General features: G+C 45.7%; 2 protein-coding genes and 1 pseudogene across 8 annotated transcripts; all 3 read left to right on the forward strand.

Annotated features, from left to right (window-relative positions):
- Positions 1-32,366: 32,366 nt before the first annotated feature.
- On the forward strand, positions 32,367-484,871 carry RPS6KA2 (ribosomal protein S6 kinase A2). Of its 6 annotated transcripts, XM_008007794.3 has the most exons (24): positions 32,367-32,383; positions 32,816-32,895; positions 36,615-36,674; positions 124,331-124,381; positions 359,941-360,057; positions 367,062-367,143; positions 388,751-388,831; positions 390,771-390,850; positions 396,630-396,736; positions 400,341-400,378; positions 401,167-401,309; positions 409,246-409,316; positions 411,078-411,166; positions 427,092-427,156; positions 438,066-438,168; positions 446,372-446,502; positions 448,222-448,347; positions 465,452-465,541; positions 467,331-467,489; positions 470,313-470,474; positions 473,753-473,829; positions 475,353-475,470; positions 480,475-480,612; positions 481,524-484,871. In XM_008007794.3, exons 2-24 carry the CDS (start codon positions 32,833-32,835, stop codon positions 481,647-481,649), a joined length of 2,277 nt encoding a protein of 758 aa, XP_008005985.2. In that variant the 5' UTR covers positions 32,367-32,383; positions 32,816-32,832; the 3' UTR covers positions 481,650-484,871. The 6 variants fall into 6 exon arrangements, with proteins under 6 accessions (XP_008005985.2, XP_008005984.2, XP_072878383.1 ...); XM_008007793.3 differs by lacking the exon at positions 32,367-32,383 and having other exon boundaries at positions 32,452-32,895; XM_073022282.1 differs by lacking the exons at positions 32,367-32,383; positions 124,331-124,381 and having other exon boundaries at positions 32,452-32,895.
- Positions 484,872-521,974: 37,103 nt separating this feature from the next.
- On the forward strand, positions 521,975-541,694 carry MPC1 (mitochondrial pyruvate carrier 1). Of its 2 annotated transcripts, XM_073022285.1 has the most exons (5): positions 521,975-522,174; positions 525,950-525,953; positions 539,723-539,819; positions 540,508-540,640; positions 541,160-541,694. In XM_073022285.1, exons 1-5 carry the CDS (start codon positions 522,104-522,106, stop codon positions 541,182-541,184), a joined length of 330 nt encoding a protein of 109 aa, XP_072878386.1. In that variant the 5' UTR covers positions 521,975-522,103; the 3' UTR covers positions 541,185-541,694. The 2 variants fall into 2 exon arrangements, with proteins under 2 accessions (XP_072878386.1, XP_008005983.2); XM_008007792.2 differs by lacking the exons at positions 521,975-522,174; positions 525,950-525,953 and adding an exon at positions 536,300-536,418.
- On the forward strand, positions 522,176-532,668 carry LOC103240903 (keratin, type II cytoskeletal 8 pseudogene; annotated as a pseudogene).
- Positions 541,695-562,628: the final 20,934 nt, after the last annotated feature.

Raw genomic sequence — 562,628 nt, forward strand, 5'->3', positions numbered from 1 at the left:
GCCTTTGGATAATTTTAGCTCTAAGTATTTAAACTGCTGTGAGCAGAGCTGAGCCGTTGGTTTGGAAACCTTGTAGCCACAGGTAGGGAGGAAATGTAAGAGTGCTTGGGTAACTTGATGACACAAGGTTTCTGAATAGGCGGCTAAAAGTAAATCATCCAGGTACCGAAGGACAAGAGTGTCCAGGTATGAGAATTGGCTCAAGTCTTGGGCTAATGCCTGGCCAAATAGATGGGAGCTATCCCCGAACCCTTAGGATAAAACAGTCCAGGTGAGTTGAGAGGTTGGATTAGAAGGATCTTCACAGACAAGAATTGAGAGTCAGGATGTACAGGGATGCAGAAAAAAAGCATCCTTAAGGTCCAGGACTGGAAACCACTCTGCTTCCTCTGGTATTTGGGAAAGCAGAGTATAAGGGTTGGGTGCAGCTGGGTATAGGGGGACAGTGGCCTCATTGATAATCCTGAGATCTTGCACTAACCTCCACTGTCCGCTGGGTTTCTGTACTCCTAAAATTGGAGTATTGCAGGGGTTATTGCATGGTGTTACTAGGCCTTGGGCTTTTAGGTCCTTAACTATCTTTAGGAGTCATTGTTCGGCCTCAGGTCTAAGGGGGTACTGCCTTTGGTAGGGAAAGGAGGCAGAATCCTTTAGTTTAACTTGAACAGGACAGGCATTTTTTGCTCGTCCATATTGTCCTTCTGTTGCCCAGACTTCAGGATTAATTCCTTCAAGCAGGGGACAACAAACGGGTGTTCCTTCTCCTATGTTCAGGTGTATAATGGCCCCTGCTTTTGCTAGAGTGTCTTTCCCTAACAAGGCATAATCAGAAAAGCATGTGAAAAGAGTAAAGTTCCCCAGCCACAACTCAGTGGCTGGGAGAAGTAGCTACTGACTGGCTGTCCTTGGACCCCTCGGAGAGCGACAGATCTGGAGGACAGTTGTCCAGGATGGGAGAGTAAGACTGAGAAGGCTGCGCCAGTGTCCAGGAGACAGTTAACCTCCTGGCCCTCAATGGTCAAGCATACCCGGGGCTCTGTGAGGGTGATGGCATGGGCTGGCGCTTGCCCCGGGCACCCTCAGTCCTGCTGCTGGATCATCTGGTTAGTGACTTCTGACTCAGAGGACCTTTGTCCTCCAGGGCAGTGGGCCTTCCAGTGATTCCCTTGACATAGGGGCATGGACAAGGGGGTGACTTATTTCTACTTGGACAATCTTTTTTAATGTGTCATTGTAGACAACACTGGAAGCAAGCCCTATTAGGGATTCGATTTGCCCAGCTTTTCCTTTTCCAGAGCCTCCAAAGTCCACTTGCCTGAGGGCCATGACTAAAGCAGTGGCCTTTTAAAATCCCATTTGTCCTGTTCCGACTCCTTCTCCTGATCTCTATTATAAAAAAGCGAGGTTGCCAAGTTCAATAGGGTTTCTAAGTTTTGCTCTGGGCCTAAGGAGGACTTTTGAAGTTTTATTTCTGTCTGCAGCTGACTGAGTGATAAACCTATCCTTTAGGATTAGTTGGCCTTCGGTAGAGTCAGGTGACAGAGAGGTATGCTTCCTCAATGCCTCCCTTTGTCTCTCCGGAAAGGCAGTAGGATTTTCTTCCTTTCCCTGTGTTATAGTGGACATCACTGAATAATTCATAGGATTCTTCCCTAGTTTTCCTTAGTTCTTCTAGCACGCAAGTTAGCAAACGTCTGCACCACCAATCTCTGTGTTTTGATTCTGTGTCCCAGTGAGGGTCTACACTGGGAACTCCCTGCTGGCCTGTGGGGAATCGTTCTCTTTCCTCTGTTGTCATCCTGTCATTGACCTGACTGAGACACCAGAGATCGCCAAACTCTCGGGCTGCAGTTACAGCGGCACTTCTCTCATTTGGGCTTAGTGTCTGATCTAGCAGTAACGTTATATCTCTCCATGTCAGATCAAAGGATTGTCCTAACCTTCGTAAAACATCAATATAGCCGTCAGGGTTATCTGAGAGTTTACCTAGGTCTATTTTAATTTGCTTTAAGTCTTGGGGAGAAAAAGGTACATGCACTCTGGGCTGAATTCTACTCCCACTGCTTGGAGGGGGCATAATTGGGGAATATTGACGCTTTGGTTCATTGTTTACCCATTTGTCTATCTCCTTTTGGACCATTTGGGTTGAAGGGGGGTTCTTATTAGTTGGGGGGATGGTGGGGTTGGGAGGTAGACTCTGAGGGCTTCCTGTAGGGCATAAATCACACTTTTTACATAATTGCGAGTTGTCTCTTAATGAAAGTTTGTACATATGGGTCTTCACTCCATTTGCCCTCTGTTTTACAAAAGAGGTCTAGCTGTAAGTTGGTGTTTTAATTTATACTTCCCTCCGGAGGCCAGGTTTCTCCCCCTTGAAGAGGATATCGTGGCCAGATGGTACTGCAGAAGAATATAAGTCATTTCTTAGTGTCTGAGGGGCAAATTGGTCGCAGTTCTCCAGAATACATCTTAGGGGCATTTTTGTATTGGGGGGAACGTTTCCCATCTGAAAAAAGAACTTAGGGATGCCAGCACCCCTAGTCATTTTCCAATGAGCATTAGTCCTAGAGCGTCCTCTATGCTTATTCCTTTCCAGGGTGGGTAACCACCCATGGACCCCTGCTTATTGGATTAGTTATGCTCACCGATGTAGCAGTTCTGCACCCCTTTTCCCGCCTTGACCACAAAGAAAAGGGGTCCGGGCTGCTGGATTCTAGTGGTCCTTTACCTTTATCGGCGTGCCCAACAATTGTCTTTGTGCTCAGGGGTGCGTTCTAGAGCTGGACTGGGTTCCTGAGTATTTCATAACAACCCCGCCACCCCATCAAGAGGCACTCCCCAAAACAACAGTTCTTATGTAAATTTGTTTTAGAGAGGGTGTAGGTAAACTTTTGAATCAGGATTGAGATAGTCTTTTTTGATTCTGTAACTACTTTATGGCTTGGCTGAGTGCAAACAGCTCACATGTTTGAGGAGACCAATTAGGCAATTTTTCTAACTCTGCTTCCTCAAGAGTCTCCCTATCAATTACTGAATACTCATTGTGGTTTTTTCCTCAATCACCTGGGAGGGCAACCATCTATCCTCCTGTCCAGAAGGGAGTTCCTCCTAGGTCTGGTCGGACCTTTGTATGGTAATTAAGATTTAAATTCCCTGTTAGGAAATCTCAGTCAAGGGAATTATCAGTGGTTGGTGTTAAATTACCTTTTTCTAACACAATAGCCCCATACTTTAAGATTTTTGAATTAGTAAGATACCTTTTTGCTTTTTTAGAATAATTCTGAAATGACTAGGTGTGCTCACAATGAGGTTTCCTCTAAAAGTTACTTTTCTACTTTCTTCTGTTAGCAAAGCAGTCGATGCTACAGATTGAATGCATTTGGGCCATCCACGGATCACTGGGTTAAGGATTTTTGATGGGAAGGCTATGGGTTGTCAGTGGTCTCAGTGTTTTTAGGCTACACCCTTGTTTACACTGACAACAAGGTAGTACCGGAGTGTTATAGGGTCACAGAAAAGACCTTCAATTATCGATTATAGATTTTAAATTTACACTGGCTTTTGAAGGAATAGGGCACACTGTCTTTTATTATTTCTATCTTTCTCTTTTTTTTCCTCTTTGACTCCCTCTTTCTCTTTCTCTCTCTCCCTCCTCTTAGCCACTACAAACTTGGGGCCCTGGCAAGAGTGGTAGGGAACGGGTCCCACGTAACTGCCCATGTCAAGAGCTGTACACCTAAAATGGTAGGGACACCAGCGATAAGACTCCCTGGGTTTATAGCCTAGATACCTAAGAACACAATGTAGAGCTTCCTCAGATCGCTTTGGAGTTACAACTTGCTAGAGGAAATGAAAGTCTGAACCATTAGTACCTAGGAGGCAGGAATCTGAAATTTTTCAGAATCTCAGAGGAAGTAGATTCAGGGGTGAGAATTTCAGGGCTACACTTTCAAGAAAGTCGTGGTTGGGACCCAGGAGGTATGGGTCAGAAGGAAAGGTGGGGCACATGCATGGGTGACCATTGAGAGACTTCTGGCTGCACCATGATCTCAACCAGCTAATGCCGGGAGTTTGGGACGACAGCTTTCTGTTTCTAGTCAGCCCTTGGCTTCAAGAAAATTGAATGCAGAAGCTGATTCCAGGCAGACCAACATCCCCAACTCAGAAGGGTTGGGGTTGCTAGAAAGCCCTTCCCCAGATAGCCTTACACCTGACTCTTAAGTCTGGTGGCCACGCTAATAGCTTTTAACTGGCCGACAGGTGCCCGATATTTTCCTCCAATTCCTAAGGAAGGGCAGGACAGAATAGCAAGCGAAAGTCGTCCAATATTACTCATCACTTTGGAGGTCTCTTCATGGTCGCCAAAATGTTACCAGGGGGTCCTTGCTCACAGAGCTCCCAAGATGGTGGTGGGCTACTTCCAAGATGGTGCCAAGCTACATGTTCTCTGACCTGGGGTTCTTGGTCTCATGGATTCCAAGGAATGGAATCTTGGGCCATGAGATGAGTGTTACAGCTCTATTAGAAGCCGTAAGTCACAGAAGAGAACCATGGAACTCAGTGATTAGTGTTCAGGTCGATTAGGACGAACCTGGGCACTTAGCCGTGCAGGAACAATGGCAAGCCTTTAGCCTTATTGGGAGAGGCAATGAGTGCCTCGCTGGATCAGCAGCACAGCAGACACCCGGCCGGATCCGGCGGGATAGAAGTCGGCAGCAGGTCTGTGACAGCAGCAAACAGCAGTGGTGGACAGCGAGCGAAAACTCAGCTTGAGCCGACGCAAACATGGACCGAAAGAGTGCAGTTGCAAGATTTAATAGAGTGAAAACAGAGCTCCCATACAAAGGAGGGGGACCCAAAGAGGGTAGCCCTTTTTTTAATTTTTAATTTTAGGACTAATTCTTTTTCTCGAGGGTGTTCGTTGGCAAGTAGAACATAGGGATCTTAGTTAAATTTATTTTTAAGTTCTAGGGGTACGTGTGCACAATGTGCAGGTTTGTTACATAGGTACACATGTGCCATGTTGGTGTGCTGCACCCATTAACTCATCATTTACATTAGGTATATCTCCTAATGCTATTCCTCCTCCCTGCTCCCACCCCACGACAGGCTGTGGTGTGTGATGTTCCCCACCCTGTGTCCAAGTGTTCTGATTGTTCAGTGCCCACCTATGAGTGAGAACATGCGGTGTTTGGTTTTCTGTCCTTGTCATAGTTTGTTAAGAATGATGGTTTCCAGCTTCACCTATGTCCCTACAAAGGACATGAACTCATCCTTTTTCATGGCTGCATAGTATTCCATGGTATATATGTGCCACATTTTCTTAATCCGGTCTGTTACTGATGGACATTTGGGTTGATTCCAAGTCTTTGCTATTGTGAATAGTGCTGCAATAAACATACATGTGCATGTGTCTTTATAGCAGCATGATTTATAATCCTTCAGGTATATACCTAGTAATGGGATGGCTGGGTCAAATGGTATTTCTAGTTCTAGATCCTTGAGTGAGTCTCCACACTGTCTTCCACAATGGATGAACTGGTTCACAGTCCCACCAACAGTGTAAAAGTGTTCCTATTTCTCCACATTGTCTCCAGCATCTGTTTCCTGAATTTTTAGTGATTGCCATTCTAACTGGTGTGAGATGGTATCTCACTGTGGTTTTGATTTGCATTTCTCTGGCCAGTGATGAGCATTTTTTCATGTGTATGTTGGCTGCATAACTGTCGTCTTTTGAGAGGTGTCTGTTCATATCCTTTGCCCACTTTTTGATGGGGTTGTTTGATTTTTTTTTCTTGTAAATTTGTTTATGTTCTCTGTAGATTCTGGATATTAGCCCTTTGTCAGATGGGTAGATTGTAAACATTTTCTCCCATTCCGTAGGTTGCCTGTTCACCCTGATGGTAGTTTCTTTTGCTGTGCAGAAGCTCTTTAGCTTAGTTGCATCCCATTTGTCAATTTTTCAATTTTGGCTTTTGTTGCCATTGCTTTTGGTGTTTTAGTCAGGAAGTCCTTGCCCATACCTATGTCCTGAATGGTATTGCCTAGGTTTTCATGGTTTTTATATCTAACATTTAAGTCTTTAATCCATCTTGAATTAATTTTTGTATATAAGGTGTAAGGAAGGGATCCAGTTTCAGCTTTCTACATATGGCTAGCCAGTTTTCCCAGCACGATTTATTAAATAGGGAATCCTTTCCCGATTTCTTGTTTTTGTCGGGTTTGTCAAAGATCAGATGGCTGTAGATGTATGGTATTAATTCTGAGGGATCTGTTCTGTTCCATTGGTCTATATCTCTGTTTTGGTACCAGTACCATGCTGTTTTGGTTACTGTAGCCTTATAGTATAGTTTGAAGTCAGGTAGCATGATGCCTCCAGTTTTGTTCTTTTTGCTTAGAATTGTCTTGGCAATGCAGGCTCTTTTTTGGTTCCATATGAACTTTAAGGTAGTTTTTTCCAATTCTGTGAAGAAAGTCATTAGTAGCTTGATGGGGATGGTATTGAATCTATAAATTACCTTGGACAGTGTGGTCATTTTCACGATGCTGATTCTTCCTATGCATGAGTATGGAATGTTCTTCCATTTGTTTGTGTTCTCTTTTATTTCACTGAGCAGTGTTTTGTAGTTCTCCTTGAAGTGGTCATTCACATCCCTTGTAAGTTGGGTTCCTAGGTATTTTATTCTCTTTGAAGCAATTGTGAATGGGAGTTCACTCATGGTTTGGCTGTTTATCTGTTATTGGTGTATAGGAATGCTTGTGATTTTTGCACATTGATTTCATATCCTGAGACTTTGCTGAAGTTGCTTATCAGCTTAAGGAGATTTTGGGCTGAGATGATGGAGTTTTCTAAATATACAATCATGTCATCTGCAAACAGGGACAATTTGACTTCCTCTTTTCCTAATTGAATACCCTTTATTTCTCCTGCCTGATTGCCCTGGCCAGAACTTCCAACACTATATTGAATAGGAGTAGTGAGAGAGGGCATCCCTGTCTTGTGCCAGTTTTCAAAGGGAATGCTTCCAGTTTTTGCCCATTCAGTATGATATTGGCTATGGGTTTGTCATGAATAGCTCTTATTATTTTGAGATATGTCCCATCAATACCTAGTTTATTGAGAGTTTTTAGCATGAAGGACTGTTGAATTTTGTCAAAGGCCTTTTCAGCATCTATTGAGATAACCAAGTGGTTTTTGTCTTTGGTTCTGTTTATATGCTGGATTACATTTATCGATTTGTGTATGTTGCACCAGCCGTGCATCCCAGGGATGAAGCCAATTTGGTCGTGGTAGATAAGTTTTGACGTGCTGCTGGATTTGGTTAGCCAGTATTTTATTGAGGATTTTTGCATTGATGTTCATCAGGGATATTGGTCTAAAATTCTCTTTTGTTGTGTCTCTGCCAGGCTTTGGTATCAGGATCATGCTGGCCTCATAAAATAGGGAGGATTCCCTTTTCTTCTATTGATTGGAATAGTTTCAGAAGGAATTATAGCAGCTCCTCTTTGTACCTCTGGTAGAATTCAGCTGTAAATCCGTCTGGTCCTGGACTTTTTTTGTTTGGTAGGCTATTAATTATTGCCTCAATGTCAGAGCCTGTTATTCATCTATTCAAGGATTCAAATTCTTCCTGGTTTAGTCTTGGGAGGGTGTATATATCCAGGAATTTATACACTTCTTCTAGATTTTTCTCGTTTATTTGCATAGAGGTGTTTATAGTATTCTCTGGTAGTTTGTATTTCTGTGGGATTGGTGGTGATATCCCCTTTATCATTTTTTTATTGCATCTGTTTGGTTCTTTATTTCTCGTGGACTATCAATTTTGTTGATCTTTTCAAAAAACCAGTTCATGGATTCATTTTTTTTTTTTTTTTGAAGAGTTTTTTGTGTCTCTATTCCCTTCAGTTCTGCTCTGATCTTAGTTATTTCTTGCCTTCTGCTAGCTTTTGAATGTATTTGCTCTTAATTCTCTAGTTCTTTTAATTGTGATGTTAAGGTATCAACTTTAGCTCTTTCCTGCTTTCTCTTGTGGGCATTTAGTGCTATAAATTTCCCTCTACACACTGCTTTAAATGTGTCCCAGAGATTCTGGTATGTTGTATCTTCGTTCTCGTTGGTTTCAAATAATGTCTTTATTTCTGCCTTCATTTCGTTATATACCCAGTAGTCATTCAGGAACAGGTTGTTCAGTTTCCATGTAGTTGAGTGGTTTTGAGTGAGTTTCTTAATCCTGAGTTCTAGTTTGATTGCACTGTGATCTGAGAAACAGTTTGTTATAATTTGTTCTTATACATTTGCCAAGGAGTGCTTTACTTCCAACTGTGTGGTCGATTTTGGAATAAGTGCAATGTGGTGCTGAGAAGAATGTATATTCTGTTGATTTGGGGTGGAGAGTTCTGTAGATGTCTAGGTCTGCTTGGTGCAGAGCTGAGTTCAATTCCTGGATATCCTTGTTAACTTTCTGTCTCGTTGACCTGTCTAATGTTGACAGTGGGGCATTAAAGTCTCCATTATTGTGTGGCAGTTTAAGTCTCTTTGTAGATCTCTAAGGACTTGCTTTATGAATCTGCGTGCTCCTGTATTGGGTGCATATATGTTTAGGATAGTTAGCTCTTCCTGTTGAATTGATCCCTTTACCATTATGTAATGGCCTTCTTTGTCTCTCTTGATCTTTGCTGGTGTAAAGTCTGTTTTATCAGAGTCTAAGATTGCAACCACTACTTATTTTTGTTTTCCATTTGCTTGGTAGATCTTCCTCCATCCCTTTATTTTGAGCCTATATGTGTCTCTGCACATGAGATGGGTCTCCTGAATACAGCACACTGATGGGTCTTCACTTTATCCAATTTGCCAGTCTGTGTCTTTTAATTGGAGCATTTAGCCCATTTACATTTAAGGTTAATATTATGAGTGAATTTGATACTGTGATTATGATGTCAGCTGGTTATTTTGCTCATTAGTTGATGCAGTTTCTTCCTAGTATTGGTGGTCTTTACAATTTGTCATGTTTTTGCAATGACTGGTACCTGTTCTCCTTTCCATGTTTAGTGCTTCCTTCAGGAGCTCTTGTAAGGCAGGCCTGGTGGTGACATCTCTCAGCATTTGTTTGTCTGTAAAGGATTTTATTACTCCTTCACTTATGAAGCATAGTTTGGCTAGATATGAAATTCTGGGTTGAAAATTCTTTTCTTTCAGAATGTTGAATATTGACCCCCACTGTCTTCTGGCTTGTAGAGTTTCTGCCGAGAGATCTGCTGTTGGTCTGATGGGCTTCCCTTTGTGGGTAACCTGACCTTTCTCTCTTGCTGCCCTTAACATTTTTTCCTTCATTTCAACTTCGGTGAATCTGACAATTATGTGTCTTGGAGTTGCTCCTCTCAAGGAGTATCTTTGTGGCATTCTCTGTATTTCCTGAATTTGAATGTTGGCCTGCCTTGCTAAGTTGGGGAAATTCTTCTGGATAATATCCAGGCTTCCCTTTGCTAGGAAAGGGAATTCCCCGACTCCTTGCACTTCCCGGGTGGGGCGATGCCCCACTCTGCTCGGTGGGCTGCACCCACTGTCTGACAAGCCCCAGTGAGATGAACCCAGTACCTCAGTTGGAAATGTAGAACTCGCCTGTCTTCTGTGTTGCTCATGCTGGGAACTGCAGGCTGGCCATCTTGGAACCTCTCTATGCTTATATTTCCTTACCTTGCCCTATTGCACTGTCTAGAATCACTAGGAGAATGTTGGTTAGACATGGTAAGAAGCAGCATTCTTGCCTTTTCCTTGACTTAAGGGGAAGCATATAATTACCTTTGAGCTGTTCTTACTTATAACAGTTCTGACAGCAAGGTATGGGGTTTTTATTTCACACCAATTCTCTGATTCTCTGGACACCGTGTGTTCAACAATTCAATTCTGACATTAATCCCAGCTCAAAGGCTTGATCCCCTTCCCCCCACTTCAGATGCCAGTCACAGGTTGAGGGCTTCCTGAACTTCTGACTGACCAGGTAGAAATTGAAGATTCCCATGACGACTCCTGCAGGTTTGATAATTTGGTGGAAATTACCAGTTATTATAAAGAATACACCTCAGGAACTGCCAAAAGAAAGAGCTGCACAGGGCAGGATATGGAGGAAGGGGCAGGAGCTTCCGTGTTCCCTCTGGGTGCACCACCCTCCCAGCACCTTGATATATTCACCAACCTGGAATCCCTCCCAACTGTCACTTAGGGTTTTAACAGAGGCTTCATTATGTAGATATGATTGATTAAATCATCAGCCAGTGGTGATTAGCACAGTCTCCAACCCTTTTTCCCTCTCTTATAGGTTGAGAGAAAGGCCTTGAAAGTTCTAAGCTTCTAATCAAGGCTTGGTCTTCACAGCAACCAGTCCCCATTCTGAAGCTACCTGGGGACCCCAGCTACCAGGCGTCTTATACCAAAGACAATGATTCTTTTAGAAATCCCAAAGGTTTCAGAAATGTAGGCATTGGTGGTATAGTGGTAAGCATAGATGCCTTCCAAAGGTTTCAGAAGTTTTCTTTTGAGGAACCTTAGGGCATTTTATTTATTCATTTACTTATTTTTAAATTAAACCATAACCATTAAGGATGTTATTAGCTGTAGATATTTTCCAGATATTTTTTAGTACGTTGAGGAAGTTCAGATCCATTTTAGGATTTTTGAGAGTTTGTTTTTTAAATCATGAATGGGTATTGAATTTTGTCAAATGCTTTTTTGGCACCTATTAAAACAGTTGTATTGCTTATTTTTTTCTAGTAATATTAGAAATGACTTTTTAAAGATGTTTGCTAATGTGGTAAATGATTATAAAATGTTAAACCAACTTTGCATTCTTCACATAAAACTTACTTGATAAAACCTACTACTTTTGATACGTTCAATTTACACTTGCGACTGTTTTCTTAAGAAAATTGGTGTCTGTTTATCTGTTACTGGCCTGTAATTTTTGTAATGTCTTTGTCAGGTTTTGATATTAATATTAGACTGGACCCATGAAGTAAACTGGACATGTTTTCTCCTCCATTTTCTGAATTTGACATGTTTACATGAAATTTGTATACTTTTTCCCTAGAATGTTTGACAGAATTCTAGCCAATTGTATTAATGTTGGGTATTAATTCAATTAGTTTAGTAGATACAGATCTATGTAGATTTTCTGTTCATCTGTGTCAATTTTAAAAGTTATATTTTAAAGGAATTTATCTGTGTCATCTAATTTACAGAAATTATTGGCATAAGGTGGCTAACACTACTCACTATCCTTTTAGCGTCTGTAGGATCTGTAGTGATAACCCTTCTTCATTCTTGATTTTCACAATGTGTTATCACTCTTAAAAATCAGTCTAACTATGGACTTAATCAATTTGCTTAATTATTTCAAAGAACCAGCTTTTGACTTTGTTAGCTCTATTGTCTATTTTCTATTTTACTTTTGCTCTTAGCTTTATAATTTTCTTTAATCTACTTTGGGTTTTCTTTGTTCTTCTTTTTCTAACTTTCTAAGGTAAGACCTCAGATCATTGATCTTATATCTTCTTTCTTAACACAAGTGTTTAAAGGTATAAATTTTTTTCTGAAAATTGTTTTGTAATTTCCCACAGATTTTGATGTTTGTTTATATTTTTATTAGATTGAGAATATTTTCTAATGTCTACTTTTTTAAATGTGATCCATGGACTATTTAATTTTAAATTTCTACATATTGGGTTTTCCTAGATATCTTTCTGTTTAATTCACCTGTGCTTAGAAAACATACTTTGCATAATTTCAATCCTTTTAAATGTAATATTTATTGCCCAGTATAAGACTGTGTCTTTGATATTTGATTGATATTTGTTTGATTGATATTTGATCAAATTGATATATAGATTTTAAATTTGTTGATAGTATTGTGTTCTATATCATTACCAATTTTCTGTCCACTAGTGCTATCAATTAATACAGTAAGACTTTTGAAAGTTCCAACTCTCTTGGTTTATTTTTTCTTTCAATTCTGTTTTTACTTTATTTTTTGAAGCTTGTTATTTGGAACATAAATATTTAGGATTTTTATATATTCTTGATTTTGCTTCTCATGGGTCTATTTATCATTATGTAATATCCAGTTTTATACCTGGTTAAATTCTCTGTACTGAAACCCATTTTATCTAATTATAAATACAGTCACTCCAGTTTCCTTTGATTAGAAACTTGACATATCTTTTTCTGTCCTTTTACTTTTAACCTCTTACCTACCTTTATATTGGCTTTGTATATAAAGGAGGTGTTTTGTAGACAGCATTTACTTGAGTCTAGCTGTTTAATACAATTTGACTGCCTCTGCTTTTTAATTGGAGTGATTAGACCATTGCTATTATCTGAATGTTTTTTTCCACCACCAAATTCACAGGTTGAAACCTAAACCTCAATGTAGTGGTATTAAGAGCTGGGGCCTTTGAGAGGTGATTAGGTTATAAGAGAGTCACTCTAATGAATGGGATTAGTGCCCTTATAAAAGAGGCATGAGAGAGCTTCTGCCATGTAAAGACACAGCAAGAAGGTGCCATATTTGAAGCAGAGAGTGAGACCTCCCCAGACACCACATTTCCTGGCACCTTGATCTTAGACTTCTTAGCTTCCAGAACTGCAAGCAATATGTTTAAGTTACCCTGTCTTTGAATAAACTAAAGGATACTTATCCATTGACATTTAATGTGATCATTGACAGCGTTGGGTTTAAATCTAGTATTTTCTGTTTTTCTTATTTGTTACTTGTTCCTTTCACTCTTTTCCTTCCTTATTTTTTCAGAATAATTGAGTATTTAATGACTCAGTTTTAACTCTACAATTGGCTTAGTTAGTTGTACAACCTATTTTTATAATAATTGCTCTAGGAATATTGCATGATACCTTCAAAGATTATTGTAACATTTCATACTTATTGAAATGTTTGGTCCTTTCATATTTCTTGAAATGTAAGATTCTTACAAGAAATACATCCCTTTCTTGCTTCCTATCCTGTTTGCTATTTTTGTCTACATTGGCTTCTGTATGTTACAGATGACACCATGTTATTTTTCCTTTAATTAGCGTTTATGTAAGATTGTTTAATTTTTGAAATATCTCTTCTATTGATTTACATGTTTATTTTAAATTACTTTCTTTGTTCAAATTACTATCTGATATCTTTACTCTTTCTGAAGAACTTTCTTTAGATTCCTTCTTTGGAGGAGGTATTCAGTTATATTTTAGGATCAGGGTACATGTGCCAGGTTTCTTGTATAGGTAAATTGCATATCATGGGGGTTTGGTGTACAGATTATTTAGTCATCCAGGTAATAAGCATAGTACCCAGTAAGTAGTGTTTTGACTCTCTCACTCCTCCCAACCCCCACCCTTCAGTAGGGCCCAGTATCTGTTTTTCCCTTCTTTGTGTCCATATGTACTCAATGTTTAGCTCCCACTTACAAGTGAGAACATGCAGTATTTGGTTTTCTATTCCTGCTTTACTTCACTTAGGATGATGGCCTCCAGCTCCATCCTTGTTGCTGCAAAGAACATGATCTCATTTTGTTTATGGCTATGTAGTAGTCCATGGTGTTTGTGTGCCACATTTCTTTTTTTTTTCCATTCTACTATTGATGAGCATTAGGTTGATTGTATGTGTTTGCTATTGTAAATAGTGCTGAAAGAACATATGCATGCATGTGTCTTTATAGTAGAATGTGTATTTCTTTGGGTATATACCCAGTAATGGGACTGCTGGGTCGAATGGTACTTCTGTTTTAAGTTCTTTGAGAAGTTGCCACACTGCTTTCTACAATGGCTGAACTAATTTACATACCTATCAGCAATGTATATGTTCCGTTTTTCTGTGCAGCTTTGCCATTTATAATACATGTGCTATATACTATAAATGCATTCTTTTTTTTTTTTTTTTTTTGAGATGGAGTCTCGCTCTGTCACCCAGGCTGGAGTGCAGTGGCCCAATCTCGGCTCACTGCAAGCTCCGCCTCCCAGGTTCATGCCATTCTCCTGCCTCAGCCTCCCGTGTAGCTGGGACTACAGGCGCCCGCCCCCGCCCCCGGCTAATTTTTTGTATTTTTTAGTAGAGACGGGGTTTCACCGTGTGTTAGCCAGGATGGTCTTGATCTCCTGACCTCGTGATCTGCCCGTCTCGGCCTCCCAAAGTGCTGGGATTACAAGCGTGAGCCACCGCGCCTGGCCTGGATTCCTTATAGTATATATGCTTTGGCAAGTTTTGTCTGAAAAAAGTTATTTTACCTTCATTTTAGAAAGCTATTTTTCTGCATATAGAATTCTAGGTTGACCTTTTACCGGTACTTTACTAATGCTATACCACTGTTTTTTTGGCTTACATAATTTCAGACAAGAAGTTTGCTGTAATTATCTTTGCTTCTGTATATACTTTTTTCCTCTGGTTGTTTTTAAGGTTTTTCTTTTCATGATGGTTTATGGAGATTTGACTGTGAGGTGCTAGTTTTTTTAAATGTGTAGTAGTTTGTACTTCTTAGATCTGTGAATTTACAGCTTTTTATCAAACTTGAAAACATTTTAGCCATATTTTATTAAATATTTTCTTGTACCTCCCCTTTTCCTCCTTCTGGGTCTCCAGTTATTCCTGCCTCATACCACTTGATATCGTCCCAGAGATCATTGTTGTTCCGTTCATATTTTTTCAGTCTTTTCCCCTCCTTCTTTTATTTTGAATAGTTTCTATCATTATGTCTTCAAAATATATAGATGTTTTCCTCTTCATTGTCTAATCAGCACTTAGTTTCATTCAGTGTGTTTTTCATTTCAAATAGTTTATTTTCATATATAGAAATTTCTTATAGTTTTGTTTTTTCTGCTCATGTTTAAGCTTTTTAAACATATATATATATTTATATTTTCTATTCTGTCATCTCTCATTTCTGAGTGTTTCTTTGAGTGATTTTTTTCTCCTGGTTATGGATCATATCCATAACAATGAGAAGTTGTTTCTTTGGATGCCTAATACTTTTTGATTGGGTGCTGAACATTTTATTTTATTTATTTTTTTTGAAACGGAGTCTCGCTGTGTCCCCCAGGCTAGAGTGCAGTGGCGCGATCTCAGCTCACTGCAAGCTACGCCTCCGGGGTTCACGGCTTTCTCCTGCCTCAGCCTCCCAAGCAGCTGGGACTACAGGCACCCGCCACCATGCCCGGCTAATTTTTTGTATTTTTAGTAGAGACGGGGTTTCACCATGGTCTCGATCTCCTGACCCTTGTGATCCGCCTGCCTCGGCCTCCCAAAGTGCTGGGATTACAGGCGTGATGAACATTTTAAATATTACATTTTTGTGTGCTCAGTTTTGTTTTAAATATTGCAGAACTTTTGGATGCAGTTTAGTTACTTGCAATTTTAATCTCTTCAAAGCTTGCCGTAAGGCTCTGTAGTATGGGCCCCATGGCAGCCTTAGTCTAGGGCTAATTTATTTATATTACTAAGGCAATGTTCTTTTGAAGATTCTACTGATGCCTTTATGTATTGGGTAGCTTTTAACTCTGGCTGGTGAGAACAGAAACTATTCTCATCCCTGTGTAAGCTCCAGGGATTGTACCACCTACTCCTTTACAATGATTCTTTCACTTGCCTTTGTATTTTCTTCATATACATGCTCAGATCATTATCAGTCACATTTTCAAGGGCACCTCTCTTCCTGTTTCTGGAACTCCATCCTCCTTGGTTTTTATCCCACAGATTCTAGCTGCTTTGGACTCCCTGAACCCCAAACTCTGTTACCTCAATTCAGGGGGACCACCAGGCTCTGTGTGGGCTCTACTTCTTGCCCTGTCACCTAGAAACGCTATGCAGACATTGATATAGAACAATATTAGGGCTTACATTATCCGTTCCCTTTTTCTCAGATAAGATTTTTGTCCTGTGTTGAAATTTTAAATGTCTAGCATCCAGTAAAAAATATGCAAAAAAACAGAAAAATATGACTCATATCCATTGTCTTATATATTTTGGAAAATGTATTTGTTTTATATATCTTTTTGTTTCAGGCAGGAGGATGAATCTAGCAGGCTTCCTTCATCACAGCCAGAAATAGAAGTCTCTGAGTATGGGTTTTCAACTTGTGTTTTAGTTGTGCCATACTGTGACTATGACTAAAAATTATATAATGAAAAACTCACATTGTGATATTCCTTTCTTTTAAATTTTGTCTCCCTTACAGATCTGCCTGCCTTAGTATACTCACAGCTTTCAGGTAGTTGTTTTGTATTTTGTACTTAATGATTGTTATTTTCAGGAGTTTTGGTCTATTAGAGATGAAACCGAACTGTATTATTTTTGTAGGTAATTTAATCCTTAACAGGATCTCTACTGGTATTTTCAACCAATGTAAAACTGTCTTCTCATTTTTCTTGTTAATGCTCTGATTCTTTCTAGGCTGTCCCCAGGCTGGGTCAATCCTGAAATCTTTCCTAGTTAACCCATCTTACCATCTTCCACACCATTTGGTCCAGTTACGTATCTCTTGCCTGACCTACTCTATCTAGCCCTGTTGTCAAAGGTATTTGAATCAGGAAAACTCCATCTTGAAGAGGGGCTGGGAAAAATGAGGCTGAGACTTGGGCTGCATTCCTAGGAGGTTAGGCGTTCTTACTTACAAGCTGTTTGTGGTTAAAGGAACAGACATTGTGACCACTTGGCATACAGTCCTACCTTAAAGGGCATTTGATCTGTAAACCAAAAGTAAAATTCTAAGCACCTGAACCATCTGATGGACCCTCCCCTCAGCAAAGGGCATTCCAAAGTTAACCTGAAAAATGGTTCAGGCCATGAGGGAAAGTGAAGGTTAGACATGCCTCATTATGTATGCCTCACATTGGAATTGAGGCACAGATGACCAGCATGAATATTAAAACCAGAGACCTGAAGACTGATAGAACAGACTTTCTGAATCTAATAAGAAACATTATCTTCTATTCTGTTTGCATAGTGGGGATCTTGGTCTCTACAACCACTTATCTTAACCCAGACATTCCCTTCTATTGATTCTAGGTCTTTAGACAATGACTTAACTCTTTCAGTCAATTGCCAATTAGAAAATTCTTGAATCCACCTATGACCTGGAGGCCCCTGCTTCAAGTTGTCCCATGTTTCTGGACCAAACCAATGTACATGTATCCGATTGATGCCTATGTCTCCGTAAAATGTATACAACCAAGCTGTATCCTGACCACCTTGTGCACATGTTCTCAGCATCTCCTGAGGCTGTGTCACAGAACATTGATGAGTCATATTTGGCTCACAATAAATCTCTTCAACTGTTGTACAGAGTTTGACCCTTTGTTGACAGATCATTCTGTAATAAAAGCAGCTCTGAATTATAATGTAATAATTCATATTAAGCCAATTTCCAGGTACTCTGCAAGTGTTAGAGGTAAAAATTTTAAAAAGTCTCTGTTCTCAAATCCTGTATTCTAGGCCAGAAGAGTGAACAGGTGGGAGTAAAGCATCAGAGAACAAATGTTGCATTAAGTATAATATATGTAGGCAATTGTGCTAGAGGCCCTCATAAAGTGCAGTGTGGATTTCAGAGAAATGTCACATAAATCTCTGCATGGGGGTCAGGGCTCTGCATACAAGTGTGTAGGCTGTGCACAGGGCAGTGCTGAGCACTACTGACATTGTAGCCCTCTAGAGTTGTGCAACATAATACCTGCACAGCCGTACATGATGGCTTTGGAAAAACACCGGAAAGCCTCCAGAAGAAGCAAATGCTGAGGTAAGAGTTGCTGGATGAGTAATCATTTGCCAACAATGATAGAACAAATTAATATTTGTATAGTTAATTGTGGTATTCAAACACCCCACACCCTCACAAGCATATTTGATCCCTGCACCAACTTGTTGAGATTGATAGAGGTGAAGGATCTCCATCACTCCATACCCAGTTGATGTTCCCATTCACGAGGTGGCAGCAAGCCATGAAGACCAGCAACTGGGAAAAATGCTCTTTCGACCCAATAGAGCCCACTCTTCCCTACTCATGCCAGGTGTTCATGCACTTAGCTCCCTGTGCTTCGGAGACACAGAGCGGCTTTCAGGAGGTGTTTGGCATGCCCTTCCTTTCTGGGCTCTGGGTTTATTATGTCATTCCTTGGTTTCTGTGCTGCTTGTAGCTTAGGAGGGAAACATTCCTTCTGCCAGCTCAGCCCTGGCAGTAGGGAAGTTCATTGATCACCCTGGGGCTGTGGTATTAGATGTGGTTGATGCTGTGGTTGATTATAATGCTAATATTCTTATTTCTGTGAAGGAAAGGGAAGGTCAGAGAAAGGAAGCCACCCACCCAGATCACATGCTAATGAAATCGCCGAGCTAGGGTGTGGAGTTTTTAGTCATTTTACTCCAAGCCCTGTGCTCTTCCCCATACCTGGACTTAACACCTTCCCCTTATTCACATGGTTACATTTGCATTCCAAGTCATCTGCTCACATGCTGGTTGCTGGCTTCCCTATCCTTTTGGCTCTTTATTTTGTGAGTGTCTTGTTGTAGTCTGCCCTTGTTCTGATCTAACTCAATTGAATCTAGTTGTGTGTGAGTGTTCTCTATACTCCTGAAAATTTTCTCCAAGGCTACAAAGTAATGCACATTTCTGGCTTCTCAAAGACTGCTCTTACCTTTCACCTGATTGTTTTGAGCTGTTTGTTGGAGACATGATTTTCTAGCCTGCAATTGCCTCCTCATTTCTCACAGCACTTAGTTCAGATGGCAACAGTTAAATCACAACCAATAATGCAATAAAAAAGTCTATTATTTACCCAATTACTGATTTCTCAATTTTGAAAATAAATTTTGGACAGATGGTTCATTAAAAGTAGTAGAAAACATCAAAATACACAGACACATAGTACAATATATGGATAATGCTTAGATTTCATGTTTTTAAAAAAGACTGCATCCTCCCAAATGGGTAGAAAGGTAGGTTTTTTTTGTTTGTTTTTGTTTGTTTGTTTTTTTTGAGATGGAGTCTCGCTCTGTCGCCCAGGCTGGAGTGCAGTGGCCGGATCTCAGCTCACTGCAAGCTCCGCCTCCCGGGTTTACGCCATTCTCCTGCCTCAGCCTCCAGAGTAGCTGGGACTACAGGCGCCCGCCACCTTGCCCGGCTAGTTTTTTGTGTTTTTTAGTAGAGATGGAGTTTCACCGTGTTAGCCAGGATGGTCTGGATCTCCTGACCTCGTGATCCGCCCGTCTCGGCCTCCCAAAGTGCTGGGATTACAGGCTTGATCTCCTGCGCCCGGCTGGTAGGTTTTTGTTTCTAAGCAAAAAGGAAACCGATGATTTTATAAATATGTTCACATTGATGAAGATGTATATTTGTCTACTTATTTGAAATCTTATATTACATAAGTTATCAAAAAGTGATTGTTGCAAACCTCTACCTTACTTTGGAATATCAATTACACTCTTTACATTTTATGTAGACATATCGGTCAATTTTTTGAAATTTATTCCACTTTTTATGCTTAACATGTTTTCCAACCAAGTCAGATAAATATTCACCTTTTTTCTTGTTGCTATGATTTCACATTTTTTACAATAGTTTATCCCTAACTTTATGTATTTGGGAAGTAAGATTTTAAACTACTTTTTTTCCAAATGGCCAATGTCCCCCACCACAATCATAGAACTCTATCATATTTTAAGTCCGTATATATTTACCCTAGTTACGAGTTGAACTGTGCTTTCCCGTTGATTTATGTGTATTTGTTCTGATCCCACTCCACTTTCATCTGTGTGCCTTGAAAATTTCTATAAATATTACACCTGGCAGTGCAGGTGTTGTTCCTGTTCTTTACGTTCTTGTTTTAAACTTTTGCTTATTTTCTTCAGTCATAAATCAGTTTGATTTGATGATAGCCACAATTAAATTCAGATTAATTTTAGTGGAATGTACATGTTTAAACTTTTCAGCTTTCCTAGCCAGAAACGTGGCATATCTTTATTTAGGTCAGTAAGTCGATCCTTTAATACTCCCAAATATGCTTGCATAATAAAAGATCAAAATGGAAGATATGTTTGAGTTGGGAAGATCTTTCAGGTCACTTTTAAAAAATCACCCACAGAAGCAAAGCTCGTTTTTCCTGTTTGTAAGAGGACCCTACACTAAAGCATACTTTACAGTATTTTAGGGTGTTTTTTATTTTATGAGGTATAAAAATGCTCATAATCATTTACCAAGGAAGGTCGCATTTTGGGGGCTTGTCCTAAGCATAGGGCAAAAGCCTCATGCACAGATGTTAACTGAAACAAAAATATTCCCCTATGAGGAATGATTCCATGCATTAAGATAGGTCAATACAATGGAATCTTACACAGAAATGTAATTTTGAGGACTATTATAACATTGGAAAACATTTTTACTATGCTGTATTTTAAAAGATAAACATTTTTAAGATGCTATGTTACAAGATGGTATGTTCCCTGCAGGCATTTCTTCCCTATGGTTACTGCTCCTTTGGCTTTTGCTTACTGTTTGCCAGCCGCGTTCACACCCTGCTGTTCCTTGTACCTGCCAGGTGTCCCCTTCCCATGCCTCGGACACTTGTGCTTGCAGCCAGGACTGCTCTTCTCCCTATCACCACGACCAAGTCCCCTGCCCGACCTGGAGTCCTTGCTGGCATCATCTCAGCTTCCCTGGCCCCTCCAGCTAAGGTCCCACCCCTGCCCGACATGCTCCATCCACCTTCTCTGCCTGCCTCAGGACACACTGTCCAGTACTTTTTTCTTTTCCCTCCCCTTCCCTTCTCTCCCCTTCCATTCCCTCCCCTTCCCTTCCCTCCCTTCCCTGGAACCCAGGCAAAGATTTTTGTCTGTTTTGTCCAGACCAGGTGTAAGGGAGCCTGGGCATATGAACAGTCTGTTAGATGAAAATGTACAAAAGTTATAAATACTAGGGAACCATGGACATTATTAATTTTAGCTAGATTAACTTGTTCAATCATCATGAAAAAGAGCTATCTTGCTAGAAGCAGCCCTGCCCACCTATTTCCTTTACCTATAGGGTTATCTACAGATACAAACCTGGCTGGCGTGAATTAGGGGTTTCCTGAAAGAGGCTGCAGTTCTGACCATTTTTTGGGCAGTCTCAGGAGCATCAGGGATGGACCTACTTCCCTTGGCTGAAATTTAGGAGGTGGAGGAGTTGCCGTTTGGGCAGTGGGGAGAGCCCTCCATAGCCACGTCTCTTGGCCCTCACTCAGCTTGTGCTGGAGGAATCTGGTTTCAGGTGAGTGGTCTTTCTCTCTGGCATGATGCTGGTCTAGTGCACGTTTGTATTCATGCCTCCCAAGGTCTGGGGGCTTTGTGCTCATGAGGGGAGGGGGAAAGGCTGACACAGAAGACGGGATGTCAGAATTCCCCCAAGTCCTGGGGCTCACGTGTGTCACGTGGGCCTCCATGGAAATGGTCCTGGCCAGACTCAGCTGACCACCCACCACCGCACTGTGTCCCACTCCTAAGAGGAGAGGAGTGACCAGCTGAGCATCCCATCTCACTCCAGCCATGTCCCCACATCTCTATCCGATACGCAATGCACACGATCCAGAGATCCAAAACATTACATATATTCATGGATATTTATAGCACTTCCTTTTCCTCTAGCTTTTCAAAAATTCATTAGAAAATATTTCTTAAGAAGGGCAAAGATTTATATTGATGGGGGATCAGCATCTGACAGTGCAGAGAAACTTCCACAAGCTCCAATCAGAATTCATCTATTTTTACTGAAGCAGAAGGAGAAAGTATCTCAGCTGACAGCAGTGCCATCTAAAAGGCTGCGGTAATCAGCTGTGGGGCAGAAAAACATCCACATCACGAGACAAGACTGTTTTTAAAGAAAATCAAGCCAGATTTTAAAAAAACGCTGGATGAAATAAACAAATCAGAAGGCTATTTAGCTTGTTTTAAATAGCCAAGACTTCAGTATTTTTCTAGGAAAGGAATCCAGGTTTCTCAGAACACGTGATGCAATGAAGTGCTGCAGAAAGCGTGACTGCTGCTGCTCCTGCATGGGGCTCCAGGTGGGCCCTGCTTACAGGAGCAGGTCCAGGGAGGAGGGTGAGAGGCTGGCCTGAAGAACTACACCCATTTTAGTTCCACTGTGGATACTGTGTGCTGAGAATCAGATACAAGAGCTGAAAAGAACTGCAAAAAGGAACTTTCCCTCATTATCAAGGGTGTTCAGACTTGCCCAGTTCACATGTATTTTTATTACCCAGGAAACTCATGAGGCTTCACTACCGCATCCTCATGTTCAAGGCAAGGCCAACCCCCCAGCCATTATCCATTGTGTCTCCTTTTGCTTCCTTGTAGGTAGGACACTCGGCCCATAAATGAAGGTATACAGGAACTGTTCATTTCTTTAAATCAAGTTCAGCCTGAGAGGAATCTTGATCATCTTAGCCTCCTGGAGCGCCTTAGGAGGTTTCCCACCCAAAACTGTGCAATGCCCGCAGAGCACGGGGCCCACACTGGTCACTCACTGCTCCTGCTCACCTGCTCCCTCCAGCCCAGCTGCTGCTTGGTGCATGCCCTGCTCCCGGGCTGGGGAGTCTCACCTGGAAGCTTGGAGTGGGTTAGGAGTGAATGGGACGTGTGGAAGGCAACGGAGGCTTCTGCTGAGGTGTGAGCATCTGCTGCAGAACTGTCGCCCACTCCACGCTGTTCCAGGAGCTTGTACAGGGGCCACTCTGCTGCAGGCTGCGTGCCTCCCACCAAGGTGTGGAGAGGGGTCCCCTGGGGACTTGGTAGGGAACCAGGAAGGGCTTTTCCCAAGACTTCCTCAGCAAGAGAAGTGCAATCCACTTAACTAAATTCTGTGGAGTGTGAGGGGGTGGGTGGGGGAAGTATTAGAAAAAAAAAAAAAAGGGTTCCTTTTTAACAAGGAAGATATTCTTACAAGAAATACTTCTTGATTCCCTAAATTAGTATGAGAATTCAAGGTTAGGCTGAACTATTGTCAAGAAATAACATACTAATGTTAGAGACATTTGAAAAAACGTCCTGCCGTGCGCAGTGGCTCACACCTGTAATCCCAGCACTTGGGGAGGCCGAGGCGGGCGGATCATAAGGTCAGGAGTTCAAGACCAGCCTGACCAATACAGTGAAACCCCATCTCTACTAAAAATACAAAAGTTAGCCAGGTGTGGTGGCATGCACCTCCCAGCTACTTGGGAGGCTGAGGCAGGAGAATTGCTTGAACCCGGGAGGCAGAGGTTGCAGTGAGCCAAGATCTTGCCACTGTATTCTAGCCTGGGAGACAGAGCCAGACTCTGTCTCAAAAAAAAAAAAAAAAAAGGTCCTATGAAATTTCTTTACCAGTGTTCTTGTTAATATAATCCGTGTCCATCTTGTAGAATTTTCATTTAAAACTAGAAAAAGTCATTCTTCTGCCCCATTGCCCCATAACAGTTTGACAAAACGAATTATCACTGCATTGGTACTGGGAAGACAGTTCCACTGGGTCTTACCCACTGTGTTTATGGCCTACCTCTACCCAGGGTGTGGAGGGCTTCCAACCCTTCAAAGCCTCCAACATTCCTTTGTTTGGCAGAGACTTGTCCAAAGACTGAATGTGGAGCAAGCCCTCTGGCCCTGTTGAGACATCAGGAACGCACAGGAGCCCTCCCCATCTCGAGATGCACCTATAGCAGTTTTTTTCGCTTAGATGATTGAAGAACTCAGTCAAAAGGGGCTAGTGAGGACTGGAAAATTCTGTAATTTAATTTTTTTTTCAGGAAATTAATGGGTTAACCTTACACAGATGTACAAACACACACAGATATCCACATCATTTTGCTGATTCTTTAAAAAATTCCCTCAGCAACTAATCAGTTGTCATTTATCAAGCACCTAATGTGCGTTCAGCCCTGCACAGCCTGGTTAGCACAGCAGTTTGTTCTCTTGGGGTTTATCAATGCTCCGCTTTATGTGGAGAGACATTAGCACACCACAGGGCACCCTCCGCCCTCTAACCGGGCGCGGCCTGTTGTTTGGCTCACAGCTAGTGCGATTCTGGCCAGGCTGGTCTTTCAGACGGCCCTTCCTCATTGCCGTACCAACGCCTGGCGTCCAGCCCCCAGAGGACCTCTCTGGCGCTGTCTGCTTCTGTGGTGACCTGATCTTCCACACCTGAGCTTTCTGACTCACCTCTTCCTAGAAGGAATTTTAATGCCCTCTTTGAGATCAAACAGGACAGGTGAAGATAAAATACTGGGTTTGTTGTTAGTGGCAGTCTTAGTTTTGCTGGTTTATTATCCTAAGCATTTCCTTCCATGACTTTGCTTTTATAATTCTTTCCACATCTCAGAAACGGAGGCAGAAACAGTTAGGTAATTTTTACTGCTCTAGTCATTCCTTAAGCTAAATACTTACGGAAAAAAACGAGTTCTCGTGCACAGCTGTGTGCCAATGTTGGCTAGTCCATTTTATTCTTACATTTTCCTGACAAGGTAAGCAAGCATGAATTTTTAAAACAATGTAGAAATTGAAGTCAAGAGCATGAAAAAAGCCAGCGTGTGCCAGCAGAAGGACCAACGCAGGGCTTTCAGGGCCTGTAGTTTGGACATATTCTTGCAATTGGAAACAACATTTCACATTGGAAGCTCTCCTGTCTTCCATTCTTCTCCTCAGAAGCCTAGTTCAGTGGTGGTATCAGGTGGCACACCATATCTCAAACTTTGCCTTTTATTAAAGAGAATTTTATGCCACTATAGCTATTCCTTTTTTTTTTTGTTCTTTGAGCCGGAGTTTCGCTCTTGTTGCCTCAGCTCACAGCAACGTCTGCCTCCCAGGTTCAAGCAATTCTCCTGCCTAAGCTTCCCAAGTAGCTGGGATTACAGGCGCCCGCCACCATGCCTGGCTGATTTTTGTATTTTACTGGAGACTGGGTTTCACCATGTTGCCCAGGTTGGTCTCAAACTCCTGACCTCAGGTGATTCACTTGCCTCAGCCTCCCAAAGTGTTGAGATTACAGGTATGAGCCACTGCCTCCAGCCTAGTTTTCATTCTTAACTGTAACCTTCAACTACCTGAAGTAGTTGACTATACTTCAACTGCTTCCACCGGGAGTGGATAATTGGTTCCACAGATTAATCAGAAGATTCCTATACATACTGTTTTTACTGATAATTTATATTTTACGACAGCAGCTACTGTAGTTTTGAGAATTTGTCAAGTCCCATTCGTGCCTATGTTTGCTTTTCAACTCCTAATACCAACCTTCAAGAGGAGTTGTTCCAGTTCCCTCCCCAAGTCCGGTAAAACACAGAGCCATCCTCTTACAGTCATTGTTTCCACTCTTTGGTCATTTGTATGTACTTGTTTCTTGCTGTTGTCCATTCTTAACCAGGTAACTGATGTTGTGCATTATTATAATGCAACAGGCACATCAGTCAAACCTGCATGCCACTGCTGCGGGCTGCTTCACCCCACCCTTCACTTCTTGAAGCCAGTTGTTCTGTCTCTACAGCTTCCAAAGACTTCACACTGGTTTTTATAAAGGCATTTTCCATATTCAGATCACAGATGCTAATAGTATACATATTTTTGTTTTCAAAAGTACTTGAGTTGGTTCAATACAAAATTTTTAAGTCTTGAAATATATTTGTTTTGCTTTAAAAATCTTCCTTGAAGTCAGGATTCTCTAGAGGGACAGAACTAATGGAGTAGACATATATTTGGGACACCCCCAAGACTCCCTGTATATTGTGAAGGCTTCTCACCTCTGGAGTATAAACACAACACGAGGCAAATGCTTATCAGTTTTAGTTGCATGAATCTCATACTTAAGGACATGCAGGCTTGGGCATGGTGGCTCACGCCTGTAATCCCAGCCTGTAAAAAAAAAAAAAAATACATACATATATATATATGTATGTATGTATATGGGTTTATTAGGTATTAACTCACCCAATCACAAAGTCCCACCATCTGCAGGCTGAGGAGCAAGGAGAGCCAGTCCGAGTTCCAAAATGGAAGAACTTGAAATCCAGTGTTCCAGGGCAGGAAGTATCCAGCACATGAGAAAGATGGAGACTGGGAGGCTAGGCCAGTCTAGCCTTTTCATGTTTTTCTGCCTGCTTTATATTCTAGCCATGCTGGCAGCTGATTAGATGGTGCCCACCCAGATCACAGGTGGGTCTGCCTTTCCCAGCCCACTGACTCTAATGTTCATCTCCTTTGGCAACATCCTCACACACACCCCTAGGATCAATATTTTACATCCTTCAAGTTGACAATATCGACCATTACAAAGGCCATCTTTGCTCACGTGAATTCCGGTGGTATATATGATACCAAGATCTTTCAGGTGACGTATGGCATGGGGGAAATGGCATGTGCCCGATCTTCCAGATGCTGGCTGCTCTTAGTGTATTCCTTGACTTTTTTAATATGATTAGGCTTAGAAAACTGAAATAAATTTTAGAACCAATATGTCTGACTTGAGGCTAAATTAAATAAATCCCTAAGAATTGCTTATTGACAATTACTGCATAGTATGGCAAGTCGGTGAAGAGTGCAACTTTGGTCTTACCATTTCTGCAGGACCAGCAAGCCAGAGGGACTCCCAACCAGGAGGGCTGGTTAGTACTAGGTTGCTTTTTAAATATGATTGTGCCAACTCCTGGGTAATGTTATGTGTGGACAAATAAGATGGGTGACTTGAGAAGGAAATGCAGCTGTTTCAGCATTTTCACATCTCTCTGAATTTTGTGTGTGCTTGTATGTATGTGTATGCATTTTCTTTTTTTCTTTATTTTTGAGACGGAGTCTCACTCTGTTGCCAGGCCGGAGTGCAGTGGCGCTATCTTGGTTCACTTCAATCTCTGGCTCCCGGGTTCGAGCGATTCTCCTGCCTCTGCCTCCCTGGGATTACAGGCGCCCACCACCATGCCCAACTAATTATTGTATTTTCAGTAGAGATGGGGTTTTGCCAGGTTGGCCAGGATGCTCTCGATCTCTTCACCTCGTGATCTGCCCACCTTGGCCTCCCAAAGTGCTGGGATTACAGGTGTGAGCCACCACACCCGGCCTGCACTTTCTTAAGTATGAAATTCATGCAACTGAAACCAGTGAGCATTTGCCTGGTGTTGCGTTTATACTCTAAAGGTGGGAAGCCTTCACAACATATAGGAAGACTTGGGCGTCCCGAGAATCTGGGGAGTCCAGGTCACAATGACTTTTCCTACCAGTGAGATGAAAAGCTTAGTTGGGAAGACTGCAAAGCAATAGCTCCTGTTTTAAAATGTTCTCCCAGCTTATAATTTATTTTTCATAATAGAGCTGTTTACTCTGTACTCAGCCTTTTTTTCTTCCTTGTGAATAATTTCTTTTGAAAACAAGCTGCTGTTACGGTTCTGAGTGTCATGACGCTGCTGTGCTGGAAATGAGGCTTTGAGGGCGTCCTGCCAAGGGGGCTGGCCTGGGCCCCAGGCACCTTAATGCCTTTCGGGACCAAGCTGCTGGCTGCCAGTGTATAAAGTGGCTTCTGTGAGCCTCTGTACACCTTGGAAGCTAAGCCATTTGTAGCTGAAATGATGTCCCTCTTGCCCTGGCTGGCCCCTGTGGAGAAAAGGTGTCAATGAAGATCTCTGTGCACCGGGTTTCTCCTGGAGTTCAGGAGCTGTGGCCTTAGGGTGCTATTGGATTTGCTGTTGTGTGCTCGCCTCATCCCCAGCTGGTATGTTAGTTGGCTTCTGTGCTGCCATTACAAAGTGTCACCAGCTGAGTGGCCGAAACAACGGAAAATGATTCCTTCCAGTTCTGATAGGGTCAAGGTGTCAGCAGGGTCAGGAACCCTCTGAAGGTGTCGGGAAGGGGTCTGTGCAGGCTCTTTCTCAGCTTCTGGGAGAGCTCCCAGTTCCTCAGCTCATGGCAGCAGAGCTCCACCTTCCCAGTGCTGTTCTCCTGGGTGCGTGTCTGTGTCCAAGTCTGCCCATTTTATGAGATCACATAAAGCCCACTCCACTCCAGCGTGACCTCACCTTAACCAGTTACATCTACAGGGACCCTGCTTTCATGCAAGGTCACATTTGGAGATACTTGGAGTTAGGGCCTCAACATAGGAATTTGGGAGGTGGAGGGACACGGCCCAGCCCATGACAATGGGTAACACGCATTTTTGTTGAAATTTAAATAAATTTGGTTTTCAGTTTTTTGGAGAATTTTGTGAAACTCTGGAGAGTGAAAATACCAAAGCTGGTGACCATGTCACTGGAAATTAGTAACTCTTGTTTTTTTTTTTGAGACAGAGTCTTGCTCCGTCACCCAGGCTGGATAGCAGTGGCACAATGGCACAGTCGTGGCTCACTGCAGCCTCAAACCATCCTCTCATCTCAGCCTCCCGAGTAGTCAGGACTACAGGCACGTGCCACCATGACTGGCTATTTTTTAAAAAATGTATTCTTAGTAGAGACAAGGTCTCACTGTGTTGCCGAGGCTGGTTTCAAACTCCTGGGCTTAAGTGATCCTCCTGCCTCAGCCTCACAAAGTGCTGAGATTACAGGTGTGAGCCACTGCATCTGGATACTATTTTCATTTTTACTAAATCTTTGATACATTTCAAAATGTACAACATTGCAAAATGGAACAGCCCAGAATAAAACATTTGAGTCTTTAAAAAATGTCTGTTGGATTCGGTGTGGAGGTCAAGCATGTCTGTCCATCAGAAAACTTGGATTTCTTTGGGCCTTTTCTCTCAGATCACGAAACACAATTTGTTGCTGTGTATTCTGTGAGTCAGGTTGTGGCAGCCCTCTCTGTGGGAAACTGAGCTACAGGAGATGGCTATTAGTAGCAGAAGCGGGACAAAGACCAGATTCCTGATTCAGCTTTTCTCTGGTTGTCAGAAATCTGTGGAATGAATAAGCTCTCTCCATCCCTCCTTCCCTCCCCTTCTCCCTCCATCTTTCCTTTCTAAGAGAAAAGAGACACTTTAGGATTGAAGAGGCAATGAACACAGAGGAATGCTCTTCCTTCTTTGGAGCAAGAGAGTAATTTTCACTTGGGACTGGGTTTCAGTGAGTTTCATGCCAGCCCATCCATCTCATTTCACAATGACTGTGACTTGGGACTCTTAAAATACTTCCCATTGCTTTTATTTTGCAGAGTTTGATTCATTAACGACCCATTTTCATCAACGCTGCTTCAACGTTCTTCTTGGAAATTGGTGCTTTGGAGGTGAATTTCTCAGAAATAGTTTTTTTCAGGTGGTGTTCTGTTGAATATGTTGTTCAGGCCGGGCAGAATGACTCAAGCCTGTAATCCCAGCACTTTGGGAAGCCGAAGCAGGCAGATTGCCTGAGTTCAAGAGTTCCAGACCAGCCTGGGCAACATGGCAAAACCCTGTCTCTACAGAAAAAAAAAAAAAAAAAGAGTGGTGTGGTGGTATGTGCCTGTAGTCCCCCAGCTACTTGGGAGACTGGGTGGATCTCTTGAGACCAGGAAGTCGAGAATGCAGTGAGCTGAGATCGTGACACTACACTACAGTCTGAGTGACAAAGTGATACCTTGTCTCAAAAAAAAAAAAAGTTCAAGTTTTCTTGGGATTTAGTTGAACATTTTAATTCCAACACATCTAATTTCCTTGTTTTTTTTTTTTAATCTTCTTCGGTATTTAAATGTAATTATTATTTCTTTTCAGAAAAATTATTCTTATCTCTAATTGTTTACCTTTCCCAACACAAACTTTATAAGTGGGGCTGTTGTCCCAGACCAGTATCATCTTTTGAAGATTTTAGTTTGTTGCATTTTATTTTGTTTTATTTTCTGGCTGTTTCCAGGTCCCTTTCCCTAATGTCCGGCACACCTGGTACTGCATCTTGGTGGGCAGCAGCCCCGGGGGTACCTTGCACGTAAAAAGTTGATGGAAAGGAACCCATCCGGGAGGTTTCTGCTTTGGGAGGACCCCAAAGGTGTTTTACAAGGCAGCAGTGCAGGGAGTAAGTGTGGGAATTCTAGCCCAGAGCCCTGAGCCCTGGCCACGTGAACTCTCGTCTCGCTCCCTGGTGATCGCTTCATCTCTCCAGGCTTCTCTGCTTGCCTGTGAGATGCCCAAATAATGTGCAGTCTGTAGATTAGTGTCATATTTGCATAGTTAAAAAAAAACACCATGCTAAATTATAAACCACATTTTCAGCAATTCCTAAGATACCCCTTAAAATGAGCTCTTTTTTGCCAGGGACTCTGGCAGGCTGTTCACCCACGGCCTCCCAAGAGCTGGGCTTCCCTCAGGTTTCCTAGGACATATGGCCAATCACAAGAAAGCCCATCCAAAAGTCTTTGCCTCCTTCAGATAAAGGACCTTTATTTCCTCCTTCCACATCAGAGCACTTGTGTAAACTTCCAGAAGCTGGAGGCTTTGTAAATACACAGTAAAGAATCTGAGTTTCTTTTCCATTGCCTTCAGGAGTCCACATTTTCACTCCATCAGATTAAAAATTCTTGAATTCTCTTCAGCACTTTTATGAGTGATTCTCCTAGCTTTATTACAGAAAAACCAAAAACTCTTTGTTTTCTTTTTTCTTTCTTTTTCTTTTTTTGAGACAGAGTCTCGTGCTGTTGCCCAGGCTGGAGTGCAGTGGCACAATCTCCACTCACTGCAACCTCTGCCCCCTGAGGTGAAGCAATTCCCTTGCCTCAGCCTCCCTAGTAGCTGGGATTACAGGCATGTGATACCACGCCTGGCTAACTTTTATATTTTTAGTAGAGATGGGGTTTCACTGTGTTAGCCAGGCTGGCCTCGAACTCCCACCTCAGGTGATCTGCCCGCCTTGGCCTCCCAAAGTGCTGGGATTACAGGCATGTGATACCACGCTTAGATAAATTTTGTATTTTTAGTAGAGACAGGGTTTCACTGTGTTGGCCAGGCTGGTCTCGAACTCCTGACCTCAGCTGATCCACCCGCCTTGGCCTCCCAAAGTGCTGGGATTACAGGCATGAGCCACCACCCTGGCCTTGTCTGTTTTTAATCTGTGACCTTTTATAGCGTGTAAAAAAATCACTTTATGATTGTTAACACAAGAAAACCTTCACTCTGCTCTGCCAATCACAGAATCTCCAATTTGAAAATGAACAACATTGCTATTTTTAAAACTCGGAATGCAATTGATTTGAAAGGTCCTTCTGGCCTCATTTTGTAGAAAGATAAAGTGATTGTGACTATCATAAATCAACACCAAGTATGGAACCCCTCTGTTAACTTTGGACTCTACTTTGCTATGAGATACAAAGTATCTGGGATTTGGGCTTTTCTTTTTTTCCAGTGATTTCAATTTCTTAGTGATGGTATAAAGATGAAGAAGAAAAAGAGATTGATACTTTTGGAGAACATTAAGCCATTTTAAAAAATATATTTTTCTCAAAGATAAAGGAATTTGCTATAGAAATGAATACTTACTCCCAAAGCAGCATTACATTGTGTTAACTTTAACACCCTTTCCCAAAAGAGGGAACCAAAATGCTTCTGGATTAGCACCTGGACGACTGGAGAAATGAATGTCTTTCACCTGCACGCATCTTTAATTACCCAGGACAGAAGGGAGTAAGGAGGGAGGCAAGAGAGATCCTCCCACTCCATCCCCCAAAAAGAGGGAAACAGGGAGGGTAATTTTCCCCTGGTTCCTCTTCCAAGGAGCCGTGGCTCAGGAGGCCTCGCTCTCCTGCGGGCGCCTAGCTGTGTCTTCCGGGTTCCTTCCCTGAGCCTCAGGACTTTGTCACCTGTGAAATAGGACGAGATGGAGACCTGAAGTTGCTGAGGGGCAGGATACACGTTTGAATTAATGTTTTTGTCCCTCAGGCCCTGCCACTGGGAGCCCTAGCGGCCCACGTGCCTTTCATCCTGGCCGGCAGAGGCCTGAGTGCTGTCTCGGGCAGTTCTGGGCAGGGCTGGGTAGGGCCCAGCGGACCCCATGGGCAGACCCTCGCCTCTTCCCAGCTATCTGTCTGTCGTCCCTCTTCGTCCCTCTTCTCATGAGGTGCTGTCCCAGCCCTTGTGGGAGGCAGTCGCGGGCAGCTCAGTAAGCAGCGCGTCCAGGGGTGCCGGAGTCTCCAGTACGCCCCGCAGGAAGCTGTGCTGCCTGGGGCCCTCCCCTCGTCCCCTCCTCCGTCCCTGTCCCTGTCCCTCCTGTTCTGCCGCGGGAGGTGGCGGTGTGGGTCTCCCGGGAGGTGCGGCAGGCTGGGGAGGTGGGGAGGGGTGTGCGCGCGCTGGGGGTGGGGGGCAGACCTGCGGCACCCGCCCCGCTCCCCGCTTCCCCAGCCCTTGGTTGCTATGCAGTTTCTATGGCAGCAGCATCCTCAGACTCAACTTTCACCCTCATTTAGAGCCAATTAAGGTAAAATAGTGAGGGGAGGAGGGAAGAGCATGGCCAGGGAAGGGAGGGGGGAGAGGCAGGAAATCCAATTCGAAGCTGCAAGTGCAGCGTTTACTCTGCCAAAGTCGCAGTACAGATTCTGAAGCCGCAGCGCCGTCCCCTCCTTTCCTCGCCCCAGCCTGAGCGGGAAGCGGCAGCAGCTCCCCAGAACCCTGGCTTGGCAGGGAGGGGACGGGCACCCGAGCAGCCATATTGCAGCCCCCCGGGTCCCTCCTCCCGGGCAGCCGCGGCCCCGCACTCACGACCTCCTCTGGGAGCCGGATCTGTCCTCTCCATCGCCGCCACCCGCCAGCCTCTGCGTCCCTTGGCTTCTGACATCCTTTCTGGCCGTCCTCCTGTGCCGGTCGGAGCCTCTATTTATTTCCTTTCTTACTATCAATACTTGACCAGCAGAAAAGGAAAGTTTTAAAATGCCGATCGCACAGTTGCTGGAACTATGGAAAAAAATCGAGGTGGAGCCTATGGAAATAGAGGTGAGTGCGGGAAGGAACGCACTTTTCACAGCATTCTCAAGAATCCGATCTCCGCAGCCAATGCATTGCTTATTTACTATAATCAGCTCATGTTTATTAGGTGACTCTGATGGGTAAGAGAGTTGGGTGTCCAGTGTGTGTGGATGTATATGTTGCATTGTGTATGCACATGGATAAACATTGCGAGTGTACACACGCACGGCATTGTGTGTGGTGTAAATATGTAAATGATAATGAGTACAAGAAACAAATTGTTGCCCTTAGGGAAACTTCAGGATGCTTCTTAAAGTCTGTGTAAGTCTTAAGTATTCCTGTTTCCAAACTAATCTGCATCAGTTTGATTTTCCTTCAACAAGTGGCTTTAAATTAGAAGCCTTCCATTTGCTACAGTGAAAGATGAAACCAGAAGGCAAAAATCAATGATGAATCAAGGAACAGAGAGCATAAAGATAATGTGATCTTAAACGAAAAAAGATAATGCAACCTTAAAAGGATGAATGGTCAGATAAAGAGGTGTGATTAAACATAAATAGAAAAGATAATGAAATCTAAGTGTTCCTTGCCCATCCCAGGGCTGGTGGGTGTGCAGGAATCACTGCTGAGAGTTTTTCACTCCATGCTTCCCTGGGGACATGCAAACCTCTGCTCCACGGAATCTGATTTGCTCCATTTGAATTGGAGATGGTCAACATACATTTTCCTAGAAGAGAAAGTTCCCCAAATTTATTAACATCTACTAAATTATTAGATATACCTGCTCTGTGTTTATAGCAACTCAAATGCTATTTAAACATGGCTCACTTTTAATAACTCACCAAACCTCAAAATCCAATTTAATTTTTGCTTATCTCCTACTCCCAGCACTGTATTTATAAATTCAATGCTATTTTAAATTTTGTTTATTTTTATATGTATGTCTTGAGATAGTCACCTAACATAACTTTAAATTGAATGAGAGATTCTGTTTTAGAAGAGAATTTACTTAATGCTTCATATTGAATAGTTTCCTTGGAAAGCCAAACTAAATAATGCTTGACATATGTATTGATGTTTAATAGAGATTGTTGGGCATAGCACAGACATTAAAGTCCATTTGTTTTAGATGGAACAGCCCAGATACTGCTGCTCATGGACAGTACCTGAGGTGGGAGAAGGACGACACCAGGGCTCCTTACTGTTACTGATTCTTCTGTTTGTACGTGGGGTTGTTTTTGGTGTTGAGGACAATGCCTTGGAAAGATCCAGTCCCTTACTGCGGTTGCCATTTCAAGTCTATTTTTTCTGAGAGAGATTCAATTTTTCTAAATATCGAATTAGTGAATGAGCAAGTGATTAGCTAGAAGTTCTTTTCTCATTTTCTAGTGCTTCCTATAGCCCTGCTGGTCATCATCAGCACATTTGCTTGTGCTGAAGCTGGAAGGTGCTCTGCCCTCATGAATGAAGAGTTCATTCAGAGGGAGGATTCCGCCCTGGGCTCAGAAAGGATGGGAGACAGGGGACAGGGGCTTTACAATTCCAGGTGGGACCCTGGTCTTCACATTATTTCCAGTGACCAAAGCCATGAGGAGCAGCTTGTGTTTCACATACTTCTCAAATTGCTCATAAATGAATCGGCAATGAATAGATTCACATGATTTAAAAACTATGCCATGAGCCTAGAATGCACTTGCAAGTGGCAAGAATTTGGAGCTGAGTTGACTGATATCCTGCCCTGCCTTGCCAGCCCCAGGAGAGGGCAGATGGTAATGGTTTTGAGGAAAATTGGATACATTAAATAGCCCCTGAAGCAAAATATACTTTTTTCAGGCTTCTTAGCTAATTTTTTTCAGGAGAGCATAACTGGTGGAGTATGGACAGTGTTAAATTCCTATTTACTTGGAACCCAGAAAACCAGAGTTCTTGCTCTAGAGAAATGAAAGCTTAAATATTAACCCTGAGGTACTTCAAGTTTCTGAGGAAATTTCCAAATCCACAAAATCCTCTGTGTTTTGGGATTCAGAGGCTGATTTTACTCTCTAGTTTTGTCCATGTTTTATGTTGTATGGCATCAAAATAACTCACATATCAGGAAATGTGGCACAGCTATATGGAGCATATCTGGCCTCCGAATTCCAAATTAAATGCCCTAAAACCCTTGCAGGAGGAGTCTGCATGCTTTTCTCATCGGAAAATCTGCTAAGAGATTGTAGTGCTTATTTTTTAGTGATTTAGTTTAGATTTTAGTGCTTTAGTTCCTTGCTGTTATGCAAATGTGGCACGGCTGATGATTGGATTTCCAGGGACAAGAATCAGCATTCCTGGATTCATGTTTTGCTCTAACCACCTTTTCGAGTTGCTATCCTTTCTGGCCTGTTTTCCCAGCTGTAGTCTGAGAGACCTGAACTGAATTGGATCTGAGGTCCATTGTACTACAGAACACTGCATACAGTTTATAAAAATTGTAGACCAGGGGAGATTCATCTGACCATCCAGGGGAAGACTTTGTGGTTCTCTGCGTTGTTCTGAGATATTTCAGATGATATAAGTTACCCATAAATGGGTGTGTTGACAAGGAGACATACTAATTAAGAGTCAGAACCTCCAGAAAACCCCTGCAGAATCTAGCATGAAAAAGAAACACGTAGTATTTCATGAATTATGTTCTGGCAAGTTGAAGGCACGTCTCAAACGCAGGACTTTTCAATCATTGCTTTCAGTGGGATTATAGCAGCCAAGGGCATGCTTTGGGGGAAAGACAAGAAAATGGGAGAAATGATGAGTAAGGCAAGTCCATAAGCCAGTCCACAAGGTATGGCTGACCCATTTTATTTGTGTTCTCTTGGAGGAATAAGCATGATTTTTTCTCTCTGGGATGTCATAATACATTAGATTGAGAAAGAGAAAGCTCCATTTTTAAACAATGCAGATCAAACATGATTCTTGGAAGATTCATAGTCAAGCTTGGATAGAGATGATTATCTCCTGGCTACTTGGTGAGAAGATGAAACTAGAAATAGTAATAATGACAGCAGTTCACTTTGAGTGTCTACTGCATAACAGCCCATGTTGATGGCTGGCTGGTGTTCTTCCATGGAGCTCTCCCCACATTTCTAGGTAGAAGCACTGCTGTGTCTCCGAGGCCCAGGTTAAGCAGTTGTTCCCAAGTTAAGTAGAAACCAAAGACTCAGACCCAGATGAATCTGCTTAAACCACAGAAACACTTGCTTTATGTTTTATGAGCGGGGCCTCATTTCTATGCTGGAATCCATTCTGCCAGCACTCACTCGGAACTGATTTGGTTCCATTCTCATGGGAGTGGTCACACATGCCTTCATTGCTGCTCTGTGCTTCCACATCAGCTCTGTTCATTTTTTAGCTTCATGAAAATCCATGCCTTCTCCACTGGCAAGAATCACCTTGTCCTTTAGATTCACCTTGTCCTCCTTTAGATTGTGCTGTAAGTCACACTCACTTCATTGATTGAGTCGTTTGAGTTAGAGTTTAGTCTGAACACTCCTTGCCTTACTTACCACCTGTTGTAAAAAGGATCCATCTTGGGCATGAAGCATCACACAGTTGCACATAAATTCGGGTGGGAAGGGACGGTGATATAGTTTCCATGTCCTACAGAACTCATGGGGGATATTTAGTTAGTACTTTTTCATACTGGAAACCTGTATGAGGCCATCTACAAACACATGGCAATGCTAACCATCTTTAACATCTATCTTTGTTACCAGACCACAGAGGAGGATCTCAACGTGGATGGTGAACCGGCCACAGAAGACGCTGCAGAAGAAGTAATTATACACGTTTTATTACAGTCTGCTTTGTTTGGGGAGATTGGGCCCAGAAGGTAGTGAAGGGGGAAATGGAAGTTTGAAATTAAATATCTGCGAGCAATTATTTTAGTGACATATGTGTCTCAAGACATATACACGCACAAATATATATACATGCACATGCACATATTATGTGCTTATTATATTCAATAATCTCCCTCAAAAGGAATAGTTGGAGCACAGGAAGGAAGGCTATCAATCGAGGTGAAGTTCGTGGTCTCCTGGCACGGGTGCTTGTGAGGGGCATGGTGCATTAGTACCAGTCAAGGAGGCCTGGGAGTAACCAGCTGGCCTGGAAGGCTGGTGTGGGGCTCCCTGTACTGTGTCATGTGACACAGCTGCTTAAAATGTCTGATGAAGTGCTCAGCAGAGCTGGGGAGAAAAGCGGATTCCATCTGTGGGAGTTGCCTTTCCAGTGGGCGGAGAAGTGTCCCAGGGCCTGTAGGGGTTGACTGGGAAAGAAGGAAAGAGAGACAGAATATCAGCCTGAGGTGGACATCAAATGGAAGAGAAGAAAGAGCTCTTGCTGCAGCAGGCTGTGCATTTCTTCATTTTCATGCCGTGCAGGAGCTTGGGCCTGACCCAGGCAACAGAAAACAGACTTAGACTTTAATAAAGTAAAAGTATCTCAGCAACACTGGTGTTCTCAGGGGAGATTTTGGTAACAATAAGCATCTCTATCAGGGAGACACTGGACACAAAAGAGCTAAATTCGAAAGCCGAGTTGAGGCTGTAGTGAAGGCTTTGTAGTTACACAGCCACACTTCCACCACTGGGAAAGGAAACGCTCTCAGAGGTGGCTGGCGCCACGGGCCATTGACTTGGCCATTAAGAAGACCGAGTCGCTCAGCCACATGCCACCTGCAGCCAGAAAAGTTAGAAAATTTGCAACTCTGTTGACTTTTAAGATAGCTGGCAGATATTGTAGACTGGAAGGGCTGGATCGATGAACATTACTGGTTTTAGAAAATGGTCTGCTCAGATGCTGAACGCTGCATTTCACTACCATCTAAACCTATGCACACCAATGCAACATTTAAGCAAAGTGTCACTGGATCTTAGGATCCGATGACATAGTCCACTGGTTAAATGAAGAAAAATGGCGTTCAGCTGCCTTGCGTTTATCCAGCTGCCTTTCAGTTCTGTGCGTTTTCGCTGATGTGGGAGTCTAGAGTCCGGCTCTCTTCTAGCTGCGCAGCGATCCAGCTGCATTCTTAAAACACTACGCTTGGCCTGGCCTTGTACCTTTGCATCCCCTGGGAGAGTAGACAGCGCCACTTTTGCCAGTTCCATGAAGGTCAAAGGGTAGGCAGACATGAGGCAGTGACTCTCCTGAAAATATGATGCTCAATCTGATACTTGCAAAGTGGTAGGAGCGGGAAAGGAAAGGTGTACCCTCCCTGCGAATTCGTAAGACAGCAAATTCATAAGGCCAAGGGTTTCAGAGAAATAACTGGCTGTCATTTTTCAGAATACTTTTCTAGGCTTTCGTGGGAACTCTGATTTCCAGGGAACTTAGTGCATTTACTGCAGGCAGACTAATGTGATGACTTAGTAGTTGGCTTCAGGAGGCTGTCGACAGGGCCCTGAGCCAGGATGGGTGCAGCAGACTCTTCATTCTGCTAGGTTCAGCCGGAGCAGCAAGATTCCATAACACCATGTCCTGCTGCATTCAGGCTGCCATAGCAGAATGCCACACTGGGAGGCTTCTACACAACAGAAAGGTATTCTCATAGTTCTGGAGGCTGGGAAGTCCACAATTAAGGCATGGCAGGTTTGACAGCTGGTGAAGCACACTTTTCTGGTTCGTGGCCAGCCTTCTTTACCCTGTGTCCTCAAGCGGTGGAAGGGACAAGGGAGCTCTCTGGGGTCTCTTTGATAAGGATACTAATCCCATTCATGAGAACTCCACCCTCAAGACCTAATGACCTCCCAAAGTTCTCACCTAACCTTTATTGCTAGGATTTTAACATGTGAGTTTTGGAGAAATACAAACATTTAGACCATAGCACATTATATGCCCAAAAGTGCTTATACACAACTAACAAAAAATTATTTCATTAACAATATTTATTTTTTAAGAGCTCCTAGTCTCAAGTTGTCTTGTTCTCTACATTTTTGATGGAAATCTAGATGTGAATCTAACATAGAATGTAATGAAAGAAACCAACCTCTTTAAAAGTTTTTTTTGATAATGGAATGTGAGATGGAGGAGATTATTACTGTTTCTGGATGCTTACTGTATCTGAATAATAGAAAACCAGTATATCTTTGCATCTTAATAAATGAAGGAATAGAGTTCCAAACAGATTTTAGGAGTATTTTGCAGAACTATAATATTGATATTTAGATACATTTGCAGTATTTGTGGGAAGAATGAGAAAATACTGGAGAAAATTATTTGTTTACTTGATGTTTCTGATAGATGATGCTGAAAACCCAACATGGAATTTTTTAGTCTAGCTGCAGATGAATGTCATTTGAATACTCTATGATGTTGTTTTAAGTTTTGTTAGAGAGAAGCTTTTGACATCCTCCTTGGCCTCCAGAGTGGTTGTTTGCAAGGTCTTCTCTAGGTGAGGGATTTATGGCTCAAATAAAAGAGCCATATTCTGAACAACAATCACAAAACCCTTTTTCTTCTTTCTTCTTCTTCTTCTTTCTTCTTCTTTCTTCCAAATGCAGTTTTGTTATGTGGATATATTGTGTAGTGGTGAAGTCTGGATTTCTAGCCTAGCCATTACCAGAACAGTGAGCACGGTACCCAACTTAGGATTTTTCACCCTCACCCCCACTCCCACGCTCCCACCTTTTGTAGCCCAGTGTTTACTCTTCCCCCATATATTCATGTGTGCTCATTCTTTAGCTCCCACTTATAGGTGAGAACATGCGGCATTTCTGAGTTATTTCACTTAGGATCATGGCCTCCAGTTCCAACCACGTTACTGCTAAAGGCATGATTTCATGCTTTTTTTGTGGCTGAATAGTATTCCATGGTGTATCTGTACCACATTTTCTTGATCGAACTCTTTGCTATTGGACACTTACGTTGATTCCATGGCTATGCTATTGTGAATTGTGCTGTGATAAACAGATAAGTGCAAGTGTCTTTTTTATGTGATACTTTCTTTTCCTTAGTGTAGATACCCAGTAGTGGGATTATGGATCAAATGGTAGTTCTGTTTTTAGTTTTCTGAAAAATTTTCATATGTCTTTTGTAGAGGTCATGCTGATTTACATTTCCACCAACAGTGTATAAGCGTTCCCTTTCTCTGCATCCTTGCCAACATCTGTTGTGGTTTTTTTGAAAAAGAGAGAAATTTCGTGGCAACTAAACTGATAAACTTTTCATGCCTGTTGCCAGTCTGAACACGTGACAAAAAGTCATCTTATTTAGGAAAATAATCATTCAAGTCCGCGGCAGTTTTCCCATCATTTATTCAGCCAAGAATATTTATTGCTAATCTGTAGGGCAGGCATTATCATTCATGGAAAAGAAGAAAAAGGTGAGTGAGGCTTGCCCTGGAAGAGCGCAGGAGGTGCTGTGATCACTCCAGCTTGTGAGTACTTTCACTGATGTAGTTTCGTGGTGTAGGCTTCTCACATAGTTTTTGAAGTGTGGAAGGCATTTGGGATAGATCATGTATGATATCTAGGCATGTGATTCCTCGCATTACAGTTCTGTGCAGCTTCCAAGAAGGTGAGTTCTGGTGAAGGTCCAGTGTGAAGCTTGGGTGTAAGACAAGATATCTGTTCTCGAGCTTGGGTGTTACTGCAATACACCTTTATTCACCATGGCTGAGGGGGAACGGCCTCCTCCCTCAAGAACGCAGTAGCAATGTGGGGGAGTTTCTGTTAGAAATTCACGGGACGGGTGGATTCTTGGTCTAATTTCATCTGACGCATCAGAGGCCGGCATCCTTCCTATTCTGAACAACCACCACAAAACCCAGCAGATTCTGTCAGGAAATACTTCTTTAAGGGATTACTTGAAGGGCTCTGTATAGTGACATCACAGTCATAGAAGAAAAATCTGGAAGGAAAATTACTCTGTGGGCAGGCGAGGCCCTGGCTCCCCGAGGTTCTGGGCTCTCCCCATCCTCCCTCCCTCCTGCAGGCCGTGTGTACAGAGGCAAAGAAGCACCAGGGATGAGAGTGCATCCATGAGGCGACAGCTCCGTGTGGGAAACAAGCTCATGGCTCGCCTGGGGACTTCCCTGCAGGCCTAACTGGGCGGACTTGTTGAGGGTCTAGAGGCAACTTGCTGTCTTGTTGCCTGGGAACCTGATCTGGACGTTGGGCCAAGTGTACTCAAACGAACCTCACGGCCACACTCGTGAGACTTTGGTGGGCACAATGCCGAGCACTGATCTGTGTGGGATAGGACGTGGTGGCGGCAGCGCTCGGCCAGCCACCTCTGAGCTGCTGTGCTGGCGGCTGGGAGGGCTGATGCTGTCCTGATGGAGGAGGAGAGCCAACTTCAATGGCTTTGGGCCAGGAGAGGCCCCACCTGTCCACTTCCACGGCGCAGAGGTGAAGTCTGTGCAGCGCCAGGCAGCCCCCGCCTCCCAGGTCTCTGTGCTGTTTTGTTGTATTTGTTCCCTATGTGTTCTTAGATTCATAGATGATTTTTAGGTGAGTTTTCATTTCACAGAACAACCTTTGAAAAATATTAGAATTTGTTGCATAAATTTATTTTTTTTTTAATTTTTATTTTTTTTAGACACAGGGTCTCACTATATTGTTGAGGCTGGTCTCGAACCCTTGAGCTCAAACGATCCTCTCGCCTTGGCCTCCCAAAGTGCTGTGACTACAGGCATGAGCCACCACACCTGCCCTGTTGCATGGATTTTTAAAGTGCTTAGATTTCAGGGTTATGTTTATTAATAACAATAGGACTGTTTTCTTGTTAGGTCAACTCTAGAAAACCAGATCTAGGTGCTATTGAAAATGTTAGCATGATTCCACTTGATTTCCTTGTGGCTACTGTAACACTTTCCCTTTCCTCTCAAATTTTATGATTTTTGATAGCAGAATAGAAAGTATCTGGGCCGGGGGGCACGGCAGGTGGTATTTCCTGCTGTCACCATCAGTTGGCAGGACACAGCTACATGGGGATCACAGGGTTTCGGCTGCCAGATGACAGTCGCTTTGAGCCAAGGAGGACACTGAAGACACAGCACCAGCTGAGAGGTCACAGAGGGACCCTCAGGCTTGGGCAGGCAGCCTCCTTACAAGGGCATCCAGGGGCCCATGGGCAGCTCAAGGCTGAGCTCCTGAGCACGTCAGTGTGGCCTCCTGCAATGCCCAGCTCCTGTAGTTGCCGAGTGGTTGCTGCTTGGACCTCTCGACGAGTCCCCTGGTGAGGAGGAAGGCCAGGAAGTGATTCATGGCAACAGACAGAAAGCGTGAAAGAGAGAGCCAGTCAGGGTGTATTCAGGAGCTCTGGGCCAAAGCTCCAGCAGGATATGGCCCGGGACAGGCTGAACTGCCTCTGCGTCCACATCGCCTCTCCTGTCTCTGCAATCCAGACAGAGTTCCATTGTTCCTCATAAAAAACAGAAAGAAAAACAATCTAAACTGGTTTGAATAGAAGTGAGACAAGGTGAATAATGAAGCCCAGGCACTAATGAAGCAATTAAGAGCAATGCAATTACTATTTAAAAGAAATAGCTACTAGATTTGAAAGAAGAGTGATAAAACAGTCTTCCAGTCCTAGCTTATTACCGCCTGTGAATCTGTCTCTGTGGCGACTCTAAAAGCTGGTGTTACATAAGTCACCATGATGGTGTCAGTCTATTTGCATTTGGATTTCTTACTGTTTCTCTGTCCAGCAGACAAGAATCACTTTAGTCCTTGCAGAAATGCTAGAAAAGGGTAGGGTAAGCATCATGCCTTCTGGAAAGAGGGTGATGCGGCTAAGCCGCTGCAGGCCCATCTGTGTTTAGACGCACTGTGGGGTGGGTGAGAATAACATTGGCTTCATGGAACATTAGCATTTATTGAGGCAGAAAAAGAAGAAAAATGTATGATTTTGTAAAGAAGATTGGGACAGCATATCATTTGATGTGTAACTGGTAATTATTTGCAAGAATCCACAAAAGACAAGAAGTCTGGCTCTTGTCATCTGCAGACATCTCTCCTTCTGGTTATTCCTTTCTCACTGAGTGTTTGTCATTTGTCATTCCTGGGCAGATGAAGACAGTTTATAGCTCTTTTCAGTTTCTGGGATCCTCATTTTTCTGCTTCTGTAACAAAGTCAGCCTTTGCACATTTCCCAGAGTGCTTTCTTTCCGAGAAGAAAAGGATTACTCAGTGCGAACGGGAACATTCTCCAAAATCGTGGGCACCGGCTGGAGACCATGTCCCGTGGTGTCAGAGCACCAAATCAGGAGCCTGGAGCGGAGCGTTTGCCGCTGGCTCCTCATACATGGCTCCAGGGAATGGGCACCAGCAAATGGCTTGTGGGGCCCTCCTTGTAGCCCCTGGGGCCAAGCAGTAAGTGTCTCTGCAGCTTGGTGATTTTATTGGGCGGGGGGGCGGGTCTCATAAAACTCCGGTTCTCCAGAAAAAATTGTGCTCATCCCATCACAGCCAAGAATCACCTTCTGCATTGAGGTCGTTGCTAAATCATGAAGCAAAAGACCTAGTGAAAGCTACGCTTTCTCTGTGTCTAGTGTGCAGAGCAGCAGGTTGGAGAAGGCCGTGAGATCCCGTTTGGGTGTCTGGAAGGCCTCCCAGGTTTGAGCCCCTGAGGACTGGTGGCGTGGCTATCCTCCTGCCTGCAGAGGAACAGCTGTGAAATAACAACCCGACTCTTGACGTGCGCCTGTTTTCCACGCCTCGCACCCTCCCTCAGCCCTGGGAAGTGGGCAGGGGATCTGTTACTTTTCCCCCATTTTCAGGTGGTGAAATTGAGGCATCACAGATGATATAATTTGCTAAGTATAGCAGGGAACTAATGAGTGAGAGAATTTACACAAAGGTTTATTTCTACAGACTTATTTTCTCCTCCTAGAATCCTTGACTTCCCCCAGCGTACTCAACACTGGGGGCAGATTTTTTATTTTTGGCTAATGCACTCAGGTCATGGGTCAAACCTGGTGGCTCAGTCCCTTTTGTTCAGGCCTTATCTCAGTGCTACAGGCATCTCTGGTCACAGGGAGGGTGCTGGCCACATCTGTCCCTCCGTGTCCCTGTCATCTCCCTCCTCACCCACATGTGGGGGAGCCCACACCCCAGAGGTGCATCCGCCGTGAGACCTCAGAAGCAGCCGGAGCTTTCATGAGGAGGCCGCAGGGGCTCAGATCCATGCCCCCGGCCGAGGCTGCGTGGAACTCACAGGACCTTCATTGCCACACTGAGACTCTTTCTCCTCTTTTTCCAAAATCTCTCTCCCCTCTCCACACTGGAAAAAGACAAACATTATTTCTTTATGTGTGCATAAAAATCCAGGGGGTTTTAGATGGAGCTGTTTTAAAAAATTTTACCTCCCCGTTCTCTGGCTGCTGTCTCGTCATAGGTGGGATGTATTATTGATTTACAAGAATTACAAAATCTTCTTATAGTGTATTAATCCGAAATGGATAATTTAATTATGGTAAGATTTATATACATATATAGGTTTTTTTTTCTTAATTGAGTGGATTTTCCCCCATAGATAATGCTGTGTGTGTTTGGGTAAGATGCAAAGTGTCAGAAAATTGTATAGCTTGTTATCCTTCAGATATTTTGAAGTAATGGGAAAAGAAATCCTTGTACCCTTGTAACGTACATGCAGCTGAGAGCTGGGTGTGGAGATAGACTTTGCAATTTATGTGAGTCATAAAATTCTCTAGGGAATCATGAAGACATATTTTTCCGGGATGTATAACCCAAACATCCCACTTGCCAAATGCACATTGAGTAGCCACCGTGAAGGAAACGCCTCCGTTCCACTTCTCTGGCGGAGGCCCCGTGGGCACAGCAGAGCCAGGCGTGAGTGCCCCTGGTTCCTGAATCTGGAGTCTCACACTTCTCTGGCGGAGGCCCCGTGGGCACAGTGGAGCCAGGCGTGAGTGCCCCTGGTCCCTGAACCCAGTGTCATGTAGAATAGAGGGAGCAAACCCTATGAAACCATTTCCAAAGAAAGCGAAGGTGAGAATTCAGTGAGCTTGAGGAAATGGCTGTGAACACATGCTGGGTGTCAGTCTCAGGCCACACACTGCGCTAGGCACGTGGGACTGAGTACTCATAGGATGCAGCTCCTGTGTTGGGAAAGCTCATTCTACATGAGGATTTAGCCACATAAATGCATATCTCCGAGTCAATAGGGTAAACATAGCAACATCCTTGAAATGAACGATCTCATGGATATCCACGGGCGGGGGTGGCCTTGGGCTCCTCCACTGCCAGCTACACACTTGGTGGCTCAAGCCGATCCACCCCTGCCTCACCCTCCCTTCTTTCATTCTTCGGGCAAAGTCTGGGGAGTGATAGCTGTGTGTCTGGCCCTGTGCTGGGCACCAGGATTCTATGAAAAAGAAGAGTACGAGTCTTCTATTTTAGCATCCTCGCAAATAAACAACTTAACAAGATGGTTTCACATGGGGGTAAGTACTGTGCAGAAATAGGGTGACAGGGAGTGCTCTGGGTGGGCCATACCAGCAGAGGCATGGGGCATGGTTACCGTAGACTTCTCTACCCATGCCATGTTTAGACTAAGACCTGACTGATGAGAAGAAACCAACCAGCAAGACCCGGGGGTGGATTGTCCCAGACAGACCGACTCTGGCATGGCCGGACCAAGGAAGCCTGAGCTTGCCTTGGCTTCAGGAACCACATGCAGGCCTGGGGCTGCCCAGGCTGGCCTGAGATGCACGTGGAGAGGAGAGTGTGATGTCAGGATTTGAGGTCATGGCAAGGTCTTGGATTGTATTCTTTTTTCCTGGAAGCCGTTTGGGATTTCTAAGCAGGAGAGTGATGTGACTCCATTTTATATATATGTATGTATATGTATATATGTGTGTATATATATGCATATATGTATATGTATATATAACTAATTTAAAATATACAACTAATTTAACTAATTCTTTAAAAATTAATTTTTTGTTTCAATAGGATTTTGGGGAACGGGTGGTATTTGGTTGCATGAATAAGTTCTTCAGTGGTGATTTCTGAGACTTTGGTGCAACTATCACCCAAGCAGTGTACACTGTACCCAGTGTGTAGTCTTTTATCCTTCAACCCCCCCTCCTAGCCCTTCCCATGAGTTCCCAAAGTCCATTGTATCCTTATGCCTTCATGTGTCCTCATAGCTTAGCTCCCAATTATGAGTGAAAACACACAATGTTTGGTTTTTCCATTCCTGAGTTACTTCACTAAGAATGTCTCCAGTTCCATCCAGGTTGCCGTGAATCCCATTATTTCATTCTTTTTTATGCCTGAGTATTATTCCGTGGTATATATACCAGTTTCTTTATCCACTCATTGATTGATGGGCATTTGGGGTGGTTCCATATTTTTGCATTTGCAAATTATGCTGTGTGAGTATTTTTTGGTATAATGACTTTTCCTCTGGGTAGATATCCAGGAGTGGGACTGCTGCATCAAATAGTAATTCTACTTTTAGTTCTTAAAGGAATCTCCACACTGTTTTCCATAGTGGTTGTACTAGTTTACATTTCCACCACTAGTGTAAAAGTGTTCCCTTTTCACTGCATCTATGCTAACATCTATTTATTTTTATTTTTTTTATTATGGGCATTATTGCAGGAGTGAGATGATAACCACCTTGTGGTTTTGATATGCGTTTCCCTGATAATAAGTGATGTTGAGCATTTTTCCATATGCTTGTTGGCAATTTGTATATCTTTTGAGAATTGTCTATCCATGTTCTTAACCCACTTTGATGGATTGTTTATTTATTTATTTATTTTTTGATTTGAGTTCCTTGCAGATCCTGAATATTGTCCTTTGTTGGATGTATAGATTGTGAAGATTTTCTCCCACCCTGTGGGTTGTCTGTTAACTCTGTTGATTATTTCTTTTGCTGTACAGAAGCTTTTTAATTTAATTAAGTCCCATCTATTTATCTTTGTTTTTGTTGTATTTCATTTTAGGTTCTTGGTCATGAACTCTTTGTCTAAGCCAGTGTCTAGAAGGGTTTTTCCAATGTTATCTTCTAGAATTTTTGTTGTTTCAGGTTCTTAGATTTAAGTCTTTGATCCATCTTGAGTAAATTTTTGTATAAGGTGAGAGATGAAGAATGAGTTTCATTCTTCTACATGTGGATACGCAATTATCTTAGCATCATTTGTTGAATAGGGTGTCCTTTCCCTACTTTATGTTTTTGTTTGCTTTGTTGAAGAGCAGTTAGCTGTAAATATTTGGCTTTATTTCTTGGTTCTCTATTCTCTTCCATTTGTCTATGTGCCTATTTTTATTCAAGTACTATGCTGTTTTGGTTACTATGACATTACAGTATAGTTTGAAGTCAGGTAATGCCTCCAGATTTTGTTCTTTTTGCTTAGTCTTGCTTTAGCTATGTGGGCCCTTTTTTCATCCCATATGAATTTTCAAATTGTTTTTTCTAGTTCTGTGAAAAATGATGGTGGTATTTTGATGGGAATTGCATTGAATTTGTAGATTGCTTTTGGCAGTACGGTCATTTTCACAATATTGATTCTACCTATCCGTGAGCATGGAATGTGTTTCCATTTGTTTGTGTCATCTATTATTTCTTTCAGCAGTGTTTTGTAGTTTTCCTTGTAGAGATCTTTCACCTTCTTGGTTAGGTATATTCTTAAGCTTTTTTTTTTTTTTTTTCCCAGCTATTGTAAAAGGGGTTGAGTTCTTGATTTGATTCTCAGCTTGGTCACTGTTGGTGTGTAGCAGAGCTATTGATTTGTGTACATTAACTTTGTATCCGGAAACTTTGCTAACATCAGTTACCAGTTAGAGGAGCTTTTTGGATGAGTCTTTAGGGTTTTTTAGGTATATGATTATATCATCAGCAAACAGTGACAGTTTGACTTCCTCTTTACCAATTTGGATGCCCTTGATTTCTTTCTCTTGTCTGGTTGCTCTGGCTAGGACTTCCAGTACTATGTTGAATAGAGGAGGTGAAAGTGGGCATCCATGTCTTGTTCCAGCTCTCAGGGGAAATGCTTTCAACTTTCCCCCATTCAGTATAATGTTGGCTGTGTATTTGGCAGAAATGGCTTTTATTACCTTCAGGTATGCCCCTTCTGTGCCAATATGGCTGAGGGTTTTAGTAATAAAGCAATGCTGGATTTTGTCAAATGCTTTTTCTGCATCTATTGGGATGATCATGTGATTTTTGTTTTTAATTCTGTTTATGTGATATATCACATTTATTGACTTGTTAAACCATCCCTGCATCCCTGGTATGAAGCCCACTTGATCATGGTGGAGTATCTTCTTGATATGCTGCTGGATTCAGTTAGTTAGTATTTTGCTGAGGATTTTTGCATCTATGTTCATCAGGGATATTGGTCTATAGTTTTCTTTTTCTGTTGTGTCCTTCCCTGATTTTGGTATTGGGGTAATAATGGCTTCATAAATGATTTAAGAAGGATTCCCTCCTTCTCTATCCTGTGGAATAGTGTCAATAGGATTGGTTCCAATTCTTCAAATGTCTGATAGAATTCTGCTGTGAATACATCTGGTTCTGGACTTTTTTGTTGTTGGCAATTTAAAAATTACCATTTCAATCTTGCTGCTTGTTATTCAGAGTTTCTGTTTCTTCCTGGCTTAATCTAAGAGGGTTGTATATTTCTATGAATTGATGCATCTCCTCCAAGTTTTCTAGCTTGTGTACATAAAGGGTGTTCATAGTAGCCTTGAATAATCTTTTGTATTTCTATGGTTATCAGTTGTAATATCTCCCATTTTGTTTCTAATTGAGTTTATTTGGATTTTCTCTCTTCTTTTCTTGGTTAATCTCGCTAATGGTCTATCAATTTTATTTATCTTTTCAAGGAACCAGCTTTTGGTTTCATTTAACTTTTGTGTTTTCTTTTTGTTTCTATTTCATTTAGGTCTGCTCTGATCTTTGTTACTTCTTTTCTTCTGCTGGGTTTGGACTGTTGTTTCTCCAGTTCCTTGAGGTGTGATCTTAGATTGTCTGTGCTCTTTTAGACTTTTTGATGTAGGCATTTAATGCTATGAACTTTCCCCTTAGCACTGCATTTGCTGTATCCCAGAGGTTTTGATAAGCTCTCACTATTACTGTTCAGCTCAAATAATATTTTAATTTCCATCTTGATTTTATTGTTGACCCAACAATCATTCAGGTTATTTGATTTCTATGTATTTGCCTGGTTTTGAGGGTGCCTTTTGGAGTTAATTTCCAATTTTATTCTACTGTGGTCTGAGAGAGTACTTGATATAACGTTGATGTTCTTAAATTTACTGAGCCTTGTTTTGTAGCCTATGATATGGTCTGTCTTGGAGAATGCTCCATGTGCTGATGAGTAGAATGTTTATTTTAACAGTTGTTGGGTGGAATATTCTTTAAATATCTGTCAAGTCCATTTGTTGTAGGGTATAGTTTAAGTCCATTGTTTCTTTGTTGACTTTCCGTTTTGATGACCTGTCTAGTGCTATCAGTGGAGTATTGAAGTCCCCAACTATTATTGTGTGACTGTCTCCCTCATTTCTTAGGTCTAGTAGTAATTGTTTTGTAAACTTGGGAGCTCCAATGTTAGGTGCATATATATTTAGGATTGTGATATTTTCCTGTTGGACTACTTCTTTTATAATTATATAATGTCCTTCTTTGTCTTTTTAACTGCTGTTGCTTTAAAGTCTGTTTTGTTTGATATAAGAATGAATAGTTACTCCTGCTTGCTTTCGTTATCCATTTTCATGGAATATCTTTTCCACCTCTTTATCTTAAGTTTATGCTACTCTGTATCTTTTAAGTGGGGGCATTTAGGCCATTTACATTGAATGTTAGTGTTGAGATGCGGGGTACTAATCTTTTCATTGTGCTATTTGTTGCCTGAATATCTTTTTTTTTTTTTTTTTATTGCGTCATTGTTATGTAGGTTTTGTGAGATTTATGTTTTTTAAGAAGGTTCTATTTTGGTGTATCTAGAGGATTTGTTTCAAGATTTAGAGCTCCTTCTGGCAGTTTTCATAGTGCTGGCTTGGTGGTGGCAAATTATCTTACCATTTGTTTGTCTGGAAAAGATTGTCTCTTTCCTTCATTTATGAAGTTTAGTTTCACCAGATACAAAATTCTTGGCTGATAATTGTTTTGTTTAAGGAGGCTAAACATAGGACCCCAATCCCTTCTAGCTTGTAGGGTTTCTGCTGAGAAATTTGCTGTTAATCTGATAGGTTTTCCTTTATAGTTCACCTGATGCTTTTGCCTCATAGCTCTTAAGCTTCTTTCCTTCATCTCCACTGTAGATAACTTGATGACTATGCGCCTAGGCAATGATCTTTTTGTGATGAACTTCCCAGATGTTCTTCGAGCTTCTTGTATTTTGAATATCTAGATCTCTAGCAAGGCTGGGGAAGCCATCCTTGATTTTTTCCCTCAAATATGTTTTTCAGAATTTTAGATTTTTCTTCTTCCTCGGGAACACCAATTATTCTTAGGTTTGGACGCTTAACACAGTCCCAAGCTTCTTGGATATTTTGTTTACGTTTTAAAATCCTTTTTTATTTGTCTTTGATGGATTGGGCTAATTCAAAAGCCTTGTCTTTGCGCTCTGAAGTTTTTTTTTCTGCTCGTTTGAGTATATTGCTGAGACTTTCCAGTGCATTTTGCATTTCTCTGTGTCCTTGATTTCCAGAAGTTGTGATTGTTTTTTTGTTTATGCTATTTCACTGAAGAATTTTCCTTTCATTTCATATATCATGTTTTGTTCTTTTTTTTTCTTTAAGTTGGAGTTCACCTTTCTCTGGTGCCTCCTTGATTAGCTTAATAATTGACCTTCTGAATTCTTTTTCCAGCAATTCAGATATTTCCTTTTGGTTTGGATCCATTGTTGCTGTGCTGGTGTGATCTTTTGGAGGTGTTAACCTCGTTTTGTCATATTACCAGAATTGTTTTTCTGGTTCCTTCTCATTTGGGTAGACTATGTCAGAGGGAAGATCTGGGACTCAAGACCTGCTTTTCAGATTCTTTTGTTCCATGGGGTGCTCCCTTGAGCACCCCTAGGGATGGGGCTTCCTGAGAGCTGAACTGTAGTGATTGTTTTTGCTCTTCTGGGTCTAGCCACCCGGCAGAGCTACTGGGCTCTGGGCTGGTACTGAGGAGTGTCTGCAAAGAGTCCTGTGATGTGATCCATCTTCAGGTCTTTCAGCCATGGATACCAACACCTGCTCCAGTGGAGGTACAGGGGAGTGAAGTGGACTCTGTCCTTGGTCGTGTTTTTGTTCAGTGCACTGGTTTCATGTTGGTTGTCCTTCAGCCAGGAGGTGGTGCTTTCAGGAGTGCATCAGCTGAGGTTGTATAGGGAGAAGACAAGCTTGCCCTTGGGTCACCTTTGAAGTATTCAGGTTTCTCCAGAGGTGGTCAGGGCTGCAGAACTCCCAAGGGATTATGTCCTTTGTCTTTGGCTACCAAGGTAGGTAGAAAAAGACCCCCAGGTGGGACCGGGTTAGGTGTTTCTGATCTCAGATTCTCCTTGGGCAGGGTTTGGTGTGGCTGCTGTAGGGGATGGGGATGTGAGTCCTAGGTCAATGGAGCTATGTTCGCGGGGGGCCTCTGCTGCATCACACAGATCACCAGGAAAGTGGGGGGAAAGGTGGCAGCCACAGGCCTCACCCTGCTCCCATGCAGCCCACAGTCCTAAAGGCTGGTCTCACTCCCACTGTGCCCCCAATAGCACCGAGTCTATTTCTAGGCAGCCGGTGACCTGGGCTGAGAACTTGCCCCAGACCACCAACCTCCGCACTGAGAAGGCAGGCAGACTCACAGATTTTCAGTGTCTCATGGGGCCTGCAGCCTCCATGAAGTTCCTTCAAAGAGTCTGTGGATTCTCTAGGCTTTCCTGGTATGTTGCTGTGGTAGTTCTTGGAACAGAAGTTCACGATGTGAGTCTGTCCACATGCTGCTCTGTCTGTCTGAGCAGGAGCCGCACGCCAGTCCAGCCTCCTATCAGCCATCTTAAGCCCCATTTTCCGTTTCTATATTTTTAAGAAAAGTAGCTGTGGCTGTTGGGCTAAGAAGCATGGAGCTGGCTGGAGGTGCAGGCGGTGGGGCATGACGCTCATACTAGAGATTTGAAAGGACTTCTGGTCTGTTATGGATACAGCCCCTCTGGCTTCAGGGCCGGATTAGTCTCCTGGAGCCTGGCAACTGCCCAGTTCCATGCACTGGGCAGCTTAAAATAGCAGAAATTCACTCCCTCACCGTTCTGGAGCTGGAAGTCTGAGATCACAGCATCCACAGGGCTGGCTCCTGAATCTGTCCCAGCCTCTCCCTGTCCTCAGTGCTTTGCTGGCGAACTCTGGTGTTCCTTGGCTGGTGGGATTCTCTCTCCAGTCACTGCCTCCATCTCCACATGGCATTCTAAGAACTGCAGTTATATTGGATCAGGGCCACCCTGGCGACTTTCATCTTACTACACCTGCAATGACCCTATTTCCAAACAAGGTCACATTTCGAGTTACGGGGGGGTGCAGACTCACATATCTTTTGGGGAGCGTAATTTGACCTCTAGCAGGTACTGTGCTTGGGAACCCCTGTTTCGTTGGCGTCATGGGTCAGTGTCTCAGAGTCTTTGCGAGAGACCCTGCTTTCTGGGGCATGAGCTAAAATCCATGAGCTGCACGCTGACCTGATTTTTATCATGATTTCTGCTTCTGCTACTGCTGGAGGTGTGCAGAGGCCTCCCTGCTGCCTGGGCACTGGCTTTTGTTCCCTTGAGAGATGCCAGGTCGTACTTGAGGCTTGTCTACGGGCACCAGATGCACGGTGACCCTGAGGGAAGACCTGAGGCCACCACAAACTCCTGATCATAGTGGAGACTAATTGGGGATTAGAGAATACTTTTAGGGTGATTTTGCATCAGACCCTTTGTCCTCTACCTACACAAGCCTCAACCCTGGCCTCTTCCTCATCTCATTTAGAGAATGGTCAAGGGGTGTTACTGTCATACCATGTCAAAAGGAGTGAATGAAACACAGGTCCTATTACTTGCCATCAGGCCCCTCTCACTTTTTGCTTAGCAGTGAAGTGCAATCACTAGGTCCTTTCTGACTCAGCCTCTGCAGGCCCTCGGCTGCGGTCCTCTGGAGGCTGGGTGCAGCACCTGCTGTGTCTAGATAAGAGCCGCCATCTCAGACCTGCTGAGTTTTTCTATTTTTCCTCTGCAATTAAGTTTTAATTCTCGTGTTCTCACCTTACCCTCCTATAACTTTGAGAAAACATACAGTATTCTTCTGACACTTTCATCTTCGGGCTTTGGAAAAAGATCATCAGCTCTGGGACCACTCTCTTTGAAAGAGCAGGTGCAGCGCGCACTTTCCCTGGCTCAGCATGGCAAGAAGCACGTGTCAGCGCTGAGGCTCCAGACATGGCCTTGACTCTTACCAGAATGCAGTGTCTTCCTTGTAACACCCCAGGGATATTCAGGTTTCTTTTTCTTTTTTCTTTTTTTGAGACAGGGTCTCACTCTGTCACTCAGGCTGGAGTGCAGCTGTGTAATCTCACCCTCAATTTCCTGGGCTCCATTGATCCTCCTGCCTCAGCCTCCTGAGTAGCTGCCTGGTTAATTTTTATGTTTTTTTTTTTTTTTTTTTTTTTTTTTTTTTGTAGAGATAGGGTTTGCTTTGTTGCCCAGGCTGGTCTTGAACTCCCAACCTCAAGTGATCCTACCACTTTGGCCTCCCAAAGTGCTGAAATTACAGGTGTGAGCCACCACACCCAGCCTCATTGTTGTTTTTTTTTTCTTCTTTAGACGAAGTTTCACTCTTGTTGCCCAGGCTGGAGTGTAATGGCATGATCTCAGCTCATTGCAACCTCTGCCTTCTGTGTTCAAGTGACTATCCTGCCTCAGCCTCCTGAGTAGCTGGGATTACAGGCATGCATCACCACACCTGGCTAATTTTTTGTATTTTTAGTAGAGACAGGGTTTCTCCATGTTGGTCAGGCTGGTCTCAAACTCCCGACCTCAGATGATCTGCCTGCCTTGGCCTTCCGAAGTGCTGGGATTACAGGTGTGAGGCAGCATGCGCGACCCAGTTTTCTTTTTAAACAACGTGAGATGGTATGTTTCAAGGTTAGTGATTAGTTAAGCCTCCTGGGCTCAGGACGCAACTCACTGGCATTTTGTTATAGTAAGGACATGTTGTCTAGCATTACATACCCTCAGAGTGCTGCTGGAGAAATGGCGAGGAAAGGAAAGTACCACACCTTGTTTTCCTAGAGGGTTGTAAAGGTGCATTTGAAAACCAGCTCCCCAAACCATTTGCCCAGTCCTGGAATGTGTCTGTGCCAGGCAAATTTTCTCTGTTTTTCAGCCACAGAGGATCCCCGGGCGGCTCTGCTTGTGGGGAGGTGGAGAGAGGAAGGCCGTCGCACTCTCACATGGAAGCCTGGAAGTCTGTTTCTTTTTGCTGTGCATGGGAACCACCGAGACTTTTGATAAAACTTCAGGTTCTGGTCCAGTGGGTTTCTCACAGGCTTCACGGGGACATGGTGCCCAGGTGCCAGAGCATGCTTGAGTATGGACGGTGCAGGACACTGCAGATCAAGGAGCAAGGCCACGGGCACAGAGCAGCCCAGAGGTCTGTTCTAGGAGCAAAGGAATCATTTGGGGGCAGCTTTGCAGAACATTTTCCAGCATTCACTTTCAAATTCTTATTTCCTGCAAACAAGTGGCATTATGGCGTCTTTTTTTTATGTTAACACTAAGCTTATTGCTCACATACACACACACACACACACATATATATGGAATAATACTAATTTCATTCAATAGTTGAACTCATTACCTATTGGAGAGGTCAATTTTTGTCTCTTTCTATTTTAGTTAATTTTAAAAGTCCACAAATTTATCATCCTACCACCTTAGAGAGCAGAAGCCCAAAATCAGTCTCACTGGGCTGCAATCCAGGCATCAGCAGAGCGCCTTCCTTGTGGAAGCCTAAGGGAGAACCCATTTCTGGGCCTTAGCCCACATACCCTGGCTGGAGGGCCTGCGCCCCACCTCCAGAGCCTCCAGTGCCACTTCTCTCCGGCCCTGATTTCCTCCTCCTCCTCATAAGTGTCCTTGTGACTGCATTGGGATGACATCTATTTTTACATTGGTGAACCATACTATTCCGAAGCCCCCATTATAAACAAGAACTGAGTCCATTTCATTTTACATTTAGAAAATAATGATAAATATACAGTAACCCCTCAGATATGGTAAGGCTCCATTCTGCCTTATTCTAACATCTTTCCTTAAAAGGTGCTATATCAATAGTACACATTTACTCACTGATTTATCTAACAAACATTTCTTCAGAATGTATCCTGGAAAAGGCCACGTAGACACTGTAGCGATGAATGACAAGTCCTCTGGTTTTTGGGTGTTTGATGTGCGGGAGACGTGATCATCACAGTATAAAATATGTAGTCATGAATTCATGGAACAATGCAGGAAGCTACTTTGAACATAACCACCTAATTACAGGAAAAAAGCAATAAAGACACAAGGGGGAAAACACCGTGACTTACCTGCAGGTCCCCCAGTGGGTGGCTGTGAGTTCCTTCTAGATGCTGGAACTAATTCTCACAAACGTGGTGGCGTGAAACAACACATACTGGTCGTCTTACAGTTCTGGAGGGCATAGGTCCTAAGATCGAGGAATTGGCAGGCTGCATTTCATTTCCAGAACCCGCTTCCTGCCTGTGCCAGCCTCCAGAGGTGCCAGCACTCCTTGGCTCATGGCCCTTTCCCGCAGCAGGCTCGCTCCCATGCTCCCATCCTCCCATCCATCCCGACCTCTGTGGCCACATCTTGTCCTCTGACTCTAACCTGCTGCTTTCCTCTTATGAGGGCCCTGGTGCAATTAAACTTGCATGGAAAATCCAAGATGGTCCTCGATTGTCCAAAGATGCAAAAACCCTTTGCCACATACCATTCTCACAGGTCCTAGGGCTTAGCACACGGACATCTGTCAGTATCTTTGGGGCCAAGATTCCGAGTCCTCCAGTGGTGAGGCCTTGAGGATACCTGGTCTGCCTGTAAGAAAACAAACCTGAAACAAAAGACTGGGAAGGACTGCTGTGTATTAATGAGACATAGGGACATGATAATACAACATAACATTTACTTGTTGGTTCCATTCTGATTTGAAGAAACCAACAGTAAAATGCATTTCTTTGGACAACTGGGGGACTTTGAACATGGATTAGATAACCTTTTTTGATTTTGTTTTATATTTGTATTTTTTTGTTAATATTTTTTGCCTAAGTTTGTTTTTTGGTGATATATATAAACCATAACATTTCATTCCTAAATCAATATGACTCTCTGAAAAATACATTTTCCTCCATAAGCACAATGCTGTTATTGACACGCTGACACTGTCATCCTTGCCTTCCCCAAAACCATTGCGTTAGGAAGGTCAGAAGCACTTCACCTTATAAGTGAATGGCTGACCACCCTTCTCCCGTGTTATTTCACTTCCTTGAAAAAATCAATTATAGCTAAATTGTACCTCTGTTGGACAAGGCATTGATTTCCAACCGTTAATTTTAGCAAATAATGTTAGCTGCTGACTGGCTGGTACAGGGCTTTCAAGCCTGAGGTCCTCAGCCCATGACTCAGGTGCTTCCTGTGAGCCAGTAAGGGCTTTGGCTTTGTGATGTGGGGCTTTTGCCAAGGAGCGTGTGCTCACGCAGAGCCTGTGTTGCGTTTGTGTGTCTCCGACACAGGAGCCAAACCAGCTGTCGAGCTCATTTGGAACCAGAAACACTTCTGCTTAATTTCCATTTCTAATGTGCAAGCTTTATTTTCGTTTCGTAGGAGAAGATATTTGGATAGATTATTGGTGAAAAGCAAACAACTAAGTACAACAAAAACCTTCCAGTTATGCCTAGGACTTAGAAGGCAGTGATAACCTGGTTTGCAATGAAACCCAGCCGGGCCCTCAGGGAACCCCGCCTTCCCTGAACTCATCGGGAGCGGGGCGGCCAGGTGGCTGCAGCCTGAAGCGTGGGGAGCCTGGGAGGGGAGGAGGGTGGGTAGAAGATGCCGCCACCCCCACAGCGGTGATGAGGACACAGCTGGGTGTGGGCCCAGCGCCAGCCTAGGACCCCAGAGCCCCAGATACGGGGCCATCCTCACTCCAGTGTCCTCTGCAGCCTTCTCGCGGTGGGAGAGGACTGGGGAATAGGCAGGAGCGGGGAGCCCTTGGGGTGGTGCAGAGCCCTCATCCAGTGGGAGGAGGAAGGCCCTGCCTGGGAGGAGAGGTGGGAGCTCTCAGAGGGTCAGGAGTGACGCCTGCTCTGCAATGAGTCTGAGCTGAGAGAATTGCAGTGTGGCCTCTGGCCCAGGGAAGGGCTGCTGACTGAGGCTGGGGGGCAGGGAGTGACCGAGCCTGCCACCCTGGGGAAGGGCTGGGAGAGCCTCCAGAGGGCTGTTCTGTAGGATTGGGCAGGGGGCTCTCCCACCCCAGACCCTTGAGGCCCGGGTCCTCGAGCTGCCTCTGAGACAGGCTGGACAGGAGACCTTGGAGCCCCCTGGCCTCACCCCACACCTCCCAGCAAGAATGGACAGCATCGGTCTTCCTCGGGTGGGGCACGCGGTGAAGAGGCAGCTGTGGCCAGGTGAGCAGCACCCGCTCAGTGCTGAGGGTGGAGTGGATACTGGAAATCCCGCTGTGTCGGGCCAGGTCCCAAGTCCCACGGGAAGCTCAGCCACAGGTGCCTGAGCAGGACTGAATTACGCATGTCCCTATGTCTCATTAATACGCACTGAAGGCAAAGACCAAGCAGCGAGGCCTGGTCAGCTCCTGACAAGAGAAATCCCGGCTCAGGGACCGAGGTGAGCCAGCTAGGGTGCAGGTGTCATTTAATGTCATCTTGGCCTTTGCTGTTCTTCCACTCACCGTACCCAGTATGTGATTAACAATTTGAAGACACATACCAAAACAAAAGCCTACCTGTCCTCAAGACTGGCCCAGACACTAGAACCAACAGACGAGACTTGAAAGTCACTATAATAAATGTGATAAAAGATCTAGCAGAACGAGTGGACAGTGTGCCTGAGGAGACAGTTTCAGCACAGAGGGGAAAGCGATGAAGTCACATGCTGTGTTAGAAACCTTCAGAAGTGACACCAGAGGTGAAGTATTCTGTAATGAGTTAATTAATAGATTGGGCGCAGCAGTGGAAAAAATCAGAAAACTCGGAGGTAGAAAAGTAGAAAATATTTAACATGTATATGTACTCACTGTATAGTCTTATATTTATTAAAGATTTTTTAATTTGTTAAAAACCCCCAGAAGGAAGTTGTCAGACTAATTGAATTCACTAGTGAATTCTATCAAACATTTAAGGAGGAAATATTACTAATTCTACACAAATATGTCCGGAAAATAAAATAGGAGGAAGTATTTTATGAAGCCAGAATTACCCTGATACTAAAACCCACACAAAGACAAGGAAAAACAAAAACAAAACGATAGGACAATGTCTCTCCTAAATATACACTTAAAAATAATATACATTTTCCTCAGGAAAATATTAGCAAGTTGAATCCAGCAATATGTAAAAATAATACATCATAAAAAAGTAGAACTTATCCCAGCAATGCAAATTTGGTTTAATGTTTGAAAATAAATGCATGAAATTTACCGTATTAACAGACTAGAAAGAAACACCATATGATCATCTTAATAGATGCATAAAAATCACTTGAGAAAACTCAATCTATTTCTCCTAAAATTCTAAAAATTTTGGATAAAAAAGAAACATCCTCATGATACAGTGCTTCTACAAAAAGCTTACAGCCAGCATCACACTTAATGTGAAAGACTGAAGGCTTTTGCCTCCAGATTAGGACATTGCACCACTCCCATTCAGCATTATACTGAAAATTATTGGTAGTGCAAGAAGGTAAGAAAGAAATGTAACTTACACAAATTGGAAAGGAAGAAAGTAACCTGCATTTATTTTCATACAACATTACTATTTACATAGAAGATTCCAAATGATCTACAAAAGCATCTATTAAGACTAATGTGTTTAGTATGGTTCCAAGATGAAAGATAAATATGCAAAAGTCAATTTTTTGTTTATAAAGGCAACAAAACATGAGAAATTAAAATGACATACAGTGGCATCCCAATATTACAAAATATGTGCAAGATTTGTATACTGAAAACTACAAAACATGGCTGAGAGGTTAGAGAAGTTCTAAATGAATAATGCATGATAAGGTCATGATCAGAAGATTTAGTATTGTTAGGGGTGCTGGTTTTGCAAACTGATTTTGAGAATCCAATGCAACACCAAAATCTCCACAGAATTTGGCAAACAGATTCTTAAACGTAATCAGAAGTTCAGAGGATATAGAATAACCCAAAGAACTTTGCGAAAGAAGAATAAAGTTGGAGAACTCACACTGTGTCTTTTAAAGCTGTACTACAGTGATGCAGTCATCAAGACAGTACAGTATTGGCATAAAAGTAGACATAGTCAACGGAATGAATAAAAACAGACTGTCACACTATGGTCAACTGGTTTTTGACACAGATGCCAGTGTAATTCAATGAGGGGAAAGCTTATCTTTTTAAAAAATGGTGTTTGAACAACTAGATATTTATAAATATAAACCTTGGTGTTTGCATTATTTATAAAAGTAACTAAAAATGGATCATTGACCTAAATTTAAGACCTAAAACAATAACACTGATAGAAGAAAGCATTGCTGGTTTAAGCAAAGGTTTTCTAGGTATGGCACAAAAAGCATGAACTGAAAAATAAATAGGACTCCAGACAAACTAAAGACTCCTGTCCTTGAAAAGACACTGTCAGAAAAATCAAAAGACTGACCACAGTGGGAGAAAATATTTTTAAAACACATACCTCATAAAAGATTTATATCCAGATTACATCCAGAACTCTTACAATTAGAAAATAAGACAATCATCCAATAAAAATGGGCAAAAGATTTGAACAGATATTTTTGTTTTAACTTGAGGTTCAGGGCCAGATGTGCAGGTTTGTTATATAAATAAACTGTCATGGGGGTTTGTGGTACAGATTGTTTCCTCACCCAGGTACTAAACCCAGTACCCAATCATTTTTTTTCTGATTCTCTCCCTCCTCCTGCCTTCCACCCTCTGATATGCCCCATTGTCTGTTGTTCCTTCCTTTGTGTCCATGTCTTCTCGTCATGTAGCTCCCACTTAGAGAATATGTGGTATTCAGTTTTCTGTTCCTGCTGAACAGACATTTTAACAAAGACATGAGAACGGCAGATGAGCCTGTGAAAAGACGCTCAACATCATGAGTCATTTATGATGTGCAGATTAAAACCACAGTGAGATACTGATACAAGTCTACTAGAATAGCTAAAACTGAAAAGTCTGACAGCATCAAGTGCAGACAAAGTGGTGAAGTAACTGGAACTCTTCCATTGTTGGTGGGAGTGCAAAATGATGCAGCTACTTTGGAAAATAGTTGGGCCACATCTTTTATAGGTAAACATACCCTTGCCATATGACCCAATGCTTTCACCCTTAGATATTTATATAAAAGGGGCCAGGCATGGTGGCTCACACCTGTAATCCAAGCACTTTGGGAGGCCAAGATGGGAGGATCACTTGAGGCCAGGAGTTTGAGACCAGCCTGGTTAACATAGTGAAACCCCAACTCTGTTAAAAAAAAAAAAAAAAAAAAAAGAATTTATGCAAAAGGAATAAAAACATACATCCATGAAAATGCCTGAATGTGGTCATTTACAGCAGCTTTACTCGTCACAAAAAGCTGGAACCTGCTCAAATGGCTATCAACTTGTGAACAGATAAATTGTGTTCTGCATCTACACATGGGACAATTCTCTGCAATAAAAGGAACAAACCAGGGTTGACTGCAGCAACACAAGTGCATCTCACAAGAATTAGTCTGAAGGAAGGCAGCCAGGCCCAAATGCTGTGTATTGCATACTCCACTTCTACGTGTAGATCAGTGGTGTCCAAGAAGTGTGGGCTGCAAGAGGAAACTGACAAAGGGACATGAGGGAAGCGTTTAGGGCAAGGAAATGTGCCATGCCTTGGTTGTCATCATGGTTACATGACTACACATTTGTAAAAATTCATTGATCTCTACATTTAAAGGAAGTGACTTCTCCTGTAGGTAAATCAAATGTCAATAAATCTGACTTAGGAAAACATAAACTCTAGGGAGTTACAGTTTCAAATATTACATCATAAAGGAAAAGTCCATATTCAGTCACAGACTGACTTTGGATCCTATTAATGTAGATAGTAGCTAGTTTCATCTTTGTTGTTCCTGATGCCTTTGTTGGCTAAGAATGGTTTCTTCCAACAGATCACCTTGCTGTGAGTCTATTTCACCACTTTGGCCTTTTCTAAGCTTGTTTCATCACGTGTAGGATAATATTTGTATTTTCTTCATGGTTGTGAGGAAGAAAAGTGGTAATACCATGCAAGTGCTTGGCTAACTGTGGGCACATAGTAAGCCCTCAATAAATGTCTGCTATTATGATTATTTGTATTATCATGAAAGAAAACGTTGCTAAAATCTTAATTAAGCAAATTAAACTGCATTTACATAAGACGACAAGCTGCTTTCAAATATATTGGCAAGATCTATTTGCAATGAGACATTTTAATGTGAACATTATAAATACAATTTGCTCTTTAAGGTATTGTGATTAAAGTCTTGGCTCAATTCTTTTCTAACATTTAGTTTCTTTAATTATAAGTGCTTGGAAGTAATAAAATGACATTTAAAATACTTTAATGATTCATGATTTTTGTTAATTCTGACGATTTCCCCAGTTAGATCAAATTAATAACTTTGAACATCAAAAGTAACCATTTAGTAACAAATCTGTCAATTTTCTGGATCTCCTGCATTTCCTAACATTTAAACTGTGGGGCACTGTGACCTCCCAGCATGCTTCTTAAGAGAAGGATTCAGAAAGTTTATTTTCTAGATGGAGTTAGTTTCTCTTGACGAGTGGACTTACCGTAGAGAAAACACCAATAAAAGTTCCATTCGTAGCTATTATATTTAAAAGTTTATTGCATTTTTGTCTCTAGAGTAGTATCATGGTGTGGCCAGGGGCAGTATTGCCTGGGGTTCCAATCCTGGGCTCTGGGGTCTGTCAGAAGTAGATTCAAACTGGATTAAAAATCCAGCTCAGCCTCTGCTGTCTGTGCATCTGTGAGTAAATCCAAGTTATGTGTTGAGAGCCTGGAGCTTCCCTGCAACTTCCTCAGCACAACGAACGTGTCCAAATCCCACTTCCTCCCAGGCCAGGCAAATCCCAACACCATCAGCCATTTTCTTCCTGTTGGCATCATTAAAAATACTCCTAAGTCATTTTCAAGGCCAAATCAGAAATCTGGTATGTGTCTTATGTTCTTCCTCTGTCATACCATGCAACCAACTCACTACTGTAGATTCTCTCTCCCCCCACTTATGTATATATGTATCTATCATCCATGTATCTATGTATCTATTTTCTATGTATCTATGAAGCTATCCATTATCCATAATCTATCATCTATCAACTATGTATATACGTAGTATTTATCACCTATATATCTATTATCTGTCATCTATCATCTATGTATTATCTATCTAGTATGTAATTCTGTTATCGAGTGTATGTATATAGATGTGGTAAAATATAATTTGTTTACGAATATTTCCTGTTACAGTTTTTATTTTCAGTTTTGGAATTTCTCTCTGGTCTTTTGCTACTGAGCCCAGGACCATGGAAGGTGAGGGTGAATGCGGCATGGAAATAGGAACAGCACCCGTTCCCTAAGGGAGCTCCTCTCAGGAGGGGCCAAGCCTTCCTCTGTGGGAAGAAGGAGCTGTGAAGAGGTGCAGACAGGGCACGAGTGTCTTGGTCCTCACTGCCCTTACAGCTGAAGCTTTCTGTCTGGCAGGGGCAGCGGGGAAGGTGTGATGCTGGTGTAGAAATACACAGAGTGGTTGAAGGGCAAATTCGAGTTGAAGTAGAGAAGCTCCATGGTCATCATGGCCGCAGACCCACTGTGGACCTGAGCAGGAGAGAGATGGCAGGGAGGGTAAGGATCAGAGAAGGGATCCCTGGCGAGGTCTCTGGTCCTGGATGCATGCAGCAGCCTCTGAGGAACCTGCTTCTGAGGAAGTTTAGTGAGGTGCACAGGACCAACACCTGCGGAGAGTGGAGGAGGAGGTTGGGGCAGGGAGCAGCTGCATCGTCAGTGTGGATGGCCCAGGAGGGAGGCGCCTCTTCCATCAAGGGTTCTCTCCGTGGACGGACCCAACACCCCCTGCCACTGGAGGGTCTGGGCTCCAGGCCCTCAGAGGTGTGGTCGGCCACGTGCATGGTGAGTCAGGGGTCCAGGGAGGCCTTTGTTGCAGAAGAAACTCCCTAACCACAGTGTGTGGCCCAGCCCAAGGGAGAGCCTGGCTCTGGCCAGAGTGCCCAATGGTCAGGGCTCTAGCTTGATAGGGAGGAGCTGAGAAAGAGGAAACAAGAATGTCCCAAATCTCAAAGAAAAGGCCTTAAAAATCAACACTGTGCCAGGATGGAAGGCTGTGGCTCTAGGATCCCACACAGCCATGGAGATGACAGCTAAGGCAGCAACACAGGTTTCAGCTCCCACTTTCAGATCTGGGCCTGAGAGGACTGATGCTTAGCGTGATGAGAAATGTCAGATCCCATAGCAGAAAGCTGTGGACTTGCATGCTAAGGCGGATTTACTGAACTGTGCCCCGAGAGAGCCGAGTTCTGACTTCCCTTGCCCTGTAGGAAACTGTCTGTGAACTCTGCACGTGTCATTTCTTGTGCGTGCATTGGGAGAGATGTTTTATACTTTGTATCAGTGATGAGTTTTTTTTGTTTTTTAAAGAAATTATAAAAACATAAAATGTAGCATCTTAACGGTTCCTAAGTATGCAGTTCAGAGGTATTCAGGCTTTCACGTCGTCGTACAACCATCACCGTCATCCCCCTCCAGAATACTTCTCATTTTGCACAACTGAAACTGTCTGCCTGTTAAAAACTAACCACCTCTCTCTTCTTCCCTTCCCTCAGCCACTTCCCCATTGAGACAGCAACTGTTCTGCTTTCTGTCTTTATAATTTTGACACTCTAGGCATCTCACGTAAGCAGAATCACACAGCATTTGGCTTTTTGCAACTGGCGTATTCACTTAGCATAATGTCCTCAAGGTTATGGGCTCCATGTTGCAGCATGTGTGAAAATTCCTTTTCTTTTCTTTCTGAAATGGAGTTTTGCTTTTGTTGCTCAGGCTGGAGTTCAATGGTGCGATCGCGGCTCACTGCAATCTCCGCCTCCCGGGTTCAAGCAATTCTCCTCCCCTGGCCTCTGGAGTAGCTGGGATTACAGGTGCCCACCACCACGCCCAGCTAATTTTTGTATTTTTAGTAGAGATGAGGTTTCACCATGTTAGCCAGGCTAGTCTTGAACTCCGGACCTCAGGTGATCCACCTGCCTCGGACTCCCAAAGTGCTGGGATTACAGGCATGAACCACTGCACCTGGCCAAATTCCTTTTCTTCTGAAGGCAGAACGGTGTTCCATTGTAGATACATGCACATCGCGTTTTGTTCCTCCGCTCGTGTGCTGATGGACCGTTGGATTGCTTCCATCTTTAGAACACTGTGAGTCTTTAGAGCACTGTGAGTCATGCTGTTGTGAACATGGGTGGACAAATACCTGTTGGAGTCTCTGCTTTCAGTTCTTTGGGGTACACATCCAGTGGGGGAACTGATGGACCATATGATAATTCTTTTTTTTTTTTTTTGAGACGGAGTCTTGCTCTGTCGCCCAGGCTGGAGTGCAGTGGTGTGATCTCAGCTCACTGCAAGCTCCGCCTCCCGGGTTCAGGCCATTCTCCTGCCTCAGCCTCCCGAGTAGCTGGAACTACAGGTGCCCGTCACCACACCTGGCTAATTTTTTGTATATTTAGTAGAGACGGGGTTTCACTGTGTTAGCCAGACGGTCTCCATCTCCTGACCTCGTGATCCGCCCGCCTCGGCCTCCCAAAGTGCTGGGATTACAGGCGTGAGCCACTGCGCCCGGCCAATAATTCATTTTTAAATGTTTTTGAGGAACCACCATCCAGTTTTCCATAGCAGCTACACAATTTTACATTTCCACCAGTAGTGCCACGAGGGTTTCACTTTCTCCACATCCTTGCCAATTGCTATTTTCTGCTTTGTTGATAGTAGCTATACCAATGGGTGTGAAGCGGTGTCTTACCGTGGCTTTAATTTGCATTTCTCTCATGATTAGTGATGTTGAGCATTTCTCTGTGTGCTTATTGGTCACTTGTAGTCTTCTGTGGAGAAATGTTTGTTCAAGTCATTTGCTATTTGTTAATTGGGTTATTTGGTTTTTTATTGTTATTGAGGTTATTAAGTTGCAGGAGGTTTTTATACATTCCAGATATTAACCCCTTATCTGATACATGATTTGCAAATATTTTCTCCCATTCTGTGGGTTGTCATTTCATCCTGTTGCTTGTATCTTTTGATGTACAAAAGTTTTACATTTTGATAACATCTGATTTATCTATTTTTTTCTTTTGTTGCCTGTGCCTTTGATGTCACATCCAAGAAATCATTACCCAATCCAATGTGATAAAGCTTTTCTCATCTTTTCTTCTAAGAGTTTTATAGTAGTAGGTCTTACATTTACATTTTTCATCTATCTTTAGTCAATTTTTGTATATGATATAGAGTATGTCCAACTATATTATTTTGCATGTTGATACTCAGTTTTCACAAGACCATTTGATGAGTCAATGATTCCACTTTTAAGGCATGTTGAATACATTTATATCTCAAGCTTTGTTAGATTTTTATGTAATAAATGTATTCCCATAAAGTACTTGCTCTACTTCTACCCTAGAAATATTAAGAGCAAAAGAATTCCACAAGGAAGGGTTAAGGAAAGGGCAGATATGGCATGAGCCCAACGTGGTTTGTCATCTAGCACTGGGGACTGTGGCATGGCAGTTTTGCCTGAATTCTGTCCCCACAGGAAGGTGGGGGGTGTGGAGTTGGGGAGGAAGAGGAATAGAGGGCAGGTCTTTCAGAAGAGGCTCTGTAGGTGACAGGTTCACCTTCCAGGCCATTCTGACCACTAGGCTCTGATTCTGTGCCCACTTTGTGGCCATCAGAGGACTCCCTGAGGCCACAGCGCTGGGCTAAAGCTGGGAGGGAACAGGTGCGATGCCCATGCCCCATGCTGACCCCGAGGTGTATTTGTCGCCATCATGAGATCTCATCCATGGGTTTGTACTTACTTTTGCTCCAGCACGTTTCTGTGGTTTGATGTAGCAAGTTCTGTCAGGTGCCTGCAGCTAATTGACATCTCTTCTAACAGAATATATGCATATTTACAGATGTGTGTTTACACCCAATCTGCATTCCAAGAGGAAGTTGAGCCACCTTATTAATTTAAAATGCTTCTCACACAATAGACTGAAACTACAAACCAGATTAAGGGGACAGAACAATGAAGGCAGGGCATAAAACATGAGATCACAGTGCACCAGCCTATCCTTCTAGTTTGCTTTCATATTTTGTGTTCAAATTGTTATATTTAAGCTACACAGCGTGAGATTTTGATGTTCATATACATCGTGATCTGATTACGACAGACAGTCTCATTCACTTACCCATTCTTCACACAGTTACCTTGTTTTTGGTGGTGTGAACACTTGAGATGGACTCTCAGCAAATTTTCAGTATACAATGGAATGTTCATAAGTGGTCCCCATGCTGTGTGTTAGATGTTGCCAACCTTAATAACAGAGAGTGGCTTTCTAAAAGAAAATGTTTGGGAGTAGAGCATTGCAATGGGAATACATGTGCCATAGTAAACTATGTGTATATTCAGGAGATAAAGACAGAGGTTTTTAAAGAAAAAAATGAGGAGGAATACATAATTGTTTTGCCATAATTATTCTTGGCCACAAGATCAATAAGAAGGCTGAACGGTGTTCCATTGTAGATATATACACATCACATTTTGTTCCTACAGTCCGAGGTTGGACAGGCAGTTTTGGGGCAGGTGTCCTTCCAGAAGGATTTTTTTTTGGTATAAGGTTGCAAGGGCCTTTGTGCAAGGTTGTGGTTTTCGTAAAGTCTTTTTCATTGTCAGGTGTACAAGCCTGAGAACCTTTTCTTCCTGGCCTTCCCCAGCTCTCTTTGTCAGGGTTTTCTTAACTTCAGTGACTCCATTTTGATTCTGACAACTTTAACAACCTTTACAACTTATCATCCTACATAACTAACACTTTGTGCTCTTTGACCAAGGTCTCCCCATACCCCCACCTCCCTGCCCTTAGTGACCACCATTCTACTCTCTGCTTCTATGTTAAAAGTAGGTTTGGAATTCAACCCTGAGCTTTCTAGAGGCCTAAGTCAAAGGGGAAATGTGATCAGTTATATAATTCGAGTGTCTGCACATTAAAACACAAGAGTGGCCCAGAAATATAGCCTTTCTGAACACTATGGTCTGAGATTAATTATTCCTGTATCTTCCCATCAAGAGTACCCTCAATAATCCAGTAGACCAAACCCTGCACTAAATCTAGTACTGAATTTCATATATGTCCCTTTTATAGGGTCTATAAATAGAGAGTATAATGGCAAAACTGAGGTCAATGAAGACAGTTTTAGGGGATGTGAGGCAATGTGGTACCCTAGCTGTGGTAAGCCTAGCTTAATTCAGGGGACAATTTTATAATCCATAAAAAAGCACCTCTTTCCGGCCATCTTTTGTAATAGGGATTTACCCAACTAATCTTTTGTGAGAGCCAAATCTCAGAGTTGTCTGCAGGGAGGAGTATGGGAGATTCTGCCTTGAATTGCAGACATACCAAGCAGCGCTGCGGATGACTTGAATCTGATTTAGGACATCCCAGGACATGGCCCAGACTTCTTGAGTCCGACAGTGTGAGCAAAGTGCTCAGGACATCCTAGGAAAAAGAAAAGCGCTCTTTCAATTGACTGTGTGCGAGAGAAGTGAACATTTTAAAAACAGCTAAGGTGTGGAAATGGGAAACGTATCTTTCTACTTTTCCACTTTCTCAGAACACACGAAAAACTTCCTATCCATTTTTATATGTAAAATATAAACTACATAAGAACATGAGCGTTTAATGGGAGGACAAAGAAAAATGTGAAAAGTATCTCATATGCTTTGTTTTTTCCAGCTGTTTAATAACGTTTATGTTTGTTTTTCTTGGTAAAACTTAAAATATCCACCAACCTAGGCAATTTGCCAGAAGAGAACATCTATTTCTGCCCGAAGTGTTTTTTAATGACTCATTGTTGTGCTTGCCTTGGTTCATCCTTTCAGGTTAATTTTATCCAATTTTCTTTACTTTCTACTCACAAATATTGTGAAAGGCAGGAGCTCAGATGACAGCCCAGTGGAGGAATCTGTTCCTTCTTGCTGTGGACATTTCATCCGTGCTGCGGTCTGAATGCTTGTGTCTCTCCCAGAATTCGTGTTGAAATCCTAACCCTCAAGGTGATGGTATTGGGAGGTGGGGCCTTGGGAGATGATGGGATCATGAGGGTGATAATCTCATGCATGGGATTAGTGCCCTTATAAAGGAGACCCCAGAAAGCTCCCTCACCGCTTCCACCACTGGACACACAGGGAGAAGGTGCTGTCTATGTACTAGGAAGCGGGTTCTCACCCAACACTGGATCTGCTGGTGCCTTGACCTTGGACTCCCAGCCTCCAGACCTGGGACCAACACATTACTGTTGTTTACCAGCCACCCAGTCTAGGGTATTGGGGTTATAACGATTTGCCAGGATCTGGGTCGTATCAGGGGAAGCAGGCCTGCCCAGGGGTCCCTCTCTGCCGTATTCCACCTAAACTCCATTTCTTCCCCTAAGCCCACGCTCTTCCCCACGGTGTTACCTGGGAAGGAGAGGTCAAAGTTATTCTCTTCAGAATAGTCGCCTTCCCCTCGCAGCCATGGGCGCTCTGGATTCCCAGTGGTCACGGCACCATCAGCCCTGCTTTTTATTCTCGGGACTCGTGGGGTCCCTCCCCTGTGCCCCCACCCCTCAGCATCCAGCACCCCCTCAACTCAGAGCCCCCATTTGTGGGGAGCCCACTCTGCTCTGGCTTTGAAATGGATTCCTGATCATGAAAGTGACATTTGTAAAAGGGTTTTTAGAGGCCCTGCTATTCACTCATGGAAGAACAGCGCTCTGCAACACTGCCCTGTGGGTGGAGGCAGAAGACGGATGGGAAGGCAGCTCCCAGGGGTGCTCCACTCACGGCTCCAGGTTAGCACCCTGGACAGGGTGAAGCACAGGATGCTGTGGCCTGCAACTGTCCTGATGTGATTGCTTCTTTTCACAAAGTTCAGACACACACACATACATACACAGACACACATAGATACACACAGACATACACACACAGAGGCACACAGACACACACAGAGGCATACACACACAGACACACACACAGACACACAGACATACACACAGACACACACATAGACACAGACACACGCAGACATTCAGACACACATAGACACACAGACACACACACACAGACACACACGCTCACACACACTTGCCCTCATGCTAGCACAGAAGGATTTGACTTAGGGTCAGATTAAATAATCAAGTTTCCTTTTAAGTGAAAACTGCCACAGAGAGGTTGGGAAGTATGTCCCCCAGGCATCTTGCAGAGTGAGAACCCCAACAGGTGCCACCTGCTGAGGCAGCGCCGGATACCAGGGGGACAGGCTGCTGTCTGGAGAGTCATCCCGCACAGTGGCTTCTCTGTACACTCGTGGCCCTGGGGCAGACAATTGCACCAGGTCCGGTGCTTGTTGGTCCATACCACATATCCGTCTCTGCTCCGTGGGAGCCCTGCCTCGCTGTCTCCCTTCATTCATTCATTTGCTATGACGTCCTTATACATGACACCTCGGGTGCATGTGCAGGAGCTTCTCCTGGGTGCAGAGATGTGTGTACACTTATACATATGCATACACACAAGCATGTATATTCACATGTGTATACACATATAAACAAGCACGTACATATCACACACACACATACACAGCCAACCAGAGACAGAATTATAGAATCGTTATGTGGAATTATTGAATGGAATTCACATGGAGAGCATAAACGTTTGAGGAGAGCATGCCCAGCTTTTTTCCAGATTGGTTGTTCCAGTTCATACCCCCAACAGCAGAACGTGAGCATACCATCCCGCGTATCAGAGAAGTGCTACATCTTCCCTAACACGTGGTATCATAAGACTTTTTAACTTTTTGCCAATTGAATGGGGATAAATTGAACTTCCCTGATCAAATAAGGTTCACATCTCTCTACATTTTTGGTGGCCGTATCCGATTCCTCTCCTGTGAAATGCCTGTCCGCGTTCATGGTACTGCATAGTTTCTGCTTTTATTTTGGAAAATTTTGAGCAATTGCAGAAGTTGAGGGAATCGCACTAGGAACTTGCTTGCTCTCATTGTGCAACAAATATCACTTATAGAAAATTTTGTTCCACTTTAAACTCCATCTCTTCCCCTAAGCCCACATCCACCAGATTATTTTTGAACAAGTTTATTATCACATTATTTCAGCTACAACTATTTCAAGAAGTATCTCTAAAGATAAGGTCACCCTTTACACATACACACACACACACACTGCAAAACCAATAAGTGCATAACACTTTAATAATAATTTTTTAATGTCATCAAGTGTCAGGTCTTTGACTTTCTCCAGTTATCTGACCTGTAATAGTTAGTTTGAGTCAGGCTCTAAGTGAGGCTCATATACCGTGGTTGGTTGACGCGCCTCTTAAGTTTCATTTAATATGTGGTCTCCTTCCATATCTTGCATATTTCTTGCCTTGTTAAAGAAACTGGACCACTGTCTTGCAGTGTTTCGGGCATTCTGGATCTTTCTGCCTGCTTCCTCGTTGTGTCCTTGAACATGTCCCCTGTCTCATGTAGCTCCTGTCTTCTGTCAGTTGGGTCTAGAGTCTCACCGATATTCAGGTGGGGTCGTCTGCCCTTTGGATGTCTGGTTGTCTCTTTCTTAGTATTGATGATTGCCTAGATCCAGTAATTCACTAGGAATGATCAAAGAGCAATGCCTTCATTCTAGCACTTCTTCATTGTGAACTAGAGTACTTCCTTAAAAGAATTTTGTCATTCTACCAAGAAAAAGTTATGACTGAGGAACCACAACATTCTGTATAAAAATCCACTTACATGGCTCCTTATAGAAAGTCCTAAGATCTAGCAACATGGGATTGCATTCATTCATTCATTCATTGGAAAACACCTGCTGAGCCCCTATGTGCAAGGCATTGCTTTAGGGGATGGACCTGTGCGTGAACAGGGCAGACAAATCCACGTCTTTGTCCTGATTTTCTGCTGGATGGAGACAGACACATAAATAATCCATGAGCTGGGTGGGGTGGTGGGAGGTGGTGGGGCAGGCAGGGAATGGGATGGACTCTTAGTGCAGCTGGAAGTCGTTTGTGTCTGCGTCTAGGGCTGCCCTAACAGAGACCACAGACTGGGCAGCTTTCACAACAGAAAGTTACTTCCTCGCAGCTCTGGGGGCTGGAAATCCAAGGTCGAGGTGTCTGCAGGGTGGGTTCCCACCCCACCTCTCCTTGGCATGCCAGGGTGCCCTCTTGCTGTGTCCTCACAAGGTTGTCGCTGTGAGCAAGCAAAGCCAGGGTGTCTCCCTGTGTCCTAATCTCTTTTCACAAGGACTCAAGTCAGACTGGCTTAGCGTTCCCCTTGTGGTCTCATCTTAGCTGATTTACCTCTTAGAAGGCCTTACCTTCAGACACAGGCACATTCTGAGGCTCTGTGAGTCAGGACTTCAGCACAGGACTTTGCAGGGACACGTCCAGCCCATAAAACCCTTACCAATGTCAAACATGGAATTGCTAGAGTCAGATTTACTTTAAAATCCACTGCAGCTGTTCTGCAAGGACAAGGCTGACAGGGCAGTGGGGAGGAGCAGGAAGCCAGCTCCAGGAGGGATGGTGGTGGCACGAGCAGGGTCCGTGGTGACAGAGGTGGAGGGCCAGGGTCTGGGTGCGTGTTGGGCTTGGGGCTGTCAGACTTGCCAATGCATTGATGTGAGGCCGAGGGAGAGGGATTCAGGATGGTGCCCAGTGTTGAACCTGAACATCTGGGTATGCCGTTAACTGAGAAGGGGAAGAAGGGGACAAGAGCGTGTCTGAGTGGGGAATCTGACACAACAGCGTTAACTTCAGTATGTCTGTGAATAGACAGGTGGAGAGGGCAGGTAGGTGGCCTTAGGAGGGAGGTCATGGAAGGGTCAGGGCCTTACTACTGCGCATCCTCAGCAAACACGGTTTTTAAAGTGAAGGGAAGTTTGTCTTGGAAGAGGCTACAGATGATGAAGGGATGAGGGCTCCGAGTGGAAATCTGGGGCACAGCAGTACTAAAAAGGGAATGAGTGAGGAAACCCAGGGGAGCGTAGGTGGTTACGGCTGGGAGGAGGGATGGCCCACCGCGTCTGCACGGTGGACGCACATGGACAGGGCAGTCCCATGCCAGGCTAAGGGTGGAGCCTGACTGCAGCGTTTACAAGAGAAGCCGCGATTTCTGGCAGAAGAGATAGTGAGCGCCTCCTGTGTTTCTGCCTGCCTCTCTGCCTCTCCACCCTACAACCCCATGCATGTGAAGCGCACCCACATGGCCTGAGCTGCTAAGCCACCCAAAGAGGACAGCCAGGCCCCTCCCCAGAGGGAATGGAGGGCTGATTCTGACTACACACCCAGCCGCACCTGCACCTCAGTTTGCTCAAATGTCTAAGTCACAGGAAGACACAGCAGGAAAGGTTGAAAAACTAAGTTGAGTCAAGCATGTGCTTGATTTTTCTGCCTAGGCCTGTGTCTCATTTTTCCCGAGGAAACGACAGTTAATTGATTGTCTGAGGTAGTACAGGGATCATGCCCATCAATTCCCTCATCAATACCACGGGGCCCACGCCTGGGCTCCTGCCTGCCATTGCCGCCTGAGAAGGAAACCACGCAGCCCCAGCAAGCGTCTCTGTTCCCGGAGTTGCTATGACAGGCTCTTTCCTGGTTTGCAAGGAGAGAGAGAGAGAGAGGAGAACTGTTGCAAACATTAAATGCACCGAGTCATTGGAAGGATTTATAAAATGTAATGGCAGGTATGTGGTCGCTTCCTATGTGGGGCTCGGCCTGGGTGGCAGCTCCCAGCCAGACACACAGAGCAGTTCATCTCTCCTAACGGAGAGGCAGGTGTTTTGTTATTAATCTAAGATTTGTAAATCAATTCCTTTGTTTTTCGATTCAGGATGGACTCGGTGTCATTTGTATAATAAAAGCCACTCCTGGCTCACTCACATTCCAGTGTTTTATCTGTGGGGTGCTCCAGGGAACCTGGAGTCTACAGATGCGAACTGTTGCTCCTGGGGTGTGTCTGCTGGAAAAAATGAGAAATGCTTGTCTCGGTGTTACCCGATCACCTCTATATTTTAAAAATAAAGCCACTGAGCAATTCTAAATAACACTTCAAATGTGCCAGATTTCTGTTCTATTTATACGATTTTATCCTAATCAATACTTATCATTCCTATGTGCTCACTATGTGCCTAGCATGTGACACAAAATATAGTTACCTAATTCAATATCCAAATCCCTATAGCCCTGGACCCATCATTCAAGACACCTGCTTGTCCCTGCCCTTGGCTCCCTGTGATAAAATGCTATTTTGTGCTATGTTTAAAAATTCATCTGTGAGAGATACTTGTTATTCTTACTCGCAGGGAACTTAGGCAAGGAAGAGTGCTTTTACATAATGTTCCTAAACTAGTAGCAGTGCAGTCTGAACGTAGTAATTGGTTAATTATAATTGAACACAATAATTGAGGCCATTATAAGTGGGTTAGTTACTTTTTGTTAAGGAGGCAATTTACTGTCTTATGACATGCGCAGTTGAAAATGTGATGAGCACAATACTCTACAGCAAGTATGGAGAAATGTGTATGTTATATTCATATATATGTAAATCAAAATTACAAGTCAGCTTTTATTGGAATTATTGGAATAAACCTTTCAAAATTATAAGAAAGCTCTTTGTTCTTTACAGTGGAAAGATCTGCACAGTAACTCAACTTTATGGTAACAGAATAGAGCATTTGCTTTAAATTGCATGGTACCAGGAATGTAAACGTTTTCTAACCTATTCTTCTATTTTTTCCACCCACCAAAGTCTTTATATTCCCAAGACAACGACCTTCACACAAGGCTTCTCATTAAATCCCACTGACACAGCCCACTCATCTAAACAGAATTTTCACCAAGATTGAATCCGATAATTTGAGACCTGGGTGAGAGGCACTTAATCTGAGGTTGAGATAGAGGAAGGAAGTCTGGAAACCTTTAAGGAGAAAAGGGCATTCAAGTGGGGTTCTGTGGATGGTTAGGAGTTGGACAGACATGGGAGGCTGGTGGGAGGGTGGGTGGGGCAGTTTTACCTGCACAGGTGACAGCATATGAAGAGATCTAGCAATAGGCTCAGAGCTTAGGGGGAAAGTGGAAGAGGGGATTTTGTCTAACTATATGTACATGTCCTCTGGATAAAAGGACAAAGATCCATACAGATAGCCCATGGCAAACACCTTAAACATAGTCATGGACAGAAAAATGCACTGAAAAGCGCTCCAGCTACGCGCCTTCACCTCAGATTTGCAGGAGTTCCCAAGCTTGATTCCAGGCTTTGTAGGCAAAACACACACTGTCATATAGTGCCCTTGGTGCAGAAAAGTGGAAAAACTCTTGAGGAGGAAAATCAGCCTTATCGGAAAATTATAGATGCCTTTAGCCTTTAACCCAGAAATCCCATTTCTAGTAATTTACCCTGAAGACCCACCTTCATAAATACAGTAGATACAGATTGTTCCTTGAGCATTATTCGTACAGCCAGTTATTGAAAACAACCTTAGTGCTACCCACAGGAGACTTGTTGAATAAACTACAGGATATCTACGCATGGGGCACTGCACAGCCCTAGAAAGAAGGAGCACAATCTCTGTGAAGTATAAGGTAGTTTCCAGGATTTACTTTTAAGGTTTTTACCAAAAGACTATATATGAAGTACAGTGTACCCATAGCTGTGCCCTATCTACACATAGTTGGCCCTGAAGCAGCATACATTTGAACTGGCGAGTCCACTTACACATGCGGGTGGAAAACACGGTACTTGCGGGATGCACAACCCCCCTATAGGACTGACTTTCTGCATTCGCAGGTCCTACAGGAGTGACTGAGGGACTTAGGACTTGAGTAGTTGCAGATTTGGGTATATGGGGTTGAGGAGGGACACGTCCTGGAAGCAATCCCCAACAAACACTGAGGTACAACTGTATATAGGTGTATATATTTATGTGTAATGCTACCTTTCAAGAAGTGAGGGGAAGTAAAAATAAATATTGATATATTTGCTTACCTTGTAAACACAAAACAAAATAAACAAAAAACCAACACATAGATGGAATTTCTCGGAAGAGAACAGAAACCCTTCATATAGGGAATGAGAATGAGTAGCAGTGGGGTGGGAAGGCTAAGGTTGGCATGAAGACTCCTCAGAAGGCGCCTTCAAATGATGTTGTGGGCTTCTGAGTGGCGTGTTCATGTGCTAAACCCCAGAAATTCCCAGCTCTGTCCACTGAAAGGGTTTCAAAGGCTGACACCCCCATAGTCATAAGAAAACCTGCATCCTGAGCTTGGTGTGTAAGCCACACTCCCGGAGAAGGGGGTGTCCTTGGAGCAGTAGCTGGTTCCAGGTCTGGAGCAGGCAACATACAAGATGAGCCTGGGGTATTTTGTTCGTCCAGGAAATAAGGGCATGCCCAGTTATCAGCGGGAACACGTAGAGAAGACACAGTCGCTGGTTCAAAGAGGCTCCTATGACCAAATTTTTTAAAACTACATACTCAGAAGAATAATGATGGCATTGGATTATAACATCTCGACTAAAAAATAATTGATGGATTTATTGTGACAAAGGCATGAGGGAATTATAAAATCACTGTTTTCAACCTCCACTTTAATAACAAGTACAGGCAAGTGTTTCCAAATGGACGCCAAAACTGGGGAAGGGGGTGACTGTGCAGCCTGAAAGCATCACATCCCAAATCGCTTATTCCTGAGAAATAGAAGGGGCCTTTTCAATGGGAAGGTCTGGCAGATACCACCTTAAGCAGTTGACGAAACACAGCTTTGAGGGACGGACCTGCCAGCTAACGTGCTGCACAGAAGAATGCTTGGCGACACCGGGGCAGCGTTCTTCTCAAAAGGCTTTAATCTGATTCTAACCTGAGGAGACGGAAAAAATTCAGGTTGTGGAAAATTTACAATTCAATTAGCCGGGACTCTTCAGAGATAAAAGGGAGGAAGGAAGTCCTACATCAGGGACTACAGAGACATCACAACGAAATGCAGTGTGATCAATCTATGATTTGATCCTGGATTAAAAAAAAAAACTACAAAGACGTTTTTGGTGATAATTTCAATATAAACTGTACATTTAATAATATTATATTTTAATATTTTTGAACACAAGAATATTATTGTGGTCATGGAGAATATTCTAAAGAGAAACATGCTGAAATATTGATAGATGAAATGTCAAGATATTTGCAAGTTACTTTCAAAAGGTTTGGCCGGGCCGGGCACAGTGGCTCACACCTATAATGTTAGCACTTTGGGAGGATGAGGTGGGCGGATTGCCTGAGCTCAGGAATTTGAGACCAGCTTGGGCAACATGGTGAAAACCCATCTCTACTAAAATACAAAACACTAGCTGGGTGTGGTGGTGCGTGCCTGTAATCCCAGCTACTTGGGAGGCTGAGGCAGAAGAATCGCTTGAACTGGGAGGCAGAGTTTGCAGTGAGCCAAGATCTTGCCACTGCACTCCAGCCTGGGTGACAGAGTGAGACTCCATCTCAAAAAAAAAAAAAAGGAAAAAAAGAAAAAAAATGGTTTGGCCAAAAAAGTGGTATCTAATTGCATACAGAAAGATAAAAAATAATGCACAATTTTAACAACTGGGGAAGCAGAGTGAAGATCATGTGGGTGCTCCTTGTGCGATTCTTTCAACCTTTCTGTAGATTTTTACCTGTTTAAAATAAAATGCTAGAGGAAAAGGTGACTCTCAGAATCTCAGCAGATATTAAAGGAGTCATAGTATCTAGCAGACAGATTTTAAAATTTACATGGAGATATCTCTGTGTGTTTCTGCTCCACTGTTTTATGGTTTAGGGAGTGTGTTTGTGTGTGTGTGTGTGTGTGTGTGTGTGTTTACATGCATGTGTGTGTTTCTTTGTTGAGTTATATGGATCTGTGTTCCCAATCTAACCTTAGAGTGGTGATCTATGCATAATACCCATCATTGCCAAACTAAGCCACCATGATTTGTCTCGAGTTTTGTGGCTGGGGAATATCACCGTCCCCTGGTAATATTTTCAAATTTAGTAATTTAATCATGGTGCTAAGGGGGAGCAGCAAGGGAAGAAATCCTGTCACTTTTTGGCCTTCAGGTCTGATTTCTGACTTGTATTAGAGGACATTACAATGAAATCTGTATTTTCTCTATTCCTTTTCACCCTTTACTCTGAAAGGCACACACGTTTAATCTCATTTATGTAACAAAATCAAAATCTGCCTTCCTTCTCTATTTGAATCATGGTTTCAGGTGACCACAGCATCATCTGAGAAAGCCTCCAGAAATGTGTGTTTGTGTTTTGGGCATGGACTTGGAATGAGAGGCCTTGGTGATTCTTCTCCAGGTTTCAACCCAAGCATTTGGGTTGGTGCTCTGTGGAGCAGTGCCTGTGGTTCTTTTGAACAATTCCCCTGTCTTAGGAGGGAAGCATATGCGCATGTAAGAAATGTAAACATTTGCTTGTTCCCTGTCTGGCCAGTTGACAGCAACCTCCTGAGAGCGAGTTTGACTCTAATTTTTGAATACTTTCTATGGAGTAATACGTATAGGAAGTACTGTTCAAAATGTTCAATAATAACTGAGTCATTCTGTATCTACTTATATGTTTTTTCAAACATCCATTAATTGGGGAAGGCGTTACTAATATCTTCTGATTCAGTTTCACTCAATAATTCTTTTTTTTTTTTTCTTTTTGAGATGGAGTGTTGCTCTGTCACTCAGGCTGGAGTGCAGTGGCGTGATCTCGGCTCACCACAACTTCCACCTCCTGGGTTCCAGCAATTCTTTTGCCTCAGCCTCCCAAGTAGCTGGGATCACAAGTGTGTGCCATCACACCCAGCTATTTTTTTTTTTTTTTTTGTATTTTTAGTAGAGATGGGGTTTGACCACGTTGACCAGGCTAGTCTTGAACTCCTGACATCAGGTGATCCACCTGCCTCAGCCTCGCAAAGTGCTAGGATTACGGTGTAAGCCACCGTGCCTGACCATAGTTCAATAATTCTTTAAGGAAATACGCTGGGCATGCTAAGAAAGCATGGACCCTTTGAAGACCTTGGCATATGATGTACATGGTTAGGAAGGCACTGTTGTGGAGAACAAAGCAGGATTTTGCTTATATAAGACTGTAAAAGCAAAGCCTAATCTTACCTGTGTTTTAGAATTTTAATGAAAGTGTTTTAATCGTCTGTCATCCACATTCATGTTTTAAAAACTAGGGTGTATTTTTTGGACTTACTTATTTTTGTCATCTTCAGAAGAGGTATCAACATTGACAGCATTAGGTTTGATGATCTGTAGAAATAAGTAGCACAGCTACTACTCTTTATGAGCTACACTTTGGTTTCAATTCACTCCTTTAATTTGTGTAGAATGAATTAGTATAGATGAAGGCCTAAGGAAAAGTAGGCAACTGCAAAAACCTCTGTCTGTGGTACTGAAACTCTCCTCTCTAGGCTAAAAACTTCTGTGTTCATTCTGTCCATCTTCAACCAGCAATTCTTTTGAAATTTTTCGTTTTATTGTCTCTTTCTCTTTAATTCCATTGTCACTAACATATATCAGGGCCACATTGTTTCCTGAAATGCTTAACCCATTGGTTGAATGGCCCTGCATACTGAGGAGAAGAGAGGGGGATGTCATCTCTCCATGGAATTTTTCCTTTGCACATCCGATTATTTCCTAAATTATCTGATGTCTGTAGGTCTTAAGTTACAGGCCAGAGGATACGATTTTGGTAGAGTGTATTAGTCTGAATTTAGATGTCAGTAGTATTTGAATTATAAAGGAGTTGTTTTATTTTAGTGACTATAAATCACAGTGGGCTACAAAGCTCAGCAGTTTGATGAAAAAAAAGGTTCATTCTTTCCTCACTTCACATCCAGCGAAGCATGTAGCAGGCAGCCTTCCCATGCAGGGATCGGAGGTCTAGTAGTGCCCCATGCCTCAGTGACCCTCGAAGGCCTTGCTGTTATACAACTTTGTGAAGAATGTGAGAAATGAAAGAGATGAAAAATTTTCTAGACTATGTGGATGCCAAGTTCAGAATAGTTCTTCAATTCATGTTTCATGGCCACAAAAAGTGATTTTTCATCAGTTTCTTTAATTGATCATTCAGAAGACACAGAACTTCCCTTAGAGTATCTCTTGTTTTCTTTGTTGTACCGAAGAATACCATTTTTCAAATGCTAGGGTAAAACTTTGCTACCTTGAAAGCAGTGGTCCCCAAACTTTTTGGTACCGGGGACGCATTTTGTGGATGACAATTTTTCCACGGACCAGGTATGGTAGAAGAGGGGTGGTTTTGGGATGATTCAAATGCGTTACATTTATGTGCACTTTATTTCTATTATGATTACACTGTAAAATGTAATGAAACAATGATACAACTCACCATAATGTAGAATCAGTGTGAGCCCTGAGCTTGTTTCCCTGCAACTAGATGGTCCATCTGGGGGTGATGGGAGACAGTGACAGATCACCAGGCATTTAATTCTCATAAGGAACGGGCAAACTAGATTCCGTCCTCTACACAATTAACAATAGGGCTCATGTTCCTATGAGAATCTAATGCTGCCACTGACCTGACAGGTGGCAGAGCTCAGGTGTTAATGTGAGCGATAGAGGGGGACTGTAAATACAGATGAAGCTTTGCTCGCTGGCTGCTCACCTCCTGCTGTGTGGCCCGGTTCCTAACAGGCCATGGACTGGTACTGGTTTATGGCCCAGGGGTTGGGAACTCTTGCTTTAAAGAATTCATAATAAAGCATTTGCATATATTACCAAGATATTTTCCTTTAACTTCAGTGAATAAGAATGACCAATTTAAAGGAAAGATATGAATCATTGCTCTACTATGCCTTAAAACCAAAGAACTCATATGATTTTTAAATTAGATTTTAAAATATTTTGTCTTTGTTATTTACTGATTAATGTAGCCAACACTTAGAAAATAGTTTTTAATTATAATTTGTTTTAACAGGCAATTTTTTGGAAACATAGTGTCATCCATGTGGTATCCTAATAAGATCATCCTAGTGAAATTTAGGCATAAAACCATACGTATCTTTGAAAAACATTATGTATATTTCGTGTTTGTAATTGCAAAGTGTATCCATACCAATAACATGGGGTTGATCAATAACAATCAACAATTGATAAATATTTATTTAGTGTTTGCCGTGTGCCAGATAGAATACCAGACACTGGCCATCATTAAACATTGAAGTACAAGACAGTTCTACTTAAATATCAAACATAAATGTGCTGAAGAAAGGTAGAGTAAAAATCTAGTCTATCTCCAATATCATCACCCCATTATGTATTTTATATCCAATTACAATTTTGACCTGTTTCCTTTTGAAAAAAAACCAATAATATCCAAAGAGTTTTCTTGACTGAAAACTCTTTGACATGACATGAAACTCAGTGACATGACTGGATCCTTAGAAGAGACACAGATATGGACTCACAGGGAGAAAGCCCCATGACGGTGGAGACTGGAGTGATGCATCTACATACCAAGGGTCACTGGAGATTGCCAGCAACACCAGACGCTGGAAGAGACAAGAAAGGGTTCTCCTGCAGGTTACAGAGAGAGCACGGCCCTACAGACAGGTTGATTTTAGGCTTCTAGGATCCAGAATGCAAGACAATCCACTTTTGTTGTCTTAAGTCACCCAGTTTGTGTACTCGGTTAAGGCAGCCCTTGGAAACGAATGCAATGTATTATCAATGAACTCGGAAAACAAATCATAAAATGTAGAATGAATTCCTTTTAATCTCATTAAAGTTAGACATAATCAAATCTACAGTTGTAACCAATCCCTTATGGGTTTAGCTGCTTCCAGGGAGCTCCACATGGAAGCAACAACGTGAGATTTGGTCAGAAGCAGTTCCAGGCGGCTGTTCCAGGGAATCGGAGCCCTGGCTCCTGCTGTGGGACCTTCCACTCCACACCCGCACGTGTGCTGGCTTCCACTTGTTAAATGCAGGCCTGTGGACCTATCTCCCCCGTGTGTGATATGGAGATGCTATAAAAGATGTGGGGAAAGTCTGGATCGGTTCTCCAGGGAGCGGTGGTCTGGGTCAGAGTGAGAAGCAGTGCCTCTCAACCCCTCAAGCCGCAAACAAAATCAAGAGACAAGGAGGTGAGTGAGTGTCTCAAGATTTGGTTTGCGTTAATTGAGTCATTCGGAGAAAAAAAATCCATGAGGCCTTTTTAACTGTCAATTGTCTTAGCATTATTTTCAGTGAGAGCTGGAGAGTTTCCCGATTTCTATAGAAAACTGTCTTGGTGCTAGTCTTGAGTGGGATTGCTGTGGTTTATAACCTGTGAAATCTTCCTTAACATATTTCTCAGTGATGTGGTTGTGAATCTCAAAGATGAAAAATGTGAGAAGCTGCTAAATTGATCTTCTCATGAGGTCACTAGAAAACATGCAAATAAGTAGGTTCTTTAAAAAATATTTTAAGTTCTCGGCTTAAAATTATTCCTGGAGTGAGGTGTGAAATTGCAGGGAAGAGGGTCAGGTTCTACATGAGAGCGGGAGCTTGAGGCCATGTGGCCCCGGGGATGGGAGGCCACGTGCCCAACACAGACCCCACGTGGAGGATTTCCATTGCATTAAATTTCCATTGCATTAAATGCCACGTGTGAAAAATTTCTCTCAGGGTCCTGCAGGGCTTTGAGAGAAAGCCTAACAGGGACATCTTCCCAGGCCTTCCCCTGGGAAGGCCTCTCTCAGGAAGTGACATTTAAGCTAAGAATTGAGAGGGAGGCAAGGGGCCGTGGGAGGAGGGCAGGGCTGGGAGGGAGCTGCCAACATCTGGGAGCCTGGACGCTTTTTTCCTTTTTTTTTGAGATGGAGTCTCACTCTGTGGCCCAGGCCGGGGTACAGTGGCGTGATCTTGGCTCACTGCAACTTCTGCCTCCCAAGTTCAAGCGATTCTCCTGCCTCAGCCTCCCGAGTAGCTGGGATTACAGGTGCCCAACACCACTCCTGGCTAATTTTTTATTTTTAGTAGAGACAGGATTTCACCATGTTGGCCAGGCTGGTCTCGAACTCCTGACCTCAGGTTGATCCTCCCGTCTTGGCCTCCTAAAGTGCTGGGATTACAAGCTTGAGTCACCGCGCCCGACCCGCTTGCTTTCATCCACTCGTTTTCCAGGATGAAACAATGACAGCCAGGTTTCACAAGAACTCATTTAAAATCTGCAGTACACTTGGCAACTATTGTTCAGCTTCGTAATTAACATCTTGACAAGGCACTGAAGTATCCTCGGATGGCCCTGGAGTCACCGGAGAAAGAATGTATTGTGTTCAATATAATCTTCTTGTTAAGTGAATTTTAATTTTTGAGAGCTGTTATTCCAGTAATTATGTATATAATAACTTGATTAAGAAGAATGGGTGGTTCACCAAGACTTTGGAACTTTAGTAGAAATCAGACTGCACTCAGACTTGCAAAAATACTGTTTTGAACTTATTTTAAAAGGTTAGGGCATGCTTTCCTTGGATCAAAAGATTAAAAAGAATTTTTGTACATAAAAACCACTTTTATTTCTATTTTCTTTTTTTTCTGAGGCTAGGTCTTGCTCTGTGGCCCAGGCTGGAGTGCAGTAGCATGATTATAGTTCACTGTGGCCTTGAACTCCTGGGCTCAAGTGATCCTCCCACCTCAGCCTCTGGAGCAGCTGGGACTACAGGCACACAACTACACCTGGCTAATATTTTTATTTTTTTGTAGAGATGGAATCTTGGCATGTTGCCCAGGCATGTAGTTAGGTTTTGGGCAGCCCCTTCAGGTGGAAAATTATGAGGCAGAATAAAATTATGACCTTAGGATAAACATGACAGCAATTTGAAAGCACAGCCAAGAAAATAACATTCTGGGCAAGCTCTGTCTGAGGCCAACAGGGAACCAGGGCTATTGGCGGTCAGTCCAGTCCTATTTGACTGAGGGCACCTGAGGGGCTCTAGAGCTAGTGGGTGCTGAGACAAGCAAATGTAATTAAAGGTATGAAAATACGATCAATAAGATCAATTTATCCATCTCTCGGAGCACCCGTATGGCATGTGTGTTTGACCTACACGTTGAGTAGTTTTTCAAGATCTTATTTTCTCTTCTTGACTTAGTGTGACATCATTGTACTCTTGGTCCTTAAGAGACCATGCTGTCTGAAAATACATCAACTATTTGCCAGCCGTGTGGGCCTCAGGGTACTTTCTCTGTCCAGTCCTGGCTTCTCGAGGGAAGAGGGACCCTCCTGGAGTTGTGTGAGGTTGTCACTGTCTCATGTGGTTGTGGTCTTGTGTAGAGACACTTGGTGCTCTGTGTTGGTACACTGCGTTTGGTCCTTGTTACGTATTTTGAGGATCAGAAAGAGGCAGCATATTCCCTGAGCATGGGCTTAGGCAGGAAATTGACGTGTGTCCACATTTCTCATCCCTGATACCTTGTGACCTTGTGAGTTGCCAAGAACAGATTCCAAGGAGATCCCATGAAGTTTTCCATATACAGGCTTTTATCTGGACCTAGACTCAGGTTAACCCTGGTAGCAGGCCTAGGTGGGGTGGACTAGAAGACAGCCTCGACCCACGAAGGCAACTTACAAAGCCTGATCATAGCAGGTGATACCATTGATTACTTGTGATTCTCTAGCTATTTAAGGTACTTTTTTTTTTTTTAGCCTTAAGTGCATATGATTGAGTTTGTCACATTCTTGGTTCAAGGCACATCTCATCTTCAATGCATCTCTCTACGTATCTGTTTGCCTCCTTTTTGCCCTCAGTCTCCCTTCACAAAGAGGCAAGCATCCTTGTGGGCTCACATCTTTCCATGTTGGCTTGCACTCCCCAGTCCGTTGCTTACAGCCAAGGGCTGTGACACATTCCAGAGCATTCCACACACCCACACATCATCTGATATGGTCTGGTTGTGTCCCCACTCAAAATCTCATCTTGAATTCTAATCTCCATAATCCCCACGTGTCGAGGGCAGGAGCAGGTGGAGGTGATTGGATCACGGGAGTGGTTTCCCTCGTGCTGTGCTAGTGAGTGAGTTATCATGAGATCTGATGCTTTTCATAAGCATCTGGCATCTCCCCTGCTTGCACTCGCTCCATCCTGCTGCCCTGTCTTTGGGTGCCTGCTTCTCCTTTGTCTTCCACCATGATTGTAAGTTTCCTGAGGACTCTCCAGTTATGTGCAACTGTGAGTCAAACTTCTTTCCTTGATAAATTACCCAGTCTCAGGTATTTCTTCATAGCAGTGTGAGAACAGACTAATACATCATGCCTGTTCATTCCCCCAGCATCACATGGCCTTGAGTAAGGCTACATGAGCGTCCTCACATGCATCCATGGGCCCGCGTTGAACATGTTCTCAGGAATGAAGTTTCTAGGTCATTGGCTGCCTGTTCTTAATCTGAATAAACCTTGCCAGGATGCCTTCTACCATGGCTGTGCCACCTGCACACACCTGCAGCTCATGGAATCCTGTGTTCCTGTGCCTGCCTTAGTCCCCGGCACCACCCAGCACCCTAATTTGTCAGTCTGACACCTGTGTGAAGTGGTATCTCACTGTCGTTCTAATTTGCATTTCTCTAACATGACTTTAACCATTTCTTTATATGTATGTTAGTCATTGGGTTTTCTCTTCTGAGACTCACCTGTCCGCATCCTACGCAACTTTTCTGTTTGATTTCTTTTTGTCTTTTCTTTGGATTCACAGGCTTTCCCTGTTTTTCTTAATGTCAGTCCCTTGATGTTTTTTCAAAATTGTAAATACCACCTTCCCACCTATCTGCCATGTATTTACTTGGTCCGTTTTGTTTTTCAGTGGATAAAACCCCTAGATTTTGATAGTATCAAATCCATATTTTATGGGGAGATTTTTTTGTTTAAACATCTTTCTCTACTCTCAAGTCACAGAAGTATACTCCTCTGTTATCTTCTCTGAGCTTTAGAATTTAAATTTCTACTTACAGGCCTTTAGCCTTCCAGGACTTCCCTGCTACACATAGCTACAAAGAATGCGCCCTCATCTTCTTCACGTAGTAATCCAGTTTTCCTGAAACCACCGATTAAAAATGCATCCTTTCCCCCATTGACTTGTGATGCTGAGATTCTGTGTCTATGTGGTCTGTCTCTGAGCTTTCTACTCTGGCTAATTGATCTATTGTCTGTTTTTGCACCAGCACCATACTTGTAAAAGATTACTATTATCATCACTATTAGTGTCTTGCAGTCTATATTAACTAGGTCAAGTCTCCCTTCTGTACCTTGTTTTTTCACAGTTAGGCTATTTCTGGGCCTTTATTAATCCAAGCAAATTTTAGCATAAATTTATGAATATCTCAACATCCAGCTAGAATTTCAATTGGAATTGCATTTAATTTGTAGACAATTTTAGGATACTGACATTTACATTTTATATGACTATATACTGCTAAAGTATGCTCCTATCCCAAGAACACAGTCTGTATTTTTATTTACTTAAATATTTTAACTTGCTTTAATGGAAACTGACTTTTTTTTAAGTGTAAATATGGCCAATACTGAACACGGGGTTCTTTTGTGCAAGACTAGGTGGCATGCTTTTAACATGCATTATCTGATTCGATATGTAAGACATTTATTCAGCACAGATTTACTGCGTCTCTGCTATGAGCCAGGTCCTGCTCCAGGCACCAGGAAGGCACAGGAAAAAACCAAAGCCTTCTGCCCTGGCGGGTTCATGCTTTAATGGGGTGAGACAGACCATGAACAAAGCAATAACAGTGATGATAATCAATTGTACAGCTCACACTCACTGAGGAGCAGAAACTAGGTAGGGTTGGACATGCAGGAGATTTCTTGGAGAGGGAGTGAAGAGAGATTTCAGACCACACTGTAGGTCCAACATCTGTGAGAGAGAGAAAAGGCAAGAAGAGGTAGGGGTCAGAGAGTCTCAGCTTCAAGAAAGGTCTGTCCAGGCCAGCAGGGCATCCTGGGTGAAAAGTTACTCCCTGGGGAATTGTGTGCATCCCTGTGATGGACCTGGCCCAGTCCGGTGCAGGGAGCACTGTGGGGAGCTCGGCCTTGTTGTGAACACAGGTGGTGCGACCAGAGGTGCCTCAGTGGAGCCATAGGTCCTTCGTGCTCCCCTGCAGGGGTGGGAGCTGTGCACTCCCAGGGCTGCCACATTAATTAAATTGTATGGAACATTAGAAGGAGATGAGTGCCGTGGCAGAAATCAGTGCAGCAGGATAAGGGGAAACTGGGAACCTGGGGGTGGAGCAGCTGTCATTTTAAACAGGTGTTGAGGGAAGGCCTTACGGATGAAGACTGAGGAAGCCCAGGAAGTGAGCCCTGCAGGCACCTGAGCTCAGGATACTCCAGGCAGAGACGGGAGCACGCTGGGTTGTGTGCAGACAATGGGAGACTGTTGGAGGCCAGCGTGACCTGCAGAGTGACTGCGGGGGAGAACAGCAGGGGAGAGGCCGCAGAGGTCACCAGGCCAGGTGGTGTAGTGCCTCCTGGCCTCTGTAGGAACAGGGCTGCTACTCAGATTAAGATGGAGAGTCCCTGGGGTCTGAGTGGGAGCCGCCCTCTGCCCTCACTGGATTGCCCTGGCCGTGTGTTAGGAAGAGAGGGAGCAGGGCAGAAGCAGGGAGACCTGCAACCCTCCACGCCATAGGTGGTGGCTGCTTGGACTAGACGTAGGTCACTAGGGAAGAGGAAAAAAGAGCTCATATGTGGGTATATTTGGAAGGCAGAGTCACCAGGATTTTCTGAGGGATTGATAACAAAAGCTAGGTAAGAAGAGGATTCAAAACGGAGAAAATGATCATGCATGTCAGGAAAGACGGGAACTGAGGATGGATGATTAAATTTAGCCACATGGCGGTCACCAGGGCCTTGACAAGAGCAGCTAGGGTGGAGGGGTAGGGACAGGAGCCTGGGCGATGGTGAGCTCTAGAGAGGTGGGGAGGAGAGGAATTGGAGACGGAGAATCAGCAAATGGGGAAAAGAAGTGGGCACGTTATGCACATGTACCCTAGAACTCAAAGTATAATAATTAAAAAAAAAAAAAAAAAAAAGAAGTGGGACGGCAGGTGGCGGGGAAGTGGGCACCACACGCTGGTCGCGTTTTCTCCTGGGAAGACTGAGGTGTGGGGAATGTGGGAAACTTGCTGAAGAAGCCAAGGTCCTTACTCTTAACCCCTGCCTGACAGTGTCTGGGGTCATGCACTCATGCTGCTAAGTCAGTGTCTAGATATCGCACAATTATGTCATTGTGAAGGATGCATTACTTTTATTGTGTTTTTAGTTGGTTTTTGCTAAGATGGAGATGTGTCATTGATTTTTGTAAAGTGAATTTGCCTCAGGGAACCTTACTTTCCTGTCATTAACCCCCTACCCCATTAGTCTGTGCCTCTTTTAGTGTTTCCATGTGAAAGATGATAACATTATGGTATACAAATGAGAAGAGCTCACGATACTCTTCCTGTTGGGTACATGAGACATCATTAGGTCCAAGCGATGGCTTCACACCCCTTTAAAAATCTGTCACTATGAATTTTAGACAATTTGTGACAGTTTTTACGTCTCCTTTGTGGCTGCTCCTGTGCTCTGAGGGTGCCGAGCAGGAGTTGTGAGCTGAATCACTGCTGGCTGCACATCTGTGAGGTGGCCACTGTCCCCGTGGTGGACACGGTGCTCACGCCAGCAGCACAAGGATGCTCCCAACGCCGGCGGCACTCTCTGAAACTGCCGCTGAATCAGCTCTTCCGGAAGAGCAGCCTTCTGTAGAACCTCGGGGGAAAATGAAAGTACAGGCAATGTTTATGTACATTTACCGTGAGCGACACAGTGAAATCCATTTTTAAATTCAGAAGATGGTCCAAGGTGCTGGTTTCTTGGACATAATTGTCTTAACACATTTTCTCACACTGTAAACTGTGCAGATGTTATACATCAGACAAAAGTCTTGAGAAATGTGGATTAAACTTGAGGCAAACCGATGTTTCTGAGGCTGTCTCTTCCCTCCACTGTGCACATGAGCCGTAGAGCATGGAGCAGGATGGGGGAAGGACCCAGGTGCTTGCCACAGTGATCAGGGACAGCCGTATAGCTTTGCTATCATGGCTGCTTTTCATTTATTTGTTATTTATTTAGCTAATTCTGGGACCTATTCTTGTAAATTGGACATATTGCAAAGAGAAGAGTATTTCCTTTTTTTCTTCATTTTTTTTTTATTGTGGTAAACTACATATAATGTAAGATTTGCTCTTTTAACCATTTTAATGTGTACAGTAGTATTAAGTATATTTATATTATTGTTTAACCATCATCACCATCTCCAGCATAACCCTTTTTATCTTGCAAAACTGAAACTATCCTTATCAAAAAATAACTTCCCATTTCGCCTCCCCCAAGCTCCTGGAAACCACCATTGTACTTCTGTCTCTATGGTTTTGATTAATCTACCTCATATAAGGGAAATCATCATAGTATTTGTATTTTTGTAATTGGCTTATTTCACTTAGCATCATGTCCTCGAGGCTTTTATTTTGTTATTTTATTCTTTTTCAAGGCTGCATCGTATTCCACTGTGTGTATGTGCCACAGTTTGTTTATCTTTCAGTGGACCCTTGGGTTGCTTCCATGTCTTAACTCTTGTGAATAATGCTGCTGTGAATATTGGTGCACAAATATTCCTTTGAGACCCTGCCTTCAATTACTTAGACTATATACCAAGAAGTAGAATTGTGGGATCATATAGTAATACTATTTTTAAATTTTTGAGGGAACATCATACTGTTTTCCAAAACAGCTGCACCATTTTACCTTCTTACCAACCATGCATGAGAGTTCCAATTTCTCCATATCTTTGACAACATTTGTTATCTTCTGGTTTTTTTCTTTTAAATAGTAGCCACCCTAATGTGTATGAAGGGATATCTCATGGTTTTGATTTGCATTTCCCTAATGTTTAGTGATGTTGAGCATCTTTCATGTGCTTGTTGGCCATTTGTATATCTCCTTTAGAAAAATGACTGTTAAAATCCTTTGTCCATCTTGGATGAGATTGTTTGTTTTGCTGTTGAGTTTTAAGAGTTCTCCCTATATTCTGGATATTAATCCTTCACCAGATTTATGGTTTACAAATAGCTTCTCTCATTCTTTTTACTCTGTCGATAGCATCTTTTGTTGCACAATATTTTTTAATTTTTATGAAGTCCAATTTATGTTTTTTGTTGCCTGGGCCTTGGATGTCATATCTAAGAAATTATTGCTGAATCCAGTGTCGTGAAGCTTTTGCCCCATTTTTTTCTTCTAGGAATTTTATAGTTCTAAGGCTTACATTTAAGTCATTCATGGATCCATTTTGAGTTAATTTTTGTGTATGGTATTAGATAAGAGTCCAGCTTCATTCTTTTTCATATGTGTATCTAGTTTACCCAGCAGTGTTTGTTGAAAAAGACTGTGTCTTCTTCACTGAATGGTTTTGACACACTTGTTGAAAGTTATTTGACCGCATATAGGAGAATGTATTTCTGGAATCTATTCTATCCTGTTGGTCTATTTATCTGTCTTTATGCCAGTATCATACTGTTTTGATTACTATAGCTTTGTGGTAAGATTTGAAATCAAGAAATGTGAGTCCTCCAGCTTTGTTCTTTTTCAAGATTTTTTTTTTTTTTTTTTTTTTTTTTGCTATTTGGTGTCCCTTGAGATTTCACATGAGTTTTAGGATGGGTTTTTCTATTTCTGCAAACAAATTGAGATTTTGATAGGAATTGCATTAATTCTGTAGACAGCATTGGATAGTATTGACATCTGAGTGATACTAACTGTTCATGAACATGGGATGTATTTCTAGTTACGTATGTCTCCTTCAACATTTTTCAGAAATGTTTTGTAGTTTTCACTACCTAAGTCTTTCACTTCTTGGTTAAGGTAATTCCTAAGTATTTTACTCTTTCATGCTATGTAAACAAAATTGTTTTTTCAATTTTCTTTTCTGATTGTTTGTTGTTACTATTTAGAAATGTGACTGATTTTTGTGTGCTAACTTGTATCCTGCTGTTTGTTGAATTTGTTTATTAATTCTAATAGAATTTTTGTGAAATATTTAGGGTTTTCTACATATAAGATTATATCATCTGTGAACAGAGATAAATTTGCTTCTTCCTTTCCAGTTGGATACCTTTTAATTTTTCTTGCCTAATTCCTCTGGCTGGAACTTCCAGTACTATGTTGAATAGGAGCAGTAAGGACAAGCATACTTGCCTTGTTCCTGATTTTAGAGAAAAATTTTCAGTCTTTTACCACTGAGTATGATGCTTACTGTGAGTTTTTATGTATATGGTTATTATCTTGATGTAGTTTCTTTTGATTCCCAGTTTGAGTGTTTTTAATCATGAGAGGATGTTACATTTTGTCACATGCTTTTTCTGCATCAAGATAATCCTGAAGATTTCCCCTGTCATTTTGTTAATGACATTGATCAATTTTTGTATGTTGAGTCATTCTTGAATTCCAATAATAAATCTCAGTTGGTCATGGGATATAATTCTTTTAATATGTTGTTGAATTTGGTTTGCTAGTATTTTGTTATGGATTTTGAATCAATTTTATAAAGGATATCAGTCTGTAATTTTATTTTCTTGTAGTGTCTTTATCTGGCTGTGGTATCAGGGTATTAGTGGTCTTATAAAATGATATAAAGGTCTCTCTGCTCCTTTTGGAAAAGTTTGGAAAAGTTTTTTGGAAAAGTTTGATTGGTGTTAGTTCTTCTTCAAATGTTTGATATAATTCACTGGTGAAACCATCAGGTCACAGGCTTTTTTTTTTTTTTTTTTTTTTTTTTTTTTTTTTTTTTTTTTTGCAGGTAGGTAGATTTTTGATTATTGATTCCATCTTCTTACTAGTCATAGATCTATTTAGATTTTCTATTTTTTGTGGTTTAGTCTTGGTAAGATTGTGTTTACAGAAATTTATTGGGTATAGTGCTCTGTGTATGTCTATTGAATCTGGTTGGCTTATTTTCTTGTTTAAGTCTTCATTTCACTATTTATCTTCTGTCTGGTTGTTCTATACAGTACTAAAGTGGAGTATAAAGTATCCAACTATTATTGTAGAACTATCTATTTCTCCTTTCAATTCTGTCATTTTTTGCTTCATATATTTTGATGGTCTATTATTGGATGCATAAATGTTTATATTGTTACATCTTCTTACTGTATTGGGGAGTTCATTAGTATATAATGTCTTTCTTTGCCCCTTGTAACCTTTTTTTATTTAAAGTCTATTTTGTCTGATACTGGTATAGCAATCTCTGCTTTCTTTTGGTTGCAACTTGCATGGAATATCCTTTTCCATCTTTCTACTCTTAAGCTATTTGTGTCTTTGAATCTAAAGTGAATGTTTTGCATACAGCATATAGTTAATGTCTTTTTTATCCATTCTCCATTCTCCCATTGTTTGTCTTTTGATTGGAGAGTTTAATCCATTTACATTTAAAATGATTATTGGTATGGAGGGACTTACTTCTGTCATTTTGCTATTTGTTTTCTATATTATAGTGTTTTGTCTCTCATTTTCTGCATTACTATTTTCTTTTGTGTTTAGTTGATTTTTATAGTAAAACATTTAAATTTATATGTGTATATTCTTTAGCAATTTTCTTTGTGGCTACCATAGAGACTAAATTTAACATTATAAAATCGTAATATTGTGATTTGAATTTGTACCAGCATAATATTAGTAACATACAACAATTTTGCTTCTTCAGCGGCTCCTTTACCACGTTTTTCAGTTGTTGAACTCACAAAATCACATCTTTATGTGTTTTGTGTCCAAAACCATAAATTATTATTTTTAAGCAGTAATCCCTTGTAGAAAACAAACCGTAGAGTTACACATCATTGTTGGAATTATGCTAACTTTTATAATTGTCATATATTTACCTTCACTGAGCTGTTTATTCCTTGATGTTGCTTTTAGTTATTGTCTAGTGTTCTTTCATTTCAATCTTCAGGACTTCCTTTAACATTTCTTGAGGGTCAGGTCTCATGATAACAAACTCCCCCCGCATTTGTCTATCTGGGAATGTCTTAATTTCTTCTTCAGTTTTAAAGTACAGTTTTGCTGAATAATATAATTCTTGGTTGATGGGTTTTTAATTTAATTTTTTTAGCACTTTGAATATATTAACTCACTGCCTTCTGGCCACTAAAGTTTTTGATGAGAAATCTGCTAATATTTTTTGAGGACCCCTCTGTATGTGATGAGTCACTTCTCTCTTGCTGCTTTCAAATTTCTCTTTGCCTTTGTTTTTTGACAGTTTGATTATAATGTGTCTTAGTGTGAGTCTCTGAGTTCATCATTCTTGTAGTTTGTTGAATTTCTTGGATGCTAGTATTCATGTCTTTTTAATCAAATTTGGGAAATTTTCAGCCATTATTTCTTTACATATTCTCTCTCCGTCCCTTTCGCTCTCTCCCCATTCTGTGACTCCTATAATGCATATGCGGATTCACTTAAGGGTGTTCCACAGGTACCTTAGACTCTGCTCAATTTTTCTTCAATCCTTTTTCTTTCTGTTCCTCAGAATGACTAAGTTCCAGTTTTGTATCCTTAAGTTTGTGGATTCTTTTTTTCTACGTGCTTAAATCTGCCTTTGAATCCCTTTAGTGATTTTTAAAATTTAATGTATTGTACTTTTCAGTCCCAGGTTTTATTTTTGGCTTCTTTTAGATTTTCTATCTCTTTATTAGTGTTTTCATTTTGTTCACACATAGGATCTTCCATGTCTTCCTTTGTTTCTTCAAGCAACTTTAAGACAGTTATTTTAAAGTCTGTCTAGTAGATCTACTATCAGGTCTTTTTCAGGGACAGTTTTCAGTTTAACTTTTTCCTTTGAATGAGCCTTACTTTCCTGTTTTTTTGCTATGTCTTATGATTTTCTGTTGAAACTAGACATTGGCATCTAATAATGTGGTAGCTCTGGAAGTCAGATTCTGCTTCTTCAGGATTTGCTAACATTTAAAAAATTGTTGTAGGCTGTCTCTGTGTCAAGGATCAGACTGAGATGTAGACTTAAGGTATTTTCAGGTGTTTTCTCAGTCTGTGCCTTTCCCCGGGCATGTATGGTTGCTTTGTAATTTTCCCTGCACATGCAGTTGCTTTTTAATATGCCGGTCCTCAACATCTGGCCCCCAAGTTGTAGAGGGGCAAGAAAAATAAATTGGAAAAAGTGTGCTGATTGTTTAAATCTCCTGGAAGTCACTTCAGCTGGAAGGAGAGGGCCTTGCAACAATGAGGGGAGGTGCAACAACAATGATAGCAAGCCTCACTGTCTGCAACTCTGTGATCAGAAGCAGCAATCTGTGATCGGAGCACAGATCCCTTGTCATTGGAGGACAGTATTCTCTTTGCCCATTAAGCTGCATGCAGATTGCTACAGGAACACCTGCCCCGCTGCCTGCTACAGGGCTGGGGGTGGAAAGCAGGTAACTGTTACTATGCTAAGAGGTAAAATTGACCAAATTTAACCACAATTTATCATTCAAGACATCCCCTGTGAGATGTAAGCCTTCAATAAACCCCAGAGTTCCAAAATAATTACACTATTGGAATTGTTGTCTAAGTAGAGAGACAGATTCATAGTGCATTTGCTCTTTCATTTCCAGAAACTTTCCTGTATTTCTTTTAAATAATAATGTCTCAAAAGGAAAGAAAGAAGAAGTGTAATCCTGTTGCCTTGACTACTTAATCTATAAGTGTATTTTCTTTTGAGATGCCTCTATTAATTCCTTTTTCTTTAATTCAAATCTAAGTATTTTGGAATGCTTTTTAAAAATTTTGTCAATCCAGATCATATGTCTTATTAGTCTAGTTACACAGATCATTTATGTTCAAAAAGAGAATAAATTTTAATTTCCCCATAGTGAGATACCAGAGAATGTGAATACACTGAGTATTTAATATTTCTGATTGTATTAAAAAATTAATGGACAAAACAATAAGAGATATAGAACACATATATTACACCTAACATATATAGATAAATATATAATATTCTATATAATGCCTAGACCTCTCATTGAACTTTATTTTTATGGGCCTGTGGGCTGTTATTTATCTATAACAGAAAGCTTTAATGTTAACTCTGGCTTTACTAGTTAAGATTTTTTTTTTACTAATTTATATATATTATTCTAGTTATAATTATTTCATACTGTATTGCTTAACTTTTAAAATTATAGAATTATGAATTAAGGAAATTAGCAAATACAATCAAATCAATAACCAGAATCATCAGACTTCAGAAACCTCACAGAAATTTCAAGTGAAGAATGTTTTATAGGCTCATATTTTTACAATATTGTTAGAACAGAATGAACAAGACATTAGCACATTTCCGTTGCAATTTCATAACAACATTACATTTAGCCATTTTCTAACATCTTAAAAGCAATTTTCAGCCAGTTTTGCTTATCCCCAAGGGGATTTCCATTTTAGAATGAAAAAAAGTGGCTTAGAAACATAGCTTTGGAATATCTAAGGGGCAATTTTCTAAATTGTATGTAAATTAAAACATCTCATGCTTCCCACTTTTTCACTCCATGGTGACTGTGTGAATAACACAGGCACAAAATCAGTCTCTGTGGGGTTTCCTGCTTGACAGATCCACTGAGAGTCTCACGTGTGGAATATGGTTTTGCTGAAATCCAAATTAGTCAGCTAAGCATCTGGCATCCTGGCCAGTCCTGGATGTAATTTACCTCTAGCTGCTTAGCTGTCTAGTCCTGCCATGGGATTTCCAGGACTCTAAAGCCTTTAGATTAACTCTTGGTTTGGGCCTCATAACATGTGGGTTGCTGACTTTACCTTGTGAGCTGGGCATGAGGGCTAACAACTGTATTCCAGCCTGGGCTTGGCTTTTGTTTACTAAAACAAAACTACTTCTGAAGTAGTTATTAATCTATCAGCTCAGCATCCTGTTTTGGTGAAAGGTTTAGGAACTATGGGTAACAATGAAACTTACAGTCATCAATTTTTGTGTACATTTGATGCAGTTACAAACCTGTCCAGGTAACAAAGACCAGACTTTTAAAAAGATTGCTTCTTGCACACTTTACCGGTGGAAGCTTTAATTCTCAAATACTTCTTTATTTTCTATTTGAAGGATATTTGGTCGTGCAGAATGATTTATAAGTCTCTGTTTCTGAACGTCCTTGTTTCTTAGATCCCAATTAGTTTGCACAAAGTTTCAGGATGGACTTGCTTCAAAAGAAACAGATTTAGTACCCAACATTTAAGGAGTATTGGTTAAAAGAATACACTGTAGACTTTAAAAATTACTCTAATTGGTCTCATTTAATCATTATATATACACACATATATATAATCTATGGTTTATCACTTGTTCATGAAGATTATCATTTAAAAATAATAACAACAACTTAATAGCAGTTTAACATTATGGTTACATTCTAGTACATTCTTTTGTCTTTATTAGTAAGCTGGCTTGTCTAATTTTCTCCATTTCTTAATGAGTGACAAGCGTTCAACCACTGGCTAAACTTTATTCGATGTAATTTCATCCGAGGAATTGGCTGAGTCATGGTCACCTGAGTGCACCTGGACAGATCAACCAGTTTTCATGTCTGTTTCTCCAGCTGCAAACTGGGGGAGCCCATCACAGTCCTCTCAGAGGGATGCTCTTCCGAGAGTCTTCCCCTCTTAAGACCAAGTGAGTCAGCCCAGAAAACATTCTCGTCAGCGTCTGGCAGACGTCGTGCAGCAGAGGTGGCCTCACTGTTATGTGAGAGCTTCCATCTCCTTTCGTCTGAATTTTAACTCATTCTGAGCACATACGACCTTCCAAAATCCCAAATCTGGTCTTATTTTTAAGTCTTATATTTTATGTAGTCTATTTTTCTAGAGTTTTTTCCCCTTGAATTAATAAGTAAAAATAAAGGGCCACTACAATGAACTAAGAGTAATTTCCTTCTCCTTTACTCTTTCCTGATGTCTAGGGAGGAATTGATTTATTTTATTTTATTTTATTTTTTATTTTTATTTTATTTTTTATTTTTATTTTATTTTATTTTAATTTTATTTATTTTATAGAAGGAGTCTCGCTCTGTTGCCCAGGCTGGAGTGCAGTGGTGTGATCTCGGCTCACTGCAAGCTCCACCTCCTGGGTTCATGCCATTCTCCTGCCTCTGCCTCCTGAGTAGCTGGGACTAGAGGCGCCCGTCACCACGTCTGGCTATTTTTTTTTTTTTTTGTCTTTTTAATAGAGACAGGGTTTCACCGTGTTAGCCAGGATGGTCTCGATCTCCTGACCTCGTGATCTGCCCACCTTGACCTCCCGAAGTGTGAGCCACGGCGCCCAGCCGAGGAAGGGATTGAAAAAAATTTTTTTTTGGCTGGGCACAGTGACTCACGCCTGTGATCCCAGCAGTTTGGGAGTCCAAGGCGGGTAGATCACAAGGTCAGGAGATCGAGACCATCCTGGCTAACATGGTGAAATCCCATCTCTACTGAAAATACAAAAAATTAGCCAGGAGTGGTGGTGGGTGCCTGTAATCCCAGCTACTCGAGAGGCTGAGGCAGGAGAATGGCGTGAACCCAGGAGGCAGAGCTTGCAGTGAGCCGAGATTGTGCCACTGCACTCCAGCCTGGGCCACAGAGCGAGACTCTGTCCCAAAAAACAAAAAAATTTTTTTTGAAATTTTCCTCTCAGGTTTTTGAAATTATATTATCTTAAGCACTGTTAAATAATTTCCTTCTCAATTGTTTTCCTCTAGTCAGTTACAACCATTTATACAACTAAAAAGCAAAGAACTTACAAATTCAACTTATTCTATTTCTCAAAATATGAAGTTTTGCAGTCAAACATATTCATTGTTTGAAAATTATGTGCATGAATATATGTATATAGAACAATTTAAATGTAAAATATTTTTAACTTTTAAAACTTGAATATAGTAAAATGAATAAAATTAGATTATTAAATATCAAACCAGGTGTGGTGGCTCATGGCTGTGATCCCTGTACTTTGGGAGGCTGAGGTAGGAGGAACACATGGGGCCAGGAGTTGGAGACCAGCCTGGGCAACACAGCGAGACCCCATCTCTACAAAACATTATTTTTTTAATTAGCCAGGCATGGTGGCATGCACCTGTAGTCCCAGCTATTTGGGAAGCTGAGGTAGGAGAATCACTTTAGCCTATGAGTTGGGAGGCTGCAGTGAACTATGATTGCACTGCTCCATTCCAGCCTGGGTACCAGAGCGAGACCTCATCTCAAAAAAGTACAAAATAAAATAAAATAAAATGATATAAAATAAACGTCCCTTTCCTTTAGATTCTTTTCCTCTCCCCACCTCCTCTGCTTTTACTTGGCTGTGTTTCTTTTCTCCCTGGATACTCTCTTTATGTTTTATGTTTTGATTGCAGGCTTTATCAATTAAACTTTTCACGAGTTTAGCATATCAGATTCTTTTAAATGCTTTAAATTTCTCTAAAAGTAGACACAATAAAATTGCTACAAAACTCCTCACTGCACTTGCAGCAAAACCATTTACGAAAGTGCGCATACCGTGGTTTCAGTGTTTTTCTTTGTCGTCTTATTTCCATGACCGCCTAGAGAATTCCTCAGTATCACTCTCATCTCTGTAACATCCAAAACTTTGGCATTTATACAAATCTTTTTGCAGAGTAGTTTTATTAACTTTAAAGGTTTTTGCTTCAAATGCTGACATGAGGAGTCCTGTTTCAGTTATTTTCCATATAAATTTTCTTTGCAATTACAGGGAAAACCAAAGGCATATATTTCCAGTGCCTGCCATGAAATCAAATATCTTCCTTAAGGATATGATTGAGTTGAGGATAATGGAGTTTAAAATGATCTCAGGTAAAGGAAGGCCAACTGTCTTTGTTCAGGTTGCTGTAACAAAATACCCTAGACCAGGTGACTTATAAATAACAGAAATCTCTTTCTCACAGTTCTGGAGGCCAGAAGTCCAAGATCGAGGCACTGTAGGTTCGGTGTCTGGTGAGGACCCATTTCTGCTTCCAAGACAGAGCCTTGTTGCTGTGTCCTCCAGAGGGGCTAAGTCCTGTGTCCTCACATGACAGGAGGTGGAAGAGCCTTTTATAAGGTCCGCTGGTCCCATTCATAAGGATGAGGCCCTCATTACTTAGTCACCTCTTAATGCTATCACACTGACGTTTGTGTTCCAGTGTGTGCATTGTGGAAGGACACACGCCATGGCACCCAGCACCCTGGATATGGCAGAAGGCTAGAATGCAGAGCCCTAGACTGTGCTGCAGAACTGTCCGGGAGCTGGGCTGCTCCCCCATGTCCTCCCTGTGCTCTAGGGGCTGAGGGCAGACACAGTGGCAATGTGTCAGAGTCTCTGGAAACCTCTTTGCTGGCCTCCTGGTATGTTGGCCTAATTGCCCCAGAGTGTACTGTCATCTGGGACTTCAATGAGTCACTGGCTTAAAACATTGTTCTAGAATTCCTGAGGAGTTGGCCTAATTGAAACACAGTGATTTATTTTCCAGGATTCAAATGAGTTTATTAGACTGGAGACTGCCGGAAACAAACAAATACCTGGTGTTTAAAAGGAACCCACAGTCTCCACGAAGAGCTTCTGAGCAAATCCCCACCAGGCAGGCCTGGTGCTTAGTGCATCTCCTGAGAGTTCGCAGCCCTCACCTGTTACTGGGGACTCGGCGGAAGGGTGGAAGAGGGTGAGGGATGAAGAACTGCAGTCCACACTGCTCGGGAGACAGGGGCACCAAAATCTCAGAAATCACCACTGAAGAACTTATCCATGTAACCAGATACCGCCTGTTCCCCCAAAACTATTAACATAAAAAAATACTCATCTAAAAGTAGGTTTTATTAGTTGAAAAAGTTCAAAATATTGATATTCCAAAATAAAACTCTCGCACTACTCTTAAGTGTTTCTGCTGGAATCCAATTACCATAATGATTTCACAACCACTCTCATCCTTAAAAAAAAAAAAAAAAAAAAAAAAAAAAGAAAATGCTTTTCTTCTGAGCATGCAAATTTTTCTGTGACTCCTTTTTCTCCATAAGCGCAAATTTCCATTCTAACTACTCCTTTAGGATATTATGCCAGTGTGATAGGCATACTTTTTGGCTTAAAAGTCTTTATTCATCACCTTTATATTCTTACAGTAAAAAATCTGTATATAAATTGAACGTATTTTTTTAAACATAATTCTCTGTAACCACAGATTCTAAATGTTGTTTCTTTGAATTATCCTTATAATTATTAGTAGTATACAATTGATTAAAATTTAAATAGCTTTTTAAAAATTGATTATTATAAAATTAAAATCTTAGAAATTCAGTATCAGTGATGCTAGGGATGGGCTCCTGCCCAGGTTCACAGACCCATGGGGTGCTCCTGAAACAGGCTTCGAGCTGAGATTTTTTCTAGTTTCATTTTTATGAGCTAAAGCAAACTTGTTCACATAAATGGGAATGAAAGATGGAAATGGAAAAAAGATTTGCTATAATAATGTCACTGGTTTTTGAGCTCCTTTCAAGCTGTATGCCAAAAATCACCTTGTGCTTGTTACACAAGATTGTTTTTAAATCTCTCTCAGCTGACAACTTGAATAGGCTCCCTTTCAATTTTATGGAAAGCAAAGAACAGGAAACTGCCGCATTTGCTGAAGGCTGATTTCCTTAGTCACTGCGTACAACTGGCTGCTGATATTCACAGGGGTGCTCTCTTTGGAGCTGTGCTCTGGGGAGGGCGCCACCACCAGGAACACCCTGGAGAGGGGTTTGGGATGGGTGCGAGGTTCAGGTGCACCTGTCTGTGGAGAAGTGGGCAGGAGATTGTAAAGGGGTCTGGGAAAGGGATTGACCAGAGAAATTCCTAGACAAATCACTTTTGGCAAAGAGCTGACGAGCTGGAAATGATAAGTAATTGCTTTAAAAATACTTACGCCACGTGCCCCATAGATGGTCTTTGCATGTACACTGACCCCAGTCTGAAGATGACTGTGGTGGACAAGGTCACTCCCCAGCTGCAGGGCCAGCAGCCAGCAGGCTGAACACAACCTCCTGCAGCCGGGAACAGGGAGCGCTTAGATCTGCAGAGATGCAGTCTGGGGCTCCCTGGGGAAGCTCCCTAATGCCCTCTTTCAGCACCAGGACACCCCTTTTGGGTGCTAAAGATTAATATTAATAGCAGAGTTGTCCACCTTTGGTAGCTAAGGGCTCATCAAGCATTCCTCAGTGTCTGTCCCAGATGCTTAGGCTGTGGCACTGGCACGTTTGAGGCCTGCTGTAACTCATCCCTGAGCTGGGCTGCACCTTATGCATTCAGTGAGAACAGAATGGACACCGCAGGGCCTTGCAGGGGCCACCCCAAGGCTGGTGATATTGGGCTCTGAAGAGCTTGACCAGCAAATTCCATCGTTCAGTAGCTACAGTTGGTTTTAATTACCCAACACTGATGGCAAGTGGTGGAATGGAAATGTACAAATTATCCCATATTCGATTTTGCTGTGTTTGACCTCTGGTTGGCTCTCATGGCTACCTGACCAACCAATGGTGGTGACATCGATGATTCAGGTGCCTTTTTCTTCTGCCGCTTTTCACCATGTAACACATCAAAGCTTTTTCTTTTTCACTCTTGCCTTTTACTCCAGTGTCCTCTGGTCATCGAGGTTTGATTCTTTTACCTCCCTTGACCCATCCCTCCTTCACCAGCACAACCTGAGTTCAAGCTCTGGCTTGTCTGGACCTGGCGGTTACACCTGTCAATCACCTCTGTGCTTAAATTCCTTCAAGGGCTTCTCCACGTTGACACATTTTTTCCTAATAAAAACTAATTGCCATCGACCCTTGAACAACACAGATTTGAACTGCACGTGTCCAATTATATGCAGATTTTCTCCCACCTCTGCCACCCCTGAGACAGCAACACAAAGCCTTCTTCCTCCCTCTCCTCAGTACCCCCTGCCTGAAGACAACAAGGATGAAGACCTACCTGTATGAGGATCTGTTTCCACTTAATGAATGGTGCTTACATCTTCTCTTCCTTATGAGTTTCTCAATAATGTTTTCTTTTCTCTCGTTACCCTATTGTGGGAATACAGTATATGATACATACAACATACAAAATACGTGTGAATCGGCTGTTTATGTTATCAGTAAGGCTTCCAGTCCACAGTAGGCTGTGAGTAGTTAAGCTTTGGGGGTCTAGAGATAGACATGGATTTTTGACTGTGCAGGGAGCTGGGTGTCCCTAACTCTTGCAATGTTCAAGGATCAACGATATGTCATGCCACTGATTCTAAAAAAAACATTTCTGGAAATAATTTTGTCTCCTTCAGTGTCATCCATATCTTTTGTGAGGTGTGTCTTGCCCCTGCCATCCTGCACAATGTCCCCAGCATGGATACGGGGTGCCTGCCTCCCTGGGACGCAGAGTGCTTGACGAAGGAGACACAGATGCGGCAGCAGAGCCTGGGATTGGAGAAATGGACTTTTCCCAGCTCAGGGATTGTCTCCACATCATCCTCAGCTGTGCTCAGATCGACGAGCCAGTGCTGTGACCGCCTTGCTCAGGTGTGAGAGCCCCCCTTCAGGAGCTGCTCTCAGATGCCCTGGAGAATGAAATGCAGTGTAGAGAGGAAAAGCTTTGCCTTCTCAGGTTCAGTACCTGGGAGCCTCCAAGTTACATGGACAAAAGCCAGATTAGCAGGAGAAAAGCGTTGATGTAAGTGTGCCACATGGGTGCATTGAGGACTGTAGTTGTGAGTAACTCATGTAAGTGTGCCACATGCATGCACTCAGGACTGCGCAGTTTTGAGCACCTCAAAGGAGTGGTTTGAATTTGGGTCTGTAGACCCAGCTTAGTAGGGAAAGGGAGAGGAGAGAGGCTCCAATGGGAAGACCAATAGGTTTCTTCAGGAAAGACAAATGAGTTTATTGTTGTTTTCTTTTTAAGACAGAGTCTCTGTTGCCAGACTGGAGTGCAGTGGCACCATTGCTGCTCACTGCAACCTCCACCTCCCAGTTCAAGCCATTCTCCTGCCTCAGCCTCCCGAGTAGCTGGGATTACAGGTGCGTGCCACCACAACCAGCTAATTTTTGTGTTTTTAATAGAGACGGGGTTTTACCATGTTGGCCAGGATGGTCTCAATCTCTTGACCTCGTGATCTGCCTTCCTCGGCCTCCCAAAGTGCTGGGATTATAGGCGTGAGAACACCGTGCCTGGCCGACAAGGCAGATTTTTAGGAGGACATATGGGAGATAAGAAAGTTTGTGATAATGTTTGTCCATACGGACGTGAGTGGTCTTTTTGTCTTTTTCAGGGCCCTGTAACTCCCTCAGAGAGGGGATTTATCGTAGGCTTACTTTTAGTCTCCCCTCTAGGAATAGAAGGCCCCTCAGGAAGGAATTAATGGCAGTCCTCATTTCTTGAAAGTTGCTACTTTCGGTCAGATAAGAAAAGCTCTGAGAAGGCTTCTTTCTGCGTCTGTTGAGTCTCAAATGTCTTCAGATTAAAATAATCTTTATAGTGCCTGGGGTTCCGAGTGGGTCCCCACAGCAGCTAGAAGTCATTCCTGCATCCTCCCTTATCCTTGGCTCCTGGTCCAGAGGACACAACTCAGCCCATGTCTTGGATGCGTCCTGTTCTCCTTTCTCTGCCGGGGACACCTTTCTGCTTCCATCTGCAGTCCAGGCTCAAGCCCCACTTTTTATGGAAAATTCGTCCTGATTCCTGTGGTTCAAGCATCCCACCACGGTGCCCACATACTGCACCTGAGCCTGCCGGGAAAGCAGCCCATAGCCTGGAGCCCAGCTGTGATCACTGGGACCCTTCAGGGAGAGTCCGTCTTTCTCACCCCACAGTCCTCATTACTTAGCTTGGTGCAGGAGACCCCTGACAGCCTCCAAGCACGATGATTACTTGCCCTGTACAAGCAAAGTGAAATCTTGGCAAATTCAGAAGTGCTTAGAAAATGAAGGATCTGGTTTTGTCTGAGGCAGAGCTGCAATCAGCTGTCAGGTTCAAGAAGAAAGTCACTCTTGCTGGGCACTGGCTCTTTAATGCCACATGGTCATGTTCAACTGACCACTGGGACCAGTTTCAGTGTCTTGTTGGATTTTTGGGTGAAAGCAATTGTGTTTGTGTGTGTTCTGTTATTTTAATTTAAAGACTATGTTTTTCTTTTTTCTATTATAATGATAAGATAGCTTTAATAGACAGCAAAATGAAATACAGTTGAGATTTGTACATTCTTTCAACTATCAGCATCCATATTTCACAAATGGGTCTGGCTTTATGATTTTAAGACATTGAAAGACCAAAGAAGATCCAGGTTTTCTTTATAAATACCACATAATGCGTATTTCTTTTTTCCCTGAATTTAAAAGGAGTACAGTATATTATAACATAGAAAATGAGAAAAATATAGAAAAGTATAAACATTTCTTTTTAGAATGGATGAATTTTGACTTTTTACTTATTTTTTAAGTTCCAGGACACATGTGCAGAATGTGCGGGTTTGGTACATTGACATACATGTGCCATGGTGGTTTGCTGCACCTATCAGCCCATCATCTAGGTTTTAAGCCCCACATGCACTAGGTATTTGTCCTGATGCACTCCTTCCCCTTGCCCCCCACCCCCTGACAGGCCCTGGTGTGTGATGTTCCCCTCCCTGTGTCCAAGTGTTCTCATTGTTCAGCTCCCACTTATGAGTGAGAACATGCAGTATTTGGTTTTCTGTTCCTGTGTTAGTTTGCTAAGGATAATGGCTTCCAGCTCCATCCATGTCCCTGCAAAGGACATGATCTCATTCCTTTTTATAGCTGCATAGTATTCCATGGTGTATATGTACCACATTTTCTTTATCCAGTCTATCGTTGATGGGCATTTGGGTTGGTTCCATGTCTTTGCTATTGTAAATAGTGCTGCAGTAAACATAGATATGCATGTGTCTTTATAGTAGAATGACTTATAATCCTTTGGGTATATACCCAGTAAGGGGATTGCTGGGTCAAATGATATTTCTGGTTCTAGATCCTTGAGGAATCGCCACACTGTCTTCCACAATGGTTGAACTGAGTTACATTCCCACCAACAGCATAAAAGCATTCCTATTTCTCCACAGCCTCACCAGCATCTATTGTTTCCTGGCTTTTTAATGATCATCATTCTGACTGGTGTGAGATGGTATCTCATTGTAGTTTTGATTTTCATTTCTCTAATGATGAGTGATGATGAACTTTTTTTCATATGTCTGTTGGCAGCATAAATGTCTTCTTTTGAGAAGTGTCTGTTCATATCCTTTGCCGACCTTTTGATGGGGTTGTTGTTGTGGTTGCTTTGTAAATTTGTTTAACTTCCTTGTAGATTCTGGGTATTAGCCCTTTCTCAGATGAGTAGATTGCAAAAATTTTCTCCCATTCTGTAGGTGGCCTGTTCAGTTCGATGCTACTTTCTTTTGCTGTGTAGAAGCTCTTTAGTTTGATTAGATCCCATTTGTCAATTTTGGCTTTTGTTGCCATTGCTTTTGGTGTTTTAGTCATGAAGTCTTTGCACATGCCTATGTCCTGAATGGTATTGCCTAGGTTTTCTTCTAGGGTTTTTATGGCTTTGGGTTTTACATTTAAGTCTTTAATCCATCTTGAGTTAATTTTCATGTAAGATGTAAGGAAGGGGTCCAGTTTCAGTTTTCTTCTTATGGCTAGCCAGTTTTCCCAGCAAAAGATATAAACAGTTAAAATCAATTTAAATGTAACAAAGAAGAGACAATAATTTTTAACAGGGGTATTTTTTTTTAGCTGTGACTTTTTTTTTGGAACATGTCTACTTCTATATCTGTACTCACACAACCAGACTTATATTTTCATCATCAATATCTACATATGTTTCTATATTTAAATAAACACAAATAATTCATCAATAGCAAATCACACTTTTTATAATATTCTCTTAACATTTTATAACTTTTTCCCAAAACTGTTAAATATTTTTAAAAGCAGCAAAAGGGTTTTCCATCATATAGCTGTACCATAATTAGTACAATCCCCTATTGTTGATTACTTAGGTAAATTTTCAATTATACACCATGATAAAAAAAAAACCATTATGATAAACATCCACATACATCAGTCTTTATCTTTGGATAAACTCCTAGAAGTTATTGGGTCAAATAATTTGGATATTTTTATATAAACATGCTTATTTTACATCTTGTTTTATGCAAATTAATATTTTTAGGCCTAATTCAGGAAAAATATTTTAATTCTGGATTGAGTTTTCTATACAGATGTTGGCACACCGACATAGTTGTGTCTACCACGAATCAGAATTCCTGGTTGGGAAGGCCATTTAAACCCACCTTGCCCAATGGTATCAGGCTCATTTGACCAATCTCAGGCCACTTGTGCTTCTCTCTTCTGCCCTCTAGTGGTTATGAGGATCAAAAATGTGGAACTGGAATTATGCTATTACTAAACTGATGAAAATAACCACAATTAAGCATAAAACACCTGAACTAAACTACTTTTGAGTACTAACTTATACAATTACTAAAAATTTAACATGACATAATTTAATTCAGTTTTTCTCATTTTTGCTATGACGATTTTTTAAAGCATTTTTTTCCTCCTGTGATGTGGAAAGTATGTATCTTTTAAAACTATAATTGTAGCATTTTTATTTATGCTACTATAAAATGGCAATATCTTTTTTTTATTATACTTTAAGTTCTAGGGTACATGTGCACAACGTGCAAGTTTGTTACATACGTATACATGTGAAAATGGCAATATCTATTAACCTAGCAATGTTTGAAGTAAATTAGAAAAAAAAATACTTTTACATTCTTCCTTCCATGCTACTCCCAACCTTCTACAAATCTTTGTTGATGTAATCATGGCTTTTTTTTTTTTTTTTTTTTTTTTGCATCTGTAATATCATTCGTGAATTATTTCGTTACCTTTTCTGCTTTAATAATCAGTTTTGTCACCATTTGCTCCAGTTTTCATGGCCATATTAGCAATCATTATTCTCTATTAACTCCTTTTAACGGGTTTGCTTTTCTTACTGCTAATACCATGATTTGTAAATTCTCCTTCCTTATGTTCTGTATTTGGAATTAGGGTTTATTACACAAGTGCACTTTTAAAGGAATTTTTCTAGGCTGGCTGAGCCAGGCTGCCACTCATGTGTTCATATTTAGTCCTGCTCCATGATGATTAGCAAAAGAAAAGGAGACTGTTTATCACAGAAGGACTTAAAATTTACTGTGATATCAGCTTTCCATACTGTAAATGGATTGGGGGAGTCATGGTTCCTATCTCAATTTTCTCAAATAACAAGAAATGCCCATAAATGATTGTTGAAAAAGGATATCTGAGTTGTATGGTTTTCTGGTCACATTTGTCAAAACCCCTTTGTTCTTACATTTTTAAAAAGAAAATAAAACCAAATGTTATTTACTTGATTGTTGTTATCTGCTATTTTTATTATTATTTTGTTAGATTTAATTATTGACCTTCTAGAACAAAAAGGAAGAAAAGTAAAAAATCTTTTTGGCAATACCTTGTCTCTTTTTTTTTTTTTTGAGATGGAGGCTCGCTCTGTCGCCCAGGCTGGAGTGCAGTAGCCGGATCTCAGTTCACTGCAAGCTCTGCCTCCCGGGTTAAGCCATTCTCCTGCCTCAGCCTCCCGAGTAGCTGGGACTACAGGCGCCCGCCACCTCGCCCGGCTAGTTTTTTGTATTTTTTAGTAGAGACGGGGTTTCACCGTGTTAGCCAGGATGGTCTCGATCTCCTGACCTCGTGATCCGCCCGTCTCGGCCTCCCAAAGTGCTGGGATTACAGGCTTGAGTCACCGCGCCCGGCCAATACCTTGTCTTTATACTAACGTGTCCTAAAAACATTTGAATGACTTAAGTCTCATGTAAATAAGATCGTTGTAGTAAAACCATTGAGTGCTTTTTAAAAACAAGATGCTTGGAAGCAAATTGTGGTGCTTAAGAATATGGGCTTGGACTCAGCTAAGTCTGAGTTCAAATGCTGGCTCTGCAACTACTAGCTTGTAACTTTGGAGAAATTATTTAACCTTGTTCAGTCTTAGTTTCATATCGGGGGAAACCAGCCCCCGATATTCAACGTGGGTCCTTTTCTATTTTCCTTAAGTGTCAGCCGGTCTGAGAAATAAAGGGAGAGAGTACCCCTGGGTGTCTGGGGAAGACATCACATGTCGGCAGGCTCCGTGATGCCCCTCAGGCCGCAAAACCAGCAAGTTTTATTAGTGATTTTCAAAAGGGGAGGGAGTGTACGAATGGGGTGTGGGTCACAGAGATCACATGCTTCACAAGGTAATAAAATATCACAAGACAAATGGAGGCAGGGCAAGATCACAGGACCAGGGTGAAATTAAAATTGCTAATGAAGTTTCGGGCACGCATTGTCATTGATAACATCTTATAAGGAGACAGGGTTTGAGAGCAGACAACCGGTCTGACCAAAATTTATTAGGCAGGAATTTTCTCGTCCTAATAAGCCTGGGAGCGCAACAGGAGACCAGGGCTTATTTCATCCCTTATCTACAACATCTACAACCATAAAAGACAGACGTTCCCAGAGTGGCCATTTTAGAGACCTCCCCTTGGGAATGCATTCTCTTTCTCAGGGCTGTTCCTTGCTGAGAAAAAGAATTCAGTGATATTTCTCTTATTTGCTTTTGAAAGAAGAGAAACATGGCTCTGTTCCACCCAGCTCTTAGGCAGCCAGACCTAATGGTGATCTCCCTTGTTCCCTGAACATCACTGTTACCCTGTTCTTTTTTCAAGGTGCCCAGATTTCATATTGTTTAAACAATTTGTGCAGTTAACGCAATCATCACAGGGTCATGAGGCAACATTCATCCTCAGCTTACGAAGATGACGGGGATTAAGAGATTAAAGTAAAGACAGGCATAGGAAATCACAAGAATATTGGTTGGGGAAGTGATAAGTATCCATGAAATCTTCACAATTTATGTTCAGCGATTGCAGTAAAGACAGGCATAAGAAATTATAAAAGTATTCATTTGAGGAACTAATAAATGTCCATGAAATCTTCACAATTTATGTTCTTCTGCCATGGCTTCCACCGGTCCCTCCGTTCGGGGTCCCTGACTTCCTACAACAGTTTCATCAGCTGAAAAATGGTGTTCGTGTGCTCACATTCTCATAAGGACCACCTGAGTGGAGCTCTCGAAGCAGGAGCACCGTGCCTGGCATGGAGCAAGCCTTGAACTTAGTCGCTATCTTTCAGATGTTTTCTGGTCCCATTGTCTAGGGAAAGTAATTACTTAAAAAATAATAAACCCTCAATTAAGTAGAAGAAAGCAGCAACAGCTCCCATAAACCAAAAGAACCAATAATCCCTGCCCCACACACATCTTTTCAAACTTAGAGCCAGTGACCTGGGGAGAAGACTGAGGCCCGCAGAACTGGGTGGCCTGCCTTGGCACCCTAGTGGGGGGTGACACGTGAGGGGTGAAGAGAAAAAGCACCAAGTCCCTCCCCAGCTTCCTGGGGAATGTCCCAGACAGGCAGAGGCTTACATCAAGAATTCAGAAGGTTGTCTTATTTCGGAATGAGACTGCCTTTACAAGCAAATGGGATTGTACTAGTCAGTGCTCTCCAAAGAAACAGATCCAAAAAGATGCAGACAGGTAGATACAAACACAGAAAAATTTACACATATACAGACACGTGTATACAGAGTGACCACTAGCTACAACCTGCTTTAAGAAGGACCTGACAGCCGGGGTGAGCTGGGGATTTTCCTGACATCAGAACCATCCTCCCAGCCCCAGCTCAGCCCGTGTACAACAGAAGCCAGAAAGCATATGCAAAGTGGAAGCAAACAGGGATTATTCATCACAAATGCACTCATCAAGCCAAACTTATTCATAAATTTATTCAGTAGAATGCTTCCTCTGTCTCGGATGAGACAAGGAGACCACTCCAGGACTTCTCTGGTCTCATGTATAGACATGCACACAGATAGGTGTGCACATGTGTATATGTGGTTATGCACAGGTGTGCACCTGTACATTGTAGCTGACTGCCATGGTTACTACTTGAGACCATCATTACAGTAGTTACTACTGTTACTTCTTGAGACTGTCATTATGATACTGAACAAAGGGACGAACGTAGAAATGAAAACTTAAGACGAAAGAAACTGTTTTAAAGGAAGGGAGCCAGGGAAGAAGAAGAGAGCTCCCTGCTTCTAGTGAGCAAAGGCAGCCCCTGAGCTTCCACAGCCCTTCATATTTATTGGGTAAGGAGCAGGGAGGAGGAGGTAACGATTGGTCAGCTGCTTAACTGATCACAGGTTCATATGATTGCTAACAGGCTTCAGATGCTAATCACAAGAAACACTGCCCTTGGGGCGTGACTGCCCTCAGCATTTCTTCTGGGTGGCAGAGGCAGTTTGTCAATGTGCCAACATTCTGCATTTATGAGAAACAGTTTTGCTGCTTACTCATATAGCTTCTAGTGGTATACTGAGTTGATCATGACCCTCACTCTTTCCAGCCTCCAGCAGTACATATACGGTTATGCATAGGTGTGCACATGTACATATGCATTTACAGATAGGTGTGCACATGTGTATATGTGGTTATGCATAGGTGTGCACATGTGTGGCTATGCATAGGAGTGCACATGTATATATGCACTTACAGATAGGTGTGCACGTGTGTGTATGGGGTTATGTGTAGGTGTGCACATGTACATGTGTGGTTATGCATAGGTATGCATATGTACATATGTAGTTACAGATGGGTGTGCACGTGTGTATATGTGGTTATGCATAGGTGTGCACATGTATATATGTGGTTACAGGTAAGTGTGCATGTGCATATATATAGTTACAGATAGGCATGCACGTGTATATATGTGGTTTTAGATAGGTGTGCACTTGTGTATATGTGGTTACAGATAAGTGTGCAGGTGTATATATATAGTTAAAGATAGATGTGTACATGTATATATGTGGTATAGATAGGTGTGCATGTGTGTATATGTGGTTTGTGCACGTGTATATATGTAGTTATAGATAGATATGCACATGTGTTTGTGTGGTTCTAGATAGGTGTCCACATGTGCGTATGTGATTACAAATAAGTGTTCACATATATATGTAGTTACAGATAGGTGTGCACATGTGTATACCTAGTTATGCATAGGTGTGCACATGTATGTATGCTGTTATAGATATGTGTACATGTATATGTAGTTTTAGATATGTGTGCATGTGTATACATGAAGTTTTATATACATATGTATGCATATATCTATGTCATTTGTATCTATATCTGTCTATCTAGAGAGAGACAGCAATTTACTTTTGTTAAGGAATTGGCTCACACAATTGTGGGACTGGCAGGCAAGTCTCAAGTCCACAGGGCAGACCAGCAGGCTAGGAATTCTACTGGGAGTAGATGTTCTAGTCCCAAGGCCGTCTGAAGACAGAGTTCCTTGCTCTTCAGGGTAGCTCAGACTTTTCCCTTAAGGCGTTCAACTGATTCGATGAGGCCCACTCCCATTATGAAGGTAATCTACTTTACTCAAATCTGCTGATTTCAACGTAATCACGTGGCTCCTGCCTGTAGTTCCAGCTCCTGGGAGGCTGAGGCGGGAGGATTGCTTGATTCTAGGAGGTGGAGGCTGCAGTGAGCTGCGAAGGCTCCACTGCACTGCAGCCTGGGTGACAGAGAGAGGCCTTGTCTCAAATAATAATAATAATAATAACACCTAAAAGATATCTTGCAGCAAATTTAGACTGGCGTTTGACCAAACAACTGGGTTCCACAGCCCAGCCAAGTGGACACAAATTAGCTATCCTGGGGCCAGAGGCCTATGATTGGCTGAGAGAGATCAGACAAGCCCTGGGGTGGCCTCCAGGATCACCCAGAGCAGAGGAAGAAGCACTCTGCTGAGTCAGCTTATGAATAAGTTAGAATTGACGAGTGCATTTGTGCTGAACAATCCCTGCTTGCCTGCACCTTGTGTGCACTTCTGGCTTCTGTTGCACTCGGGCTGAGCTGGGCCTGGGAGGATAGTTCCCATGTCAGGCAGGGCCCAGCTCTCTCCTGGCCATCAGCTCCCTCCCAGAGTAGGCTGTAGCCATCTGCCTCTAAGATGCGACACAGGCTTTTGAGTAATTCTGCTGGTGCCAAAGGAGGACTTGAGGCCCAGCTCAGCAATCGGGGCCTCGGGATCGAGTCATGCTTCCTTCTGGTGGCTCTAACATTGTGCTGCTGCTTTAGTGCTGGTTTCTGATTGGTCCTGAGGGCACAGCTAGGACCTTTTTTAACAGTCTGGTGCATGGGTGTGTCTTCTCCTATACCTGAGTCCTCCATCTTCAAAACCTGCTGGGACCCCCGACAGGCTGGACTTGTGCTTCTAAAGACTCAATTGCTTCTGAACCAGGGGTAATTTTGCATCGCCCAACCCAGGGACATCATTTGGCAATGTCTAGAGACATGTTGTGGTGGTGGTGGTTTTTTGAGACAGAGTCTTGCTCTGTTGCTCAGGCTGGAGTGTAGTGGAGCAATCTCAGCTCACTGCAACCTCCTCCTCCTGGGCTCAAGCAATTCTTGTGCCTCAGTCTCCTGAGTAGCAGGGATTACAGGTGCTTGCCACCACATCTGGCTAATTTTTTGTATTTTTAGTAGAAACAGGGTTTCACCATGTTAACCAAGCTGCTCTCAAACTCCTGACCTCAAGTTGATCCGCCCACCTCGGCCTCCCAAAGTGCTGGGATTACAGGTGTGAGCCACCACACCCGGCCTCTAGAGACATTTTTGGTTGTCATAAGTTGGGCTGTCCAGGGGGACATGCTACTGACCCCTAGTGGGTCAAGGCCAGACATACTGCTGAACATCCCAGCAAACACAGGGCAGGCCCCATGACAGAGTCACCCACTCAGAATGTCGACAGTGCTGGTTGGGACACTCTGCCCATACTCAGCTCTGAGGGAGAGCTTTGCCTTCTGGACTCTAAACCATGCCTGCTTCTCCATCTGCCTCTCTCCTGGCTCCTGCTGGAACTCCCTGCTGCATCTCAGAGATGCTGTCTCCTAGCTCTGTCATCTGTCCTCAGGAAGGTTCCTAGTTTGCTTGACCTCCTCTGTCATTTGCACCTGGGCCTGTTTAGCAAGCACCTGCCTGACCCGAGTAAGTGCATACAGGGCTTGGGCAGCCCCTCCAGGTGCATCTGCCCGACTTAGGTGCGTGCATGTAGCCCTGGACCAGCCCCTCCAGGTGAACCTGCCTGACCTTGGTGGGTGAATGTAGTTCTGTGACAGCCCTTCCAGGTGCCTCTGACCTGACGAGAGCCAAGTCCTGCCTCTGCTGGGAGCTGTGACCCCAAGAGTGTTGCTTCAGCAGGGGGTCAAGTCGGCTAGTCTTCCCTGGGAGGACACCAGGGGGTGTGAGGACAGCATCCAAGTGACAGGGAGAAGCCACTGGCATTAAGAAGCCATCTTGAACAATCCCCCAAATGCACAGCTAACTTATGTACAATTAAGAGTGAAATATGATTTCCAGTTCCTTTGTGAAAATAGTTGATGATGACCTACCTTAGTCTTAAATACACTTAATAAGAACCTGATATGTTGATCTGTCTTTCTAAAGTGATGATCTTCATAAATTTAAGCAGAGAGAAAAGGTCCAACATGTTTTGTATTTCTGTTAGAGGAGTGATGTCTTATTTACAACCCAGCAATACTGTTTCTTTAGATACATTTCTAGTCTTTAAAGGCTGGGAGAGGAACTGGAAGTTCTAATAGGAGTCGGTAAAATGATCTCTTTCTGCTAGTTAAGTGTCCGAATATCGGAGTGGTCATGATTGCAATGAACTTGATTGCAGTGTGACCTTGATTGCAGTGTGACCTTGATTGAGAGTGTGACCTTGATTGCAGTGTGTGTCTCTGCATTAGTCCACTGGGGAGTGTTGGTTGTTCAGCCTGGGATGTTACAAGTAATTTTTAGAAAGTCTTGGCCACATCTATGTAATCCAACCAGGCTGATGTGCAATGTTGCAGATGCACTTTTTTGCCCTGAGTCTCAATTTAAGACAAGTTTGTATTTTCTACAGGTGTAGGTGAAAACTATAAATAGCATATTAAATGCCCATAAAAGACCACCAAGAGACTCTTCGATATCTGTGATTGGCTCATATTTCAAGTCAGACCCCTCCCCTTGGTTAAACACTGAGCGATGCTTTCGCCTGGTTCTCCAGCTCCTCTGGGTGGGCTCATGAAGGGATCCTCTGGCTTCTGTGGTATACGCATTTGCCAGCTGCCGAAGCAAGGCACCGAGACTGGGAGACTTAATAGGGGTGGGTCGTTTCACGGTCCCGAGGCCAGAAGGCCCAGGTCCAGGTGCCGCAGGCCTGGCTCCTTCTGGGGCTGTGAGGTACGCTCTGATCGGGCCTCTCTCTGGCTTCATGGTTGCTGTTGGTTCTTCCCCCATCTCTCTCCCCATGGCCAGGCGGCCATCGTCCCCCATGCACCTGTCTCTGTGCCTCTGAGGACACTGTCGTATTGGACTAGGCCCATATACTCCAGGCTGACCGCCCCTCAGATAAGCCCATTGGCAATGGCCCTTTCCCAAATCAGGACACATTCCCGGGCGCTGGGGGTTGGACTTCAGTGTATGGACTTTGGGGTACGTGACGCAGCCCAGAACTATGCTGATGTTGGTCACAGTGACTCTACTCATTGCTTGCCAAGTAGCACTTCTCCTGCTTTGAGCCATCCCCTTGCGTGAGAAATTAGCAAAGCCCCCCACCATGAAGAAAAGCAGAGGAGGCCTTTCCCTAGCTCCCATGGAAAAGGGGGAGCACTGACATCTTGGCAGTTTTCAAAATATGGTGGTATCCTTGGGATAAGTTCAAAAAACTATCCCCTCCCCAGTCTGCCACCCCACTGTTTGCCACTGAGAGCCTTAGCTGTCTCCAGTGACCTGAGGGACTTGGTGAGTCCTTTTCCAGCAGCCATGAGCAACCCTAGCTCCGGCCTTGCTGTTATTTCTCTTGGCCAACCCCACTTGGTGAGTCCCTTCTGCAGTCGGCCATCCAGTCCTTCTCCTGCCTGGTGAGAGTCTGAGATGAGAGGAGGATGAGTTGAGCCGAATCTGCTCACGGGAAGGAAACACCCTGGACGCTCACCTAAGGATGTAGAGCCCGTGCTCTGTGGACGGGATGTGGATGATCGTGGCTGTGTGATCTGGATCCTGACTAGACGGAGGCCCCAGAGCGGCTCTGGCACATGGGTGACCGGTTCTTTCTGTCCCTTAGCCCCGGGCTCTCCCCTGTTCCACCAGCCAAGGGTGGGGGTCACCAAGCACAGGTCCCCAGGCCCCTCCTCCGACTTCTCAGTCGTCTTGTGAGGCCTGGGGGTCCCTGAGCACTTCCAGACTCACACCCTCCACATGCGGGGGCAGGGCTTCAACACGGGAATGTTGAGGACACAATTCAGTCCTTGAGAGCCAGCGTCTGTGAATTACAGGTGTGCTTTAGATCTTTACTGGGTGGAAGGCGGTCTCTTTGCTTTGGAGGCTTACTTTAAAAACAACCCCTTAGGATATTTTGGGATTGGCCCCTGCTGATCGCAGAGCTCCGTTGCACAATCCTGAGAGCTGCAGAGAATATCATGGTAGGGAAAATGCCGTAGTTCACTTTTCCACACTCCCACCAAGGAGCCATTAGATTACTTTCAATGTTTTGATCTTTGAAGCAGTGCCAGTGAGAAAGGTCGCACCTGTCTCCCCATCAGTGTGTGCCAGAGTTACTTACACTCCCTGTGTAGACGCGTCAACGTGAAATCGATGGGCCACAAGATTTGCACATTTTCAAGTTAATCTGCTGTTGACAAACTGCTCTCCAAAGTGGCTGAATGTTGGGTTTATCAGAGCATCAATGTAGTCAATAGCAGTGGGCTGGAATTTCTGCTTCTCCAGCTCTCGCTAGATGCTGCTTGGCACTTACAGTGCTGTTTGCAGAAGCCAGGAACTCGCTCTCTGACAGGAGTGGATGCATCTCATTAACACATGAGTTAATGGGTTAATTTCGTTGCTGTTTTTTTGATGGAGTTTCACTCTTGTCGCCCAGGCTGCAGTGAAATGGCATGATCTCAGCTCACTGCAACCTCTGTCTCCCGGGTTCAAGAGATTCTCCTGCCTTAGCCTCCCAAGTAGCTGGGACTATAGGCGCGTGCCACCACAATCATCTAATTTTTATATTTTTAGTCGAGACAGGGTTTTGCCATGTTGGCCAGGCTGGTCTCGAACTTCTGACCTCAGGTAATCCACCCGTCTCAGCCTCCCAAAGTGCTAACAGCCGTGAGCCACCATGCCCAGCCTAAAAAACAATTTGTAAAACAATGTATGGCGCTCTGAGTTGTTTAAAGAATCCTTTAGTAGCTCAAGTTAAAACACCCATATCATCTCCTGGATATCCTTTTAAACATTGTGGTTTGGTTTTTTCACATCTGGCCTTTAACGCGCCTTGAATTTATTGATATATACGGTATGAGGTTGATCATTCAGCCGGCGCCAGTCGTTGAAGAGGCCGTCTCACCCTGCTGTTCTCCAACAGCTTTGCCCTTTCGTGAGCCCCACGCGGAGGCAGGCAGGTCTGCAGGCTCTGCTGTGCCCGTGGCACCCACTGAGTTCCTCTAACGCTAGCGTAAGCATCGATATCTCCCTGCCGTGGCTTGTATTTGCTTCCATGTCTTTAAATTGGTGTTGGCTGTCCTTCAGCCTTCAAAATCACTTTGATTTAAATTCAGAAAAATATCATCCTTTTTGGATTATGATTTTATTAAATTTATAGATCGACTTTGGAAAAATTGCCGTATTTACTGTATTAAGATTTACTTTAGTCTTCTTTTATATCTTTCAATACAGTTTATCATCTTTTCTGACCCCTCCCCTTGGTTAAACACTGAATGATGTTTCGTAACACATTTTTGTTAGATGTATCTTTTATAGCTTACAAGGTTTTTTTTCTTTTCTTCTCTTTTCTCTCTCTCTCTTACAATTGCAAATGCTATCATTTAAAATTATTTTCTGCTGGAGAGCAAAAACACTGTTTGCTTTTGAATATTACTTTTGCATCCATAACCTTTCCACACCCTGTTATTCAAATTAATAAATTTTCTGTAGATTCTCTTGGATTCTGTAGAGATTTATATTATCTGTGAACTGTAGCAGTTTTATTCTTTCCAACTTGTTTACGTTTATTTCCTTTACTATGTTCTTTATGATTTTATAACTTTTAACAATACTGCTTTAATACTCCCGAATATTGTTCATCTGTTCTCTGGAATTCTTGGCTCCAATTTTGCCTTTTTGTGTGTCCTCTGCCTGTCATGCAGGGCGCCCTGCTGCCCGGGTTCTGGGGCACCTGGCTGTGCGTGTACTCGGAGGCCGCTTCCTTTCTGTATGCATTCCCCGGGGCTCAGTTTCAGGTGGTACCTTCAGCGGAGTTCTGGGTTTGTTACTTAGGCATGTTCCTGGCACCAGACCAGCAACCTTCACCCTGAGCCACCCTTGTCATTATGAATTCACACCCAGAGTCACGGAAGGCACAGGCCTGGCATTTTCAATTATCAGAGAAGACGTAAAATCCATGTATTTTTAACCTGAGCCCCGGATGAGTTCGACGTCTCCTGTCATCTTCTCAGCTGGTCTGGGCTTTTGTCCAGGCTTTGTGCTCCCTGCTCACGCCTCCCCCAGCAACCTCAGGTCCAGCTCCTCACCTCACAGCCACCCCATCCTCCTTCCCTGTATCTCCAGCATGTTTAAATCAAGCTTGCACAACAAAAAGACCAGCAGCCCAATGAAAAAATGAGCGATGGGCTTGAGTAGATATTTCTCCAAAAGAGAACCACAAATGGCAGAGAAGCACAGGAAAGGCTGCAGTGTGACCCCCTCCAAGGTGTGTATCCAAGACTGTTGAAAACAGGTACTGAAACAAAAACATGCACACACTTGTTTACAGCAGCACAATTCACAGTTGCCAAAAGATGGAGACAGCCCGCATGTCCATCAATGGATAGAGGCACAAACTGTGGTGTAAACAAACAATGGCATGTTATGTAGCCACTAAAGGGAAGGAAGCGTTGACACACACCGCAACATGGATGAACCTCGAGCACATCATGCAGAGCAAAAGAAGCCAGACCAAGAAGACCCCACACTGCGGTTCCGTCTGTGCCAAATGCCCGGAATAGGTGAACCCACGGAGACGGCATAGATTGCTGGTTTCCAGGGGCTGGGAGGGCAGAGTGGGGAGCAACTGCTTCATGGGCCTGGAAGAGACAGATGTTGGGAATTGCCTGGTGACACATCATCGTGAACGCACTAAATGCCACCTAATCGTTCATGTTAAAATGGTTAATTTTGTTATGTGACATTCACCTCAATCTATAAAAAACTAAAACACAAAAACAAGAAACCTAACCTGGAAGATTATAGAAACTGAAAATGCCCCCAGGATGGCCTCAGAGTCAGTGCGGGGACTCAATTCTCTCTCTTCCAGTCCTCCTCATTTCTGAAGCCTATGGGTTAATCCTTCTTTCTTACCACTCAGCTTTTCATTGAACCGCCTTTTTTGTTTTGTTTTATTCACCATTTCTAGTGGGTATAGCGAGATCGTTCTCAGTCATTTCTGCCTGGCGTCTTGCTGGAAGTAGAAGTTCTCTAAGCTGTACTTTCTCCATGTGTTTTTGCATGGACCTGGCCCCCAGAGCCGGATGGTAGAGGAAAGAGTGGTGAGCGCCCCAGCCTTTGTTCCACCACCGCTGTGGCTGGGGAGAGGCACACGCCCTCAGTGGCTTTCACAACCACCCTTCCCAGTGGTCAGATACAGCCAGCAATGCCCACCATCACTTCCAGCTCTGGCCCTCCATGCGTGTCTGTCTTCCTAACTGTCCACAGTGGTTCCTCCATCCCGAGGACATTATCATTTGTGTTCAATAGTCCTCTCTGTGCGCCTTTGCCCGTGCTCCGTCTCTGCCCTGTTGCGGTTCCGAGCGCCTGCCGTGGAATCCCAGAGCTCAGACATGTGGGTGGACAGCATCGTCATGTGTCTGTGTGTGTATCCACTGTGCTTTATCTCGAGAAGATCCCCAGGCTACAGCCCTGAAGCCAGCAAGCGTCTAGGACAGACAGTTTCTTGGCTGATGCTGCAACCTCAGGTAGCTGATACTTCAGAGCGGCCAGAAATCCAAATATAGCTGGCAGGTGCGGGGAGAGCTGAGCACCTGTGGAGGGAGAGTCTGGGGTCATGGAAACCAAATTCAGCCTTCCTACAACGTGGACCCTGTGTAAATTAGCATTTTTATTCTTCCAGGAGCACATCAGTAAGATTTAAGAACACCAAGGCCTATATTTTGTTAAAACAAAATATAACAAGTTTCCAGGATTTCATTGACTGCACAAGCCTAGGCGTGTTCTCACTTGCTGTGTCCTCTGCTGCCATCTAGTGGTAGATGTGCAAATTTGCGAGGGAAACTTTGGGGCACTTAGAGACGCCCCGAAAACCAAAGGTGGAACTCCTGAGGGCTGTGCATGGTGCGAAGGGGTGGGTGTGGGGGGTTCAGTGAGGGTGTATTTTTTGCAGGGAGGGCCCAGGGTGTTTATCAAAGCCATCAAAGACATTTAAGAATCAAGACTGCCCCCCAAAGTCTAGGTAAAACCATTTTAAATTAATCATTTTGGTAACTCCCATGTGATTTCAAAATGGTAAAATCGTAAAATTGGTTGTGTACCATTAATTATGTATAAGAAAAGGAACTCCGATGATGCTGAGTGCAGGTGCAGGCTGGGCAGGTCACATCATCCTGTGTAAAAATATCCCCAGTGCCACCTGCCGTTTCTCCTCTGCCCTCCCAACCCTAAAAGCTGGAAAACGGGGCTCATCCAAAATAAAGGACAGCTCAGAGCTATTCAAGCACCTGGGGATCTGACTCCTCAGAGTTCATAGACAAGAAGCCCGCTTGCCAGCTTTCTCGAAGAAGAGCGAGATGTTTTGGCGTCCTTTATGCTGCTATAATCTGGGAACTCCTTCATTTCCCTCACATCGTCATCATGCTGATGTTCACTGATGGCTACTGTCTGCTGGGAGCAAAATATGGGCCAGTGCATTTCTTTCTCCCACCACCCCTGTGTAAGGGACTGTCTTTCCTCAATTGTACAAACAGGGAAATTAGGGCTGAGGGGTCCAATGGCTTGCCTAAGTTCTAGTGCCAGGAAATAAACCCTGGCTGGCTGCTTGGGAGGCTGAGTTCCCCACCACGGGCCGCAGCATCTTGGGAGAGCTTAGTTGCATGGTGCTGGGATGGGTGCAGCAGGAGCAGTGACAGTCACAGCATTCTCAAAGACCCAGAATAACCAATGCCAGGACGCTTGCTGGGTAAAAACAGCTGCACCACTCCAGCCACATAGCCACTTGAAAGTGTCCAATTTTCTAGAATCCCATGCACTAATTTCACTGTGAAATTGCTAGCGGATATCGATTCTATCAACTGCCTGACCATGACTGTCTAAATGTGTCTTTTGAGGAATGTGCACAATCTTCAAGCTATTCTGTCATCTGGTAAGCAGGGGCACTGTGGGCACGCCGAACACCTTTTGTGTTATCAAATTCGGTTGTCAGCTTTACTTACAGTCCAATCATAAAAGACCCATGAGGATCAAATGAAGCTTGGTCATCCCGACTACGACCCCAAGTGCCATGAAAGCAATGATGCCTGCCTTTCACATTTCTCCCACAACACCGGGTCCCTTTCTAGATTTTAAAAAAAGGTTCAATCCATACTGTTTTCCAAAATGATTGGCGAGCATTTGTTTAGAAATTTCTGATAGTTTACTTCAAATCAACGAAACACACAAAAATATTTGACCATGTCTATTTATTTTCTGCAAGCATGCTTGGCTATTTGACAAACGTCCTCTTTGCAGAATACCCCTGGAGGACAATCATTTGCACGAAACGTTTTATGTCATCTCAAAGGTAGTTTTTTTTTTTTTTTTTCTTCCTGATGGAGCTAGCCATGATGATAATAAAGTCATGCTAAATGTATTTTGACGATAATGTGGTCACAGGTATGTAAACGGATGGACAGACAGGAGGGAGGGGACAAAAGTGGATTGCAGCCAGGTGAGGTGGCTCACGCCTGTAATCCCAGAATTTTGGGAGGCCAAAGCGGGGGGATCACCCAAGGTCAGGAGTTCCAGACCAGCCTGGCCAATGGTGAAACCCTGTCTCCACTAAAAACACAAAAATTAGCTGGGCATGGTGGTGGGCACCTGTAATTCCAGCTACTCGGGAGCTGAGGCAGGAGAATCACTGGAACCAGGGGGGCAGAGGTTGCAGTGAGCCAAGACTGTGCTACTATACGCCACCCTGGGTGACAGAGGGAGACTCCGCCTCAAAAAAGAAAAAGAAAAGTGGATTACTTTAGGAGTCAGGATGTCCTGTGGGTGCTCTGACTCCCCTGTGATGGAAAGCTTTCCTGTGGCCCCTTTTCCCTCTCTCCTCACTCCCTTCCCTGCCTCTTTCTCCACCCCGCACAGTCACAGATGCTCCAAGGGAGGAGATGGGATCTGCAAGGGGAGTCCTCTCCTCTCATGTCCTAGATTGGAAAGGCATAGGAGAGGAGCCGGGATTTCCTTTTGGAGCTGGAAGCTGCCCCTATTCTCTGCCCACCCAGGGTTGGCCCAGGAGTGGAGCCCGCACAGCAGGCTGACCATGGTTTAGAGAGGATAGGTGTGGGGGCCAGTTTGGAGAAATAGAACGGGTGGAGGTGGGAGGGATAACGTGGCTGCAGAGTGGCTGGAGAATCCTCGTTTAATGTCCAAGTCATTCCAGATTCCCCTGTTTAATTCAGGGGAATTAACATTCTTAATGTTGTTTGCAAAGTAGAGAGTCCAAGAAGTGAGAAGGGAAAGACATTGATTCTAAACAAGACAATATGCAACATTTAGTAATGTGTCTTTTTATGGGGGACCCCAAGCACCGCATACCCCAGATGCACAGTCTCAGGGATGTCCCAACGGCCAGGCTTAGTAGCGCCATCTGTGGGGCACTTCCTTTGAAAAGCTGGTCGCCCTGAGGGTTGGTCATGGAGTGGAATGAGGTGATGGGCGAAGGCACAACGTTGTGGCACATTTGGGATTTTCATGCAATAGGTATTTTTCTGTAAAAGCATCATTTATGTTCCATCAGGTCTCACCATCTTTTTCAAGTTATAGAAACAGAATCAAACCTTCTTAAGTAAAAATTGGCAGTTTGTTGGCTCACACCATTGAAAAGAGATGGTTTCTGGTGGGTCTGAATCCCGGGGTCCAAAGCTGTCAGCAGGACACTGAATTTCTCTTCCTCCTTGCTAGACTCCATTCTCAGGCAGGCACATTTCCAAGGCAGAGCAAGCACAAACCCCAGACTTAGGTCATCTGCCAGGCTGGCCATCCCAGGACAAGGGGGCTGTCAGCTCTGCAGGAGCCCTGCTAGGACCTTTCTCCCGGTGGCGGGTGGATGGGGTGGGGCAGGGCCATTCCCACCTGGACTCCACAGAACTAGGGTCCCATAGAAAGAAAGGGAGCGCTCACCTGGAGGGGAGAAGGGCTGCTGGGTAGAAACCCTACATAGGCTCACTGTACACGCCCAGTACGATACACACAGGTACATAAATGGCAAAAACAAGTGGTAAAGTCAGCATTAGAAACTGCATTCCTGCCAGTGATTAACTACCGTCCAGTTAGGGACATAAAACAAGAATAAACACATGGAGCTATGATTCTCAGCTCAATAAACCGGCCGCTCATCAGCTGTGTTGGAGGACAGAGGCAATGTAGGCTCAGCTCAATAAACCAGCCGCTCATCAGCTGTTTTGGAGGACAGACCTAGTGTAGGCTCAGCTCAATAAACCAGCCGCTCATCAGCTGTGTTGGAGGACAGACCTAGTGTAGGCTCAGCTCAATAAACCAGCCGCTCATCAGCTGTGTTGGAGGACAGATGCAGTATAGGCTCAGCTCAATAAACCGGCCGCTCATCAGCTGTGTTGGAGGACAGAGGCGGTGTAGGCTCAGCTCAATAAACCGGCCACTCATCAGCTGTGTTGGAGGACAGACCCAGTGTAGGCTCAGCTCAATAAACCGGCCGCTCATCAGCTGTGTTGGAGGACAGAGGCGGTGTAGGCTCAGCTCAATAAACCGGCCACTCATCAGCTGTGTTGGAGGACAGACCCAGTGTAGGCTCAGCTCAATAAACCGGCCGCTCATCAGCTGTGTTGGAGGACAGAGGCGGTGTAGGCTCAGCTCAATAAACCGGCCACTCATCAGCTGTGTTGGAGGACAGACCCAGTGTAGGCTCAGCTCAATAAACCGGCCGCTCATCAGCTGTGTTGGAGGACAGAGGCGGTGTAGGCTCAGCTCAATAAACCGGCCGCTCATCAGCTGTGTTGGAGGACAGAGGCGGTGTAGGCTCAGCTCAATAAACCGGCCGCTCATCAGCTGTGTTGGAGGACAGAGGCGGTGTAGGCTCAGCTCAATAAACCGGCCACTCATCAGCTGTGTTGGAGGACAGACCCAGTGTAGGCTCAGCTCAATAGACCTGCCGCTCATCAGCTGTGTCGGAGGACAGACCTAGTGTAGGCTCAGCTCAATAAACCGGCCGCTCATCAGCTGTGTTGGAGGACAGACGCAGTATAGGCTCAGCTCAATAAACCTGCCGCTCATCAGCTGTGTTGGAGGACAGACGCGGTGTAGGCTGAGGTGAGAATGGGTACCCGCAGTGCAGGGGTTTCTCTCACAGCGGTCTCGCTGGACCCTTTTCCTCATGGCACGCTCGGGAGGAGCCAAACCCAAAGCTGTGCTGACTCATGACAACCGAGGGCCATGTGAGGCAGCAGAGGCCACTGGCATCTCCTGTTAGCCTTCTCATTTCATTTAGGTGGTGATTCCCACCCTCTGTCTTCTGACACTTGAACGGCAGTCATCAGTGGGGGTAAAGGAGATTTCATTTTAATTCTGGCTTCTTCCTTCATCTCTTATATTTCAGTGGGTATCAGCCAAGGAACAGAGAACAGAAGAGAAATGTGGCAGGAAAAGGCTAAGGGAGAAAGTAGAAAATGGAAGTGTGGCCCCTACAGTATGGAATGGGAAGGAGTAAGGGTAGCCGTTGTCTCTGCTCTCAACGGTCCTAAAACCACGTTGCTGAGTAAAATCTTCAGGTCACCTCCAAACCATGCTGGCCAAAAAGAGGCTTGGGAGGAAGAAAGGCCCCCTAGACACATGCGCTTCCGGGTTTAAGCCCTGGGACCAAGCATGATTGGAATTTTAACTAGTTGTATGCGAGCGTATTTACGGATGAAGATGAAATCTACAGATTAAAATAGCTGGAATAAGCCTCTTCTGTAGACTAGAGTTTAGAGTCACCTGAAAGCATTTGCCTGCTCATCACTGATGAGCAGCTCGGAAGATAAATGCTGTACATTGGGAGCTTGAAAGAGTGACTTTCTTTCCGTTGAGGTTTGAGGTTGGTGATGGGAACACCATCACTTCCTTTGGCTGAATTTTAAAAGTTGTGCAAAAGTCGCAAGTTCCTTTCTTCTGTAGGCTTTCTCAAAAGGGCTTCCTGAACGCGAAAGAAACTCCTCCAATTATTTAAAATGATGTGGAGATTAATGTTTAGAAACAAAAAGCTCACAGGCCTGGTGAGTATGGTAGTAATGCCCTTGCTAATGAAGTTGCTGACTGTAAATATGTCCTGTGCCTTAAAGGAATTATTTCTTCCTTTCCGTTTTCACAGGGCAAAAGTGACTCAGCTGCCTCCAAGACAAAGGTAGCTGCATCCGCAGAGGTAAGAAGCATTCCTGTGGGTTCGTTTTTTTCCATGTTCACGTGAGTTACATTTTTTTTTTAAAGTTAAACATGAAGTCTTGTTCAGTTTATTGAGTTGTTTCATGGTGCCCAGAGTCCAGCAAGGGCAAGCTGTGAAGAGCTTTTAGAAGGCTGGACCACTCCACAGGAAAATGTGAATTTTTTGGCATCCTGTGGGGAATCCGAGTGCTTTGTGCAGTAATGTCCTTGTACAGCAGGAGCTGCCTAGCGTGCTAAACTGGGGATGTCATCTTGCCATGTATTATGATTTGAGTTTGATTCTGAATCTGTGCATCACTTTATGTCCAATATTCCTTTTAAAACTACGATGTGCCTTCAAAATAAGCTGGAATTACCAGAGGCAGAAGCGAGCCATGACAGCGAGGCAAAGGTGGGGTGTTGAAGTCGCCCGGGGCTGTGTCTGCCCTCGGGGTTTGCAGGTTGGTTGCTGACTCGTGTGTGTGGCTCAGCAACAGTTTTTCTAGGAATTAGGACTAAAATAGATAATTTTAGATGGAGGTAGGTTTCTTCTATTTCAGGCATCTATCTGGTTTTAATACCTTTATTAACAAAACATTTTTAAAGATAGTTTAATGGCTGTTTTTGATCCCTTTGGGCTGCATCACGCAGGTGAAATGTAGTAAGTCAGTAATCACGCCACGTGCGGCTGTGATGTCATGGGGTTGGTCATCCTTGGGGCCGCGCCTCTGCAGTGGTCGCCGCAGGCTAAATGGACCTGCTCCCTATAGGTGCCAAACGGGTCATTGGAAGTTGGTTGAGCTTATTCTCATCTACGTTGATGCCTTAAACTGTGCTGTAGTTCATGTGAAACAAAAATACTCCTGATTTTCTGGCAGCTTTCCTGAAGCTAAAAAGCAAAAATATAATAATAATAAGGTTAAAAAGGTCTTCTGAGGACAGCATGAGCTCTGCCATAGGGATCTTGCTGGGCAGCGGGTGGCCCTCGGAGCTGCCCAGGGAGGGCACTGCACAAGGGTGTGGCTGCCTTTTCTCAGCGCTGTCGCTGGGGCCTGCAAGTCCCTGACGGGAGAGGCCGAGTCCCACCTGGTTTTAGGTGGTCCCAAATCCTGGACGAGAGGTCCCTGCTGCATTCCATTGCCAGCAATGCTTGACACTTGAATTCCACTGTTTTACTTTTTCCATACTTGTGGTACTACTATCTGGGTCTGAACGCATTTTGCATAAATTGAGTTTCCTTATTGGATGTGGAACTTGTGTTTTGTATGGTTGATGGTGACTGTGCAAAGGTGATGAGTGGGCACACAGAATCTCAAGCTGGTTCTGACTGTTTCAGCTAAGGGGTTAGGCAAATGGCTGACTCCCCAGTTTGGATTACATCCTAACTTACATCAACTCAGCAAACAAGGCCTGCTGGCGTGGGAGGAATACAGTCTTCTCTTCCTTTCTCATAATCTCTTGTCTGTCTGGTCCATAATCTATTGAAGAAAAAAAGAGTCAAGCTGTAATTGGTGATTCTTAGCAAAACTTGATGTGGCTTTATCCAAATGTGTGACGAACTGTGTTTCTTGGCAAATGAAAACGTTTTATTATTATCTCTATCATCCCAATCCACACCTAGCCTGAGCACTCTACAGAAAGATGGCACATTCCAATACTGGGTGTTTCTCCTCTCTTTGTCACAGCAGTGAACGTTGGGCCAATGGCACAAGCATGGGTCTGGTGGGTGCTGCACACTGAGTTCAGGGCCGGGGTAGGGTGTGGGCGCCCTTGGAGAGCCGTTCCTGCCTAAGTCAACAGCCAGGCCGGCCAGGTGTTAACCATAAGTGCCATAGTTGGAATTGGAAAGTGTTCCCAGGAGAGTGGCTGTTTCTGCCAGGACACTGTGTCTGGTCACATCCTAGGGTCAAAGCATGGGAGAACCCCAGGAGCCATGTGGCCACAGGGTCTCTGTGGGCTGAGGGCCAGCAAAATCCCCTCCACTGCCTTTAGCCCTGGAGCAGGTTAAACTCCTGGCAATGTTCCCAGATTCGCCTTGAATTTGATAGGCAGGAACCCCGTAGGTTTAGGATAAAAAACACAAATTAGATCTCACACAGCATCACCCAGGAGCAGTCCAGAAGTCTGACAAGGTAGGAAGGCAGTAGTGATTGCCAAATGAAGGCTTTAACTCTCCCTCTGCTGATCATTCTGGTTATTATTTTTTTTTCCTCTCTCTCTCCCTCCCTACCCACCCCTCTCTGTACATATTTTTAAAAAGACTCCATGAAAGTTGACGTTCAACAGATTGTTATACCAGGTTAGAGGATTCCAGGGTCTCCTGCTGAAACTCCTAACACAGACTGAGCCTCTGAGGCAGAGGCAGGTGCCCCTGCTGCTTCACTAAGCAACATTCCACCGCTCACCAGGATGGTCCCAGAAGCATGGGTGGCACTAACATAGCAGTCAGCGTCTTTCATGGATTTTGCCTAATAAGTCCTGCAAGGTGCCTCTAGTTCCACAGCTAATTGTATGTCCTCTTTCTCCAGCATGATTTCACTCTTTATGTGTTTGTGTTTATAAAAAATGAAATTTTAGAAGAGACACAAAGGAGGTTCCAGTTCCAAAGGGAGGATGTTTTCTTTTGTCCACACCCAACTTCAACCAGAACAGGGGGAGTTCGTCCCGGGCCACTGCTGCCTGCTGAGGCCCTCTCTGGGTTTCCTCCTCTTTCTTCACTTTTCTTATGACTTCGAAGTGAACACACATGCCCTGTGTTACAGAGCTGCATTGATCCGCCACCTATCAATTGTGTGGGACTTGAATAAAGAAAAAGTAATTGTTCCTCAGATTTCCAGCTATTGGAAGGAGAGAAATGTGAGCACTCTTATTACGGTGCAGCGGTGGCGAAGGTAGCGATTCTACACGTGGGGACACAGAGGCAGACTCCAGTCGTGGAACAATAAAACGCCCAAGGTTTGCACCCAAACAGTGAGAGCAGGCTCTGCCATGGTTAGCAATCCGTGCACACACTCTGTGTCGGCCGGCTGCCTGACACCAGCGTGTGTGTGTATGTGTTTGCGGAGGTATTGTCTTTAGTTCTTAATAATATGGGAAACAATGTGTTCTTTTGTCAGGTAACTTGATATGCAAATAAAATAATGAGGTGACTCAAACTCAGTCCTTTGCAAAGCAATTTAGGGAGCTGCAGTGCGGGGTGAAGCCTGGAACATTGTGGACACTCAACACATTCTGGCCGAATGTTCACCCTTCCTGGGTCCCTTTGAGGCTTGCTGGCAAGTGGAGCCCAGTCTGAAGGGTTCCTGGGTGACAGCAGCATCCCTTAGCTGAGTCACAAAATTAATTTTCCGACTAGGATCCTGAAGGGAGCACGAGCTGGCTCCTCCTTCCATTTTGTCTTCCTCTAACTACGCTTTCACCTCTGGACCACATCGATCCGGGCCACGCTGATCTGCGCGGACTTTGTGGTCTTGGCTAGAGGGGTGATTTTTCTGTTTTCCTCTGTCTTTTTCATCAAATCATTCTGTGCTTCTGCCTTGCAAGCTGAAGTATGTGAGACGGTAGTCGCAGGTGTATTTGGCTTTTTGATGGCGTTGCTCATGGGGAGGTGATAGGCTACACTAAAAACTGAGCAGAATCTCGGTAACAAAATATGAAAGTCTGGTTCTTCAGTCTGTTTCCAGAGACAAAAATTCCAGTGTGGAGCCTTCTCTTCCCACAGATAGCTGAGCCCTTCCTCTTTGCTAGGGCAGCTCCCGGGTAAGGAGGGGACGTTCGTTCACTCTTGTGGCGGTGAGTTGGTGCAGACATCTGGGTGCAGCTGGGTTCGGGAGTTGGGAGGCATGTTCCTTGGACTTGTAAACAAAGGCAAGGGAGGAGAGGCACGTTAGGCCCGCAGGGCCATGCAGCTGGGTGCAGACACTGTGGGGCGAGTGGGGTGCTGAGGGAAGCTTCCGGAACAGGGGTGGCAGCAAAAGGAGATACTTGCAGCTAAAAAGGAGCACCTTGCAACCTCTATGCTGTTGTGCATTCCATCCCCAAACAACCACTGAAGAGACAAATTCCTTTTCCTTCCTGTAGTTACTTGAGTCACTGGGTGGGCTTTCAAAATCTGTGCATTGCACTTCAGCAGAAAATAGTGGTGTGATCAGAGTTAGAATTTGAGCTAGAAAAATCCTTCGATTGAGGTCATACTTATAAATGTCTTTTTGGGATAGCTGGAGAAAAATCAAAAAATAATTTTAGGAAAAAAAAAGTAGATCCAATGTTCTATCATATTCAGCTATAGCCCACCTCCTCACTCCTTATAGAAACAGGTAGGATTTTTAGAAAATGTTTGAAAGGAAAACACACATGCGCACAAATCCAAAAATTACCAAGGCTTTTCATTCAGTTGTAGGATTATATGTAATTTTTATTTTCTTCATATTTTTATAATTTCCAAAGAAATCTATATTGCTAGTATAATAATTATATTTGAAAGTTAAATATAATGTAAGTTATAGGCTTAAAGTTAAGGCTCAACTTATTCTAAAAAATTTTTAAATAGCACTATTATCATTGGGTGATGATGTGGTACAGATTGAAGTTATTCGGTATATCTTGGGTTTAGTGACGTGGATAGGTCTTGTATCTCAGGCAATTTCACCAATTGAAGGTATCCTCTATTCACTGACATGAAAAGAAGTATTGAATCCATTAATCGAACAAGTCACTGCCACTTACCAGTGCAACCCAAAAGACGTCATCATGATAATTATACACCTCAGGCTACCCAGAGGAAATGTTTTGTTTGGAATTTGTAATTCACTCTGGGAATTTCTTACATCATAATCACAGCCATTATGACATTGACCTTCAGTAAACTAGAAAGTAGGAAGTGTTTTGTTTGTAACAGGCTGGAGGACCACGTCACCGTGAAGGGAGCGTACACTCAACCTCCCTTACCCTGTTCAGAAGAGCTGGTAATCACTGAGTGCCTGCTATTGCCCCAGCCAATTTTTTCATAATCACTGTTTCTTTATATGACTTTTAGTATTGCCATTTTACAGATGAGGAGATGAAGCTCAAAACAAATTAAGTAAATCGCTCAGTCACGCATCTAAAATGTGATGCTTAGCCCCATGTCTTTCAAAAAAGTAAGATGCTCTTTGAATTTTCTTACTTAAATGCCAGTTCCACATCTTACACCTTCTATACCACTTTAAGCCAGCACTTTCTAAATCAAGGTCTCAGAAAATAAGAGCTATCGGGAATGGTGGTTATCCTTTATAATCTACTAAAAGTTAAACAAAGTCATTATCTTGTTATTACTGCAGGATTTATGGAGCCTCTATGTGTTGGTGCACACTGAGCCTGTCCCTGGGCTGCGGATGCAATAAGGAACCTATTTCATCCCACACTAAGCGGGCAGCAGGGATCTTGGAGGTGGGAGCAGGTGCAGGGGCCACAGCTAAGGAGGGCTGACTGTGCTCGTGGCCGTGGATTGTCACCATGCTTCCCGGAGCGTCCTCTACTTGAGGGCTGGTGTGCTGGGTGCGCCTGCTGACCTGCAGCCCTGGCAACATCTGGGAGTTTCCTATGGCACTCGGCTTTGTGGAGCCCAGTGTCAGGAGGAGCACTGTTTATGAGTCCAGAGATGCTGCACACACTACCCATGCTGGCCAGTCACGTGGAGGCTCACTCCAGGGCTGTGGTTCTCTTCACGTGGCCTAACTTCTAGGTCCTTTTCTTGTTCAGCGCAGTGGCTGTTCCTCCTGCCACCTGCCCTGGAGCTGGCAGGGAGGAGAAAGCCCCAGGCTGCAGCTGAGAGACCCAGGTGGGGTCGCCCCATTGGCCGTTGGGTCTTGGGAAGGTCATGCCACCTCCATGGGTGTATGTTGAGAGGACAGAACTCAGTAGAGAAAATGTCAAGGCTGCGGAAGTGCTTTGTTGTTCCTGCATATGTGTGTTGATTAACATGTATATGAACACACACGTTATGTAGTGTGTAAATGTGTGAAATATGTAGCATGTGACTGTAGCATGTGTTTACACAGGTGCTTGCATGGATGCAGGCGTCACCGTGGCGGCCGCTGTCCGAGTCCCTGTGCCACATCTTCCTCCCGTTATCAGGAGTTGTGGGCTCATGGCTGCAGGCTCCTTCTGGTTTGTTTTTCACAACGTGAGAGCACCCGGCTGTGCCTGGGGAAGTGCAGCCACACTCAGTGTGGTCAGTGACAGGGACCCTGACCCCTCCCCAACCCCCTGCTCCCTGCCTCACTCTGCTTCCCCACCTAGGCCTGGGGCATGGCCTCCTCCAGCCTTCCTGCAACCACCCTCGCCTGCCTTCTCACTGTGGCCAGATTGCACTCCTTCAGCTTCACTGAGCTGCCTTGTGAGGAGAGAAGCGCGGGTCCCATGCTGTTAGACCTGATCCCCGCATTCCAGCACCTCCTCAGGGCTTGCCGTTCTTGACACCTTCCTTTAGGGAGCACCCAGCTCCTCGGCCACCCTGGGGCAGAACCTCCCACCTCACAGTCTTCCTCTTCAGGCACCTCCTGGTGTCCTTCCCTCTGCCCATCACTAAAATGTCCCTGGCCTTCAATGACCCTGACCACACTGCGGCGTGCAGTGCCAGGGCTCTTCCCAGCTCTGAGCTGGGGCTCAGCCTCATTTCTCTCACCCTCTGACTCATGCCCTCCCCAGTGGGAGTGGAGTCCCAGCACCACATGGTCCTCAGAGCGGGGAGCGATGCTAGGCACAGGGCACTCAGAAGCCCCGCACATGGCAATTCCGCACGCTCACAACTGCCCAAACACTTCACATTCTTTCTAGCTGAACAGCAAGAACCCTAACAGAAGTTGCTTTATAGCAGGTCATGGACAGTGTTGTGTCGGCCACACAATTCAGCATTTGGTGGCGGACATGGACAAGGCTGGTCATGCTGTCATGGATCTGAAAACAATCTTTAAAGGACTGCTGGGTGCGTCTCTTTCTTGAGGTACACGGACGGGCACAGCTCTGGATTTGCTGGGATTGTTTGCACTTGGTTATTATCATGGGACCCTTGGGACTTGATTTGTAACAGCGAACTAACAAGGTCATCGCCGTTCATCTGTGTGGTGCCCCACTGCTTACAAAATGCCTTTTCTCAATGCTCTTATCTGTACAGGGAGGAGGTAAAGAAATTGACAGCTCTTTCTTAATTAACTTCCGGTGTCCAAGGTTGTTCCCCCAAGGAAATCCAGGTTTCCCTTCTTTGCTCCTGTTTTTCCTTTGCTTTTCTTTGGTAAATTCTTATAGAATACTCACTATGTTCTAAGCACCTTACAGTGCGACCTTCTTTGACCCTCACAACCAGAGGAAGTATTCACTCTCATTACTGCTCTCTCCCGTTCTACAGATGAGAGCATGGAGGCAATTAAGTTGTACCAGGTGACACAGCCAAGTGGTAAAGTCATGGATTTGAACCGAGCCATGTGGCTTTAGGGTCTTAACTGTGATTCTATGATGTAGACATTTACTGAAATCAAAGGTAATTTACTCTTGCAATTTATTTTGTGGAAATCACATTTTTCCATTTTCTTAATGTAACCCTTTAATGACTCCAAAAGAATTTAAAAATTATTCTTAGCCTTGCTTTTTCCAAGCTAAGCGAATGCCATGTAACAGGCTTCAGCTGAGCCCGGAAACCAGAACCTGTAAGGCAGGAAATGTGTTTCCTTCCATGATCCTGATACTGCTGCTGGGACTTCTCCATTACTGGGTCCCAAATATTTTTACTTTAAGACTCTCTGTTTGAAATGTAATAACAATAAATCACAGACCTCACCTTACAGTAGCTATGTTTTTGCTATCCATGCATTGAGGAGAGCCGCTGAACCCATCAATGGCTTCCAGAGAAAACTGGACTTTATTCATGCTTGCAGCTGTTATCACAGAAGCATGTGAAACCGTTTCTTTGACCTACGGAAAGTCACCTGTGTACCTGTGTTTCCACCTGCGCTCTGCAAGGCTCAGGGTCATGGGTTGCTCCCCTTTCCATGTTGACTCCTGAAAGTCGGGGCAGGAGTGAAGGTCGTTTGTAGGAAAAAAAAAGAGATCAGCCTCTTACTGTGTCTATATAGAAAGAAGTAGACATAAGAGACTCCATTTTGTTCTGTATTTGAGATGCTGTTAATCTGTGACCCTACCCCCAACCTTGTCCTTGCAAGAGACATGTGCTGTGGTAACTCAAGGTTTAATGGATTTTGGGCTGTGCAGGATGTGTCTTTGTTAAACAAGTGCCTGAAGGCAGCTTGCTGGTTAAAAATCCTACCCATCCCTGGGCAATGGAACATCTCTGTGTGAGATCCGATTGTATGCTCTGTTTACTGAGATAGGAGAAAACCACCTTACAGCCCAAGGTGGGACTTGCTGGCGGGACTTGCTGGCGGAATGCTGCTAAAAGGTTTGTGGAGATGTTTGCATATGCTATCAAGGCACAGCATTTTCTTTTGAACTTATTCATGTCACAGAGGTCTTTATCCATATGTCTTACTACTAATTTTCTTCCTAAAATGATCCTATTGTCCTGCCACTCCCTTATCTTTAAGATGGTAAAGATAATTATCAATAAATACTAAGGGAACTCAGAGACCTGTGCCAGCGTGGGTCCTCTGTAAGCTGAGCTCCGGTCCCCTGGGCCCACTTTTCTTTCTCTATACTTTGTCTCTGTGTCTCATTTCTTTTCTCAAGTCTCTCGTTCCACCTAATGAGAAACGCCCACAGGTGTGGGGGGGCAGGCCACCCCTCAGTCGTTTCCTGGGAGTGGACCAGATGGGAAGGTGCTATTCCTTCTCCATGGAGCTGTTGATTTATTTACCTGTGAACTGGGAGCAAACAGGACTTTCACGTGAGGCTGAGTGAGTCTCTCAGGGACCACGGTGCACAGCAGGGTGTAACCCTGGTGCCGGCTTACAGCTCGGTGCGAGATCCTGAGTGATTCGAGATCAGCTCCATAAGGGAAAATGAGGCCGGTTTCCCAAGATACTTTCACTTAAGAATGTGACTTTACACAGTCCATGTGCTAGGGATCACGCCAGGTGCTGTGGGGGAATTTGAACTTCATGTTCCCTCCTCCCTTTAACATATACACACATACACACATGCGCATAGACATACAAACACACACACACACACTGCATGCACACACACATGCATACCGATTGCCTTAGCCATACAAATACATGCACACTGCATGTACACACATGCATACCGGATTGTCTTAGACATACTAACAGACATGCACACTGCACGCACACACACATGCATACCGATTGCCTTAGACATACAAACACACAGCATGCACACACACATGCATACCTATTACCTTAGACATACAAACATACATGCACACACACATGCATACCGATTGCCTTAGACATACAAATACACGCACACTGCATGTACACATACATGCATACCGATTGTCTTAGACATACACATGCACACTGCACACACACACACACGCATACCGATTGCCTTAGACATACAAACACACACACACACAGCATGTGCTGCACACACATGCATACCGATTGCCTTAGACATACAAACACATACATGCACACTGCATGCACACACATATGCATACCGATTGCCTTAGACTTGCAAACACACACACACAGCATGCGCACACACATGCATGCCGATTACCTTAGACTTACAAACATACACGCACACTGCATGCACACACATGCATGCCGATTGCCTTAGACATACAAACACACACACGCACACTGCATGCACACACACATGCATACCGATTGCCTTAGACTTGCAAACACACACACAGCATGTGCACACACATGCATGCCGATTACCTTAGACATACAAACACATACACGCACACTGCATGCACACACACATGCATGCCGATTGCCTTAGACATACAAACACACACACTGCATGTACACACACATGCATGCCGATTACCTTAGACTTACAAACATACACGCACACTGCATGCACACACACATGCATACCGATTACCTTAGACTTACAAACATACACGCACACTGCATGCACACACACATGCATACCGATTGCCTTGAACAGTGCTAAGGTTGAGCCAACAGGGCTAAGTGGTAAAGAGCAGCCACGATTTGGTTTTGCGTCTGAGGGAGAATGTGGTCAAACATGAGGAGACTGAGGGAGGGGTGGACACGGGGACACCACTGTCCTAGTGCCTGGGCTGTGTGGCCTCTTTGGGCCTCAGTTTCCTTTTGGCAAAACCAGTACCTAAGGTTTCTGTCACTTGTCTTGGTCCAGATGGGACAGACCATGTACCTCTGTGGTGACACCAGGGCCTCCCTGTGACAGGGCCTACTTCTCACTCCTGTCTGCAAAGCTTCTTTCCCATGAGGTCACCGGCAGGGCTATCCTCAGCCACTTTCTCAGAGGTCCAGGGGGCTGGGAGACAAGGTTACCCCATCTGGAGCTCTAGCCTCCTTGGGCTCTTTGTTCTCGCCGTGAGACTGGGGTGCAGGGGATAACTTGCGCCCTCCACAGTGCCTCAAATGCCAGGAGACACTTCCCTTCCACTCCATTCCCAATGGATAGGACACAACCATACAGTCCCACCTTCCTAAATCCCCAGGGCCTAGGAAGGGGAAAGGTACAGCTCACTCCCAGCGGTGTCTTCAACAAAGGCTAAAGTCATCTGTCTGATTCTCTATGGGTCCAAAGATAGGGAAGTGAACTACTAGGTTTTTCAGAGGAAGACACAAAATATTGCTTCCAGGCTGAGCTGCTGATGGTCTAATGGAAACACGAAACAGATGCTTTCTGCTGCATGGTGGTTGTTTATTCTTTGGGCTGAATTGTGTGAGCATTTTGGTTCTGCTGCTGGAAGAGGGATGCTTACATGACAACAATAGCAATGCTTTTAAAGCCATAGCCGATACAGTGATCGCTGCTGTTCACCAATTAGCCAGAGATGTTTTCAAAATAATGTCTTTAAAAATGTATTTGGTAGATGAGTAAGCCAAGATTGTTATAAAGATTTCCCATGGCATAAAATAAAAGGTGGCCAGGTGGGGTGGCTCATGCCTGTAATCCCAGCACTTTAGAAGGCTGAGGCGAGTGGATCACTTGAGGTCAGGGGTTCGAGACCAGCCTGGGCAACATGGTGAAATCCTGTCTCTACTAAAAATAAAAAATGTAGCCAGATGTGGTCGCACGTGCCTATCATCCCAGCTACTTGAGAGGCTAAAATACGAGAATTGCTTAAACCCGGGAGGTGGAGGTTGTAGTGAGCCGAGATCATGCCACTGCACTCCGGCCTGGGCGACAAAGCGAGACTCGGTCTCAAAAATAAATAAAAGGCAATTTCTTGCCATCATCACCATGACAACATTCAGTTTACAAACTCACATCCACCTGTGATTAAATGCCATTAAAAATGAAAGGTTTCCATTGCAAACCCTCTAGCTCTCACACGACCACCATTTAGCCAGAGACCAAAGGCCTGATTGATTTTGCTAATGCACTTTCAAAAGTACCAAGTCCTGGAAAATTTCCTTTTAATTCTTATGGAAGTTTGGATTGAATTGCATTTAGGATAACTGTAAATATAGATACCAAAAACCAAATCACTGTAGTTGAGGATTATTCAGACCCTTTGCGTCTCCATTTCCCCCATCTGATTCTCCTTTCCCCAACTCAGTATCCATGCATGTTGCCATCAGGTTGGAAATGGGAAGAGGGATTGCCAGTGAGCAGGCTATTTTAAGCAATTCCAGCAAAATATGTGGTGCAGGAAAGATGAGCATTTTTGGCCGAGTCATTTTCAAGCTTTCCCGTGGCTTGCACTAATCTAACCTATGCTGGTTTCCTGTTGCCAGGAACGATAGAATTGACCTGGAGTCCTCACAGTCTCAAACCAGAGCGTGATGGGGGCGGGGGTGGTGCTCACGTACTCTGTGCGATGATCTCATCACCCTGACATTTAGTAAATAGCTTTGGTGAGTTCATCTTTGATGTAGTTCAATTGCTTTGCTTGACCCTTGGGTATTTTTTCTTTGGGGATTAGACCAGCTCAATATATCCTTAAAAGAAGATGTTTACACAATTGTTAGCACAATGTTTACAATTTCTTAAGAAGCATTTTAATTTTACTCTGTGTGTAAAATAACCTAAAGAAATATTTGTTCACCAAAATGAGCCCACCTTCCTCTCTCCAAATTGCCATTCCCCAGGGGCCACTGATTTGCCTAAGCTGGGAACATTTCCCTACATGAGCTACGCATCTTTGCCAACCAATTGAAGTAGGTTATAGACAGCGAAGAGAAACCTTCCATTTTTATTCCTGTGTATTTGAAACAATACCGGGGCCCCAATACCACACCTTCAAACAAAAATTTAGTAAAAATTTCTAAATCTCAATCAAACCTGAATACTGTATATTTTTAAATTAAAGTATTTATGAAGGACCACAGAGTTAAGTTTTCAGGAAAATATATTGTCCTTCTTCGACACTTAGAAATCCCATGCAGTAGGGCTTCACAAAGCACAGACCTCTCTGTACGATGGTGGGAACGGCACTGCATTGACCACTGGGCGAGGATACGGACTGGGTTGCAGCTGCGTCTTCCGCAGGCGCTGAGGCTGCAGCTAGTGGTAGACGGTGTGAGAAGACATCACCAGTGTGTTTCCAGGAAGCAGGAGTGCCTATTTCTGTGAAAGGCTGCACATATATTTTAAGATCCAGCATTTTCAAAGAGGTGAAATGTGGATGTGCATTCATTTCAGGGAAAAGAAACAGAACTGGGATTGTTTTAAAGCTCCTGATGATTTGACAGAGAGAAGTCAAGGCTGAAACACTCCAGCAGTGCTGAGACCCAGATAAAATCACGCGTACGAAATTTGGTGAGACTAGAAAGAGCCTTCGTTTCTATTAATCTCCCTGTGTTATTATTTTGTGCCAGCAAAAGTAGCAAAAGGTAATTGAGAAATTTTGGAAGACAGAGGCATTTTCTTCTGTTGCCATAACTTGGCCTGTGAACAAACCGTGCTCTATTCTCAAAGTAACAGCTCAGAAGTGTGACCGTTCTGCTTAGAATGTAATATTTGCCAACGACTCCAGAATAGAAAAAAACGTGTATATAATGGCAGATGTATGGCATATGTTTCTAAAAACATTATATTATAGGTTCTTCATAAAGTTCCTATAGTGGAAAGCAGGGTTAATAAAAATGATACCTTCAAAGTCCCTCTGAAGGACTGACCAAAGCTCCTTTCAGTTGTTATTTACCTCAAGTATGTATGTATCTGTGTAGACCACACACACCTGCACACACACACAGGTGCGCACGCGCACACACACACACGCGCGAATGCAGCATTGACTTGGATAAATGAGTTTTAATCAGCTCTGCATTCAAAGGAAAGAACATAAGCCATGTGTGCTCTGGAAGCCACAAAATGGGTGAAAAGTTGTTTTGGTAGAACCCATTTCCTGAAATAGCAACCACTGGAGAAAGGACAATTGCACTTTGACTATTTCTGTCTGATTGGGAAGGAAATATTGTTTATCTCAATGCCTTGGAATAAGGAAGGTGTGGACAGGACCCCGTCTTTCAGCACCGCACTGCCCTAAATCAAGGTCATTTCTTTCCATTTCAGTCTTAAATTTCCTCTTTGCCTTTGATTCCTTCTTTTCACGTCCTGTGTTTTTATAAAATCTGTTTATTTCCATACCTGCATTCTTAGTTAGCCATGACCTCTATTGTCTGTCATCTCAAAGGCGATTGTCAGTTGGTAGGTCTCTTCTGTTGCATCTGTAGGTTTTCAGAGAAGGTTTTTTATGTATTAACAAGAAGCTATACCAGTAAGCAAGGGAAACTCTGCCAGTGTCCTGGGTCTGACTCTGAACCTCACTCAGCGGCTGCCAATCACGCGGAGCCCTGGACACTTCTGGCGGCGCCAAGGCAGGGCTCCATGGCAAGTGAAAGCAAGAAAGGGGCCGATGTACTGGAAATGTGGGAACTCAGTTTTGATCAGGAAAATGAAGCAAATGTTTATGTTAGCCAGAGAGGACATATCCGAGTTAGCCCAGGAGGAGGTTTTAGAGAGAGCGTGCATGCATGTGCACGTGCCTGTCTCTGGGGCAGAGGCATCATCTGAAGGGGTAATACAGGGTGATGCCATCCTTGCACCCTTGGTGTGCATTCATTGACCCAGCGCCGCCTAAAGAAATAAGCAACCATTTTCATTCACCTTCCTCCTACTACTGGCTCCTCCTTTCTGTTTAAATGACACAGAGAAGGACCGAGGTGTCTTTTTATGTGCTGCTAAGGCACGTTGCCAGCCTGGCGGTGGGCAGGTGTGCATTGAGGAGGACCTCAGGCCTGCCCCTCAGAGTGTCTCTGACGGTTTCTGACATTTGATTGCCTCCAAGTGACGCTTTTGCTTTGCCGGCTTCTGCCAGATGTTGAGTTCCAGCCTGCTGGGATTCGGAGCAGCATGAGTAACTTTGCGTTCGCATCAGAGGAGATGGTCAGCCTCGGGGCTGAGGTTTTTGCAGCTTCTCTCCTTTGCTTCTGAGTTTGCAAAGGGGGCGTTTTGTCTGGAGCCAGAGCATTTTCACCTCACAGCTGGTGCCTATGAGGGGCAGGGCTCCTGGCTTGGGAATCTGTGGCTGCCCGGAGAGGGGTGAGGAGGGGAGGGAAGAGGGGCTGTGCAGTGCAGCTGCCTGGTGAGGGCGGGCGCAGCAGCCCAGGAGGTGATAAAAGGAGTGGCGGCTGCCCTGGCAGAATGGCTGGACGGCGAGGGGAGCCCGGCCCCCAGGCACTGGGGAGTGCATCATGATGATCAGGCTGCCGCACAAGAAGCTGCAGAGACTGTTCCTCAGAAAGGTAAGGGAGGGCACGCGGGAAAGGGGGGTCCCGGGGAGCTTGGCAGCTTTTATTTACTGCTGGGAAATCACAGGTGTGACAGAGCTTGGGCGGCCAGGGGCAAGCTGTTTTCTGGGCAGAGTGGAATCTTACGGCTCATCATGAACACGGGTCTCGGAGGGGTGCCAAGAGCAGGTCCGCATATCTGGCTGGCTGAAGTTTGCCCTGTTTTTAATTTATCTTGTGTTTGAGCCCAAGAAAACTTAATATTTCTGTTCCCAAGTGTATTTTCACAACTGAGGGGAAGGGTATCCGGAATCTTTCTGCAAGTGCAGAAGCAAAGGGGAGAAAACTGACAAAGCTGACGTTTATTTTTACTGTTTCTAAAAGGTAAAGTTTTGGGTGAAGAGAACCAATTCATCAAGAGCTAGCAGTTTGCCCTTTAAAAAATTGTTTCTGCTTTTTTTTTTTAATGTGATGGTGAAATGTCCGTAAGATTTTTCAGTTTTAACGATTTTTAAGTGCACAGTTCGGTGGCATTAAATACATTCACACAGGGCAGCCACCAGCACCGCCATCTCCAGGACGTTTTCATCATCCCAAACTGAAGCTCTATTCCCATTAAACACTCCTCATTCCTCCTACCCTTGAAGTTGCCCATTTTATTTTAGTATTTATTTTTATTTTTTAAAATTTTTTGAGATGGAGTTTCACTCTTGTTGCCCAGGCTGGAGTGCAATGGCGCGATCTCGGCTCACCACAACCTCCGCCTCCCGGGTTCAAGCGATTCTCCTGCCTCAGCCTCCTAAGTAGCTGGGATTACAGGAATGCACCACCACGCCCAGCTAATTTTGTATTTTTATTAGAGATGGGGTTTCTCCATGTTGGTCAGGCTGGTCTTGAACTCCTGACTTCAGGTGATCCACCCACCTTGGCCTCCCAAAGAGGTGGGATTACAGGCGTGAGCCACTGTACCCCGCCAAGGTTGCCCATTTTTAAGTGAGTTAACCCAAACATGTTTATAATTACATGTAATCAGAGTGCATCAGATTAGAATCCAAACCAGGTCGTGCTAATTGCTCCTACAATCTGTTGAGAAACTGCTGTTAAGTGTATCTCACATAATTCTTTTTAAAAAGAAAAAATATGAAATACAGTGTTCTAGAAATCACTGACAGACCCATGGGTATAACATTATTTTGAAAGAAAATCTGTGACTTTCCAACTGTGTGCACATTTTTTTTTTTTTGAAACAGAGTCTCACTCTGTCACCCAGGCTGGAGTGCAGTGTCTTGATCTCGGCTCACTGCAAGCTCCACCTCCTGGGTTCACGCCATTATCCTGCCTCAGCCTCCCGAGTAGCTGGGACTACAGGCGCCCGCCACCACACCCAGCTAATTTTTTGTATTTTTAGTAGAGACGGGGTTTCACTGTGTTAGCCAGGATGGTCTCGATCTCCTGACCTCGTGATCCACCCACCTCGGCCACAAAATATAATTTTAAGGAATATTTACATTTTATTTTGAAATTACTCCTAAAATAATATTATTTTAAATAATTAAGGTGAATGAAAGTTGTTTACTTCAACTTTTGGAGTTAAGAAAACTGAGCGTAAAGAAAACAACTGGCTTATCCGCACGTGACAAGCACAGACAGGTCTGTAAGTGTGAATTCCAGCTTTTTACCCAGCTCAGCCCTGAGTCTGTTACATCTTGTCATCAGCTTCTCATGTAGTTGTTTGCTTTGATTTAAATAAAGTCACATCAATGGGGGTATTTCCTTATTGACACCCCATCTTATGTCCAAAAGATGTCAGTAAACTTACCTATATTTCATACAAGGCTAAGCCGATCAGTGAGTGCATCTGTTCGGGTGAAGGAGAGGAGGAGGAGGAGGAGTGGTAGGAAGCTGGGCCCGAGCGGAGTCGCCACGGTGCATGTCGAAAGGATCCCCAGCCCTGCGGAAGGTGGGCCTGGGTCTGACTCTGAGACTGTTGGATTCTCAAGGAGTGGAGCACAGCAGGGCAGGCTGGAAACACAAAAACAAAACAAGCAAAATAAACAAACAAACCCCAGTTGTGTAGGTAAACACATCTATTTCTGTTCCAAGCCCTGCGAGAAACATCTCCCACTGGTCCTCCTAGAGAGGTCACCATATAAAGGAGTGAGCACCCCAACAGTATCCATCTAGGAGGTGCAATGCATCTCTTAAGGTTTTTGCCATGCCCCAGATTGTAGGCTGGGGCAGTAAGGCTAAAACAGAAAGCAGAGAAAGCACTCCTACGGAGAATCCACACCGCAGAGGCCAGCAAGCTGCCCTTGGAAGATCTGCCTTCACCCTAGGGGCCATCTGAGGCCACCTAGAAATATGCGTGGAAGCACGGCTTTGACTGAGGGAATTATACATTTGTTGGAATTCAGTGGCCCTGGGTCTGGGCTCCTTGACAAGCACAGGATTATAGATTTTCTGTGCTCCAGGTTACAAGGAGGGGCCCATGCAATCTGGAAGCTGGAAGGGTCGTTGAAATCACATAGCCCATCCCTTTCATTTCACATATGAGGAGGCTGAGGCCCTGACAATTGGGATTCCTGACCCAAGTTCACCCGGTGGTGAGTGAGTGACAGGGTGGGGCCTGAGCCCACTGCCCTGGACACCCATTTCAGAGCCCTTCCCTGAGACCACAATGGTCAAACATGGCATTGGGAGGGTACAGCACACCAGCCTGAGGACTGGGAAAGGGACCTCTACCTGCCTACACTAATCGGGCCTTGTCATTTCCTGCATCTGATGCTTTGACATCAGTGGGGAGTAGGAGGAGGCTTGCTAGCCCTGGAGAGGCTGCTTCCCCAGGGTTTCTAAGTCCCAGACACAGCAGGCAACTCACCCAGGAGTGCACTTTTCAAATGCAAACCGACCAATCCAGAGCCCACCCCTACCACCTCCTTTATGGACTCTCACACTCTGGCCCACATCCCCCTGCCCTAATCCTCCCAGGGCCCAGTGCCAGCCAGCCAGGGCAACCCCTTGTCCAGCAGGGCCCACGGGAACTGCCCATACCAGTCAGTCCCACGCAGGCTCAGCCTGGCTCACCTGTTCCTTTCCCAGAAGCCAGGTGAAAGGCCCCTGTCCGTGCATCCCTGCACCCCCTCTCCCTCCAGACAGGCTCAGTGCATCACTGAGTGGTCCCCAGGGCTTGGCCACCTCTCTTGGGGCCTGTGAGTAACAAACTCTCTTTTCAATGACAGTTGTCTCCTGACCTGTTGCCCTGCCATACCTGAATAATAATAAAGCTTAAGTTTTAAAACACTGTCACTTGTTTTTAAAACTGGTACCTTTTGTTTATTCAAGATTCTTCCAACATACATATTGTGGGAAATGCAAAAATAGGTAAGAATTGTGTCTGAGAAACCATTCCAGGCACTAAGGCGGTCCCAGGCATAGTCATCACTGCGTACACCTCGGGCCTCAAGGAGACTGAGGTCTTGTGTGGCTGGGGCTCGGGACTGGGTTCCCACGGGAAGACGGACGGCACAGGAGTGCCGTATTTTTAGTGGAGATCAAGTTCAAGCATGACCAAGGACATTTTCCAGAATTTGGGTTCCTCATCATGCTTGTGTTGGGTTAGTACGTTTCTGACAGTCATGTCTCTTGAAATTTCAGGGAAGCGGGCATCTTCTTGTAGAGGATCCCAGAGCTCTTGATCTGTTATCATTATTAACCGTGATAACTCATGGGCAAGGCAGCTCAGTGTATTTTCCCAGTTTCATCGTTGCTAACGGCTGTTTAACAACCACAACAAGTATAGTAATAAGGGCTTTATTATAATAACATAACACATTAACACAATCTAAATAACAGTCAAGATGTGTTTTTAGGGAGGTGACAAACTTTCACAATAATAGTTAACTCTATGTCCCTGTGGATACATTTTTAAACTGCTGTGTGATTTTATTATCAAACTCATCTGAGTTGTTGTGTGTGTGTGTTTTTACAATATGACATCATAGTATTAATAGGTAGCTGTGGAAGAACATGTAAAAAGGTCAACACAGTGATTTTTATATAAATATAGGACATTTTGTGTTCAATATAAGACAAGAAAAAAATTCCAACAGCATTACACATGTTTTAAAGTATATTATTGATTCTTTACGGAGGTTAATTTTCGGAAGTTATAACTAAGATTTAATTTTTAAGGAGTTCAGTGACGAATGGACAGAGAAAGTCAGTTGAGTGCTGCTGTATAACCAGAGACGGCGTCTCTTTGTTCAGCCTGAGGAAGAGTGTTCTTCCCTTGCGTCGATTCTTCTTTATTGGGTGCTCAGGTTGTACCAGCTGGGGACTGGGGTAAAACCATGAACAAGATAGTTGGAGCCCTATATCTGGCTTAAGTCTGGCAGGACAGCCAGCCCCTTTGCTCTGGGTAAACCACACGCTTCCTACAGAAACAGGGTCACCAGCAAAGAGGAGTTTGTTTTTAATGCCACATAAAGGGAGTGGTATCTTGTTTCTGCCCTCTGCAGTGACTAAACCCACAGAATAAATTGCTTACAGTTGGTAGGAATGGGCCCTGCATTTCACAGCAAATAAATCCAGGTGCAGAGTTAGGGGACAAAAATACCTACCTTCTCAGCCGAGTATACAAGGCTTAACACAGTGGTGAGGGAGTGGGCCACCATTACCCGAAGAGTATCCATCTACTTGACCCATATTTCACCAAGAAACCAGCAAAGACAAGCACAAAACTATGGGGAGAGTCAGGGGGAGAGGCTAATAACCACGCAAAATGGTGTGGGGACAGCAGATGGGAGAACCAGGTCCTGATCCCTGCTTTACCTTTGAGAGAAATGAATGAACTCTGTTAGTCTCAGTCTTTCTTTCTTTTAAAATACAAGGGTTTGAGTAAATGATCTCTAACACCATGAATCATCCTCTTCTATAACCTTAATCATCATTATGGGTCTATCATCTTTGAATTAATTTAAATGTTGAATAACCCATTAATGTTCTTAGCTAATGTCACCTTTTGAAGTGACTATATTCCTATATTTTTAATTATAAAATAAGATTTTAAAAAATCTCTCTCTGCCTTTCTGTCTCTTAAGTTTCTCTTTCCATTTGTTCTAATTGTCCTCTCTAGACTTCAGTATGTCCCCTCACTCCTGAATGCGAAGCTGAGGTTGGTAAAGGATGTGTACTCTGGTCTTGCTCTTCGGTGACTGTGGATATACTTCACAGACTTATGTTTCAGAGGCTGTTTACTCTATGTGATGTCTTCCTCATACTCACAGAGGACCCAGGTTGTGGCTATACTGCCCAAGTTGCTAGGCTGGCCCATCTGGAAGACAACAGGCTACTAATGATTAAAAGAGTTAGAAACAATGTCTTTATTTAAAATAATAAGCATTGTTTTATCTAACTTCTGACAATTGTATGTGAGACATGGATAGAGCCTCTAGAGCAACATATAAAATGCCCAGGTACCAATGGACCTGGTGTCAGCTTTGAGGTCTCAGGTGCTCTTTGGCTGGCCTGTGCTGGCCCCTTTGTCTTCTGGGGCCCCTGTCTTCAAGAAGTCTGGCTTCTGTGCTCCATGCTGTCCTTGCTCCACAGGGCCTGACCTTGAATCGTCATGAAGACATGTTCTGTTCGTTCTGTAGATTTCCTGGAGTCTGTGCCACTGTTTGGCTTTGCACAGAATCCCCAAATCGGCTCAGCGCTGGACTTCACTAGGGTGCGAATGGTGCCAAGTCTAATCCAACTGGCTGTGGTGTAAAATGGAAACTTGTGGGGCCTCGAGCAGAAAATTTGGGAACACCTTGATTCTAAGCTCAGACACTTGGACCCCATTTTCCAAGGCTCCAGTGGCGGCCCAGCCATTCCAGACACCTAGGCCAGCAGACAAGCCAAGCCCCAAGCCCTTGTTGCCTTATCTATCTGGGGTTGGCCGGCCTGCACCTCCTCCACGCCCTGCGGTGTAGCTTTGCCTGCCCTGAGGGGTTACAGGCTCTGCTCAGCTGCCTCCTGCTGCAGAGCAGACCAGAGCCCAGCTGGCCAACTCAGGGGAAGCCCTCCTGTCACTCTGCATTTCACGGGACCCTGGCAGGTGCCTTCCCTGGAACTCATCTGAATTCCTGTATAATCTCCACCCCTTCCTGAACGCACCTGGCCAGAGTGCACTGGTCTTGCCTCCACCTTGGGAAGAACAAGCAGGCGGCTTGGAAGCAGGCCTTTTGAGGTTTCAGGGAGGAGCACGGGGCTGGCAAAACTTCCTGCTGACTTGCGGAAGTCATGCTGTAAGATCTTACTGCTCGGCTATTTCACTGCTGAACCTGGAGGCCGGCCATCACCTGCAGCTTGGGGGCACTGCGTGAGGGTTATAAACTTTGTGAGGTGCTGAGTTAGGGGATGCAGAGGCCAGCTTCAGTCACAAAAGCACATTTCACACTTTCCAGAGTGTCAGCAACCTCGTCTCTGTTTAGGCAAATAGAATTTGTCCCTTCAGACAGTTGTGCTTTTCCTCCTGAATATGATCACAGTCTACCCAGCAAGAGGGATGTCTCAGCCCTTGGCCAGTTTCTAAATGATTCCAAGGAGCAGAGCTTGGATTTACAGAATTTCCCATTTCCATTGCTTTAGACCAATTCTCAGCTAGAGTTCCTGACCTCCTGAGTATGGTCCTTGTCACTCTTCTCTTTTTCGTGCATGAGGGCTGGAGACTTCCGTGGCAATGTCCCAGACCAGTGACACTCATCTGTGCTGCGTGTCTGGCATGTTCTAGGCACAAAGGATGCTCAAGGAGTTCGAACTCGGGTGGCACCTGCCATCGTCAGCCACAGTAGAAGGGGAGACAGCACAGATGCAGAAACCCCCATTGTGACACAGTAAGGAGAGGCATGGAGAACGGTGCCTGGGCCAGCAAGTGCAGAGCCTGGGCATGCAGGAAGCAGTCAGGGATGTCTGGGGATTGACAAGTACAGGCCCCAGGAAGGCGTGTGTCTGAGGAGGAGGAGGGTCAAGAGGGGCTGAGGGAGACTGTGTGGGAGGAGTGTGTCACCGATGTGTGTGCACCAGGGGTGGGGGGTGACTTGGGGCCTCCAAGGCTGGTGAGAACTCGGGGAATCCCAGGGACCTCGAGGGTTGGGGTGGGGCCCTGAGCTGGTGAGCACCCACTCAGGGGAGAAGCTGAGGACACAGGGAGGGAGCACACCTGATGTCTCTGCAGCACTGCAGTGCACGCCAATTCTGTGTGGCTCACAGAACAAACAAAACCTAGGCTGACAGAATCGCCCTTCATGGTAGCATAGAGCGGGGCTCCAGGAAGCCAATTCTCCCTGGCACGGGCACCTCAGAGGCATTTGGTGCGGCCCCCACCTTCTCCCTGGAAGGCCCCCTCCTCCCTGCCCCTCCCCGCTGACTCAGGCTGGGCTGGACTCGGAAGGGACATGCCAGCTCTGCTTCCGATGCTGACTATGTGGCTACCTCCACCGCCCTCTCTGTTTTCCTCACTCAGTATCCCCCTTCCCCCTGCCCAGCCTCCTGCCTTAGTCTACTTGGTGGAACAGGGGGAAGGAAGCTTTGAGAGGAGAAGGAGGAGAGGCCAGGCTCCCGCTGTAGCTCCCAGTCAGGCAGTGTGGACAATAAGGAGGATGGAGATGGGTGCCTGAGGAAATGTGGGCCCAAGGAGATGGGGGCCTGAGGAAGTGGGGCCCAATGGGATGGGAGACCTGAGGAAGTGGAGCCCCCATGGAGGCTGATCTGCCCCCACTGCCCAGCATCCTCCAGCCCCGCACCAGCATCTTTCCTAGCAAGGTTCCCCTTCACTACTCTGTGGCAAGGATCAGATGGAGTCGTTCAGCTGAGGCACTCAGTAGAGTTTCTGCCGGTGGAAGACGCTGCAGAAACACCCATTACTTGTTAGTTTTCAGGATTTAGCCGTTCCTCCTGCCTGGGGAGGTGATGGCACTGGCAGTGGGAGCATGGAGCCCGAAGCCTGGCCTGCACTCCCTCCCGGGCTGCCCTCATCCTGGCCTCCTGAAGACAGCACTTGCCGCGCTCCTCCGACCAGCTTCCTCTACAGTTGCTGCTAATTTCCGTTTTTAAGAGGTAATCTCTTCGCACGGTTCTAAAGTTACAGAGTCTATACAAGTATAAAGTGACAGGACAAGTCTGGTTCACCCTGTCCACCACCCCCGTCCAGCATTTGCCCTCCGTACAAACAAACATTTCCAGGCTCCTGCACATCTACGGGGACCGTTGGCACCTTCACTGGCACAGGCAAATCAGGGCAGAACGTCGAGCACACACCCCTTGCACAGCGCCTGTGTCTGCTCTGTGTCAGTTCACAGCCGCTGCCTTCTTACAGCTGCAGAGGTTAAGAATCTGCTTTAAGAGCTTCAGGAGGAGGCCCGTGTGCCATCCTGTCTCCTGCAGAGGTCGTTTGCATTGTAAATGAAGCACCCCAGCTAGGCGGACGCATGGAAGTACGGTCAGGCAGCGTGGATGTGAGTTCATCCTCAGCATCCACGCACACACCAGCGCTGCTTTGAAGCCTTGCTATAAAGAGCACACCAGCGATGAGGGCTGCACAAAGCTGGAAATCTGTGAGTTGGGCTTACATCACTAAGACACGTGGATGTGCATTTGTGAAGGGTGCTGTGGAACGTTCTCGGTGTGCAAAAGTTTGAAATAGCCTCTAAGGTGTCTTCCAACTGGACTGTTCTTCCATTATGGTTGAGTGCTCCTGACAATCCGTGAGGCAGGCAGTATCCCAGCTTTTGGTATCTGCGATACCAAAATATACATACATGTGCTCTTTCTTCCCATTTCCTGATATACAGCTCCTGAACTCCTTGGAATCAGCGAACTGATGAGTGTCCTTTGTACACTAATGGGATGACTAGTGGCTGGGGGCCCCTAGGTAGCTTCAGGATGGGGGCTGGTCACCCCAGAGACCACAGGCAGGATTAGAGGCTTGAGACTTTCATCCCCACCCCGCAACCCCCAGAAGGAGGAGAGGTGCTGACGGTGGAGCTTATCACCAATGGCCAATGATTTGATCAAGCATGTCTATGTAATGGTGCCTCTGTAAAAATCCAAAAGGACTGGGGCTGGGGAGCTTTGGATTACTGAATACCTGGAGGATCCTGCAGGGTGGTGCTGCCCAGAGGGCGTGGAAGCTCCACACCCTTCTCCATGCCTCACCCCATGTCGGTCTCTCTCCATTTGGCTACCCATCTGTGTCCTGTAATATCCTTTATAGCAAACCAGCAGACCTTAATAATGTGGTTCCCTGGGTCCTGTGAGCTGCTCTAGCAAATTAGTTGAAGACAAGGAGGGGGTTATAGGAACCCCTATTTATAGCCAGTTGGTTAAAAGCACGGGCCACAGCCTGGGGCTTGCAACTGGCATCTGAAGTGAGGAGTAGTCTTCTGGGACTGAGCCCTCAACCTATGGAATCTGAGGCTATCTCCAGGTAGGTAACGTCGGAATTTGAATTGTATTACAGGACATCTTGCTGGTGTCTGCACAGAACTGATTGGTTGCCGCTGGGGAGAAATCCCCAGGCACTGTGGAGACTGCAGGTGAAATGTGGTATTGCCTGAGAGTACAGAGTAGGATAAACACTTGGATAAGTCTCCAACATATGGTGTCAGGAGTGTTGGGATGACTGTGTGAGAACGGGAAAACACACAGACTTTTCCTGTGTCCTTATCCCAGATACTGAAATGGGGAATTAGCCTCAACAGGTGAGTTTGGATCCGGTCACATGACTGGTGGGTGCAGGAGAGGAGAACTCGGTGTTGTTCTTGTCACGTGGCCTTGCCTGCTCTGGGGGAGTCTGCATACTCCAGCTGGCTGTGTGCATCCCAAGGCACTGGCCACCCAGCTGTCCACTGGCTTCTTTGCTGAAAGGACCATCTAAAGAAATTTGTAGAGGTGGAAGGTGACCAGGGCAGGAAAAAATATGTCTCAGTAGCTGCAACACGGATACTTCTTAGAGACTCACAGCAGCGCCGCTGGCTCAGATGTGAGCGCGTGATGTTCTGTGTTTCGTTCCTCGTGTCCTCACTGGGCAACCGCAGCAGCACCATTAATATTCTGTTGGGCCTGACAGCTCTTTTCCAAATTAGTCTCTATTTTCTGAGTCACCGGTTGTAGAGACGATGGATTCTAACCTCCACATTTCGGTAGATCATTTTTAAACCATGACACGCCAGGGAGCTTTGGCAGGCCTGAGAGTCTCCTCGGCCTCACACACCCGAGGTAGATAGAACAGCACTGTACGTGGAGCTGCCAGCTCTCAGCATTCTTGCTGCAGTGCCCAGGCACTGTCGTCACACCCTCGTGTTCTCTGAGCGAATATGGGGTGGAAAGCCAGCCTTTGGGGTTCTGTTGTTATGGGCTGAACTGTGCCCTTGCAAATGTATGTTGGAACTCTGAGCCCAGGATCCCAGAATGGGACTGTGTTGGGAGGGAGGGCCTTAAAGAGGTGGTGAAGGGAAAATGGTCTTGAAGGTGGGCCCTTGTCCGATCTGACAGGTGTTCTTATGATAAGAGAGATTAGGGCCAGGAGCAGTGGCTCACGCCTGTAATCCTAGCACTTTGGGAGGCCATGGCAGGTGGATCACCTGGGGTCAGGAGTTCGAGACCAGCTTGGCCAACATGATATAAACCCATCTCTACTAAAAATACAAAAATTAGGCAGGCATGGTGGCACGCACCTGAAATCCCAGCTACTTAGGAGGCTGAGGCAGGAGAATCACTTGAACCCAAGAGGCAGAGGTTGCAGTGAGCCAAGATGGTGCCACTGCACTCCAGCCTGGGCAACAAGAGCGAAACTCTGTCTCAAAAAAAAAAAAAAAAAAAAAAGAACGATTAGGACACAGATACACACAGAGAAAGAGCCACATGACGATGGGGCAAGGACACTGTCTCCAAAGCCAAGAAGCAAGGTCCCACTAGAAGCCAACTCAGCCAACATCCTCTTCTCTACTTCCAGCCTCCAGAACCGTGGGAAGTGAATGTCTGCTGTTTCAACCACGAGCCTGTGTTTATTTGTTATGCAGCCTGAGCTGACTCGTACAGCCCAGTGCATCCATGAGGAAAGGCAGGCAGAGGCAGATGCCATTCCCAGAGCTGGGGAAGGCCCAGGCCCCATAAGCTTTAGGAAGGGAAGGCCCAGTAGTGAGGGTGCTCCCTCCAGCGTCTTCAACTGAAGTCAGGTGCAGACTCCTGACCCCATCCCAGGCAGGGGCATGGAGTGCCACTTTAAGTCCATAGCCAAGCCAAGCCCTGCACACCCCCAGGTGTCATCTCCCACTCTCCCGGGGCCTGCCCTCAAGCAGATGCCGCAGAGGTCCGAAGGGGCAGCGTGGGAGGACCCGTGGGTGGGTCTGGGCCTGGCCTGCAGGGTGGGCCCTGCTGCATGGGTACGCGGCTCTCCAGCCTGGGCCCTGCTGTAGCACACACTCCTCTGAGGTGGTCCCTGGGGGCTGAGGCCCAGCACTGTTTTTTCTTAAGTCTGTCGCCATAGAGCCTGTGTTTTGAAAGGAGGACAGGCCCCCGGGACCCTGCCTACCCCCAGAGGCCTCAAGCCGGCAGCACCGCTCCCATTCCCCTCCTACTCCCCAGGCCCGGGGCTACGTCTCAGGTCTGCAGCGAGGCCAGCATGGCCCAGAGGTATGGGGGACCCCGGGATGTGCTGGCCGGGGCCGGTGCCTTTGCCTCCCAGTTGGAGAGCCAGGGACCCTGCCACCAGCCCCCCGAGGCCACTGCATCCATAGGGCTGGCTGTCCTCAGAGACTTTTTAAAAAGGAAAATCCAGGTCGGTGGATGGAATTTCCTGACTGCAGAGTGCTGTGTGGAATGGAAGGGAGTGACCACACTAGTGTGGGTGGGTGTTTACGCCTGTCTATGGGAGACAGAACTTCCTAGGGCATACTCAGGTTCTAAGGGTATGAATTTGAGACACGGAGAGCTGTGAGCCCGGGATGGCTCAGGGCCCCAGCCCTGCACTCGGTGGTTGACAGGAAAGACAGATCTTTGGAAAGTATCAGAAGCTGGATTAAAAGGGAAAATATTTAGACCTCCTATTTTCTTGCTCTGTGTTTCTGCTGCTAAGGGAGATGGTGCTGTGCACTGACCACCAGCCAAAGGCATGTCTGCCATGGGCCTGGTTTGTTAAAGTTTTATGGGTGAAAAGTTAGAGGAGAAGGCAGAGAATCCCTCTCGCAGGATGCATGGCACACAGGGGCATAAACACGTCCTAAAATGCCCATGTCAGTATGTGCATGTCTCAATATACCAAAGGGTTACAAGAGATGGCGGTAGCTCCCCGGGGTGTGGAGAGGCCTCCAAGCTCTTTGTAGATTAGGTGGCACTGTTGTTATAGCAACCAAGGACCAGCACCTTCTGCTGATGTGCAAGTGTGTGTGGCCTCAAGCATCTGCCCAACTGTACCTTTCATGTTGCACACTCATTAAAAACTGTGACGTGGCTAAAGTCGCTGAAATTGGAAGTGTGTGCTTGGGTTCGGGATTGTTCTTCAGCCTGGTTGCTGGGTGTTCAGTGGGCATGTTCATGAAGGCAGTGTTCTCCAGCGCTTCCTGGGGGAGTGGCACCGGGGCTGTGGCCTGTGCTGGCCACCATGAGTTTGAAGTCCCGCAATGTGAATTTTCATAGCCCATCCCCAAAAGGAGAGTGAGCTGTGAAGTTTCCTTTGTGAACCACGTTTTGGGTGACAGTTTGCAAGTTTAGTGCTGGCTGGTGGGGGCCAAAGGAGCTGGCCTCGGCTCCAGGGTCTTGGGCCAGTTGCTAGAGAAATATGCAGGAATGAAGTACATAAGTGCTAGTTCGGGTGTGTGTTGCGGCAGGCCGTTCTTTTTCTCTTTTGTTACCAGAGTGTCTTTGGGGAGTGCGCTAGCTGCTTTGATACCAGTGTTCTAGCTCGGTGACAAATGTCTTGGGAAGAATTCTGCTGTCTGGTAGGTGGATGATTTTGCATTATTTCAGCGCCATTAGTCAGAGTGACTTGTGCCTCTGTTATGGGAATGTTTCCGTTCTACAGCCTGTTTTGTGTGTCTGGCTCCTCCGTGTTTTGCAGGCACGGACGGAACACAGAGCACCCCATTCGCCTGTTAACAAAATAATGAAAAATCCCTGCTAACAGGGAACTAAGAGTTAATGAAATGATGCATTGAGTAGACATTATAAGTAATAAAAAGTATGCAGAGGGGCATGTTGGCAGGTGCGGTGGAGAAAAGTACAGAAGAGGAAGGCGTTGCTGGGAAGGATGCTGCAGGAATGAGGGGCGGATGAAGGACCTAGGATGCAGTACAGCTTAGCGCCATCCTCCCCTCTTGTGGCCACCGCAGGGAGAGCTGCTACAGCTCCTCATGTTTGTGTTGGGAGGAGGCAGAAGGGAAATCCTCATGGATTTGGTTGGGGTTTAGCATTACTTTTTGCATTTTGCCATGCAAATGCATTTTCTCCTTTAACTAGAACCTTAGGTCTGTGTCTCTCTTATGACACAACTCTGAGACCCACACCAGAAAGGATACCACACCAAGGGTTCCTTCAGCAATAAATGTTTTTGTGAGAAATCAGAGAATTCAGCATCTCTTCTTGAGATTTCTTCTTGAGCTGCCTTTGTCCAGGCACTCCTGTGCATGGACAGACATTTGAAAAGCCCTGTGCACACAGTCTGTGTAGAGTGTTAGCAATGGGGCTCTATTTATTTCAGTGTTAATGGCACCCAGCCTAGGGCTGTTGGCCTGTTTTTTGTTTTGTTTGTTGTTTTTGAGATGGAGTCTCGCTCTGTTACCCAGGCTGGAGTGCAGTGGTGTGATCTCAGCTCAGCTTGGCTCACTGCAACATCTGCCTCTCACATTCAAGTGATTCTCCTGCCTCAGCAGCCTGAGTAGCTGGGATTACAGGCACCCGCCACCGTGCTGTGCTAATTTTTGTATTTTTAGTAGAGACAGGTGTTTCACCATGTTGGCCAGGGTCGGTCTCGAACTCCTGACCTCAGGCGATCCGCCTGCCTCAGCCTCTCAAAGTGCTGGCATTACAGGCGCGAGCCACTGTGCCTGGCCTGGCCTTTCTTGAGGCAGCTGTCAGGGCTGGTAGGGTAAGGGCAGAATGACTGAAATGGAGCTACCCAGATGGAACTCCCAGGAGAGCGATTTTCTGGGGTTTCTGTCCCTTCTGTTAACCTCACGCTTGGCCCTTAAAGGCGGGGCTCTGGAGGGGTGGTGAAGAGCCACCCTTTGGGTGTGACCGCGCCTGGCTTGCATACTTTGGGTGCACTTAAGCGGTGGATGATCACTCAGCACAGTACTAAAGGACACCAGGGCTCTCATGATCCTAATTCCATCAGCCGGTCTGTAATTAGGGGCTGTTAAATTATCCACTGGAGGGCCAGTTTAATATTTATTTAATTTGTGTGCTTTCCCTTTTTCGATGGGGCAGGAAATTAAATATAGGAAAGTGCAAAGGGTGACTTGACATTCAACACTAAAACCTTAGATATAACATTTGAGTCCCTGCCGAGCCAGAATCACATTTAGTCCCTGTGCCTCAGATCACGTTCCAATAAAGCTGACGTTCCCTTTGTAGAACTCTCAGTGGCACTCACTACCCCTTCCTCGCCCACCAACGCCATCCACTGGCTTGAATTCAGTGTGTAAACCTTCTCATCCACGTCTTTACATATAAGCAATGTATGCGTAAACAATGTGTATAAACGGTGTATAGAATGGCTTTGTGTATTTAAGGCTCATCAATGGAATTATACTGTACATATTTTTCTGCAACCTGCCTTTTCTCCTTCAGGTGTCACTGATTTTGCTTATCTGTACCCCTTTTGATGGGCACTCACATTACCTCCGCATCTGGGCTGTTGAACATTGCTGCATGTGTCTGGCAGTTCTGCATGTAGGCATGGAGTCGTGCCGTGACATACGTGCGTTTCCAGTTGGTACTGCCAATTACCCTCTGTTGAGAGCTCTGTTCACAGAGGGGGGACTCCTTGATGCTTTCAGACATTTCAAACATTTTGCCCATGCAATACGTGGAATATTTCATCTGCATTTTCCTGCCACTGGTGAGGCTGGGTATCTGTTCAAATATTTACTTGGACATTTTGGTTTTCCTGTTTGTGAATTGCCAGTTCATACCCTTTGTTTATATTTCCGTTGGGTTATTGTCTTTTTGCTGATGGTCTTTATAAATTCTGGAAATCAATCCTTTGTCACAAATGCTGCAAACATCTTCAAAGAGTTTGCTGTCTTTAACTTAACTTTGTCTATGTATGAGTTCTTTTGTAGGAAGAAAGCTTTTTTTTTTTTTTTTTGGAGACAGAGTCTCGCTCTGTTGCCCAGGCTGGAGTGCAGTGGCGCGATCTTAGCTCACTGCTACCTCCACCTCCTGGGTTCACGCCATTCTCCTGCCTCAACTTCCCGAGTAGCTGGGACTACAGGCGCCCGCCACCACGCCCGGCTAAGTTTTTTGTATTTTTAGTAGAAACGGGGTTTCACCATGTTAGCAGGATGGTCTCGATCTCCTGATCTCGTGATCCATCCACCTCAGCCTCCCAAAGTGCTGGGATTACAGGCATGAGTCACCGCGCCCAGCCAGGAAGAAAGTTTTTAACTTTCAACATTTTTGTACTTTTATTTTGAAACTTTTAAAGAAGCTATTCCTACTTAAAAACATAAAGACTGGGTTGTTTTTTCCTTAATGTTAAATTCTTATAATCAATTCAATTTTGTATATGGAATAATATAGGTATCTAATTTCATTTTCCTGATAGAAAGGCTCTCCATGGATTAATTGCACGGCCCATCTTTGAGTAGTCTGTTTTCCTCTCTACTACTTTGATAGATTTTTAACTGTTTTTTAGGTACTGAGAGCCCCCCAGTCACCAGTAAACAGATAATAGGCTGAAAATTATTTTCAAAATTAGCAATAGGGCAGCTTGTTCATTTGGAATCATAATTTTTAACAGTGCTGGACTTAATTCAGATGGTTTCTCAGGGTGCAGCAGAATCTACCACAAGGTAGGTCTCTCTGGTGGTCAGACCACACCCCAGTCACTGTGTCCAGGCCACATCCTGTCTTCTAAGGACAAGAAGCCATGAAGGGCATGTTCATAGAGAATGCTCAGGTACCCACTCCTTACCTACTGGGACGTCAGGGCCCTGGGCACTGGTGTGTGTGCATAGCACAGGCCCAGCCCTAGTAGGTGTCCCATAAATATTTAATGAATACTTAAAGCAGGCCCTATAGGAAACAATGAAGGTGCTGGTGTCATCTACAATGGAGGAAGAACACAGTAAGAAGGCAGGCTTTCCAACACTTGGCTGTGTTACAGAAAGGGGTTGGGCTTGTCCCGACTGCCCCCCTGATACCATGGGACCACAAGTGGAAGCTGCACGGAGCCAAGCCCTGTGCACACTTAGCTCTCTTTTCTTTTCTTTTCCTTTCCTTTTCCTTTTCCTTTTTCTTTTTCTTTTCTTTCTTTTCTTTTCTTCTTTGGACAGAGTCTGGCTCTGTCGCCCAGGCTGGAGTGCAGTGGCACCATCTCAGCTCACTGCAAGCTCTGCCTCCCGGATTCACACCATTCTCCTGCCTCAGCCTCCCGAGTAGCTGGGACTACAGGCGCCCGCCACCACCCTGGCTAATTTTTTGTATTTTTAGTAGAGACGGGGTTTCACCGTGTTAGCCAGGATGGTCTCGATCTCCTGACCTCGTGATCCACCCACCTCGGCCTCCCAAAGTGCGGGATTACAGGCGTGAGCCCCTGCCCCCAGCCGGTTACACTTAGCTCTTTCAAATCCAGAACTTTCAAAGATCCAGCGTCTCCTATGCGGAGACACCACTCCCATCACTGGAGACTTTTAGCTGGAGGCTGCATTGGCACAGACGGAGGGATTTGCAGTGCGATTGGTCTCAATGACTGTGGGGTCCCCTTTACTTGATATTCCTATCACACAACACCCTCTTTTCCTGTCTTTTCCATACCTGTTCTACTCGTTTGGTTGCCTGACTTAGACATGGAGCAAAATCTCCAAGTGAAGCCGACAGACTCCCAGCCTGCTCTGTGAGCTCGCAGGGGAAACGCCAGGACCCAGATTTTAGAGAGGCGCTCTAATGGGAATTCCCTTAATGAGAGGGTTAAGGGTTTCCACGATGTCTAGGGTTGTGCTTTCACTTAACAGCTGTGCTCAAGTAATTTAGTTAGGGATCCTTACCTAGTGGGTTTCTTAGAGTTCTTATTTCTAAGTTTATGTGCTTACAGTGCTTTTGCATTTTAGCTTTAAGCGCTGTGCCGATTTAAAACTATTTACATATGGAATAGCACCATGAGAAATATCAAAGAAAAGACGAAATGTTAAAATTGTCAAAGCCATGAGTTTAGACAAGTTAAATCTGAGTGACTCACTGCAGATAACTTAGCTTGTCATGAATTTTATAAATATCTGCTCATTCTTGTAAACTTTATTTCTGATGTTAGGATGTTTTTCTCCACCCTCCTGGTCGCTTTAAAAATTTTTCTTGAGTTTTTCTACAATTTCCAGTAAAGCAATATTGCTAGCATTTGTATTCAGTTGTCCATACTTGGAAACCTATAGGTGTTTTCAGGAGCACTCATCTTGCAGACATGCACACCTGGATCTCTAGCTGTAACTACATACTTGCTGTGTGAAGCCTGGGAATGTTTCCCAAGAGCCATTGGCAGGAAATTGATGGATGGCCTCTAATAGCTCTGGAAATTTTCTTAGTGGCAGATTCCATTGCTGAACCCAAACATTTCTCTACTAATACTTTTCTTTTGAAACTCTGTGGACTGATATCTTTCCAGTTCTGTGTAAAAGTTTGCTGTCTTCCTGGCAGATGTCATGGTATCCAGTGACGTCGTTTTTATTTAAAGCCATATTCTCTTTCTTCCCGTGTGAAATGGGAACAATACTGGTAACATGTCCAGGGCCATGGGGACAGTTAAATGAGTCAACTTAGTAAGACAATTACACACGCTGGGCTTGAAAGGCAGTGCCTGGCTCCAAGGTACGGTGCAATCACCTTGTGAGTGTCAGCTGTGACTGCCCGCATACTTCTCAGTCCTTGTCCTTATGGTGAATTCCTCTGTGTTGAGGGTCCGCCTTGGCCTTCCTGCTGTAGGGTCTCCGCTCTTGGCCTCAGACCCTTTTCTTCTCCCTGGACTGTCCCCCCAAGATCTTCCTTCAAAGCCCCACTTCCCAGCCACCTCCCTGCTGCCTTCCAGATCTCTGGGTGACCAACTGGGGAATTCACTGGTTGGGTTTCCAAATGTTGGGGGACTTCCTCCAAAACAGTGACTTTCAGGACTGTCTGAGTTATAATGACTCTTTCTGTCATTTTATTAAAATAATAATAATGAACCGGAGATAACCTATGTGTACATTCATACAGGATTGGAATATTTAACAATAAGATACTATGGATTCAATACATTCATTGATAGGGAAGAAATATCCACAGGTACTAAATGCAAAACACAGGTCATGAGACAGTAATATAGCAAAAATAGTACTTTAATTTAAAAATGAGTACAATATGGTATGAATGCATGTAAATTCTAGGAGGATGTAAATATCATTAAAAGGATTTTCTCTGAGCGATGGCATGACATTTTTGTTTTACTTTGTATACTTTTCTGTATTTTCTATTTCTTTCACAATGAGAAATTGCTTCCTTTCCTAATCAAAGTTATTTCTCTTTATGAGAAAATAACTACTACAGATTTAAAAATAACCAAAGGGGATTTGAGTTTAATTTAGAGCTCATCTAAACAGGGAACACACTCTTTTGGGTACAGCATTTGTCGAGTTCAGAACCATCACCAGAGTCCTTTAGAGCATCACAGGAGTTAAATTCAGGACCCAGGTACCTGGGGTGATTATCCTGATGTTAGCCTGGAAAGCTGGGAGGGGGCCCCTCAGTGAATGCCTTAGAAGCTTAAAAGGAGGCAGTAGTAGTTTCCTGTGAAAAAGCTCATTTTGTTTTTTATTTAACTATTTGCAGAGAGGAAGTTTAGAATTCTCATTGTACCTCTGGAGTGTGATGCTTATCTCTAATTTATAAATTTTTCACAGTCTGCTTGATATTGATTATAAATGAGTAAGGCGTGAGTCATTTCTCAAGGTGTCTGGCTACGCACGCCTACAAATCTAAGGGAGACAATTAAGCACTTTTTAGAGTAAAAAGCAAACTGATTACCTACTAATTATCACACCAGGCTGCCTCTGGGGTGAAGGGTCATGGCAGCCACACGATATATTATGGAGAGATGCCAATAGTTTTGCTGATTTATTTGCTTCTAAATAGTATTACAAGTGTGATCTGGTTCATTGTAGACTGAACAGAGAATAATCAATATTTGGCAACTGATGAGGAATATCTTAAAAATTGTGTCTCTTAGCCAGGATTGCAGGGAAATTGAAAATCAAGGACCTCCTTTGTGACAGTTGACAACGTGCATCTGTCTTTTCGTGTCTGTAAAAAAGCTTAGGCTCCACATGCTTTGCAGCCCCCTTTCCTTTCCCGCCCCCTTTTCTCCCCTCCCAGCCCCTTCCTCCCCACCCGCTTCATCAGTTATGGTTCTGGGAGTACACGTCTTCAGAGATTTTCCAATTTTGTCAATTCTGCCAGGAGATATTCTATTTTCATTTCCTCTTGCCATCATGACTGGCAGCTGGATGGTGGTTCATGAACTTTACAACTGGAAGAAAAAGGCTTCTCGGGCTCCCTCTGAACTTCCCATCATCAGTCAGCCCCTCTCACCTTCCTGCTTCCAGTTGAGAGGAGAGCTCACTTCCTGATACCCTGACACGGGCCATAGAGCTTTCAGGGTGGGGTGGGTGGCGACCCTGGGCCAGCCTCGTGGATGCAGGCCCGCTGTCTGGACAGGATGAACTGTGCATGATATTTTAGAGTTTTGCACTCTTTGGATTGGATTTTTTGTTGCCAGGAAAAAAAAAATGTAATGATCTTGACTTTCCCCAAGACATGTAATCTTGATATTTCGTGACCTTCCTTTGAGTTTGGATATATTTTATGGGAGAAATCAAAAGGAACAGGAAGAAAAGACAGGGGAAGCATTATGGAATCCAATCTGTTAATGACACTAAGTAGCAAATAGCAAGGTGGCAGAAGTAAAGGGTTAATGTGAAAATCACCTGAGAATAGTCTTCAAGCAACACACAGTTACGACGTGCCCCTGCTATACAGAATGACTTCACAGGACTCTTGAGAAAATCTCAGTGGAGATCACTGCTTTGAAGTAGCATCCAAGAAAGAACAGAACAAAATGACCCAGTGGATTGAATATGCTTTGAGACAAATAACTTCAACTCTGTCACGTAAGACATAAAGTCCAAATGTCCTCAGCTCTATAACCCCCAACAATTTTCTGGTGGTGAAACAGATAATATCATACAAGTAGATTTTATGTCCAACTTACTTGTATATGTTCAGCCTTACTTGGGTGATAAATAACTAGAAAATCAGCTGTTCTGCATTGGTCGAGGGGTCTGACTGTTCCTGAAATTTTACCATGGTCTTTATCATTTGGGAACCTACACCTATTTTTAACAATGAGTACATTATTCAGTGGAATCATATTTGTACGCATAAATCACCCACTGTGCTGCCTCTTATGAAGCTTTTCAGAGCTGTCTGTTGTAGTGTTTTCCTAAATCAGAGGTCCCCAACCCCTCGGCTACAGATCATGTCCTGTTAGGAACTGGGCCACACAGCAGGAGGTGAGGGCTGGGTGAACGAGCGAAGCTTCATCTGTATTGACAGCTCCTCCCTGTCAGTTGCATGATCACCTGAGCTCTGCCTCCTGTCAGGTCAGCAGCGGCATTAGATTCTCATAGGAACTTGAACCCTATTGTGGACTGTGCATGCGAGGGATCTAGGTTGCCCGCTTCTCATGAGAATCTAATGCCTGATGATCTGTCACTGTCTCCCATCACCCCCAGATGAGACGGTCTAGTTGCAGGAAAACAAGTTCAGGACTCCCACTGATTCTACATGATGGTGAGTTCTATAATTATTTCATTATCTATTACAGTGTAATAAGGATAGGAATAAAGTGGCACAATAAATGTCACCTGCTTGAATCATCCTGAAACTGTCCCCCACCCTCATCCATAGAAAAATCATCTGCCACAAAACCGGTCCCTGGTGCCAAAAAGGTTGGGGACTGCTGTCCTAAATGGAGACTAGTCCACCATGAGAGTATTGTCAATTCTTACTATAGATGCTCACATTGCTTCAGGTTTTCGTTTTGTTTTGTGTCACATTGTTTGCTTTTGCGAATAATTGCTGTAAACATATTTCCTTGTTGACGGCTGCGGAAGTTTCTCTGCAGCACAGGCCGAAGTGGAGTGGCCGGGCGGGAGGACGCCCTTCCAGCTCTCCTTATCCTGCCAAAGCTTCTCCAGCATGGACACACTCAGGGCCTTCTCAGAGTTCTCCAAGCTTGATGGCAACTTAATCCAAGATTGTCTTTTTGTGAATGATACAATTCAGAAATTGGATCTAAAGTAAGTGGCAGCGCAAGGCTATAGACATAAAGGTTTACAGTTTCTGAACTGAGACTTCTTTCTGACTGAATAATGTTTCACTGGTTGCCGTAACAAGAGGACAGGAACTTTCAAACTCTGCGACATTTTCTCATTCTGTGTATGAAAACGCTGTCATGGTAAAGGTGAGGTTGTTTAACATTTTATGAGACAAATGTATAAAATATTTAAGTACCCCCAAAGGAGGAAGTGGTTTATAAATAAAGCATGGCACTGCTTAGCACCGGCTCCATGTTGCTGGTTTTCGGCTTGCCAGCCTCAGCCACATACATTCCCTCTTTTGTTGAATAAGGCACATTGTCACATGCCCCCAGTGACTCTTGCAGTGCTTCAGGCCCCACAGACCTGTGCTTAAATTCATTACCTTTCTCAACACCCTTAATGAACAATGGCTGAGTGTCTAAACTGGCACATAAAAGAACTGATTGCCAGAAACCTCCTAATTACTTCACAAATATCAGCCACTACTTGTGAGCACAGAGTAATTATATACCATTGGATGGTAAGATGGTGATGAATTGCTGATAACTTACATTTATTTCCTAGCACCTGAATATGGAAGAGACCCTTTTGCTCTTCCATTTGAGTAGGTGGCCCTTAGGGAGAAAATCTTGAGTTTAGAATTCATTTCAGTTTAAGCCCTTACTCCAAATGGTCGATGTCAAAATCTTAGACCCCTGCTAAGGAGAGAAACAGAGGTATAGAGACAAGAGTGCTTGGGTTCTGCTAATGGGTGTTATAAACTAATAAGAAGAGTGAGAATTGCTGCTAGCCATGATTTCCCAAGCTCCTGCCAGGCGCCATTGGCTCCCTTGTCCCTCAAGGGCCTAACCTAACTTTCCTCTCTCCCCTCAGCACCCTTCCCAATCTCTAAACAGGTGACCTCATATCCTGTTGTTGGGGAAAATTGAAGCAATCTATCAGCTTACTTCAACTTCCTGCCTCCCTCTTACCAATGTCTCTTTGCTTGCATGCACCTTTACTTTTGGAGGTCAATACCCCTTAATCCTCTGCTCCCACACCCTAGCAGTGATCCTACTCCATACCCTACAGTATCCTTAGAAATCTCAGCTTTTCATTTTACCATTTCTCTATTGGTTTACTCTATTCAGCCTGTAAACCTGCTCATATCCGCTTTATAAACAAAGAAACCCAGAAACTTCTCTTTTACTTCTCTCCTCCTCTTCTCTCCCAAACAGTTTAGGGATGGCACCTACCGAGAAATGAAACCGGCTGGGCTTCTGGGTCTGGTGGCGACTTGGAGAACTTTTCTGTGTAGCTAAAGGATTGTAAACACACCAATCAGCACTCTCTCTAGCTAAAGGTTTGTAAACGCACCAATCAGCACTCTAAAAACACACCAATCAGCGTTCCGTGTCTAACTAAAGGTTTGTAACACACCAATCAGCACTCTGTAAAATGGACCAATGAGCACTCTAAAAATGGACCAATCAGCAGGATGTGGGCGGGGCCAAATAAGGGACTAAAAGCTTGTCACCCAAGCTAGCTGCCACAACCCGCTGGGGTAACCTTCCACACTGTGGAAGCCTTGTTCTTTAGCTCTTGGCAGTAAATCTTGCTGCTCCTCACTCTTTGGATCCGCACCACCTTCGTGAACTATAACACTCACTGCAAAGGTCTGCAGCTTCACTCCTGAAGCCTGCGAGACCATGAACCCACCGGGAGGAAGGAACAACTCTGGAAGTGCTGCCTTTAGAAGCTGTAACACTCACCGGGAGGATCTGCAGCTTCACTCCTGAAGCCAGCGAGACCACAAACCCACTGGAAGGAACGAACAACTCCAGACGCGCTGTCCTTAAGAACTGTAACACTCACCGCGAGGGTCCGCGGCTTCATTCTTGAAGTCAGCGAGACCAAGAACCCACCAATTCTGAACACTCTACCAGTGTAGCCTCCGCTTCCCCACTTGGAGTGAGCTCGGGAACCCACTGAAATGTGACCTGTGCCTGGGACATTCCATGGAAACTGTCCACGAGGGTTGCTAGTGACCTCTGTGTTACGAAACCTTTTTCCTGAAGAGACTAGCATTAGCTTCCATAATACATGGTACAAGATAAAATTAAAATTAGATGAAGAAAATGAGATAAGAAGAAGGAATATAAGACCAGAATGAGGAAAGATCAGAAAGGTCAGCCATGGGGTTAGTACCCAAAACTCATACTATAAGGGTCACTATGTCTTTTTGGGAGTAGATTCTGCCCTTGTTGGCTTCTAAATTTCCTGGACGACAATGCAGAAGAACATCCCAATTAATTCAAGGATGAGTTCCAAGACAAACTGATCAAGATGGCCAACGCCACTGCAGTTACTGACAGTGGCGGCATCAGCCTTGCATGTCCATAAAGGGTCTGTGACTTTGGGAATAGCGCCATCCACAGGACTCTTGCAGCTTAAGGCTATTAGGCTTTCAAAAGTACTCCCTTCCATTCTGGCCGATAATGTGACATCCAAGTATAATTTTATATCATGTTCTGAAGGCTCAAAATGATGTGCAATGGTTTGGCATGGTCCTGAGTACAGGGTAGGCTCTATCCACACGGGGCAGAGCATCTCACCCTTAGGCTCGTGAAAGCTTCTGCAAAGAGGGTCCCAAACCTCCCAAAATCAGATGCAAAACTGGGCAAATGCATAAGTATGCACCCCTGCCTCCCACCCCGCACCCCAGCCACTCTAGTTTCTCATTTCTAATAAGCCAAAGGGTTTCACTTGAAGTCTTTTGTTTTAACTTATTTTTGTTTGAACACCAACTTGAACCAGAGCGGCCTTCACTTTGGCTGTTCCCTTCCTCCCTCTGCCAGGTTCAGCCTCCAGTGGCTTTCACACCTCCTCCTATCATCACCTCTGGTAGGAAGAGGTTCTGACCGGGCCCCTGTGCTGTGCCCTGGGTACACCCCCATCTCTGCACCTGACATTGTCTGTGGGAGATCCGTGCTTCTTTGTGCTTCCATCCCCTAGACAGTAATCTCTGCAAAGGCGAGTCTGTTCTTTGATTCTGGTTGAAGATTCAACAGTCTGGAACCTGGTGTGGCAGATGGCTGTTGAATGGACTTGGAGTGGGCATCTGCTTTTCAAATCATGTGAACTCCCATAGCAAGCCCATGTGAATGTGGTTCAGTGATTCCTGGTTCACTGTCCCGGGATGTTTGTAGCCTCATGGAGGTCACAACCCTCCAAGTGCACAGGCAAAGATCAAGGCCTAGGCTGTGAGGCTGGGTGACCCAGCTCTCTCCAACAGCGTCCGATAATCAGACCTCATGTGCTACTGGCTTCATGGTGGACTTCAGATATTTCTGAGAATGCTTCATCCCAATGGAAAGCAATACTTCTAAATTGTATTTTTATCGGTCTATTTTGGGGGATCATGAAGCTACACAGAAGTGCTGGAAGACTTCAACAGATGCCAGGCTCCCAGCATCCAGGTTGATGTTACTATTTTTGGCACATTGTTTTAAAGTATTTTTCTTGTTTCTTTTCTTTTTTCTTTCTTTCTTTCTTTTTTTTTTTCTGGTAAAACGAAAAGGAAAAGAAAAAGGAATTAAGGTCTGGGGAAAAGATATTCCAGTTTTGTTGTTTCTCCCCAATCCACCCCTTCCCCGTCTCCTCAGTAGCCACCACTAATAAGAAATTGCTATGAGGCCTTTCCATCTACTTTTGTACTTTTAAAGAATATTTATTAAATAATGCTGACTAAAGAACAAATCGGGCTTTTAAGTAATGAAAGTTAGTTTTATTCAGGAGTCTTGCTGGGGACTGTTGACTGAGGCAATGGCCCCAGGGAGTCCCTTAGAGAGGTTGCATCGGACCGCCCCACACAGGGTTTCCGCCCACGGCTTCTATCTAGGTGGTGGAGCTTCAGTCCGTACAACATCACATCCAGGTTTGGGCATAAGTGTACATCTGGTCACAGATTACAGGGGCATTGCCACTCACCTCATCAGAGGTTATGTGTGGGAAAAGGCAAGGCCAGGGTCATTTACCTCCTGAGGAATGGAGCGAGTCGAGCAGGAGATGCGGGGGGCTGTGTGCTCTGTCCTGCTTTGTCTTCAAAGCACCTTTCTGGAGAGCTGCAGGTCATTACAGAATCAGGGGTTTTGTGAAATGATGCTGGCAAGCAGAAAGAAACAGACATGGCTTCTGACATTTGTTACTCTGTCTCACAAGTTCCCACCGCCTTCCCGCTTTTAATTATAAATCAATGACTTGGTTGCATTTATAAGACCAATGCTGATTGTCTAATGGCTAGGATGCTCTTTACTAGTGCAGTCAACAGCTTCTAGCTGTAGTTGCAAGGAATAAACCGCAGGGCCCAACGATCACACTTGCCTCTTCATTGGAAAACACACTTTGGATGGCTTTTTCTTTTTCTTTTTTTTTTTTTTTTCTGAGGTGGATTTTCGCTCTTGTTGCCCAGGCTGGAGTGCAATGGCACAATCATGGTTCACCACAACCTCTGTCTCCCGGGTTCAAGCAATTGTCCTGCCTCAGCTTCCCGAGTAGCTGGGATTGCAGGCATGCGCCAGCATGCCCGGCTGATTTTCTGTTTTTAGTAGAGACAGGGTTTCACCATGTTGGTCAGGCTGGTCTTGAACTCCCAACCTCTGGTGATCCGCCTGCCTCGGCCTCCCAAAGTGCTGGGATTACAGGCATGAACCACTGCACCGGCAGGTGTTTTTTTTTAATTATTATGATCTGAGATTTTTTCCTAATGTTGCCTTTCCGGCACCTAACAAAACGCCTCAACCGGATGACTACAGGGATACTACAGATTCTTCATAGCAGCATATACTTAATGGCATCAAAACGAATTTCCCAGATTGGGGGGAAATAAACATGATAACCACTTAACAAAACCAGAACATAAATTTGCATATTCTTTCATTAATTGTACTATTTTTTTCTCTTTTTGTACCTATATTTATTAGAGTCTTTTTCATGAAAAGCAATTTTGGACTAAAGCTGATTTCAAATGTTTGTAGAGAAGAACTTAGAAAAATAGCTGTGAATGACAAAAACTTAGAATAGCCACAGTTAAAATTTGATGCAGATTTTCAACTGACAAGAAAATTTAGCTGTTTCTATGACATGCAGCATTCTACGATAACAACCAGAATCATGACTGATAGTGTCATGTCAGGATCATTAGACTTTTGTAAATTTCATATAATCATCAGAATATTCAGAATAGCATGTCCACATAATAATAATGTATAAAACATTTAATGTAACGTCAAAATTATGACTGATGACATTTTTATGAATTTATGTAACTTTTAGAATATTTGTATCAGTAACATATTCATAAATGTCCATAACTCATAAACCAAACTAACTGAAGGAAGTTCCCATATAATTTATCATTTGACAATGCCTCCCATACAATTTACCAGATAAAAGTTCTGGAGAAATGTGCCAAAGATATCAAAAGATTCAAAACAGTTGATCAAGACAGAATCACAAGTCACTGTAAACTGACAGGTATTCAGTTAACCAGAGTGATGATCAAAGACTTCAAAAGTAATATAGAAACTTACATGAATGTAAGAATCTTAATCCTTCTACAGCTCAATTTTTCCAAGTAATCAGAAAATCTAATGAAGGCAACACAGAAAGTTATCTTGATGAAACATAAAATCTTTGTTTCTTTAGACCGGTTACCAAAAAAGGTGGAGAAAATCCTCCTGCAGTGGGATTGTTTCTCCTCATGGGAAGCCCTTAGACAACCTGGCAGTCAAACTTGATGAGAAGGGCCCTTGAATTTCGTCACACACAGGAATTGTGTGTCCAGGGTTATCACACACTGCGTTATAGAGGAATGTAAATAAGAAAACTAGTACTTTGATCAGGGAAATATGTGGCCCTTACAGCATGGGAAGTTTCTTGGTTGCATCAAACAATCCAGACATATCAAGAAAAGCCAAGAGAAGAGAATCAAAGTTACATTGGAGGAAAACATTGCTTTCTTAGACCTTCAAGATAAATGTTTCAAGGTGAGCATGGTGGCTTGTGTCTGTAATCCCAACACTTTGGGAGGCCAAGGTGGGCAGACTGCTTGAGTCCAGGAATTCAAGACCAGCTTGGGCAACATGGCAAAATTCCGTCTCTATAAAAAATGCAAAAAATTAGCTGGGTATAGTGATGCATACCTGTGGCCTCAGCTACTCAGGAGGCTGAGGTGAGAGGATCATCTGAGCCCCAGGAGGTGGAGGCTGCAGTGAGCCGTGATTGCACCACTGCACTCCAGTCTGGGTGACAGAGTGAGACCCCATCACATACAAAAAGAGAAAGAAATAACATCCTGAGCAATGGCAGGTGACTTTGATGTCCCACTCCCTGCTTGCCTGGGGCAGTGTGAGTTCCCTGCACCAGGGCTTGTAGGCAGCTGTGAAGGGCCCTCAACTGCTTGCTCTGTGAACGGGCAGCAGAGGTGACAGCTGGAAGTGGGTGTCTGGCCAATGGATGTCAATCTTGTTTCTTGCTCTGCCTAGGCTGCTCCCTACTCAGCAGCCCTGGCAGGAGGGCCAGAGGGAGTGATGAGAGGGAAGAGCATGCTGGCGCACCTGCCGTGGGCCCAGCCCTTCCACAGGGGAGCACTTCCACAGGGGAGCAGTTCTGCAGGGGAGCACTCTATGTGTCAGACTGTGGTCACTTTTTGCAGCAGTCAATTCCTCCTTTGGTCTGTCTGGCTAGTGAAGGGCAGCACACCAAGTAAATGCTGAAGTAAACCAAACTAGGGTTGCAGCTACACCTCACGTGTTGAGAAATGCCAGTTTTAGCACACTATAATGATTGTTTCCAAGAATGTCGTGGACATTGCCCCATGCCCAGCTCTCCCCAGCTGTAAAGCAAGAGCTGATCTGTTTGCATCCAGACCATACCGTTTTTTAGAACTGAGAAAGTAAGCACGTGGTATTGATTCTACATTCTACTGATTCTATTGTAAAATCAACACAACACTAGTAATTTCCGGCTTCCTCTGGTCAAGCAATTTGTCTGGATTGTGTGCTGGAGGGTGTGAGTCTGGCCAGCGGGAGGAGGGCTTCTCTGAGTCAGCTGAAGGAAGCTGTCCACCCTTCCCCTGGTCATTGCAGAAACATGGCTCAGAGACCGGAGTAAAGATGCCCAAACTGGAAGAGAGAATATGCTTGTCACGTGCCCATGGGTGACTCTTTTGTAGCCGCTGCAGCGCTCCCTGTGACAGCAGTTTCTCACCCTGGAAGCTCACGAGACCCCGGGGGACCCCTGCTTTCAGGTCCTGGGAATTGCCCACGCCACATGGAACCTGGGTCTCTGCCATGAGGGGCAGGGATCTGATGAGTGACTGGGCCTGGGAACATTGTTCTGAATCACCCCGTTCAGTCCTCCCCATTCGTACAGATGAGCACCCACCCCAATACAGTCATCCCTCCGCATCTGGTTCCAGGACCTCTGCCGATACCAACATTTGCACTGCTCAAGTCCCTCATGTAAAATGGCGCGGTATTTCCGCATGGCCTAAGCACATCTTTCTGTATTCTGTAATCATCTCTAGATTACTTATAATCCCTAATGCAGTGTAAGTGCTATGGAAATAGTTGTTGTACCGTATTGTCTAGGGAATAATGACAAGGAAAAAAGTCTGTTTAATATGGATATGACCATTTGGTTTTATTCTCAAATATTTTTGGCCCTCAGTTGGTTAAATTCATGGGTGGCAAACCCCCTGTCAGAGGGTCACTGGTGCTCAGCTCCTGAAGCTGTAGTCTGGCCTCTGATTTTCAGTTTTGCAAGCTGCTAATTTTTACAAACTATGGCTTTGCCTCCTGACAATCTGACTGTTTTATCTAGCAACACTGCACCAGGCCAGGGAGCCACGTTAGGCTGCTGATGATATTTTAGGGTGCTGATGCCTTAGGGTGCTGGTACGTTAGAGTGTCGGTGCTCAGGGTGTGGTGATTTAGGGGGCTGGTGCTTAGGGTGTGGTGCTTTAGGGCGCTGATACCTGAGGGTGCTAATGTCCGGGATGCTGGTGCCTTTGGGTGCTGGTACATTAGAGTGCCGGTGCTTAGGGTGCTGTACCTTAGGGGGCTGGTGGCTTTGGGTGCCGTACCTGAAGGTTCTGGTACCTTAGGGTGCTGGCACATTACAGTGCTGGTGCTTAGGGCGCTGATACCTGAGGGTGCTAATGTTCCGGGTCCTGGCGCCTTTGGGTGCTGGTGCCCTGGTGTTTTTTTAGGAGCAGCACTGCCCCCGGGCACCACAACCTTCATGATCCATCTTCCAAACCTCAGGAACTGGTAACATGTTACAGCATATATGGCATTACAGGTGTGTGTGTGTGTGTGTGTGTGTGTGTGTGTGTGTGTTTGAAAGTATGATCTATAATTGTAATATGCAATATAATAATATGATGTAAACTGTGTTACTTTCAATTCTTTCACACATTGGCAGAATGATTCTACGGCCTGTTGAAGGACATGTGAGGTGTGTTTTGTTGTTCTCCAGGTCTTTATGGGCTACCTGAAAAAGAGGAGGCTAGCTGCTAATTGTATAAACGCTCTCAGGAGAAACCACCCCCAGGTTACGAGGAACTGTTGGGCTATATGGTCCCGGTGAACGAACACAACAGTGTACATCTCAGAGTGTTTCTGATAAAGTCATGTAAGTTTCTGATCAGCTGAGGAACACTTAGATACCTGGGAATGGCCATGTCTTCATGAGTGCAAGTGGAAAATTCTTCACAGAAATCAGGTTTGGCTTACGTGGTGGAGGAGACAGCGCTAAGGACCGTAGATTCCAAGCCTGGGATTCCTCCCCACCTGCCAGACACACTCCCTGAGACCCGTCACCTCCCGGTTGGAGGGGTTTCATCTGCCAAACACTCCTCACCTAAACTTGTTGCCGCGTTCAGTTTTCAAGCTTTGACAAGAATTCACAGAAGCTTATGGAAACCGATATCACAACTCAAGTCGCAAGAGTCACTTTCCAATGGTGCCAGCAGCATCAGTGCACAAGATCCAGTTCTTTGTTTAAGGTGATCATGGTTATGTGATTTAAGGTGATCATGGTTATATATTTTGGATCAATCAGTGAGTCACTTCAGAAATGTCTAAGTTATTCATGCAAGGGACGTGTGTCTGATGTGGGTGGCAGGACGCATGTCCTTCCTTCATTTCCGTTCTGTGTCTCTGACTTGGGGAACAATCATTGGCAAACAGCAGCCTCTGCTGCAGGGTCTGGGCTCTTGGGAGGTGACTAAGAGTTTGCTAAGTGTTGTGTCAACTTGGTACTTGCAACTCTAAGAATCGGAGGTGGAATGGAACTTTCTCCTATGGAGTTTAGCCCCTTCCCCGGGATTGCTACTTCTTTATCTTCCACAGCTACTTGCAAACCCTCAGCCTCTGGTCTGTCCTTGTCCTAGGTACTGTCTGCTTTTCAGTTTATTCTTGTACCACATCCGATGGCCGTGGCTAGAACTTTGCTTATAAACAGTAGATTTATCAAACTAATTATGTGAAGTAAGATTTTAAACTTAAAAAAAAATCTTCCATGTTGTAGCCTATGGGCATTTCCACAGGACCTAAAAGCCACGTGTTTTCACAGAATCATAAAGGTTCACAGCACGTTCTTACATCTTACTCTTGGGCTGAAAACATTCTTTTCTGATCAGCTTCTGGGGCCAGGCTGTTTGCAATTCAGCATGGTGCTATTTAGTACATCTGTCGGTTCCCCCAAAAGCCGCCTCTGTGAGCTCCCCTCAAAGCTGGGGAATCATAGGTGATGTGCCCTCTGCCTCCTCCCCACCCCTCAGCTAACACTGCTTTCCCTCTGGGCCTGGGCTGCCAGGAGCCTCCCTTCCTGGCATATCTGGAGCCAGTCTCTGTGGTGTGGGGCAGGTCGGGAACCTCCAGGCTGGCCCAAGGAAGCTGTGCCAAGAGAAACTCAGAGTTTCACTCCTGTCTCCAGTGTCTGAAGGGAAAGCAGGTGGAGTGAGGGTCTCCCCGTGGGCCTGCCCCACCCCCCACCGGCTCACCCAGTTCCTTGTCCTTTCACACTCCTTTGGTTCCATGCATGCGCCCCACCTCCTCCGCCTCCCTTCGAGGCTCCCATGGAGGTGGCTTCCAGGGATGCTCCCCGTGACTGCCTGGTGCTGTCCACCTGCTGTGGGCTCTTGGAGGCTGGAGAAGGAGGCTGGGCTGTGCTGGGAGTGTGAAGGACAGGGTGAGGGGTGGCAACTGGGGGTACCTGCTAGACCAGTTTCCTCCTGTCACGTGCCCACCTAGTCTCTGTCGTTATAATACGTACATTTTTTTTTCCAAATGGAATTTTTAAGGAGAAAAACACCGCATGACATAATCCGTGAGGATTTAATACAAAGCCAAGGTTGTTTCCAAGGAGAAAGAAAATTGAGACATTTTTAAATATTAGAAAAATCAGATAATGGAGTGACATAAGAACATAAGCCTTTCTTTAAAAAAGAAAAAAGAAGACTTTTTTTACTCAGTCCAAGAAACCGAGGGATAAATGGAAAAACCAGGAGAAACAGAAGGTTTTGGTTTGATATTCAAATAGAAAAAGTCTATTTGAATATAAAACTAAAGCCAAAGAATGTGGGATTATTCTTTGGCATTTCTGCTCTCAGAAGAGAACATAACAAAAGCTAGAACAGTGGAAGATGAGGTGAGAAGAGTCTGTTTTCATTGCCTCAACTCTCCGAGCAGAGAGTTAGTAGAGAGAATTTCAACTTAAGAAGTCAAATGCAAAGGTATTGAATGGGTAGAAAAATGAAGTATTATAGTCTAATAAACCAAAAATGCAAGTGGAGAGGAAGGGAGGGGGTGAGCTAACTTGTTTTTCTTTCAGACTAGGCTATGACAGGAGTCTGTGTAAAGTTGATGAATCAAGAAATAGATGTTTGTTTTGATCATAAAACTTTTAAATTAAAACCAGTTGCAGATGGTCCACATTAAAAGAATAGGAACCTGCACACTCAGCATAGAACTAGGAAACCAGGCCAAATGGCCACAGACTAGAAACAGGTGGCAGGAAAACCAGGACCTGTGTGGTGACACATGGTGACAAAGCTGAGGCCCAGCATGGTGGCCATGTCACAAAGCATACGTGGAGTGAGCACACCTCACAAAATTCTCAGATGGAGGGAAGAAGCAAAAACAACCCACTTGGATGAAGAAATGCACCTTAAATAATGTGTCTGTGAAAGATTAACTCAAAAAGTCTAGTATAAAAGGATTTTTTTTTTTAAATATCAGTTTTCAATATGAATAACAGACAAGGTTAATAGTTCAACAAAGAAAGGTTAAGGCCCCTTAGTATAATGATAAAGGCGCAGTCTACAACAAAGGGCTAGCTGCTGTGGACCTCCATAAATCAAGTAACAGCATCAAAATTTATGAAGCAAAAACTGCAGAAAATACAGGAAGAAAAAGGATTACAAAGTTAGGAAACTTTAACTCATCGCTGTTAGGATACCACAAATCAGAGGCAAATATATTTATACACACACACACGCACACACTTAATATAGCATATTTGATATACCCATACATACATGCATGTCCATACATGTGCATGTGTATGACATATATGCAGAGAAAGAGAGAAATCCACACCCTCAAAATAGATTATACTTACCTTTCAAGTGTCCATGAAACATATTACAAAAATGTACTTTATGACTCAGGGGCCAGGCACAGTGGCTCGCAACTGTAATCCCAGCACTGTGGGCGGCTGACAAGGATGGATCACCTGAAGTTAGGAGTTCGAGGCCAGCCTGGCCAATATGGAGAAACCTCATCTCTACTAAAAATACAAAAATTAGCCAGGTGTGGTGGTGCGTGCCTGTAATCCCAGCTACTCAGGAGGCTGAGGCAGGAGAATTGCTTGAACCGGGAGGCAGAGGTTGCAGTGAGCCAAGATTGTGCCATTGCACTCCAGCCTGGGCAACAGAATGAGACTACATCTAAAAACAAAAAAAAGAAAAGAAAGAAAAAGAAAATTATGACTCAGGGAAAAATTCAGTCATTTCCTAACTGTAGAGTTAGTTCAGACTATTTTCTAATCATAGTGCACCCAACTGAGAAACAGTACCCTTGCTTCTGTTTGTATGTATGTATTGTTATTGGATCCTGGCTGCCACTTTGATGCACTGGCACGGCCTTCCTGGTACTACTGGGGGTCCCATGGCACCAGCTGAGAGAAGGCAGTGCACACGTGTAGGCCCCCCCCCCCGTCCTGGGGTGAGGAAGGCAGTGCACATTCCTGGGGTGAAGAAGGTAGTACACACATGCGGGACCCCCCTGGGGTGAAGAAGGTAGTACACACGTGCGGGACCCCCCTGGGGTGAAGAAGGTAGTACACACGTGCGGGACCCCCCTGGGGTGAAGAAGGTAGTACACACGTGCGGGACCCCCCTGGGGTGAAGAAGGTGGGGCATTCATATTCTGTCACTCCCGCACCATCTGGGGGGCCTGGGCCACCTTATTCACTGCAACACCTCGGTTGGTCCTGAAAAGTTAATGCTTTACTTTCCAGAAGTGGGGACTTGAGCAAGAGGCTGGGCACTGAGCCAGGATGGCAGGGCTGGGAAATGACAGCCTGGGGCATTTCGAGGCAGGGGCCACCCAAGCCTGCCAGCCTCAGCCCAACCTTCCCACCAGACAGGGGTCCATTTAAGGCACATCTGCCCTGACTTGTTGACAACTTTACTTGGGCCTCACTCCGACAATATTCTGGGTTCTTTTGTTGCAATCTCTACAGAGCTTTTTCTCTAAGTCCTTGCCGGGCCCCAAGCCTTGCATCACTTGATGGTTGTCATAGTCGCCAAGTGTAGGCGCGGACAGACCTTGGAGGCCGTGGTATCTTGCCAGTTGTGATGAGTTCTGTGGACTCGGAGAGGGAGCTGTGCAAAGAGTAACCGAAATTACTCCAGAAGTGCAGAGAGGAACCGGCTGAAAATGCAGCGATTGAAGCTTATGGAAACTGAAGTGTCATCGGAGGTAAAGTCTAAGTAGTAGACTAAAGGGCACATCTCAAAAAGGGAGGCATTTGCTTCACATGGAGAAGCACGCGTATCAAGCATTTCAGAGAATGGGATCGGAGAATTCCGATGGAATGGAGTTCCATTTCAGAGAATGGAATGGAGAATTCAACAGCTCCTCATCCACAACAAGCTCGAGCAGCCCCGTCAGAAAGGTGTCCTGGCTTTTTTTCTTACAGAACTTCAGGGATAGGCTAGTGAGGGTCGCGGATCCGAAGCCGGGTGGCCATTCTGCTCCCATTGCAGCCACCAGGCTTGGAAGTGCCACCCAAGCATCTGTGGCTGTGGGCCCTGTGGGTTCCACGTGGCGTGGGCCACGGTGATTTTAGAACCATGGTGGATTGTCCTCACAACCGAAAGAGGGAAAATACAATAAAATAAAGGGAGCCCTCCGTGCCTGCCACCCCCTGAGGCTCCTCCATTTTTCGTCACTTTCACCCGCTTTGTTGAGTGTCTGCCCAGCCTTAGAGAATGCTGTTCCACTTTAAGTGTCTTCAGCTTCTCCTTCTGTGTGTGGGATCTCCAGTCTCCAAGCTCATGTTCCAGCATGGTTTTGAATTGGGGCAGAATCATGCAGGGGTTGGAACACAGGGCTGGAATTTAGGACGGATGCTTGGACCTTCTGAGTCACACTGCACTTTCTTCACCAATTCCTAACATGCAAATTGCTTTCACCTACTAAGTTATTCTGCCTATGTTTTTAATTTTCTGATTGTATTACATTCTGATTATATTTTGGTTCTGATTTTGTTTTCCTACTGTATTTATATTTACTCCACTATGACATTCCAAATAAAATGGACTATTTTAATGAGCCTGTACGTGTGAAATGTGTACCTAAACATTTTGCACAAATGGTGGTATCCCTGCCGGCGGGGAAGCGTGATAGGAATCAGGCTATTTTTGAGGTAGAGGATCTGGCTCTGCGGCCGAGGCTGGCACTGGCTCCTAATCTGAGCTGGCACCTCCTGGGGGAAGCAGCTGAGCTGATGAGCGAGGTTGCAAGGTGGGGCAGGGGCTTCTGTTAAAGTCCAGCTCTGCTAACTCAGCTGCCCACTCACTGGGTGAAATGCTCCTGAAGCAGCTGTGCATCTTTCCCGTCCCTGAGGCTTGGCCTTAGAAGGAGGGGCCCAGACGCAGACCCGCTGCGATCACCCAGCACTGCCCGGAAAGCTGCCTGGCTTTTTATTGTACTTTCTACGAAACTCTAGCGTGTTTATCTGTGATTTTGTTCATGAAACTAGAAATTTTCTGTTAAGAGAGAGCCATTTGGAAAGCTTGATCTTCTGGAAGTTTTAAAATTCTTTTACTAGGCACCATCTGGTAAAATCTCTGGCAAGGGAGGGATATGGCAATGGAAAGGGTGCAGCTGTGGCTATGGCCACATCAGGACCCAGTGTCTGGGCTAGGCCTGTGCTCCTGGACTCTGTGTTTGTTGGGAGAAGCTGCTCCGGGGGGAACACACTGAGGGAGAGAATGGTGACTGGACACCAGGGCCTGTGGGTCAGCGTGGAGAGGTCGGTACTATAGGACCAAGTTCACTAAATAAATTTGAACAGGTGCAGCCACAGGACCAACACCCAAGATGCTGTTTACTTTTAATGATTATTGGAATATATTGTTCTAGTAAAAAAAAAAAAAAATTCTAAATAATACTAAAGTCTACTGGGAGCATAGAGAATCCTCCCATCCCAAATCTCGTCCCTACCAAAGGTGTCTGTATTAGTCCATTTTCACACTGCTGATAAAGACATAACCGAGACTGGGTAATTTATAAAGAAAAAGAGGTTTAATGGGCTCATAGTTCCACATAGCTGGGGAGGCCTCACAATCATGGTGGAAGGTGAAAGGCACGTCTTACATGGCAGCAGGCAGGAGAATGAGAGCAGGCAAAAGGAGAAACCCCTTATAAAACCATCTCATGAAACTTACTACTACAAGAACAGTATGGGGAAAACTGCCCCTATGATTCAATTATTTCCCACCGGGTCCCTCCCACAACACATGGGAATTATAGGCGTACAATTCAAGATGAGATCTGAGTGGGAACACGGCCAAACCATGGCAGCATCTATCCATAGAGTGATTTTTCTTCTTTACAGACACTTTACATCTGGTTATATAAAATAGTAGCTGCATTTTGAAGGAGGACTCCTGTAGTTATAAGCCACAGCTTGCTTTTTTTCACCAAACAGTATGTCTTGCAGGTGCATCTTCATTATTCTATTAAATAACTGTGGGAAAGTGCCACAGCACATTAAATCATTTCCTTACAGATGAGCATTTAGCATTTTAGAAAGTGTATTTATATTACAAATGACTTTGCCATGAACATCCCAGAACCATTTTTCTGCTCACTGCCATCCTAGTGTCAACCCCAGCTTGCCCCAGCAAGCCTCTTGCCTCACTGAGCTTCAGGGTTTATAGCTCTGGAAGGTCTGAGCTGGGAGGGTCCCTGGCGGTCATCTGCTCTGACTTCCTCATTTTGAGGATGCGGAAACTCAGACCTCGAGAAGTGGCTGTTTAAGTCCACATGGAAGCAGGCTGACTTCTGCCAGCCCCACTGAGCCACCGAAACCTGCAGCACTGGTTCAGCTGCCCTGGCGCACGATCTCATTTCATGCCAACCTGTAGTACAAACTCAACATCTGTCTGTGTGCTGAACAGTGGCCCGGAGGTGGCCTCCCATGCCTGGGTCCTGGCCGTCAGATGGCTTCTTAGTGTTGTCAGATCTAACTTTGCCTCTCTGGTATTTTCACTCTCTTGTTGGAGGCTGCAGTCATTTTAGGAAACCCATCCAAGCAGAGGAGACCCTGAGTGGCACCCTCGATGTCCCCAGCCTTTCCACCTTTCCTGTGTTAATTGTCCTTATCTGTAGATGTTTTGATATTAAACCATTTAATTAGACACACCAATCTGAGTGGCAGACTTTGAGTTGAGATCCTCATGAAATTGTTAAGAAATTAGTCACCTTGTGAGGTAATCATGGAGCATTTGCTTGTGTGAACTCAGGTGTTAAAAGGTACACAGACTAGTGGAGTCATTTCCATTTTCTGTGAAGTGTATGTAAGATGACTTTTAACAGTGAAATCACCCTTTAGTATTAAACCTGCAGCTTCTCAAAGCGTCTTCTCCTCAACTATCTGAGATTAAACATAGGAGCTCATCCCTGCTTTGTGGGAGGTTTTAGGCTCACTGTGATTTAGAGGCGGCAGCAAGGCAGGTGCCGCCTTGCTACTCTGCACAAATTAAACTCGCCGTGCTGGAGTTTCCTTCTAACTAAAATAAGGGTGATTGGAAGGAGCTACTCTGTCTATAATGAGGATTTGATATAAATGTAAAATACCAGACAATAACTAGACATTTAATACACAGAGGTCATTTTTCTTATGACCAAGATTTCCCTTTACTTAGAGTTAGAAATATGCTCAAACTTTCTCAAAAAGTGAATTATTTAGTGCTAGTTTCTCATATAAGGACTTCCTAGATTCTTTGATAATGCCTTTCTTTGTCTTACACTTTTATTTTTGCAGAGAGAGTTCTAGGTGGTGATTGACAGCTCTGTTTCTGCAATTAGACAGCCTTGGGTTTCCATCTGGGTTCCCGGGTTCCTTTAGAGAAAAGAAGTGCATTGCAGATATTCTGTGTTCAATATCACCCATCCATTGTTTTATTTAGGTGACATATTTCTCCATTTATTCTTTGTAGTGAGCTTGGAAGATGAATAATGTAATTAATATGATGTTCCCAACTTATGAGTTTATAAATAGTGCATTCCAAGCACATAAGAGGAGCTCACTGAATGGTAGTTATTGTTGTATAGGGGTTCACCAAAATTTGAATACTTATTACCTAAAATAGGAATAGGAATTTAATACAAAGATGCCCATTTTACAATATTTTGTTGTTTAAAAGTGTGCCTTGAGTTATTTCAATGAGGAATACTTATGTAAGTCAAAGTCTTATTAATAGTAATTATAAGAAATAGCACTCAGGGTATTCTGGGGCTTGAAGATTTCTGAATTGGAATTTAAGTCAGCTAAGTGTTTAGAGTTAACTTCTTTCTCCCACGTATCTCAAAGCTGCCATGCTTTCAGAAATTTCTCATAAAATTCCTTCTGGAGATTGCGGTTGAAAGTTGGCACATAGCATTTGCAAATTATAATATCAACATTCTTGATAAGATCTCCCAGATATGCTTTAATCGGCATAACTAGGATGACGCTTGTCAGGATCAATGCAAGACTGATGATCATGCTCCCTTGCAGTTTCCGAGCCAAAAGTAGTTGGCTTCAATCTGAAACTAGTGAGACTGTCTATCCCTCCATTGATGAACGTTTTAGTGATAAGTGAGTAGAGTTGGAGATGCATTCATTTAATCATTTCTTTGACATTTAATAACACATGATCAAACACTGAGCTCCCTTCAGAGTATTCATTGTGGGGTTTAAGAAAACCATGCAAAATAGACGTGTTTTCATAGATACATTGTCACAGACATGTGTTGTTCAAAGGCAGTTAAAATGGCAAAGAAGAAGGAGAGGTTGCAGGGTACTTCTCCTTTCAGACAAGCGTGAATTCATTTAAAGCTGTCATTGATATCAAACCTTGCGTGCATTCCGGCTATGTGAGCTAGGGATGATTTTTACATATTTTAATAGTTGGAAAAAAGCCAAAAGAAGATTTCATGATGCATAAAAATTGTATGAAATTCAAATCTCAATGTCCATAAAGAAGCATTTATGGAAACCTATTCTTTGTAGTGAGCTTGGAAGATGAATAATGTAAGTAATATGTTCCCAACTTGAGAGTTTCTAAATAGCACATTGCAAGCACATAAGAGGAGCTCACTAAATGGTAGCAATGTCCAGTAAGCATTCTAAGAACCCAGCCATGCACATTCATTTACGTGTTGTCTGTGGCAGTTTCTCCTGTAAAGACAGGGTTGAGTAGGCGTGACAGAGGTTGTGTGGTCCCTAAAATGTTTGCTACCTGTACATGTAGAGAAACAGTTTATCGGCTGGTGCCAAGTATATTGGCCTTGTTGTTGGAGTCAAGTTCTGGTCAAATTATTGAGGATTTCTACCCTGTGGTTAGTAAATAATCCCCAAGGTCTTTGGTTTCTTGAAATTCTTAGTAACTTTTAAATGTTAATTTTTTTTAATCCTTACTCATATATGCCTGTGTACAGGCACACAATTAAGAAAAAATCTAATGATTAGAGTTTTAACCTAATTAGCCTGTTCCACCCCTCTCTAGGTTTACAAACAAGCAAAAGAGCTGTTTGGTGTGTTTAGAAATATTGGGATCTCACTTTTCATTAACTTAAGGTCAGTTATTGAGACATAACCGGTCTGAAAGTCCTGCCGGGTTTACATCACCTCTGTGCACATGTGCGAGGCAGCTATCTTACACCCGCGGGTGAGACTTAGAGATACGTCTGTACTGAAATATGTGCTACTTTCTTGGGTGCACGTCCTCATGAATTCATGTTTTGGGGCCAAGTTATTTTAACCACTTTAAAAAGAATGTGTACAAATGCTCGTGTCTTAGTATTTTCAGATACGGTTGCATTTTATTGTATCATTAAAAAGTCAATATGTATTGGTTTAGATTTTGATATGGCCTTACAACTATTGCTTTTTTTCAAACAAACATGTCTTTTCAAGGGGAAAATGATCTCCAAAGCCTTTTCTTCCTTCCTGATGGATTAGTTTAGGGGTGCCTTGGAAACTCAAACAGCCTGACATATAAGGCTGAGCATTATTTCCTAAATCAGCACCGCGGGGACTAACTTCCCCTCATGCCAGCCTCTGATAACTGCTATCTGCCGGTCTGCATGGTGCTCTGTGCTAGATAAGACCTTCCCTACTTCCCTTTGTGCCTGGAGCTCAGAAAGCTATTTAAGGGGAAGTGAAGGTAAATGTGCACAGTTGCTTTTGTCTTCATAGAAAAATGACAAATAGGGCCGGGTGCAGTGGTTCACACCTGTAATCCCAGCACTTTGGGAGGCGGAGGCGGGTGGGTCACCTGAGGTCAGGAGTTCAAGGCTAGCCGGGCCAACATGGCAAAGCCCTGTCTCTACTAAAAATACAAAAATTAGCTGGGCGTGGTGGTGGGCACCTATAATCCCAGCTACGCGGGAGGCTGACGCAGGAGAATCGCTTGAACTGGGAGGTGGAGGTTGTAGTGAGCTGAGATTCCGCCATTGTACTCTAGCCTGGGCGACAAGAGCAAAAACTCAGTCAAAAAAAAAAAAAAAAAAACAAAACAAAGAAAGAAAGAGAAGAAAAACGACAAATAAATCAATAAAACAATCATTGGTGAAAAATCTGTACCAAATGGGCTTGCCTCAAGTACAGTTAATTGTGAAAGGCACCCCGGTGAAATTTCTGGGTCATTTCAGCATGCTGACCTGTGTTTCTGGTGCACTCTGGATCTTAGAGAGATATGCACTACCATTGGAATCTAAAACCCACCCTGGATGGAGTGTCTGCTGTGCGCCCCACTCCCTCCTCCCTCCCAACCCCACGCTGCTCCAACTTCCGCCTGCGGGATCTGTCATTGCCAGTGGTCTGCTGAGCTCTTCCCGGTTAAAGTCCCAGTTTCCTTTGAACCCCAGCTCTCCTCGCCTGGCTCCCACCTGCAAAATTCCCTGGACTTCTTCCCATACTCAGGGCAGCAGAGCAGAGCTGGGAGAGCCTCCTGGTGCCAGTGTGTGCCCAGCGCCAGCCTCTTTGGCACCCATTCCTCCAGGCTGTGGCTGGTCCTTGGTTCCTGTTCTCTTCCATCTCCTACAGCGCACCTGGGCCATTCTGCAGCTCTCTGTTGAGGGGGATACACAGCAATGATCCCAGATGTTCGATGTTTTTGGAAACCTTTTTGCAAGGCTCTGCTCCTTCTTCCCAGCAATGGCAATGCCTCCACCCCCTTGCAAAACCTGAGCCTCAGATGAACTCAGACTCCTCTTCCTTACCTGCCAGTTACCTACAGACGCACTCTACCTCCTTCCTGCTGTTGCAGGGGTGAGCGCGCGGCCTCTGCTCACAGCCTGTGTCCTGATCTCCCTCCCACATGTGTCCCAGCAGCCCGTTCTCCATCCTCACCCTCGGCTCCCTTTGGCTCCGGGTCCTACTGCACAGCCATGAGCAGGGTCCTTGTTCTGTTACTCATTTGTGTGAGTTCTGTACGTGGAGCACTGATGCTTTGCATGCATGCCGCAAAACCTTTATTTGCAGTTTATTTAAATTTCGGTTACAGTGTTTTGACATCTGAAAGTTTTAAATGTAGTCAGGCTTTACACTTGCAAAAGTTGTATCCATCAAAAGATGGCATAAATGATCACCCTTACTTTATTCTAGTACTTCAGTGTTAAATTTTCACACATTTGCTTTTGTCTTTTCTGACATTTTGGGTTGTGAGGTGTATAATGAGGGATTTAACTATTTTTTCCAAACGAGTAATTTGTTATTATAACTCCTCCTTTTCCATTCTGACTTCACAAATCACGATGTCTTAACCTCTTAGATATGCAGCCGTGCAGCCCAGAAGGACGTTTCGGTCACCAGCAGACCACGCATCTGAAGGTGGTCCCATAAGAGTATAATATGGAATTTTACCTGTGTAGCAGGTCCTCAAATGACGTTGTTTCATTCGATGTCATTTCAATACAGTGTTGATGTGAAAAAGAATTGATGCCCACCGAGATGGTGTCCTGGCCGGGATGCCTCGAAGGACCTAGATGGTGTCCAGCCCTGTGGGCTGCCTCGAAGGACAGGCTGAGCTGCTGAGCTGCCGGGACAGGCTCCAGCGACTCAAGACCCTGGCCTAGAGTCAGTAGGAAATCATTGTTCTATTTGTCTTTCTCTTTTTCTTAAATGTCCACATAGCTTACATTTATTTCCATGTTCAATGTTAGAAGTGGTTTGGTCTTTATTTAGAGGCTTGGTGATGGTTTTGTGACTTGAAATATGCTGCAGGAATTTAACTCTTGTTGACATCAACTAACCTGTGATAAAACTGGTTTAGTTATATGTCGTTTGGCTTCAAGTCTGTTTCCAAAACCTTACAATAACTTGAAGTGAGGACTTACAACTTTTCTTTCTTTTTTGTTTTTGAGATGGAGTCTCACTCTGTCACCCAGGCCTGAGTGCAGTGGTGCAATCTTGGCTCACTGCAACCTCCACCTCCAGGGCTCAAGTGATTCTCTTGCCTCAGCCTCCTGAGTAACTGGGATGACAGGCACGAGTCACTATGCCCAGCTAATTTTTGTATTTTTAGTGGAGACGGGGTTTCACCGTGTTGCCCAACGTGGTCTTGAACTCCTGACCTCAGATAATCCGCCCGCCTCAGCCTCCCAAAGTGCTGGGATTACAGGTGTGAGCCAACACGCTTGGCCCAGCCTTTCTATGTTTGGATACACGACCAGGGTGCTGCAGCTGCCTCCAGTGTTCGGCGCAGCTGTGTGTGTGCAGGGTCCAGCCTAGGAAACATGGGCTACACCAGACAGCCTCGGGGTGTGCCAGGGCACTGTGTAATGTTCTCACAACAGCAGAATCACCGAATGACGTCTTTCTCAGAATGTATCCCTGTGCTTACATCTGTTGTTGGATTTTTGTTCCATTAATTTGCCTTTTTGTGCTATTATTAATATCACATTTTAGTATTCGCTAGGATAAGCTGTCTCTCATTCGTCTTCTCACCCAGCATTTTTCATCTATCCCCACAATTTTGTCTCCTGGATAAGTTTACTCCTTTTTAAGAGGCAGCTGGCAGGAAGCCTGGTCAGACTCATTCAGGTGCCCCATGCAGGGAGAAGGCCCGGGTTCTATGGTGGCAGCTACTGTCCATGCCTCCCATGGGCACTGTAGTTGAAGACGCAGCTGCTTCTGCAGGGGAGTCACTCACTGACCCAGCCAAGTTGGAGGGAAGCCACCAAGAGGGGCTGTGCTGGGCTTGCTTCCCACCTCGGGCTGCCTGGAGGGGTGCTCTGCGATCTCTGGGGCCTCCCAGTGCTCCCTCTGCCTACCCTCCACTGCCCTTTCCTTTCTCACGTCTGCGAGACAGAAGGCTTTGGTGAGGCAGAAGGGTTTGGTCAGGATTGCTCCTCAGCCCCCTGCGTTGGGTGGGTTGGTGTTTGGAGAAGGAGTTTCCTCAGGGCGAACTGAAGAAGGAGCATAGGCCGGACAGGAAGGGAGGGTGCCCAGTGCAGCCTGAGGCCTGACTTGCAGCAGAGAGAATAGACCAGAATACAGGCCCAGCACAGGCTGCCACAGCCAACTCGCATTTTTGACAAAAATTTGCCTGGGACCTGGTGTTAATTTCCTGGGGCTGCGGTAAACAAAGTTCCACAGACTGCGTGGCCAAGCAAGGGACTCTGTTCTCTCCCATCCAGAGGCTGGAAGTCCGAGTTGGAGGTGTGGCCGCTGAGGCGGGGAGGGAGAGCCTGTTCCAGGCCCTTCCCTTCTCAGGTGCTCCTTGGCTTGTGGACTCATTGCCCTGCCTCTGCCTCTGTCTGCAGGTGGCTGTCTTCCCTCTGTGTGTCTCTGTCTCTCCTCCTTTAGGGACACCGGTCGGGCACAGTTAGGGCTCACCCCAGTGACCTTGTGTTAATTTGCTAATATTGGCAAATACCCTATTTCCAAATAAGGTCACATCACATTCACAGTTCCAGAGGTTAGGACATCAACACATCTTTTTGAGGGTACACAATTCAGCCATAAGGAACCAGTAAATAAACCATTTTCTTTCACCTCCTACTGGCTCCATCTCATAGCTGTCTCTTCCCAGGACCCGAAACGAGAGCACCAGGGCTCAGCTCTAAGTCAAATGCCTTTTCTCTGTTTCTCATGAGAACCTAAGCATGATTCAAGCTGCCGTCTCTGTGTGAGAATGTGTTCTGTGTTGTAAACCAGTAGCCCAGGAAGAACACTTGCCTGCACCTCTTCCCATCCCCACAGTGTGCTGGGGGTAACCCTGCCTGATACCCTGTGGGCTGAGATTAGGCTCGAAGTCACAGGAAGGGATAGTTCATCATTGGCGGCTGGCCGGGAGATGGACATGGTTAGAGCAGGGTGTGGGGAAGCCTAACCCGACTGAGCTCTTGGCATAAACCCACCGGGAAAGGTGGGAGCAGGGAGGACATTGTGGAAGCCAAGGTATGAAGCACTGGGACTTGGAACTGGGTGATGGCGGCGGCGATAGGTCAACGGGGGTGATAGGGTGTGGTGACCGCTGGCTGTGAGGGGCCCACTAGCAAGCCTGTCAGCCTCCTCCACCATGACCCCAGGTGCCTCTGCAGATAATGTGGCCAGCGCTGACCCCAGGACATCACAGGCCACACTTTCCTCCTCTGCTTCCCTCCAGATATTTCACAAAGCTCAGTTTTGTGTTTTTTACTGGCTAGAATAATAAAGCTGAATAAATGGCTGCATTGGGCAAGGAATGGTTTTGCTTCCAGGACACATAAATCGTGCATCTGTGTTTGTTCTTCATGTGTTTTCAGCTACTCCTGGATATTTCTATTCTTTATTTTCCTTCCATATCATGCGTGAATGTTTTTGTATTTCTCCCCAGGGCTGTGACCCAGATATCTACGCACTGGTCCTTTAAAAAGAGAACAGAGAAAAAATCAGTAGCTGTGTCCTATAATTTTTTTGCACTGTCTATCTGCACAGATATCCCACCAACTGCTCATAACAATCTGCTCTTTTTTTTCCCTCACAATTCCTTACATTTACTTTTCTCTCATTTTATTTAATCAAGCATGACTTTATTAAAACCCAACCAAACAAAAACCCCTCCCACCTCCTCAGGTGTGAAAACCCGGCTGTGGACCTGGTGTCAGTCTTCTGATACACAGAGATCCAAGTGGCCGTGGGTCCCCTCTGGAGCAGGGTTTCCTCCGCCATGAAAAGAGAGAAAGTGAGCTGTGTTCCAGGGCATGGGGCAGAGCTCTGCCGTGGGAAGGCATAGGTGGCCTGGCAGAGGAGGTGATGGAAGCTCGTCAGAAACTGAACTTGGGAAGCAGCATGGGGAAGGACGCCACTTCTAGGGACGCCACTTCCAGATGTGCCATCTCCAGGGGGTCACATAACCCTGTTCTCCTCATCTGTGCCTGTGCTTTATGGCTTCATTTCTAACGAGGCTGTCAGGAACCCAGAGCTTCACAGAGTTCTCTCCCTGTGCTTCCACCCAGGGGAGAGAGGAATGAGACATGAGACACAGGCAGTGTTGAGAAAGTAGCACTAAGGAAGAGAAAGCTCGGGATAGATGCTGTGTTTCGGCAGCTACTCGGGTGCTGTCTGCTTATTCGTTGACCACATGGCAACATCTAGAAGGGGGTGCCAGGAAGGCAGACCCCTGTGACCTCAGTGTGTGTTCCAGACATCGAGGGACACAACCCACTTGTAGACCTCAGTGGGACATCACACATCAAGAGATAGTGCAGGGGAACTGTGACCTCATCGTGGTGTGAGAGGCTCACAACCGTTCTGCAGGTACATGGCACTCTCCCCAGGCTGCCACAGCCCATCCATGCATGTCTTTCTAACCCCACACTGCATGCTTGGCCCAGCCAGATGCTGAGTTATAGCAAGAACCCTCACAGACACTTGTTAGATAACGAAAGGAATAGCTGCAAAGCCTGCTAAACCTTCCTGAAGGCTGTTAACTCTTGACTCCAGATCCTTAGTCGTCCTCTGTATTGATGAGTGTTACCTCATTGGCAATGGCAAGAAAAAAAACATCTGTACTCAGCACAGTGTTTAGAGCTGGACCAGAGGGGCCCCTGCCCTGACCCTGAGCATTTGAGAGCTCCTTCTGCTTGCTGCTGGCCTTGCCCTCACCACAGGATGAGAGTCTGTGAAAGTCAGGTGATGTGCCTGTCCACAGTTTGCACCCCTCCCTCCAAAAATATTCTCTGGGTAGCTGGGATGCCAGAATTTCCTCCCCCAGTGACCCTGAGCGTCCTTCTGAAACCCGTGTGAACCTCTTACCCAGGTCCAGCCACTCCTGAGCAGGCCACATCAGCAGGGTGGGCATCCCTACATGCATATTCTGTCTAATTTATCAAATCTATGTGTGTAGAGGTGTTCATAGTGTGCCCTTATTATCCTTGCCAAGTCTGCAGGATCTGTAGAGATTCTCTGTTTCATTCCTGATAGTGGTAATTTATGAACTTGTGTCTCTCCTCTCTCTGTCAATCAGTCTTGCAAGAGATTTGTCAATTTTATTAGTCTTTTCTTTTTTTAATCAGCTCATTGTTTCATGATTTTTTTCTGTTGTTTTTGTTTTCAGTTTCATGGATTTCTGCTCTCTCTCTCTCTTTCTCACTTTCTTCAATTTCTTTTATTTATTTATGTTCTTTCTTATGCTTGCTTTGGGTTTATGCTGCTCTTATTGGTCTGGGTTTTGAGGTGAGAACGTCTGTTGTTTCATCCTTCATTTCACTGTTTCTTTCCTGTGTTCCCTTGACTCAGCTATTAAGCCCAGTCTGTGAACTTTTCATTTTTGTTTTGTATTTTTCAAATCTAAAACTTCCATTTGGTTCTTCTTTATATCTCCCAGTCCTTAGCTGAGGCTCTGTTTCTCCATTGAAAGTTTTAGGCTGGTTTGTGATTGCTTGTTGAAGCATTTTTATCATGGCTGCTTTGAAATATTTGTCAGATAAATCTAACATTGTGTCATCTTGGTTTGGCATCTTTTTTTTTTTTTTTTTTTTTTCTGTTTGAGATCTTCCTGGTTCTTTGTGTAATTAGTGATTTTTTTTTTTTTTTTAATTGAACTTAGACTTTTGGGGCACTATGTTATGAGACTCTGGATCTTATATAAGCTTTCTATTTTAACAGAGTGGGTCTCACATGACTCCAACCTAGGAAATGGTAGTGCCACTTCATTACTACAATGAAGGAAGTTGTGGGGCTATTCCTGCTTGCTGGAGGTGGAGGCTCCAGCTCCCTGTGTGGCCTCCACCAATCCCAAGAAGAGTTATGGCCTTGTTACCCTTGGGCAGTGGTCAGAGTCCTCACTGTCCACTTGAGGACACCCCTGGGGGGATGTCAGGGCACCTCCTTAGAGACTAATAAGGGTCGAATTCTAGGCCACCCACACAGCCTTTACTGGCATGGGTGAAGGTGGAGCCAAGGTTTTTCTGTGTTGTTTGACTAAAGTAGAGCAATTATCATCTAAGAGTTTTCTGCCCCTTCCCTGGTCCTGTGGCTAGAGAAAGCAGGCTTTTGTTGGGGTATTATTTTGTCTGTGCCTGCTGGAATTGATGGGTTGCTGATTCATTTGTCTCCAGGTCTAGTACACATGAGGCAAAGGAAAACCCAGGGAACCCTCCACCAAGTCGTTCCTCAAGTCCTGAGGCCCTTAGTCAAACTACCTTCTTTTCTCCACCTGTCAGAGCCATCTTCCATGAAGTGTCCAGGGTTTCCAGTTGTATTTAGTGGGAGAAATAGGGAAATACATGCCTAGTCCATCTTCCTGGAAGAGAACAAGGATGCATAACACATGCACCTCCAGGATGTAATCAAAAGAGATAGTATTTGATGACATAGACACACACACAGACACACGGTACAAACACACATACCACATTCTCACACACTCACACAACGCATACCATACACATATACCCTGCAAACACTATACACATACACACACACACTCATACATGCATATATACATATTATTTTACAAAAAAATAGACTGAAGAGTACAGAACGAAGTACATTGTGCCAGAAGGACATCAGGGTGCTGAGAGCAGTGTTTGAGGATGATCTGTCAGATACGACTGATGAAAGGCTAAAGCATGCTGTAGCGATTATGACTCAAGTGTTACTTTGACTACTGTAGATTTGAAATAAGTTTTAATAAGAACAGCAAAATTGAATGGAATCTTTCAGATGTTCGGGGATTTCATTGTATTTTTTTAAATTGACATACACATATATTTACAATGGTAAACCATGAGACTGGTAAGGATAGGGAAAAAAGACATTGTGTGATAATTTTAAAAGTAAACAGGATTAAACTTAAATTGCATCAATTTGATTATTATTCCATCAGGATTTTGAATAGCACTTTAGAGTGAAGATTCTGTTTTGATAATAGAATACGGCATACATGAAAACTGAATCTCTCTTACAGTTTTTTGTTTTGTTTTGTTTTGTTTTTTTGAGATGGAGTCTCGCTCTGTCGCCCAGGCTGGAGTGCAGTGGTGCGATCTCAGCTCACTGCAAGCTCCGCCTCCCGGGTTCACGCCATTCTCCTGCCTCAGCCTCCTGAGTAGCTGGGACTGCAGGCACCTGCCACTGTGCCCAGCTAATTTTTTGTATTTTCAGTAGAGACGGGGTTTCACCGTGTTAGCCAGGATGGTCTCGATCTCCTGACCTCCTGATTCGCCCGCCTCAGCCTCCCAAAGTGCTGGGATTACAGGCATGAGTCACTGTACCCGGCCAACCCTCTTACAGTTTTAAAGATGTGCTTCCATTTGGAAAATCACGGTTGTTCTGCCCACAATAGGACCTTGTCAACCCGTAATTTGTTCTCAGTTGTGATCAGTCAAATAAACACTTCAGACACAGAGACTGAAGTGTTTATTTGAAAAATACTTCTTGATGGTAGTTAAAGCTGTCCTGGTAATGAGAAGGGACATTTACGCACCTATAAATCCAGGAGATGTCTGGGCCAGAAAGAGGAAATACGACTAACTGAGGAATGTGCCAGGACTTAATTTCATCCCTTTCTTCTTTTTATTTTGTTATTTGACATTTACTAATCCTCTTAACCCACCTGCACATCAGGATCTTGACCAATTTCCTTTGAGATTCTGACTTTTATGAAGAAAAATGATGATGTAAAGAACAACAATGTGATTTGAGATTAGGATAAAGCGAAGCCATCAAATCATGTTTTCTTTTTGGTAATGTGTTTGTTTATTTATATGTTTATTTATTTTGGTACAGATGGAGTCTCACTATGTTGCACAGGCTGGCCTCCAACACCTGGGTTCCAGCAGTCCTCCTGCCTCAGCCACCCAAAGTGCTGGGATGACAGGCATGAGCCACCTCATTCAGCCCATGTGTTTATTTTTAAGGACATTTTAAGGATATGTTGTGTTTTTATTTCTGACTTCTGGGACTATTGTTCTTATTCCTCCATTAATAAAAGTAATGATTTGCTACATGTGTGCCCAGCTTAACGAGCACCCCACATCCATTATCTCATTACATCTTTACAACAACCGGTGAGGGAAGCAGAGGTGAGATGAACTTCAGTGTTGCTTTAAGGAGGAGGAAACTGAGGCACAACCAGGATAAGGGGCGTGCTGAAACAAGCCGATGGTACCTGACTGGGGCAATGTGTATGGAACCCCACTGTAGACTTGCAGCTTGTGGCTCACACCTCTTCCTTGTTTCTCTACTTTGAATATCAACAGCAGTGTGTCACATCTGTTTCATATTTCTCCCAGTTGTCTACGTGACTGGCTGCACTTACTCCACAGAACTTAATACATTGCAATTTGTGGTACAGTGCATTTATTTTATGATGTATTGCCCATGAAAATTAATGGTAGAGACTTCAGTTCAGAAGTATGTATTTCAAAAATATAATTACACTTGGAAGTCAGTAAGTTCAATTGTATGAGAATGAAGTCATTGTGGTAAAACTTTAGAGAAAGTTACTTATTGTACCTGTAAATAGTACTAGTAAAGGCCTAGCGGTAAAGGCCTGTTTAGCAGTATGCACTGTCTGCTGACGAGAACTCTCAGCGGGCATGTAAATACCTTCTCAGGGCCTGAGAAGCATCTTGGAATGTCTTCTAACTTCTTAGCTTTTGCCAGGGTCCCAAGGCAGGAGGAATGGAAGTTGCAAGCAGGAAAGCATTTCTGTTTACACTGAAATTATGTTTAACATCCTAAGTGTTTTCAACATCCTGATAAAGCAGTTTCTTTGGTGTGGCTTAGCTTTTTGAGAATTGGGATTTTTCTGTGTCAAATCCAAGTTAACTGTTCTTAAAAGTGATTTCATTCTGTTATTTGACATCAAGCTCAATCCTACTATGTTTCCAACAGAATTAATATATACTGACAAAAAATATATTGAATTAAATCAGGTTTTTTTCTAGATCCAATAAAAAACACAAATATTTTAATAAATAAATGCAAATTTAAATGTAAGTATATAGATTTAGTTCTACCAGAGACTATTTTCCTTTTTTCTGTGTTTGTATAATATTAGCAAAAATAATAATAATTATTATTATTCTCAGGCCAATTGTGGTGGTTCATGTCTATAATCTCAGCACTTTGGGAGGCTGAGGCAGGTGGAATACCTAAGACCAGCAGTTCAAGACCAGCCTGGGCAACATAGTGAGACCCTGTCCCTATAAAATATACAAAAATTATCTGGGCATGGTAGTGCACACCTGTAGTTCCAGCTACTCTGGAGGCTGAGGTGGGAGGATTGCCTGAGCCTGGGAGGTCAAGGCCACAGTGAACCGAGATTGCACCACTGCACTTCAGCCTGGGCAACAAAGTAAGACCCTGTCAAAAAAAAAAAAAAAAAAAAAAAAAGAAGAAGAAAGCAAAGCAAAGAAAGAAAGATTACTCTAAAGATAAGTAATAATGATGACCATAATTAAGGTAATATATTTATACACTTTAGGTCACCTTTTTAGTCACCTTCCAATCTAATCCAGGTGTACCTGTCTGGACCTCCTGCTTTATAATGACCTTTCACCTTGATTCTGCACTCCTTCCATTTCTTTCCTGCATAACTTTAAACATGCCCACATATTCACTATCCTTAATTTATGAACCATTTTCATGCCTCTGCCACCTGCCCACCACCCAGTCACCCGATTTTGTTCCTCATTGCTCCATTGAAACTGTTTCTATTTACCTTTGCAATGAATCAACAATATTTGCTTACTAAGAATCATGCTGCACTTTGGAAACCAACCTTCACTTATTCCTGAAAGTCTCCCTACCATGCGGTTGGAACTCCCTAACTGTGTGGGTGAGACGGAGCTATGCTCCAACCCGACTTTGCTCTGCGGGCTGCATGGCTGCAGGGCTGCCATCCATCTGCACAGAGAGCGGAGCTGCCCCCTTCCCGGCAACCCCGACATTACACAAAGGGTTATCCGTCCAGTGCTGCCACAAAGGAGGCGTCTAGCAGATGCTGGTTTTCTCTTCCTTTGCCTACTAACTCTCTTCTCTGATCAGCCTTTACTCTCAAGTTTGCTGGGTGCTTTTCTTCTTCCTGCACACTAATTATAGGTATGTCGGACTTTGTTCTATTTTGAGTAATATTCACTCCTAAATTGAACTTACCCATTTGAATGGCTGTTACCCTTCCACCGATAAATCTGAAGACCATTCACTCTTTTAATGTTTTTCAAAAACTTCCTATGCCGAGTTTTGTTACTACTATTCAAGGAACTCTAGCACAATTGTTCAAAATGAGACTCTTCTTGTTTAATATTATTTTACTTTTCCTCCCGATCCCACCCTCTCTATATTCTTAGATATGAATGTATCCTTTAAGATAGATGGTAACAGGGTGTGTGTGTGATATTTCATTTTGCACAGACAGTTGGCATGGGGCTTTACTTCCCCCTGGGTGCTGTGTGTAAAGCCTGCCTAAGTAGCTGTCCCCTTGCCTGGGTACTCATCCGGTCGTGGAGGGCTTGGGGGTCTGGGGTCTCCAGGCTATACAGCATGGGATGGAAAGACCACAGATGATACTCCTTCATTTTCATGACTGCTCGAGTGTTCTCCACGCAGTCATGGCAGGGGACGCTCCCAGAAGAACTGCAGGAGGCCCCATATCTTCCCACACTCACCAACTCTTGGTTCTATAGTGCCTTTACATTTTATAAATATGATGGCTTGAAGTGTCATCTCCTCATTTTATTTCTTCTGGTTACATTTACTGAGTTGAGGAAATCTTCACATACTTGCCACTCATTTAAATTTCTCTTGCTGTGAACTGTTTTCATTCCTTGCTTGTTTTTTGGGTTGGGTTGCCTCTCTTTTCTTGTTGATAACAACATGAACCATGTGGTCCTCTCAATTGGTACAGAGAGGTATTTGATAAAATTTCACCATGTAAGTTTAATAAAATCTGTAATTGGTTATTGTAGGTGTGTTAGTCCATTTGGGATGCTGTATTGAAAAACGATAAGCAGAGCGGCTTATAAACAACAGAAATTCATTTCTCACAGTTCTGGAGGCTGGAAGTCCAAGATCGAGGAACCTGCAGATCCAGTGTCTGATGGACACTTGCTCCCTGGTTCACAGACAGTGCCTTCTTGCCAAGTCCTCACATGGTGGAAGGGGTGAGGGGTCTCCCTAGGGTCTCTTTCTTTTTTTTTTTTTTTTTTTTTTTTGAGGCGGAGTCTCGCTCTGTCGCCCAGGCGGGAGTGCAGTGGCCAGATCTCAGCTCACTGCAAGCTCCACCTCCCGGGTTCACGCCATTCTCCTGCCTCAGCCTCCTGTGCACCTGGGACTACAGGCGCCCGCCACCTCGCCCGGCTAGTTTTTTGTGTTTTTTAGTAGAGACGGGGTTTCACTGTGTTAGCCAGGATGGTCTCGATATCCTGACCTCGTGATCCGCCCGTCTCAGCCTCCCAAAGTGCTGGGATTACAGGCTTGAGCCACCTCGCCCGGCCTAAGGGTCTCTTTCATAAGGTCTCTTTTATAATCCCATTTGTGATGGCTTTGCTCTCATGACCTAATCACCTCCCAGACCCCACCTCCAAATACCATCACACTTCGGATTACATTTCAACATAAGAGTTGAGGCGACACAAACATTTGGTCTGTATCAGTAGATGAAGAGAATTGCTGTTAATTTTTAAGCCCACTTTAAATCCATCAACATTACTGAACTCTCATTAGTTTTAATAGTCTCTATTGTGTTGGAATGTCTATGTCTAGGATTGTGTCATCTGCCAATAAGGATGTTTTTTATCTTCCTTCCAAATCTTATACCACTAACTTCTTTTGTTTTCTGACTCTTTCCTTCTTGCTTCTTTCTTCTTTTTTGTCTGTAAGGACCTTTAGTACCATGCTAAGCAGTTGTGACGTTAATGGGCATCTTTGCTTCTGATTTTAAAGTTTCTCCACTGAGTGTGATGTTTACTGGATGTTTCTGTAATGTAGCCTTTACCAAATCGAGGGAATGTTCTTCTAGTTTCCTAAGGGTTTGTGCAAAGGGTGGTGATCTGCTCAGATTAGTGTTTCATAGACTGCTGTGGCCAGAGAGGAGGCTGCGGCAGTGATCCAGGTGTGAGATGAAGGTGGCAGCAGAGGCAAAGAGAAACGGACACATTAGAGAAACACTACCGGTAAAATTTAATGGGACGTGATGATAGATTGGATATGGGAAACGTCCCAGCTGGCGCCTTGCTCTTGGCTTGCACAATTGGACGGATACCATCTGTGGAGTTAGGAAATCCTGCAGGAGGTATTGACATGTTGACATGTTGATTCTGACATGTTTGAGATGAACATATCAGAATAAGATGTTGAGTAGATGTTGGATAGAAAGTACCTGAGAAGTTTGCATTGTGCAAAATCACCCACTGCAGAGAACAAGGCTTTGAGAAAATATGGTGCTGTGATAGAACACCCAAACCTTAGAAATTCTGTAACCAGACCACAAACCACAATAATAACAATCCTAATTTTAAATCCTGGCATAGAAGAAATATATTCAATTCCCAATAAATGGAATAGGCTGCAGTACAAACAGAACTTTACTGTAATAAGGAAAAAGAGGAAGGCAGCCGAGGGGAAGGACAGGTCAGGAAAGATCAGAGGACTGAGCCTTGGAGCCCAGGGCGGAGACAGGACAGTTACAGGCTTTGCGCAAATGCAGTGATGCCGGCGAGGAGTGTTCCAGGTCACTATCTTGTACTTGTTTCTTTTGCGTGAAGATCCAGGAGAACCAGGCAGTCTGGATACTTGCAAAGCCAACGCATGGCCAGATAGGACCAGCAGAAGAAACATGGGGCCAGCGGGCATCAAAGTGTGTTTTCGGTGTCTTGCTGTGTTCACCTGTGTCACAGTCCTTTGTGTTATAGCTTAGACCTGCTATTACATGGTGACTTAAAACGTTAGTGCATCAGAGAAATTGGGTAATAACTAATGCAACTTTTATATTGTGTTCACACCTAGTCAGTCACTAAGTCTATCAGTTACATATGTGTTTTAGAAAACATGTGCCCTGGAGCATACCAGGCTACATTTCGGCAGCAGCACACGCATGCCTGGTCAGTGTTCTTGTTGGGCCGGGTGTTTGGCAAATGCTAACTACCTGCAGATGCACCTAGAAGGAGACACTGACCTTGGGTCACCTTGGCTATAGACTGTATGTTATGAACACCTCACAGATTGCTGTTTTATTTTAAAATCTCTTACAAGCATGAGGAGTATTTAAAATCACTGTGATTTAGGATATTGTTGAACTTGTCCTAATTTGGGGGGAGAATTGTTCTTTTCCAGCTATAACTCCTGTGTTATACGAAGTCAAGTTCTGGCTCCTCAGCTCTCTGCAAGAAGTGTGAGCCAATATCTTCTTGTAAAATGAAAATAATATCCAGAATTATATTTAAGCTCTTCTGAAGACAGCAACTGGAAGAATTGAAATTGTCTCATAAAATGTTACTTGAGAAAAATATGCAAACTATTCTATTTCATTGTAAGTCCCATTTCACATTTCTATAATTTTTTCCATTCTCCTTTTGTTTTTTTCTTGAGTGGAAAAAATCCCTTAAAGTAGAAAGGTACGTATAAGGTTAATGGATTGCAGAAAGGACATTGGCAGCTGCAGCTCTTCTGAATTGTAATCACAATCAATGCAGCCTTACATTTTTCTAAACAAAATCCTGCTTCTGTGATTCCACCTGCTGTATATCACTTTATTTCCTTCATATTCCTTCTGTGAAGAAATGCTGAGCAACCAAGAGAAAGAATTCAGAAGACAAAAAGATCTTTTTAATGATGCAGACTAAGAAGGAAATGACATCTCTCCTATATGTCAGCCTCTTAGATGTGTAACATGCTGTTGAGCTGCCTTAGCTTTGGTTATAACTACATGGCATCTCTATCTGATTAATGTGGCAACCTGAGAAAATCACATTCTAGGCTTAATAAGGAAGACAATATGCATATTCTTTGAATTAAAAAATAGTCTCAGCTAATGTTAATTGAACCCTGTGTATGAGACAGAATGCCAATCCAAACAAAGCGGGTACCCCTCCCTTGCAGAAAGTTACGGCTAATGTGACCCAGGTGTAACAAAAGGTAATTAACATTTGAAATGTTGCTAGCTGTTCCCATAGTAACATAATTGGGAAGGGAGTTTTAATCAATACATGTAGCCATTTTCATCCATATACGAATAAGCATTCTGCAAGTAATAAAATTATAACATAGGTGATAAACACGACTTCCCCTGTATTGCTTGGTAGATGAGCATTATGGTTAAAAAATGACTGTGAAAAGTTAGCTCAATTCAAAAGGGACAGATATATTGGAGAATTAGACCCAATCATGCTCTGTACACTCACGCCGCCTTCTCCTCCTCTGAAAGAAGGCATACGGTTGCAGGAAAATCCTTGAACCCTGGAGTGGAAGCCTCTAGGAAAGGAAATTGGAGAGGTTTATTGCCGGGAGGAAGGCAGACGAAGAGCTGAAGGAAACAATCGCGTCAAGGAAGAGAGGGAGGCAGAGTTAATCGTATCCCAAGCTTTCAGGGAGATGGTTTTATAAAGCAGGTGTTACCAAGCACGAGGCTCAGAAGGAGAAATATCACACAAGGGTTTACGGACGTTCTTAGCACACACTTAAGATGAATGCGATTTTACGTAGTCCTAATAAAAAGCAAAATGGAGAAATTGCTTTCTAACAAACCCGATGCTAACCCAATATAATCACACCAGCAGCTTCCTAGTTTTGAAAAGGAGATGTGCCAAAAGTGAAAAGCAAACACACCAGGGTGAAAGGGAAGAACATCTAACTACAGCATTAGAAATCATCAGCCCCAGTTTAGGTCAAAGACATTTTTAAATGTTAAGGTTAATATATATGTTGTCTTATGTTACAACTTGAACAATAAAATATCAGTAATGATTTAGTGCCTAGTATAAACATGGAATCATGCTGTATTTCATGTACAACTCATCTCTGAATAGCCATAGCAACCGGTAAGATAAGCAGTGTCGGGGACTTACTTCCACTCATAAGATGAAGAAATTACAGCTCTTGGGGTCCCCATGGGCTTCTCAAGGTCACAGGGCTAGCAAGTGGCAGAGTCAGGACTCAGAAGACCTGTTCCAGGCCTCCCAGCATTCCTGTTTTGGGAACACACAGTGCAACCATCTTAAAGAGAAAGTAGAACCTATAAATGTGAAACATGTCTTCTGCTCTCACTGTGGTTCCAGTCCCCTGGCCTCAGGCAAGTCTCCTTATTGAGTAGTTGCATATTTCAATCTATGACTTGGTGAACTGTAAAAATATCAGAAGACTGTAGACGACTGAATGAGGCCCCAGTTTGAAAAGCCAGAATTGCAATACCTTCTGCATGTCCCAAAGCCGTGGACTTGATGGTCATTCTTGGTAAGAATCCATTCTCAGCAAGAGTTGGTTAAAATGACAGCTGATGTGTGTCTACAAAAGAAACAATGATGGATTGATAAAAATCCAGCTGTATCAGACTGTCCTCATTAACCTCAACAGCCTGTCAGGAAAATACACTAGGGTGTCTTTATCAACTAAATACCCAAGGTTAAAAGATGGAGTCCCAGCCATCTGACTAATTTATCAACCCAAGGGAGGGTGTCCCTGGCCAGGTGCTCTCCTGCAAGATGAGCAAAGTCCACCAAGCTGGCCTCCCCTTTTGTCCTGGTCACCACTCAGGGTGACAACCTCCCTGAGGGAGGTGACAACCTCCTTCCACACATTCAAGGCCTGTCTCTCCAGTTGCCCTCCCAAGCACTAGTCTGCTGGCCATCCGTCTATCTGGTCAGCCTTTACTTTTGACTCTTTTCTCAAGACTCCTCTTGCTTTCCTTAACTAGGATCTGATGGCTCCTGTGAACCCGCTTCCTTTGTGATCCTCTCAAGTGGAAGCAGTTTGCTCTCCTTTGCCCCTGAGATCTGAGTGCCAGGTGCTTGGTCAATGTCATCCTTCCTCTTCAGGTAGCTTTCTGACTGCAGCCTTTCTATTAGCTGGACAAACATTTGCTTCTTTAATCTCAGGCAGTCTGATGATACCACCTCTCCTCTCTTCTCCTCTTAGGAGTCGTCCGCTCCACCTGTGTTAGTTACTAGGGTGCACTCATAGGGGTCGTTGGAATCCATACCAGTCTTCCTCACCACTACCGTGCCTGCTGTCTACTTGGCATCTTCCGCATCCTCCTGAAAAACACATCTGACCACCTGACCTCTTTGTTCCTCTGCGTCCTCATATCCAGTGATGTTTTTCTCTACTCCAAATTAGCCATCTATTCTAAACTTTGTCATCCTGGAAACTTAATCACTTCTAATTGACAAAATCATTGAGCACATTTTCTTGCCTCCATTTCCCATCCTCCCACCAGGCTGGGTAAGAAGCCACAGTGCAGATGCCTGTCCTGTCAGAACTTCCCATCCGCTGACGAGTTCACCACCTCGTCCACCAGCCCTTCCTGCCAGCAGCTTTTTCCCTCTCCAACAGAGAGGCAGTACCTACTCTACTGCAATATTCAATGGAAGTTGCCCTTCAGCCTTTTAATTTTGATCATCAGGGAAAATCACAGCCCCAGAAGAAATCAAATGTTTCCTGTTCTCCATGTCTGTCTAATACCTGACAATTTCTGGGAAAAACACACACTGGGCAGATTGTTACTATAAAAATGCATAGTACCTGACCTCATCAGCCTCTGAGAACTTCCCTTTATTCTGACCATAGCCCTATATTCGCTTTGCTTTCTCTCCACAATGACTATTTTCAACCTTCTCCATTGACCTCAGCCTGACTTCCACTGGCCAGCATCCTCTCCAGAGGTTGACCTTGCTTCCCACCAGACAGAATTTTTTTAAGAGTCATCACTCAGATACATCCTAAAATTCCTGCCTGTGACCCAACAGGTTTTCCTGTATACCCACCCAACCTCTTCTTCTTCCTTTCTAGTGATATGAAGAAAGTACTTTACCTGCTACACATATCAGGAAATTTACGACACTCTATTTTGTGTCACAGTCCTTTCTCTTGTTGGATTCTTTACATTTTTATGGAAATACACCCCAGCATTTCCTATGACACTCACGTACACACATGCCCATGGCATGGCACAGACAGGAATCCCACCCGGACCCCAGATCCTTACAGTCACTCTCTACAAAGCAAATCCTTATAAAGAGATTTAACTATAGACTCTTTCCCCACTTCTTCACCATCCTTCCAGTGCCAGTCTGCGTTTCTTCCACTATCCATTCATTCCACACATAGTCGCTGAGTCCTCCCCATGCCAGATCCTGCCCCGTTCTCTGGGGCTACAGCAGTGAGCAGAGCAGGCAGACGTGCCTTCCGTTCCAGCTGAGGGAACGGCCATCCATCCATGTTGGTTAGCCCAGTGTGTGTGTTCCCATGTCTGTTTCAGTTCGGTACAAGCCAAACACTGTAGCAAAGAGATTTCAGAATGTTGGGACTTAAATAGGAGAGATATTAGCCTCCCTCCCAGGATCCAACCCAGAACTGAGCAGTCCAGGCTGGTGTGGAAGCTCTGCTCCACCAGGTCATCCAGCGACCGGGGTTCCCTCCATCTTCTCACTCCACCATCATTTAGGTTGTGGTTCTTGTTTGCAGAGTGTAAACTGGGTCATTTTCAAATTGGATTTTCAGCCTTCAGAAAATGGAAAAGGAAGAAGTCTAGGACAGTGGCTTCATCTTCATGGAGATTCCTTGGGAGTTCATCAATTCCCTCATATACCATTGATCTGAACCTAGCCTTATAGCTGCACTTGGCAGAATGGAGCTGGGAAATGTAGTCTCCATCTCCAGCCAGGTGACCGCATGCCCAGGGGACATTCTGCCACAGTTCCAGCCTACTTGATTTGTGGTCAACTTCTGCTCTCATTTCTATTTCTTGGGTTGCACTATAGTTTACTTACAATGTGGGGATATCCTATAGCTTATATGAGTCTTTTTCTAACTTTACCTTCTCCCTAGACAATATTATTTCCTCTTTAGCTGGTGTATTAGTCAGGGTTCACCAGAGAAACAAAACCAATAGGATGTGTATCTATATCTATATCTGTATCCATACACACACATATATACACACATACAAATATATACATACACACATACACACACACAAACACACACACACACAGATTTTATTATAAGGAATTGGTTCATACAACTATGGAGGCAGGCAAGTCCAAAGATCTGTGCACTTGGCAGGCTGAAGTCCCAGGAGGGCCCATGGTGTAAGTTCATGGAGTCCAAAAACCTGAAACCCAGGAGAGCCAATGGTATAGTTTGAGACATGGAAAGCTCAAAACCCAGGAAGAGCTGGTGTTTCAGGTTGAATCCACAGGCAGAAAAAGTTTGCTGCCCCAGCTCAAGGTGGCCAGGCAGGAAGGGGTCCCTCTCACTTGTGGGGGAGTTGGCTTTTCTGTTCTGTCCTTTCACCGATTGGGTGAGACCCACCCACATTGAAGAGGGCATCTGCTTGACTCCATTCGCCAACTTAAACATTCATCTCCTCCCAGAACACCCTCATGGACACATTCATAATAACTCTGACCAGTATCTGGGCACCGTGAAGCCCTGTCAAGTTGATGCAGAAAATGGACAGTTTCAGCTGATGACCATTTACTAGGTTAAGGAAGAATGGGTGAGGAACTGTTTGTTCTAATGGATGGTTCAGGGCAATGATTTGAGTTGTGAACATGTTCACTGAGTTCCCTGGGGAATATTAGAATAAAGGTTTCTACCAGCGAGTGGAAATATTAGTCTGAAGCTCGGGAGATAAGTCCGGGATAGAGAGAAACTTGGAGAAATCATCTGAATACAAATGACGCATTTCCATCTACCTATTTGGGTTTCCGATGAGCATCTCCCATCTCTCATGTCTGATCACCCCCGTATTGAGTCAGTCCCCACCCAGCTGAAGGACCACCATCCAGATCTCACGTGGGGCTGCTTCTCCGCACAGCCTAAGTGCAGGCAACATCCTGCTGTTTCCTGGAGAGCTGCTGGAGCCTCTTAGCTGCTAATCCCACCCCGGCTCTTCCCCATATCAGAGTCAGTTGCTGTGCAGTCTAAAACAGCTGTCCCCAATCTTTTTGGAATCAGGGACCAGTTTCGTGGAAGACAACGTTTCCATGGAAGATGGGGGAGTGCAGGGAGGGGAAAAGGTTTGGAGATGAAGCTGTTCCACCTCAGATCACCAGCTATCGGATTCTCATAAGGAGTGTGCAACCTGGATTCCTGCATGCTCAGTTCACAATAGGGTTCCAGCTCCTATGAGAATCTAATGCTCCTATGAGAATTTAGTGCTGCTGCTGATCTGACAGGAGCTGGAGCTCAGGCTGGAGAGGTCACACTCACTTGCTTGCTACTCACCTCCTGCTGTGTGACCTGGTTCCTAACAAGCCATGGACCCGTACCAGTCTGAGGCCTGGGAATTGGGGAACCCAGTCTAAAAGACACAATCAGAAAAATACATTCTTCTAATTAAAACCCTGCAAGACCCCCATTGCACTTAGGATCAAACCCAAAAATTTTAACAAGGGCTTACCCCGTTTTTTGGCCAGTTTTGGCCATGTACATCTTTGTGGGTCTTCTCAATGACACCGCGCTTGTCTCTGGCCCCGGGTTTGCTCCTGGGTGCTGTTCTGTTTGTGGTTTTGCCATTGAGTATTCTTCATGTGGGCTACTCTGCTCCCTTCTCTTTTCCTAGAGGATCCAGACCCGCCTTTTGATTTTCAGCGTTAGTGACCTTTTCTCAGAGAGGATGTTCCTGTCTCTCCAACCTGGGCTCAAGTCTTCCTGCGCCCATTCACATAGCAACTCACTGCACAGCAGCCATATCAACTGTATTCGTAGATTTGTCTATGTCGTTATTTGCTTAGTGACATTTTCTCCCCCAGAATATTAGCTCCTTAGTGGCCAGGATAGCATCTCTCTTCCTCACCACCGTGTTTGCGGAGCTGATCCTACAGCCTAAGTGATTAATATCTATTTATTGAATAAATGGATATTACAAGCAGAATTATGTAAACAAACAGCGTATGGATCACATTGGTATCTAAAACCCAGCTGGGAGGAATGGTAAATACACTAGATGATAAAACAGCAAGCATGCTCAATCAATAGTTCTCAAATGAGTGAATTACTGTCTTTACTCTCAACATAGAAAGATGCAGTAAGTGCTCAGGTCACTCAGATAATTATGCTTTGTGGTATGTTTCCCACCAACAACAATAGATTCAGCTAGAGATGCAGAATTGCTCTAGCAGAATGTGAGTGCTATTTAAAGCTACGGAAAGGTAAAGGGTTCTCACCATGTAGGGAGAGGTTTGCATTAGCTTCCTGGATCCTGCAATTGCAACTCAGACTGCAGTGCCCCTGCCCAGTTACCAGGTGGTCGGAGTCTCAAAAAGTATTAGATGAACTCTTCTGGGGCCAGGCTTTGTTCTTGGCAGTTTCAGATATTTTTTATCCTGGACGTTACTAGAAATCTCTCCACAATTTAGTTAAGGAATCAAGAATCATCGGGGTGGTGACTTCATTGTATTGGAAGACTGTGAATGGAGAGAGGGGTGAACAGAAAGAGACTACAGAGTCTTCCAAACAATATGGGATGTTCCCAGCAAGTTCCCCTAAAGGATGAGCAGTGCCAGCCAGACTGTCTAACTCCCGCTCCTCTGTGGCCCAGGTGAGTGCTTCAACAGGAAATACAGCAGCCGGTTCCTGTGTTGGTCAAATCATCTGCCAAGTGAAATTCCTTCTGGAGTCTCTGGGTATCCACATGGCAAATAACCTCCATGTGTGGGAGGCAGAGAGCCTGTGGACCATCCAACCCTTTGGAGATATATGGACAGTGAGCCCCAGTCATAAAGAGGTTCACTATCCTCTTGTCAAAAATGACTCACAAATTCCTGATGAGCTGCAGTGTCAGACAATGCACAATAGAGACATTTTATCAATTTTGTCATTTAACAGAACGGTGAGAATCATCGTGAAGGGCGAGAGGAATTTCTTTGAGGGAGGGGACAGAGAGATGTCTATGGAAGAGGTGAGGTTCCAGCCTTTACCGGCAAACCACAGGAGTAACCTGTGCCTAAGGGATGTGTCTAAGCTTGGTGAGTGGAACTTGTTTTTTATGAATTGCTTTTGTTTTTGTGGCCTTTCTCCCTGAAATTGCTGACTCCAGTTAAGCTGTTGTTTGGGAAAGCCCAGAACAAAAACCTAGTGGACATGGCTAGAGTTTCAAATTGGTGGGCACACTGTATTCAGAAGGATGCAAGCAACATCATGTTAAATTGTGGGGCTCAGGGGGCAGATATTAATGGTGCAGCCTTTCTAAAAAACTGCTGGAGACATTTTATGAACAATTCGAGTGTACCTTAGATCTCCCTGGCCACAGACCGGGCGAGAGATCCTGACTAAGTGGACTTGGAGCAGTCCACAAATATGGAATAGGGAGTCTTCCTGGGGCTTTGCGATGGAGCTGCAGGACCCTGAGTGCACGGCTCAGATGCTCCTTTTTTTCCGTTTCTTTAGTACAGGCACTACTGATGTGCAAGGAAACCAGAGTTTTAAACTTACGAAAGTAGAATCTCCAGAAAAGACGCGTAACTAAGGATATTAAAGACAACAAGAATCACTTCTGCTTGTTTAGCAGCTTGATCTGCAGCCTTCTCAGGAGTGGTGAAGGTCCCAGAACATCTGGATTTCACAGGCAGTGGTAGGAGGCCAAATCCAATCACCACAGCACCTCCTGCTAGCTGTGTGCCAAGCGCTCCTGATTTAGGCTGGAGACAGGCAGATTTGCAAGGGAACAGGTGGTTAATTTCGCTAAACTTGCCACCCAACGGAAAGAGTAACCCTATATTAAGCACTTGACTCCGAGGTGTTGGACTGAGTCAGTTACTAAAAGTGACATTGTCATATCCTTGCTGCAGTCAACTGCCTCTTGCCCTCTCCTGAGTTGCGGATGATCCCAAGTGACAATTAGCCTGAATGTTTACACACTCCCGTGGAGGTCTGCTCTCCGAAATGTGGAGGAGTGAGATGTACCATGCTTGAAGAGAAAGATGGTGTGGTTCCCCGGCCAAAATCGTCATCATTTCTTACTTAGGCGACATGCTCTCTCTCCTCCGCCAAGCCTTCTCTAAGTTCTATGGGATATTGTTAGTAAGTACCCTTGTTTACCTTGTTAAAAAGCACTTTGGAGCCTGCTGTGTTGTTTGGTTTTGTTTTTAAGATGGTTCCTGATCCTCTCTGGAAGTCAAACAGGCCAGCTAGTTATTTGGCATAATAATGGATGACATTCGTAACTTTTTTTCCTCATTTCTTAATATTTTACTTAATATGCAACTTGCAGTAGGATTTTTTTTAGCATCCAATTTTCTCATTTTTTTTCTGTCTTTGTTTATTCTACTTTGTTCCTGTGTATCTTTAAACTTTGGCTTGCAAAAGTTTCCTGCTCGGCAGAGCATCTGCTCCCTGTCCAGTGTTACTCCGTCTTGTCCTTGAGTTTGCCATGGCTGGGTTTCCGTCGTCCATCGCTGCACACGCTGGTCCCTGGTTTCGACAGAGCACTTTTCCCACAGCCTCTTCTTCTTGGGCACATATTCAGTAGGGGGTGATTTTAGTTTATAGTTTGAGCAGAGGTAGGAGGAGGAGAGCTGTTTGCTTCTTTTATTTTTTTTTCTGACTACTTTACTTACTTTTCTCTCTATCGCCTTACTTTACCCTTTTTACTCTTCTATTTTTCCCTTATTTTATCTTCCCAAGACAGCAAATCTTGACAGGGGACACTTGTAGGAGGTGGGGAGCCCATACGTCCACTTCTCTGCTTCTTCCTCTTCAATGCCATTTAATTTTAATGCATGCTTGTGCATCTGCAGTTCTTTTCCCCCAATACAGGATGCCCCCTCCTGTAACTAACCCCAGATAGAGGGAGGACTTCAGCTGATGGGTGATTGCTCCTGCGACACAGTAAATAGCTGCCCAGGAGCCTGTGGCCTGTGTGGCTTCCTCCCGGCCTCACGTGCTTCTTGATCTCTCATTCTGGTCTTTGTGTTCTTTTGTTGGCATTTCAGTTTCTCATTTCCTGTCCCCTGTGTAAGCGTATAGAAGATGGATAAATAGATAATTACATACATGTCTGCAATCTAGTTAGCACTGTTCTTTTGTAACATGCTTTTGCCTCAAACCAAAGAAGCCTCCACTCCTTTTGAAGATGAAATATTTAGATAGGGGTCTTAGAAAATGTCACGTACGTCATGGCACGCATGGTACTAATGGTGGGGTGCAGATAAATCATGTCAAAATGTGGAGTAAAGTTAAGAACACATCACGGAGAGGGTCAGAGCTCCCTGGGCTCTGAGGGATGAAGGCTTCTAACAGGGCAGCAGGGGAGGCCCCGGCTGGGCACAGCACCCCGAGAACTAGGAGGTGAGACACGCTTGTGTGCAGGAGAGACAGCCAGGAGCAGGGGGGCAGGGAGCTTGGCGGGAAAGGTGCCGGGCGCCTGGGGCAGGGAGTGACACACGAGAAGAGTTATTTTGGGAATAGCCTGGCAGGTCTCAGGCTGGGTTGGAGTGGAGAGAGATTAAGAGCAGGAAATCGTTTTGAAGGTTGTTACAGTGTGAGTGAGTCATAAGATGAGGAGGGCCTAACCTGGCATGGGGGCCGTGAAAACAGAGAAGGAAAGAAACCAAGGAACTCCTGAGGTCAAGTCCTGGCAGCACTTGTAGTGGAGGTTAGAACCTGGGGTCATAATTTTCAGGACAATCAGATGCTGAGTCCGGTGTAAAAGGAGAAACAGCTTTACGACAGAGTGCAGGTCTCCTGGGATGAGTTGGCAACGCCTGAATCTTCCAGAACCTGCCGTGTTTTATTTCCTATTTTCATTATGTTTTAAAACCATCAAGAATATATTATATGGACTGTGTACTGTTGATTATTGTGCTGTTTACTGTTGATCAAATTATTTATTTATTGCTTTCATGTAATTAATGCCCTTTATGAAACATTATAATCAAGATGGCATACCACAGAGTATTTAATGCTTTCATGTAATTAATGTCTTTTATTAAACTTTATACTCAAGATGGCATGCCACAGAATAAGCCCCGTAAACACCTGTCCACAGCTTGCCTGTTTGGGGTCTCTCCATGGTCAGAGATTTCCCCTGAGAAAAAACGAGAACAGATCTGTGTCTTCAACATTGTTCATATTTTTACACATGGCCATTTAAATTTGAAACAAGTTGCTTCTAGGACTTGCCACAGTGCAGGGGCAGTGTTTGCTAAATAGATGGTGTACCTCTGTTTTATAGCTGAGGAAACTGAGGCTTATCTAGAGGAAGGGACTTTTAAGAGTGCAACCCAGGGAGTCTCACTGCAGACCTGCAGAGCTGAGCCACCGTCCCATCCTGCCCCCAGGGAGCGGACGTGCCCTTATCCACAGAGAGGAAAAACCAAGGCTCACGGAGCTCCATCAGAGGATGCCTGGAGTTCCAACGCGTGTCTTTGAGCTCTTAGAGGGAGTTTTTCCCTTTGAAGAATCCTGAGAATTGTAGAAAGCTGTCTGGCACCTTGAGACAATTCTAGCAGTGCAGGTAGCTCAGACTGTCTGATCTTGTGACAGATACTTGATGGGAATCCTGTTGCCTTTCTGTGCTGACATGTCTGTACTTCTGTATTGCCTCTGGGGCTAGGATGCTCTGTCAAGGAATACACCAGTTTAGCCCTGATCATGTGGAATGAACAGGTTTCAGTGGTCACTCTCGAGGACTTACTCTAGATGTAAGGACAGCTTGATACACCTTTCCAGAAGAGTGGATTTATGTGAAAAAGCTGCGGGAGAAAAGATCCCATTACCCCAATGCTGGGTGCTCATGTCAGACTCGCGGGTTGTGATGTGGTCCCAGAGCAGCCTCACATCTTCACTCTCCTGCCTCCACCCCTCAGCTTGGTCCTTCCCCAGACAGGCCATCTCCAGGGTTCCCAGAGCCCCTCACCCAATCCCTAGACCGGAGGCATGTGGCGGGATTGTGGGACCGTGCAGCTCTGCCATCTCCTTGGGGAGGGAAGGCAGTGTGGACTCCTTGGCCACAGCAGTAGGACCAGGGGCCTCCTGGTGAGGCGGGTGGGCCTCAGCTTTGCTTCCTGCCACTTAGCCTGAGGGCCAAATGTTTAAACTTTTGTGTGGCTTTCTCTGGTCCTGGTGTCCTCGGTGTGTGCACAGAGCCTTGCAGAGCAGAACCCTCGTGGGGACAGAGCTGCTTCCACCAGGGCTGTCTTCCCTCAGCTGTAGTTGGATGGTTTTGTTCAGGGGCACCAAACTTTTACCTGTGAAATAGGGGGACATTTATTAAAATGCCCAAGGCTTCAAGCAGCTGTCTGAAATGCCTGCACTCAGTCTCCCACACCTGTCCCGCGAGGTTCCCCCTGGCCTGCCTGGGGTGTATCACCTCTGACCACAGGGCCAGCAGAGCCCAACACCTATGAATCCAGTGGGAAGGAGTGGATTCCAGGATCCCCTGGAGATTCTAAAAATCGGAACTGGCCAAGCCCAGTTTAACCAACACTGTTGTCTCAGGATCGTTACTTATTTTTTCATTCAATTAAATATTTAATGTTTGTTCCACTGTGGGCATATGTTGACTCTTTTTCTTGTGTCACATTGGGAGGCCATGCACACATATCCGTGGCAGGTGCCTGTGTGTAGAGAGCTCCGGAAATGCTGCAGGAATGCCTTGGGATGCTACCTTCATCCCGGGCTCCTGGCCTTGAGTTCATCTTCATGTCAATTCAGACACGAGTTCTGTTTTTGGGACAGGAAATCAGTCTTCTCTGCAGGGGTAAAGAAGTGGTGTAAATCCACATGGAAACATGGTGCAGAGCATGGAGAATGCAAGGGCTTTGGAAGGGGAGCGCTTTTGGCGCAGCCTCCAGGCACAGAGCGGCCAGAGCCCTGCTCACCTGGGCGAGTGAGGAGCCTGCTCAGGGCTGGCCTTCGGCAGGAGGTTGCCTTTGTACTCAGAGCGTTTCATTGGTTTTCGTGCGTGCTATTAAAGTTAGCCCTGAAGCAAGGGTGGACTTATTTCCACTCCGCTGAAATCTCCTGCTCTGCATTCAGGCTGTGCGCGGTGAGGGCATTCTTCTAACTTCGTTACACGTAGTAACTCAGTCCTTGTAATTTTTAGGAGCACAATTACGATCTCATTTTGCAGATAAGGAAACTGAAGCCGGAGACGGCCCTGTGTAGGTCCATGTGAGCGTGAAGGTGTGGAAAGAGGGTTCTCAGGCTCCCCCCATGCAGGGTTCCTATTGTTTGGCTAACGTTGGGCATGTCCTAGCCCCTTAGCACAACTGCAATTTCAGTGCTGTCTGTTGCCAGTCTTATGCTGACGCTGTCGCTCTCACCTTCCCGCCTCCCTGCCTGGGGATCATGTCACCCCCTCACGGCAACACTGTGTGCCCCTCTCCTAGCTGCCTGGTTCTCACCCTTTTTTCCTCCAAACTCAGTGATTTTGTTTTGCCCCACGGTTCTGCTCATTGCTAGGGGGAACACGTGGCCCTGGTTCATCACCTACTCCTGACTTGTGAACCCAGCCACCCGTGGCCAGCTCCCTCTGCAGCCATACTGGAGGTAAAAATGTGGCCCTGGCAAGGCTGGGGCTGGGCAGAGGGGGCCAGGCGGGTGGGACGAGTGGGAACTTGAGGTCAAGGACCCTGGCGGGGACTCAGTGCAATGTCCCAGTGGCAGAGTTTGTATCTTTTTCAAGTCCCCCCTCAAAGATCCACCACACACAAGCTTTAGTGAGCAAGGGAGACACCCAGAGAGCTCGGAGGCAGGCAGAGCAGACGAAAGAGCACCCCAGCTGCTCCACAGCGAACCTGGAAGCCCTGCTAGCTCCTCACCCTCCAGAGACCCATCAGGGCCTCCCCACCCCCCACACAGCCCTCCCACCCTGAGGTCTGCGGCCCTGTCTCCCTCCTCCTGCCTTTTGAATACTCACTCCATCTCCCCCCAGCCAATCCCTGTCCCGCTGTGTCACGCAGAGCGGCCCGGCTCTGCCCCTGCTCCTTCCCAAGCAGGCTCCCCACTCCTGTGAACAGAACCCTCTCCCCAGTGGTGGTCTGGGGACCTTTGTCTCATCGTCAATATCTTCCAGGTCCCACTCCTACTGCAGGGGGCTTAGAAGCATTCTTTGGACCACACGTAACCCAAGATTGATTCTGGTGAAAGGCAATTTTGCATCTCTGTGCACACGCATTGAGCAAATCCTGATAACACTCTACACAGAGCCGCCGATGCAACGCTGCACCTTATTTAAATGTGCCCGACTTAAATTTGTTTGAGCGTTCTCTTTGCTCTTCAGCACAGAAAATCAAAGTTCAACAAGCCACATCTGAGCAAATTAAAATGACTGGATTCCTGCAATTCAAATAATTCAGTAAATCATCTTAATATAAAAATAAATAGAGTGGAGTCAGCTGGCTCCCAATCGTTTTTTGGAATTCTTCAGTCAACAATTTTCCCTCCAAACCACCTCTTCCTTTTCTTTAGCTTCTGGGTAAAAAACCCCGCTGGCCTCTACTGGTCTCCCCCTGCCCTCACGAGAACAGCAACAAGGCCACGCTCACAGACAGGGAGGTGTCGCTCTTCTTTCAATAGTGAATATATACATAGCACCATGGAACTCGGTAATGGTGCCTTGTGCTATCAATTCACCTAGGGGTGTGTGTGTGTCCAGTGCAGACTACAGCTCCGTGTTCCTCATTAGAAATTTGGATCTAATGATCCCCTGCCGTGTGACCTTGTCAGGGTCAACGAGGTGAGGCAGGTATCGCACCTGCCACGGCTCCCGGCACGCAGGAGGCACTCTGCGAGTGGTGGCCACTGTTGCGATGATCACAATGCTGCTACTTCCACAGAGACCATGGAGGCAGGTGCTGGGGCATTGCTGTCTGTGCCTGCCAAGGTCATGGCCAAGGCAGAGTCACAGGTGTCCATGAAGGCAGGGCAGATGCCTGTCTTTGTGTGGTTATCTCAAAAGCATGGAGAATGGGCGCAGACAGAGCTGTCCTCTGCCCCGCACCCAGTCAGTCCCTCGCCACTTGATGCTATTCTTCCCTCTCCCCTGTTCTTTCTCCTTCAAACCTCAGGTGAAGGAAATGGTGTTGTCCTGGATTTGTGGCCCCGCTGTAATTGGCACATGTTAATCCATCAGGTATGCACAGAGCTCCTACCATGGGTGCTGCTGTGAGTGCTCTTAGCTTGGTGGAGGAAACAGCTCCTGAACAGGTCCTCAAAACACAGCACAGTTAAAAGCAGTGACGTAGATACCATGGAGACACAGGCACGGACCCAGCTCAGCCGGGGAGCAAGGCAGCTTCCTAGAGGAAGCGAGGAGGCTGAAGCATGAGCAGAAGTGGGCAAGTGAGGGGTGGGGAATTCTGGGCAGAGGGAGGAGGAAAGCTAAGCCACATGGGCTGCAGGATCAGATGCACCAATGGGCCAGGGTCTGTCAGCAGAAGCCACATGGCCTTGGGCACAGAGCATGTGAGCTGGCTCCAGTGTATCTGGGAGGTGTTGGTTTGGCATCAGAGGTTTCAGAAGGTCACACCAACCTGCTTGGATTTCAGGGTTTGTGCTCGGTCATTTCACCTCCCTGCACACAAAAAAGCACAAAAGGAGCTCAGGAGCCCACCGAGTGACACAGATATAACCCTGGAGAATTCGGATTGCTTTGCACGGTCTCCACACATCCTTGTTCCTAGTGACAGATCCTCATGCCTGGTGCCCAATACGCACCCTGACTCCTGCTCCTGGTGGCATGACTCAGCAGAACCGACCTTACCTAAGCATAGGACAGCCCCTAGGTCAACGCTGTCCTGATCCCTTCCCATCTCTGTGGGGTAGAACTGGTGTCGCTGCCAAATAAGATTCTCACTCCTTCATGTAGGGTCTGGAAAGGCACCTGGGTTATCCCTGTCATTTGTTCTCATTAGTCCTAAGACTTGAGGCTGTTAATGTAAAGACCTCACAGTTCCTTCGTCTCAGCCCCTTCCTTCGCGCTCTGTCCCCCTCCCTCCTGGGGCCATGGGGCCATCATCCATCACCACAGTACATTGTCTGTAGGCTCACTCCATGGTAGTATGTCCAGAATTGGTGGGTTCTTGGTCGCTGACTTCAAGAATGAAGCCGCGGACCCTGGCGGTGAGTGTTACAGCTCTTAAAGGTGGCGCATCTGGAGTTGTTCAGTCCTTCCAGTGGGCTCGCAGTCTGGCTGGCCTCAGGAGTGAAGCTGCAGACCTTCACAGCCAGTGTTACAGCTCATAAAGGCCTCATGGACCAAAAGAGTGAGCAGCAGCAAGATTTATTGCGAAAAGTGAAAGAACACACCTTCCAAGGCATGGAAGGGTATGGAAGGGTACCCAAGCAGCTTAGGGCTACTGGATTAGGTCACCTGCTTTTATTCCCTTATCTGGCCCCACCCACATCCTACTGATTGGTTCATTTTACAGAGAGCTGATTGGTCTGTTTTGACAGAGTGCTGATTGGTGCGTTTACAAACCTTGAGCTAGACACAGAGTGCTGATTGGTGCATTTATAATCCTTTAGCTAGACACAAAAGTTCTCCAAGTCCCAACCAGATTAGCTATACACAGAGGGATGATGGTGCATTTACAAACCTTGAGCTAGACACAGAGTGCTGATTGGTGCCTTTACAATCCTCTAGCTAGACAGAAAAGTTCTCCAAGTCCCCACCCATTCCCAGAAGCCCAGCGGGTTTCACCTCTCACTGGCACCGGCTGAGGGACTCTGTGGCACCCAGCCTGGGCACTCCGGCAGCCCAGAGGGAGCTCATCCCCTAATCAAGCCCAGCAGGCTCCAGCCCGTGGCATTGAGTGCGGGTCCCGCTGAGCCCGCACCCACCCGGAACCCGTGCAGGCCCAGGAGCACCACCCGCAGCCCCTGCTACCGCCCACGCCTCTCACTCCACACCTCCCCGCCAGCAGAGGGAGCCAGATCCGGCCTCTGCCAGCCCTAGAGAGGGGCCCCACAGCTCAGCAGGCTGAAGGTCTCTTGCGCGGCCAGAGCGGACTTGGAGGCGGAGGAAGCCTGGAGAGCGGGGAGAGTTGCTTGCACGTTGTCACCTCTCAGTAGGAGATGGCCCCTGGTGGGAGAAAGGGCACCAGGTACCTGGCCGTGTGAACCCCGCTTGAACCTCAGTCCTACAAGGCTCTTCACCCTAAGAAACGTGATGCCCATAGAATTGTCATGAGGGTCAAGGGTGATGGTGCACGGGGAGGATTTCTTACAAAAGCTGGGATGCAGTGGGAGCTCAGGAAGTATCTATGGATTTGAATCCGAGATCTTCCCTAATCCTAGGGAATGAAACTGTACTCCAACAACTCTCAAAGATGCATGGCCTATGAATCCGTCAGTTCGCCTCCACGAACCTAGGGCAGAAAGAAAGTCAGAGGTCTGGGATCCTTTGACTCTGGTCCCGAGTGTCTGAGGGAGGACAAGTGGGATGGGCAGTGATAGAAATGGCCAACAGATCGTTTTAACCATTGCCCTCCACGGCTTCTGTCCCCGCAGCCAGCACACCCACCCACACTCCATCAGGGTCATGTCTGAGCTTCCTTGCAGTGCTGAGCTCTGCCCACTGTATGGGGACTTGGAGGCTGGGGCGCTTCCATGGAAGCCCGTTGGCCCTTGCAGGGCCCTGGAGCCGCCGCCCCGCAGTGACATCTCCCTTCTCCTGCAAGGGCCTCACCGCAGCCACTTGTGGCCCTCAGTACCGCACTCTCTCAAGTAAGGATAGCCTCTCTTAGCCCCTCCTCTGGCACAGTGTTTCTGGTTGCTTTTCAGATTTGTAAGACATTCTCTTATTATACATTGGAAAGAAGGAAAAAGGGCATTTAATTATTAACAAGTAGGTTCAGAATTCCTCTTAGAAAACAAATCAAGTTGTTCGGGGGAAAGTGTGACAAATGTTCAAGTTGGGAGGTAAACTCGATGTGGGCTGGAAGTGAGGCTTCCGGGGATGGAGCTGCACTGTGGATACATCCAACAGAGTCTGCCTGGATTCCTGGGGCCTCTGGGGCAGAGCAGACGAGGGCGGAGAGCAGGGTGAAGGTTTGAGGATAACTGCACCGGGTGAGACCCCGCCTTTGGTCTCTGGTCTTCCTGGTGATGCAGGACAGGTGAGACTCAAATTGGGGCTTAGCCTTCAAAGGGTCTTGGCTTCACCCAGGAAGTAATTCAAGAGCGAGCAGATGGTAGGGTGGAAGAAAACAGCCGTATTGAAGCAGCAGTGTTACAGGTCTGTGATTGCTCCTGCAGAGCAGGGCCACCCCCTAGGCAGAAAGTAGCAGCTGCAGGCAGGCCTTGCAGTCACATTTATACTCACTTTAAATTAACTGTAGATTATGGGGCAGTTTATGCAGAAATTTCTAGGAAAAGGGCAGTAACTTTTGGGTTATGAGGTAATTGCTATGAAAAGGGCAAGTAATGCTTGGGTGTTGCCATGGCAATAATAAACTGGCATGGCACACTGATGGGCACATCCCCTGACCCCCGTCCCTGTGTTAGCAGGTTCTCAGTTTGGTCCAGTGTCTGAACCCTGCCTCCAGAGTCAAGTCTTGTCTCCTACCTCACTGGGGACGTTGGGCCCTGTTTTCTGATCTCTGTCCCCAGCTACGTTTAGATGACAACACCTTATAGACTCCTCCAGTTCTCTTGGGTTCCTACAGGAGCATGTCTGGGATAGAGTCCAAGATGAACTTCTGCATGGTAGCCCCTTGCTGCTGCCTGGTGAGCTTTGAGCCCTGAGAAGGGAAGGGGAGGTGCCATGGCTGTTGTAGGCCTGTCTGGGGGCTGGGACCTTAGGGACCACAGCTGCTGAACACGCCAAGGACCTCTCGCTAGCTGCTCTCTCCTGTGTCTCCAGGCTGTCCCAGCCTCACCCACCACGTGCCTCTCTGACTCGCATGGTCAGTCGAGAATCAGCTACCAGCATGTCAGTGACAGAGTGAGGCCCTGGATGCAAAAAGCTCCAAATGCGTTTCCCTTCTGTGTTCTCAGTCTGATGTGCTCTGACATATTTGTGCCTATCTAGTTATCCAGAGACATTGATTTCCCTGGCGTGGAAGCACATTGGGAAAAGGAACATTTATTGACTAATGGAGGGAAATATTTGAGTCATAGTTTGTCCTTAGATGAATCGTTGATTTATTCCCAGTAAAATCTGACTTATTTAAATGGCCACGCAAGTAACTAATAAAATAATTTAAAGATCATAATTTAAACTAATGAGATACTTTTAGAACATATTTCCAGGTCTCTAGAGTGGAGGGAATGTGGTCTGTAGATTATAATTGATCATGAGGAGCAAACACTTTGCTTCCTGTTTACTCACTGCTTGCTTGGGAATACGTTGTTACATTTTTGGCTCTTGCAATATTTTCTCCCAGTTAGGAGAACATCACTTCATGTGATTTATAAAATTAAAACTTTGTGCACTTTTGGACTTCTGCAATATGCAATACTCTCCAACACAGAGGCACACGTAGGTATGAGTTGTCGTGGAAATGCATGTGTTTCCATGGTAAGGGTTTGCCCGTACCCCGTGGGAGGAGTCATGTTGCATGTTGTGACCCTTGGGGAGGGCTCAGATCTTCTTCCACAGAAGCACAGCTGCCGGCTGTGGCCTCAGGCTGGGCTTCACCAAGGGCAAGCGGCGAGACCCACCCGAGATGTCCACCAGCTGGTAGACCTTCCCCTAGTTCTCGTTGCATTTCTTCATTCATGCCTTTACTTTTAAAACCTAGCGTGGTGGTTTGGGTCTAAGGAATGTGGTTATAAAAGCTGGAACCCGCATGACCACCTGGCCTTTGAGAAGAAACAGAGAAGGGAAAAAGGGGCTTAGGATGTGGTCAAACGCAAGGGTTGTCTCTTTACTGAGGTAGGTGGTGGTCAAAGGGTACTCTGAGGACAGGCACGAGGGCCGTTATTTTGCTGAGTGTGGGGGAACACGCTCCATTTCATGGTTTCTGATGAATGAGCTTGTCCCGGCTATAATCCTTGCTTTCTTTGTGTCGTTGTTACTAGTATTTATCTCCACACTCCCACCCAGTTTTCTTCTTGGGATTCCACTTATTCCACAGCTAATTATGGAGTCCCTCTTCCCTCTCCTTCTGTTCTAGACCCTGGAGTTCAGCAGTAAACCTGACATGTTGTCCCTGCCCTCGGAGCTTCCTCCCTGCCCCTGCCTTTCCCCAGGGCTGTCTCACCCTCTCTATGCTTCCTTTGTGCTGCCAACACCGGGCCCACCTGTGGGCATTCCAGGCTCTGATGAGGTAGGAAAAAGACACTCCCCACAGCTCTGGACTTATGATGTAAGCTGAACGTGAATACTGAGCCAGAAACAGAGCAATGACTTTCCATTTTCCTGTGTCACCTCAACACCAATGTTTTACTAAATTAAAAGGACTAAAAAGAACTAAGTGACGCATGAGTCTTTGTTTTTAATTGAGCTTTTATGTTCCTCAATTCATTAATGAAGAAGAAGAAGAGAAAGCTGGTACATTTGATTGACTGTAATTTTCAAGCGGAAGTTTATTCTGAAACATATTTCAACATCACATTCCTTGGGTAAATTGCCTGTAGCTTACACATAACAGCAGCATCTGAAAACCCTCAGAACTCTACTTACGCATGAACCAGATTTTACTATTAAACACTATATTGGTTAGGCCGGTTTTCTTTGTATATTCTTGCTGGGCATCAGAAGACTTAAACCTAAGTTGTCCATCATCCCTGGGGGAGAACGGGGTGCTGGTGGGTGGTGTTGAGACTCACAGAAGGAGCTGAGCAAGGGATCCCAGCAGGAGCCGCTGGGGGACAGGGCATTTCTGGCAGGGGATGGGGAAAGTTGGTGGCATTAACATCCTGGGCACCTGCTATGGGTGTCAGGCCCCAGCCCTGGACCACAAAGATCAAGACAGGACTTTGCATCTCCGGGAGAGAGGCCGCCAGAAGCAAGATCTGGGTCGGGGGAGGGATCCAGGGAGAGGCTTGGTCCTGTGAGCTGGAATCACAAGAGGAGGGAGGAACTGGGACATGGGAATCACCAGGAACCGTTTTCCCTTCGGGGCACAGAATCCAGGTGGAACTTGCAGGGAGAGAGCTCAGCCTTCCTGGGGCCACTGCTCAGCACTGGTCACACTGGCCAGCAGTGGCTGCAGGTGTCAGAAAGGAATTAGGAGTAGGAGATGCTGTGTGGAGGGTGCAGATGACATACTTGGACTTTCTGTCAAGACGGAATCTAGAAGCGGGGTATGGTTTCCAGTGGAGCAATGAGTTGGTTTATAATTTTGCATCCCAGGCCATGGATATGACTCATATTTTTCTTGGGAAATGAGCGTCATTTGTGTCAGGAAATGGTACAAGTTCATTGTGCAACCCACTGATTCTTTTTGTCTTGGGGTATGGCATCTATTTCTTAAACTCAGAAGATTTCTGAAATACAGTGTTGTAAAGCTGCAGAGTTTTGGTACATCCTTCCTTGCATTTTCCAAATGCCGATGGGCTGACACATCATGGTAGATCTGTGCTCTGGTGCTGCTTCTCCGCCCTTTCCACCTTCTCCACTTTTCCCTGCTTTCCTGCTTTTTGTGCTTCGCTGGGAAACAAAGCCTGACTCAGAGCCGAAGGGCTGAGAAGATATGGGAGAGACAAGCGGCCGCTGTTAGAGAAGAGCGGTCCTCACTCGATATGCCAAACAGATTCCCTCGCAGGCCTTTCCAGAGTCAAAGATGGGAGGAGAGGGGCCAGCAAGGCTGAGACCTTTCCGATTCTGCATCTGACTGAAGTTTGCACTGTGCCTCTGGCCTCAGCAAGTCTCCTGTCACATTCAAGCTCGTTCTGGCTATGTCCTACACATTATCCCTCATCTCATGTTTTCTAGATTTGCATTGAAAAAATGACAATATTTATTTGTTTTATTATTATTATTATTATTATTGAGATGGAGTCTCACTCTGTCACTCAGGCTGGAGTGCAGTGGTGTGATCATATCTCACTAAAACCTCCACCTACCAGGTTCAAGCGATTCTCCTGCCTCAGCCTCCCGAATAGCTGTGATTACAGGCATCTGCCAACATGCCTGGCTAATTTTTGTACTTTTTTTTTTTTAAATAGAGATGGGTTTTTGCCATGTTGGCCAGGCTGGTCTCAAACTCCTGACCTCAGGTGATCCACCCACCTCAGTCTCCCAAAGTGCTGGGATTACAGGCATAAGCCACCACGCCCGGTGACAGTATTTATTTATTTTTTTGTTGTGATTTAAAAAGCAACATCTCCTACTTAATAGTCTTTCTGTTCACAGTTTCTTTCTCCAAACTTATTATTTAGTTATCTGTTAGTGCTGGTAGTTGGTCAACCGGGTTTTGTAAATCCTATATGAACTAAATCCTATAGAACTAATATTACTTGTAAACAAATACGGTTTTATCTACTAATGACCATGATCAAAAGTCATACTCAAATAAATTTATTTGGGGAACGGATATCTAAACACACACCATTTCTAGAGTTTTTAAATCCTTTTGCCAAATTTTAGAAATTCATGTGTGGTCAAAAAATACCTGCTTTGCACTTGAGAGCCCAGCCCCATGAAGCACAGGGGGCTCAAGGTGCAGCAGAAATGTGGGGGATCGAGACTTCTGAGGCCATGTTTTGAGCCCCCTTTCTTTGTCGCTTGCCAGCCATGGTTGGACAAAGGTCACCTGGCCTTTCTCACCCCACCTTGCTGCTTCTCCAGGCATGAGTCACAGTAATCTGTAACTCTGAGGGTGACGCAGAACCGCAAACATTGAGAACTATAAGTAGACGTAAACAATCTTATCTGTTGGGAAAGACATGCAGAGTGGAAGCCTTATTTAAGAGAACGAAAGTTCCTTCTGTGAAATAAGAGAGAGAAGGATTGAAGGCAGAAAACTGAGTTTTTGTTTATTTTGTGTGGAAGTAAAATACAACTTTATTTAGCGAAGAGAAGATTTGGAGCTAAGCTGTTGTAGAAGGTGACCTTCTGCGATCAGTGGGCTTGCAGGGCGGCTTGTGGAATCCAGCTTTCCCACAGTTTGGTTCCCTGTGGAGGGTGGAGGCCCAGTCAGGGGGATGAGAGATGCTCTGAGCCAGGATAGGCATGGAAAAGCCTTGTGAGGAGCAGAGAGGATTTAGACCCACCCCGAGTAAGAATGGGTGCTGGAAAGTGGCCGGAAATAAGGTGGGAAGGTAAGGAGGCTCTGGCTGGCGGGAGAAATTGGTGCCGGTTGCACAACTTGATGGCTGGCGTGTGTTCCTGAGCCGGGCTGTTGGTATGAACACAGCACAGGTGTGGATCCATACCCGAAACCAGCTTTATATTTTTCCAGGATCACAGCTACATCCTATACTAGCTTTAAAAATGACTTATTTCATGCTGCTCTGGGAGTGATTCTAATATCAGAAGCATTTTAAAAGTGACAATCACACCCATTTGCTTGAGAGGTTAAACCCCTGCTTTAAAAAAGATGACTTTCATCATAAAAAATGCAAGCACATATGGAAGCAAAGAATGTAATAAACCCCCACAGATCTGTCTCAGATAATTTCCAAAATTACCAGACCAGGCCAGTCTTGTTTTATTTATGCGTCCACTCCCTCTCCCCCTCCACCTACCCACACAGCTCCAGATTATTTTGTGGCGAGTCCTAGGCATCATATAATTTAAATTTTAGAGTAATCCAGAAATATCTTCCTCCCTCTTTTCAAGGGTAAAAATGGAATAGCATTAATACCTACTCAGGTTGGTAAATACATTCCTGTAATCCCAGTACTCTGGGAAGCCCAGGCAGGCAGATCACTTGAGGCCAGGAATTCGAAACCAGCCTGGCCAACGTGGTGAAACCCTGTCTCTACTAAAAGTAGAAAAATTAGCTGGGAGTGGTGGTGCACACCTGTAGTCCCAGCTACTTGGGAGGCTGAGGCAAGAGGATTGCTTGAGCCTGGAGGAGGAGGTTGCAGTGAGCCAACATCATACCACTACACTTCAGCATGGGTGACAAAGTGAGACCCTGTCTAAAAAAAAAAAAAATACTGATATGAACATGTTTCTTATTTTTAGCTACATAGAGTAGAAGGTATTTGTATTGTTTAATATATTCTATTTTATATCTACATTTCTCAGAAACAGGCAGTTCTGCCTCTTACGTGTAAAATCTAACCTTGGCTTAACACCCATGTCCTTCCATTCCATCTTTCTGGAAGGCATCAACCTCAGACCTTCCATCCTACCACTACCTCAAGCTTTCTGTTGTGAACCTGGTAGCCCTTGAAGGTTATAAATTTTCAAAATACACAAAACAACTGTATAGAAATTCACCTAAATGTGGTAGAATCGAGCATTCTGGAAACGGAAGATTTCTCCAAGTTAACTAAAACTCCGTTGAAGAGAAGCCCAGGCTTTCTCAAGAGAACATCACAACACACTACTCCTGTGTGCTGGACTTTTAAAGAAATCCTCTGTCAGTTCCAGTTTCTCCAACAGTTAATCAGTCAAAACAAGAAGGACAAGAGAAAAAATTCAGTTCATAATCATGAGCCTCTTTGAAGTGTAGTAAATTGTGTTTGGTATTGTAGAATACATAAAAACGTGTGGATTGAACAATGGAAGTTTAAGTCTGGTTGAGCATGAATATATAGACGTTGGGAGCAGTGTTTGCAGCACACTGTGGTAAGTGCTGTGGAAACATGAAGCAGATGACTGTGGAGTTTCAAGGGGAAGAGTCTTATTATCTGATGCCTGGCTTCACGGGAGGGCTCGGCACAGGGCCACCCCCAGGAGGGGACAGTCTGAAGTGTGTTCCTGGAATGGTCCTGGTTACAAGTTCTACAGGGAGATTAGGTGAGATCTGATCATGGCCAACTTCAAATCAAGAGGAATCTTACCGTGTAATAGGGAGCCGAGCCGCTAGAGAGTGAGACGTGGAATCACAGGGTGGACTTGCGCTTCTGGAGATGAACCGGCCATGCTTTCTAGGGGAGACCAGCCTGGGGCGGGGCCAGCCCTTCAGGAGAAGAGAAGTGGATAAGGCAGTGGCGGAGGCTGTGCCTCCCAGGACATTTTTTTTTTTTTTTTTTCCGAGACAGAGTCTTAGTCTGCTGCACAGGCTGGAGTGCAGTGGCGTGATCTTGGTTCACTGCAACCTCTGCCTCCTGGTTTCAAGTGATTATCCTGCCTCAGCCTCCTGAGTAGCTGGGATTATAGGTGTGTGCCACCACGGCCAGCTAATTTTTGTATTTTTGGTAGAGACAAGGTTTCATCATGTTGGCCAGGCTGGTCTCCAATGCCTGACCTCAAGTGATCCACCCCCCTCAGCCTCCCAGAGTGCTGGGATGACAGGCATGAGCCACCACATGTGGCCGCCCAGGACTTTTCATTGGCGAGCCAGTGAATCCCTTATGGCGAAGCCTGTTTACACTCAACTTTCTCTTACGACAACTGACAGCTTCCTTACCTGCCCAGAGAAAAGCAAACAAATGGTGACCTCAGAAGCAGCGTATAGAACTCAGAGAACAGAGACCTTTAAAAACCTAGAGAGACTGCGAAGAAATGACACAATAGCCACAATAGCCAAAAAACAAACAAGATGAAACAAATAAGGAGTAATTGGGAAAGTGAAAGCATTCCTCCCGATTTAAAACAGGAGTGCTAAAACACAAAAACAAATATTGGGACAGTGTTGAGGAATTCTAGTAAGTGGAACTGGAAACAGGCACGAAATAGGATTGAAATGAGAAGAAACTTTACTAGATCTTCATGTTTCCTATTGGTGAGTTCCTCATGTCTTAACCCTCTAAGAAGGAAGGAACCCGCATGTTGTCCTCAGCTGTGGAGGGGACCGCCCAGCAGGGCTGATCTCAGGAGCATGTCACTGGGGAAGGGATTTTCCAGGGCTTGCCAGGTATCACAGCCTCTCTTCTCTGTGGGATTGGTTACCTTTGCAGGTATGACTGTCCTGCGAACATCTTTAAAGGGAGCTGATTAGCAGACAGCGTGGACATTGGGGCAGGACCAGGGCTGAGAGATGGCAGGCTGGGCTGGGGGAGAGTGGGAGAGAAAGTGGGACTGAAGGAGCAGGGGTAGGTGGTCCGGAACTGCAGGGGCTTCCCCACTGGGAAGGGGAGGCCAGCCTCCTCCCAGGCAGGAGCAAAGGAGACGTGAAGATGATATGTAGGAGAGACCCTCCTCCCTTTGGCTTTTGTCCTGTTTTAAGCAGAAGATTTGGGCCCTGCCCCCAAGTGTGGGTGCCCTCCGCTTGCTGGCAAGCTGGGCAGAGGATCCCTATGCAGAAAGTCCTGGCCATGGCACTGGAACCCAAGGAGAGCAGAAGAACCTGAGAACCGCAGGACCTGATTTGTTTGGTGCACTGCAGCTTGCTCTTTATGAGTCTGTGTTGGTGGCGGAATATTTTGTAGAAATATGAAGTTTAAACATTGTCTTTTGCCAGGCACAGTGGCTCACACGTATAATCCCAGCACTTTGAGAGGCCGAGTTGGGTGGATCACCTGAGGTCAGGAGTTTGACACCAGCCTGGCCAACATGGTGAAACCTTGTCTCTACTAAAAATACAAAAATTAGCTGAGCGTGGTGGCAGGCACCTGTAATCCCTGCTCGAGAGGCTGAGGCAGGAGAATAGCTGGAACCCGGGAGGCGGAGGTTGCAGTGAGTCCAGATTGCACCATTGCACTCCAGCGTGGGCAACAGAGCGAGACTCCATCTCAAAAACAAAAACAAAACACTGTCTTTGTCATCATGATGCTTATTTCTGGTTCACATCCCACATCTTTGAAGTAAGAGTTTTCTTATTTCCATAAATAGCTTCTGAACACATTCCTTGATTTCCTCCTTTGTATTTCCTAATTCCAAAGTCCTTTCCTCACCCGGTCTCCCTCTAAAGATACCGACCTCTTGTCCTTGCTGCCTGCTGGGTTGCGTGTCCTGCTGTCGCTCAGACGGACCACCCCTGAGCTGCCTCTCCCCGCTCCCAGGTCAGCAGTCCCACGGTTTAGCGTGGTCCCCGTCGGAATGGACACCACAGGCCTCTAACATGCCTGTGACCCTCTCAGCCAGGCAGCAGCCTCTGCCCAGCGCCCACCTGCCATGTTCAAAACACTATTGTCCCCAATCAAAGTCAATAACTCTTTCAAATAAGAGGTTTCCTGTTCCTGCAAATAACTTCCTGAATGCATTATGTTGCTTTCTTGTTTAAAAATAATCTATTTATTGACATGGATGGCTATAAAAGGTTGTCTTGATGAGGAACTCAGCATTTCCTGTTTTCAGACTCTCCAGGGCTCTAAGAGTACCAGTACACAATTTTCTTGATCAGTAAAAAGAATCAACAATCCTGCCTAGAACTCTTTCCCCAGCGACGCAGCTCTGTTCGGGGCTGTTGACACACTTTGTGAAGATAGCAACAGCTCCGTAGAACATTTCACTGAGGAGAAAATGTTCATGGCTTTTTATTTCTATTTATTTGATAGTAACTCTTTAGAATGGCACAGTAGGTCTGGATAACAAATCAAAGCTATTTTTAACAGCAAATGGTGAGGAAATTTTGGATGCTTTGGCGTGTCTTATGGCAAGCTTAGTTTAGCAGGGCCGTCCAATCTTTGGGTTCTCTGGGCCACACTGGAAGAAGACGTGTCTTGGGCCACACATAAAATACACTAACAATAGCTGATGAACTTTAAAAAAAAATCGCAAAAATATCTCATAATATTTTTAGAAAGTTTACAAATTTGTGTTGGGCCACATTCAAAGCTGACGTGGGCCGTGTGCTGCCTGCAGGCCGTGCTTTGGACAAGTTTGGATTAGAGTTTGCAAATGTTTGTCCTGTTTTGTGCCTCCTGAGCCATGTAGACCTTCCCTCCATCAGACAGCAGCTGGCCTCATGGGCTCAGGGCCAGGTGCTCTGCAGCTGGGAGTCCATAGGGCTGTGCAGACTTGTCGAGAGGGCACCAGGAGTCCCCCAAGGACAGCAACTCAGTCATTTCTCCTCCAGGGTCCTTGTGGACTGATGGGCAACCAGACTTCAGTGCAGCCTGGTCCTGGGCACCCCCTCATGGTAGCTGCAGTTGGAATGACAACTGTGGGGGGACAGGGCTGCACCCAGGACCAGTGCTTCCCATAACCAGTGCTCTGCACCCAGGACCAGTGCTTCCCATGACCCTCCACAGCACAGAGACCCCTAGTGCCGCAGCCTGCACCCCGGTCCTGAGAGGAGGCCTTCCCGGGTCTGTGTGCATGTGGAGGAGGGTGGCTCAGAGCGCCACAGTGCAGAGAAGGTGCCCTTCATCCACAGGCACACAGGTGACACAGGGTGGAGGGACAGGCAGCAGGGGACTGTGGTTCTGCATCTCCATTTACAGTGAGTATGCACCTGGTATAGCAAATGGGAAGAAGTAGGGAGGGAGGGGCAGCTCTGGGGAGGGCTGGGAGAGGGCTCGGGTGCCCACCCAGGGCCTGCAGGTCAGCCTGCTGCACATCTGCTCACTGCAGCAAGCCCACGCCAACATCAAACCCACGCTCCAGGCCAGGGACGCGGAAGAGTGCGGAGCCTCCTTCTGCTGAGGCTTAAGGCTTACGGCACTGCCTCTCTTTCAGCCAAGGGGAAGGCTTCCTTCCCTTTGGAGAGGCAATATCTGTGAAGGAGGCAAGGATTTCCTGTCCCCACCACACACAGAAGCAAAAGGCTCTCTGGGACAGAGGGGACGGTGGCATCCTCAACTGCTCTCATCCAGTGAGCCGGCCCCACTCTGAGATCAGCCCTCTGTCCAGTACAACGTCAGCCCTTTCTCTCAGAAAATAAACCTCGTAAACACGATCGCAGTAGCACTTGTAGAGGAGTAAGCATTTTTTTTTTTTCCTTACTATTTTGGATGGTAAGACTCAAGTTAGAAATCTAGAAACCAAGAAAAAGAATTGAAGATATCCAATTGGAATTTCTGCCTGCAAATAAAGTGATGGGTACTCTGCCTCCATGGCACCCACAGAACCGAGATGGTGACTGGAAATATTCTGCAGTGCTAGCTGGCGCTCGAGGGGGACATGTCAGGGAATCAGTTAAGTATCTTTTTAATTAGCATCCGTGGGTTGACTAGTTATACTTGTTATCTGCTGTGAATCTAGCAGATGAATAGTATTTGCCGGCTTTCCTTCTCTTCCCTGAATGTTGGCGGCTTCTGGTTGAGTATCACGTGTGGTGCAGGAGGTATGCAGCGGCCAGTGTGTGCATGGCACTTGTTTCCCCCCAGTGTTCTCAGTCCCCACATACCTGGAGCAGTGCCTCCCTCATAACCGCCCTGGGTCTCTTTAACCTCCCGATAACATTTTAACCTGGGGTTTTCCTTTGTGTCTGTACATTTTTTCCAAGTAGACTTTAGAATGTACGCATAAGCTCTAATCCAGCAGCAGCAACTAGCAGGACCCACAGGAAATGCTGAGGCCGTGCACTTGGCTGTAACTCATAAATCACAACTAGGTGGAGACACGCCTGGTTTGGCCACAGGTTTCAGACCCCTGGGCTCCTCCCTCTGAACTGAGAATGGACCTTCCTAATTCCCTGCTGTCCTCCTGCAAATCTGAACCTCAGTGAGCTCTGCCCCACCCAATTTGCATCTCTGAGGCTGCTGACTTACTGGTGTGAGACACTCTGAGATCCCGGCTCTGGCCAGCTCACTGGCCAATGTCCAGCTCCACCCTTCCCTCCCATGTGCTGGGCAGCCTCTGCTGGTCCCTATGATCAGGTTTTCAGACTCAGCCTGATATCTGCACCCTGACTTTGCATTTTTCCCTGCACTATGTAGATTTCAGAGCACAGAGAAGAAAGTGGATGTTGACAAATTACCCGCGGCGACTCGCTGTCAGATTGCTGACCTTGCCATCTGAGGCTGTGTTGAGTCTTTTCTTATTGGAATAACTTAGCTGGGCTGGTGTGGTTGAATTTGAGTGTCTGTGCTTCAATCATGAGAAGAGTCGTGTGGTGGAGCCACTCCACCTCCAATATACAGGTCACCAGTGTCGGTACACCGTAGGGGGCTCCAGGAGTACTGAATATGACTGCCTTGAGATTGTTGCTATTTAGACCCAGCAGTCCCAGATGTTGATAGGAAATGCTTTTGACCCAATGCAGCCACAGGTCAGAGTGTCTTGTTCAATTCTGAATAGAGAGGTTACCAGACACGCCTTCTTTACTGTAATAACAACAGACCAGGACTAGTGACAAAATGAGGTTCTTGTTGCCTCTGCCTGAGTTTTAATGACTGTCTTCAACTTTTCCAGAAATATCATTCTACTTGTCTGAAAAATGACCATTTACTCTGCATGGCTCTGATAAAACAGGCAAAAGGAACATTGCATTTAAATAACATGTTGGGGCCAGGCATGGTGACTCATGCCTAGAATTCTAGCACTTTGGGAGGCGGAGACTGGTAGATCATTTGAGGCCAGAAGTTCAAGACCAACCTGGCCAATGGGCGAAAACCCATCTCTACAAAAAATTAGCAGAGCGTGGTGGCACATGGCTGTAATCCCAGCTACTTGGGAGGCTGAGCCACAAGAATCGCTTGAACCCGGGAGGCGGAGGTTGCAGTGAGCTGAGATCATGCCATTGCATTCCAGCCTAGGCGACACAGTGAGACCCTGTCTAAAAATAAATAAATAAATAACATGTTGGACACTTAGTGGAATTTTAGCTGATGTTTGAGGGTAGCCTTAAGAGTACAGAAGCTCCTGTCATCTGTAGGAACTATCAATTGTCGCATTTCAAATATGAGAATCAAAATTGTGACTACAGAGGCCTTTAGAGGTGAGGGTCATGTTCTTAAATGTTATGCAAAAGCCCACTTTACCTGGATAATCTTGATGTCTGAAATTAAGATCACACTTATGTTTTAAGAGGGATATGCATTGAAGACTAATCACTTCAAAGTGTAGCAGTCATGTTACTCAGAATTAAATAGGACGTTTCAATTTTTTACACCATGTACTAACTACCTTTAGTACATAACAAATTACCCCTAAACTTACTGGCATTAAAAAACAAAAGAGGCATTTACTGTCTCACCATTGCTGTGGGGCAGAAGTGTGGTGGCAGCTCAGCAGTTCTTCATGAGGCAACATCCAGTTGTCAGGCAGGGCTGTGGTCTTATCCAAAGGATGACGGTGGGGAATCACTCCCAAATTCACTCATGCACGTGTTGCAGGCCTTACAGCCTCACCACATGGACCTCTCACCAGGCCTGTATCACAATGGCTGGCTCCCCCAGGGTGAGCAATCCAGGGACAGCAAGAGAGCCCAAAGTGGAGGTCATGCCATTTTATAACCCTGCCTAGAGGTGACTGCCCATCCCTGCTGCCATATTCTGCATGTTAAACACAAATCACTAGGTCCAGTTCACACTCACAGGGTGGAAATTACACACCAAGCCGTGACTACCAGGAGCAGGGGTTGTGGGGACATCTTGGAGGCTGCCTAGCACTCTCCTGTCAAAGGCAGGAATTGCTGATTGAATGGGCTAAGAGGAGAGAAAGAAAAATCACATCTGACGTTTTCTGCAGAAACTGTGTTTCTATTTTGTTTTACTTTTATGCGGAGGGGAGAATTGCTGTTATTATTTTCTCATGTTATGAAACTACTCAGGGGTACAAGGTTAGAACGATCGTTCTTTAGGTCACTCCTAAGGCACACATCCTGTAAGTAAATCTAAAATCCTCTGGAGAGTCAGTGATCACTATTGCCTGGTCCTTCCACGGCATGCATGAATTTTCACAATAGTAGCATGGGATACCTGAGATACTGTTTAAAAACTTCTTCAGAACAGATTTAATTTGCTCTGAGACCTTTTCCCCAAAAACGTGCTGGAGTTGCCTGGAAATTCAGTCTCAGTCATTAATTGGGGTCTTTCCCTCTTGGCCTTTGCACCCCAAACACCCCAGCAGGCAAACGCCCTGGTATCCTTGAGCAAGCCCAGACGTGGGGCACTCTCTTCTTCAGTCTTCGTCATCAGCATTGCAGTGCCTGGCTTTCACACTTCCCAGATAAGACAGGCAGCTTCTTTTCTCCGGGGCTCCGGGGACAAGGGTCTGTGCTGAGGCTGAGTGGTCAGTCCCTGTGTGGCCCAGACACCTGCCTCTTCCTTGAGTTCTGGGTTTGGGAGATGTACGCTGAGGAGGTGTCCTTGCTTAACCCACAGCCTTCCCTACCCTGACCCCCAGAGTGGGCAGCTTCAGACACTTCAGCCTCCCTGGTGTCCCAGGCACAGGCCACCCTAGTCCCAGCCTCGGCTCAGCTCCTGAAGAGAAACCTGAGCCTTGCCCTTGTAGGTAAGGGACGCACAGTCCATGCTCAGGTCACAGCCCTAAGAGCAGGTGATGAGAAGCCAGGGACACTTCTGTCATTCTACCTGCTTTTCAAACAGAAGGAAAAGAAGGATCCCATTTACTTGTGCCATTCTCATTTCCATCTGCTTTATTGATGTGAAAGTGCCTTTCATTTTGTTTTCATTTTTTTCTTGTTGAGACAGAGTCTCGTTCTGTCGCCCAGGCTGGAGTGCAGTGGTGCCATGAGGGTTCACTGCAGCCTCGACCTCCCAAGTTCAAGCCATCCTCCCACCTCTCAAGCAGCTGAGACTACCGGCGTGTGCCACCACACCTGGTTAACTTTTCTTTTCTTTTTTTTTTTTTTTTTTTTGTAGTAGAGACCAGGTCTTGCTATTAGTGCCCAGGCTGGTCTCGAATTCTTCACCTCAAGCAATCCTCTTACCTTGGCCTCCCAAAATGCTGAGATTACTCACATGCCTTTTATTTTAGATTATACATCATATATCAGAGGACATTCCTGTCCCTCTGTTTCTTATTCAGGATCATCTTAGCATCTATAACACATCTGTAGGTCATGGGGGCAGCCTCCTACCTGAGGTCACCAGGGATGACTTTGTCACCCCATGCAGTGGCTTTATACAATCCTCATTTTTTTATTTGACATTACATGTGGCCCGGGGTAGCAGGGTAGACTGGGAGCCCCATCCATGTTCCATGTCTGCTGCCCCATGTGCCCTGTGAATAGAGGGTGCTAGAGAGACAGCCAACCCAGGGGAAGGAGCAGGTGCTGATCCCCCAGCTCTGCCTCCTATTCCTATCACTGTCCCCATTAAGACCTCTTAATGCTGGCCAGGCACGGAGGCTCACACCTGTAATCCCAGCACTTTGGGAGGCTGAAGTGGGCAGATCACTTGAGCCCAGGAGTTCAAGACCAGCCTGGGCAACATGGTGAAACCCCATCTCTACCAAAACATACAAAAATTAGCCAGATGTGGTGAGGCACACACCTGTGGTCCCAGCTCCTCGGGAGGCTGAGGTGGGAGGATCACTTGAGCCTGGGAGGTTGAGGCTATAGGGAGCCGTGGTGGTCACGTCACTAAACTCCTGCCTGGATGACAGAGTGAGGCCCTGAAGAAAGAAAAAAGAAAAGAGAAAAGAAAAGACAAGAAAAGAAAGAAGGAAGGAGAAAAAAAAGAAAAGAAACCTCTTAATTCTGGCAAAAGCTATTGGAACCAGTTTCTGGTTTTTATTTACATATCCACTTACTTTGCCAGCTTCCTAGAACCAGCCTCCCTGTGCCCCTTCAGAGAGGCTCCCAGCAGCTGGGCAGTGCCTCCCTTCTCAGTTTTCCCAGATTGTCACATCACCACCCTTTTCCCTCGGTCTAAAGAGCTGCTTCCCTGCAGTTACTACCTTGGGGTTACTGGGGGTTCGCCTTTGCCTTCCCAGCCTTCCAACCTTACTCAGCCAATTCCTTATATGAAACACTTTCTTGAAAACAACTGCTTTCCTGATTGGTTCCTGCTTTCCTGATTGGCCCCGAGTCATTCAGATGTCATGTCCCTGCCTGGCCATGAAGCACAGCCTCACGTCTGATGCTCTTGTGGCTTGGAATGGAAAAGGCCACAATCCGGCTGAAAGCGACGGACTCTCAACACTGCCCCACCATATGAACTGAGGGGTGAGGTGCCAAGGGCCCCACACTGGGGAAGGAATGAGGGTGGGCTTGGATTTGCTTTGTGTTCAGGAACGCCTCCTGCTTTGTGTTCAGGAACGCTGTCTTCACTCTGCATTTCCTTCAGTTTCTCCAAATGCTCCAAGAAACCAAACCTCACTTGCACTGCTCGGTGGCATTGCGGTCCTGCTCTTACTCATCGGTGTCACTCCAGCTCTCCGGGAACCTGGCATTGTCCTTTCCCTGGCCCTACCCTGCACACTGAATGCTTTAATCGAGGAGACTGTTCTGTAGATGTGCTCGTCAATCCCCAAACATCTCATGAGCTCCTGCTGTGTGTGGGCTGTGCTCTTCCCCTCCGGCATCTGTGTCTTTACTTTCTACCAATGATGCGGACAGGAACTCCCCCCTTTTCTTTGTACACTCAGAGCCCAGGGATTTCAGAGTCTGGCAGGCACTAGCTTGAAAGGTTCCTTACGACACCGAGGGCTGTGGTTCTCATTATTCAGATTGTCTTCAGGTTTTACCTCATTCAAAATGCCTAGCCGTAGTGTTAAAAGTGTGATCCCCTCTCTCCAAAAGTTGCTGTTTCTACCCAGTTTATCCCGGTTACCTTCTTTGGCTGGTGATTCTGAGTTTTCACAATTGTAGGGGGTCAGGGGTGTACAATCACTCTCTTAGACCCACCCAAGTGGTCCTCAGGTGTGGGAAGTTGAAAAGCTGATACCTATGAGAAACTGCTTTCCTGTGACATTCTTGCTGACTAAATGACTTGAAATCTGGCCTGTATATCTTGTCTATGGAGACATCAGAAGGATTTAGGTTTTATTCACGTGCAGGCACCACAAGGTATCAATAGGTGTTTTGAGCTTATGGTTCAAGAACGTTAAAACAAAATAGCAGGAAAATTAGTAATTTTCATTGGGTATATTTTCTGTAGTTTAAAATGATAAATATAGGTTACAGAATAAAAAATTATCAACATAACTATGTGTAACTATGTGCTGTTATATGTCATGCACATATGCTGTGGTTACATTTATCTTTACACTTAAAAATTTTAAATTATGGATAAAACATGTGATATTAAATTTACCATCTTAAGCATATGCTTCAGTGTGCAGTTCAGTGGTATTAGGTACACTCACACTGCTGTGCAAATATTGCCACCACCTATCTCCAGAACTCTGTTCCTCTCTCAGAACTGAAACTCTCCCCTTTAAGCAATAACTCTTTTTTCCCCTAATCCTCATCCTCTGGTGCCACCATTCTACTCTCTGTCTCTGTGATTTGAGTATTCTCAATACCTCACGTAAGCGGAATCATACAGTATTTGTCTTTTTGTGACCGGCTTATTTCACTTCATGTAACGTTCTCCAGGTTCATCCACATTGCAGTGTGTGTCGTCATTTCCTTCCATTGTGTGCCTACACCGCACTCTGCCACCCATCCGTCCACCAATGAACACTGAGGTTACTTCCATCTTTAGGCCACTGTGAATGATGCTGCTATGAATGTGAGTGTACAAATATCTCTTTGAGGCTCTGCTTTCCATTCTTTTTGGGTATGTACTCAGAAGTGAAAGTTGCTAAATGATATGGTTATTCTGTGTGTAACTTTCTGAGGAATGGCCATACTGTTTTCCAGAGCTCCTGCACCATTTTACATTTCCACCAGCAGTGAACAAGAATTCTAATTTTTCTACACCCTCGCCAACACTCATTATGCTCTGGTCTGTTTGTTTTGATAGTAGCTATCCCAAAAGGTGAGAGGGGATATCTTCTCGGGGTGTTGATTTGCTTGTGGTGTTGATTTGCATTTCCCTAAGGATTAGTGACACTGGCATTGAGCATCTTTTCATATGCTTCTTGGTCATTTGTATATCTTCTTTGGTGAAATTATCCTTGTATTTTATAAACAACACATACTAGCATTTGAAATGGTACTTTCTAGCATTTTCACACAACTGACCAATGTCAGGATCTGAGTACCTGACTAGCTGGTGGAACATTATTATTGATGTGCTAGGAAGATGGATGGGTTTAGGCATCATCCACTGCTTTTAAACAGCACTCCCTTGGCCCCTCCTTTGCTGGGAAAATGCCAGTCCCACCCTCTCTCTCTGATGCACAGCAGAGCACTCACTAGATGGGCAGACCCCGTGACCCTGGCAGGCCTTGCTGAGAGAGTCTCCAATTTTAGACACCAACTTCTGAAGTGAGTTCAGCTGTTTCCTACTGTCATTTCTGGATCAATCACTGGGAGAAGATTGGCTTTCAATAACTTTTCTATTTCTAGATCGCTAATCTCTGCTCCTCCAGATCACAGCCTGTGGTGATGTGGGGTTTTCCACTTGATTTCAGCTATAAATACATGATTGGGTTCATCATCATGAGTCAAAGCAGGTTCCTGAGCCTCTCAGAAACTGGATTTCACATCTGAATTTCCTGCCCAGGAAGCAGGCTGGGGGCCATGCTGAGCAGAGCTGCACCTTGTTCTCATCCAGCTCTGCCTCTGTTTTTCTCATCCTCACTCAGCTTCCTTCTCAGTGACGTGAACAACCAAGTTTCTCCCCAAAACGAGGTTCAGAACAAGCTCTGCAAGTCGGGCTCATTTCATGTGACCTAAGTTTGGTTAGGGCCGCCTCCAGGTTGCTGGGAGACCTTCAGTAGCAAACTTCACGTCTCTGATGCTTGTTCTAATGAGGGTTGCACAGGCTCTAGAGTCTTTCGGATGAGAACATGTTTCAGAATGTAGTTTGCGTTTAGTTTGTGCCCTGGCTGCCATCCCTGCATTCTTTCCTGTACTCTTCTTAACCATGCGCCACACAGGTGGGGACGTCACATGCGGGTCTTCTCAGAGGAGAAGGTGGGACTGAGCTCCTGGAGATTTGGCTTTCTCCAGCTGCTGCTGCAAACCCTTCTTTGGGTCTGGGTGACATTGGGCATAGGTACACCAGACAAAGCCCCGAGGCAGCTGCAGAGAGACTCAGTTCATCCTTTATTAGTATTCTTAACATCAATTCAGGGATACTCTTATATAACTCAGGGTGCCCCTGTAAGTCACACCATGGTGTGTGTACCTGAGGGTGAAATCTCACAATTTTTCACCTGAGTTAGTATCTTCGGGGCCATTCCTCTGTCCGTGAGCCCTGGAGATGATGTTCTGTATGGAAGACAGAACCTGAACACCCTGACAGCTATGAGACTGAAAGCTGGTTTAATTGATGCTAGTTCTTCTGTGCAGAATATAAATAGATATGTTTTTAGGTGTGTACTTTTTCATCTTCCTTGACTGTCCCATTAACAAATTACTATTTTCAGCATTCTGGTAACTTGCACACCACCTATGTGAGTGCAAAATCACCAGTAGCTATTTGAAATAAAGCTGGCTATACCAAGTTAGGTAGAAAATTCTATAATTGTCCTTTTATTCATTTATCATGTGTATCAATCAGTGCTGTGAGCCAGGTGGCCAGGTGCTCTGATAGACTTGGAGCTCAGTGGAACAGGACCTGGTGTGCAGGCTGCGGGGGATGACGCACAAATCACCATGGCTTCCTGGTCCATGCCATGACACCGACATAGGAGGCACTTTATGCAAATGGGTTGAGGCTGGGGGTGCACAGGGCTGACCTGTGGCATTGGTGGTATGGGCAGACGTAATTGCATGAGGCACAGAAGATTCTGTTGGGAGAATGGACTTTCCAAGGGAGTGTTGCTGTCTGTCTGTGTCACAGGCAGGAAACAACCTCTAGTACTCCAGCACTGTCCTCAAATGTTTTGTTTTGTTTTGTTTTTGATGGAGTCTTGCTGTGTTGCCCAGGCTGGAGTGCAATAGTGTGATCTCGAATGTTTTTGTTCAATAATATTTTTTTCATAAAGAACTGAGTATTTGACAAAGGACAGCATGTAAGACAAGCCAGGCAGGACATCCCCTGTGGCTGTGACTTAGGGTCTGGGTCCTTGCTTTTGCAGAGATTGAATTTAGCAGAGAGCAGTGGCACGTGAGGGAATGGGTCCCAGCTTGCTGACACTGTGGCTGCTGTTCCCTGCAGGGTGTGTGGATGGCACTGACCACAGGATAGGAGCCTGGACTCCAGCCCCCAATGAGCTCAAATATGCCCGTGCCCCTGAGCCTCAGTTTCTCCATAGTCAAAATAAAGGCATTTGATGAAATCAGTAGATTTCAGCCTTCTAATGATCTCTGTCATTTTTCACCAGCAGCTCCGTGTTTTGAAAAATTTTTATATCAAAACTGACCATTTTAAATGTTTTTAAGGAACTTTTTTCAAATTGTATTATTCAGACATATAACTACCCATGAAATTCTGGTCAAAGTAAGTCAACTAATTGTACAATGTTACGTTGATATAATTCTAGCCCAAAGTAAAGAAAAACTATCTTTTTGATTGTTGTTGTTAGTTTTATCTTGGGAAAGAAATTTAGAAGAGACTTTTTAAAATTTTAAAATATTGTGGGAACCCCTCTGACTGCATGAGAAGAAGAACAGGGATCCCAAGAACAGACTTCTTTGGTAGATTTCTAAAGTGTCTTCTGGCATCAAAATTCCAGAATCCGTGATTAGTAAAATTTTCAGCATGTAAAGATGAAAACTCATGACTGCTGTGTTTTGGGGAATGGATGGAGGAATAACTGAAAAGGAAACTTTTGTGCGGATGTCACTTTCTCAAGCCCACTGTTGTGAAAGTGAGGCATGAAATCCTTGTTCTGGAAAGCGAAGGGGTCTGATGAGGCTGCATTTCATGCCCCAGGCCTCTCTGCCTACCCCCTCCATCCTGGGCTGCTGCCTGAGGGATGCTGACAGAGGAAGCCAGCCGGGCAGCTCATGCTACCCCAGACAAGCGTCTCATCCAGCAGGAAAGACAGGGTGATCGGCAATACCTGAGAACAGAGAAGCACAGTCAGGGAGGGCCCGTGCACACCCTGGCCATGGAGGCCACTGGGCGATAGGGGGATGGTTCCAATGAAAGGAGTGAGGAGGGAGACGGACCCCAGGGCAGAGTGTAGACAGGTCCGTGTGTGTCGGGGAAAATTCAGACTCTCCAAAGCAGAAACTGGGAAGAGGGTGGCACGTTCCTTCTGGAGAGGAAGATGGGGTCCAGGTTTTGAAGGATCTCCTGAATGAAAAGCCAGTAAAGGGTTCTGAGCGCAGGTGGTTCTGATGGGTGTGGGGTGGGGGGTCAGAGGGACAGGGTGGCAATTCTGTGCAGCACTGGGACAGAGCAGGGGCTGCTGGGGAAGGGCTGCGGGAGAAGGAGGAGGGCTGGCTCTGGAGATATTTGTAGGTGGACGTGGTGGTTCACCAGACACAGGGCCACCAGGACTGGGGGAGGTGATGGTGCCCTTGGCCATCCACAGACTCAAATCAGTGAAAGTGCCTGGGCAGCGAACTGTTTAATGAGTAAGATTCGGAAACCTTTCCCCCAGGGTTCTTTTTCCTTAAATACTGAGATAAAATGATGAAGGTTCTGGCCTGCAGCCAGTAGCTCAGACTGGATATTAACAACTGAAGCCATAATGCTCCCCAGAGGCAGGAATGTCCCGAATTAGGCCACATGGAGGCGGGAACAGAGACGCACTGATGACACGTGTGGCACTGTCATTCCAAGAGCCTGAAGGCGCCTCCTTGGTGAGTAGCTTTCCATTGTCCATAATATCCCTGTCAGGTAGGAAGGATGTGCTGTTAAGAAACAACACACAGGCCGGGCGCAGCGGCTCATGCCTGTAATGCCAGCACTTTGGGAGGCCGAGGCAGGCAGATCACTGGAGGTTGGGAGTTCGAGACCAACATGGTGAAACCTCATCTCTACTAAAAATACAAAACATTAGCTGGGAGTGGTGGTGCGCACCTATAATCCCAGTTACTCGGGAGGCTGAGGCAGGAAAATCGCTTGAACCCAGAAGGTGGAGGTTGCAGTGAGCTGAGATCACGCCACTGCACTCCAGCCTGGGCAACAGAGCGAGACGCCATCTCAAAGAAAAAAAATAGAAAAGAAAGGAAAAGAAAAAAGAACGTTTCAGAGGGAGGAAAGAAAAAAGAACACAGCACCCTGAGATCTCATGGAGGGGAAATCGTGGATGGAGCGCAGGGCTGTCTCTGTCCTTTCGTTGTCCACTCCTGTGGGAAGCACTGACTGAGGCCCAGCTATGTGGCAGGTGCTTCCCCGAGGGCTAGAGATGGTGAACACTGGGCACCAAGGTCCCTGACTCAGGAAGCAGAGCAGGCCCATGAGGGACATGCTAAAGTCAGTTTGACACAAGTGGTTTCGTGACCAGAGTCTCCTTTTCCTGACACTCCCCCAACCTCATTAGTTTAAATCTCTTAAATTTTTTACTGAAATTTTGGCTTTAAGATCAGATCAGAATTTGAACTCTGGCTTTGCAGTTACTAACTGTGAAATGAATTGTTTTATTTTTTCTTTCTTTATGAGACAGGATCTCACTCTGTGGCCTCAAACTCCTGGGCTCAAGTGATCCTCCTGACTCAGCCTCCCAAGTAGCTGGGACTACAGGTGCACACCACCATGCCTGGCTAATTTTATTTTTTGTAGAGATAGAGTCTCACTATTTTGCCCAGGCTGGTCTCCAACTTCTGGGCTCAAGCAATCCTCCTGCCTCAGCCTCTCAAAGTACTGGGGTTACAGGTGTGAGTCGCTACACCTGGCCAGACTTGTTTTCTCTTATCCTCAACTTCCAGATGTTTCTGATGGAGCTCACATTCCTAAAGGAGTCATGAGGACTATCTGTGTTCAGGAAGCGAAAGCTGGCTATCTGCACCTCAAATCCAGTAGGGGCCTCATTAGTTGTAACATCTTTCTTTTCTTTTCTAGCACATCTTCTATTAGAATAATCTCTTGCAAATACCACTTAATAGAATATTTTCTTGCTCAGTAGGTTCTTAATATATAATGTATAAAACTGAAATTTTGTAGCTAAAAAATGGTCAGTTTTGCAATTCTCTGTGGTTTGCCTAATAATTTTGTTTATGTTACCATTCAGTGTTTTTTAAGTTTTGCAATCTCTACTCTTACAAGAAACAACATGTAAGCACACAGAAGCAGAATACAAGTGTGATGTGTAGAAATGTTTGTGTGTGTGGATTCTTCCGTGCCCCAAGGGGCAGGCACAGTTTCATCTTCCTGATGCCCTTAAAATATCTTCTGAAGCTCACATTTGGTGTTGAGTGTGTATTTCAGTGATTGGTTCTAAGAAAATGCACCTCTTAAATGAGTGTGCTGACATTGGCCATGACCAACAGTTATCACCAGGAAACTTAAAGTGTTTACTTTCAGTCCCATGGAGCAGCGTTCCGGCTGTGAGCTCATCTGGCTCAGTAGAAGGAGGGATGATGCCCTTTTGGTTGCCAAGGTTTACTTAGAGTGGAACCAATGGAAATGAAAACAGAAACTTCAGGGTAATGTTTATTATGGTCTCAGAAGCTGAACAGAGCATGGGAAATTAAATCAATTGCAAAAGCAATGCTAAAAAGAATGGACTATCCTATGTGCAGTGTGCAGATGGACACATAAGTTATTAACGCTTCTCACAAATTTCCTCTATGACACTTAATGTTTATAAAGCACTTTCAACCATGACTGAACTTTCAGGAAACCTATGAGATGAGTAGAGGTGGCCCTGCTTTACAGATAATAAAACAGAGACATCTCAACTCTAAGTGGTTTGTGGAGAGTCCCACAGCTAATAATCAATTTTGAACTTAAACTCAGGTCTTGACATTGACCCTCATGCTCTTTCTGATACCGTATTTCTTCCCTCGTTAGCATCGAGTGAGGCTTGACTGTCAGCTCCAGGCAGGTGCAGTGCCGAAGCCTGTGTCCCAGCAGTTGCTTTGTTCATCCTCCCGTCCACCCCTGACCCTTCTCCTCCTCCCCGACTTCCTCCCTCCAAGGCCCTTCCGGGAGAGGGTGGGGCCTCTGGAGGCAGCTTACCAGCAGGTGTTTTCCCCTGTTGCATGTTCTTAGAGGGATGGTAGGAATAGTTATTCCACAGGAAGGCACGCTGCTGGGGAAAATAAGGTATTCCTTTCGGAGAAGGGACAAACCAAAGACCCAAAGAGGGAATAACCCTGTTTATATTTTTCCATCCACCCACGCACAAAGCAATGTCTTCCCTGAAGAACTCCTTGACCGTGGTGGAGAACCTGCTCTCAGTAGAGAAGTGGACTGTGCTTTGTGCTTTTTCAGGGTGCAAAGCCTGGGTTCTGGGGGCTGGGGTGGGCTGCAGAGCACTATTAGATTCATGTTCATTGTCACTCTCAGGTTTTTCTGCCCTCCTGGGAGCTCTCTTTTCCAGCTGCATTTAATAGCCCTTGGGAACAGCAAAGCTGCCCTGAGTGAAGATTTTCATCCTTGCCTTCTGGGATGATAGAATAGGAAGATTATCTATTGGTTTTTGTTTCGTGGCCACCTTTCAATTCTGATCTTTGATGAGAGAAACAGTAGAGACAGCTCAGTTTTCTGTTAACATATTAGTCTGCTCAGGCTCCTCTGGTGATGGATTGGTTCATCCTTTCAGAAGTAGACTGGGCAGTTGAAACAGCAGGCCCTTCATGTCTCAGTTCTGGAGGCTTGAAGCCCAGGATCGAGGTTTTGGTGGGGCTGGTGTCTTCCGTTGCTCTCCTCTTGCTTGCAGATGGTGCCTCCTCCCTGTCCTCACGTGGCCGTTCCTACGTGCACACAGGCAGCCCCAGTGCCTCTGTGTATTCAGACTTCCTCTTCTTCTAAGGACAGCAGTCAGTGCCGATAAGCATCCACTCTGAGACCTCATTTAATGGAATCCCCCTTTGAAAGGTCCTGTCTCCAAATACAGCCACAATCGAAGTAACCAGAGGTTAGGACTTCAACATATGATTTTGGAGAGTACACAATTCAGTCCATAATCGTTAATTTGGTTTACTGGGTTATGATGACATATTGGGTTTATAAGCTAAACCAGAGAATTCAGCTAAATGAAACACAAGTCAAATTCAGATACTCCCAACACTATATCTGAATCTGTGTCCGTATTTTCATATTGAATCTCTTTCCTGGAGCTGGTGTAAACTAACTGGTGTTCATAACATAAATAACCCCTCATAATGCTAAGAGACTCTTTCCAAATGTAAAACTGCATTCCTGTAACACAGGCACTGGATTTGCAAGCAGAGCTGTTGTGTCCCCAAAGAAAGCAGATACCTAAAGTGTCTGTAATTTGGAGTGAGTTTTCGTACCTCCTGTGCCAACCCATCTCTTACCACCCCTGCGTCCAATACGTCCTTTGCCTGCCAACTGATACCAAATTACCTTACTGAAAAGACTGTCACCCCACAATAGCAGCCAAATTACAGCATGGCAATATCCCAGAAAAAAGAATACCAGTGAATTAAATGTACATGAGGCAGAGAATTTAACACCTATGATAATCTTCAAAGATTAAAAAGAGTAATTTGATAACATTTTAGACAGTTTCTGATTTTAAAATATTAAGTAGGTAAAAATTAAGAAACATTCATAATATGATAAACAACACCTATCTTTACTCACTTAATGCTGTCCCATTAAATCAGGAACAAAGCAAGGACTCTCACTAGTCCTGTTAAGAATACGTGTTAGGCCGGGCACAGTGGCTCAAGCCTGTAATCCCAGCACTTTGGGAGGCCGGGGCGGGTGGATCACAAGGTCAGGAGATCGAGACCATTCTGGCTAACTCGGTGAAACCCCCTCTCTACTAAAAATACAAAAAATTAGCTGGGCGTGGTGGCAGGCACCTGTAGTCTCAGCTACTTGGGAGGCTGAGGCAGGAGAATGGCGTGAACCCGGGAGGCGGAGCTTGCAGTGAGCCAAGACTGCGCCACTGCACTGCAGCCTGGGCAACAGAGTGAGACTCCGTCTCAAAAAAAAAAAAAAAAAAAAGAATTCGTGTTAATGAGGTATTGAATTGGAGTAAAACGTCCTGAAATAGTTCTTCAGTATTTACTATGTTATAAAGGGAGAGATGTGTACTATTCAACACAACTTGTGGGAAAGTTGGCTATGGGTAAAGAAGATCCTCCCTTCATGTTGTACTCGAAACACTCTTGAATATTTAACTGATTTCAGAAAGAGAAAGGGCTTTCTAAGCATACATGCAAAGGGAAGAAAATTACACCAAAAAAGAAGCTATTTGATTTGACTTACTAAAACATTGAAAACTATTAATATGTCAAAATTTAAAAGTGATAAGGCAAAGAGACTAGAAAATATAAATGTAGATTTTATATTTATTATATAGGGAGACTATGATAAAGAGTTAATTCAGTCAGATACCAAAAACTCTTAGAAAACAATAAGAAAATTGCTGACTCTGCAATAGGAAAAAGGAGGCAAAGGACTTGGACATAATTTACAAATAGAAAAATAATACAAACTGCCACCAAATAGTTTTAAACATGACTACTAATCGAATAATTGCAAATTAAAATAGTAAAAGATTTCGGCCATACAGCGGTGGCTCATGCCTGTAATCTCAGAACTTTGGGAGGCCGAGGCGGGTGGATCTCCTGAGGTCAGGAGTTTGGTGGGTGTTCTGTTACACACTCTCATGTAACCCAAATGATTCATTGAAATACTGATCCTTTTTGTGATTGCACTATTAATTGTGTAGGTAATTATTCACTTTATGTTTCTTCAAATAGAATTTATGCTTATGAGGCAGGAGCTGTGTTTATCGTGGTTGTCACTGTGTCCCTAGGAAGGCTATGCCTGGCATGATGTCTTGTGTGTTAGGCAGACACTCAAATATTTGTTCAGTAATCTCTCTCCTCCTTCCCTTCCTCTCTCTCTCTCTCTCACACACACTCTCTCTCACACACATGCACACACACACAGGCACACACACAATGAGATATAGGAGGCAGACTTACTCACGCATTGGAAGAAAGTATACCAAAACAACAGCACTGATTACTTATGGACGTACAATTATGGATTCTTTAGTTTTAAATAAAAGTGGCATCATGTATTCATCTAATTGATGAAACAATGAGTTATTAAAAGTAGTGGAAAAAAATTAAAACAGAGTTTAAAATTCCTCAGTTTTCATAACAGGAAATGTTTATTTAACACTTTCCAGTTTATAGAATTAATTCTTGGCCAGGTGTGCTGGCTCACGCCTGTGAGCACAACATGCTGGGAGGCTGAGCTGGGAGGATTACTTGAACCCTGGAATTCAAGGCCAACCTGGGCAACATAGAGACCTTGTCCCCCCCAAAAAAAAAAAAAAATACAAAAAATGTATTAGTGCTTAAAGATTCTTAATTTACTTTGATTCTTACAACCAGCCAGTAAGATGAAGCAGCTACCACCATATGCTGTTACTGAGGGAGTGGGCTCCTGGGGTTCGGTGGTCACCCATCCTGCAGTCGGTGCTAGAGCTGTACGGCAGCAGGGCCAGCCTAGGCAAAAGACGTCAAGCCACCATGCCGTCCAGCACTGGCTTCCACCCGTGTCCACTAACCAGTGGCAGCACCAGAAATAACCACAGATTCCCCCAGCTCTGAGCTCTTGGTGCCAGATGACTCCCTTTTTCCTTATGTTCCAATCCCTGGAGTTATTAATAACCTACTATGCCTTGCGCAGAGTAGATGTTCAATAAAATGCATATTTATGGCTACAGCCTCTGTTTAGAAAAGAAGAAAAAAATTGGAAGCAAATACTTTCTTTCCAGGTTAGTGAAGTAAAAGCAACAAAACCTATCCTCCCTGAGTGGCTTTGGCTCTGTCCTGCGACAATCGTCTTCCTGAGGATGGCCCACTCTCCCCTCCCCCGCCACCCTCTCACCCAGAGCCTTCCAGAACCGCGCAGAGGCCAGCCGGGAACAGCTGGGGGAGACTGTTAGTGCAATTAGTTTTGTCAGCCTGTGTTTAATTTAAAAACGTAATGAGCGATTCCACATAGTTTTAATTTTGGTTTTTAATTAATAGGGCTGAAATTGGGAAACGGCACTTTTTGTCTTAAGTTTTTTAGCCTATCTGACTTGCTTTTCTTCATGCTCATTAGTGCTGCATTTTGCACACCTGTCCAATTTGCACAGTCAGTTGATGACTCTATGATCCCCATGTAAGCACCACAAAAGCGGCTCCGGAGGGGGGGTGTCGTGGGGGGCTTTCCACCTCCCAAGGGTCGCTGGGGCCACAGTTTACCAGAGAAGCATGTATGATTCTCGAGGAGCCTATGGATGTCGTTGGTCGGGGTATCTAATTACTCAGTTGCACGTCGGGGCGGGTTCCCAGCATGCTGGCCCTTTGCCCAGAGCTCTCTGCACCCCATGCTGACCCACGTGTTTCGTACAGAGCAGGGGCGAGTTCCAGAGAGAGTCTCTGGAGAGATTCTCTCCAGTGATGCCATTGAGGAGCATGGAGAGTTTAGGGCCTTAAGTTTCTCAGACTTAAATAGTTCAACAAGTTTCCCTTGTACAGATGAAGGTCAGAATTGCCAACTTCGACACCACAAATCACTCTTGAATTGTACAGGTGAAGCCCGACACTCCCATCCCGCAGGATTTTATCATTATCAGCGCCTCCCTCTCCCCGCGCTCTGGGCTGGCTCTGCCAGGGTGTCCCGGGACATCCTGACATGGAAGATGACTTTTACCAAGTAGTCTGGCCTTGTCTGCAAAGTTTTCAGTGCGTGGTTTTGAACTGCTCTCTGATCCCCCGCTGCTGCCCCACCCCTGCCCTGTGTCGTTTGTGGGATTTGCGTAAAGTGATGTGTCCGTAAAACACCAGAGGAGAGAGCAGCAGACAGCTGAGTGACATGGTGACCAGCCCCGCAGCTGCAAGACCCTGAGGGGTTTGGCTCGGGAAGCCTTGCGATCTCTGCGTACAGTGGGCCAAGGCTGTGCACAGGGTTGTCAGGCATCACATGCAGTGTTCAGCATAGTCACGGAGGCACCCTGGGCTCAGCAGGGCTGACCCTGCTTCCTCACTGAGGCCATCAGCTTGGTGCCACCCCCAACACAAATCACGCCCAGGAGTCAAAAATCCTAGGCCAGACACTGTGGCTCATGCCTGTAATCTCAGCACTTTGGGAGGCTGAGATGGGCGAATCACCTAGGTCAGGAGTTCAAGATGAGCCTGATCAACATGGAGAAACCCCATCTCTACTAAAAATGCAAAATTAGCCAGGCGTGGTGGCGCATGCCTGTGATCCCAGCTACTTAGGAGGCTGAGGCAGAAGAATCGCTTGAAGCCGGGAGGCAGAGGTTGCGTTGAGCCAAGATCGTGCCATTGCACTCCAGCCTGGGTGACATGGTGAGACTCTGTCTCAAAAAAAGGAAAAAGAAAAGTGAATTCCTCCCAGCCAGCCTTTCTGCGGAAACACATCTGCAGTTCAGGTTTTCGGTCTTCAGGCCTCTTGTCTGCATTCGTATGACTTCTGGCCTCAAAAGCAGAACTTACCCTGCTCTCAAGTGAGCAAAGTCTGCCTGCACCTCTGAGGCGAATCCGCACCAGGGCTCAGCCTCTTCCCGTTCTTCTCCTTCCGATGCCCAGCACACTCTCCTTAGAAGCCACACAGCCCAGATGTCCGGCTCCTGTCCTTTTAGTCATCTGTCGAATGCTCTGCAGAACCTTCCTACAACTTCCTAAATTAACCATCATAACAACTGCTCACCAACACCTCCCTCCCCTGGTTCCCACAAGAGTTCCATGTTGTTAGTTTCAGGCAATGAGAGCGTATTCCCCTTTTTCTACAACCAAGGAATGTTGTTATCATAAATATTTGAGCTTCAGCTGTACCATCTTTTGGTGAATTTACTTTCATTTTTGTTGTTGAAAAGAAGACACTTTTCTATCCTTGTATCTGTTTAAAGCTTCCCTAAAGTTTTTTTTTTTTTTTTTTTTTAAATAAAATCGTTAATAGCAGGACAATTATCATCTAACACTGATTTACCTGGCACGAGGACACTCATTCCCTTATCTAACTTTGCTTGTTTTTCTGTGTGTTTCCAAACAGAAACCAATGCCCTCAACCACCCGGGCACTGGGTTTCCCAGCCCGCGATGAAGTTCTCCTTTTCCTCGTGTGGCTCCTGGGACCTGGCTCCAGGTGTGACTGGTGCCCCGTAGCTCCAGCCCTGCCCCCCACCGTCTCTGCCTTGAGGGGGCTCTTCCCATCTCCTGGGTGAGGAAGCAGCTAGGAGAGTCCAAGGTCTCGACCAGGGTCTGGCAGGGAGTCAGAGACTCAGATTCTGGGCTTGGGGCCCCAAGGACAGAGCAGCCATCCTACGCCCTTTCTGAGTCAGAGAGAGTCTCACCAAACCCCAGTGCCGCAAGAATAGTTCTGTTAATTGGGCGCCATCTGTTTGCCGGGGCTCACTGTGGTGAATCTGGACAACAGCCCTGGGAGGCGATGGCACCTACCTGAGCCAGGGGCTGGGGATCAGGGCCCTTCCCATCCTCCCTTCCCCACAGGGAATTCTGGCCTGTGGATGGCAGAGAGGCTGTCTCCACAGCAGGTGAACCACGCAGTGCTGCACTTGCTTTGTTGCCTGTATGGGTGAATGCGACCTCAGCTGGGAGCTCTGGGAAATCGGGGGCTGCTTCATATGGTCTTTCTATCCATCTTCACATCCCAGAGATCAGGGTTGGAAGTGGAAGCGGAGTCACAGGAGCACCTGCTGGGCCGCTCCATTCAAATCAGTGCCCACCTGCCCAGGCCCTACTGGAGGGGAATGGCTGTTCCTCATTCAGGAGGCACAGGCCTGTGGGGAGATGCCCCTGTGTCCCAACCACACCACTCCGGCAGGGCAGGGGAGGCCCCTGGGGTGAACTGAGTTCCACCCCCACTCAACCCTTCACAGAGGAAGATGGCTTTGGGTTGGGTGGAAGAGCATTTCCCAGACCATCATCCTGCCCACTCCTTCTCTCATTTCTCTCCTCCCCCTTCTTCTTCTTCCCTGCCTCTCCCCTCCCTCCCTTCCATCTCCTCTCAGAGGCGGCTAACACCAGACCCCTCTGTAAATGATTTCCTTGTGTTCTTTATATCTTTACCCATGTAGCATTTTCTAAGCAATAGCTGTGTTTTGCCTGTTTTTGAGGCTTATGTAAATAAGAAGCTCTCGGTTCTCGTCCACCGTGTCTCTCCCTTTGTTCATGGTTCTAGGTGTGAGCTTCCCCTGTGTTTAGAGGCGTGTGCTGTGCACCCTCAGGCAGCCCGTGCTCACTGTTGTGGAGTGTTCTACCACGTGCGTCTACCGCAGGGCACCTGTTCCACCATTGCTAGAGCTTGTGATTTCTGGCATGTGGCTATCCTGCAAAGGCAGCTACAGGTATTCCTGGGTGTGTCTCCGAGTACCCCTGCTGGGACTCTGCTCCATGTGGCTGAGCCGTGGGCCTGCACATCTTCCACCTGATGAGATTGTTGTTTTCCAAACCGGTGGCGCCCGTTCACACTCTCACCAGCCCAGTGTGGGAGTCCTAGCTGCTTCGTGTGTTTCCAACCTTTTATAGTCAGTAGGATCTTACTAGCTATGAGATATTTTGAATTATAACAAGAAAGACATATGCATCTTGGTTCTGATGGAGAGTTTTAATTTTTTATTTGGTATCTTATGTGAAGCTAGAACCTCTCCAGCCTGCTCTTCAGTTACCTGCCCTGCTCTGTCTCAGATCCACCAGCCAGGCGTGTAACCCCCGGCCTAGGCTGTGGCAGAATCCTCTGCAGGCTGGCTTGAGTTGGCAGCCACTGGGGATACAGGTGGTTCCCAGGAGTCTGCTCTGTTTGTTCTCTGACCTGTTTGTACTACTTTGCACACATGACATCATTCACCACTGACTCTGGGTACAAATATTGTGTCTGCACGTTGTCACCAACATCAGTGTGGGCAGTACAGTGATGCTTGTTATGTGTCCTTGGTGTTCTCTTCCTGTAGGGCGTGTAAACTACTGATGTACCTTGTAGTCAGTCTTACCCTAGATACACTGAAGTATGATCATTAACTACTATAATCTGATGAACTTTGAAATTATTGGTGTCTTATGTGAAGCTAGAACCTCTCCAGCCTGGTCTTCAGTTACCTGCCCTGCTCTGTCTCAGATCCAAAAGCAATTTCTGTGGAAGGTAAATTGAATAGTTTGGAAATATTCAATATATGTGAACAAAAATGAGAACTTCTGTTGAAAAGGGTTGGGTGAAATAGTTGTAAAGGTTGGGTTTGGGGTGGGTTGTCAGTGTTTAGAGGGATTCTGCCATCCAGGTGCGTGCAGTTAATTAGATTCTTCCCCCACCCTCAGCCTTGAAAGTGGACACCTGGTAATTTTCTTTTACATTTTTTATAAGTGCTAAAGCCATGAGAGGAAAGGTTGAGGAGCTATTGCCCCATATCCTACTTATTAATGACGATACGAAAGGTTATCTTCACAAAAGAGACCTGGCAGACAGAAGCGAGCGTCTCCCATAATGGTGCACGTTGACATGACAGGTCTCCTAATGTGATGTACAGCAGCTAAAAATATTTCACCCCAATCTAATTATGAAGAAACCAGGAAATCAGTCCAGACTATGAAACAGTCTACGGAGCAGCTGCCCCGAACTCTTTGTTCACAAATGTAAATGTCTGAACAGCAACAAAAATTGGAGGATATTGCATTCAAGAGTACTGTTGAGATTCGACAAATAAGTGAAAAACTTTATTTGTGATGGAATTGTGCAGAATAAATCATTTTAAGGATATTGGGGGGAAACTGGGGAAACTGTGTGCTGAATCTCAGGTGTGTAAATAATATTGTGGTTTTGTAGGAGCTCATGTCAATTTGATGCACACTGAAGCATTTTGGGTGAAGTGTCTGCTAGAATTAACCCAGCTGGCAGTGGGGCCCGTGCCCTTTCATGCTCGTTGCAGTATTCGAGGGTGCTTGTTTCACGTTCAATACTAGATGTAACGCGTAAATGATAACTTTTATTGTGGCTCTGTGATATTATCTGCAGAAAAATATCTAATTTTCAAAAGAGCAAAATGCAGCCGTGGGTACATTGTTCTCTGTCATTAATTCTAAATCTTTTCTTTCCAATGGTTCTGAGGCAAACATTTGTTAGAGGATGTTGAGAATCTTTCGCCTTGAAGTATAGGTAAGTGTTTTTGAAAACTCGACCAATACGATGGAAGAATAGTTCACTTTCGATCAGAATACAGTGTGCTATCACATCTTGTTAGTCTTCCCTAATTTCACAGTTGAGAAATGATTTTTCTTTGGGGAGTTCTGCTCAGTATCACAGTGAGAGATGGGAATGAAGCCTGTTAAGACAGATTAAAAATATTCATGATTTTTGCACAGCCTTCTACAATCCACAACTGTAAGCATTTGAAAATGTTTAAATAAAACATAAGTATTAATGAACATTTTTTTTTTGCTTTTTGTGCAAGAAATTGTTCCTCTAGAAGTTATTTTCCTTTCTCCGATATTTCTCTTGTGTGTGCTACTTCACTTACTTCGGTTCTGTGACCAGGGAGCCCCTACCTGGAGTTTGTGTGCCACTGAGATGGGATTTCAAGCAGCATTCCTTTCTCTTTTCCATCCATTTAACTTATGAGATAAACCAGGAGTCACAGATAGAATGCTATTAGCTATTTTTATCAAGTGATAACAAAATACGTGCAGGGCCTGGACTGCTGTATTTCTGGTTATTAATAAGAAATCCAGGGAGACAGGCCAGGCGCGGTGGCTCAAGCCTGTAATCCCAGCACTTTGGGAGGCCGAGACGGGCGGATCACGAGGTCAGGAGATCAAGACCATCCTGGCTAACACGGTGAAACCCCGTCTCTACTAAAAAATACCAAAAAAAAAAAAAAAAAAACTAGCTGGGTGAGGTGGCGGGTGCCTGTAGTCCCAGCTACTCGGGAGGCTGAGGCAGGAGAATGGCGTGAACCCGGGAGGCGGAGCTTGCAGTGAGCTGAGATCTGGCCACTGCACTCCAGCCTGGGCGACAGAGCGAGACTCCATCTCAAAAGAAAAGCCAGGGAGACATCTGTACTTTTCTGGGAAGAGAAGGTGATTGATGGCAGCACTTAGCAGCCGCTCTAAATGCTGATTGCGATGTCGATTCCGTCTTCTCATGTCTGATTCAATAACTGTGTTGGCCCGGCTATACTGGACCTAAATTTCAGGGATGAGTTAAGTCAATGGGAATTATTTACCTCCTTAAAAACGTCATTAGGGCCAGGCAGGGCAGCTCACGCCTGTAATCCCAGCACTCTGGGAGGCTGAGGCAGGTGGATTACATGAGGCCAGAAGTTCGAGACCAGCCTGGCCAACATGGTGAAACCCTATCTCTACCAAAAATACAAAAATTAGCCAGGCATGTTGTCATATGCCTGTAATCCCAGCCACTCGGCAGGCTGAGGCACAAGAATTGCTTGAACCCAGGAGATGGAGGTTGCAGTGAGCCAAGATCATGCCACTGCACTCCAGCCTGGGAGACAGAATGAGACTCCATCTGAACAACAACAACAAAAAGTCATTAGGAGAGAAAAGTGGAGTAATGGGCAACGCCTAGTGGCAGGTTCTGCAGCCTGGGGCTACCCTGGGAAGGCAGAGTGTTCCACAGTGGGTGCCCTGGCAAATAGCCTGCTGCTGGGTGAAGACAGCCCAGCCACCCAGAGCACTAGGCAGGGAGACAGGCGGCTGAGTTGCACCCTGATGGAATATTGATGACATGTGAGTTTAATTATAGTGCTTGCCTGCTGAATGTAAAAAAGCTTCCATTATTCTATACTGATTCAGATGGAGCCTGAAAGTCTCAGTACAATTCACCACTACCAGCATCTCTTCCATGACCTCCGGGCCCCGTCTGAAATTACTAAGGACTCAACTGTCGCCCTAGCCGGGGGAACCCCAGCAGGTCACCCGCTAGGATTTTAACAACAAGGGATCAGAGTCGAGTTGGTGAGAGGGTGCTCTGACACTGACAAATGTGCACATTGGTTTTCAGTGACATAAAGATCATTATGGGCAAAAATAGGACATAACTTGATTAAGTCAAGAAATGTGTGCAGTTCATGGTTGCGCCATCGAGAAGACAACCTCCATGTGGTTTTTCCTAAGTTCCCTGAAGAGAATAAGGTGCAAACGATCAAACTACTCATGGGAAACATCAAAAGGAAAACAGGTTAATTTATCTTGTGTTGAAGACTATGCATTTTCAGCCATCCTTTGGGTAAAACTAGTTTTACACTTCCCAAGGACAGTTAATTTAAGATTCTGAATAAAATTGTGAACTGGGAAAGAGAGCTGGAATATAAAACGCACAGAGAAGTGAGTTCGTGGTGAGATGCTTTAAAAGAAAACAATAGCAAATAAAGAAGAGAAGATATAATACTCCCGAATGGCTCGTGCCACATGTAATGTGAAGGTGTTTTTCTTCTATGAGATAATCAGAAGCTCTATCCTCTGACTTTTACTCTTCATATGTGAAGATGTTCAAAAAACAGTATTCTCATCATATCTATTTTAACATTCTTAAATTCTTCTAGCACTCAGTGGTGTTGAAAGTCTAGTAGCAGAAGTAAAGAAAGGGCTAGCGAAAGCATGGCAGTGCCGAGAACTCACTTGGAGAAGGCGGACGCTCCTGCATCCCGACTCCATGTTGTCAGCCGTTGGGAGGCATAGTGCGGCGTGCGTCCACAGTGTGTGCACACCTGAATGCATACAAGAGCAACAACTTACACGTGGCTTCCTCAGGTGTGATATTCTTCTCCAAATGGGATCAGAAGGAAAGCTCTGATGAGGTATGAGATGGAAGAGTTGATGGTATTGTATATGTGCCCGTGAGCCACACATCAGTGCATAAACACCATCGTCATCAGATCGAAGCGTCCTGTGTAAGGGCTGCTGTCATCTTTCCAGATTCTAAATAAGATTAGTGGCATGTGGCACATTTAATCACTGCCAAAGGATGTCACTAACACTTCAAAGTGACAGCTAAAGTGCTTCAAGGAGATTTTTCTCTTTGATAACGGCCTTTGTAGCTTTCCTTGGATTTCCGCTGTCTTCCCGTGAAGAATTGTCTACTTCTGAAAAATGTTAAGCTAAGCAACAAAAGAGCCCAGTGGGTAATACAAACCCATTGCCAAGTTTAGAAATACATAAAACACCAATCAATTGCAAATCTCTGATTTTATTGCTTGTAATAACCTGTTTTTTAGATACTCTTACATAATCCTGTGCATTGAGATAATTGCATAATTTGGTTAAAAAAATCTTTGAATTGCTGCCCACATGATCCAACACTTTTCTGTACTTGCTGAATTGTACAAATGCTTGCAGATGGAGCCTGTAGAAGTAGAGAATATGTTCTGCTTTTCACCAAATTATATATATATGATATAACTATGAGATAAAGTAGAAAATACCAATTTTAAACTGAGAAACCTGGGTTCTTATCTAAATTGTGATCCTCACATACCGGAGTGATCTGAGCAAGGTGCTGACATTTTTGGGTTGACAGCCTGCCTTCCACAGCTGGGCGGGCAGGGCCTGGGTAACATGACCACATGACGGGGCAGGTCCTTGCAGTCAGGGGACCTTTGCATAGAGCTGTCCATGGCCATAATTTTAGGTGCTGAAAACAATTCTAAAAAATTATCTGTTCGTATGTTCAGGTTCAAAGTGTTAAACTGAACCACTTTGAGCCTCATGGGTTCTGTTCAGCCACCTCAAATCCCTCTTACCTGCCCAAATGAGACCTGCAATATTCAGGGTTCCAAGAAGAGCCTTTCTTACAGATGGCTCTGGAAGTAAAAAATCACTTAGAATTTCAGCCAGGACTGGAGACAGAGAGAACCGAGTGAACGTGAAGCCAAAAATTTGAGCTTTCCTGAACCAGTAGAATGCCACCTACTTGGGCAAGCCTGACTCAGTTCACCCTCACACACAACAGTGCAAGAATATGGATGCCACTGGCTGGCCCTAGTGAAGGCAGGACACAGGCCTGAACAGTCATCATAATTTCCTGACCCGGAAGTGATGGCCGTGAAAAGAGGACGATGAACATGGACCTCCCTCCCTCCCACCTCTAGCCTAAAGTGATGGCTGTGAAAAGAGGACGGTGAACATGGACCCCTCCTCCCTCCCACTTCTAGACAGCTGGAGAATGCCCCCTCTTCTTGCTACCCTAGTTCCTGGTGCAAATTAAATGCTTGTATTGTTTCAATGTCTATGAATAAGAATGTGTTGAGGAAAGGCTTCCTGTGGGAGACCCCAAAATAGAAACCCCAGGGAGGCCTTCTCTCATTCCCTCCACAGTAGAAAGGGGCTCTAGCTCCGCATCTTGTGGTGCAAGTTAATTGTGCATTTTTTTTGTAATTCCAAACAAAACAAATGAGCCTGGTGCTGAGGGAAGTTTCCTCATGGTATATAAATTTCCAGGATTTTAAGGAGTGAGAGCCTAATGTCACCCCATCTGACATTTCTGAGGCCAATGTTCTTTTAAGGGTAATAAAGATTTGTTTTAATAAGACTAACTCAGAGACTACTTCTCTCTTCCCTCCACAATGACCCACTACCTATCGCGATCATGTTGGGCATGCAATTCTGAAGTTTGTGTTGACGATCCCTTTACACCTCTGGTAATGAAAGTTAGCAGAAAGACAGCCTTTACTGAGCACTTCCTGCATGCAAGGCATTGCCCTGGGAGTGGAGGTTGCATGAATGAGTAAGGTATATTTCCCAAAGAATTATTATAGTAATAATTCTTCATTACCCTTAAAAGACCACTGGTCTCAGAAATGTCAGATAGGGTGACACTAGGCTCTCATTCCCTAAAAATCTGGAAATTTATATACCGTGAGGAGGATTCCCTCAGCACCATGCTCATTTATTTTGTTGGGAATTAAAATACATAGCATAGGATTCAACAGGGAGGATAACCCGGAAACAGATTGTAGTTAGAACACAAGTTATAATGCAATAGTTATAAAGTGCTCAGGGTTTCACAGGAGAAATAAGTTTTATCCTAGTGGGAAATGAGGAAATGCATGAACAAAGGTCCTATTTGAGTTTGGACTTAAAAGATGGATAGACTGTCTAAGAAGAAGGAAGAGGGGAGGGCAGGGGCAGGAGTGCAGACTGGCGCAGGGGCAGGAACATGAGGGACGGATGTGGAAATAATACCTGGTCCTGCTGGGTGTGGGGTGGAGCCGACTCTGGGTGGTGCAAGATGAGGCTTGAGGCTGGTGTGACAAATGAGGCCACATTTGGAATGGCAGCTTGAATTTATTGAGTGACGTTTTGTGGTACAGATGATAGAAGGGCAGAGCAGTGGAGAGGGATAATGTGTTGGTAATATATTGACCAGACTGGGGAGGGGCAAAGGAAGGAGCCCACTAGTAGGGCTGGCAGGAGGTACCAGTGGCCTTAGAGAGACTGATGAATTGGTGAGACGGTGCGAGGTGGATTCTAAGGGCCTTGGTGATGGGTGAAATGCCTAAGGCGGGTGAGGAGGGACAGAGTGAGATGCTTCCTCTGCCAGGCACCCATGTTTTGAGTCGGATGGGCACAGAAGGTTGATGCCATCCCAAAGTTCAGGACCTCAGGACGAGATGCAGACGCCAGAGTAATTAGTGTAATACAGATCGGAGTGATGCGCAGATGGAGCCAGTTGCAGACAGTTGGAGATGGGATTCCAGCTAGTGAGAGAGGGTAGAGCTGGAAACAGAGTAAGAAGTGAGCTACGTGGCGGCGATGGGTGAAACTACTAAAATGGCGAGTCATTCAGGAATACACGAACTCACTCACGTGTTCAATCCAGAAACATTTATTAAATGCCTGTCCTCTTCCCACACCAGCTGCCTGTTTGACAAATGAGACATGGCTTCTGCTCTCAAGTAATTCTTGCCCAGTCTCAGGTACAAAGGCAAATTGTGCAGCAGTTGTATATAGTAAGATGGGGGCGTGCACAATGTTCTCCAGGTCCTCAGAAAAAGAGCATAAAAATCAGGGAGGAGATGTGTGTGCATGCCATGTGTGTGTGCATATTGTGTGCGTGCGTGTGTATGAACATGCATATGTGTGTGCGTGGGTGTAAGCATGTACATGTGTGTGCGTGTGTACGAGCATGTGCATGTGTGTGCGCATGTGTGCATGAGCATGTGTGTATGTGTGTGACCATGTGGATATGTGTGTGCACGGGTGTGTGTAAGCATGTGCATGTGTGTGCATCTGTGTGCATGTGTTATGAACGTGTGTGTATGCGCATGTGTCTGTGCGTGAGCGTGTGTGTGCATGTGTATGCATGAGCATGTGTCTGTGTGCATGTGTGTGTGAGCGTGTGTGCATATGTATGAGCATGTGAGTGTGCATGAACATGTGTGTATGTATGTGTAAGCATGTGCGTGTATGTGCATGTGTGTATGAGCATGTGAGTGTGCATGAACATGTGTGTATGTGTGTGTAAGCATGTGCGTGTATGTGCATGTGTGTATGAGCATGTGCATGTGTGTGCACGTGTATGTCATGTGTATATAGGAAGCCTCCTGGAGAAACTTAAGCAAAGTTTCAAAGGATGAGAGGAAACTGGCTAAATGGTGGGGCTATTTTTGAAATGTGCTACATTTGGATAATTTAAAATAAGAGCAGTAGTAAAGAGTTGCTGTTAGGGAGCGGTATGGAAAGAGGTGGAACAGGCATGTAAAACCTTGAGTGATCAGCTGAGAGATGTGAACTTTATCCTTAAAAGTACAGGAAATTATTGACGGTGTAGAGTAGGGAAGGGCTTGACCAGACTTGAATTTTCAAAACAGCGATGCCGACAGATTGGGGAGGAATCCTGGAGGCCCACACCCCCACTAGCAGAGAACTGCGCTAACCTGGCAAGAAGAGATGAAGCCACAGCCTCGGGCCATTGCGGCCATGGGGAGGAGGCAAGTGATCCTCCTTGAGTGGTGATTGAGCGATTAAACGCACAGGATGCAAAGTATGGATAAGGGGCTGGGCTTGGGAGGACCGTGAAAGGGGAGAAATCAGGATGATTTGAAGAACTGTGATCATGATGACATCAGTGCCATTTACTGAGAGGTTTAGAGTAAAAAAAAAAAAAATAGAACACTAGGGCAAAAAGATGGTAAACTGGGAGATTGGCATGACTGAGAACGATTTCTGGCACATACTGATACACAGATATTTGTGGAATAATTCTTCCCTGGCAGTGCCTAGAAGACATCCCCAGAGGCTTTGGGACTTATGGCTCTGATCTGGGGTGGGAGGTCTGGAGGGCTGGGCGTCAGCCTGGAGAAAGGACAGAGTGGGAATGTGAGGAGCTGAGGGAGGAGTGGTGGCTGAAGGCACGCAGGGGAGCGGCTCTCACAGAGGCCCACACCCACCATGGCCTGAGAAGCAGGAGAACTTGCTGGAGAGGGGAAAGGGGCCTGAGTTAGAATGGAGCAGGGGATGCCTACCTCTGAGATCTCAAAGGAGATTCAAAAGGGGAGAGGACAAAAGGGTTTGCTTGGTACGAGTCAAGGATCCTAGGAGCTGGAGGGGGCTCAGGAGTTCACTTCTTCGGGGTAAGCTCTGGTGTGAGGAGCCCCCTGGTAAAACGATGGAGGTCCCTGAGAGCTGCACTGTGGCCCAGAATGGCCAGGCTGGGACACGGGTGACCCCAGGGAGGAGCATGTCAGGGGCCCCAGCCAAGGCATGAGGCTGGACCAGGTCTTCCTGGCAGGGCACTCGCTTTGCACAGATGCAATGTCATGAATGAGAGAAGACTCCAGGCTGACCTTGGCTGGCTCCTCCGTGGCCCAGGACTTATCCTGTAAACTTCAGTGTTGCTGACTGGTTTGTCCAGTCCTAGGCTTGGCTGGTTGTGTTCTTTCTCTTTCAGGGCCTCTTGGAAGGTTTGACTCTCAGGGCAAAGGCCATGTGGGTCCAGGGGGACTCCCTGCTACCTGCATCTAGACTTGCCCTCCCAGCCTCCGCTTCTGTTCCGCAGCCAAGGTGTCAGAGGCTGGCCCATGTGGAACTGATCGAGAGATTCCACGTGATCTGAGAGACTGAAATAGATGCCCTTTGATCAACTGAGATGGGCACTAAGGTTAAGGAAACCAAGCCACCCCCGGGTCATGGGTTCAGTGCTCGGGGACCATGGCAAATTTCCCAATTCCTACAGCTACATTCCCTAACAATAGGACCTATCAACTCCGATTTACAACCTGACCACTACAATTCTAATGGCACAGAGGACCTGCCCTAGATGCAAACCTTTTGTTCTAAGGAGCAACTACAGACCCAGGCCCACTTTGGCAGCTTTGAGGGACATGCACAGATTGTCTTTGCATCCTTTAGTTCACCTTCTGACAACCAAGTTTCTCCAGACGCAGCCAAATGTCCATTGGGAGGCAAAAGAATCTGTGGTTAAGTTGAAATGTTGACACATGTAAACGATAATTTGAGTTTGCTAAACTATGGCAAAGTTAATGCTACTGTTTAATTCATACATTTACTTATTTAGAGCTAAAAATGAATTGTTATGTGCCAAGATCTCTGTGTGTACAACACTGACTATGATGGGCTGGGGCCAGGCTTCCTGGAGCGTCCGGGGTCTCCAGGTGGATCCAGAGAAGAAGGGGCACATTCCCATGAGGATGGCAGGGCTGCCTCCAGGAGGTCCTGTAACCCAGTCTAGGAACCAGGACAGACCTCCCAGGAGTGGAGTCTGAGCCAAGGCCTAGGAGAGGGACAGAGGTGAGCAGGTTGAAGGGAGAGGAGGGAAGGTGGAGAGTTTGTGACTGGCAGAAGGAACAGGGTGTACCAGTGCTTAGGGGAAATATATAGAAAGCGACTGAACAGAAACTCCAACCCAAGTGTTCTGACCCCATTCTCAGTGTTCTTTTACTTCAACAGGTTCCCCCACATGGTTAGTAATTCAAAAACTAATGTGGCTCTGATTCCAGCTCCGTAATTTATCTTATTGGCAGCCTGGTCACCCTTTGCCATTCTCCATAATGAAAGGTAAATACTTGCAGATGCTATTATGCATCTTGTTACATTTTCAAGTCTTTATCAAATAGGAAACTTTAATACCTAGCTTTAAAGGATGCGTAAGTAGTTTCGTTCATTTTCTAGGTCTGCCATAAGACAGCAGACAAACTAGACAGCTTAAAATAATAGGAAGTTGTCCTCTCACAGTTTTGGAGACCAGAACTCCAAAATCAGGGGTGGGCAGTGCCTCACTCCCTCTAAAGGCTGTAGGGAAGAATCTGATTCATGCCTCTTTCCAGCTTCTGGTGTTGCCAGCAATCCTTGGCGTTCCCTAGTTTGGAGATGCGTCGCTCCAATCTCTGTTTCCTCCTTCACCAGGCATTCCTCTGTGTGTGTGTGTCTCTCCTTATAAGGACACCAGTCATATTGGGTTTAGAACCACCCTAATCCAATTATGACCTCATCTTCACTTGGTTTCACTTGTAAAGACCCTATTTCCAAATGAGGTCATGTTCACAGGTACTAGGGGTGAGGACTTCAAGGTGTCTTTTTGCCAGATACAATTAAGCCACAGCACTCGTTATGTTAATGCTACATGGATATCACAAGCCCCTAGGCTGTAATTTCTCTTTTTTTAAAAATATGTATGGACCCTTATTTAAAATACGTCTAAGCCAAAACACATTTGCAGTATACCTTCATGTCTGCAACTGAAGTCAGATCCTTCCCTGAGAAGACCTGGAGGTTTAGCTAAAGCAATTCCTCCTGGAAAATGATGATAGGATTGGAGCCTCAAACTTCCTGAAAAGTCACCAGAATCTCCAGCCAGTTGTTCCCAGAAGGACATGTAATCACAAGAATAACTGGAAGAAGTGATGTCATGGACTGGGGGAGGAGGCACAGTAAATGGGACGCACATTGATTTGAAGAAATGTGGGCTTTTCCCTGTGTTGAACTTCAGGATGTACCATTGTGAATATAACATCTGTGCCCTAGTAGATAATTATCTTTCTTTTCGTTTTTGAATAGTACATGTTGTATGCTCTTAGCAAACCTAAAAATAGTATTTAGAGTTCCTGACTTATTGCCTCAGTTGCCCAAGGTTAGTGCTAATTACTGGCTTAAAAAGAGGAAAAGGGAAGGAGAGGAGAAGAGGGAGAGGGAACCAATTGTCACAAGTTAATTCTTATTCTGCACTTTCATCCTGTGGCACAAAGTACATGTCAAAAAAGCAGTAGTGGCCATCTGGCTGCCAGTTCAGTGACTGCTTTCACTCCTCTATCCATTCAGCAAATATTGGTTCTAAGTAGATCAGCCATCAGTAACAGGTACTGTGTATAGTGGTTTGCCAAGGAGACACAATTCCTGCCCTCACAGGGTTTATAGTCTAATAAAAGCATTAATTAAATGCTCACACACATACACCTAAGTAAGTATTCCCATCTAAGAAATTCCTAGTATCTTGAGAGCATCTACCAGGGCACCTGACTAAGTCTGGGGGTCACAGAGAGCATCCTTGAAGGAGTGACATTGGAGGTCAGAACTTTAAGAGGATTCAGTATTAATCTTGGTAAACAAAAGTGAAGGCAGGTACCACATCATCCAGATGACAGTAGCAAGATATACAATGGCCCAAGACATCTATTGAGATGAAAATTTTTCTAAATAATCATGGATTTGTCAATTTCTCCTTTTGGTTTTGTCATTTTTTGATTAATATATTTTGAAGCTATATTATTTGGTACATGTAAGCTTAGAATTATTGTATCCTCCTGGTGAGTTGAAACTTTCATCAATATATAGTGCTTTTCCTATATCTATGCATGCTTTTTGTATCCTATGTATGACATTAATATTACTTCTTTTCATTACTATTTGCATGATGTATCTATTTCCCTTACTTTATTTGAAACTTTTTATGTCTCGTTATATATGTTTTTCTATAACTACATTTATCGTAAACCTATATGGCACTGTCTGTCTTTTAACTAGAGAGTTTAGCTCATTGACATTGACTTTATTTTTTTACATATTTTGATTTATTTCTATTTAGGTCATATATGGTCTGGGATTTTATTTTGCCTCACTTATAAACTACTAATTAGCCTAATACTAGCTACTGGAAGAGTTGGTGGATATTGGAAGATCAGAGATAAAGGACATTTTAATTCAAGGAACAGAAAATGGCTTGAGTATCATATTTGCATAGGATTTCTTTGCCCCCCACATCCTGTGGGGGCCTAGATGGATTCTATGTTTACAGTAAAACTGCATCTCAGTTGAGGAAAGCTGAGCTTGGGGAACCTGGTATTTTGTAACAAGAGGTCAGCAAGCCTGCTTTTGTCTTGGAGGAAAATGTTACCTCATTTCCCGAGGTTGCTCACTGCAAACACAACGCTGAGCAATGACCTGGGTTCACAGTGGTCAGTGCCTGACATTCCTCACATACTCAGCAAGAAGGTGCAGCGACGCTCAGGGCCCATGGTGGTGGCCATTCCCAACACTTGGTATTTTTTTACTTATCCTACTTTTTCCAAGTGTGTTTTTTCCTGCTTTCTTAACATCATTTGAAATTTTTTTCTTGTTATATACTTTGACCTCTATTAGTTTGGTAATTACACATTGGATTTATATTCGTTTAATTGATTGCTTTAGAAACTTTAGCATATATGCTTAACTTTAGCATGTATGTTTAACCAATCTATTGAATTTTTGTCTAAAGGTAATCAAGCCTCTTTATCTGCAGAAAAATATGAAGATAAGAAGGTTTTAACTGATCACTGTCCTGTATATGCTATTTTTAAAATAGCATATTTAAGACTTCAATTCCAACTTAAGTCCACAAATTATGCAATACACAAATGATTTACTTTCATGCAGCCCGTGTGTGTCTAGCTTTACCCACACAATTTCATTGGAAGCAAATTTTCTTTGATTGTTTACTTGGAAATGTCTTTGTTTTGCCCTTGTTTGTGAAATTTTCTTTTTTTTTTTTTTGTAGGACAGAGAATTCAAGGTTAACGTTATTTTCTCTTAGCACATCGCATATATTATTCCACTCTCTCAGCTTTCAATGTTGATGTTGAGATGGTAGCTGACAGTAATTAACATTCATTTGTAGAAAAGTTGTCTTTTCTTCTGGTTGCTCTGGAGAGGTTTTTTTTTTTTTTTTTTTTTTTTTTTTTTTTTTTTTTTGCGGGGGTTTTTGGTATTTCAAAGATTTAGTATGATGTATTTAGATATTGTTTTCTTTTCATTGAATCCTCCTGGGATTTTGGGGGTTTTTATAAATATGAAGATTGGTATATTTTATCTACTCTGAAAAATTCTGTAGTATTGCCTCACCTCTTTGAATAGTGCTTTTCTATTTTTCTTTGTTTCTTCTGTCTCATTCTAATAGTCAGAGGCATGCTGGATTTTTCTCCTTCTATCTTCCATATTTCTTAACCCCCCTTTCATTTTTCCTGTATTTCTATCTTTCTCTCAATTATCATCAGATTCAACCTCTCTTTTACCAACTCTGTCTTGGACTTTTTCCAAACTGCTGTTTAATCGATCTACGGAATTTTTTATTTTTTTTTTTTTGTGACGGAGTGGCTGGAGTGCAGTGGCATGATCTTGGCTCACTGTACCCACCACCTCCCACATTCAAGCAGTTCTCCTGCCTCAGTTCTCCATGTAGCTGAGATTACAGGCGTACACCACTACACTGGCTGATTTTTGTATTTTTAGTAGAGATGGGGTTTTGCCATGTTGGCCAGGCTGGTCTTGAACTCCTGACCTCAAGTGATCTGCCCACCTTGGCCTCCCAAAGTGCTGGGATTATAAGCGTGAGCCACCACACCTGGCCAATCTATTGGATTTTTTATTTAAATTATTATAGTTTCAATTTTAAAGTTTTGCTTATTTTTACAAATCTGCTTGGTCATTTTACAATCTCTTGTTTTCTTGCAATGCTTCAACCTTCCTTGTTGTTTTTCAAATGTATTGAACACACATACTTTATATTATTTATACAAATTCCTAACCTTTGCTATCTGTACAGGTCTGATTTTGGAATTTGTTGTCTCTACTGACTCTTGCCCACAGTTTGTATCTGTGATTATTTAGTGATTTATGTTTGCGAGCTCATGCCCCTTAGAATTTCCCGTTTAAACTGTGAGACATGTTTAAAGCATGTTCTTCCTGATTGTACTTACGTTTGCCTCTGCCTGGTCTTCCGTATGCTACCGATCTGGAATCTCTAAAAACTAAGTTTGGATTGGAGTTTTTCATGTCACACTAGGAGTGAGGATTTTGGCTTCCAACTGGCTGAAGTGTGAACCGCAGAAGTCTGAGAGGGCAGTTTTTACCCCTTGCTCTTTTCCCTACTCCCACCTGAAGAGGCAAGCCTCCTTCTTCACAGTGCGGTTCTTCCAAGGTCACGCCCTCCAGTCTGCTCTACGGCAATGCCCGATCCGACCCCACACCCTGCTTGGCCCCTCGCTGAACCTCTGGTCTAGATGACAGAGACTCACATTAGCCTGCAGGACAAGCACTACTCAGAACAGTGCTCGCCCTCACAATATCTCCTTATCCTCATGTTTTGCCTGCGTTTATTCTTCCCTGCTTACTATCGGACCAGCCACACTTCATTAGAAAAGATTTCCCCCTTGTTTTATCGCGCATTCTCAGGTGTTCTGGGAAGGCTGTCTCTGCATACCTGACCCAGTAGGTTGCCGAGAACAGGGAAGAGCCCAGCGGAGCGGGGAAGGGCGGCGCAGCCTCCCAGCCCCAGCTTCCTCCCGAGCTCCCCTGATGAGGGGAGGGAGAGACGGCACGACAAGGCGCGCCTCTCCCGGGGCTGCCACACCTGCTATTCTCAGCTCCCTGTCTGGCTTTTATGTGTTCATCAAGTTCTCATCTCTAGTAGAGGTATTTAGTGCCTGAAATATTATAGGTGTTTATGAAATATTTTTAAACAATGAAAATTTCTTGCTAAAACAAATCTAGCAAAGATTTTATGTTCTCCTTTGTACCCATGCCAGATCTTGAGAAATTTTTCTATGATGAGGGTTTTTTTTTTCTTTTTTAAGCTACAGAAATCCTTCCTGCTATAGTTGTAACCTGTTTCCTCTTTCCTGCTAACTCCCTTCCTTTTGAATTCCTCTATAATTTACGTATAGGCTTGGAGAAATCCCTTATTTCCGGGTTAACCTCTTAGAGCCTCAGCATCTTCGTTGCATAAGGGGGTTCACTGTGTTTGTTTCTTAGATAAATGTGTCACAGAAATAATAATGTAGACCAAAGCTCTTCCTAATTAGCAACCCACTGAAAATAATCCTAGTAATGTCTGTTTACAAACATGCATGGAACGCTACAGACAGTTGCTTCTCTAAAGTATTTTAACGTTGGTGTGAGAGAAAGGGGAACCCAAAGTTTTAATACAGCACAGTGAGCAAATTAGAGGATCTCAGGAGAGACCCCAACAGGGCCTGAGGGGTAGAGGGATCTCCGTGTGGCTTCCTGAATGCTGGGTCTGGAAAATGCTGGAAGGAGACGTGGCCAGTGGGCAGAGGCAGAGCAGGCAGGAAGGACAGCCGTGGCCACTGTGTGAATGATGCCATGGAGACACCACAGTTCATCTTCTCAGGAGTAAGTCAGCCGGGCAGGAGCAGAGGCTGCTCCCTGGGGGAAGGAGAAGAGGCAAACATGGAAGAAGGCCTGGCCAGGAAGAACAGAGTCTGAGGCTTCCCAGCTCTGGAGCTATGCATGCCCTGGGGTAACTGAACCAGATTCACTTCCTTTAGCCAGTAATTACTACTTTCTGGCAAGAGCTGAGGAGGGCCCACGCTGTGTTATGGAGGGCAGGGTTGGAAAGAAGGCAAGACGGGGAAAACATGTAGAAGGCACAGTTGACAAATCTCAGTAACTAGACACGTAGGGAATAAGGACATGTCAGGAGGTCACAGTAAGTCTTCTGGTTTGGGCAGCGAGGCACATGGTCATGCCTTGCATAAGACAATACAGTTTAATAGGGGAGTTTTCAGATAAAAATTCTCATATTTGGGAGTCAACTCTCTTCCCAGCCATTTCATTAATTTTCTGTGTGAAACGCTAGGATTTCTACGAAGAACTCTGTTGAGCACCTTACAATTTACAAAGCGCTTCCCCATATTGGTTCAACTGCATGAAACTGCTGTTTTCATAGGTGACGACCTAGTGAGAAAAGGGTTGGTTTTTTTTCCTCTTCTTCCTCCCTCTTCATCCTAGAGCGGGCTTTTTCAACCTCACCATCAACATTTTTAAAAACAGACTTTATTTTTTAAGAGCCGTTTTAGGTTCGCAAACAAACTGAGCAGAAGGAACAGAGACTACTGACATTTTCGATGGGCAAATCTTGGTAATGAGCCTGTCCTGTACAATGTAGACTGTTCAGCAGTGCCCGGCCTCAACCCATGAGATGCTGGTAGCCCTGCCCAGCTGTGACAATCAAAAATGTCTCCAACACTGACAGATGTCCCCTGGGACCCGTCCTCCACCATCCCAGGACCACTGTTCTAGAGACTCAGAGAATTTCAGCCAAAGTCAGGTCATAGGATCTGAACAGCAGGTAGAAATTTAATTCAAGATATTTTACTTCCCAGTGTACAGTCCATCACGGGCTCTTGCTTACCACGGTGGTTTTTAGATCCGTCTTTCGCCTGTCTCTAGCTACACCTAATTTGCTCTTTAATAAATGGTACACATGCTCAGCTATATGTCATTCGTGTCAAGTACTCTGTCTTTCCATTTCAAGAACGATGTTGTTCATTTTTTTTATCTACTTGGTCACTTGGAGTCTCTTGTCTTTAATTGCATTTTCATTTCTTGCTTTTATTTCCTTAAGCTTATCAAATTTGACATTCATTGCTCTCCCCTGGATGGTCCAGTGGCTGGAGGCTACTCACAGCCGAGTCTGCGGCTGGCTGTCTTGCGGGCTGTACTCCTGACTTCAGCGTTCTTGTGGATTTTGCACACGGCGATTGTGAGCTTGCGCTCCTTGGAGCTGTGTCTGAGGGAATTCTTTGAAGCCTGGCTTTAGTGCAGATTCCTCTAGAAAGCATTTGTGATTGTTTCTGCTAGGCACCTAGGGCAAAAACAACTCAAGACCACTTTAAATTGTCAGCCAGAGTTGGTGCTGCTGTTTTCACACAGGCAGTGAACTGAGGCCGTGCCCCTGTGCGAAGGCTGGCTATGGCCACAGTCTCCCAGGGGATTTCCCACGCTCCTGGCCCCCTGCTTAGTGCCAGTGTTCAACCACGATTCCTCATCCAGGGGGTTATGGGGTCCACCCTCAGCCCGCCCGCAGGCCAAGTGCAGCGCCCTTGCGGGACTCTCACTTTGGGGGCTGGGCTCTGTCCTCTGCGGCTGCCACGGTGTGACATGAGGTCTTATGCTGCAAACCTGGACCCGCTTTTTGGTTCCTCCCTCTGCTTACTTACCTCATTGACTTGAACAATCCTGGCTTGAGATTGGGTCAAAACACACATTTCAATGTCCACCAGTGGGACAAACGCCCCCTTCTCCAGTGAGGACCCTGTCACTTTCCACAGCTTTTCTTCCCACTCTTGGACAACAGACAGCCCACACTGACTTTAAGTTCTGAGCTCTTGGTTAGTATTTCCGGTCCTCAGGATGGCTCCTTCTCAGACACCTGCGCAGGCAGCCCGTAGTCCGAGCTTGCTGACTCTCCTACTCTCCACCTTGTGTATCCCCTACTACCCTCTCCCCCTACCCCACACCTGCTCATTGTTCCTCTAGGCTCATTGTTCCTCTCAGGGCCAGAGCCAGGAGTGAGGAAGAGGAGGGGAGAGAATGGGCTTCGACTGCTCTCCTCTCTTCCCCAGCCTGACCCTTCTCTCCTGGAGGCCCCTGTTAGCTTCACTCCAGGCAGGGTCCCTGAGGACTTCACATGGCCCCTCCTTGGCCCAGGCCTGGCCTGTAGGAAGCATTCATATGTCCTTGGCCAACAAGCCTTGCATGGACAGGGTTAGCCACCACACAGCCTCTCTGTCCTCCTTGTGTTCCCCTCCAGATGGTCCCAGTGGATGCCAGACCTAAGCCACCTGGTCCTAGCATATCAGCACTCCCCAAGGGGCCCCACAAAGTCATCCTGCCTGGGCTGCAACAATGGAGGCGGCACCTCCCCAGCCCTTTGGGTGGCGGAGAGGAAGGGTGATGGAAATGCTGCCAAATTTCCTCCCTCCATGCTCCCCTCCTTCACTCTCCAGGCCATCCTGTGTTCTCAGACACCTGAGCAGTGTCAGGGTTGTGGAACAGCCTCTCAGCATTTTTTTAAATTGGCCTATAGCTATTTGTCCTTGAAATTTTCAAACTTAGCGTATCTCAGAGAGTTGGTAGAAACTTTCCTTTCAAATGATCAATCCTGAAATCCTGTTTGTTCTAAATTTAACCCTGGAGTTCATCCACTTCCCTTCGGCCACACCCTGCCATTCTCCTGGCCTCATTCTCCAATCTGTTTATTCAACAAGGGCAGCAGATATCCATGGAGTGCCTGCTGTGCGCTGGGCTCTGTGTCACAGAAGCCTCTGGGGATGTTAAAGCTCCTGTCCTTTAGGGCCTTATATTGTGATTACTGGAGAAAAGTATTTAAAAGGTAAAGAAGATGAAGGACAAGGAGGAAGAAGGAGAAGGAGGAGGAGGAAGAAGAGGAGGAAAAGGAGGAGGAGGAGAAAAGGAAGAAGAGTCACATATTATCAGAAGTTTTGTAAAGAAAATGAGCATGAGGTGTTCTAGAGAGTAGTATAGAAAGGCCCTGTCTGAGATAGGCTATCCAGAAAGGCCTCTGCAGAGAGGCGTTAATTCAAGCCTGTCTGAGATAGGCTATCCAGAAAGGCCTCTGCAGGGAGGCGCTGATTCAAGCTGGAAGCCAAAGCTTGAGAGCCAGCCGGAACAGGGGTCCAGGCAGAGGAAGGAGCCAGAACCCAAGGCTGGAGGTGGGATGGCCTTGGCGGTTCCAAGAATGAAGGGAAGGCCAGGCTGGTGGAGCCCAGGAGCAGGGTGGGGCAGAGCGGGATGGAAGGTGGGTGGTGAGACCCAAGGTCTTTGTAGCAGAGTCAGTGTAGGCAGAACGAGGAGTTTGGGTTTTATTATACTTTACTGGCAAGAAAGTAAGAAGCCTGGAAGAGTTATAAGCAGAGAAGTGGAGGATTGGATTTGGATTTGTGTGGAATGGCCATGGGCGGCCAAGCTAGCAGGTGACCACCCTGGTCTAGAGTGGGGATGGTGGCTTGTCCTGGGGTGGACACAGAAGATGAGCAGGGTCAGACTTAAGACACCCTTTACCAGACACACCCAGGTCACCCTCCTGGGGTGGACGCAGCCTTCTCCCCAGCATGGGGATGGTGGCTCGTCCATGAGCGCAGTAGGTGAGCAGGATCAGACTTGAGACATCCTTCGCCAGACACGCCCAGGCGACGCTGATGGTATCCTCCTGCGAAAGCCTCCCAGGCTCTTCCTCCTTTTCAGGGATAAACTCCTTGGGGCTCTCTACCATGTGACCCAGCACCCCTCCTTTGCCCTGTCCCCACTCCAACACACCCTCACACCGCAGCCAAATGGACCTCCTCAGGACCATGCTCTCGCTGGCCTTTAGCCTGAGCTTCCCCGACGGAACACCCTCACCTGTCCCTGTGCACCTGGCTCGTGCTTGCTCATCATCACCTGTGAAGGTAGCAGTCATCTGCAAGACTAAGGGCTCCTGTAAGGCTCTCTCTCCCCCTCTAAAGCCCTTCTCGCCTGGGAGTGAACACACCCTGGCTTGTCTGTGCTACCCCAGAGACCGCCATGCCTGTCAGGACAGGAGTCCCTGCTGCGCCCAGCCGCTCAGGTCTCAGGCTCAGCACAGCCCACAGCGGCAGGCACGGCAGATGTGCAGAGGACCTGAGTTGATGAATGACGCTGGGCTCCTGCCGTGGTTCTTCTCTAACTCATTCATGCCAAGGTGTATGTGGGAGAGAAGTGATTAATATTAGTGAGTCACAAACATGAATACAACCAAGTATGCCCCACACAGTCGCTTTCACATACTACCGTTGGCTCTCCATTATCACAGGTCTTGTTTAAATTTTTATAATTTAAAAATTATGGTCTCATTTTCCTCATATTTTAAAAAATTGTTCTAGTTAGTTCTTGAATATTAGTTTTTTTCTGTGGGTTATTAAGGATGTGAATTATTTGTGGTGTGAAACTATACCAAACAATAAAAAAATTTGCAAATGAACACTGAGTGTAGTGGCTCACACCTGTAACCCCAGCATTTTGGGAGGCTGAGGTGGGCGGATCACTAGAGGTCAGGAATTCGAGACCGGTCGTACATGACAAAACTCCCATCTCTACTAAAAATACAAAAATTAGCTGGGCAAGGTGGCGCACGCCTGTAGTCCCAGCTACTCAAGAATCACAGGAGGAGGAGGTTGCAGTGAGCCGAGATCACACTACTGCACTCCAGCCTGGGGGACAGAGTGAGATTCTGCCTCAAAAAACATTTGCAAATGAAATTCCCTTTTTAGAGTTATGTGTTATTTTCTCATCTCACATAATTTACACGTGTCTTTGTTTTTCCATGTTTGTGGTCATGTTGGAATAAAACCTGACAGTTTTGCAAATCGTGGATTTACAGGGAACCATCTGAGTGAACTGTGTAAAGGCTCAGCGATTGTGATTTCGATTTCGAGGCGGTAAAATGGAGGGGATGAGGAAGGGGGAGGAGTCACTCAGAGGTGGTGCCTGTGGACCCGAGGACTTATCCTGGAAACGTCCAGCCCCACTTCCTTCCCCTCAGCCCATGGGTCTCCAGAAAATTCTGCTCCCAGTGTTACTGCCCACCTCGGCCTCTTGCTCTCCATCACTGTGGCCACTGCGGTTTGCTCTTCATGAGGACACTGTCCTGCCCCACAAGACTGTCACGGGGCACCTCCCTGATCTGCTTCCTCTGCTGTGCACCCTGCTGCCAGAACTTTCTCAAATACAAGTGTGTCCCTGTTATCCTCAGCTTCATGCTTCAGTGGCCCCCTTGTTAAGCTGAGAACAAACGTCATTGCCTCCACCTGACCCCACACCCTGAGCCCATGCTCTGGCCACACAGTGTCACTCACCCCAGGGCCTTTGCACAAAATGATCTTTCTTTCTGCTCTCGTCCCCACTTGACTGGTTTGAAAAACTGTCCCTATGTCCCTCTAGTCCTTCCTCCCTCCGCATGGGCCAGCTGCATGTTTGTCTGCCTTAAAGCGTGGCACGTTCCGCTGACTCACAGTATATTTTTGTATCTGATCATTTGTCACTAGCCTGTGATGATCTTGTGAGAGGGCACAGTGCTGAGTACAGAGGAAGAGACTGGGAAACGCATGATATGCGAATACATTCAAACAAGTAATTCTTCCATCCTAGAATTACAACCGTAATTGTAATTAATCTACAGCACTTTCTACCATAATGTTTTACAAATATTATGACTATTAAATAATCTTTAAGTAACTTTTATAAAAATTTAGATGTAGTAACTAGATGTAAGTCTATGGATTAACCAAGTGAATAATGAGTGCCTTGCTGAGTGTATCAATTAGGATTCCTTTGGCTGCAAATGGTAGAAAACTCAGCTCAATGAAAAGATTTGTTATTTTCCACAGAAATAAGCCTCAAAGAGGTTTGGCTGCAGAATTGGCTAATGCAGTAACTTAACAGTGTTATCAAGGATCCAGAATGTTTCCAGTTTTCTGCCATGCCATGCTTAGCATGACCCCATGGGCCCAAAGTACCCCCAGCTCTGAGCATCCCATCCTTACACACTGACCAGAGGTAGAAGAAGAAACTCACTCCTTTACTTTGCCCCAGTTTCCTTTCTTGCTCTGTGGACTTACGCAATCTGCTCTGAGGTTGTTTTTTTGTTTTTAGTGTTTTTGAGATGGGCTCTCACTCTGTTACCCAGGCTGGAGTGCAGTGGCACGATCTCAGATCACTGCCATCTCCGCTTCCGGGGCTCAAGTGATCCTCCCACTTCAGCCTCCGAAGTAGCCGGGACCACAGGCACGCTGATTTTTGTAGTTTTTAGTAGAGAAAACATGGGTTTCGCCATATTGCCCAGGCTGGCCTTGAACTCCTGGGCTCAAGTGATCTGCCCATCTCAGCCTCCCGAAGTGCTGGGATTGCAGGCATGAGCCCCCACGCCTGGCCCTGAGGTATTTCATACCCGTGTTGGGTACATGTTGTCCTCTGGTCTCCCAACACGGCTCAGTGTGCCTCTGCCTCTACCCAACCCTGTTCCTGAGTTGCGCTGTCCGTCTCTGCTCTCTTCTCCCTCACTAAGCTACGGCTGCCAGTATACTTTTTCTTTGGGTTAAGTTCCTTCTTGGTCTCCTGGTCTCTGTGTCTCTCTTCTGGTCTTCCTCCTCTGTGTTGTTGCTGTTGATTTCTGTATGTCCTTCCTCATTCATTCTTTTTATTTTCTCCAGCTTTGTTGAGGTATAACTGACAAAGAAAAAAAATTTTTTTTTTTGAGATGGAGTTTCGCTCTTGTTGCCCAGGCTGGAGTACAATGGTATGATCGCCACTGACCGCAACTCCGCCTCCCGGGTTCAAGGGATTCTTCTGCCTTAGCCTCCCGAGTAGCTGGGATTACAGGCATGTGCCACCACGCCCAGCTAATTTTGTATTTTTAGTCGAGATGGGGTTTCTCCATGTTAGTCAGGCTGGTCTTGAACTCCTGACCTCAGGTGATCTGCCCGCCTCGGCCTCCCAAAGTGCTGGGATGATAGGCGTGAACTACCCTGTGCAGCCAAAAGTTGCATAATTTAAGGGACACCCCATCATGTTTGCTGTAGGTATACCTTGTGCAAGGATTCCCACAATCAAGCTAATGAACACACCCATCGCCTCACATAGCTACCTGCGGGCAACACAGATGGGCTTGGAGGACATCATACTAAGTGGAATAAGCCAGACAAGGGAAGACAAATGTCCACGATCTCACTTACCTGTGAAGTCTAAAAGCTCCCCACATTGTTTCCATTTATTTTAAAGATATATAAAGTTTCACTTGAAGTGCAATTTAGCATTTTATTGAAAATATGAGAATAAAAGAGAGTTTTAGAAACTTGAAACTTCCAGCAGCCTGTAGGGCTGTTTGGAGATGAACAGACATTTGTGGCACTTGACTAATTAGAGGCTCTTGGATGTCACTCTTAACACACTCCTGTGGGGTGCCCCGAGAATGTGGCATCTTCCCATATGCAGACAGCACAAAGATATCTGTGTAGCCCAGAAGAGATGGTAAATCTTGTCACAGTCCCCAGACTGTGCCCTGTTATTCCTCAGCCTGGGACTCTCGCCGCCTCTTGTCTGTCCAAGAAACTTATTCCCTCATCTTCTTACCCTCAGGCGTTCAGAGCAAAGGCCATCTTCTCCTTGACTTCGCCAATTAGTATTGGCTTCTCATTCATCTCTTACACATTTCTTTCACTTTACATAAAAATGGCATCAGCTTTGCCTGTTCACTCACCTTCTCTTCCATAAGACTGTGAACTTCTTGAGATATTGTAATCACTTTGTGTCACAAATGACCACCACAGTGCCAGATGTTAGTAGATGATCGATAATCACTTGTGGAATTGCACTGACCACGCATCAGCTAATCTGGTATTCATAGAAGTAGCAGTCACCATGGAATTCAGTCTCAAACTTACTGTGCTTGAGTCAGAGAAAATGTGAGATACTCAAAGGTCTACCAAGCTCTTTATCTGCTCTTGAATCCTTTCCCATTCCATCATCTGGGCAAGAGCCTTTATCAAGTTCACTTTCTTTTCTGGTATTTGGTGAGGATAATTTGGATTTAGGTTACAATGCATCTTGATATTATACCTACCCTAGATTTAGTGGTTTTGGAGGATTTCATTACATAGGCACATGAAGTAGTGTTCCGTGATTTTGGTATACCTGTATTTTACCAGGAGAAAAACAAAGGCAAACATATCTATTGTTCTAGCAATGAATTCCGTGGTTGAAATCTGAACGATTTTCCCCCCAAGTTCAACAGAACAATTTTGTTGCCTTCAAATTTGGGGAACTCGTGAATGTCCCATGAAATATTTCCTTTCCAATTTTGTCAGATCACGTCAAAATACTATTGTCGGTACAACACAAGCCTTGACTTAGGCCTGCCTCTGGGCTTTTGTCCTGAACAGGATGCCCACCAGTTGGTATAGTTGGCATTCTGCACCCCTGTCTCCAGCCAGTATTACTGGCTCCCCTTCCGAGGGAAGCATGGTCGGGTTGGCCCTCCCTCATCCCTGGCGTCTGTGTCCAGTTGGAGGTCCACCTACAGCTTCCCGTGCTGGGTACAGTATCTTTGTGTTTGCCTAGAGCCAGGATGCCTAAGGATCCCAGCAGGGATACAGGGCACTCAGAGGCTACCCTCCCAGCAGAACCTTAAAGGAAGCAGGAAAAGCAGTTTTCATGGGCACTTAATTGGCGCATCGTCTTGAAAAGCAGCAAAAAGAGGTGTTTGGTGTCCTTGTGGGGTCCTGCACTTCGGTTCTTAAAGAAAAATAGTTATTATAAATCCTTTAATACATAATATGAAAATCAATTGCACTATTTAAATTCACAAAGCACTCCCATATCCGTGATCTTGCATAAGCCTCTTGCTATCCAGTAAGGGAGATGAGGCAGGTTTCACTCATATTTTCTTCTTAGAGATGAGTCGTGGGAACAACGTGCAACGGCACCCAAGTTCACCAAGCAAGGAAGGTGCAGCGCCAGAGTCCTGGTGCTAAACTCCCGGCTTCCACTCCGGAGTAGCACCGCTCAACGCGGGTCTCCAGGAAACCCAGAGAGCCTATCTGGTCTCACCTCAGCCCGGATGCAGCATGAGCTTAAAGCTCTTATTTAAGGACATTCTGACCTCTACCCACCTTAGCCAAAATAGCCTATCACAAGTATTAACGTAACATCTGAGTAGTCCAAGGAGCAAAACAACGCGAGGATTTTGCAGTTCGCACTGCAAAAGAGCAAGCAAGACTTGTCAACTCACCACCACAGTCGTTTCTGGTCTTTGCAGGTGGTGATGGTGCTATGTCAATGGGCTCGGTTTCTCCCTGTTTTTAAACACAAACTCAACACGTGCACAAGAGGAAAACAGAGCACCCAGGCTGCACCGGGTCGTGAGCCCGCAGATCCCGGCCCTCCTGCAGCCCTTGGTGAGCATTTCTAGGAAGAAAAAAAAAAAAAAAAAAAAAAAAAAGTGTTTCCCTTTAAGGCAGATCCGGGCCTTGCCCTAGACCCAGGTCACCCCGCCCCGGGTATTCCCAGCGCGGGCCCTGATAAGCCATCTGTGTAGACGTTTCCTAGAATGGGGCCGGCTGCGGAGGGCGGATGCGTCTTTGTTCTGCAGCCGCGGGAGGGAGGCGCCCCGCGGGCTGCCTGAGCCCCCGCCCTCGGGCGTCTTTGTCCGCTCCGGCAGAGGGAAGGCGCCGGTCCCGCCGCAGGCGGCTCTGGGCCGGGCTGCAGGATCCGCTGGCAGGCGGGGGTGCCTCGCTCGCTGGCCGCTGCGGTTTTGCTTGGGTTTTCTAGAAGCATTTGCTGATCAACAATTAAAGTTTGGTTCAGCAGAGAAAAACATGATGACAAAGTGTGCATAGGGATGTTTTAAGGAAGGAAAACATAATGACGGCCCCAAGCTGGAAGAAAGAGCAGCCAGGCCGAAGTTGCGTGACAGGAATGCCCGCAACTGCGCGGCTCCTGAGCAGCTACACAGCCTTCCGGAGCCGGGAGCTGTCCCGGGCCGGTGCTCATTAGGCATGCGGCAGTCGCGGGCGCTGATTGGCGGGCAATGGTGTGGGCGGGGCCGTGGGTGGACCCGCGTGGGGGCGGGGCTGCACGGAGCTGGTTCTCGTAGGAAGGAGTAGAAAGAGGAGGAGGGATGAGCACCTGGAGCCGCAGGGCGACGCTGATGATTGGAGGTATCGGCGGAGGCGGGGCTCTCCTGGGCGGGGCTGTAGGCGCTCATTGGCAGTGCTTGGTAGTGGGCGGGAACGGGCGGGGCGGTGAGCGCTGATTGGCGGTAGTGGCGGGGCGGGGCGGAGGAGGAGGAGGTGTGCGTGCCGGGGCGCGAAGCGAAGGGCGCTGATTGGCGGTAGTGGCGGTGGGCGTGGTGTAGGCGTGGCGCGTGGCCGGCGCTGGTACTCGCAGGGGAGGCGAAGAAGGAGGCGGAGGGAGCGCCTGGGGCCCCGGCCGCGGTGGCCGGCGCGGCCTGCCCTTTGTGACCGCAGCCCGCGCCCCACGCCCCACGCCCATGGCCGTCGCGCCGGGCTCCCCAGCCCCGCGCGCCCACCCGCGAACCTGAGCCCGGCGCCTGGGATGCCGGGGATGCGCGTCCCCCGGCCCTGCGGCTGCTCCGGGCTGGGCGCGGGGCGATGGACCTGAGCATGAAGAAGTTCGCCGTGCGCAGGTTCTTCTCCGTGTACCTGCGCAGGAAGTCGCGCTCCAAGAGCTCCAGCCTGAGCCGGCTCGAGGTAATGCGGCCGCCTTCGGGGCGCGCAGGTGCCAGGCGCCAAGCGGGCTGTGGCAGCCCAAGCCCGTCTCGCCACCTCTGGGTGGACCCCGAGACCCGTCAGGGAGTTCAAGTTACTGGAAAGCTGGTCCGGTTCCGAAAATCAACCAAAGGGCTCCCAACGTTATCGCTCGGACTCCGTAGTAATTGGGCGGTCCGTGGGTCCTTGCGGGGGCCAACTCCACCCCCACTGCATTTCCAGCTCGTTTATCCGCCGCTGGCTGCACGGGGTGTGGTGTGGTCCCCTGTGGGCCACGGGTGACCCGGGTGAGGAGGGTCTTTCTCTGCAGCTGGACAGCCGCGTGGCGCGAAGCGCTTCGCAGGGGTCCCTCAGAGTCCCGAGTGGAGAAGCCCCCCAGCTCCGCCCTCTGAGACGCTGATCAGGTGTTGTCAGCCGTGCCCGGCTGGCAGGTTCCACCTTATCTTGTAGCTCATTCGTGCATTTGAAGTCAGTATAGAATTCACAGAACGGGGAAGAACGGGCAGCAGCACGATCTACTTAGGCATCTAAAACGGCGCTCAGGAGTAAAGCGCCTGATGCAATATCCTCACAGCGCCGGGGTTGATACAGATTCGTCCTGAAAACCCAGAGTACTCCCAAAGCCCTGTCCTTTCTACCTGTCCCACATCTTGGCATCTTAGGGTTTCCTTTTGGACGGTTCTCTTGTGGTGTTTTTTATTTCGACCATCAAATCTTATTCTCTGAATCCCAGTGTCCAAATCACATTGTTGAATCTATAGATGACAAAACAGTGAAATGTGTTTAAGTGAAAAAGAGACATGGTGATGGGGAGACTGAGGCTGGGACCCAAAGATTTTGCCTGACACTGTCCCGCCTTTGCCTCAAGGCTGGCACCTATGTGGTTTTGGTTGGTTTGTTTCAACTGGAACAATCTCAGATGTTTCATCTTGGTGTTCTTTGTCCCGGCTGCCGTGATATTAGACACAGGCATGGGTTTTCTCTAACAATTGAGAGACCTCTAAGCAGAGCTCAGGAATAGACATAAAAGTAGAAGAAAATTACTTGTTTAAAAAGTTTCTCTTATGGCATCCCTAAATCAGAATTGAAGTACTAGATAGGATCACTGTGGCCGGTTCCTAAGGGTAAAACATATCTTTCAAACAAAATTGTTAATCCAGTACTGGAGGAGGGCTTGCTTTAAGTCTAAGATTGAGAGAAATTAAGCACACCTTCAGGGAGACAAATCATTTTGCTGGGACACAGGCACTTAAAAAATCTGAAGTTGACAAGATCAGAAACTCAGAATAGTATTTATGTTTATCTGGATACATGTTTTTATTTCCTGTTTCATCACAATGCCAAGTTTATTAGACATCTCCTTGTCTCCTTCCATTTATTGTCTCTGTCAAGAAGAGGCACACGTGTGAGCAAACTCCAGGCATTGTTTATGAAGAGCAGCTAGACGCTGGCTGACCAGTGGGAGTTCAAGAATCTGCCTGATTCTGGATACACACACCTCTGGTATTAGGGTTCTGCAAGGAGGGCCGGGCTGCAGAAGTGCCTCCAAAAAGAATACAGTGGGAAACAAGGTGGGGGTGGGAATAGAAAACGAGGTTTTTTTGATGTACAAATAAAATTTCTAGAAGTCATACATAAACCATCAGCGACGTAGGAGGTCAAATGGGCTGAAAATAAATGTGGTCTAACAGCAAGTAGTCAATTAGTGCTTTCCTATGTGCCAGATCCCATAGTAGGTGCTGGAAGTCTCAAGATAGTCAATAATGTCCAAGTGCAGTGGCTCATGCCTGTAATCCCAGCCTTTTGGGAACCTGAGGCAGGCAGATCACAAGGTCAGGAGATCGAGACTATTCTGGCCAACATGGTGAAACCCCGTCTCTACTAAAAATACAAGAATTAGCTGGGCATGGTGGCATGTGCCTGTAATTCCAGCTCTTCAGGAGGCTGAAGCAGGACAATCATTTGAACCAGGGAGTCAGAGGTTGCAGTGAGCCGAGATCGCGCCACTGCACTCCAGCATGGCGACAGAGCAAGACTCGTCTCAAAAAAAAAAAGATGGTCACTACTAACACAATGCTCTCTTCTTTACAAATGCATTCCCTGGCTTTCTATTATTTGATGCTTGTGAAAATCGGGGTAGCGTATGTTACTATCCTTATTCTATTGCTATGGGAATAAAACCGTGAGAGTTTGAGAGTCTTGTTGAAAGCTTTCCAAGGAAATTCTGCAAGTGTTTATCGAGGACCAGGTCTGGGGCTGGTCTTTTTCTGGGTACTGTGTCCAAAAAGACACAAGACATGGAAGTCCTGGCCTCAGGGCACTTCCGCCCAGTGAGGATTCTCACAAGCAGCTGACTTTGTGTCCCGTCCGGTGAGTTCCTCTTCTGCTCCCTACCCATACTTGAGAAGGCTGCCTGTTGGTTTGTGTGTTCACAGCTGGTTATAGGCCAAGAAGCACTCATCAAAAAATGTAAAACTGAGCAGGGGAGGTCTGTCAATGGATTGAGGTTGAGAAATAGGACACAAAGTACTGAACACAGATGTGTATTTCCTCTGTTTGGATGAATGAAAAAGATAACTCATTTTATAATGGGAAACATTTTAAAATTATTTCTGTGAAATTTATATTTTGAAATATACAGAGACTTTGAAAATTTTTGTTATTTGAAATTCAAAGTCTAGTGACATAAACAGGAAATTAACATAGTTACCTTAAGTTGAAAACAGTATTTTCATTTAAAAGGCTTTCAGGGAGAGACTCCGTCCTAATGTTTTCATTCTCGATTTTATTTATTTTCATTTTTTATTTTTTTAATAATGAGAAATTTCTAAAGTTCCTTCTTTTTTTCCTCTCTTTTACATTTACACTTGGCAAAACTTCTCTGAACATACTTGATTTTAAAATAAATTTTACACCTATAACCCAACATTTGCTAAACCCTAAGTGACAGAGAAGCCAGGTTACTTAATCATATTTGGAAACAGCTTATGTATTACAGATTAAAATGAAATTCAATGAAATATTTTTGTCCTCTGTCATCATAGAACCAAGTGAGATGGCCAAGTTGTTGGCTCTGGCAACTATAACTTTGGGGGTTTGTAGAGGAAGACTGGGTATCTTGCATAGAATTCCATGGAGTGCCCCAGAAAGATGTCAGGTCTCCGTGACTACAAGACCATCACCCCCCCAGAGAGCTCTGCTTTCAGGGCATTGACAGTATTGCCTAAGAACCACAATACATTTCTGGGCAGAGTAACCTGCATCTCATTCAACAGTCCATTTCATAGATGAGGAAAGGAGACACTGGCCCATTTGCTGAGCTGGAGTTACCATCACCCAGCTGGGACAGGATACCCTCTCAGTGTCTGGCCTATGAGTTGTGCACTTATCTACAAAATATGTTACCCGTGCCAGTTGCCTACTGAGCTAAGGTGGCTTTGAGAGCAAGGAAATGCACCGCCCTCACTGTCCTAACTTAGCAGAACCATAGGTCCACGGAGCTGAAAGGAATCTTCCCCCCCACTCAACCTTTCCACATGCCAGTAGAGCCTCAGAAGATGGAATGTGCAACCTCCAAAGCTTAGTTTATATTTCTTCCAAGAGGGAATGTACATTTTAAACTAATGAAAAGTGATATTATTAACCCAAGATAAGACTTCCACCAATTTGCTAAAGGTATCAATATACAAAGTCCTTTCATTTAGGGAGCAGTTATTCATTTGGAGTTACCAAAGCCAGAGGGTTCTCTTTGGTGACCTATTATTTGAGCTATTTCAGCTGTAACTGGCGTTTCTCCTGAAAGACAATGGGAAGTGAATGAGGAAGACAAAATGCGAGGCTTTACCTGGGATATTGCTAGTGATGAACTGCTGAGTGGAAGGAGAATTTTGTTTTATTTATTCATTTGCTCAATTGTTCATACACTCAAAAGATTTAAGCACATACTGTGTGCATTGTGCTAAGCAACTGGGAAATAAAAATAGGATCCCTGCCCTCAGCAAGCTTAATGTCTAGCAATAGAAGCAAACAAGTCAAAAGAAGCTTGCTATTAGGGTGTAAGTGCTGTGAAATTATTGGCAGCTTTGGATTTAAATGGCCTGATTAGATCAATTGTCAACTTATTTCTATTTCTGGTGGTCACAGATCATCAGAATTTATCTATGTGTACATATAAAGACGTTTTAATTGCTTATTCTTTTTAAGGAAAACATGGTATCCTAATAAAGGAAGTGTGAAGGGACTCTTAGCAAGCATAAAGAACAAGATTGACTCCAGTCATGGATAAAAAGAAAGTTTCCTGGAAATTTACCACTAAGGCTTATTCTTGGTGCTTGATAGGTGAGCTCTTCTAGATCTTGGGTGGTTTCCAAGAAAACCATTTCTAATTAAGATAATTTTCAGGTACTCCCAATAAATGCTCCCAAAGAAATTATGTTTATCCTAATTTTATTGGATTTTCTCACAGCCAAAAAAAAAAACAAACCCACAATAAATAGTCCATGTTAGTGAATACTGAATTTGTTCATCTTTTTGCTCATTTATATACTTTATTTTAAAGACATTAAGCTTAATTCCTTATTTGTAGTCACAATTTCTATGATATGCCTTATGCTTGGAATTTCATCACATACTTTATTTCTTTACATTCAAGAAAAATCCCCAAAGTATTGTTGGTTTTTTAAGCTATGTGAAAAGACAACTAAACGTAGTGAGATTTTGCCCCTTTTGCTTTGCCTGTCCTTTTCCGTAAGCCCCTGTGCTGACTGTCTTTGACCACACCCAGCACAGCAAAGACTGTTCAGACTATTTTTCTTGTGTTCAGAAGTAGAAGAATGAAGTGGAAGCACACTAAATAAAAAAGGAACATATGTTCATATCCTCTGACTTACCATTTACCTGGGATTTCGTTCTGTTTCTCACATGTGGGGCGAATAGTTTCTCAGAAGTAGCAATTTAATAGTGGGTGGGAGAAGTATGAACACTCTGAGGCAGCTTCCAGGGCTACTGGCCATGAAGGGAAAGGGGAGGAAAGAGGCTTAGGGGCTGTAGCTTTAGGATGAAGCCAATGTTCAGGTCGACCAGAGATATTTGCAGCCTTGGGGACCTTCAGGAAGCTGCCAAGAGAGTGCTCCTTTGATATGGGGGACCAGGATGAGTTTATTTTGTATGACGTGGAGTTGGTAACCAGTAATTTAGCCAGAAATACTCTACCTTTTTTGCTCCAAAGATCTGTGCTTGTTAAATAAGCAGAGCTGGTCTAAGACTAGCAGCGTTCTCTAGAATGCTCTGCTTTTATTTCTTGATTACACTGAATTACGTTGTGTTGCATTTTCTCAGCATTTTATGTTTGCTGATATATTTTCACTAGTAAGAGCTATTACATTGAATTCAAATAAGTAAAAATTATCAACAAATAGGCTGTTAAGCTACAGTGTGATTTAATCAAGCAAATAGATCAGACACAAATATATTCCATATGAAATACTGTTAATCACATCTGACTTGCAGCTGCGTGAGAAGCCTTGTCTGCTGACTGCTTAGCTAGGGGAAAATAATGGTGCAGCTCTAAGGAAGCCGGAGGCACCTACACATCAGGACGTGGAGGACGAATGTGCTGTAACCACACACCTAGGATTTATTACCAAGCAGGCCAGAAGCAGTATTTCCAACCAGCCAAGATGTGTACCTGTTGTTATTTGCGTATGTTATGCAGTCATTTGCATATGTTATGCAGTCATTTGCATGCATCCCTGGAGATCAGTTAGAGGGTGTTCCCAAGAATGCTACTGATATGAGAGCCCTACCTGATTCCATTCAGCAAATGCTCCCTAGCCAGTCTTCCTCCATGAGGCTTGGTGTGCAAAGCTCCCCAGGCTGCGTGGTTTGCCCTTGCTTTGCCCTGTGGAGGTAGAATTCTGCAGGCATGGAGCAGGTGGTGTCCCTGTTTCCCTCCCACCCCTGCTCAGTGCCAGTCTCCTGCCGTGGGAAGTGCCTGACCTTGCCGGCTGCCCCTTCTCCCAGCCACCTCACGCTGCCCTCGTGTTCTTTGTCTCCCTTGCCAAACCACTGCATCCTTTTGAGCACCCATCTCCCCAGCTACAAAATAGGAGTAACCCTGTAATAAGGGTTATCTTCAAGTTTTTAAATGCTTCAGCAGTGAAATATGCCTTGTCAGGACAGTTTGCACTTGGCAGCTGTGGTGTTGCGCAAAGCTGACTTTGGTTGGACCATATCTGTAAAGGTTCTTGCACTATATTATGGGAGAAAAATGTTTTTTTCTCTCCTGCCAGCCTCCTTCCTCGCCCCGTTGAATACACACCTGTTTCAAATTAGTATTATCACCATGAAACTAGTTTTACCTAGGTTATAGCTATGTTAAGTTTACATACAATGATGGTTTAATCTTCAATGCTGTCATTTTAAACATAATTCGTGGTAATAGCCCCTCTTGGAAAACAGACTTGTGTTAATTCGTGGTAATAGCCCCTCTTGGAAAACAGACTTGTTTTCCACGCTGTTTCTGGTGTCAGCCCACAAGGAGTGACGGAGTGGGGACTGTTGGGAGAAGGGAGAAGGCACTGGTAGAAATTATCTAGCCTTTTAGAGAAAAGAATTGTTTCTTCTTTCAGTTATTCTGTCTTCTATATGAAATTAGCAAGATTGGCCGGGCGCCGTGGCTCATGCCTGTAATCCCAGCACTCTGGGAGGCTGAGGCGGGCAGATCACAAGGTCAGGAGATCAAGACCATCCTGGCTAACACGGTGAAACACCATCTCTACTAAAAATACAAAAAAATTAGTCAGGCGTGGTGGCGGGCGCCTCTAGTCCCAGCTACACGGGAGGCTGAGGCAGGAGAATCACTTGAACCCGGGAAGCGGAGGTTGCAGTGAGCCAAGACAGCGCCACTGCACTCCATCCAGCCTGGGCAACAGAGAGCGAGACTCCGTCTCCAAAAAAAAAAAAAAAAAAAAGAAAAGAAATTAGCAAGATTTTAAAAAAATGAATCAAAGATTAGTACTTAGGTATTGGCCAGTGTATTTCCTCCTGTTGCCAAAGAAAAGAAAGGCTTGAATGACATTGACAAATAAGAAAAACAGGCCTCATACCTGTGGAATGATTCGTATGCTGTAGTTTCACAATCTGAATTTTCAGATGGACATTAGCCAGAGTGCAAGCCTGAGGCCTGCTGTGGAAAGCAGTCTCTGCACTCAAAGTGCACTGTCACATTCTTTGCATCAAGACATCTTGGCCACACATCCTGCCAAGGGCCTGTGGGCTTGCAGCTTTTACTCATTAAACTGTGAGGCCAAATTTATAAGAGGAGGGGTGGGGAGATTTTACTTTGAATGACTTTATTTTGGAATGGTTATGGTAGAAATGCTCTAGCGACTACTTAAGAAGCTCAGACGGGTCCCTATTTTAATGCTCTCAGCCCAGGATAATTGCAACTCGTTCTCTAGAACTAAGGTCAGATATCATATTAGCTTCCAAATAGTTTTACATCCAAAATATCATGTGGACAATCTATCTAAGGGTGAAAAACCGAGGAAGCCTCTTGTTCTGAACTGTGGGTAAAACACAAGAGGAGCAGAGAAGATGGCTTTGAGAGGCCTCTGTGTGAGAAAAGCTGGGAGCTGGGCAAGGCCGGGAGGAGGCAGGAAGCCCAAGGGGCTCTGCAGGCCCTCCATGAGCCCCAAGACTCCCAGGCCACATGACTGTCAGCTCCTGCTGGCACCTGGGGCCCTGGGCTCCCTGTCACAGGGTCAAGCCCCGGAGAGACTGCTGCCTTCTACACTGTGCTTGCAAAGGTGCTACGGGAAACTCTCTTACCTGTAACTTGCTAAAGCAACTCTGTTGATTGGTTGACTTTGAACATAACGAAGGAAAGAAACACAGACAAACAAAACAACTTTTAAAAGAGCATTTATTTTTAGAATGCCTTTGACTTCTTGAATTCTTCTTGGTTTCTCATCACTTCAGGGACTTAACAGACAGACTGCGGGAGTCAGAGGGGTGACTATAGCTGACTGCCTTCATTCCAGAGAACCTGAGACACGGCATGAGGTTGGGTCTGTCTCTTATTTCTAGATCTTAACAAAGAAAACACATGGATTATGATGTGTGTCTCAGTCAAGTCCTTGTAGAGTACAACCCAACAGAGAAGTGAAAAAACTTTCAATCTGATGGCATCGATCGGAGCCCACACGCACAAGGCTGGTGCACGAATCTGATGGCATCGATTGGAGCCTATAGACACCGGGCTCGTGTGCGAATCTGATGGCGTCAATCAGAGCCCATATACATAGGACTGGTACGCAAATCTGATGGCATCGATCGGAGCCCATATGCACAGGACTGGTACGCGAATCTGATGGCATCAATCGGAGCCCATATGCACAGGACTGGTACGCAAATCTGATGGCATCGATTGGAGTCCATATGCGCAGGGCTCGTGTGCACAGCGTCCAGTGTGTCTCTCAGGGTTGTAAGCATCTAGACCTCTGTCCTGATGTCTTCTTGAGCGTGTCACACTGCAGTGTCAAGGCTCATGACAGCAGAACTCCAAAAAATGATATAGGGAAGGGAGCGTGACCTGCTAAAATGAGCTGGCCACAATCACTCTGTGTGCATGAGGGAGAAGAAGAGATGTGTGTCTGAGACACCTGCCCTACCCTCCCAGAGCTTGGATGTAACAGGTGCTGGGCATTTGCCCGAATTGCCATGGGAGTTATAGAGTAGTGCCCGTGTTTTCATTTTACTATCTCCACCTCCCACTCAGCCAGGGTAAGCTAGACACGGAGCCTTTCACCACGTGTGAGCCTGATCTTCTAGTGATGGTCACTCTTTTCCTTGGTCTCACCCCTGCCCATGCTGACCTCCCTCCGGGTCACCTCTCTACCCTAGGGATCTTCCTTTCCCTGAACTGTCTGCCCCTCGGTCCATTCTCAGGTCCCACTCACACCCCTTCCACACCCGGGTTTCCTGCTTTGCATGGCTCTGAGCTTCTCTGGGGCTTGGATTCAGGGCTGTCTCTTTGGGAGACTCTGGCCCAGGGACACTTGGATCCAGACAGGATTCGGGAAGAGAAGTTTCTGTCCATATGTGACTGTGGGTATAGCGGAGCTCACTGCATCTGAGTCTTAGCCTAGAGGCGGTGGTTCGTGTTCAGATCACAGAAGAGAGGAATGTGTTGCACAGGAAGCACATTGAAGATTTCTTCCTCGTGATGTGGCTTGGTCACCCCTGGCGGTAACATTCTGGAGTTTTAAGCTTGGTCACCCATGGTGGTAATGTTCTGGAGTTTTAAGGCTTGGTCACCCCTGGCGGTAACATTCTGGAGTTTTAAGAAGTGTCCTGAATCACACATCCCCATGCATGGCCAGGCTTTGAGTCTGCAGAGGTCCACGTTTTCTCAGCCATCTGGGACAGAGCACACTGGTTCTCCCCAGTGGTGTCATCAGCCTGGACCCCACAATACTTCTTTGCTGTGTGTGAATTTACAGAAAACCTCGGGCTGGTTGGTGGTCTGTGCTGCTACAAATGCTGGCGAAACTTGTGTGGAAGGAAGGTGCCGTGGGCTGTTCTCCACGTTTGCTTGGCAGCCACGGACAGCTGTGGCTGTTGTGGGACTGTTGCCCCTGAGCTATGTGTGGCCATTCTCCGTGTAATGCGCAACTTCTGGGTTAATATGTGCAAAGTCCTTGGAGGTCATTTAGGACATTTTATCTTAGGAATTAGCCGTGGACTGCCTGTTCACTACATGCCTCAAAATTATCAGTAGGACTTGGGTGGGGAGGGTTAAAATGAAGACAAAAAGGGTTGCCTACCTGAAACCAACCCCCGTCATTAAAACCATAGTGTAAGTCGAATTACTCAGAAGCCAAGAGAGAACCACATAGCAACATGAGGGGAGCTGGCATTGGGTATTTTACAGGCTAACTACTGTTTGGCCTTAAAAATTTTTCTATAGAAAAAATGTCTAATCTAGGCTCACGATATTGCTGATATAGTGTTTATCTTATAATAAAATTTTTGGGAAAAAATCCCCGAACCACTTTGATTACTTAAAAAATTTTAAAAGCAACAAAATATCTTAAAAGTTTGAGAAACTATCAACATTTTTAAAAACACACAGGTTTCCACATGTATTAATGCTGGTAATTTTTAAGAAATAGAAAAATAGGAAAAGTCAATAAGGATGTTTGTTTTAAATGCCGTTGCTTCTAGAATAGGTTTTATTCTAGGAAGATGGCCTTCGTGACATTGCTGATAGAGATTTCTAGTGAGATTTAAAGTCTTTGACTCTAGATGCTGACTTTCTGTGATGAATGACTTCCCTCTGCCTGTTCCAGCCTGTGACTGCCTTCGGCCCACGATGGAGTGGGCGCCCAGCACCTTCTCTCAGGCAGAGCTGGACTTCTGTCAAGGGCTGTCCTGTACCCGGATCCATGAACCTTCTGGGCTCAGTTCTTTCTCCCACACGCATTTGTTCCTCTTCCTCTTGGGTGTTAGGGGCCGTGGCGCACCTTAGACTAGGATTGTCAGGCACCTGCTGTCAGGGGTCTCGGTGGCTCTGGGCTAGGTCAGCACTGTGGCTCCTGCCAGGCACCCCCCCCACCCCGCAATGGGTACCACAGTGGGCTCACTGCCCCTGTGTGAGCCCAGGTCTCTAGGGCAGAAATCCTGCTACACCCACATGTGAACATCAGGCCCTTCTCTCCACCTGGCCTGACACCGGCATGCAGCTCGGAGCTGTGGGCCTGGGCTCCGGCCTGGTGGGGGGAGGATGGATGGGAAGGATGGACCTGCAGCTGAGAGCCTTTGGAGCCGTTTTCTGGAATCGGGGCCGGGGGTTCTGCACGTTCACCTTCCTCTCTCGAGCCTGGCCGTCCCTAGGCTGTAGAAGGTGCGCCATACACCTGCTGGAGCTGTCTGCAACTGCACCGTCATGTACGTGAACACGTGTTGCTGGACGGGAGTGACGTGGTTGACATGGCCTCCAGCAGGCATGAGCGCTGGTGCTGGTGAGCAGGGTGGGTCTCGTTAGTGGTGGTGGTGATTTCTCCTGCAGTCGGTGAGGGGAGCAGTTGCCTGTGATCCAAGCGTCAGGGTGGGGGATTTGGAGGTGGCCCCCATGTTGTGAATTCTGGCTGTGCTACGTGGCACTCATATGACTTTGGCAAGGTCACCAATGGGACCTTCTTGAGGCTCAGTTTTCTTCTCTGTAAAATTAGTATAACATCTGCCTTATAGGGTCTGACCTGGAATCAATGAAACTCCAGAGTGCTGGGGGACTCTCAGGCGGCACGGCAGGTCAGCTGGGGTATGGTCCAACTGCCACCTTCTCCCCACTGAGGCTGCATCCCTGTGTGCCACACACAGTGTGTGGCAAGGTACCGCAAGGGACACAATAGAGGCCTAGCGCAGGGACCGCTGTTACAGGGGTTGGGCGTCTAAAAAGCATTGTTGTTTAAGCTGAATTATATTGAATGAGAAGGACTGCATTGAGGCCTGTGTGTGCAGGGAGATGTCTCCCAAATGCAGCAGATCACAAAGGGCAAAGAGCGGGCGGGAGTCCTGCACTGAGTGGGCAAGTCCTCAACGGTGTCTAGACCCCACAGGCAGCACAGGGGACACAGTGCACGTCCGGGGGTGTGTGCTCTCCCTCTCTGATGTTCAAGACTCCCCTTGGGGCACTTTGGTGGGTCTCAGGGATGGTCCAGGACAGGACAGAGCGGGGATAAGGAGAGAGGTCCCGGAGACTGTCGGTATCTAATTCCAGCACTTGCACCCAGCCCTTGCTTTTGCTGTCTCCTGCCTGGTACGAGTGGAGTGAGCACATGGTGTGTGGGTGCCGTCTGCCTGTGCGCCACGGGTTTGTGTTTCAAGTGGGAAAGGCCGAGCATCTCGGGGGCCCCGGTCGGTCAGCAGATCCTTCCAATGTGACTGGGCAGCTCAGCCTGGCCTTTGTCCACTGCGTCCCTTCGTTTAAAAAAAAAAAAAAGACATCCCCTCTGATGTCTTCAATAATCTTCAGAAATGCTTTTCTTACTCCTCCCTTTATTCTACATCTTCTTCCTCCACGTTTCCTTTTTACTTTTGAGACCTATGACCAGAATACTCTGCACAGGGAGTCCACAGTGGCTGGAAGGCTGGCCTGGGAGTGCGAGACACGATGTTCTTTCTGGTGTGTGGTGCGGGAGTCGCATGGCTCAGCCCCCAGTGGAACATCTATGCTTGTTTCCCAGTCAGATGAGTCAGCCGAGAGGGAATGTTAATTATTAGAACTGAACTTCTGAAAAAAGGTGCTAATGAACAATGCGGCCACATCCTGCTGGGATTTCAATGGCAGGAAATAAAGTAGAACTAGTCGGGGCCTGGACCACAGGACTGCATCCGCTGATCCCCACACCCAGCCGCCACGCAGGTGCTCAGGTATGGGCCCATGGTGTCCTTGGTGGGTGTGGAAGGCTGGATAATGGCTCCTCGAGAAAGCCACAGCCTAAGTCTGGAACCTGGAGCTGTTCCCATATGTGGCAAAATGGGCTTTGTGGATGCGATCAAGTTAAGGACCTGGAGGTGGGGCGATGTTCCTGGATAATCTGGGGGGCCCTAAATGTAATCACAAGAGTCCTTGTGAGAGGAGGCAGAGGAGGTCTGATTGCAGAAGCGGGAAGGGATGTGACAAGGGAGGCAGAGGTTGCAGGGGTGGAGGAAGGGATCAGGAGTAAGGAACACAGGCAGCCCCCAGGGCTGGACATGGAGTCACCAGAGGGACTGGCCTTGCCAACAGCAGCAAAATGGATCCCAGACTTCCGACCTCCAGAACTGGGAGGGAAAACCCTGTGTTTCAAACCACTTAATTTGTGGAATTTGTCACAGCAGGAAGACAAAGCGAATATTCTGGTCAGTTCAGCTTTGAGGAAGATAGCACGTTGTGGAAGAGGCAGCAGACATGACGCAGGCAGGGCTGTGGCCTCAGTGTGGGAGGGACACGGGCAGGGGCCAGGGCAGGGCAGGGCCTGGTCACAGAAGGTGAACACCTGCACTTGGGGCCTGGGCAGGAAGCGAGATGAGCAGCACAGCTGTGTCCCAGTGTCTGTCCTTCTGGGAATGGGGGCTCGAGGTGTTACGACAGAGGGCTCGAGGTATTCAGTAGACATCCACTTGGCATTCCAGGGCCTGATGTTCAGCCTCCGACAGGCATAGGAAGCTGGGCTATTTCTATATCTGTCTACAAATCAAGTCTACACAGAAAAATTTACGGATCTAAAACATACACAAATCGTATGGCATGGCAGGAGCCATTAGTGGCAGAGGAGGACAGTGTTTGAGAGGGCAGTCCAGGGAGACATCTCCGCAGGGCTGAATGAAAGAGATGATTGGCCCCTAGGGGGTGTGGGGCAGAGTTTCTGGGAGAGATGTGGCTCAGGCCTGGTTCTGGAGCTGACTGGCCTTTGGCCTCATCAGGCACCTGCCAGAAGTCAGTGTCCCCAGAAAGTGGGGCAGGGTGGGGTGGCTGTGAGGGCCCAAAGCTCTTGGGCCGTTGGGGAGGAATCTATGTCCTAAAGGCCATAGAAAGTCTGGCTGTGTCCTGAAGGCCAGGAAAGCCCTAATGTTTCACACAAGGGAGTGATGGGATCATATCTCGATTTAAAAGGATCCTTTGGGTGATGCATGCAATTAGATTGCAGGGTGGCAGAGAAGAAGCTGAGCTAGCAAGCTCTTGGAGCTGCCATCTGACACCAGGGTGGACAGGACTTGCCGATGGCCTGGACCCAGTATACATGAAAGAAAAATCAAAGATGACTCCTAGATCTTCAGCCTGAGCTGCCTTTTAGAAAGAGGTGTGACCCTGAGGCAGGACGAGTAGCTCAGGGTGTGGGTTAGTGAGGCAGGTCAGAGCTCTCCTCTGTACAGGATCAACCTGAGACTCCTTCAGTGACGTGTGTTGCAAATTTCAGCAGTAGACAGAATGGTTTTGAAAAAGCTCTATGTTTCTTGTTATACTGCAATCTGTTTGCTTCACTGAGGTCTTAATAACTTTCAGCAGCACCGCTCCTAGCTCTTGCACCCCAGCCGCCAGAATGGTGGCGACAGGCTGTGCTTCCTATCAGCCGGTCTATTAAATGCAGTGCCGGAAGCATTCCTGTCAAACTGCAAATGCCACTGAAAGGGAAGGATTCCGGGTAAAAGCAGGCATGTTTCAGGACTGGAATTTTTTCTGATCACTAAATCAAACTTCCCCCGCAACGCAGAAAATTCAGACATGTGCTTTTAACTAAGGACTTCAAATACAGGGAAAGGCCCTGAAAAGTCCATCCAAATGGATAGCACCGTGTCCTCCGGGTCAGCTGTCTCTGGGAGGTCTGGGAAACACTGCTCAAGCATCTGTCTTTTAAACAATAATTAAAGGGCAGGAGGAGAGGGGAGAGAAGAGACAGGAAGAAGAAAGGCAAGAGAAGGGGAAGGGTGGAGAATGAGTCAAGAAACAGGTGGGATGTAGTACGCAGAGCCAGGAGGAGGACAGGTGGTCAAGGGCACGGAGAGAGAGAGGCTGATGTGGAGTGAATTTGCAGTGGCCACTTGGGAAAACATATCCAAATGTAGGAGGAGATGAGCTTCCCAACTGTAAAGTCCTGTTACCTTAACTCAGCATTTTTCTACCTAAGCATGGGTAGCACCAACCACCCGGACAGCCTGATAAATGGAGCACAGCCCATGGACTCTGCAAAGCAGTGTCTGACCTCAGTCAGATGAGCAGGATTAGTGGAGGCAGTCGGGCAGCAAGGCCCCAGCTCAGAGCTCATCATTTCTGCTCTCCTTGCCCTGTGGTCTGTTGTGGAGGGAGAGAGGAAGAGTGCCTGGTTGCAAAAGCCCATGAGGGGAGCCAGGGGTCTGCAGGACCCACCATGTGTTACAGCTTTGCCAGGTGACCCAGGAGTGCACACCATGTTTCTCCTAAGGAAAAGCTACAAATTTAGAGTTTCACTCATGCACCAGCTGCAGGGAGGATACACGTCTCTGAGCAGACCACTGAGACACCAGAAAGGACAAGTCCCATTCTCTTTTCGTCCATCACACCTGCCCACATTACACACCTGGTCAAGGGGAGAATGTGGCGAGACTCCTCTGAGCTTCCCACAAAGAGTCTCTTCCAGGCTCTTCCTAGAACCCCCCTAGAAGGTCAGTGAGTTCCCGGGCCCTCACACTTAGACTGTGGCCCTTGCATCTTGGTGTTGGACAACGGAGGAAAAATAAGAGGAGAAAGAACAAACGGGCATGGGGAAGGGGTGTTGGAGAACGTTTGTATGCCCAGTTCATTCACGGTATTTCTTCTGTGCAATTAGAGGATGAGGCAGTTGGAGAAAGCCAAGCCTACCTTGTTTTTAGAGAATCTTTTTGTCTTTAAGTGTGTTTGTGTGACCCCAGGGAGATCTGCACCCCTGGCACTTTCCTGGTCACAGGGATGAGCTCAGAGTTGAGAATGTGGCCCAAGATGGTCAAATAGGATGTAACTTGAGATCCCTGCCCAGTGGCTGTGGAGAAACGTGGGAACATGGAGTCCTGATTTGCAGTTTTACAGCCATCTGTGACCATAGGTTACCCAGCTTAAGGATGGTGCCAACACACGAGAGGAAAGAGCTGGGAAATCCACAGAGAAATGAGATTGGAGCCCTGATCAGCCTGTGCTTGAAGTCCATATTACCTTGAGATATTTCAGTTATGTGATCCAAGCAATGAATTTTATTGGTTAAGCCAGTTCGATTTGGATTTTCTTTGACACAAATAAAGGTGTTGTGATACACATATTTTATCTCATTCAGTCTGTGCAAGAAGCTTACCTGAGGGTAAGTATATTATACCCTTTGCCTAGACGAGGAAATGGAATCCAGTGTTGAAAAGCTCCTCTGACCAGGAGCAGGATAGGTCATGTTGGATGATGGTGGAGTGTGTGAATGAGACACAACAGCTTCTCAGCAGCTACGGGCTAGTCATACTTTCTGAGCAGAGGGCCTTGAATCTGGTAATGTATTTATGTTACTGTTTCATTAGAATAAATGGACACATCAGTTGTATTTAGCAGCTTTGGACTTGTTGAAATTCTGCTAAATGGCTGTATGTGAAAAATATGGGCATGTCTTAATAGGAGGTATATTTGGAAAATATAATAATACTTTTAAATTTGTTTCAGAACATAGTAGAAATGCTTTTTCAGTTTTACCAGTCTATTTGAGATAGTAAACTGGGATAAGTAGGATTAAATTCATTTCATTCATTGAAAAAAAAAGAAATGTATTATCTGTCTGCAATCATTCCTTTTATTCTTTCAGGGTGTTTAGTAGGTTTAAGGATACTTTTGTTCTTTTTCTTTGTGCTTCGTGTTCTCATAGTACTCTCCCAGGCTAAAATCCAGAATATGCAGATAGTAATTTAAAGAAGTGAGGATTCAAAACAGAAAGACAGAAATAAGTACTGATTTTAGGAAAGGGATATTATTTATTACATGTGGCTTTCCAGTTTTAAAAACTATTCTAACGCTGTATAAGAAAAGTAATAAATATATGCATCTATTCATTGGTAGGATGAATTTTATGAAAACGTAACATTATTTCTTTACTGCTACTTTCCATATGATTTTATGGTCAAATATTTGGCAGCACTGCCTTTTAACTGCAGTGATTACGTTTTGATAAGTTACTAGAAGGAATTTATTATTAATGTAGGAAACAATGGAGAAGATAAAGACTCCTGAGGGGCCCTGTGTGAAAGTAGCATTTTTGGAGGCCTCCATGGTCCTCGGCAGAAACACATTTTATGCTAAATGCATATTTAAGTGTTTGGCCTCATGAAATGTGTAACCCAGTTGCATGGGTTTTATCTGTATTAACCATCCTGAATTCTTTCCTCTGAATTGTGTCCCTGATTTTTCCTACAGCCGATGGGCAGCTCGTTCCCTCAGAATCCAGAAATTCACATTAATTTCCTGCCCCGCTTCCTGCCGCCATGGCTGTGTTGGTGGGATTATCTTCTTACTCACGGGAAAGGAGCGGAAGGCCGTTTGCATTTACTTTCAGTGATATCGCCAGGCTGCTCAGGAGTGAAAAGAAGAATGTACGACTTGCTGTTTATACGTTTATCAAATGATGTACCTCACGTTGTAGTCGATGCCACACGTGCTTATATAACCGCTTCAGAACATCTTTCTCTTAGGCTGTTTACCATGAAGCACTGCTGTTTCTAGCAAGCTATTTGGTCATAAAAGATCTCATGTTGAACTAAATAGCAAGAGATATAATGAGGAGATAGGAGTACAGAAAAAAATCAAGATGAGAAAATGAGTAGGAATGATTAGAAAAATATGTAAAAGAGAACAAGAATAAGTAGTCTGAAGCTAATGCATTTTTAAAATTTTCAAATAAGTGTAGGAAGGTGTTTTCCAATTGCCTGAGTATTCCAGTTTGCAAATTTCCCATTTTCGAGTAAGTACAGATTAATAAAATATACCTGACACTAAAACTTTTCTAAATAAAATTAAACTTTTGAGCCAGGCACGGTGGCTCACGCCTGTAATTTCAGCCCTTTGGGAAGCCGAGGCGGGCAGATCAGCTGAGGTCAGGAGTTTGAGATCAGCCTGACCAATATGATGAAGCCCTGTCTCTACTAAAAATACAAAAATTAGCCGGGCGCGGTGGCGTGCGTTTGTAATCCCAGCTACTCAGGAGGCTTCGAACCTCGGAGGCGGAGGTTGCGGTGAGCCAAGATTGCACTCCAGCCTGGGCAACAAGAGCAAAACTCTGTCTCAAAAAAAAATTAAACTTTTGATAATTCAATATATCAATGTCTCAGTGCTCCCAAGTCATTGATACAAGTACCAAACATTTCCGTACACCATGGTAGCTCTAACAGTATTAACCATAGAAAAATAATGAGAATCATCTAATCTCACCCTAGACAGCCCAACAGAGCTTTCTGTAATCACCCTGAAAGTAGATCTAAATCAAGGTTCTGCCATTTATCTCACACCCAGAACCCAGGTTTTTAAACGTCTTATACAGAAAGAGACGCTCTTTAGGGGCGCCTGCTTCATCTCTGTAGTACCCCACACTCCACCGAACTCAGGGGTCCTCTTGAAAACCAGAAGTCTGAAGTCTGTGCAGACATTTATTCAGCAGGAGGAACTGAGTCACAACCTCCTTATTTGGTTCTCCCTGTATTTCCATCCCTTAATCCTAGAGTGGAGTAAACAGAACCCCTTGCTCTCTCTCAGGCCTGACAGTTTTCCAAACCGCAGTGGAGATGGGGTTGAACTGGGGCCGAGCCGATGACACACTCCGGAAGGTGCCCTTCAGAGTAAATCCCCAGTCTTAAATTGTTTATTCATTGTTTTCTTTCATAAATATTCTACATGAAAAAGATAGCCTTAGCTCGCTGGTTGTTTGGATTTGTGAATAAACATGACTTTGGTACTAAATATATATCAACTTCAGAAAAAACAGAACAAACATCTAAAGAATATCTCACCATCTACGATGGGCCAGTACTGGAGCCCTAAAAGAGTTGAGAAAGTCTTTCTTTGAAGCATAATAGAAATAGAAAACTTGTGAGGGACCATTCTGTAAGTTTCATAGGAAAAAAGCCATGAGGCACTTTAACTAAATGTTGCCTGCATCTGAGTGGTGCCCAGGGACAAATGCTTTAGTATGCCTTTAGGCTTAACCCATAATCAAAGTGTTGTGTTTTCCCTGAGACTCCAAACTTACTCCTGATTTTGTCTCCCTCTCAGAGATAAACAATCCTGAATTCATTAACTAGAAGTTCTTAAATGGAAATTTTTTTTTCATGCGCCGATGGATTGTTGAGTCAGGTTCGATGTAAGAATTTTGAGTCAAGCATTTTTAATTTTTGTAGCACCAAATTGGATTGAATTCACATGGATATAGAGATATTGCTTACCACCATACAAATAAGGTTATCCAACTTCTAGACTGTTTCATACAGTGGCTAAGAGAAGCAGCATTGTCTACCCCCTGGGGAACTCTGTTTCAAAATATGCCATATTGTTTGCATTCTAAATTTTCTTTTGTTGCCAGGAAGCAAATATCCTGAGGAAATTGCTTATCATACACTAAGCCGTTGCCTCCTGGGAGTCTTCTCGAAAAATCCCAAATCTTTCCTGAGTACGGACTCAGAGTGAAAGCTAGATGTGTGGAAGAAGGCATTACCCTCCATTCTTCAAGATGCACTATAATAAAAGGCACCAAGAGTCTCTTTTTTTTCTTTTTCTTTTTCCTAAGACAGGGTTTTGCTTTCTCACTCTGGCTGAAGTGCAGGGGCATGATCATGGCTCACTGCTGCTTCCATCTCCTGGGCTAAAGCGATCCTCCTGCCTCAGCCTCCTGAATAGCTGGGATCGCAGGCATATGCCACCGTGCCTGACTAAAGGAAAGTCCCTTCTTAGGAACCATCTCAGCATTTGTTTTGCTTCAAATTGCCCTGAATGCCGTAACATTTTGTTTTTGTTTTTGTATACAGCTTTGAGATCGAATTCACATACCATACAAATCACCCATTTAAAATGCACAATTACGTGTTTTTAGTATATTCGCAAGATTGTGCAACTGTTGCCACATCTAGAATGTTTTCATCCTTCAGAATAGAACCCTGTCCCTCTTTTCCCCTCCATGACCCCCCACAGCCCTACATCCACTTTCTGTCTCCATAGAGTTGCCTATTCTGAGTATTTCATATAAACGAAATCATACAGTGTGGGGTTTTGTGGCTGACTTCTTTCACTTAGCCTCGTGTATTCAAGGCTCATTCATGTTGCAGCAGTATTTCTCTCTATTGCCAAGTAATATTCCACTGCATGGATATACGATATTGTATTTATCCATTAGTAAGTTGATAGATATTTGGGTTGTTCCCACTTTTTGGCTGTTGTGACTAATGGTGCTATGAACATTTTTGTACAGGCTTTTGTGTGGACATGTTTTTATTTCTCCTGGGTTTATACCTAGGAGTGGAATTGCTGGATCATATGGCAACTCTATGTTTGAGCTTTAGAGGAGCTTCTAGATCATTTTCCAAAGTGATTGCAACATTGTACACTCCCACCCAGCAGTGATAGAGGGACTTTTTTTCTTTTTTGACCGAGTTTTCCTCTTGTTGCCCAGGCTGGAGTGCAAGGGCACAATCTCGGCTCACTACAACCTCTACCTTCCAGGTTCAAGCAATTCTGCCTCAGTCTCCCTAGCAGCTGGGATTACAGGAGCCTGCCAGCACACCCGCCTACTTTTTGTATTTTTAGTAGGGACGAGATTTCACCATGTTGGTCAAGGCTGGTCTCAAACTCCTGACCTCAGGTCATCTGCCCGTCTTGGCCTCCCAAAGTACTGGTATTACAGACGTGAGCCACGGCGCCCGGCCGAGATCCATTTTTTTCCCCACTTGTTATTGTTCACCTTTTGAATACAGCCATCTCAGTGGGTATGAAGTGGTGCCTCCTTACGGTTTTGATTTGCATTTCTCTGATGACAAGTGATGTTGAGCATCTTTTCATGTTTTTATTGGCTGTATGTTTTTGGAGAAATGTCAAATCGGGTCACTGGCCCATTTTTAAAAATTGGGTGATTTATCTTTTTATTGTTGAGTTGTAAGAATTATTTATATATTCTAGATACAAGTGCCTTCTCAGGCATATTATTTGCAAAGACTTTTCCCCTTAGTAGGTTGTCTTTTCATTGTCTTGATGGTATTGCTATAGCAAGAATGCCATAACTTCTGTGTTAACCGTGTCTTTCCACCGTAATTTGCAGTCACTTTGAAGGGCCTGCACCACCCTGCTTAGATATTCAAATTTCTTGTAGGGAGTTGTATTCAGGATATATTTTTGCAGAATTAAATTCACCATGCCAGGTGCTTTTTGCTTTGGCTTTTCTTGTATAATCGAGCAGGGAAAGCAAGGGGGCTCTTCAGCTTTGGGTCTCTCGTGGTGCACAGGTGAGCGTGTTTCCAAGGAAATCATTTTACCTCTCGTGCAAGCACTCCGATCTTGTGGGTCTCAAAAGAAGTGGGGTGCAGATGGCTGAAGTCTGATCTATTTTAAATAGTCTTGTATGGTGTGCCCCATTTTATTTTCATAAGAGCAGGAGTTGGAACTGCCTCCTCAGGCTGTAGCTATAATAAAAGTGTCAAAGAGTCTAATGTGTGCAACTCTGCAGTCCTACCATGGGCAGCATTGCACTTTGCCCCTTGTACACACTCATCAAGGGGCTTTGCTGGCAGTAGGAAATCAGGACTCAAGGATGGTGATCTGATAGCAGGTACTGATTTAGTGCCATAGGCTGAATCACATCAACCTGCAAAGTAAAAACTTTCTATTTTGGTTGCTGCACCTCTGGGCAGCGTAATACCTTTATATCTCAACCATTGGTCATGTGTTTTCATTTCAGGTCTTATCACCGCAGAAAACAATCTTTCGGTTTGCTCTTTTCCATAAAGTTTGTGTGCTATTTTTATTTTGATGTCACCTTTGAAAGATCTCAGTTGAACGCGTGGAGGTGTATGTGTGCTTGTGTGTGTGCGTATGTGTGCATTTCTGTCTAAAATGCCACTTCACGTGGCCCTTTCACATTAAATCATACTCTACACGTTAATTTATTGTTCTAATATCACATTTCACGTGCTGGTCATTCTACATGCTAATTTTTTGTTCTAATGTCACATGGCATTTTACGTGCCTAGCATGATATTTTAAAACTTAAACAAGAATGTCTACTAGAAAGCCTGTAATCCCAGCACTTTGGGAGGCCGAGATGGGCGGATCACGAGGTCAGGAGATCGAGACCATCCTGGCTAACACGATGAAACCCCGTCTCTACTAAAAAAATACACAAAAAACTAGCCGGGCGAGGTGGGGGGCGCCTGTAGTCCCAGCTACTCGGGAGGCTGAGGCAGGAGAATGGCGTAAACCCGGGAGGCGGAGCTTGCAGTGAGCTGAGATCCGGCCACTGCACTCCAGCCTGGGCGAGAGCGCGAGACCCCGTCTCAAAAAAAAAAAAAAAAAAAAAAAAAAGAATGTCTACTAGAGACTTATAGATATCAATCCCAATAATGTAATTGGATTAAGTCTTAATAAACACATTTAAGCATCAAGAAGAACTTTCATGTCCCTATATTTAATCTCATTCGTCTTTTAGGCTATGTGATCACCCCAGGGTTGCCTTTTAAGGAGCTCGTAATCTAATTAAGGAGATAAAAGTCATTGTCTTGAAATGATTGTAAATGCTGTAAGACTGGGTGTCATCTACCTGTTGTAGATTACAAACACAATATGGCTTTAGTGGGGTGGAATGTCATTGATAAAATGAACAGGGATCTACTGGCAACACCGAAGGCCCTTGGGGGCCAGGGCCCCGTGCAGATGACTTGGTTGCAGGCTGCAGTGTCTCCTGCCAGAATCTGGTTGGAGGTGGTTCTGGGAGAGGCAAGAGGGATATTCCCAGTGAAGAGTGCCACGTCGTCGCAGCAAAGCCCTGGAACGGGAGGGCCTGAGGGGCCAGCTGTGGGAGGGCCTGTGGCGCTGACACACAGAACCCTGGTAGGTTCACGCTGGGTGGGGAAGGCTCGTACGGTCGTCTTCTCCTTCTTTGCCTCCATCAGTGTGGATCATTGTTTTGCTATGGAAATACGAGTGTTTGATCACAGTTTGCTGCTCCAGACATCAGGCGCCCCGTGTTCTGAGCACTGTCCATATTTATGTTGAATTCTTACAGCAAGCCCGTGACAGAAGGACTTTTAGAAACTCTGACTCGCAGGTAAGGCCCGAGGCACGGCATATGAGGTGCCTGGACACCGCCTCCCCCAGCTGGGGACTGCCTCGTCCGGGAAGCTCCCTTACGGTCCCCGGTGAACCCAGCTCCGGCAACTTCAGTTACCCTAGCAGGGAAGCACGCACCACTCTGGGCATTATAAAACATGGAGTTTGTGTCTTTATTAATTTCTGAATTTTTCTTTTCTTTTTTTTTTTTTTTTGTTTTCCACATGTTCATTCCAAACCCACAAATAGATCATATAAGCAAACCTATTTGGGGAAATGTTTCTTTAAAAAAGTAAGACATTCCTCATTTTTTATTAGTGAGCTGTTATGTTCCCATTCAAATAAACTCTGAAACTTCCAAACACTGATATGAAAACAATGATTTCCTAGATTGTTTGTCCTCATCACATCTCCATGCAGAGCCGTCCACAGGGGAATGTACTGGTACAGGTGCATTTTATGTAGCGTTGTTCACAGTGAAAACCTTTCAGCTGGCAGAGTCACCTCCTCTGGAGCTTTTCCATGGAGGGTTAATCAGGATGGAGCTCTTCTTCATTTTTTTATTACTTCTTTCCACCTTTACACACTTTGTTTCATAGTCTTGCCCTTTTCTCTTCATGACTTCTAGGAGGGACACATTAGGACGAGTTGGAGAAGTTCTTAGCTCTCATCTCACCCCTTCCAACATGTCAGCTTTGCGGCGATCCCATTTCTGCCTAAAACAATCCTGATTGCCCATTTAGTGGGTGTTTGGCTTTGGCTTCTCCAACACCCCTGACTTGTTATCGCAAACAACAGCATGGGGGCATTTATTTGATACACCTGGGCCACAGCCATTCCTCGGCCTCCCTCCCACAACCTCACAATATTCAGGATCCTTCCTTTGCCTGTGACTGTCTAACTTGAGCCTTAGATCACCCGGAACGTGCCAGCCATGTTCACGGTGCCCTCCCAATGACAGGTGTTGCCCAGATGGAAGCATCTTCTGTCATGTCCCCTCCCATGACTCCCTTGGCAACCCGCACTTCCATGCCAAAGCCCTTTACCTGGCCACCCTTGACTCTAGAAGGTGACCGGTTGGTAGCTGCCCCCATGCTAATCCCATTTATGAGGCCAAATGAAGCCTTCCAGATCCCACGTCCCACACCATCTCCTGTGTGGCTGGTGGATGCTGGACTGAAGGAAGTCACCACTTGGCCTCCCAGAGCCCTGCCCCACCCTACACCCTCTGAGGCTGCACTGAGTTCCTGGTTTAATTATGCTAAGCAGCATGATCTTTTTTGAAAGTGCCATGGCCCACACAAGCTGAGAGCAGATACAGTGATCTCAGCCAAGCTTCCCTGTCCCTTAGAAACCGTAATGTGTATCACGCAGAGACCACAGACAGGGAAGTAGCCGAGGGAAGGCTCTTTCTGTATCTGTGATGTTTGGTTCTTGATATCCCGCCCAGCTCCCTTTTAGACTAAGCTCATGTCAGAACTTAACACTTAACAGATGTAGATTTGAGTGAATGTTTACATTTCCAAATGTCGAGGTCTCTTAGTCTTTGAATGAACTCATCCAAAGGGTGAAAGCAGAATGGGTTCCTAGGTGCCCCTGACCAACACCTCTCTCTCCAGATTTTCACTGTGGATAGAGCATTGGCTTGCAGAAAACTTCCTCAACTCAGTGAACAGAAATATTGACTTGAGCCAATTTTCAGATTTTTCTTAGGAAATTTTCAGATTTTTCTTAGGAAATATTTCAGACATATTTAGGACCAAAAATGCTATAAGAAACACCTTTGCACCCATAAATTCAGCTTAAGAAATAAAGAAGTTATTGATACAGTTAAACACCATTTATGGCCCCCCAGTCTCATCCTTCTCCCTCTGGGTTTGATGTCTACCACTCCTGTTTATTTCTTCCTGTTTTATTGTGTGTATCCTAAACACTGTGTTGTTTTTTGCAGTTTACATGTCATATAAATGGAGTCACCTCGTGTATGCACGAATGCGTCTTGTTCCATACTGCATCCATGAGCTGTACCCATGCTGATGGGTAGCGCTTGGTTCCTATGTTTGCTTCTGTGTGGTATTTCATCTGACTGTGCCATCAGTCCTGTGTCGGTTGCCCTGGGGCTGGATGCCTGTTGTTTCCTTTTGGTGTTGCTGAGAGCGGTGCTGCCATGACGGATCTTGTGCATCCGTCCCATGGGCACAGTAGGGGCAGGTGTTGGGGGAGGTTCTCTCGGGTATGTACCTGGGAGTGACATTGCTGGGTCATGGAGCACACGATCTTCAACTATAGTAAATATTACCAAATTTCCCTCCAAAGTCATCGTATAAGATGCATTGCCACCAGTTACAGTTGCGAGCTCTCATTCTCTCCCTCCTTGCTGTTGGCAGGACGTCAGGCACTGAGTCGCGGCCCATTGGCTGGGTGTGAGATGGTGTCCCACTGTGGCTGGAACGTGCACTGCCCGATGGCCAGTGTGGTCAGACTCCCTTCCCATGCCGGGGCGTTGATATTTCTCTTTGCGTCCCCCATCTATACAGTGTTCCTATTCTCCTTTTCTCTGTCTCTTTTGGTTAATTTATAGGAGTTCTTTACATATTCTGTATAATAACTCTTCATCAGTTACGTGCATTGTAAATGCTATCAAGTTTATGGCCAATCTTTTAAACTTTTTTATATAGAAGTTTAAAATTTTTATGCAGCTGAATTGATTCATCCTTTTCTTTACATTATGTGCTTTCTGTGTCTTAATTAAGAAGCCTATCCTCACTCTGAAGTTGTAAAAGTGATCTGTTATCTAAAATTTTTAAAGTTTTATTTTTAACACTTTGGTCTTTAATGACTTGCATTCTTTGTATAGTCTCAAGAATGGAACTAGTTTTGTTTTCTGCTTTTTAAATAAGATAAGCACTTTTTTAAGTGCCCCTTATTGTATTGTTCATCCTTTCTCCATTTACCTGCAAGGCCACCTCTGAATTCGCACATTTCCCTATAAGGATGGAGTCTATTTCTGGCTCTATTGTATTTCATTTGTCTAACCCGTGTCAAAACCACACTGTCCTATTAACCATCAGTTTAAAAAAAGTCTTGATAGCTAAAACAGCAAGTCTCTCCTACCTTTATCTTATTGTTTTTTTTTTTTTTTTTTTTTCTCAATATTGTCGTAGCTCTTCTTGGTTCTTTATGCTCCCAGTAGCTTTTGGAGACAGCTTGCAATTGACACAACTCTTTAACCTAACTAGATTAACTTACTTGCAAATTAAATAAGATGTTTATTTAATTTGTTGTTTCCTTCTGGTGTTGGTGAGAGCAGTGCTGCCATGAACGATCTTGTGCATCCGTCCTGTGAGGACAGTAGGGGCAGGTGTTGGGGGAGGTTCTCTCGGGTATATACCTGGGACTGACATTGCTGAGTCATGGAGCACACGATCTTCAACTGTAGTAAATATTACCAAATTTCCCTCCAAAGTCGTCGTATAAGATGCATTCATATAAATGGAGTCACCTTGTGTATGCACAAATGCGTCTTGTTCCATTTGTAGAACAAGTGCTGTAAGTGCTTTGTAACCAATGGGGTGCTATATAGATTTAAGCTGTCAGTATTCGCATCATAAAAATGTGATCTATTTGGATTTAAGAGCATTTTGGGTATTGTATGTATCTGCTAATATATAACTGGCTTGCAAGTAGAGAAATATGGCTTGATTTCTATCATTTTCTCTATCTAATGTCATGTGGCCTGTGACCTGTGGGTACCCAAGAAATACTGTCTGAATGGAATCATCAGTCAGGTTCTAAGACAGACCATGTGATTTATTGTTTTTTTCTTTTTCTTCTTTTTTTTCAATACTTCTAATTCTTCCTTCATCTGTCACCATCTTTTTGAGCTGAGTATAAGAGATTTTGTTTGTTTGTTTAAGAAATATTGGATATGCAGAGTATTTTAATAAATTGCTCCCTGCCTACAGGCAAAAGCAAGTTGAATTTCAATAGGGATAATATAATAAGAATGACTTTGAGTTTAAAATTTAATTTCCTACTGATTTTGATAAGACCAATTTCAAAATGCATGCATATTCCATTTTCCATTTCTATTCACTTTGTGCAATGAGCTTCTTTCACTGATTTCTACACATCTGAAATTTCATTTTACTTAAAATATGCTACATGCGACTATATTATCTAGTCCTGAAAATAGGGCAAGTGCAGCAACTTGTATGTTAAAAGAATTATCGTTTTCTTCTCCCATTTGTTTATGCAGCCAGTCTTTAGATATGGTACTCTGGTAGGTTCTTATTCAAAGATTAATCAGGTGGACTTCCTGCACTAAAGGATCTCAGAACCCATCAGGAATAAGGGATATTTCCAAATTCCCAAGACAGTGTGTCCAACAGGAAAACCAGGTGAGTTCAGATAGGAAGAAAATCACATCTGATGGTGGTGACTCGTTCATTTATCTTCGCTGAGCAAGCCTTGATTGAATTTCTACAAAGTGCCAGGCATTGCCTGGCTAAACATCTGAAAATAAGACAGACATTGTCTCTGCCCTTGGAGCCCATGGTCCACTTGGGAAGCCAGATGTTAAACAGTAACCTTGGCCAGGCACAATAGCTCATGCCTGTCATCCCAGCACTTTGGGAGGCTGAGGCCAGAAGATCACGTGAGCTCCAGAGACTGGTTTGGGAAACATAGTGGGACCTTGTCTGTACTAAAAACAAAAATAAATTAGCCAGGTGTGGTGGTGCACCCGTAGTAGGTGCACCTACTCGGGGAGCTGAGGTGGGAGGATTCTTTGGGCCCAAGAGTTCGAGGCTGCAGTGAGCTGTGATGGCGCCACTATACTGTAGCCTCAGCTATGGAGCAAGACTCTGTCTCAAAAACAAAACAAAACAAACAAAAAAAGACCAAACCTCACCATGCTCACCAGTATGCGGAGGAGGGAAGGCTGGGTGTCCAATGCGCCATGACGGAAGGAGCTACTCCAAGGAGGTGACCACGCTCGGTGAGGTGGTAGTTTCTGCTCTCAGCCTTGAGAGGTGACACATGGAGAGTGGAGATGGAGTGGGAAGGAGACCTGCCCTGGGAAGACGCACGCCGAAACCTGCATCGTTTCTCCCAGCACTTACATGATCCTCACATTACTGAGTCCCTGTTGGGCTAACACTCCTTGCTAATCTGGCCCCTCCCCCTGCAGCTTATTTGTTTTTTGTTGAATGAGAGTAAGACGTTGCATTTGTGTCTCTTATTTTGTTCTTAAATTCAGACATCCAGTTGGTTGGTATTTTTAGAGATACACATCCCATCATCCTGCAAGTGACGTGCTGTCTTCCCAGTGTCATGAAGCTTTGTGCTTCCCCTGGTGCTGATGAGAAGGCTGAATGGAGCAAGCCAGGAGGGTGCCCTCAGAACTGCCTTCCTAGTTGATGTGGATTGATTAATTACTTCCCTTTGGTTGAGGCAGCTATTAATCTGCCAGTTGTCATTTCTTCGTTGTATTCGGTGTATATAATGAGAAAACCTTGTTAAATTCTTCCTGAACACCAGAGACACTGTTTACCATTTTCCCCACATCTACCCATCTGGTAGCCTCCTCAGAGGAGAGAAGGGAATCAGCATATATTTCATCTGACTCTCCCGATTATTGTTGATCACCACTTCCTCCCTAAGATGTTGTCAAGCTAATTTCCAGTCTCCCCTTCTGTAGTTTGCAGAATTTACCTTTCTAAAAACCTCTACCTACTTTCAGTCCTTCATACCAATTCAGTGCTTCTTCAAACACCCCCAAGAGTGGGTGTTCACATATGGCATGCACCAGGTGACTCCCGCTCTGGAATCTTTAATTATTTCTTAGGATGAAATTTATCCTGGAGATCTTGATCACTGAACCTGGGACAATAGTTACAGACCTGGACAAGCAGCAGTAACCCCTGAGACATGCTGGGCTGGGCCCTGCCTGGGCATTAGGTACCCCACTGTTTCAGCCCCACCTGGGGGGACCTCTTGAGAATGAGCCATGTCTGATGGGGATGAGCTGAGTCCTGGTCAGCTGTGGAATACAAGGATGGAGGGAAGAAAGAAGGGAGGTAGGAAAGAGAGGTGCTATGTGCTTATACAAAGAAAACCCTTGTTGTTTCCTGGACTGCTACAAAATTTAGCAGAGTTGGGACATGATTTCTCTTCCTGACTCCATTATCTCAGAGAAAACAGGCTTCCTATTCCTGACGTAATGGGAAAGAATGTTGTATAAACAGAGGCGCTCAGAGCCAAAATGTTTAGAGCATCTACCCACACCAGCCACCCGTGACTCAGTGCATGATGGGCAGACTCCAGGCTGTTTCACCAAATGTCTTCAAGTTCAAGGGGTCATCTGATTCCAAATTCTCCATCCAGAATTGGTTTTAAAATGTCATTAGCTCCAAATGTGACTTTTTATTCCTTTATTGTCCCTGCCTATCTACGTGGTAGAGAATCCAGTGTTAATTTTGCAAACCATTTAATTCATCCATAAGCCTCTCTAAACCATTCCTGTAAGAACATAAATGCCTGTAAGAAAATAAAAGCATGGTCTGTCTACCCCCATTGCCTTTTGGAGGGATTCCTTCCACACCAGGTTTGGTAGGAGAACAAGGCATTATCCTGAACAGCAGGGAGGGAAAGCATCAAAGGAAATCAGAACAGTTCAACAAATGCCGTCCAGTGCTCCAATTTGGCCCCACAATGTCTTCTCTCTTCCTTTCTCCCCTCTCTCTCCTGAGAAGTGTTTTGTTTACTTTCTGCCTGAGAGGTGAAATAGTAAGGCAAATAATAGCAACAATTATGGTCATCAGGAGCCATGTGAAATCAAACCATGCTTCCGTGCAATTGGTGTCTCTGGGACTGCTCCTGGACCCATTTAGATGGGAACAGAGCAGAACATTTTAATAGAGAAGAAAATACCATTTGCACAAAAGCTCTGTCTGTGGCATGACTGCAGTGGTTCTGACAGGAACTGGGTGAGGAAAACCAACAATAGCACGGTGCCCGGCTGGGGCTGGCACACCAGAGAGCAGAGTACCATAAACTGGAGCATCTCACCAGCCTGTGGACTCCAGAAATCTGTTTCTGTTCTCTTCTCGATGATGCCATCGCCCATTGGATATTTCTTGTCTCTTGATGTTTAATAATATAAAATGGTCATTTTGAAGCTACTAGTTAAATCCATGAAAAATTCATGAAATTTTTGACTTGCCTACAGTATCTATTAGAGCTGCAATCTTGCGTGTTATCAACTCCACGATCATTGCATTGCAGAACGATCGTTTCCAAAATCACTTAAATTTTCTTTATATGTTAAATGTCTCCTCTATCTTTATGCCAATCTTCCTACCTTTTTTTCCCAGAAGAAGAGATGCTCTTCCTCCTTTTGAAGCCAGTTCCTCCTTCACCCTGCAGCCCAGCATCCCCTCCACCACTATCCTTTTCCCCAGCTCTGTGTCCTACAGAGATGCTCAAGTGGCTCCCGTGGCCTGGTTGCCAGGTGTTGGCTTCACATTTGTCTCTTGTCCTTTTTTTCTCCCTTCAGTGACTGCCACCTCCTCATAGATAAGCTGTCTCCATCTGCTGAGTCCCATTCGTACTCGGGAGCTGTGTCCTCTGGGGCCTCACGGGGTGCCTCGCCACCAGCTCTGCCCTCTAGAGACTCCATTGTTTGACTTACCCTGTAGCCGTGTCCCCAGCCACCTGTGCCCCTCTCTTGCCTCCCATGGCGTACACTGTCTTGTTTCTTTTCCTTTCTCTCCATCTCACTTTGTCTGGTTTTCGTGGGTGAACACCATGGGCCGGTGCTCAGCATCTGTGGTCCCTCCCCTGTGTCCTTTCTCCATCTGCTCCCATGGCTGTGTCTGACATCACATGTGCCCATCACCCAGGCCTCTCTCTGCAGGCCCCAACTGGTGCATCTGTGGTGAACTGCCACAATTCCCTCAAAATTCCCCTCACCTCTACATAACTTGTCCATCCGCGGTGGGACAGCTCTGCTCGTCCCACAGTAAAGAGTTCAGTGGTGGAAACCCCCCATCCTGTTTGTCTCCTATATTCAGGCCCAATGTTCCCTCACAAAGTGTATTGGTCAGAGTTCTCTAGAGGGACAGGACTAATAGGATAGATTATATGTGAAAGGGAGTTTATTAAGGACTGTTGACTCACACCATCACAAGGTAAAGTCCCAGTCTAGGCCATCTGCAAGTTGAAAAGCAAGGAAGCCAGTGGTGGATCAGTCTGAGTCCCAAAACCTCAAAAGCAGGGAAGCCAACAGTGCAGCCTTCAGTCTGTGGCCGAAGGCCCGAGAGCCCCTGGAAAACTACTGGTGTAAGTCTTGGATTCCAAAGGCTGAGGAACTTGGAGTCTGAAGATCCAGGGTAGGAAGCATCCAGCACAGGAGAAAGATGAAGGCCAGAAGACTCAGCAAGTCTGCTTTTCCATCTTCTCCTGCCTGCTTTATTCTAGCCTCACTGGCTGCTGATGAGATGGTGCCCACCCAGATTGAGGGTGGGTCTGCCTCTCCCAGTTCACCGAGTTGAATATTAATCTCCTTTGGCAACACCCTCACAGACATACCCGGGAACAATACTTTGCATCCTTCAATCCAGTCAAGTTGACACTCAGTATTAATCATCACATTATTGACCATAAACTCAAACCTACCTCCTTCCTTGGTCATTGCCTGGACCTTACTGCCTATCTTCCCCATGGCCTGTGACCCCTGTCTGGAGGCCGCCCTGCCTTCCAAACCTCCTGCACGTCAACTCTAGTGAGTGCAATTTCCCTGGCATCACAGTGCAAGTCACATGTTTTAAACTCATTGAAAGCCTTTCCCTTTCTAGGAGATAAGATACCAATGACTCTTCGAAGATTTCCGTATCCAAACCTTGTGTATCTTACTTTAAGCCTTAAAAAACTGGTCGGATACTATTGCAATAAATTCTAAAAGCCATTCTACTTTCAGAGGTCTTGGCCTCTGACTGGGCTTGGATTTGCTTGGCCCAGGATTGACCGACAAGGGAACCCCATTCCTTTATTGGTAATACATCGAAGGGAGTTTTCCTCCAAGTAGTTTTATGTGTACCCATCCTTATTCTTTTGTTCCTTTCTGCCTATCTTCCTTGACTAGTAGATCGTATAAGGACAGAATGACTTCCTTAAGATCATTTTACATTAGACTGGATTCTCTCCTTAGAAACATTAAATGTGTTTGTTTGACTTACATCACTGAGAGGTTGAGATTCCTAAAGGTTACTAATGCATAAAAATATGTGTCTGCCTGTCAGTGGCAAAATAGAACCAGCTGTGACTGCAGCACCTTTCTAAATTTCAGAGAGGAAAAAGGACTTCCAATCACAAGCATATCTGGGGATTGAAGTCCCAGTGGACAGCCACAGTCTGTGCGGGTGGAGGACACAACCACTTCCCTGGGCAGCTTTGCTGTCGTTGAACTTGGCTTTTTTGGGAATTATGAAATAGCATCATAGAACTTTAGGGTACAAAATTGCATTCAAAGTTTATTCATTTTGGTTGGGCACGGTGGCTCACGCCTGTAATCCCTCGGGAGGCCGAGACAGACAGATCACTTGAGGTCAGGAGTTCGAGACCAGCCTGGCCAGCATGGCGAAACCCCATCTCTACTAAAATACAAAAATTAGCCAGGCGTGGTGGTATGTGCCTATAATCCCAGCTACTCAGGAGGCCGAAACATGAAAATCGCTTGAACCTGGGAGGTAGAGGTTGCAGTGAGCTGAGATCCTGCCACCGCACTCCAGCCTGGATGACAGAATGAGACTCTTGTCTCAAAAACAAACAAAAAAAATTATTCATTTCAACGTCTTCGTTTCTTTAGATGAGAAAACCAAGACCAAGAACTTCGGCTTAGGTCACAGAACTAGTTAATTTCAAGACTAATGTTAGAATCCCAGACCCAGTTACCAGATCTCCTTCCATTATGTTATTTTGCCTCTTTTATCTTTTTACTTCTTTTGTTTCTTTGCATCTCAGTAAATACTGGATGGAAAGAACTTTGGGGTTCTGAGAACCTTATAGCAGAAAAGCACTATGAAAGTGATATTTTAGGACAGATCGTTGAAAAATCAGTGTGTTTGGACAGACAAGTTTTTTGTTTGTTTGTTTTTGTTTTTTAACATTTGGCAATTTTTTTGTAAGATATTTGTTCTGATTACTAAAATAATACATTTTATTGTGAAAATTATGAGGGAAATAAATTTTTTAAAACTCAAATTATTTAACATTTTCTACTTTAAAATGACCCTGTTAAATTTTTGATTTCCTCCGATTCTTTCTTCATGTATACATATGTGCAGTTCTTTAAAAATTTGAATCATCTTTTACAAACTGTTTCATATCACTTACCAATACATTTTCAGAATTTTACCTTCACCATTAAATATTCCACACATACAAGTATAATGGTCACACATCAAATAAAGTAAGCTTTATTTAGTTAATCATACATTTTTAATATTAAATTCATTTCGATTTTTATATTACTAAAACCCCTATGATGAATGGTCTTCAACATAGAATCGTCCATGCACTTTTATTCTCTTAGGGTAAATTCTCAGAAATAGAATTCTCAGGTCAATGGCATGAACAGAATAGTTCTGTGCATTTACGTTTGTAATAGTGTTACCTGAATTATCTGAGATTTTTACTCTCCTATATTCTCATAATTTTTAATATCATCATTTTATTATTTATAGAAGTTCGACACATTAAAAATATGTTTTTTAAGTATTAGTGAGTTTGACGTTTGTTCATATGTTTATTGATTGTATTAATCATCTGTTTAGATCTTTTGCCATTTTAATCGAACTATTTGTCTTCCTTACTGATTTGTAAGAGCTCTTTATATATTAAGAGCTCTTTCCTTTTGCAAGTTTTTTTTTCCCCTAAAATCAGTTTGTGTTTACATTTTTTAATGGAATGTTTTGATGCAGGTCAATTTTAATGTAACCAAATCCATAAATTATTTCCTTTATAAAGTATCTCTTTACTCTTGTACCTGCATAAGAAAGATGTATACCATTCTGAGATTTATGGACCTGGTTGCCTGTGCTGTGCTGGTTATATTATAATTTTACTCTGTTAGCACTTTGTCACAATAATTCCAGTTGACTGTAGTGTGAGCCAGCATATTGTTTTAGAACTAGCTATTTACCCACAATCTGAAATACTACTTTTGTCATGTGTTCTGTTTTTATATAGTCTTTTTTTATGTTTTATTCTATTCCATTCCATTCCATTCTCTTCTATTTCATTCTATTCTATTTTGTTCTGTTGTGTTCTGTTCTGTTTCTCTTTCTCTTTTAGCTCTGGTATTATCTATGAAGAATGTTTCTTCCAAATGCTTAGAATCCAAAAGTATATGTTGGGATTTGATTGGGATTTAAGGTCCACTGAATTCTCCTTTGACTTCATGCCACCTTCTTTAGTGCTCACACTGCATCTGAAAGCTTCTTTCTGCTGAGTCCTGCCGCCCTTCTCCTGAACTGCTCTTTTGCTCACTGGTGTCTGTTGAGGTTGCATCAGTGGTGAGCGCTGAGGTCTTGAGTGACTAACATGTCTGTTTGTCCTGTTCCTTTGATAACTGTCTCAGCTCGATGTTGAATTTGAGTTTCAAACGTACTTTCCAAACTCAACCTTTCATGCTGATGTTTTTAATCTCCAATGTCCGATGATCCTTTTGTTATTGATTCATGCTCAGGAATATAATTAGGATAGATCACTGGCACAATCTGTTTCCCAGAAGCCCTATTCTTTGAGTCACAGTAGACATATCCAAGAGCAGTGTCCCTGTAGAATGTAAGGGCAGACCGCAGGTGGGCAGGTAACAGTGCTCTCCTGGAAGGTACAGTTCTCTGGGGTGGCTGCCTGCCTGCTCTCCCCCGTCCCTTTCTGTGCTTCTGTCCCTCTCATCAATTGGGGCCGGATATAAGGACAGGCATTGATTCAGATTCTGATTTCTTCCCCTCGCGTATCAGGCATTACAGCAGAATGGTCAGGAACACTGACTCTGGGCTTCTGGGTTCACATTCCAGCTCCTCACTTATTAGTTATAAGAACAAGTAGTAAGTTCCTCAACTCCTAGTTCGCTTATGTGAAATGAGATTCACTGATTCTGCCTCACCCATACGTTGTGTGAATAAGTAGCCCCTGTAAATCCCTGACGACAGGACAGGCTCGTCAGCCCCTCACAGCACCACACTGGGACCCTCTTCCTGCAGATGAGTTCCCTCGTTTTAATCTGAGGTGCACCCATCAGAAGCTCTCTGCAGGCCAGGACTCCCTGTAGAGCAGAGAATTCATTAGCCTGTTGATTTCCCCATGACCCTCGCTACTATTGATAATATGTGACTCTCCGGTTCCCTGGAGAAGTCTTTCTCTTTCTGCAGATATTTGGTGAAGTCACTTTCTCTACGAGCCAGGCCCATCTCTTGCCCACTTTTCAGGACTTCTGAGAACTTTCTGGTTCACTGCTGCGCCCTGGCTGGTGATTACTTTTTAAACAGATCATCCATCGTTTTCTCGTTGTCTAAGCTCGGAGTGATTTCTGTATCGCAGATGCTTCTGTCTTCTGCGGTACAGCGGATCCAGCCAGTCCTGTCAGTGTGGGCCGGCTTGGGTTTGGGGACTGTTGTCCACAGCCTTCTGTCTTGTGGAACTCAGTGTGTAATATGCACAGGCTCGCAGGTGGCCATGCTGGGTACACTGATGAGATTTTAGCACAAACTGAATGCTGGGTTAGTTTTCTGGGGGTCCTGTAAGAAACTACCTTGAACAGGGGGGTTAGCCAATGGGAGTTTATGCTCTCTTAGTCCTGGAGGGTGGATATCCGAGATGATACTGTGGGCAAAACCAAGCTCTCTCTAGCACCCTGGGAGGATCCTTCCTTGCCCCTTCTGGTTTCTGGTGGCCCCAGGCACTCCTTGGCTGCCTCCGTCATCTCAAGGCCGCCTTCTCGGGGTGTGTCTGCTTTCAAGTGGCCTTTTTAGAAGTCGTCTTGGATTAGATAGTCATCCAGTCATCTTGGATTAGGGCCACTCACCTCCTCTGTGATCTCATTTTAACTAATCACATTTGCAGTGACCCTGTTTCCAAGTCAGGTCACATGCCCGGGTCTGCAACTGCGACATGTCTTTTTTCGGGGCGGGGAGCACATATCAAACCATGCCCCATGCCGAGTGCCATTTGGATGGAAGCAGCCACACTGTGGCTGGTCTAAAGGCATTCTGCCCATCCCAGAAGGAACTCCGGTGTGGCACTGTTGGCCGTGTGGAATGATGGTAACATCTTTGCGAGGTGCCCCCAGGGCCTCCCGTGGAGCATGTATTTGCTGAGTCCTTGCATGCTGGCCTTTTCCATCACCTGCATCTATGAAGGGTGCCTGGGTGACTGTGAAATGCCTGGGCTGCAGACTTTTTGTATCTGATGCTCAGTGAACATGGCTCTCTGGCATCTTCTGGCATTTAATGTGTAGAAGAGAATTCTAAAGTCAGACTGAGACAACCTGTTTTTCTGCTTTTGTGATGCTTGTAATTAAATAATGCTCAGATTTGACTCTTCATTGACTGTGACATGGCAGGCAGATCCATTTTACTTGCAAAGGTTTGTGTGGGTTGGTTTTCATCTGTTTTTAAATCCAGCAAGGCCTTACTCTAAGTTGTGTCTTTGATGATCTCTTCCGTTCCCTTATTTATGCTCTTTGCCCGGGGCCATCACTTATCCATTAGTGTTGATTGTACTCACTGCCCCAATGAAGTTTTTTATTTTTTTTATTTTTTTAAATATAAGTTTTATTGTGTATATTTAAGGTATACCTGATGCGAAGGGAAATGAGTAGAGATAGTAAGAAGGTTACTGTAGGGAAGCACATTAACACAGACGTGCTTTCAGTTACACACATGCATGTGTGTGTTGCGGGGGCAAGAGTAACAGTCATCAACTCACTCCACACGAATCCCCCGTACGGTGCCGTGCAACAACCTCACTCCACACGAATCCCCATACAGTGCAGTGCAACGACCTCGCTCCACACGAATCCCCCGTACAGTGCAGTGCAACGGCCTCGCTCCACACGAATCCCCGTACAGTGCAGTGCAACGATCTCGCTCCACACGAATCCCCCGTACAGTGCTGTGCAACGACATCGCTCCACATGAATCCCCCATACAGTGCAGTGCAACGGCCTCGCTCCACACGAATCCCCCGTACAGTGCCGTGCAAGGACCTCGCTCCACGTGAATCCCCCGTACAGTGCCGTGCAACGACCGAATCCCCCGTACAGTGCCGTGCAACGGCCTCGCTCCACACGAATCCCCCGTACAGTGCAGTGCAACGACCTGAAGTCCTCAATGAGGATTTTAATTGTGCTGCTGCATTTCTGGATTCTTCTGGGGCAGGCTGATGGCATGGTTCTCACCCTAAGTCATGCTCCTTGCCAGGCTCCATCTTTAGGTGTGCCCAGCCCTGAAATAGGATCTGTCTCCTCCTAAAGCGGGGCCTGACGCAGAGCTCACACTGGTAATCGGTGAATTTGATCTTACATGGATGCTGTCTCTTCCAGACCCTAATGACTGATTCTTATCAGCGTTTGGTAGGTTCTTACTCCTCGAAGCCTATTGATGTGGGAACTAGAAATTTACTGTTCTGATTTTATTTCCCACTATGTCCAAGTTTTAAGCAAAAAGTATAAGCAAAACAACAAAAGAAGCGAAACCAGAAGGCTGCTGTAATCAGATAGACTTAGTCTTTATCATCCCGATGATGCTTGCCAATTCCAGCCCCGGTGTCTTTGTGTGAGCTGTTTTATTTCACCTTGAATGCCCTCTCCGCAGCACAGTCTGTATTCCCCCTAGTTCCCTTGCCTCCTCCTCTGAGCACCCCTAATCAAGCCGCCCAGGGGCTCTTCTTCCTCTGGCCTCTCCTGTTCTTGTTTTCTGTGTATCTCACTTGCATGCCTGTGGCCTTGTTTGTCCTTGTGTTGGTGGATATGATCTTGTCTCCCAGTAAGATCCCAAGTCTCTCTCCATTCTATTCATGCCAGAGTTCAGTTTATGTTGTATATCAAATCTGGGAGTTCGAAATTTTGAAAATGTTGCTAACAAATCTGATTTGTATGGGCAAAGCATTGGGTGAGAGACTTCTGTGAGACTGAGAGACCATGCTCTGTGTTTTTCATGCAGAGATGCTGGAGACACAGGTGATGTGCGCCCATTTCTACCAACAGTCTCTATTGGAGCTGATAGTGAAAGCTGAAAGTTCAATTTCCCAGTTTCCCTTTAGGCTCTTATTTTCCGTGACTTAATGAGGATAAAATATCTAAGGGTAGAATGACATTGTTCATGCAGGCTTCCATAAAGCATGACTGATTTCAATTCTAAGGGTACAGTCCCTCCTGTCAGGCAAAGAAGATACTCTGACCGTGGAGGCTGGGTCTCTTTGCCTGGTGAATTGAGCTGGATTATTTTTCAATTCCAGAGTGGATATGTAATGGCAATAATTTAGAACAAGTGTTCACAAAAGTGCATACTTAGTGCTGCAGATTAATACCTCCCCTCCTTTTTCTTCCTTTATGTGAAAATGAGCAAAGGAGCCCCAGGAGGGGCCCTGGAATGCACTGTGGTTTCTCGTTGAACTGTCGAGCAGACGCTTTCTTCACGCTGGCTGTGAAACATGAATTCACTTTTGGCTTTTGCTGGCGGTAGGAGGAGATTGGCCCCATAGCCATCATTTTTATTTCAATCTGACCACCTGTTTCCAGAAAGCCTGGGGCTCTTTTATAAAGGACTTACAGTTTGAAAGAGTAGTGGCAATCCCAACGTTACTAATTTCAGCTCTGACGCATCAAGGGCTTAGAGCTTCTTTCTCCTTTTCCGTGAGGGCACTCCCTTGCCACCCACCTCCTAGATGCCCTTAACCACCCACTCCTCCTCCTCCCAATTTGGAAGTCAGCCCTGAGAAAGCGCAGTGTTCCTTTTCCACCTACTTGCTGGAGCACAGGTACTCGCACCTGGCCACGTGTGCACAGCCTCTGCTGGCTGGGTTGACAGTGAGCACGGAGGGCCGTTGGCTGCCGCACCCTGTCTGTCGTGTGCCACTGCCCAGCTGGACTCTCTTAGGGCCCTGAGCTTCTGGGAACCCTGTGCCCATCACCAGGGCACAGTAGCAGCCCCAGGTTACAGGGCAGCAACAAGGCCCACATTGTGGAGTTGAGATCAGATTATCTAGTTCCACCTTTGATTGTTTTTCTGTACACATAGGAATTATGTACATGCAAGTCTACAAATTAGATGGCAACATCAGCCAGAGCGAGAGGTGGGGGACAGGCAGAACTTCCCCGGATCCTGATGTCTCAGTGGCGTGCTGCAAGTTCCCAGTGCAGGGTCCCTGTGGAAAGGAGGCAGCAAAGGGATGCCGTGTGCCCAAGAGGAGTCCCCTAAGACCCCAGTTCAGCAGCATGATGCTCTGTGTGGCTAGGGCCTGTGGAATCCAGTTCAGCCACCCCTCATTTTTTCTGCAGAAAGCCACACCTGCAGCGACTCACTGGCCCCACCTGGAAATTATAACTTAGGTTCGCGAGCAGCTGCACACGTGCATATGCTGTTTCTTTGTGGAGATTGCATTCTGCTGTCCACCTGCTGAATGTGGAGCTGACTTTGCAGAGGTCCTTGTTCCTCTTCTTAAACTGCACTCAGGGAGCAGCAGAGGGTGAGGTCCCTGGGATGGAGCCGAGCTCCTGCCTTGTTTACTTCAGACCTCATCACTGGGTGTAGACTGGGGAGTGAAACGAAGGTCCCCCATTTCTTGGAAAGAAGTTCACTTTTAGTTTGTGGTACGAAAATTCTCTAACCGTCACTGGGGTCTCAATTTTCATTCATTTTGTGCTGCACATTTTGCATTCAGATGTGATAAAAAGCCAAACAGATAAAAACAAAATAAATTCACTGTTGTGACTGGAACCTGAGTGAGTGAGGAGGGCACAGGGTCTCACTCTCACCGCCTTGGGGTGCTTCGCCACAGGGCAGAGAGCACATGGTCCCGGAAAGTCCTGCCACGAATGACAGCAGCCAGCAGGAAGTCAGACTCTACCCCCCATGCTAGTGAGGACAGACGGTTAGTTTCAGCACCTTCAGCTATGGCTTTTCAGAGACATGGGTCCTTCATCTTCTACTTCTGAATCCACTTATATATTTTACACTTGTGTATATACATAATTTATTTTATGCTGGTTTGCTTTTTTTTCCCCCAATGACAGACTTCAAAAAGGGCAGACTCTTTCAAGAAAGATGTTATATCACTGCATTAGATATTCAGGAAGAATTAAAGTGTTATTTTTGAGACCCCACTCTATGCCGGAACTGTTCTGGGAGTTTTACATGCATGGGTTCATGTATTTCTTTATTTCTCACAACGACCAATCCAGGTAGGACCCCCTCATTCTACATAGGAGGGGACTGAAGCCAAGGACTGGTGAGGAGCTTGTCTGATGCCACAAAATTAGAGTGACGGTGATTAGAACTGATTTTGATGATATATTTCTCTTGTACTTATGAAAAGCGATACAAATCTCTAGTCTGTGCTTATCTCATCTTTCTTGCCTCCCTCTCTCCCATGCCAGTGTCCAACCAAGCGTTTCTTGGGCCTGTAGGGGCTCTGACCCAGGGACTCTGTACTGTGTGCTCTTGTGTATCAGTAAGATATTTCCGTGAGTTCATAAAAGGAAAATTATTTCTTGCTTATGTGTTAGTTTAATGTCAGGGTTCCTAGGAGTGGCCACTTTGCTTCCACATGGGGATTTGGGGGACCCAGCCTTCTTCTTTGTGTAGCTCCACCAGCCTCAAGGGCCTGCAGTCAGCTGGGAGGGAAAGAGACTATGAAAGAAGCACCTGCTTCTTAAAGGTACACCATCCAGACATACTCCATTCGCCAGGGCTAGTCACATGACCACACCTGGCTGCAAGGAGGGCTGGGAAATGTAGTTCCCCCAGGAGGCACCTGGCGGGAGCCCCAGCCTGTGGCAGTAGCAGAGATTTCTGAAGGCTGTTGGCTCTCTCTGCTCTGGAGGTAATACTGAAATTTGACTTTGTGTATAACTGATGTGTGTTACCTTTGTCATGTCTTTGGAATAAACTGTGGTCATTCTTTTTCTTTCCTCCTCTGGTATATATAGACTAGTTCATGGGCCTTATTAGAAGACTTGTTTGATGTCATGTTTGAGATTTTCTCTTTAACCTTAAAAGATCAACCTGGACAATTGCACACAATTATAAGTAAATGTGAAAATTAGGTTCTGTAATTAGGATGGCAGTAAACACAGTGGAGAGCCATAACTAATCAATACCGATATGTCAGCATTCCTCGATTCCTTAATCTTCGAGAGAAAAATATTCATAATTAAGAAGCTAAAGTTGCTGAAGCTGTGAGACTGAAAGGCCATCCCAGCGAGCATGGCTTTGTTTCCCAGCCCCAAGTCACTCACTACCTCTTTTTCATGTAGCCAGAGCTGCATCTTTTTTCGTGTATTTCAGAGCATTCTGGCTGGAAGGAAAAATGTGTTACTTATGATCTTCTTTTGAAACTCGAGCTTCCTGCGCCCCACATCGTTGTAGCAATTTGTCCCCACACGTGTGCTCAGCACTCAGAGGTGCAAAGACGACCAAGAAGCTCTCGGGTTTTCTCACACTAGTTGCTACAGCAGAAATCTGCTGTGTGTTTCGAGACATCTTGGGAATGACACACAAATGTGCCACCCCCTCGGTGATCTTAAAATAGGTCCAGGTTGAATCTTTAGCTAATGTTGTTATTGTAAACCCTTGAGTTCCACCAAATGTTTCTGAGTTTCTGGACCAATATTGCATTTCAAATAGATCAATCATGGTCTCTCCATGAGAAATGAATTCTATTATATAGGAACGCTTTCTGAGCTTACAACTCCTCACCGTATTTACTGAAAACTTGGCCTGACAGCATAGCCCCTTTGTTTCCATTAAAATTTCAGTTATAATTACTGTAAAATGAGGTGCAAAAGACCACAATCACAGATAGAAATGACCAGATTGGGGTATACTGAGTTTCCTTAACTACTGGAGAGCTGCGGAGTATCCCCAGAATGCCCAGGCATTTTTCATTTATTAATGTGATGTCCTGACATAACTGACCTAATAGAGCTGTAAAAAGTGTTTTAAGATGTAAATGTTGACATTTAGAGTGTCCCTGTCATTGCTGAGTAAGGTCACACTGTTAGACAAATGAGGGATGGAATGTTAATGGACTCAGTTGTATCCCTCCAAGTTCACATTGGGAAGCTCCAACCCCCAGTGTGATTCTATGTGGAGAAAGGGCCTGTAAGGAAGTAATGAAGGTGAAGTGACGTCCTAAGCATGGGGCCCTGATTCCATGGGAGTAGTGTCCTCAGAGGAAGAGGAAGAGAGACCAGAGCTCTTGTTCCACCACGAAAGGGCGCTGCGAGAAACAGCTGCCTGTGAGCCAGGAATGGAGCCCTCACCAGGACCAAATGGCCGGCACCTTGATCTTGGACTTCCAGCTTCCAGAACGATGGGAAATAAATGTCTGTTTTGTAAGCCACCGAATCCATAGTACTTTGTCATGGCAGCTCAGGCAGACTAAGACAGGAACAAAACACGCCAAGGCATTTTAAATTTATTAACCTTGTTTCATTGCACACGTGGCCTACCAGAGCTATAAAATACATTTTAAGATGTACATTTTTATTGACTCTTAGAGGGTCACTATCACTGTGGGGTAAGGTGATGAAATTACTTGAGCTAAAACAAATGTATTGACTGTATTTTGCTCTAACCTATGTTACCGTTAGACAGAACCCATGGTGCATATATGGAAGTAAAATGCTGTAGAAAAACATGAGAACCAGCAAGTTTGCACATTTCTTCCTATGGCATAGTACTTCCTATGGTGTGGTGCCTCCTGGACTGAAACAAACCTAGTGAGGTACGTCCTCTGCCATCCAGAGGAGAAGGCCACCCTCTTGTGAGGTTTGTCTCTTTTGGCCATTGGCGCTTTAATAAGCACTCAGGAATTCAGTGGGCTTAGCTTCAGTTTTAATGACAAACTGTCACGTGAAAACATCAGGAGCGTCTCTCCTTTGACACCTCTAGACAGTTGGGGGACCTCGGTTTAGACATGACATCCGCAGTGTTTCAGCACGGCCTGGCCATAGCTCAGAGAAGATGTGCAGGACGCTTAAGCTCTCGACCACCAGCTGCTTCTTCCCATTGGTTTTTGCCTCTGTGCTTTGAAGTTGCTCAGCAGTTTAATCACTAAGACTCACAGGAGGCAAAGTGGAGGGAGCCATTTCCGCAGATCCCAGCCACAGTGCCGTGGTTTGCCCCAAGCAGGCCATGTCCTCCGGTGCAAGTCCTGCAGGGTGCAGAATGCTAGACCCTGGGGTGAGCTGGATATCAGAGCCTTGGATGAGGTGCCGTGCTTTCTAAACAAGCACGAATTCAGCACTTTTAGCTCACACGTAGCAATTTGGTTGTTTCTAGGATCTAATTATGTGTAATATGATACCTTGAGAAGAATGCTAATGCAAGTAAAACTTACCAAACTGCTATGTCTTTATTAGAATTGATATTGAAATAATTATTGTGTATATGCTTTAAATCTGTTTATCCCAAGTGAATTATGAATCAAAGCAGTCAACAACCAATTCAAGACAAAGTGAGTGAATTTTAAAGTAGGAGAAAATGTGGAAGGTAAAAATACAGTGATTTATTTTTCTTAAATCTTCAAATTATTATCCACATCAAATTACCAAAACTATTTAAGTTTTAAAACCAACCTGTTATACTGCTTTATTTTGTAGCTTTTATTATTCAAGAGGTTTTTTGTATTTTGTTTTTTCTTCCTCTGTACATTGGATGCATAATCGCAATTCTTACATAAGAACCCCTAAAAGAAGTTCTTTTAAAGTATTCTGGCTTTTTCAGTCAAGATGGAAATCATATCTAACATCTTGAATAATGGAAATTTTATTACTGCCCCATTTTTTGGCACTTTTTCTGTAGAGAAAATAAATGCCATTTCATGTTCCAAAATAAGATGTATGAATTTATGTTATGAATTTGATAAAAATTCATTGCATACTATAAAACTTGTGATTTATGAAAGATCTCTCAGAGCTCCATGCTACATTTCAGTCGAATGTAATTTGTGCTGGTAAAATGACTGCATATTCATCTACACCCAACTGATGAGGTCATGGTGGTGAGCAGCTGTGAACAGTCAGCAGGATGGGTTATAGTATATGATCATTTAACACATATTCATTCTCCCAAGAAGTTCGATTTTGTTGAACACATTCATGGTCCAATAAAAAAGTTTTATTTCAAAAAGTGCATGCCACCAGAAGCCAGCCCAACATTTCAGATCTCCATGGATGGCTCAGCGACTTTCAGTGGCCAGTGTGTTCACCCTCTCCTGTGCCCTCCTGCTCACCCCACCTGCCCAGCGGCTGTTCCACCCCATCCCGCCCTCTCCCTGTCCCTCCTGCCCAGGGGCTGTTCCACCCCATCCCGCCCTCTCCCGGTCCCTCCTGCCCAGGGGCTGTTCCACTGCATCTCACCCAGTGTGGGTCTTCATTTAAAGTGGTGATTTCCAAGGGTTTTCAAATCTAAACTAGTCTGTCTCTGGGTATAATTCTCTGTAATTCAAATAGAAAGTGAATATAAGGAAAATGGACACAGTGAAATACCCACCCACTGCCCCACACACTAGAAGCCGGCCTCTCTGTGGCCTCAACAGGCTGCTGTTCCTGGTCCTTGGGTTTGTGGAAAATGCTGAACCCACTTGAGCACTTGAGGACATCAAGCCCCTCAGGCCGGTGGAGTGTAGGAGAAGGAAAGGCTGAGGGGGACATCAGTTCCATCCCTGAGAAGCAAAGCACTTGGACCTGCGCATCCAGGTGGATGTGGAGAGACCTAGGCCCCAGAAGGCAGCGGAGCCCAGGTGCTGTCCGTATTCTCCGCACAGACCCTGAGAGGGAGGTTTTGTCATGAGAAAAACTGATGCTATCAAAAGCAGAGTGGATGTTTGAGTGGATTTTCACATAAAGAATCGTAGACAATATGTATGTGCAATGTTAAATTCCTCAGCCCTGGCCGGGCACAGTGGCTCAACCCTGTAATCTCAGCCCTTTGGGAGGCTGAGGCAGGCAGATCATCTGAGGTCAGGAGTTCGAGACCATCCTGGCAAAACCCCGTCTCTACTAAAAATACAAAAATTAGCTGGGAGTGGTGATGCGCCTGTAGTCCCAGCTACTTGGGAAGCTGAGGCAGGAGAATCGCTTGAACCTGCGAGGCAGAGTTTGCAGTGAGCCACGATTGTGCCACTGCATTCTAGCCTGGGCAACAGAGAGAGACTTAGTCTCAAAAAAAAAAAAAAAAAAAAAAAAAAAAGAAAGAAAAGAAAAGAAAAATTCCTCAGCCCTTTTTCTGTTCATTAGAAATCATTGCTATGAGTTTTGTGTCTTTAACCACTTAAAGATTTAATGTCCTCCTTTTCCTCTGCCCTCTACACGTGAAAATCAGTCTGTGTCCAATCAGGTCTGGTTCCCCCAGGGACACAGGGCACACTGGGCTCATTGGGCCTTCTGGTCTCATTTGTCCTCACTGGGGACCCACTGAGGGGGTCAGGGGTGGGGGGCGGGGTAGACTGAAAATCAGGTCTTTTTGCTTAGTTTGATCACATACAATGACACGCACAGACTGGGTGCCATCCAAGCAAGCCTATCCAACCCATGGCCCAGGGGCTTTAAATGCCGCCCAACACAAATTCATAAACTTTCTTAAAACATTATGAAGTTTATGCACTCACCTTTCTTTTCTTGAAGCTCATCAGCTATCATTAGTGTTAGCGGATTTTATGTGTGGCCCAAGACAATGCTGCTTCTTCCAATGTGGCCCAGGAAAGCCAAAAGACTAGACACCCTTGAAGTTTCCTTCAGACCTTTGGATATGCACGGGACTCTGGTTGAAGCCAGGGTGTGCTGGCACAGTGGGTTTGAGGCCACGCTCCAGGGTTAGTGGACACTTGTTCTACCTTTGCTGGCCCTCAGGTCCCTGAGAGTCATCGGGCGACTGAGTCACTTGGGCCCTTTCCTCTCCAGCTTTTCACGGTGTGTCCTGGGTGAGTCAGCCTGAGACTGGGAGCTCGGTGGGCACGTAAGGGAGGGCCTCCCTGATCATCAGAACCAAGGGTCAGACCTGGGGGCCCGAAGCCCACTGTGATGGGGGCAACAACTCCAGAACCTCCGGGCTGTCATAGAAAGACGGCCCTTTAAGTACGTTCGATGCTGGAACTCGATCAAGTGCCGTGATTCTAAAGGCCACAGTTAGGAATGTGTTGTCACTATGCATTCCCTATTCTTTTTGGCTGAGATAACAGAGGAACTATCCTTGGATTATTTAGTTGTCTTTTTTTCCTTCTCAAAACAGTATGTGAGTTATTTGCATCATCATAAAAGAGGATTATTTAAGAGGTCCATTCTTAATCTAGAGATAAAATTTCAATAATGTGATCTTTAGATCTTAGAAAAAGAAAAATGTAGAAAATGTCAAATCATGAAATTTAGCAGCATTAAATACCACAACACTAGTCGTCTTCTGCCAAATGAGTGGTTGTCACTTTTCACAGGCTGCTTCCTTCTTGTAACGTGGCGCATGGTGTTTCCTAATGGCCTGAATCTTGAATACACCAGTTTCATGGTGACACAGGATGTTCACTTTCTCCAAAAACAATTTTATGCTTGGAAACATTTTTTTATTTAACATTTTTCTCCAAATTTTCTTTAAATATAACCCACTTGTAACTAGCCATTACAACAATGGATCTTTAATAATTGCAGTAGAATAGCCACCACTGAAACCTCTGGAAGCATGACATTCTTGCATACATTTCTTCCTCCCCAGATGGCCTGTGGACGACAGGCCAGCACCACTCTGGGAAGGGCCCGAGCAGCCGAGAATTCTGTAGCGTCTTGTACAGAATGCAAGTCGCTCCTGTTGGGCACATCTCAACCTGGATTTTATTATAACTTCAAATTTTATAATAACATTACATTTTATCATAATGGCACTCAAAAAAAGCTGAATGCAGAAAATAGAATACAACTTAGATTGTTTTCTAAACAGCATAAACACGTACTTGTCTAAGATCACAAACGCCTGCGCAGATGCGGCCAGTCGGTGGCTCGGGGCTGGCTTGACTGACACGTCTTCTCGTTCCAGCTTGTTTTTTATGATCCGCTGATCTTCTGTTTTCCATGCTGCTTGACATCAGAATTACTGTTTCCTTCTAACCTGGGCCTTCTCACTAGATGTAAAATATCGAATGCAGAGGCTTTTTGGTCTCTCTGAGTGCGGTTGAGTCAAGGTGGGTTTTAAATGCAGAATCTCATAAACTGTGTTTCTAAACTGTGACACTGTGGTCCCTCACATATCTCTGCACGGATCCCATCAATATCCTGGGCCAATCGACACTCTTCTCTACATCAAAAATGCATGAGGTGCATGGTGGAAGACCTCGGTGCTGAGCCCAGAGGCTCTGATTGAGTAGGCCTGCCCCAGCACAGTGATCCTGGCACAGTGACCCCCGTGAGCAGCCGTGCTGGTCCACATGCTGCCGTCACCTGAGGACCAGGTTTACAAAACCTCGCTCTCTAGATTGGAGCTTGCTGGCCAGAATGAGTTTTTCAACCATCATTTTTTAAAGACAGAACTGTGTTATAGTCATCACTAATATCGGTGGGATGTTTGTTTTCCTCTGCATTATTTAACACTGTTAAACTTCACAGCCCTAAGGCCAAAGCACTTATCTCTGCTTTGCAGAAGTGAACAGCAAAGTGCCGGAGGGCTAAGGTGCTTGCCCCCCCTCACCCAGCTCCTACATACTGGCGCCCGGACCCAAATCCCACCTGTTCACCTCCAGCATCGAGGCCTCTAAACTGATCCTGCTATTCCACGACTTCCTAGGGCTGCGCAATTGTAAGCTCAAGGACAGTACATGTAGGTGTGCAGCAGCAGGACAGCCCCCAATCCAGGGCACAGATGGAGGAGTCCACGGCACGTGGTTTTTGAGGGAAGGAACACGAGGCCCGGCATCTTGGGGGTAAGGAAATCTGAATTCCAATCCTGTTGTATTAGTCCGTTTTCACACTGCTGATAAAGACATCCTGAGACTGGGAAGAAAAAGAGGTTTAATTGGGCTCACAGTTCCACATGGCTGGGGAGGTCTCAGAATCATGGCGGGAGGTAAAAAACACTTCTTACATGGCGGCAGCAAGAGAAAATGAGAAAGAAGCAAAAGTGGAAATCCCTGATAAACCCATCAGATCTCCTGAGACCTATTCACTATCATGAGAACAGTCTGGGGGAACCGCCCCCATGATTCAAATTAATTCCCACCTGTCCCTCCTACAAAACATGGGAATTATGGGAGTACAATTCAAGATGAGATTTGGGTAGGGACACAGAGCCAAACCAAATCATTCCGCCCCTGACCACACTGAATTTCCTGTCCTCACATTTCAAAATCAATCATGCCTTCACAGCAGTCCCCCAAAGTCTTAATTCATTTCAGCATTAACCCCAAAGTCCACAGTCCAAAGTCTGATCCAAGACAAGGCAAGTCCCTTCCATCTGTGAGCCTGAAAAATGAAAAGCAAGCTAGTTACTTCCTAGATACAATGGGGTTACAGTTATTGGGTAAATACAGCCATTCCAAAGGGGAGAAATTGGCCAAAACAAAGGGGTAATAGAGCCCATGCAAGTCCAAAATCCAGCAGGGCAGTCAAATTTTAGAGCTCTGAAATGATGTCCATTGACTCCAGGTCTCACATCCAGGTCACACTGATGCAAGAGGTGAGTTCCCATGGTACTGGGCAGCTCCACCCCTGTGGCTTTGCAGGGTACAGCCTCCTTCTCAGCTGCTTTCACAGGCTGGTGTTGAGTGTCTGAGGCTTTCCCAGGCACACAGTGCAAGCTGTCGGTGGATCTACCATCCTGGGGTCTGGAGGATGGTGGCCCTCCTCTCACAGCTCCACTAGGCAGTGCCCCACTAAGGACTCTGTGTGGGGGCTCCAACCCCACATTTCCCTTCTGCACTGCCCTGGCAGAGGTTCTCCATGAAGACCCCACCCTGACAACAAACTTTTGCCTGGCCATCCAGGCATTTCCATATATCTTCTGCAATCTAGGCAGAGGTTCCCAAACCCCAGTTCTTGACTTCTGTGCTCTCACAGGCTCAACACCACATGGAAGCTGCCAAGGCTTGGGGCTTCCACCCTCTGAAGCAACAGCCTAAGCTGTACCTTGGCCCCTTTTAGTCACAGCTGGAGTGGCTGAGATGCAGGGCACCAAGTCCCTAGGCTCTGGGACCCTGGATCCAGCCCAGGAAACCATCTTCTCCTACACATCCAGGCCTGCAATGGGAGGGGCTGCCATGAAGACCTCTGACATGCCCTGGAGCCGTTTTCCCCATTGTCTTGGGGATTAACTTTCAGCTTCTCATTACTTATGCAAATTTCCTCAACCGGCTTGAATTTCTCCTCAGAAAATGGTTTTTTCTTTCCTATCACATTGTCAGGCTGCAAATTTTCTGAACCTTTATGCTTTGCTTCCCTTACAAAACTGAACGCCTTTGACAGCACCCAAGTCACCTCTTGAATGCTTTGTTGCTTAGAAATTTCTTCTGCTATATACCCAAAATCATCTCTCTCAAGTTCAAAGTTCCACAAGTCTCTAGGGCAGAGACAAAATGCTGCCAGTCTCTTTGCTAAAACATAATAAGAGTCACTTTGCTCCAGTTCCCAACAAGTTCCTCCTCTCCATCTGAGACCACCTCAGTCTGAACTTTATTGTCTGTGTCATTATCAGCATTTTGGTCAAAGTCATTCAACAAGTCTCTAGGAAGTTCCAAACTTTCCCACATTTTCCTGTCTTCTTGTGAGCCTTTCAAACTGTTCCAGCCTCTGCCTGTTACCCAGTTCCAAAGTCACTTCCACATTTTCATGTATCTTTTCAGCAATGCCCCACTCTGCTGGTACCAATTTACTGTATTAGTCCATTTTCATGCTGCTGATAAAGACATATCCAAGACTGGGAAGAAAGGGAGGTTTAATTGGACTTACAGTTCCACATGGCTGAGGAGGCCTCGGAATCATGGCAGGAGGTATAAGGCACTTCTTACATGGTGGTGGCAAGAGATATTGAGAAAGAAGCAAAGGCAGAAACCCCTGATAATCCCATCAGATGTCCTGAGACTTATTCACTATCATGAGAATAGCGTGAGGAAACCACCCCTATTATTCAAATTATCTCCCACCAGGTCCCTCCTACAACATGTGGGAATGATGGGAGTATAACTCAAGATAAGATTTGGGTGGGGACACAGAACCAAACCATATCACCTGTTTTGTTTTATTTGGGACCTCAAGTCGTTCACTCTCATCTTTGGAAATTTTTTTTTTTCCATGTGAAATGAATAGATTGCTATCTTGGTGAGTTCCTTTACACCTGAAAAATTTATTCTTCCAAACCAATCCATGGAGGAAGTTCTATGTTTAGAGACATAGTTCCCATTGATAAAGAGGCAGCAGACTCATTAATGTCCTTCCATTCAGCTCAGTGGGAGGTGATGTTCTGAGGTCTTAACTCTCCTGAGGTAAAAACGTTGAAATGAAAGCATGTAAAAAAGGAAAGAAAAATCATTATACTTCTGTGAAGTTAAAATGTTGAAATATTTTCAGATGTAGAGAGAATAAACAAAAAGCAACACCAAACCCATCTGCTCATCAGTGGATCATCATTTAAAATAGAAGCTGGCTTTTTTCCCTTCTGGAAAGCCTCACACGATAAACACAATGAACAGGAAATGAGCAACCTTGCATTTCATAGTGCTTCCATCTTGGCAAAAGGTACCCTCTCGTGCTCGATTTGGCAGGTCTGGACTCCAGCAAAAGCCAGCGCTGAAAATAGTTCTGCGCACACTTCTGAGTGCTCCCCCGTACTCCCTGAGCGCAGATCACACATAGCCTCGTGTTATGCTTCTGACTTTTGAATGCAAAGACAAAAAAAATCACATGAATCATTGTAGTTATTCAAAGTTTTTATGTGTTGAAAATCTTTCCTCCAATGTGCTCTGAGAAGTCGTGTGGCATTCGTAAACAAAAGCTGTGTTAAAAGAGCCGGGCGTTTTGCATGTCTAGTTTTGTTGGTGGCCGTGCCTATCATGGTTGGGGCAGTCATTTCCCACCCAGCCCAGCCCAGCCATGGTCAGTATAGGAGCAGTGGGGCAGACCAGGGCAATTTTTTAATTATTTGCTACATTTTTCTTGATTTGTTCATTTAAAATCGTCCTTATCTATTGACAAAAGTAGATCCTTGGCAGGTTTTCCTGGTGGTTCTTGGTGTCTTACTAAGTCTACTATGTTTGAAGGTAATACAAGTTTCATTCATATAGAGCCTAGTCAGATATTTTACTACTTCAGAAAGTCCCGCTTTTCAAACTGCCTGATGAATTAACCTGTTTTTTCTGCAGTCATTTATATGTTTCCTGTTTCCATCTTACTCCTATCTTTATATAACTTCTCATTTAACATACTCTTGCAGAACTTAAAATAGAACTACGACAGCAATTCCATTATTGGGCATATATCCAAAGGAAAATAAATTATTCTACCAAAAAGACACACGCACTTGTATTTTCACTGCAACAACATTCACAATAGCACAGATGTGGAATCAACTTAGGTGCTCATTAATGGCGGATTGGATAAAGCAAATGTGGTACATATATATGATGGAATACTGCACAGCCATAAAAAGAATGAAATCATGTCCTTTGCAGCCACATGTATGCAGGTGGAGGTCATTATCCTAAGCAAATTAATTCAGGGACGGAAAACCAAATACCGCATGTTCTCACTTAAAAGTGGAAGCTCAACATTGAGTACACATGGACATAAAGATGGGAACAGCAGACACTGGGGGCTACTGGGGAGGAGGGAAGGAGGGCGATGTGAACTTAAATACGGGGTACTGTACTCAGTACCTGGGTTACGGGGCCACCCATACCCCAGGCCACAGCATCATGCAATACACCCACATAACAAACATGCACATGGACCTCCTGAATCCAGAATTTTTTTTTAAAGAGTTTAAAAAATTAAAAAATCCTCCTCGGTCAGCACACCAGCACTCAGGATAAGAGCAAGGAGTGGTGCCATTGCTGTCTGCGTGCTGTAGAGAGAGAATGACCATGGCAGGGCCTGAGTGTGCCTGGAGTGGACTGCATAGAGATGATTTATTCTGAGCTGGTGGGACTGAGAGCCCTTTTAAAGATCCTGCGTGGCTGCTCTTTGTGGGTTGACGTTCCCTTTGACATGGATTTGCTACGTCTGACACCTCTTCACATGCACGAGGAGCTCGTCTTCCTTCTCTCTGAATGCTCTATTAACTATTTAAAAGGTATCTCTAACTTTTTTCAAACCTGGGAAGTTCCCAGACTGTTTCACCATGCAGCCGATGGACTCAAGGCTGCAATCTCATGCCACCAGGCACTGGAAGAGAACCTCGGTGTTTACGGTCATGACCCTGGCAGTCACTGCAGCAAAGGCCAGTGAAGTCAGAGCCACAGAGTCAATGTGACAAAACCCATGGGGCTTTGCAGTGGCGAGCTCACTTTGTAAAAAGTCAGCTGCAGCCTGACCCAGGGGCACGTTCTGCAGGGAGGCACCTGCATGCCTTCCTCAGCAGGAATTTAATCCTGGGTTTGCTGCTGGTCTGTACTTTACATGGAGAGCAGTGCCTCTTCCAGCATCAGAACACATGTGCTGCGTCCTCTGTCCTTCACGGAGAAAAAGATCAAAATCCCCCTGCAGAGCCTGCCATCGTCTTCAACTTAGGTGCAGCAGCGGACCCTCGGTTTTCCCTGAGTTTGCACAAGGGTACTGCCATCCCTGAATGTGCTACATAAAACGAGGTTCACAAAGCTCTAACCAGAGGTGATGAGTGCCTGCCTTGATGGAGTGCCCTTCTCATGACAGGGCAGAGGAGCTGGATTTGTGCAGGGTCAGTGTTGTCTTTGAAATGGACTTTCTGCATCTGATGTGGCTTCCCACAGACCAAGGATCTCAGCCTCCTGCCCTCCCTGCACCGGGCCATCACCCCCTGTCAGTGAAGGAGAGCTCCTGAGAGCTTCTGGGTACCCCGTGCACCCCAGGCACCCTGTCCTCATGGTGTGGGTGAGGTTGGGCATGCGGAAGAGACTATTCTCTTCCTCTCCTGTGCTCCGCTCCCTCTGACCAGGCAGGGGCTCCCTGGGCCCAACCTCATGAGCTACATTTCAGCATTTCCTGTTTCCTTCTTCAGCAGGCAGGGGTAGACCTGAATGTGCAGATGCAAGGGGAGCAGAGGACATGGAGCTGCTCTGTCTTGCACCCTGCATGAGGGTAGAGACTCGTGTGCTAGTGACGCGAGCTCCGTGTGGGCTGTGTTCCTCTTTGCTTGTGTCCCCCAAGGACCCTCAGTGAGGGGTCACAGGCAGGAGGAAAGAGGGCCTTGCAGGTCCAGGTTCAGCCACCCTGGTCCCCTATCCCCAGGCCGTATGACCAGTGGAGCGTGGAGGAGCTGTAAGCCCATAACCAGGGCTCTGCCAGAGGGCAACAGGCAGGGAAAGCAGCCTGCAATGAGAGCTATGTGAGAACCTCATCCTAGAGTCCTCAGGAGGGTTACTGTGAGGAAAGAGCTAAATACATCACCAGCCACTTGTGTGGTTTCTGCAGAAATTGACAAAAGTAAACATCCCTTGGCTTAGCCAGCCTGAGAGGCCACCAGACACCTTCCTAAACCAATATCTGTTTATTCGTGTTTGTTTTATAACATGCTTTCACTCTTAGAATTAGTAATCATACATGTTTATGTTGGAAGTTTGAAATCGTTTCATTCTTCTTATCATTATTTATTGGGTAGCTAATATTTGGAAGATATTGTATCAGATATTCCAATTAGAGAACTGGAAAGAAAATCAGAATCCCTAATCAATCCTACCACTCAGATACACATATTTAATATCTGGGACATGTTGGGTCTTTCTTAAATTTATATCTATGTAGGAGTTTTGCTATAAAATTAATAAAAATTTGGAACCTAGAATTTTGTGTTTAAAATGAAACTGAATATTATAGTGTATGTTCTTGTGTTATTAAATATTGTGAATGCATTTTATTTTATATATAATATTCTATTTGCCTTTATTAAGATAATATAGAAGATGTAAGGGTTTTATTCCCCCCGCACTGTTCTTCACTATGAATAATGCCAACATGGCACGTTTACACAGAATTATTTGTCCTCGGTTCTGATTTTTTCCAAAAATTCTAAAAAGGAAGTCAGTTGTTTCAAGATTATGATTTTTGATACAAAGGCACCAGATTGCTTTCCAGAGGCCTTTCAAGCTGCGCTCACACTGGCATTTGTCAGCAAGTCATCACCACACTCAACATGGCAAATGTTAGATATTTTTATTCTCAGCATGTTGGTTAACTAGATAGGCAAAAAAAGTCTCTCACTTATCTAATTTTCTTTGTTTGATTACTAATGAGACTACTTTAAAGAATATATTTCTTGGATTTTAAATTTCCCTCCATGTAAACTGTGCATTTCTTCATTCCTTTGACCACTGTTTATTCTGGAGTGCTAGAACGTGCATTCATGCACACACATGCCCGAGCACACATTATTTTGTGGTTCCCAACATTTTCTGTTTGTCATTGGCTTTTTCATTTTGCTTATGAGCTTTTAAATTTTAGACCTTTTTGTGTAGCTAAATAACTGTCTTTCTGCTGTTGCTTTTAGGCTAAGTTCTTTGCTGTTCGGGAAGCAGCGACCTCTTTGCTGGTCTTTCTCCTAGTTCTTCGTGTTGTGTGTGTCAGCATTTGACATTAAACTAATAGAAGATGTTTTGGTATCTGATGGCATTTGGAGATGGACTCAATTTTTCATCTGATGAATTCCATGGCAGTTTCCCCGGTACCCCTTGTGGGTTGGTCCCGCGCTTCTCGTTTCCTATATGGAGCACTTCGGTCTCCCAGGCCTGCTGGGCATGCGGGGTGGCCTCATCGGTCCCGGGGTGCGTCTGCACCACCCTGTTGTCACAGTGCAGATTCATGGCACAGTGTAGCATCTGGGAGGGCAACTTCTCTCTCATGCCTTTATTTTCCCATATTTCGTGTAAAGTTTAGAAAAATTTTGCCATTTTTAAATTCCTAAAAAGTCCCCTTAAATTTGGATTTAAACTGGGTTAAACACTATTACAGTGAAAAGAATTAACATACTCAGCCTTCCCAGCCTACCTGTCTACTTACTCAGATCTGCCTTTGTGTCTCTGTAATGTTTCCCTTTGCTTTTCTATATACCCTTTAGTTGTTATTTTTAATATTTTAATATTCACTATTAAATATTCAGGAGTAAATCTTTGAGTGTTGTCTGGTTTCCCTGTGGCATTCACTGTCTTGCTAATTTTGATTTATAAGCATGGAATTAATGTGTGTATTTCATCTTGTATCTAAACCCTGAATTATTACATCTGCTGTATTTATTTTGGTTTATGCTGAATATACAAGCATACTGCCTTAGAGCTATATTTTATAGTTCTTATTTCTATTTCTGTGCTTACTTCATTTGCTGAAATTTCCAGGAGAGTTTTAAGTCATGGTGGCAATTTCTTACATCCTTAGTTTAAGGGTTTTTTTTTTTGCAGATGAAACATGTGAAACAGAAATCAAAGCGTTGTCACTGGTGACCCTAACATCCAACTGTGAACTGGATGCAGCTGTCAGAAACAGCTTCGGGGCATGCAGGGCAGGGGAAGGGGAGCCAGGGCCCATCACTGACCCGCCTTGTGCCTCTCTTTGACTGCCCATGTTTCTCCATACCCGGGTGCTCCGAATTCTCAGTGCTGCTTCCCAAGGGTCTGGAGGTATGGCAGGAAGCTCCTGGGTCAGAGACCATGTAGTTGCTGTCACACCCTTGGGGTTGGTGCAAGAGGTGACAGGTGCTCAGTAGGCTTCTTTTGTGGGAACATGTCCCCTGGTCACCCTCATACTGGATAGCCTCTCCCTTGGATTTATATGTGTGACTTGCTGAACTTTCTTTCGAGTGATAATTGTCTAGCCAGTACTTTAGTTCGGAGTTTTGAGACCTGCAAACTGAAAATAAGACATCTCTTCTGTGAATCTTGTGATCCTCAGTGCAGTGGCAGAGGTTGAAAGTACAGAACGAGGCATTTCTCCTGGGACTGTGGAATTGGGATGTAAGTTTCAGTGTTGGCCAGTAGCCCTGCAGGATGAGGGGAAGACGCTTTGCAAGGAATCGGCGCCAAGTCAGTACAGGAAGATGCGCTATTCCACAGGGAGATGCACTAATCCGCAGGGAGCGGTCCTTTGAGAAGGTGTTCTGCCATCCTTGCTGTCTCGAATCACCGTGCAGAGTAAGTATAGTTCCCAGAGGGATCACAAGGACGCAGAAGTCCAGAGTTCCCAAGATGACCTCGCCTGTGGTCCACGCAGCTGCCTACCATGTGGCCCCTGCCCATGGAGGAGTCCTGGGAGTGACCAGAAAGACCCGTCATGAGAGCGGGTCCAGGGAGAATGCAAGAGGATGGTGAGAATCCCTGGCTTGGAGATTCCCAGGGCGGCCCCAGCAGGGACCCGGGAGCCACACCCAGGAAGGTCAGCAAGGGCAGAGGCATCCGATGACAGGCCAGGGCTTTTCCCAAACCATCCAGAAGGTTCTTCTACAGGAAGAGACACGTACCATGCAAACATCCAAGATGCAGAATGAGATGAGAGTAAACATCACTTGGAGAGCGGCCAGGGCAGCCCCAGAGCTCACCTCTCTCGTGAAACCCAGTCCTCGGTGCCTTCCTGTGGAGAGGTCGCTCAGAAGAAAACCCGCCGTGGAAGATGGGAGGAGCAGAATGGGCCAAGCCAGGGCCAGCCCCAAGGCATCTGCAGGGTCTCAGCCCCTGCAGGTTGAAGATTCTGCCAGTCCTTGGGGAGGAATCCAATGGATAGAGAATAATTATACGAGACATGCTTATGTTTGCACCCATTAACTTGGAGTAAACTTGCATCTTTTTACTTACAGACTTGTTTTTTTCCTAATACACTTCTTTGTTGTTGAATCCAGAATACAATCTTTTATATACGTTTAGTAATGTAAGCTTAATTTTTAATATACTTTTAACATACAATATTTGGTAAATGAGAAAAAAAAAGTACTTGTTCAAAATCATGAAATCAGGAAGAAGCAGAGGCCAGATTGATACCCAGATTTTTTGATTTAAAATATCACATTATTTGCACAAAACTTGTCATTTGCATGTTTGTTTTCTAGTGTCAGTAATTATGCCACATACATTCAGAGATGGCTTTGAGCCTGTGCTGGTCACTAGCTACACAGGGACTGGTGCCATCACCTCCAGGGCAGGGCTGTGCCTGGTTAGCGGGGTTTCCGAAGTCTTATGGGTCTTTTCAGCCCCAAAACGTGCTAGCCAGTAATACATTTTGCTTTTTGTTTTGTTTTTTTCTGAGATGGAGTTTTGCTCTTGTCGCGTAGGCTGGAGTGCAATGGTGCAATCTCGACTCATCTGCAACCTCCACCTCCCAGATTCAAGCAATTCTCCTGCCTCAGCCTCCTGAGTAGCTGGGACTACAGGTGCCTGTCACCATGACCGGCTAATTTTTTTGTGTTTTTAGTAGAGATGGGTTTTTGCCGTGTTGGCCAGGCTGGTCTCGAACTCCTGACCTCAGGTGATCCACCTGCCTAAGGCTCCCAAAGTGCTGGGATTATAGGTGTGAGTCACCGCACCTGGCCAAGTAATAGATTTTGGATTCAATTTTCTTTTAATGCAGTCCTCTGGGAACAGGCTTTCTTAACATGGCTTTCTATGGATGGGTCTCAGGAATTCCAGACAGTCTGTGACTGATTTTATATGGATGTGCATGTGTGCGTTTTTCCAGGAAGAAAACGCCAAGATTTCATCAAACTCAAAGATTCCTGTCACCCCCGGAAAGCTGAGGTCTGTGGTGGGCATCCAGTGTCCCCTTTCTCTTGGTTGCAGAGAGCAGGGCGTCCAAGGGCCGATTCTGGGGCTGGCTGTGGAGTTCTTTCCTATTCCATCCGAGACCTGAGACAGGATGCTTCCCACGAGGAGGGACTGCCAGGCACAGATGCTGCACTGGGGCGGACTTTGGTGGTGTGCTGTTTCCCCAAGTGAGCTGACTTTTAGATTAAGAGGGCAATAGGTTTCTCTAAGCCTGTTTCTATCAGACCCTTGGGAAATGTAAGCTTATCATGGATTGCTGGGAAGAGATGTAACCTCTTGTCTCCTGCTGGTCTAAGTAATTCAGCATGTTCCGTGGGAAGGCCGTGCGTTTCCTCTGAATAGGCTTTCCAGTCTAGACTGGGGGCCGAGCGTGTGCTGTGATTTGCCTCAGTCCCACCTCTGTTCGCAACCCCAGCTGAGTTCAGTGATACAGTGAATTGCACATTGGACTATAAGCAAACCAGTCTGCGGCCGATTTACTGCTCTCTGTTGTAAGCTAGTTCCCTGGGCAAACATTATCTTTCTTAGAAACCTAGTAGTGTGATGTGTTGTCATTTGCCCATAGTTCATCTGTCCATGTCTACTTCTTAGGCTAAATTAGAGCCCTGGGAAATTAATCAAAATTCATCATCTTTTTCTTATTCTCCCTTTGGGTTTGCTGCTCACTGACGGCCGCTCTCACGTGGCCACTCATTTTTCCTTCTGGCTTTTTAGCGACTCAACGTGAACCTCTGGGCTACTGTCTCCCTGTTAACCGTGGGTGTGTAGGGACATGTGGAAAGTGAATCACAAGGTTGAGTCGAGGTATGTGGTCTGCATGGGGGGACAGGCGGGGCTGCAGGCTCACGGCCAAGCACATGTCAAGGATTTGGACTTCTCAAATCCTGCTTAGGAAAGAACATCCGATTTGCCACAATGGATGTGACTCATGGCTGACTGAAGGGTGCTTTTGTGGATAGCAACAGGGCGTTCTGCGGAAGGGCAGGGAAGGCCTCTGTGTTTGTGATGTCTTCATGGTTTACCTCAGTGGCTCATCATGGATTGTTTTTTAGCCATTAATCCATGTGACCCATTCTGGGAGCTGTTTTCAGTGTATTTGCAACTCTTTGGGCTAAGAAGCTCCTTTAGTTCATGTTTGCACCTGCAACGATGTAATGTAGGGTTTGTGCAAGTCACTGTGTCTGAGGGAAAATCCCTGTTGCCAACTCTGCTTTCTGTGATCCTGCCGCAGGCACAGAACAGCATGGGAGACGAGACCTTTGGCTTTGCATGGGCTGTCTGATCTCCAGCCAATCACCTGGCTTCCCTGGGCCTGTCAGGTGCAGAAGTGGGGCTGTCAGGGACTGGCTCAGAGCTCATCCCTGCACCTCTAGCAAGGGTGGCTCCTGGCTGAGAGGCTTCAGGGCCAGGAGTGGACAGAATTGCTTCCCTTAAGAGGCTTGGGGAGATTCCAGGCAAGGGTGGGGAGGTGTGAGAGATCCCTGGGCCTGTGTAAGACAGACTCCGTTCCCAGTGTGGACTTCCAGGGACCACAGCTTTGCACAGAGCTTGGGAGAGGTCTACCTCCTGCACCTGTGCAGAGCTCTGCTGCCTGGAAGCCTGAGCCTGGCGCTTCAGAATCATCTAGAGACAGAACCTCTGGTGATATGGTGGATGGGTAGACCTGTGGCACCAACAGTGAGGTTATCAAGGTGACCAAGGTGGCAGCCATCTGTCCCTCATTCAGACATGGCTGGCAGGACTCAGGTGTCCCTGCCTGATGCGCTGCCCACACCTGTGAGTGGGTACTTTGGAGATGCCAAGAAACCGCCTGGGATTTCCAGGCATGTTCTGGCAAGGACGCTGATGTAGGCTCTTCCCCACGTGGTACAATCATGAAAAGGAACGTGGCCTCCCGTACAGTAGCAGCCTGCGCCTGACCAAGGCCATCATGTCCCAGGAGGCAAGGAGTCGGTCTATTCCTCTTCTGCACACCTTAGGATGTTCCCTGCTGTCACACACCTCAGACTGAACTTTGAAGATTCATTCCTACATTTTCATCTAGGTTTCTGGGACATTCTTTCCATTCTTTATTTCTATCCCAAGTTCCTTGTGTCTCTTCTCCTGAAAAGTGGTTATCAGAACCACATGACAGTTGTCCACGAGGATAGGAAGATGCTTTTTGTTTTGTTAGAAATGTCCTCCTGTGATGTCGCTGCCTGGCAATGCTGGCTGCAGTAGCTCCCAGGCGTGGTGTCTCCTGAAATGGCCAGCGGTGACCCCTGCATCCATGTGGAATCCCGAGTGCTAGCCGATAACTCGGTCACACTGTCTTCCATGCCATCGGCTGTCCCATTGGCCCACACAGGAGCACCCCTCCCCAGCTGCAGGCCCCAGGTCCAGGCTCTGTCCAGTATCAAGCTGAGCCCCACTGGCCTGACAGCTAGCTCACTGGCCCCAGGTGTCCATGGCCGAGTCAGGTCTACACTGGGACTGGCTGAGTCTGCCACAGGATCTCGGCACCACTGAAGAGTGTGGGGTTGGCTGCGGGTGAGGTGGTCAGTGCTTGGACTGGACCGCAGGAGTGTGGGGTTGGCTGCGGGTGAGGTGGTCAGTGCTCGGACTGGACCGCATGAGTGTGGGGTTGGCTGCGGGTGAGGTGGTCAGTGCTCGGACTGGACCGCATGAGTGTGGGGTTGGCTGCGGGTGAGGTGGTCAGTGCTCGGACTGGACCGCAGGAGTGTGGGGTTGGCTGCGGGTGAGGTGGTCAGTGCTCGGACTGGACGGCAGGAGTGTGGGGTTGGCTGCGGGTGAGGTGGTCAGTGCTCGGACTGGACCGCATGAGTGTGGGGTTGGCTGCGGGTGAGGTGGTCAGTGCGCGGACTGGACCGCATGGTTCTTGTGGGGACAGCTGTTCCCTAGCGTGGACAGCACGGCAGTCAGAGGCAGCAAGGGCCCGAGCCGGCCACACAGGCAAAGCGTGTAGCCAGGTGCCAGGGAGGGCGGACCCCCGCATCCCAGCACAGGCTTTGGATCCCAGGGTCTGATGAGCTCGGTCAGTTCCGAGGGAAGCTGGAGAAATGGCTGAAGCACACCGCGGAAGAGCAAGCTCAGGGCTTTGTTAAAGCCAGGCCCCACCACCCCGCTGTCAGGACCATCTCAGCTTAAACAACAGGACTCTCTCCAGTTTGAGTTTAATGGTTTGGAATTGGTGGTGACTTAAATCACCTGGGATGGGGAAGAGTTGGGGAGCCTCTGGTTGCGTAGCAGGGGCTGAGCACTGGCCCCAGCCTGCTCTTTTCTCCCAGGAATTTCAAGTCAGACTCAACAGGTAGATGCAGGAGTGACTTTCAGCCCGGCCATCTCCACTTTGCCAGGTGGCTCTTGGTGTCTGCCTTATTCCCTCCTGGCTGTAGCCTCTGAATGAGGAACCGTGTGAAAGCCTCATAATGGTAATGAAAATGATGGTTTTAAAACACTTTCATGGCCCACAGAGGACGGCTCAGACATATAAGGGATCGTATGTCCTAAAGCTCCTGCCTGCTCCCTGAAGCACAGGGCACTTGAAATGGGATCTGGCCACTGAGGGTGCTTCCTGACGACTCTCGGAAAGGTGATGCTGCCGCAGGGACATGCTCCAGCCCTCGACCTGGATCCATGGCTCGGGAGGACGCGCAAGGACTTTCCCCCATAGAAAGTTCCCAGGTTTTCTAGACTGCGTCGTTTGTGTATTTGGAAAACGGCCCTTTTTACAGCATCTGAATGAGAGCTCCTACAGCAGAAATACTCAAAAAGCTTCGCATTAAAGAGCAGTTGCAAGATAAATGCCTAGAAGAGGCCCCTAGAAAAGGGAAATTCAGACTGAAATCTGTCAACTCTCATTGTCATTTCCTCCAGAAACTCTTTAACATTGGAGATGAGAAAGAGAAGAAGAAAGGGGAGGCGTGGGGCGGACGGGGAATGTCTTCAGGGTAATTTGGAAGAGTGGAACAGAAGCTGCTTGTGAGTGGCAGGCCCTCTGTGGTGCAGAATGTTTAGGCTGAGGGGGAATCTGCTCCATAGACTAGTGGGGAAACAGAGGTCCCTCCAGTGTCCGACTGAGACCGGGAACCCCGGAAACAGGTGGGCCGAGGCTGTAACTACCAGTTAGGCAGAAATGGTAAGGATTTGACACGTACGACGTTATGGGCACTCTTGATCAAATGATGCGGGTGACAGGCTTGGACGCAGTGAAGACACCTGGAGGAGGAAAGAGCCATGAAAACAGCCTCACTGCTTCACAAAATGGATTTTGCATTTTCCGGGGAAATGTTCATAGGCCGCTTCTCCAAGTAAATGCATTCCTGAGGAAACACAGAGCCTGGGACGCAGTTTGTTATGCACAGTGGGTTGTCCAGCATTTCTGCAAACTGTTCCTACTCAGTGAGCAAGGAACCCCAGTGCTGAAACATTGGCAGCGCTGACATCTGCCATCTGCCATTGCTTCATGCTGAGACACGGAGTAATCGTCTCCTCTTTCCCGCCACGTCCAGCTGCGTGTTGAAAGCCTGTAATTTACAAATAGGTAAAGCTCGTTTGTAAATGGATGGCAAACATGAGAAACATTTTTTTTTTCATGCAAACAATATTATAAGCACTGATACAGATATGAAAATCATATACATCTTACAAACAATACCCTAAAGGTCTAGCCCATAAAAGCTGAACCACTTATCAATTGCTGAAATATTTAAATTGACTTAAATATTTTCTTCATGAAATCCATCAATGTCTTTAACCAGATACCTTGCCCACGAGATCTGCCTGGGGTGGGAGGTCTTGGCCCCCTCTGGCTGGAGTTGGGGGCTCCCCTGTGTGGAGGGGAGAGGGCGGGTGGGGGTGAGTCTGGTGACTGGTCAGCCGCGCAGGTGGAGTGGGGGCAGGCACAGCACTCAGGAGACCAAGGCTGGGCATCTAGGGGAGCCACAGTCCCTGGGGTTTGGGGGGTCGTCTGTCACCAGGAGGAAGGAAGAGGCAGCTCTGTGCAGGAAGAGGGATCCCACCGCTGGCAGCGAGCCCAGGAGACTGGGAGGAAAAGCCGGGAACAGATGAGCTGCGGAAAAGAAGGACAGAGGCTGATTCTGAGTGAGCGCCCCTCTCTTCCAAGCGCTTCCTGTTGGAGCTCTCTCCTAGCTCCACCCCATTCTACCAGAGGATCCCTTCTCCATCTTCCTTCTCCAGAAACACAGATGTGGCGGTGTCTCCACTCCCCCGAAAGAGCCACCAGGACCCCTTGTTGCCTGCAGAATAAACTTCGTCCACCCCCACCCTCCAGTCATTTCAGGCTGGATCTCTTCCACACACTGGGAGGGGCTCCGAGGACTAAAAGTTAGAAGAGCTTGTGTTTCCCGCACTCAAGACCCTCTGGACTCCTGTTGTGACTTGGATGTTACCTTTTGCGCTGTTCCTCGGTCTGGCTTGGCTGCCTTCTCAGTCTGTCCCGCTGGGGCACCTGTCCTGGTACCCCTGCTTCTGCCTCAGTCATCCTGCCCACACATCCCAGGCCCCCTGTACCCCCAACTTCTGGAAGTCCAAGTGGCCTTCAGGGCTCAACTCAGATATCCTGTCTGCAAAGCCTCCAGCCCCCATCGTGGCTACACTGTCCCATCTGTCGCCTCAGCATCTTGGATTAACGTGGTGCGTCCCACCCGGAGACCTCCAGCGCCTGGGATAAACCTCTCCCAAGGCTCTTTCTTGGAATGTTGAAAGGTTATCTGTAACAGGTTTGTCTTTCCCGCCACACTGAGCCTGAGGCAGAGAAAGGGTCATACTTTGACATACCCAAGGCTTAGCAGCAGCTGGGCTCTTAGTAGGTGATTAGGACAAGTTTGGGAATGAATTTTATTGTGCTTGGCCGTCTACCTATTTAGTTTATTCCTTTATCACCAGAGTCTGAACTCCTTGAGGGCAGGGATTGAAAATTTTCATGTTTCTCTCAACAGAGAGGAGCCAGAGATAGTTGTTACATTCATTGATTCTACGTGTGCTATGTATTTATGCACATAGAAATGCATACTTAGAGACTTGTATGTACACATGGGTGATACTAACAATAATATAAATAATAGGTAGTGTCTGATTACCAACACTGGTTAATGCCATCTCTGCATTAATTCCATGAGGTAGGTACTGTGATCACCCCATTTTACAGAGGCTCAGGAGACTAAGCAGCTCTCCCAAAGATGCAACGTGAGTAAGTGGTGCTGCTTGGAGTGTGCCTCTCAGATGCTGGATTTTGCTTTGAAATTTATTGGCCTCAAGCTACCCGTCCTGTATCCTGTAGGAAGTCTAATTCCTTCTCTAAGGACTCTGAAAATATCCAGGGCTTATAGTTTCGGGTGACTGTGTACCTCCCTCCCCAGATCTCTAAACATGAGCCAGTAATCCCTCCCTCTCTGCTTGCTTTGAAGATTGAATGACATAATGTTTGCAAAATGCTCTGCCCAGTGCCTGACATAAGCGTGCTCAGTACGCCCTCACTTTTATGACCTTGGCTCCTGGTGGCCGCTTTCTCCTCCCTCATGCTGTTTGGTATGAAAGCCAGTTGCTTCTCTATGATTGCTCCAGAGCCTCCCTCTCAAAAATCTGTGTGTAAACCAGGCTTGTCCAACCCACAGCCCGTTGTCTTCTTCTTCTTCTTCCAATTATTCTTCTTCCAATGTGGCCCAGGAAAGCCAAAAGATTGGACTCCCCTGGTGTAAATTACTTTTCCAAGGCTTTGGGGCAGGGTACATGTCAACTGTGACTACAACTTGAAAGCAAGAACCAAGCAACCTAGTTGCTAATAGCCCTTCAGCCATCCTGCCTGCTGGAAACTCTCACGGGTCAGCCCTGACCCAGGACTCCCCGCACAGGGTCAAGCAGATGAGAGTCGAGGGTGATTCCCAGAGTGGGCTCGGCAGTGGGCAGGGGGCGGCACTAGGGGCACGGAGCAACAGTCAATGATGAACCAAGCTCAAAAGATTTTCTGCTTTATAGGAGGGAGGGGACCCATTGGCGGGGAATGAGCAGGTCTGGGAATGGGGACAGGCTGAAGACTGGTGCAGGGGAGGAAGGAGCAAGACCAAGTGTTCAGGGTATTGGGGACAAGGTAGGGACCTTGAACTGGGCACAGGGTCTCATCCTCCAAGGATGGAGGGAAGGTCTTGAAATGGGTGGAGATGACAACACATTTGCAGGTCAGGGATATGCCCACTGGCCTTCCAGGGTCACCTGAATGAGGTGTGTAGGGCTCCAGGGGGAGTGTGTGTGCACAAGTGCACCCAGGAAACACACCTCCAGCTTGGAGGAAGGTCGTTTACATGATTGTTCTTGCTACTGGAAACAGGAGCCCTGAATTTTTTGTTTTAATGGTGGATAAGTTGAACTCTTTTTCTCTGATCAATACCTACAAAAGGCTTGCTTTATTTAGTGGGGGTGTGGATTACCAATGCACATATGAGTGAATGGGATTAGTCTCAGGGGAAAAAAAAAGAAAAAAGAAAACACCATGTTGGGCTAAGAAATATGGCCCAAAAGGACCACGGAATGAGCCACTTGCATGAGAATAAGTGACCATTGATAGCATTTCTTTTGGTGTATGCTTGGGGAAGGGTTAGGAAAGAATAAAAAAATAAAGTAAGAGTGTTGTAAGAGTGGTGCAGATTCAGGGGTAGGAAGCCAGTCCTCCTGCTCACTTGGGCACGTTGCGCCTGCATCCTCCCGCTGAGGCCGCCTCCTTCACCTGCCGGCACCTGCCCTCCCTCCACTCTGCCAAGTGGGGCCTTGGAGGTTTGAGACCACCTCATTTCTATTTTTTCTGCTGTGATTTCCCTGTCACAATGGGTGTGTGTTTTGTGATTTTCCTTCCTCAGAAGCCCCCTAAGCATATTAAGATCCTGGTCTCCTCTGAATTCTGATCACGTACGTATCTTAAGCAAAATGTATGGAATGCATCATTGTTCTTTACGCTGCATTCTGGCACAGTGCTTGAGAACATTCACTGTCAGGAAAACAATTGCAAGCCTCTCATTGGAATGATAATTTATCTTCTTGTCTGCCTTCATTGTGTTTGGCTATTATTTATTGTATTTTAAGGTACTTGTTAAGACCTTAAAAGAAATACGAAGACTAGTTGTTCTTTGCAATAAAAATCAGTATTTCATGTAAGCGCGTTGAAGTATGTGCTTGGAATCTCAGGAACTGGGCCCGTTGGTAATAGAACCCTTTCCCCACAGAACACAGAGGGCCAGAAATGCATGCCAAGCTTATTCGTTGGTGACTTCTTTCCATGACCTATGGGCAGTAGGTGTGGTCTGGTGTGTTTGCTGTGTCTGGTACTGTCCTAACAGTGTGTGTTCTAACTGAAATGCCCACTAGACTCACATCTCAGTCTAAATCATGCTGATTTTGATGTCATAGTGCTAGTGTCAGGGAAGGTCATGCTGTTTGCATCATTGTAAGTTCACATGTATATGTTTTCCTGGTTTCTCCTCAAATATCATTAGAGGAAAGTTGCTGAGAGTTCTTGTAAAAATGTGAATCTTTAGTTGTGGCATAGATTTTTCTCTGTTTGGTAGTATTTTACGAGGCCTCTTGATATTTGCCTGGGGATACTTTGACTTTCTTGTAATATATCTCTATTATTTCCTTAAGTTGCCTAGACTTTTCTGTACATCTAATATATGGTATAATATGTTATTAAAACTTTTTTTTTAATAACACAGACACAAAAACACAAAAGCTGATTTTTCTCTCATTCAACAAAATGACAGTGAAGCTTTAAGGCCAGACCATATTACTCAATTCGAATTCTGGATAGGGAAGAGTTTAGGAGGCCATGCTTATCGTTTTTACTCATACAAGTTACTGAAACTTACTCACCAGTCCATTGGGGATGTCTTTGGACATATGACACAGTGATTTACAGCATGGTCATTATTAACTAATCCTTAATAAGAGAAGCATTCATCACTTAGCACAGCGGTTTCCGCCTCATTCAGTTTGGCTCTGATGTGATGATTTTGGCATTCAGGAAGTTTTGGAAGGTTTTCATGTTTGGCTGGTGCACATTTGAAGCATGAGGCAATGCTGACAAAATTCATATGTCATGCGTTCCTACCCATGTATTTTCTCCTGAGTTACATGCTTCTAGCACTGTGCATTAAGAAAGAAGATGCAGAACTCTTTTCCTCTACTGAATCCCTTCCCACACTGTCCACTATAGAATGATACAGTAGTTCTGGTGTGTCATATCTCAGGTCCAAAGCCGCCTTCTTAACCCAGATCTAATCCTCATGAAGAGATAGAGCATAACAAGTTTATGAACATCAGGATCCCACATGCCTTTATCTTAAATGACAAAAAAAATTATATGTTCCTAGCTCAACCAACTCAAAAGCACAACCCTTCTCCCCAAGTACACAAAAACTCTGAAACTCCAATATAATGTATCAAGAATTTCTGCCTCACATAAAGAACTTGAAACACTAAATGTTTCCTCAAGACTGAATTTACCTTCATAGCAAGGATGTCAGAGCTTGTGTGTCATCATGGGGTCATGTGTCAAGCCAGCACTTGTGATGCTCTGTGACTGTAGACTTTCTCCACGGTGTGGGCCTCTCGGATCCCTCACTGCTTCTCAGGGTTTGCCACTTTCCTGGAAACCCTTTTCCGTTAAGAGCATGGGACCACCAACAGTGATGTAGCACCTTTACGGCCCTGCGTATGGTCGCCATTGTGTTGGAGAATGGCTGAGACACTGCTTGCCTCTTACCCTTCCCCTGCCCCAGCCCAGCTTTGAGTGTTGCCCTGGGCACACACTGCTTGGGATGCAGGTTAATGTCATGTGTCAACTTGGCCACGCATGCACAAATACTTAGTTAACCCTTATTCTGGGTATGTCTGTGAGGGTGTTTGTGGATGGGTTTAACATTTGAGTCCCTGGACTGAGTGAGGCAGGTGCCCCCTAGATATGGGTGGGCCTCCTCCACCAGCCAAAGTCTGAACAGAGCAAAGGGGCTGGCCCTGCCCCAAGGAAGAGGGACTCCTCCTGCCTGACGGCTTGAGCTGCGATATTGGTGTTTTCCTGCCTTTGGACTTGAACTAAAACATCAGTTCTTCCTGGGTCTCTAGCTTGCTAACTGCAGATCTTCAGACTCATCAGCTTCTATATATGTGGGGGCTGATTCATTCTCTCTTTCTCCGTCTCTCTGTCTCTCTCTCTCCATATATAGGTATACTACACACATACACATCTTTATATATACCTGCATATATATACATACACCCCTATATACACATACATACATATGCATCTATACACACATACATACACACCTATATATACACATACATATATATACACACACACACACCCCTCTGCATATACATATACACCTCTATACACACACACACACACACACACACCCACACACATGCACACATATCATCTACTGGTTTTGTTTTTCTGAAGAACTCTGACATATACTGGTGTAACAGGCTTTCTATTTGGATGGTGAACTGGGGCTAAAATGTTTTGCAAGTTGTTATGGAAAGTATAAGGACAGTGAGGGGTCACAGAGTGAGGGAAGTCTGTATATAGAGACTAGAAGGATTTCAGGTTTCATTGTGAACTCTGGATATTTGCCTGGGAATAACGACTTTCTTGTCATTTATCTGTATTATTTCCATAAGCTGTCTGGACTTTTCTATATATATCTATTATGTGGTATAATACTTTATTGAAACAATTTTTAATAACAGACACAAAAACACAAAAGCTGATTTTTCTGTCATTTGACAAAGGTGGCAGAGAAACCAAGGCCAGACCATGTCACTTAATTAGGATTATGGGAAGGGAAGATATTAGCATAATTCAATCCATTCATTTCCCTCAATCCCTGTAAACGGAACTTCAAGTTAATTTGGGTTGAGCACAGCTCAGTGGGAGAACAGTTCAGTTTCAGAGTGTCTCCAGCCACCTGACCATTGAGTCTATGGGGGAACGCAGTGGCCAAGACTGTGTTTATGTTGATTTAGGTTTTGGGCATCGTCCCTGCGTGCTGTTCTTGGGAAGCGTGCTCTGTGCCCACACTCCTCACCCCAGTAGGAGCTGCCCTGTGCACGTTCAGGTTGCAGCTGCGTCTGCCTGTGGGCTGGGTGGGAACTGCCTGCCGTAGATCAGGGAGGAACTTAGCAGACAGGGGGAGGGCATGTTCTACTCTTTGCCCTCTTGTTCAGCACAGTCACTTGGCACTGGGTAACAGGAAAAGAAAATGTGTTTGGCGAGGCAGGGTGTGATGAGTCAGCCCTGGCTAATGCCCCGTGGTCTGGGTGCTGGCATGCAGGTTTCTTGGCACTTGCCTGAGAACTCGTGGACATGGCCGGAACACTGGACACCAGCCACCCACTGAGTCCATGCCCAGCATGCCAGCCTCTAGCGGGCTTCTAAATCTAAATCTGCCTGGGTGAAACAATAGAAAATGTTTATTAGGGGATTGTACTTTTACAAAGAGTGCCCTGACAAGTTTTTTTGGTTGTGTTTTGTTTGGGTTTCTGGTGGAGCTTACTGGAAGGCTGTGGGTGGCCTACCTAGAATAATGACGCCCGATTCAGACAGCTGGACTCAGAGGGAGAGTTTCTGTGTTTTTTCCACGCAGAAACAGTAATGTTACGTTCTCTCTGGGGTTTTGTTATTGTGGCGGTGAAGGAAGGTTTGTCTTATGTCCTGTGTTCATTTGGGCGAGCCAGATGCCCACCTCTGTACTCTTGAGTCTGTTCCAGCATGACCTGGTCATCTGCATTCCTGTACGTTAGTGGTGGGTTTCTACTGTCTTCTCAGGACTAAGTGGTTCTCAACCACAACCCACTTACGGAAATTCACTTTCTTCTATGATGAAGGGTTAGTGTGCTAAAAAGGCCAGTTAACTCAAAGGTATAGATTAACATGGGTATTTTTCAATGGCTGTGGGAATGACCATTTCTAACATGTCAGGTAGTAGGGGGAAAAGTCATTAGGGACTCATAAGCCAAGAAAAATGAAAATGCAATAACAGCCACAGTCAGTCGCCTGTGGAGCTGAGGAGTTGGTGTGAGTGAATTTGCACCCAGTGGGTGAGGCTGTGTCTGAACCCGAGCAGAGAACCCCAACAGGTAGGGCCTGGAACAAGGACCCTTGCACAGGAGAGGGCCACCTGATTTCCTGCCGATCCAGGACTTTGCAGAAGAGAGAAAGAGGGTCCAGGAACAAGCTAGTCCCTGCTCCCCAAAGACCAGCTCCAGATAAGTACACATGGATAACCCCTGGATTACAGGGGAGAGAATCAGAAATTGCCTCTTCTTACCCCAAGGCTTCTAGCCATGGCCCTACCACTCCAGCTCAGAGCTCACTGCCCCAGCTGTTTTCCCCCAGATGCCCCTTTAGCAACTGTCACCCTAGGATTCCCCATCACCTCCACCCTGGGCCGTCCTTCCTAGAGCAGCATTCCCTAGTCTTCTTCCTTTTCCCCACAGTCTGCCTAAAGTGTATTTTTACCAACAAGTGAGGTGACGGCAGCCCACCTGTCTGATGACGCCCTGATGAAGGACCTGTCTGGGTGGGGAGAAGGATGCCCCTGTTCCATGATGATTCTGTGTCACCTTTCCGAATGATGAAATCTCAAACATGAATGGTGACTGGGGAAATGTAACCGTAATAGGTTCCTTGCTCGATGCACGCAAGAGTCCGTACACCAAGATACTGGGTTGCAGCAGAGAAAGAGGCTCAATCGTAGGGTCCCTGAATGAGGCAATGGGAGAGAACCCCAAATCCACCTCCCCGAGGAGTTTGGGGTTAGGATTGAGGCTTTTGGAGTGGCTGAAGGGTGGAGATCGTTGATTGGTGGAAGGGTACAGGGTGACTTCGTGGGACAGGGAGAGGAAGAAGCTGTATTCTCCGCCAATCCCATTCCCCTGTGGGGGGTCTTCATACTGGCTGCTGGAATTTGGGGTCTGAAAAACATCTTCAGTGATCCTTAAACAAAAGCTTTATGGCTCCAAGGTCAGAGATCCCGGAACAGTGGGGGTGCAGATGGTCAGTGTCTAGAGCTACGTGACTTTTCGCAACAAGGAAATGGGCCAGAGTGCAGCCTGATGCATGCTGCTTAGAACTGTATTCCTGCCCAGAAGTCGGCATGCAATTCTTCTCACCCCTGTCGCTTAGGAAAAGATAGATGTACAAATAACTGTGACTTAGAGGAGGAGTCCCTTTTCCCATTGTAAAACCTACCACGTACCTGGGAAGAAAACAGACTTACCCGCTTAGGATGTATGTTTCTGGTTCAAGCTATTACAGTGTCTTTGAGCCCAAATTGCTATAGAAATCAATTCCCACCTATGAGGGAGAACATGCGGTGTTTGGTTTTCTGTCCTTGCAAACAATGAGAACACTTGGACACAGAGTGGGGAGCATCACACACCAAGAAGTCACCAATTTTTACATTGGATTTCGGGAACTGACGTTTTCTGCTGTCACTTGAACAGTATTCTAGCTCTGGAGGGAAAAAGTATAGAAGCAAACGTTTCCTAAAGTCATCCCAAAATCAGGTTTTGTAAATTACCAATTGACCTTTGTAAAACTGGAGACATTTTTCACGTGGTGGGCCCTGAGCGCACATGCAATCTTTGTATTTCTGACTTGCTGTGGAGTTGCTGATCTGGGCACTGTCTCCTCGTGTCGAGGTAAGAATTCTCGTCATAAGTAGGCTTTTCCTAGGGATGGAAGGTCAGACTTGTTTGCTTCAAAAAAGACTAAAAAACAAAACCCTTTCAGACAGCAGGTTGGTTTTGCTCCCTGCTTTCAGGCTGCAGTGGAGGAGGATGGAGTCCTGTGCTGGAGTGGGACCCCCCCAATGGCCACCCGCATGCCGCCCGCGAGTTCTCACATCGCATCAGACCTCGTGACTTAGGTTTTGTCCCTGAACGTTTCTCTCTGTCCCCCACACAGGATGCACATCCGGAGCTGGGAAGAGGAATAGAAAGGGAACAGAAATTCCCGTGGGATTTTTATTCAGTTAGCAGCTTCTAGTTCCATGGTTAATTCTTCTTTGCATCCGATGTTTACAACAAAAGGGGGCAGGTTAAGCTTTATATCGCATTCAGCTTCATAAAACTGGCCTGACAGTCTGGGAATATGTTCATCTTAAGACTTGAAACAGAAGCTAAAATGTTCTTGAACAAGCAAAACTTTGCAGATCTTTTACTTCTGGGAAAGGGGTAGCAATCGCTTCTTGGGTCGTCATTATTTGAAAAGCCGTAAGTATAATAAGAAAAATATTTCACTCTGTGGGAAGAAGTAGCAGAAAGCTGAACTTACGAACTGCATCAGTTGCTTGGTGATGGCAGCGCCAAGAACCACACTAGAAAATTCCAAATACTCTTCCACAGACAGACAGACAGACAGATATACACACAGGGCTTGGTACTGTTTCCAGCCACTGCCTTGGGGTAGCCTGTAGGTGAGAGCTCCTTCTGAGATACGCATACTAGTTTCCCACGAACAGGCTTTGACCTAACTGTGTATTTTTCAGCAGGGCTAAGTTCTGAGTAAGATCCAAGAATACGGATGCAAATCTCAGTGGGGATTTGCACTAATGTTCCAAAGCTGTCATTCTGAGAAAGAAGAGCAATTTGGAAACATTTGAAAACAGATGATAGTAGGCTGGCTTTCTTTTTTTAATGTATCAGCTTGTAATGGGTGCAGGAATTAGCCAAGTCTGTTTAAAGCAGTGCCCTGTGTTTGGCTCAGCAATGGCATCATCTAACACTGGGATGAGCTGCACGTGTGATAATATGTGAGCACTGAGTCAGGGCTCACTGGCCCACGTCAGAGCCAGCAGAGAAAGAGGGCTGGGGGCGGGTCAGCGAGTTGTCTCAGAGTCCTTCCCGCTCAGTCCAGGCAGTGTGCTACTCGGGAACACCACGAGTGGGTGCCGTTTTTTTTTTTCTTTAAATGACTCCTGTTTCTTTCCCAAGCATTTTCTTGCATTAAGGAGTTTAAGAAAAAAAAAAAGTGGGACTAAACATGAGTAAGTGGAGGATGGGTGTGGTGGCTCACACCTGTAACCCAGCAATTTGGGCGGCCGAGGTGGGCAGATTGCTTGAGCTCAGGAGTTTGAGACCTGCCTGGGCAACATAGTGAGACCACCATCTCTACACAAAAAATACAAAAAAATTAGCCAGGCATGGTGCCACTTACCTGTAGCCCCAGCTACTTGGGAGGCTGTCGTGGGGGGATCCCTTGAGCCCAGGGAGGTCAAAGATGCAGCAAGCTGTGTTTGCACCGCTGCACTCCAGCCTGGGCAACAGAGTGAGACCCTGTTTCAAAAATAAAAACGAAAACCAAAAATAAGTAAGTGGCTAAGACACATGCTCCCTCCAGGGTTTGAGCTGAGCCTACCTTGAGAATTTTACATTCAGCAATATTATGTAAGTGTGTGTTCATATGCTAATGATAATAAACCATTCACATGTCAAGCTGTCCCTAAAACCTAGTGGATCAATGTCAAAGCTAGACTGCAGAATCCGTAGAGAGCCATTGTGCACCTGTGGCCATTGCCAGGATAGAGCCCACATTAGCCTCCAGGGATCAGCGTGGTTGTCAGCCCATCCCTGCTATGCTACTGAAAAAGAGCTGGTCATCTTTGTGCATAGGAAATGATAAACTTTTTTTTTTTTTTCCACACAATATTCTATCACAATTTATTGAATTTCTTACCATTGGAAATTTTTGTTCGTATTTCTTTTTTTTATTATTATTATACTTTAAGTTCTAGGGTACGTGTGCATAACGTGCAGGTTTGTTACATATGTATACTTGTGCCATGTTGGTGTGCTGCACCCATCAACTCATCAGCACCCATCAACTCGTCATTTACATCAGGTATAACTCCCAATGCAATCCCTCCCCGCTCCCCCCTCCCCATGATAGGCCCCGGTGTGTGATGTTCCCCTTCCCGAGTCCAAGTGATCTCATTGTTCAGTTCCCACCTATGAGTGGGAACATGCGGTGTTTGGTTTTCTGTTCTTGCGATAGTTTGCTCAGAATGATGGTTTTCAGCTGCATCCATGTCCCTACAAAGGACACAAACTCATCCTTTTTGTGGCTGCATAGTATTCCATGGTGTATATGTGCCACATTTTCTTAATCCAGTCTGTCACTGATGGACATTTGGGTTGATTCCAAGTCTTTGCTATTGTGAATAGTGCCGCAGTGAACATACATGTGCATGTGTCTTTATAGCAGCATGATTTATAATCCTTTGAGTATATACCCAGTAATGGGATGGCTGGGTCATATGGTACTTCTAGTTCTAGATCCTTGAGGAATCGCCATACTGTTTTCCATAATGGTTGAACTAGTTTACAATCCCACCAACAGTGTAAAAGTGTTCCTATTTCTGCACATCCTCTCCAGCACCTGTTGTTTCCTGACTTTTTAATGATTGCCATTCTAACTGGTGTGAGATGGTATCTCATTGTGGTTTTGATTCGCATTTCTCTGACAGCCAGTGATGATGAGCATTTTTTCATGTGTCTGTTGTCTGTATGCATGTCTTCTTTTGAGAAATGTCTGTTTATATCCTTTGCCCACTTTTTGATGGGGTTGTTTGTTTTTTTCTTGTAAATTTGTTTGAGTTCTTTGTGGTTCTGGATATTAGCCCTTTGTCAGATGAGTAGATTGCAAAAATTTTCTCCCATTCTGTAGGTTGCCTGTTCACTCTGATGGTAGTTTCTTTTGCTGTGCAGAAGCTCTTTAGTTTAATTAGATCCCATTTGTCAATTTTGGCTTTTGTTGCCGTTGCTTTTGGTGTTTTAGACATGAAGTCTTTGCCCATGCCTATGTCCTGAATAGTATTACCTAGGTTTTCTTCTAGGGTTTTTATGATATTTGGTCTAACATTTAAGTCTCTAGTCCATCTTGAATTAATTTTTGTATAAGGAGTAAGGAAAGGATCCAGTTTCAGCTTTCTACTTATGGCTAGCCAATTTTCCCAGCACCATTTATTAAACAGGGAATCCTTTCCCCAGGAAATGATAAACTTTTTACTTAGCAATTTGGAAATAGCATCCTCAATGCATGGGTTTCCTAACCAAGTTTCCAAATCACTTTTTCTAAAATAAATAGTGGACTTTTTGGTATATGACTGTGAGAGCTTCAGAAACCTTTTGGGATTGTCTCCTCCATCACTGAAGTCTCTCCCAGGCAAGGCGTGCAGTCCAGATGCAGAACAGGACACCTACAACTGGGGGATGTGGCCAAGGCATTTTACCAAACCTCAAGCTAGGGTAGATTAAAAAAAATTTTTATAATACAATTTCTTTTGATCTTGAACATTTATATATTGTGCCAGTAATGGCTTCTGGAGTGTAGAAAGTTCTCAAGCCCACGTCTTTCGCCACACAAAGGGATTGGCTGTCATCGTGTGGGTGAGGCCATGCCACTGGGTGATTCTGCAGCCCAGCATTTGAGCAGGGCCTGCTGGGGACCGCCAAGCACTGCTATAAACCATTTCACAAGTTTTCATTGATTCTTTGAACAAAGACTGAGGAAAGATGGTGACAGACACTTTGCAAGGTAGAAGGGGATAAACAGGCGTTAGTACAAAATGTGGCCTGTCCTGTGAGGGGTCAAGGACCCATGAAATTGAGAACTGAGACTGTATTTAATCCATGCACAGCCCCTGATTTTCCCTGTAAGTGTTTATGGGGTCAGAGACCTGCTTTTGAGCAGCACTGGGTAACAAGGATCTCTAGGTAGATGAAATCCACCAGGTGTGGATCTTCAGCCTCTCAGTCTGTGGTGCTTGCAAATGACAATGGAAAGGCTGATAGAATTAAGTTGTGTCATAAGACAATCTGAAAGGGCGTTGTGCTGTGTAAACTACTTCAGTTGGTCACCTCACTTGAAATACCCTATCTGTGCCCAAGACTGTCTGGAAATCTGTAATTTATAGCTCATATTGGCAAAACCTACTGCATGTGTGCATTTCACCTTAATTCCTTTCGAGTTATTGTATTGTGCCAAGTCCTTCTAGCTCTAACCATTCTGCATGCTCAGGGATGGAGGGCGATCAGATGCCCGGTGGGCTGGTGGGGCCATTTCAAAACTTTGCACCATATCTAATATTTTTTCAACAAAATGCTTCATAATCTTTTAGAACGTAGAATAACTAAGTTAGTTTAAAAAGAAAAGAAAGAAGAACCGTCATTTAGTGAACTCCTTTATATGAGGTTTTTGTCCAAAAGTTTCATCTTTTCAACAGTTTCGGAAACTGCTAAGAGGCGATCTGCACATTACCTCTGAAATCATTTGAACCTAATTGTGAAGTGTTGATTGTTTTTCATATGGCTTCCATTTGTAAGAATCGTCAGGATAGGAAATAGCTCACACAGCAGGGGCTGCCACGTGCCACACATCTTCTGAAAGGCCACTGGCCACATTCGAAAACCTCTCTCAGGAGAACTGGAATGATCTGCTTTTAGCAGGAAACTGAAAAAGTAGTTAGGACCAGGGAGTACTGCAGAAGCAGTTCTCGTCCATCGCCCCAAGTATCTCATTTATGCATTGGAGAATACCGTTCACATTGAACCTTCCTTCAAAGATTAAGGGAGTATCTCTCACACACACACACACACACACACACACACACACACTACAAAAGGGACCGTCGCTGGTTTTGCTTGAGTTAATCCTAATGACTTTGAAAGAAAAAGAAATTGAATGCTTCATATTTATATCTAGAAAACTTAATGTAAAAGAAATAAATATATTACACTTAACTCAGTTGTCTAGTGTTACAGAGAGTAGTATCTAATTTCACTTTCTTTTTTTTTTTTTTTTTTTTCTTTTTTGAGATGGAGTCCGGCTCTGTCACCAGGCTGGAGTGCTGTGGTGCGATCTCGGCTCACTGCAACCTCCGCCTCCCAGGTTCAAGCAATTCCCCTGCCTCAGCCTCCTGAGTAGCTGGGACTACAGGCACCCACCACCACGCCCGGCTAATTTTTTGTATTTTAGTAGAGATGGGGTTTCACCTAGTTGGTCAGGATGGTCTCGATCTCCTGACCTCATATTCCACCCGCCTTGGCCTCCCATAGTGCTGGGATTACAGGCGTGAGCCACCGCGCCTGGCCCTTATTTCACTTTTAAACAAGTTCTTTTGTCAGTTTCCAGTAAATTGTTGCCACCCACCCCTAGATACACCCACGTCCCAAGAAAAAACTCTATTAACTGCCTCCCTGGCTGCCTGTGGTGCTGGGAAGTGCATGTTGCTGTCCATATTGCATGCGTTCATGTTCGCCATCTGCACCCTGATTGGGAATTCCATGTTGATGCACAGGAGGAATCTTGTGTGTTGAGTATACAAAATGTTAATAGCTTCAAAAATATTGAGTCTTTCTTTTTTACCAATTAGTAAGCTTTATTCTTTGATCCAGAAATGATATCCAAATTGTTTTCCTTTTTTTTTTTCCCTTGCAGCAAGTTGTTTGATCTTATTTGCTTCTCAAAACTCACAGTTAATTTTGCCTGAACTTTCCATTATAGTTCGGTGCATCTGGATAGGATAGCAGTGAGTAAACAAAGGGAATGTCACATAGTTTATCATTTTAAACGTCGTTATCCAGAAACTTGGCCAGTTTTCTATTTCTGTATAGGAAATTTAGAAAACAAAGGGGAGAAAATTAATCATTTATATTTTCTAATACTATCACTTCTAATATCTTGATGTATTTTCCATAAATATTTTTCCTACCTTGTAAAAATGTCACAGTAATCATCATATACATGACGTTTATTTTTCTGCTTTCTTTAAATCTTATAACAAAGCTCTTTCAATATTGCCAAATAGACTTAAAAATCACTTTTTACCATTTTTAAAATTTTTAAGTGATTATGGAGTCACAGGAAGCTGCAAAACACGTGGCAGAGGTCCTTTGTCCTTTAGCCAGGCTCCACCTTGTACAACCACAGGGCAGTATGAAAACGAGGAATTTTACATTTGGTACAATCAACAGATCTTATTCATATTTTACCAGTTTTACATATACTCATGTGTGTGTATATGAGTTCTCTGCAAATATATCACGTGTCATTTGTGGCAATACCATCCTGAAGATACAGAACTGTCCCATCGCCACGAAGATCCCTCATGGTACCCTTTTATGGACGTGCACACACACACACCCCGACACCAACCATCCCTCACCTCTTGCAACCACTAAACTGTTCACCTCTATAATTTTGCATTTCAAAAATGTTACGTAAATGGAATCATACATTGTATAATCCTTTGAGATTGGCTTTTTTTTCACTGAGCATAATTTTCTGGAGATTCATAAAACTTGTGACTAACAGTAGTTTATTCCTTTGCGTTGGTGCGTAGTATTCCATGAGGTGATGTACTGCAGCTTGTTGAGCCATTCATTCATTGAAGACCATTTGGGCTGTTCGAGTTTTTGCACCACAAATAAAGCTGCCATGAACATTTGAGTACAGGTTTTTGTGTGAGCATAGTTTTCATTTCTCTGAGATAAATGCCCTGGAATACGTTTGCTGGGATGTTTTGTTTTGTAAGACACTAACCAGACTGTTTTCTACAGCGGCTGGAACATTTTGTATTCACACCAGCAATGTACAAGGTCCAGTTTCTCTGCATCCTCACAGACGTTTGACGTTTATCACCATTTTTTTTTTTATTTTAGCAATTCTGAGGGGGTATGTACTGATACTTTATTGCGGCTCTCCACTTCTCTAATGACTAATGATATTGAGTATATCCTCATGTGCTTATTTGTCATCTGTGTATCTTCAGTGGTGAAATGGATGCTTGTCTCTCTTCCCCACTTTCTAATGGATTGTTTGTTTTGTTCTACTGTTGACTTTGGAGCATTCCTTATATATTATAGATATAGAACCTTTGTTGGATGTGTGGTTTACAAACATTTTCTCCCACTCTATCGCTTGTCTTTTCATCTCCTTCACAGAGTCTTTGCAAAGCAAAAGCTTTAAATTTGATGAAGTTTGATTTATCACTTTTTTCTTTGATGAATCATGGTCTAAGAATTTTTCCCTAGCCCTAAGTTTGGACAATTTTCCCCTATGTTTTCTTCTAAAAGTTCTGTAGTTTTATGTTTTATATTTATGTCTGTGGTTCATTTTTAGTTAATTATTGTATAAGGGATGGAATTTAGGTCATATGTCTTTTTTTTTCTTTGCCTATGAATGTCCAGTGCTCCAGCATCATTTGTGGAAAAGGCTGCCTTTCCTCTATTGAAGTGCTTTTCCAAAAGCAGCTGGGTGTATCTGAATGCATCTATTCCTAGGTCCTCTATTCCATTCCATTGATCTGTGTGTCTACCGCTTCACCAATAGCACACTGTCTTGATTACTGTAACTATGTAGCAAACCTTAGCATCTGTAGAGAGATTCCTCCCACTTTAGTGTTTTTCAAAATTGGCTGTTATAGGTCTTTTGCTTTTCCATGAAATTTTAGAATATACTTATCTATACCTAAAAAAAATCCTTGCTTAGATTTTGATGGGAGTTGTGTTATACCTACAGGTGCATTTGTAAACAATTAACATCTTTACCATGTTGGCTCTTCTGAGCTGTCAACATGGCATGTCTCTCCATTTATTTAGGTGTTTGATTTCTTCCAATAGTGTTCCATCATTTTTGACACACAGATACTATACTTGTTTTGTTACTTTATATGTAAGTATTTCATCTTTTTGGAGTAATGGGAAATAGCATAATCACTCTGAAAGCCTACATAAACTTTCATTTGGTGGATAGATCATCATTTTCCTTATTCTTCTCCGCTTGCTGGATGTTTCCATTGTTTCTTATTTCTTCACTGTTATAAATAATGTTACAGCTTGCTATGTGTAAATGTTTTTGATGAATTCCGAGGAGTGAGATCCCTGTGTCAGAAGGTGTGCACGTTATGCTATTGGTCGACCATGGAATTTGTACAGAATAGAAGCAGGCTTTCTGTTCGGGGCCGCCAGTCTGCCCCATAGGACAGGTGCGTTTCCACTCACAGTGATATTTCTTTTTCTAAAACATGGACTCAGTTACTCTTGTAGTCCTTTCCTGCATTGCAGCTGACTACTCTCTATCACAATTAATATAAAATTCCATATAAGGCACAATTATTGTTTTTCCAAAAACATGACTTTGTGCTGCACACGTGCCATGGGTTAAGCAGCCGCCGCCATCACTGTGCCCGCCAGAATGGTCTCTTCCGGTCCTTTAGCACATCATTTCCATTTGCTAAGATGTTATCAATTTGAATAATTCATCCTGGTTTGCAGTCTAACAATTTTGCTCTGCCGGCTCTCATCCAGATCACAAACACCGTGCATGATGAGTCGGCCGCCGGCACCACTGCCGGGGAGCAGGCACTCAGCCGCCCACCTTTCAGAACCGTTTTGGGGATGAGACTTTCCCCATCACCCCATCAGTTGTGATATCTATTGCCATGGATTTGGTGGACCATTTTTAAAAAATCCATTACTTAAGCAGCTTTTCCTTGCAGAGCCCAAACTGCCTTCCTCTAAGTCGGTGGTGTTGCAGTGCTGTAGAGTAAGTTGGCCCCGTGCACGCTGCTGTTTCAGCTGCTGGAGAGGAGGACGCACGTCACGGGCCTCTCTTTCGCCAGCAAGCATCCCTCTACTGGGTGTCTGAACGGTCTGATCAATACAGCCTTGCGTTTTTTCCTCAGTACACTTGAAAAAGAAACTAATTTTGTCTACTTGCAGGGCTGAGGTGGAAGGATCACTTGAGCCCGGGAGGTCGAGGCTGCAGTCAGCCAAGATCGTGCCACTGCACTACAGTCTGGGCGACAAAGTAAAACTCTGTCTCAAAAAAAAAAAAAAAAAAAAGAAAGAAAAGAAACTAACTTAGTGTGAGAAGAGCTCAGAGTTCCCAACAGCTGGGCACTCTTGGGATGTGCGTTTTCTTTCCATCCCAGTTGACTCAGCATCTTTTATTCTGCCTAATGGAGACATCGCAGCCTTCAGCAACTTATTCTGGTAAAGAACATTCACCAACATGTTGCTTTTGACGAAGAATGAGGAGATCACATTGGAAACATGTAGATAACTGAGTATGGGAGAAGACGATATTTGTAGATTCTATTTTCCCTTTTCTGCTAAAGAAATAGGAAATTTATCCCAATAGGTCTCACTGGGATATGACTGTAGTTTTCTTGGTTATACTGATGATGTAGTTTATTATGATATAGGTTTTTCCACTTGTGATTTTAAATCCTGTGTTATCAGTTTTCTCTCATCTCTTGGTGCAGTTTCATATTATATATCTCAGAGACAAAAAAAAAAAAAAAAAAAAAGTTTTCCAAGTCAGGGTGACACACTAGCATAAATAATGTCCTATTTGGTGCACACCAGGCATGTGTCCTGGTATCACTGTCACCCTCTGTGGGTTTTTTCCTGGCATTATTTTAAAGTCGTGCTAAATAATACAGATGTATTCAGCCCCTTTAGGCACTCATCCCACTGCCCAGACCAGAGATGGTCCCATCTAAAGCTGTTCCATGAGGAAATACTGTGGCTTGACCTAACCTGCATGCGTGTTCCATCTGCCCCGAGTGTGAGGCTTCTTAGAGATCGTTCCCACGCATCTTAGTACACTCATGTCAGTCAGTAGCTACTGTCTCATTCCCCAATGCTAGAAATGAGTCTTTATAAAGCAAATCTTTGAGGATAATTTTCAAGATGAAGTGGAAGGGGTCATGCAGCCATATACCTAAAACAGCGTGTCAGACACCAACACCCCAAGCTTCCGTGACAACTTCACACTGACGTTTCCCAGGGAGGTTAAGGATTGGAGGATTTATTAGAAAGAGCACATCCATAGAATGGCCGGTGTCAGGACTGGGAGCCCATGTGTGTGCAGGAAGCCCTGGCTCTCCACTCTTTGCACGTCTTTTCTGTGGGAAGGAGGCCCCTGCAAAAGTGGCGCTCCATCTGTCAGTCACCGTTTATAAGCACAGCTTTCAGAGTCCAATTTGCATTGACTGTGATTTATAAAAATACCAGCAGAGACTGAGGGCTGAGAAGAAGGGAAGGGAAAATAATCCGCGGGAACAACAGGCAATGAAGGCGAAGGCAGAAACAGTGGCGGGGTGGCAGGGTTTAATTAAAACCAGAGAGGAAGCGTACTGGGGAGGTGCCTCTCTCCTCAGTCACTAAAGCGAACAGGGACAGGGTGGGGAGGCAGAAACGCAAGTTTGAATAGAAGGAGAAAAGAAAGGAGAGAAATGCCAAGGCTGGTTTTGCTGCCTCTCCTCGTTTCTTCCCATAATCTCTGTCCACTCAGTGCTGCTGTGTTCTAGGAACCTTACGTTATTAGCCCAGCCTCAGTTCCAAGGAGCTTCAGTGAGTCGCTTAACGGAGACTTCTCCCCGAAGAGGAAAGGAGTCCCAGCAGCCAGCCCACTCGTGGATTGTCACTGTGCGTGCGGTGACTGCAGTGACTACTCTTGGATGCTAAATCACTTTCTTTGGTCAGAAAAAGCAAAAGCGATATTCTAGGGTGGATGAGAACACAGAGCTCAGCCCTGTTCTTGCCATTGCCTTCCCTCCACGGATTCTGCGGCATCCATTTGAGCATCGCATCGAATAGATGCAGTTCAAACTCTGAAAATGACCAGGGTTGAAATGGACACCTTGTCTCACTGCGTAGGCCTGCCCTCTATCAAATAGAGAGGGCCACACTCCTGAAATTTCAGCACTTCTATCTGCGATCTTGACATGGCATCCGGTATTTTCCTTTCTCTTTCCTTCTCCGGCTTCCCTTCCTCCTATGATTTTGTGGCAGATTTATTCCTCTTAAATTAAGCCATCTTTGTTTCACCTAGATTCCAGCAGGCGCCCATGTCACCAGCCTGATTTCCATTCTTGAGGGTACTGGTTCTGCTGTACTAAATGGCTCACTTATATTTAGCTTTTTAGAAATGGAAGGGAAATGTTTTGTAGAAATGGTTTCCTAAGGAATTGATTGGACAGATGCAGCTGGTCCCATGATTTCATTTCACATTTGCTCACACCAGCAAAAGCGGACACATTTGCGGAGACGCAGAAAGGGCACTTGAAAGAGCAGGGAAGGCCCCAGAATTCGCGAGCTGTTACTGCTCTAAACATCCTAGGCGCTGGTCAGAATGGAAGCAGCATTGCCAGGAGCCTGGGTCCTGGGCCTCAGATGATCTGAATTCTGGTCCCTTGAATAGGAAGATGCCCAGCCTGCTACATGGGAGATTTCTTCTGGTTCTTAGAGTCTGTGGTTCAAGTGTCTAGCTATTTTTATTTCATATTAGCAATCACAAAAACGGCCTACTGGAGGATTTTTGTTATGGGTGACATGTGTTCACTGGTGCAGCCAGCTTTCCTGGTAACCAAAGGCCGAGGACCCCCGAGCTATTGGAAGTCGTGCCGCAGATGGCGCTCACTCTCTGGGGACTGTTCCTGCACAGACTCCCCGCTACTCTTGTCAGCAAGTATGCTGCTGTCTTTCCTTTCCAGAAGAGGCTAAAAAGCCATTTAGTGAATCTTCTCTCCCTTTAAAAGCATTCCTGAACTTCCATTCTAGCGGCATGGTAGACTAGGTGTGGCCAGCCATCATGCGAACCACGACTAAAAGTCCTGGATCAAGCACCCCTTTAAGAATATTTAAAAGTGTGAGTGAGCTGGGAAGGGAGTAAGAAATACACAGAGGCCAAACCCTGTGATAGAGCAGGGAACCCGAGAAGGAGACAGATAAAGCCAACTTTCTCCGGGAGGCCAGGTGACAACCTGGTGAACGGAAGCCTCACAGGGCAGGGGAATTGGTGACAAATCCCAGGGCTGGCCCCAGGCAGACCTCTTGCCCCACTGCCTGCATAAAGCTGGGACTTTAAGGAGCTCCATCCCAACGTAAGAAAAAGCCAGAACAAGACCTGTCTATCTCACATACGCACTCACGTATGTGCATTCCACAGGTACACATGTGTGCACACACACATGCACACACTCAGGACAGTTGCCTGTGATGGGCCTCTAGAACTGGACCTCTGGGAGTAGCCCCTGCTGGAGATTGACATTTGAGAGTTGTCAGTGTTTATTTACATGGTATGTAAAGCCCTGAGACAGGACGAGGTTCTAATAACTACATGGAGACAAAAGGCCAGGGACTGCGCCCAGGGGAAAGGTGACCTTGGCAGACACAGAAAGAGGGGTAGGTGGGAGCGAACCTAGGGGAGAAGGATGTACTGGAATCTAGGTGAAGGGAGTGTTTCAAGCAAGAGGAGGTGAATAGCCATGCCCAGTGGTATGGAGGATGGAAATTTGGTCACTGGATTTAACAACGGGTAAGATTTGGATGACTTGAGAAGGGCGCCTTTGGTGAGATAATGAAAGTCAGATTCTAGGTGAAGCCAAGTTCAGTGATTCCAGACCCAGGAGACCTCGCCCAGGACCTGGAATCTGCATTTTAACAAGTTCCTTGGGGTGATTCTGAAGCAGGTGGGCAACATAGAACATTCATATGTTCAGAACCTCCAGGACACGATACTGTTCTTGGGCAAGTGTGTCTGGCTTTTGTGCCTTGAGAAAATGACTTGCGATGTGGTGCTCTGTCTTTAAGCCTTTATACGATGCCAGCCTCTTTGTCACCTGGGATTCAGGAGGGACTCCACCAATGCTACCCTCAAAGCCAGACTCTTGTCCACGTGCTCATCTGTTCATGCCATCAGCAGTAAAACAGTGCTGGCTTGATGGGACCTGTGAGTTGGAGATAAGGTGCTTTCCTTGTTCTTTTCCACATTTTCATAAAACCACCTGTGTAATAATATTTTCTGTTATTATTCTGGAAATTAATATCCTACATGTGAATCTGTGATTTCTAGAATGACCTCTGTCCTTTTTTGGAAATAACGTGAACCCTTGCCTATTTTGTTTCCTGTGTCCTTATTAATATTCTACAACTTTTAATTTGCACTTTTTATAAATATGATCCCTTTAATGACATGAAGAGCAAATGATTCAGAACAGAGGAAATGAACCAAGAAGGTGACTTTGGCCCAGAGAGAGCCATGCAGGGCCACAGTGACCGACCTCCCTCGTCTTTCTCCCTGTCGCTCCCGCTTCCCAGCCGCTCCCATTAGCTGCTGAAATACCTGCCCGGGACTTCTTGCAGTCATTGGAATTTTGAGTATAGTTCTGCAGGAATTTAAAAAATTCCTTGTCATGATTTATCACATTCAAACATTATTTAAACAGTTTATACCTCTAGTTTTTCTTTCTCACGTTACAAAATGTTTGGAATCATTGCTTATGGAGCTAGCACCTGATCACAGTCCCAGCTCCCCCTCCCAAAGCTCTCAAGTTAGCTTTAAAAATACTGTTTTATAGGAGCTGTGCTGGAAACCACATGCTCCTGCCATGGATGCAGCGGATTCAGGAACAGACTTGATCTTCCTAAGGGATTGCATGCAAATCCTCATCAAGTGCTAGATACAATTACCTGCCTCGTAAAACAGAAAAGACACATATTTCAAAATGAAATGTGAATAACATTTTCATGCCAGTTGCCCCTTAGGGCAGTTGTCACAAAGGGATCCAGAAACCAGAACCGTCCAGAGACGGTCGCCATCAGCAGTGCCCAGGCCTGTGGTGCTGGGGCTTCATCTGGCTGTTTCCTATTCACACAGACCCCTGAGTGTGCGCCGAGTCCGTGGAACACCAGATCTTGTTTTGATTTGTTTTATTTTGGTTTTGGGGAAAGTGAAAAAGAAAGTTAAGCATCCTCAGACAAGTTCAAGCTAAAATGTCACTGCGAAGGCAGAACTCTGAAGTCTAAAAGGTGATACTCTCGGGGATATTTTTCCATTGACACTTCAGATGCTTTGCTGTTAAAAACCTTACTGATTTGAAATGAGAGATTAACTGTATTGCAATATTATCAGGGAAGAAAACTGGAGTTTTTCGTGTCATTTTAGGAGATGAAATTATGTACGTACTTCAGGTACATTTGCTCTAAATACTTTGACAGCAAGCATCTGCACAAAATTTGAAATGTTATGAGATATCTGCGTCGAAGGCTTTGATTTGAGACGTTAAAAAGTGACTCAAGAAGGCGAACTTCTGCAGTGGAGATGGGGGTGTGGTGTGGACTGGGAGGCGGGAGGCAACGGGATGGCAGTTTGGATGTGCTTAGGAAGGCATGAAGCCAGCCTAAAAAGAGGGCTGACTGGGAGCGGGGGGACACCCATGGGAATCCCGAGGTGCCAGTGTCCGTGGTCAGGCGGCATGGTGGCCTGGATGCTGTCACTCTTGCCGCAGAGCCCTGTCCCACAAAGGCGTGTCCCACAAAGGCAGTGAAGGGGGCCAGGACCCCTGGGACTGCATGAGCTCATTCACCACAGCTGTGGGCCTCAGACCCTCCACAAAAAGCTGCTGAAGAAAAAGGAAGGAATGGAAATCTTTAGGAAATATACACAAGGGCTGGGAAACGTGCCCCAGGAAAGGGTGGTGGCTGCAGCACGATGCCTCCCTGGCCAGCTTGTGCCTCCCCTGCCCCACACCTCTGGACAGTGTTGAATTTTACTTTCTGTTCTGCAGTGTCGCCGTTGCCATGCTCACATTACCAACATGAAGTCACAGAAGGATGTGCTTTGGGGGTGATTCCTTTTTTCATAGTGTGGGCGTCGCCCTAACACAGCTGCATGATGGGAGCTATTTTGGGAGGGAGGCTGGGGTTTGGATGACTCAAGCGCATGCTAGTCCTGTAGGTAGAGGATGTTAATGGACACATTGTGAGGAAAGTGTTTTAGTAACAGAAGAGGAGTATTTTGTTGTTCTTTAAATGACAAATCGTCTGCAATTTCTTTCTTCCTTTAGTAGGTCAATGACAGGAAAGATAGCATGTATGTATCTATAGTGAATTTTTTTGAATTTGGTCTCCTGGCTTTGTTTTCTGTGCAGGAAGCCATCTCCAGCAGCCACGTGGAAGGTAGTGGTTCTCACAGGCAGTGACACATGTGGATCCCTGAGGGTCTCGTTTTTCTCTGTCCCTTTCCATAAACCAGGAGATTTCACCACGAAAGCTGGACAGTCTCCAGTGGCTAGCATGGTCCTGCAATTCTAGTAAGCCTGTGCTATGAAGGGAAGAAAGGCTTAAAATGTGATGTTCCCTCACAAATTAGCATCTAAATATAATGCCCATTGGCTGGGCTGTGCCTCTAGCATTTTTACTTACTCATTCAAGAAGTAATTATGAAGCAACAAAATTGTAATTCTGCATCTTCCAAGTGCACTCATATGAACCTCAGGATGGATTAAACAGAGTCAATTCTGGCTCTACTCGTTGTTTTCCCAAACAAAAAAAAACCACTGTTTTTACAAAAATAGCAAATAATCCTTGACGATATGGAGACAGAAGTGTTTCCTTTAACTGTGAGAATGGAAAAGCCATAGATACCTGCGTAGGCCTCTAATCCGCTGTGAGTTTCCATGGCTCAGACACCTCATCTTCTTTTACATGTGCCTCTGTTTGTAACATGGAGGTAAAATGGCAAGATTTATAAGTAACTGTTTTGAGAAACTGAATTTTTCAAACATTGTCATGTAAGTTATTGCTATTGTGATTTCATTTGAAAGTCTTCACTCTTAGACTAGAACAGAGGGTGGAAGCACCTGGCTTCAAGGTCAGTCCTTGATGAGAAACCCACCTCTATCACTTCCAGCTATTAATGTATAATCTGAGTCTCAGGAGAAAATCTCCACTTCACAGTTGCTTAATGAAAAGAAGCAATGATGAATGAGAGGCCCCTGGTCCCCAGAGCACACTATGCATACAATTCCTGGTCGCTGTTTTAGGATGTGCGTTTTAGCCAGCAGTTTCTGAAGTGTTTTAGCCCCTCACCCTGTGGTAAAACTGTAGAAAGGGATACAGATCTGTACAAGTGTACAGATAGTGGAACGGAAATCTCAGAGAAATACGGAGAGAAATTCAAGGAACAGTTGGGCTCGAATGTCTCATGTTGGGAGAAACACCTCCTTTCCAGTGTTCCATTTCCAGGGCCTGGCACTTGGGCAGATGGCCTACCCCTTTACAAGGGAAGTCATGTGACTCTGGGGACAGGAAGCTCTGTGATGAAAATTTGTAGTGTTTTCTGTCAGTGTTTTCACTTACAGACTCTTTCTCCTACAGGGAAATCTTGCTTTCTGGGCTGGTGGAAAATCTTACCTGACTGCTTCTTCTGAAATATAACCTATAGGATGGCAATGACATGTTCTTTGCATTAGCTTTCACAAACATACCAGGGATAGTGTGAATCAGGAGGAGAAGGAAAACAAGCTGTCTGCATTTTCCAGACCACTTCTCCATCTAGGAACCCATCAATGTCCTTGTGGTGTCATTTTGTTCCGTAGTTGCTATATTCATCGTACCAGAACTTCTGCCCAGAAATAGATTTCTCTGAAAGTACCCTTAGATTTTTCTGAGGTCCTGGTAAGACCAAATGACAAAAGTCCATGGAGAAAAGAAACCGTGAAGGCCCACGGGGTGCACACGATAACCGCACATGCCACCAAGGTGATTCCATAAAACTAAACGGGCCGGGTGTGGTGGCTCACACCTGTAACCCCAGCACTTTGGGAGGCCGAGACAGGTGGATCACGAGGTCAGGAGATTGAGACCATCCTGGCCAACATGGTGAAACTTTGTCTCTACTAAAAATACAAAAATTAGCTGGTCGTGGTGGTGGGCGCCTGTAGTCCCAGCTACTCGGGAGGCTGAGGCAAGAGAATCGCTTGAACCTGGGAGGTGGAGGTTGCAGTGAGCCGAGATCAAGCCACTATACTCCAGCCTGAGAGACAGAGAGGAGACTCCATCTTAAAAAAAAAAAACAAAAAAACAAAAAAAAACTAAAGGGCGTCTCCACTTTTAAACACCAGTTCTAAAATCCATAACAGACCCAGCTCATGGTAAAGTCAGGGAAGGAGGGAGCTGTGAGCGACTCAGAGGAACTCCTTGCAGTGTATTTCTCACCCGTGCTGCTCTCTTGCAGGAGGAAGGCATTGTGAAGGAGATTGACATCAGCCATCATGTGAAGGAGGGCTTTGAGAAAGCAGACCCTTCCCAGTTTGAGCTGCTGAAGGTTTTAGGACAAGGATCCTATGGAAAGGTAAGTTCAGCCCTGGCTGGCTCTTGAGTCTCATTCCTGAACACAAAGGACACCTGGACAGAGCCCCTCTGGATGAAAATTGCAGGCAGTCCTCACCTGCAGGGCTGTGATCATGGGAACCTGGACAGTTCAGAACCAGGGCCTCACTTTGCATAGCCAGAATTCCAGTGGCACAGGGCTGGGCCGTGCCAAGTGAGGACATGTGCTGCTGGAGCTGTCACATGCACATTTGCTCCCTCTCTATAGCCTCCCTTGGCTCTTGATAAATCATCACCAAGGTGAGGAGGGTTATTGACCTGAGCCAATGTATCTTTGAAAGTGCATTCTAACAGCTGTTTTCCCCAGAGAAAGAAAAAATAAGAGAAGAAGAAAAAAAAAGAAAAAGAAAAGAATCAATTCCTCTGGATTGGGCACAGGAGCCAGGAAGGCTGGGGTCTGCAGCCTGCTGCCCTCCTCACCCTGCGTGATTGCCTCATGAAGCCTCAGCCTCCCCACCCACTAAATGGAGAGGATAAAACCTACTTTATACAGTGGTTCCATGGAGTAAATAGGGCACGAATCCCACCCAGCCATTGCCTAAGATGTATTTGTGCAGTGGAATTGTTCATTTCCTTTTTTTCCACCTTCAAATTGTAGCAATAAAAGCTAATTTCTTTCAGGAAATGAGAAATAGTTAACTCTTCATTTAATGCCACATCCACATACAGCAATATGTCAATAACACTCTTCAATTACAATGACGTGTGACTTACTCCAGCACAATGCTAATTTCTCTGCCTCCTTGGGTTAGCTGTTAGAAATATATAGGCTCTGACAACTTGATTTCTAGAACATAAGGGCCTGAAATAAACCGTGAAGCCAACCGTTCCTTACATGTAAGCAGAACAGCCCTGGCTCTTTAAAGTAACTATTTTTGTGTAGTATGTAGACATTTACCAAATCTTTGCATTCTTCACATGACTTTGTGCCAAAATGCATGTGGCTCCTGTTAATTTAAGTGTAGAATGAGTAGTATGTTAGTGTTCTGGATAATCCTACAGACCGCATGAACTGGATTGTTTGCAAAATTTATCTTTTGTCATGCTTGTAATGCAGAATATCTTTTTCTTTTCTCTTTCTCTTTTCTACATGGTAATGTGGAAGGAACGTGTGTTTATATGGTATATACACAAAATACGCTCGATTAAACCATAGGAAATCACCAGCAATATTTTGGGCCTAAAAACGTTTCTATTTAATATGGCTAGTTCATATGGCATTTATGAAATAGAGGGATGAAGATTTCAGTTTCTCACAATGTTAAATAGCCATTACCAAAAAGCACAAAATCACAGAAGGCAGAGCCTGTGTAATGTGGTAGTGGAATGCCTCACTATTAATTAGAAATGTGGAGAAAAAAGAGAGAGAAGAGTAATTTTCTCCATGATTTGAAAACAGAGACAAGCAAGCATTCTTTCCTTTTTCCACCTTTCAAGGGTGTTGCCCATGTGTTGTTTCTTGAGAACAGATTCCACCTGTGGAAGCAGAGAATTGGCCGAATCATCTTTATCTGGAGGGAAGGAGTGCTGGAGTACGTCCCACAGGGGAGGCCCAGGAAGTCTCTGGGAGGCTTTGGTTGACTGGCTCTGTTACAGAGTGAATCTTACCAATGTCCTCCTCAGAAAACTGGGGTATCAAAGATGAAAGGAGAAAGGCTTTTCCAGCTCTCTCGTTCGGATTTCAAATTTTGAATTTTAATTTTGCTTTAAAAAAACATGTTTTGGAAAACAAGTGAAATCATGGTGTTTGGCAGAATCCCGTTGGAATGATAATGTTCATAACACTCTGTCCCTTTCTTTTCCAGCCTTTTCACCACTTCTAATTTTATCTTTACTTGTGTCTTTATTATATGAGGAATAAAAAGTAAAGTTTCAAGAACGGTAGTAGGTAGGGGAAAGAGAAGGATGAGATAGTGGCAGCACCCATGGGTGTCTGATGTCCAGGGATTACGGAATGGGCCAACTCCGGTAACGCCTGTTCAGAGCTGGTGTGAGGGGCAGGGCAGCAGGTCCAGGCTGGGGCTGGCGTGGCAAGGGAAGCTTAGGTCTGCTCCATGGATTGATGTGAGCTGGATTCTGGAAAGAAGAGATATTCTCGAAAGCGTTGCTCAGACATTTCCAGGTTGGAGCTAATATCAGTCACTAGAGAGTCACAGATACAAATTGTATTTGTCCACGTCGATTTGTTTGTGGTGAGTTTTTTAAATTTAAGCAGAACTGATGACAAGAGGGGGAGAAGCTGTGTGTTCTAATGCCCCATGTTACTGTATTCCTCCTCTCTACATGCAAATAACACAACCTTATGCAAGAGTCGTCTTCCCTTTTGCACCTACCAGGGACAGAAGGACAACACTAAATTTTCTCATTCTGCAGAAAGCACCTGTTCCTCAGGTGTCCACCTCCCGCCTCCGCTCCAAAGAGCAAAGACCTGGCGTGAATCTGGACGTGACGTCCCAGGGCAGGCCTGGCCTGGGAGCCGAGTCCTTCAACGGGGCTCATAGTCGCCTGTCACTGAGCCACTCCATTCTTTCTCTCTTATTTAATGATGACATTGGAGATGCAGAAATGGATGACAGGCAGTTTCTTCCCTTTAGACTTTTGCACTGGTGCCAGCTCCTGACTTCCAACTGCGCCAGGAGCCATCCGTGTGACTTGTCCCGTTGCCTGCCTCTGTGAGCCGCTTAGGCTCTCCGAAGTCACTGCTCTTTGCCTGGTCAGCTGTAATAAGCTTGTTCCTGTGGCAGAAGCCGCACTCACCACCAGCAGGGAGGCGTCTCTGAGCTCTGAGCTCAGTCCTGCAAGGCGAAGCCATCATGATTTCATTGCTATCTAGAGAGCAGGTCCATGAGTGGTGCTTGGGACCAGAGAAAAGCACAGAAAAGAGCCTTATCCTCAAAATGAAAAGCAATTTAAAGCTTGAATCAGGAAAGCAATGAAAGATGGTGAAGCTTGTTCAGTGTTGAAATGAGGGATGCAGACCCAATGTTCCCTGCGAGCTTAGAGGAGGGAGGTGTGGGAACCACCCCCGGGTTGGGAAAGTGGCTTTGCCCTGGTCCCACCTCCTCACCTGCTCCTTATTTGCATAAATGCCAGGGGTAGGATAGGAAACCTCTTTTCCTTTAAAATATTCTGGAGAATGAACTGTAGATTATGATTCCTGCATTCTAAAAAGGAACCAAACCAAAGTTTAAAAAAAAATCCTTGCTTTCTATGACTTTGCTAGTAGCATGATAAGAACAGGTCTTTAAATGTCTTCCTTTTGGGGGCAGTTGTTACCCAAACCTCCCGGGAAGTGCACGCGGGCATTTGGCTCCTGCTCGAAGGATCTTGCAGCCCAACAGCAACCTTCCAGTTCTGAGAGAGAGCTGAGAATTCTGCTGAGAGAATCAGCAGATCACGGTGATCCATGACATCGTGAGGCAGTTCTGAGTGACATCACACCTATTGCCAGGTGGCGGTTCTCGCAGAGCCTTTGCAATGCAGCACAGCAAGCTGCTGGAGAGGCAGTTCTAAAAATGAAATGAGGGGGCACACACAGCGCCCACTGGGTTAAGTATTAAAGACCCAGTGCCTGCGTTAGCTCAAGGTTACAATGTTGTTTGGGAACTTTTTCCACTACATTAAAATTGATCTTCAGTGACAAGAATGACAGCAGAGAGGGAGAGGGAACTGCACGGCGCCCAAGGGTCAAGATCCCAGTCGCAGACCAGCAAGTTGCCGCACTCATTACCGATATCATTTTTGCATTTTTTGCTGTATTTTGCTGCTCGTTTCAAGGTGCCGTTCCCCTCTGCCGGGTCCTCTGCTTGTGAGCTGGGCAGCACCTGCTGCAGGAATTTGCAGTAGCTGGCGCCACAGAGAAGCTTGGCAGATACTGGTAGGATGGAGTTTTTCCCGTTCTTTTAAAAAACAAAAGTAGAATTCTCTCTTCTACCATCAGTCATCTCGTCTTTAAGGCCTAACATACAAGAGAGAAAGGTTTCATGTGTCAAGACCTATGCAAAATTTGACATCATTTAAACCAAATCTTAACTGGCAGCTGCCCCATGCGGACTTGGTCTTCAGTTCAGACTTGAGTGGAATGGAGCTTCCTTTGCTCTTTGAGTTTCTACAGTCATACTTCTTATGGGTGAGGGGTTGAGTGCAGAGGTATAGAAAGTACAGACCTATTCAGGATATTCCAAAGGCCAGACCATCCAAACACAAATCCTTCATGTACCTTGCTTCCTTTTTCTTCCAAGTTCTCCCTTTTTGAAAGAAGGAGCTTGTTGTTTGCGAACTCTTGGGCTCAAGTGATCCTCCCGCCTCAGCCACCCGAATAGCTGGGCCTACAGGCATGCACCACCACACCCAACTAGTTTTTATTTTTATTTTTACTACACATGGGGTTTTGCTATCCTGCCCAGGGTGGTTGCAAATTCCTGACCTCAAGAGATCCTTCTGCCTCAGCCTCCCAATGTGCTGGGATTACAGATGTGAGCCGCTGAACCTGGCCCTTTGTTTTCTGATTATAAGAATGCCTCATTTTGGGAGCTAACGTGTCAGCTTTGCCGTAATGGAATGGATAGATTTATCTGTCACCCAACCAAAGTCCACCATGGGCTGGAGCAACCGCCCATGGCTTCCATCTTCCACACAGTGACTCAGTGACCAGGTTGCCCAGTTTGTCCCACACTAGGTGTCCACAGTTGCCACGGCAGGGAGTGGCAGCTGCGACGTTTTGCACCTGCTCTTCGTTGCCTAGGCCAGGAAGGTACACTCCTGCCCTCGCTGATGTCACTGCCCGACTTACCTGCAGGATGCCGGAAAAAATGTGGCGTCCCTGCCACAAACACAACTGTCCCTTGTTCCACCTCCCTGCCCCCGGTCTTTTTTGGGACCCAGGTTCCTCTCTGCCAGTGTGGCCTCTCCAGTACCGGGATGCTCACGCAGCCTTGCCCAGCTCCTGGACTCGTGGGCTGCGCCTGCCCCCTCCCTGCACTGTCCTGGCTGGTCCCAATCTCCACAGCACCACTGACCAAGTCAACCTAGGGACATCAGGCACACCGACGGGCTGGAGAAATGAAAGGAGTTGCATCAGATGGAAGCTAAAACTGCATGGCGTGTGACTTTCCCATGATTCAAAACAGAAGATCTCAAGAGTTAAGCAATAATGTTTTCATCTCTGCAAAACTCCTGTCCTCAGACCACTGCCTTCACATCTCTACCTGCCTGTCAGGAAGCTCGCCCACTGCACAGAGGGAGCACCATGAGCAGAGTACTTCCATGTGCAGTAACTTCCAGGGCTACAGCGGGTGTGCCAGCAACAGCCATGGGACTCCAAACCCCGAGAAGGGCTTGTGCCTGTGTCTCCCACCACAGTGCGTGTGAGAGTGTCGCCCCAGCTATCGCCCCAGGTCTGCATCACAAGCTTGTTTATCCAGCTTTGGGGAGACACACACACACACACACACACACACACACACACACACACACACACTACATCTCCCAGAGATGAATATTAACTGTTGACGGTATAGTCCACAACCCGGGAGAAGAGGGTGTGCCTGTGACTTTCTGGGACCTAATTGGGTCTGAGAGGCAACATTTCATCGCACAGGATGATGCTGTACTGTCCTGCACCCTGGGTAGGGGTGCTTTCCCATGGACATTGTCTAGAAGATTCCCTGCCTGGGGAGGGACTGTGATTCAGTAATGATGGTGATCCAGACGGATGGCAGGGCAGCAGTGAGGTCAGGAGTCACTTCAGGGGCACATGGTGAGAACGTGACACTCATACAGCAACTCCGTGAATCCTCGTGCCTGTGCTGGGACCTTGTGTCTTCCCGGTCCCTCTTTATCTGTGCCTGCAGAATTGACGCTGGTTGGTCTCCCTCCAGTTTGGCTGCCCCAGCAGCCTCTGCTCCTACAGCCCCCTGCATTCAGTGTCTAGACATTGCCCCTCCAGTCTGTGGGGGAGCCAAGAGTGCAAAGGTCCTGGGCACATCGCTCTGCCCACGGCAGGTGAGGCTGCTGCTCCACACGGATGCTCACTTGGGCCACCTAGAGTTTCCACGGAACTAGCACATCTCAAAGGCATCTAGAGTGGCCGGTCTTTCTGGCTTTTTGAGGCTTAGTAAAGGAGGTGTTTTGGGAAGGAGCCAGCCCACCTCGGCCCTCCAGCCACACTGCGTGGGCAGCCACACCAGTGCGCCCTGTGCCTGTGTCGTCTCCATCATGCAAGCAGATGTTTGCATCTATTGGAAAACCCTTTTAGGAAAATCAAGTACTATTTTCTTAATTTGCATGCAAGATTTTTTTTTTATACAAAGGAACTCCAGTTTTGTTTACTAAGTTTGTTCAAAAATCACTAATACAAATTTAAACTCAAGCTCTCAATTACCTTTTTTTGTTGTTTTTCTCAGTGATACACGTCAAAATGTATTTCAGAAAGTATTGTCAAATATCCATAAGTATATTTAAGAGCCAGTTAGAAAGGAACTCTTAAGCTACTCACAGCTAAAATTTGGGTGAAGACAGTTCAAGTAAGAGAAAGTAGCTTTTCTTGAAAATCGCATAGAGCCTGTTTTGTGTGATTGGTAATACCTTTCAGCGCCGTGTCTCAGTAGGGATTTACAGAGGGATACTGAAACCAAAGGATCTCCCTTAAAACTCCTGTTTGCTTTTTCAAACAGCTAGTCTTCAAAATAAGGGGTGGTAGTATTTCTGATATAAAATGCAAAGTTACCAATACCGAAAACAAGTGACGCTTCTTCATACAGACACACAGTGATGTTCACTGCAGAGCTATAGGAACTTGAGCGTTTTCCGGCAGCCTCGATGTTGGAGAAAATTTTACATTTTCTACAGTGTACTTGTTTTGTTGAAAATGCTCTAAACTTCCTTGTGTATCCCCTTGTCAAATCCAATAAGGAAAGCAAGTTTGAAGTCTTCCGGGTTTCTGATATTCCGTTTTCTCCTGCTAAGGTGTTCCTGGTGAGGAAGGTGAAGGGGTCCGATGCTGGGCAGCTCTATGCCATGAAGGTCCTTAAGAAAGCCACCCTAAAAGGTAAGGGCTTCAGCAGGGTCAGCTGCTTCTGAGGACAGGTAACTGCAATTTCTACTCCGTTATTTGAGGAAATATTCGTTCCATTTAATGTTCACGATTTCTGAAGATGTCTCTAAAGGAGCACTCTGATTGATGTCTCTGATTGATAATAAACAGTATAAACATTTCCATGAATATTTCAAATATCCTTGCAGAGTTTCCACAATTGTCAGAGAAGAGCCATATTGCATAAATACCATTCTCCCACATATGCTCTGCCGTGGAGCGGCATTTGGAAAGCAGAGCAGCAGGCTGCGAGCAGGCCGTTGGGCTGGATGGGGACTGAAAAACCAGGCTCGATACTGAAAGGCCAACGGCCTCACTTGCTTTTAAATACAACGTGACTCATGGTTGGGTTGGGTTGTTTTCCTTTGTTGACCCAGTGACTGGGCATGAGAAACACCGATGTCTGCCCAGCTCCTCTGCACGCCCATCCTGCAAGTGAGGGATGAGCACCGAGTGCAGCATTAGAGTCAGGATGTGATCCAACATCTCCATTCCAGGCTCACAGTCATTGAGCCCATCACTAGCTGGGCACCTGTCACCTCCTATTCACTCCGTTGGTGAGACAGGGAACTTCCTTCTGCCCTAAACAGCACAAGATGATTGAACACACAACACCGGGCACTGGACAGATGAACTGACAGCAGCTTATTAGTTACATAAACTTGACCCCTGGGGAGGAGGGCACCCCGTGCCACACAGGGCCCCACGGGGGCTGCACTTAGGTGCCAAGACCGTGAGAGACAGCCTTCCTAGGAACAGGACGGTCACCTGGCCCCTGGTTCCTGCAGAAGGTGTGGCTGGCTTATTGGAATGATTCTGTGGGCTGGCAGGGAACTGAAGCCTTTTAGGGTGGGTGCTGGATAGGGGCAGCTGGTTCAGCTAATAGGGAAACCAGCAGGGCAGGGAGCCATTCTCTCTGGGCGGGGGCACACTTGGTAGAGCAGGGAGCTCAGGCAGAGGCCTTGGGGCCCCGTGAGGCTCAGAGATGTCAAGGCAGCACTTGAATTATCAGGTCTTGCAACAGTGCCCGAGCAGTACAAATATGTCATTCTTTGCCTTCAAGTCACTTGCCGTCTAGCTGAGGAAATGAGATATATGTTGGAAAGGACCTGTCACCAACAATAAGGACAAAAAATGCATAGACCACATATGTACAGACTTTAAACCACTTAGGTATACAAAGGAGGAAAAGAACTCTTCCAAGTGAGTTTGAAGGTCCGTGGGACTTAAGGTGAAATTTTCTATGGGGGAGAGAAATCTGGTAGACATTTATCAACACAACCAATGGTAAGAAAATGCAGAAGTTGACCACTTTGGCTAGACCTGATTAGAATTGTCTGTGTGTTTGGGGGTGGGGAGGAGACTGTTATAAATACAGACCCAGATCCAGGCCCCACTCCTGACCTATTGAATCATCATCTCTTAGAAACAAGGCCTAGATATATGACTTGTCAAACAAGATGTCCCAGTAATTCTTATGTACACAAAAGTCTTAGGTGGGACATTCTAGTTTATTAGAGGCACTTGAGTTTTTAGCTCAGTGTTATCAATTGTCACATAATTTAACCCATGCTTTTTAGAGTGAACTTTTTTGTTATATACTTCAAGTTGAAATATACATGTGCACAACCTGCAGGTTCGTTACATATGTATACATGTGCCATGTTGGTGTGCTGCACCCATTAACTCGTCATTTACATTAGGTATATTTCCTAATGCTATCCCTCCCCGCTCCCCCACCCCATGACAGGCCCCAGTGTGTGATGTTCCCCATCCTGTGTCCAAGTATTCTCATTGTTCAATTCCCACCTATAAGTGAGAACATGTGGTGTTTGGTTTTCTGTCCTTGGGATAGTTTGCACAGAATGATGGTTTCCAGCTTCATCCATGTCCGTACAAAGGAGATGAACTCATCCATTTTTATGGCTGCATAGTATTCCATGGTGTGTATGTGCCACATTTTCTTAATCCAGTCTATCATTGATGGACATTTGGATTGGTTCCAAGTCTTTGCTATTGTGAATAGTGCCGCAGTAAACGTATGTGTGCATGTGTCTTTATAGCAGCATGATTTATAATCCTTTGGGTATATACCCAGTAATGGGATGGCTGGGTCAAATGGTATTTCTAGTTCTAGATCCTTGAGAAATCACAACACTGTCTTCCACAATGGTTAAACTAGTTTGCAGTCCCACCAACAGTGTAAAAGTGTTCCTACTTCTGCACATCCTCTCCAGCACCTGTTGTTTCCTGACTTTTTAATGATTGTCATTCTAACTACTGTGGGATGGTATCTCATTGTGGTTTTGATTTGCATTTCTCTGATGGCCAGTGATGATGAGCATTTTTTCATGTGTTGGCTGCATAAATGTCTTCTTTTGAGAAGTGTCTGTTCATATCCTTCGCCCACTTTTTGATGGGGTTGTTTGTTTTTTTCTTGGAAATTTGTTTAAGTTCTTTGTAGATTCTGGACATTAGCCCTTTGTCAGATGGGCAGATTGTAAAAATTTTCTCCCATTCTGTAGGTTGCCTGTCCACCCTGATGGTAGTTTCTTTTTCTGTGCAGAAGCTCATTAGTTTAATTAGATCCCATTTGTCAATTTTGGCTTTTGTTGCTATTGCATTTGGTGTTTTAGTCATGAAGTCCTTGCCCATGCCTTTGTCCTGAATGGTATTGCCTAGGTTTTCTTCTAGGATTTTTATGGTTTTAGGTCTAACATTTAAGTCTCTAATCCATCTTGAATTAATTTTTGTATAAGGTGTAAGGAAGGGATCCAGTTTCAGCTTTCTACATATGGCTAGCCAGTTTTCCCAGCACCATTTATTAAATAGGGACTCCTTTCCCCATTTCTTATTTTTGTTAGGTTTGTCAAAGATCTGATGGTTGTAGATGTGTGGCATTATTTCTGAGGGCTCTGTTCTGTTCCATTGGTCTGTATCTCTGTTTTGGTACCAGTACCATGCTGTTTTGGTTACTGTAGCCTTGTAGTATAGTTTGAAGTCAGGTAGCATGATGCCTCCAGTTTTGTTCTTTTTGCTTAGGATTGTCTTGGCAATGCAGGCTCTTTTTTGGTTCCATATGAACTTTAAAGTAGTTTTTTCCAGTTCTGTGAAGAAAGTCATTGGTAGCTTGATGGGGATGGCATTGAATCTTTAAATTACCTTGGGCAGTATGGCCATTTTCACGATACTGATTCTTCCTATCCATGAGCATGGAATATTCTTCCATTTGTTTCTGTCCTCTTTTATTTCGTTGAGCAGTGGTTTGTAGTTCTCCTGAAAGACGTCCTTCATATCCCTTGTAAGCTGGATTCCTAGGCATTTTATTCTCTTTGAAGCAATTGTGAATGGGAGTTCATAGAGTGAACTTTTTTTTATTTTAGGTATAACAATATTTCTAAAACTGTCATTTGAACATTATCAAATATTTCAAGATTCTCAAAAAATATTCAATAATTGTTCTGTGTTGATGAGAAAATATACAGAAAACAAAGCAGGTTTTGACCTTGTAACTCTAACTTTTAATAAAATAATCTCTTCAGTAACAGTTACCTCTTCAAAATAGGAAGTTAAATTAGACATTTGTTAGTGCAGGATCATCTGAATGCCAACACAGTGAACTGTTCTTGCAGTTTCTCGAAAGGTTGACCAGAGATTACCATGCGACCTCACTGGTCCACTGCTAGGTGGTTCACCAAGAGAAATGAACACAGCTGTCTACACAGAAACTAGCACAGGAATGTTCATGGCAGCACCAGCCAATTCACAGTAGCCAAAAAAGAGAAAGAGCTCAAATGTCCACTATCTGGGAAATGGAAAAATAAAGTGTCTGTCTATTCAACGGAATTATATTGGGCAATAGAAAGAAATAAAGTACTGGTGCACGCGCCAACACGAGTGAAGCCTGGGAAGAGTGCGCTCAGCGAGAACAGCCAGGCACCAAGCTGCACAGGTTAAGATTCCACTCATATGACCGTCCAGAAGAGGCAGACTCTAGAAACAGACAGTAGATGAGTGGCTTCCTAGGCTGGGGGGTGAGAGAGGTGAGAACTGAGTGCAGACAGGTCTGGAGCTGCTTATGGGGTGATTAAAATGCTTTAAAACCCACTGTAGGGATGGTTGCACAACTCTGTGAATATCCTAAAAATCATTGAATTGTACACTTTAAATGGGCAAATCGTATGGAATGTGAATTATATCTCCAAAAAGCTGTTATTCTTAAAATGAACAGCTGCTGGATAATACAGTCCTTTCCTAAAACCCACTCTTTCATCTTCAAGGCATTGAGATTTGCTCTCAAACACAGATGAGGCATCTTTCTGTGGTTTAAGACAAAGACAGGTGGACGCTGGAAGCTCTCCAGCCTGTCCTCGGCCACACACTGTCCTACTGTCCATCAGCCGGTTCCATGTTCACCTCTCCAGGGCACCAGAAGTGACCCAGAAGAGCTTCTTTTCTCCTTCAAGTGTAATGGTTCCTTCTTTCCCTTCAAAGTTGATCTCACCCTCTCCTGCCACCGAAGGAAAGGGAGGCAAAGTGGGAGTGTGGCTGGAATCTGTGCCTGCTCACCCTGCTCTGTAGGAATGCAGTGGAATGGAGGAGTGGGAAGCTGCTCTCTGTTTAAGTCGTCGCCAAACCTGGACTCCATCAGGGCGGACCTTGACCTCTTAGCTCAAGTGCAGAACTCTCCATCTCAACGACTTCACTCTCCTTGATGCAAGTGTTCACGGCTGTCTATAATCCAATTCACGGTGTCCTTGAGAAATGGCTCGTGATCCACAGTTACATGGAATAGACTTGATATAAAACTGTGTGTACAGAATGATCATGGTATTGTTAAATGTAAGAGTGACTTGAGCAGTAGTGAGGTGTGTGCACACACAAGATGGACATTGTGCCACGAGCAAACATGCCAAAGTGAAGGCCTGACTTACAGGATTGGGGCTAGCTGTCATCTTCTTCCCTATACTCTATTACTGCAAGGTTTCAACAGAAATAAAATATATCTAACTTTTTGTGATATAAAGTTATTTTTTAAATATTTTGGAACAATATGCTTGAGTAGCTAAAATTATTTTTGTACTATGAAAATGAGCCATGTGGCTGGGTGTGGTGGTCACACCTGTAATCCCAGCGCTTTAGGGGGCAGAGGTGGGAAAATTGCTTGAGCCCAGGAGTTCAAGACTTAGGCAACATGTTAAGACCCCATCTCTACAAAAAATTTTGAAAGTCAAAAAATTAACTGGATATGGTGGCACACACCTGTAGTCCCAGCTACTTGGGAGGCTGAGGTAGGAGGATTGCTTAAGCCCAAGAGTTCAAGGCTTCAGTGAGCCGTGATTGTGCCACTGCACTCCAGCCTGGGTGACAGAGCAAGACCCTGTCAAAAAAAAAAAAAAAAAAAAAAAAGGCCATATAAACACAGAAGAATAGAAACATTTTTGTTTCCTTGTGCTCCTTAAAAGTCAGCTTTAAAACTAATTGTTTTACGTCTTATACTGTGTCAGCTTTCCATAGTGATCCATCACTAAAAAATAGATTTTTTTCCCAAAAATTTCACTGGAATTTATTTTCTGAAGAGAAAAATAGAAAAGCTTTGCAAATAATACGTTGCATACTTCACAGTAGATTAGGTCCCTGGATCTAACCGTGATGCAGTGGAGTTATGTGGAGAGGAGGCCTGGCACTAACTAGCCTGGGCAAGGACACTTCCTGGCCCAAAACCTTAGTTTCTTGTGTCTTCCTCGTCTGTGAAAGAAGAGAGTTGACACAAAGGGACCTCCAAGTTTGTCTCAGCTCTAACACCTCAGCGTTCCATTAGCTCAAGTTGTTCAACTATCTCCTAACCCGTTCTCCACCCTCATAACATCCCTGGTTTGTGAGATCATTAATCATCCTGAAGAACCTCAAGGAGAGAGAAGGAACGCGTGGTAACAGCTGCAGGGATGCTCTCCACGTGCTGACAGCAAAACAGTGAAAGCCCAGGCAGCCGTCCGGGGAAGATGTCAGGCACGTGAATAGTCAAATGTTTTGAAAAAGAAAAATGAAAGGGGGCGGGAGACCTGCAGAAGTCGTTTTGAAACTCCAGCTCGTTTCTCCAAACCGGGGCGGGTCATCCTGTGCCTGGAAGTGAGGGTTGTCCATGGGATTCCTTTCAGCTCACCTCGGAGGATGATGGCTTCTGACAGCTGCATTTGATCTTCAAACAAGTTTGGAGCGTTGGGCACCCGCCTCCTTCCTTTACAGAGGTGGCGGGTCATTTCTGAGGGAGGTCCTCTGCTCAGCTGCCGAGGGGGCTACGCTGCTGGGGTGCGCTCTCAACCTTGCTCCTCTCCCTCTGACCCAGTGGTGCTGCCTGTCGCCCCAGTACTTAAGGACACCTTCAATGTGCTCGATGCCTTCAATGTGCTCGATACCTTTAGCTTGACAAAGCTTCCACATTCGTGACTCAACATGGGGTTATTACAGGTAACAATGCTATATAATGCTTTCCACATAAAATGAATTCCAAAGGGTGATATCCCCGCTTCGTATTGTAAGGGAACTTGATTTAAAGGAATGTATTGCAAAGAAACGTATTCCCAACCGTGAAACCAAGAATGAACCAAGCCTCCTCTTCATCAAACAGGGCTGGTCACACATCTTAAGAGACGGGCTGTATTGTATGGAGCAGTAGTTCTCATCCTCAGCTGCAAGCTGGAATGGCCTGGGGGACTTTCACAAGATTTATTTTATAAATCTCCCTCTGGGGGACTGTAAGTTGGTTGGTCTGAGCATGAGAATTCTTGAAAGCTGCCTCTGCTGATGTCGCCAGGTGCTGCCAACATGGAGAATCCCTGATACAGGGGCCAGGAGCACCAAGTCCAGATGCTGGAGCCGAGTCCAGCTCTAACCCCGCGAGCTGTGCCATCTCGCGGCGCCTCTCCTGGCCTCAGTGTCCCCCTGCTGAAAGTGGGATAGGATGTATTAATAGATACTACCTGCCCCACATCATTGCCGATGTGAGGCTCCCCCTCGTTAGAGCGTGCGGAGCGCTGCCGGCCTAGGCAAAGTCTCGGGAAGTATAAACTGTGTCCACCTTCGGCCCTTTTCTCCACGAAGACTGCTTGGCTTTGGACCTGTGTTAGGACTTTCCTGGTTGAGGTTTTGTTTAGATCTACTGAGTAGGGATGTGGGGAGGAAGTTCGATGCCACCTGGTTAGAAAGAATGATGTCCTGGTTCAGCTGTAATACCTCCCGTTACAATATGAAAGGCCTGTGATCATGTTCATGACTAAAGGTGGCCGGTGCCTACATGGAGAACACAGATGCGCCCTTCTGCTGGAGGACTCGCTGTGCGGAATTCCCTCGTCCTGGTGGACGCTCTCCGCAACGTGGAATGAGCTGCTTGCGTGAAATATTTCTCGGTAATGATGATTTTTCTGATAGGACTGCACCTGGGTTTTCATGCCTAATGAGTTTTCAAGCATTTTTTCCCTGCAAGTCAACTTTCTCAGCCTAGAGGAGATATGCATTCCCTTCCTGGAAAGAAAGAAGCTGTGTTCAGTTGTTTGTAAAGGAGAAGATGAAATCATTCCAGCAGGATCTCTCTGTTTAAGCAAGTCAAGTCACTGATGGTTATGCTGGTGTTGTGTGTTTTCGGGGACTGTGTGGTGGGTCACTCTTGTGGCACCCGCGGCAGCCAGGAGATGCTGGAATGGGCCCAGGCAGCCCAGTCCGAGCTCGGCGACATGTCAAAGCCCCCTCTGTCCTTCCTGTAAGCAGTGGAGCACGCCCTGTAAGACAGGATCAATGCAGAGGCACTGGGAATGCAGAGCTGTATGTAGTGACCCACATAGACAGATATCAATGACAGCATCTTGAAATAGAACCTCGTTAGAGTTAGCCCGCCTGGCTCCAAACCCCAGAATGTTATTTTCAGCACCTCTTTATTTGTTTTCCTCTCTTATGCCGAGATGCTTCGTTAGAAGGCACTGAGTCACTCAGAAACTCAGCTCCAATCAATCTGGTAGCTTGAACAGATTGTATTTCCATAATATGCTAATTCATTTATGTCATTTGATTTCCATTTGGATGATTTCAGATTCCCAGGGGAGAAAAAAGTAAGGAAAATTCTAAGCACGATTTTGCCGTCTCTCAAGAGGGGAGGACTGGTGTTATTCTATTTTTATAAATCATCATCTTTATTTACGAATGATGAAACTAAGGCACAAAGCGGCAAAGCTACTCAAAAGCATATTGTTTGGAGGTGGTGAAGGTCAGAATTCTGTGCGTGTCCCAAGATAACTCCCTGGGTCCCCAGGCCTCCCTGGGTGAGCTCCATCCTTACCAGATGACAGACTCCCTGTGTTTCTCCAGCAAGAAGTTACATCCCTGCTCATTGTACTTGAGGTGTTTATTCTTCAAGGGATTCATTTCCCATTTAATTGCATAAGATGACAAACAAAATGAAAATGTCTCCTCCTTAAGTCATCTTTGACTTCTGTCTTTCTCAAGCCCTTTGTAAGATATGACCTCACTCTGTCTGTTGCATTTCAGATAAACATCACCCTTACCTAACAGGCATCTGATTTATTACAGATATACCTGCCTCTGTATGGTGGAGTCCTCTATGTGTTTATTACCAGAGTTGCATTTCTTGTATTATAGATATTCAAAAAGGAGGAAATAGATTTTTTTCATGACTTGTCATCTTTAATACCTGTGCAATGTAAGCACTTAAGAGTAATGGGCTTAAGATTTTTCTGCACAAAGATTCTCTATTAAGGAAGTCCGTTAAGTAACCATATCAGTCTTTTTAAAAAGGCTTCAGTATAGAAGAATAAAAAGACACTTCTTGGGGAGTCATGCCCATTCTGGTCATTAGTGTGGTTAACTTTTCTTCTTATTATTTACGGTTTTCTTCTCTTCCTTTATTTGTGGACTAATTAACTATAAAAAGTTTGTCCCCCGAAAGTTGAGCAACACAATGGCTCATGGAAGCCTTTTTTTTTAAACTTTGAATTAAACCTTTGAAAGCTAAAAGATATCGTGGGAAGAAGGACTTTTATTCTGCATCTGGAAGACTGCTCGGGATATAATTTCAGGTTCAATAGCCTTTTTGTGGGTAAAGAAAGGAAGTCTCAGGCAATGGCCACCCAGTGGGGGAGAATGAGCTTAGCACAGCCCACACTCTCTAGTGCTGGTAAGTCTCAGGCTAGAGTGTGTCTGTCAGCTCAGTCTTCAAAATCTCTCCAGTTGTGCTGCATCAAACACAAAGCATCATCGAGCCTCTGACTGCCAGGCCTTCAGATCACCGAGGCCGTCTGCACGTGCTCAGCCCCCCGCGGAGGTGTGCGCAGAAGCCAAGGTCCCGTGGGCGTGTGGCCGCAGAGCTATTGGCACTGCACGGTCAATGCAGCATCCAGTACGTCCCCCTAAGTGGGGGTTTCCTAAGGTGGTGGTTTCCTAAGGTGCATTTACACAGCCATTTCTCATCTTCACAGTGGCTGACAGAATTGCATTTAATTTAATGTTATCTTAACCTTAATTTTCTTTTTTTTTTTTTTTTTTTTTGAGACGGAGTCTCACTCTGTCGCCCAGGCTGGAGTGCAGTGGCTGGATCTCAGCTCACTGCAAGCTCCGCCTCCCGGGTTTACGTCATTCTCCTGCCTCAGCCTCCCGAGCAGCTGGGACTACAGGTGCCCGCCACCTCGCCCGGCTAGTTTTTCGTATTTTTTTAGTAGAGACGGGGTCTCACCATATTAGCCAGGATGGTCTCGATCTCCTGACCTCGTGATCCACCCATCTCAGCCTCCCAAAGTGCTGGGATTAATTTTCTTTTGTAATATCACCTAGATAGAACAGAACAGTATGCTATAATATGATACGATATGTGTCTTAGTTCATTCAGGCTGATACCACAGAACATCATAGATTGGGTGGCTTCTAAACAACAGAAATTTTTTCTCACAGTTCTGTTGCAAGTCCAGGATCCAGGCTATGTCAGATTTTGTGCCTGGTGAGGGCTGCTGCCTGGTTCATAGCCATCTTCTGACTGTGTCCTCCCTTGACGGAAGGCATGAATGAGCTCTCTGGGGTCTCATTTCTAAGGGCACTAATCCCATGCATGAGGGCTCCACCCTTCTGACCTAATCACCTCCCAGAGGCCCCACCTAAAATCATCACACTAGGGGTTAGGTTTCAACATATGAATTTAGTAGGGGGAACATACACAGTCTATAGCATTGCACCCCAATCCCTAAAATTCATGTCTTTCCCACATTCATCCCGTCTCCGTAGCCTCTGCTTCATTCCCACGTCAACTCAAGTCTAAAGCCCAACATCTCATCCAAATCGTATGGTTTGCTCTGACCCCCAATGTCAGTATCTCTACGATCGCTCTGTATTAGTGGGATCCAAGGCACGATTCATCCTGACCGAAATCACCCTCCAGCTGTGAGCCTATGAAACCACACGAGCTCTGTGCATCAAAACTCCAGTGGCGGGACCAGCATAGGACAGACATTTCCTTTCCAAAAGGAGAAATAGGAAAGAAGAAAGGAGTAACAGGTCCCAACTAAGTCTAAAACCCAACAGGGAAAATAACATGGAACCTCAAGCCTCCAGAATAATCCTCTTTGACTAGATACTTTGCTCTCCAGACCCACTGGAGCAGGGGTCCTGCCCCAGAGCTTTGCAGGGCAGGGGTCAGCTCTACAAGTCCCTGGCCCCATGGCTTTGGGTGGCCCCCGCAACAGCTTTGGGTGACCCCATCCAGTATGGCTGGACGGCCCCACAGTGGTTCTGTGCCTGGACCCCAGCCTTTGAAATTTAGGTAGGGACAGCCACACCCCGAAGGCTCCTGCACTCCCCATGGTGGGGAAGAGAGAACCTCACAGTTACTGCTAGCCTTTGCCACCTGCTCCCTGCAGAGGGCAATTGCTGGGGCTCACAGGGCACCAGAGTCTGCCCAAAGCAGAGCTGCACCCGAGGCAGCCAGGGACAGCAGCATTGGAGGGTGGGGAGCCCATGATGTGAGGCAGTGCCCTTGCAGTCCCAGTGGCCCCTATTTTTAAATCATTCTACCCTGGGGCTCTTGTGCCTGGCCTGACACGCATGGGCAGCACTGATGCTCTCTGAGTTGGCTGCAGGGTCATGTTTCTGTTGCCTCGGAGAATTGCTGCCGGCTTCTGTGGAGATGGCTGGTCCATACTGACTTCCTATCAACATTCAGGATTCCTTAGTTATTCCCTAAGAAGATGTAGGCCTTCTCTACAGCTCTCCTTTTCTTTCTGAGTCCTCACCAGAATCGCATTGAAAGGTCTGTTCATGGCAACATAGGCCTTTTCTAGCTGCATCTCAGAACTCTTCCAGCCTCTACCCATTACCAGTTCCAAAGCTGCTTCCACATTCTTAGGTTTTCTTATAGCAGCATCCTACTTCTGGGTACCAAATTCTGTATTATTCAGGATTTTCCAGAGTAACAGAACCAAACAGGATGGATATACATTTCTTAGTGAGAGATTTATTTCAGGAATCAGCTCACATGGGTATGAAGGCCCAGAAGCCCCAGGAGCTTCTGTCTGCAAGCTGGAGAACCAGGAAGCCTGGGGTGTCATTCAGTTCAAATCCAAAGGTCTGAGAACCAGGAGAGCTGGTGGTGTAAGTTCCAGTCTGAATTCGAAGTCCTGAGAACCAGGAGAGCTGGTGGTGTAAGTTCCAGTCTGAATTTGAAGTCCTGAGAACCAGGAGAGCTGGTGGTGTAAGTTCCAGTCTGAATTTGAAGTCCTGAGAACTTGGTGGCGGGAGAGGAGAACAATGGTTTAAGTCTCAGCCCAAGAACCAGGCATTGATGTCCAGGGGCTGGAAAACATGAATGTCCCAGTTCAACAGGGAGCAGATTCCTCTCCCACTGCTTTTTTGTTCTATTCAGGCCCTCAGTAGACTGGATGGTGCCTGCCCATATAGGGGAGGGTGATCTTTACTCAGTCCACAATTCAAATGCTGCTATCTTCCAGAAACGCCCTCACAGACACACCCAGAAATCACGTTTCACCGGGTCTCTGGGCATCTCTTAGCCCAGTCAAGTTGACACTAAAACTAACCACCACGATATGCTATATAATGTGACATACATATAGTGTCTATTGGTGGAGATCATTTAAAAATCAGAAACACAAACGCAGGCATTGCTGCCTGAAAAGAGGCACCTTGAATAGGGGTTCCAGAAAGTAGCTCTAGTTGTGTATCATATATCCTATGCCTGCCAGGATAATCTCACAAAGTGCTTCCTCCCATGTTTTCCTGGGAAGGAAACCATGCCTTTCACAGTGGGGTGAACCTGTTGGTGCCTCCATAACCATCTCAGCCCCAGGGATTGTCTTGGGACCGTGACAGGTGAAGAGCACATGGCAGTTAGAGCTGGTACCAGTAGGCACAGGTTGCTGAACAGAGCAAAGTAAACCACGGAAACCACATCACCCAAACCTGAAATGCGGCAGGTTGACCACACATAGAGGGCTGACTTGAAAGACAATGAAATTTTAACTTATCCCCAGTGCTTACCATTTATTAGTGAATCTCAAGATAGCCTAGAACATTTATTCTTTTCACATCTGTAGTAGCAAGCCCCAGTCAACTTCAGACTAACCTGTTAAGTACCAGAGAATAAACATCACAGAGAGGCTCTGGCCTGGCCCAAATGGCCTGGCTCCAGAGTCTCCACTAGTCTAGAACTACCCAACAGAAAATTGTTGCTGACATGTCCGAAGAAACCTCTTCACTTGGTTTTCTTTTTTATGTGTCTAGATCTTAGAAATGAAAGCTCCTTGGACTCCCTGGCTGTCAAAGAGGCAGCTTGAACGTATTCACCATCAGAAAATGAAACATTTGCTTTCACTGTCTGTTTCTTAGTGGAAGAATCACTCCATGACTGTCAGTTGGCAGATCCATGGTTCCAGCCCTTTCATTCCATCCCTGGATATGGGCCATGAATAACCAATACCTCCTAGGGTGGGCAATGGTGAGGTCAATGGATTGCAGCTCTGCCCAGCAAAGCTAGAATTTACACAGACCTGAGCATCTTCCCCAGTCCCTCTTGAAGAGCCATTTCCAGTCATAGTATTTCATATGCTGAGGGTGCTGCTTGGTGTGATGACTGTCCTTGTCCCTTGACATCTTGTTTAGTTTGTCCTTGCATTCATATATGGAAACTAGGCATTGGTCAGTTACACCGTGTCATCAGCAGTAATACAGCCCTGCCCTAAAGGGAATACCTCCTTTTCCTGTTTTCTGCCACCCTAAAGCCAACATATACTTGTGTTAGGCCACATTGTGCCCAGGGTGTCAACCATACAGAACATTCTTACAAAAACGTCTTCCCTGCACTGATGTGTTTAATCTGGAATATGTTCCGTTTACTGTCAGGGCTGAATTCTCCGTTTCTTTATTATTATAAGCATAATGATAGTATTTGGGTATTGTATTTATTTTGGCTTTTGACCTTTTTTTCTGCTTGTTTAAGATAACCATTTTTTTTGTTTGCCTTTTAATGTTATAATCTTTTTGGATGGCCAATTTGTAAATATTTTGTAACTCAATCTGTCTATATTTCCTGTGTTATTTCTTCCATTGCTTATATTTAAAAAACAAAAAAAGATTCCCCATCCAGATACCAGATAAGTGTTCACCTTTATTGTAGTTTGTTTTTGCTTTTTTTTTTTTTTTTTTGAGGCAATGTTTTACTCCCATCACCCTGCCTCAACTTGCCAGGCTCAAGAGATTCTCCCATCTCAGCTTCCCAAGAGCTAGGGCTGCAGGTGCACGCCACCCCTTCTGGCTAATTTTTTGTATTTTTAGTAGAGACAGCGTTTTACCGTGTTGCTCAGGTGCCGAGACCAGCTCGGTTGTGGAGACCCTAACCCAGTGGCGCTAGAGGAATTAATGACACACACACAGAAATATAGTGTGTGGAGTGGGAAGTCAGGGGTCTCATAGCCTTCAGAGCTGAGAGCCTTGAACAGAGATTTACCCGCATATTTATTGACAGCAAGCCAGTCATAAGATTTACTAAAAGTATTCCTTATGGGAAACAAAGGGATGGGCCAAAATAAAGGGATGGCTCTGGCTAGTTACCGGCAGCACAAACATGTCCTTAAGGCACAGATCGCTCATGCTGTTGTTTGTGGTTTAAGAATGCGTTAAGTGGTTTTCCACCCTGGGTAGGCCATGGTGTCAAGGCAATCTTGAGCATGTCACAGTGCTGCAGATATTTTGTTTATGGCCAGTTTTGGGGCTAGTCTATGGCCAGATTTGGGGGCCTGTTCCCAACACTCAGGCTTGTCTCCAACTCTTGAGCTCAAGCAATCCACCCACCTCGGCCTCCCAAAGTGCTGGGCTTACAGGTGTGAGCCACCATGCCTGGCCAACATTGTTTTTGTTTTGTTTTGTTTTTAAACTAATTCTTTAATAGATCTGGGATTTATTTTAGTGTAAGATACAGGGAGGAGACCTTGTTTTGTTTTTTGTTTTTTGTTTTTTTACTGTAACTAGATAGTCCCTTCCAAATTTGAATATAAGACATCTATCTTTCTCTAATTTTTCACCAGATTTACCAATGCTATAAAGTCAGGTATGTGGCTAAACAATGTGCTTCATTCCAAATGGATGTGAATTCAATAACAGCGGTCCTGTTTAGAGGACTTTTAGATGCTCTTACACAGAGTCAAAGACTAAGCTTTGCAAGGAGATGGCAAGATGGAGTAGGAACTCCCCTTTTCTCTGCCACGCTGCTTCACCAGGTCTCAGCTTCAGAGCATGCAGGGCCTGGCAGGTGGAACAGGGACTTCACCCAGAAGAGGAGGCACGTTGGGGTGACGGATGGCCTGCCCTCCCGTGGGCCCTGCCGAGCCTGGGCCTGCTCTGCTGAGATAAAGGGCACAGCGTAGGAAGCCTGGCCATATGCATCTCATGAGGTTTTCCCTGTGTGGAAGCATTTTGAGTCTAGGGCGTGGCAAAGCCCATGGGTCCTCAATGGCAGCCCCATTGGCTGTGTGATGTGTGACAGAGAAATTTTCCTTATTGAGTTTAACTTTGTTTGATGCCAGCAGGCAGCTCAGAGAGAGAGGCTTGTTGTTTAATCATCCTGGAAGGGGCGGCCTCCCCACCCCTCCCACTGTGTGTGGTCACTCCTGCCCTCCCCACCCCCGGCTTCCTGCAGAGCCCGCCTGTGTTCATGAGCCCTGTGTCTTCTGCCCAGGCCTTTGCTTTTACTTTGAGAGAAATCTTTCTGATTCCACTATGTCCTTTCTTCCTTTGGGGTCTTTGTGTTGAGTGAAGAGATTCCAGGTTTGCTTTCATTAACTCCCTGAAACTCTTTGGTGCTCACACTGGCTATAGCTATTGGAGGCTATAACTGGGGAGAGGTGGGCAATGGAGATGTGAACCCCCAAAATCTCAGACAGGTCTCAGTTAATTTAGAAAGTTTATGCCAAGGTTGAGGACATGCACCTGTGACAGCCTCAGGAGGTCCTGACAACATGTGCCCAAGGTGGTCAGAGGACCATTTGGTTTTGTACATTTTAGGGAGACATAGGACATCAATCAACAAACATATGATGAACGCTGGTTCAGTCTGGAAAGGTTGGACAACTGGAAGCAAAGGTGGGAAGACTCTCCGGTCTTCAGTGGGGAGGGGCTTCCGGGTCATAGGTAGATAAGAGACAAATGGTCTCATTCTTCTGAGTTTCTGATGAGCCTCTCCAAAGGAGACAATCAGATCTGCATTGATCTCAGTGAGCAGAGGGGTGACTGAATAGGATGGGAGGCAGGCTGGCCCCAAGCAGCTCCCCGCTTGACTTTTCCCTTTAGCTTCGTGATGTGGGGGCCCCAGGATTTATTTTCCTTTCACAGAGACGTTCTTTGTAACATCTTCCTTGTGAATCGTTTTGCTTTTCCTCCCTACATTCATTCTCCTCTGCCGCAGAGCCAGGGTAGTAGATACAAGAGCTCCATCCGGCAATCTCCAGAGTCTGTTGGGAGCATCCTAATGACGTCATGCCGATGCTCATGTGAGGTTTTGCCCTTCAGAGTGTCCTCTCCAGTGCATAACTGCAGCCGTGTTTAATAAAACAAGCTCTCTTATTTTTATCTACATCAGGAACTATTTTTTCAAGAATGAATGGATAAAATGTTTTAATAAAAAAGTATATCCAAGCTTCTAAAAGTCACATCAAGGGGTTACACAGACCCAGCTGCCAGCCTCTCCCCTGGGATGAGCAGTGTCCTCATCGCATCGTCTCCAATGAATCGGCTGTGAGTCACACGACTCCACCAGTGGCCTCCTGCAGTCCCCACCTGGTGGACTGTCTTGAGCATCTGCTGCCACCAAACACTTCTTTCACATTTCCTGATTTCTCTCTCTGTCTCCTCTGGGTCTTGCCACTGCGGACCACATCATGGTGCATCCTCTCTCCCTCCTCCTTCAGAACAACAGTACCCTCACCGAGGTCCTCACCATGGTCCTCCTCTCATCCTGCATATCCTCCAGTCGTCCTTGGGCACCCTGGGCTGCTGCCTTGGGGTGGGTGTTTGCATCTGTTATTTCCAGCAAAGCTCCAAACCAAGTCTTTTCCTGAGCCCTGCATGTCCTCAGCACTCCACAGGCCAAGAGTGCAGGTGGCCTGTTCTCTCCCTGCCCACCACCTGACTTCTCTTCTGGCTAATTTCTCCACGAGTCACCCATGCAGAGGGCTAGGATGATGCAGCTCCTTCCCTTTTATTCCCAGTAGCTGAGAGGTCGTGAGGTCTCAGTTCTCCCTCCTCCAGGCCAGATCTGTCCCTCTGCAGGGCTGGATAGCAGGATCCCTTTGCCCCATTCTAGCCACATTGTCCATTCCAGCCATGTTGCTATTGCATCCTCCACAGGACCTCTTAAATTTCGAGGCCCTAAATATATGCTGTGTGAAAATCCTCTCCGTGGTCTCTCGGCTCTGTAGGCTCCCATGTCCCTGCCCGCAGGCCTCATCAGTGTGGCGCTGCAGCTCTGTGCACCAGCCCACCCGCATCCCTGAGGGTACCCCAGCTGCCACCCTTCAGGGCCATCCCTTGGCCTGTATCCTCCTGCCTGAGCACCTGGAGGCTCCCGGGTCCCCTGTAAGGCTTAGGTCCTCCTCTGTGAAAACCTCCCGGGCCCTTTCCAGTTCCCCCAGCATGCACAGCTCCCCCAGCACACAAGGGGTGGGGCTGGTCACCCTCTGGTGGCCCCTTGCTGCCATCGCCACAGGGTGTCTCCCCACTGGGCTTTCACTTCCTGGAGGGCAGAGCCTGCCTCTTCACATTCCAAATGCCCAGCACAAAGGAGACTGAGAAGCAGTGATGGGAAAGGAGTGGGCCCAGGAGAAGAGGTGGGGGAGGAAGGAATTTGAGGCCAAGCGGCAAGAATTGTGACCTCACCATTCAGCTGTCTGATTTGCAAAAGGGCCAGGAAGACTGAGCCTACCTTTGCTCCCACATCTCCCCCACATCTGTGATCCTATGGCCTATTTTCCAGTTCACCTACATAGAGAAGAAAACTACCCTGACCAGCACACAGAATCCAGATCACTAAGACATGAACTCACAAATGATAAACAGGAGCGGGTGCAAGACTAAATTCCGTAGGAGAGCCTTCCAAAAAGGTTTGCACACAATAACTACAATCAGAGAGGAAGAAAAGAATCTCTAAACTCCAGGGTCATTACTCTAGAGAGAAAATCACAGCCAGGGGTACAAAATTGTATTCTGTGAAAGTGTTCTGCACTCTCCTGGCTTCTGAACACAGTCCTCCGCTTTAACAACTGGGGTAGTGGTTTCCATTCATGGCCCCTCTCATTAAATCTCCTTCAGCCCAGGTTGTTTGCCTCCCCCTTTGCCTCCCCAGCAGTTTGTCTTCTGTGCTGCAGTCCATGCTGCCCCTGTGTCCAGGAGGACAGTGCACACACGCTGGCTGGGACCTACACCAGGCCTTCACCCAGTGGAGGGGGGCAGGCAGGGGTCTGCTTCCTCCAGGCCACCAGGAGCTATCTAACTTTGAGCAATGCTTTTTACTGCAGTGAGCCTGTTTCCTCTTCTGTAAGAACATGGGGTTGAACTGCATGCTCCCTAAGGTCTTTTAAGCAATAAAATCCTGATTCCGTTAGTTGAGGTGGAAGGAGGACCTCCTGTGTCCCCTTGGGTGTGAGTGATAAGAAGTCGTTCCTGCACCCTCCACCTTGGTGTTTTGGTCTCAAGGGATTAGGAACTGCAAGGACCACTGGGGAAAGAGGTACTGAGGTTCAGGTGAGACGCTTGTATCCCCCATCTCTGCTCACAGCACCACCTGCTGTGTGCCTACTCGATGCCCGTCTAGACTCTAAGGCAAGCTTGTCCAACCCACACCTTGTGGGCTACGTGGGGCCCAGGATAGCTTTTAATGCAGCCCAACACAAATTTGTAAACTTTCTTAAAAGATGATGAGATTTTTGGTGATGTTTTAAAGCTCATCAGCTATCGCTAGTGTTAGTGTATTTTATGTGTGGCTCAAGACAGTTCTTCTGGTATGGCCCAGGGAAGTCAAAAGATTCGACACTCCTGCTCTAAGGAATGTCACAGGCCCACTGTGATGACAAGGGTCTGGGGTTAGAAGAGGGATGGGCAGAGCAGTGGAACAGCAAGGAGAGATCAGAAAAAAAGAAAAAGGAAACAAACGAGGATCTGAGCATATAATACAGGTGTCACTGCAATGACACCTGAGGCAGCACAGTGTGGGCTGGCCCCGTGTTGTTGTGGCACACACAGCACCTCACAGGAGATGCAGCCCCAGGAGGTGGGAGCTGTCTCATCCTGTTAGCATATGAGGAAACTGAAGCCAAGAATAGGACACAGTGATGCTGACAGTGAGCTGGAGTGCAGGGCCAGACACCATGGTCACCACCCGGGCCCCAGGAGACACTATTACAGACCAAACGGGAAAGCAAAACTGTCCCAACACCAAAGACAAAGGCAGACTTCGTGAGCATTAAAACCAGGAGTTGAGACAGTGATGCTCAGGGACCCAGGAATGAGGAAGGACTTTCTCTTTATAACTGTGGTAAGACCTATATAACATAATATTGATCACTTTAACCACTTGTAAGTGAACAGTTCAGTGACATGAATACATTCACAATGTTGTCCTCACCAATATTACACCCAAAACCTTTTTATCATCCCAAATGGAAACAGTGACTTCCCATTCTCCCTCTTCCAGCTCCTGTTCACCACGATTCTGTTTTCTGTCTCTCTGAATCTGACTATTCTGGGTAGCTCTTCTAGTGGGATCATACAATAGTTGTCCTCTTGTGTCTGGCTTATTTCACTTAGTATAATGTCCTGAAGTTTCATTCATATTGTGTGTTAGAATTTTACCCTTTTTTAGAGCTGAATAATATCCCATTGTGTGTGTGTGTGTGTGTGTGTGTGTGTGTGTGTGTGTTTACTACAGCATCACATTTTGTTCATCTGTGGATGGACACTTGGGTTGCTTCCTCCTTTGTCTGTTGTAAATAATGCTGCCATGAACATGGGTGGATGAACCTGTTCAAATCCATGCTTTCAGTTTTTTTGGATGTGTATCCTCTGAGCAGAATTGCTGGGTCACACGGTAATTCTGCTTCTTTGTGAGGAACTACCACGCTATTTTCCACAGTGACTGCACCATTTTACATTGTCATCAGCAATGCACGATGGTTTCAAGTTCTCCACATTCTCCCAGTTTGTTATTTTCTATTTTCTTCTTATTATTGTAGCATTCTTGGTGAAAAATTTCTTTTTTTTTTTTTTCAGACGGAGTCTTGCTCTGTCCCCTAGGCTGGAGTGTAGTGGCGTGATCTCAGCTCACTGCAAGCTCTGCCTCCTGGGTTCACGTCATTCTCCTGCCTCAGCCTCCCTAGTAGCTGGGACTACAGGCGCCCGCCACTATGCCCAGCTAATTTTTTTGTATTTTTAGTAGAGATGAGGTTTCACCGTGTTAACCAGGATGGTCTCGATCTCCTGACCTGGCGATCTGCCCGTTTCGGCCTCCCAAAGTGCTGGGATTACAGGTGTGAGGCCTGCACCTGGCCAAGAATTTCTTAAATAAAACTTCAGCAGTGTGTGTATCACAAGTCCTAAATATGGATAAATTTAAATACCTGGCCCATGATACAACACTTAATCATATTTGTCCCAAAAGAAATGTTTGAAGAAATTTTCTCCCGTCACTCATGGGGCTGTGTGAGGTCCCGGATACTGCCCTGGGTATAGCAGCTTGCTCAGGGAATACTAAAGCTGTTCTTACTCAAGTGGTGCTCTTTGTTTGTTTGTTCATTTGTTTTTGCATCAAAACTAATTACATCTGTATTCCCAGATGGCCAGACTTGAGATAGTGTGAGCACTAAGAAGAATATGTAACTGTCGTAACACACTAAATTCAACAGAAAGTACGTGGTCCATGGTTATCTTCATGGAGAGGGAGAGAAGGAATCTTCCTCTTGATTTCCAGTTCCATCAGCAATGTGTGAACATGGCTGTTCTGTAGCCCTGAATGATTCAGGCAGGGATCACATATGTATGCTAACACCATTGGATGAAGGATTGCTAGGGAACCCACAGATCCCTCCATGCCAGGTATCAGCCCACAGATGCTTGTTACTTACAAAGGGACATGAAGACCTTTTCCATGGAGAGATGGTGACCTGCCACCTCAACCACCCATCACGTTTAGCATCACACAGAGGGCGAGCCCAGCAGGCACCCCTGATCTGAGGAGGCTAAAGTACAGGCATCACCTGGTGACCAAAAATGTTTATCCCCAATCTTATCACGCCTCCAGTTTACAAGAAATACAAGCGTTGTAGAAAGCAATTGAGCAACGATCAGAGGAACCCAGAATGTGGAACATTGTACAGACAAAAACTGACCTGGACTTCCCAAAAAGTCCATGAAAAAATACAGGGAGAGGTAAATAGGTGTGGGACCATTGTCTTCTAGGAGCATAACAAAGACATTTAACAACCTATATAATTGAATTGGATACCTAGGTCGGGAAACGACATGGAGGGAAGGACTGAATATAGATTGGATGTTAGATGTATCATGGAGTGATTGCTGGTTTTCCTATGTGTGACAGTAGGTGTTAGAGTTATGTTAAGAGACTGTCCCTATTCTTAGGAGACACCTGCACATGCACCTCAGAGTAACATGTCGTGCTGCCTACAGTTTATTTTTAATTTTTTGGAGAGCTAGAGATGCGTTTTATATATATATATGTGTGTGTGTGTGTGTGTGTGTGTGTGTGTGTGTGTGTGTGTGTATATATATGTGTATATATATATAAATAAAATATAGTTTGGGAGAGAGAAAGCAAATATATTAAAATGTAAGCAGTTGTTAAATCTAGGATTCTTGTACAACTTTTTCAAGTTTTGTATATGTTTGAAATGTTTTAATGAAAGTTGGCAGGAATTATATCTAATATTTCATGTTCAGTGTTCCTCAGAACTCTTATTTCCTGCCTCGTGAAAGCCTTTATCTTTCTACTTTGCAGTTCGGGACCGAGTGAGATCGAAGATGGAGAGAGATATCTTGGCAGAAGTGAATCACCCCTTCATTGTGAAGCTTCATTACGGTAAGTAAAGTCAAAATGACACTTTAGAGAGGACCCAGGGCAACCTTCTCCAGATCAAAGAAAATTGAAAAAGAAATAACAGATCAGAAAGAAGACAATCTTTCCCATACCATAGAGTCCTGCCCTGCCTGGGGATGAAGGTGCCTTCTATCCTGATCGCTTAGCCTCTTCTGTATTTATTTTCTTTGAAAGAGCAAGAAGCCCTGTTTTCATCTCAAAGATCTAATTTTCGATGGGGTATCCATTATTACATTGTTACCATACCATCGATAACTTAGAAGATCTCAACCTAGATTGGGGTGAATCTATGACTTATTTTTATGTTGTTTTAGAATAAAATGCTCTATGACCCAATCATTTCTTTAAACCAGAAATGGTAACACCTTCTTCATTTCAAATGAATATCATGTTTAAAGACAGTAGCTCATTGAACCCTCAAAGCTTCCATTCAAGGTAGCTTATTATTTTCATGTTTCAAGGCTCAAATAATTAACCAAAGGCCACACAACTTCTCTTCATTTGCTGTCTGCCTTTTTATCCCAATAGAGAAGCAGTAAGTGAAATCTTCAAATGATAAAAAGATGGGATGAGATGGTGGCTGCAGACTCATGGCTTACTGCATTAAACTTTCCCACCTAATAATCCAGATGAGCTAAGCACAGAAGGGAACAACAATAAAACCAGCAGTTTGTTCTTGGTTGCAGAGGACAAGGTGGTGTGTCGGGGAGGTGTTAAGTGAGATTTGCGTGGATCTGAGGACAGGATGAAGGAGGCCTGCAGAAGCTGGGCATACCCTGCTGTTCCTTCTGGGCCGTGGACAGTGCAGTTGCAAACCTCTGCTTCCTGGCAGAGGAGGCCACAGAGGCTGGCTTTGCAAAACTGCCTTCTCCGCTGCCGCCCAGCGGCAGGTGTCACGTCCCATCCCACATGTCATTTACGTTACTTGCTAGGGTGTTTTCTGAAGAAATTTAAGAACTGGATGTCCTACAAAGAGCTTTAAACAGACCTCCACATCACCTCGGTGGTGACCCAGCGTCTCCACCTGCCTGTCAAGCCCAGGACGAAGCATTTAACGCGCACTCAGTTTACACAGTTCTGGCAGAGGGCTTTCTAGCTAGAGGCTATGTTTCTAAAACCCCCACATTTATGATGTTTCTTGCATTTACTTTTAGAAAATAAAACGTTTTCTAGTATGCAGGGATATTGGGATCCCTTCCAGCCACACCTCCTATGTAGATAAAATAGACACCACGCGGTGCCTCACCAGTGCTGCCGCAGCAGCCATCGTCACAGCAGTGATGGTGACGGGCTTCTCTAGACCCTCCCGTGCTCATGCGCCCTCTCGACAGAGGCAGGTCCTTACTGAGGGTGGGCAGGAGCTGTGTAGCCTGCCTGTGGCCTGAAACAGAAAGTCTGCAGTTGCAGCTCACAGTGACCAGACCTCGGACGTGAGCCCCATTGTCTTGATGTATAAATAACTGGGCCGACCCGTCACCAGAACTGCCGAGAGAGAGGAAGGCAGGGGGTTCCCTGGTACCAGAGTGGAGTTCTGTAGGAAGAAGGCACTTCCATAGGGCAGAAAGGACACGTCCTCCGAACCAGAGCCACCTTCAGGCTGCTCACTGATGCATTACGACGAAAGCCAGCAACGACAACAGCTTGAATATGCACATCTTTCTCCCCGTGTACCTTTCAATTCCTTTGCAACTGAAAAAGGGAAGGAGGGGAGAAAAAAGAAAGATGAAAAAAATCTCAAGACCCCCTAAAACAGTGAGAGAGGGGCAGCCCTCACAGTGTCAGACCCCCTCTGCTGGATGCGGGGTCCTGCCATTTCTCAAGTGACTCAGCCTCCCGGAGTAAGTGGCACCTTGAGCAGGGAGAAGCCAGAGCCACAGGACATTCGACAAGCTGCCAAAATGCGGGTCTCTCTCCCCCACAGCCTTTCAGACAGAAGGAAAGCTCTACCTGATCCTGGACTTCCTGCGGGGAGGGGACCTCTTCACCCGGCTCTCCAAAGAGGTGAGCAGCCGCCACATTACACAGGAGGGCGGGCAGGAGCTTCCGTCTAGGACTAGAGGGAAGGAGGGGTGGAGAGCACTGAGAGGAGATGAGCACGTGCGAGAGTGCGTGTGTGTGTTGGGTGCATGTGTGAGTGTGTACGAGAGTGCGTGTGTGGGGTGCGTGTGTGAGTGTGTATGAGAGCGTGTGTGTGTGGGGTGCGTGTGTGAGTGTGTATGAGAGTGCATGTGTGTGCGTGGTGGTGCATGTGTGAGTGCGTGCAAGAGTGCGTGTGTGGGAGGGATGTACATATGTGTGTGCAAGTGTGCATGTGTGGTGTGGGGGTGTGTGGGTGAGACTGTGCATGTGTGGGGTTTGCATGGGGGGTGTGTGAGCGCATGTGCATGATGTGTGGGGTGTACGTATTTGCATGTGTGTGGTGTGTGGGGGTGTGTGTGCATGGTGTGTGGGAATGTGAGTGTGTGTGCATGTGTGTGGTGTGTGGGGGTGTGTGTGCATGGTGTGTGGGAATGTGAGTGTGTGCATGGTGTGTGGGGTTGTGTGTGCATGGTGTGTGGGGGTGTGTGTGCATGGTGTGTGTGGGTGTGTGTGCATGGTGTGTGGGGGTGTGTGTGCATGGTGTGTGGGGGTGTGTGCATGGTGTGTGGGGGTGTGTGTTCATGGTGTGTGGGAATGTGTGTGTGTGTGCATGTGTGTGGTGTGGGGGTGTGTGTGCATGGTGTGTGGGAATGTGTGTGCATGGTGTGTGGGGTTGTGTGTGCATGGTGTGTGGGGGTGTGTGTGCATGGTGTGTGTGGGTGTGTGTGCATGGTGTGTGGGGGTGTGTGTGCATGGTGTGTGGGGGTGTGTGTTCATGGTGTGTGGGAATGTGTGTGTGCATGTGTGTGGTGTGGGGGTGTGTGTGCATGGTGTGTGGGGGTGTGTGCATGGTGTGTGGGAATGTGTGTGTGTGTGCATGTGTGTGGTGTGTGGGGGTGTGTGTGCATGGTGTGTGGGGGTGTGTGTTCATGGTGTGTGGGAATGTGAGTGTGTGTGCATGTGTGTGGTGTGGGGGTGTGTGTGCATGGTGTGTGGGGGTGTGTGCATGGTGTGTGGGAATGTGTGTGTGTGTGCATGTGTGTGGTGTGTGGGGGTGTGTGTGCATGGTGTGTGGGGGTGTGTGTTCATGGTGTGTGGGAATGTGAGTGTGTGTGCATGTGTGTGGTGTGGGGGTGTGTGTGCATGGTGTGTGGGGGTGTGTGCATGGTGTGTGGGAATGTGTGTGTGTGTGCATGTGTGTGGTGTGTGGGGGTGTGTGTGCATGGTGTGTGGGGGTGTGTGCATGGTGTGTGGGAATGTGAGTGTGTGTGCATGTGTGTGGTGTGGGGGTGTGTGTGCATGGTGTGTGGGGGTGTGTGCATGGTGTGTGGGAATGTGTGTGTGTGTGCATGTGTGTGGTGTGGGGGTGTGTGCATGGTGTGTGGGGGTGTGTGCATGGTGTGTGGGAATGTGAGTGTGTGTGCATGTGTGTGGTGTGGGGGTGTGTGTGCATGGTGTGTGGGGGTGTGTGCATGGTGTGTGGGAATGTGTGTGTGTGTGCATGTGTGTGGTGTGGGGGTGTGTGCATGGTGTGTGGGGGTGTGTGCATGGTGTGTGGGAATGTGAGTGTGTGTGCATGTGTGTGGTGTGGGGGTGTGTGTGCATGGTGTGTGGGGGTGTGTGCATGGTGTGTGGGAATGTGAGTGTGTGTGCATGTGTGTGGTGTGGGGGTGTGTGCATGGTGTGTGGGGGTGTGTGTTCATGGTGTGTGGGAATGTGAGTGTGTGTGCATGTGTGTGGTGTGGGGGTGTGTGTGCATGGTGTGTGGGGGTGTGTGCATGGTGTGTGGGAATGTGAGTGTGTGTGCATGTGTGTGGTGTGGGGGTGTGTGCATGGTGTGTGGGGGTGTGTGTTCATGGTGTGTGGGAATGTGAGTGTGTGTGCATGTGTGTGGTGTGGGGGTGTGTGTGCATGGTGTGTGGGGGTGTGTGCATGGTGTGTGGGAATGTGAGTGTGTGTGCATGTGTGTGGTGTGGGGGTGTGTGCATGGTGTGTGGGGGTGTGTGCATGGTGTGTGGGAATGTGAGTGTGTGTGCATGTGTGTGGTGTGGGGGTGTGTGTGCATGGTGTGTGGGGGTGTGTGCATGGTGTGTGGGAATGTGAGTGTGTGTGCATGTGTGTGGTGTGGGGGTGTGTGCATGGTGTGTGGGGGTGTGTGTTCATGGTGTGTGGGAATGTGAGTGTGTGTGCATGTGTGTGGTGTGGGGGTGTGTGTGCATGGTGTGTGGGGGTGTGTGCATGGTGTGTGGGAATGTGAGTGTGTGTGCATGTGTGTGGTGTGGGGGTGTGTGCATGGTGTGTGGGGGTGTGTGTTCATGGTGTGTGGGAATGTGTGTGTGTGTGCATGTGTGGGGTGTGTGGGGGGGTGTGTGCATGGTGTGTGTGTGTGTGTGTGCATGTGTGGGGTGTGCATGTGTCATGTGGGATAAGTGTGTGGTATGTGTGTGATGTGTGTTGTGTGTATACGTCAGGTGTGTGATTTGTGGTGTATGTGATGTGTGCTGTGTGTGGTGTGTGTACTATGTGTATATGTGGGGGTGTGTTTGGCATGCTGTGTGCATGTGTGGGGTTGGTGTGTGTGGTATGCTGTGTGCACGTGTGCATATGTAGGATGTGTGTATGTGTGGGGTTTGTATGTGTGTGGGTGTGTGTGTGCTATATGTGGTATGTGCTTTGTGTGATGGGGCGTGTGTGTGTGTTTGACATCCTGTGTGCCTGTGTAGGGTGTGTGTGTATGAGCTGTGTATGTGAGCTGTATGTGGTGTGTGTGGTGTGTGCTATGTGTGATGTGGGGGGTGTGTGTGTGTGTTGGGCATGCTGTGTGCATGTGTAGGGTTGTGTGTATGTGTGTTGGTGTGTGTGTATGCTGTATGTGGTATGTATGGTGTGTGCTATGTGTGATGTGGGGTGTGTGTGTTTAGTGGTGCTGTGTGCATTGCTGGCTGGTTCTAAGGAAGCTGCACAAGTGGCCGTAGCAATCGTCTCAGGTGACCCCAGCAGTGCTCCTGCAGCTCCAGTACCATAAGTCACGCTGTTGACCTCTCGGCTAGAGCAGATGGAAGGCGCAGGTCAGTGGATAGGAGCGGCTGGGGAAGACTCACAGGGTCTGACTTTCCGTCCTGGGAAGAGGGAGGTATTGCTAAGCTGCCGCACATTGGCGCTGTTTACTGCACGCCCCAGGGCTTCTCCTTGACCTCCAGTGCCTTAGGTAGGAACTCTCCAGGATGCAACTTCACCGCATCCTGAGAGCCCCGTGGCCCTGATTGACATGAAAAGCACCCCACTTCGTGGTATGGCAAAAGGCATATTCTGCCCATGGCAGTGCCAGTGCCAGGCTTTCCATTCTGACGATCCTGCTTGTTCGTCTCTTATACAAAGGAGGAGTGGCCGAGGTGCTTTCACAGCAACGGTGGCCTTCACGTCCCCCACTCCCTTTTCCCTACCTTCCCCTTTTCAGCAGGAGACCCCTCTGTCTTGCACAAAGCCCCAAAAGAACAGTAAACCAAGGCAGAGCTGCTCATGAGGCAGGCCCAGAGGGTCCCAGAGACCATGACTGCCCTGTCCCTCTGCGTCTATCAGTCCCTCGGGCAGTGGTGCACGTATCTGTGGGACTCTGTGCACGGAGGAAAAACACTGGGCCGGGAGAACCTGATCCAAGCTCTACACGAAGCCCTTTGGCCCCTTCCTGTGCTCTGTGCCCATTTCCAAAGATGCTGGAGCCTGGCATCTGCCCATTCCTCATGTGGTATCATCTGTTGGTTTATCCACTCCCCTCTCATCCACAGGGAGTCAGTCCATTTGGGGTCTGGTTTTGTCCAGCAACTGCTATGACACGCCTGTGGTTGGGCGCCCTGACCAAAAAGACAACAGTAATCAGCGAAAAGCCCAGCAGCTCTCACGTGGGAATGTGTCTCCCCTGAGGGCCTTTGTTTCAGGAGGAAAGTTGTCCAGGGCGGGCACCACAGATTCGTGGAGTTGGTGGGAACCTGCGGAATGTCTTTTCCTTGGGTCCTCATTCAGCAAGTACAGGGCCCAGCATCTTACGGGGAGGGTCGCTGTGCCAGCGAACCTGCAGGACTCACCTTGGGTCCTCATTCAGCAAGTACAGGGCCCAGCATCTTACGGGGACGGTCACTGTGCCAGCAAACCTGCAGGACTCACACCATGAGATGTTTCCTTTCTATGGAGAAATGTCCTGCTTTTGTCCTTGGGGGTTACACTAAGAGCTGGGGGAGTGGAAAGGCAGGTTTGCCTCTGAGCTCTAAATTGTACACACAACCCATGGTGGGCCACGTGGATCTGTCAAGTCAGAGGAAAGAACCAGGCCACCAGCAGAATGTGCTATCAGCCAGTCCACTGAGCACATGAACCAATCTAGAAAAGAAACATCCATCCGGGAAAGGCGCTGGCCAAGCGTGGAACAGAGGACGGGGACTCGGGGGGCTGGCGGGTGGCTGGAACATCCATCCGGGAAAGGCGCTGGCCAAGCGTGGAATGGAGGACGGGGACTCGGGGGGCTGGCGGGTGGCTGGAACATCCATCCGGGAAAGGCGCTGGCCAAGCGTGGAACGGAGGATGGGGACTCGGGGGACTGGTGGGTGGCTGGCACCCACTGGCCACTGTCGGGACATGGAGCCTGCGTGTCCAGCCCCGTGGAAGAGCCCCCTGTGTGAAGTGTGTGCCCAGCTGTCAGCCTGACGCCACTCACCGTTCAGGCACCCTGGCCACCCTTCTCCTAGTTTTGTGCTTGCCGGGCAGCCTTCTGGCTGCGTGCTGATAATTCAGTCATCATGCGGACTTGTAGTCTCCGTAATGTTGATTTCTCCTGACGAATATAGAAAATGGCTTGTGGGCATGATTTGGCTTCCTTGTAAGGGGGTCTACAAAAACTATGTGCTGATTCTAACAAGTCGAGGGTGGGGATGAGTCATTGTGGGACGATGGCTTTGGGGTCTGTTGGGCTCCCAGGCCTCATGCATATTTCGGCTGGCCTGAGTGAGCCCCCAGCACATGGACACTTAGGCCATCCCTGCCTGGTCACCTCCAAGCCCTGAGCTGTCCCTGCCACATGGGATCCTGGAATGTGGCCGCCCACCCCAACACCCAGAAACCCCTCCCCATCCCGTCCCCTCGGCTTGGGGCACCCATAGCTGACTCTGCACCACCTGTGGGTGGTCTTTGGTAGAACTAATCCCACTTTGGGTTGACAGCAGGTTACGTAGGCTACTAGTTTGCATCAACCCAAGGAGTGGAGATAGATAATCCATGGGGAAAGTGATATTCGAGACCCATTTTCAGTCACCTCATCAAGCCCTCACAGAGTCTTACTTGTGTTAAATTTGTTATGAATTCACATCATTAGCACTCATATTGGAACATAAACCCAGAAACCTACTCCAGAGCCAAATGACTTGCAGGGGCGAGAAGGACACAGAGAGGAGAGGCTGAATCTCAGCACCCCACTCTCAAGGCGGCATGAGTCACCTTTGCAGGAAGCCCTCGTCTCCATCCACTGATCTTAGAACTGCAGAGGGAACTTACTTTTCCATGAGAAGAGTCAGAAAACCACTCTGGGGGACCACAGCGTTCCACAGAGCAAACCGACCCCAGTGTGGACTCTCCGTCTCTGGCCAGCGTTCTTTAAAACACACCAGCCATAAAACAAGTTAAATGTTTTTTTGGTTTTTTTTTTTCTTACTAGGTCATGTTCACGGAGGAGGATGTCAAGTTCTACCTGGCTGAACTGGCCTTGGCTTTAGACCATCTCCACAGCCTGGGGATCATCTACAGAGATCTGAAGCCTGAGAAGTAAGTGAGAAAAAACCAGGGCTGACTTCCCCACACCCACCAGCTCCGTGTTTTTTGCTGGCCGTGTTGGTAGCCACTGCTAGATATTTATTTCCTAAATGAGGACGTATCAGAGAGCAGGCTGGGTAGACTCGTGTGCCGGCAGGACCGGCTCAGCCATCGGGTGCAGGTGTGGCCTTGCTGATTTGCATAGGAAACGCCCAGGCCCATTCTCACCTGACACTCATAACGCCTGAGGGAGGCCAGGCTCAGGTGTGTGTCTGTGATGTACAGGAAGCCAGAGCTGGAGAAGGGCACGCCCACCACTCTGACCCACATTCCCGCCCTCTCTCCTGGGTGAGGCTCATCTGGCCACTGGGGACCATCTCAAACATGGCTGTCTCCAGGGCAGTTTCTCCTCCTCTGTCATCTCTTCCCCGCCATCCTTCAGATTCAGGAAGCCCTTTCATCTACTTCAGGAAGCCCCCCGAATGTGGTCAATGAACCTCTACTCAGTTACGCGTCGGCCCCACCTCTAGGTACCCAGTCAGATCAGCTCGCCCAAGAACGTATCTAAAAGACGATGGCCCCAGAATTCCCAGGCCCAGAGTCCACTGAGATTTGTGTATCCTTGGCAATGGTGACCTGTGAGGCTATGATTTCTAGGATATTTTGCTAATCTGTTCTAAATTTTTGAACAATAAAGTCCCTCCAAAATAATAGTGTTCCCATTTTCCTTTGGTTATTGTTGTTTTTACATTTTCTTTGTAGACCCGACACATAACTAGGAGTGATCCACTTAGAAAAGACGAGATTTGGAGGATGGTATTTTAGGTTGAGTTGACCTCAGCAGTATCCCTGAGGTGAAGTAGCTGATTATCTCACTTGCTCTTCACTGCCCTGAGGGGCTGATTAATGCCACCCACCCAGACCAGGGCCCACAGCCACCCCTAGATGAGGCATCACCTGGTGACCTGGTGAGACCCACCAGCCTTGGGTACCACCAGGCAGCCCCGAGCCTATAAGCTAAGACCAAGGGGGCCCTGGGGTCTGCAAACAGGTCTCAGCTGCTACTCCACATTCCTGCCCTGTCACCTACGTGGTACTGAGAAAAGACAAGCCCTGCTCTGAAGCTGGTGTTGTTAGATGCAGCTGTCATTTATAGGAAACAGCTGGGTTTACCCAGAAACCAGGTCACATCCCATATCCACCGCAGGATGTAAAATGCATTTGCCCATGTGCTTGATGATCTGACTGCACCACCAGTCCGTGGAATGCCACAGCTGCACATGTGAGTTGAATACGTGTGTAAATACAGCTGGAGCATCCCTCATCTGAAAGTCCAAAATCTGAAATGCTCCAAAATCCAAAACTTTTTGAGCCCCAATGTGACACCCCCCGGTGGAAAATTCCACACATAAGCACTTAACACAAACGTGGTTTCATACACAAAATTATTTAAAATATTCTGTAAATTAGCCCCAGGTGATGTGTAGAAGGCATATATGAAACATAAATGAATTTTGTGCTCAGACTTGTGGCCCATCTCCAACATATCTCATTATGTATAAGTAAATATTCCAAAATCCCCAAATCCTAAACACTTCTGGTTTCAGGCATTTCAGATAAGGGACGCTCAACGTAGAATCATAAAAGACTTTATCTGGAGTAATCCCACGAAGAGAGTAGCCTCCTAGCAGCTGCTGTCTCCCCGCAAGAGCAGCAGCACAAGGACGGATTTCCATTTCAAAGTGGGTCTGACCTAGAAGAACCCCGTGGTGCCGAGCCCTGGGCCTCCCCTTTCACCCCTCCCTAATTGGGAGGTGATTGCAGAGCCTGGCCTGTCACCTTGGGTCCTTGCAAAGGTCATCCCAGAAATTAACCTCGTGTTAATTACCCTCTAAGTCGGAGTGCTGTGTTGTGAGTCTGTGTTGTGAGTCTGTGGACGTTGCCACTGCTCCTTCTCCCGTGGCCCTGGCTGTTGATGCCTGTGTGTTAGACGCACACCCCGTGCATCCACTCAGGCCCGGAGTGCCGGTTCTTGTTACTCCTGAAGGTCAGCGTGATCCCATAGCTAAAACTAGCCTTATTTAATTGCAGGCTTGAAGGAAAAGGTTGTGTTGTTCAATTAGAATTATTAGAAAATTAATCTTGAAAGGTGCTTAATTCTGGGCAAAGATTGAATATGCCCAAAAGGCAAATATGAAAACATTTGCCTTGTTCATTATAAATTGTCATCTTAATGATATGCTGTAGGTTTTCCTTCCCATTTCCAGAAAATAGTAGGTTTTTTTTTTTTAACTCCGTGGCAGATTTTTTTTAATTGTAGAAAAATACACATGACTTTTACAGTTTTAACCACGTTTAAGTGCCCAGTTCAGTGGCATTAAGCACATTCCCATTGCTGGGCCACCATCCCCGCTGTCCATCTCCAGAACTGTTTCATCTTGCAGAACTGAAGCTCTGGCCCCCTGCACAGTAGCTCCCCAGCCCCCGGCACCTGCCATCTACTTGCCATCTCTGTGACTCCGACTCCTCTAGGGTCCATACATTTTATATTTGTAAAATCATATAACACCTGATGTTTCGGGACGGGCTCATTTCGTCGAGCATGATGTCTTCCGGGCTCCGCTGTGCTGTAGCGAGTCAGGCTCTCCTTCCTTTCACAGGTTTCTATAAAGGTGTCACAGATGAATCCTCCAAGCCTTGCCTGTTTCCAGCCCACTTCCTGGTCTCTTTAGGGCGAGGCTGGTACCTCCCAGCATCTGGAAGGATAGGATTTAATTACAGCCAAATAAATAAATAAATAGGGAAAGTTTGGGGCCACAGGGTGTCAAGGTATCACAGCCCAGACTCCAGCCTGACGTTCAGGGAAGAAGGGATTTACACCTGCACCCAGCCCTTTACGGACCCTGCCTCCATTCTCTATGCGGGGTCCACCCCACGGCAGGATACCTGGGAGGAGCAAAGGCAACTCTCATGTCAGGCACGTGGCGTGACAAGGGCTTGGCAGGGAACAAGACAGGGACCCACTGACCCGCAGGGGTGCCAAGCGGGGAGCAGGTCTCATCCCAAGATGTACCTGCTGAAGCCTGAAGCTCCTTGGTGCCATGGCCCCTGCTTGTGCAGGCTTCACCTGGGATAGGTCTCAAGAGCCAGGGCGGGGATCAGGGGAGGATACATGGGAGAAGAAGGGGGTCTTTGGACATCAAAGGGATCCCGATTGCAGAAACATTCTTTCTGCGAGGCTCTGGGTCTCCACAGGCCAGGGCGGTCCCAGGACACTCTCCACCTGTGCTTGGTGCACAGTAGTCTGGAGGGCTCCCAGACCTTCCCTGGGGACCCACGAAGGTCTAAAGCCAGCAGTCCCCCAGCTGCAAGAACACACATCCCTTTGTCCAGGAGGTGTGGCAGCAAATGCGTTGTTGAGCTGGGAGCTGTGGAGAAGGGAGGCAGGATGGGAAAGCCCACTGCACAAGCCATGGGGACCTCCTGGGCCAGCTTCATCAGGGCTCCCTGAAGACGTCCACCCGCAGCTGCCCCGCAGCTCCCCTCAGAGCTCTGCGTGCCTGTCAGCAGCCTGGGTCTCTCTCTAAATCATCTGTTTTCTTTCCCTTTCTTTTAGCATCCTCCTGGATGAAGAGGGACATATTAAGATCACAGGTTTGTAAAAGATGGCAGGCTGCCTCCGTGGCTTCATCTCAGCCCTGGTAACGGGGGCCCACCTCAAAGCCCAAGCCCCCTTATTTAGACCACCCTTCCCTTTGCCAGATGCTTGTCTCTGATTTGGCAGAATTTTGTATAGCTACAGACTGGTTATGGCATTGTACGTCTTCGTAACCTCCAGAACCATGCAGCTTCCCCGGTGGCCCCTTCTTTTCCCTCTCCCCCGCCACGCTCTGTTTGCTGGGCTCCTTAGTATCACTGAGTGTTTAGTTCAGGAGCCCCAGTGCCCAGTGCTGACCTTAGGGCAGACATCTGGTGTCTCGCTGGAGTGCGGCCTGCAATGTGGGCCTTGCTGATGCCCAGTGCCAACCTGAGGGCAGACATGTGGAGTGTCGCTGGAGTGCGGCCTGCACTGCTGTCCTCACTGATGCTGTCCCTGCCTCCTCCTCACTCCCTGGACTGTGGTGGTGGCCACGTGACTGCCCTCCCTGTTTCTATCTAAGCCACCGGCAAGTTCAGTCAAACTGGAAACAGCTACTCTAGTCTCAGGACACCCCATTTGTATGAGTTCCCTATTGCCCGAAGGCAAGCTCACGTGGTCCTGCTTTCGCTGAGCAGGGCTCTGCCACACCCACCTGGAGAGGGGGCAGAGCCCACAGAAGGACACTGATGCCCACCTGTGTGGGTACCCCCGAACACACCCAGAGACTGAGGCAGTGTGTGTGCTTTGTTTCCCCAAACACACCCAGAGACTGAGGCAGTGTGTGTGCTTTGTTTGCATGTAGATTTCGGCCTGAGTAAGGAGGCCATTGACCACGACAAGAGAGCGTACTCCTTCTGCGGGACAATCGAGTACATGGCACCCGAGGTGGTGAACCGGCGAGGACACACGCAGAGTGCCGACTGGTGGTCTTTCGGCGTGCTCATGGTGAGCCTGCCCCGACCCTCTTCCGTGCTATGGCGGCTGTTCCCCACGTGGACCCCTGTCCCCAGGTTGGTTCAGAGGTCCCGGAATGTGGAAGAAGGCAGTGCCTGAGGGCTTGGGACACAAGGCAAGTGTCCAGGCCAAGCATTTCCCGGCAGCCTCCTCCCCATCCCGCGTCCCCACCTCAGAAAGCGGGGCTGGGATGCAAACGAGAACGCAGACATGTGAGGAGTTGAACCCTCTTTATGCTTTGTGCTCTTTGGGCTTAGCGTGATGATTACAAGAGACGCCATGATTTTCGTATGAAAATATTTTTCTTATTTAAACTCAGAATCCTTGCACTTAGTTACAGACTGAGACGTACATGGAGTTAGGCATTTTTGCATCGGCGTCTGGAAAAGTGAATTGTCTCTGTCACGTTTGAACAGACAGAGTGCATAACCGAACCCGGTTTGGACGGGGTCTTCTGCACCGTAGGAACGGCGTGGGCTCCTTTTCCGATCCTCAGAGGACCCTCCCTCCCTCCGCCAATCCCACCCTCCCAGCTGGGCAGGGGGCTCGTGACCTCAGGGTGGAGCAGACGTGCAGTGAGTGCTCTGGAATCTGACCTGGATGACAATGGGGTTGTGGCATTTCAGGGGTATCCCGCACTCCAGCCTGTGCATCACACGCAGGAGGAAACTCAGGCCGTGAGCACTTTAGGAAATGGGATGAAGGTTGTTTCGCTGGCGTGTGGCGGAACTGTATGCCTGCCAATCTCAGTTCCCTTCAGAGTTCAGGCCACCTCTCCTCCCGCCTCCCACCACACCCCACTCCTCGTCCCCTTGCTAGGGAACCCCAGTGCTGAGTCCTGTGGTGTCTCCTGGGGAACCCCTGGCTGGTGCCCAAGGCCTCACTGGTCCTTTGCCACTTGGGTCACTTCACTGCACCACTCTCTAGGCTCTGGCCTCAGCCCCAGGAGCTCACAGACCCTGACTGTGTCCCACGTGCCCGCACGGGCTGCTCACCTCTCCCTGAGGGGCAGACATACATTAGACGAGCTCCGGAGATGGATGTCCACAGCCTAACCCAGAAATCCAATTCGCAGTCAGATGCCCACATCACATTCGTGGCTGCTCCTGCCTGTGGAAGCCCCTTCCCTCCCTGGTCATTCCTGCCTGGTACAGAGAGTCACAACAGAGACAGTCATGCAGCTCAACACGTGAGCACAGGCATGACTCACATTGAGAGAATGCCTGCAGCAAAGCGAGGGGCCCACGAGCTCAGCCAAGAGGATGCCGCTGTGGATTTATTTTTTATTATTATTCAGACCTTCAGTGGCACCAGCTAAGGGGCAGGTCCTCTCCACATGGAGACTACCGAGCTAAGTCCCCCATGGTCACCTCTGATAACTACTTCTGCTTTCCTGTCCATGCAGAGAACACTGAGCTAAGTCCCCCACAGTCACCTCTGAGACTACCTCTGCTTTCATCTCCATGTGGAGACCACTGAGCTAAGTCTTACCCCACCATCATCTGAGACCACCTCTAGCTTTCCTTCCCCTGAAAGAGTTTTTCTTTAGATACGTCAGTGAGACAGGTTCGCTTTGCTGTCTTGGGGGTGGCTCCACTCCCTTCCACATATGTCGGTTTCCTGTGTGACCCTGGCTGGTGAGTGGTGAGTGAGGGCAGCGGGGATAGCCTTGTGGAGGCCTCCCATGCTGGTGCACATTTTGCTGGCGCAGGGAAGTCTGACGTTGCCTTTGCCAGCGCTGGGCTATGGGTCCAAGCTTATGGTCTGTGACTTCAGGAGAGATTCCAGTTCTTACACCCCTCCTGAGAACCCCAAATTCCCCCAGAGAGCAGGGCTGGCCACAGTGCACACCCAGGCTCCCTGAAAGGGCTCCTGGCATCCTCCTGTCTCTGGGTCCTATCCTGTAACTCTGGGCTCACGAGTGGCCCATACAGCAGTGCTTCAGGCCAGCCTTTGTGTAATGAACAAGGTCGTAAAATGCTGTCACCCGGCTCTCAGGCGAACCGATATTTAAAAGAACAAGAGGCCAGGCTGGAGTGGAGAGGAGTACCTTAGCAGAGAAAAGCGCAGCCAAAACACCACATATAAGTCAAAACCAAACGGACTTAGTTTTGTGAGGTTTCTAGGGGGTCGGCGGAGGCGGGAGTTGATATTCTTCTGTTTCTTCTATTAAGGCAACAGATCATAAACCTTTCTCATAATATAAAATATATCTTTAATTTGTTTCTTGTGTTTTTTTGTTTGTTTGTTTTTGAGACGGAGTCTCGCTGTGTCGCCCAGGCTGGAGTGCAGTGGTGCGATCTCGGCTCACTGCAACCTCCGTCTCCTAGGTTCAAGCAATTCTCCTGCCTCAGCCTCCTAAGTAGCTGGGACTCCAGGCACCTGCCACACCCAGCTAATTTTTTTTTTGTATTTTAGTAGAGACAGGGTTTCATTGTGTTGCCCAGGCTGGTCTCGAACCCCCAAGCTCAGGCAATCCGTCAGCCTCGGCCTCCGGAAGTGCTAGGACTATAGGAGTGAGCCACCACACCCAGCTTTTCTGGCCTTTATTGCTACAAATTTAAAAAACAAATGGAGAAGCTGAAAGAAAAAAAAAAAAATAGAACAGAAAAGACATCAAAGGAATGATCCAAAGATGGAGACAAAAGGAGGGGCCAGAAGAAGAGGAAATGAGAGCATGTTGCGTTCGTGTTGCTCCAGCAAACTCCTTCCGGGTTCCCTCCCACCATCAGCCCTAAGACAGAAGCGCCACCGCCAGTGGCCTTTGCTGACCCTGGCAGGGTTGGTGGCTCTGGCTGGTGGCTCTGGCTTCGGTGTCTTCTCGGCACTCCTGGCTTGCCACTGCTCTAACATCTACCATCTTGTATCGTCATTGTCTGTCTCTCTGAGTGTCTCCTGGCACGTGGAGTTTCTTAAACACCAGTCACCCTTACCCAAGATGCCCCAGCACAGACAAAATGCCTGTACCCGGCCAGGCCTCCAAGGGACCCATGAGGGAGTGAGGACACCAGAGTGGAAGCAGAGAGGCACCCACACCCAGACCCAGTACCCGGAGGCCTTCACCCGTCCTGGAGTCCCCGCCCTCCCCATCCCTAGAGTGTGGAGAAGATGGCATTGAGAGCTTCTGAAGGAGGCCTGGCCCAGCACTGCCCGGCACGTCAACACACCAGGCACCCTCCTCCTGCGTGCCTCCCTGGGCACAGGACATTTCTTACTGAATTGTTCACTTGTTTGCTGGGATTGTCCCACGTTCAGTGGCTCGTGACAGCTGGGGAAGGGGTCCAGCTCCAGAACGGCTGTGTCCCTCTCGAGCCCGAGGCAGGGCTGGCTGTTGCAGTGGTGACCATAAGCTAAGGCTGCCCGGCCATCTTCACATTGGATCTCAACCTGGCAATCTTCAATCCGGCAGGAAAGACTGTATTCTTTCTATGCACAAAAATGAAAACTAAAGCTCAAAGATCCTAAGTGTCGGGCCCAAGATCACATATTGTCCCAGAAACACATTCTCATTTAGTCCCGCCCGCCCACGTGGTGACGGGCCGCACACAGGCAAAGGTCTTGACTGTGGGGGCCTCACGCTTCCCACACTTCCGTGGGCGGCATCAGAAGTGACTTCTGAATTCTCATTTGCAGCTAAGAGATGGGCCTCGGGTGACCTTTCAAGTCATATCTTACCCAAGCCTTGTAAGGGGATCGGTGCAGAGCCGTTGTGCGTGTGAGGGGCCTTGTTTTAAAAGAAGGCTGAGACCCTGGAAGCCGCGTGCTGAGGGAGTGGTCCTCATGTGTGGGCGGCCGTCCATCCCCTGGAGATGGATGTGTGCTGGGATCTCTTCCCGAGGAGCAGCATCCACAAGTGCCCTCCACAGACCTGGAAGGAAGGACGCCTGTGCCAGGGGCGGGAAGTCAGTGTCCCTGAATAAAATTCCGTCTCTGAAATTAGGAGCTTGTACCTGGAGAAGAACGTGCAAACCTGGTGGCCAGCTGCATGGTGACGTTTGTAGAATTTCCAGCACTCCTCTATGCCAGGCTGGAGCCACTTTCTAGAAGGATGTTTGGGTTGTGTTTTGTAAACATCTAAAGCATCTCTTGAGCACTCTGGTTTCATGAGACCACTTTATCCTTCTCCCGTTTCTTAACCACGGGCACGGAATGTTCTGAATATCCCACCTCAGGTGCCGTGTGGTGTGTCCTTATGCCACCATAGCAAACACGGATGGTTCTGAGCTCAGGCTCTGCTGCTTGCAGCTGGACCATTCATCTGTAGACGGTTGTGAGGAATGGCACCTTCCAAGGCTGTTTGGAGACTGAGATTCTTGGCACTTGGAGTTGGATGCAGCACGTGGACCGAGAGCAGCTTGGATTAGAGGGCGTGTATCTGTGCACACAGGGACTTCCACACACGGGCATGGATCAACACAGCTGTCCAAGACCCAGCCCCTCCATACCGGCAAAGCCAGGCCCTCTGCCACTTTGAGTCACCTATCTCAGGACAGGGCTTGTCCTCACCTGTTTTCAAATGAAAATGTTAGCTTGCTTTTGGTGCCCTTTTAAGAACGGTGATCGACCAAGTAAACTTGAAATCGAGGCTTCTGTCACCAAGGGTGACACAGGCAAACGTCTTGACTGTGGGGGCCCCACGCTTCCCAGAGTCTCCTCCTTCCCCTGCCCCCAGTACCACTGGCCTCCATGAGGCATGTCCTGCCTGTGCTGGGACCGCCACTCTTTCCAGGTTCCTTGGCTGTCCCTTTAGACAAGGCTTCTCAGCCAGCACTGTTGAGGTTAGGACTGGACACTTCCTTGTTGTGGGACGCCCTGTGTGTCATAGGATGTTTAGCAGCATCCATGCCTCCCTCACTGGATGCCTGTAGCACCAGGACCCCCGGGCATGACAGCCAGAAATGTCTCTAGTCGTTAGGAAATGTCCCCTGGCATACAACAGTGATCCCAGTTGAGAAGCACTGCATTATGTCTGTCCAATTACCTTCCCAGAAGCATGGGGCCTGCACCCTGTGGAGCTGTGGCTGCATCTCCTTGAGCCCCTCTGTGCCTGTCTGCAGCCTGGTCTCGGTGCCAACTGGGAAAGAATCCCTTGGAGTGTCCTCCCTCCCCCGGTGCGTGTACTTGACTGTGGGACCCCAAGATGAACCTTGGCTTTTCTCAGTTCACCCCGGAGGCCTTGGCCAGCCTCAGTGCTGCTCAACAAAACGCCAAAAGTCTCACTGTAAATAACGTCCCAAGAAACTCATCAGCAGCCTGAGTCAGTAATGCTTCAGTACTGAAAAGTTCCCGGGCAGCTCGATTCAGACGACCATACTGAAATTATCTCCCTTCTCCACAGGAAGGGGTGGATAAGGGCATAGGAAAGGCAGCAGAACCCCATGGCTGGTGGAGGCTGCAGAGTCCACACCTCACCCTCAGTATCACCCCACCATCAGCAGCACCTTCATCACCAAGAAGCAGTTATTGAATATCCGTGGGTGCTGTGCTGGGTGTTTTCTGGCTGAATAGATGGTTGGGGACCTTCTACTATGTGGATGGAGAAAGAAGGGGAGGAGGAGAGAGAAACACAAAGCGGTGTGTTTCCTGATCACAAGGGAATCATCTTCAAAAGCTAAAAATAAATCACCAGACCAGGCACGGTGGCTCACACCTGTAATCCCAGCACTTTGGGAGGCCAAGGCGGATGGATCACTTGAGGTCAGGAGTTCAAGACCAGCCTGGCCAACATGGTGAAACCCTGTCTCTACTTAAAAAAAAACAAAAAACAAAAAACAAAAATTAGCCAGGCATGGTGGTGCATGCCTGTAGTCCCAGCTACTCGGGAGGCAGAGACAGAATCACTTGAACCCAGCGGGCGGAGGTTGCAGTGAGCCGAGATTGTGCCCTTGCACTCCAGCCTGGGTGACAGTGCAAGACTCCATCTCAAAAAAAAAAAAAAAAAGAAAAGAAAAGAAGAAATATCACCAAACAAATGTATGCAAGATACCAGTCCATCAGCAAAAAATAAATGCTATCCAGGCATCCGGATAGGTACCATTTGTGTAACAAGGATTAAACGGTGTGTACGGGATGACAGCTTTCTCATTTCACAGAGCCAGAAGTCTTGTCCTTGGAAATGGGATTTCATAGTGCTATTAATAGACTCAAAAAGGAGAAAGAGCAGCATAGGAAAGGAGTTCCCTTTGCTAATACAATTCTATTCTGAGAGATATTTCAGTGTGTGTGATTAGCTTATAAACTTTCATCCTGTTTTACCAGACGAACAGCTCATCTGCCAGTCAGAGCATTCTGGCCTTTCCAATTTAATTACACTTGTCTCTTTTTCAATTCTCATCTGGACCCCCTTCCGCCTGCTTTTTATTACTTTTGTATTTATTGATTGCCTGCAGCCTGTCTGCTCTGAGTTCCCTCACTTACTCTGTGCACAGGATGGACAGCACATTTTAATGTGACAGAAAAGGCTTCAAACGTCAGAGCTGGTGGAAAAGTTTCCATTTCTTTTAAAATGTTGTTTTCAGAAAGCAGACTGGTAATATTAAAAGCCTTAAATGCATTCATTTCTTTAAGATTATAATTTCACTCCTAGCAGCCTATCGTAAGAATAAATCCAAATCTTAGGAAATCATCTGTGCACATTTCAGTAGCACTTATAATAGCAGAAAATTGGAAATGTCCTAAGTGTACAGCAGTAGATACACTCACGATTACATTTCGGCATATCCACATGTTTGTTAAGTGATATTACAAAGATTTCATCATAACCATTGAAAGTTTTATATTATTCTGTGAAAAGTTAGTATACAAAACCTTATCTGTGTTTTTAAAACAAAATAAAAAACAGCTAGAAAAGATTACTAGGAGGAACTAACAAATGTTAATTTTGGATATCTTTGGGTAATGGAATTCTGCGTGATTTTTTTTTTTTTTTTGGTCTTTCTACTTTGTGTATCCAAGATTTTCAAACTGCAAAGGATGAATGCTGGAGGATGAATTCTAAAAGGGCAGAGACACATGCACTAAAAAATAAAGATGAGAGAGAATTCAATAAGACCGCGTAAACACCTGCTTCCCCATAATTTAAACTGACTTGAAAGACATGGAGTAGGATTGATCCTTGGGCACATTTCACTTAGATTCAGGATCTTTATGAAAAGATTGGTTGCTGCCGCCACCCTAGTTTCTTTTGTGAGAAGCGGTCAGCTGTGCACCTTGCTCTGATGAGACCATTCCGGGTTACTGCTTCCAGAGTGCGTGTAATCACCGCTGCATGTGCCTGGGGGAGTTGGTGCAAGAAAGAAACTCATGCTCAGAAAAGGCTGCGCTCGGTCCCCTCCTTATCTCAAGCTCCGTCCTGGCAGATGTCCAGTAATAACAAAATAAGGATGTAGGGTGTGGCAGCTGTATCTGAGAGGTTGCTGTGCCGTATTGTCCTCATCAGAGGCTAATGGCCATGGTCAGGTCTATCTCGTGCTGGCAGCACTCTGGGCCCTGCATCCTGGCATGCATGGGTGTTCAACATGAGCTAGCTGTTCTCCTCCTCCTCCTCCTAGCTCATCCCTTCCACGGCACCTGCCAGGGCAGGACAGGGTCCTAAACCGCATGTAAGACGTGTTCGTCCAAACTGCCTGACCACAGGACCCCGCTCTGCCTCTTTTCTGGGCCATACTCAGCGCCTGCTGGCCTGCCACAGAGTGTGATTATCTACCATACCTGTCATTCACCCGTCTCATCCACCAAATGGCAAGCTCTGTGAGGCAGTTTTAGTCACTGTTGTACCACAAGCACGTAGACCAGTGGTTACACTTGACTGATGGAGATTTCGAATGTGGAAATGGACATGGTAGCAAGCTGCCCTGCTAGGGTGCTTCGCCATTAAGCCAGGTCTGTCTGGATGAATGAACTCACTGTGCTCTGTGTTTCTCTGCAGTTCGAGATGCTCACGGGGTCCCTGCCGTTCCAGGGGAAGGACAGGAAGGAGACCATGGCCCTCATCCTCAAGTGAGTAGTGTGGGAGCCACCCCAGAGACCTGTGAACACCTTCTGATATCAAGAGCTGCCGCCTCTGAACCTGGAACTGTGAAGTTCTGATTACATTGCTAGGCTTACAGTGCCGAAGTATTGTAAGCTGTTTTCTAAAAGTCACGGTTTTACACAAAATGGTAGCGCTCTTCCACCAGTAGCAGTGGTGATAGGGTGCTGGGCATTCTAGTGACAGTGGGTCAAGGGAGCAGTTGCTGGTTTGGCTCATCCTGCTGAGTGGTTCTGGTGGACTCTTCTACCATAGATAGTTTTCCATCAGTAAGTCACTTAGAATGTGTAGTGGCTGGTTTTCAACTGTGATGATTGGTGACCTCCCAGAAGCAAAGTGTAGACAGAAAAAGACACAAGGCCTACAGGGCCTTGTCCAGAGAGATCACAAGAGCAGGGGTCTCCTTTCCCTCCCCACCTGCTGACCGCATTCTTATAGCACTCCTGGTTGACCTTGGCAGGACTCAGTATTATTTTACCCTGTGACTGGTTACAAACCATTTTCTGCTTAATTATCATGAAAAATCATTTACTAAGCCAAGGTTTTGCTCTCAGACTGTAGGAAGAAGCCTGATCCCCATGCCACCTTGCCATAGAATCCTAAATGTGAGCAGACACCGCCGACCATCACTGTCCCAGAGCAGATGGAAGGAGGGCAGGAAACAGAGAGGCTGGGAGCCCCTAATCAGTTCCTTCCTAAGTGAGGCCACTTGGTGGAGGAGTCGTAAAGCCATTTGTCCTCATGAGCCACTCTTGCCAACTCTGTTTGCAAATGGACACGTAACTTTGATAAAATTGGGAATCACCTAAAACACCACCAGCTCAGCTTTTGTAAGCTCTGTCCTTATGTAGATGGAAGGAGAGAGGGGAGTGAAGGAAGCTCCATCGTGAGGATGCTTTTGTAAAGCTAAGGAGTGTCTTTTTATTTAATCAGCCTTTTCCTCCATCAAGGGACCTTGAATTGCAGCAGACACTAAGAGCTGCAAGTCAGGACCTTCGCGTGATTCTCGTTATTCGAATTTTAAGGGAGAACACGTTCTTTACTTTTTCTAAAGCTGGAATAATCCCTGACAGCAAGTCACGGGTGTGGTGTGTCCTCAGGGCATTCCACTTGGGAGGGATGGAGAATTTCTGGAGGGGAGCACCAGGCTCTGTGCCCGGAGTTCTCAGTGTGCTCTGAAGACCCTGGTGGCCCTGAGACCCTCCTGGGGTTTGCAGGTCCTCCTCTCGCAGGTTTTCTTCGTAGCATCGCAACAGACTGAGCACAGGGCAGACAAGAGGGTCCAGCTGTCTCCTGTGAGCCAGGAAAAGACCCACCAAAATGCAGAACACCACCACGAAAGGCTTTTTATATGTTTGTTTGGGAAAACATAGATAATTTCCATTAACAATGCTATTTATGTTAATGAGAGTGTTACTGTGTTTTAATGATTTTATTAAATAATACATTTATTAATAAAAATATTTATTAAAATGAATTAAATATAAATTTCACAGATTTCTCACTTTACTTTCTACTGTGGTAAATATCACAGCTGTATTCTACATAAACAAAAGCTCTTTGGTGTCCTCAGTAACTTTTAAAGCATAAAAGGGTCCTAAGACCCACATGTTAGAGTACGGCTGCTCTGGGTGACTGTGACTGAGGTCTCTGAATGCTGACTGGGGCCCTCTTTATAGCTTGTCCTTGTTCTCCTAAAATAGATCCTAAAATAGGATTCTGTTTTTCAGAGCCAAGCTGGGGATGCCGCAGTTTCTCAGTGGGGAGGCACAGAGTTTGCTGCGAGCTCTCTTCAAACGAAACCCCTGCAACCGGCTGGGTAAGAGTCCCCAGGACACCCCACCATGGGAACATGCAGGGTGCTGCCCCCCGAGCCACAGTGGAGGGCTACCCACCTGCTCTGGCCCAATGCCGACTGAGGTCACTGAAAACAGACCTCACCTAGAGGTTGAAATAGTACCAGTGCCATCTGAGCTCCAGGAAAAGAGGCCCCTTCACAGCTTCTAAAACACATAGTTGCTGCCAAAATACCATAAGCTGTTTTCTGACAGCCACTGGTTTTACCCAAAATGGTAGTATTCTACCAATCTGACTTCCCTGAGTTTTGAAAGTCTATAAGCTAAGGACAGAACTGTTGAAAAGCTGCTTCTAATTTAATTCTCCCTAAATTAAGAAACCTCCACAACTGTTAAAATCAGGATCTACTTTAATATTAACTACTGATTGATTTTCTTTTTGTGTATGTGACAGTGTATTGAGGGTTACTCCGTGGGCTGAGCAGGTCTTAGCGAGTGGGCGTGGCCGTGTTGTCTCAGAGTCAGACAGCATCCGGAGCAGGGTGTTTCCGGTTCAGACAGCAGCCGGAGCAAGGTGTTTCCGGTTCAGACAGCAGCCGGAGCAGGGTGTTTCCGGTTCAGACAGCAGCCGGAGCTGGTGTTTCCGGTTCAGACAGCGGCCAGAGCAGGGTGTTTCGGGTTATTTTATTACACACGACAACAAAAGGAACACGTTCTGTTCTGGTTTTTTTTTTTTTTTTTTTTTTTTTAACTCTAACGTCACAGATAGAAGACATATCAGAGGGGAAGTCAAAAGTTAAATCAGGAAATATTTCATTTCAGAAAAAATACTAGATTTTCCTCTCTTCATGCCCCAACACCAAAGAAAGATGGACCCATTTAGCTTCTTCCCCACATCAGCTTCCATTGCAGGGAACTTTTGTATTAATTTGCAATCCTTCAGTGTTTAAAAGTGAAGCTAATCAAAAGTACCTTCCTACTCCACAGTAATATTTTCACAGTATGAGGTAATTGATATGTAACTTTGTGATCTTAGAAAAAAGGAGTTAAGGTGATTTTTAAAAATCAACATCTATGTATTTAAAGTACTGAGTAGTAATTCCCATGAAATTCATCTTGTAATGAATTGTCATAGTTGTATTCACCTAATTAAACACATTTACATCCAACTTCTAATCCAGATTTTTATCACGTAAACCACTCTTCCTTCCTGTGGATTCGTCTTCATAGGAATTCTTTTCTTTATATAAGGATGTCCCATAGTTGTCTTTATGAGGCAATTCTTCTCCATGTAAGCAGATATTTTAAATCCCACTTTACAGACCTTTCAGTGATCACCCACTGTCGATGCCTTTGTCCAGTTGGCCTATTTCCATTCTTCCACACCACGCAGTAAAGCAATTCCTCCTTGTCACCGAGCACCTCTACTTGCCAAGCGTGGCTACCAGGAGAGCAAGTGACACGGTGAGCTCCCTGTGGCGTGGGAGCCGTGAGAGCAGGTGACACGGTGAGCTCCCCGTGGCGTGGATGACATGAGAGCAGGTGACACGGTGAGCTCCCCGTGGCATAGGTGACGTGAGAGCAGGTGACATGGTGAGTTCCCCGTGGCACAGTGATGTCACAGGGTGTTCTGCCATCACTGTCTGCCGGTCACTGCAGGCCAATCCAGAAAGCCCAGGGCACATGGGTGTGTGTCGAGAGTAAATCCCTGCAACATTTCAGCACCTTGGTAAAACCATCAAAATGTTAAACGTATGCACCCTTTTGCCCAGAAGTGTTACTGCCAGAAATCTCTCCAACAAAAATAGCCATACCCGCATAAAAGGGATACAAATAAACAGTGTTTACCAAGTATCTTCCTGTTTAACAAAGACCTGAAGATGAAGTAAGCCTCGATCGATAAGGAAGTCATTGAATCAATTACGAAACGTCCACACCACGGCCTGGGGCTGGAGGACAGTGTCTCGGCCATGGTGCTGCACCGTTTGGGCTGGTTAATTCTTGTTTTAGGAGCTGCTCCGTGCATTGGGGCTGTTTAGCAGCATCCCCACCCCCACCCCGTGATGATCAAACATCTCCTGACATTGGCAAAGTCCCCCTCTTCAGAATCTCCACATTGCTGGTACTGACATGGAAGGGCCAGAGTCTAGACTGAATTGCAGCCCGCGTGGCTGGAGAGTGTAGACTCGCCCTGCAGTGGAGCCCGTGCCACCCACACCACAGTACATCTGTGCCAGGGCACATGGCGACACCGTTGGACCCAGCCCCCAACGCCACCTGGCAGGGCCCTGTGCTGGTGTCTGTGGAAAGGACTGTGTCCAGTGCATTGGATGAAAACTAGCTGGCAGATCACTGTACACATTTTACAGCACTGTCCCCAGTCGAGGGTCTGAGAGGCTGGGGAACCGTCACCCAGACAGAGGCAGGTTCCTTAGAGGGGTATTCACCAACAGTGCCGTGGAGAAAGCTGAAGGCCCCAGCAGAGCAGCCCCAAGTCACCGAGATGCCAGTTGAGGGCGATAATGAGATGGGAGGCCCAGGATAGAGAGTGCTTGGGACCAGAGAGGAGGACGCCTGGTCAGGGTAGGCACTGTGTGCCTGTGTGTGTGTGTGTGCGCTCACAGGTGTGTGTAGGGTTCATGGTTTGGAGGAACCTGCCAACCAAACAGAATTTTTGCCACATTGTTGTTACTAGGACCCCTCAGCAAAGTCCCAGATGGGACCTGAGATTCCAACCAAGAATCATCAGGACCCCTCCTTTTCATCAGTGGTGACAGTCGTAGTTAGCCAGGGTCACAGCCACGTTTCCAAGAGATGTGCAGCTCCTAAAGCTGTCTGCATTTTGGCTTTCACTCACTGGTCCTGGTGCACACCCCCGATTACACAGTGACTCAGCTCAGGACACGCAGCAAGGGCTCAGCGCTTGCCCTTAGTGCCCAGAGTCCCTATGCACACGGGGCCTATTGTGGACAAGACCTCACCCTCTGAGAGTGGGGTCCCCAATGGTGGGAGATGCAGCCTTGGACAGAGGGACAGCCTGGGCGGGGAGAGGCAGGAAGGGCCTGTGTCCCAGCCTGTGTCCTAAAGTTGCCGATTCACTGCAGTTTTCCCAAATCTGGGTGTGGTCTGGCCTTTTGTTTGCAGACCCCTGTTCATCACTGTATGTCTGGGGAGGTAGGGGAGGCGGTGTTTCTTAGGGTATGTTTGGAGACAGATGCAAGTTGAAAAGTGTGCCCCTCAGCTAAGCCAACGCATGGCAGCACCCTGGTTTGTCCAAATGCCATGTCAAAGGTCATGTTTCTGATCTGAGTCTTCCAGGTTGTGAATTAAATTGAGTCCTTTTCATTTAAGTCTCCGTCAGCACTAAAAGCAATGCAGAAGTAACCCTTCCTAGACAGGAGGGATCTGAGGCTCACTGTCAGGGGCTTGCTGCCCGGCTCAGTGGATTTCAACCCACTTCAGAACATGCCTGCCTTAGAATCAGGTTTGCAATGCTGTGAACTACCGCAAAGTGCACAGAAGCATCTTTGCATGCCATTTCTACTCGTCTCTCAGCCTTGAAGGCTGCCCATGTCTAGAGCCCCTGCTCTCATTTCATCAGCCTTTTCAGTGTCTGGTCCAGAGCTGTTCTTCTCTGTGACCCTGGGTTGCACCTTTATTGTGTCTGTGGCTCTCCTCCCCGTGTTCTCTATGCTGCTGGGTGTAAGCACTGCCTCCTCCACATAGGTCTGGGAGGCAGGCCCTGTGGGCGGTGGGAGAGGGTGGGTGGACAGCTCCAGTGTTCCCCTGCCTGGGCGGATTTCTAATGAACCGGGAGAACAGGTCCTTCTCCAAGCCTCAGGTCTCCCCCGGCACGGTGCTGTTGATGAGGATGAGAAGATGCCTCGGCACTGCACTAAGACAGTGCATCATCTGACTTCAGTTCTCACGACAGTACTTCAAAGCAGGTCAAACAAGAAACTTAACGAAATTCACTTATGAAAACAGGTGTATCCATAGGAATTGCTTTTAGCTGCCGGGAATAGAACCGTTAAATAATTTTAAATTTTTTATTCAACTAATTTAGTTTTCCAAATCGCAGTTTCATTTTCTCTTATTAACGCACCACGTGGTTGTTGATGAGTTGTAGATGTTGGCAGCTGAACTACTGCCCAGATCTTCCTGTGGCTTCTGTTTCCCATCCTCAGTTCTCTGCCGTTTCATCCTTATCCTTGGTGCCTTGTGATGACAGCGTAGCTGCAACAGCTCCCGGCATCACATCCTCACTGCAGGAGATAAAAAAAAAAAAAAAGGAACTGGATGGGGCCAACTGCCTCTGCCCCCTTTATCATGAAAGCAAGGCTTTTCTGGAAGCCCCTGGGAGTTCTCTGTACTTCTTGCTGGCTGGAACCCTGTCCATGGCACTCGTGATACATGGCACCGTAAGGAAGCCAGGAGACCAAGCATCTGTGGTTGGAGGAAGGAATGGGGGCTGGAGTGGCGGCTTTACTGGCCAGGCAGCTGGGCCGGCCACAGGTATTCACTGAGTGTTGAGATCCAGGAAGGCAGAGGTTGTGTCTGGTTCATCTTTGTGTCCAGCTCCCAGACCACGCAGAGCCCCTGGTGAATACACATGAACTCAAGTGAATTGAAGGAATTGCAGTTGTTGTTTAAGGTGCTCTGAAAAGCTCCTCGGCCCAAAGTGTGTGGAGTTTGGTTGAGCCTGACCCTTGGTGCTCCTGCTTCATCTCTATCCATGTTCCCTGTCAAGTGGTAAAGCAGAAAAGACAGCACAGGTTTGCGGGTACATCACGCCTTGGCCCCCGCGGTGTCCGCTCGGATGCAGGGGCTCTGCCTGTGGATGTGGACATCATGCTGGTTCTGTGCGCTCACCCAGAATCCTTGTTCACAAAGTGTTTTTCTCCTAGTGACTTGCACAATCCTGCATTTGCTTAGCACTTCACACCTGCCAAGCACGCACCCCTGTCATCTCCGATCTCCATGACAAGACTGTAAAATTGTGTTCATCATTTTCCGTTTGAGCAAGGCTCTGTTCCAAGGTACAAGGGCTTGTCCCAGGACCCTGTGTGTGCAGGAGTCGGCTCTAGTCAGCACCCGCCCAGCCAGAGGCAGAGAGCAGTGCAGCTCTCACAGAGGCCTGGGTCCTCCCTTCCCGAATGTGGAAGCACAAACCCGTTCCTTCTCCATGGGCTTCTGAGGAGACTACGTATGAGCTTCTCTTATTTAGTGAGGACATGATTTGCCCTTAATCTTCAAAAGGGGGGAAAAAGGCCCTGTTCTTATCATTCTTCATTAGCATGACATTCGGGGTCTTCAAGATTTAAAATGGGCCTTTCTTAATTCTTTCTGATTCCGTAAGAAGTCAGACCTGATTTTTCCTTTCCCCTGGGTGTTTGAGGGCCATCCTGCTGCCAGAAGCGATGGATTCTCTGGTGTTGGCATGGCAGCAGGACGTGGGAGAGCAGGACCTGGGTGGCCATGGCCCCAGCTCTGTGAGCTTCTGGTCTGCGGCCCGCAGTGGCATGGGGGTTGTCTGGATTCTGAGTTCTAGACCTGACTAGGCTGTGGCCAGCTGCACAGCCATGGGCCCTGGCGCCCCTTTTCTCTGGGAAACGAAGGTGGTAGTGATGGTCCCTGCGGTTCCTTCCAGCTCCGACAGCATGCGGCTGCGCGTGTCCTCTCCCCACACACATAGATGTCCCAGGTGGTCTTACCTGGTGTGGCACAAACATGTTCTGTAAAAGCGACCCCATCAGAACCCACTTCTGCTCCCCGCAGTCTTCAGGCTGTGAAGCTTGGGGCATCTTGTTACATCTGGTTTTCGAGAATCTCCGCTTTTGAGGCAATCGGAAAAATGTTGGAACTCCTTATTGAAGGTCAAGGCTGCACGGCCACGTTTGTTTAGAACAGTCCCTTTTGGGAGGCAACCAATTTAAAATGATCCCCCAAATTTACTTAGTGGTGAGGGCATCCTATAGCATGGCTATAAAGCACTCTGGGTATTTAGGGAAATGAAGTAGGATGTGATGTCTCTCTCCCTCTCCCCTCCTTCCTCTCCCTCATCTTCCCGTGTCTCCAGTCCCACCCAAACACACAGATTGCACTTATTGAAACTGGAGAAGTTCATGAAACCTTTCCATTTTACTAATTTGGGAGGGTGGTTTTCCCTCCTCCAGCGGCTATTCCTGTGGAGCCAGCCTGAGAAGGTCACACTCTGTTTCCTCATCGTCGCCTGAAGCCGCCTGTGATCGCAGCCCGCATAAGCAAGGCCTCTAGGCATTAACTGAGTGGCTCCCTGTCATTGCTCCTGGCTCTGGTTTCTAAGACAAAAACAAACTATTTAGAAAATTATTTCTTTCCTCCAGTTCCAGGGCAAGCACAGATACTGCCACCTGTCCCAGACACAGTGTTATTCAGAGAATTTCCTGGGACAGTCCTCCCCCAGCGAGGGCAGTTGCATTTGAAAGGGAAGGGTGGTATCTCTGCAAAATCGCTGAGGGCCCAGATCCCAAGATTCATCTGTTTATCTCATTGGAGCACATTTGGCTCTTGGACCCCAATAGCTGAGGCAGAGTTTCCTGCTGGAAACTGGTGACTACCCAAGTAAAATGAGAAAGAACCAAGACTTCTAGTGTACCTGTGTGTGCCTGCACCAAAACAAAGAGATGCACATGCATTTTACCGTCTCATCAGAGAACTCAACAGAGCCACCCTCCACACTGCAGCACATACTTTCAGATCTATCAGAGAGTTAAACGTACTGTCAACCATCTCATCAGAGAACTCAGCAGAGGCCTTCACTCTGCAGCAAATACTTTAAGATCTACTAATTCAATTTCAAAGGGGACCTTGGCTTGATTCCAGAGCAATGTCAGACATCAGTATCCTTTTTAAAAGCCACAAATTAGAACTGAGCCTTCATGGCTTATTTATTTCTAATCTTTGCAACAACAAAGACCACTTTGAGCTTTGCTCAGTCTTAATTAAAAATTGAAAAGGTTTTTCAGGAAAATTCCCTATAGCTATGCTTGTATTTCTGATAAGAGTACTTGACTTGGCCTTTTAAACTTGAAAAATGAAATCGTTTTAATTCACAACTCAATTATTTTTTTACTTTAATATGGAATGAGGGTATAATTATTCTCTTTTCCTGCAGAGAATTTCCCAGAATTTCACTGTAGCTTAATTTCAGAATTTTGTAAAAATCCCAACTTACTTGTTTTCATTGAATTTTGTAAAGAATTTTAATTCTGTAGAAAAACTGGGCAAAAAGCATTGAGCTTTAGAAAAACACTAGAAGAAAGATACTTACATAAAATCGGCCAGGCACTGTGGCTCACGCCTGTAATCCCAGCACTTTGGGAGGCCGAGGCGTGTGGATCAGCTAAGGTCAGGAGTTCAAGACCAGCCTGGCCAACATGGTGAAATCCTATCTCTACTAAAAATACAAAAATTGCCCAGGCGTGGTGGTGTGTGCCTGTAATCCCAGCACTTTGGGAGGCCCAGGCAGGTGGATCACCTGAGGTCAGGAGTTTAAGACCAGTCTGGCCAAAACAGCAAAACCTCATCTCTACTAAAAATATAAAAATTAGCTGGGTGCCTGTAGTCCCAGCTACTCAAGAGGCTGAAGCAGGAGAATTGCTCGAACCTAGGAGGCAGAGATTGCAGTGAGCCAAGATCGCGTCACTGCACCCCAGTCTGGGTGACAGAGCAAGACTCTGTCTCAAAAAATATATATATATACACACACACACACACACACACACATATATATATAATCACAATCTTAAGGAATATAAGGTTCTTGCTTGTCAGGTCCAAAACATCTAGCGAGAGTTGAGGATTTTTCCTAAAGCCCTCCCTGTCTTATGAAGGGGCTATTTAAAGCATGCCGCTTGTTGCTTTCCATGAATGTTTTTGTGCTTTCGAATCAGCCAGTACCTGTACAGTTCTTCGTGATATTTCATGTCCTTACTATCTTCGAGGAGGTCTAGCCCATTTTTACCTCTCAAGTTAAAGTCAGCGCAGAGGCACACATTTGGCAACCCCCATTGTTGGTGATGGGAGAGCAGTTTCCCAACTTCCGGGTGAAGGGGTATGTTTGTCCCACTTTTCATAAGTCGACCTGAAAAATCTCTACAAAACTAAAGTATATGCGTCTCACCCAAGTAATTCTACCTCAAATAATATATCCTTCAAATATGTTCACACAAGTGCACAGAGAGAGATGAGAAGCTGAAACCCACATCACCCAGGGACAGTTCACTGAATTACCGTCATCTACACAAGGGATACTATATGAGTATTGAAAAGTGAGGTCAGTCTGCATGCACTATCATGGAAGGCTGTGTAAGTTATAAAAAGAAGTGTTAAGTAAAAGTAGCGATGGGTGTTGGTTAAAAGATACCAACCCCCTGGAGCTCACCGAAGCATGGAAAATGGCTCACCTCGGGCCGAGATCGCCCTTCAAACTGTGTCTAAGTGAGTTATCATCAAGCTTTCGAGGAGCTGTGGACCCTCCCACAGGTGTATTTACAACCTAAGATGCCCAGGCTCGGCATGAAGAAGCTACAGTCAGAATTAATTGCCCAGCCTTTATCCAGGGAGGGCGCTGGATTTAGTTGCCTGAGGAGCTGGAGCTGGATAGTCTGAAAACCTGGTGGGGCAGAGTCACCTTTACCTGCACAGACAGCTGGTTTTGTGACTGGAACTTCCCCCCGGCTTCTGACTGCCGCGAGCCTTATTCTCATTCCTCCAAAAGAGCCTGGAATTGAGTTCTCCCTTTGACCATCTGGGGAATTGGTGGCTGTTAGAGAGCTCGTTCTAACCCTGGGCCCTCGCATGGATATGCAAGGCAATCGCACACCTCCAGCCTCCCCTGTGTTGAGCCTCTCGGATAAGAGCTGTCGGTGCCAGAGCTCTCCCGGACCTCAGGGCCCAATCTGGGGGCTGGGAGGAGGGGCGAATGCGCCTTCATCGCCTCACACCTGCCCTCTCTTGGTGTCTCCCCTAGTGTGAGTCGCCTCGAGCTGTAGACGCTCCCTCTCTATGGCCTCCCCCAGGGAGGGAGGGGACCCCTCTCTGCCTCCCGACCTCCTCGCCCCTGCCTCTTCCTTAATGAGCCCCCATCAGCGGGAAGCCCCTGGATTCCCAGACGATTCCGTCCAGTCCAGATGACAGAGGGATCAGTGGGCAAAGCAATAAGCTAGAAATTAGGAAATCAAAGGAAAAATGTGCCCTCTGTGTGCGCATAGTGTAGCGAGAAACACGGATAAAAACACAAGTCTCTAATGCCCGGCGGACCACAGTGAACACTGAGCTGTTCATTGGCCGCCCCTCTGTGTGAGTTTCTTGGGGCAGCCGTGACAAAGAACCACGAACTGGGCAGCTTGAGCAACAGGAACGTGTCCTCCCACAGCTCTGGAGGCCAGAGGTCCAAGCTCAAGGCTGCATGGCTGTGCTCCCACTGAAAGGAATGTGTCCCCGGCTGCTTCCGGACCCCAGGACCTTGCTGACCCACCTTGACAGCTCCCAGACCCCAGGGCCTTGCTGGCCAACCTTGACTGCTCCCGGACCCCGGGGCCTCGCTGGCCAGCCTTGACACCCTTGGCTGTGAATGCCACACCCTCACCTCCACCTCTGTCTCCACGTGACCTTCTCCTCCGTGTGGGTCTGTGTCCAAATTTCCCCTTGTTCTAGGGACAGCAGTCACAGGAGATGTGTGCCTGCCTTGCTAATGCTGGACTCATCATACCTGCAGTGACCCCTTTTGCACATGCGGTCATATGGTGAGACATTGGGGATTAGGGCTTCAGCATAGGAATTTGGGGAAGTTGACCCCTCCCAGAGTTTCTGCACAGATATTTACAGCTGGAAGAGATGGCATAATGTGTTTATACATATCCAGACTACCAGAACTAGACTCATCTCGTTCCTCTGTCATGCTCTGCAGGTGAGAAAACGGCCCTCTGCCCCCTTGTGAGTTGCTAAAGGCTCCTTGGCTTCTGAGTCTAAGACTAGCATTTCTGCCACCTCCACATCCCCTGAAGATAAAATGTCTTCATTCAAAAGAGTTCTAGACTGAAGCCCCCAGCCTTTGTGTGTGATCTGTTCAGTGAACGTGTGCTCAATGCCCGTAGCAGGTGCTGGCTTAGGAAGGTGGATGGCACTGCCACTGACCTCCAGAGGCCGCTGGTTTAGGGCCACTGATCTATTTGAGTGGGGGCAACAGAGCCACTCTGTGAGGATGCCTGGGTTGGGTCTCAGAAGACGTGCCGGATGCTGGACGGGGTGCAGGGGGAGCTGGCCGTCTGGGCCCAAGAAATGCCACAGGAAGTAGTAGTAGGAAGGGAGGAAAAATGGTACACCCGGAGGCACGTGTGACTCTGTGATATCCCCATGCCTGGGCAGCGGGTGAGTGGAGAGGAGACAGAGCAGCTGGAGGCCGGGCCACGCTTGGGAGCACGCGGTGGTTGTGGTGGGCATGGGGGCTCTGAAGGGTGCAGCTGAGGGGACACCAGCCTTATTTCTTAGCACTGTTTTTCTGGTGGTTGTGTGGTTGTGAATTACAGAAAGACCCTGGGGTGGCTCTAGCAGCGTGGGATGAGCCAGTCTAAGCAGAAGGACCACAAGCTGGGGCTGGCAGCAGGGAGTGGGCACATCCCGCGATAGAGGCCTTGGAGGGTCACACCCCTGCTTGGGCTCTCTGCTTTCTTCTCCGTGCAAGGAAAGGGCCTCCCAGGTGGAAGACTCGGCGACTCTGAATGATTTGCAAATTCAGGAATTTCAAAGAACGGAATAAAAGAAAAGTGAGAAAGGGGCTCCGGGCCAGCGCCCTCGGCACCGCACCCTGTAAGCATGGACCAAGGCAGCATCAGGAGTAAGCTCTGGGATGAAGCTCTGCACAGACAGGCTCAGCAGGACATTCGGTCCCTCTGCGCTTGGCGCTGCTCCCGGCTGAGACGGGAGAGGCTGGCAGATGTAGGCGATGCTTCTGCTGAACAGGCTTTGTAGGGCTAAACCCTGGGTGTGGTGTTTGCTGCTTCTCATTACTTAAGTGACTTCCGTTTCTGATAGAAGTTTATACCATAGTGATGTCTAGAAACAGCTGTAAATGTATCGTGCACTGAGACCAGGAACTGCTGGGGTTTTCAGCACCGGTGTTTGTTATCTCCTGACTTTCCCCCGGACAGGAGGAGTTGTAGTGAGTGTAAAACTTCCTGAACCTACCTCCAAATCTTCCTTTTTTCCAAAGCTGACAGCTTTCTAGCTCATTCCTAATGAGCATCTGTAGCTTCTCCTAGAAACTCCTGAGCTATTCTGAGACTCCCGGGGAAAGTTTAAAGTGAGGGAAAGGTTAGAAAGGATGTGAAGTGCTGATGAGCATAAAAATAGCTCAGCGAATCAACGCCCATCACCTAAACCGGGCTTGCTGTCTTCACAGCACACCTGCCGCCTACAGCTCCTGCACGGCCAGAGGGTTTCCCGTTGCTCTTGTGACTGTTTTCCTGTCCAGAACCGATCTCCAGATGATGTGTTTTTAATGACTTCAAATGTGGCCCATTCTGGTCCTCACGCCAGTTTCCACTGGCATTGCCGAGACTGCCTGTCGTAAGCCAGACTTTGATGGTTGCTGAAGACCAGGCAGATAGTCCCACCATCACCTGGAGCTGGTCAGCCCCAAACCAGCCCTAGGGAGCTGCTAGAGACCCATGTCCAGGGCCTGTCTGGAGATCTCACTCCTGCACCGCTCAAGCCTGAGCCCCCAGCCTATCCCTGACTCCCAACCGGCTGAGTCCTGTGAGACACAAGCGACTCCCTGACAAAGGGTGTAAACATGAAATAGATGAAATTTCAAATTGGCAAAAAAAAAAAAAAAAAGAAAAAAAAAAACAACCTTTAAACACATAATGTATAGATAATCTGTAAGTGATGAACAAGTTGAAAAGCAGACCTAGTATTTAAATCCATCATGGAAGTTGCCCCGGACGGTTATAGGCTGGACGTGGTGGGCCAGTTAGGAGAAGCTTACAGTATGTGATGAACCTCAGGAGGCAGCCAGTAAGCTTCTACTGAATGTTCCCAGAAGTGTCGGAGATGGGTTTGTCCGACTCTAAAACAACGAAAATGAAAATACTGCAAAGGAGTCCCAAACCATGAATTAACCACCTCCCAAAGCTCTCTGTAGATATAAAGACACAATGCACAGATTTTTGACAGATACCAAAACCCTTTGGGAATCACCTACTGAGAATTTAGAAGCCCTACAATGAAATGAATGGCTTACCTTGTGAAAAATGTGAAGTAGAAGAGCTAGATAGAATCGGTGCAATGAAAGAATAAATCATCCATGCAGTGACTCATGCCTATAATCCTAGCACTTCGGGAGACCCAGGCAGGTGGATCACTCGAGCTCAAGAGTTTGAGACCAGCCTGGGCAACATAGTGAGACCCCATCTCTACAAAAAATATAAAATATTACCCTGGTGTAGTGGCACATGCCTGTAGTCCCAGCTACTCAGGAGACTGAGCAGCGAGGATCACCTGAGCCCGGGAAATTGAGGCTGCAGTGAGTCGTGATCATGCCGCTGCACACCAGCCTGGGTGACAGAATGAGTCCCCCCAAAATAAAAAAATAAATAAATCCTCTCACAGGCACTGCACTCCGCTTTAAAACTAGTCATTGATGTGAGAGTTCCAACTGGTTGCAGAATTACACCCTTAACCAGAGCACAGCAATTGGAGACACAGACCCAGATGAACACTTTCGGTGGTGCCCCAATTTGGAGATAGACCACAAGCCATTTAAACAAACAGGATTAGGTGTTATTACTACAGAGAAGAAGTGTGATTCTTGAATCTTCTGTTCCCCTGAACCTTGAACTCCTATTTACCCTGCATTAAGGAGCTTACTGACAAATCCCTTAGCCTAACAGGAGGGATTCCGGCCTTCTGTGCTTGCAGTTTCTGTCCCTGTTCTTGTCAGTGCTTCATGATCTGGATGAGTGGCAGCAGTCCTCTAGAACCAAGGAAGGCCTTCAGCGCGTGTCATCCGTATCCCATAACGAGTCAGCCATGATTCCAGCATCAGCCTGATACTTTCCAATTTTCCCCGCCCAGAACTCCGCTCACCATCGTTTGTCCAGTGTGTTCAGTGTAGATAAAAAAGGGGAGCCGAGTGCAAAGTCACCTATTTTAACAAAAATAATAAACCCGACTGCCCTGGGAGGATTGGCGCAGGTGTCAAAGCACTGAGTGCACAAATCCTCCTTCTATTTCATGTTTCCCCCTATAATTGGAACACCTGTAATTTTTTAGTAATAACCAGAGTGTTATTCCCCTGTCGACTCTTTTTGCTGAGGCCTTAAAATACAAACATGGTGCAAAATCTCACTGCCTTGGGGGAAAGGAGGTAAAGATAGAAATGTGTTGACTTCAGTGATCCAGGTAAACCCAGCACATACCAGTTACATAGTAGTTATACCAATACCTGTATTTCCTGTGCACCTCACTTTCTAAAACTCCTGCAGACCGTATTTGCAAATGATGAATAAGAAGGAAATACAGCGGGTACAAAATGTGAAATAGATCCTCCAAAGAAGTACAGCCAACAAGTTGCCACAGCCGTGCGTGTACCAGGGCCTCTGAACTGTTTGTTCCAGTCACTAGTCTTTTGACAGCCCTTCTGGCCATGCATCCAACAGTCACCAAACAAAAGAGTAGGGGAGAGGCACACTTCAGAGGAAGGTCTTCCTGTTAATCATCATGACCAGAAGGACTCTTCAACCCGGAGTTCTGGTCATCATCAAAGGAGGCCTGCACACAGGATGGGCGCGTGGGGAGGGCTGTTTGGAAGTCAGACTGCCACTCTGGAAATTTCATTACAGCAGCCATTGGTGTGCCTGCGAAGGCTCTTGCCAGCTGCTGCGATTGCAAAGGCCTGGGATCAGATCCCTGGGCTCGGGGTTTAGATGAGAACAAAGGAGATAGACTGGGGAACCCGGAGAGGCCTCAGCAGGGAGTCAGGGGAAAGACACTTGAGAAGGTCGGGCACCTCGGCTACGTTTCAGAGATGTGCCTTCAAACCAGGTACCTATAACTCGTAACCTCTGGTCTGATTTTGAACAAGTTACCTGACCTGCGTCAGCCTCAGTTTCCTCGTCTGTAAAATGGGAACAGCGATTGTGCATCGGATGACCAAGATGTCCGTGTGCTATGTCTGTCCTGTGAGCCTGCGTCCTCATGGAAGGAGAAACTCCTGAATGTGCGCCCTTCCTCTAATTCCTTGTAGGTGGACTTTCACGTCAAAGTGTGAATAACACGAAACTGAGAGTGCCGTGAGAGTGTCTTCAGGGGCATTTAGTTTGTGGGTTCTTTCCTAGCACCATGGCCCTGGCCAAGCTTCCAGGGTAAGGGGACTGTCTCCGGACCATTGACCACCTAGAGGGACTTTCCGAGGCCACTACAGCTCCCGAGTCGCCCCCACATCACTGCCCAGAGTATAGAATGGAGGGGTAGGAGGGAGCAGGACATGGGCCAGGTCCAGCCCATGATGGCACCATCTCTTGTGACTCCAGTGATCTGTGCCACCCCAGCCCAGCTTCACAGCAGGACAGGCTGGGCCACGCCTGTGCTGACCACAGCATCCTCAGGCAGCCACGCTCTTCCCTTAGCTACAGGAGTGGGAGCTGGACGTGAGGGGGGCTCCACAAAGGGGCATGCATGGCACAGGCGGCTCTGATTTGGAGGAGGGCCGTTAGGAGTTGGCAGCGGAAAGGAACACAGCTTGCAGAACAGAGGAGCCAGGCCCCAGGGATCAGACCCTCCCCAGACCTAGGCCCGGAGCTGGCGGGAATTCCCCGGCCACTGCCACCACTGCTGCTTCCAGCCAAGCCCGCCTCTTCTCGGACTCGTGACCCAGGAGGAGGGGCTCCTCTGCGGCCGTCCCATCCTGGAGAAAACAGAATCCTAGAGCTTTATGACCTTTTGTTTTGAATGAATAGACTTCGTGTTCAGAACAGTTTTAAGTTTATGGAAAAACTAAACAGAAACTGCAGCAAGTTTCCACAGACCACTCACTCCCTGCCCCACAGCTTTCCCTAACAGTAGTGCGTGCATGAATGGGTGCGCTTCTGCAGTCGATGATCTGAGTTACTGACTAAAGGCCTTGTCCACACTGGGCTCATTCTGGGGGACAGTGATGATTTCTGGCAAATGAGTAGACATGTATCCACCGTTAGAGAATCATGCTGCCCGAGAGGGCCCCCAGTGCTCCGCCCACTCCTCCCTCCCTTGTTTCTGCCCCAGGGCCTTAGGATTGTAAGCAACAAAGTAAGGCAGGAGGTTAGGTAGAAATAACGGAACAAAGCAGAGATATTTGTAAGTAGCCTCCAGGTAAAAACAGTAACCTGCCAGAGCAGGCTCAGGGGTGGCCAGGTGTGGGCAGGAGGCTGAGCTCCGGCTTCTTCCGGGACTCAGTCCTGTCAACCCCTTTCATTTCCTGGAATTCTTCCCTCCCTGGTTAATCCCTGCGGCAGCTTTGCCAGGAGCTCTGCTCTGTGCTTTCCCCTCCGGCCTCCTGGGAGGTCCACCTGGTGCTCACACTCGCAGGCACCTCAAGCTCCTGGGCGTGACAGGGGGGTGCCAGGCAGCCCTCACATGCAGCAGGCAGCACCTGGTTGGCCTGTCCCATGCCTCTCTTTACCATCTCTTTCGCCCACCCCAACCCCAGGCCACTTCTGCCTCACAAGCCCTCGGAGCTGAGTCATGGCTTTCTGAGCTGGGGGCATCGGCAGGTGCGCAGGTGCCCTGGGCAGGAGTGAAGAGCCTATGGGGTCCTCCCCATGGCCCTGCCTCTGCACACCCCCACCCCCCATACTGCTGTGTTGGAAACTCAGAGAACCCCATCTTGGATTTGTTCTGATGATCATCTCTGTGTTGTTGTGACAGGTGCTGGCATTGATGGAGTGGAGGAAATTAAGCGCCATCCCTTCTTTGTGACCATAGACTGGAACGTAAGTTGCATGCCACAGTCCCCATCTGCACACGCATGACATGGAAGTGGGTGGAGGGAACATCGTGGCTTGGCGCAAAGGGTCCTCAGTGTCCAGGTCATAAGTAGGTCAGAGGAGAATGCAGAGAAGCCACCTGCGGGCAGGGAGCTCCTAGGACCCTGCTGAGCGGGCTGGCAACTTGGGAGGCACCAACGTGTGAGTGCCCCTCCCTCCAGCTCGAGGCCTAAAGTCCCCTCAGCTTTCCTCCTACTCTCCTCTGCCCGTCAAAGTCGATGTTTCTGTCCTCTGTCGAGGTTTCTGTCCTCCCTGCACCCACTCCCCAACCTCTCGAAGCCCCACACGTTCCCAATTGCTCCAGCAGCGATTGTCTTCTAACCCCAAGGGCTGAGCAGGCAAAAGTCCTGATGAGCTGCTCAACCAGGACCTTTTAGTGCTAAGGCTATGGGCAGGCCCAGATTCGATACTGCATTTTCCATCGTTCGTCAGGCTGATGCCCACATGGAAGTCACATAAAAAACAAAACAAACAAACAAAAAAAGTGCCGAGTTGTTAGAATAAACTGGAGCTTCTGTTCGTGGAGTTACTAGTAAAGCCGCCATTTCCGGTTCTCTGGGCCAGGCTGGACGTTGTCTAAGAAGTTCTCGTATCTCACTTTTCACCAAGCTACAAGTGTCAATGGCCTATTTCTGCCAAGACACCAACTCCAAGTAGTAAAGCTGTCAGCATCTGACGTATCGCCCACGCAGGGAATTCTCACAGCTAAAACTCAGAGGCTGTTCTTCCCATCTGAGGAAGGCAATACCTCCTTTCCTATCAGTTGCTTTTAGTTCTTTCCTTTGAGTTAACACAAAAACAATTATGTTGGGATTTTCTTTTCCTGACCTAACAAATTAACCTCAAAGGATTTTAATGGAATACTTTTTAAGATGTAAATGCCCTCTATTGTATAGAGTTTATTATTTGCTTTCCCTTTCCTCTCTCTTCTTTATGTCCTCATGGAGTCTGGGGCCTCCACACATTTCATGAAGAGGTGGCCCCTGTGGTTGACAGGTGAGTCCCACCTGCAGCCCCAGACCTCTCCTCTGGGAATGTGTAACACCAGTGCTGGATGAAACCAGCCGGTTCTCCTCTTCCTTCAGCCTGAGCCCCAGCAAAGCACTCAAGCTGGGAAAGAGTGATAACTTTTTACAACTTGGTTTTACAGTTCTGATTAAAGAACTTTTGTAAGATTAGACTTCTTTTCAAAAGTAAGATTAGAGAGAAGCATGCAAACTTTCAGGACATCTGTGCCTCCCAACCAGGACCTCCAAGAAATGAAAACCAAGGCCTCCCTTTGGAGTCTCTTACTTACCTTTCCTGAAAATTTAGGCTTATCAGAAGCTCAGGCTGCGCTCACCTCACAGACGGGCACCTCAGGTCACTGTTAGTCGACTCTGCATTGGAATATATTTTCTATGGAGACTTCACCTTACATGGCGTTTAGATCTCAGACAAGCCTGTTTCGTGGAGAATGGACCTGGGTGTTAGCCTGTGGATGGTTAGCACAGCACCATGCCCAGAACCCTGACGCCTGCCCCTCAGGGGGTCACGGCATGTTGCATCCCCTCCCCCACCTGGCAGTGGTCAAGGTGGGACCACATAGCTCCTCCCTGCATGATCTGCTTCTCCATTTATCCAGCCCTTTCTGCTGGGCATCCCAATCGCAGGCACTTTCCAGGGCTGGGGATAGAGCCGTGGATGGAACAAAGTCCTGCTTCCGTGGGGCTTGTGATGACTTGGCAGAGAAAGGCGGTGGACAGATGGGTCTGCACGTGTCACAGGAGGACACTGTGCTGACGAGGAGGATGCAGCTGGGGACAGATGGAAAAGCATGGGAAAGTGGTCGGGACAGCCACGCGTCACCCCTCCCATCCTCATGGAGCTTCCTTCCCATGCCTCCATGGAACAGGTTCCCCCCCTAGCACTGGCTCCAGCTGGTCTGGCTTCCCAGGCCCCTCGTGCCCAAGTCCCCCAAGGGCTCACTTGTCTCCACCTTCCAGTCTTCCATTCAGTATCGTCTTTTGAGACCTGTCCTGCAGCTCTTCCAAACTGCATGCAGCACCTCTTCCAGCACCCCTGCCCCCTGGCCTTGCTCTGTTTTCGTATCCCTTACCACTTTCTGACTTGCCTCATAATACGTGTGTTTCTGATGTTTATTATTATTTTCTGTCTCCTGCCACTAGAATGTAAGCTGCAAGATCAGGAATCTGTGGCTTAGAGATGTAACCCACAGCTCTAAAACGGGGCCTGGCTCAAAGGAGGCACTTGATGAATCCCTAGTGAGTGAGTGAATGTGTGAGTGAATGAGTCAGTGAGTGAGTGAATGAATAAGTGAGGGAAGGAGGGAGTGAATGAGTAAGGGAGTGAGTGAGTGAATGAATGAGGGAGTGAGTGAGTGAGTTAGTGAGTGAATGAGTAAGTGAATGAGTGAGGGAGTGAGTGAATGAGTCAGTGAATGAGTGAGTGAATGAGTAAGGGAGTGAGTGAGTGAGTTAATGAGTGAGTGAATGAGTGAGGGAGGGAGGGAATGAGTGAGTGAGTGAATGTGTAAGGGGGTGAGTGAGTGAGTTAATGAGCGAGTGAATGAGTGAGTGAGTTAGTGAGTGAATGAGTGAATGAGTGAATTAATGAGTGAGTGAATGAGTGAGGGAGTGAATGAATGAAGGAGTAAATGAGTAAGGGAGTGAGTGAGTTAATGAGTGAGTGAATGAGTGAGGGAGTGAATGAATGAGTGAGTGAATGAGTAAGGGAGTGAGTATGTGAGGGAGTGAATGAGTGAGTGAGTGAATGAGTAAGGGAGTGAGTGAATGAGTGAGGGAGTGAGTGAATGAGCAAATGAATAAGTGAATGAGTCAGTGTGTCAGTGAATAAGTGAGTGAATGAGTCAGTGACTGAGTCAGTGACTGAATCAGTGAATGAATGAGTGAGACTCTCAAGACAGGAGTCACAGCTGTCAAGGGAGACTTGCCCCCTCCATTGCCTCGCTCTCACACTCTAGTCCTTCCTCCGAAGACCACGCCTGGGAGAATGGAGAACCAGGGTTGCTGGACTGGAGGGAGAGCTGCAGGTGGGCAGGGCAGCAGCCTGGGATGGGAGACCCTGAGGGCTGCAGTTGGGAGGAAAGAGAAGTCGCTCCACACCGAACCCCCAGGTGACACAGTCCAACACAGAGGACTCAGCCAAGAGTGGAGCCACGCCGAAGTACGCATGGCCCAGAAGGGCTTACACACTTGCTAAGACAACCTTGTGAGATGCCTGGAATTGTAACAATATGATGGATTTGGAAAACTGTGAAAAATTAGATTAATGTGCATCGCAGAATGCTGAGGTCCAGCGAGCTCCAGCAGAAGCCACCTTTGTCCTGGGGCAGTAAGAGCCTTCTCTACACAGTGCCTCTGCTCAGGGTGCTCTGGTCTCTCTGTGGTTGGAGAGCAAACACAGCCCAAGAAGGTGGCATTTCTGCATCATTTCAAAGTAATCAGACTAGAATCAGGGCTGACATGTTCCTTTTGTTGCTCTTAGCACTTAATTTGATTTTATTTTGGCTTTGTTTTGGTTTTGAGAGAGGTCCTTATGATTGATCAGAACCAGACATGTTTACTTCATGTCTGTACTTTCCAGAGGAAGGCCGGCAGCAGTGCTAGAGGAATGGCAGGCTCTCATTCTGCCCAGTGCCCTGAACCCACACAGCCCATGAGTGGCAGAGGAGCTCAGAAACACCACTTCTGCATTAATTCATGCATTTGATAAATAACGCTTGGTGCTCACCGTGGTCGTGCCCCAGCAAAGTGTCCATGTCCATGACATAACAGTTGGAAGGCAGAGCCCCGTCCTCCAGCTGCCCACAGACTGAGGAGTCTGCTGTCCCATAACGCCATCGTCCACCAATGGAAGAGCTGCATGCACAGCAGAAGTGGCCAGCAGGAAGAGAGAGAAAGAGGGCAAGTGGAATTAACCAGCAGAGGGGCAGAAGGAGGAGAAGGAGGATGCTCCCAACAAAGATGTGTGAACATGAAAACACCGTGTTCAGGACCACGATGGTCTTAGAAGCTGTCAAGATCAGGACGAGTCCAGTGGTCCCCCCGTCTCAGCTGATCCTCTGTCATGAGTCGAGTCTGCTTGTGTGTTCTTCTGTGTCTGCGGCCCCAGCAGCAGCCCATGTGCCTTCAGGGCTAACCTCAAACCCCAATAACACATCCAGGCAAGCCATCAACCCATTCTTCAGAAAGCGGGGGCTAAAATGCAAGATGTTTAAAGGTATTTATTTAAGAGGTAATTTTACTTCGTGATGTATTTTTCCAAATGTGCCCATTCTGGTTTTCAGCAGCTCAGATAGCTGAAAACCACAGTTCAGTCTCATTTGCAAGAACTGTTAACACCAAAAGCCATTCCCTCTGCAATGCAGACACTCTGTAACAAAGGATGAGAAGACATTTCCTAACCGCTAGATTTCTGCCTGGGTACTTCACCCAAGGGCTTGCCTCAGGATCCAACTGGGAAAATATAAGGATATTTATTTTGGTTTCTGCTGCCGTCTGTGACCTGATACTGCCAGCAGATCTTTTATTTTTATTTTTTTTTTAAAGTAAACACCTGTCATCCCAATACTGTCCCCAGGGTCTTCAGTGGCCTGCTGGAGCAGGACCATCTGCTGACAGTAAGTGTGGGAACAGTGGAGGTGTGGGCTCCTGCCTTTTAATTTAGCTTCAGAGATGAGCAGGTGAATGTCTACACGGAGCCATTCCTTCTGAAGGCCAGCTCTGCTTGACGAGCTGAGTAAGAAGCCACGAGTTAATGATCGACTACAAACCTCTGCAGAGGATACGGTAGAGGCCAGCGATAGAAGCTGTGTTGGTTTTTCCCCCATGGCTGAAGCATGCTGAGAACACAGAATTAGCACGAACCCAAAAAAAGCTTCGTAAAAGTTAATCACTGCAGACAGCACAAGCCAGTCTGAGGATGGCTCCCAGCCCAGCCTGGCGTCCCTCGCAGGGGGACCCAGGGAACCGCAAATATTTTTACAGGCAGCGAATGATGATGCTGGAGACACACAGTCATCGGGGAGAGGGACGTCTTTGTTTCTGGAACTCTGTCCAGAGCCTAGACCCTTAGTGTCGCACTGACCCTTATTATCACTGTTATTGGTTATCAGTGATCAATACTAGTAACTCATGTTTATGTTCTTTGTACCGTCTGAAACCCTTCCAAGCACATCATTAGCGGTCATGCTGTGAGATGGGTGAGACTTGTAGAGGAGACTGAGGCACAGGACAATGAGAAGCTCGAGGTCGCTCGGTGATCTGGCAGCACGTGGGGTGTGCCCTGAACTTGGCTGTTGTGTGTCCTGGCAGGAGCAGAGGGTGGGTTCCGGGTCTTCAGGCCACTCTGGTCTTGCCCACACGTGGAGTATTTGCAGAGTATGGCGCAGAGAGTGGTTTGGCGGTTTGGGAGCTGTAGGCTGCAGGTCAGGGCCTCACAGCACAGGTGTCTCCTTGCAGTTGTTGCTCCCATTGCCAGTAGCGAGATTTCTATCCTTTTATGCCTACATTATATACACCAGGAGCACTTCCCCTTCAGGGAACGCAGCACGGACTCTGTGCGATGAGTCATCCCCCTTTGGTTTAGCAGCTTTTAAGTCCACGTGCTTCTTCCGTTGGACCCACCTACAGCCGGGTAAACTGCAGGCACAGTCCTGCTCCATGAGCCACTGACCTGTCACACCCATCCTGACGCTTTGAAAATCGTTTTGATTCTTCCTGCGGCACTTTCCATCCTGTCTTCTGGTCTGCATAGTTTTGCGTTACTATTTTAGGAATAATCTATAAATGTGCCCTTTGCCTTATTGGAGCGTATTAATTCCAAAATGCCTGAAGCCAAAACTGTCTGCAGAAGGCAGATGTTAGGGTCTGAGACCCCAAATTAGCACCTGTTTCCTATGTCATCACCCAGTTTTCTGTTGCTGTCTCTGTCCTCTTCTCACTTAGCTGAAGGTCTTTAGTATAAATAGAATCCTGATGGGCCTCCTCCGGGCTTCCTCACGTGCGCTTGTTTCCCGTGAAATTCGTTTCAGCACTGTGGCCACACTGTGTCATTCTGACATCTTGGGACAAATGAGATGATTTTAAATGTGCTTGTGAATTTGATCATGAGACTGCATTCTCTCTCTGTCGGTTTTGGCATGAATTATCCCAGAGTCTCAGGAAGGGGGGATCCAGGGTGGAATTGCTAGTGTCTGTCTCGCCAAGCTCAGAATCCCAGGTGAGATGCTGCTGCTGTTTCACTCTCAACACAACCCTGCCTGCAGTGATTTACATACAAAGCAAGAGGCCAGATGACTTCTCCCCCAAAGCCTCAAACCCATTCTTAGGTTTGCATATGGAAAGAAAAAGCATACATAGTAATAACACATATTAGCACCTTCCAAATATTTACGTAGCATCAGGAAGACATTGATCGATTGGCCTTTAAGATTGCTGCAAGCCTCGAGGAAGCCGTCCAAATGGCCAAAGTGACTGACTCCAGTTAGCCCCAGGCGGCCTGCACAGAACCTCACTGCCTGGCCCAGACCAGAGTGAGAACGCAGCAGCCTCCGGCAGATGGGGCATGGTGGTCTGGAGCCCCAGTGAACAGGCTGTGTTCACAGCCACAGTTGGCACACGGACCCATGTTACGGGGTGGACAGTTGCCTGAAGGCTCCTGCAGCACAGAAGGAAGGCCCTGGCCCTCGGCAGGCACTGGGTCCACTCTCACATGCATGCCTCCCTCTGGTCTTGCTGGGGTCTGTGAGCTGAAAGCCTAGGCTCACAGCCGAGGGGTGGAAAGCACGGGGAAAGCAGAGGCCGGCTTCCTCCTGCCGCCGTGTGAGGAGGAGCTGTTGGTGTTGTACAAAAGTGCTGCGGGACCACCTGGGCTCAGGACCTCCTCACTGGGCATCCCGGGTGACTCCCAGCACTGGGCTAGGCACAGATGCGGCAGAGCACAGGGGACGTCTGAGCCCCGCCACCAGGCGCAGTGTCCTGGGATGGAGGGAACGGCTACCTGACTTTGCAGCAGACACTTCGTATTAAAGGAGTGGGATGGCCTCAGCCCAGAGGAGGTCACAGCAGTACCAGTGCTGGGCTGTGATCTGACTCAGAAGGCGGGAAGGTGACAGCCTCTGGGCGTGAGCCTCCTGAGTCAGGGTAATCAGAGATAGAGCCTGTGCTTTCCTGGACAGCTTGTGTGAAGCGAGGCTGTGGTGTGTGCCCCATGGGTGGATGAGGAGGGTGAAGGATGTGGCCTGCAGGAAGCCAGGCAGAGCCTGCAGCCCCGCCACACTGGGGTTTCCATGGGGAGGGGAAGAGGTTCCAAGGACAGTGGCCAGTCACCTCAACATCCAGTCCTCCTTGAAGAAGCTGGTTGACGTTACACTTTCGAGGGTTGGAGCAGAAACAAGACAGGAAGGGTGAGAGAGAGAAGGAAGCAGGCAGGGCCAGCGTCTCCCACCTTCAGCCTGGGCGGCAGCTGTGCGATGCTGTGTGGTGGGGCTGTTATGGGTGGGTGGGTTCTGCACACCCTGGCCTCCACCCCCTGGGATCTCGCAGCATTCACACAGGTGTGGCCCCCAGCGGTGTCTTTGGGCACTGCCAAATGTCCCAGTGGGGGCAAAACCCCTCCATGAAGAAGCACTGGGCACCAGGCTCTGGGGATGTTTTATCAGAGGCTGTGGCGGGGTAGGGGCAGGGGTGGGCAAGATGGGTCCCCAGGGCGATGGAGGAAGAGCTGGCATGGAGGAGAGGAGCCAGAGGGGCCGTGTGGGCCCCTGCGTTCCAGAGCTAAATACTTCACAGTAGAATTAATAGTGACAACCAGTTTGTATTTTATTTTGTTTTTAATGGAAATCTCTTGTGTAAATAAATTCCTCCTCATAATAAAAGCAGGCCTGGCTCTGTGCTGGATTGAGCTAGCGTGTGCTCTCTCTCTTTCCATCTCCCTCTCTTTCTTATCCCCCTCCGCCTCCCTCTCTCCTCCCCACTCCGTCTCTTTCTCCCCCGCCCCCTCTCTCTCTCCCCCTCTCTCTCTCCCCCTCTCTCCCTGTCTCTCTCTCTCTCCATCTCCCTCTCTTTCTTATCCCCCTCCCTCTCTCTCCCCTCCTCCCCACTCCATCTCTTTCTCCCCTGTCCCCTCTCTCTCCCCCCCCTCCCTGTCTCTCTCTCTCTCCATCTCCCTCTATTTCTTACCTCCCTCCCCCTCCCTCTCTCTCCCCTCCTCCCCACTCCATCTCTTTCTCCCCTGCCCCCTCTCTCTCTCCCCCTCTCTCCCTGTCTCTCTCTCTCCATCTCCCTCTCTTTCTTACCTCCCTCCCCCTCCCTCTCTCTCCCCTCCTCCCCACTCCATCTCTTCCTCCCCCACCCCCACTCTCTCTCTCCCTCTCTCCCTGTCTCTCTCTCCATCTCCCTCTCTTTCTTGCCTCCCTCCCCCTCCCTCTCTCTCCCCTCCTCCCCACTCCATCTCTTTCTCCCCCGCCCCCGCTCTCTCTCTCCCTCTCTCTCTCTCTCTCTCTCTCCATCTCCCTCTCTTTCTTATCCCCCTCCCCGTCCCTCTCTACCCCCTCCTCCCCACTCCATCTCTTTCTCCCCCATCCCCTCTCTCTCTCCCCCTCTCTCCCTGTCTCTCTCTCTCTCCATCTCCCTCTCTTTCTTATCCCCCTCCCCCTCCCTCTCTCCCCCTCCTCCCCACTCCATCTCTTTCTCCCCCACCCCCGCTCTCTCTCCCCCTCTCTCCCCCTTTCTCCCTGTCTCTCTCCCTCTCCATCTCCCTCTCTTTCTTATCCCCCTCCCCCTCCCTCTCTCCCCCTCCTCCCCACTCCATCTCTTTCTCCCCCGCCCCCCCTCTCTCTCCCCCTCTCTCCCTGTCTCTCTCTCTCTCTCCATCTCTCACCCTCACTCGCTCTCACACAGAGGGAGGATGTGATTTTGACTTAAGTAGGATTCTTAATAGCCCGGCTCTCAGGACTCTCTGGGTAGCAAACGAGCTGCACCGGCCTGTTCGTGGCACCCGATGGCCTGGGCGTGCCCGCTCAAGAGACTTCCTCGGGCAAGCACGTGCGTCCAGGGAGATTATTCCCACCTGTCCTGTGCCTCACTGCAGAAAGGAGCATCTTTTCATTTCTGAAAATGGCTTGAAGAGTAACTCAGTGCCTAATGGAAACTATGCACCCAGGGCAGGAAATGGCCAAATAATTCAGGGCTGAATTCAATCCTGTTTCTCCTCTGATGGCTCCCATGTGCACGCCCTGAGCTCTTGTAAATCAGGGCACATCCTGCTGCCTGATAAGCCCCCATGGGAGCTCAAGGGCGTCCGTTGGCACCTGGCCCTCCTGCAGTAGCTGTGGGTCCTGGTTGCTGACCTGGACTCTGACCCAGGTGCTCCCGGATAAGCAGAGCAGGGTGTGCCCCAGGTGGGACCCAGACGTCAGATGCCCTCCTTCCTCCTCCCTCCTCCCTCCTCTCCCTTCCCATTGGGCCTCATCGGAGGAGGTGTTGAAATTTGCTTTCCAATGTCCTTGAGAGATGTAGAACAGGTTTCAGCTGGAGTCACTATGTCCATTTTCCAGAGCTGCATGGCCATGAGGGTCCCTGACTCCAGAAGGTCACGCACAACTGCCTAGGAGAGGACCCCAGGCTGGATGTTTTCCGCGAACACCACGGGGACCCTCGCTAGGCAGGATTAAGGAAACCCCGTGCTCAGTAGGGGCAAGAACCCAGCCTGGCCCTGCCCTGCCGCTGCCCTACCAACTACCAGGCTGGCCCATCGGCACACTAGCATGGCCTGTGCCTTCTGTCATCAGGGTGATTTGACTAAACTCAGCGTCCTCTACTGAATCTGCCCAGCTCAGCCTTCTGGTCAGGCCCCAGGCCCCAGCCCTCCCTCCAGTGCCCCTCCCCCTCCCCACTTCTCTCAGCACTAGGCTCCCCCAGCTCCCCTGTCTAAGCACCACCTACAGCATCACCCACCTGAGGACCACGCCAGGTTCCAGATACCTGTGTGTTGTTTCTGTACATTGAATTATCCCAATAGAATGTGGTGTTGCCCTAGAGGATTGGAAACAACACATCTCAGCTTTGGAAAGCTGTGTCAGGCCGGCAGCTCTGAGACCGGAGCACGGAGGGCTGTGGACTTTCTGTGCCTTCTGTCCAAGGTCCTGTTTGGGAAATAAGTTTGGGCCCAGAGGGGCCCGTGGGTAGGGCTGGTTCTCTGAAGATGCAGGCGTCCTCCTGTCAAGGAGCCTGGGCACCCTCATTCTGACCCCCAAGGCAGGTTTCTGGCAGAGGTGCCAAGGCCCCCAGAGCGCAGGCCCTGAGACGCTGGCGAGAGAGCACCCTGGGGTGGCTCTGGGTCGGCCGTTGTTACAGTGTCCCGCAGAGCTGAAGTTCCATGGTGCTAGCCCCAAATTCCCAGGGCAGGGAGGAGAGAGCCACACAGCCTCTTCACTGCCGTCCCCAGTGGGGGCAAGTGGTGGCTGTCCTCTATGATTTTACCTGGAAAAAAAGATTCTACTACCAAGAAGAAACTAGAAAACTATTGCCCTAAAATGAAGAACACTTGGCATGTCCCCAAACCCTCATACCTCAAACTATGCCTTTTTGACATCTTTCTATAATACATAGTTATTGTTTATGCTATATTATCTATAATACTACACATATTCATATATTTTATATGTCATCTATATTTCAGAGTATTTAGAAATCCCTTGTAACCCACAAGGCCAATGCAGTCTGTGATAAGAACGTCCTTCCCTCCCCACAGCAGGTTTCTCTGTCCCCAGTGTTCTGTGGCATTGTCTGTGCATTCTCAGTGCCCTGTCTTGCTTTCCTTGTATTAATAGAAGCTGTTCCGGAAGGAGATCAAGCCACCATTCAAACCAGCAGTGGGCAGGCCTGAGGACACCTTCCACTTTGACCCCGAGTTCACAGCACGGACTCCTACAGGTGTGTGCCACAGTGGTTCCCTCTGTCGGTGGCTTCTCCCACCTGACCACTTAGGGACTGCTATCTAGGAACAAGAGATTCCCATGCTTAAGAATTGTTTTCCTGGAAAATAACTGTCCATTCTGTTTGGTTTTTTGTTGTTGTTGTTTTCTCTGCTCAGTGATAAAGATTTAAGTGATAGCCCCAATTCTCTGTTGTTCCCTACGCAACCTCCACCTTGGAAATGATGAAGGTGTCCTATGGATTCTCTTATTGCAAGTCACCAGTCCGGTTACTTCCTGTGTCAGAGAGACACACAGCAAGAGCAAGAAGAGAAACTGGAGGCAATTAAAATCCCTCTTTCAATTAAAGTGCATTTACAGAGAGGGAAGGCTGTCAGTTATGTGTGTAGATTTGTGAGCTATAGATATTATTCATGCAAAAAACAGAAACCCATTTGAAAAGTTGTATCGGCTACTAAATAGCATAGCAAATGGATGCATAAATTTGGTCTCCTGGTGTGTCTGAAATTACTCTTGGGGTCTAGTAAATTTCATCAGAACTCGTCAGCTCCCTTTAAAAGTTATCTTTTTTGGGATATTAATGAATTAAAGTTTGCTTTTTTATATGGTAATTATCCTGGTCTGATAGCACTGTCATAACGAAATACTATAGACTGGGTGGTTTAAACAACAGTCATTTATTTTCTCACAGTCTGGAGGCTGGAAGTCCAAGTTCAAGATACCAACAGGGTTGGTTCCTGGTGAGGGCTCTCACCTTGACTTGCGGACGGCTGCCTTCTTGCTGTGTCCCCACATGGCCTTTATTCTGTGTGTGCAAAGACAGCAAGATTGATCTCTGGTGTCTCTCTGTCTTCTTACAAGGACACTAGTCCTCTTGGATTCGGGCCCCACACTTTTATCCTCAGTTAACTTCAGTTATTCTCTTAAAGGCCTATATTAGTCTGTTTTCACATTGCTGATAAAGACATACCTGAGACTGGGCAATTTACAAAAGAAAGAGGTTTAATGAATTTACAGTTCCACAGGGCTGAGGAAGCCTCACAAACATGGCAGAAGGCAAGGAGGAGCAAGCCCTATCTTACATGGATGGCAGCAGGCAAAGAGAGAGCTTATGCAGGGAAACTCCCCTTTTTAAAACCTTCAGATCTCATGAGACTCATTCACTATCATGAGAACAGCACCGGAAAGACCCGCCTCCATGATTCAGTCATCTCCCGCCAGGTCTCTCCCACAAACACATGGGAATTATGGAGGCTACAAGATGAGATTTGGGTAGGGACACAGAGCCTGAGATTTGGGTGGGGACACAGAGCCAAACCATATCAAGGTCTTGTCTCCACATACAATTACACTGGGGGGTAGGGCCTTAACATTTGAACTTGGGAAGGACATAATTCAGTCCACAACACTAACAGTATGCTGGTTATGTACAAAACCATCCACAAGCTCCTTCTGTAGACATAAGCGGGACAAGTCCTGAGAGAGCCGGTGACCAGGCTGCATTTTGGATCTACAGGGATTTGCTGTATTTTTTCTCACTACTTTTGAATCTGAAATTTTCTCATTTTTTAAAAGATAATCAGGAAACAAATAGATGGTCAACCACAAAATGTCAAGTAGATGAAGTTAGAGAATCCACTTTGTTCCTCCAGATTCAGGCTGTTGGTGAAATCCCTGTTTCCCATACCCAGATGAGTACATTGAGGTGGGTGTGAGCTTGTGCAGATAGGGAGGGTCGTGGGGCTTTTAGTGGGACTTTTGATGGGCCTAGGCCAGCTCCTGACCCAGGCTACATTGGTACCAAGAACAGGAAGAAAGCTGATTCCGGGCACTGTTAACTAGGGAGTCATGCCACTGACTGTTCAGTTACTTCTTTTGGGTCCTCCTGCAGTCCCCAGGTAGAATTAAAACTGTCATTGTAGCTTTGGTGCATCACTGATTCGTGATGTAATGAGGCTGCCTTGGAAAACATTTCTGGGTCTGCTCTCTCCAATAAGTGATTGTGGGATTTTCCCCTCACCCCATTCTCAGCTTCCTTAGAAAGTATTTGTGTGTTGGGGTTGGTCCTTCCCATTGACAAAATTAACCCAGTTCACAGAACAGGATTACTTTTCAGTTTCTCAGTTTGAAAAGAAGGGGCAGGATTCGGGGATTCCATCCTGACTCTGCCCACAGGTCACCCAAGCAAGTCATGATATTTCTCAACCTATTGTTGACCTGAATGTAAGAGGAGCTCAGAGGCAATTAGGTCTGACCACGAGATCATTGTCCCTGAGTCCACAAGGACCATAGGGTCCCTAACAGAATGCGCACATGTCCTCGTGAGGTGCTGCCGTGTGGGGCTGTGTGTTTACAATGTGGAAAGAAAGCCTATGTTTGTGCTGCTTGGTAAGAAAATGTTAATACAGTCGACTCTAATATTCACATGGACATGCCTTTTATCTTATCCGTGAAGAATTTAAACCCCAACCTAGTTGGCCAGTGGAACCAGAAGCTTTTTTTGAGCATCTAGAGAATTCCGTTTTATTTTAATAATAGCCTGAGGAAAACGTAATTAGACACATTGTACTCCAATGCCATTCAGAATTGGCTTTTTTATTCCTTAGTGTTTCCAGTTCTCCAATCAGTTTCACTGAATTTATCCCACCACCGTTTGCCTTTGAGGTAGGTAGTAATTGAAGTGCTAAAGACACATTAAACTCATTATGATGTGTATAGGAGGGTAGGATTTTCTAAGCATGTGAGCTGGGCACATGGCTGGGTGAATGAGCAGCTGTAGAAATGTGACTCTGAAGCAATGGATAAGCTACAGATCCTTTACTGGACACACAGTGGGAATTTCTTGTAGTTAGGCTTTTTGTCTTTTCTTAAACTTCAGCCAGTGCTCAAGCTGGTTTCTATTCCCTGATCACACGCTGGCTGCCCATTGAAGCATGCCGCTTAGCCGGAGATGCCAATCTAAGATTTAAAACTGGTCAGGCAGACTCCACACACCAGGAAATATCTACAGGACCATGAGAGATTATTTGTAATTATTGTAATTCTACATCTCCTTTTATCTAACTCACATTTTTGTTCTTCTTTAAATACTGTGCTGAAAATCAGCATCCCTCAGGTGATTATAAAGTACTTAAATTCTATTTAGGCCACCTATCATTTCCTCACTAGCTAGCCACAACGACCAAATGTCAGCCTCGTAACTTTCAGTGAAGACCCACTTGGCCTTCAGTAGATTGCTGTGACTCTTACCCTTTCCACAGGCTCTCCTTGGTCTGTGTGGGGAGAGGCATGAGTTCTCTGGCCACGGAAGGTTGTGGCTGTGTCTTCCATGCCTCTTGGTTGGTTAGAAGACATTACTTACTGGAATTACAGATTCCCATTCACCAATGAAACTGTATCTGTCCAGTTAACGTGGCCTGTGCCCCCACCCCGCACACACTCCTCCACAGGCTGTAAATTAGACTCCCAATCCTTGCTCAGCACTTCACACTCTGTGGTTCCTGTGGATTCCCTAGAATAAGCTCAAACTCTGAGTCTAAGTCGCTAAGGGAGGACATTAAAGTGCCTCCAGGTTTGAAGATTTCTTAAACCATGATGTAGCCATGTGTATTTCATTTTTCCGGGGGAGAATCTGCGGCCCATGGTAGCTCAGGGGATCTTTGGGAGGAGGCAGACCTCAAAGCCAGACTCTGTGCAGAGAGCAAACCCGGCGTAGCAGGAGCGCCGCCTCCTCCAGCTGCTCCATGTAGTGGAAAGCAGAGCTGCTCAGAAAGCCCAGAGCTTCTCTGCCGGGTCACACGCAGAATTTCAGTTTCTAAAAACCACTCAGTGTGCCTTCGGTTTTTTAATGACATTTTGCTAGTCTGGTGCATTGGAAGTTTATTTCCAAACACAGCCAACTCTGGTCACTTTAGTCCAGGGGTCGTGTGGGCATCTACCAGGGGTGACTGTGAAGGCCCCTTTGTTGGCCCCTTTGAGGGCCGACACCTGGCTCTGGCTGCCTCTTGGTTCAGGACACTGAAGGTGAGTGCGGGTCCATGAAGCTTCTTACTCCAGGAAAAGCACCAGTGGGGTGCTGGGTCATCCGTCTGCCCACGGCCTCGCCCCCACTGGCACCAGAGGCCCACATGGCTTGGGGCCTGGCTCCTGGGCTTTGGAGCGGCTGCCCTCATAACTGTTGCCTCAAAATATGATGCTAAGAAACAAAAAACATGTTCTCTGCAGCTGCCTCCCAGCGCCACACACCTGCCGCACTGTGAGGAGATAAAACGGAACTAGGTGCACTTTTTTCCTTTCAAAGTACAGCAACTAAAAGAGGAGAGGGGGAGAAAGTGCTAAGAGGCAAAGGCCTGCAGGTAGAGAATTCTAGAATATACAAATACACACCTATACATACATGGAGTCTTAAAAGATATATAAATAAGAATGTTTAAATTTTTACATATGTGTGTGTTCAGGAAAAATTACATATTGTATTTTCATATATTATAAATGTACCTATTATATAATGTATTATAGTATTCTATTTTAATGTAATATATATTCTATTTTAATATATTAATCTATTCTGTTATCCTATTCTATTTATATATATATTAATATATATTTAATTTTTTAGATAATGTTTGGATTCTTCATATTGTTCAACAGCTTTTTGCTTTTTTGAATTTGACAAACGATTAAGAAGCCATGTCTCTGTCAGTCCATGCGGCTGTGGCTCCTTCTGATAGCCCTGGTCTCACGGGCAGGACTCACACAGCAGTCATTACAAAGCATACTGATAAGATGGGCCACTGTTGAGCATGACCGTGATTATTTTAGTGAGGAGTATTTAGTGTCTCCTTTTTCTTTTCTGTAACATGTATCACTGAAACAGACTTTTTCTACATTTATGTCTAACTACTTTGGGATTTCTTTGTTTGCTTTTTTGTTTTGTTTTGTTTTGTTTTGAGACAGAGTCTCGCTCTGTCGCCCAGGCTGGAGTGGCGTGGCTTAGTCTCGGCTCACTGCAACCTCCACCTCCCAGGTTCAAGCGATTCTCCTGCTTCAGCCTCCTGAGTAGCTGGGATTACAGGCACCTGACACCATGCCCGACTAATTTTTGTATTTTTAGTAGAGACGGGGCTTCACTGTGTTGGTCAGGCTGGTCCTGACCTCATGATCCGCCCACCTCAGCCTCCCAAAGTGCTGCCATTACAGGTGTGAGCCATCGTGCCCAGCCCATTTTATTTTTTATTTATGTAAATGTCAGAGGTACAGATGTAGTTTTGTTCATGGGTAAAGTACATAGTGGTGAGGGCTGGGCTTTTAGTGTAACCATCACCTGAGGAGTGTTCATTGTACCCATTAAGTAATTTCTCATCCCTCACCTTCTCCCACCCTTCCATGTCTCCATTCTCTATCCCTCCATGCTTGACGTCCACATGCAGACATTATTTAGCACCCACTTATGAGTGAGAACATGCGATGTTTGACTTTCTGTGTTTGAGTTGTTTCACTTAAAATAATGGCCTCCATTTCCATCCATGTTGCTGCAAAAGACATGGTTTCATTTTTTTTTATGACTAAATAGTATTCCATTGTGTATATGTACCACATTTTCTTTATCCAATCACCTGTTGATGGACACTTAGGTTGAGTCCATGACTTTGTGATTGTGAATAGTGCTGCAGTAAGCTTGCAGGTGCGGGTGTCTTTTTGAGACAATGATGTCTTTTCCTTTGGGCAATGCCCAGGAGTGGCATTGCTGCATCGAATGGAGTTCCATTTAGTTCTTTGAGAAATCTCCATACTGTTTTTCATGGAGGTTGTCCTAATTTATATTCCCACCACCTTTCTCCACATCCTCACCAACATCTGTTATTTTTTTTGACTTTTTAGTAATAACCATTCTGATTGATATAAAGTGATACCTCATTGTGGTTTTCATTTGTATTTCTCTGATGATTAGTGATCTTGAGCATTTTTTATATGCTGTTTGGCCACTGGCCATCTGTATGTCTTCTTTTGAAAAATGTCTATTGATGTCCTCTGGTCAATTTTTAATGGAGTTATTTATCTTGTTGTTGTTGTTGAGTTGTTTGAGTTCCTTGTAAATTCTAGATATTACTCCCCTGTTAGTTGCGTACTTTGCAAATATTTTCTCCCATTCTGCAGGTTGTTTGTTCATTCTGTTGATTTCTTATGCTGGTCTTAAAAGACTTTTTCTTTTTCTGCCTTTTTTTTTTTTTTTGAGATGGAGTCTCATTCTGTCATCTAGGCTGGAGTGCAGTGGTGCGATCTCAGCTCACTGCAACCTCCACCTCCCGGGTTCACACAATTTTCCTGCCTCAGCCTCCCGAGTAGCTGGGATTACAGGCATGCACCATCACACCCGGCTAATTTTTAAAAATATTTTTAGTAGAGACAGGGTTTCACTATGTTGGCCAGACTGGTCTCGAACTCCTGACCTTGTGATCCGCCCACCTCAGCCTCCCAAAGTGCTGGGACTACAGGTGTGAGCCACCACGCCCGGCCCTGAAAAGACTTTTGAAGTGTTTGCTTAGACCCATGTCCAAAAGAGTTTTCCCTAGGATTTCTTCTAGTATTTTCATTGTTTCAGGTCTTTCATCACTTAAGTCTTTAATCTCTTAGTTGATTTTTGTATATGGTGAGACATAGGGGTCCAATTTCATTCTTTTGCTTATGATAAACTAATTTTCCCAGTATCATTTATTGAAAAGAGTGTCCTTTCCCCACAAAGTTTTTGTCAACTTTGTGGCTTTATTTCTGGGTTTTCTATCCTGTTCCATTAATCTGTGTGTGTATTTTTATACCAGTACCATGTTATTTTGGTTACTATATCCTTGTGATATAAATGAAGTCAGGTAATGTGATGCTTCTAGTTCTAGCTTTGTTCCTTTTGCTTAAAAGTGCTTTGGCTATTCAGGCTCTTTGTTGGTTCCATGTGAACTTTAGTATTGTTTTTTCTAATTCTGTGAAAAATGACGTTGGTTTTTTGATAGAGATTGCATTGAATCTGTAGATTGCTTTGGGTGATATGTTCATTTTAATGATATTAATTTTTCTGATTTATGAGCATGTGCTGTTTTTCCATTTGTTTCTGTCCTCTACAATTTGTTATTACCGTGCACTTTTGAAAGTAATTCTGTAGGATAAATTCCTAGATGTAAAGTTGTCTTCAGAGGACATGCAAATTTTAAAATTAGCTTTGAAAATTACCAATTGACTTTCCAAAAGATTATGCCAGTTATGCTCCCTCCTACAATTATAAGAGTGTCCACCCCCTAGCCAAACCCAGATGCGATTGATTTCTTTCATTTTTGTTAATGCATTAGGCAAAAGTGTTATCCTATTTAAATATGTGTATGCTCACTCCTTACAGAGATTGGGCATCTTTTCATGCCTGTGATAGCTGTCAGAATTCCTTCCTTTGAGTATTTTGCTCTTTTCTCATTGATCTCTGGGAGCTTTTGGGCATAGAGAGTTTAGCCTCTCATCTGTTATGTATGATGCAGATTTTTTTCCCCACGAGGCATTTATCCTTTTGTTTTTCTTAAGATAAACTTGAAATGGGATCAGTCTCACAGCAGTCATGCTTTTGAACACAGATCTTACAGAGATCAGAAAAATCTTATGGAAGGGAATTCCTCCTTTTGTACTCTGCCTTGCTGTGGACAGGAGCAACAATGCCCAAATGTCCTTGAAGAGCAGAGCACGTGCACAGCACACACGCAGTTATGCAGCTGTGGGCACAGGGTGGGACCTGTGGAACCTAGAGACCAGACGCTAAGGATACAGGATTCATGTTCACTGACAATTCCGTCCTGAGGTCACTGGTGCCTTCTCAACTGAGTCTGGAGTGGGTAGGGGTGGAAGACGGTGGTCAAGAATATAGAGTAAATTCAGAAGTTAGCAAACCAAAAGATGCCATCAATGATAATCCTAAAGATTTTGTCCTGGGTATTTTTGCCATTTAAAAATCAGATCATTAGCACGACCCAAAAGAAAGTCATTTCATCTGGTTCAGCATTTCTACATGTCTATTTTACCTTTTCCTCCAACACAGGCATACACCACGTGCACATACACACACATGCACACATGAATTGCATACACATACCACATGCACACACACTATCGCTTCACCCCAGGGTCACCCAGCTTTCATGGCATCTGAACTCTGCCCCTGTCACCTGCAGACTCTCCTGGTGTCCCCCCGAGTGCAAATGCTCATCACCTCTTTAGAGGATTCAGCTTTGTGGCCTCAAGCCTGATCCAGGAGCCCTCACAGCAAGATCTGCACAAAGTCCCAGTTCATCCAATTGTACAGGTAACTGCGTTTGCCTGCAGTGGGTTGGGGGCAAGAGGGCACTTGGATGATGGGTGACTCTGGTGTTCCCTGTGACCTCAGTCACCCAGGGGTTGGGTGCTTAGGATGGGTGGACTTTAATCACCAATTCTTCTTCCCTCGCACTTCCCATTGTTCTGAGTGTCTGCCATGATGGTCCCTCGTGGTGGTCCCCCATGGTAGTCCCCATGATGATCTCACGTGGTGCTCCTTCATGGTGGTTCCTGTGATGGTCTCACATGGTGGGCCCCCATGGTGGTTTCCAATTGTGGTCCCTGTGACGGTCCCCATGGATACTCCCCGTGGCAGCCTCCTGTGGTGGTCCCCATGGTGTTCCCTGGGGTGGTCCCCTGTGGTGGTCCCTGTGGTGATCTCCCTGGTGGTCCCTATGGTGGTCCCCGTGGTAATCTCCCTGGTAGTCCCTGTGGTGGTTCCCATGGTGGTCCCTGTGTTGTCTCCATGGTGGTCCCTGTGGTGGTCTCTCATGGTGGTCCCTGAGGTGGTATTCATGGTGGTTCCCATGGTGGTCACTGTGGTGGTCTCTGTGGTAGTATCCCATGGTGGTGTCCATGGTGGTCTCCCTGTGGTGGTCCCTGTGGTGGTTCCCATGGTAGTCCCTGTGGTAGCCTCTCGTGGTGGTTCCCATGATGATCCTTGTGGTTGTCCCATGGTGGTCCCCGTGGTGGTTCCCATGGTAGTCCCTGTAATGGTTCCCATGGTGATCTCCCTGGTGGTCCCTGTGGTGGTTCCCATGGTGGTCCCTGTAGTGGTCTCTGTGGTGGTCTCCCATGGTGTACTGAGCCCTTGCTCTTACCCTACTTGGCATTTGTCTTAAAGAGGGAAGGTAAAGCCCTGGGAAGAATGTCACTATGGTGTCTATGGCCAGAGACTGGAGCATCTTCCCTGTGTGGAGTCCAGCCAGGACCCTAGGATAGCAGTTTAATTTGTGGGTATCATTTTCCCATGATGAAATGTAATCTTTGGGAGGTCTTTGGAAGGTGATATTTTTATAATGAGTTTCTCGCCTAATAAATGTAACCAGAATACAGAGAATTCTAAGGGATTTAACTTCATTAAACTTAATTCTAATTGTGATTAAACTTATTTAAAAATTAAGTCCGGGTAAGTTGGATGGCATTGGATTTCCATCCTATTTCCTTCCCTGTGGCCTTTGGAGAAATACGGGTGTGGAAAGTGGACGTTGTGACAGAGCAGGCTGCCATGGGTGGCTTTCTGTCTCAGTTCAGAGCGGGTGGGTGCGGTTCCTGTATGCAGGTCAGAGCAGGTTGTGACTTGGACACTATGGAGTCAGATTTCCAATGAGATGTTTCCATCCAGAGCCTTGCTCTGCACACAGGCACTGGAGCCACACACCCAGTAGTTGCCAGCACTTCCTTTTCACTTTCAGATTCTCCTGCTCTCAGATCTTTGTGAGAAACATAGCAGCCAGTGGACACAGAATGGCCTGGTGTCTAAAAGTTAAGAGTCATAGCCCAAGGAATCAGAGAAGTTGGGATTTAGGTCGAGAACATCACTAAGTAACTCTGCAGCCTTGGGCAGGGGGACCCTTGAGCTCCCGGGCTCCAGACACTCAGGTTCACAGTTGGCACCTCTCTTCGCCCCACGTTCTGTGTGCGTGTAGCTGCCTCATCCCCTCGTGTGAGGGTTCCAACAGCTCTTCTTCTCTCGGTCCCTCTGCAGCAGTTACACGGAAACAACATCCACTTCACCGATGGCTACGAGATCAAGGAGGACATCGGGGTGGGCTCCTACTCAGTGTGCAAGCGATGTGTGCATAAAGCCACTGACACCGAGTACGCTGTGAAGGTAAGGCAGGCTGCTGAGTGCGCAGGGCTATGTGTGAGTGCAGCGCGTGGGAGCACGTATGGTACGTGGGAGCACGGAGCATAGCAGGGCCCTATGTGGGTACAGCGCGTGGGAGCACGGAGCATAGCAGGGCCCTATGTGGGTACAGCGCGTGGGAGCATGGAGCATAGCAGGGCCCTGTGTGGGTATAGCGCGTGGGAGCACATATGGTACGTGGGAGCATGGAGCATAGGAGCATAGCAGGGCCCTGTGTGGGTATAGTGCGTGGGAGCATGTATGGTACATGAGAGCAGGGAGCATAGGAGCACAGCAGGGCCCTGTGTGAGTGCAGTGCATGGGAGCACATATGGTACGTGGGAGCACGGAGCATAGGAGCATAGCAGGGCCCTGTGTGAGTGCAGCACGTGGGAGCACGTATGGTACGTGGGAGCACGAAGCATAGGAGCATAGCAGGGCCCTGTGTGAGTGCAGCGCGTGGGAGCACGTATGGTACGTGGGAGCATGGAGCATAGGAGCACAGCATATGTGCTCGTGTGCTCAGCTGTGCAGTGACTCCAGCAGGGACTCCTGAGCCTGAGTGAACATCCTCTCTATTTGCCATTTTCCAAGCTCTGATATGATGGAGTTCAGTTTGCTTTGATATGAGGTCACCCATTAAAAGGTAGTTTTGCAAATCAGGAATATTTTCAGTCATATCCACCACATAGGGACTGAGCACCTCTCGTAGCTTTGTATATGACATACACCAAGAGAAAAGTTTTGGGGTCCCAATCTTTTGAGAAAATAGAGTTGGGGAACAGGTATAGAATTTGGCAAGGAAAGGAAGGAAAGAAAAGAGGGAGAAAGGAAGAAAATACTTTAAAGAAATAAATAAGCTTATATTATTCACAACAAACTTTGGCAGAGAGTTAATGGTTTTACTCCCAACCGTCAAGAACAGTGTAGAGAAACAATTCTTTATAACCCTATTTGGCAATCTCTACATAGTAACTTAAGCTTCTGTAATTGTTGCTGTTTAAATATTTGATCTGGCAATCCAGAATACCAGTTTCTAGAGATTTTTGGTTAGTAAAATGTAGATTAAGGGTAAAGCTTCCTGCTAAAATCAGAATCAAATTTATATTTAAAAAAAAAAGATACATTGTACATCCTCTCTAAAAGACAGCAAGAGACACTTGAAACTCCCCCCCTTTCCAGTGGAGCTGAACCCCAGGCTGTCGCAGAGCGAGGTCCCAGCCTGTGCTGCCATCGTGACTAGGACCTGCCCTGCTTACCCAGACACGTCTGTAGCACAGGGTGCGACACTTGCCCTTCACAGAACATCTGCCCAGCCAGCAAGTAGTATAAAAAGAGTAATTTTCATCAACTGTGATTCTTCTATACACTGAAAAGATTGTTCAAAATAATGACGACGTTGAAACGACCCAATCCCATCCTCATTTGCCCAGAGCTCCACTGAAATTTTGTGAAAACAGGTATTTCAAAAGAGTGGATCCTCAAGCATATTCACTGGGAATGCCTACCGTGTTTCTTGCACTGGGAAAACGCTTTGCTGTCACAAACGATGCCAGCCAAAAAAAAATCTCAGGTCCCTTGATTTTGTTTGGGTCGAGAATTTATGGATTATTGACAGATGTATCTTCAATTTCTCAAACAAAAAAGAAAGTTTAAATATGGAGAAATAATCAATTTGTGATTTGCTCCGATAGCATCTCTGTGTTTAGTCTGCCCAGAGTCTTGAACACATCCAGGAAAGGTGAAAGGAAGGAAATAGATCATGATTTACAGTTCCTGGAACTGTAATTGGGTGGAGACTGCAGTGAGCATTACTGTCATGGTAGAACGTCCACCCGTGGTGTGAAGAGCAGGAGAAAACCAGGTTTTGTTATGAAGTGGTTGCCTCTGAAGCCTGGGGCGCGCAGGCTTCATGCGTTTCTAGGATTTGGATTGTTGAGACTGGTTTGTCCTGCTCCTCCATCTCCTTGGGAGAGTTTTTTAAAGGAGAACTTAGATGGGCACCTACCATTTGCATATCCAGGTGCTGTTCCTGTGTCCCGATGTTCCAGTGGTGAAGAGTAGACCTCTATTCTGCCTTAGACAAGAGAATTTCACTTGTATTTTGAAACATATTTCACATATGCTTTGTAAGCCTATATGGGCTCCTTGGAATTTTTTTCTGTCTTGGTCATTGCTCACAGAATTTCTTTAGATTGTTTATTGGGTGACAGCAATCCCAGAAACAATCACTGCTTCCCAGTGAGCTCAAAGAAACAAGCCTGTGGGTTGGTCAGCCCAGCAGCCTCGGTGCCCTTCTAGAAACAGCCTGCTACTGTGAGGTAGATCAGCCCCCGTTTTGTGCCTCTGCAAGTAAATCCCCCAGTGACGAGGCGATGGTGTGTTTTCTCCTAATATTCCCATATCCAGCTCTTATATAGACGCTGTCTGAATTCAGCTTTGTTACACGGCTTGTAATTCAGTCCCTCAGTCCTCAAAGATCTTGTTGAGGTCAAATTCTGTGGAATTTCAGCAACAGCTCTCGAGAAGCCAGACACTGTGACTGTGGCCGATGGTAGAAGAAAGAGCCTGGTCTTCCTGTTTCTCTTTCACAAACCTTGAAGTTCCCTGGACAAATTTGGCCAGTGGACATGGCAGGGATTTCCCTTGTCCCTTCTGAGACTACAGTGGGTCATAATGTGTGGTCTGGAAGATGCATAAATTAACCAAGCACGGGAAGGTGCAGCCCCATGAAGGGCCCCGGACTGTTCAGAGAGATGTGGCTCATGGTCCAGAAGGTGCCTGTGACCAGAGCCATTTCAGAAGCACGTTTCAGCTGGCCAAGGGAGTGGCGACAATAAGTTCATTTATCTGTAGGTAGACATGGTTTAGATTTCCTCCCAAGATGAACAAGTTGACATTTCTGTGTAACGAGCTTGTTAATTTAGAATGGACCCGCTTGTTACCAAAACTGCTTTGACCCAGTGCAGGGCACTGTGCGGTTTTGTTTTCAGCATTTCCAGGTGGAATGTAGTTGAAATACCTTTGGCCTTCGTATCCACTGACTTGTTCATGAGAAGCATCATTCCCACCTATTGACGGACAGACTAAGAAACAGCAAAGTTCAGTGACTTCTAACATGACCCAGAACTAACCATGTGGCAGCTGGTTGTCTGATATGTGAGTTGGATCTCAGCTCAGCAGATGTCCGGCCGAGATTGTCACTAGAATCCAGCTTCACCACTCCCAGTTGCCGCTTGAGCCATATACAAGCCCACCTACCCCTGGCTCATGGATGAAAACGGGGTCTGCTTCAGAAGCAGTCCTGTCAGAGCCAGACAGGGCATCCTCCCATTCAATGGCACGGATGACCCAGAAATGTCCCCACCGAGTAATGACAGAAAGAGGAATGCAGCAATCTTTACTAAACAGTGAGGAGATTGACCAGAATTGATGGATTCTGCCCATGGCAGTCATATTCATTTGGGGTGACTGTGGCCCCCAGGGGACACTGGCAGTGTCTGGGGACTTTCTGGTTTTTACAGCTGGGGCAGGGGCTCCTGGCATTGGTGAATACGGGTCAGGGAAGCTGGTTAGCATCCTGCAGTGCACAGGACAGCCCCTACAACCTGCTGCCCCAACGAAAGGTTGAGAAGGCCAGGCTCAGCATCCTTGTGGGTGAGGGCAAGTCTCATGGAGATAAAGGCCAGGAGGCTGATATTTTGGAGACGGGGATGGAGTTTTTCTTCTTCTTTGAGTTTCTGATGAGTCCTTTAGCAACAGGATGATGATTGCCCAACAGCTCAGTGTTCCCCACGTGCTGCAGGGCAGCCCCCACCCCACCCCACTGTGACTGGGCCATGACTTAAAGTGCAGGCCCTTCTAAGAGGAGAGTAGGGCCATCTCTTCACCTCTGTGAAGGTCAGGTACGGAGGTTCAGAGTGAATATGGAGTCATAGTAGTTCTCACATTCTTAGAATATCATTATATTTTGCTTTAAGTTACTTCTGCATTTTTGCAGGTTTCTAATTTTACTACCAGAGTTACCCTGAAACATATAAACTACATTTAAGGTTCTACTTAAACCAGTTTACCCGAGTAATCAAACAACAAGATTGTTCGATTTGCATTTATTTTCAGCTGCATTTTTCACTTGAGTCCCTGCTGTATGCTGGGTACTGTGCTAAAGGTTGTGGGAAGTGAAAGCTCGAATTAGTCCTAATTTTAGTACCGATTCGAGCTGTCACAACCTCCAACACAGTACCCAGCTTACAGCAGGGGCTCAGTTAACATGGCCTGAATGACAACCTGGATTCCCAGGCTTGTCCCTCCCTCTCAACTTTGGCAAACAACAATAGAATGTCCAAGATCCTTCACTGGGGCAGTCCCGCCTCGGGCGGGAGGACGCTGACCCTCTTCCTTCTCACACGCACAGCACCGTTTCAGGCTGGACTTGATGCAGCGCATTCTGCCAGTGCCCCCAGCCAGTGCTCTGATGGTTGAATGAGAAAAGCAATTATGTTCCCTCAGTGCTTCCTCTTCCTTTTATCAGACACATTGTAGATGAACAGATGTGCCCTACTTTCTAATAACTACGAACCATTTTATTGGGACAAAATAGCTAAGTAATCTGATGTAAAACTAAAGTACGCCTTTGTTTTTATAACCAATCCAGGGAGACTAGTGGTGGGCGATGCAGTTGTCCAGGGCTCCAAAATACCGTGACAGATGGCTGCATAGCTGTCCACGCATTAGGGCACCCTGCATTTAAAATAAGATTCAAATAGAAGTAACTATTAAGTGTTGGAGGTAATCGTGATCCAGGAGGATTAAAAGGAAGGGGAGAGGTGTATTTGAAAGGAAAAATAACATTCCTGTTCCATCAAAGATGCTGTGTTCACTTTATAAGAATTGAGAGAGGAAATTATTTGTTTTTATTTTATTCTTAGGTCTTTGTTGCTTAACGGAATTAGGTACATATTCTAGATAGTGCTGATTTGTGTAAATGGAAAGATTCCTGGCATTATATTGGTGGGGGAATATGTAGGAATATGTAAATATATACAGTTGGCCCTTGAACAACACGAGGTTGAATTTTGAGGATCCATATATGCAGATTTCTTTCAGTAAATATATTGGAAAATTTTTTGGAGATTTGTTACAATTTGAAGAAACTCACAGACAAACCACATAGCCGAGAAATATTTAAAACATTAAGAAAATGGTATGTCAGGATGCATAAAATATACATAGATACTAGTCTTTTTTATCATTTTCTACTATAAAATATACACAGATTTATTATAAAAACTTAAAATTTATCAAAATTTGTGTGCTCCAGCATAGACCATACATGGTGCCATTTGCAGATGAGATTATTAAATGTAAACAAACATAGATTCAGCATTAAATCATACCTGCATCAAATTAACTGTGGTGAATACGGCACTACTGTAAGAATTTCACAGCGGCCTTCCATTGCTGCTGTAGTGAGCTCAGGGGTTGGAAGGATCTGCTTTAAACGTCCTGTGACACTCATCATCTCCGTGTGAGCAGTCTGTGTATCCAGGGAATTGGGAATAGCCGTAACAAATGGTATCTTGTGGTTCTCACGTATTTTTCACCCTGTTTAGTGCAGTACCATAAACCTTGAATAACATCATAGAACCCCTAAGAAGTGCCATGCCACTAGGGACGCTGTGTGTGCTCCCCAGAAGAAGGGAAAAGTCATGACATGACCAAAAAAAATAATAATAATAAGTTGAATTGTATGATACGTACCCCAGGTTGAGTTCTGTAGCTGTGAGTCCCCCCCCTTTTCAGACAGACGATCCATCTTGTGAACAGATGGCATACACTCACTATATCCATAAATACAGAATCATACACTAAACATATTTTCCTTATGATTTGCTTAGTAACATTTTCTTTCCTCTAGATCATATTATTACAGAATTTGTATTAAAAACCCAGTATATAATACGTATAACGTACAAAATATGTGATAATGGACTGTTTATGTTATCAGTAAAGCTTTAAGTCAACAGTAGGCTATTAGTAGTTAGGTTTTGGGGAAGTCAAAAGTTATATGTGGATTTTCAACTTCTTGCGGGGGTCGGTACCTCTAACCCCCATGTTCAAGGGTCAACCGTCTACACATATCGGAGCTAATTCACTACAGAAATGTTAGCTTGTGTCACTAGTATCTCCCCTTCTCATAGCTTAATACAGGTACCTTGAGAGAGCTCTTGGCCATCTCTACTAGTGACTCAAGTTTGTATTTATTATAGATGTCATAATAGGCATAAAACTACATCACTCGAGTGTCGATTTTGCCACCTTGACCCTCTTTTGCAAAACACCAATGTCAGTACGTATATGAAGAGGAAACTGGCTGAGAACTGAAGTTTCTGAGACCAGGAGCTGCAGGCGTTAGATAGAGTGGTGACGAGAGTTACCAGGATGACGAGAGTAAATACTTCATACTCAGTACCTGCCAAGCACTGCTATAAGTGCTCTGTATGTGTGAAGTCACTTAACCCTCACAGCACCCCACGGTGTAATTATTTTCATTATCCCCATGAGGGAACAGAAACTCAGAACGGTTCAACACATATACGAGAAGTCACAGCCGGTCAGTGGGAGAGCAGGTTCCCGTCCAAGCAGTCAGACCCCTAGTGCACACTCTTGACCCCATCTGGCAGACCCACTCCTCATAAGGCGGGGAGCCCCAGTGTTCCGTTTCAGCCAGATGCTCTATGCCTCTCAGAGTACCCAAACCGCGAAGGAATGAGGCAGCATTCAGAGCAGATGGGGCTGGGCAGTAAGGCTGGGCTTCAGAATAGCTGGGAAGTCAAGTCGCAGGACCTGCAAGAAAAATCCATTGTTTGATAAACAGCCAAGGTCCCTAGGCTGTAAGGGGAAGGTGTTCCAGGTACAAGCGGAGCTCTATGTAAAATCACACCTGAGTCTCCTGGTCGCACGAGTCTGGGTGTACCCGGGTGAAAGGTCCTGCTGCCACCAAGTGGGCCACGGTTCAGCTGTGTAAGCGCTGAGTGGCAGCCGGGCCGCGTCTTCCAGCTTCACCTCCGAGGGCACAGCGCACCTGGTTCCTCCAGCTCTCAGCTGCGAGGCCCCTAGCCAGTGCACCGGCCCCCAGCAGCGGCTCCAGCTTCCTTCCGCACAGCGTTCAGGATGGTCTGCGTTCATGTAGACCTTAGTTTTCAGTCTGTGCTCTCAGGTCACTGGCAGCACTAGCCCTGGCTCCTGTGGATCACAGCCCGCTCATCCTCAGGGCAGCGCCTGGGCTTGTTGCAGAAGCTACATCTTGAAAGAGCCCATGGCCTAAAGCCGGGCACTGCAGTGAGCTGCACAGGGCTGGAGAAGGAGAGGACTCCAGAGAGCTTGCATTCAAGCTGACTCCAGAGGATCCAGTGCCAGGTTCTGCAGAGAATTCTAAGCCATTGAGAAAGCAGTGGATGGCTCCACCATGGGGCTTCCCAGTATCACGTGGGGCGTTAGCTACACCAGTCCTGGGGAAGAGAGGTGGCTGTGCTGCTGTGTCAAACCACTGTGGCCAAACCTGGAAAGAGAGAGGTCAAGGCCAGTCCTGTCTTTAGGGATCAAAATGCATTTTTTATAGAAATCATGTGAAAATTTGAAGCAAAGAGAAACAGCAGTTGAGAGGTGAGCTATGTGGAGGAGCAACATTAACCATCTCGAGAACTACAGACAGAGGCTGTAGGTGCCTTCACAGCCACAGTGGAAACACAAAGGAGCGTTCACAGGCACAGAGGCTGGGACTAGGAGCAATTAAATAAAACAGAAAAGAGAAAAGAAAGAAAGCAACATTTAGATGGACAAGGAGGGAGACTGGGTAGCTTTGGTAACAGATTGCGTGACTGAGGAAAACGGTGGCGTAAATTTCTCTTCCACCATTAGAAACTCAAAGAAGACGGGAGAATGATGGTATCGCCTGCCAGAACGGCAGCTCTGTCCAGCCTGTGTCTCTGCACAGGCATTCTCTAATCAAAGAAGCTCCTCAGTGGAATTGGTTGGGCAGTTGTGTTTCCTCGAAACACACATTGGGAAGCTGCCTTTGTGGATGATTTAACCCTTTGCCCGTTTTCCCCAAGAATACTCACCGGCGGCACTTGCAGCTACAGCGTTTGCCCCGAGATAACTTTGCCGCGAAATATCTTGCTTTTATTATTTTTGCACCGCTCTCTAGTATACTGACTTTGGAAACAAAGGACATCATTCTATTGATAGCATTCTGTTTTTAGTAGTGGCATTTCCATGTACAGAATATAGTCATTATCGATCGTTGATAATGTCAAATCCTAGAAAACGTAGCATTCCTACAGGGGATGTTAACTTCGTTCTCAAACAGTTGTTGGCCAAAGATTCATTTGATGAATCCAATTTTTCCAAAATATACGATTCTGATGATTCACACGATTCTGATATTAGTTCTGTTTAGAAATCACTCCAGTAACAGTTTTTAAATTTTATTTTCACATTGAAAATCAGTCATATTTGCTTCGGCCTCAATGAATATGTTTATGTAAAATTAAATGAGTGCTGGCAGCGAGCTGCATGTTTGTTTTTTTGTTTTGTTTTGTTTTTTTCCCCCAAAAGAGAAAGGCTTAATGTGATTGGCTCATGGTTTTGTTTCTCTCATGCTTAGCCCCTCCCAGCAGGCATGCGGCAGAGGACGGTCATCAGCAAAGATGTAGCGTGCACCTCCTGCCCACTGCCATGTCCCCAAGCCCATCTCACAGGCTCCCACCCACTAGTCAAAACTTGGTTCTCGACTCTCCCACCGAAAACCTCTGCCTGGTCTTTCCACATGGGCTAGTTTCCTATTGTTAGCGCAACACATTATCCCCCATCTAGTGGCTTAAAACAACCCGAGCTTATTGTCTTCCAGCTCTGGAGGTCAGAATTCCACAATAGGTCTCACTGGGCTACAGTCCAGTGTCCGCAAGGCTGGTTCCTTCCGTGGGCTCTGGAGGCTGAGAGTGGACACACAGCAGATGGTGGCCAGGCCGGGTGCCCAACAGAAGTCTGACCCGCAGCTGCAGCCAGCCCCTTTATCTACAATACACAGCTCAGGAGGCCAGTGACTGTGTCAGACTTGCAGGAAGCCAGATTGCTGTCTCTAGTGACAGCCCAGGAAGCTGAACTATAACTTCTGTGACAGCCCCACATGGCCAGGACTTGATGAATGACTGACAGCTTCCTACGTTCTGTTCCTGCTTCCAACTCAGGACCAACCAGAGAACACAAATATGCACCCGAAGCCCACAGGATGCCCCGATTTTAGTTCCCCGCCTCCGTCTTTTGCAGCCAGCAGCCCCCTTCACCCGCATCATCTTCCCTACGGCACGTTCCCCCTGCTTGGGTTATTTACTGCCTGTGTGCACGGCCCCGTGAGAACATCCACTCCAGGGCAATAAAGGCTTTGCTTTTGCTGTAGTTCTAGCACCTCAAGAAAGTCAGGCACATGGCAGGAGCTCTCTCAATTTTAGCAGACAATGAAGAGGCTCCTCATCTTCATTTAGCATAAATATTTGGTAGTGAAAGGCTAAGTGTTGATTAAAAGAAAACTATATGGCCAGGCATGGTGGCTCACGCCTGTAATCCCAGCACATTGAAAGGCCAAGGCGGTTGGATCACATGAGGTCAGGAGTTGAAGACCCATGACTTGAGCTTTCCAGCTATTCTGAAGCCCAGCCTTACTGCCCAGCCCCATCTGCTCTGAACGCTGCCTCATTCCTTCATGGTTTGGGTACTCTGAGATGCATAGAGCCTCTGGCTGAAACAGAACACTGGGGCTCCCCGCCTTGTGACGAGTGGGTCTGCTGGACAGGGGTCGAGAGTGTGCACTCGGGGTCTGACTGCTTGGACGGGAACCTGCTCTCCCATTGACCAGCTGGCCAACCTGGTGAAGCCCCGTCTCTACTAAAAATATAAAAATTAGCCAGGCATGGTGGCACGTGCCTATAATCCAGCTACTTGGGAGGCTGAGGCAGGAGAATCATCTGAACCTGGGAGGCAGAGGTTGCAGTGAGCCAAGATTGTGCCACTGCACTCCAGCCTGGGTGACAGAGCGAGACTCCATCTCAAAAAATTAATTAATTAATGATAAATAAAAGAAAAGTATGAATCAGAAGCTTTACTTCAAATTTGAATTTTTAAAATCGGGGTTTATAATATAATTATTCAACAGAGCACTTCGTGCCTTTGGAATGCATTTCATCCTACAGCAATCCTCTTGTTCAGGAAGCTGGTTACTTTTTTCATTCATTGAGACTTTTTAATTGGATGCTTCTACTGCCACAGACGCAGGGCAGGGTGAGAACACAAACGTGCTTCAGGGAGCTCACAGCTTAGCCATTTAGGAATTGGGTCAATGACAGAACCAGAAACTACACCAAAAAGTGGAGTGCAACTCTGGAATCTGAAATGAAATGAGCTTTACAGTTGGTTTGGCTCCTTCTCTTGGCCTATTGTTTCTTCAAACACATGGTACCGATACACATGCCCGTTCACTGGTGGTTCCAGTTGTAAATTTCCCTTCGATTGTCTGAAAGCCCATGCAGGAGAAGGAGAGAAGACCGTGCAAGCTCAGTGGGGCCGGGTTTTCCCAGAAAGAAGCGCATCTTAAAGACGCAGCTACTGCCCATTTTCGGTAGCAAATTTTTGTTGTTATGTTATTGGAAGTACCTTAGTTTGCTTTAGCAACAGAATCTGATGAAAAATAAAGTGAGATCCTTAGAACTGTACAAAAATATGTGTCACCCAGCTCTTAACTACAGTGATGCAGCTCCGTGTCACCCAGTTCTTAACTGTAGTGATGCGATGTGACCACGCAGGCCTGGAGCACGGGCCAGCCTTCCTGAGGAGGCTCCAGTCTGTACTCACGCGAGACCGTTGAAAAAAACGTGGTGTTTCTGTGCCCATCTTCACACTGTGTGTGTAATTTGTCAACCAAAAAAGAAACGGAATGAAGACAGATGCCTGGCATGAGTAGAGCTGATTTTTAGAAGGAGAACTGATGAGCTTGGACATTTTCATTTTTTTCCACCAGGATAAAACAGGAGTTGTTTCTCTCTGTCATTAGTTTAAATTAATTTTACAGGAGAAGGTGTCTGTTAAATTTTACAAATGATTACACACTCTCCTACCTTTTTTCAAATATGATACTGATCCTCTCGGCAAGTCAAAGGAAATGGCCTGCCTAGCGTGAGCGTTCTGCAAGCCTGTGAGCTCACGCCACCACCCGCGTAGTTACTGCCTCGAAGCCATCGGGTCGGGTTGCTCAGTGTCCCAGGAGATGGTGTCTCCACTAATGGAAAGAGAGGAGAAAGACAGGGAAGGTAGAGAAACGCAAAGACCAGAGAAAGAAGGAAAGGTATACTAAGAGCAGCCAAGTCTCCTGTCGCTGCCTTTGGCCAGCAGGAGGACAGGTGTTATCAAGAGCAGCGAAGTCTCCTGTTGTCGCCTTCGGCCAGCAGGAATGGCGGTGTTTGGCACCTGGCCGCATGTGTCGCTGCTAAGGAAGATCATGGTGGTGTGCCATCGTGTTGAACCCAGAATTGCTTCGTGGATATTCAGACACCTTGACTTAGCGTCTCTAAGGAAGGTGGAAATATTCCGCCTGCTCGGTGACAACACCATGGAAAGCTTGTTTACCGGCTGTGGTGGGTGGCCAGCCCCTGGGGAATGTCCTTTTCTATAGGTTGTAGGAGGCCTTTCTAACCAGCTGTTGCCAGATGAGGAAAAGAAAGCTGAGGGAGCTTGTCCCCCACCCCACCACGCCACTCCTACTCCGTGGCACGTCAGTATTGTTTGAGCATTAGCCTGGGGGGGAGGCCTTGTTCATCACCACGCTTGCTGAGAAGGCCTCCCTGTTTTGTTGCATAATAAAGATTATAAAACAATATTATTCACAGAATGAGGAACACCATCCACCAGAGGTTGCTCTAATAAGAGCAAGCCCAACACGGTCAACCCCAAGAAACCGACTCCACAGAGAAGAAGTGTGCTGGTAGGCACTCGGGGCCCCTCCCTGGTGCTCCTAAACAGTGTGCCCAAACCCTGGCTGCCCCGCAGCAATGGACGATAGCCACACCTCACTGCCCACTCCTGGATTAGCACTCTCCAGCCTTACTTTTCGCAAATAGCTCAACCTCCCTGCAAAAATAAAAACAAAAGCAAAAAAAAATTTGGAAAAAGAGTTACAGGGAAAAGCACCAGCACTTCCTGACAGCATCTGGGACGGAAACGCTGGGTCGGAACTGCCTTGCCACTTCATGTCAGAGCCTTGTCTGCGCAGGCTTGATTTGGAATAATTCTCCCAGGTCAGGGGAAGGCAGGAGCCCAGGAGGGCGGTGTGAGAACCTGTTCCCGCCATGACCGCCTTCCAGGACGTTCCTGTAATCCCAGCTACTTGGGAGGCTGAGGCAGGAGACCCCAGTCTGTGGGACTTCCCTTCGAGGACGGGGAGCGCCGTTTCCCATGCAAACCCACCCTCCTTGCTGCCCTGTGCTGCAGAGGCTGGGAGGCCAGGAGGCAAGGAAGCCAGGAGGCTGACTGTTAGGGACTGCTTCCATGCCTCTGGCTTCTGGGCAGTTCTGCTAGTGCGAGACAGATACCACAGGACAAGGGTGGGAAGAGAAGTGTTGGGCTGAGGCCTTTCTGCCCACAGCCCCTGTCAGGGTGCACCTCCCCACTCCTGCAGCCCGTCCTGTGACTCACCCTCCCCACCCCTGCAGCCCCTTCCGGTCCTGTGACTGTCCCTGTGCAGCTCTTTGGCACTGGGAGCCAGGACCACCCCCAAGGCATTACACTGTGCCTTGCTGGCCAGGCCACTGACCCTCCAGCCACTCTACTGTTTTGCAAACGATCCTTTAATTAAGCCCTCTGGGTTGACCCAGTTGGTGTGATATCTGATTTTTTTTTTTTTCCTCTGGGGCTTTGACCGAAACACGCTCCACTGCTGACATTAGTTTTGAACATCACACTGCTTCGTGGCACTGACTCGAAGTGAGGATTCAGAGACAGGACCGAAAGCGGCATTTCAGGGCTGTAAATGTGGCAGGTCACAGCTGCTTGGTCCCTTGCCTGGGGGCATCAGGGTAATTCTACTTTATCTCTGTAATAGGAATAACTCACTTGTACCAAGTGTTTTCTATGTACCAGGGAGAGTATGAAGGGATCGATTCATATTAATTTGTTGAATCTTAACAGTGAAGCAGAGGAGTGCCTGGTGTCTTCTAGTTTTTACAGATGAAGAAAGCTAGGTGTAGAGAGGCCCAAGGAGCTCCTGCAACCCCGCACGGAGTGGACAGGGAAGCCAGGTGTCAGCTGGGGTCAGACTGGCTCAGCAGCTGGTCCGCCAACCGTGCGGCACATGGCCTCCCCGGGAGCAATGCCTTCCTCCACCCTTCCAGCCCTCCACGGCAGCTAAGCCTGCAGACACCCACATTCAGGTACCAGCAAGTGACATGGCCATGGGCCGAGCCACCCACACGCACAGCAGCGTTTTCGTCTCAGACGGCAAACCTGACTTGCCCTCGGGAGCAAACCAGGTGTTTGCTGAAAGACCGCTGGCTCTGCCCTGCAGAGAGAAACAGGAGCACTCATGGGCCCTTGGAGTCTCCTCCAGGTGAGCTCCTGCCCCCACAGGACCTGGGCCTGGGAGCTGCTTTTGTTTTCCTCCATTTTCCAAATGCCACCTCAGAGAACAACCGGTGTGTGGTGTTTGGTTGTTGACAGAGGTGCTCTGGGGGTTCCGCCAAGCAATTAAATGATTTTGAAGGGCATAACTAATATGTTTAAAATGTAATAACAGTCAACATGCATGCTCAAATGTATATCAGATTCCAGTAAATGACCAGGACAGTGGCTCCGATGGGTTGAAATCCAGTGCGCCTCACATGGGCACATACATGCTAGCTGTTATTACAATTTAAAATAATTTTTAAAATAAGCAAGAGTTTAAGGTAATCTGTCTTTGAAAACTGTTTACAAATACTTATCACTGTAAGTCAGAATTTTTCTGAAGACTCACAACAAAAGAACACATAGAAATAAAATAGATAACTAGGGTTGATAGGGCAGCCATCTGTAGTCCCAGATTTTTTTTTTTTTTTTTTTTTGAGACAGAGTCTCGCTCTATCGCCCAGGCTGGAGTGCAGTGGCCGGATCTCAGCTCACTGCAAGCTCTGCCTCCCGGGTTCACGCCATTCTCCTGCCTCAGCCTCCCGAGTAGCTGGGACTACAGGCGCCCGCCACCTCGCCTGGCTAGTTTTTTTGTATTTTTTTAGTAGAGACGGGGTTTCACCGTGTTAGCCAGGATGGTCTCAATCTCCTGACCTCGTGATCCACCCGCCTCGGCCTCCCAAAGTGCTGGGATTACAGGCTTGAGCCACCGCGCCCGGTCCCAGATTCTTTAAAATAGTCACATTGTCCTCCAATTTCAGCTTACAAAATACATTTTGGAATTTTTTATTTAATTATTTGAATAGACAATATATTCTTGTGGTTCAAAATTTTTAAAAATTCATGCAGATACAGCAGGGTCTCCCCCGACCCATGGCCCCCCAGGCACCCCGTTCCCCTCCTCACAGGAAGGCAAGGCAATTAAATGTTTCCTCCTTCCTTCCAGGGTTATTTTATGCACCCACAAGGAAATGGATGTGTCTATTTGCATTCTTCTCTCCGTTTTTAAAACAAGGGGTGGTGTAGGATGCACCTGCTCCGCGTCAGCCTTCTTCACTCCATGTGTCTTGAAGATGGTCCCTGGTGGTGGAGGAAAAGCTTCCACTTTATTGTTTACTCCGCGTCCTGTTCCATTGTGAGAGCGATAAAACAGATTCATGCTTTATTGTGAAATCATATTTGCGGGAAACAAATCTTCTACTGAATTTTTTTTATAAATGTATACATGTGTTTTAACCGTCTCCAATTGCAAAGACAGGATCCCGGCCCAGAGAGATGGGATGCCCACAGGCAGCCAGGAGCAGAGGAGTTCGGGTACCTGACAGCCAGCTTCCCCTATAGGGAGTGCAGGACCAGCCTCCCAGGACCTGGTTAGGCTGCGGCACATGAGGGAATGTCCCCCACCCCTCCTTGAATGATTGTTTTAAAAGTCTCTACTTGAGAATGATGCATTTATGTTGGTAATAGAAACAGTCCTAGTGTACTAGCTAAAACTTCGGTTTTTAAATGCAGCAGCAGGAGAGAAATTTTGTGTCCAGAAAGGGACTGTAACTCTTCTACCTGTGTAACAATGCAAGCTGTTAGGACTCACACATCAAGGGCCACTGATGCAGTCAGAGCTGAGTGGTGGTCATGGCAGAGCATCCTTCAAAACTATAATGGGGTGAGAACTGGCACTGTGGTGATTTTTTATAATGGTGACAGGCAGTGGAGGAAGGGTGACTAGGGGACAGATTACGAGCAATGAGTCAAATGCTACCCAAGCGTTTAGTTCTCTAGAGTAAAGAAATAGCCAGGTGTAGTGGCTCATGCCTGTAATCTCAGCACTTAGGGAGGCTGAGGCAGAAGGATCACTTGAAGCCAGGAGTTTGAGACCAGCCTGGGCAACACAGCAAGACCCCATCTCTACAAAGAATTTAAAAATTAGCTGAGTGTGGTGGCACTCACCTCTGTAGTCCTAGTTACTCTGGAGGCTGAGGCAGGAGGATCACTTGAGTCCAGGGGTTTGATGTTGCACTGAGCTATGCTTGCACCACTGTATTCCAACCTACGAAACAGAGTGAGACCCTGTCTCTAAAAAAAACAAAAAAAACAAAAAAAAAAAACAAAAAACAAAAAAAACTAAAGAAATAGAGTTTTATGCAAAACTCTCTGCCTACAGACTTTGACATGGTAGAAGTTAAAAGCAAATCGCCCTCATATGCTAGTAGTAAAATGACTGCACATTCTCCAAATAGAGACTATTTTAAAATTAGGTTGAACTAATGTGAGAAAAGTACAAATCATGGTTAGGAAGGTGTTTCCAATCGCTTTTCTTCTGAGTGTTGTTTGCAACATACATGTTGCTCATTTCCTGTGAGTGGGGTGCCTTCCTCCCGCTGGTCCTGTTCCCACAGCAGGGCAGCAAAGGGGGGACTTAGGCACCTCCAGAGGGATTAGCCACCAGGGGCCAACAGTGACTTCCTGTTTCCAGGGTAGGCTTAATCACGACACCCTGTCCTCGGAAACCGTATGTCTCCATGGGGTTGAAACAACTTTATCTGTTATCCTAAGACATCGGCTACAGATGCTGGGCAAGGGAAAGGAGCCTGCATATGTCTAAACAACAGGGCGGGTCTGACCTGCGCACCATCCCCAGCATCTCTTGGTGAGAGCCGTGCGCCTCACCTCATTTTGTGGCTGGTTTGTAATTCCCAGAACAAGGCAGGAGGGGCACAGTGGCTGGAGGCTTGCTGAGGATGGTACCCACTGCGGAGGGTGGGACACATTCTGTTACTTGGTTGCAGTTGCATGAGCTCCCTGCACATGCTTCTCCACCCAACCTTATAACCTCTTAACATTCATGTTTGAAGTCTTGTACTCTTTTTTTTTTTTTTTGAGACAGAGTCTCACTCTGTCACCCAGGCTGGAGTGCAGTGGCATTGTCTCAGCTCCCTGCAACCTCTGCCTCCAGGTTCAAGCGATCTTGTGCCTCAGCCTCCTGAGTAGCTGGGATTACAGGCATACACCACCATGTCTGGCTAGTATTTGTATTTTTAGTAGAGACCAGGTTTTGTCGTGTTAGCCAAACTGGCTGGTCTTAAACTGTGGACCTCAAGCCACCCACCCACCTCAGCCTCCGAAAGTGCTGGGATTACAGGCATGAGCCACCTTGCCCAGCCTGTACTCGTCTTTTTAAATGTAAATCTTATACTAGTTGTGAAAGAAAGGACTCGCCATGAATTTCCAGGCAGTCTCAGGCTGTCTCTTGGTCGGGTGTGAGATTGAAGTGGTTGGGCCACCTGGGGCCAGACTTTATCCAAACTCAAGGGTCCACCAGCAGATACCACCCAGAAGCCTAAAGTAGACCTCTCACTGCCACGTGCTGTGTTTGTTCCAGATCATCGATAAGAGCAAGAGAGACCCCTCGGAAGAGATCGAGATCCTGCTGCGGTACGGCCAGCACCCGAACATCATCACCCTCAAAGATGTGAGTGGTCCTCGTGCAGCAGCAGCTCCACTTCCTTCTGTTTCTTCAACTGACACAAAACAGCTCCCATTCACTCTGAGCAAGCTTCCTCACATCTCATGCCTGTCTGAGCTGGTTTCCACCACCCACATATCTCAGTCACTTGCAGCTGACTTGCTGGACGGTGTACTCAAGTCTTTTTGATAGCCACCGCCCCAGTCATGGAGGGAGCAAGTAAAACAGAGGAAGAGAGAGCTCGTGTGAATGACAGCCCACAGGTGGAGTCTCTCATAGAGGCCCATGGGCTGCAGGGTTTGGGATCCAGCAGCAGAGAGAGGAGACAATTTTCCTCCTCACGCTCCAACTCCAAACTGATTCCAGCATTGTGAACCTAGAGCCACAGGGTATTGGGCCTACCTCAGTTTCCCTCATGCATAGTGATAGGTGCATGCAAAGGGTCTTAATGAGCAAGCTTGGCATAAGAATAGCCAGAGCGGGCTGGGTGTGGTGGTTCACACCTGTAATCCCAGCAATTTGGGAGGCATAGGCAGGCAGATCATTTGAGGTCAGGAGTTCAAGACCAGCCTGGTCAACATGGTGAAACCCCATCTCTACTTAAAATACAAAATTAGCTGGGTGTGGTGGCACACACCTGTAATCCCAGCTACTCAGGAGGCTGAGGCAAGAGAATTGCTTGAACCTGGGAGGTGAAGGTTGCACTGAACCGAGATCACACCATTGCACTCCAACCTGGGCAACTAAGAGAGACTCCATTTCAAAAAAATCAAAAAATCAAAAGAATCATCAGAGCATATTTTTTAATTGAATTCATGAGATAAAAGCCAGTATGGAGGAAACCATCGTTTTCTATTGCTTCTCTGAAACAACAGCATGGCTCTGATACGTGACTTGGCCCTGGACTCTGCCTAGCCTCTCGGCGCTCCCAGCGCCTGGCCACTCAGTGCTGTCTGTGCGGCAGCAGCACAGACATCATGGGAAGCTGGTTAGAAATACAGAGGGCCAGGCCCCACCCCAGGCTGTAGGACCGGAACATGCATTTTAGCAAGATTCCCCCAAGATTGGATGTACATTACAGTTTGAAAAACACTGCCCTGAGGCCCTGCCTTTGCAAGGTGGTTTGCCAATATTTGCATTTCTTAACGTCTAAATATCTCCTGGCAGGCCGGGCACCGTGGCTTACACCTGTAATCCCAGCCCTTTGGGAGGCTGAGGCAGGTGGATCACTTCAGGTCAGGAGTTTGAGTCCAGCTTGGCCAACATGGCAAAACCCTGTCTCTACTAAAAATACAAAAATTAGCCGGGCATGGTGATGTGCACCTATAATCCCAGCTACCTGAGAGTCTGAGTCAGGAGGAATCGCTTGAACCCAGGAGCTGGAGGTTGCAGTGAGCTGAGATGGCACCATTGAACTTCAGCCTGGGTGACAGAGCGAGACTTCATCTCAAAATAATAATAATAATACTAAATATCTCCTGGCAGAGTCATGAAGCCGTTCATCTCAGCTAAGGACACACCCATCTCGTGTGTCCCTACTCAGTCTCTGCTTAGCAGTGGATTATTAAAACCATATTCTTCCTAAAAAGAGCACATCTGGTATGACAGGAATGGCCGTTCGCTTCTTCTCTGCAGAAGCCTTGTTTGCACTCCCATAGGACCCTGCGGTCCCAGCCTCTCCCCTCTGACTTCCTCTGCTGCCCCCTCTGGAGTAGTTGCTCTTTCGCAGTAACCAGCCGCGGTGACTGACATGCGCGTCCCTGAGGCCCATGTGCGCCCCTTCTTCCCTCCGCAGGTCTATGATGATGGCAAGTTCGTGTACCTGGTGATGGAGCTGATGCGTGGCGGGGAGCTCCTGGACCGCATCCTCCAGCAGAGATACTTCTCGGAGCGTGAGGCCAGTGACGTCCTGTGCACCATCACCAAGACCATGGACTACCTCCATTCCCAGGGGGTAGGAGCCATGCCTGGGGCAGCTGTCAGGGAGGAGGGAGCTTCAGGGAGGGAACCAAAACCACAAGGGTTTATGGGTTCAAGAGCTGAGAACGCAGATTGTCCTGGAATTCCTTCTGTGCCACCATTGTCCCTCTTGTGTCTGGAGGCTCAGTGACATGCAAGGGAAGAAAATTTCTCTTTTCCCGGCTGGGCGTGGTGGCTCACGCGTGTAATCCCAGCACTTTGAGAGGCCAAGACGGGCGGATCATGAGGTCAGGAGTTCGAGACCAGCCTGGCCAACATGGTGAAACCCCGTCTCTACTAAAAATAATAACAACAGAAAAAATTAGCTGGGCAGGATGGCACACACCTGTAATCCTAGCTACTCAGGAGGCTGAGGCAGGAGAATCATTTGAACGCGGGAGGCGGAGGTTGCAGTGAGCTGAGATAGCACCATTGCACCCCAGCCTGGGTCACAGGACGAGACTCCGTCTCAAAAAAAAGGAAAATTCTTTTTTCCCTCTGCCCATCTTAGTTCTTCGGTGGAGGCCGTATAAACAACACTGGCCAAAGACAGGTTAACAAGAGAAAAACAGAAGTTTATTAACATGTGCATCTCACATACACACGGGAGCACTCAGCCATGAATAACTCCAAGGAATTGTTAGAACTTGAGCTTATGTAGCATTTTAACAAAAGAACAGTAAATTTGCCGGGTGCAGTGGCTCACACCTGTAATCCCAGCACTTTGGGAGGCTGAGGCAGGTAAATCACCTGAGGTCAGGAGTTCGAGACCAGCCTGGCCAACATGGCAAAACCCCATCTCTACTAAAAATACAAAAATTGGCCAGACGTGGTGGCACACACCTGTAATCCCAGCTACTCAGGAGGTGGAGGCATGAGAATCGCCTGCACCTGGGAGGCGGAGGTTGCAATGAGCCAAGATCATGCCACTGCACTTCAGCCTGGGTGACAGAGCAAAACTCTGTCTCAAATTTTAAAATTTTTTTAATTTTAAAAAGAATAATAATTTTTAAAGAAAACAGAGAAAGGACTGCATGTCTAGGGCAGCAAACTGTGGGAAGCTACGTCTATGGGAAACTAATAGAAGATGAGGGCTAGTTAGGAGCATTTGTTATGGAGATCATTCTGGTGGCTTCTCCAGGCTGTAAGGGTCTAGAGTGTCCCTTCCGTCCTTCCAGGCAGAGAGGGCAGGAGGGACACCTTTACCCATTTATATCCTGCTTTTAGGTAAAGAAGGGGAAGGCAGAGGGCTTTGCTTATATCTGCATCTTTTCAGTTGTTTTCAGCTCAAAATAATCCTTATGGCAAAGCAGCATATTTTGGGGTGACTGACTCTGCTACCCTTTGAGAGTCTAAAATCATTTGTACCAACTTTAGCCAAAAATCTTTGGCCTCAATCAAAAGAAATTGAGAATTTTCGTTGCTTGCAATGGGTAACGTTGAATTCATTAACCAGTGCGCAGGGACGCTGAGGCAGGGCTGGTGGTGATGCCTGGGTTCATGTGGGCCTCACCGTGATCCAGGCTGCACTTCAAGCTCTTCATTCACTGACTCCCTAGCCCTAGATCACACCCACTGTGCAGGCGAGGGGCACAGGAGTTTGAGTATCTTGCCCAAGGTCACACATGAGTAGGTGGCCAGTATGGTTGGACCCCCGCCCTCTGGTTCCAGGCAGTGCTCTCCATCCCAGCCCTGGCCTCACAGGGAGGCGGCTGTACCGTATCACACGTTTCCCCTGTGCGCCGTCTCTTCCCAGTGTTTCTCCTGAAGCAGGAAATACGGTCTTAGCCAGCTGTGTGCGTAGTCCTGAGCCTTCAGAATGCAGTCATCTCCAAACAGGGGAATATTCTTCCAGGACCACACACTGGATCTTTTCTGTGTGGTCACCCGGTGGTCTTGAGCATTAAGCTCTTCCAGGTTTTCCCAGTACAGTCAAACTCAGGGGAAGCCCTTCGGATGATGTTTTCTGCAGATCTGCTCATATTTAATGAGCGGAGGCAATGGAAGTGAAACCACAATCTTTCATTTCCTTGCCGTCAAGACCTCTGCAAACCAGGCCTGACTGCTGGAGTGTGTCCCTTTAATTCCCTTCTACATCCTCCCACTGGATTTTATTAGGACAATTGAGGCGTTCAGGATCCAAGCTGTACAAAGACACACCACATGTCCTCACAATGGCCCTCTGTCCCCTCAGAACACATTGCTTTCTGCCCTAAATAGCCACTTTGCTTTGAGGTGCGCTGGCCCCACCATCATTGCAGCCAGCGCAGTCCTCCATGGGAGCCCTCAGAGCATGATTGCAGAGTGACTGCATGATCACATGGCCCCGGTCCATCTCCCCCACGAGGTGGTGCGCCCAGGACAGCAGGTGCCTGATCTGTGCCACTCACTGGCACTGCTCCAACACCTGACAGAGCATGGGGGTGGGCACACAGGGAATAATTACTGAATGAATATCATCTTTAAAATGTTTTTCATTCCCATCACCAGAGCTCACCACATTTCCTTTTATGTGACAGCTCCAGTAAGCTGCAGCCTCATCTTGGAGAGGTACTCACTTATTTACTCAAATATTCATTCACTGTAAAAGCAGGTGACACAAGGGGCTCAGATGTGAGTGACCATCACAGGAGAAGAGGAGAAGGTGGGGGGCCCTCTGGAGAAGACAGCAGCTGTTGACACTGCTGGCCTGCTGCCTCCTTGCAGGACCTGCTGGGAAGACGATTCCCAAAGGCACCCTCCCCTCCTAATGCACCTGCCCTCCCTCTCCTGCTCAGTTCTCGGCCCCCAAGTAGGCACCGTGCCTTCTGCCTTGCAGGTTGTTCATCGAGACCTGAAGCCGAGTAACATCCTGTACAGGGATGAGTCGGGGAGCCCGGAATCCATCCGAGTCTGTGACTTCGGCTTTGCCAAGCAGCTGCGCGCGGGGAACGGGCTGCTCATGACGCCCTGCTACACGGCCAACTTCGTGGCCCCGGAGGTGAGCATTCCCAGCCTGCAGACCCAGGCCCCTCCGTCTGCAAAGAGGCGCTCTGCCCCTCCCACTGCAGAGCCACTGGACAGCGGGGACAGCAGAGGCGGCTTGAGCCGCGTCAGCAGTGGTGTTGGGAAACAGAAATGAGAACCTTCAGTCTCCTGAGCCAGAGGCCAATCTTGCTTAAACACAGTTGTTCTTATTCTCATTTTCCCACTTGAAAAAACTTTTCAACAGTAACATTTTTATGTAAAATTGTCTTCTGTAGACAATTTGGATGAAATCTCCATATTTATTCCAAGTTAGAGAGATGTTACTGTAGTCTCCTTATACAACCAGGACACAGAGCTGTGATTCACCTGGGATGGGAGATGGATCCGTCATAGCTCAGGGAGCAACTAAGTTTACGGATTTCCTCTGCACCCCAGTTCTCACTCCAGATTGGTTCCCCGGCAGCAGCAAGTCAGCAGCTGCTCCAGGGTGATTTGCCACTGAAAGCTCACGTTGGTCAGTGTCTGTGTCTGCTCCCAGCCCCACTTAGAGCAGCTGTCAAGGCACCTGGTGAACTTCTCTCTCTTTTCACGTTTCCCAGGAACACGTTCCATTAGGTTCTGAAGTCAAGGATGTATTTATAAAGCTAAGCCCAATTTCTTGCCTTTGAGAAAAGCCACGGAATCTGAGCCAGTGGTAAAAAGAGGAAGGGAAGGGCGGTGGCTGATGCTGCCAGTGGGATGGGGGAGGAGGGAACTGGGAAGAAAGGCAGACTTCAGAGTCTGTGTGGATCCCGCGGGTTCTTGATGGAACTGGACCAGAGCTGCTCCGGTGGGAGGGGAGTCAAGCGAGCAGCCAGGCCTGAGGCACCTCTCGTGGGGGTCTTGGAGCTATTTGAGGGGTCACCCAGGGCCACTGGTGCACGGTAAAGATGCTTCTGCGTGCTGAGACATGAATGGACGTGCAGCCAGGGGCTGGGCTGAGAGGCTGTTTTAGGTTATGCAGGGGTTATCTAGACACGTGAGCAACCTCTGGCCCCTTTAAAAATAACCAGGTTTGGCTGGGTGTGGTGGCTCATGCCGTAATCCCAACACTTTGGGAGGCTGAGGCAGGTGGATTACCTGAGGTCAGGAGTTGGAGACCAGCCTAGCCAACATGGTGAAACCCCATCTCTATTAAAAATACAAAAATTAGCCAGGTGTGGTGGTGTGTGCCCATAGTCCCAGCTACTCGGGAGGCTGAGGCCAGAGAATCACTTGAACCCAGGAGGCAGAGGTTGCAGTGAGTCAAGATCACGCCACTGCACTCCAGCCTGGTTGAAAAAGCAGGACTCCATCTCAAAAAATAAAAATTTAAAAAAAAAGTAACCAGGTTATAAGTCTTTGTTCTTGCCTTACTTAATCAACATTAATATTGATAATATTACAGGGGAGGAAAATCACGTTTTCCTCATCCCTCTTAAGTTCTTAGCTGGACCAGACCCCTGTGACAAAAGACAGATTAACAAGAGAAAAAGAAGTTTACTAACACATCTTCTGATGTTTGCATGGGAGATGCCCAGGGAATGAGTCGTTCTCACAGAGGTGGCTTTGAGTCCAGCCTACATGACATCTGCAACAAAGAACAGAGAATTTTTAGAGACCTGGCAAGACGAAGAGGGCTTTGGGTCTCCAGGGACTGCAGCTTGGGGAGGTACAGGGCTGGCCGATGGAGGCTGGTTCCATATGGGACCACATGGGTCCAAAGCTGTCCCTAGGGAAAGCCTTTGTCCTCTCTGGTGGGGGGTGGGTACCTTTTGTCTTAATCCATGTCCTGATTTTAGACAAATGGAAGACACAGAGCGCTCCTGCATCTGCTTCTCCTTAGGTATCTTCAGCTCAGCGCCCTTCACGCCTATGCAGCGTATTTTGGGGTGGCATATTCTGGTCTCCCACAATATTGATTTTATTGATCACAGAATGCCCTAGGTTGTGATACTCCTTTGCCATTTACAAAGCACTTTTACCAACTTTTTTTTTTACTTTTACTCTCATCCACCATACGAAGTAGGCAGGGTATAATCTGTTAACCATGTTTCGCAGATTCAGAAAGCACAAGCTCCGTGTGTGTAAGTGACTGCTGAAGGCCGCCCAGCTGATGGATTAGGAAGTGAGGCTTGCACCGTGAGCACCACATTCATTCAGCACGTGCTGGCTGGTCCCCTCCATGGTGCAGGCTCGCACACGGTGGCAGCGATACAGAGAGGAAAGGACAGGCTCCTCGCTCTCATCTCTAAGGAAATTGAGCTGAGCTCTCCCAGCTCGATATTTAATGCTAAATCCAATTATCTGCAGTAATCCATGAGCACTGATGCGGCTTCTTTTGTTGTAACTCAACTGTAACTATCTCAGAGGATTGCCCTCTACTGAAGTATGTAATCCTAGGATGCATGCAAGTTTTGCTGCTTTAACAGTTCTTCAGAAAAATTAAACATTATCATGTAGCCCAGAATGGAACTTCTGGGTATATACCCAAAAGAATTGAAGGCAGGGACTCAAACAGACATGTGTCCACCCATGTTCACAGCAGCACTATTCACAACAGCCGAAAGGTAGAAGCCACCCGAGTATCCCTTGGTGGATGAATGGGTAAGCAAAACGTGGCATGTACACACAGTGGAACATTGTCCAGCCTGCAGAAGGAAGAAACTTCTGACACGTGGAAGAACCTTAGGGTGTTATACTCAGTGATATTAGCCAATCACAGAAAGACAAACATTGCATAATTCTACTCATATGAGGTCCCTAGAGGAGTCAGATTCATACAGATGGAAAGTACAAGGGTAGGTGTTAGGGGCTGGGGGACAGGGAATTGTTGTTTAATGGGGACAGTTTCAGTTTGGGAAGGTGAAAATGCTCTATGGATAGATGGTGGTGGTGTTGGCACCATGATGTGAATAAGCTTAATGCTACTAAACTGTGCACCTAAAAAGGGCTTTGATGGTCAATTTTATGTTATACGTATTTCACCATAACAGAAAAATCCTTCTGCCTTAAAAATTAAAGCCCTCCTTTTTAGCCTGTCTGTCATGTGTCTGGCAAGAGCACTGGTTCACCATGTGGCTGTCCTGGGAGGAGTCCCACTGCAGTACCTTAGGGTTGGCTTTGCATTAAGAAACAGTGGTCACACCAAAGACACAGCAGTGTCCTCCTCCTAGTCCCCAGCTTGCTGGCATGGGATACAGCTGGAGAAATGTGCTGTCAACCTGAATGTCCTTTGTGAAGGCATGCCGGTGTCCTGTCATTCCCTCCTAGGTCCTGAAGCGTCAAGGCTACGATGCAGCGTGTGACATCTGGAGTTTGGGAATCCTGTTGTACACCATGCTGGCAGGGTAAGCAGTCGCCTCAGACAGGTGTCAGGAGGAGACACGGGGCAGCAGCCTCAGTGACTGGTCTGTTAGGGGACCAGGGCCAGCCCCGTCCTAGTGTGCGCATGTGGGCAAACCCAGTGCGTATGTAAACACTCCCAGGCCTTGAGTGAACACTCGCAGACTTCCTTAGCCCCTCAGGACCACTGGACAAGAGCAAGAAATGTAGTCACACATTTTCTTTAAACTCAACTCATGAACAAAATATCCAACATTTTGCCAGCATAGTCCCCATTCTCTCTGCTGACCCTGCCACTGTCTTAAATGGTAGCAACACATGTGCCTTCCAGACATCCTCTTAAACCAGAAGCATCCATAGCAGCTTCAGGGTCAAACAGCATCTGTACCTGGGTTTCATGGTCGTGAGTCATGCACCGGCCGGTTCATTGTGGTGAGACACGTGGTGTTACAAAAAGTGGCCTGGGCCTGCCATCCAGACAGCTAACTTCCATCTGAGCCCCACTCGCCACTAGCCATGACTCTGGGCTAAACACTTGAACCTGTACCGGCCTCCCTTCCCTGAGTGAGAAGAGGACACACCGTGGCTGCTTTTAGGCAGGAAGGTCTAGGATCCTACAAGATCCGCTGCTTCCTATTACGTTTATTAAATACTTGAATGGAGGCAAAAAGAAAAGAACCCTAGACCATCCAATCCTGTGTGCTCTAGCAAAATGGCCTGAATGCCCCCATGAGAATGAATGAGCTCGGCCTGCTTTTCACGTATTTCATCAATAGGTAGTGTCCACAGCAGAAGAAGAGTAAATCAGGCGCCTGAAGCCGCACCCCGAGGACTGCAGTAGCAAAGGAAGGGACCTCAGTTTCTTACCAATACCACAGTCAGGTTATTTTGTGATGCTTCTAATACTCACTTTGCCTATATGGAAAACTAGATCACAAACTTTCCCACTAGAGGAAGCGCTGGCAGCACACGTATCCTTCCTTTTCTAGGAGTGTGTGGGTGTGTGTGAAGGTGGGACACCAGGAATACCTCCCACACATTGGAATACAGTCAGGGCTGCATGAAGCATGTATGTGTATTCATGCATACACTCTGCATTTGCAATGGAGACTCAAAAAGTTAACTTGTCAAAGAACACAGAGTTGGTAATACATCCACCGTGGGTCTTGCAGACTCCACATCTCAGGCTCTCTTGCATGATGCTACACCGTCACCATGGAAACCATGGCACCAGGCAACTCACTAGGCCACCCCATCCCAGTTTACCTGGGTCCAGGGGGGATAGAGCACAGGTCTCACAGGGCTCTCCCACTTGCCCATCAACCTCTAGCCACCCAATGGCTAAGGAAGGAAAACGGGCATAGTGTTAAGAGGTAAGTTTCGCTTCCCCGTGAATCCTGGCTGCAGAGCAGAGGAGGGGGAAGCGAAGCGCTATTCTTTTTAACAGCCGAGGGGTGATAGCAACTTGCAAACTTTATTTTAGGTTGTAAAGTGGAAGCTCATTACCACAAATTGTCTAATTATACAGATTTACCCCTTTTGCAAACGGGCCAGACGATACCCCTGAGGAGATTTTGGCGCGGATCGGCAGTGGGAAGTATGCCCTTTCTGGGGGAAACTGGGACTCCATATCTGACGCAGCCAAAGTGAGTACATGTCCCAGCGTCGCTTTTAAATATTCAGATTCTGAAACAGCCATATTATTTCTGAGGAAGCCAGTGGATAGGTTTTATATAAGTAGTGTAGGTATTTTATCCTCAGCATCTTTTTTTTTTTTTTTTTTTCTTGAAATGGAGTCTCACTCTGTCTCACCTAGGCTGGAATGCAGTGGCACAATCTCGGCTCACTGCAGCCTCCGCCTCCTGGGTTCAAGTAATTCTCCTGTCTCAGCCTCCCAAGTAGCTGGGACGACAGCTGTGTACAACCACACCCGGCTAACTTTTTTGTATTTTTAGTAGAGACTGGGTTTCACCATGTTGGCCAGGCTGGTCTCGAACTCCTGACCTCAAGTGATCCACCCACCTCGGCCTCCCAAAGTGCTGAGATTACAGGTGTGAGCCACCACGCCTGGCCTTATCCTCGGCATCTTTTAAGCCTTTCATCTAAAAACATTATTTCCAAAAACATTTTTAGCATGTTCACATTTTCTAGTGTCTTGGTATGTTATACAAGGTTCTCCAAAGAAAAAGAACGTGTGTGTGTGTGTGTGTGTATGTAGTGTGTGGAGCGAGAGAGAGAGAGATTTATTTGTAAGAAATTGGCTCACGTGACTGTGGGGACGGGGAAGTCTGTGACTGCAGGGCAGCCGGCAGGCTGGAGCCCCAGGGAAGAACGGATGGGGCAGTTGCCCAGCACAGGCTGTCTGCCACAGAACTCCCTCCTCCTCAGGGGAGCACAGTCTTTTTCCTAAGGAGGACTTCCACTGACTGGATGAAGCTGACCCACATTGTGGAGGGTAACTGCTTTACTCAAAGTCAACTGACTTAAGTGTTAACCACATCTGAAAAAAACCTTCACAGCAACATCTAGACTGGGTAACATAACCCAGCCACATTGACACATAAATTTAACCACCACGCTTTTAGCAATATTGCAGAATGATTGCCCTGCATGTTCATAAACCAACCAAGTAAAGCTCTGGTTCAGAGATGTACTTCTATTCTTGTAAAATACTTGGAATTTGGCCTTGTCTGCAGTCCACACAGTTTATAACCTGCCTTATTTCCTTTGACCATCAGGCAGTTTTTTGCTTGGCATCATCAAATTCCTATCTAATCCAATAGTAAATCATAATCCAGTCACTGGTTAGCAGCACCAAGAGCTGTTTCCCATGTTCATGTAAAAGGGCTGGAAGAGAAGGAGTCAGGGGCTCTGATTCCAATTCTGCTGTTGTCATCTCAGTGCAACCTCATGCAGTGAGGGTGGAGGTGACGACTGTAGAGATTATGGTGGAGGTAATGGCGGGAATGATGATGGAGGTGATGGTGTAGGGACGGCAGAAGTGGTGGCAGAGGTGGCAACAGCGATGATGGAGGTGATGGTGAAGGCATGGTGGAGGGGATGATTGTGGAAATGATGGTGGAGATAGTGGCAGGAGTGATGATGGAGGTGATGGTGGAGGGACGGTGGAGGTGATGATGGTGGAGGTAATGGTGGAAGCAACGATGGATGGCAAAAGTGGTGGCAGAGGTGGCAGCAGTGATGGTGGAGGTGATCATTGTGGAGGTGATGGTGGGAAATGATGGAGGTGATGAAGGGATGGCAAAAGTGGTGGCAGAGGTGGTGGTGATCATGGAGGTGATAGTGGGAGTGGTGGGAGATGATAGTGAGAGGTGATGATAGTGATTGTGGAGGTAATGGTGGAGGTGATGGGAATGATGGTGAGGGTAATGGCAGAGATGATAGTGGAGGTGATGGTGGAGATAATGGAAGGTAATGGCAGAGATGATGGTGGAGGTGATGGGGAAGCATGGCAAGTGATGGTGGAGGGTGATGGTAGAGGTGATGGAGGAGGGATGGCAAGGGTGATGGTAGAGGTGACAGAAAAAATGGTGAGGGTGATGATGGAGGTGGTGAAGATGATGGTGAGGGTGATTGTGAAGATGATGGTGAGGGTGATGGTGAGGGTGACAGAGGAAGGACGGTGAGCATGATGGTGGAGGTGGTGATGAAGATGATGGTGGAGGTGATGGAGGAAGGATGGTGAGCATGATGGTGGAAATGGTGGTGAAGATGATGGTGAGGCTGATGGTGGGAATGATGGAGGAAGGATGGTGAGGATGATGGTGGAGATGGTGAAGATGATGGTGAAGGTGATTGTGGTGAGGGTAATAATGAGGGCAATAGTGAGGATAATGTGGGGGTAATAGAGGAAGGATGCTGAGGATGATGATGGAGGTGATGGTGAAGATGATGGTGAGGGTGGTGGTGGGGGTGATAGAGGAAGGATGGTGAGGATCATGGTGGAGGTGATGGTGAGGATGGTGGTGGGGGTGATGGAGGAAGGGTGGTGATGATGGTGGAGGTGATGGTGAAGATGATGGTGAGGATGGTAGTGGGGGTGAGGGAGGAAGGATGGTGATGTGGTGATGATGGTGGAGTTGATGGTGAAGATGAGGGTGAGGGTGGTGGTGGGGGTGATGGACGAAGGATGGTGATGATGGTGGAGGTGATGGTGAAGATGAGGGTGAGGGTGGTGGTGAGGGTGAGGGAGGAAGGATGGTGATGGTGGAGGTGGTGGTGAAGATGAGGGTGAGGGTGGTGGTGGGGGTGAGGGAGGAAGGATGGTGAGGATCATGGTGTAGGTGGTGGTGAAGATGATGGTGCGGGTGAGGGAGGAAGGATGGTGAGGGTGATGGTGGAGGTGATGGTGAAGATGAGGGTGAAGGTGGTGGTGGGGGTGAGGGAGGAAGGATGGTGAGGGTGGTGGTGGGGGTGAGGGAGGAAGGATGATGATGATGGTGGAGGTGATGGTGAAGATGAGGGTGAGGGTGGTGGTGGGGGTGAGGGAGGAAGGATGGTGAGGATAGTGGAGGTGATGGTGAAGATGAGGGTGAGGGTGGTGGTGGGGGTGAGGGAGGAAGGATGGTGAGGATGGTGGAGGTGATGGTGAATATGAGGGTGAGGGTGGTGGTGGGGGTGAGGGAGGAAGGATGGTGATGATGGTGGAGGTGGTGGTGAAGATGAGGGTGAGGGTGGTGGTGGGGGTGAGGGAGGAAGGATGGTGAGGGTGATTATGGAAATGATGGCAGAGGTGATGGCAGCTGGCATTTAGTGAGCATATCCCAGATGTCAGACCCTGACAGTTCAAGTGCTGCTGTCCACACCCTCACTTTGTCTTAAATGAGTGTAGGACTTGTCTTAGTTCTGGTTCCCAAAATAGAGCCTCAGACTAGGTCGTGGGTGCTGGTGGTTTGTCTGGAAGGCCATCTTGGAAGCTGGTGTGGGAGCAGGGAGAAGGTGTTGGGATAGGAGCAGAGTCAAGGATAAAGGCACATTGTCAAGATCACTGCTGCAGGCAGAGGTCTCTGCCGCCTCACAGGGCCTCGCCAACCCTTCCTGCCCCTCACCACCAGTCCCTGCCATCAGCACATCCCACCCCTGTCTTTTCCCTGTGCCTCTTCCTTTCTCTTACTTGGCATACAACAGAACCTCCAGTCCTCCAAACACCAGCAAGGCTACAGATTAGTATGTCTTTCTCCACGTCCTACAGGTATAGAGTAAAAATACTGCTTCTCTCAGTGTCTTGACTGTAAGATCATGAAAGAGTTAATAAAGCACTCTGCTTTTGTTTTTACACCTGAAAATGACAACACTCATATACTTCTAGGAGATACTTGTTTCAAGAAATTACCAAGGTTAATGTTATCAAATATCAAACAGCATTAGATTTTTCTGTATGAAAAAGATATTGTTATTGTGCATAGTATTTCTTAGTTGTTTCATGACCAAAAATTCTAATGAGTAATTCCACTTCACATTCTATATGCACTCTTTTTTTTTTTTTCGAGATGGACTCTTGCCACGTAGCCCACGCTGGAGTGCAATGGTACAATCTCGGCTCACTCCAACCTCTCTGCCTCTTGTACTCAAGTGATTCTCCTGCCTCAGCCTCCCAAGTAGCTGGGATTATAGGCGCCTGCCACCACACCCAGCTAATTTTTGTATTTTTAGTAGAGATGGGTTTCACCATGTTGGCCAGGCTGGTCTCAAACTCCTGACCTCAAGTGATCCATCCACCTCGGCCTCCGAAAGTGCTGGGATTACAGGCATGAGCCACCGTGCCCAACCGCATTCTAACTCATTTTATTACCTCTTCAAATGTGGTGGGAACACTAAGGAAGGAGAGTAGGCTAGTGGATAGAAGATGGATTCTCATCTTGGATCTTCCTCGGGCAGTGATGTCTTCATCTGCAAATTAGGAAAAGTAATATTTGCCCCATTTACCTCAAGGATGACTATGGTGATTACAGCAGAAGCGTCAGGTGTGTCTGCAAATGTAATTCACACGGTCACCAAGTACTCCGCCAATGTAATTCACCGTAGTAGAATGTTCACTGTATTGTGTGTGTATGTGTACACACATGTGGAGTCTCGTTTTAGAGGTTTTTACTGCTATGACTTTACAATGAAATAGAAAAAGACCTTTATTGCACATGAACCCATTGGACATATCTGATGGCTCTAGATTGTAGATGTTACAGTTTGTGATTATTTGTAGTAAATAACTGTGGGTAGTCCTGATAAAACTAAGTATGTGCGTCATGAGGAGTTGATTTCTACCTGTGGAATATTTATTATTTCAGCTTCTCCCTTTGGAAAGATATCATTGTTACAAGAAACAGTGTTTCATCGATTTACATGCATCCTCTAACATTTCCACATTTAACTTCCTTTTAGACATGAAAAATGTAATAAAAGATAAACCTTCAGTGAACTTCTAAGTTTGCTGATACGTAAAGCTAAAAACCATTGACATACTTCTAAACCTGAAAGTGAACACTTGACCCCAAAATGCAAAGACCCACACTCGCATAGCATAGTGGTTGGGTGTTGCTGTAGAGGGAGAGAAGAAGTTCTGCTGGGGAGGCTCTCTGACCCAGCACAGATGACCCAACCATCCCCCGCACTCTTGTGCCCTTCCCTGGCAGGACGTCGTGTCCAAGATGCTCCACGTGGACCCTCATCAGCGCCTGACGGCGATGCAAGTGCTCAAACACCCGTGGGTGGTCAACAGGGAGTACCTGTCCCAAAACCAGCTCAGCCGACAGGACGTGCACCTGGTGAAGGTACCAGCAGGCGACAGTGAGGACACAGTGGTGGGAATGGGAAACCCAGAAGAGAACCTGATACCTTGCAATTACTCTGAAGAAACCAGGGAGTGCAGAGAAAGAGCCCATAGCAGCCCCAAACTGCACCACCGGCCCACTTACCTTCCCGCACTTCACCAGATACATGCAGTCACGCACAGGGCTCCTCTCTGATTAGGTGGCAGCCTCTGCGGACGTGGTGGCGGCTGGTGTGGCTGTTCCACTCAAGTTCAAAGCCTCCATTCTAGGCCACACATGCAAAAAAGTCCCCACTTCATAAGTGACTTACATTCAGGCAGCAGTTGCCTCTCAGGCACCCCATCCTCTGGGTGGGACTCCTCTTCTCAGAAGTAGAGACCGTCCCACCCCAGCAGGACTAGGCATGACCCAGTTAGGAGCAGTCCCCTCCAGATCCATTCTGAGAACTGGGATTCACTCCAGGATATGCCTGTTCCTCCAAATGAGTCCAGACTCCTCAACAGTGGCCAAAGTCCAGGTTGACAGGCCCTGGCATTTGCTGTGCGTGTGTCCTAGGACCCAGCAAGCCCCAAAACAGACCTGGCCTCACTGTCAGAATGCAGGGGATCACACGACCTCAGCTTGGGGGCTCCACAAGAGTCTAAAACATTTTCCCCCAAGGCACAAGCACAGTGCGAGGGTGGCACGGGGCGGGGGGCAGGTGCAGGAATGAGAAGCGCCCTGTCTCCTGGGGCCCACAGGCGCTGGCCCCCTGTGGCGGGCTCACAGTACCCCATGCTCCAGGGACGCTGGGGAAGCTCCGATTTCCCCCACATTGCCTGGGGGCAGCTGAGGCCCATGGAGGCCCCGGGCTCCGGCTCCACCCACGGAGTGAGTCACCACGGTTCTCACCCTTGTCCTCTGTTTTGCAGGGCGCGATGGCCGCCACCTACTTTGCTCTGAACAGAACGCCTCAGGCCCCGCGGCTGGAGCCCGTGCTGTCGTCCAACCTGGCTCAGCGCAGAGGCATGAAGAGACTCACGTCCACGCGGTTGTAGCAGGTGGGACCCTGGCCCCAGCGTCCCCCGCCAGCGTCCTCGTGGGCTCGCAGACCCCGGCCTCGGAGCCCATCTGGCACCCAGAGTGACCACAAGTCCAGCAGGGAGGCGGCGCCCGCCCTCGCCGTGTCTGTGTTTTCTTTTTCAACCCCGGAGAGGGTCCTGACCCGGGGGCTTCTCCAAGCCTCACTGCGCCAGCCTCGCCGCCCGCTCTCTTTTCTCCCAAGCAAAACCAAATGCGCCCCTTCACCTCACGTGCCCGTGCGAGGCCGGGGGCTTCTTTCAGAACCCGCGGGTCTTCTCATATCACGGCTTCTATTTCTGCCAAGAGATCTGTTTTCCAATTATGAAGCCGGTCGGTTTAGTCAGACTCCTGATGCCGACGTCCCGGGTACCCGGTGGGAAAGTGGCAGTGCGAGGGCGCAGCCGTCGGTGGTTGCAGGGCCCTAGAGGGCTGGGGTGACCTGGTATCCTGGGGCTCCCCACGGGCTGGATGAGGGGGTTGGCACTGTGGCATCCAGGGGGAGACGCCTGGTTCTGCCCAAAATAATCCAAAGAGCCGTTTCCTCCTCGCCCTTCAGTTTTTGCCTGAGGTGCTGGTTAGCCCATCCTATCCTCTGTCCCAAATTCAAAGGAGTAAGAGCCCAGGCGACAGCAAGGCGGGCTGGATCTTTGCCTTGAGAGCTCCGTGTCACCATGGATGGAAGGGGGTGCCTCCCGGAGGAGCCTGTGTCCACCTTGAGTCTTGGCTTTCCCCGGGGGGCCAAGCGCACTGGGCTGCCCTTGGTCCCCAGCTGCGGTGGTCACACAGCTACCCGGAGGCTTTGCAGGGAGCCGTGGGTTCTCACGCCTTCTCAGCCCTGCGTCAGCTTCCTGTGTGCTCACCCAAAGCTGTGGTTCTGCTGTGTTCACTTCGATTTTTCTGGTCTACGGAGAAACTGTGAATTTGAGAAATGGAGCTCTGTGACTTCCCACCCAGTCCTTCTCAGTCCAACTAGAGGCTGGAGGGAGACGCAGGCCCCACCCAGCAGACCCAGGGGCAGGGGCACAGGTCGGAGGGCAGCGGAGATCAGCGTGGACAGGAGCGATGCACTTTGTAGATGCTGTGGCTTTGTGTTGCGTTTTGTGTCTCTGTTGCACAGATCTGTTTTCACACAGATCCGTATTCCCTGGGGTGTGCACACAGGGTGGGTGTGGGGCATTTAGGCCATGCTGTGCTCTCGTTCATTGAGTAAAATCGAGTGAGAGGTTCCAGGCAGGAGGCTCGACGCCCAGTCCAGCCCGCAGAGGGAACACATGGGTCCTTCATTCTCCCGTAAGGGTGTTGAAGATGCTCCCCGGCGGCCCCCAAGTCAGGGGACCCAGCAAGTGCACTGGATGGGAGGGGACGCCACTCACCCCCTCACCCTGCATTGCTGAAGAGCCCCGCGTCTGCAGCAAGCGGAGCTTCAGGAGGCCTCCGCTGGCCACAGCCAGGTTTTCCCTAAGAAGATGTTATTGTGTTGGGTTTTGTTCTCCCTCCATCTCGATTCTAGTACCCAACTAAAAACAAAACAAAACAAACAAACAAAAATGTGCTGCATTCTGAAAAATAACTCCTTAGCTTGGTCTGATTGTTTTCAGACCTTAAAATACAAACTTGTTTCAGAAGCTTTAATCCATGAAGATTTTTTTTTTCTTAGAGAACCACAAAACATAAAAGGAGCAAGTCAGACTGAATACCTGTTTCCATAGTGCCCACAGGGCATTCCTCACATTTTCTCCATAGAAGATGCTTTTTCCCAAGGCTGGAATTACTTCCACCATGATGAATTTGCTTTTTAGGTCTTAATTATTTCATTTCTTTTTAGAACCTTAGGAAAAAGTGGATAATCCTTAGGTCCCAGAATTTGTCCTCCCAGAAATGAACAAAAGTCATCACCTCTTCTGCTTGCTACGCAGGCACAAGCTCATGGTCCTTTTCAGTCATCCTAGTTTGTACAGACTTAGCTTCTGAACTCTAAGAATGCCAAAGGGACCGACGAGACTCCCCATCACAGCGAACTCTGTCCTTACATATATTTGATGTGCATCAGCGGAGGAGAACACTGGCTTGGCCCTGCTCTGCCGAGGGTCTATGAAATACCTCTACTTTCCCTCCCATATCCAGAACAAAGTGATACTGGAAATCCTTCCACAAAAGTCAGCCTAAAGAAGCTATGGTATCATATGTTAAACTAAGCTTTCAAAACCCTTAGTGAAATAGCAGGTGACTGCTTTCAAGCAGCAGTCGACATGTAAATGAAGGTGTTCTTAGAATTCGCATTTTGCCAGCTCAGCGCACCTCCACGTCGAATGAAATGCTCTGTATGATTTGCACAAATGACATAGACCTCCCCAAAAGTTAATTGGCTCTCCTTGCTCACACAGATCATCTCATAACCACCACCCCCCGCCCCTGGGTCATGAAAATCACAGAACTTAATACGCACACTGAACCCTAGATCTCAGGCTTCCTGACCTACTGCGAGTGGCCCCTTGCTGGCCACCCTATAGGGTCCTCCTTCCCTGGCAGCCCCCTGTGTGGGAGAAATACCTGATTCTCCCAATCTGCAGTGGGAGAGCTTGGCTGAATTCCACCCCAAAGTCAAACATGGGCAAGAGGTGAAGATTTCACTTTTACCCTCAAGTCCGATTTGTCTGTGATTTTAAACTAACTGTGTATGTATCGATGTTTGGAAGATTGTTTGAATTTTAAAGTGGTAATAGTACTTAATGTTAGCCAGTATTGTTCATTAAATGGCGTTATCCTAAAGCTGCACTTGGGATTTTTACCTAACGCTTTACTGATTCTCTCAAGCACATGGCAAAGTTTGATTTGCACTCCGTTCATTTCTGACACGGTTTTGCTGCCTCCTACCTTTCTAAGCGTCATGCAAATTCGAGAACGGAGAAGGACACTGCCGGTCCCTGAGCAGTGCGGAGAGGGCCGCAGGTGGACTCCAGCGCAGCTTGAGGGGCTGAGGACGGAGGCTGCAGCGTCTGTGTCGTTCTACTGAGCACGCTTCTCTGCCTCGCTCCTGACTCAGCACTTTGTTCACTGGCTCAGCAGTTATGTTTACACATCATTTTTATGTTCCTGCTTTGTAATCCATGTTCGAGATGGGTGGCCACTGTACAGATATTTATTACGCTTTCCAGACTTTCTGAATAGATTTTTTTGAATAAACATGGTTTTATGAAGTGTAATCTTTTTCTAGCCTAACAATAACCTTTGGACTTTCTGTGTTGTTACCAATAACAGTCTGGATAGCTCCCTACTCCTCTGGCCCCTCCCGCTGGCTTCAGGCCATGACCACCTCTGCCACTACCATGTGACCCCTCATGGGGAGGTGAAGCAGCATCATGACCACTGCACCTCAGAGCCCTGTGCGTGAGTGTGTGCATGTACACATGTGTATGTGCACGTGTGCAGGTGGGTGAGCTCATGCCTATGTATGTGCACGTGTGTGTACTTATGTCTGTGTGCACACGTGTGTGTAGGTGGGTGAGTTCATGAGTGTGTACACATGTATGCTTATGTGTGTGCACGTGTGTGGGTGGGTGAGTTCATGCATATGCATGTGTGTGCACGTGGGCACTTATGTGTGTATATGTGGAAGTATGAGTTCATGCATGTGTGTACATGCATAAATGAGTGTGCATGAGAGCATATGTGCACATGTGAACATATGGATGTATGTGTGTGTATGTGCATTAGGGCCTGTGTGTCTGTGTGTGTGCATGCACTCCTGAGAGGAGCCCAGCTGTGTTATGGATCTGGGGCTGGCAAGAGACAGTGGATGGTCATCTTGTGCAGCAAAGCAGGTGCCCAGCACACGGCCCTGGGAACAGCCCTCACTGTGTCTCCTGTGCTTTGCCACCTGGTCTCAGCATGCCCAGCCCTTTTTAATACAGACATAAAGCCAGTCTGCACTCTTGGTCCTTGGCTCTCCAACCCAATTTATTCTTCCTATTTGGTAAATTCCTTCCTAACCAGCTTGTGTCAGCAAGCAGCACACACACACACACACAACACCGTGCAGACACATGCACACGCACACACCTTTGCTCCTGTGGTAGAATGCCCCATTTTCTGAGCTGCTCTCCCAGCAGGGTGAAGGGGGCCTTGCTGAAATCTATGAGACTCTCTGTGTAGGCAGGAGCCCTGGATCCCATGGAGGAAACTGCAGGACAAACAATAGATATAGAAAAAATCCTGCCTCCTGCTCTACCCAGGAAGTGCCCACAAAATGCCTACTGACAGAGGCATCATTTGAAAAAAAAATACCTTTTACATCCTCTATGTATCATTTTCTATTTCTGCCCTAGCAAATCCCACAAGCCTGTCGCATAAAACAGCAGCATCCACTATTGTCTTACAGCTCTGTAGGTCACAAGTCCAAGACAGGACTCTGAACTAAAACCGGTATGTGGGCAGCGCTGCTTCCTTCCAGAGGCTCTCAGGGAGAATCCGATTCTTTTCCAGCTTCCAGAGGCCATCTGTGCTCGGCAGCTCGCGGCCCCTCCTGCCTCCTCCAAATTCAGCAGTGGCAGGTGGAGTTCTTCTCACACCCTCTCCTCTGCCCGGCCGTTCTGCCTCCCTTTTCCAATTCTAAGCCCTGTGATCACACTGGCCCACCAGGATATTTGGGAAACTCTCCCTATTTTAAGGTGGTCTGATTAGCACCCTGAATTCCACCGGCAACCTCAGTTCCCCTTTGTCACAGCTTTCAGGGATTAGGATGTGGACTTTGGTGGGGAGATGGATTATCCCGCCTGCCACATACATGTAGTTGAGCGTAGCTCTGCGTATACTTGTCCACCTGCACATGTTTTTTTGGTTGGGGAAGATGAGGTGTCCAGACTGAAGTAAGTCTCTGAGGCTTGGCCCTACTTGCAGGCTCATGGATGCTGGATGAAGACACAAGACTTCTAGATCAGAGACCCTACAGCAAACAGCATGGGCCCCGCACACATCAGTCCCCATGGGCACTAAGCCTTATGGGGCGGTGGAGAGTGGCCCAGGTGGATGTGCTGCACATATTGAATTTGCGTCACAGATGAGGACCCTGACTTAGGAAACCCCAATTGTTTATGGAGGGATGCAGGCAAACCCACCCCCTTTGTCCTGGAAGGGGACACTCGATTACAGTGGAAAGGAAGATGCCTGCCTTCGGCCCCAGAGAGACGCTGCCTCTGCCTCGCAGGGCTGTTTACTGCACAAATGTCCTTGGACAGGCAGTTCAGAGCCAAAGCAGCTAGAGACTGCGGAAAGGCAAGAGACCCGTGGAGATTTGCCTCCCAGTGGCTCAGTGTTGTGATGCTGGACCCCAAATGCTGGACTGAATGTTGTCTAAGAATCCACTGACAGGCCTGGAGAGGAGGGTTAGACTCACACTTGGGCTGTCACCTTTATCTGTGGAGAAACTCAGCTTAAGGCTCAGTCTCAGATGCATCTGAGGACATAAAGATATTTTTATAGAACTTGAAAGAATCCTCCATACACCTATCGTATGTATAACGATGGGTATAGATCTGTCATCCTCACATGGAGGGAGGTACATGTATGTACCTATATGTACATGTGCTAGGTATAGATAGAAATTAGAAATATATAGTATATAGATACAATATATAGATATATGTATTTGTTGTTCTCAAAATTCAGCTAATTACTTGTCCTGATTAATGCCAGTCTGGGACATTAGCAGCATTTGCAGAAAACAAGTGGGGGAGCCAGGTAGCTTTGGCTCCCACTTTCCAATGCAGCCCCAGGGGCACTGAGTGAAAGTTACTGCTTCCCCCACATTTAGGGCTCAACAAATTCTTGACATTGTATCTGGCCCGTGACCTTTTAGGTACAATAACGTTCTCATTTGTACAGGTAGATCTGAATGCAATGCATAGCCCTGGAGATCTGGAGCTGGCTCTGCCGCCCTGTGTGGCACGTGTGCTGGAGCTGGCTCTGCCACCCTGTGTGGCACAGGTGCTGGAGCTGGCTCTGCCGCCCTGTGTGGCATGGGTCCTGGAGCTGGCTCTGCCGCCTTGTGTGGCACGTGTGCTGGAGCTGGCTCTGTCCTGTAGTTCTGCCTGCTTAAGCCTAATAGGGAAGAAGGTGCCTCTCTCCACGTGAGGACGACAGGTTACACACCTGCCACGTGAAGCTGTCATCTGGGGACAGCTTCCCCCGGCCGAGCACACCAAGTGCTCTCTGCAATTTGCATCAGCCTCTTTGGCTGTGGACTTCAGCCTTGCCCAGGGCTCTCCGTAGCCAGCACAGCCACAATGTGGGTGTGAGAGGCCGTCACTGCGGGAACCTGAGCACCTGCTTGCAAATAAAGGGTGCTCAGAAAACACGCTGCCTTGCAGAAAACACCGGGATATTCTGGCACACATTTGTCTGTGGATGTCAGCCTGTGACTCCAGTTGAGGGGGCCATTCTCGGATGGTTAAACGTCAATGTGGACAGTCTGGACAGCCAGAATCAGTCTAATGGGGTTTCCTAGACTCTTCAAGGATGGTCAAGCATCCCTAGAGATGGACAGTGGGACGCCAAGGGCCTCCTGGGGGGCAACCATGTGTCCCTGTGCCCAAACCTGCCAAGGCCCTTAAATCCCCTCTTCCTCCAGGCCCCCTTCTGTCTTCCAGATCATGTGCCAACATCCTCCCCGGTGCAGGAGTCAGAGAAGAGAGCCTAGAAAACCCCTGCCTCTCTCCCCATCACAATCTTAGCTTGACCTTCCTTCAGTGTCCAGCGATCTCTTCAATCAACCCCGTGCTTTCCACCTCTTTACTTTTCTACCTTATTACCTTTCTACCTCATTACCTACAAGTGTGATGAGAAGAGTCCAACCTCGAAAACCATGGGCTCTGAGAATGCCAAGCTGGACCACTACACACTGCCTCCACCCTGTCACTCACCACCACCAGCCCCAGGTCTCACCCGTGTCTGTCCGCTGAGCTCCTCCCCTTCACCACTCTGCAGGGAGGGCCAGACACACTGAGCACTCCCAGACCAGGCCCGGGGCCGTCCTGAGCCTGACAACCTCCTTGTTGTATCAGTTATAGGAGGTTTATGGAACCCACACTTGCCACTGTCATTACAAGTTTGTCACCAGCAAGGACCATCAGAGGGTAGCTGGCTCAGGGCACATCAGTTCGGAGTGATCTGCTCAGCTCTCTCGGGGAGCCAGCTCAGGGAGCGAGGGTGGGAGGGAGGAAGGCTGGATCTTCACAATAAGGGGCCCGGGCAGGGCCAAGCACCATTTATGGGCACTGCCACCGCCAAGACGCTGGGGTTGCAGATTTCAGGTTTCAGCTGCTCCACGAAGGGACAGCGTGTGAGCCCGGTTCACTGACCCTGCTGCCTTTACCTCTGCTACTCCCAGGGCCCAAAAGCACCTGTGTCAAAGACAAGCCAGTGGTCCCTGGTGATCCTTGCAGGGCCTTTAAGGTGAGGAGCTGGGGGTGCAGAGAAGAAAGAGTGTAAAAGACTAAAATGGTGGCAAGTGTACCCCCAGCACATGTTTGTACAACAGATTATTTATGGAGAATCTCTGCTTCTGAGTTTAGCCATAGAATGATCTGGAGTTAATTCTCTCTCTCTCTCTCTCTCTCTTTCTCTCTGTCTCTATATATATTTATATATATTATACATTTACATATATTTATTTATATATATTTTATATATTTTGGTTTTTTTTCTTTTTGAGACGGAGCCTTGCTCTATCCCCCAGGCTGGAGTGCAATGGCGCGATCTCGGCTCACTGCAACTTCTGCCTCTCAGGTTCAAGTGATTCTCCTGCCTCAGCCTCCTGAGTAGCTGGGATTACAGGTCCCCACCACCATGTCTGGCGGATTTTTGTGTTTAGTAGAGATGGGGTTTCACCATGTTGTCCAGGCTGGTCTCGAACTCCTGACCTCAGGTGATCCACCCGCCCTGGCCTCCCAAAGTGCTGGGATTACAGGCATGAACCACCATGCCCGGCCTAATTCTAGATTTATCTGGACTCTTAGGTCATGTTTCATTATACTTTTTTCACTTAATTTTATGAACATGAAGCTTCATAAAATAATGCAAAAATTAATGCAAGCCAGACATTAATTTATACAATATCATCAAGAGCCCGACAATCTCACACATTCTGAATTTGGCACCCATCCGACATTGAGTTTTTTTCAGGTTCGTCTTTCAGCGTAACAGTAAATTAAATTATCTACTTTGTGCCAATTATTTACAGAGCTGGAAACTAGACACGTACCTGAAACTATAATTCATTTTGTAAGTATTGGAATTAACTCCAGATCTGCACTTGACTTCAGCATTGGCTCAGTTTCTTTGTCCAGTCTCTCCTAAAAACAGAATGCCCCCCAGTATCCATAGTAAGAAGCGCAGTGACTGAGTTAACTACTCATGCCCTTGAGGGCTATCTACTGATTCACAGTAGGTGCAGCCCTAGCCACAGAAAGAACCATTTTAGCAAGGCCCTTTCGTGATTCTGATAGGATCGCCCAAACACAGCACCTGCCCAGTGAAACGCCACCTGCTATGGACTGAATGTTTGTACCCACCGCCAGATGTGTACATTGAAATCCTCACCAAAGTGATGGTATTAGAAGGTGGGACCTTTGAGGAGTGATTAGATCATGAGGATGGCATCTTCATGAATGGGATTAGTGACCCAATAGAAGAGAAAGAGACTGAAGCTCTCTCTGCTCTCTGCCATGTGAAGACACTGCTAGCAGTCAGCAGTGTGAAACCAGGAAGAGAGAGGGCCATCACCAAGACCCAAACATGAGGGCATCTTGATCTCGGACTTCCAGCCTCCAGAACTGTGAGAAATAAGTGCTGTTTAAGCTGCCCAGTCTGTGGAATCCTGTTCTAGCAGCTGGAAATAAGATGCCCACATATATTGCGTTATCTGAGCTTCACAATAACACAGTAAGCTAATAATTTCTAAAGGTTAAATCTCACCCATCTTCAGCTTTTTTTCGTAATTTATCAATATTTTGATTGATTATTGTTTTGATTTTTGATTATTGTTTTGTTTCGATGTTTTGATTGTTTCGAAGTTTTCATTTTATGATTTTCAATCAATAATTGCTTTTTGTTTTTGTTTTTGTTTTTGTTTTGAGATGGAGTCTCACTATGTCACCAGGGCTGGCATGCAGTGGCGCGATCTCAGCTCACTGCAACCTCCGACTCCTGGGTTCAAGCAATTCTCCTGCCTCAGCCTCCCCAATAGCTGGGATTACAGGCACCCGCCACTACGCCCAGCTAATTTTTTATATTTTTAGTAAAGACAGCGTTTCACCATGTTGGCCAGACTGGTCTCGAACTTCTGACCTCATGATTCGCCCACCTTGGCTTCCCAAAGTGCTGGGATTACAGGCATGAGCCACCGCACCCAGACAGCTTTTTTCATAGTTTATCAATATTTTGATTGATTATTGTTTTGATTATTGTTTTGTTTTAATGTTTTGATTATTGTTTTGATGTTTTCATTTGATTACTGTGAATCAATAATTGTATAATTGATGTTAAGAAATTCAGTTAAACCTAGGTAGTACCATTCAGGACATAGGCATGGGCAAGGACTTCATGTCTAAAACACCAAAAGCAACGGCAGCAAAAGCCAAAATTGACAAATGGGATCTCATTAAACTAAAGAGCTTCTGCACAGCAAAAGAAACTACTATCAGAGTGAACAGGCAACCTACAGAATGGGAGAAAATTTTTGCAATCTACTCATCTGACAAAGGGCTAATATCCAGAACCTACAAAGAACTCAAACAAATTTACAAGAAAAAAACAAACAACCCCATCCAAAAGTGGGCAAAGGATATGAACAGACATTTCTCAAAAGAAGACATTCATACAGCCAACAGACACATGAAAAAATGCTCATCATCACTGGCCATCAGAGAAATGCAAATCAAAACCACAATGAGATACCATCTCACACCAGTTAGAATGGCAATCATTAAAAAGTCAGGAAACAACAGGTGCTGGAGAGGATGTGGAGAAATAGGAACACTTTTACACTGTTGGTGGGATTGTAAACTAGTTCAACCATTATGGAAAACAGTATGGCAATTCCTCAAAGATCTAGAACTAGATGTACCATATGACCCAGCCATCCCACTACTGGGTATATACCCAAAGGATTATATAAATCATGCTGCTGTAAAGACACATGCACACATATGTTTATTGTGGCACTATTCACAATAGCAAAGACTTGGAATCAACCCAAATGTCCATCAGTGACAGGCTGGATTAAGAAAATGTGGCACATATACACCATGGAATACTATGCAGCCATAAAAAAGGATGAGTTTGTGTCCTTTGTAGAGACATGGATGCAGCTGGAAACCATCATTCTTAGCAAACGATCACAAGAACAGAAAACCAAACACCGCATGTTCTCACTCATAGGTGGGAACTGAACAATGAGATCACTTGGACTTGGGAAGGGGAACATCACACACCAGGGCCTATCATGGGGAGGGGGGAGGGGGGAGGGATTGCATTGGGAGTTATACCTGATGTAAATGACGAGTTAATGGGTGTGACGAGTTGATGGGTGCAGCACACCAACATGGCACAAGTATACATATGTAACAAACCTGCACATTATGCACATGTACCCTAGAACTTAAAGTATAATAATAATAATAAAAAAGAAAAAAAAAGAAATTCAGTTAAACTAAATGAGATTATTCCTCACAGCAGAAATTCAGTAATTCAAAATACATTAACTGAACACTTACTAATGCCCACCACTGTTCTAGGAACTAGAGACTCAGCAACAATAAAACAAGGCCATCTCAGGAAGCGAATCTTCTAGCAGGGTGTCTTAGTCCATTTAGTGTTGCTGTAACAGAATACCTGAGGCTGGGTCACTTACAAAGAAAGGACAATTTATTCAGCGCATAATTCTGGTGACTGGTAAGTCCAAGAGCATGGCACCAGCATCTGCTCCCCTTCTGGGAGGGCCATGTGTTGTGTCAAGACCTGACAGAGAAGCAGAAAGGTGAGCAGGTGTGTGCAGAAAAGGAACCTGCCCTTGCAGGAACTGATGCATCACTGGGAGAGCAAGAACTCTCCCAGCCCCACAGGAGGGTGTTGATCTATTCATGTGAGATCTGCCCCCATGACCAAACACCTCCCACTAGGTCCCACCTCCTGACCCTGTCACACTGGCAAGTAAATTTCAGCATGTATTTCGGCAGTGAAAAACTGCATTTAAACCACAACACGGGGGAGAGAAAAAATAAACGAGTAAAATAGATAGCATGCCCAGGGCAATAAGGGCTGCAGAGGAAGACTGAACACAGCAGAGGAGAAGCTACTGTCCCATCAGGACAGCTGAGGAATGCAAAGTGTAAATCAGTTCTTAAAATCTGCTGGCTCTTCTCAGCTACAGGCAGTGCCTATCTTCCAAGAGTTAGGCCAATGACCTCTATAGTTTTATTTAATTTATTCCCTCATTAATGGCCATAATTCAGGAACTGAAATCAAAAGTATCTATATGTGACATCTGTCCACTTTGGATATGTTTTTCACTTTATTATGAGAAAAAACATCAAATAAACATTTGGCATAGAAATAATCCTCAGTGTGTTGTTTTATCACACTTGAGCTTAGGCAGGAAAGCCAAATTTTCTAAACTATAGCTGTGGTTTTAGCCTAGAAATAGCAACGTTGTTGGCAATTAGTTCATTGCCTAAACACTATTTAAGTGTTTTCCTGTCATTTTATCCACATCCATTTTTTCCTGGGGGACTGGATGCTGGTCCATCCCCCAGTCTCAGCTTTCCTGGGTTCTGCTTCTGGATGCAGCATAGACCATGGAACCGGATACTTGGGTCACATAGGGATACAGTAAATCCTGCAGGCTTCCAGACTCAGAGTCTTTACTCTTTAAAACTGTGGACTTAGAGACCAGAGCAGTCAGGTTTGTGTTTTAGTCCACCTAAACGCGTGCGCGCACGCACACACACACACACACACACACATTTTAAAAGGTAAATATTTCATCTGAAGAAAAAGTTTTAAACAAAGAAGAAGAACTGAAAATCAGCATTAGGCTCTTCACATAAATTTTTAAAAACACATTTTTAAGCCTTACATTTCACTAGCAACGTAAACTCTAGCCTCATTACAAAATACCCCCACTGAAATCCAGAAAACATGCAAAGAAGTCAAAAATTACACAGACTCAAGTCTCAAAGAGTTAGATATAAACAGCAGCCAACATTTAATTTCCAAACCCTCAAGACTAATAATAAAAGAATGAATTGTGTCCTCACAACACCCCTACAGTGGACTGTTCTCAACATTCTAGATGAAAGCTAGACGTTTGTAAGCCCTCAGGGTTACATCGCGACAGCTGTGACCCAACCCCAGGCCTCTGATCTAGCTCCCACATCCCTCCAAAACATTAGTGGTTTTCAAACTACCCTTTCCTCAAACAAAGTCTTCCCTGGCACCCGTGTGTGAAACAAACAAGGCCAGGTTGCTTTGGTTGACTTGGGGTGAGTTGACCTCTGGCATGGGGTGAAGGGGTCAGGATTTTGGCATTTGAGAAAACAGCAGAAGTAGGAAACTCTCTCTCTGACCTTCCCCTGCCCTTTTCCCCCAAAGCAGGTCAGAAAAGCCTCACTTCAGAAGTGCTCTCCCTGGGCCAATCATGGTGGCTCAAGCCTGTAATTCCAGCACTTTGGGAGGCCAAGGCAGGCGGATTGCAAGGTCAGGAGTTTGAGACCAGCCTGACCAACATGGTGAAACCCCGTCTCTACTAAAAATACAAAAATTAGCCAGGCATGGTGGCACATGCCTATAAGCCCAGCTACTCAGGAGGCTGAGGCAAGAGAATCGCTTGAACCGGGAAGGCAGAGGTTGCAGTGAGCTGAGATGGCGCCACTCGACTATAGCCTGGGCGACAGAGCGAGACTCCATCTCCCAAAAAAAAAAAAAAAAAAAAAAAGGAAGAAGAAGAGGAGGAAGAGGAAAAAGGAAGAGGTGGAAGAGGAGGAAGAAGGAGGAGGAGGAGGAGGAGAAGGAGGAGAAGGAAGAAGAAGGAGAAAGAAGGAGGAGAAGGAGGAGAAAGAAGGAGGAGAAGGAGGAGAAGGAAGGAGGAGAAGAAGAATGAAGGAGGAGGAGAAAGAAGGAGGAGAAGGAGAAAGAAAGGAGAAAGAAGGAGGAGGAGAAAGAAGGAGGAGAAAGAAGAAGGAGGAGGAGGAGGAGAAAGAAGAAGGAGAAGAAGGAGAAGGAGAAAGGAGGAGGAGGCGGAGGAGGAGGAGGAAGAGGAGGAGGAGGAGGAGACGGAGACGGAGAACTGCTCTCCCTATACCCAGAGGAAAGAAACATCTTACCTGTGAAAATGAAGGGACACAGAGAAGCCCTCCAGTCTCACCATGAGGTCACAGCCCCACTGACCAATCATGCGTCTGCATGACTGTCCATGCTTCATCAAACCTCATCATAAAGATACATATTTCTCTGTTTCTTTGGATCTTTATTTCCAAAGGCTTCTAACAAAACCCAGGTTCAGCTGCTCAACACTCAAAAGTCAAAACTAAAAAGATGAGAGTTGGTGGGAGGAAAAGCAGGTTTATTCAGAGAGCCAGCAAACCAAGATGGTGAACTGGGGTCCTCAAGTACCATCTCAAGTCAGTACAAATTTCAGGCTGTGTATACGTTAAGGGCAGGAGGAAGAGGAGGGGTTTGGGATCAAGAGATAACCAATGACCACGGACTTCTGGGTGCCAGCAAGGATCTGAAGAGGCGGGAACCTCTTGGCCTTGGTCAGGTCACAGTGCTTCTATAAATCTCTAACACAACATAGTTGTTTACATGCTTCTCTTTTAATCACTGAGTTAGTTTCAACAACTACATGACTGCTGTTCTTGCATTTTATTGCAGTGCTCTAAAATTATCCTAGCCTATCCATTCCTATAGGCACGTGCCCCAAACAAAAGATGGAGTTAGTTATGTTAGTGACTTTGCTATGAGGACTAAACACTAGTTTTTTAATCTTGCCCAAATTCCTATCTAAGGCGTCTGGGGAGTCATGCCCTACAAATCATAAATTCTCATCAGATGCGTTTTATTTAACCCTGTATGTTGTGACTTACTTTCCAATCTGACTCTGGCATAACATTATGAGACAAGGAAGAAAATCAAAATATTTTACCCCAAAACATGTTTCTTTGCCATATTTTGAAATGACCCTGCGAAGCTGTTCTTTGTGAGGGAAAATTTCAATCTATAAAGAATCTCTATTAACATAGCTAAATCTTTTTCTCCCAAGCCATCCCAATCCTAAGGAGATGAACTAAAATCTGAATAGGAGACATTTGCCATCTATTGTCTCTAAGGGCAGCCACTATAAGACTTCAGAAGAACTTTGGTCTCCACAATCTTTATCTTAACCAGAATATTCCCTTTCTATCAATCCCAGGTCTTTAGACAAACTTAACCAATTGTCAACCAGAAAATGTTTAAATTCACCTATAGCCTGGAAGCCCCACTTTGAACTGTCCTGCCTTTCTGGACCTAACCAATGTATTTCGTAAATGTATTTGATTGACGTCTCATGCCCCTCTGAAATGTATAGAACCAAGCTACGCCCGACCACCTTGGCACATGTTCTCAGGACCTCCTGAGGGCTGTGTCATGGGCCATGGTCACTCATATTTGGCTCAGAATAAATCTCTTCCAATATTTTACAGAGTTCGACTCTTTTGCTGGCAGCTGGTTCACTGTTACAGGCTGTTGTGTCATGTGAAACTTGCGCTAAATAAATTTGTAGACCATTTTCCTGTTAACCTGTTCACTATTAGAGGTTCACTGAGCTGTGAACCTGTCACTGGTGGGGAAAGATGTGTCCTTCCCTTCCCTGCAGTCACTGTGACCATTCGCTGCTGAATTCTAATTACTGTCACCTCTGGCCCCTGTTCCAGAAACTTGGGTTATAGGAATTTTGAAATTTATACCTCAAGGCCTTGTTGAAAAGAAACACTTCCAGGTCCAATCAGGGACTGTAGGACCAGGGTGAGAGCAAGATGTGTATGGGATTAGTTCATCACACCCCATCTCCTTCCTCCACATCAGACCTAAGGGCTTCTGGACCTTCAGTACCAGAAATGAAGACCCAGAGAAACAGGGGACCTGTGCATATTCCTGTCAGCCAACACAGACACCGCTAGAGAACCCCAGATTCCCAGGCCACTTGGGGACGGAACTTTGGGGGCGTGGACCTGCATAAATCAACTCAGGCTGATTGAGAGTTAGGTCTGATCGACAGTTAGGTCTGATCTTGCTTGAGCCCCCTTAAAACCAAACCCCATTAGCAAGCCTGCAAGTCTTCTGAACCATCAAGCTTCTCTTTGATTCTCTGATTCTGTACTTTGTACCCCAGGCTGTGCTGAAGTCAGGCCATGTCCTAGAGCCATTCCGAGTGAGGGCTGGGCAGAGCCCTATATACCATGGGGAACTTCCAAGGGCTTTGGGGTTCAGGAGCCAGCGAGCTGCCAGATCAATACCACTGCTCTGTTGTTGGGATCCAAGTCCCCACAGGCCAGCGCCCCACCTTTCACAGAGCAGACTTGGCCACACTGTGAGTGCCACTGACATTACAATTCAAAAATCTACAAAATCAGTCTCCAAGTTACATTTCAGGTGACTACAACCCTGTTATTACAAACGTGAAACGTGCTTTCTGCAGTCACACCAAGGCTGTTTCAGACCACACTTTGAGGTGAGAATTTCTACATTTAAACTTTCAGTTACTTAACGTCTTCAGATACAACCACTCATTCCAACAGGGCCCATGTCCCTCATCTCCCTTGACCTGCTCTGTTGAGGCAGTTCCCTGTCGCCAGAGCTCTGCCCTCGGTGCTGGATGCCTCCAGGGAACATGGGCAAGAGTCTGACCCATTGGCCGGGGTGCCCTATGGCCTGCCAGCTCCCTTCCCATCATATCAATGGGCGTGTCACTGCTTTTCAATCCAACTCCACACCCAGTAATCTGTCCTCAATTCTCCACATTTCCCTGAAGATGTGTTGCTTACTCATATCAATTTCTATATTAGTTACGGTTCCTTGGTTACAAGCAATAGAAAGTAACTATCCTAATCAAACAAATGGAATGTATTACAAAGTAAAGTAGTTAAGATCAAGTTTCAGGGGTGAAGAAAGATTGGTTAATAGGCACAAACATGCAATTAGGTAGAAGGAATAAATTCTAATGTTCAATAGCAGAATATGGTGACTATAGTTATCAACAGTGTATTGTATGTTTCAAAATAGCTAGACGACTTGAGATGTTCCCAACGTATGGAAAAAATAAATACTGCAGGTGATGGATACCCTGAATCCTCTGACTTGATCGGAACACATTCTGTGCATGCAACAAAATACCACACGTACCCCGTAAGTATGTACCAATATGTATCAGTAAAAACATGGAAACAACCCAGATATCCATCAGTGGATTCATGGAGAAACAAAAACGTGCTATCCATGCAATGGAATATTATTCAGCCACAAAAATAAACAGAGTGTTGATAAATGCTCCAACATAGGTGAGCCTTGAAACACTACACAGTGAAGGAAACTAGATGCAAAGGCCACATGTGGTGTGATTCGTTTACATGAAATGTCCAGGACAGCAAAGCCACAGAGACAGAAAGCAGATTGGTGGTTGCCAAGGAGAACATTAGTGGAGGGGGAATAGATAGTGACTGAAAATGGGTGTAAAGTGGTTTTTTTGGTGGGGGTGCCAAAAATGTTCAAAAATTAGAATGTGATGATGATCACACACCCTGTAAACGTACTGAAGGTGGTCCATTTCAAATGGGTAAATTGTATGGTATGTGAATGATGTCTCCATAAAACGGTTAACCATTCCCTGAAAAACGATTAGGTTTCACTGTGAGCAGCAGGAAGCCCAAAGTGACAACAGCCTTCCGAGGTCTAAGTTTGTAGATCTCTCAGGTGGGCCTCAGGGCAGGCTGGAAGGCAGCCCAGCTCCTCTGAGCCCTGCGGGTCCCAGAGGACCTCTAGCTCACACCCCGCCGTTATCTCAGACAGGCCTCATCTTCATGCTTCCAGATGCCAGTATCTGTATTCCGCGAAGCCTGCTGGAAGAGTGGACGAAGGAAGGAGAAAGAAAGGGTGTGGAGCAGCTGACTCTAAGAATGGTTCCCGAGAGAGAGAGAGAGAGAGAGAGAGAGAGAGAGAGAGAGAGAGAGAGAGAGAGGAGTGCCATCTCATGGGGCCACCATTGTATATGCAGTCAGCTGCCGACCAAAACATTATGTGGTGCGTGACTGTGTGTGTATGTGTGTGTATATATATATATATATATGCAGTGGTCCTATAGGATGACAATACCATATCATATTTTTACTGTGCCTTTTCTATGCTTAGATATGTCTAGATACACAAACGCTTATCACTGTGTTGCAGTTGTCTACAGTATTCAGCACAGTACCATGCTGCACTCTCTACTGTTCACATAATGATGAAATTACCAGAACGTGTTTCCATTATTCAGTGATGCATGAGAGAGAGAGAGAGAGAAAGAGAGAGTGTGTGTGTGCATGTGTGTAGCTAATGCAGTTAGACTGTGTTTAGCTTGCAGAAACTAAGGCAATTTGGCTGTTCTCTGGGCCTGATATTTTCACACCAAGTCACACATGCCAACAGGTACATGGCAAGGTCCCATGCAGCTTGGTCATTTTAAAGAAGCTCAGAATTTCTTCAACCGTAGCTCCATTTACTCTCAACAGCCCCCAACTCAGATACTTGGTGCTAAGTATCGTCATCAGGTTTCAGTGCCGTTTTGGTCAGAGATGTCCAACAGACAAATCCTGCGTAATCCTTTTCATTTCAGCTCAGACAGTATTACCTCCATACAATCCGGACTGCCTCTTATACAGCCTCATAGCAGATCAAGGAAGAGATTGAAGTGAAACTGTTCTTGTGTGTGCCTCTCTCTCCCTAGCCTGGAGAACCCCTAAGAGTTAGAATCCTTTTCTTATTTCTATGCCTGGCCTAGTACTGGGCACAAATCATTATTCGTAAATGAATGAATAGGTGGGGACTGGGCTGGAATTTATGAGTTCCCTGTTCAGTGTCCGTTACGCATGTGGCCATTCAAAATTCTACATGGGGCCTCGGGTGGGTGGGGTGGCCTTGTTGAACATGGCCTGTTGACCATAAAAATTCATCTTTTTTTTTTTTAATTGAGATGGAGTCTCGTTCTGTCACCCACCCTGGAGTGCAGTGGTGCAATCTCAGCTCACTGCAACCTCCTCCTCCCGAGTTCAAGTGATTCTCCTGCCTCAGCCTCCCCAGTAGCTGGGATTACAGGCGCCCACCCCCATGCCTGGCTAATTCTTGTATTGCTTAGTAGAGACGGGGTTTCACCATGTTGGCCAGGCTGGTCTTGAACTCCTGACCTCAAGTGATCCACCCTTCTTGGCCTCCTAAAGTGCTGGAATTAAATTCATCTCTTTTCCTTCTGGAAACTTCACTACATTGCAGGCCGAGTAAGTTCTGTGTGTTTGCGATTGTTACAAAATGCCAGCAGAGGGCAGTGCTTGTACAGCTAGACCTGCAGGCCGTGCAGAAGGTGCTCAGCCTTGCAGCTCTGGGAGCCCTCAGCACTGCGCTGGACAGAGCCCACATGGGTCACTGGTCAGACAGGGTCCTGCCACTGGCTCCTCATACAGCCCAGGACAAACGATTGCCAACCTGAAGTTCACAACAGGACCAGGAGTCCATGAGCTCCATCAGTATTAAGAAAAGCTGATGAAGGCTGGACGCTGTAGCTCACATCTGTAATCCCAGCACTCTGGGAGGCCAATGCAGGCAGGTCACTTGAGGTCAGGAGTTCGAGACCAGCCTGGCCAACATGATGAAACCCTATCTCTAATAAAAATACAAAAAAAAACAAAAAACAAAAAAAGTCGGTCGTGGTGTAGGCACCTGTAATCCCAGCTACTCAGGAGGCTGAGGCAGGAGAATCACTTGAACTCGGGAGGCGGAGGTTACAGTGAGCTGAGATCACCCCACTGCACTCCAGCCTGGGTGATAGAGCCAGAATCCGTCTCCAAAAAAAAGAAAGAGAGGAAGAAAAGTTGATGAGAATCATAAGTTCACACACCGTAAACCTGCAGAGGTGAAAAGTCATGTTTATTTGAGCTTTGTTTGGTTTTATACTAACCCAGTATGCTAACACTGGATGTCTCACATGTAGGAGAAATTTAAATGTCTCCTTTAAAATGTCCTCTTTGGAGGGGACAAACATGTTACATAGTAAACATTTCCTTATAAGACAAAGTCTTTATATAACAGGTCTATTAGGAAAAACAACTTTAAAAAGGATCTTCAAGGGTGAAAATGGTTGTGAATCAGTGGCTCAGGTAATGAGAAGAGAGTCTTAGGCACTGTGTCTGAAATGAAGCCCAGCAGCTGTATTTTACAGCGTCACGTAGGACTCCGTTGATCTGCTCTGTTGGAGAAGCACTATTTAATACCACGTACAGCGCGAAGGTCTGTGACTCAAAACAATAAAGTGCTGTCTCTAGCTGGGGCTTCCTCGAGCTTCTGCCCGCTGTGCACTGCACGTTGCCACCTGGATGTGAGACAGCACTTCACACCAGCCGTCCCAATCCTGTGTCCATATCTTCACCCAACCTCTGCCTGGACATGCTCCTCCTCTTTCATTCCCTAACTCCGCTGAGACACTCCCATACATGCCATTTGCAAGTGATCAATCCCAAGATCCTCGGGTCCAAAGCTTCTGTCTCACCCCCCAGCACACCATCGGTGATCAGATCCTAACAGGTGTTCCCCACAGAGTTCTTGACTGTGTGCTTTTTCCCCATTCCCATCACCTCCAGCTTGTCTGTGCAATCCACACGTCTCATCTAGGCAATTGTAGTAACTTCTTGGCTGGCTTCTTGCCACCACATTGCCTCTCTAGAACTCTTTTCACATAGCAGCTTAAAATTCTGTCAGAAAATAATTGTGCCCATATCACTTTACTATGTTAAACAACAACAACAACTTCAGCAGCTCTTGTTCTTCAAGGGAAAAATCCAAAACCCCGGGCTCTGTGGTCCAGGATACAAAGCTTCCATGACCTTGGCCATATCAGCTCTCTTTGATGAATCTCTAGGCACATCCACCTTAAATGTATGCTCTCAGGCTGTGCTGTCTGACATGCTAGCCACTAGCCATATTTGGCTATTTAAACTACTTACAATTTAAATTACTCGAAATTCAATAGAATTTAAATTTTAGTTGTGTGGCCACACTCTCCACATTTTAAATGCTCAATAAGCAGGCTGGTGGTACATGAGAATCCACGAGCAGGAGCTGCTGGAGACTGGCAGCTAGACCTGCTACAGCCGCCCTGGTCACAGCGATCATCCTCACTCCCTGGCTGGCAGAGGTGGCTCGATGTGGCTACCACCTCCCTGCAAGTCTCACATGGGTAGCTGCTCAGGAAAGTTCAAGTCACAGGGGAAATTAATGCTTCAAGGAAGTTTGAGATTCCAGCTTTCAAATAGCTTGAGTACAAAAAACCAATCTGTTATATCCACCACACTCCAGCCTGCAGCCGCTCAAAGTCTCCACACAACTTTCTTCCTATTCTTCACCTCCAAAGTAACAGTGATGGCAGCCACGACATCCCCACCTAAATAACACAGCTGCTCTTCATAAGTAATGAAAACATGCACACCCTCTCCCAAAGACAAAACCCAAGTCTCACCAGCCTCTCTTTACAGCCCTGGACAATCTTTCTCTTCCAGTCCAGTTCAGACTGAACACCTACAAACCATGAGCAACGTAGGAAGTTGGCCACCATCAGCACAATCTCTATAAGATAACGGGGAAATAGGGGTGGTGGAAGAAATCAGTTACCATAAGGCCCAGGATGAAAATGTGAATAGCTACTGTCATGGGTTGAATCAAGGTTTCATCCCTCCAAAAAAAGTTATCCTGTTGAAGTCCTAATCCCAGTACCTAAAAGTGTGACCGTCTTTGGAAACAGGGCCTTTACTAAGGTAATCAAGTGATGATGAGGTCACTGGGATGGGGGGACCTAATCCAGCATGACTGGTGTCCTTATGGAAAGGGACATCTGGACACAGAGAGGGACACACACACAGGGAAGATGATGTGAAGAAACAGGGAAGAGGTGGCCTTCTATAAGCCAAGGAGAGAGACCTCGGGAGAAACCTGTCCTGCCGGCACCTTGGTCTTGGCCTTCCAGCCTCCCAGGCAGTGAGAGAGCAGCCTGCTGTTTAAGCTGCCCACCTGTGGGACTTGGTGATGGCAGTTGCAGGAAGCCAACACAGCTGGCACAGCCCTCAGCCCTGGTGCCAGTCCTTGCACTTATGATGTTCCCAGCTTCCCCTCTCACACCAACCCCAAACCTGGCCCCAGAGCTGCCTGGGAATCTTTGTATTTCCCTGTGGTCCCAGAAGGTGGAGGGCCCCTGCCCTTGGGTTTCTGCTGTCTTCCGTTAATGTTTCCCCACTGGGCCAGTGGTGCAGGGGTGCTTCCTCCCTGCCCCATGGAAGAGCAGTGCCCTGACATCCCCCTTGCCAGTCAGGAGAAGCCACCCCATGGTGTGGCCCCTGCCTGTGATTGGACAGTCTTGAGAGCCAGGGTGGCAGAACAGCATTGGTGTCCCTAGGGGAAACATTCTCCCAGCAGGGCACTGGAGCACAGAGAAAGGAAATAGTTTCTTGGCAAGTCGTTGGGTGTCAATGTAAGTAGTTCCACTATCACCTACACTCCTTCAATCTCCACTTGTAGAGTCTGCAAGGGGAGAAAAGGCACCAGATAGTACACTGGCTCAGAGCATGCCCTGCTCAACCAAGATGCACCCCAGTCCCACTGGGGCTGTGAGGACCCTTCAGCAGGCTGCGTCTCATTCTAAAGAGGCATAGTTCCTGAACACGGTGAGACCCATGAATCTTGGAAGTATCAGCCCATTAATTCCCTTGCTCCAGGTTTGGGCAGTTAGAACAAAGTAGCACAGAAGGGGCGGCTTAAACAGCACACGTGGATTCCTTGCTGTCTTTGGAAGCTGAAAGTCCAAGCTCATGGTGCCAGCAAATGTAGTTCCTGGTGAGGGTCCTCTTCCTGGCTTGAAGAGCCACCTTCTTACTGTGTCCTCCTATGGCTGTAGGAAGAGGTGTCTCTTCCTTTTCTACAAGGGCACTAATCCCATCATGGGGCCCCACCCACATGTCCTCATTTAAACCTAACCCCCCCTGGAAAAGGCCCCACCTCCAGACACCATCACACAGAGGGCCAGGTCTTCAGCACATGAATTTTGGGAGGACCCAGATACTCAGCACATAACAGGTTGCCGTGAGCTTCTTGGTCAGAAACAATACTGTGTGATTACCATATAGATAAGCACCAAGTTAACCCGCATATGTTATTGGAGCAGAAGCAGCGTGTGGTCAACATACTGGGGTCTGCACACATACAGAGCTGTCTCCAGACCAGACCAGGCCTGGGGGACCCTCTCACTCATCTGATCAGAGAGGGCCCCTTCCTCTCTGAGGCCACAGGGAAAGTGCAGTGGGAGGTTCCCCAGGGGCCTGAGCACCTGCTCACACAGCACACACCTGTGCTTGCCCCGCCCACCCCCTCGCCCCAGCCGCTGGATATCACCTGTCCACTTCTGCCTCCTGAGGGATCCCTGCTGGGGACATCAGCTTCTTGGCTGGGTGAGTCCAAGAGCAGCGTTTTGTGATGGGCAGTCAGGACACTGGGGTCCCCTGACCAGGCATTCAGTCTTCCAGGGCCCAGGAGAAATACATTTCTCAAAAAGAAAACATCTGTTTGCCAAAAGGGCATGATTTTTCCCAAATCTCAGGGGCTGCCCATGTGGTTCCCATACTGGAGCTGGTCGTGGATGCTAGTGCCTCCACCATGCAGACACGTCAAGCGTCTTTGTCCTTGCAGGTGACAGAGTGACTCCAAGCTCAAGTTTTAGCCCATCCCTAATACTAGCCCCCCTCCCTGAGGCTACCAGGACATTCGAGGCCCTTTGTTCTGCTGCCTCCTCTGCCTGGAGCACCGTCCCCAGGCCTCTGCCTCTGGTCCTGATTTAGATCTCACCTCCTCAGAGAGGCTCCCGGATTATCCTGTCCACAAGAGCGAACCCACCCACCATCAAAGGTCAGCTCCCTCCCAGCACTCTGCCTCTGGCCCTCCTGTCATTAGCATAATTTTGGATGCAATGATTCTCTCTCTGTCTCCCTCTCTCTCTCTTTCTTCCCCCACCCACCTTCCTCTCTTTTAGCCTATTTCTCCAGTTGGAATGTGAGCACAGCAGATAGCTTATCTGTTTGTGTTTACTTGAACTCCAGATGCACTCAGGCACCGGGCAGGCCCTTGGCAGGGCTGTGGGGTGGATCAAAGAAGGCACGATGGGCCATGAGTGAGAAAACACAGTCACGCGTGTGAGCCACATGAAAGGTCTGAGCTGGGCTGAACTTCTCAGGAAAAACTTCCCCCTCCTCTTGCTCTCACCTCTCCCACCTCAAAAAACCACTGGAAAACTTAAATTTCCACACACAGGACTGGCCAGGCATGAAAGTAGAAAAATGCATACACTTTAGCAGTCGCAGGTTAAAATTGTAGCTCCAGCCAGGTGTGGTGGCTCACGCCTGTAATCCCAGCACTTTGGGAGGCCCAGGCGGGCACATCATGAGCTCTGGAGTTTGAGACCAGCCTGGCCAACATAGTGAGACCCCGTGTCTAATAAAAATACAAAAAAAAAAAAAAATTAGCCAGGTGTGGTGGTAGGCACCTGTAATTCCATCTACTCGGGATGCTGAGGCAGGAAAATCGCTTGAATCCGTGAGGCGGAGGTTGCAGTGAGCCAATATCACACCCGGGTGACAGTGCGAGACTCTGTCTCAGGGGGAAAAAAAAAAGTGTAGCCCCAGCCATTATGAGCTGTGTGGGGACAAATCAGCATCTTAGGAGCCTGATGACTTGAAACATGGCAAGCGGTGAAGGCAAACTTCTTCCTCCTCCTGAGAGATGTCAGGGCTTGGGAGCTGTGAAAAGCATGGAACAGAGCCAGTGCCCAGCCAGCCCTAGTTCCCTCTCTCCCTATGGGGACTTGTTGACAGTATCTTGTTACTATTGCAGGTAATGTCCCCTTCCATTGAATGATCCAAGGACACCAAACTTTGCCTGATCGACAGGGGAGGCTGCTAAGCTGCACCTGCTCCCTGTAAGAGTGAAGTCAGGCCAAGGCATAGACACACACAAGTACTAGCTTTCAGAATTGTTTAGGATTACGTCCAGTCTCATCACAGTCGCCCACGTGGAAGTCCCTTTGAGGCCAGGCAAACAAATTCAGCACAGTCAAACTTTAAACCATTTTGTGGGTGAAAGGTCCCTGAAGAAAAGGCAGATCTTAATCTGCAGCTTAATGTTTCTGGCTAATCTATGTAATTGTGTTATAGCGCGTTCACCTCAAATATGCCACACTTCAGCAGGCTACTTACTCCCTCTCTCATATCACATTTAGAAATGGGTCCAGAGGGGCCTGGACAACACCGTTAGAATGCAAAGTTTTCTACTCAAGTTCCAACCATTGGGATGGGCGATTCCCCTCTGGCTAGGGCTGGTCTAGGTGCTCCCTCAGTGAGTATCAGCTGAATTCTACCTGGTGTTGGCAGTGCTGTGTTCCAAAGCAAAGTTCCAGAAATACTGCACCTTCCCTTTCCCAAGCACACAGATTCTCTCTGAACCACATGGCAGTTGCCAGGGGATGGGGGAAGAGTGCTATAGACAATTCAAGGCTGTCTTTCCTACTTTTTTAGCAATATAAACTTAAAACCAGGTACTGTGAACACTAACCTGATTTTCGGTTCATATAGAGTTGCTTTTTTGTGTAGACAGTTGTCAAATTTGGTGTTTCTGTGGGGAAGACAATCAGTGGAGGCTTCTATTCAGCCGTCTTGCCCCACCTCTTCTCCTTGGACAGTTTTTTAAATAGTTCAGTACATGTGAGTGAATGCCATGAGTGACTATTGGTTTCTAGAACTATTGGAAGAAATTTAATGACATTTGCCAGTGTTCGTTGGTTGAGCTGAGGAAGAGTTTTACAAAGCTTTATTCTACTTTAACTCCAACTCAAGAATTTCCTAAAATAAAGGGACAGGTTCCCAAATACTCAAGAATCAAAACACACAGCAGTGATTCATTTTCTCACCAATGTCACACGGCAGATGGAAGAGCTGATTTAAAGCTTCCCGTAAAAGTTTCTTTGTCACCCAGGTAGAGAGGAGGATTTATTGGCAATTGAAAATGCTGGATTACACATCAATAATAATGTTTTACAGATTGTTTCTAACATTAATACATAGGCAGTAGGTTTTCATTGTAATAAACAGCATTATGTAGACTAGGTACAACAGTTACACCCTGCCAGGCACGGTGGCTCACGCCTATAATCCCAGCACTTTGGGAGGCTGAGGCAGGTGGATCATCTGAGGTCAGGAGTTCAAGACCAGCCTGACCAACGTGGTGAAACCCCGTCTCTACTAAAAATGCAAAATTATCCGGGCTTTGTGGCACATGCCTGTAATCCCAGCTACTTGGGAGGCTGAGGCAGGAGAATTGGGAGAATTGCTTGAACCCGGGAGGTGGAGGTTGCAGTGAACTGAGACCACGCCTTTGCACTCCAGCCTGGGCGACAAGAGCAAAACTCTGTCTCAAAAAAAAAAAAAAAAAAAAAAAAAAAAAAAAAATTACACCCCAAAATCTAAGGCATGTTTTTCGATTTACACAGTCACTTTTTAATTCAATGTTATTACAACTCAGCTGAAAGAAGTAGGTGAACTGAGGTAACTTGAAGTGATGTAGCTTTGAAATGGATGTGTTTGTTTCAAAGTGAATCAGTTCTTACAAAGATGAACCCATTTTGTCAAGGTGAATATAAATGTTAAAGGAACATAATTTTTTGGCACTCAATTCAGCTTTGGAAAACTTTTCAGTATATCTGGAAGAACTTAGGTATGTGATATACTTTTAAAAACTGTAATTTTTGAAATTCAAATATAGATCAAGTATTGCCAATGAAATTTAGCACCTGAATTGAGATGAATCATAATTGCAAAATGCACATCAGGTTTTGAAAACTTAGCACGAAAAGAGGAAAAGAAAATATTTTAATAACTAATTGATGACATGGTGCAATAATATTTTGGATATAGTGGGCTAAATAGAATATATGATTAAAATCAATTTGACCTTTTAAAATCATGTTCAATGTGTCTACTAAAAACTTACAGTTCCAGTGTGGCTCCCATTATATTCCTGTCGGACATATTTGGGCTTAGAACCTGATACCTCAAAGTACGGCACTTTTGCATGCTGGGAACATTGAGGGAGATTGGAAGGGCCCAGAAGCAAGGTCCTCCTGTCTCATGGCCCTCTCTTGCTTGCTTTGCAAGCCAGAAAACCTAGAATGGTTGCTCTCTCCCTTCTCCCTTGAAGACCGTCATTCCAGAGGGGTCCTGCCCAATACCCAGAAGGAATGAGGTCCTGAAAAATCCAACACACAGGCCTTGCTGGGGTTCCCCACTCAGTTTATGACCATTACCCTTACGTTCGATCACATCCCTACTGGCTATCCTTTCTCCATCAAAACTGAGCATAAAAATACAGTTTCCCCAGATCTTTGGGTCTTTATTTCTGAAAGTCCTGTGTCACATAAAACTTTGGTTGCATATATTTGTGAGACTTTTCTCTTGTTAACCTGTCTTTCGTTACGAGGTGTTGGCCATGACCCTAATGATGAGGAGGGGGAAAGCGTCACACCTTTCCTCCCCTACATACAACACGGGTTCAGAGCCCCTGGAGACAGGGGCTCAGTGGTCCCGTCAAACGTTCCACTGACTGGATAGGTTAGGTTACTTTCCCATAGTTTGCTTTCACTAGTTTCTGTTATTTCTCATTTATTTCCTGTAAACTGAAGGATAAAGTTTTGATTAGATTCAGGCTCAAGATTTCCCGCAGGAATACCCCTCAGTGGGGCTGCTGGCTTCACAGCATCCTCCGGGCTGGTGCCTGGAGCTGGCCCCTTTCCTTAGTGAGGCTGAGGTCCAGTGGATCCCTCCTTGTGAGTCTACATTTTCCCGTTGAGGACCAACAAATCACCCCGGGCATTATACCGACTGCCCACTGCCTGTCTGCATTTCTATTAACCATAGACTGAATGCTTTTAGCATCCCTCAGTGGTTTTTGTCTGAAGCAGTAACTTCACTTGGGATGGCAAAGTGGTGTTCTTTTCATTCTACTGTTCTTTCACATTTATTATCTGGAATTATTCTGAAAAGAAGAGCTTTCCTTCATCACCAGGACTAGCTGAAATAGTTTATACAGATAAATGGTCTCTTCCCTTTACTTACCGAAAGAATTAGTGCACTGATTAAGACAAAAGACTTTAGTGGGGAGTGGAGGGGGATTGTTTTGTTTGCTCTATGTATCTTTTTAAAGTTTTTTTAAAACTGTTAAGTTTCGGGCCGGGCGCGGTGGCTCACGCCTGTAATCCCAGCACTTTCGGAGGCTGAGGCAGGCAGATCATGAGGTCAGGAGTTCGAGACCATCCTGGCTAACATGGTGAAACCCCGCCTCTACTAAAAATACAAAAAAAAAAAAATTAGCCGGGCCTGGTGGCACGTGCCTGTAGTCCCACCTATTAGGGAGGCTGAGGCAGGAGAATCGCTTGAACCCGGGAGGCGGAGGTTGCAGTGAGCTGAGATCACACCACTACACTCCAGCCTGGGCAACAGACCAAGACTCCGTCTCAATAATAATAATAATAATAATAATAATAATAATACACTGTTAAGTTTCTACAGATAATTTATTGGAATATAATTTGCACCCATTTAAAGTGTCCAATTCAATGGTTTTTTTATTAGCATATTCACAGAGTTGCACAACCCTCACTACAATCAATGTTAGACCATTTTCACCACCCCAAAAGAAAGCAGGTCCCTGTTAACAGTCACTCCCTATTGTCCCCCAAAAGTCCCTGCCCCTGGCAACCACCAATCTATTTCCTGACTGTGGATTTGCCTACCTTGGGCATTTCATGTGAGCAGGTCATATGTGAGCAGACCACACAATATATGATCCTTCCTGTCCCGCTCCTCTCGCTTAGCCCTGTGTTTTCAAGGTCCTTCTATGCTGTAGGAAACATCCCTGCATGTTTCCTTCCATGCATGGGTCCATACTTCATTTCTCTCTACTGCTGAATAATATTCCATTGTAGGGATACTCGATCTGCATTTCTCTATTCACCAGTCGGTTCAGCATTCGGTTTCTGCTGATCTGATTTTCCCCCAGTCCAGTTTTCACCACACACAGAACCAAAGGATTGTGTAAGAGAAACACACAAGAGAATCTAGAGAGAGCTCATGACGTTTCCGACCTTCTCCAAGGTTAGAAACCAACAGGGATAACATCTCTGCCTTTTACCCTCTAACAGAATAGATAATGCTTTGAGGGTTAAAGGTACAATATTTAGAACCTCTCCTTGATAAAACAAACAAACAAACAAACAAACAAACCCAGATGTCTGCTTAGCAGCAAAAGAAAGAATAGTAGGTAGGAGTTGCCATAAAGTAGAATAAAGGGAAAAAGAGAAATTCATATTTGTCAAATATATTATTGGCAGTATCAGGCCTTTTATGGTGATTATTCCTTTTAATTCTCATAAATACTCAACAACTTATGTAATGTGATATTTACTGCTTTCATTTTATAGATTTAAAAATTGAGGCCTAGGGAGTGTTAGTTACTTGCCACATACAGGCAGCTACAAAGCAGTCGGGCTCATCCAGCCTGGTGTGCAGCTCTGAGCCCTCCCATGGCACCCCCCAGCTTCGAAGGATGGAAGCTGTCATGGTGCACAGTGGTCGGGGTGTACAGCCATCAGGGCGCACAGCCGCTGGAGCCCCTGGGAGGCTTAGTCCCACAAATCCACCTTCCAAACGGGCTCTACGTTCAAAGAAGCTTGGGAGGACCAGGCACAGTGGCTCACGTCTCTAATCCCAGCTTTGGGAAGCCGAGACAGGTGGATCACTTGAGACCAGGAGTTCAAGACTAGACCAGCCAAGATGGTGAAACCCTGTCTCTACTAAAAATACAAAAAGTAGCTGAGCATGGTGGCACAGGCCTGTAATCCCAGCTACCTGGGAGGCTGAGGCATGACAATCACTTGAACCTGGGAAGCAGAGATTGCAGTGAGCTGAGATCATGCTATTGCACTGCATCCTGGGTGACAGAGTGAGACTCTGTCTCAACAAAAAGTTTGGGAAATGCTACATGGTGAAAGTTCCTCTTGCAGTATCACAATTCACATAGCTTAGTAAAGGCTCTCAGAAGAGCTGCAGAAATTAAGTAATTGCCTGATTCAAATAAGTTTCCTAAATACATTTGGCCATGAAAACCTCCTCACTATTTCTCCCTGCTCCCAGCTCCTGGGGACAGAGGGGTTGGGAAAGCTGCCTGAATAGTGTGCTGGGCACTTTTCCCCTGGTGACCAGCAGCAGGGAATCTGTGGGCGCCAGTCCAGCACTTGGGATTATCCAGTTCCCTTCAAAGGAGGATTTTGGCTTCTATTGATGATTGCTGCTTGAATCTCTCATTTCTACAGGGATTGCAAAATAGTGAGGTTTCCACTTCCTTTGACCCTTTGCCATTTATTTGCTAACAAGTTACTGAGTTGCTAAACAGAGTAAAGATTCCTTGCCTGTAAAACCATTTCTTTGTGACTTCTCCATTCATAGTGGAAGGACTGAAACCAACCTAAGACAAAAATAGGGAGCAGGAGGGAGTAAAGCTGCTTACTTAACAGGATGTACCAAGCCCTGGGGCAGCATGTGGGTTCATTAGAGGTGGGACAGGAAGGGCTATCTTAGCTAAACTATTGTGCATTCATACTTGACACGTTGTATTGGTTTTTGAATCTAGGTGACACTGGTGACTCGGGATCAAGGGTCCGAGTTTCTTAGCTTATTGGTGTACTACAGTACATTCTTTAAATTACTAAGCAAATGGAATTAATGTGTAACCTAAGAACCAAATAGAGGCAGGTGCTGGGCTGAGAGAAAATTTGGCAGCAGGACAGAAACAATGCATCTTTACATTTACAAAACACTTTTATCATCCACTAAATACCTCCTTCTAAATTGCCTTTGCCATCGCAACAAACCTGCAGGAAAGACAAACGGGTTATTTATCCCCATTTCCAGAATGAATGAATGAACAAAATAAAGGCAATATGATCAGGAAACGGTGGAATTCAATGTTTTCACTCAGAACGACTCTGCTTTCTTTTTTATTTTTTCTTTCTTTTTATTTTTGAGACAGAGTCTCGCTCTGCCACCCAGGCTGGAGTGCAGTGGCATGATCTCCACTCAATACAACCTCCACCTCCTGGATTCAAGCGATTCACCTGCCTCAGCCTCCTGAGTAGCTAGAACTATAGGCGTGCACCACTATGCCTGGCTAATTTTTGTATTTTTAGTAGAGACGGGGTTTCAGCCTGTTGGCCAGACTGGTCTTGAACTCTTGATTTAAAGTGATCTGCCCACCTTGACCCCCCAAAGTGCTGGGATTACAGGCATGAGTCACTGTGCCTGGCCATTTTTTTTTTTTTTGGTCTATGTTGATAATTGGATGAGAGAAGTTGGTTTATTACAAATGGAAGCTTTTCTTCAATCATAGGAAGCTGATGGACGTTGTAAGATCAAGGAAAGAACAAATGGAGGTAATCAGCTTAAAGTAAATGAGTAGCCTCCTTGGAAGAGTATGGGCCTCATGAAAAGGTGATAAATACTACATGCTGAAATGGAAAAAAATATATATTTTCCTGAGAAAGTGAATGAATTAAAATTAGACCATTATAAAAATACTATGTAGATACATGAAAAAAATTCATAACCATGCAGGAAATGCATGACTGCCAACATTTTTAATGACATAGTTTCTATTGAAATTATGGTCAAATTAGTAATACATACATTCTCTTCTTGACAAAAATTGGAAACATTAATCCTAATCAGTGAACACTTAATAACTACCTTCCCCTGAGATAATAACAAAAGGAACAGAAATTCTTCAGAGTATCATTTTCCTTATTCTCTAGAAAGATATAAAAGCTCTTTAGATAATATGTTTATTAACCCAGGGCACAGAAATCTCTGGGCCCAGGGATGAAAACTGAAGTAAAGCACTTGCCATCACACATTGCAAATGGCTCTGCAGATCAGGAAGGATGAAGAGTCCCTTTGTGGACAGCCTGGGTGCTCCTCAGCAAGTCGGCCGGAACCAGTCATGCAGCCCCATGCGGAGGCTCTGCAGAGGGGACCCAGCCCCTTCTACAAGCAAGACGCACTGTCATTGCATACACACCGTGTACGTGGACTGCCTGCACAACACTGACCCATAAGGGGTGCTCTGTCAACAGAGGCCAGCTTCCTTCCAAACTGACCAGAAATCTGTCCAAACTCACAGATCCTGTGTCTACAGGGAAGCACCAAGTGCAGCCTATTCTGATTGCCGTCTCTGAACTTTGATGGGCAGGTGAGATTGGGGCTCACTGCTGGGCCTTTACACTCACTTCCACAAACCTGGGGTTCAGAATAGCCAGTGATGCTTTCATTTGTGCCTTCCATACACCATCCAAATATGGACAAACCATGTAGGACTGGCCTTTCTAAAGTTTTACAAAATCATGTACATGGGTCTATCTATTGCTATGTTCTTATGCTTTAGATCACATTCCTGCTTCATATTTGAAGTAAGAGATACATGGCAACATGAAAGAAATACTTTTTGTGGCAACATGGGGGAAGTATGAGAGTCACAGAGAACTTAGTTCAAACCCAAATTATCCACTTACATATGTCTTTACATACTCCAATTTGTACTCCTTCATGGAATGGAAACTAGTGGAAAGCTCAGAGGTCCCAATTGAGGCCCAAGTGTGGGAAGTAAAGCCTCTTGACCCCAGCCCAGTGGTGGCTGATTTAATTTAATGTAACTTAATTTAGGAGAGCTAAGTAATTAAACATGAGGCCAAAGTACGTAAGAAAGTGGCAGTCTTTTATTTGCAAATATGCATACACTCTCGGATGAGGTTCTCTGGTCCTCAGGTGTAGGGGGCCAGGGAAGTCGCGCTGGCGCTCTCGGGTGATGTTCTCCGGTCCACAAATGTGGGGGGCCGAAGAAGTCACGCCGTCTCCTGCTGGTGGCAGACTTTTATGCCTGGGAGCTGGGAAAGCGGCTGGTAGTGGGACTGCCACTAAGGGAGCTTTTCCGAGTGCAGCGCAAAGGAAGCAGTGGGAGAGGTTCCTTATTCCAGCAGCCTGGGTTAAGTTAAGTCCCTGGCGAATAAGTGTTAGCCATGAGAATGGGTCCTCATTGTTAAGGGGGTTTGGGGGGCTTAACAGCTTCTGTATTTTCTGTTAATGAGATTTTACAACTGAGGTTAAATTTTGTAGGGCCTGTACACTCTTAGGAGGATATACTTGTTTACTCGTAGGGAGGGGTACTTGTTGCATGTATACTCTCTTTATTTGGAGGGTTGCGGTGGGATATGAGGACCAAGATGTTGCATATAGTCCACCTTTAACTCCCTGAGCCCACCTGGGGTCCCAGGGATCCTTAATAGTAAGAATATATCCTCCTGATGTTCTATTTCTTACAAAAGGTCGATCATTAGGGGTGCAAATGCCATTTGCACACATTAAACCTATCTCGTGCATGTTGCAATAGTTGTATGGACACCCCAGGTTGGTTTCTTGCCAGTAGTTCTTACAATTATATTCCGTTTGGTCATACAAGAAACATATGACTGGGTGGTCGTAGTTGCCGACAGAACTCAGGTGAAAGTTAAGGAGGAGGGCAGCTTGACAGCCCTGGGGAGAGCAATCTGCAGTACCTTGCATTTGTGAGTGAGCCTGGTTGTCAGTAGACCAGGTTTCAGTTATAGAAAATCTCCATACAAATTTAGGATTAGTAAGGCTAGCAGGAATAATTAGAGTGAACCATAATAGTGGTAACAAAGGTGTAGAAGGTAAGTTCAACATTGCTGAAATCATAAAGGGCACCTTACCAAGCTAGGTCTTCTATGAGAGTAAAAAGTTGGGAAACCTACTGGTTGGGAGAAGGGTCGGGAAGGAGGGTGTCTATGGGGTTTATGAGGGAGAAGTCAGTTAAGATGAAGAATGGTGAGGAAGCGGGAAACTTTGAGGAGGGTGTTGATCTTTGAGTAGAACCTGGTCACCTGGAGAAAGGGAAGGGGAATAGATGTTTTGAGTTAGGTTAATATGTCTCATCCCAAGAGGGAGTGGGACAAGAGGGCATGATGAGGAAAGAGTGGGCAAAGCATGCATAGTCCAGGCAGTAATTTAACATTGGGGTCTGGCGAGGGTTAGACGGTTTACCGTCTACCCTAACTACTGAGATAGTGGATGGCTGGCTAGGACCTCCATAGGTTGACAAAACAGAATAGGTAGCCTCTGTATTGATGAGAAAAGAAATTGGCTTACCTGCTATCTGTAGAGTTACCCTAGGCTCGGCGAGGGTGACCGGGGTCTCCGAGTGTGGGCACCATCAGTCGTCGTCCAGGTGTAGGAGGTGGAAGGAGCCTTCCGGCCTTTGAGGAGAGGCACCACGTTGAGGCGCAATGCCTGCCCTGCTGGCGGGGCAATCAGACTTCCAATGTCCTTCCTGTCGGCAGGTTGGGCACGGCATGGTAGGCAAGTGAGGATTTGGACACTGTTTTGCGTAATGCCCAGTTGTGCCACACTTAAGGCATGGACAAGACTGAGTGGCCGGCTTGGCTTGGGGACACTGGTTTGCCTAGTGTCCTGGGTCTCCGCATTTATAGCAGGAGCCCTTGGGAGACTTGCCCTGTGTCTTCCCTGCCGGCAGAGTGGGCAACGCTGGTTGGAGGGCAGCCACTACAGCTTGCACCTGAAGCACAGCCCTTCTTTTCTCCTTGTCTAGCTCTGCGGCCTCAGCTGCTTCCTCTCTGGAGTTAAAAACTTTAAAGACCAATTTTACTGAGTCTTGTATGGGGGTTTGAGGCCTATATTCAACCTTTTTTAGCTTTTTTCGAATATCTGAGGCTGACTGGGAGATAAAATAGGAGGCTAGGACAGCTGCTCCGGCTGGGGAGGTGGGGTCTAGCCGAGTAAATTGGGCTAGTGCCTCTGTAAGGCGATTTAGAAAGGAAGCCAGGTTCTCATCTGAGTGCTGGATGATTTCCTTTAGTTTATCAAAACTGACCACTTTGTTAGAGGCTGCCTGCATACCAGCCAAGAGACATTGAACCATAATGTCTCTCCTATGGTGGCCGGTCTGCGTGGTTGGTAGTCCCAATCTGGTTCTATGGACGGGACAGCCATCTCTCCTAACTGGACGGTGGCGTCGGCTAAATGCCATTGATCTGCATGTTGCCTGGCGGCTGCAAGAATACGCTCTCTTTCCTCTGGGTTAAGGGAGGAGGACAAAATGACCTGTAAGTCATGCCAGGTTAGATCATATGCCTGACATAGGTATCGAAACTCCTTGAAATATAGGGCGGGGTTAGCAGAGAAATCGCTGAGCCATTTTTCAATCTTGGAAAGGTCTGCCAAGGAAAAAGGGACATGGACTCTAACTAGTCCTTTGGCTCCGGCGACCTCTTAGAGGGGGGCCAACAAACTAACAGGGGAGGTTGAAACGGACTGACCAGTCGAGTCGGGTAGGTTGACACCGGCTGACCGGCAGAGGGGGTTGGGGCAGGCTGACTGGTAGAGGGCTGACTAGTGGGGGCCGCTACCGTGGTCTTGGAGCGAGTGTGGGCGGAAATGGGAGAGGTAAGAGGAGTGGCTGAGGGAGGGGCGGTGGGAGGAGCATAGGGAGGGGGGTTGGAAGGTCGGGAGGGAGGTGCCCCGCCATCGGCCTCGTCTGAGATGGAAGTAGAATCTTCCTCTGCTTGTGGTGTGGGGGCCGAGGGCTGGGTTTTAACTAACAAGACCTGGGCCATTGAACACTGGGCGCACAGGTCTGGGCAAGAGCGCAAGTCCGAAAAGCCTTGGACATAGATAATCTCTGACCACTTTCCAAGCCTTTGGCAGAAATTAGAGAGATCTAATAGAATGTTATAGTCAAGTGTGCCGTCTGGTGGCCATTGAGACTGGTTGTCTAATTTATATTGCGGCCATGCCACAGTGGAGAGGAAAATTAGCCGCTTTCATTTTAAATCTTGAGCTAAATGTAAGGCTTCCAAGTTTTGAAGGAGACACCCTAAGGGGGTGTTCCTAGGGATTTTGGATTGTGAGGTTCCCATTGTTTAACCACCAGAAATGGAAACCGACCTCACGCACGCAGCGTCCTTTGCCGCTGCTAGAGACCGGGGGCTCCTGGAGCCACTAACGGAGAATTGAGGAACTTCAAGATGGACGTCTCCAGGTTGAAGACCTCACTGCGCCACAGGGTGGCTACGTCCTTGGGCGTACGTATGACTCTAGGCCAAGGACACGGAAACGGATGGAGATGGTTAACAAAGGGGAGTACTCACCGAAGAAGAAATTCTCAGAGAGGCACCAGTGGAAAGCTGGAACACTTGTTTGGTGTTGGTGGCTGGTTGGGTTGGGAGCCGGTTTGCTGGGGAGGAGGTTCCTCAGACCCCTATGGGATGTTGAGGAAGGGTCTCCTCCCAGGTCGGGTTTCAGCACCAGCTGTTTTAATTTAATTTAATGTAACTTAATTTAGGAGAGCTAAGTAATTAAACATGAGGCCAAAGTACGTAAGAAAGTGGCAGTCTTTTATTTGCAAATATGCATACACTCTCGGATGAGGTTCTCTGGTCCTCAGGTGTAGGGGGCCAGGGAAGTCGCGCTGGCGCTCTCAGGTGATGTTCTCCGGTCCACAAATGTGGGGGGCCGAAGAAGTCACGCCGTCTCCTGCTGGCGGCAGACTTTTATGCCTGGGAGCTGGGAAAGCGGCTGGTAGTGGGACTGCCACTAAGGGAGCTTTTCCGAGTGCAGCGCAAAGGAAGCAGTGGGAGAGGTTCCTTATTCCAGCAGCCTGGGTTAAGTTAAGTCCCTGGCGAATAAGTGTTAGCCATGAGAATGGGTCCTCATTGTTAAGGGGGTTTGGGGGGCTTAACAGCTTCTGTATTTTCTGTTAATGAGATTTTACAACTGAGGTTAAATTTTGTAGGGCCTGTACACTCTTAGGAGGATATACTTGTTTACTCGTAGGGAGGGGTACTTGTTGTACGTATACTCTCTTTATTTGGAGGGTTGCGGTGGGATATGAGGACCAAGATGTTGCATATAGTCCACCTTTAACTCCCTGAGCCCACCGGGGGTCCCAGGGATCCAACCGCTTTCAATATCACCACCGACTCTACCAGCTCCTCTCAAGCAACATCCTTGCCTCAAGTCCCATTATACCGTAATCCACAGAGTCAAACCCTTCCTTTTTACTACTCTACTCCAAACTCTTCATGGTGTGATCGCACACAAGCTCCCAGCAGGACCCAGACGGCCCCCGTTGGAGGCTACTTTTGGTGTAACCAAACTCTAAAACTCTTAACTATACCTCCATCACCCAGTCCCTTTGCGTTCCGGTATCTTTAGTGCCTAGCTTAACCCTATATAGCGAAGGAGAATTGTCTGAACTAGCTTCCCAGCTCAGCTCCAGCAATAACATCTAAAAGCAAGCTGTTTTTCTTCCCTTAATTATCGGGGTTTCCCTAGCATCATCCCCAGTAGCCTCAGGACTTGGAACAGGGGCCCTCACCCACTGGATTCAATTCACACAGACCCTCTCCACTCAGGTCCAGGCAGCCATAGAGGCTTCAGCTGAAAGCTTAGCCTCTTTACAACGTCAAATCACCTCAGTGGCCCAGGTAGCAGCACAAAATAGACGGGCATTAGATCTTCTTACTGCTGAAAGAGGAGGGACATGCCTCTTCCTAGGAGAGGAGTGTTGCTACCACATAAATGAATCAGGCCTGGTTGACACCAATGTCCAAACATTAAACAAAATCAAAAAGGAGCTTCAACAATTTAACGCCCCCTTAACCCCCAGACCACCGGTACGGCTGCTGCCTGTAGTACAGCAGATGCTTCCATTCCTAATTTCCATACTAATCCTCTGTCTTATGTTATGTCTTGCTCCCATTCTAATAAAATTTCTCTGAGCCAGGGTCCAAGAGATCACCCGAGTCACCTTCAACCAAATGCTCCTGCATCCCTACACCCAACTGCCAACCTCAGACCCTAACTACACCCCTTAACAGCAGGAAGCAGCCAGACAGACCACGGCACCCTAAATTCTTATAATCAATAAGAGGTTGGACTGTTTGGGTGAGGGAAAAGGGACAAGATGGAGGAAGGTGAACAAGATGGAGCAGTTCCTGTTGTTTCCGGGTTCTTCATCACAGATTTTCCCACGCCCTGGAAAAGAATCAAGTCAACTGAGCATGCGCAGAGTGACATCAAGCCGGGGACACCGAAATTCAAGAAGCCACTCCTACACACACCCCCCAAACTCCTCCCCTTCCAGCTCCCAGGCATAAAAATTGGCCACCGGTAAGTGCCGGTGTGACTTCTTCGGCCCCCCACATTTGTGGACCGGAGAACATCACCCGAGAGCGCCGGCGCGACTTCCCTGGCCCCCTACACCTGAGGACCAGAGAACCTCGTCCGAGAGTGTATGCATATTTGCAAATAAAAGACTGCCACTTTCTTACGTACTTTGGCCTCATGTTTAATTACTTAGCTCTCCTAAATTAAGTTACATTAAATTAAATGAAACAAAACAGTGGCAACAGTACATTAGGGGCAGGTGCCCTCTGTAGAGTTTCTCCAAGTGCTGGACCCTGACCAGCAGCCTCAGAGTCACCTGCAGCGCTCATTAGCCACATAGCTTTCAGCCCCAACTCCAGACCTTCTGAGTCTGAGGCTGGGGTCTAGGAATCTGCCAAGGATTTTTCTGACAGCTCAGGTTTCAGAACCACTATTCATGAGGGAAAGAAAAATATTAAGGGCTAAGACAGAGCAGCTATGAGATCCAGGAACCTGTTATCACATGGAAAGTCTCCTTTTCCACCAATCTTGCAGAGCAGTTTGGCTTCATTCAAGAAGCCACTCAGTTTCCTTATACCTACCTTCTGGGTTCATGTGAGGAGGAGAAATAATGTACAAATAGTGCCTAATGCTCAACAAAAGGTAGCTATTAATAACATTATTATTAATAATCAAGACCCCCTCACTTTTCACAAGTTGTACATTCCTAACCCCATCATGAAGGAAGTTCATGTGGAACAGAACAACCTTCCTGGTGTTATTATAAGACTGCAACATTGTGTAATGAGATACACTTTCAGAGGCAATCAAGGTCAGCTGTGACCAATAGAGACCACGATCCTAACAGAAAATGAACCCCACTCAATTAATGGCTTACCATTTTCATTCTCAAAGGCATTTCTTCTTCTTTAACACCACTTATTTTGAATAGCTAGTATATGTAGACTGTACAAACTTCAAAAAGAACAAAGAAAGATACAATGAAAAGTCAGTGTCACTCTTGCTCATCCTTAGAGGTAGCCACTACTAACATTTCTCCAGTATCTTTGTAAACATGAATGTATATATTTTCTTTGTCCCTATGCACAATGAGTAGCATACTTCATACACTATTCTGAACCTGGTTTTTTTCTTGAAAATAAAAAAGATATTTCATATCAGCACATACAGAGTTCCAACGGCTGTATACTAATCCACTAAATGGATGCACCGTGATTTATTTAACTCTCTCCCTGTGGATGGATATGTAAACTCTAATCTTTCCATACTAAAAACAATGCTGTACACATGAAATTACACAAACTGGCTTGTCTATCCTTGGAAATCCCTAGATGGGCTTGCTGGGTTAAAGGGGACGTCCATTATTAACACTAATACACTGCGGGTCACTAACGTTGAGAATTCCTGTTCACCAAAGGCATTTTCTTTCTTTTTTTTATTTTAGAGACAGGATTTCCCTGTTACCCAGGCTGGAGTGCAACAGCACAATCTCGGTTCACTACAACCTCCACCTCCCAGGTTCAACCGATTCTCGCGCCTCAGCCTCTCGAGTAGCTGGGATTACAGGCGCGCATCACCACGCCTGGCTAATTTTTGTATTTTTAGTGGAGACGAGGTTTCACTATGTTGGCCAGGCTGGTCTCAAACTCCTGACTTCAAGTGATCCACCTGCCTCAGGCTCCCAAAGTGCTGTGATTACAGGGGTCAGTCACCGCGCCCGGCCACTGGAGGCATTGTAAATGATCATCCACATTAGAAACGAAACGAAACAACCTGGAAAGGCAAGCAAAAGCCTTCAATGTGTTCCTTTCTCTGCCTTGGTGATCCGAAAGTCGTGCTGCGGCTTATGTACCTAGGCGAGGGTCGCGTGCTAATGGTCCCTTTCTTTTCAATATGCACCCGCGGTGGGACTCATAGAACCTTTATTTTCAACACGTAAGCAGTCACGCTTCCTCGAGCCTAAGGCTTTGTGCTATTCTTAAATGCTTTCCTCCTCCAACGCTGCGGCTCCCTCACGAGCCCGTAGCTGCGGCGCGCTGGTGAGGAGCGCGGCCCTGGGTGCCGTCCGCCACCCTGGAGGGACCGGTCCGGGGGAAAGTGCTCGGGAGAAGCCAGGGGCCCCGGCTGCGGTCGCTGGCCCGGGGCTCTGTGCACTCCCCAGTGCCCGGAAACCGTAGGTGGCCCAGCTGGCGGGCCGGGTCTGCCCACGAGGATGCGGGAAGCGCGGGGGACGCGGGCCGCCTGGCCAAGGTGCCCTTGCCAGGAATCGGCGCAGACACAGGCCCTGGGCGCCGGGGGAACCCAGCCAGTCTCACCGCGCGCTGCGCCGCAGGTGCCCCATTGCAGGGCGCCCCAAGACCGCGCGACGCTCGGCAGGGCGCCCACAGCCCTGCGGGCCAGAAAGATGTCACCTCCACGCCCCCGCGGGCCGGGAGCCGCTGGAGCCTAGCAACCGCCTGTCAGTCCCAGCCCTGCCCCAACAGTTTTACGGCAGCGGGCCCCGCCCCCGTGCACCACAGAGGGCGGGAAGGAGGTGTGCGGCACGAGCCAGCCAGTCCGCGCCACCATCTCCGGCCCTGCGCCCTGTCATTGGCCGAGAGCCGGGCGGCGCGGCGCGGCCGTAAGGCGTGGCGGGGTGTCGTGAGGCGGGCCCCAGAGCTAGCTCGCCGTCGGCCGCCGAGGGGTTGGCTTGGGTGTCATTGGCTCTGGGAAGCGGCAGCAGCGGCGGTGTCCACTCGGGGTCTGGTGTCGGCACAGCCATGGCTGGCGCGCTGGTGCGGAAAGCGGCGGACTATGTCCGAAGCAAGGATTTCCGGGACTACCTCATGAGGTGACGAGCGCCGCAGGCCGGACCCTGCAACCCGGAGGGGCGCCCAGGAGGCTGCGACCCGTGCAGTCCGCGACAAGGGCGGCCGCGAGGACGCGGTGGCCCCGGGCAGCGGGTGGGCCCGGGCCCAGGCGAAAGGGTGCGCTTGTCAGGGGGCCCCCACCCAGATCCCTCCTGGACCCGCACGCCCCGAAGCGGACGGCGTAGAGAGCCATTGACAGTGGGCGTCTTTCAGAGTGGGGATGGCAGTGGGTGTCCTCTGCCGGCAGGGTGACAGTGGGCGCCCCTCAGGGCGGGAGTGACAGTGTCCTCTCCCGGCAGGGTGACAGTGGGCGCCCCTGAAAGCAGGGGTGACATTGGGTGCCCTTCAGGGAGCGGGTGACGGTGGGCGTCCCTCTTGGCCAGGGTGACAAGGGGGACGCCTCTCCTGGTAGGGATAACAGTGGACGCCCTTCCTGGCCAGAGTGGCAGTGGGGACCGGGAGGGACGAAAGTGACAGTGGGCGCCCCTCAGGACATGGTGACAATGGGGACCCCTCTCCCGGCAGGGGTGACAGTGGGCGCCCCTCAGGGCAGGGGTGACCGTGGAGACGCCTCTCCCGGCAGGGGTGACAGAGGCTGGTTCCTCTCGCATGGTTGGCAGTGGGGAACGTCCCTCCAGGCCAGGTGACAGTGGCTCGCTCCTCCGGGCGGGAGTGGTCTCCTGGCCGGTTTCTGCCAGATCCTCGGAGTGGGTCGCCGGTCACCTGCGTCGGGCCAGGTGTGCTAGAGGCCGCGACCTGGGCGTGGGTTGGGGAGACGCCAGGGGGAGGCGCTGCTGAGAGCGCGGCGCGGCGCTGTTGGAGCGGAGCTTCGGGTGCACCCAGCGCGCTTCTGGGACAACGGAAATAAAATGTGCTGGCCTTGGGTTCGCCTTTCGGTTTTCTCATTATAAGGACTTTAAGCTTGGGAGGAAGTACAATTTAAGATGTTTTTATATGCGAAATTCTGTCATCCAAAGTAAAGTGATGTGTCTCTAAGGACGTACCTTTTTCTTCTTGTTCTATTTTCTGTTAACTCCTCCTTTCCAATTAGAAACAAGGAGCATTCGCGGTTGGAAAGCCTGAAAATACGTCTATAATTTATTTGCACCTCTAATCTTGAGGCGCTTGCTTTTATTTCAAAATATTGAATATAACTTTGAAGCAGTTTTAGGTTATTTAGGAGTATTTTAGTTTTTCAGTGAATGATTTTAAAACCAAGGTAAGTGTACAGCTGCGTTTTTTTTTCAGTAGTTAATAGTGTGGTCAAGAGGTAAAGAGATGAAAGCTGAGGAGGAATAAATCCTGTTATAACCATCCAAAAGGTATAGTATGAAGGCAACTTGATTTTAGCAATAAATAAGTTTTAAATCCTGAATTTTATTGCTAATACTTTTTACTTTTACTTTTATAGAGCACCAAGGTAGGAAAAATAATTCAGTCTGCCGTATGGTAAACTTGTAAACGGAAGCTTCACTTCTGACTTTCAAAAAAAGACATTTCTATGCTTAAATCGAACTATGATTAATTAAGATGGATATTTAGGACTGTGGAGCACAGCAATTTATCAGATTCATGGTAGTAAAAATGTGAACAAAGTAGCAATCTGAGGATATGCTCTTAATCCTTGGACTTAAGTTTCTTTACAGCTTTGAATTTTAGCTTTTTACTAATATCTTGTATAATGAACCTTCCTAATAGTTACAGCTAAAGATAACATTGGATGGTAAAATTAAAAATACAGTTTTGACACCTAGCTATATAAAAATTATGGTGATAATTACCTAACAGTTTTCTTTTCTTTTTTCTTTTTTTTTTTTTTTGAGACGGAGTTTCACTCTTGATGCCCAGGCTGGAGTGCAGTGGTGCTATTTTGGCTCATCCAAACCTCTGCCTCCTGGGTTCAAGTTATTTTCCTGCCTTAGCCCCAAGTAGCTTGGATTACAAGCATGCGCCACCAAGCCCAGCTAATTTTGTATTTTTAGTAGAAACGGGGTTTTTCCATGTTGGTCAGGCTGGTCTCAAACTCCCGACCTCAGGTTATCCGCCCACCTCAGCCTCCCAAAGTGCTGGAGTTAACAGGTGTGAGCCACCATGCCCGGCCCTAACAGTTTTATTACATAGGAAGAATTTGTTAAATATATTTTCAAGGAAGAGAGCTCTGCTTTTCTAAGTGTTATATTTTCTTCTACTAGATGGGTTTCCAAGAGCCAGGCTTTTCAAAAGGATACTTCAGTATATCATCTAACCTTCTTTTCTAAAATTAATTTTATGTAGCTTTAAATTTTTTTACTTTCTCCAGTATTTAATTCAATTACACTTTGACTAAATAAGGAAAAGAAGAGAATTGCATTACTCAGAACAGTGTTGCCTGGTAGAGCACCAGACTAGGATTCAGAAGAATGACTCATAGTCCAGGATCCCCAGCAAGTTGATCCCAGCAGACTTTATTTGCCCATCAAATGGGTTTAATGATAATGCTCTTTTTGGGTTATCAAGAAAATTAAATTGGATAAGGGATGTGAAAATACTAGGAAACTCCAAATCACTCTACATTTTATTATATCCTTCTGTTTTTGTAAGCAAAAACACTTTTTAAAGTTTATTTAGAAAGTTAAAATCTTGTGTGAGCTATAAAGCTCTATGATCTTGAACTGAAATTATTTTTGAAAGGTGAACACGTGATGTGAAACATTCAGCTGACCTGTTTTCCCTGCCATTCTTGGCAGCAGTGGGAATTCATGCTAGGTCTGCCAAACAGTGATTGAGGGCCAGTTTGAGGTCAGGTATCAAAACTCTGACCAGCTTTTTATTTTAGTGTTTCCTCCCCTAGAAAGAGAAACCTTTCTTCCTAGAACATATCAGAGGAAAGTACTTCCTATTTGTTCTTCCAAGCTTTTTGCTTACAGCCCGGCTTTTCTTTAGCAAAGGAGAATAAAATATAAAGCAGAAAACATAATTATATCTCTCTTCTTCTAATCAGAAACAAGGTTCTATCCCTTCCTCTTTTAACTTCATCAGTTGCCTGTTGTACATACTTTGCATGCTCTGCATTCTTTTTGTAGCCTACTGAAGGGGTCAGAGGTTTTCTCAACTAAAGCTGTTCTAGAATTTTAAAAATTAATTGAATTTTTCAGCATAAATTTAAAATCATATTTTACACAGATTATAAATTTATTTCAATTATGTTTTATGCATCAAATTGAACATTCTTACTAAACTGAATTTCCAAGTGTATTTATTTATTTAGAGACAGGGTGTTAACCTGTCACCCAGGCTGGAGTGCAATGGCATGATCATAGCTCACTGTAACCACCCACTCCTGGGCTTAAGTGAGCCTCCTGCCTCAGCCTCCCAAGTAGCTAGGGCTACAGGTGTGCACAATCATACCTGGTTAGTTTTTTGTTTTTTTGTAGAGATGGGACCTTGCTATGTTGCCCAGGCTGTTCTTGAACTCCCAGCCTCAAGCAGTCCTCCCATCTTGGCCCAAAGCTCTGGGATTATAGGCATGAACCTCTATGCCCAACCCATCCACATGTATTTTAAATGATGATTTTTTTTTTTTTTTAACTGAAAGAGTTTATGAAACCAGCTCTCACTTAGGACACCTAAGAACCAAAGGCAATGTGTGGACTTTGATTGGGCCTGGTGTGAAAAAACAGCTGGAAAAGGCATTACTGGGATAACAGAACACTTAAATAGGATCTCAGTATTAAATAATATTAAATAATTATTGGAAATTGTTAGTTGTGATAATAGTACTGTTAAACCTAGGTGATGAGTCTGAATGATGGATTTGAAGCCCAACTCTTGCTTTCCAGCTTTGTGAGCTTGGGCAAATTGTTTAGCTTTTGTGCTTTGGTAGCTGTTTAATGACATAGTATAGCACTTGACAAAAGTAAGTGTTGAATTTATTTCTTATTGTAACTAATATTGCATGTTTAATCCCCAGGATTTCTGGTACTCTCTTTTTGGTACTTTCTTCTATCGATTCTTACTTACCTTGATTAGTATCTTGAACCAAGAACTTCCTGGGTCTCTATTCCAATACCTTTTTCTTAAGAAACGATTCCCTCACCTTTCTTATTGACAGAATAAAGAAAGAGAGCTTTTCTTTGCTTTTCCTCTTCTCTCTTTCTCCTTCCTGGATTTCTGGTTAAGAAGAATAAATTAGAATAAGCAAAAAAATTTTGAGGTAGGACATATATTTTAATGATTAACTCAATCAAGGTCTGTGCAGCTTTATTCTAGAGACTGATTCCTCTTCTCAAGTTGTGTATATTACAGTAAAGGTGAATGGATACCCACACACACACACACACACACGTATTTGTATATGTGTGCAGAGGATGTTTTCTTAAGAAGAAACTAGATCACAGAGTGCTTTAAAATCAGTTAATCATTTAGCATGCTTATGAATCTGAAGTTAGTGGGATGTTTGCATTGAATATTCTCAAGTTAATGAGGTATTCTAAATTAATTTTAACTTCTGAGTCTCCAGGAAAGCTTTCAGAATTTATACTTACTACCCAGGTGAGAAGTTGCAGTAGAGTAAAAGGGAATCTTTCCCAAACTTGTGGAATTTTAGAGTCTGAACGGGCCTTAGAAATTCCAGTGCTTCATTTGCCACATGAGAAGGCTGATATCTGAACCAAACAGATAACTTCAGAACCTCTGGATACCAAACTTATGAAGCTAAAACAGAAATGTCAACTTGGGATTAAAAGGAAAATAATAATGCGTAGAAACGGTTTTGAAAAGAAGGTTTTAGATATTTTTGTGCTCCATATTTTCCTGCATATGTCTCCCTTTTCTCTGCCAAACTGCTTTTCACACCCGGTCCTTGGACTCTTTGAGCACTTCCCTGCCATATAATTGACTTTCAGAAATTGAATGAAGCTGTAAATGTCGAAGCAGGACTGGCCATAAGAGTCTCTTAATATCTGGATAGTCCAGTCACAAAGGTCTTTACTGTCATTCAGCTGACTTTTGGCTTGCTAAATATAGCTGAATATCACAAATTCTAATTGTTAAAACCCTCCCTCACCTTAATTTGAACTAGAAAACTAGACAAAATTTGGTAAGAATTTCAGCAAACTATAGAATTATGATCTAGAATATCTCAAAATTTTATCCCATTTTACTTTGAATAATGTTAGAAATATACTATGCTAGGCTGTCAGTTGGATCCTTTTAGTACTACATAAGTAAGTTATAAATTACCTAAAGTCTTCTCAGTACTTTCAGAGAAAGCTAACATTACCATAATTTTGGAAAAATTAGAGATTGACCTAAAAGCAGGTCCTCTGCTCCTTTTGAAATCTCTTCCTTGTTCAGCCTGCCTACCTCCACTTCTGCCTCCACCATGTCCATCAGGGTGACCCAGCAGCCCTACAGGATGTTCACCTCTGGTCCCCCGGCCTTCAGCAGTTGCTCCTACATGAGCAGGCCCAGGGCCTGCATCAGCTCCTTGATTGTCTCCCGAGTGGGCCGCAGCAGCAGCTTCCAGGGTGGCCTGGGCGCTGGCATGAGTCTGGCTGGAGGCTGTGGCGGGGCCAGGAGTAGGGGAGGCATCAGTCGTCACAGTTAACCAGAACCTGCTGAGCCACCTTAAGTTGGAAGTGGACCCCAACATTCAGGCCATGTGCACCCAGAAGAAGGAGCAGATTGAGACCCTCAACAACAACTTTGCCTCCTTCATCGACAAGGTGCAGTTCATGGAGCAGCAGAACAAGATGCTGGGAACCAAGTGGAGCCTCCTGCAGCAGCAGAAGACGGCTCAGAGCAACATGGACAACATGTTTGAGAGTGACTTCAACAGCCTTCTGTGGCAGCTGGACACTCTGGGCCAGGAGAAGCTGAAGCTGGAGGCGGAGCTTGGCAACATGCAGGAGATGGTAGAGAACTTCAAGAACAAGTACAAAAATGAGATCAATAACCGTACAGAGCTGGAGAATGAATTTGTTCTCATCAAGAAGGATGTGGATGAAGCTTATGTGAACAAGGTAGAGCTGGAGTCTCACCTGGAAGAGCTGACTGATGAGATCAACTTCCTTAGGCAGCTTTGTGAAGAGGAGATCCGGGAGCTGTAGTCCCAGATCTTGGACACATCGGTGGTGCTGTCCTTGGACAACAGCTGCTCCCTGGACATGGTCAGCATCATTGCTGAGGTCAAGGCCTGGTATGAGGAGACTGCCAACTGGAGCCAGGCCAAGGCTGAGAGCGTGTACCAGATCAAGTATGAGAAGCTGCAGACGCTGGCCTGGAATCATGGGATGACCTGCGTTGTATAAAGACTGAGATCTCCAAGATGAACCGGAACATCAGCTGGCTCCAGGCTGAGATTGAGGGCCTTAAAGGCCAGAGGGCTTCCCTGGAGGCCACCATCTCAGATGCCAAGCCGCACTGGGAGCTGATCATTAAGGATGCCAATGCCAAGCTTTCTGAGCTGGAGGCTGCCCTACAGCAGACCAAGAAGGACCTGGTGTGGCCTCTGCATGAGTACCAGGAGCTGATGAATGTCAAGCTTGCCCTGGACATCGAGATTGCCACCTACAGGAAGCTGCTGGAGGGTGAGGAGAGCTGGCTAGAGTCTGGGATGCAGAACATGAGTATCCATATGAAGACTACCAGTGGCTATGCAGATGAGCTGAGCTCGGCCTACAGGGACTTAACAAGCCCTGGCCTCACCTATGGCCTGGGCTCCAGCTTTGGTTCTGGCAGGGGCTGGAGCCAGCTCCTTCAGCTGTACCAGCTCCTTCAGGGCTGTGGCTGTGAAGAAGATCAAGACCCATGATGGGAAGCTGGTGTTCAAATCCTCTGATGTCCTGCCCAAGTGAAGGGCCACAGCAGCCCCACCCAGTCTACCCACCCTGGGGCTGCCCCAGAGCCTGTTGGAGAGGCTGCTGTGCACGGCTGCACAGGGAACAGGAGACCCACCTGTTTTAGTCCCTTTTCACACTGCTTATAAAGACATACCCAAGACTTGGAAGAAAAAGAGGTTTAATGGACTTACAGTTCCACAAGGCTGGGGAGTCCTTACAATCCACCACACCCAGCGAAAAATTTTAAAAAATAATTATAACTGGCCGAGGCGGGTGGATTACCCAAGGTCTGGAGTTCGAGACCAGCCTGGCCAACATGGTGAAACCCCATCTCTACTGAAAATATAAAAATTGGCCGTGGTGGCACATGCCTGTAATCCCAGCTACTTGGGAGGCTGAGGCAGGAGAATTGCTTGAGGCTGGGAGATGGAGATTGCAGTGAGCCAAGATCGTGTCACTGCACTCCAGCATGGCCAACAGAGTGAGACTATCTCAAAATAATACTACTACTAATAATAATAATTGTTATTTTTGGAAAGAAGGGAAAATGGCATCATACAAAATGCTCATTTAAAACCATAAAAGGCAGAAAAAGAATGGAAGGCAAAAAAAGAACAAAGAACAAGGACAACAAATAGAAAACAGTAACAAATATGGTAAATAGTAATAAAACTATATCAATAATCACTTTGAATATCAGTAGACTAAAAGTACCAATTAAAAGACATATTGTACGAGTGGATAAAAAAATAAGACTGAATATACATTGTCTACAAGAAACCCACTTTAAGTGTAAATACACATCTAGATTAAAAGTAAATAGAGATAGGTGTACCATGTTAACATTAATCAAGAAAAGGCATTGGTAGCTATAGATGGATCATAGTTCAGAGCAAGGAAAATTACCAGGGATAAAGAGAGACATTACATATGATAATGGGATCAATTCTCCAAAAAGACATATGCAATGGTTAGTTTTAGGTGTCAACTTTACTGGGTTAACAGATACCCAGATAGATGGTAAAACATTATTTCTGGGCATGTTTATGCAGGTGTTTCTGGAAGAGATTGGGATTTGAATCAGTAGACTGAGTAAAGAAGATGTGCCCTCACCCATGTAAGTGGGCATCATTCAATCTGTTGAGGGCCCTAGTAACAGAAAGGTAGAGAACAGACAATTTGCTTTCTCTTCTGGAGCTTGGACATCCATTTTCTTCTGCCATCAGACATCAGAACACTAGGTTATTGGGCTTTTGAACTCTAGGATTTACACCAGTGGCCCTTCAGGTTCTCAGGGCCTTTAGCCTCGAACTGAGTTACACAATTGGCTCCCCTAGTTCTCAGGCCTTTGGATTCGAACTGAGTTACACAATTGGCTCCCCTAGTTCTCAGGCCTTTGGATTCAGACTGAGTTACAGCGCTAGCTTTACTGATTCTCCAGCTTATGAGACTTATTACTTCTATAACAGCATAAGCCAATTTCCATTAAAAATTATACATATATACACATGTATGTGTATATGTATCTATAGCTATACATCTTCTACATCTTCTATTAGTTCTGTGTCTGTGGAGAGCCCTAATGCAGGTAACAATCTTTAATGTGTATGCACCATTAGAGCATTAAAACACATGAGGCAAAAACTGATAGAATTGCAAGAAAAAATGATGAATCCACTAATATAATTGGAGATTTCACCCCTCCATCATAAATAGACCCAGCAGGCAGAAAATCAGTACGGACATAATTTAACTCAACAAAACAATGAATCAACAACTGGATATGATGAACCTCAGTAGACTGCTACATGTAACAGCAGCAGAATACACATTCTTCTCAAGCTCACATGGAATACTCACCAAGATAAATTATATTCTAGAGAATAGAACACATCTTTACCAATTTAAAAGACTAGAAATCATATGGTGTGTGCTTTGGAATTAAACTAGAAGTCACTAACAGAAAGATAGCTGGAAAATCCCCGATACTTGGAGATTAAACAGCACACTTCTAAATAACTCTGGATCAAAGAAGAAATGTCAAGATAAATTTTTTAATATTTTGAACTAAATAAAAGTGCAAACACAACTTATCAGAATTTGTGGGATACAGTTAAAGCAGTGATTAGAGAGAAATCATAGCATTGGATGCATATGTTAGAAAACAAGAAGGTTCTAAAATCAATCATCTAAGCCTCCACCTTACAAAACTAAAAAAAAACAAAAAAACAAAAAAAGCAAATTAGAATGAAAATAAACAGAAGAAAGGAAATACAGTAGCTCTCTACCCACCTTATCCACAGTTTGCTTTCTGCAGTTTCAGTTGCTTGTGGCCAACTAAGGTCTGAAAATACTAAGTGGAAAGTTCCAGGAACAACCAATTCATAAATTGTAAATTTTGTGTCATTCTGAGTAGCGTGATGAAATCTCATGCCATCCCACTTTGTCCTTCTTGAAACATGAACCATTCCTTCGTCCACCATCTGTATGCTGTAGATGCTACCTACTTGTTAGTCACTTAGTCATGCCACCTAGTCACTTAGCCATCTCAGTTGTCAGATTGTCGTGGTATTGCAGTGCTTCTGTTCAAGTAACCCTTATTTTATTTAATGATGGCCCCAAAGTACAAGACTAGTGATGTACAAGACTACTTTGAATATGCCAAAGAGAAGCCATAAAGTACATTTTTTAAGTGAATAGGTGAAAGTTAAAGTCCCAGCACGTTATTCTGTGGATATCAACACACAGATTTTGGAGTTTAAATGGACAGGGCGGTAAACCTGAAAATAGCCAACACAGTATTGGAGGAGAAGAACAAAGTTGGAGGACTGACATTACCTAACTTTAAAACTTACTGTAGAGCCACAGTAATCCAGACAGTGTGGTATGGGCAAAGGAATAGACAGATCAATCAATGGAACAAAATGAAGTGCCCAGAGGTAGACCTACATAAACAAAATCAACTAAATTTTGACAAAGGAGCAAAGGCAAAACAGTGTAGTAAAGACAGTCTTTTCAACAAATAGTGCTGGAACAACTGGACATGCAATTGCAAAAAAAGAAGAAGAAGAAGAAACGAATGTAGACACAGACCTTATACTATTTACAAAAATTCACAGACCTAAATGTCTAAAAAGGATCACAGACCTAAATGTACATCACAAACTATAAAACTCCTAGCAGATAATTTAGGAGAAAATCTAAATTACCTTGGGTTTGATGATCAGTTTTTCTGATACAAGATCAAAGGCATGATCCCAGAAATAATTGATAAGCTGGACTTCGTAAAAATTAAAAAGTTTTGCTCTGTGAAAGATGCTGTCAAGAGAATGAAAAGATAGGAGAAAATATTTGCAGAGGACATAACTGATAAAGGACTTTTCCAAAATATACAAAGGTCTCTTAAAACTTAATGATAAGGCCAGGTGTGGTGGCTCACGCCTGTAATCCCAGCACTTTGGGAGGCCAAGGCAGGCAGGTCACTTGAGGTCAAGAGTTTGAGACCAGGCTAGCCAACATGGTGAAACCTCTACCTAATTCTCTACTAAAATACAGAAATTAGCCAGGTGTGGTGACGGGTGCCTGTAATCCTAGCTACTTGGGAGGCTGAGGCAGGAGAATCACTTGAACCTGGGAGGTGGAGATTGCAGTCAGCCAAGATCATGCCACTGCACTCCATCCTGGGCAACAGAGCAAGACTCCCTCTCAAAACAAGCCAGCAAAAACCACAAAAACAAAACTCAATAATAAGAAAAGAGCTCAATTAAAAATGGGCTGAAGTCCTAAACAGATACCTCATCGTGTTCAGATGGCAAATAAGCATATGAAAATATGCTCTGCCAAAAGATTGGACACCACTGTTCTACATCATATGTCATCAGGGAAATGCAAATTAAAACGAGATACCAGTAAATATCTATTAGAAAGGCCAAAAGGCAGAACGCTGACAAAAGCAAATGCTGACGAGGATGTGAATCAACAGGAACTCTCATTCATTGCTGGTGGGAATGCAAAATCATACAGCCACTTTGGAAAACAGTTTGGCAGTTTCTTACATACTCCTTGGTATTTACCCCTAGGAGTTGAACACTTAGGTCCACACAAAAACCTGCGTGTGGATTTTTATAGAGGTTTTATTCATAATTGCCGAAACTTGGAAGCAAACAAGATGTCCTTTGGTAGGTGAATGGAAAAATAAATTGTGGTACATCCAGACAATGGAATATTATTCAGCACTAAAACATGAGCTATGAAACCATGAAAAGACATGAGGGAAACTTAAATACATATTACTGCATGAAAGAAACCAGTCTGAAAAGGCTGCATACTACCCGATTCCAACTACATGAAGTTCTAGAAAAGGCAAAATTACAGAGACAGTTGAAAGATCATTAGTTGTGAGGGTTTAGGTGGAGCACAGAGGACTTTTAGAGAGTGAAACTACTGTAAGACACTGTGATGATGGATGCATGGTATTATATGTCTGAATCCACAGGATGTACAGCACTAACAGTGAACCCCAATGTAGATATGGACTTTGGGTAACAATCCTGTGTCAGTGGAAGTTTCGTGATTGTGATGAATACACCATGGCGGCGGATGTAGATAATGGGAGAGTGTGTGCATGTTTCGGGACTGGGTGTATATGGGAGGTACTTGGGTTCAATTTTACTGGGAACCTAAAACTTCTCTGAAAAATAAAGTTTATTTTTTTAAAAAAACGGAATACTTAATTTTTAACTGGAAATATAGTTTCTCCTCCATGAGAATTCAAAATCATAAGTGAACCCAAGAAAGTCTATGAGTTTTGTGTTTACTTTTTTACTGAAAATAAAGGCAGCATACCAAATAAAGAGAAAATCAAGAATATTTTCTAAATGGTTTTGCATTACTGTCCCCAAATTGCAGTTTATATGTGGCTTATAAATTTATCTCTTTTTTTGAAACAGGTAATAATACATATTTGGAAGCATTTTTTTTTTCTAATTTGGTTCTGCACAAATATGCTTTTCAGATATTTTGATTAAGTCATTGATTCATGCATTCTAGAAAGTCGTGACTTAGAATTGAGGGATGATGAGTTGTAGTGTTTTGTATTTAACAGACATATTTAAACTGACTTTACTCTCAGATTGTTTTACAGTAATTGATGTGATTATATTCATGTAGGACTTTTGAATTGAGCAGGGTATGAAGGCAGAAGGTAATTCTCCCTTATTCTCATACATTTGTAATCTATACTAAGGTCTTCTGTTGTAAAATAGGGTATAATTGAGCTGTTGTATGATTTAAGGAGAGAGTCCTAAAGGAAAAACTAAGTTATGTCCAAGTTGAAACTTTACATTGTAAGTACTACATCCTTTAAAATATTTTTATAGGGAAGAAATGTGCCCTTGGTTATTCATAGTTATCTAAAGGGCCAGTGTTCAGATACTGACAAAGGTATTTTAAGGAGAGCAATGCTGTAGGTGACCGTTCTAGCTAGATTGTGCTGTCTGATCCAGTAAGGTTATCAATCTCTCTGCTATAAAGCATTGTGGTCAGTTTGCACTTGGTGTGAAATATAATTTGGATAATTACATTTGTATATATAATTATATATGAATGATATACATTTCATAATATAACCTATCTGAAGCACATAGTAGGACCCTCTCATCTGCAGTTTCGCCTTCTGTAGTTTCAGTCACTCAAGGCCAGTTGTGGTCCAAGAAAATATTACAATATTTTGAAAGAGAAAGTGACCACATTCTCAAAATTTTTATATCAGTTTATTGTTATAATTGTTCTATTTTATTATTAGTAATTGTTGTCAATCTCTTACTCTGCCTAATTTATAAATTAAACATTATCATAGGTATGTATGTATAGAAGAAAGACATAGTATATATAGGGTTCCGTGTTATCCATGGTTTCAGGCATCCACTGGAGGTCTTAGAATGCATCCTCTGAGGATAAGGGGGACTACTGTATTATTGGCACCATCAACGATTATTTTCATGTTACAAATTATAATCTCTGTGCTCTCTAAAACAAAACAACTAGTAGAATTCTTTGGACTTGCGTGTGTTTATAAAGGATTTTATTTCATTTTTCCCCCTGCTGTACTGCTCAATTTTATTATTTTATTTCAATAACTCCTTCAGTAGCTCAACTTTGAGATTTTGCCCTAAGAGAAGAGCTCAGGTATATCCTGGCAAGAGAAATTGCTATTTCAGAAATAACAGTAACTCAATATAAGCTTTTGGTGTATTTTTAAGTTTAACATTCTGGAAAACAGCACTGACATTTTTACTATTCATTCATTCATTCAACAGATATTTTTTAAATTCTAATTTAAATGCCAGGCACTACTTTAACTAGTCCAGTAGTAACAAAAAATACATTCCTCTAGGGGTTCACATTCTGATGCAATGTGTTAGTAAGCAGAAGGGAAAGTTTCATTGTTAATAGAATTCTGCAGCAGTATGCTTCTCTCCAACTTGGCACTTTTAAGGAAATATTTCCTCGAAAGCTGTGCTGTCCAGTTTGAGAGCCACTAGCCACAGGTGGCTACTGAGCACTTGAAATGTGACTAGTTCAAGCTGAGATGTGCTGTAAGTGTAAAATACACACTAGAGTTCAAAGAATTGTATGAAAAAGCATGTAAAAGTTCTAATGAATAGTTTTTATTGATTACATTTTGAAATTAAAATGTGTTTTGCATACATGTGGATTAAGTAAACTATTAATACAAGTAATTTCTGTGGTTTCTTTTTACTTTTCTACTTTTCTTTTTTTTTTCTTTTTTTTTCCAGATGAGGTCTTGCTCTGTTGCCCAGGCTGGAATACAGTGGTGTGATCATACCTCACTGCAGACTTGAACTCCTGGGCTCAAACAATCCTCTGGAGGCACAAACCATCCATGCCCAGCTAATTTTTAAAATATATTTGCGTATAGATGGGGTCTCACTATGTTGCCCAGATTAATAGTGAACTCCTGGCCTCAAGCAATCCTCCTGCCTTAGCCTCCCAAAGTGCTGGGATTACAGGCATAAGCCACTGTGCATGGCCTTCTTTTTACTTTTCTTAATGTGGCTTCTAGAAGTTTTAAATTACGTATGTGGCTTGTATTTGTGCCTTGCATTATATTTCTACTGGATAGTTCTGCTCTAAGGATTGCACTTACTTTCCATAAAATTAAGATCTAATTTCATTAAGTCAAAGTTCTTATTAGAAATGATATTACTTGATCTTTTAAAAATAATGAAAGAATGTACTCTGTTAACATTGTAGTCCTGTTACTGAAATTTGAATACAGGTGTGAGGTTGCAGTAACCTAATAAGACCAAAATCATTTGATTTTTTTTTTTTTTCCCATGTCTCTCCTGTCTGAACTTCGGTGACTCTTCACAAAATAGTACGGTAAGAAAATTATTTCCATCTATTTCAGGCTTTTGCAGACTTTCTGCATTAACAGAGTTATGGACAACAGACTTAGTGTCCTTTGCTTGTGAGAGCCTCTCTAGTCGCCATGGCTGGCAGGTTGCGAAGGGTGCCTACTGCACCCTGGCCTGTCCTAGGGAGCCTAAACATGAGCTCTGTGAGAGCCATGCTCCTGGGGCTGCTCCCTACTCCTGTTTTTAGAAACAAGCATATAATTACTTCATTGATAACAGTCACAGTGGAGCCTGGCAACGATGAAAGGAAACAGAGAAACAAAAAGAGAAAGCAGGAAAAGAAAGGTGGGATGATTTTTTCCTGTAGGGTAGAGTTCATTTCCATGGCTTGATTTCACGCAGGAAGTGGTGGTGTGCAATTCTGTTGGAACTTTCTTTTCAGCACAATTAAGAATTATAATGAAGTAAAATGTTTAATCCAACATGTTAATTTCTTTTTGAATTTTAATAAAGTTCCTTATTTTTCTTAAAATTGCTGAATATCTGACACAGCATAAATCAATCATATTCTAAAAAAGGGAAGAGAGAACTAGAATCATGTACTAGATAGAAAAGATACATTATAAACTTTCTAAGGTTAGATATTTTAGCAAACTAGTGTTAAAATTGTCTTTACCTTTTGTGTTCTTAAGAAGTATATTTTCAGTGTAGCTCAACATTTACAGTCATAAGTGTATGTATAGTTCTTAACTTGCAGAACTCTGTTTCCTATAACCTAACACTCATCACACTTAAACTTTTTATTTTAGTTTTTTATTTTTATTTTTTGAGATGGAGTCTTGCTCTGTTGCCCAGGCTAGAGTGCAGTGGTACGATCTTGGCTGCAACCTCTGCCTCACGGGTTCAAGTGATTCTCCTGTCTCAGCCTCCCAAGTAGCTGGGATTACAGGTGTGAGTTACCACACCCAGCTAATTTTTGTATTTTTAATAGAGATGGGGTTTCACCATGTTGGTCAGGCTGGTCTCGAACTCTTGACCTCATTATGCGCCTGCCTCAGCCTTCCAAAGTACTGGGATTACAGGTGTGAGCCACCACGCCCAGCCCACACTTAAACTTTTAATACCGTCACTTAGCCAGGAATCTCCCAGGGCTACTTTAGGTTTAGATTTATTCCATTGTCCATTTCTGCTTTACCCCCACCTATGAAAGAAGACACATTCACAACCAGTGGTAGAGAAACTGGTTTATGTGCCCCTCTTAGAATAACTCTTCAGGCTTTGTCACAGCCCTGGGTTCATGCATGATAAAGTAGACAGCAACACCACCATATAGTGCAGAGGAATGGAAAGAGAGTAAATGGAAAAGGAGATGAAAATAGACCAAGTGGAGAAAGGCCTAGTCGAAAAAGGAAGAAAAGGAAGATCACTATGGAATAATAGAGAGGTGAAAAATGAAGTGACACCCAATAACAGGACAGGTAGGAAAAGAAGTAGGTAAGGGAGAGACAGATACTCTCCCTTAAAAGAGTCTGGGGAATAAGGAAAAAAGAAAACTGGCCATATCTCATCTAAATATAAGAAATTAAAGGTCATTGTTAATAGAATTCTGCAGGAGTGCACTTCTCTCCAACTTGTCATCTTGTCATTTTTTTTTTTTTTTTTTGGATGGAGTCTCGCTCTGTTGCCCAGGCTGGAGTGCAGTGGTGCAATCTCGGCTCACTGCAACCTCCACCTCCCAAGTTCAAGCAGTTCTCTGCCTCAGGCTCCCAGGTAGCTGGGATTACAGGCACCTGCCACAACACCTGGCTAATTTTTGTATTTTTGGTAGACAACAGGGTTTTATCATGTTGGCCAGGCTAGTCTTGAACTCCTGACCTTGTGATCCACCCGCCTCGGCCTCCCAAAGTGCTGGGATTACAGGTGTGAGCCACTGCACCCGACCCAACTTGTCATTTTCAAAGGAATATTTCCTCTAAAGTCATGCTGTCCAATTTGCGAGCCACTAGCCACCTCATCTAAATGTAAGAAATTAAGTGAAAGTTGGAATAGTGAGTATCTTAGATAATATCTAGTCTGAATGCAAGAGGACTAATTAGCCAGCCCAGAATCTCAAGATTCTTTAAACCAACTGTGCCTAATTTACAGAGTTTATAACTCACATGTTAAATCCTGAAATACTTATCGTGATGGCTATATGGGAACTTTGACCTTTTATAGTTATTTCAATGACCTTGTGGCTTACATGTTAAGTAAACATTTCAAAATACTCTATTATGCCAAATCTAATTCTCATTTATTTTTCTTATATTTCCCTTGGTTTACCACTTTTTAGGGAATTTTTGTATTTTAACCCCTCGTCAATAATAGAAGCAAAGTCTAGAAATGTATTTAACAGTCTGAATTTAACCTAAACATTATGATAGGCAGAAGTCAAGTAAAGACTGTTTTTACTCTTTAGCGTTGGGATAACTAAAAGGGGTGTTTAGCCAACACGATGTGTTTTCTTTCAGATTTGGAAATATTATTTCCAAATTCTAAATTAATGAAACAATTTTTCATTTAATGAACAAAAGCCACAAACCTTGTTTTATTTCAGCCTCTAAAATTGATTGTGGCTGCTGTCAAACACAGACAACTTCACTTTGGTATCCTTGAATGAGTGTAGTTGTAGAATGAAAAACTATTGGTTCATTTCTTTAATATTAATGTGTTTGCTATTATGTCAAAAGTACTTTCCAATCTTAATTTCTTAGTGTCTGGGGTCCTGGATATTGATTTCCAAGTTCTTTTAACTTAGAATAGCTCATATGAGCTGAAAAACAATTTATTCTCTTATTAAGCTTCTTTCTTCAGAAAAGTACCCAATTTACGGTCTGCATTTTAAGAATTATTAACAAATATCCTAATGAAAATTTGGGAAAAGGAGTGTGGATAGATTTAAACATAAAAATTATGGAGAATAGTTCTAACAGGGTTTGAATTATAGCAACAATGAATTGTGTAAGAAGTTAATCTTATTTTTAAATTTTCTAAATGGGACAATCAGAGACGACTTGGTTGTAGTGTGGAAACCAGTAGGGACCTTGGGAAGCTGCCAAACCCTTTCTAGCTCTGGGCTCACCTGTAAGAACTGCTGATTCCTATGGGAACACTTGGACAATCCAATACCTGAATGTTAACCACCAATTAAACCAGTAAACCTGCAAAATGGAAACGAAGATTTGTTTTCACGAGTTTCACATGGTTATTTAAAGTAAGGAAAATTTCAGCTATTTATAGTTCTGTCTTAACTTTTCCTCTCTTCATTCTTTTCCTCTCATTTTTTGTAGCACTTCTGGGGCCCGGTAGCCAACTGGGGTCTTCCCATTGCTGCCATCAATGACATGAAAAAGTCTCCAGAGATTATCAGTGGGCGGATGACATTTGGTAAGAATGCAGATTTGGATAATTGGGAGGACTTTCAACATAGTAGAGCGCCTGCTTGCATTTCAAGATTGTAGCACCAGATGTTACAGTCACTATTAGAAAGTCACATACAGAATGTGATGGCATGGAAGAGTGTTACTTCTCCATGTGAGTAAGAAACAAGATTAATTAGAAATATTTATCTAGGAAGTAGTAACATCTTATTTGCCTTTCAGATTTAGCACAACCAACTGAAAAATGTGTCATCTTAATCATTCTAATAGTCACTCTAATGATTTATATTGTGAACTTTTTGGGGGAAAAGTGTTATTAAACTTACTTGAAACCCTGATATTTGAACATAAAACTGTTGTGGAGGGAATAAATAATTATTTCCAATCATGAATGGATTATAAGCAACTCTAGTAGATAAAAGAAAAAGTGGCTAGAATGAATTTCATCCTGTTCTTGCTCTGAAATATGTTCCTTAAATGTTTAAATAATTAACAAAAATGCATAGCAGTACAGTAAAATTTTTTATGAGCTTCCTATTCATACAGGCATTTAAGTAACAACTTTTATCTGTCAAAGGCTTTTGCAGAAGAGGTTCTTTTTTGATCAAGGCAATGGAACTGTTCATCTCTGTGGTCCTATCAACTCTCTCTGTTTTCTAAGTTATTGATTATCTTTGCTCTGCTATTTTTGGCAGCCCTCTGTTGCTATTCTTTGGCATTCATGAGATTTGCCTACAAGGTACAGCCTCGGAACTGGCTTCTGTTTGCATGCCACGCAACAAATGAAGTAGCCCAGCTCATCCAGGGAGGGCGGCTTATCAAATACGAGTAAGCAGATTTCAATTTAGCTACTTTCTTTTCAGGAATTTGAGGAATTGGGGTGAATGAAACTAAACTCTCGACTGAGGGAGTACTTGGGGACTGGAGTGTGTATAGATGTGCTTTAGCAGTTGGGGAAACCACTTAATAAAACATGCAAGTTAATATGAAGTAGGATACAGGCTGAGCATCCCAAATCCAGAAATCTGAAATGCTCCAAAATATGAAACTTTTGGAGTGCCAACATGACACTCAAAGGAAGTGCTCATTGGAGCATTTCAGATTTTGGATTTTCAGTTTAGGGATGCTCAACTGGTATAATCCAGTTATTCCAAAATCTGAAAAAATCTGAAACATGTCTGGGCCTAAGCATTTCAGATGAGGGATACCCAGCCTATATTACTGTTTTTTAAGTTGTAAGTTGAAATAAATGTTATGTAAAAGTGTCTTTTTAAAGCCGTCCAAAGCCCTTGCGATTGGCATTGAAATTTTGTTTCTCATTGAATTTTTCTTTTTGTTTCTTTCCAGGATGACTAAAAAGGCATCTGCATAACAATGGAAAATGAAGAACAAGGTCTTGAAGGGACAGCATTGCCAGCTGCTGCTGAGTCACAGATTTCATTATAAATAGCCTCACTAAGGAAAATACACTGAATGCTATTTTTACTAACCATTCTATTTTTATAGACATAGCTGAGAGTCTCTAAACCAACTCTCTGCTGCCTTACAAGTATTAAATATTTTACTTCTTTCCATAAAGAGTAGCTCAAAATATGCAATTAATTTAATAATTTCTGATGATGGTTTTTTCTGCAGTAATATGTATATTATCTATTAGAATTTACTTAATGAAAAACTGAAGAGAACAAAATTTGTAACTACCAGCACTTAAGTACTCCTAATTCTTGACATTGTCTTTAATGACCACAAGACAACCAACAGCTGGCCATGTACCTAAAATCTTGTCCCCACTGTTTAAAAATGTTATCTGTGTATTTCCATGCAGTGTGTATATTGAGATGCTGTAACTTAATGGCAATAAATGATTTAAATATTTGTTAAATGAGTATGATTAAATATCTTGCTGCATTCCGTAGGAAACTGCAGAACAGTGTATATGAAAAGACCATTATAGGTGAAAATGGAACTCCTTGAAAACTATGAAGATGGCTAGAGGAAATGCAGAGCTGGAAGACCAGTGTTTTCTGGAAAGCATCGACAGTCCAGCTACGCAGAATGCGTTCTTTCTCTTATGGGCAAGTGTTATTAATAGAAATGCCCCTCAGTCACTGAGACTCAGGCCAGTCACGTGAGTGTTCTGGGCTTCTCTTTCTCCATCTGTAAAAAGTTGCACAGGCGATTCCTGTGGTGATCTAAGAATTGTGCTGCTTTCCTGAGAAAGCTGTTGAGATTGCAGTCCCACAGGAATGGGCTGATCCTGTGGTCCAGCGCAACATTAGGTGCTCGGATGGAGGAATCAACTTTTAGGGGAGGGATGGAGCCGTTAACTAGGAGCTGCTCCAGAGAAGTCTGACCAAATGACTGAAAATACCCTAAAAGCATAGTCCTGACTTCTTATTTCACATTATACAGTTAACTTAGGGTTAAAAAAAAAAAATCCAACTTGAATCTGATTACAGTTTCCCATTCTCTATGTGGTGGCAGATGAGGGCAGCAGGGAAGCCCATGCTGAGCAGAGGGGAAGTCTGTGAGGTGCAGTCTCCCTCAAGAATCCATATTCTGTCACCTTTTTTTCTTTTTTCTTTTTTTTTTGAGATAGGGTCTCGCTCTGTGGCCCAGGCTGGAGTGCAGTGGCGCAATCACAGCTCACCGCAACCTCCACCTCCTGGGTTCAAGTGATTCTTCTGCCTCAGCCTCCCAAGTAGCTGGGATTACAGGCATGCGTCACCACACCCGACTAATTTTTTGTATTTTTAGCAGAGGCAGAGTTTTGCCATGTTGGCCAGGATGGTCCCGAACTCCTCGCCTCAAGTAATCTGCCTGCCTCTCAAAGTGCTGGGATTACAGGCATGAGCCACTGCACCCAGCTTCATATTCTGTCACTTTTATTTTCTTTTTAAGGTGCTATACAGTTCACAAAGCATTGTCATATGTGTTCTATCTGGGCCTCTCGCAGCACTGTGGAGCAAGCTGGGCATTTATAGACGAGGGGACAGGTTGTGAAGCTGTGAAACACCTGTATTTGGCAAAGCCAGGGCACACACCTGTCTGGGGATGCTGCTCCTGCCACACTGCAGCTGGGACCATGGCAGGACAGACTCTGCAGGAACCCTGCCACACCACAGCTCCGTCAGGCTCAGCTTCCACAGTTAAGTACAGCTGAGCGTGGTGGAAAAAACTAGCATGAAGAGCTATTGGTTAAATTAAGTTAAAACCACTTGTTCTACTTTATCATACAAGTGATAATACTTGCGAGACATTCTAACTCCACAGAGACACAAGGCGTAGAGTGCAGCAGCTGAAGCCCTCACAGGTCTCCTCCACCCATGGCCTATCCCTGTGGAGTCAGCCACTGTCAAGGATTTTTGGCTTGAGATCTTTCTCTTCCTTTCATCACCTTGGAAAAACTCCCAACCTGCTAGGCTTTAGTGCTGGGTAAGAAGCAAGGGGATTTTCCCACCTCCATTTCAGAGATTAGCCAGCTCCCTGAAGGCATGCCCTTGTCGGTCAGCCCAGGTGGAAGCTTGCAGAGCACCAGGGAGCAGGAGCAGATACTGCAGGGGATTCCAGCAAGAACAGGCCCTGATAGAAACCAAGGCAACAGTTTGGTTCCGTGGACTTTTCTGGTACTCCTGAGGAGAGAATATGGGGAGACAGAGGCCAGTAAGGTCATTCCTGCCGACCAAAACCTGCGTCCAAGCTGAGGGAATCCTGCGAGTGTGCAGATGCAGTCAAAGCAGGCACAGGTGCAGGAGTGGCGTGGAGTCTGCTCCCTTAGGGCCGCAGCTTCTGACTGGGCCTGAGAGAGAGTGACGAGGGACTCACTGGGGAAAGGACTGAACGGCACTTGGCCCGCTTACAGGTCACTGGAAGCTTTTAACTGTCGCACTTCCTCTTTCCGCACAGAGCCCTGAGCGCTTGCAAAGATGAAGGCAAGAATGCAAAAGGCACCTGAGTAGAAGCAGTAGGAAAGGATGTGAGACTTTTTCTGCTGTCAGAATTTGATTCCTAATTTCACATAGCATTGAGACCAGTCATGATAAACTACATTCCGGAACAAGAGTTTTTGGGTCTTTTTGCATTGTTTTGTTTGAGATGGAGTCTTACTGTGTTGCCCAGGCTGGAGTGCAGTGTCACCATCTTGGCTCGCTGCAACCTCTACCTCCCAGGTTCAAGTAATTCTCCTGCCTCAGCCTCCTGAGTAGCTGGGATTACAGGTGCACACCACCAAGCCCAGCTAATTTTTGTATTTTTATTTAGTAGAGACAGGTTTTCACCATGGTGTCCAGGCTTGTCTTGAAGTCCCGACCTTGTGATCTGCCCGCCTTGGCCTCCCAAAGTGCTGGGCTTACAGGCATGAGCCACTGCACCCCGCCCAGAACAACAGCTTTTAATGGTTCTTGGTTGCTTTAAGTTTACCATATCCAATGTCTTTTGTTAGCAAAAAGCGCACTCAGAACACCTCGGAATTCAGCTTATAAGCAAAAGCCTTATCAAAAGGAGACTGACCTGTTATTTAAATTGTTTTTCTCTGGACTTTGGAGTTGGAAGACTTCCCAGGCAAGGCTAATTCCTAGGCCCTGGGCAAGCTCTTGCTGCTTTTTCATCCTGGGAATTTCCAGAGCTTGTCTTCCAGAGACAGGTGAAATACATTGTCACATTTGGTAAATGTTTGGTTTGTACTATGAGAGTAGTATGCATGATAATGTTTCATCTTAAAGACTGGAAATCCGATCTGGTCTCTTTAGTATAATTTCAGAAATCATTGCCTTAGGATTTTGATGTGTATTAGTGGAGAACACTGCTGGCAACGGAAATGCATTAACCATTAGAGAGTCAGCATTTAAAGTAATCATAGGTGATAAGTAAAATGTGAAAACTCAAAGATTGAGTTGATGCAGAACTTGATTACTTTAAAAGCCCAGCAATATATATTCAGAATTTAAACTGCCATATAACATTCTTTCTCAAAATAACTCTCAAGATCTCAAAATGCTTTTCATTTAAATGACAAAATATAAAGAAAGGAGACTCAAATGAGTCCTGACTCACTTCCAAGATGAAGTTCATACTAGTTGTGAATAGTAAAGTGGCATGTTGGTTTCAGCTCCAGAGGTAGTGCTTTGCTTTGTTACAATAAATTCATGGGGCAGAGGTAACAATTGGGAAATTCTTCCTGCACGAGCAAACATTCTCAACCTAGACATTGGGAATCCTGGCACCGGGCAGCGTGACTGCAGGCTGCATGCTCAGTGAGAGTGGCCCATGTGTGGGGGTGATGGAGAAATCAACGGCCTCTTGTTTCATAATTCTCCTCTGACTGCACTTGGCTTACTATGACATGACATAGCTCAGTTTTGTCAGCTCTCTTCCCCCACTCCACACAGCAATGGTGAATTTCTGCCATTCCGAACTCCAAGTTGGGTTCAGTTACTCTTTTGTGTTTTTACATTTTTGGATTGGATTTCTCAGATGTTTTCTTAGATTAATTTGTATGGAGAATTTACAAGCCTTAACAAGAAAGCACAAGTTGTTGCAACACCTGAGGATACTCTGAAATTGCATCAGATTTCTGAGAAGACACTAGATGGGCTCAAAAATAATCATTTCTCCTCTAAGGTCTAGAAGAGAAGTGCACTCTAGACTGCATTTAGACAGCAAAGACTGAGCTGGCTCTGCCTGCAGCCCTGGCAGGTCAGTGTCCCCTGGGAATGTGGAGAGAGCAGAGGCTGCAGATGTCTGTGGAGAGGAGCCACCCACAGTGAGAAAATTGCAGTCCTCCTGATCGTCCCTCAGACAGCTGCTGAGAACTGACCTAAACTGGGCTGGTCACATAGGACTCCCAGGGTTTTGCTGTTATTTTGTTTTTGGTGGATATAACAGAAATCATAGAAAAGTTGGTGAGGATTAGCTACTCCCTGACAACTTTATTATGAAAGTCACAGGTCAGAATCTGCCTTCCCTACAGACATGCGTTTAGCAAATGTTCATTAGCTAGTACATTAGCAGGAAGCACTATACCTTGCTGTTCTCCTGTGTTCCTGATGAATCACAGCTCTTCTTCCATTCAGGCTCTCTGAATGAGTCACCCATCTGAGGCAGATAGGACAGTATTTCAGCCAAGACATAATTCCCACCTAAACTAATAATCCCATGGGGTAGCTTACTGGTGGTTTCCTACATTTAGTTATTAGATCACCTTCTATAGAGTAGACTCCATTAACTAAGTCTGTTCGCTTATACACAAACATGGGTCCTAATGAAAAGGCAGGATAAATGTTCAGTTCTTTCCTTCTCTACCCAATTTTAAATATAAAGAATTGGTGTGATTCATCACATAAACAGAATGAAGAAAACCATATGATCATCCAATAGATGAAGAAAAAGGATTTGATAAAATCCAGTATTCCTTCATGATAAAAACCCTCAACAAACTAGATATCAAAGAAACATACCTCAGAATAATAAAAGCCATATATGACAGACCCATAGCCAACATCATAGTAAATGAGGAAGAGCTGAAAGCATTTCCCTTAAAAACTGTAAACTTTAAAGATGCCCACTCTTCCCACTCCTATTCAACATAGTACTGCAGGTCCTAATCAGAGCAGTTAGGAAAGAGAAAGAAAGAAATGACACCCAAATTGGAAAAAAGGCCTCTGTTTGTTGATGACATGATCTTATACCTAGAAATCTCTAAAGACTCCTCCAAAAGATTCCTAGATTTGATAAATGACTTTGGTAAAGTTGCAGGATACAAAACCAACATGAAAAGATCAGTAGCATTTCTATACACCTATAACATTCAAGCTGAGAACAAAATCAAGAATGCAATCCCATTTACAATAGCCACACACATATACAAAATACCTAGGAATCCACTGAACCAAGGAGGTGAAAGATCTCTATAAGGAGAACTACAAAACACTGATGAAAGAAATTATAGATGAAACAAACAAATGGATAAACATCCCATGCTTGTAGCTGGAAGATAAATATTGTTAAAATGACCATACTGCCCAAAGCAAGATACAGATTCAATGCAATTCCTACCAAATTACCGACATCATTTTTCACAGAATTAGAAAAAAAAAACTTAGAATTCATATGGAACCAAAAGAGAGTCTGAATAGCCAAAGCAATCTTAAGCAAAGAGAACAAAGCTAGAGGCATCATACTACCTGACTTCAAACTATACTACAACGCTATAGTAACCAAAACAGCATGGTACTGGCACAAAAATAGACACATAAATCAATGGAACAAAATAGAGCACCCAGAAATAAAGCATCATACCTACAGCCAGCTGATCTTTAACAAAGTCAACAAAAATATACACTAGGGAAAGGACACCCTATTTAATAAATGGTGCTGGAAAACTTGAGAGCTATATGCAGAAGAATGAAACCAGACCCAAAGCTCTCACCATATACAAAACTTAAGACCAGTTAAAGACTTAAATGTAAGACCAGAAACTATTAAATATCCTAGAAGAAAACCTAGGAAAAACTCTTCTGGACATTGGCCTAGGCAAAGAAGTTATCAGAAGACTTCAAAAGCAAATGCAACTAACCAAAAATAGACATATGGGACTTAAATAATGTAAGAAGCATCTGTACAGCAAAAGAAATAGGCAACAGAGTAAACAGACAATGGGAAAAGGACATGAACAGACATTTTTCAAAAGAAGATACACAAGTGGTCAAAAAACGTGAAAAAATGTTCAACATCACTGATGAGAGAAATGCAAAGTAAAACCACAATGAGATACCATCTCACACCAGTCAGAATAGCTATTATTAAAAAGTCACAAAACAACAGATGTTGGCGAGAATGCAGAGAAAAGAGGACACTTAAACACTGTTGGTGGGAATGTAAATTAGCACAACATTCATAAAAACAGGATAGAGATTGCTCAAGAACTAAAAATAGAGAAACCATTCAATCCAGCAATCCCATTACTAGGTATCTACCCAAGGGAAAAGAAATCATTAAAAAGACACCTGCTCTCATATGTTTATCACAGCATTATTTGCAATAAGAAAGTCATGGAATCAACCTAAGTGTCCATCAACAGTTGATTGGATTCAGAAAATATAGTATATGTGACCCATGGAATACTATGCAGCCATGAAAAAAAAGAATGAAATCATGTCTTTTGCAGCAACATGGATAGAGCTGGAGGCCACTGTCATAATTAAAATGACTCCAAAACAGAAAATCAAATACCACATGTTCGCACTTCTATGTGGGAGCTAAATAATGGGTACACATGAACATACTGACACTGGGAACTCCATTTATAAAATCTGATAACTTTATCCTGCCACCTTGTGAAGAAGGTGCCTGCTTCCCTTTTGCCTTCTGCCATGATCGTAAGTTTCTTGAGGCCTCTGCAGCTATGCAGAACTGAGTCAATTAAACCTCTTTCCTTTATAAATTACCCAGTCTCAGGTAGTATCTTCATAGCAGTGTGAGAACTGACTAATACATTCACTGAAAGCCCAGACTTCACCACTACCCAAAATATCCAAGTCATAAAACTGCACTTGTACCTCCTGAATCTATAAAAATAAAAATTAAAAGTTAAAAAGTAAGAAATTGTTGTAATAGCTATTTCAGTAGTGATAAATTATTTTGAATGTTTTCTGTTTTGAGCGTGATAACAGACTTCTGAATTTTCATAGATTTAATGGGCTTATATCAACTATGATACTATTCTCTTTGGCTCAAAGGTCCTACCTTTGGCCACTGGGAGCCCCTTAGTGGTGTCCTTTTGATACAATCCTATCAATCTGAAAGCTTTCATGTTTGCTGGTACAAGATTCTCCTGCTCACCCTGTCCTTTCCTTGTCCCCAACATGAAAGGAGGAGACATTTCTCCAAGGAGCTCTGGCTGCGTTTATGAGGAGTGGTGTTTATAGCCAAAAGGTGGACTCTTGGCATCCTTATGCTGCTAGGGGGACATTGCTGCTAGGGGGACATTGCTTTTTGGCCATTTCAGTGGTCAGTGCTAGAAAGGTGTCTTTTTTAAAATCACAAGTTCATATTGATATTTATACTTCAACTCTAATATTGTATTTCTACTTAATTAACTTGATTTTATAATTGAATCTCTTTTCTCTTATACTGAATAGCATTATTTCTAGTCACATAAACATTGTCTACTTACTTGCTTTAATAATATAAAGTAATTTCACAATAACAATACCATTATTAACACAAAACAGTGAAACTACTGAATACAATTTCAAAATTTTCTTTACAGTTTTGTCTTTAGAATCTGTCCTAAGCATGTGTGGTTTAAGTAATAATAGTTCTAAATTCACTTGAAATTACCTTTTACTGTGTGTTATGTAAGCACCTATCCAATGTAGACTTTAATGCAATTATTAGTTTTTATTTTCAGTGTAAAGTTTCTGCATTCTAGCAGCTGCTAGTTCTTAGAAGGCTAGTCCTCTTAGCTACAGGAGGTGGGAGGTCAGTCTACCATGAACTTCAAGACCATCTACCATCAGAGCAATTGGGTCTAAATGCTTCCGTTCTTCATCATTTAGTCTGTCTACACCAATGAGTTCTGGACAAACAAATCAATTTCTGCCTTTTCGTTTTTCACTCTTTTTTTTTTTTTTCGAGACAAGGTCTTGCTCTGTGGCCCAGGCTGGAGCAAAGTGGCGCAAACACAGCTTACTGCAGCCTCAACCTCCTGGGCTCAAGAATGTTCCCATCTCAGCCTCCCAAGTCACTGGGACTACAGATGCATGCCATCACGCCCAGCTCATTTAAAATTTTTTTGGAGAGATGGGTGTCTCACTATGTTGCCCAAGTTGGTCTTGAACTCCTGGGCTAGCTAAAGTAATTCTTCCACCATGGCCTCCCACAGTATTGGGCTTACAGATGTGAGCCACCATGCCTGGTCTGCCTTTTACTATTTAATTTCAAGTGCTATTAGAACCTATATATTTTAACTTTTTAATCTTGTCCTGAAAGATCATCCTGTGAAACTTTTATTTTGTGCCCTTTTTGAATGATAACTTTTCTCTTTAAAAATAATCATATCCAACCTATCTAAATAGCATGCTATGTATTTTCTCATTATGGCTTATATTGTATAAATTCAAATAACTCTCAGTGAACATTCTCTTGACTTTATTCGAGTTAGTGTTTAATTTTCCTATAGAGGGGCTTTAAGGAGATAGATGATATTTTAAGATTCCACATGATGAGCAGAAGTGACAAATATAAACACAGCTTTTTAGGGTTTTGTCTGAAACCTCTTCACTTGTAAGTCAAAATGCAGACTTTGCTTTTTGTGTATGTTTTCTAGTACAACTAAATACCTTTCAAATAGCTCACCTACCTCAAACTTTTTAGTGATTACAGTTATTTAGTTAAAAAGACAAAACAAAAAAAGCCTAGGAGTTGTGCATGACTAAATTTGCTTAGTTTGTAACAGCGACACCTTCGCTGAAACATGTGTTTTGCAAATTCGGTGAGGGTTAACACAGACCAGCTGGATGCAATGTGTGTGGCAGAGGGTGCCATTGCAGTGCCTGTGATTCTGGCTGGGAGAGATGAAGTGAGGGCACAGGGCAGGCCACTTCACAGGGTAGGACACGGGCTCTAGTGACTCGCTCCAGGCACATGGTGTTTCTTGCTTCCCATGTGTCTAATGCACTTCTTACTCCATAGAGAACACACAGGCATCCAGATGTAATAAGTACTGATCAGCAGATCCAGTTTTTGAGCTTTCCTTCATTTAAATTCAGCCACATTTATGCTTTCTTCTAAAAGCACTTCTAATCAAGAATTATAATGCCATAATTTTTTACTATAAATTAGCATAAATTTCAAGTAAGTTGCTACTTAGAGCAAAAAGTGGCTCCTTAAAAACAATTAGGGCACATTAGCCAATTGGGGGACGGGGAATGAATCAGGCAGTTACTTTTTCTAGACAAACGCTATGAAATCTCTCCAGGTCAACAAGATCAACTCTCACTTGAACAAAGCAAGCTTACAGTGTTTTAAAAATAGTCTGAAAAATGTCTGAACATATGAGGGAGAACTCTGCAACTTGTGTTTAAAATTTAAAAGGCTTCGTTTCTATTTAGAAGGGAGAATTAGACAAGCCCTCAGAGAGAGGTGTATATTTTCTGATGTTGGCCAGAGCTGCCTGAGACCAGCTACAACTGTGCAGGTGCGTCTCCCATCAGCCCCCCTGCACACTGAAAACCTATGGTTGTCTCTCTCTTCCACTGGACGGTAGGCTCTTTGGGAACTCCTTAGTGAATGTTTGTCACAATCATGGACCATAATAATTTAAATAACCTTTATATGTTACTTTAGGATATTCTGAACTTCCTGTTTATCAGCCTGTCTCCCAACACACTTCACTCGCAGCTAGAAAGGAGGGCATTGACCTCAACTTGGCCAATAGAACACATCCAAATAAGACTTCAGTTTGGAAGTGTCACAAGGAAGTATCTGTGGAACATCCCCTTTGTCAGTCTACCTGCAGCTTCTGTGATGGAGAAGTGGTAGTTCTTTCCAGCAGCAGATGTCCAGGCATTAAAGGGGGCACAGCAGCAGTGAGGGCAGGTTCCTCATAGTTCAGTCCCACAGCGTGGGGGTGGGGTTGGTCCTAGAAGTCATTCCCACTCTGCAGCATGACTTTGGAAGCAACCTCCGATCCTTTAATGAATCTCTTTGCTGCTCAAACTGGTCAGAGCAGATTGTTACTTGCAGTTAAGAGCTCTAACCAACCTCAGACAGGTAGCGTGACTTATCAGTCTTCATGTCCTCAATTCCCAGAGGGAAATCAGTACTGGACATGGGCATGTGGAAAGGCACAGTGCACTACCCTCAAAAAGGCTGAGGGATGGGGTTCCTGCCTTTGTGGGCCCAGAGACTTTTGTCAGTGCCAAAGGCTCTGCAAATATTTAAAATGTGCTACAGGTGGAAAGTCCTAGTCCATTTGGGCTGCCATAACAAATGCTATAGATTGAATGGCTTTGGCAGCAAACATGTACTTCTCATAGTTCTGGAGGCTGGGAAATCCAAGACTGCCAGCAGATCTGGGGTCTGGTGAGGGCTGCTTCCTGGTTTGCAGAAGGCTGTGTTTTCATGGTAGAAGGGTTAAGGGAGCTCTCCAGGGCCTCTTTTATAAGGGCACTAATCCCATTCACATCTGCTCTACCCTCATGACTTCATTACCTCCCAGAAGCCCCACCTCCTAATACTATCACATTGGAGATTAGTTTTCAAAATAAGAATTTTGGAAGACATAGCATTTAGTTCTTAATATGAAAGAATAGAATAGAATTGCATTTAACATTTGCAATAATAAATAACAGTTTCACATGAACTGGAAAGGGTCATGTTGGCAGGATAAGTGCACTCTCTAAGTTCAACATCAAAAAAAAGAGCCTGAGAGTGAAATTAGAGTAGGAATAATTGGAAAAAAGATGGAAGGAAGGAGGGAAAGAAGGAAGGAAGAAGAGAAGAGGAGGCAGAAAGAGAGGAAGAAGGGAAGGAAGGAAGAAAGGAGGATAGGGAGGGAGGGAGGGAGGAAGAAAGTGTGGAAGAAGGAAGAAAAGAAAAATATGGAAGGAAGGGAAGGAGGAAGGAAGACGGGAAGAAGGAAGAAAGAAAGGAAGGGAAGGAGGAGAGGAAGGGAGGAAGGAAGGAAGAGAGGAAGAAGGAAAGAAGGAAGGGAGAGAAGAAGAAGGGAAAGGGAGAAAAGGAGGGTGGGAGGAAGGAAAAGAGGAGGAAGGAAGGAAAGAAAGGGAAGAAGAAAGGGAGGAGAGTAGAAAAGAGGGGAGAAGAGAGGAGAAGAGGAAAGGAGGTAGAAACAGGAAGGAGGGAGGGAAGAAAGAAGGAAAGAAAGAAAAGAAGGGGAGGGAGGGAGGGAAGGAGGAAGAAAGAGTGGAAGAATCAAGGAAGAAGGAAAAGATGGAAAAAAGGGAAGGATGAAGGAAGAGGGGAAAAGGAATAAAGGAACAAAGAGAGAAGAGGAGGGGAGAAAGGGAGAGAAAGACAAAGGAAGGAAGAAAAGAAGGCAAGGAGGAGAGGGAGGGAGGGAGGAAGGAAGACAGAGGAAGGAAAAGGGGAGGAAAGGCAGGAGGGAGAAAGGAAAAGAAGAGACAAGAAGGAAGGAAAGAAGGAGGGAGAGAAAGGATGAAATTTAAAGGTTCTATATGCTTCCAAGGCACTTACCACAAATGGCTCCATTCTGGTTTGATCTGCTTTACTGGGGCCTAGTGAAGAGGGCTGTCCAAAACAGTGGCCTCCCATAAACTGTGTCTAACATTTATCAGTGCCTGTTTGTTACAAAGGATATTTTAAAGAATACAAATGCACAGCCAGATGAATGGATACATAGGGTGAGGTTTGGAAATTCCTGAGCAGAAAAGTTTGTCCTCATGGAGTTGGGTTGTGCTACTATTCTGGCACATTGATATGTTCTTGTTGATCAATGCAGAAGCTCTCTGATTCTAGCCTTTTTGTTTTTGTATGGAGGTTTCATTACCTAGACATGATTGATTCAATCACTGGCCATTGTGATTGACTCAACCTACAGCCCTTCTCCCCTCCAAGGTTGAGGGTAGCCTAAAGCTGAAGTTCCAACCCTCTAATCACACAGGGGGCACCCGGGCAACCCCCTCTCATGCTGAGGCTATCCAGGATCCCCCTGCCCACATTCATCTCACTGGCATACAAATAGACTCATCACTTTGGAGATTCTGTGGGTTTTTGGAGCTACATGCCAGGAAAAAGGAGAAAGACTAAATATATGTTTCATATTATAAATCACAGTATCACAGAAGGCCAAGTAGAGAAAAACAAAGAAGCCCACACCTAGAAGTATTACAGCAACACCTAAAAATATCAAACACAAAGAATAAAATTCTAAAAGCTTCTAGAGAGAAAGAACTAATCACCTATAAATAGGGTGACTGAACACCTATAAATAAGTGGACCACATGTCTTGACATACACAGGACAGTCCTAGGTTACACCCACTGACAAGTCTAATTATTACTAGTATCCCCTTCACACTCCAAAGTGTCCCAGTTGAATGATAAGTTATATCATCATCCTACCTACAAAGGAATAAGAGTCAGATTGATTGTGGACTCCTCAATAGCAAAATGATACAAGAGAAAAACAGTAGAATATTTTTAAAATGTTAAAAGAAAAGAACTTTGAATACTAAAAGTTTTATCCAATCAAATTGTCATTAAATGTGAAAGTATAATAAAAATATTCTCATTCATATATTTCCAAAATTTTGCCCCATGTTGAAAACACTCTTAAAGGAAGGTTTAAATGAGAAAACAGCAAATCTAGCATATTTCTACAAAAGACATAAAAATTAAGGGTAACAATACCTAGGTAAAGTTTATTATAGGACCTGTCAAAAGAAGTTTTTAGACAAATTAAACAGTTTAATTGAGCAAATGACGATTCATGAATCAGCAGCACTAAACCAGTGGCAGTTCAGAAAGCTCTGCTCCTCAGAGTGGGCAGGGAGAGTTTATAGGCGGAGAAGGAAAGTGAGGTGCAGAATGGGTGTGACTGGTTTCAGCTTTGTGTTTGCTGTATTTGGATGTGGACTGATCAGCAGGAAGCCTGTGATTGGCTGAAGGCCACTGCTCAGATTGGCTGACACTCAGCTGTTTGTTACCAAGAATACTCCTTAATTAGGCTTTCAGTTTGTTTACCTACTAAACCAGTTTATACTTCCTTACTCAGGGATTTTGGCAGCCTCAGGCCAAGTTTTAATTTAACAGATCAAAAAAGGAAAACGACTGTATTCATAACAGCCCAGAATTAAAATATCAACATGATGGGGGCTGAGGGAAGAGGGAGATTAAGGGACATAATTATGTGCAAAAATTCTTGACTTTAAAGCACTGTAGATGTTGCTAAGTTTATTACTATGGGTAAATACACATAATTACAGGCTTCAAATTAACCGTAACCACTATGAGAACAGAAGTGTAACGTTTAACTTTTAAACTGGCAGAATACTCAAAATGACCAAAAAGAAAGAAGAAAAAGAGACTTTAAATAAACAAAACAAAAATTCAATAAAAGTAAGATACGAAATAAATAGCAAAAATACATCTTGTTTATGGTCATTGTGATAATTATAAATGAGTTTTAAAAACTCACAAAAACAAAAGATAAAGATTCTCAGATTGAATACTAAAAATTCAATGATATGATGTCCAGGAAGATTGAAAATAAAAGATGGAAAAAATAGCAAATAGAATTCAGCATCACATAATTTATCATGATCAAGTGAGATTTATTCCAGGAATGCAAAGTTGGTTCAATATTTGAAAATTCATTAATATCCTCTATGTATTTATAGATCCAGGGAGACGTTGCAGTTATCCCACAGATGCCGTAAAAGCCTTGAACAAAATTCAAAACCCATTCCTGATAAAAATTACTCAACTGAAATTGACAGGTGCTTTATTAATAAAATGAACTATGTCTTATTAGTATATATGGGCACACTTCATTTTATTGCTTTCTGCTTTACTGTCTTTCACAGATACTGCTCTTTTTTACAAGTTGAAAGTTTGTGGCAACCCTGCATTGAGCAAATCTATCAGTGCCATTCTTCCAACAGCATTTGTTCATGTTGTATCTCTGTCACATGTTGGTAATTCTCACAATATTTCAAAATTTTCCATTATTATTATATCAGTTATGGTGATCTCTGATCAGTGATCTTTGATGTTACTACTGTAATTGTTCTGGAGTGCCAAGAACTGTGCTCATATAAGATAGCGAAGTTAATTAATATATGTTGTGTGTATTCTGACCGCTCCACTGACCAGCCATTCCCATCTCGAGTCTCCTTCTCTTCAAGCCTCTCCATAACTTAAGAAATAACAATATTGAAATTAGGCTAATTAATAACCCTGCATGGGCTCTCAGCATTCAAGTGAAAGGAAGAGTCGCACGTGTCTTGTTTTAAATCAAAAGCTAGAAATTATTAAGCATATTGAGGAAGGCATGTCAAAAACTAGGCCTCTTCCACTGAATAATTAGCTACTTTGTAAATGCAAAGGAAATTTTTCAGGAAATTAAAAGTAAATGTCACTCCAGTGAACAAATGATCAAAAAATGAAAGTGCCTTATTTTTGATATGGGGAAAGTTGTAGTAGTCTGGATAGAAGATTCAACCAGCCACAATCCTCCCATAAGCAAAAACCTAATCCACAGCAAAGCCCTAACTCTATTAAATTCTATGAAGCCTGAGGGAGGTGAGGAAGCTGCAGAAGAATGGCTTGAAGCTCGTTGGTTCATGACATTTAAGGAATGAAGCCATCTCCATAACATAAAAGTGCGAGGTGAAGCAGTAAGTGCTGATGTAGAAGCTGAAGCAAGTTATCCAGAAGATCTTACAAAGATAATTGATGAAGGTGGCTACACTAAATAATAGACTTTCAATGTAGACAAAACAGCCTTAAATCAGAAGATGTCATCTAGGACTTCCATAGCTAGAGAGAAGTCAATACCTAGCTTCAAAGCTTCAAAGGACAGGCTGACTCTCTTGTTAGGGGCTAATGGAGCTGGTGACCTTAAGTTCACACCAATGTTCACTTACCATTCTGAAAATCCAAGGGCCCTTAAGAATTACACTAAATCTACTCTGCCTATGCTTGTACTCTGTATAAGGAACATCAAAGCCTGTATGACAGCACATCTGTTTACAGCATGGTTTAATGGATATTTTAAGCCCATTGTCGAGACCCACTGCTCAGGAAAAAAGATCTCATTCAAAATATTACTGCTCATCGACAAGGTACCTGGTCACCGAAGAGCTTGGATGGAGATGCACAAGATGAATGTTGTTTTCATGCTTGCTAACACAACACCCATTCTGCATCTTATGGATCAAGGAGTCATTTAGACTTTCAAGTCATATTATTTAAGGAATACCTTTTATAAGCCTACAGTTGCCATAGACAGTGATTCCTCTGATGGATTGGGGCGAAGTAAATTGAAAACCTTCTGGAAAGGACTTACCATTTTAGATGTCATTAAAAACATTCATGATTCATGAGAGGAGGTCAAAATATCAACATTAACAGGAATTTGGAAGAAGTTGATTCCAACCCTCATGGGCGACTTTGAGGGGTTCAAGGCTTCAGTGGAGGAAGTAACTGCAGATGTGGTAGAAATAGCAAGAGAAATAGAATTAAAAATGGAGCCTGAAAATGTGACTGAAATGCTGCAATCTCATGAGAAAACTTGAACAGATGAGGGGTTGCTTCTAATGCCTGAACAAAGAAAGTGATTTCTTGAGACAGAATCTATCCCTGGTAAAGATGCTGTGAACATTGTTGAAATGACAACAAAAGATTTAGAACATTGTATGATGAACTTAGTTATAAAGAAGTGACAGGGTTTAAGAGGACTGACTTCAATTTTGAAATAAATTCTACTGTGGGTAAAATGCTATCAAACAGCATTACATGCTATACAGAAATATTTCATGAAAGGAAGAGTCAATCAATGCAGGAAACTTCACTGTTGTCTTATGTTAAGAAATTGCCACAGCCACCCCAACCTTCAGCAACCACCATCCTGATCAGTTAGCAGTCATCAACATCGAGGCAATGCCCTCCACTAGCAAAAATATTATGACTCACTGAAGGTTCAGATGATTGCTAGCATTTTTTAGTAATAAAGCATTTTTAAATTAAGGCATGACCATTTTTTTTTCAGATGTAATGCTATTGCACCCTTAATAGACTATAGTATAGTGTAAATATAACTTTTACATGTACTGGGAAACCAAAAAATTTATAATTGCAATTTTTTGCTTTATTGTGGTGGTCTGAAATTGAACGAAGGTCACTTTGGTGAAGTTCTCCTGGTCATTTTTCTACTAAAGGTTTGGCCAACTTTCTCAAAACATAATAAACAGACATCACTGCAAAATGTCTTGGCATTCCAAAACACTGTTGCCATGACCTTTGCTCTTGACTGGTCCACTTCTGCCTTAATGGGACCACTTTGGCCCCTTGGTAGCCATTGCTTTGATTGTGCTTGGTCTTCAGTATTGTACTGGTAAAGCCATGGTTTATCTCCTGTTACAATTCTTTGAAGAAATGCTTCAGGATCTTAATCCCACTTGTTTAAAATTTCCACTGAAACCTCTGCTCTTGTCTGCAGCTGATCTGGGCATGATGGTTTTGACACTCATCAAGTGGAAAGTTTGCTCAACTTGAAATTTCAGTCAGAATTGGGTAAGCTGTACCTGGTTGAGATGTCTATGATGTTGGCTATTGTTTGTGCTGTTGTCAGTCCTCTTCAGTTAGGGCACGAACAGAATGAATTTTTTCCTCATAAATTGATGTGGATGGCCACTGCTTCATATTCAAATTAATCTTGTCCCTTCTGAAAACAGGTTATACGCATTTTTTAACTGCTGATTCCTTTGGGGGCACTGTCCTTACAAGTGTCTTGTAAAGTATCAATGATTTCACTATTCTTGCAGCCAAACATCAGCATAAATTTGATGTTTGTTCTTGTTTTATTTTTTTTTCCTTCTTGCTTTCAAGTCATGTTGCTCTGACAGGGACTCTCTTCAAATTGATGTCTTATCCTTCTTAATGCCTCAAACTTGAACCTGTTCAGACATGTTATAAAAAGTTAGTACAGGTTCATTTTGGTGCAAAAACGTTTAAAATTCATGGATAGGTTTTTCATAATATATATTTCCTGTTAACTTTTTGAAGACCTCTCATATACATATATATGTGCATTAGATTTATTGCAATATTGTTTCTTATTGAAAAATATTAGAAACAATCTAAGTAGTCATTGAGAAAACTACAGAACAATGCAGTATTACACTGCTGTGCCAAAAAAGGGAGAAAATCTCTGAAAACTGATATGAACTGATTTCCAGGGTACACTGTTAAATGAAAAAAGCAAAATGAAAAGACTATAATATTCTATCCTTCACATAAGAAGGGAGATGTAGGAAAGTATGCATGTATCAGCTCTCTTGTGCAAAAGAAACAAAGGAAGTAGAAACCAGAAATTAATGAGATTATTTACCTACAAGGGATGGGTGGGAATGGGGTGGAAAGAATGAGAAGAGAGAATGAGAAGAGACAAGGGGAAACTGATATCTCTGGGTGTAGCTTTTGATATAGTTAGGCTCTTAGAATAATGCTTTTCCATACTCCCCCAACAAATTAATATTTAAAATAAACTGGGATGGGGGAGCCCAAAATAGAATTGTCATTCTGTGTTAAGCACTCATTGTAGACACTTAGGAGGGAGGCTGTTGGCCTTCAACCAGAGATGACCTTCAGTGTTTATGCCAGTCCTGTGGGATGGTGGGATGGACTTCTCCCCATAGGATCAGCTCCTTCAGTTCAGGCACCACTTCTTTTCCATTCTCTCTCTCTCTCTCTCTCTCTCTCTCACACACACACACACACACACACACACACACACACACACACACACACTCTTTGCATGAACCAATGGGCAAAGTGTTGTAATTCCAGAAGTTCACTAGAGATTATCTCATCTTTCCCTCTTCTTTTTTTTTAAAAATAAGGAACCAAAGATCCAAGGACTTTCTTGCAAGTGACTTTCTTGCAGTTTTATAGCTGGTTAGGAGCTGAGCAAATGGCAATGAATTAGCAAACCCTTTATGACCAGAACCCTCCTCTTCTCCATGGACATGGAAGGGAGAGAGTTGAGGACATTCCCAAGCACCCCTTTGTGACATCAAGAGTCCCCCTCTCACTACCCACATTTCCCATCTAGGCCTGTTCATGGAGGCAGAAGGCGGTTAAGGGGTAGATTTTCTTTCTTTGCATCGAGGCCATTTGTTAATCACTTGCAGAAGGATTGTTACAAACAAAAAATGGAAGCTTTATACTTTTTCCAGTCTATGCCCCTGCCTTACCTAGCCCAGACACTACATCTGAGGAGTTGAGATTTACAAACATTTGGGAAGTTTTTGTTCTAGAGTTTTCTGTACATTTTAGTAGATAAAGGGATGTTCCAATAAGGAGAAGGTATGTGTTTTGGAAAGTACTTTTCTATTCCTAACAACAAACGCCTCAGAATTTGAATTTTGTGATGTCACAAGGTGGCAAAATTTTGCCACAAATAGTCTCAGACCTCAGGCAAAAACACATGACGTTGACATCATAAATGTACTGAGTCCAGTGGAGGAGGCTGGGAGGAAGAGCAGATGTTCGGAGTTCCCAGGCTCTCGCTGCAGTGCTCCCTGCTCCTGGGCATACGTAGGAGTCTTTTCTACCACAGCCCAATTACCATGTCCCTAAGTCACCTCAACCCACAGTTAGGAAGAGCAGTCAGCCCTGCAGATATTTCAATGACATAGGAGATTTGATTAAGTTTATTTTATTGCACAAAGTATTTAATCAGTTGCTAAAGCCGACAGCTACAGGGCAACACATTTCTTCTCTTTTTTCTTTTTTTAAACGGCTATCCAGGAGCCTCCATCTGCATTGCTGCTTTTGTCCTTGGCCTTGCAGTGCTGTCTACAGCCCAATACACAGATGCAGATGTCAAAAAGGAGAAAGCACACAGCCTCTGGGGGACCACGCCCAGCTAAACTGTCACAGCTGTAGATCATGAGCTTAATACAGCGTGTCCTTTTGACCTCCACGTTCTCACCACCAGCTTCTTAGTTGGATTACCAATAAATACCGTGGGCTCCTAGAGTTCGGGGTCTTTGCAGCCTCCGCGATAGCGATGACCCTCTGGTGTCTCACCTTTCTCTCTCAAACTGTCTTTTTCTCAATCCTTTGACACTGCTGGACTTTGTCACCCCCACGACCTGGTGTTGGATCTGATCACCCCAACATTCCTGGCCACCCAATGTGGGGCGACAAAGACCTTGGTGAAAGTAACGCTAGAGCATGTGAAAGCAGAGGATACATCGTCAAAGGACACCCGAGGACATCTAAAAGAAGCTTGGCGGGAAAGCTGAGCACTCAGAAGAACCAGAGTAACATGGGACAAAGTGAAAGCAGACATTCTGCTTATACTAAATTTCTTAAAGCATTTATTTTGAAGAGGGGGAGTGAAAATTAGTACTCAAAATTTGTTATCACTCATCCTAGCCCATGGTGCCTGGAAGAAGAGTCTATGGAGTTGGATGAATGGGAGAGAATTGGCAGATTTTTAAAAAAGCATATAGAGCAAAAATTCCAGTTTGGTTTGGTCTATGTGGGTGCTAATAAAAGCTCTTGAGCAGTTTCAAACAGATGAAGATTCAGATGAAGAGGAGGACGAGTGTAAGAAGCTTCAGATTCTGAATGTGAGGAACAGGAAACCTAGGAAATTAAAGGGAAACTGAAGAAATATTTTACCAGCCCATCGGCTCTACCTGCTGAACTAAGTGAAAGGTCACCTCCTCTTTCGCCTCTTAATGGGCAAGATTAATTAGCTACAAAACTTCTGTAGTTGCAACATTAAAACCTGGAGCAACTGGTGGTGCTGTACAAAATTCTATTCAAAAGGCTAGAGCTGAGGGAGACCTAAAAGCAGGGCGATTTCCCCTAACTATAATCCAGCAGGGAGGACGGCAAACACCCCTCTGCTGTTTCCAGAATCCATCTACAAAGGACAAAGATATACAAGTAGTTAAAAAGTGTACCCTATTCCTTTAAAATCCAGGGTAAAATTAAAACCTATAATTGATCATTGAAGGTCTTCTGACCCTATAATACTCCAATGCTACCTTTTTGTCAGTGTAAACAAGGGAGTAGCCTGAAAGCACTGAGACCACTGACAACCACTAGCCTTCCTATCAAAAATCCTTAACCCAGTAACCCGCGGATGGCCCACATACATTCCATTAGCGGCAACTGCTTTGCTGGCAGAAGAAAGTAGAAAAATAACTTTTAGAGGAAACCTCATTGTAAGCACACCTCACCAGTTCAGCGCTATCCTAAGTAAAACAAAAAGCTAAAAGATAGCTTCCTAACTCAAAAATCTAAAAGTATAGGGCTATCCTGTAAGGAAAAGGTGATTTAACATTAACCACTAAAAATTCCCTTAACCAAGCAGTTTTCCTAACAAGGAATTTAAATCTTAATTACCATACAAAGGTCTGACCAGACCTAGGAGGAACTCCCTTCAGGACAGGACCATAGATGGTTCCTCCCCGGCGACTGAGGGAAAAAAAAAAGCCCACGATGGGTACTCAATAATTTATAGGGAAACTCTTGTAGAAGCAGTTAGGAAAACTGCCTAATAATTGGTCTGCTCAAACGTGGGAGCTCTTTGCACTCAGCCAAGCCTTAACGTACTCACAGAATCAAAAAACTCTCTCTCAATCCTGACTCAAAAGGTTACCTACACCCTCTCTGAAATGAATTTGCACAAGAAGTTTTGTTTTTGGGAGTGCATCTTGATGGGGTGGCTGGGTTGTTATGAAATCCTCAGGAACCCAGCCCAGCTCTAGAACTCACCCCTGAGCCCAAAGACAATGTTGGTCACACTGGTAAAGGACCACTAGAATCCACCAGCCCGGACCCCTTTCTTCGTGGTCAAGAAAGGCGGAAAAAAGGTGCAGGACTGCGACATTGATAAGCGTAACGAATCCGATAGGCAGAGGTCCATGGACGGTTACTCACCCTGAAAAGGAATAAGCATCAGGACCATAGAGGACGCTCTAGGACTAATGCTCATCGGAAAATTACTAGGGGTGCTGGCACCCCTATTTTTTTTTTGGAGATGGGAAACATTTCCCTCAAGGCAAAAACGCCCGTAAGATGTATTCTGGAGA

Source organism: Chlorocebus sabaeus, chromosome 13 (assembly GCF_047675955.1).
Source record: "Chlorocebus sabaeus isolate Y175 chromosome 13, mChlSab1.0.hap1, whole genome shotgun sequence".
NCBI lineage: Eukaryota > Metazoa > Chordata > Mammalia > Primates > Cercopithecidae > Chlorocebus > Chlorocebus sabaeus.

Bases quoted from the DNA above. Each gene is read 5' to 3' on its own strand.
- RPS6KA2 (XM_008007794.3), top strand. From the start codon at position 32,833: ATGCCGATCGCACAGTTGCTGGAACTATGGAAAAAAATCGAGGTGGAG. The intron at 32,896-36,614 runs GTGAGTGCGGGA...CTTTGTTACCAG, and splicing joins TGGAGCCTATGGAAATAGAG to ACCACAGAGGAGGATCTCAA. The intron at 475,471-480,474 runs GTGAGTACATGT...CTTCCCTGGCAG, and splicing joins CCATATCTGACGCAGCCAAA to GACGTCGTGTCCAAGATGCT.
- MPC1 (XM_073022285.1), top strand. From the start codon at position 522,104: ATGGCTGGCGCGCTGGTGCGGAAAGCGGCGGACTATGTCCGAAGCAAG. The intron at 539,820-540,507 runs GTAAGAATGCAG...TATTTTTGGCAG, and splicing joins CAGTGGGCGGATGACATTTG to CCCTCTGTTGCTATTCTTTG. The intron at 540,641-541,159 runs GTAAGCAGATTT...GTTTCTTTCCAG, and splicing joins GGGCGGCTTATCAAATACGA to GATGACTAAAAAGGCATCTG.